General features: G+C 36.8%; 3 protein-coding genes across 6 annotated transcripts; 1 reads left to right on the top strand and 2 right to left on the bottom strand.

The window, feature by feature from the left end:
* Window positions 1-96,721: 96,721 nt before the first annotated feature.
* DOK6 (docking protein 6) lies at window positions 96,722-358,285 on the top strand. Of its 2 annotated transcripts, none has more exons than XM_048289556.1 (8): window positions 96,722-96,862; window positions 191,591-191,698; window positions 214,613-214,727; window positions 246,794-246,913; window positions 256,611-256,800; window positions 283,458-283,596; window positions 306,397-306,514; window positions 346,659-358,285. In XM_048289556.1, exons 1-8 carry the CDS (start codon window positions 96,797-96,799, stop codon window positions 346,796-346,798), a joined length of 996 nt encoding a protein of 331 aa, XP_048145513.1. In that variant the 5' UTR covers window positions 96,722-96,796; the 3' UTR covers window positions 346,799-358,285. The 2 variants fall into 2 exon arrangements, with proteins under 2 accessions (XP_048145513.1, XP_048145514.1); XM_048289557.1 differs by lacking the exon at window positions 346,659-358,285 and adding an exon at window positions 327,036-327,894 and having other exon boundaries at window positions 96,723-96,862.
* On the bottom strand, window positions 358,192-392,971 carry CD226 (CD226 molecule). The gene is given in 11 exon segments (XM_048289165.1): window positions 358,192-359,167; window positions 360,374-360,465; window positions 361,299-361,410; window positions 369,009-369,106; window positions 369,108-369,265; window positions 369,267-369,339; window positions 382,561-382,628; window positions 382,630-382,768; window positions 382,770-382,822; window positions 382,824-382,877; window positions 392,879-392,971. Coding segments are annotated over 11 exon segments (951 nt in total). The 3' UTR covers window positions 358,192-359,156.
* Window positions 392,972-402,040: 9,069 nt separating this feature from the next.
* On the bottom strand, window positions 402,041-482,362 carry RTTN (rotatin). 3 transcript variants are annotated; one of them, XM_048289554.1, is made up of 49 exons: window positions 482,278-482,362; window positions 481,471-481,658; window positions 480,049-480,247; window positions 478,237-478,326; window positions 477,005-477,083; window positions 475,666-475,780; window positions 474,982-475,132; window positions 473,900-474,065; window positions 471,173-471,354; window positions 468,170-468,285; window positions 466,273-466,443; window positions 464,761-464,973; window positions 463,416-463,528; window positions 462,177-462,303; window positions 461,015-461,140; window positions 458,762-458,878; window positions 457,105-457,244; window positions 456,713-456,884; window positions 455,692-455,791; window positions 454,625-454,713; window positions 452,422-452,539; window positions 452,058-452,154; window positions 451,205-451,273; window positions 450,692-450,880; window positions 449,760-449,999; window positions 448,260-448,404; window positions 447,324-447,478; window positions 445,840-446,059; window positions 444,051-444,179; window positions 442,614-442,721; window positions 441,832-441,990; window positions 440,430-440,501; window positions 436,851-437,043; window positions 434,047-434,129; window positions 427,244-427,352; window positions 426,368-426,566; window positions 425,290-425,380; window positions 423,859-424,012; window positions 423,577-423,714; window positions 422,520-422,731; window positions 418,638-418,743; window positions 415,239-415,333; window positions 411,513-411,590; window positions 409,897-410,023; window positions 407,923-408,122; window positions 405,820-406,087; window positions 404,479-404,582; window positions 404,064-404,133; window positions 402,041-402,501 (listed from the first exon to the last, which is right to left on the bottom strand). In XM_048289554.1, the coding sequence occupies exons 1-49, from the start codon at window positions 482,306-482,308 to the stop codon at window positions 402,419-402,421; spliced, it is 6,696 nt and encodes a 2,231-aa protein (XP_048145511.1). In that variant the 5' UTR covers window positions 482,309-482,362; the 3' UTR covers window positions 402,041-402,418. The 3 variants fall into 3 exon arrangements, 2 of the variants coding, with proteins under 2 accessions (XP_048145511.1, XP_048145512.1); XM_048289555.1 differs by having other exon boundaries at window positions 471,173-471,345; XR_007200456.1 differs by lacking the exons at window positions 402,041-402,501; window positions 404,064-404,133; window positions 404,479-404,582; ... (1 more) ...; window positions 407,923-408,122; window positions 415,239-415,333 and having other exon boundaries at window positions 410,003-410,023.
* Between the last annotated feature and the right edge of the window lie 10,448 nt (window positions 482,363-492,810).

The raw sequence follows: 492,810 nt of genomic DNA, 5'->3' as shown, positions 1-492,810 counted from the left end.
TTTTAATGTTTTCATTCAGAGCAAATAGAGTTGCCAAGCCTATGTCTTGTAAAACTTAACAACTTGGATCCAACTGGTATATCAAAGCAAGCTGTGGCCTATCAGGTTTTGGAACACGACCAAGAAAACACAAAGAATTGCAGTGTAAGGAAAACATTGCTTACTTCAAAAAAAATATGGGTGGTTAATTTTTTTTTTTCCCCAAGAGCAATCCAGATGGGAACTTCAAGTGCCAGTCAAAATCTGAGTCCTAAAATACCCTGTATGATTTACTCAAAGTTCATGAAAAGAGAAGGGAAGTATTTTCATTCTAGATACATTACCAATGCAAAATCATTGTAGAGACTTTTTTTCTTAGAATTTTCTTTGGACTCAATTTAGCTCTTATTGTGGCATTACAATACCTGAAAATCTCAATACGTAGTTATTCATAGCATTTTTCTAAAAACATTATTGTTTTGTGTCAGTGCTTAGAGTGTGTTCTAAAATCCTTTTATATTTGTACTTTTTTTTTATGTTATAGGACTGCTTTTTTGACATTAAAAGAATACAATTCTAAATACTTTAATGTTATTGAAGAGCTGATTATGTATGATGAACAAACTCAGAAAATCTTTTCAGTCTTAGTCCCAGACAATAGTGATCATTAAATACTTCTGTTGTCTTGTACATGAAACATTGCAGAATTATGATCTCCTATGTAAGTCTGGTACCATCAAGGTCCAGTTTGAGCTTCAGTTAAGTTTTATTTTTGACAGCTAGTACTAAAGGTATCAAATTGACAGTAGAAATACTAAGAGAACTTTATTTTCTCCTGTTATTCCTCATAACTTGGAAAAAAAAACCTCAGATGGAATTTTTGTTCTTTTGAGAATTATTCCTTATAAATTACAAAATCCTCTGATTTGTTATATTCTGTCTCTCTCTGCATTTATGAAACTCTGTACTGTTTTATTTTATTGAATTATCCATAAAATTATATAAAAAACCTGAATATTTGGCTTTAGTTTCTCCTAGTGTTAAAAAATTCCTTATAGTACTCTGTCTTCATTATGAAAACAATACTGCTATTACATACAGGATAATTCAGTCTCCTAAATATCACAGCAGGTGTCTTTAAAATGAGGTGCAAAGCACTCTGTGAATACAGGGAGCTTTGTAAATGTATCAGTGCTATTTTTTTAAAATATCTTCTTGGTTTTTCTTTTCCTTAATTAAGTCTGTCATAAATCCAAAAACCTTCAGTTTATATTACAGCTAGTGGTGGGGTCAGTGGCTCTGACCCAGGAAGAGGTGACCGGTCTGGGGAGATGGTCCCGAAAGGAATCGCCTTCCCGAGGCCCGGTGTCTTCCCTCAGCTGCTGGCAGGAGGGCCCTTGCAGAGGCTGTCAGCTCTTTAGTGATTGTCAGCTCGTGATTCCAGCTCAGCTCTGCAGGGCAGCCTCCAGGCCAAGCCAGACCAGAGCGAGAGACGAGAGGCTCGTGTGGCTGCTTCCGCACGAAGGGAGCTTTATTGTGGGTCCCCTCCAGCAAAGGGGAAAGCCAGGGACGAGAACCCTCTCTGCCCAGGGGCAGAGGGCTAGCTTTTATAGGGATACAGGCCAATGGGTGAAGGCCAATGGGTTACAAAGGATCTGCATAGCGTCTTCTAAAGGATTGTGGGTCTGTCTTTTCTCGCCGTGACCAAAGAAGTGGTTGTCTTTCCAGGGAGTCCTGCTGGGCGATTGGGAAATCTCTTATCTCAGCAGAGATCCCTCCAGGGCAGGGGCTGGGCATACCCCACAAGTTTATATAACCTAAAATTATTATGTTTATTTCAAATGTAAGTGTATTTATTTATTTTGTATTACATGGTGAAGTTGTGTTTATTACTCAGAACTGTCCACTTTTGATGTCCAGATGATTACTCATAAGAACGAAAACTTGTGCAGAGTACATATACTTTAAAAGTTAAAATTACATGCATTATAAATATTTGGGCAGTTTTCATGTTTGAAAATTACCTACTTTACTGAGTACAGTACCTCTTAAGTTTCTAAGCATCCATGACACACACCATAACAAGCCTGAACACAGCTGTCATAGAATCGTAGAAGCACAGAATGGCTCAGGTTGGAAGGGACCTTAAAGATCACCTAGTTCCAACCCCCCTGCCACAGGCAGGGACACCTTCCACTAGACCATGTTTCTCAAAGCCCCATCCAACCTGGCCTTGAACACTTCCAGTGATGGGCCATCCACACCTTCTCTGGGCAACCTTTTCCAGTGTCTCACCGGCTCACAGTAAAGAATGTCCTAAGAGCCAATCTAAACCTGCCCTCTGTCATTTGAAGCCATTCCCATCATTTAAAGCCGTAGTGCTCTGCAGGTTTGGACAGCCTGTGGGCTGTTTATTGCAGTCACAGGGTGAGGATGCAGCTATGACAGCCTGCACAGCAGCTCACAGTTACACACTTCCTCGGGGCTGTTAATCAAAATGTAACATCTCTCTAAATATACAGGCCAGGGGCAACTTGCACAGGGTTTGGTGGACAATGGGATGGCGTCACATGCAGCCAGAGGCCTACACTATCCCTCAGATCTGTATTTAGTTTCCTCCCAGTCAGGGTTAGGGCAACGCCTCAGGGCTGCCTGAGCATTCCTCTGGCCAAGGCTCTGCTGGTAGCATGCTGAAAAGAGCAGTATAAAAGTGCCAGTAATCCTACACTGTTGTCTGTTTTATTTAATGATAAAACCATAAATCAGGGAGAATGACAGTATTATATCCTTTTCACCTTCTATTAGAGTTCAGTGTTCCCCTGATAGGAAATAAGTCTCTCCAGAGAGAAAGAGCTGATCCTAGATTGATTTCTGAAGTACTCTCAAGCTTCCAGGATTTAAGAGGAGATGGAAAATTGATTTGTATTTCACATGCTAAATTCATTTGTGGAACATGTCTTCAGCTGAAATAATATAGTATTTCTCCATTACAGTAATCTGTATGAAGACTGATTTACATTAGGGTTTTGCAATATAATTCTCTTTTAACTCCCAAGACCTTAGGAGACAATATCAATATTCCTCACTTACTTTTGGCGTGAACATGCGAAATGCTTGAAACCTGTTTCTTGAGTCAGAACTTAATGCTTCCCTCTCTGCCCGGTAAATGACCTCTTTTCTGAATACCCCAATGAAGAGGGATAGTGTTTTCAAGGCAGAAAGCAGGAGACATTGTTCTGTTCTACTGAATCTGCTTCATGAATTAAATACAATTAAACTGCTGGCAAGATTTAACTGTTAAAATGACAGTTCCTGAGAGAAACAAAATAATGAGGGTTTCTTTTAGAAAATATTCAGGTTAAGTCTGTATATTCATGAAGAACCTTATAGAATGCATAAAGCAAGTATTTGTAATATTTGCCAGTTGATTCTACTCCCCCTGGTAAGCATCAGTTTGTTGTTTCTTAAGTAGAAATCATACTGATTGTGACAACTGTTTCAGCCCTTTGAAACTATTAAAATGATCAAATAAATTTCAATTATAAACCTGATCTTTCTCATACATGTAATTCCAGATCTGTACCATGACATTTATTTAAGTCATAGTCTTGCTTATTTCTGTTATGAGTATATAGAAATATAAAATAAGTTTTGGTTAGGCCAAGTAAGCAGAACAATCTGAATTCCACAGTTCTAAAACTCATTGAACAACAGGAGGTTAGGAGATAAAAAATCAGACCTTGCTCTGTGTCAGGAGGGTATGAATTCACATATGGATTTCCATTTATGACAATTGACTTTGTGCAGCATGAAATAGATGTCTCAGTACAGAAATGATGACATATTGCATTCATAAAGTCTCTTAAAATTGACAGACACTCTGCAGGTAATTCTCCTAGGATTTTCAGCTTTTTATTGGCATAAACAAATGGGAACAGTTTACATTCTGCTACTTTTATTTTAATGCCTTTAAAAATGCAGTAAATTGTACTGTCTGGTTTTTGGTTGGTTGGTTTTTTTCCTAGCAGGCAATAAATATCTCCTTGATTGAGAAGTCTCACTCTTTTAGAAAATCCTATCTTTTTGGTCCTTTCCATCAAAGAACAAAGGAGCAAAGATTGTACTATTTTGTATTGCCTCCTAGAAATACTACATTAAAATATTTGTTTCCCTTTTGAACTTAAGATGTCAACACAGAGATACCAACCAAACTTCCATCATCTATCTTTAGTAAAAATCTTAGTTATTATTTGAGTTTCTAAAAATTCTCTTGAGATTTCCTAGGGAATGATGAGATTAGTAGTAGCTAAAGAATGACGAAACACCATAGGAATTGGTCCTTTAGAAATATTTCATAGAATCATAGAGTGGTTTGGGTTGGAAGGGACCTTAAGGACCATCTAGTTCTAACCTTCCTGCCATGGACTGGGACACTTTTCACTAGACCAGGTTGCTCAGAGCCCCATCCAGCCTGGCCTTGAACTATTCCAGTGATGGGACATCCACAGCTCCTCTGGGCAAACTGTTCCAGTGACTCATCCCCCTCACAATCATGAATTTCTTCCTAATATCTAATGTAAATCTACTGTCTTTCAGTTTGAAGCCATTCCCCTTTTCCTGTCTATACATGGTCTTGTAAAAAGTCTCTCTCTGTCTTTCTTGTTGGCTCCCTTCAGGTACTGGAAGGTCAAAATTAGGTCACCCCAAAGCCTTCTCTTTTCCAGTCTGAACAAACACAATTCTCTCAGCTTTTCCCTCTGACCATCTTTGGACTTGCTCGGATAGGTCAATGAGCTTCCCATGCTGGGGACCCCAGAGCTGGAAGCAGCACTGCAGGTGGGATCACACCAGAGCAGAGCAGAGGGGCAGAATCCCCTCCCTGGCCCTGCTGCCCACGCTGCTTTGGCTTTTAGGGCTCCAAGTCTTATTAAACCCCAGGAGATTCCCATTGGCCCACTTCTTGAGCTTGTCTAGGTCCCCCTGCATGGCATCCTGTCCTTCAAGCGTGTAAACTGCACTACTCAGCTTGGTGGTGTCATCAGCAAATTTGCTGAAGGTGCATTTGATTCCTTTGTCTATATCTTTAATGAAGAGATTAAAAAACACTGGTCCCGCATGGACCCCTGAGGGACACCGCTTGTCAGTGATGTCCATCGTGACTCTGAACCACTGACCACTACTCTTTGCGTGTGGCCATCCAACCACTTTCTTATCCACCAACAGTCCATGCATCAAATCCATTTCTCTCTAATTTAGAGAGAAGGATGTTGTGGATGCTGCGTCAAAGGCTTTATAGAAGCCCAGATGAATATCTTTGACCCTTTTCTTGTCCACTGATGTAGTCACCATTTCTGTTGTATCCAATAGAAACCTCTAGACCACAAGATTTCTTTAGTATTATCATCTCCAACAACAATTGCTTAAGTAAATCTGGAAAGTACACTAACATTATAGATATTTCCAGCAACACTTCTAAAGAACTTAGTTTTGAAAGGAATTCCTGAAGCTGGTAAATTTTAAGCATCCTCTGAGAATACCATTGGACAAATGTCCACACTAGAAATCCTGTCACTGACCCTTTGCATACCACAGGTCAGAGGGACCTGTGGCCCAGCCAGGGGACTGAACACTGAGAGACACAGCAGGAGCCAAAGACCTCCAGACTTTTCGTGCACTTGGACTGTGGGAGTATAAAAGACCAGGGGTTCCTGTTTTCAGGGTCCCTCCTTGGAGGCACCCAGACTGAGATGTTACTCTGTCGTTGCACCATGATCACATTATTTTAAGGCTCAAGACATCTGAGATTCTGCTATGAGAAACCTGGGGATCAAACTGGTAAGGAAGGCTGGTCTGACTGTGTGAGTGTGTGTGTGTAGGGAATCGAGTGGGGTTGGCTCAGTGGAGCTGCCCACTGCGAAGGGGCCTCAGTCCCAGTTCAGGTGGTGCAAGTGTGACTGCCAGAGTGGCTCCTGGACAGTCAGATAGGAAAGTTTCTTTAACAATTGTCTAGAAAGTTGACACTGGCCTGTTGGGTTTTTAATGTAAAAGAGTCTGAATTGTGTGTTAAACATGCTAGCTACTTAGAGTAGTAAAAATTTACATGCCTTTTTGCAGGAACAAAGGGAATGCACTGTAAAACCAGCAAGTCTCTGCCAGAATATAGGCCTAAACTGTGCTTTAATTTCATCAAGCTATGAGTTTGTCTCCTAGATGTTGCAAGGTAGGGCATTAGATTGCTATTGCTATTCCTTGCTTTAAAGAATGATCAATAGCAAGCATGATGGATAGCGCTGGACAGAGAAGGAGTGGTCCTGGTTATATGAAAGATGCCAATTACATTTTGCCCTGTGGGGCAAACTTTCATTTCACCAAAGCGCTAATACAAAACAACTCTTTCTCTCAGTCAGCACTTATTTGAAGACTTCTGTACTCTGACTTGCAGCTCTAAAAAATATGGCATAGAAAGTTTCCAGTTACATCACTGTCAGGAACATTATGTTTCTGGCTTCAAAACTGTTTACAACAATGCTGTGTCAAAGAAGGCTGCTCTCACATGTCTTTAGTCATTATCCTAGCACAGTGTCCTAAAAGAAATTTCCTTGTTTTTACTTCTGCTGTCTATTTCTCTGCTGTCTACTCTCTCTTTCCTCTAGTTCAACCTATGGACTGAGTACAGTTCCCTAATATTCTACCTGCTTGTCTAAAAACTGCCTGTTGTCTATCTATGTTGTGCTGTTACTGAGATGTGGTCAGAATAATGTGTATCGTTATTTATTAGATTACTGTGGTTATCACTTCATCTTCCCATCAAAAAAGGAAATATGCCTGTGACAACTCTCTCTCAAATATTTCTTTATCACCAGGATATCTGTGAATAAAAGACAATAAAATTGCTTTTTCTTCTTTTGTGTCAGAATGAATCTTATATACTCTTAGGAAAAACTGTCTCCATCACAGGAAAGCTTTCAATGGTTCACTGCCTTAACATTATTCAACATGCATTGAATGCTGTTTTGAAGAGATGAAGTGACAAATATATGTGAAAAATGTGGTTTTACCTAAAACACAGCATCTTCTTAGGCTCTCCCTCCATGCTTTCCAAATCCGAAATAGGGTAGGAGAGAATAGGGTCAAAACTGAACTTAAAAAAATAACAAGAAAGAAAGGAAGCAAAAACTTGAAAGATAAAATTTTAGACCTGAACCCTGGTTTTGATAATTTAGAATTCATTTATTTGTCGTATTCTTACTTACATATATATATTTATAAAAATACTCTTAGGGGTATATATATCTTCAATACCAAATTTAAAAAGGGACAAACTAAAAAGCTTGCAAATCTGAAACATCATATTGTTTAATAATTATCATTAAAAATTCCGTTGGCTTGCTTCAGCATACCAGAATTGCATTTATAAGGATTTCTGCAGCTGACATAATTTCTGACTGTGTAGAATTCATATTAAAATATCACTGAATTTCAGAGTTTGCAGGTGTATTTTTTTATGTAATCCTACCTCCAGTATAACTTAGAAAAATAAAAGTTGTGAAGACATATTTCAGCATAAGATTTTTAATTTTTTTTTTGTCTCTTAATGTTGTGATTGCATTGTTGGCTATTGCAAAGCTCCAGAATGGGAATTTAATCATTAAAGTGCCCTATTTTTAATGGTCTCTGTTTCATGTAACTTACCCTGGCCAGCAGCATAAACCAGACAGACATATGATGAGGAATTAAGCCTCTTATATTCAAAAATTTTATCCTCTAATCTTTCTTACAATCTACTGCCATCCTCACTTTCACATGATGTCCTTACACATTTGCTTTCTGAAATTATTAGTGATTATTTCTCTCATCATCATGCATATGGCTATGTCTTTTCATTTCACAGAATGAAAAAAAATCAACCTCAGAGTCTAAATGCCCTTATCATTTCTAACTGCTAACATTTCAGCTAAAAAGAAGACTGTTTAAAGCCCTGACATCACCGTGTGAATTTTATACTAAGGCCTTTGGAGGAAGAGTCACTGGTCAGTGACTCCAGGTTCTGCTGCTGCTTTTTGAAATATTCTTGGTACCACAACACACCAACGTTTCACAGTTGTGAGTGCTGCCTGTGGTAATGCCTTTTTTCTCTAGGAAAGTAACAAGCAACAGGAAAGGAAAGTGCCATGTTGACAGCACAATACTTGACAGTTTTGACCTGCAGTAGACGTGACATTGACAAACAGCAGCAACAGGATCCAGTCAGTGGCATTCCATGGGTGCCATGCTGTATGGACATACTTTTGGTTCTGATTTACATCCCTTTCCTTCCTCTCTTGGTGAGCTTAGACAATGTTCCTTCTTCAGAAGAGGAAATCCTTTTACAATAAGAAGCTTATAAACTGAGACTGTGCAGGCATAAATTGTGAGAAGTCCCTGTAGAGTGCGGCATAGGACAACAATTCTAGCAAAGAAAAATTAATTGTGATATTTTATAGCTCCTGGCAGTGAAATCATGGTTGCTATTTTGAAAAGTGGATAAAGAAAAGCAAAGCCAGTCTGACTTAAAATATAGGATGTAAACGATGTAAATAGCAGAAATGACCGTGTTTCTCCACAATTTTCTACGACAGGTTCCTCTAGCATTTACTAATGTGTCCAAGGAGTTTTTATGAGCTGGGCTATTTGTTCTGCTGCTGAAACAAGCAAATAGGTGAGGGGAGAATATCCCAGAGACTGAGCTTCCTTGGAGTCCTGCAGTCTAGATGTCAGGCAACTTTATGCTGAATCATACAGACTAATTAATGTTCAATATTGTTGATGTGTTCTCAGACAGCAGACTTATACTATGACAATTTTGTTTAAAATCGCATATGGAAGTCACCACAATTATTCCTTTCCTAGAACCCATCATTATATCATGTATAACAGGTTTGACATCATCTTAACAATAGTTACCACATGATTTGTTCTGAGAGGGTCTGCTTTACAATTAGAATATCTAGACTGCACAGTGAAGGTTTACTTTAACATACAATTTAATTTGCTTTAAACAGGATATGAGTAAAGAATAAGAAAAGTCTCATTGCTATGATACACTTTGATCCATATCACAATATTTATAGCCAGAATTAATAAATTCAAAACATAGCCAAAATGCCATGATTGCCAAATGTCATGAAAATATAATATTCCTCAGACAAAAACTTAAATGGGAGCATGAATAAAATAACTGCAATTTTTAGCACATTCCTAATGTTAATCATCTCTGTTATAGAACCTAAGACTTCCAGCTTATCTCTTACATTTAAGGGTCTCCGAGCTCATTATTAGTTTAAGAACCCAGGCATCTTTATAAGTGAAAAAATGTTATCTTCATTTTGCAATAGGAATAGTGACAGAAAATTATCTTTCAGGAAAGTCAATTAAATCTGTTTCAGGCTCCATTCATCCCCTCCCTGTTCTATATTTCTTCATATTTTAACAGTCCCAGCACTATTGCTTCAAAATTGGAAATGTTTCAGCCAGTCAGAATCCAGGAATGCTGTTACAATTTTGACTGATTCACCCTTGCAGCTTAGTATGTATACTTACTTCTTAGTCAGTCATTTTCTTGGACTTATATTTGCATAATGATAGAGCAGTTCTGTCTTATTAATTTAGCATAGTATGCAAATTCCCATACTCTGACATGCAGGCAGCTATTATTAGTCCGGCAAAGTACAGGGATTTACATTAATCAATGTATTGCTCTTTCTCAGTTACTTTATTGCAATTATCTAAATCTCATAGCTCTGATTATGAAGAAAGAAAGACCTTTCAGAAAACTGAGATGAAGTGAACAGAAGATTTGAAATCACCATGGTTTTTATTGACAACAGTTTTGAGGACCATATGCTCTCATCATAAAGATTACTCAGGTGGGAAAACTTCTGATAGGTAAAGGCTACAAAAATCTGGGCGAGGGCACCATTTTATAAATGTCGATAAGATAAAATGTATTGCGTAAATCTGTAACTCACCTTAGTCTGTTATGTGAAGCAAGCATTTTCCCCTGTATCTAGTTTGTTGATAACTATATCCTATGCAAATACTTGACACTTAAAATATAAGATCAAATGTTCTCAGCAAAGCACAGATACTTAAAGACACCCTAATAATTACAACATTAGAAAAATTAGAAACATAGGGTGAAATTTCTCAGTATTATGGATTATCAATACTCTTTTGACTCTGAAAGAAAGATGCTCTAAACAAATTGTCCAAGACGTGATTTAGAAGCTCAGCTGTAGAGAACTCCATCCTACTTTGTGTAGGCACATTATCAACCCTTTGGCTTATTTCTTCTGGGGAAGATTTAAGAATAAAACATCTTAGATGATTCATCCTCCTCTTTGGGAGCACTCAGGGTGATATAATTGAGAGAAAGTATTTCACATAAAATAACAAGCACAATTTTTCTTCATAAGAAGAGAAATCGTCTCCTTCACCTTGTCTTCAATATGCTGCAGTCTAGTGGCTGGGACACTCCAGGGGAATTGAGATACCCTTGCCAGTGGAAGATTACAGCCAGGTTATATAATGAGTTTATTTGGCCATTAGGCTGCCAAATTTTTTTGAGGGGTGGCTCTTGCTTTAGACATAGAATCATATAGAATGGTTAGAATTGGAAGAAACTTAATTAAAGATCACCTAGTTCCATCCCTCCTGCTGTTGGTAGAGATGTCATTCACCAGATCAGGTTGCTCATGTTCCTCAACCAACCTGGCCTTGAACACCGACAGGGATAGAACATCCACAGCTTCTCCAGGCAAGCTATTCCAGTGCTTCACTGTCGTGGCCAGTGAATCTAAGTTACAAGGGACAGACAGTTCGCAGTAAGACAAGTCCCTGGTACTACAAGAACCTCTTTCGGTCAGCATGACCAGAAAGGCTTCTCTCAGGATGCATTGTTGTGTTATGGTAATCTACCCCAGTTTGGATTCCCCAGCTGGCTGTTGGCCTCTACCCCTTGTCACTCTCCCAGAGCTTCCCCACTGGTCCCCCATTCCCTAGTCCCACCTTTTCCCCACCCCCAGATAAAACCACTGAATTCGCCATTGTTCTTTCGCCTTTGCATCTGGGAGCTTTGACAGTGTAGAAGCAATAAGTGCTCCTGTTGGAACCCACACAAAGAACATTCCTGCCTCTTTTACCACTGACTTTATCCTGAAACTAGCCATGTGTTTGTGCATGCACCCATGAGAGCCCACAGAGCCGGACAGAGACAGTAATACATCACCACCCTCTGAGTACAGAACTTCTACCTAACATTTAATCTAAACCTATCCTCTTTAAAACCATTGCCCCTGGTCCTGTCACTATCTGGCCATATAAAAAGTCCCTCTCACCACTTTTTATAAGTCCCCTTAAGGTACTGAAATGCTTCAATGAGGTCTTCCCAAAGCCTTTTCGTTTCCAGACTGAACAACCCCAGCTCTCTCAGCTTGTCTCCATAGCAGAGGTGTTCCAGCTCTCTGATCATCTTCACAGCTTCCTCTGGACCTGCTCTAATAGGTCCATGTCTTTCTTGTGTTGAGTATCCCAGAGCTGGATGTACCACTCCATGTGGGGTCTCATGAGAGCAGAGTAGAGGGGCAGAATCCCTTGAACTGCTGGCCACCCTGCTTTTGATGTAGCCTAGGAAGTGGCTGGATTTTTGGGCCATGAATGCACATTGTTGACTCATGTCCACCTCTTCATCTGCAAGAACCCTCCAAGTGCTTCACCACAGGGCTGGTCTCAATGAGTTCTCCTAGTCTGGGATTGCCCCAATCCAGGTGCAACACCTTGCACTTGGACTTGTTGAACTTCATGAGGTTCGTGTGGGCTGACTTCTCAAGACAGTAAGGTTCATACACATACACACACACACCCCCCCTTCTTTAATTCCTTGGGCATTATTTCCCTCCTGCTAAGCACAGAGTGTGCACATGCTGTCTGTCATCAAGCTCGTACACAGCTGTATTTTAAGGGCAGGAGGGTGTGTTCTGGTTACACCCAAAGTTAGAGAGGAGGGTATGAAATAACTCGGCATGAGGATGCAAACAGCATGGAGTGGAAAGTTAGAAGATTCTAGCATCCCAGCTGTCCTGTGATTTTGTACATGGGATGAGTGGTGTTAGCCTATTATATAAGTTTATGCTACAGCCCTCCTTATGACAACCACGAACAACTGGGTTTTTCAGACTTAAAAATCAGGATTAGTAAATGTATTGCAAAGTTCTTGCATTTGTGTGCCTGCACAGTAGCCATCACTCAGGAATTTTCTGGCTATGGCCAAGGTGTCAGGGATGAACATATGACAGTTCAGGCTAAGCCAAAAAAAAGTGCATGGGAGAAAGCAGAAAAGTAATGTTGATCTAATTTTCTGCTTTCCAATGTATTAAAACTTAATATTCTTACCTTGCTGGCATTGTCTTTAATGATTTAATCGATTGTTATGTGCAAGAGTTTTTCTTTCAATATTCTCCTTGCTGCATACATGCAAACATGTACTGTAAAAATTCCTAATTAATATTAGTTGAAAAGCATTAGAGCTGCCACTGCCTCTTGAATTAAAGGTCTGTACAAGATAATTGTATACACTTCTGATATAACTTAGAATGAGTTTTAGGGCAACTTTCTACTAGCTGTTTTAAGCTATGCAAAGCAGCTAGGACTGGGACCCAGACCTGTTCTCAGTGGTTTTAGTTTAATACAGCATTCCCCAAACTAGGAGTTGTAAATATTTGTAATTGCCTGCAAGTTTGCAGCAGCTGAAATAAAGCACTCATTAAACCTCGTCTTCCCCTCCAGTTATCTTTGCTTTTTTCCTTCCCTCAGGAATGTCCTTTCTCTTGACTAATGCCAATAGTGCTAAGTTTTTGCAAGACAATTTCTATATAAAATATACATACATTTGATATTAACTTCCTAGTTTTTCCACAAGTTATCAGGAGTGGTATGAAAGTTATTGTTGATATTCCTAGAAAAGATAATTTTGTAGTATTGATGTATATTAATATGAAGCAATACAGACCTATATTTGGAATGGCTCATTCATGTGCTTATTCCTTGTGAGTGGATCCCTGGAACTCGGATATAAGCACACATAGAAACACGGTAAGAATTTGTTCTGAAATTGAAGGCTCTGAAAATACAGCAGTACAATTATAAAAAGAGTAAAGAAACACATACTCTCAAATTTACAGAGGTAGTTGTAGAGACACTTAATCTCTGGAAATCAACTGAGAAGGGCCTAAAGTAGCAGCACATATTATGTCAAGCGGTGGAGTACTTAAATAGTTTCCTGCTTTTTAAATTCAGAATGTTAGTTTGGCATCTCATCTATTTATATTATGTATATGTATACACATATGTACAACATACACATGGATGTATGTATTTATGTATGTGTGTCTGTGTGCGTGTATAATAGGTGCTTAAGAAAGAAAAACAAAAGCACCAGAAGGCTGTTACCTGCTGAAAAAAATCCTGATCTACCAGTGCCTTGAACACAGGGAAGCACTTCTTTCCAACTCCTATTGACATAAAAAATTAATTTTCAGAGCTAGATTCCTGAATGTGGCTCAGGCTGACATGACAGATAGCTCAGCCTGCAGTAGAATGTCTTTCTTCAAAACAGGCAAAGATAGAATACGAAGTTTACTATAAGGTAAAACTTACGGCCCTAAAGATATTTGTACGTCTCCAAAGTTTGGTAGCTACTGATAGGGAGTTTTAAAGTACCTGAAATCCATTTTCAGCTTTTGTGTATCTTATTGCTCTTTATCCTCACTGGGATCTCGATTAAAATTTTCTTTAAAAGCTTTTCTAGATTAGATTCTTATTACTAAGAAGAAAAATAGTATCTCTGTTTACCCTTACAAGTGGGAAAATATTTGACTGAATTTGTAGTCACAGTACTTTGGTAAAGAATGAAAGACAATTAAATCTAACTGGGAAATCTGATAAATAATTCACTGCCAGAGCTGAGAGAGGCACAATAGTTTTTCTTGTGAGAAATCCAGAAAGATTTGTTGTCTTCTGAAGCTGAACAAGCCTAGAATAAAAGTGAGCACCTGAAAAGAACTATTGCTTCTAATGTTAGCCAGTTTTTCTCATTCAAGTTTTTGCCAAGAGATTCTGTTAGCTTTTTCTTCCTGGGATCCTGAAATATTCCAATTATTTTCTGTTGAGGTCTTTGAACAAAAGCTTATGAAATCTTCAGTGTAAAACTTGGGTTGATTTTCAAACTCAAAGAATACAGTGATCAGTCACAGAATTACTGATTGAGGCTGAGTCTGTGGTAGATGCATAATTTTTATATCTGTCAGCTAATATTGAGGTTTGTGTGCAAGTGTATCATTATTCCAAATGAAATACAAACCTCAGGGTGTACAAATTCAACCTAAATAAAACAAAACCCCATAAACCTAATAAAATCCTTTCCCACATGAAGGAAAAGAAAAATATGCTGCCATTATATTAGACAGCAAAATCACAGGTTTTTACAAATATCTGTGAAAGAAATAACAGACTAGCATTTAATGAATATTTTCTTTGAGATTTAATGAAAAAAAATGCTGTTGTTGATGAAGTTGCAGTTATAGTGAACTATATTGTTTGCTAAATAAAATTTGGATGTAAAGAGACAGATTGGTAGGAGAGAAGCAAAAGTGAATTTTGGGGACAATAATGCTTTCATCAGGGAAATAATCCTAAATGTCTCTAGGTCTATGGAGGTTTTTCTTTTCTTTGCTGAATGTTTTATACACACATTAACACAAGAAAAAAAGGAAAAAAAGAGGATATTGCTTCACAGAAACTATGCTTTTTTCTTCAGCTTTCTTGCTTAATGGCAAATATTTGAAGTTTCGTTCTACCCAAAGATTCATGTTTCTTTGAGTTTTCATATGTCAAAGGATTAGTCTGAAGTAAATAAGAAACATTCTGAAATATGTAGCAATTATGAAGATTATATAGGTTTGATAGTTTGTCTTTTTGGATTTTTTAGACACACAAATCAGAATGAGATTAATGTTATTTGAAAACAATAAAAAATGTTTGTCTCTAAAAGCTTACATTTAAATTATCATCATTTAAGACTGTCCATGGACTTCATAACTTGATCTGGTATCACTTAAAGGTGAAGTCTCACCCACTGTTTTCAAAGGAGACAGGGCATAAAAGAGATGGAAAGCAGAGAGCTGGGCTTGTAGTTTGTTAAGGCAAAATGGGATATGACAGATTTGCAGCAGCGAAACTATTCATGCATTTTTACATAAGAATTTAAATATTTAATGTGAGCTCAATTGCTGGTAAAGTAGTATTAAATTAATTCAAATTACAACAGTAAGATGCACAGAATGGTGGTAAGATTCTTCTTTCAGTCTTTGATAGATATAGTGTCCTGGTTTGTTGGGTAACTACATAAATGTCTTTTGACCTGCAGAACTGAAAGTCTTCTCAAAATTGCTTCAAATTTGGTATGACATTTCTCGATAACTCAAGAACACTAGTGCTATTATTCTCTGTGTTTAGCTGGACCTTTTTCTGCTAGACGTGACATTGGGCTTGAAGTCATTTTGATAACTTTCCAGGGAGAGAGATTTTATTAAAAACATGCCATAGCTATTTTCCCATCCTGCACCTGCTCAGAATGCTGCCCTGTGTTCTATTATCCAAATTAATGAATTAACTGAAAATCTGGAGTTCAAATTTATATGTGGATCTCACTGTTGATTTTGATTTCTATGTTCTTTATTTGTGTGTTCAGTGAGATGTGTTTGGATTTGCTTTTTGGTTTTAACTTTTTGTTTTGTCTTGATGTCATTTCAAGGCCCATGAATTTCAGGCAGGAAGTATTTTATGTCTGATTTCTAAAGCTCTTTAAGGCTTGCTTTGTGGTTTCAGATAAATTATCTTGTTTTGGCCTGTATTTTTGCTTGTTAGCCATTACATATTGCAGTTGGCAACACTTTTTCTACAAGATTTCTGCTGGCTTTGATGTGATCCATATTCTATTGGGTTATTTTTCCCAACCCAGGGACCATTAGCCTAGTTATGTGGATGTTAGCAGAGACATTCTCATTAGCTTCCATAAAAGCAGCCAAAGCAGAAAACTTTTGCAAAATCAGCAAATTGCAGTTTATAATCTCCAACAATGCTCTTGCTCCTTAAATCAGCAGAATCATTCCAACTTGTTTCACAGGGAGCCTGGCCAGAGTGCATATCATCAGAAAGGTTTTTTAAGAACCCAGCATTATTTAGACTGGCCCCTAGGATGTAACAAACTCATAGGGCTTGTTAACAGCACCTGTGATAGGATCTTTGATATAATTGCCAATTAAAAGCTCCTCCTTGAATAGGACAAACCATAATCAATTAGAAATGATTGATCACGTACAAGGGTTTGCCAATCATGAAGAACTCAAAGGAGGAGGGGGAAAATTGTATTAAAATGAATTCATCTTTCATAAAAAGAGAATAAAACAGTTAGACGTATTTATACCACTGAAGATAGGTTTCAGATGCTTTTGCTTACTCTGAGAAATCTCTTCTTATGTAATGAAACACAGCGATGTCACAATCAATCTGATGGATGGGGAAAAAAAGTTCCTTTTTTCTTTCCATGACAGCAAATATTAACACATTATGCACATCAATGCATACAAAACTCACATAATTTAGAAAACATTCTCTGCATGAAATATTCTTCAGCACACAGCATTCTAGTTAGAAAAATAAACAAGAGATAGGGAAAAAAACCTCAAAGTACTTTCATAGAATATGATGATTTTCTGGTGTTTGTACTTAATATCCTTAGTTTATTCTCAGTTATTGCCCTTATACATTATTGCCTTGTATATAAAAGATAGATCTTACCAATTCCTTTCATCATCTGTCCACTTGCTATACTTCTTTTCCCACTCTTAATTGATTGCTGCATTTAAATTTTACATAAATCTTTATCCTTCCAAACTACATTTTTTAATAGAATATCAGTCTTCTGCAAGGAAAGAGATAGCTTCCCTTTTTCTGAAGAGGCCTAAAATATGCACAGCATAAGAAAAGAGGTAAAAAATTGTGTATTTATTTGCCTTATCAATCTTGAACATACATTAGTTAAGTATTCAGACATTATTTATCTTCTTTTATTTTTCTCTACAGCGTGGAACCATAGGACAGTGTTTCAGAAAGGCAGTACTCACAGATCAAAGAAATAATGTTTAAGGTCATTATTGCAGCAGTGAAGCATTTGCTTTCTCTTTGTGCATCAAGCTGACAGTTTTGATGAAAGATAGAACTGCTGTTTCTTCCAACTTCTTTCTCAAAATAATGCTTCTTTTTCTTTTAAGCAATTGTCTTTTATGTTTACTTAATTTAATTGTGCAAACTGTAGAATTGGACAGGAAAGCAGATGTGGCCTAAAGTTGTAATTATTCATAAAAAGCGTCAAAGACTTAGTGAGGAGAAACCATTTGATGAACATGATGGATGTAGCTGTCATTTGACAAACAAATGTCATAATACCAGATGCCTTTGTGTATTCCTGGTAAGTTTTCTTCTGTTAAAGACAAAGTACGAATATAAGATAAACAGAATATTTAGTATTTAGTTTTTCTATAATTGATGAGATTGAAATTTAAAATTATTACAATGATCTTCAACAAATTAGTCTATTTCAGAAAGCCAGAAATTCTGTCTCTGATCTGAAATCATGCAAAAGCCCTAATACTGAACTTGGAAGAAAATAAAATAAGGCAGCAAAAAAAGTGGAAATAAAATATCAGAAACTCATTGTCAAACATAAAGGGCAATTTCTCACATACAGCCAGGAAAATAAGAAATATGGTACATAGGAAAAAATTAGAACCCACAACCTTTCTGAACATAATAATTGCATATAAAAATTCCGAATTCCAAAGGGGCAGCATATGGAAACAGCAGGGGTTTTCACACTTTATAGTGTGATGCAAAAACCTAAATGCATTAATTCAGCCTGTATTGATCTGATTCCAAGGTCACTGAAAGGTCTGAAAAATGTTAAGGATGGCTGCACTTATGAAAGAGCAGAGGACTCAGACAAGCATAAGCTTTTCCAGAAGCAAAGGATCTGGCATCAGAGTAGCTCTTGTAAAAAAATAACTAACCACATAAACCAAAACCAGGGAGATGCACATACACACACATGTTCATACGTGCATGTACACACAGTGGCAGCTACAGCTGTGAAATACAAAATGGATTTTGGAGAATAATTCCCACGATTCTCATTTCTATTTTTTATGAGTCATTTAAACCTTTCCCCGCATTTCAGAAAAACTAATCTCTGATTTTAGTAATGATATCTGGTTGAAACCAGGGGTGCCTACTTCACAATTTTGCTGCCACAGGCAATCTGGAAGACATTTATGCAAGTGAATCTCCACTGGCACAAAAAATGGTCTCTAAACTATTTACTGCCCTTAATATTTTGCTCTCCTAGGGGACTACGTGGTCTGCCAGTCTGATAGGACCTGATCTATGGATCACTGATGTCTCATATATTTCTTCTTATCTTCCTTTTAATGTTTGACTGCACTATAGCTGACTGATCCTCTAAAATAGCATTGGTTAGCTGGTTATCCAGCTTCAATGGTGGATCCCTTCCCAAATGTTTTGAGTTGCACAGTATCTCTTGGTTTCTAATAACTTTCATTTTATTGCCTAGCTTGCTACTGGATTTCATTTTTTGGTAGTGAACTCTCTGTTTAGCCTTTTGACTTGATTTCTGTCACAGTGCTGAACCTACATTAACCTTTCTACCATTTTTTCTCCCCTCATATGTTCTTTAACTCACTATCTTCTTAGGGTCTCCTTCCTTTCCTTTCACCCTCTGGCAGGCTACCACATTCTTGTCACTTTGACTGCACTGCAATAGATGGTGTGTACTGTCATAGCTCTCAAGCTACTGATAACTACCATATTTCTTTTTTTCATGTGGCAGGAAGCCAGACTTAAACATAAAACAAATAAATTGCATAAAGTATTAGAAAACTGCAAGCTCTAACATTTTTTCTTTCTTGCTTTCAGCTCTACCCTAATCCCTACAGCAAGACTGCTACACTACTACTTAAGAAAAATGATGTAATCATTGAACCTTCAATGTCCATTTTAAAGTGTTAACTTCTCCAAGTCCAGCGCCATTAATTTTGCAAAGGAATATGATTTCATTTCATTAATATTGACATTTTGTCCCAGTGGTCAGAGAACAGACTCTCCTGAAAGACCTTTGTTCCCTTTTATCTTTTTAATCCTGATCATCTGTAGTCTTATTCTAGCCTAGAAAACAATAGTGAGGAAATTTTTTTTCAATCTATAAATGTTAAATTTTAAAGCAACAGCTAAAATACTCATGACTGGAAAAAAATAGTGTTGTATATAGTATTACCAAACGGCTCATGTTGTTTCTTCCTACCTAATGACCCACATTTGATTTTTCAGATTTTTAAATTTTAGGATTAAAAAATATTATGTTCCTATGCAAATTATGTTCTCTATTTCTTGAGAAATGTTCAGTATAAGTAAAATATAGCCGCAGGATTGAAATGTTTTAGTATCTCTGTTAACTGTTCTGTAAGGCACTTCCCATCCTGGAGTATCAGAACCTTTTATCCAAACCAGAATGAATCATTTCACTGCTGAAAAGTTATTTTTGATATAAACACAAAGGGGCACATCATGGTTTTACTGCAAGTACTTTTGCTGCCTTAATTTCAAGTACCCAAAGTAATTGCTGCTCCTGAATATTTCTGAGGCCTTCTTTACATTATATACATACCATTATACTAACTAGAGCAAGAACAGGGAGAGGAGCAAAGATACTGATGGTACTTGGTACAAGAATATGGCTAGAAAGATGGGATAGGGGAGATAAGAAAACACTTTTTTTTTTTGGCAATCACAGATTCATGAAAATCCTTACAGTATGGGCTGACTAAACTGAAGTCAGCTGGCATTTTGGGATGAATCTGTTTTAACTTCTTCCTCATACTGAGATCCCCAAGATCAAATGATATAATTAAGCAATGAATACAATCGCTATTAGAATTTAAATTAAAACATGAAAATTCAAAATAAGAGAAGACAGAATAGAAAGTTCTGAAGAACTTTACTAGTACGAACTTCAACAAATGCTTTAGAAAGCTGCCACTTATGAGAGTTTCCTAACTGCTCTGTGTTCTCCTCAGCAATTTCTCTTTGTGCTGCAAACTTCCAACTCCTTGCATTAAATCTTCCTGTCTCAAAATCCGCTGTCTGAAAGACTGAGTTTATTCAATTTCTTCCAGGAAAGGATAAAAGGATAAAGCTCCTCCTTTTTAGGGAGTTTCACCAAAACAAGTTTCTCCCTTTTGAAAGGAATGTAGAGTAAATGTTCTGTTGAGTCCTGTGTGCAGTTTTGGGCACTACAATATTAGAAAGACATTAAGCTATTAGAGAGCATCCAAAGGAAGGCCATGAGAGTGGTGAAGGGCCTGGAGGGGAAGCCACATAAGGAGCTGCTGAGGTCACTTGGTCTGTTCAGTCTGGGGAAGAGGAGACTGAGGGGAGACCTCACTGCAGTTAGAACTTCCTTGTGAAGGGGAGGGGCAGGCACTGATCTCTTCCCTCTCGTGACTGGTGACAGGACCTGAGGAAATGACCTGAAGGTGAGCTGGGGGAGAATTAGCTTGGATATCAGGAAAAAGTTTTCCACCCAGAAGGTGTTTGGGCACTGGAACAGGCTCCTCAGGGCAGTGGTCACAGCACCAAGCCTGAGTTCAAGAAGCGTTTGGACAATTCTCTCAGGCACATGGTGTGATTCTTGGGGTGTCCTGTGCAGGGCCAGGAGTTGGACTCGATGATCCTGATGGATTCCTCCCAGCTTAGCATATCCTATGAAATACAGAGTTATTGTCCACCAGAGATTATAAAGTACAATTCTGTGCCTTGAAGCTCTTGAGAAGCTGTCTCAAAATCTGGTGTGCCATGACCTGTGCACTGTAGAACTGCCATTCATCTCTTTGTGATTACCAAGAGGAAGTTCCTTGCATTTACCATTTGGGAAGTTCAATTCATACAGAGGAATCTGCATGTACATTTCCTAATCATCCATATTTTAGAAGCAGATTTTTTTTCTCTTCCTTACAGTAAGTAACCTCAATAAGTGTTGCTGGGTTGTTTATTTTTAAAGCACTTCATATGCATATACATGTAATTATGTATATATAAACATAAAATAAATATACACAAATATATTCCAGTCATCTGCCTTTGCACCCCCTAGCACCAGTACCTTTTTGAACTCCCAACCCTGTGCTGAACACTGACAGAACATCCTGCAGTTCATCTCAGTGCTACTGTGCAGTGTCAGAACACTTTGCTGCAAATCAAGCAACACTTTGTTTTCTTTAAGTACTCACGGAAAGTTTAAAAAGGATGAAGGTGACATTTTGGCCTTGAGGCTTACTTCACATTGTTGAAATACAGAATTTCCTTCTTTATGCCCTGAAGAAAAATTTCTGAATGGGAGGAACAAAAATAACATTTCCATGTATACTTATCTCTATACAGGCACAGACTGGCTTGATTCACAGTGGGCACCAATATTGTCTACAGCCAGTGATATGTTTTGTGTTCATTAAGTGTGGGTCCAGGTACTGTGCTTGTTATATGATTTAGTAGGTTTTTTCCACTTGTTTGAAACTTCATTAATGTTTTTCATTTGAAATCAGGTAAAGCCCCTTATCCTCATGAATTACTGTCAGGTATATAAGTTTGGCTGCAGTTGTATTCCTTTCCTCCCCTCCTCTCCCCTGCCCTCCCCTCCCCTCTCATCCTCTTTATTAGCACTCAAAAGGTAGTTGTTTCTCCAAACTGGAAATTTTAAATTTAAGTTGGAACTTAAAGAAGGGAAACACTGAAACAGAAATCAAGAAGGAGATCTATAGCCACTTACAACACTTTTTTGCACTGACATAAAGTCCCAAAGGCCTCAAATTTTTTCAACAGAACTAGAAAAAATTCATTATTTTGTCAGTCAGATACTGCAACTAACTTTAACAAAAACAAAAGATTCTAAAGAGCTGATGTAAATGCAAATAGACAAATTCCCTTGATCTGCTTTCACTTCTAGGACAAAGTTGAAGTTTACCTTTCCTATCCAGTGTTTTGTATGGTTTACACAATGCCTTGAAGAAATCAGGATTGGGGGGTTTCTTCCCCCTTTGAATTATTCTTTTTTATACAGCATGTTTCTTTTTGTAGATATTTTCACTGTTGTGATGTGATAAATTGTTGGTCAAGAAAGATTTAATACATGTGTTTTTATAAATACATTTCTATTTCTTTTAGTTTATAAAGCACTGATGAAAAAATGTTTGCAAAGAATTAACCAGAAGAATTATGCTGTGCTGTGAAAGCAAATCTTAAAGAGCCAATCAACGCTGCATACCTATTTAGTAGGTATCTGCAAATTGGTTTTCAGCCTGAATTCCAATCGTATTTTGGATAAATAGGCAAGAAATTTAGTTTCCTACAAGGTTACATTGCTTCATTTGGAATGTCTTCTGGATTTGTAGTATTAGAAGACAACATTCAATAAAACAGGTTAGTGTTGCTGCCTTTTACTTCATCAAGCTTTTTCCTGGTAGACTTAAGACGGTCTTGTCTGAGCTATGAAAACACAGAAGAGTGTAATTTAGGTTCCAGTTCTGTCTGTGGACAGCATGAAATACATATGTCATGCCAGTACTAATGACAGTAATAGCAGTGGTCCCTACATCACTGTTCAAAACTACTTTTAAAACACTACCTTTGCTCCCAAGAAAAAAATTGTTCCCTTTGTTCAAAAGTTGACAGCTATAGACAAGACATGAGCTGCAGATGACTAGCTGTATATTTTTGTCTTTAACAGTTGTCAGGCTCCTTCAAATATATCTTAAGCCTGTATACTGTAAATCTGACTGCCTTTATTTCCCTTAAATCTGAAACTGCACAGCTTTACACTAAGTCAATGAGGACATGCATTGCACTCTCTTTTCACAAGCGTTAACCTTTTTCCTCCCTTCCAGTATCTTATGAACAACAGTGATTAAAATTACAAGGAGACAGGTTCTGAATAGACTACTAATGTATTGTTTTCACAATAAATATCCCACAGCATAAAACCACAAAACAATAAGCTCTCCTCTTTACTTTTCCCTAAAAAGCATTCTTGCATTCCCTTTAGCCCACTTATTTGCATCTTTATATTGAAGTGAGCAGATTGCTCATTGCAATATCTGTCTACATTCTCTCTCATCAGTTATATTCAGTGCCTTTCTTCCCACTTGCTACTCAGAAATTTACATTCTAATTCAGTTTGTACTTGTATCCCAAGCTTAGTCTGGAAAAGTCAGACTTCTGTGTTATATACTGTTCTGTATATATATACTGTATATATATATATATATATATATATATGTATACAGTATATATGTATATATGTATATATGTATACAGTATGGGGTATACTGTTCTGCAGTTCAGCATCCTAATACTCCCAAAACACCTTGGTACTGCTATTTCCTGCTTATTTCCTTGGTGTTATTTCTGTTAGTCTAGCTTTGGACATGCAGCAGGATATTATCCTGACCTTAATCTAAGGAGCATATATATGGCAATCTTATGGTAAACAAGAAATGGATCTGCATTTATCTAGGATTGAAGTAAATTTTCACTCATAGCATACATGTGTAGGTATAGGTATCTGTTCACATGTATATATTTTAAGCCTTTTTTAAAATATGTTTAATTTCTTTTTATAATTAGAAAGCAATTGTTTTCTAAACTGCTTATTTTCCCCCATATAAATGCCTTTTAATATATTCAGAAGTGAAAAAGAAAAGAGTACTTCTGCTGCATAGACTTTATCATGAAATGCCACATAAAATCACATAGTAAAATACTGAAAATAAATTAATTGGAGCTTTTAAAGTTTTCAACAAAATATATTTTCATTGAAGTACGCTGTTTTGTTGAATAGTTCTTCAAGATATTGTTTTTGATGAGAGTTTCTCTGGATATTTTTCTTGTATCTGAATGAGACAAACAAAATTAATCTATGCTTTCTTTTCCCTCATTTGGTTTCTGTTTTTTTCCCCTTGTAATTGAGAGCAAATGGCTGAAATCTGGTTTCAAATTTCAGAGCTTGGCTCCATCTTAGATGAAGGCAGGCTTTGTATTGGATGTCCCAGAGACAATAATTTTCTCCAGGTTAAAGCCTTGTAGGTCCCCTTGACTTCAAAGAGACCTCCAAACTCCAAAACATTTGACCACTGTAAACAAGACGCAATTGCTCCTTTCCAACCATCAGCTCACAGGAAATTGGCAGTGCTGTGCTTTCCTATCAATATAATAGAAGTGTTTGCTCCCCACACCAGACTGTGATAAGGATAAATTAAATATTGCAGAGCTCAATATAATAGAGAAGTCTAAGTTTAGTTATTCTTTTTCAAGTTGTTGCTAGAAGGCTGTGCTTGAAAAACAATACTGTATTTTAAGCATTTCCTCAGGATAGAGCTGGCAAACTACTGTCAACTAAGCAACACAACACCCACTATTCCAAACACCTCTGTAAGTGTGATTCAGATGCATTCCCTGCTGATGCTAATGCCACTGCCTTCCCTGATCTTCCAACTGATCCCTGTTGGGAGATATGAATGAAAATGTATCACAACTTCATAATAAACTGTGCAGGCTCAGAAATACTTATTTTCTGGCACGGTGTTCACTTAAGATGTCACAGACAACAATGTGTACAGCTCCTAGTGCTAAACACGATGTTTATATGATTGACCCAGAAAGGAGGTCAGTAACTGAGCAGGAATCAGTAGAGCAATGGTAGGTTGAAAATGGCAATAATTATTTCATAGAAAGAGTAGATGGATACCCAATCCACAGATTTAAAACCTTCCTAGGGTTAAGTTGTGTCTATATATCCAAAGTTCTGAGGCAGTTTCCTTTTTTTTCTTCTTTGATTGGCATTATGGAAGTATTGCTCATATTCATACCAAGCAGCTCAGTGGAGCTAGTAATGTTTTACAGTACTTAGCAAAACATCTACATCCATTACACAGTTCAAGACGAAATCTCATTTTCCATCAACATTTTTGAAGCATCCAACTATCTTTTCTAAGCTTTCCCAAACATTCTAAATCACAGGATAACAGAATTAATGAGGTTGGAAAAGACTTCTGAGACCACTGAGGCCAGCCTTTGACCAAACACCAGTGAGTCAACTAGACTGTGGCACCAAGTGTTACATCCAGTCTTTTCTTTAACATCCCCAGGGATGGTGGCTCCACCACCTCCCTGAGCATCCCATTCCAAGATCTAATCACCCTTTCTGTGAAGAAATTCTTCCTAACATCCAGCCTAAACCTCCCCTGGTGCAGTTTAAGGCTGCGTCCTCTCATCCTGTCGCTGGTTGCCTGGGAGAAGAGACCAACCCCCATGTGGCCACAGCCTCTTTTCAGGCAGTTGTAGAGAGTGATAAGGTATCCCTTGAGCCTCCTTTTCTCCAGGCTAAACAAGCCCAGCTCCCTCAGCTGCTCCTCATAGACTTACCCTCTAGACCCTTCACCAGCTTAATTGCCTTTCTCTGGGCTTGCTCCAGCACTGCAATGCCATCCCTGAAATGAGCGGCCCAAAACTGAAAGCAGGATTTGAGGTGTGGCCTCACCAGTGCCGAGTACAGGCGAAAAATCACTTCCCCAGTTCTGCTGGCCACACTATTCCTGACCCAAGCCAGGATGCCATTGGCTACATGGGCACACACTGGCTCATGCTCAGCCAGTTGTCAACCAGCACTCCCTCTTTTCTGCTTGGCCGCTTTCCATACCTAGCTACAGACAGGCTAATCTAGATAGATCAATATTCTTGGTGTTAACCATAACAGTATCATATCTAAAACTTACTAAAATTGAGTAAACACTAAAATTTCTTTAAAAATCCCAAACTTATTTTATGTTTTCAAGCACTAAAGGTTAGAAAGATGTCTTTTTTCTTCTATTCTCATAAAGCTGTTTTTGGGTTTTTTATGCAGGCAAGAATTAAGAAGTTAATACTGTCCCCTGTCCCAGCTCCGTGGGGTCCCACGTGCCCCCACAGAAACACGGGTGGGTTCAGTATTACAGTTGGTAGCAAAGAGTCGAGAAGGGCACTTGCGTGTGTTCCGGCAGGAGCATTTATTGCTGCTACACTGTCAAAGGGTGCAGAGGCAAGTATGAGAACAATGGTGAACTCAGGGCTTTTATTTGGGGGTGGGGAAAAGGCAGGAGTAGGGAACGGGGACCAATGGGGAAGCTCTGGGGGAGTGATGAGGGGTAGACAGAACAAGCACGCTGGGAGAAGCCTTTCTGGTAACCTTAACATGAAGTGGTTCTTGTGGTACTAGGGACTTGTCTTACTGAAAAGTCTCTGTCCCTTGTAATGTATGTTCACCGGCCACCACAAGAAGTAAATAAATAAAATTGATGAACATTGAAATAATTCTTCTCCTTACTAGAATTAAAATTCTATTAAATCCATTTTAGATCTGATTTACAATGGCAACTCAAATTTCAAATTTAGCACAATGTTAATATTAATTGGCTTCTTCAGAAGAGGTGAAAAAGTCCTATTCTTCTAGTACCACACACTGTAAATGTACTTAACCTCACCTGCTGCTCTTGCAGTAATAAATTACAAAAAAATTTTATTATTAACTCTGTTGAAGAGTAGTCACTTACCTTTTTAGTTATAAAGAAGGTCTTAGGGTTTTTTCCAGGTTTTCAGCTCTAATTTTCCATATGTCCTTTTAGTGGAGTTTGGTTTAGAACTGATAATTGAATTTGTCTCAAAGTATTAGTCACTGACATTGCATCAGTGATGGGAAAATTAGCACTCTTTCTCAACACTATACTCATCCCATTGTTAACAGTCTTTCTGATCTAAATGCTGCTCACTCCAGCTATCTGACAATATATTAAAACGCTTGAAGCTCAATTTGCACTGTTGCTAACACTGGGATAGACAAACTATGACTGAAAAATAGTTCTTAAATTCAGAAAAACAGATAAACCCACAGCTTTAAAATTAACAAAATCTCACCGTAAATCTAATCCTATTGCAAAAATTCATACACATCCTTTCCAATTCTGGATGCTGTTATGCTTCTTTGAACATTTTCTGATATAAGGGTTTCTTTCTTCACAGATGCAACTGTAGTCCATTTGTTGTTTGAGAAGCAGCCACACAGCAGGCAGCAAGTATTTCAATTGCTGCTGTGTGGACAGCGTAAGACTTTATTCAACAAGCAGTCAAGTAGGTGCAGTTAAGAAATGGCAACATTCTGTACAGTAAATTGAAAGATAAAGACAGTATATGTTTAAATTGCTCATTCATCAGATTATTTACTCCTTGCACCAGATCCCACAGATAAATGACTAGCAGTCTCTGTCCACACTCGTTTGTTCACATGAAACATCTTCCAGAGTACAGAAATAAGTTTTGGATGACAGAGAATTATTTCCCTTTTCCTTTAACAGCTGCACATCTTGCCCAGCCCTTCTGAGAAAGAGTCTCATTTCCTTCTAAAGTCAAAAGATTAAGATTTTGTTTCTGCTCTTTCCTTTCCAGACTGAATAGTTTTAACATAGCAGTTAATCAAACAGTTGTAATAATGCCCATTTTACAGCCCAGCTTGTAGGAAAACATAAATTCCCAAAGAACATTTGACCTCAGTACTTTCACACATCCTTGTTCCAAATAGAAAGAATATACATACATACATATATGCATACATATATGGAAAAGCAAATGATAACACAGATATTTTGACCACTGACTGATATTTCTGGGGAATTTAAGATGACTGTCAAGGTGCTAGAGAAACAAAAAGTGAAAATTAATTTGGCCTGATGGACTCAGTAGCCTAAAGCTAAACATTTTATGCCTCAGTCTTTTTATGTCATCACAGTTTATACTACTGTAATGAACACAACAGGATCTTTACAATTGCTGAATGTCTGTCTGTGCTGTTATCCCCTCACAAGAGATTTGAACTTTCATTTTTTTTCACACTAAAAGGAGTATCCTTAAGCAAAGTAGCATTCTTTGCACTTAATTGGTTGCCATCTGAACATTTTCCGTCCTTCAAATGTCATCTCTGTTTATCTGTAATGGAAAATCAGAACTTTTCTATTAGCAAGTAAATATTGGAATTCAGTTTACTTTCAGACTTCTGATTCTTCTGTCTTAAACAAAACAAATAAACAAAAAAGAATTATGTGCTGGGCATATTAGAGCATTTTTAATGACTACTTAATGAAATATGTCTCTTATCAACATATGCATATTAGTTCCTAATTGAAAATTAATACCCTGTAGTCTTTCCAATATGATAGTTATCATTCAAATAGATAGTGCAGGTATTTGGGTTTTTTTATAAGAAATTTTTTTTATTTGTATAGTAATAAAATCTAAACGTGACATTTGAACATAGGAAGGCCTGATGGTCTAATGATGCCATTTATCCATATCACATTGTATCAGTTATTATATGTTACAGAAAGATCACATAGGGTTTGAAAAAGACCAACTTATCAGGAAATTACTGTGCTATATTTTCATCAGGCCAAAAATAATTTGACCTGAATTATACCTGATTTAAATATTTAGTTTAGCAGAAATGAACTATTTTCTGCTGAATATACAGTTTAGAATAGCTAGTTAAACATCTGGCTATGAGTAACACAGAGTGGTACTTTAAAACATGCTTCTTGGTATTCATAAACTTTTACTCCTATCATTCAGAGCCAACCTGTCATTATTATACTTGCTATTAACAGACTGTTTCAGCTTGTTTATTTTGGAGGATAATGACTTTTAAGGATATGTATTCATCCTGTTGCATGAGACTCATTCTTGTAATTCCTAATAGCATTCTTGGGAGCTACTCATACAAATCCTTACTGAATTAAGAATAAAGGCCAGCAAAAATGAAAAGAACATTGAAGGCAATGAAAACATTTGTTACACAAGACTAAAAGTCAGATTTTGGTGCTCAGTGGCCAATTAGTTAATTTAACAGTGTCTCAATATGCACATATTAAATAGTTGTGATTTTCACCAGCATTTCATCTTATATGCAAGACTATGGGATTGTTGAAAACATAATTAAAATAGATTTAGAATAATGCATGAAAGCTATCACCTAAAGGCCGCTACGAAAGTTTATTTGTTATTTATACTTTAGAGATTTCTTATTTTCTCATCTCTGGAAATACATTCCCTCATAAATCTGTTTTTCTCTCTAAAATATGAAGAGAAATCAAGTGACCTTTTAGCTACAGTAAATGTCATTATGACCTGTGATGTGAACAAGAAGGAATTGAAAGTTTATTGATTAAATCCTATAAATGTCTAGCAGACATCCAATGCAAATAAGAGAGGGGTGGAATTTCAGAGCTATTCTGAAAAGTCAGTGACCTGACTTTTACTCTTGTCAAAATGACACACATATGACCAGCCCAGACTAATTAGCAGACACAGCATCTCACTTGTCTTAAAAATGACCTTCAATTTTATTACACATTTATATTCTCACAGGTATATTAGCAAGAAATAAGCCTTCATACATAATACCCACAACAATATTACACCAGAACTCTTCCAGTTTAAGGCGCATGTTCTTTGCACTTGTGTTTTGTCATCAGTAATTGGTAAATAAAAATGCTACATGATTCATTACCTCGAGGAAGAAAAGAAAAGAAAAAAGAACAAGCTGGGTTTTATTATCCTATCTAATAATCTGACTGGTGGAAAACAACTGGACTTTTTGAAAAAAAAATGAATGCTCCTCTGCTGTGTATGCAATCTTTGTGTGTGATATAAATTTGTGAAATTATGCCAATCGCTAGTAAAATAAGCATTTAATTGGAATTAAAATATGTTTGGGTGTGAGAGAGGGGAGCTGGGAATTTTCTTTAACATTTTTGGACTGGCATATATCATTTTGTCCCATGAATTGCCTGTGAGAAGTAGTTTTGTTTTATCAGGATCATTACATATCTTTTTCACTTAAATTGTTGTTAAATGCTAATCAGTCTATGGAGAAAATCCATTATCATTCGTCAAGGACAGAAATGAAATTTCTGTATTAACACTATCAAATCTGAGAAGAGGAAGTTATTAATGTTTTATCCTAATTAAAACATTATTTCAGTGCTTTAGAATTCAGTATGCTACGTTTTATATCAGTGATACTAAAGACTGTGTAGTGCCTTCTTGTTTGCCATTTGCTATGCAATCTGAGATGAAGATTGACTATGAAAGGTACAGGATGCCACAGGCTTTATGTGGTTATAAATCTAATTAATGTCAAACTGGTTAAAGTGTTGGATAATGACTTTGGAATATTAATGAATACCTCATTAGAAATATTAACAGTATAAAAACTAGATTTTCATTTTGGTCCTAACATTGATACAGAGAACTGTAGTGAAAGCACACAGAGATGTGCTCAATTATCATAGTTAATTATAAAATCAATTGCATGGGGGGGAAAAAGGAAAGTGCTGTTTATGTGCAGTAGGTAACTCATCTGGGTTAAATATCATCTGAAATACAAAAGGGAAGCTATTGAACTCACTAAAAATGAAGTTAAGAGAGAAGATAAATAAGAATGGCAGGTTTGACTGGCTAATTTATAGATTTGGGTCTTACTAAAATCATCATGAACTGACAACCATCCCTAGGTGTACTATTTTCAATATGCTATTATTTCAGATACACACATAATCAGACAATGTAACGTTTGCATCCCACACATTCATTTCTCCATTTCTTTCTGGAGTTGGAGGTAACTCAGCAAAGCATCTACCCAAACTGATTACCCAAACTGAAAGAAAGAAAGAACTTCATCCCTTAGCTTGGCTGGGAGCTAGTTTTCAGAATTACAAGGAATAAATGATCAAATTTAATAGGTAGGACAAAAATTAGAATGCTGGTGTCAGAACATGGTGTCATTTTCTAGATGGCAGTCCAAGGCTCATTGGATTTTAAGACTAAGATGCCTTGGTAGGGTAAATCAAAGCTGAAAATAAGAAGAGCAGATAATGATACTGAATCCTATCTTTTCTCATATTGCTCTTAATTTTATGATATCCTTCATGGCAAGGAGAAGAAGAAAAAAAGGCCACCTAGATGAAAATAGTTTAAAAGAGTAAGAAAAGGATGCATAGAGCAACAAGCAGAAATGCAACATAAGAAGTGTGACATGATTGTGGAATAATAAGAACAAAGAATGGAAACATTTTGTTTGAATGTGTAGACATTAACTGGAATGTAATTAAATGATATGGAAATGACCAGATTATGTGATATGACAACTTCATTGGAAGTGGTAGGAGCAAGCTTATTTAGTGAAGGCAATTTAGATGCCTAGCAAATACATGACTGAAAAGTTCAAAGGTATCAAATCAAGAAGGAACCAAAGATGTGAATCTGAATCCAGCTTGCACCAACTTAACAGTGAGGACAGAGCTCAACCCCTGCTACTACCTTCAACGGGCAGCCCAGGTAAGTGAGACTGGGCAGGTCCCCTGTCTCAGGCAGAGATCATAAGCCTACTTAAGGCTGAGAAACAGAGAGGAAATTCCAGTAATGCATCATTCCGGCAATGAAGTAGTGGGTGATGAAGCTCAGCTATACTGTCCCTTCGTTCTCCAAAATGCGACAAACCCACAGGCTATGTATTAATGATGGCCAAAATGACACAGGTAAGTAAGTGATCATATTGAGACAGAGGACCAGTGTCCCCTCGCCTTGTTACTCAGTTTACAGACCTTTGATAACACTTATTCTCTTTGTTGTTTTAAGGAGGTGTCAATGAAACTCTAAATTTTGCCTCTAAATTTTAGGCGAACATTTTTTGCATCTTAATCATTCAATTTTGCTTTCCTTTCTTGATGGAGTCTTGAAAATAAAACAAGCAAATATCCCATGGAAACAGGTATCCAATAGACAATGCAAGAACAAATGTAGTGAATAGAAAGTTTATATAAAAATTAAATTTCTCTGAATTTCTTTTCTGGAGAAGAGAAGCTTGTGTGATTCTTCCCCTCTACTGTGCTCTTGTGAGACCCCACCTGGAGTACTGGGTATAGTTCTGGTGTCCCCAACATAGGAAGGACACAAAATTATTGGAGCAACTTCAGAGGAGAGCCACAAAGTCAATAAAAGGACTGGAGCTTCTTCCATAAAACACAGGCTGAGAAAGTTGGTGCTGTTCAGTCTGGAGAAGAGAAGGTTGCATGGAGACCTCACAGCAACCTTCCAGTATCTGAAGGGGATTTACAGGTAAGCCAGAGAGGGACTCTTCATCAGGAATTCTAGTGCTAGGACAAGGAGTAATGGGTAAAAATTGAAAGTGGGGAAATTTAAATTAGATGTTAGGAAGAAATTGTTTACTGTGAGGGTGGTGAGGTGCTGGAACTTCTTGCCCAGAAAAGTTGTGGATTCTCCATCTCTATCAGTGTTCAATGCCAGGTTCAATGGGATATTGATCAACTGGTCTAGTGGGAGATTTCCCTGTCCATGGTTATTCTTTAAGGTCCCTTTCAACCCAAACAATTCTATCATTCTATGAAATTAGAGATTAATAATGTAAATCTTACATAGAAATGAAAATTATTTTGTTAATTAATTGAAAAGTATTGAAAGGTAAAAGGAAAATTAAAAGTGTTTTAGAGACTGGTTTGATGTTAGCAAAATACATATCCAATAAACAGGAGAGAAACTAACAAAAGTGAAAAAATTTTAGGATTTTTTTTAAAAAGACATAGAAAAAATATTTGGTTTGAGTTGGGAGGTTTTCTTTAGCTTTTGTTTTTTATTTCAGTTCAACTGAAAGGCTCAGAGATAGAGAAGAAATCACTTAGTAAAAACACTGTGACCTGAAGACCAAAGAAGTGAAACAAAATGTGTAAGTGTACAACACTGGATGTAAAGCAAAGATAAAGGAATGTTCCTGGAAGAAACACTGGACATTTGATAAAATGCAGCTGCCTGGGAAGTTAGGATTTGAATGGGAAAATAAATCACTTAGAAGAGGTGTTGCATAGACTAGAGAAGGTGATACAGATCAATGAAAAATTAAAAAGTCTTCCCTTTCAAATCTATGATATTACTGGAGAGAGAGCACTAATTTTAGGAAAGAACCTAAATCCAGTAGTCCTAATCAAACTACAAGATAAGTGGATCCAATTCAAAGCAGATGCTTCACAAAACAACATTTTCACAGACTCTGAGAGTACCTTGCTCATGATGTCAAATTATAACATAATCCTCTTGAAAGGAAGGGATGGAAATGAATGCTGTTAACAAATTACATGCATATTCAATTGCTGTTGGTCTAAGTCACCTTTAAGTAAATGAGGTAATTAATGAGGTTGGGAAAACACCAAACACAAGTCATGCCATCAATGCAAGTAAATTATGATTTGTGCATACAAAAAAGATAATTCCTTGGAATGCACAATAATGAATAAGCATAATGCTTTTGGAAACTCTTTTAGCATAGATATTATCCATGCCATTCTGTTCCTTTTTCTGTCTCCTGAGCTTTAGTCCTAAAAGTACTCAGTATGTCTGTATCTTTCCAATTGATTCTTCCTCTCAAGAGGGTATTTTATTACTTTCATTCCAGCTCTGAGCAGAGTAGTACTTTTTGAAATCTAACACCACCTCTTTATGGGTGTGTAAGCAGCAAAACATGCAGTGTTATGGAGCGATGGAGGTGGCATCCATCACTTTGAAGTCTGAGGTTACGATTTGGAGCCCCAGTGTACACCAGTATCAGCGATATTGGAGCATTTCCTCCACGCAAATATTGCAGTCACTTCTCTGACCTCACAAAATTGCTCAGCAGCTCAAGTTGCTTATTTTCAAGTTTTAATTGTAACCTAACTCCTTTCTATGGCAATTATTTTCCTTATCACAATTCACAATTACTGTGAAAAGATTTTTCTGAAATCGGTTTCTGTGCAGCAAAATACGCAAAACTGCTCAATTATTTTGAATAACAAAAACATTTTTTGAGGAAATCTTGCCACTGTTTGTAAAAACATTCAAATCCGTAAGTTTTCCAAATTAATTGAATGAATTTGAAATGGAAATATTCTAAGTGCAGTATGAAGATGTGATATGCTTGTTTTATCTTGTTAAGCAGCAAGTTTTACTTTTCAATGTCATTTATATTACTCATTGAAATGAAAGTCAACTGGAGTATAGTTTAAAAAGTCTGTCGTGAATTTTCAAAATGGCCAGTCTTCCATGAAGAATCAGATTTTTCTTCTGAGCAATAAAGGTTATTAATATACAACTTGGGTGTGCTTATTAGTCAAGGAGTTATGAAAGTTTTAGATTCTCATTAGAAAGAAAGTCCAGTCCAGAAATATCTGTACCTTGCCTGCCCTTTCTCCAACACTAACAGAACTGAGATCTTTTCCTAGTTAAAACAGCAGCTAGAACTCAGAGCAGGCTATATGTTCATTTTGGCCCACTGATATTTATTTCTGAGGTCTTATGCAGTGATCCCTATTGCTGTGAAAATATTAATTGCTCCAGCATAATTTCTGAAACTTTATTTCTTTAAGTTTGCCTCATCACTATACTTATAGAAACACACACATATGTATACTAAAATTTTTTTGATTTGTTTTCTTAGAAAACCTGTAAATTCAAAATATATCAACATAAATATCTGCAATGAAACTCCAAGTCATTTATGTCTATCAAGTGACTCTTTCTAAGGACAAATAAAGATGCTTGAAAAAAATGCTTTAAATATTAATCGTTTACTCCTTTTCTGATGTAATTACCTACACCATTTGAAACAAGATACCTGAAGACTTTCATATTTTCACTATCTGTTTAACTTACATAATTAACAAAGCCTTGCAGGTTCTTTGGGTCATATTACTCTATCATGACATAAAGAGGTGGAAAGGTTTTGTACATTTATCTCACAGTTTTCCCTTTGCCTGTGTAGTGGGTTGAACCTGAGTTGATGGAGAGTCTTTTAGACTAATGACACTTCTCACAATTTACATATTTAAACTGCGCGGAAAGGCGGGAATTTCCTTTCGTTCGAGCTCGCCTACCAGAAGGTGGGGGGGGCCTCTGAACCTCCGGGCCCACCGGGCTGGGCCGGGGTCACTGCCCCCCACTTTTTTCCCAACACCACAGCACGGACCTGGGTTGCTGGGGGGGAACCTGTCCCAGAGACGCAGGCAGCTATAACCAGCCATGGACTGCTCACAGCTAAACCCATCCAGCGCGGCTTCTGGGGACAGGTGGGTCCTTCTCCTCTCCATGCGGAGCCGGCGGAGTCAACGGGAGCCGGCGGAGCCTCCTGTCTGCAGCCAGCACACTTCGTGCTGAACTGAAGAGGACACCACGCAGCCAGCAGCACAAAGGGAGCGAGGCTTTATCCTCCATAAAGCCTGAACAAGGACACTCCTCAATGGCCAGTCCTCTGAAGCCTCAATGGCAGCTTCAGAGTCAGAGAGAAAGTGAGTCATGTGAGACGGAGCTGAGCATGGCGACGGGAGAAAAGAGGGCGGTGCCGCGATTCTCGCGCATAACTTAAAAAAACTTCTTGTATGCCGTGGTAAGAAACTGTAATACCACAAACTGTTTGTCTCTTTAATCCATTTGAAGTACATGGGGGGATGAAAAGTTCACGTGTGGCCCATGGAAATTGTGAAGAGTGCCTATGCCAGGCTACATAGAAATATTGAGAGGCTTTTTAGAGACTTGTGGTGGAAAAAAAAGCCTTTCTGTTCAGGCCGAAGTAACTCATCCTTAAAAAGATTAATAATCCCATGTGATAGCCTATGTTTGGCAGTGTGAAGGAACTGTGAGATTTTTCATGGGAGAGATGTTTTACACTACAGCAGATTGTTTCTTTCCAGGCGGGTCTGCTGTTGGTGGCAGTTTGAGAACCACGTGCAGCCGAAGAAAACCCTTTTTTCCTTAAGCATATGAAAGAGACTTATCAAGAGCTGCAACACTGACTAACATCCCATGTTCTGTTACCCTTTGTGTGAGTTGGGTAAAAGGAGGAAAGTGCTGGAAAGGGGGAGGGGGTTTGCTTTAATTTCTTGTTACTTCTCTTTACTTTTAATTCTATTAGTAATAAAACTCTTTCTTTATACTGCAACTGTTTAAGGTTTGTGCCTGCTTTGCTTTCTCCTAATTCTTATCTCACAGAAGGAAAATAAGTAAGTAATGGATAGTTTGAACCAAACCACTACATTGAATTGGTGTTTCTGCCCGGTTTACGAACTGAACCTGCTACAGCCTGGACAAACAATGGCTGATAGTGTTCATACCAGTCACTACTGTGGATCCCTGACCTAAATGCTCTCCTTTCGATGCCAGTACTAGGTAGATATGAAGTTCTCCTAAACCAAAAATTCTTTTCTCAGAACAGTATTAGATGTTCAAAAATACCAAAATTAATATATTTCAAGCAGACCCGTCCTTTCTTGTATCAGGTTACAGTCAGTATAAAAAGTGCTTGAAATAGTTGTTGATGGTTTCTGCACAATCTGCTAGTTTTTAGCACAGCAGAACTTCACACTAGAGAAACTGAACTTACTATTATGAGAGATTATGACATTTAAAGTTTCAAATAATTTTCTATCCATTTAGATAGTAGCCCATTTTGTATATTTCCTCAAAATTTTCACTACTGCAATCTATGTGTCAGCTCCTGAGTTCTTTATTTGTTTTACATGTTTTTTTACAAAAAGTTTCCGGTTGCTGTGCTTGCTACAAATATGTCCTGGTATCCAGGAGCCAAGATTTTAATCTGTGCATTACCTGCTGCTTTACTAATCCGGTCATAGATCTTCAATACTCTGGTTTTGGACCACTACTACAACTCTGGTATTTTTTAAGGGAAAAGGATTTTCCAAGATCTTATGAAATCTGAGGATATTACAGTCTTCTGCTGTTGAACACTTTTCATTATTCATATATATGGTTGAACATGACATAAATTTTTGAACAGTCATTGCACATCTTAGTCCAGCATGGTTCTTCATGTGGTGAAAATACCACATCCTAATTTTGCAAAGCTATTAAAGGGAATCATTGACCTTTAACAGCAGTTCATTTGATTTCTTGTAAAAGAATATAAGTTCCAATGACACTTGTCATTGTTATTTCAAGGAAAAACTAGTCAAAATGCGACTACTGTTGTTTATTCTTTTTGGTTCTTAACTTGTGGCTCCTTGTTCATATAGATGTGTTTCTCCTAAGAAGAGATGCTTGACTGAAAACTACTTACATAATGGACCTGCAAGCAGTCATGGCTTTCCTCATCTATATCTCATGTCACAGCTCCACTGGGCTCTGAGTCAAGTGTTGCAGTCATTTGCACAGTTCCATCTTCATTCCAATGGCTTACATCTGCATGTCTGGAGTGCATGTACCTTATGATTGTAATTATGATTAGGTGATCGGGCATTACAGAGAGTGCAGAAATTAATTCCTTTTCCACTATAAGCATTGCTCCTCCTAAAAGCTGATGCCATTGTGTCATTCACACCTGAATTGTCTTTCAAGGCACCACATTACAAACTTGAATTATTATTGATCATCTTTTTCCCTTGCAGTGAGACTATTCTGGCCCTGTATGACAATTAAGTATTGTCTTGGTACTCAGCACTGTGTGGTACTGCTGTATGTTAATTGCTTCACAAAGGGATAACATCTCTTTTTCCTGTCTTTCTTGCTGACAGACTACATGCACCCAGTTGGAATAAAAACAGTTGAATGAATGGGAGCTTACTTTCCTTGAGAGTTATGAGAGAGTCCTTTACCTACCTCGAGAGTCATGAGAGAGATTGCAAACACGCTACAAATATCTTCCCTTTCACTGGAAATTTCTGCCTCCTCCATCTCTGCATGTGTTGAATCTCTTTAGATCTTCCTGCTGTACTTTCAGCATAGGGAAATAAGTATTCCCATTTCTTAAAATTTTTCCTCTACATTATCATTTGGTCTGTCCTGTGGTCCAAATTCCTTCAGTTCTATGCTGATTATTTGTGCTGAATCATTGATTTGCAATTTTCATGCCCTTTTATGGAGAAATCAACTGCCCTCTTTAACCTGGATGCATGACACCTGAATTAAGTCTCTGTCTTACAATTAAAAATTTAACATAAAATTTTTAATTTATCTTTAATCACAGGATTTTTTCACTGTCCACAAAGTAATGAGTTCCCAACTCTAGCAAAAACATTTCTTCTGATTCTTAGTATCAGACCGAAAAATCTTTGTATTGTTTCATTTTCTAAGGGTGAAGTATTTATCTTATAATTTTATTCGTTGTGCCCATGTTTCAGATAAAATTGCTGACAGTATTTTCACAGACATGTCAATTCTTATGTGTCAGGCATGGTATTGATTCATGAGACTCTATTCTGAGTTACTTAGAGGCCCAGTCTTTAAGTCTTTGTAACATGAACATGTGTGGCCCTCTTCTATGTCTGTGTACCAGCTGACCTATATCCACTAATAAATACAAATAAATTTTTATCTGGAAGTCCAGAATTCTGTTTCTATAGTTCTCTGATACCCTTTTTCTCCTGTGCTTTTAATTACTGCACTATTTGCTTATTAATCAAGATCTCTTTTTCTGAGTGTCCTTAAATGGTAACTTCCATTGTATTTCATAAATTTATTGCTAGAAAATAAGCTGAGATGTTCATGAAAAAATGTGATCTTTGTTAAGAGAGCCATTTATCCAAATGCTAAAAGCAGACCTAACTGCACACCCCACAGCACTATTGTCTGGAGTATTAACCAAATACCTCCCTTCGTAATTTCTATTCCTTCATCCAATTGTTTCCATTTTAATAAAATCATTAAAGCAGGCTGGATTTGCCAGCAGTGGAGAGGTCAAAGGGATGGGAAGAAAGAAAACAGTGTCTGAAGTGTGTCTGAAAGAGTCTAGGGTATCTTAGTGAACATTTAGTGTTTCAGAAATAATTAAGTGGGAGTCAGAAACCGTGGCAAGATGTGTATATTTGAGGGGAGGGTGTTTCATAAACATAAACATTCACATTTCATAACCATAAACATAAACATAAACATTCCTCCCTCTGCTCTGATCTCAGTGGAAGGATTTTACAGCCCTCTCCTGAGGCTTTCCCTTCTTTCGCATAATACCCTGTGGTGACCCATCCCCTCCTCCCCATGTGTTTGTTCACCTTTCTGCAAGTGTGTTTGTATTTTCTCACACAGACTGGCTTTTCCAATTATTCATAACTGTTCTGTCTGCAAATGTTAGGCTTTAAGATGCAGTAAAGTATTATGCATAAGAATATGGATTTATGTATGAAGAGATTTTGAAAATGGGGCAAGGGAGTTTTCAAGAAGCAAGTGATCACCAAAACACACACAATAGAATGCCAGATTTCTAATTTCTCTTCTCTTCTCAATTGGACAGTAACCCTTTTTCCCCTTTTTGGAAGTTGTAGTGTGAAGTCTGAATGCAAACCTAACCATAATTGCCCTTGCTGTACACTACATCATGGGAAATGCGAAAGATAGAGTACCAGCAGGAAGATCATTCGTTGGGCAGATTATGTTAGAGGTAAGTCAATTCTAACTGTATTCCCTATTATTGCAACTAGTGTATAAATAGAGCTGTGTGACCTAAGAGTGTAGGTCTGATTTAGTTACTGCAGAGTTACAGTACAGGCAGAATGTCTGTAAGAAATTGAAATTTATATCTCAGTTGGAAAAGACGAGAAGCAGATCCCATCTTGTTGTCCTCGCTACAGCTAATGTGATAAATGAAACCTGCTGTCTCCTCAGCCAGGAGGCACATTCTTTCAAAAAATTTGCTTGAGAGTGTTGAGAAGCACTTCCAGAAGCACTGGTGAGAATGGCAGCTAAGTTTCAACAGAAATAATTGTTAGTTGGAAAAGAAAGTTGGGGAAAGGAAAAAAGCTCTAAACATATATAGAAGTTGATAAAATGAAAACTCCAAACCTGTTGATAGGACACTGGCTTCACCTAAGGGTATTAGTTGCAGTAACTCTGAGTTTGTAAAATGATCTACGTTCTTTCTTCTCCAGCATAGAAACATGTACTGGACAATTCATTAGGTAGAAGTCCAAATACTGTCTGCTTGAAGTGCAAACCATTCTGAATTAAAGACAAATTATTTCCATTGACATAAATGAAAAGTAGGTCAGATCATAGATAAAATTAAGACTAAAGCCCCAGACAACTCTACTCACGGTAAAGATTGCAGCTATAATTCCCATTCTTAAAATATTTTTATATTTGCTGTTTGACTCTTCTTTATTATATTGCTGACTTTCCTAGAAAATTGTGTTTTCTACAAGAAATAAACCTTATGGGTACATCCTTTGGGATTAAAAGAATTTTTAAGTATAAAATATTCGCAAGAAGTCAAACATTTAGGTCATTTTTTTCAAAAATGAAATTTTTGTATTAGGGTCAGACTTAAAGTGGTGAACGGAAACATTAATCCCCTCAGTAGAATTCCCAGTTTAAGACAGTGGACTGGCCTATTCATTAAAGATCAACTACATAACTTCTGACAATTCAAATCCAGTAAGGTGTTTCAAATCAGTCATGAATTAACCAAGGTGATAAAAATAGCTATTTTTAGCAATTGGACACAGACTCATGAATTTAAAACAAGTTTCCTTTTTATAACACCCTAGCCTCTTTATTACATTCCCTGTCCCTCCATCTGACATATTTATGAAAGACAGTATTTATAGAAGCATTGGAAAAAATTAAGGATAGCCTTCTCAGTGTCTCTACTATAACCATGCTAAATTTTAAAGTGTATAATAAGGATAGAAAAAATAGTGCTTCAAACATACATACCAGATTATATGTCACTGCTAAATGGGCAAGGATTCCTGATGGAAAATAAAGCAGTGTTTCTGGGGTTAGATTAGATTTGATCTGTATAATGTATAAGATGACTAAAGTATTTTAAAATGAACATGCTTTAAAGCGCAGGCTTGTTTATCTGGTTGGGTTTTTTTCTTTCTAATATATACATGCAAGCTGAGGTAAGTAATTTTTTTATGTACCCATCTGGAACCAAAACCCTTAATGATTCAAGAACAAAGCAGATTTGATGCACTATTGATTTTCTACCTCAGCAATAGAAAAACAATTGCTCTATGCAAAGATCTGTTTTTCTGGGTCTCTGCCATCAGTCTTTTTAATGTTCATGTAATGTAGCATTAACGTAGAAAAAGAATATCACACAAGGTTAAAAAGGAAAAAAAAATACTCTTTCATAGGAACATTAGGCAAGTCTTCATATTGCAAAATAACTTTTGGAAGGTATTTATTATTAAGTATCTGCACTTCTCTGGAGTAAATAAATGCATGTGCCCTCACTTCCCTGCTCTCAGGCCACATGCTGCTCAGCTACCTGCAGTGGTGCACTGACAGGAGAGACTCTATGTGCTGAGTTTCCTTTTGTAGAAGCCTTGAATACAAGGGGTTTGCCTTAAACTTTCCTGAATCAAACTGTGGTTTGTGTAAGAGGCTTCAGTCAGACAGCAGTTTGGAAAATCATTCCTGATGCCTCTAAGGAAACATAGCAGAAGCTGTATAAAGGCAATTCCTGGTTGCAATGCACCTGAGCCCAAAATGAGTTTGTCTCTGTTCTAGGATTTCTTTGCCTGTGATCTGCAGACAGTTTGGAGCTCTTCAGAAGTGGAGAACAAACCACAGAAGCAGTTACAGTGTAACCTTCCTGTGATATATTGTGCTATAAGGGCTATTTTACAGCAGCATTCACAAGTCACTAAAAAGTCCAAGACAAAGCAGTAATTTAGGTGTTTATAGGTGCAGACGACAGAACATTTAAGGCAACAATCCCATCAGTTCATAAATCATTAGAGGTGAAACTGCCTCCAGTTCATTACAAAGTTCAAAACAATACTCTGTAGAAATAGTATATGAGATCTATACAGAAACCTGAAGCATTTATACATGCTGAAAATAATAACTACCTTCCTTCAAAAGTCTGTTGCAAATCCCCTAGAAGATATGTCATTGCATTTCACTTCCAGGTCTAATACTATCTTATTTATTAAGGATTGCAAACAGGAATGTGTTCCTTTACAAGGCTGATCAAAATTCAAACTGAGCATTTCCTAAAATGAGTGCTTTATGGAAATATTAATAGGATTCAACCGACTATTTGAGCCCTGGGGTGGTGTGAGAGAATGAAAGCCTGAAAGAGTTAATGTAAACCTGAAACCCTTAATGTCTCAACCACGGGCAGAAGAGAATAAGAATGTTACCATGCCAACGAGATAAGGTGCGGTTAGAAAAGAGCATCTTGTGGAGGCAGGATGTCGCTTTTCTGGGACCAACTTCCTTATCTTGGGTAACTACACCTAAAAAAGTTAGAGACAGCATTGCATATGAGCCTCTTTTTGGGGAGAGGAGCTGAAATCATGAGACCCCCTGTCATAGGTTAGCAAGCATAGTCCCGGAAGGGACGTCCTTGCTAAGGGGTGCTTACAGTTTCCTCTGGGAACTGATAGAACCTATCAGCTGGCCAGTTTGAATATGGACAATTCTTTAAGCCACTTAAAGTTGTGACCGTCTGTGTGATCCACACTTAAGAATAGGCAAACTCCCCCTCCAAGCTCTCTCTCGTTTCCGGTGCTGGGACAGGTGGCTGCGGGCCCCGAATGGGGGCCCAGTGGGCCCAGCCAGGCCCTGCTTGGGCCAGGCTGGGCCGGGCCACGGCCATCCTGGAGCCATGGACCTGTTCCAGCCATGGAACCCCCCCCACTGCCTTGCCGTGGGCAGCCGGAGCGGCTTGGTTCTTCCCCCTCTCCACTGCAATAAGAAAAATTCAACATTCCAGCTGCAAAGCTGCAAGGCCGAGGTGAGATTAACACTTTTAGTGCTGTGAAGAGCTGAAAACCTGAGGGAAGAGAGAGAGGAGATGCTTAAAGCTGAAATTCTGTTGTGAAGCTATGATATATCAGAGTATCCTGTTGTAATTTCATGAAGATATGGGGGGTGGAGTGTTCAACTTGTGAGCAAAAGCACCTGCGCTGAGATAGGCAGATGCTGATGCAGCTGTAATTTCATGAGAAGTTTGGACAGGGAGAGATGGACCAGATGAGGACTTTTGCTCCAAATGGGAAAGGAGAAAACCTCAGTCCCTAGAGATGGACCAGATGAGGACTTTTGCTCCAAATGGGAAAGGAGAAACCTCAGTTCCTAGAGATGCTCCCAGAGATAGTCCTAATGATGAAGATGAGGAAGACCCTTTGCTCCCAGGGAAGGAGAAGGGCCTCTGGTTTTTGTTTCGGAACGGCTCAACCTTAAAATTGTACCCCAAAAAACTTCAAGAGTGGACCCTCGAAAGCAGTTGTGGGAAAAGCTGCAAGTCGGGGGAAGGGACTCACATCGCGAGCAGAGAGACTCCTCTTCCTAAATGGACTGAACAATATTTGGAAGTGGGCGGCTGTCTCGTTGTGATACTGTCTTCATAGCACGAGCAAGAAGAGACTTCTCTTTCTAAATGGACTGAACAAGGTTATTATGGAAGTGGTAAACAGACTGAACATCTCAAGGGTTGTCTTTTTACATTGTCAGTGGGAGAAGGGAGGAAGGTGGGGGGAGGAGGAGAGTTCTGAAGGTGGTATAATTTATTTTCCTTCTTTTAGGTCTGTTAATAAACTTCTTTATACTCTTTCAAGTTTGGTGCCTGCTTTGCTTTTCTCCTAATTCTTATCTCACAGAAGATAAACAGTAATGAGTATTTTGGACCAAACCACTACACCCCCCCAAATCCCTACTGAAAAGTTTGAGAATAAGAAAATGTGCCTGCATGAAGCCAAGTCTGTAAATAGCACAGCTGAGAGGGGCTGTGGATGTACCCACTCAAAATTATACTGAGGAACCAAATAATTGGTTCTTTCCCACCAGTTTTATAATTTCATATTTACCATGTCACTTGGACAGTTGACAGATTCTGAACCACAGAATTACATAATAGCAGCGGCTTAGTCTTTCCTCTGTTCCATATTCACCTTTTTTCATTTTCCTTCTAGTTAATTCTGTTTTGCAGAACTGTGAATGCGTCCTAAAAGTGCCTCATTACAAGATTTTGCTCAAAGGACTAAGATAATAATAAGTATAACCAGACAAGGATTAAACTGATGTAATGACCTGGAGAGAAAGTTGAAGTTTCTAATTGTAGTCTGGTTTTACCTAGTATCATTGGCTTCTTTGTAAACTTTATTTGAAGACTGATTTTCATATTTACTTTATTCAAAGGAAGATTCTCATATACTGGATGATGTTTATGATTCTGATAGATTATATTCACTGTCAAGAAAACATAGATTTGGAAAGCACAGAAACAGTCAAATAATTTTAAAAAGTGTGAAGTATGTTCATGCAAAGTGTGCCAGAGACAGAGCGCCTGATTGATTGAAAAGACAAAATGTTACTGCTAAGTGTTCTTTTTTTTCTAATTTAATAAAAAAGTAAAGAACAATTTGTTATTTTTAAACTACTAAGCTTCAGTCAGATTCCAGGAGTAAACAATTCTCATTTCTCACCTAAAAGAAGTTGAGTAAGATTATGTCAAGAAGAGCAAAAACAGTGAATGAATTATAAGAATTGTCTGTCAAAGTCTGTAGTTCACAGTTTAGTGTTATAAGAGGTTACTGATAGATTTCTTAATATGAAACAAACTGACTTTTCTCCCTGTATTTTTGAGACATGACCGTTTTGTAGAGTTCTCCAAGGTTTCAGCAGAGTTTTGGCAAGACTGTGGTGGTTTATGTCTTTAAGTCAAGCCACAGCAAACCAAAAGAATCAGCTGAAATGCCCTTGAGCCACGTACAAACAGAAAGTTATCTACAGAGAGAACTATAATCAATCTGAATTTGATGCATAGTAATTCATTGCATCAAGCAATGGCATCCACTAATGTTAAAAAAAGCAAAAACTGCACCCATTATGCACAAGGTAATCCAGAATCACTCTAAGCTTAGTCTGAGCAATAAAGAAATAGAAATCCATGTATGATGTATAAACTAAAATAAACTTTCAAATTCCTGCATGCATGATTTCTCCCATCCTCTTCTGTTTTCCCGTCATTTCACAAGTAGTGGCAAGAAAGGAAGAGGGGTGAGAATCTGTTCCATGCATGCTCCCTTGCTCAATAGGGACCAATGGCTATAAAGAAAGTCCTCAAAGGTTTTTTAAGTAGAAATTATGTGATCAACTTTTGTGTTAAAGTTTAGGATTTTAAAAAAATTAATTTAGCTCCTTAATTCTTTACCAAATCTGAAACTAATATGGCAAATACAGAACACAGGTTTATAAGCCTCAAGCATGAAAAAAGTTGTCTAATATATTTGTTCAATTCTAGCACAGATTTACACAAAGTGATTAGTCATCAAAATATCTGATACCTTTTGTTACATCTTCACGGAACCAATCTAAGTTTGAAGTTTTCCTGTTGCTGAGTTTTTTGTGAGTCAGTCAGGTTTGTTTGATTGTGACTATACATTGCCTTGAAATGCATATGACAAATACATATTTATCACAGCAGAAAAGCCATACATTTATCTCTGGTAAAAATCTACCTCAAAACTTTTAATGCAAATTTGTGCAGTCTGAACAGCTTTGTTTACTTGGTGTTACGAAGTCAAACCTGCATGCCTGCATTTTTTAGCAGCCATTAATTGCTGTCTCACACTGTTCTCTCTGCCTTCCACTTCATTAATCACAGGACAATGGTAGGACAGGGGCTGTGTGATGGGAGCATCTAAACTATAAGGAGTAAATTTTCTGCTTCTGCTCAAAACTGTGCAACAAGCTGCCCTTCCAATACTCTTTTTTTAATAAAAAATGTTATTTGAAAACCTCTTGTGGAAACTGAGCTTTTGCAAAATCATAGTGAAAGGCACTTTATTATGGTCCCTGCACAAGTTTCTTTATCTACTATCTTGTGGCAGTACATTATGGTTACCATCCTTTGTCACACAAATTTAAAACTATGAAAATTTTAGACTCTCATTAGACTACCCATGGGAAATAGAGAACTTAATAAATAACATATTTGCAACTTGGTTTTGTTGTCAGTTCATTTTTTCCTAAGCACTAGTAAAAGCAGTCAAACAGCTGCATTGCATGGCAACAGGATGCCCTGTGCAGGGTGAGGCTGTGAGATGCCCCGTGCTGGCCACAGGCAGCTCCAACACCAATGGGAACAGCCCTGCAGTCTGTCAGGAATCCCCTGTGCACCAACCTTGGTGTATTATTAAGGAAGAGATGCAGCCATCCTGGGGAGGGGACATGTAAGGAGACAGGCGAGGAGAAATGGAGGGCACGTGAAGGAGACTTTGTTGGGGTGTATGGACGGAGGCACACTCTGTGAAGGATGTGCCCCATGCCAGAGCAGGAACTGCTGGAGGACCTTGGCTGTGGATGACCCGTGCTGGGACAGAAACAGCCCTGAGTGACTGGGTCGGGGGGGGGGCTCAGGTATAAAATGCAGCAAAAACAATGGGAGATGAACCTGGGGAAATGGGGATGAAAGAGACTTCCTAAATGTTTATTTAACAGACTATGTATTTTTTATATTTGAATCAACAAAGAAAGGTTGCATTAATTGTCAGTAAATTAAATTAAGTAAATTTACCCATGTTGAGGCCATTTTGTCCAAAGCAATGTGTTAACATGACCAGTTTTCCCTGGTGTTTTAAGTTATATTGTGGTCATAGACATTTTGATTTAAATTATCCTGATTTAGATCCTCTCTCAGTAATTTGATAGTTTATTTTGCTGACAGTGTGGCTATGACTAGAACCATAATCTGTTGTATCTGAACTGAGGAACAAGGTGCTAAGGACAAATGATAACAGAATAATTCATTTTCCATCTCTGCTATTCCCTGCAGGAATGTTTTGCATAATGAAAACAACATTCTAAATTAAAATGGTTGCTTTTTGCAGATCAAGATTCTTGTCCTGTTCAGGTGATTTTCTAAACATATTCAATGTTTTTTTAATGCTATGAATTTGTATTTTCATTTAATGCCATATTTCTTGTAGAAATTGAATTCCTGGAGTCAGAAAAGGGGAAAAAATGCTGAGTTCCTGCTTTCGCTGGTCAAACTTCCGATTAAACATTCTGTGCAAAGTGTGGAAAGAAGCATTAGATTTTCGGCACTTAATTACTTTAGCCAGTTGCCATCTGTTCTTTGAATTCTGACCTTTCTTTCCAAGTTGTGGCTACATGGAGTGTCTGCAGTCAAGCCAATTAGATCATGGATGTTTCACGCTGACATTACAAGAGATTTAATGTCCACCTGCAGAACCCTGGTTGATAAATTTAATAGTGATGACACAGTGGCCTTCTGCAACCTTCATCCAGCAAGCAAATAATAGTTTATTACACTTGGCATTGTTCGTTTAAAATGTGGCACAACGAGCCACAAAATCACATTTTGATTTGTTTCTTCAGCCCATGACATTAATCATACACTGTCAAAACCTTTTCATGCTAGTTTCTCACAAAGATCATGCAGGTTAACTCTAAAAAGCAACCCCATAAAATTACCCCTTTTTTGGGCTAAGGGGAATAGTCACAGATGGAAATAGCTTTAAGCCACCTATTCTCCCATAAAATTCTCAGACGGTCAAGGTTGAACTTTGTAGGAAGTCTGCCACTCTGATATCGCCTGTCATCTGCTTATGAAAATTACTGACTGTCTACAGAGTTCTTACACTGGAAGCAGGAGTACACATGAAATAGCAGCATATTTCTTACAGTGGTTATATTAACAGATGATTGTCCATCAACATACAATAGCAATACAATACTATTTAAATATTGTTTACTAGTAAATGGTACCAAAGACACATTCAAGTCTATCTCAGCATTTAATGAGGACCAACCACTTCTGTTAACCTCAAAAATGTGATAATTTGTAAATGTAATATTATCATTGAAGAGTACATTTTATAGAACTTATTATGTAAAAGTTTCTTTACAAAGAAGCTTCTGGAAAAACACACAGCTTCAGTACCTGTCTGAAAAAATAAGAAAAACTCATCCTTGAGGAACATTTTGAAGCTCACTCTAAGTACAAAGATGAGCTGCAGGGCATGATGTAAAGCCCATCAATGTCTGTGAGAGTCAGCCCTTGTATTGATTTTAATAGTCTTTGAATCAGGTCCTAAGTGTGAGATTTTGATAACCCATTAAAGCATCCATATTTTAAAACCGAACTTCATGTATTGAACCACTAGCTTTAAGACAGAAAATAAATGCTACATGAAGAAGCACAAATCCCTATCGTTGCATGGGAACACACTACTTCAGTGCTTCCTGTGCTTACAGTGCTGAGCCAGATGGCAGTGTATGTAAAGCACTGTGTTGCAGAGTTTCAGAAGCAATTTTGTTGAGTTTCAAGGAGTCTAATCTCTTAATAGAACTGCAGATTATCTGTGTGCTCTTAATAGGAATCTTTTGTTCCTCTCTCTGCTTCCTCGATGCTGAAAAGTGCAATAAAACCAACTGCATCTCCACTGAATAAAATTCACTCTATTTCAGTGCTAGGTGGTGATGAAAATTCTAATGAGCCACTTTGCTCATTATGTTTATTTGGCAGCATCAAACAGAAAACTCATACATCACAGAAAAAAAGTCTGGCGGTTATGTCATCTTGCTGAATTTATACTGCTAAATGGAACATTTTCAGAACTCTGGATAAAGAACTAGGTGTTATTTCAGCTTAAAAATTGAGTCCAAATACTGAATTTCTTCAGTAAAGATTCTGAGATGCTTCAACCGTTTCACAATAACATCTGAATAAAGAGAAAATTAAACGGACTTAGATAAATAGCATAAAACATCTTTCTTAAAGGTAAACACTTTACATTCAAAGTATCACACAGAAATTAACTGTATTTTTAAACTTATTTGTGGTGCATATATGTAAATATTAAATTTTCATTTGAAATAATTAGTCACAATAATCTACTTCTTTCCAACAAAGACTACAAATCACAATAATAGAAAATGTGTCATTCCTTAACTTACTAGAGCATAACTGCCACCTCTACAGTCCTTCTTCATTACCATTTAACCATGTTTGTGGCAAGTCAGTCTGGAGACAAGGCATGATGTCTTTTTGATGCTTTCAACCACAACTTTCTATACACTTCTCTTCCAATTAAATTTTGGCTAAGAAAGAGTGGTGTTCTCCATGTGTTCTGAGTCTTTTTGTCCCTTGTGACAATTAATACTTGTATTTAGATTAATTTTTTTATTCTATCAACATAGTTATCATACGTGTATGCATACACACAGTCACACATGCTTAGTATCAGTCTTGTTCAGACTTTCTACTGTCCAGAATACAGCAGACAATATTCAAGCAAACAGAAGTACTATTTTGGTTTTTTTGTGACCCCTACATAGACTTATTTCATGTGCTTATTCTCACTTGGCTGGCATTTTAAGACTTCTTCAAAGAGCAGACTTTCTAACAGCATGGTTGTTAAGAGCTGCCCATGTAGTCTACTCAAGCTCTTTATCTGTTACTACCTGCCATTTTTGGGCTGCAGTTGTCTCTTCCCTGAAGGGAGGCTGAGACCAGCTCTAACCTTTTCTTATCTCTGAATTTCTCTATCAAAGATGTGTTTCCGCCTACTACAAGGTTGTACTAACAACTGCTGCAAAACAGACTTCGAGTGAATTTTCTCCAACAAATCTATTACCCCTTTCCCTTCTCTCCTTCGCCTCACTTCCTTCAGTGTTGTCTTTCCCTTCTTCCTCGCCATCATGAACTCCATAACTCACCCCCAACCTATAACCCTATAACAAATTCTATACCAGGCCTCTCTTGTCTTTATCCAGGCAGCCCAATAGTCCTTCACCCTAGCTGCACTCTTAGCTGTTCACCTGTGCCTTCCTGAACTTATAGTGTCTAATACCATGCCCACTTTAACTCATAACCCTTCTGTCCAAAGATATGGCTTGTATTGACGACTCCCTGCATTTGTTTCTGCTCTGTCTTGGTGAGGTTGAGCAGCAAGCTCATCATGCTTTTTCTCAGTTCTGGATCCTCAGCAGCTCTAGATGAGGTCTACTTGAATGTCAAAGGCAAAGAAAGTCGACCTAACTCTTGCACTTAGAATTCATGTATTCAAGCCCAGATGTTCTTCCTACTTTTTTTCTTTTGTTGTTTTTATTGTTTCAAATTACCTCCAAAATAAAAATACCAGAAAAACCCACCAAAAACCAAACCAACCCTGCCCCCTCCAAAAAAAATCCCAAAACACATTTATAACCTAATTCTTAAGAGCAGAAGCTGAAAATCTAACTACCTAACAGCATCTCTGTCAATTCAGATTATCAGCCTACAACAGAACAATGTGTTGCATGGAAACAGTCACCCCCTGATGTTTATTCCTTCTGCCATCATGTGTGTTCTGCTCTCTCACTCATGCCATCACTCATTAGTCTTCTGTGGGACTGGCATTAGTGGGATGCAGTGATCAGAGGTGGCCACGTCCCTAAACTTCCAAAGTCTATTTTTCCAGACTGTGCCAGCTTGTTTTTGTCTGTTCACTTGCCATTTTTGGACGGAATTATTTAAGTTCAATTAAAAGACTACAAAGAAGCATTTGACCTCCATGGATAAGGCCAGATTCGTGCCGTGTTTATAAATTTTTTATTACTGTGCTCTTGAATTCACAGTAATACTACAAAGTGAATTGCCTCTAAGCAATTATGGATCCATCAAAACTAATGTTCTTGCTATTTTTATCTTTTACAAACAAGAAATAAGTACCAGGGAGCATGTTGAACAGACCATTTTTAGGAATAGATTATTACTTCATTAGAAAGCAGTTTGTGCTGTAGAGTATTAGAACATTCTTGCTCCTCATTCAGATTAGGCAATCATGGAGTTAATTGCTTGCTGGCTAGATGAGCTATTTCATTAGTTCTGAAGTCAGCTCATAAGTTACAGTAGTGATGACAGTGGAAATCACTGAAGGAAAAAAACACTACATAATCATTTAAAAAAAATTAAAACGAATCAAAGCATCAGAACCCAATCTGTATTCTAGCAGCAGCTATGCAGCTCATGTCAATAAATGATGATATACTGAGCCACACTGGTAATAGTCATAGCACCTAAGAATAAAGGGAGACACTGAGAAAAAAGCAAGAGGCCACTGTTCCATGAAATAATGTCAACAAATAAGAAAAAACACTTTGCTAACATTATAAATTATATATTTTGACAGAAAGTGGTTTGATAAAAATAAAGGAGATAGAGTTCATGTTGCTGCATTAAAGAGCTAACAGAATGTTATGCTCAGTGAAGACTAGGAGAATTATTGATTATATGTACAACAACTGAACTGTTAGTAAAAATCCAAAGGTGTCTCTTCGTCTCAGTCCCAAAACCAGAAGCTGACATGGGCATATCTATCCTATTCCTGTAAGTCATCCATCATTGTTATAGCCAGCCAGAGAAGAACTTGAGTGCTACCCACAGTCATTCCAGCTGAGCTGTGGATTTAAGTTTTGTATATTTTATATACAGTACATAAATGTTATCAGTGACTCCTGGGATTTAAGAAGAAACTGAGCACTCTGCAGGGACGAAGCCCTAAATAATCATTCGTATTCTATTTGAGTAGAACTTGAAGCAGAAAGCTGATTCACATTTGCTCATTGATTTCATTACAATGCACAAAAAGAAGCCAGTCAAAAATAGCAGAAATATTTCACTTCAGAGCTTTTGGTCTAACCAGCAAATTAAACAAGAATAGCAAAGCAAATTTCCTTATTTTTAATGTCTGTGATCCTTTCAAATTTTTGAAGAAATTGATTTCACTTCCTCAGATTAAAGATTTTTTTTGTCTTTGTTTAAGCAGTTAATGTTGCCCATTATTTCTTTTCAGGCATGCCTGAAACATTTTAATGGGAAAAATTTATCCTGGTGACATTTTTAAGAAGCAAATTCATGCATTCTTAGTATAAAACTATTCTTCATATAGATTAAAGAAGCTGGGAAATTGTTAATATTGCAAGATATTTAAGACATATACTACAATCTAAGGCACTCATGCTAGCAATTTAAGAAAGAAGATTAAGCAGATAAATTTTATTCTCTTAAAATTTGCAAATTATCCACCCAGCAATAAATTATATGAAGCAATTGTTGAAACAATCAAAATAATTCATAGAAATCAATTTTTTAATATAAAATTACTTAAAATACTATTTTAATTTAATGCATTTGGAGTATAAGTAAGTTTCAGAGGATAATTTTTTCGACTCAAAAACAAGAATGAATTTAATCTGACAATATCAAAATCAAACTTTTCCATTTTTAGGGTTTTTTTACATTTAGCTGGATGACAGCAGTGTTCTCCTATCACTGAATTTGATTGTGATAAATTGACATTTTCTGAGAAAAGTGATCTGACAAATTTTTCCTCACAAACTCAAAAGCTGGTGTTTAACAGAGTATGGGAAAAAGTTTGCTATTCATGATCCTTGAGGACAATCAATTCCCATCAATGAATTAACTAGAGCAGCAGCATTGTTCCATTTGGTCTCAGAAAACTGGAGTAAACTCTCCTAGTATTATCTTTACAAAGTCTTCTTCGTTCTCAGACATGGATCAAAGTAGCTAACAGAATGAAAGTTGCCTCCAGAGTGAAGAAATTTACTAGAATTTGTACAATGCTGAGAGAAAAAAGGATGTTTTTTACAAAAGAACTGGGACAAACTTCTATGTTTGGTTAATATAATATGAACTATCTTACAACAGGAGAGTGTTCATATTGGTTTTCTGGTAACCAGGGTATGAGCTAACAACCTATATCATCACAAAGAACATGCAGTGGAAAGAAATTGAATTGCCCACAGTTAATTTGTATGAGTCCAGCCTGAACTGTCTGGAATGATATGTAAACTATCTGAAACATCTTCAAAAGCTTCAATGATTGAGCAGCATGAATTTTGCATTAATAGTTCTGTTTCTAAATTACATACTCATTTAACTGTGAGCCAAACTTTATCTGTGAATTAAACATTCCAAAGCCCAGTCTAAATTATTCAGGTCCTTTCCGTGTAACGATAATCACAGAATCACAGAATGGTATTGATGCCATGAAGATTTTTTGCTTTTTCTTTTATACCCCTATTATACCTTTTTAAAACTTCTGTATTCCTAGTGCTTTTTCCCTACATTCTTGGACTTGTTTGTCAAGCTAACAGACTAAACATTTTAGAAGCTTCATAGCTAGGGATCAGTGTGCCCCAGACCCCAAGGTCCTCTCCAGAACACATTCTGTAAACTAAGATAGAACCATCCAGGGGAAGGCTCCTTGGGGAGAGGGGCTCACTTGAGCCTCTCATTGGGGAATCTTTGATAGATATGCTAATTAGTAAAACCTATAATGTTATACCCAATCTTTTAGGGCATATTCGGCGGGGTGCATTTCGATGCATATGACCTGGACGTGTGCACCTAAGGATCCTTAAAATAAATACCAAGATAAAATCCCTTTTCCCCTTCTAACCATGTATGAATCTTGATTTTAAGACCAGGAAAAGGCATCAGTATGAGCTGAAAGAAACTTTTAGTTTTAAGCCCCTGCCATTGTCAGGGACACCTTTCACTAGACCATGTTGCTCAATCTGTTTTAACATCTGTAAAGCACAGAAGAAGAATCTATTCTAGACTTCCTGACAGGAGGTTTTAGTGAAGTGGTGGTTGGTCTCCTCTGCCATGTCTCAATGAAAGGACGAGAGTAAATGACTCTAGGTTCCATAAGGGGAGGTTCAGATTAGATATTAGAATTTTTTTTTCACTGAAGGAGTGGTTAGGCATTGGAATAAATTGCCCAACATGGTGATGGAGTCACCATCTCTGGAAGTGTTGAAGAGGTGTCCAGATGTTCAGAGAAGGGCAAGAAGGCTGGTGAAGGGTCTGGAACACATGTCCTGTGAGGACTGGCTGAAGGAGCGGGGATTGTTTAGCCTGGAGAAAAGAAGGTTCAGAGAAGACCTTATCACTCTCTACAGCCGCCTGAAAGGAGGCTGTGGCCAGTCTTGGCCTCTTCTCCCAGGCAACTGCAACAGAATGAAAGGACATAGACTTAAGCTGCACCAGGAGAGGTTCATGTTGGACATTAGGAGGAATTTCTTCACAGAGAGGGTGATTACATATTGGAATGGGATGCCCAGGGAGGTGGTGGAGCCACCGTCCCTGGGGGTGCTCAAGAAACGACTGGATGTGGCACTCAGTGCCATGGTCTAGTTGTCCTGGACCTGTTCTGTCAAAGGTTGGACTTTATGATCTCAGAGATCTTTTCCAGCCTAATTGTCTCTATCTGCAACACCAAACAAACAGTAGTCTGGGCCTACCAAGCCTAATTTCTACCACATATTTCAGAGATGAAATTTTATTGTCAGAACTTCTTTCATAAATGATTGCTCCAAAGACACTCAGGAAAGCTTCGCAGAACCTTGCTGAAATGCAAAATTGTTAAGCTTGCTAAATCATTTCTCATGGATCTGTAGAAAAATTTAGGTCAAAAGAGACCTCTAAGAACCTCTAGCCCAGAATAGGACCAATTTGGATGTTAGATCTAATTAGAACGTTAGACCAGGTCGTTCAGGACCTCAACCAAGAGAATTTTGAGCCTCTCCAAGGAGGTGATAAAACTGTCATCGTATTTTCCTAACGTTGTCAGTCAGCTTCCTCTCTCATTCCAGCAAGTCAACTCAGTGAAGCTCCTTAGTTTTGAATTATTTGGATAGTGCTTTGGAAGCAGGTATTTCAAGAACGGACATATTTGTGCAAATTCTTTAGTGCCAGGTTCACTTATAGGCCCTTGTCCACAGGCTGGCTGTGACTGAACAGCGCTGGAATTTCCAAACCTTGTCCATGTTACGTTAACCAAAGTGCCAACTCTGAATGAAAGCAGAGCTGTCTCATGTCTATCTGTAAAACTGATTTTATAGAATGGATATCCCTAGTATGGTGTATCTTATTTGCCTAAGGAGCCTGAAAGAACCATCTGGTCGGTTTTGATCCTCATAGTTATTGTGATGAGAAACTCATTCAGGCAATTCTTCCACAGCTGCAAAAAAAGTGGTGAGACAGGCTGTATTTGTGAGAGAAAAAAAAGATCTCAAATGCTGCTAAATATGTTTCAGGATAATGGCATCAATAGCACATCTGATGAGTATTTAAAACAAGTGAATGCTGAATGCCTTATCAGTGATAACAGAGACAAAGGTTATTGCCATGTGCCACACATCAAACATTGATCCCACTGCAATTAATTTAAGTGAAAAATTGTCTCCATCAGCAAATGCTTTTGCACAACATCAAAGCCTGTTCCTTTGTTGTTCCTCTTCTTTTTAGTGGAAAACTTTGACCTGTCCGACTAAGTTAGAAATCCTTGTTTCTTTTAATTTATTAGCTTCCCATGCTTTGTAATTAACCTCCCAAACTTGTATCCTGAATGGTGAAGAAATTTTTACAGATATTTTGTTTAATTAGGTTTTTTTTTCACCTTCTGGGGATTAGTTTTATAGGAATACAAGTATTGTAATATAAATATGATCCAAATCACCTTCAACCAGTTTTGAACATGTTAAGAGACCTTTTACTGATTCTACTTTTTAGTATTAAAAAATCATGCAAAGTCCATTTTAATGAATGTTTATACTCACTGGAATTTTGAGTATATGTTGTTGTTGTTATTAGAAGGTACTAGTAACAAGGTTAGCTTCAAACAAACAACAAGAACCTTTTGAAAGATGATGGCAACTTAGATACCACACACTGGTAGTCAGCATGTATTTGCAAAGACACTAAAGGAAATAAACTCTTATAATGGGAGAGAGGTAAAATTCTGTCAGCAGCTTCTTGAACAGAAATAGAAACAATGGGCCACCTTAGATATTTGTTGAAAATGCCAAGTACAAAATGTGCAAAACAGAAACAGTAACTAGAGCATAGGTAACTGCATTGTGCTCAAAAGACACCTAGGGCAAACTGAGCAGCAATTATGGGCATAACATAAATCAGTTCTAGAGGTCACTAGAGGCACTGAACAGTGTGAACACAAAGCCACACTTCATTTTACTCTGCCCAAGTCACATCATGGAACAGGATTGACTAAAGAAGGACTAAGGCAAAAAGTAGAGTAAGCAACTTTGCTGAGCACAGCACAGCCAGAGGGTCCAGTTTGTTTCCAGTTTACTGTGTTATTATCTTTATCTTCTTTTTAAATTATGGCAAAAGAATTATTATTATAATAATAAAAATCTGGCAGACTTTTCAAAAGGACAACACAAAAAATATGAATAGCGGACCAACAGTGGAATTATTATAAGGCATTCACAAATTATAGGTATCATATATAAAAATACAGCATTTCTGTAATTATTCTGATTAATATTTTATTTGCAAAAAAAGGTTGCTCTCTTTTAAGAAAAAAAGATTGAATTGATTTTTCAGTATCTAACTGTTCAATACCTATATATGCATTATGTTTTTAATACATTAAATTTCTTCGTGCACTTGGCATGAAGATTGAATATATTATAGTGTTGTGAACTAATATTCTATTTTCATAACATTCACTGGAATAAAGAATGTTTCATTTAAGTTTACTTGAATTTTCTCTAATTTGTAAGAAAACATGCAGAACCAGTGAAGTATGCAGAGTAAAAAATACTCGTAACTACAGTTTATGAAGTTGACACACCATCATCCAAAGCTATAAAATTACAGTTTGGCACATAAATGGATCCAAAAGAAATTTTAGCAAGATGATGATGTGATTGCTGGCTGACAAGGACCGATGTAAGTGGCTGAAATAGGTATCCTGCTGAAAAGCAGCTCAGCTTGCTTTTGGAGGTACATGTCAAAGCCTTTGGATAACCAGAGCACTTCACAGTGAGAGCAGTGCAGTTCTTGTGGGAGAATTTCTCACTGATTATTTGAAGAATTATAATTTCATAGAGAAAAAATGTTTCTTATGGTCTGCAATACTGTAGATCTCTTGCATTCACACCAGATATGTGGAGAGGAGCAGGCTATATAGAGACCAATGGAAGAGGTGAACAAGGCAAATGGGAGGAGTGACTAAGATACAGGCAGATATCCTAGTCCACTAGTTACCTGATAAGAAGAAAAATAACTGGTGTTTTCTCTGTACTTCCATAGTTCTGTAAACTTAGAAAGCAGTATCACCATGTCACTTTTGTCCCCTTGTCTAATTTTTCCCTATAACAAGTTTCAGAAGTCCTACATAAGGAACAGAGATTATATATACTTGCCTGGTGACTTTATACCTTTCACTAGTGCTCTGCCTGCCACAGAAATATTACCAGATCATTCACAACCTATATGGCACTTAGAACAAAAGTTACACATTTCTAGTGTTGCTCGCTAGTACAGCCCATAGGAACTTGCTAGACAGTGTCTGCTGTGTAGTTAAAGCACCTCTTTCCAAATTTATAAATCACAAATAAAAGCCAGTTTTGAAAGATTTACAGCAAGATTTGCAAGGCAAACCTAAATAACAGAGCAGTAGTTATCCAGATTTATATCCAAGCCTACAAATTGTAGAGCTACTAAAATCCTTCCAGTTCCTGACATCCAAGTTATATGCTTTGCATAAAATTAAAGCATCTAACTCATTTTCATAATGGCCCACAGCTTTTCTCTACCTCAAGCTTATATATCTTTAGAAGGCAAAATAGTTGTACACCTCTACCAAAGCAGTAAAACATTTATTTATTACCAGATATGAGAGGAAGGTCTTCTGCCTTTAAAAGCAGCTGCACTGAATTAATAATAGAAACATACTGTAATCTTAATATGATACAAAATACCTAAGTAAATCACCTGATGTTGCATTTGTAAATGCACATTTCCATGGAGAGTAGAAACTGGATTTATTTGGAGCAATATATGACATTAATTCACCTAGGAACAGAGCTAGGAGGAAATATGTATTCTAAATATTAGATATGAAAAAGGAAAACCATTTAAGGGTCTAGTATTCTCATGGAGAAGTTTCCTTTGTTAAAGGAAAATATTTTCCTGTTATACCATCAATGAGCCATGTCTATAGAGCTGAGTATTAGCATCCTTAAATTATTTTCCTGGGTTTAGATACACTGCAATGTCATGTACGACTAGCTTGAAAGTCCAGTATAGTATAATGTTGGCTGACAGTACACAAAAGAAGAGCAATATTTAAAGTGGACTGAATCTAAGCCCATAAGTGCTAGTGGCTGGTGGCTCTTTCTGGTCTACAAAAATAAAAAATATTTAACATTTCCAATTATGAAGAAATTGACAAATATAGAATATGTCTGTAATATTCTCGAATGTCATGTAAAATACAACATGGTCCCCCAGGTTAGAATTCATTCTCACCACATTTTCTTTAAACCATTTTTTAACCGATTGGGAAAAGATTTTTTGTCCTTTTCAGTGTGACGGTATCGTGCCATCCAGAGGCCAAGTGAGCTCATTACAATGTTCCTAGGTTCCTAGGGCTGTACAAAAGACAGCCATCTTCTGGTCAACATAAGGTTTGGTGCGTACTTCATCATTACAAAATACATTTTTTACTATAAGAAGACCTGACTTTGGACTGAAATAACAATTATGTCTTACATGACTCTCAACATCTTTAGAGTTCTCTATGTGAGAGCACTGTTCAGTTGGCGGCAAATAAGAAGCTTGAGAGGAGGGACTAATGTGAATAGCATATTAACAGGATAAAAGTTAAGCATTAGATAACTAATAAATCATTTAGAATCCTAAAATTCTCAGTTCCCTCACCTCCTTTCAGTCCTGCAAATCACAGTCACTGAATGTAATAAAGTGGGAGCACAATGTCCTCTCAGTTTTCAGTGCCAATAGCAGAAAGTTTATGTATAGATTTGAAAATCCTTAAGAGTTCATTCTCAAACAGAATTCTGCACACTTACTGAATATTTAACAGTAAAACCAGAACAAAACGAACACGCAAAACCTTTCATGTCGTTGTCCCAGACTATTTATCTTTGGATCTAATATCAAGAAAAAGTAAAGCATATAATTCTAGTAAGTTATTTTCCAGCCTACAGTACATATTCATTATAATTAGACCGAATATTTTCCTCTTCCATCCACAAAAAAAAAAAAAAATAATAACTTTCTTCTATATACACAAGAGATTAATTACACTTTAAAAATTTTGTTTAGCACCTTTTTCCATTTTTCCTCCAAAAAGGTATGTTAACAAGATTTATGTTGCTTTGCACTGTGACAAAATCATTGCTTGTGTGTTATATAATTATTTTTCATATGAAAAAATAAAAAATGCTTTAAGACAAGAGCACATTAAAATAATAAATTCTCCTTTCAAAGATTAGAGAAAGGAACTCAGGAACTGAAAATAATGAATAATTAAATGGGAAAAGGAAATTAAAATTAATTCAACATTTTACTTTTCAGAGGGACAATATTAGACTTGGTTCACTGTGTTGATAAACTCTTAGCAAAGATGAAAAACTTGACCTCTGCAATTAATTAGTTATGTTGCCAAAATTGGAAAAGTTATCCCCAAAGATTTTCTTAAGATATGAGAGAAATTGACAGGAAAAGTTATGACCATGCACAAGACAACTTCTACTCAGATTTTCTGGGAATCATCATGTTGATTCTTTAACTATGGATTATGAAGTAGGTAACAAGTAGCAATAAAAGCATGGAATAAGCTGGCAGGGAAAGACTCAGCCAGCAGCAGCAACCACCACTGTTGGGGGGTACATTCAGGAGGAGGAACTCTCCCACTTAGTGACAGAGTTATGAGAGGGGGTGAGTACAATGAGGACTATCAAGGAGTGAGAGAGAGAAGGAGAAAGTTCTGAACCCACACCCTGCTTTCCCTGGGATGGGTCCCAGAGGCAGACAGGATGCATGATACGGAGGATTCCCTGTTCTCCCACTGCCTCACTGAATACAGTGAGTGCCTGAAGGGAGAGAGGGGAATGGTGACAAGTTTCTTCCTATCACAGGGGCAATGGTGAGAAGTTTCTCCCCGTCACAGCACGCGTGGCTCCTCAGTGATGGCTCGGGTGCCTTCACGTTGTAGGTGTGTGGCTCTGCAAGTGGAACCAAACAATTGATGGTTCATCTAGCATGGAAGTGTCACTGAGGTTAAGTTGGCCTATGCACTATGTCAAAACCGCTCCTATAAAGAAAATAAATGGGTCACTCTCATAAGAAACTTCCTTCTGAAGAGAACAGAAAGCCCAGTACGCACCCTGAACCCACTTAGGGAAGTCTGCCTCCTCCTTGAGCCCTGCATTAAAGTGCACCCTCGTCAGTTTGCAGATGACACCACGTTGAGTGGGAGTCTTGATTTGTTGGAGGGCAAGAAGGGTCTGCAGAGGGATCTGGACAGGCTGGATCAATGGGCTGAGGCCAATTGTATGAGGGTCAACAAGAAGTGCTGGGTTCTGCACATGGGTCACAACAACCCCATGCAGCACTACAGGCTGGGGGCAGAATGGCTGGGAAATGGCCTGGCAGAGAAGGATCTGGGGGTGCTGGTTGACAGCCAACTGAGCATGAGCCAGCAGTGTGTCCAGGTGGCCAAGAAGGCCAATGGCATCCTGGCCTGTATCAGGAATAGTGCAGCCAGCAGGTCTGGGGAAATGATCAATCTCTGTAATCAGCACTGGTGAAGCCATGCCTCAAGTACTGCATTCAGTTTTGGACCCCTGACTAAAAGAAAGACATTGTGGTGCTGAATTGTGTCCAGAGAAGGGCAACAAAGGTGGTGAAAGGTCTGGAGCACAAATTTTATGAGAAGTGGCTGAGAATGCTGTTTAGCCTGGAGAAAAGGAGGATTGGGGGAGACCTTATTGCTCTCTACAGTTACCTGAAAGAAGGGTGTAGAGAGGTGGGAATCAGTTTCTTCTTCCAGGTAACAAGAGACAGGAAAAGAGAGAATGGCCCCAGGTTGCACCAGGAGAGGTTTAGATTGGATATTAGGAAAAATATCAGAAAGAGAGGGTTGTCAAGCACTGGAATCAGCTGTCCAGTGAAGCAGTAGTCAGCATCCCTGGAGGTATTTAAAAGATGTATAGACCTGATGCTTAGGGATGTGATTTAGTGGTGGACTTGGCAGTGCTGGGTTAATGGTTGGAATCAATGATCTTGGAGGTTTTTTCCAGCTTAATTCCATGATCATCACAGACTCCAGAAATGTGTACAGAGTATTGATGGTTTGCAGAAAATCATGTCAAAATCAGAGGTGTGGGTAATTCATGACCATTAACTTGCTTAAGCCTTCCTGTTTTTTACTTCAGAGATCCAATGTGGAAAGATAAGTTTGTTTCTTCAAGGGCTCATAAGGAACAACATGTTTTGGAAACACACTTTGAAGTCTTCTTCATATTTTCTGCTTAGACTCATTTGTTGGAAGTCTCAGGGCAATGTCTCAAATGACATCACTTCACTATCCCAGCTGTCTTCAGACACTCCGTTCCTCTTCTCCAGAAAGTTGTAATGAAAAGGTAGCTTTGAGACGAATATGGTTGTTTCTGATGGAATAATATAAAGATCAAATGTTTACTAACAGTTGTCACATAGCATGTGGTTTCTCTATGCTACAAGGAGCAAGGGCCTATATTATTTATTCCTCCTTGAACAAGTTGTGAATACCCTTGTAATCATAAGCAATTAAAGAATTTACAAGCTATTTTCTCTACAATATTTTAAGTTCTCCACTCTCTAGTATAGCAAGTTTTAAGCAGTGAGGTCAAAGGAGTTTAGAGCTCTGACTTACTTACATTAAAATTTTTGAATTAGAAACTTTTTAAAATGTTAATTTGAAAAGAGAAAATATTTTTGTGGTAATCTTTATACATGCACTATACACTAATCTTTATAGAAAATCTATGGAGACTGTTACATGATTTTTTTATACTGTAACAAATTCATGAGCAAACAGAAGAAGAAAATTTGAAATAGATTATCATTATTGCAAACTATGTTCAGTCATTGCATTTTTTTCCTGTGTTATTCTATGAACTTAAAGACTGTAATATGAAAATACCGCTAAATTAAGCATAAATTATAACTTCATTAAACTGGTCTTCTGTAACTAAGACAAAATTAGAATTCGAAATCTGTTATGACAGATTTATAACATCAGTGATGATTAATCTCAATCAATGATGATTGTAATTCAAGTACTAGGTAAATACTGGAGCTGTTTTTGTAAAAGTACAGAAAACCTTTACCCCAGTCATCAAATGGCAAAATTCATATTACGAAAATTCAATGTTGTCCTCTTCTCTTTGAATACAGTCAGTGGTTTTATTATAGTTCACTAGTATTCTTGTTGTTCCTTGCTGTATTCTTGTCAACTTGCCTGTGCTGAAAAAAGAAAGCCGATACTTTAAATTAAAAGTTCATTTTCTAACAGAAGTTCATCCTCTCTAAAGTGTCCATGTGAAAAACAAATCCAAAGAAATATTGTTCTGATATAATTTTAATTAAAAAGTGTGATTGACATTTGCAAATATTTTAGAAAGGCAGGGGCGTAGTCCTCTGTTTAGCAGTCTCTGGGTTATTGTGGTTATTAAATTCAAACCATGTTTATTTCAGCACTCCTGCAGTCTTGCTTCTGCAAAGGCTTATTCACCCGCTTAACTGCATCCAATACAAGTAATCATCAATACAAGTAATCAAGACAAAAGTGGATTTTGATGGAATTATACATTACTTGTAAGGGTATGGTTGTGTGTAGGTTATGCCCAGCCACTGCCCTGGAGGGATGTCTGCTGAGATAAGGAGATTGCTCAATCTCCCAGCAGGACTCCCTGGGAAGGAAGCTAACTTTTCACTTAGGGCGAGAAAAGACAGACTCAGAATCCTCTGGGAGACCCTATGCAGATCCTTTGTAGCCCATTGGCCCTTGCCCTCTGGCACCCACCCCCTGTATCCCTATAAAGCTCGCCCCCTGCCCCTGCGAGACAGAGAGCTCTCGTCCCTGGCTCCCCTTCGCCGGACCAATAAAGCTGCCTCGTGCGGAACAGCTACAGGGGACTCTCGTCTCTCTCTCCCTGGTCTGGCCTGGAGGCTGCCCTGCAGAGCTGAGCTGAAATCACGAGCTGACAATCACTAAAGAGCTGACAGCCTCTGCACGGGCTCCCCTGCCAGCAGCTGAGGGAAGACACCGGGCCTCAGGAAGGCGATTCCGTTTGGGACCATCTCTCCAGACCAGTCACCTCTTCCTGGGTCAGAGCCACTGACCCATCACCAGCTGTAATAGTTGTGGACATCTACTTGAAAGTTAGAATATAAATGTATCAATGAGCAATAGAACAAAAGCACTCTGGACTTCAAATGACCATATCTATATATTTACCGTTTACAGTTTCATCTGGAATTTGAATTCTCAGGCTGGTCAATTGGCCAAATTCAGAACCTTATGTATCTGAGCAAAAAAAAGGCATGGGAAACTTGGGGTCTGAGAAGCAAACATGAACAGGATCACTTTTTAGGCATGGTCTACAGTTATCCCCAAAAATTGTAACGGATAATAGGGCAAACCATGTGGTATGCAACATGCACTACAAAAATTGAATTTGGATACATTCTATGCCAGCTTCTACTTATACAGTGCAAATGATGTATCAGTCTTCATTTTTTTAATGGCCAGTGTTTGGGGTGGGGGGTGTTCTATATTCCTAGTCGTACTGTCGATTACTTTAAGCAATATTAAGAAAACTGGAGGTTGCTTTCTATGTGAGAGCTGAGCTGCTTCCAATTATGCAGAGAATGTCAGTTTTCCTTAGAAGGGTAATCAGTCTATAATGTTGCATTGAAATGTTGACTTCACTGGCAATAAGATGCAGTTAATTAACTTGAAGCATGATGCAGTTCATGTTAAAGAGTCATTTGAACCGAGTGAAAAAGTAAACTCAATTGAAAATCAAAAGGTAAAATTATCTCTTTATCCTGTGTTTTGACTTGCTCCAAAGTCATAGAAAATAACTTCTGAATGCTTTATTACTTTCCTTTAATACTTTTTCTGCCCTTCCTCAGTCTTCTACTTTCTCTAATTTTTGGTAAGGTTAGCTTTAAGACATTTTATTTGTTAATTTGAATCTGCTAGGGTTGATCAAATGGAAATCTGTCAGTGAATCCCTGAACACCACAGCACCCCAGCTTCTGTCTCATGTTTCCAGACTCTTCTCTGAGCCAATATTTGCATTTGAAATGTATTTTCTGTGACACATCAGTCTCCCCTTTGGTTGATCTAAATGTTAATTTGTGGCATTTTCATCAGGTAGCCTCATCTCCTGAGGAAAAAGAAACAAGTAAAATGAAATCCCTGAATTTATCTTACCATTGGTAGAAAAAGTTCAGTGCATAAAGTAAAGGCAACCATTTTTTTTTATCCTAGAAATTAAAGAAAATGTATATCTGGCTTTGTGTGCTTATGTGAAAATGGACATCTCAATATTTGATGCTTATATTTTTGGAATTCTATGGACAATGACAAAATTCAATACTATTTAGGACAAAAATAAATGTTGAAGAGTTTTAATTTATTTCAGAGCAGAAATCCAAATTTTAAATCAGATTAATTCATAAGAGATGGTCCAGATTTCCCTTTTTCTCACAGAATAATATCTGTCTTCTAAGTACCAGCTGGAAAGGCCAGCCCTAATTTATTCTAACAAACCATTTCTATGGGACAAAATTATTTCTTGTCTCATTAGCTTTCACTATTCAGTGAACTTGAACATATTTCAAGATTAATTTGAAGGATGCAATTTGTTTGGAGAAACTTGCAGCCTGGAAATTAGTTCTGTTTCTCCATGTTCCTTCTTCTCAAACTGGAACTTCATTAGAAATGGTGATTTGGTCTAACAAACAATTTCAATTTCTCATAGTTCTGTTTAAAAGTTTTCCATTCTGAAGGGAAGTTCAGCCACATGTATCATCAGATTATGAACTTTGAAGTGGGTTTTTTTCCACATTAGTTCTTATTCTCTCAGCAGAAAATGGAGCATAAAGGACATATTTTTATATTTTTTGCCTATAGCTGTGATTCTGATCTACTTAGATGAAAGTTAATATTGACTCAGATTTTAAAGCAGGAGCAAAGATGCTGCTAGAGCATAGTATCAAAAAGGTAGGCATGGCAGAGCTTATGGAGTGGTTGATGTTGGAAGGGACCTCTGGAGGCCCTGTGGTTCAAACCTGTTGTTCAAGAAGGGTCACCAATACACAGAATCTCCTGCATTTCAGTATTTCCTCTTGTCCTGTCACTGGGCACCACCAAAAAGAACCTGGCTCTCTTCTTCTTTGTACCCTCCTTTCAGCTGTTTATATACCTTATAAACAGCACTCCAGGTGTGGTTTCACCAGTCCTGAGTATAAGGGAAGGATCACTTACCTCGACCTGCTGGCAACACATTTCTAAGTGCATCCCAGAATACCATTAGCCTTTTTTTACCACAAGCACACATTGCAGGCTCATGCTCCTGCTGAACACCAAGAACTCCAGTATCCTTTCTGGAAAGCTGCTTTCCAAACAGTCTCCTGCATGTACTGGTGCCTGGGGTAGTTCTTCCCCAGCTACAGGACTTTGGACTCCCCCTTGTTGAACTGCATGAGGTTCCAGTCAGCCCATTTCTTCAGCCTGTTGGTGACCCTCTGGATGGCAGCGCAACTCTCTGGTGCATCAGGGGCTCCCCCCAGTTTTGTGTCACCAGCAAATTTTCTGAGGGTACCCTCTGATCCATCATCCAGGTCATTAATGAAGTAGTTGAACAGGACTGGACCCAGTATTGGCCCCTGGGACACATCACTGGCCTCCAGCCTTCACCTCTGTCTCAGAACATCTATTTAGCCAGTTTTCAGCCTACTTCACTGGGCTGTTCCTGCAGCCCATGCTTCACCAGCTTTTCTGAGACAATCTGATGGGTGGCAGTGTCAAAAGCCTTCCTGAAGTCAAAGTAGACAATATCCACTGCTCTCCCCTCATCTACCAAGCCAGTCATAGTACACAATGGGCCAGGGAACACTGAATTTGATAGCCCCTAATAGCTATGATGAGAGAATAGTAGGTTCCCCATGTTTTTACTTAATGAATAAATAATTATTTCAGTAATAAGTTCACAATATGAAGATACCATGAATGCAAAACCAGTATCATGATAAATAGGCAGCTTTTAGAAGTTACAAATTCAGGAAGATGACTTCAGAACAAATAGCTCCAAAGTAAAGATAACTAAAAGACCATAAATAGTTAAAGGCAAAGCAGGCCATATCGGGTTTTTTTTTCTGTGAGCCAATAATAAATAGATACATTAGTTAATATTTTTCCTATTTGTAGAATTTGGAGAAGCTCATCATCATCATCAGTCCTACATAATATTGATTCTGTCATAACTTTTTAAACTTTTTTCATTAATTTAATTAAATTTTTCAGTTAATAAAAGTTAAAACAAACAGATGCAATACTAATCTCCCTAAAACCTTATTAAATTGTCAAAAGCTCTTAATAATTATTAAAGTAGTAAATTCTAGCCCAAGACCTATACATACAGGTCACCACTGTGTGTAGTATACATATACATATATATATATCTCACAGCTAAGTGTAATGTAGTGGTTTCTGAAGGCTGTTACTGAAGCTGAAATGCATTAATAATTGCACCTCTGAAACTAAGCCTATACATCATATTTGTTAGTGTACATACACTAGTGGAATTGATAAACATATTGTCATATATGATTTTATGAAATATATTAAATGAGTTAATAGTGCAGTTAATATTACTGTAGAAGTAAAAGACAATAAATCAATAGCTGTTATGCAAATAGAGCATCTGAAATAATACCAGCACTTAAAGGTAAACCTGTGCTTTAAACCTGGAATATTAATGCTAATATTCAGAATACAATGGAAATCTCTTTTTAATTTATTTTATTTATTTTATTTTAGTTCTTAAAATTTCATATTATAAAAATTCCTCTAAAGGAGATAGTTCATAGAATCCAGAAGTCTCCAGGATAATTAATTCTCTGGTGGGTGACTAATTTCACCATACAAGCCTATTCTCTAAATACAGTAAGATAAAGTAAAAAATTAGATGAAATATTAGTATCAATATGTTTCATGCTGAAATACCAATAAATTCACATGTTACAGTGAGACAAATCATGCAATGTCCTCATTTAAGCCCACATCTGCTTACATTCCTGAGGAGACATTGGATCACATGTTCTTTTGTGACCCGCTTTGCTGAGTGAATTCTGCAGATAATTTAAAATTAAAAAGTAATTTTAAAACTACTTTTTTAAAGCAAAGCCTCTGGCACCTATTTTTCTGTGTTTATAGAAAAGTAAGTTTGTGACTGTTTTCATCTAGTTGGAGGGCCAGTGTTCATGTGAAAGGTACTGTGAAGCTTCTACTTCATTTATAAAAGAGATAAGATTTCACAAAACTAAAACTGTCCAAATATTGATAAAACCTTCCCAAAGGAGAGAAACCTAAAAGAATATCTGAAACCATCTCAGAGAAACTATGAAGAGAACTGAGGAAGAATTTAAAATGAGATTTAAACTAGTCAAATGCCTGAGGAGTGGCTTGTAGACAGATTGCAGAGCCACAGAGCTGGACTTAAAATATTTTTGCTCACTCAGAAAAGCTGCAGAGCATCTGACAGATCCTGAAATTCAGTTCTCTGTACACATCAGATTGAAGAACCATCAACAATTTCACTGTCATAGATAAGGGAGAGACAGAAAGAAAAATTTTTAAATTAGTGGAAAGCTTTGGCCATTGAAGAATGTCTTGCTTAGAGTGAGCTGAGTAAGAATGCAGGGAAAAAATTGTCAGGAGGGAGAAACGACTATGGAAACTATCTGTCTGAATAAAAAGTGAGGGAAGCCAGAGAATTTAAGACAATTTAGACAAGAGATGTCTAAAACTTTCATTTTTCAGCTCAGATGAAGAAAATAAGACTAAATCAATGGAAAAATTTGTTTTTAATGGAAAGCAAAACTCATCAGATTTTCTTTAAACTCAATATCATATTTCTACTGAATAATTTGAGAAATTAATAGGAATAAATATTTCTAGCAAGAGCTTTGAGGAGTGCAATAAACAATGTTATGACTATAAAGAAAAATCTTAGTTAAACAGGTCTGGCACAAATGATCAATATGTGGCTCGGATCCATAAAGCATCTTCTGTAACTCTGGTTCTTCTACTAGAAATGAACACGTGTCTGGGGAAAGAAATCTTTCTTGAACTGCTAAATGATTTGAAAAAAACACAGAATCACAGAACTGTTAATGTTGAAAAGGACCTCTGGAGATCATCCAGCCAACCACCCTGCCAAGGCAGGGTCACCCAAAGCACACAGGAACGTGTCCAGGTGGGTTTTGAATGTCTCCAGAGGGGAAACTCTGTGATCTCCCTGGGCAGCCCAACCAGCCTAGCTCTGCCACCTTCAATGTAAAGAATTACTGTGTTTTAGTTGATGGTGATTTGCTCCTTGTCCTGTCACTGGGCACCACTGAAAAGAGTCTGGCACCCTCCTGTTGGTGCCCCGCTATGAGATGTTTGGATGTATTGGTGAGGTCCCCTCTCACTCTTCTCTTCTCCAGACTGAACAGGCCCAGCCCCCACAGTCTCTCCTCGTAAGAGAAATGCTCCTGACCCTTCATCATCTTTGGGCCTCTGCTGCACCTTCTGCAGTACCTCCTTGTCTTTCTTGTACTGAGGAGCCCAGAACTGACACAGCACTCCCGATGTGGCCTCACTAGGGCCAAGTAGAGGGACCGGATCACCTTCCTCCATCTGCTGGCCACACTCTTCCCAATGCACCCCAGGATCCCATTGGCTCTCTTGGGTGCAAGGACACACTGCCAGCTCATGGTCAACTTGTCACCCACCAGGACTCCCAGGTCCTTCCCTGCAGAGCTGCTCTTCAGTAGGTCAGCCCCCAAACTGTGCTGCTGCTTGAGGTTATTCCTCTCCAGGTGCAGGACCCTGCACTTGCCCTTGTTGAACCTCGTTAGGTTTCTCTCTGTTCAACTCTCCAGCCTATCAAGGTCCCACTGAATGGCAGCAGAGCCTTCAGGTGTATCAGCCACTCCCCCAGTTTTGTATCATCATCAAACTTGCTGAGGGTACCTTCTATCCCTTCGTCCAGGTCATTGATAAACAAGCTGAGTAAGACTGGACCCAGTATTGATCCCTGGGGAATGCCACTGACTGCAGGCCTCCAACTGGGTTTTCTCCTCTGATCATGACCCTCTGAGCTCTGCCATGCAGCCAGTTCTTGATTCACTGTTCATTCACTCAACCCACATTTCCTGAGCTTACCTACGAGGATGTTACGGGAGACAATGTCAAAAGCCTTGCTGAAGTCAAGGTAGACAACATCCACTGCTCTCCCCTCCTCAACCCATCCTGCCATGACATCATAGAAGGCTATTAGATTGGTCAAGAGTGATATCCCTTTGGTGAAAGGGAAATGTATATGTCTGATTTACCCAGACACCTATGGACTGCTTCTCAGGCAGATATTGATCCTGAGAAATTAAAATAGAAATTATCATTTTTGCTATTCGTCTACAAAGCAGAAAAATAGAATGCAAACAGACAAAGAACTAGATGAAAACTGTTGTCATCATGTGTCCTGCAACAAAACTGGGAGGAGCTGTGGACTCCCTTGAAAGCAGAGAGGTTCTCCAGAGAAAACTCAGCAAATTAGAGGGCTGGGCAATCACCAACTGTATGAAGTTTAACAACGGCAGGTGCCTGATTTTGCCCCTGGGATGGGGAAACCCTGGATGTACGGACAGACTGGGCAATGAGCGGCTGGAGAGCAGCGCTGTGGAAAGGGAGCTGGGGGTCCTGGTCGATGGCAAGCTGAATCTGAGTCAGCAGTGTCCTGGCAGCCAGGAGAGCCAAGTGTGTCCTGGGGGGCATCAGGCACAGCATCGCCAGCTGGGCAAGGGAGGGGATTGTCCTGCTCTGCTCTGCACTGGGGCAGCCTCACCTCGAGTGCTGGGGACAGGTTTGGGAGCTGCAATACAAGAAAGATATTAAGCTGTTATAGAGCATCCAAAGAAGAGCAACAAAGATGGTGAAGGGCCTTGAGAGGGAGCTGTATGAGGAGCAGCTGAGGACACTTGGTCTGTTCAGCCTGGAGAAGAGTGAGGGGGAACCTCATTGCAGTCTACAGCTTCCTTGTGAGGGGAAGAGGAGGGGCAGGCACTGATCTCTTCTCTTTGGTGACCAGGGACAGGATCCGAAGGAATGGCCTGAAGTTGTGTCAGGGGAGGTTTAGCCAGGATATTTGAAAAAGTTCTTCACCCTGAGGGTGGTTGGGTGCTGGAACAGGCTCCCCTGTCCCCAGGGAAGTGATCACAGCACCAAGCCTGACAGAGTTCAAGAGTGTTTGGACAATACTCTCAGGCATGTGGTGTGACTCCTGGGGTTGGTCCTGTGCAGGGCCAGGAGTTGGACTTGATGATCCTTGAGGATCCCTTCCAACTCAGTTTATTCTGTGATTCTGTGATTCTGTGATTCTGTGATGAAAAAGCATTGGAACTTGTTACTAATTTCAGTGACTTGGAAATATCAGTGTCTTGGAAATATCAGTGTCTTGATCTAAAATAAAATAAGAGGGGACTGTAGGGCTCTGACATGCAGGGTGCTCTGGTGTCCCTGCATCATGGGACAGCCAAAGCAGAAGCACCCTGCTGCCAGCACCAGGGAGGTCGCCAGAGATGGCAGGCACTGTGAACTTTTACACCATTGTGAGGGAGCAGCATGTGGCAGCACACTGGGGATGGATGCATGTACAGACCCCAGGCATTAACCTCTTCTGAGGGCATCACACTGGTCTGTGACTGATTGAAATCAGCCTTTGATTCACCATGGACACTGTCTATAAAATATGCCAATTTTCCAAAGGTGTTTTTTTGTACCTGATCCACTGTATCCTAGGCTGCATCAAAAGCAGTGTGATCAGCAGGTCGAAGGAAGTGATTCTGCTCTTATGTGTCCTCACCTGGCATACTGCTCCAGCTCTGAGGTCCTCAGCACAAGAAAAACCTGTACCTGTTGGAGTGATTCCAGAAAAGAAGCACTAAGATGATCACAGGTTGGAGAAGGCTTTGGTGAGATCTCATTACAGCATTTCAGTACCTAAGAGGGTAGATCGGAGTGCAACTTCCTGCAAGGGCATACAAGGGAAACCATTCTATGATTCTATGGTATAGTAGAATATCAGCTGCTGAAATCCCCTATCAATTAAGCAAACAAAAAGCAATTCAAAGACAAATGAAAGCCTAAACCAAAATAAGAGGATTATAGTTTCAAGTCAAATTGGGAAAAGTATCACATAGGTGTGGTGCAGTATCTTAGCCTGTTAGAAAGCTGTCAAAAATATTGCTCAGTAGAGACAAGACAAAACAAATATCACGTTTTAGTCTTAAACAGCAATGTTTGGTACCTGCTTATCTGGTACTAAAAGCAACGTATCACGGACTGTCTTTAAGGGATGACTTTTCACATGATTTGACAAGAAATAGTCAAACTCTTGTGTATGTCTGTATGCCTTTGAGTGTGTGTGTGAGCATGTGCATCTATGAGTTTGTGTGTGTGCATTCCCTTTACACATACATGTTTGATAGAGAGGAGGGGTACAACAGCCATATCAACTACAGCAGCTGCTTTGTGAAGATAAGCAGCTGCTGCTGTCTCAGGACATGAAACACATCTACTGCACCAGAAGGTGCTAATATTCCTCCAGCCATGTCAGACACTTCTCTCAATTGTTCATCTGCGGCTCCACATCTACCACCAAAGATACAGTGCTGTCATAATATAAAGGGTGCAATTACCTGGGCATTAGAGTTTTAAAGTATTTAACCACTTTAAGTGGATAATTATCCATTAATCTGAAGATAACATCTGATTGCCTACTGCTGAATTCTGCAGTAATTATATGTTTATCCATATTATAAAGTAAAATAAACCTTTTAAGATAATAACTTGTTTCTTAATAAGTTTACGAATGCATCATCCACTATAATTTCTCTGACAAGTTTTTAATGTTTTTTTTTTTTTTTTGTAGAACTGGATCAGTTTGAATGAGCCAAAACTTTAGTGCTAATTTCAGTTTTAGCACATTGCAGTAGAAAACAATCAAGGGGAAGCCACATTCATTCATATATTGATACACCAGGGATATTGAAAATTGTAGACTTTGTAATGGATCTTATGGGAAATCTGCTCCTTGCTTTTCTGCTTGTTCATTTTGTCAACTACTCTGTAAGTTCCAAGGTCAGTGACAAGTTAATGTCCTATCACAACTATGTTATGTTATAATAAGAGACATCACAGCTCTGTGATGTAATACATTTCCTGATTCCCTTTATGAAGCCTTAGCCATTATTGAGAAAGAACTTATAAAAATTTACTACAGCAGGAAATTTCAATAGTACCCGGAAAGATCTCTCACGACTCCCATTTGGCATTTTTACCTGCTTCAGTGTGAGAGAAAGGGTAGTTGGACACAAAGTAGGTATGACATTGAACAATTCAGAATTACAATCCAAAATACAGATTATGCAAAATCATTGCTCTCATTTAACACAGCTGCATGAACACACAAGTAATGGCAAAATTAATGCTAAAAGTTTCCAGAATTTTATTATTAATGCTGCACTCAGGACAAAGAAGAAACATAGGAGAGGAAAAAAGATGAGACAAAAAAATGTTATAAATATTTCTCAATAACTTTCTCTTTGAAATTAATAAAAGCTTTAGGGGAAAAGTTCATTCCATCTCTTAAAATATGTACTTTCTTAAAATAGAAAAGAAATTCTGAAATAAACTTCTTCCAAAAATGGCAATATTGATGCCTACAGACTGAGTGTAGAGAGCAACAGGATGATTTTGGGTCTAAGCAATTATATTTCATTATTTTTATTAATTTACTGAATTGTATTTATGAAATTCAAAGCTGTCACCAAGATAAAATGGACTAAAAGAAAAATTACTTTACTAAAAGTAAAAATGCCAAGTGATCTTGACAGATAGAAAGAAAAGACAGTCCTGAGTAGGGATAAGCACAGTGCTTTATGATGAGCACTATGCAGCTGCATAACGATAACATGGGGATTACCAGTAAAAATCTGGCTACAGGGACCACAAGCCTCTATGAACCAGTAATTTCACGCTGGTGCAAAAAAAGACAAGTATGTATTTATCTTTCTTGGAAGCATAAAGAATACTATGTCCACAGAGAAAGGAAAATATTCTTTACATCTGAGGAAGATGATGGAGAAGATTTACCCACATCCTAACATCAGGATTCCAGTCCAAAGAAAGTGGTGCCTGAGAGAGAGAGAGACCAGAGGAAGTCATGGTTATATACTGTAGACCTCTGAGCATGCTCTGTAAAGCAGGCTTTTCAACAAACTAGAGATATTTAGTCTGGAAAATAATCTAGTGGAGAAACAACAATCTTCTCACACATAAAATATTTCTGAAAAGACTACTGCTCTCAGTAGTCATAGGACAAGAAATAAGAAGTTTAAATTCCAGCAAGGGAGGTTCCAGATGTATGTGAGGGACAGGAATAATGAAGCATGAAAATGGGTTGTTTAGAGAAATTATGGACTTTCCTCATAAAAATTCAGTAGAACTAGTTATCCTGGATTCCAAAGGCATTCAGTCTTATGTGACAGGTCTGTTCACCTGTCTGTGATCCACCAAAGAGATTTGGCTGGAGAGTATAGGTCTCAAAGATATTTCATTTAGTTGCAGGAAGATACATTATGGGCAAAGGGGAAAGACTTCACTAGAACTCCCTCCATTGTGGGGAACTGAGTGTTTTGAACTCAGCCTTTGCCAGAACAAAGACACTCTCTGTCAGATTAGATGTGACATGACTGTATATAAAAAGTAGTTTCGTTTTCACTGATTCTACCATATCATGAGTAGACAAAAGGTTTTTAAGGCATGTGGAGTTTCAGCTCTATGTGTGCTTCAGTTTTAACTGTTTACAGCTGTCCTAGCTGACATTCAGATCAATCTGAATCTAAAAATTAATTCTAAATTGTATTTTAAAAGTATTTTCTCATCCAAATTAACTTTCTGCATGTGCTTGTTCTGTGATGGCCTTTCCCTTAAATTCTGATTCTTCCTCTGTGGGATTAGAAAATCTGAGAAAACCACTACCCAAATCTTTATGCAATGTCAAGCATTTTCTCATCATCAGAAGGACAATAATATCTCTGAGTTGTTCTGGGGTGGGGACAGGGTGATCCATATTCATGTTGCATGATGGAACTATGTCCGGTCTCCTAGGACCTACAGTGCTCATCATGATTTATCTCAGTCTTTTCTGTCACTTTCCCATTAAGCAGCCATGACTAAATATAAGAGTTGTATAATCCAGCACTTATATTAGAGCAATTGGCTATATGTATATGGTACTCTCCAGTGCCCTGATCAGTATAATGCCATATACTTTTGAAACACAACTAGCCTTTTTAAAGATTTTTAAAAATTAAATAGTAGGCACATTTGCCCTTCCCTTCCCTTCCCTTCCCTTCCCTTCCCTTCCCTTCCCTTCCCTTCCCTTCCCTTCCCTTCCCTTCCCTTCCCTTCCCTTCCCTTCCCTTCCCTTCCCTTCCCTCATTCTTGATTTGGTTGTCAGCTATAGCTGGCTATATATATAGAAGGCTTCTCATGCTAATGTGATACATTTAGTTTTATTTCTAAATCAATAGCCTGAAATCAGAACAGGCTGAATTAGCAGTATTTTGCTCCCAAAATGTAACAGTTAATGACTGCATAACAGAAATTTTGTATTATACCAACTGAATTCTTTATCACTTACTGTTTTATAGGAGAAAAAAACCATATAAAATGTTGAAGACAAAATGAGAAATAACTAAGTTCTTATTATTTAACTAGCTTTCATCTGCATAGTATTAAATATGTTTGTTCTCACAGACAAAAACTTTCCTATTTATTTGATACAGGTAAGAATAACCCTGTGCTGTATATGTGAGCATGACTGGCCATTTCTTTGAACTTCTGATGGCTGTTGAAAACTTCCCTTAAACAGATGATGGGGTGTCAAAATATGAAATGGCAGTTGGCAGTTCAAAAGAAAACACAACTTGTGCTCCAGGTCCCTTGGCCAATTGTCCCAAGGCCCCGAAGTCCCTGTTGATTGTCCAAAGCCTTCTTGTTGCTGCCCACCTGGAAAACCAGTAGCAGGTAATAATCAGTGGGCCATAACAGGCTGGGAAATTTCTTGGTGATGTCCTTTACCCAGACCCCAGGAAGGCAACACACCTCCCTATGGGTTGGATGTGGTTGGAATATTGGGACCTCTGTTTGTCTCAAAAGGCAGTCACCAATGGCTACTCCCTTCTTTTTGCCTTAACTGAGGAGGTTGTGATACAGGGGGTAGGCTGTTCTGCTGTAGGTGACCCTTACAAACTAAATGTGGACCTTAAGCCACATTCTCATTTCTCTGGTCCTCACATTCCAGGACCTGACACCTACTGTATAAAGCCACTTGTGAATGTGACGTAGGTTGGAAGGGGATGCACCTGGTAACCTGAGCAGACACCAGTTTTCTTTCCCCTCCATCTTTCAAGGTCCCCTGTGTCTGCCTGGTGGTGAAAGGGTAGGGGATCCATTGTTTCTTGTGAAGTGGATGGCAAATGAGTTTCTCTAAGGCATGGTAGAGTGTGGTTCCATCAGTCAATTTCTTCCTCAGAGTTCCTAATCCTTCTCAGTCTCTCTACTTCATCTCTCAGCTCCTCCACTAGGCTGTGCAGATTGTGGACCTGATGACACCTCACACAGCTGTTGTCCCTGCTGTCCTCAGAGACCAGCACCAGTCTTTGGCACTCCCCGCAGGCTGAGATGTGGACAGCTACTTCAGAGCTGCCTCTGAGTCATGACTCCACCACTTCCCACTTGGGAGCAGGAGAGCTGGGGCACCTCTCTCTGCTCTAGTTTCAAGGTCTTGCCATGTAGGAAAGCTTACCTTGCTCCTTCAGCATGATCCTTTGCTCCAGAGAATTTCTGTCCATGCAGTTCACTTCAGAGTCTTCACTGAAATGGTCTCTTCTGTTTCCCAACCAGAAAAAAAACCAGAGCCTTTGAACAGGGAGGGAGACAGGCTTTCTACACAGGATGAGCTCACCAGCTCTGCAGGCATGGCCACAGCAGTTATCTGCTGAAATGCTCATTACAGCACCAGGCCCTTGGAAGCACCAGGTAACCTCAGCTCCACTGACAGGGACATGTGCTGATGCACAGGTGGGTTATCAGTCCTGAGAAGTCTGGACCCAAAAAGGGTGCCAAAGGGTGCCAAAGTCTTTCCCTATGCTGTTTGCAAACATAAAGATATGATTAATGGTTTCAAGCTACTGCCTTAATTCTTGCACAGAGAGACAGGGGAACAGAAGTGACAGACAAGTTCAATTTACTTAAATATAAATAATGCCCATCACTCACATTGTATGGCCTCAAAAATTGTTTTGTTTGCAGCAAAGGATTTCAGGCCAGAAAATTATGACTAACCCAGCTTAAATTACTTAGAGAGCTTTCTTCCAGTGTAACACTCTAAGAGTCTGCCTTTTTCTTCCATAAGATTAATATACACCCATAAGGAGAAAAGAAACCCTAGAACTTTTTGGTGGAAAATAAGAGTTAATTTATAGTTCTGTATTTAGTTCAAAGCATGCTTGAGATTAATGACTGAAATATTTCATTGTACTGAAATAAACTTGATTATATTAAGTTCTCTTAATTTAGAAAAAGAAAATGTATTTTCAAGCATCCTACACTGTTTGTTCACAGAACTGTAAGAAACATGAGAAAAATAAGGATTTCTAAATATTAGGTTTCAAGAAATTTATATGGCTCCTTGTGATGTTTCTCTAAAATCCCTATTCTTCCAATATTAAATGCCTGCCAGTTGACACCTGAAATACAATATTGCCATTGGGGATACTGATAGGTAAAGCTACCAATATCACGGTGGAGTAACTACTGTAGTTTCAACTGTGACAAAATTTCCGCTATCACCATTACTTTTTGGCAAAGCATAGAAATCCCTCGCTTGCCAAAGTACTTTCAAGGTCAATGACAAAGCATTTACTGTGAATTCCAGAAGCTGTTTTTATTTTAACAAAATTTCTGAGAAAAAATAGCCTAGTTGCTACGCTTAAAAAACCCACAGAGCCTCTCAGCAGGTGGAAAAGCACAGGACTAATAGTTTGGACTAAAACAATAAATAAAATATATTAAGAAACAATGAAAATTTATAGAAAAAGTATTTAGCATTTATGACTTCACTTGTCATTTGCTCCCTCTACAATTCTCTCTATTCATTCAAAAGATAGAATGGATATTTTTTTCCAAAATTTAAATGACACCAAATAAAGATCTATTTATAACAGTGTGAGAATGCAAGGGAAGATTTACTTAGGGCTTAATACACTTTTGGGACCAAATCTTGAACCTACGAATGCTCTGGAGGCTTATGATAACAATTTTGTAAAGCAGAGGTTGTGTCTTAGCACTGCAGTTAGATATCTAATGGAGTATATGTGATTCTCAGAAAGTGATTAACAACAATTTTCCGACCTTTGAAACAGTGCTAATTAGTGCTATTGTTTTTACACACAAAAATTAAGAATTCCTGTAGCCTGCTAGTTTGGAGACTAAAGTCTATGAGGAAGTACACAGATAACACTTTGCTTGAAGGGCAACTATACATTTAAATTCTTTACAATTAAAAGAAAAGGTTATTTTCAGAATACACCACACAGAATACTTAGAGGGCCAATGTAACTTTCTTTCCTAACTCTGCTTTTAATAGATTCCTGCACCAGAAAATGGTGGAATTTTAAGGGCTTGACTTAATTTTGCATAACCATAACTAACCTTCTTGGCCTCTTCCCTGACATTATCTGCCTTTAGAGAGATCATTTTACTGAAGGACATGCATGCAATTGCAAGAGACAGCCTTTCCTTTAGTGGTGATCAGGGATCAGCGTACAGTTACTTCTCTCAGTTGTTTTCTGGAGAATTTTTTATAAGCTCTGAGGTTGTACAGAAAGGCACATTACTAGAAGGCTACAAGAGTTTAAGTGTGAGGGCTATGCCCTATTTAGAGAAATATATCTTATGTTTTTTAAGTGTTTATGAAGCTATCTATGAAGAACAACCTGATATGAGTTCTGCTTATTCAGAGACTAGAGGAGAAGGTAAGCTATATTGGTTTTCTGAGTCTCCTGCAGGTTTGGCTGGGTTTTCCTAATGGAAAAGAAAGGGGTCCTGTGTGAGATATTTAAGAGGTGCTAGCAATGGGGAATGAGACAGGTGATATGGCTCCCTAAGCATGAAGAGTGCAGAGGTGGATGCAGACCAAAGAGACTGCCAGACTGAATGCTGCAGGAAGGTAGAAAGCAAAAAGTACAATTTTCCTAGAGGACCCTAAGAGCTGCTGGTACAACACTAGATTATCAGTGATGTTCAAAATAAAGCCAGCTGGGATATAAAATGTCAAAAATCCTTTCATTTGCAAGAAGGATCTCATATGATCAAGCAGAATTGTGTTTGTGTAATGAGACTGTTACTGTGTTATTTGTCCACAGTATGCTTTATGCTTTTCTTAATTAGGAATGATTGATTTCAGCTTCCAATAAAAGGCTGAGAATCTGAATAAAAGACCACATATTAGTCTTGGAATGGAATAGGTCTTGCACGTGAGTATGATGTCAAAATGAAAATAGTGATTTATTCATTTTGTAACATGGAGATTGTGAGTAACCTTATAGGCTTGACTTCCTACACGGAATTCCTACAAATGTTCTTAATGGAGTACAGTGGCACGAATGGTGCCTTGAAATATGTGATGTTCCTTTGCTCTCAGCTGTGGAGGAGGAAGACAGTGGCCAAGGCTTGTCTGTACAAAAGCTAGGACACTCTCACTTTTTCACTTTTGAATACCTTCAGCATTACAGTGGTAGTTCAGTGTACTGTTCTCATTTTACATCACCTTTGTGAGCTGATAAAAGTTGAACATGCATTGAGTTTTAATAAAAAGAGCAGGCAGGGATGTGAATGAGATGATTTCAGAGACTGCGATTGTGACATTTTAATATCAGGATAATATATTTCTGAATTGTGTAAGAAAATGCTACCTAAAACTTTCTTCTGAAAGAAGAAAAGAACTACTTCCTGTAAAGGAAAATGAAGTTTTATTTTTACAATAAAAATCTCCCAAACCTTATCACCAACAACAAAACAAACCATGTTCAGGACCTACAAAATGTAGTAAATTTCAGATGTTTCTCCTGTAACTTGTTGGGTTTTTTCGTTTTCTGTACTGCTTCTTCATGTAAAGGCAGAATTCATTATATATTTTATTTCGGAATGCTGCAAAGGGTCAGTATGTAGCATGTCTACCTTTCTCTCACTTCTACCTGAATGGTCTGTATGGTCTGTATGCACCAGTGCACAGATGTAATCTGCTGGCCATTTCATCAGTCAGATGTGTTGTCAACATAGAAAGAGGAATCTGTTTGCCTGAAGACATCTTTCAAAACCTGTAACTAAATAACTGTTGCTTTCTCCTCAGAGGTAAACATTTTTATGGAAACAGAGAAAAAGCCATGGAAAGCTACTGCCATTCTTCACATCCAGGTTAATGTTTTAGGTTCTCCAGTTGGATTCACCTGACACAGTCTGGCAGAACCTTCAGCAGCAAAGAACAGCAGTTGTTTTTCTGTGGCTGACCACAGAAATTGGGGGATTTCAGACATTCCTAGCTAGGAGGCATTAATGCAATACCTAAGTAGGCAGTTCTGTCTGCCCTCAGTTTATCTTTTGAATAGGATAGAAATTGTCAAGTAACTGTGGCCTTTCAAAAACGGATGCATACGTATGTATGCCAGGTGAGTAGATTTTACCTCTCCAAGACAAAACATCAAATCTTTGTTAGAGTCCATTCCAAAAACTGCTCTTTCTCATAAAAAATAGTTAAGTAACCATATCCAGGGGTTCATTTAGCACCTCACTGCCAAATGGTCAAGGGAGGCAATTGTCCTGCTCTGCTCTGCACTGGGGTAGCCTCACCTTGAATATTGTGTGCAGTTTTGGGTGCTGCAATATAAGAAAGACATTAAGCTATTGGAGAACATCCAAAGAAGGGCAACAAAGATGGTGAAGGGCCTTGAGGGGAAGCCATATGAGAAGCAGCTGAGATCACTTTGCCTGTTCAGCCTGGAGAAGAGGAGATTGAGGGGGTGCCTCATTGCAGTTACAACTTCCTGTGAGGGGAAGAGGAGGGGCAGGCCCTGATCTCTTCTCTCTGGTGACCAGGGACTGGACCCGAGGGAATGGTCTGAAGTTGTGTCAGGGGAGGTTTAGGCAGGATATTAAGAAAAGGCTCTTGACTCAGAGGGTGGTTGGGTGCTGGAACAGGCTCCCCAGGGAAGCTGTCAGAGCACAAAGCCTGACAGAGTTCAAGAAGTGTTTGGCCAATGCTCTCAGGCACATGATGTGACTCTTGGGGTGTCCCGTGCAGGGCCAGGAGTTGGACTCGATGATCCTTGTGGGTCCCTTCCAACTCAGCATTTACTGTGGTTATATGGTAGGGGTTTTTTAACATCGTAGCCTATTTGCTTTGTAGAATAAATACATGTAGATGTGTAGGTGTTCCTAGCTGAAGAGAACAAACATTTTATGTTGTGTCCTTTATTATAAGGTTGCTCAAAATGCTGAATTTATAAGGCAATATAAAATGAGGTTTCTTATAAATTTTTTGGGCTAATGCAGTTATATTTTGTACTGACATCACTGGAAGGTCTGTAAGAAAGCTATGTCATATGAGGAAGAATCAGGGCTTACAGGTTCATTGCTGTCATATTTGCCTCATATAAAGTTATTTGGATAAAATGCTCTAAAATCCTTAGAAGGAACAGACTTCTTTGAATTTCATGCAGTCAATGAACAGGTTTACCTATACAGAAAATGAAAAGATCATCCTACCTTGAATTAAAAGAGATACCATCTAGAGGTGTAGTGTTCTTGCTTCTAGAATGTATGAGAGACAAGGTAGTCAAACCAGCAAAGTCTTGCCAGTCTAGCCATCCAGCTGGGCAATTCCATTCCTTTGACTGCAATTTCCTACTTCATTTCACCTCAAAGCAGATTTCTCCTTCCTCCCTTTCTTTTTGCTTGTATTTGGCCTCTGAACTGAAAAAAAACCCCATCAGTTATTTTTTATAAGTCTGTAGTTTACCCACCTATAATTTTCTTCACAGTTCTTCGAGAAAGTGTCTTGTGGATAATCTTGCTGTCTAAAAAATTTAGCTTTCTGGTATACTGCACTTGGAATAGACAATACATAAAGAGAGAACCATAGCTGTGATATGCCAGCTGGTATCAAAGTCCTATTGGTGAAAACAGAACCAGAAAAAAAAAGTGGAGGAAAAGATTTAATAAAGGAAGGGCATTCTCAGCTTTCCCCTCCAACCACTCACCACCCTACCCTCTCCCCCCACTCCTCTTTCACAGCAGAAAAATTATTAGCATATATTCTTTTTAAGCAATTATCTTCTCTAACTGCGCTGGTCAGCCTGCCAGTCACATAGTTCTCTCATAATTGCCACTGCTCCTATCCTATAGGCACACACTAAATCCCTTTCTCCTGGGCAGTTTGTCTGTTGCGGAGTTACATGAACAAAGTTACAGAAGACGGTCCAATGAGAAAGAGAGAATTACTTTTCAATTCTTATCAACCTCTCTCAGAAATACACTTGGCTTTCAAGAGCAGCTTTAGTCAGTATTCCCAGTAAACTTCCTCCTCCAAGCAATTTCTTTTTGGTTTTGTGTCTTTGTCATCAAATTGTGGGCAAAGTCCTATTCCTCTTGTCATAGAGACCTCTGGCATCACGGACTGTGCTTGAAACAAAACCAAATTGCCATACAAAGAAATGCAGCACCGAAAATGTCCATCCAACCTAGTAGATAATGGAATACTTACTGCATGCTTTTGCTGAAGTCTGTGCAAAACCATTAATATTATTAAAATTTCTGCTTAATCCTCATTCCATGTTGGTTTGTTGAGAGTCTCTGGTTACCTTGGCACTCACTGCTTGGGTGAATGTCTGGTGAGTCTGAACGCGGTGACACCTGACAGAGGGCACATCTCCACTGCAGCAGTTCCACGTGCCTTGTCCACTGTAGATGGACTTCACACTCACTGACAGTTAACTTTCCTTTTTTTTGGAAAAATTTTGAATGTTGGGCTCTCTGAGGGCATGGTGAGATGGTACTGATTTTCACTTCTCCTAACACTACATTCTGAATACTTTATAGACAATATGCCTCTATTGCAGCTTGCATGTATCTTCTTCTTCCATCTACTTGCTCAAAGCTTTTCTGTTCTTGTTCTGTTCAGCTCCAACACAACTTATGCCTAAGTGGCACTAACAGGGAGCTTTCCAGGTTTACTTTCACCATTTCGAATTTAAGTCATTGCAAGATCCCTCTCACGTCCAAATGAAAAATTAATATCCTTCATCATTTATGCAGTTTACTTGGGTATGTTAAAATGGTGCTTCAATCTCAAAGAAACCAATACAGTTGTATTATCTGTGTGCAATCATTTAAACAAAAAAGTGACAGGTTTTTTTAATTAAGAAAATAAACACTCTTATTTTTGAATTATAAATGCTTATTCCTGCAGTTCTTGGCAGGCTGCTATGAATATAAGCTATGCCAGACAAAAATAAGAATGAATCCTTATCCAAGTTGTTCAGTAAACTGAACAAATCGATTTAATGTTATTTCACTTATTGTTCTCTTTTTCTCACCCCAACCTCCAAAAAAATTAAATACCAGTTCTTTTCTTATCCAACAGACTGAAAGGGTTGTGCTCTTGGATCTGGAAAGACTGAATTTAATGCTGTTTTTGTTGACTAGGGTCTACTCAGTTTACATATCAAATTCTCATTGCAATCTTAGTAAGAAGAGCACATCACAGTCCACCGGGGTTAAATCTGAAAGACTGGAGAATCTTTGATGCAAAGCAGTTTTTTCGTTGGTTGGTTGTTTGCAGCTTGCTCTTGATGGAGCTGATTGAAAGTAAAAAATAACAAAATTTTAAAAGATTAGTTGCTTTGAAATTTTTTTTTATTTTGGCTAGGGATGGTAATAACTCTTTTCTTACAACTTTTTGTGTTGTGAAAAGCATAGTAGTTATTCTTAAGAGACTTTTTCCACCAAAGTGTTATTTTTATATTTAAAATATGCTTATTTTTATCAAAACTTCTAATAATATCTTTTTGCTTTACTCTCTCTGCTAGCAATTAGGATTGAATTATCATGGTAAGTGGATATTGTACCTAAATACAAGCCTTAAAATCAAACACACATAATGAACAGAGAGCAGAGATGCCTGCCAAATTTGTATTTAAAAAGTTCTTAAAGTTTGTTATAAATTTTTTATAAATTTATAAAAAGGTGAATTGTTCTGTTCTGAGTCTTCACCTTGAAAAATGAAAAGATTCAGGCTTTGAACATGAAAGTTCATGCTCATTTTTCTGATTTATTGCACTATTGTGTAGCTAATATTAACCTACACTGTTGTGCAAGCTTCACTTTGTTCAAGGTTAGTACAGTATTAAAGTCAAAATATGTAACATGTAAGAGACACAAAAGAAGTCAAATTAAGAAATCTTCTATTTTCACATTCATTCACGTTACTTCAGGGACTCCTATGTTTAAACTGACCAATGACATATTTAAATTAGGATTTGAGGTAACTTCTTTCATACTACTAATTTGAGTACATGCTAAAAAAATTCCAAAGTAATGCTCAATTGAATTATGCAATAGGGTAACTAATGCTCGTGCTTTGTTCTTCTAGGAAGTAGGCAGAGTTTAAAGTAAATGCAGTCTGAAATGGATGCAGTAGAGAATGAACAGAAGCTCTTAAAAACTAAACTTCTTCCCCAAATCCCTAGGTCTCAGAAGAAATTTTTCTATTTCTTATGCATGCTTTAATATCCTGTTGACTTCCTTTGCCTATGGATTTTGGTAAGAATAATAGTGGGCTTTTGTTCTCTCATCACACTGGGGGAAAATATTGGAAACAGAAGTTTTTTGAATGCTTTTTCATGGAAAATATAACAGGAAAAATCTTAGCGAGCATTAAGAATATGAACAGAAGTGGGGGAAATGGAAAAATTTTTAAATCATAATTAAATTATTTTCCACCAGTGTCTGATGCACTGGTTCTGAGTTCCTTTTCAGAGGCTTGTTAAAAATGTGAACATAAGCCAATGCTTGTATTCATTTGCTCTGTATCAGCCCCATGTTATTCAGGTGACAGAGTGAAATGTTTGAAAGTTAGAGCAAGGTATAACTCCCTGCCATTGCACATGATCCAAGGACAACCAACAACTCCCCATGAAAACTCGTAGTATGCCAGGTCACTAAAGGCTGTACTACCATGCACTTCGGAAAAGAGGTGGCCTGAGGACTGTGCAATCAATCTGAATTCTGACACCTCCAAATCCACCTCTCAATTCTCTTCCTTCTCCTGCTTTTGCAGTAACGTGGCACTTCCAGGCAGCTTGGTGTGGCTGCTTCATACATTGCTTAACAGTAGTAGAAACCTGGTCTGGGAATGTGCCAGAATGAATTTGGCATGCAGCCAAGATTTTTTCCTGAAGAACAGAATTTAAAAGAAGAGACATTTCATTTCTTTGTACCTTCAGTCAAATGGGAATGTGATTCCACTGAAAGGGAAAACTCAGTCTTGTCAGCTTCACAGATTTCCTCCCTTCATGCTCCCCAGTCTGCAGCAGATAGCAGAAATGTGGACGTTTTGAAAAACTTCAAATTGGAAAGCATCAGACATTTTGAATATATAAGCTCTAGTAAGATACTATTATAATATTCAGGAAAGGATTTTCTGATCTCAGTTCTTGACACAAGAAAGAATATGTCATTCACTGTTAAAAATCAACTAACAAGTAAAAAAGCAGTGAAAGCTGAAAAAAATAGTGCAAATAGATGAAAAGAAGTCCTGTTTGGGCCCTCTTTCTGAAAGCATCTCTATAAAACAGGTTTATTTCTTATGCGAACATGCAAGGCAAAAAAATCCCATAACCTAAAGGGAAATTTTATGAGGTAAAAATCCTCAGTAGCTTCCTATATAGGACATAAATGAGGGACTGCACATTTTTCAGCATGTAAGTGAATTATCTTTTTGTAAGTTATACATTAGACCCACTCAAAACCCAAATGCATTCACACACACTGTTGATAGCAGAATAGGCCTCCAGCTGCACTGCTCTATTAGAAAGAGATATGGTAGAGCACTACAGGGCTTTGTAACTGCTGTGGAAAAGAGAGAGATTTTCACCTGCTGCTGTATGGCTCAGTTGTAGTGAGACATGATCCTTAGGAAGGTATTAATACATATAAAGACATACACACATATAAATCTACACTTAAGTGCATAGGATGTTTAAAATGCATCAGAAAAATTATTGCAAAAGCATTATATAACTGTTAAATAGAAGGAAAAAAATTGAAGAAACATAAAACTAAATGCAATAAAAAGAAGAAAGACAGCTTACATCATTTCAAACTTTTTTACAAGACCAGAGAAAAACTAGTAAAATAAACTAGTTCATATGTTGGACCTGCTCATTCAGCCCTTTGCAAAATCCAAACTGTTTATACCCTATAAGAAAACAGGAAAGTGTGAATAGATACCTTCCTCTGACACCACACTGTGACTACATCCTAACAAAGGTTTGATTTTTTTTGTTGCTCTGCGGACCTCCTTTTAGGTTTTCTGAATAGCTGGCTAGTTACATGTCAATGATCTTAAGCAATTTTTAGTAGTATTCAAAGGAGATCCTCTGTAACCTTTTTTTAGAGATTTGATCCAATGCCACAGTAGCCATTGAATATTTGTAAGACATTCCCTGATTTAGAAAGTTCTTGAAATGAAAAATGTCAGCAGTTAAAACTTATCGTCACTGTCTCCTCAAAGAAGAACAAATGTCTCTCCAGGAAGATTTTAAAATGGCGTTTTTCTTCTTAGCTTCATATAGCACCATACATCTTTTTGATGATACATAAGTAGGTTTTACAGGTTTATTGTTTTCAGCTGGCATTCCTATGTCACAGGATTACGTGTTCTTTCTCTATGAAAACCTAATGTCATTGGTTTTGTAGGGGAATGCTAAAGAACAGACTGTGTATTTCTCACTTCTGCAGTGACCCAGCTCTGTGTGGAGTCATGAAGATTCCTAGGGCTGTCGTTGACTTCTTTTTCTCTGGCTGCCTCTACTGGGCTCATTCAAGATGCTATCTTGCACATTTCTTCATTAAAAAAAAAAGAAAAGCAGTACTTCTAATAGCAGGCAGTAAACAAAATTATTTCGTTGCGTTTCCTTTAAACAGGGTAGGAGTGAAAAAGTGTTTTGCATTTCTCTTCATTGGTTGGGATGGTGTGATGATAATAAGAGTATGGTGTTGGGGCGAAGAAAGTGTGTCAAACCTGCATTTATCAATTACATACTGTGGAACTAAGTTGGAAGTTTTCATATTGCAGAGGAGGGAAGATTTAGTTTCAGATGTCTATGATGTTTTATTATTAGAAGGCATTTTTCGGTAAGCATACTTATCTATAGAAGCTATTCTGAGTACCAGACTCCCTAGTAATAAATAGAAGTTAATTTTTTGGTTAACTTTAAAATTTAAAAAAATCCCACAGCATAGTATTTTGGCAAAGGTAGAATGTTTTTATGGGTTGTGAGATGTGCTTTTTATTGGAAGTGAAATGCAAGACTTAGCTGTAATAATAGCAAAGCCATTGCAATCAAAGCTGATCTATAGTTAATATTTGTGTGTGTGTGTGTCTGTGTGTGTGTGTGTAGCAAATAAAATTGATAGCTTAATGTGTTAAATAATACTCTAACAAAAGGAATCTTAAATAAGATATAAAGGATACACTGAATGAGTTTGAAGGTTTTTCTTCAAAGGTTTCACCAAAATTATATTTCTGGGGGTTATATGACCCTCTTTTCTGGTCTTTGTTAAAGCACAGAAGGTAAACAAGCAACTTTTCTGATTCTAATGAATGTTGAATTTTCCACTTGATTTCTGCTTAGGTGGCTTTCTGCAGTGACTTTCCTTAATAATCTTAATGTGACCAGTCAGGAATGGAACCAGCAAAACTATGAAGAATTAGTTAGGATCTTTTCAATGTAATGTCATCTAGTTGCTAAGGTTATTCTGTCACCCATATTTACAGTTGTTCTATTGCCCACCAGACTCTGAAAACATCACCTACAATCCCATACACACTCTTAATATCTATTTATTGAATTCTGGGGAAAGATCAAGAGTGATGTAATTCAAAAGCCTTGTTTTAAGTTCTTCTTTTTAATCTTGGCAGATAGATGCCTAACCTTCATCACCATGCTTGTTGTCATTTCAAACAGCCATGGCCTTCATAGAGGATGAAAGAAATATGCTATTTGTAGCAAACTTCTGCAGTATGTTTAAAATTACCAGGCTGGAGACTATAAAAGAGTATCAATTTTTTAATTAATAAATATTTCCTAGCTAAAAATGCCTTCTAGAAAAGGAGCAATTCCAGAAAATGCTGGTCATAGAATATGAATTTCAGATCCATAGGAGGAAAAAAATCTCAGTTTTCAATAAAGATAATAGCTACTGGAAATTGTATAACAGTTGCAATTAAATCACCTTTGAAATGAATAATAATGCTGGTTCCTGATTAAAATAATCTCTCATATTCAAAAGGTAAAACTTGGATCATCTGTGGTAAAAAAAAAAAAAGAAAGAAAAATACAGGAAGCAAAGAGCAAACATTAAAATCACCTTCTAATAAAAGATGATAGCTAAGTAATAGCATATCTGACAGTCACAAATGGTCAACTCAGAAACTGCTATCAAATTATTACAGTTTTCTGAAAATATATTTAGTGCTTCAAACTGTTAGGTTCATGGAAAGTACTCCTTTAAAATTACAGTCTTTGGAACAAAAGAATGAGTTAGGTGCCCAGGTCTGTATAACTAAATTGAAGCTATAAAAAGAAAAAACAAAAAAATTGCAGTCAAATAAGTCAGATGCTGATGGATTCCTGGATGATATTTAAACATTCATAAAATGTTTAACTCCATTTTACAGACATACACAAAAGCTTTATTGCACTGTTAGGGCAGGGGAGCAGATAACCATTCTATTATAAGTTACACTTTGGACCCTATATTTATTTGTGCATGAACACATCCTACCATACACATTTAGAGGCAAATGAATGTGTGTTAGAGAAGATTTTCTCATTCAGCCTAAAATGTCACAAATTTTTTTCAAATGTGAAAAGAGAGCAATTTTTCAGAGAAAAATTATCTTATCTGAAAAGCCTTTTTTGAACTATTTGACCTAGAAAAAAATTCATAAATTCAATTTTTTCAAAATAATGTCTATCCATTTTCTATTTTCTCAAGCTGTAGCTTAAACTGCTCTATACAGGGAAAAAATACATTAACTACAATAAAAGAGTAATAAGTATTAACCTTAAAGGATAAAAGATTGGCAATTAGCCATGTACACCATGCCTTATTACTTCTAAAGAGTTGCAGAAAGTCTGTGATGTTAATATTGAACCATTCTGCAAAGGTATTCAGGTAAGATTAAGTTGTGAAATCATACACATACGTGATTGAAGATAAGTAGGGAAATATTTATGTTTTACACGGTGCATTCCCTGAAGGGGTGCTTACCGCCTACTCTACCTGATATTGCAGGCAATGGAGGGTGAGGAATGATGATTTGGTAACACATTAAAACCAGCTCCGCTTCCAGTGGAAAAGCACATGGCTGTGAAGACTGAAATAGATTTTCCCTCCTGCCACTCCCCACCTACCCACGCAAAGGACCCAAGCTGGAATTGCTGGGGTCGTGCAGAGTAGAACAAGCCAACGTCAGCCCAGGAAAAACGCAGACTGCAGCCATGATTTCTGCAGACTTCAAAAGATTGATGCTTGGTTTCTCTCTGGATTTGAAGGCACAGCCATGTTCAGGGTTATAAAAATCCAGTATAATCCCCAGTCCTTGGACCATTTCCAAAAGATCATGAAAGTTAGACCTCTCTATGAGCTCATACTTCTGTGAGTCCCAGTCTTGCCCTGTGAAAGTTAGAGTTACTGACAGCAACCACGTAATGTCTCTGCAAATCTGACATCTGTTTCCTAGAGTCAGTCCAGATGCATCCAGATTCCACCCACAACAGCAGAATATGCATGGGTTTGGGGTATGGTTACCCAGGATGTTCTCAGACAAACAAAGCTATATAAAACAGTGGGTTTGTACACTCTCCTGAAAGAGGTGCCTCATTTTGTTCTCATAAACTTCAGTACATTTTGTGGTAAAGTAAATAATGTGAGGTGTGATGCTGAGGCAGTGGGTTTTTTGCCTCCTCCACTACCACTAATACTACTAAATTCTGAAATATGTGATATCCATCAGGACCACTCTGAACTAATGAAGGCTGTGAATTCCTGGAAAAGTTATGCATCCAGACACCTTTCTCAGCTGCAGGGGCTGCTTGCAGTGTTAGGGGCTGGTGCACTGCAGCTGGATTTTAAATAAGCCATTTTGTGAACAAAACCAATGAACTCTAGACTGCTAGGAATTTGTGATTTTTCTCCTCTATTAGACATCCTACCCACAGTAATTACATCTTACCCAGTTGTTTCCTGCAACACCTGGACATAAGAAACTCGTGCTGTGTATAGTCCAGAAGTGTGATCATAGGAATTGGCTGGAAGATAACAGAAATGCTGTATATGTGACAGTAGAACCTTTATTTGCCTTCCCTGACTGAGAGAACAAGTCACAGTCTGTGTCCTTTACCTGACATCAGTTTTCACAGAATTTCTAAGCTTCTACCCACCTTTCAATTTTTCTTACTCCCACCAGACTGGTCAGCCTACTAAGCTACGTCAAGCTGCACAAGGATACTGTGCATGGTCTGAAGGATGGTCCTGGTCCCTACTTAGGCATGTGCCTGGTACCTTCCTGCACATCCAAAGCTTTCCTGCACAACTCTGGTTAATTTCTTTCTCTCAGTTCTCCACACCGGCACCTCCCAGCTGGTCTAGAGTTACATGTGGAGGTACATATTTGGATATTTTGGAGCACTGTGGGTAAGCTGGATATTAAAACATTTGAAGTCCTGTGTCTTAATAACAGACTCACCACAGCTGTCATAATGAAATACATTAGTTTGCATATCACTACCATGAGTAAGCTTTCTCGATAGACAAAATTGAAGGCTAATAGAACACAGTTTCCTTAAAACATGGAGTTGCAACAATACAACAAAAATACAGAAAAAGTATAAGGCAACAAAATTTGTGATGAAGGCTGTATTTAACAATAGTCACATTTTGTTCCTCAGCATTTCAGCTAGATTCCACTCCTATTTTTGTTAGGTCAAGCTAGAGTCTCCTTTGAATTTAAGGTAGATCTATCTTCCTCCTATTTTCTCAGGCTCTTGCTGTCTTCTCTCACAGAAATAGGTAAGAAGGGGAAAGGATGGGTCAACTCTAAGACAAAAATATGCTAAGATATACTGTCCTAGCTTTCACTCGTGTTTTGGAAGACTTTGCTTGTGAAATTTGGCACTGAGACACTTCCTTGTGTCAGTTCCTTTTCTCCATGTTCTTAAGGTTCTTCTGTTAACATTTCTATCCTACTTCTTCATTATCACATTCTTGGGTGTAGGCTGTTTTTATTTCCTTGTGCATATTTCTGTACACACATTCATAAAACCTTGTTCTTTATATTAAAATAAACATAAAGTGAATAGACCTCTTTTCTATATTCATTCTCTTTCTCAATATCACATGGTTTAGCTTGCAACAAAATTTATCTTTTTTAAGATTCTATCACAAGACCAGATTGGAATGCTACCTGAGAAGTGGTGAATTGGTGGAAAACCAGGTAGGTCAATCAAATATAATAACTTCCCTGTAAGACGAGAGGGATGGTAGGAAGGGAATATGCTTAGAATGCATTTGGTAGCTGTTGTTCCACCGTAGTTATTTTCATTAACAGACTATAACTCTGACAATTTATAGACTAGAAAACTATACAAAATACAAAGAAAGGTAGTAAATAGGTGGAATATTTTTTAATGCAGGACTTCCCACACTAGACACAGTAGAAAACTTGGATGAATTAGAATTCAAGTTTGTCTTAAATCTTAAGCGCACTTAGCTATGTTTTAACCTTCAAGTCTTTTAAGGTAATTATAATGAAAAAGAGTACTTTCTACATAAAATGGGATTTCATTCCCTAAAAAGTTTTCATGCAGCTGTTTCTGAAGATAATTGGAGTATTTTAGGTAAAATGCCAAATACATTCTTTTAAATAGAAAACTTATGTGCTATTCACCAGGTTTCATGTTTAGAAATTGGCAGAAGCCAGTCAGAAAATTAATGTTTTTATAGCTATATTTGTTTGCAAGGGGATTAGGTCTAACGGGTAGTCTAAGATTTAGCTGCCTTAATTTGAAACATTGTTTCCCCACAAGCAGAAGCACAGTACCTTACTCTAGGATATTACACTTCATAGTCAAATATATCAGCCTAAATCCTTTATGATAAAGTCAGTATACAAATTCTAATATCACTGCTGCAGGGTATTGCTCTCCAAAACCAGACCAAGGCAGGTATCTGGGGAAAGTAATTCCTCTGGCTGGTGTAGTTACCTCTGAGAGAGCACATCTGCCAGGACAAAGATCATTTGCCTACACAGTTACTGGGGCCCCAGTCATGCCCACAGTACTTCTTGGTTTGGGGCAAAGTGCTAAAAGCATAAAGTATGATTTGCATCCAAAGTCAGAGTCTCGGAGGAGCAGAGATTTTGACTCCCACTGGCCCTCTGACAGAAAAGCAGAGGTGAAAATATTCCTTTTTCTGATCTCCAAAACCAGACTAATCAGCTATAAAATAACACTCTATAAACCAGGAGATGACACTTTTTAAAATTTACCTTTCTGACACAGATTGGGAGCAATGGGGTAAGATAAAAGCCTACATGTCTACCCTATAGTTGGGAGATAAAAAAGTAGGTACTATTGGTCTGGATAGAAAGCCAGTAATAAATATGCATGTGGCTTCATGCAGGAACTAATGGCTTTGCTTCTTACAATGCCCATGGAAAACAATAGTTTTTTAATATTGTCTATCTACATGATTTATATTTCATGCTAGTTCACAAAGGGCTCTGGTTAGTATGTGATTTATGGTTGGAGCAAAATAATTGTCTGAAGCCTAGCTGAAGGTAGGCTTTCAACACATTAATAATACATTAGCTAATGTTTCTTCCTTGGCATTGCCTATGCAAATTTCTATTATCATAATAAAAATGACTGTTTATTTTAGGTTGGAAACAGCTTTAGGTGAGAGCATGTTTTTTATCAGGTGTCGTGATTAAATACTAACTGCCAGTTCCCTGATAAACTTTTAACCAGAGCTCTTCCTTTAGTCTCAGCTGGTATTTGGCCAGGAAAGTAGAGGGAGAAAGAGCTAAAAATTGAGCGGAGCTCTTGGTGCACCTCTTTGGCAAGTGTGATAAAGTCCACCCTGGTTGGAAACTTCAAACACTGATAATGGTCACTGGAAAATGATTCATGAATGTGTATCATTCACAAAGAGAGGACATATAAATTCAGATTTAAAATATATACTGCCTCAATTCATTCATTTTGTCAAGTAAGCACAGGTGAAGACCATTTCATTCAAATTAATTTCTTTCTGACAGAGGCAAACGGCAATACATATTGTCTGTCCAAAAGAGTATTAGATTTGATTGCACTTATGTGAGGTAGATCAGAAATTAACTTCTCTGCTTGAAATAATTTGTGACTTGATTACCTGCTGAATCATTTCCCTTTTCCAGTGACAATTTCACACCAGCAGGCATATAAATAAAATATTGTATTTTTGTAAATATATAAGGCATTAATTCATGGCAATGTATTCTTCAGAAGGAATCATACACTGTCTTCCCTGCCACTGCCCACTAAGTTTGTATGTGTTGAGTTTCTGATACCATTTGACTTCCTAAGATTTCTGAAGAGACACAGCATTTGGGGTGACTGCTTTGAGGAATCTTCCTTTGTAAATTGTGACTTTCTCAGCAAATACAGTGTATGCATGTCATATGAACACAGGAGTATTTTTGTGGGGAAGTAACAAGACAGTTTGTCTGTATTCCTGTGATTCAGAGTGGCCTTGCTATGCATTTGTGCCCCAGGCTGCCCATGGGACTCATATGCAAATGAATATTTGATTATTCTGTCCGGTGCTATCCAAAGCAGCTGAAAATAAATACCAGACTGATCATTTTATAAGCTCAGGCTGGCTAATTTACACTCTGGAGACTGTAGAATGAAAATGCTTTGTATTTTACACATATTTTGCTTATCTTTTATTGCATTTTTGTTGTAGTAAAACAAGTAATAATGCAATTCATACATGGATTTTAAAGAAAAATACAGAAACTATAATAAATAATTGGAGAAAACTCTGTTGAAAATTACTAATAGCTATATGATTATTGTAAATCAAAACAATTTTCCATGCATGTTATATGATAAAAAAATATAGTCAAGAATAAATGGATGATTATCTTTGGAAATACAGCACTGTCTTCAATTTCATTGGCAAGAAATTTTCCACTGTAGAGTTCTGACAAGACATGCATGTTAGGGAGGTGACACAAATTCTGCTGTACCCTTATCTCTTACTGCAGAAATTAGAAAACTAAAGAGTGCCCAGGAATGCTGTGTGTTCTGAAACTGCTGTTCATTTTGAATGATAAACACAGAAATCTGAAAAAAAAAAAAAAAAAAAAAAGATTGCAATAGTTCTATCTCAATTTGAGAGCACATATAATTTTTCTCAGATCCTACAAGTCCATTTTTGTGTAGCTGAGAGGTGGTGAACAGGGGGCAGGGACTGCATGTGAAACCAGTTCTACAAACTTACAAATCATTCAGGGTTAATCTGTAAGGAAAATGTCTTTTTGTCAGTTAATTGAATAGGATTATGTACTTTTCTGGCTGGCAATTGAAAGGAAATGTTCCTCTCCTTTTTGATCCTTCAAGAGCTTTCTGTACTTTAAACAATCACTAGTCTCATTTTGAACAAAGCTTTTGTTTAATATGTTGTAAGGTGTCTTGAAAGAATCCTCTTCCAGGCATATCCCAGTTTTCTCCCTAAAATCACTGAATATTCTGATTTGACATACCTTTAAAATAGAAATTAAGGAGGAAGTAATATTCTGCCCAAAAGTAGGAGTTCAAAATCATCCTTTTGACATTTCATTAGAAATACCCAGGAAGCCACAATTATATATAGGCTAAGTATTTTTCTCTATTCCTTTGTATGACCATATCTTTTATTTAAAAGTGCATAATTATATAGAAGTTTTTGTTTGGATAAAAATAATGCAGAAACTCTATTCCTAGCAGTTGTTCCAAAATTTGTATAATTAGGAACTGAGTTGCTAGAAAATAAATGGATAGGTAAACTTTCATGTGCTTCACTAATTGCTATTCAGTTAAGGAAAAAAAGATTCAGAACAAATAATAAGGGTTATTCTCAGGAAAGAGAATTCTCCTGGCATAGTCTTGTAATTTTCACACTCATTAGACTTGAATGCAAAGCTAAAAGCAGTCAATGAAGATGTAAGATCATAATGTTAAGATTCTGGTTTGCTCTGTCATTTTTAAATGGGATACCATACCCACTTGATGGTGGACTAGCAAAAATACTTTTGTACCCAGTGGTACTCTTTAGGTACTGGAAGACTGCTACGAAGTCACCCCGAAGCCTTCTCTTCTCCAAGCTGGACAACCCCAACTGTGTCAGCCTTTCCTCACAGGAGAGATTTTCCATCCTTCTGATCATGTTTGTGGTCCTCCTCTGGACCCTCTCCAACAGGTCCATGTCTTTCCTATGCTAAGGGCTCCAGAGCTGGATGCAGTACTCCAGGTAGTTATATAAAATTACAAAGCTTTTCCTTATAATTCCATCACTGAAGCACTGTAATCATTTTTCTAGATTGCCTCTTTCCTATTTGCTGCAAGGCTAATCTCTAATGTTGTCTATTGATTTTGAAAATCTGAAATAAATCTAACAAACTTTCAACTACAGAATTACATTTCATCACCCCAGTCTGTAGCACACCACATACTGCAAATTCCTGTTTCAGAAAACTTCAGGGCAATGGTGCAGTAGATATTTAGGAAAAGAGTACATGAAGCTTTCATTAAGCTTATCAAACGAGTCAAACTTATTCCGCTGAAAGCGTTTATCGAGTACAATTTTGTGTAACAACAGTCATGTGCTATTTTGTCAATCCCACATATCTGTAGTTTTCCTTTCTCAAGCAGCTTAGGTCCATTCTTGTCCATCCCTGTTTTAAATATAAGTAAAGCAAACACAATTTCCTGGGTTTTTTTTTTTTTTCCTGTCCTAATATCGCCTAAATATCATGTTTTCTTCAGAAGTCGTTCTTCTGCCAGGTCCACCTCAGTGAGAAGTAATTAAACACATGGTCATCACTGCGGAGAGCACAGAAAATCTGTGTGTGACAACTAATTTTTCAACTTCAGATGGACTTGTGCCTTTTTTGTTCTTTTTACTTCTTTCACTTCTGTAGTTTAGTTATTTCTTTCATTAAGTTTGTTGTACTGACACAACAGTTCCGCGTTGGCTACTGGATGTCTACGCGGCTTCCTGAATACACGAGGCTGAAAGATGCCCTCCCGGGCCGTGTTTCCGAACGGATCTGCCACCGGAGCCGGGGATGCCGCGGCCGCTGCCATGGGCCAGCCCGGAGAAAAGTGGGCAAAAGCGGCGCGGCTGAGGAGAGCACCCGGCCTCCGCCCCGTGCCGTGCCCCGGGCTCTGCCGGGCCGAGGCGCCCCTCGCCCCCTCCCCGGGGCCCCGGCCGCGGGCGGTGGGCAGTGCCGGCGCTGGGGGCGGGCTCCGCGGCCGCGGCGCCGGGGGCGGTGTCCCCGCTCCGCCCCGCCCGCGCCCCGCCCGCTCCCGGCCGTAGGCGCGGGCAGCCGCGAAGCCACCGCCGGGCGGAGCGGGGCCGGGCGTGGGGCGGCGGCGGAGCGGGGCAGCGAGGGGCCGGCGGAGGAGCGGAGCGGGGCGGAGCGGCCGCCACCCGCCCGGCGGGGCGGTGCGGAGCGGAGCGGAGCGGCCGCGGGAGGAGCGGGGCGCGGGCGGAGCGGAGCGCGGCGGCTGCCGCTGCCTGGATGCCAGAAGCGCCTCTGGAGCCAGCGGCCGGCGGCACCCGGGAGGGCCCGGGAGAGGAGGAGGAGGAGGAGGCGACGGCGGCGGTGGTGGAGGAGGAGGAGGAGGACTCCGGGTGCGGAGGGGAGGAAACAGGCAGCGCTTGCCATGGCCTCCAACTTTAACGATATAGTCAAGCAGGGCTACGTGAAAATCCGCAGCAGGAAGCTGGGGGTGAGTTCTTTCTCCCTTCACCGGCCCTGCCCGGGGTGGGGGCGAGGGGCTGGGTGTCGCCTCGCCGGTCTGGGGGGCGGCGGTGCCCCGGGCCGGGGCCGCCAGCGCGGGGCGCGGCGACCTGCTGCCGGTGCTGCCGCCGGTGCTGCCGCCGGTGCTGCTGCCGGTGCTGCCGCCGGTGCTGCTGCTGCTGCCATTGGTGCTGCTGCTGGCTGCTGCTGCTGCCATTGGTGCTGCTGCTGGCTGCTGCTGCCGAGGCTTGGAGTTTGCTCCCGGATCCGGAGGGGTCGGTGGGGATGCGCTGCCATTGCGCCTCGGAGAGAGCCGGCTGCTCCCCTCTCCGGGAAGGCGCCGCTTCTCCCTTCTGTCTCAGCGATCGCCCGCCAGGGTCACTGTCCGCGAAAAGCTGCGCCCCGCGCCCCCGTCCTTCTCGAGTCCCCCAGCCCAGGCCGGGGCTGACACCCCCCTTTTGCCCGTCCCTGGGCTCCCCCGTCCCTCGCCCTGCTGCCTACGGCAAGGGCTTGGGTGGGGAGAGGAAGGCGTAGGCAGGATCTGTAAACTTTGTGTACAGATTCTTCCTCTCTCTCTCTCCCTCCCATTTCGGAGAGGGATGTTTTCAATCCGGGCAGGGTCAGAAAACACTCTGCTGGTACCGGAGTAACAGAGTAACAGAGAAAAGCAGGCGTGGAGGTGTGGTGGTGCTCTGCCCTAGGGCGTGAGTGACTGGGGAATGGGAGCCTGCAGCGCACCGGGGACGGGCAGGGAGGCAACGAGGTGGCAGCCTCGTGAACCTAAAGGCAGAGGCAGAGGCTGACAGTGATAAAAACTCGGGGCAATCTCTTAGGTGAGGGTGGCTGTTTGCAGTGCCCACCGGGATGCTCAGCGACACCGCGTTATCAGATTGGCCATGGGCACTTTCCCTGAAGGGGTGCAGCAAACCTTGAAAAGGCGATGAAGTTGGAGCAAAGTGTGTGCAGAGGTCAGGATTCTCTAAACTTCAGTCGGTCCCGGGAATCATATGTTTCGGCTGTCTCCTACCCTTTGTGAGAGAGCAGGAATGCTTGCTGGCTTGCTCAGCTACTGATGTTGCCAATAATCCCAAAAGGTCCAAGTCCCTGTTGGCCTGAGGCTGGGAGGAGGTCTGAGGTTCTTTTTGTTCACTCTTTTAGTTTTTCTTCAGGTGTGCAAAAAAGTGCAGAATCTCTACCTGCTCTCCCTTCCAGGGGGTGGTCCCTGCTTGCTCTGAAACCTAACAGCAGGGACCATGTGAAATCTGCCCTCCTCCAAGTCGTGCTCTGTGAGCTTATCACTGTGCTAATATTTATCTCCTCCTCCTTCTCTCCGTCTCTCCCTTCCCCCCAGATGCTGTGCTTTGCTTGCAGACACATTGTGCAGGATGGTGGGACACTAATCATAAATTGACCTTTGGAGCACTTTGATGACTTGGCAGGGCTGTTAATTCCAAAAGAGCACAGGAAAGTTTGGTCCAAACCCTTAATAGCCTCAACTACAAGTATTTGAGAGATGGTGTAAATCCAAAGAGAATGGATGCTCTTATTAATGATTTTACAACCCAAAGACTGTGCCTCAGTCAAGCATTAATCTTATCTGAAGAAGCAATTTCTAAGCCTTAGTTTGTTTCTGGCAGTCCTCTGCTTAACCTTTGCTCATCAGTTTTTCCCCTGCTCAGCAGTGTTATTGGATGGGCCCAGTAGAAAGCAGAGATGGTATCCCATCACCTTGATGTTTGTAGTTGGAAGCAGAGTTAATCTATTTGGTTTGCAAATCTGGATTTGAAGCCATCTCAGCGTCCTTTAAGTGTGAAATTATGTTTATGCATATCTCTATGTATGCAAATACTTTTATATACCTATGTCTGTGGTGTATGTGCAACAAATGTAGAGTTGGATGATACTTGCTTGACCTGTGTAAAAAAAATTGGGAAGACATTGATATTTCATTGCGGAATATCTTATGTAGCTTGAATATTTTGTTTTGAAGATGTTAATCTGATTTTTTTAAGGGGGACGCATATAACGTTTTTTTTGCGTGGATATTTTCCATGGTTGTAATGATTATCATACCTCTACACTAAGCAGAAGGGAAACAGTTCATATGGTGTCTGTGGAGGATTTTCTCCAACTGAAGTGTGTGAGGGTGACAATTCAGACTGTACAGCCTCAGGCAGGTGGTAGTATAAGCTTAAATATGACATATGGAAATGCACATCTGAATAAATCTATTAAATACAATTTAAAAGGGATTATATTTTATAGAAAATAGCATCAAAATTCAAATGAGTGTGATGGTTGAAAGGTATGAATATGTGTGTATATATCCATAGCTAATTGGATTCTCGTGACTGAATATCTAAATGCAATTTTTATTCACCAAGTGAAGCAATAAAGGTTTGTATTTTTTTCCTTTATGTCTGTCTCCAAGTCCAAACCTTAGTGACTTACACTGGAGCCATCATAATGTAGGTGAATACATCAGTTTTCAGGGATATAAATGTCTGCTAGCAAATGAAAATATTCATTAACCTCCCAAAATACTGAAAAGAGGGAAGAGAGCTATGGGTTCTGGAAAGTAAGGCCAAGATAACTTCTTAAATATGGCAATAGAATTTTATCTCTTGCTAGTTATGTTTCATCCTTACAAATGGAAGTTACTGGGGTAGTTTTTTGGGGCATAATAGTCTACATTCTTTGAATATTTCAAAGTCTCCTGAAAAGCAGATTGATTAAAACTTGGAGAGCTGAGGTGTCTAATACAAATTTTAGTGCTAGACTTGGGCAATAAGACTAATTCTAACCTTTAGGCTGGTAGCTAATTTGTTATGGAAATTCGTCCAATTCAGATTTTATTCTGTCTTGTTTTGTGACTGAGGGAGCCCTGGCTAGGAATCAAATGGAAGATACTTCAATAGTATATTTTCATTTTATTGAAAAAAGCCCCACAACAACAAGCTTTCATTTGGGAGAACTTTCTGGTAGAATTTAGTTTTTCAAGAATTTAATTTACAAAAATCCAAGTAGTAAATCTTTGTCTAACTGTAAAATAGAAATCTTTATGATTGTTTTCCTAATGAGGTATAACATTTACTTCTGACATTTTACACCTTGCTTTAAGTACTTGTTACCCTGTGTGCCTATTCCCCATATACCTTCAAATTCTATCCATAGCATGCGTGAAGTCAGGACTCGAGCTGTTTTCCCATCAGTAATTGATTCTGTTCAGAAAAGTGATTTGAAGACAAAAATGATGCCTGAATCTTGATGGAAATACATGGCAAGAAGAACTGTGAGAATTTGTCATTACTTTTTTTGCTTAGTGATACTTAATCATTAAATTTTGTTTTGCCTGCTTTTCACTGTAATCCTTAACTGCTTGTTTACCATTCGGTTTTACATCTTAATGAATTGCTGTTTATTCTTCTGACAGTATTTTCAAGTAGACCTCATTGTTCTGATACTTTTATGTTGTTAAAATTGCTTTTGTTGTAAGGTTGGATAATCAGCTGAGGAGCTTTACCAGCCTCTCTGTTGCTGTTTTCTGACACCTGGGAATATCATGGTTTCTGCCATGGAGCTATCAGGCCATGAAGAGACACATCCATCCAGTCTGATCACTTAGCCTGTCTCCCTGCTTTTGTTAAGCATGAGGTGTACATGAAACTTTTCTCTCTGGTGCCTTGAAATGTCAAATGTATGTTAAAGGCTATGTAGTATGCAAGCTCACTTGTATACATTGCATCTTCAAGGTATCACAGTGTCTTTGAAACTTAGAAACTGTAGTCATTGAGGATGACTGTATTAAAACATTTTTATAAAATCTGTTTCCCTGCAGCCTAAATATGCCTTTCTTTTCAGAGCCCTGGCATTCTGGCATTGTTTGATATTTTGCTTTTCTCTAATACTACATAAAGGAAATACTCATTCTTGCAGCCATTACATTTGACCTGTGTGACCCTTCTTTGAAATAAATTTGATTGTAATGTGGTGTGCTGTTCAGATCAGAATAGGTCATTTGTGTACTGTGGAACAGGACTGTGCTGTCTTTGTTCTTTTGGAATCTTTCATACTTGTGTCACATTAAAATTCATATGACACAATTTTGTACTGCACTGGCTGTGCTTATAGGCTGAAACTTTCTTGTAGCAGATTGGAATCCCTTTGTTGCCTCCTAATAAACTAAGCTGTGAAGATTTCATGCCTTGCTGAAGTGCTGTTTCTTAGAAGAAAAACAATTTGATGTCACATTAGGAAGTCTAATTAAAAATGAACATTGTGTCGCTTTGATAGTCTTGTTTTGACCCATATCAACCTTCGAAGTCATAATCTTATTGTTTGTTTGTTTCTGTCTTTTTTTTGTCATGCCTCAGCCATAGAACAAAAGAATCCTATCTATTGGAAATTTTCACTCAGTTTGTTAATAATTACTAGTTTTTCTGTGTTTCCACATACTAAGTGGAATTATTTTCTGGGTGCTTCAGTTTATACTCTAATATCTATCTGAAGAGAAAATTGTACCTGCCAGTCAGTCTTGATTGATTAATAAATAGTAGGTTGCTCTTAGTCACCAAATTAGAAGTTTTACTGTATAACCCTTCCCTATTTTTAAGCATACCTTTAGATCATTACAGGTACCTTTTCTGGAAATGAACACAATGTTTCTCCTTCTGCTGTTAACCCCATCTTCAATCAATCAGGACTAACAATGCTATGAATGCAAACCACTGATTGCAGCGTGGTTCCTCTTGAAATAATGCAATATGTGTCTTACAAAAGCCTAACATTCAATTGATATCGTGTGTATATTTAGGGTGAAGAAAGCAAAGGGACCTGCAAAATGTCTTGGGTTTGAGATTACATTGATTGATCGCGCTGGCTCTGCAAGTGGGTCATGATGAATACGGAGGGCAAAGTAAAGGTTCTTCTATTTCTTTGAGTTGCCACAGCATATACTAAGAAACAAGCGAACACATGAAAAAGTACAGGCAAGTAGTGCACCTGGAGTGGATATCCTTTCCATAGATTATTTTATATTATCATCTATGGGAAAGGTGCTCAGCCTGGTGGTAAGCATCGAGGTTGCCTTTTGTATAACTACATCCTGACCGGTGACATAAACTGTGAGTTATGTCTTGGAGCATGAAACTAATTTGAATGAAACTATAAAACCCTGATTCCTATTTATAATAAGTTCATTTTAGTTTTTATAAAGCTCCAGATGGACAGGATTTAGATTTCAGATTCCTTCCATGTAAAGGAGTTTCTTTTTCACGATAGTTCAAGGCAACGTGAGATATGGAATTGAAAGGATTTCACCGTAATCCATTAAAGAAGCTAGTCACATTCACTACTTAATACTGAAAGTATCATTTGAAATACCAATAATTACTGCTTTCAGTCTTCTTGCTACAGTTATGTGAATGGATTTGAAGAATTAAAAAGAAAATACATGGATTTCCAATTTGGTCGTTATAGAAAGAACAGTCATCTTGAGCTTCTGACCAGTTTTTATTGATTGAGTATATTGTACAGGAAATTGAAGGAAATATCTTGCAGCCACAGTGAACAAGGACAAAAAATCCCACTACTTTTTTTATGCTAATGTTTGTGTTAAAGCAACTTGTGAGTCAGGCTTATGGTAAGCACTTTGAAGTTGCTGTGCTTCCCAGATGATTTTCTTGATGTGCTTTTCCAGCTCTTAATTCCCAAGAGGTGTGATAGCCAAAGGTCTAGTAATTTTGTAATGGATGGCACTTACTTAAAGAGTCAAATAGTTCTCTTTTGTAGATAGCATATCACATCCATGTTATCAATGGATTATAGATGCTTCTATTTTTACTCTTGTGTGTAATACCATTAGCCTCAGTGAGATTACACCTTAGCTGTATGAAGATTACACAAAGAAGTGTTTGTACAGACTCTCTCACTTGCATATTGTAAGATGGTAACATTTTATTGAGAATGTATTTGTATCTCCTGTAAGGTCTTCTGTTTTTTCATTTAAGAGTCTGTCATTTTTGTCCTGTGATGGACAGTTAAAACCTGATGAAAAGACCCAGTGAAATGACCCTGAAGTCAGTTTAAGGAACCCATTAACTTTGGTGGCTTTGGTTCAGTGTCCATGTGGGAACATTAGCCACATGCACAGAACATGAATTTCCTTGTTGTAAAATGCCCCTCAAATCCTACTCAAAGAAATTGTCCTTTCAGAAATTGGTGATTATGGAAGGAACATGCTCTATTAGTCCTTGAAATATACAAGGAATTATTCATATAATTCCAGTAGTGAGTTTTCTTCCTTTTAGTTTTTTAGAAATAATCTCTCTTCGAATCATTCATTCAGATTTTTGCAAGCAGTGCAAAATGCTTTATAGCTGTTGCCTGGCAACAGCATATTCAGGCAACAGCATATGTGAGTCAGTTGTTAGTTACACGTTTATATATGTGACTGTGTGTAGAGCATATATTTTAGATAGATACTTATGAGACATTTTTAAAGAAGCATGCTATGAAATGCTCTTTTTAAAAATAATAAAATTCAAATAAAGGTTTTGAGGTCTACATTACCCTGGAAAGTTTTTCTTTTGTTTTAGGTTATGTGGAAGATCATCTAGCTGAGCAGCTTTTCACAAATGTTGTGATGTAGTTAATACACTTCTGTGCAGTCTGAGAGAGCAACGTAAAATATTCTCTTTGTTGAATGCAAGCAGTATTTTATGTGTATGGATGCTGAATTATATCCCTCACTGTTCTTTAAAGTAATAATCTGTTATTGAACCAAAATGTGGGTGTTTTACTGTATACTTTCATATATGTTATATTTAACATACTAATTGTAAATGTTACACTGCAATTTTTGTTTTTAATCTTTACAACTTGCAGTGCAATTCTAAGATTCAAAAAGATTGTGGTGTATTATTGTAATGAATCATAGTTTGGTTGAAATTTTTTTTACAGAAAAAATACAGACTTCAACTCTAAATATTATGAAATTTCTTGAAGAAAATCAATAAAGAAAAACAAGGAAGCCTTTTAATATTGTGGAGAAAGTTTTTATGTAGCAGGACAAAATTGCAAACTTATAAAAAAGGTTTTAGTGAGAGTAAAGTGTGTGCAGTAACTGTATCTTGACACTTATGCACATAAATGCTTACTTTTGATTAATATTTTTTTAATACTCAGAATACATGTTCACACATCATGTCTGAGAAGAAAATCTGTGTGATTGATAAGTGCAGCTTTGTAAACCACTATATCTGAAAACTTTACAAGTCAAGAGAGTTCCAAACAGTGAGATTTGCAGCTGGCATCAGAATTGAATCTACTGTCTCCAGGAGTACTCTTACCGACTAGGATAGGGTAGGATAGCTTTCTTGGAAAGAGTTTTGAAGATGAACGTTAATTTTGAAGTCTATTTAGAAATTAAGGGGGAAAAAAGATATGCAGTCTGTAAGCTAGTAATGAAATATGCTCCTTTTCAAAAGTGATCTCCACTGCAAAATAAGTCTTCCAGATTCTGATGCTTTTGAACAATTGCAACCTGTGAAACATGGCATTGCTGTCATACTGAGACGCTACAAGCCCATACAAATGGAGCCTCACAGGAATTACTCTTCACTTAAGATGCACATAAATTAGGAAGATAATTAAGGGAAGTGTGTAAATCTTTTAAAAGATTGATCTTCTTTCTCTCTGTTGTTCAGTTGCCAAAATGTCTCTCATCATCTCCGGCTTATCTGGGCTGAACTTTGGAAAGGTTGTATTCATTAACATGTCAGAGAGGAATTAGAAGCACACAGCATTGAATAGAGCTGGAGAAAAAAGTTAGGCGCCGTGTCTGCTGGAAGGACTCTTTGGCATATTTACCCTACCTGTTCACTGCAAAGAGAGTTAATAGCAAAGTTTAATATCCAAAGGTTGTCACCACTGTGGAACCAAATTACTACCATCTTTGAGAAGGAAGCCCTTGATACTTCCAATACTCTTTCTTTGTCCCTGGATTTTTATTTGAGACAGTCTTGCTCCAAGGTACCATGTCCTCAGAGTGAATTGGTATATTCTCTTTTCTCATGCAAACACTTTTTTTCCTGCAAAGAGAAAAGAGGGCATGAAGTCTTACAAAATAAGAATGCAACAGTTTTTTTCTGAACGAGTGGTCATAATTATTGGTTTTGTACAGTGCCTAAAAAGAGGGGAAAGCTTCCATTTTAACTGAAATTGACATATTAAATTATTAATCACTAGACTAGTGTGATAATTGTAAGGCGTATGATATGTATAATATATATAAAACAGCATGGCAATAAACACCCTAACAACAAAGAGTGGAGGTTAGTTTTTCATATTTGTAACAAGGCTATTAAAATAAAAGATATTTTACTGAGTTTTATTTTCTGTAGTTCTAGTATCTTAAACTACAGAATGAATTTTAGAGCTTTCTGCACTGTTGGTGAAATAACCTCTTTCTAGAAGACAAAAGTCTTTGTACTGACATGTTGGACTCAGTATTAGAAAAGTTAAATTTTAGTCTTTTTTAGAGATGTAATTTGTAGTCTTGAGTACTTTGATTCATTCCAGCCTTATTCTCAATTATACTAAGCCCACTGTACACTAAATTAAATTTAAAACTGTGTTGAGGCCCCTTATACTGCCAGCATAGTGAATGCTGTTAGTGTAAATGGGAAACAGGCTTTCTGAGCTTAGCTTTTCTGTTTGTAAAATTAGTACAATCTCTTTTCACCCATCATTGCTTTATTTTGTCTGTCTCAACTATAAACTCAAGTTAAGTTCTCCTTTAGAATGTAGGTTGGCTAATGCTGATTGTGGTCAAAATGTTATTAGGTGCTACAGCTCTATAGAAAACACTGGAATAATTCATATTTTGTTTTTAGTAATTCAGATTTCATAACTGTGGAATAGCTGAGGTTGAAAGAGAGCTCTGAAGGTCACCTGGTGCAACCTCTCTCCTCAGGCATGGTCACCTTCTATTTTAATGTTGTATGAAGAGTTTTGGTTGCAGAAGTAAACTTTTGGGTGTGTTATATTGAATTCTTCTATTTTTTTTTTTTTTTTTTACAAGGCAGTATTTGTTCAGGTATCTGTAAATTATTTTAGATTTTTGTGTATAAAGAAGGAAAATATTTTGCATTTTCCCCCCAGATCTTACTGATAGAAATGATTGCTCATCAGTTTTCTGTTTTCTTCTTAGAAACAAGTGTCAGGAACAGGAATGCAAGAAGTCTGAAGCTGATAACTTTGATAGGCCTTATGTCTCTTTTGCCCTGAGACAGAATTGTGGCACAAAATGTAAAGTGTTGGAGAATTTAACTTTTAAAAGTAGATATTGAAATGGCTAAGGTAGAATTGTTCACATTTTGTTTGGCAGAACAATCCTGAAAGCTGAATATGGTGCATGAGACAATTCCATAACTGCTTGGGTTGCTGGTCTGCAGTTGTGGGTGTAAATTTCTAACCCCAGCCATGCAGAAAAACTGTATTTGTCGAGTACTTGACACACAAAGTAACAGCCTTATTTTAAAGCAGGGGGAAGGGTTAAAGATGTTACTACAGCATCTTTTTCCTTTCCTAGGGGAGCGGAGCACTGGTCAGATTTTGAAAAGACATCAGAGTTTTCGCATCTCCAAATTTTATAAAAGGCATATTCTTCCACAAAAAAATTGGAAAACCCTTACTCTGTAGGGTTATGTGAAACATTCTGATAAGCAATGCTAATACTTAGCCTTAAGTTGTGTGTTTTACCCATAATATCTTGGAGCCCACCATGGGGAGCGTGTATTTGCATCTAAGGTCTGTGTGACTTTGTGCAGGTTGTAGGGTGAATCAGTTGAGTCCCCTTGCGGAGTCTAGAGATAACAAAAAACATTGTTTCTTGAGGAATTCTACCAACACAATATGTGCAACAAAAGAGCACTAAAAAAGCCTTTACTGAGAGGAAATATATAAGGTTACAAAAAGAAAAAAAAAACAGAAAAATCAAATTATGGTTTGCCCGTAATAGTAATACTAGTATGAGCACTTCCAGCAGACTTGTAGCAACCAATATTGTCAGGGCACTGGTTTGCCTATAACAAAAAAAAATACTTTTTTTCTGCAGAAAAGGAATAATTTTGAGATCACTGAATGATTAGTATCTTCTTCAGTGGGTCATAGCTCAAAGAAAAAGGTTGAAGATGTACTGGGTAGCCTTTGCTAATATGAGTGTTGGTTGAACCTTTCTCATTATCAACACACTTGGGTGGTAATGCATTTAATGAAGTTGAGTTCCTTCATCATGTGACATTTTTTTCAATTATTGAATAATCTGGATGTCTAGGGTTTGGGGTTGTTTTTTTTTTTTGATAATGAAAATTCTAATGTAGAACCATCCAAAAGAAAAAAAAGAGAAAGGGAACTACTTTTGGCTTTAAGTGTGAGCATGTAGATGAACTAGATCATCTGTTTCAGGTGTATGTAATAGTTGTTTTCATTAGGTCTCACTGCTCAGTGTAGGCACATCTTTAATTTCTTCTGATGACTTTGAAGAGCAAACATTTTTGCAGGAGAAGCTGTGCAACAGAAAAAGTTTCTCAGCACTAAATCTGCATTTGTACATAAATTTTAGCTGATGAGAATTTGTGAAAATTAGATTTGCAAAAAGCAGAGTCAAAAACTCTGAGATCTATCTTTCCCCAGTGGAGCAGAATCTCTGACAGCTGTTATTCCCAATAATGATGTGTGATGTAGTAAATATATAAATATTAAAAAATGTAGCAGAAGGATCAAGGAGCAAAAGAAAGGAAGCAGACCGCTGTAATCTGATGTCATTGCAGAAAAGCAAGAATGGAATTATTTTTGTGGTCCCAGAGGTCTTAATAAAGAAGAACACTGCAGTTTTTTAAAGGTAAAGTAGATACATTAACGCAAAGGCTCTATTTCTAGAATATAAGCTATTACATGTTATCGGACTTGTCCAAGACCCTGGGGCCAAACGTGATATTGCGGAGTCACGGCCATTTCAGAAGGTTCGGGTTATTTTGAAGAATTAGGTGTGAATATCTGTAGAGTATCATTAGAGATGACTCTTTTCAGACACTTCCTAATCATTTGGGATGAAGATAATGCTTACAAATCGTGAAAGGGAGCTGTAACTAATGGTAACAGCTTAGCAGCTGGTGGAGAACATTGGCTAAACTATCAGAATTAGGAATCTGAGGTACATTGAAAATGGAAACCTCACAGTGAGACATACGGAGGAATCTGTAGAGCAGCCATGGAATAGATTTAGATGAGATTTGTGGGCAATGAGAGGAAAATTTATACTGGTGGACCTCATAGTGTATTTATTTGAGGATAAATGTTGCTTTAGCAGCTTTTATACAATAATATACCTAAGTGTTTAAATGTATTGCTTTGGGATTTTTTGAACTGAAGGAGAAAATAGAAAAGTAAATGCTACTTGTAAATATTTTTGACTTGATTTTGACATGATCATAACATAATGCAGTGTATTTCTCAAGAGAACCCAGAGGTTAAATACATTTCAAAATGGTTTTGGAGGTGTATTTTCCAGAATTCTTGATGTCAGAAAATAATTTTTGCGTGGATTTTTTTTTCCTCTCTTCTCTGAAATGGAAAATCAGTCATTTCTGCTGTGTTTCTGTTTAATGTTATTTTGTGGCTTACAGTCATTTAACCTAAAAAAAAGAATATTCAAGGTGAATCTATCCTCTGCTGCAATGTAAACAAAATGGAATTGAAAACTGTAGTGAGGTGGTGCCTCTTGTTCAATTCTTCAGAATCTTTTCTTTCTTCCACCCCTGACTTACCTGAAACATTTCCTAGAACAGCATAAGTAATAAATAATTGATCTTCCGATAGCAAAACTTAACAGTTTTCCTTTCTGTAATTTGGAATTTACTAGAAAGAATATATACTCATTCTCATTTAAGTAAATAGATATATGTCTGAATGTACTTGCTTAATTTACCTGTACTGATTAAAAGGGACTGAACTAATGGGCCAAATATCTGCTTGTGGGTAGAAAAGCGTATGAAAAGGAATACAGTCTCCTTCAGTACATGTCAGACTTTTAAGTTTAGGACAATGTAAAAAGTTGTAAATTATATTGATTTCATTGACCCAAGCTAACCCACAGTGGTGCCACAGCTGCACCGTCGCTGTGCTCAGGGCTGAGCTGAATGCACAATAGATGAACTGAGTTAAACAGGAGATCTGAAATGGGGAATGCTGCTAGCCACCCTTTGAAGTCAACTTTAGAGAGCTATAAAACAAAGCATAGCTGACTGCATAGCTGTTAAGATGATCGTGACTGAAATAGTGAAAATGGAGGCTCAACTAGCAGTGCCTAATTACCAAGAGATTCTTGATTTTTGTCACTAGTGTTTGTTCATGGAGTTAGGCTTGCAATGAGTTCAAATACAAATACAGAGGAAAGACCTCTGATAAAGAGGGCCAAATCTGCCCTTGATTGTGCAAGCGTCTCTGAAAGTGTGTGTGTTTGCAGGTATCACACGCCAGCCACAGGGCTCACCACAGCAGTCAGTGCTTTGACCAAGTTTCATTCAGTCAGTCCTTTGTTACAGCAATTTCATAAAATTCTATCAATCCCAGCAAATGCTATTAAAACCTAAGCTGGGAAGAGCAGTTCCTCATCTTCAAAATTCTTTTCTAGGTAGGCAGGTAGTTCAGGAGTGCATCCCATGTAAATGGGATTTGTTCAGATTTCATGCTTCAGCTTTTCTTCGGAATCGGGAGAGTTAAACTTAATTTCTAAACCCAAAAATGAAAATGCTTGTGTAATATTTTGTCCTCAGGACCAGATGCCTTAGGCGTAGGCCTTTAATCCCTGTACCCTAGTTACACCAATTAAGGTTCATGAAATATAAATTTTGTTACATATGCATCTTGGTTTCTTCTTTTTTCTTCAGTTTCAAAATCAGTCTGAAATATTGATGATCATATTAAATGGACTCTGTTATGTGAATTGCTTTTAATATTGCTTTCTAGTTATCCTAACAGATGCAGTGAATGACATTTTCTAACATTTAGACTTAAATGCACGTTCTCTTGCTGAAGGAAATCTTGAATAACATGGTTTCTTGTAGGCCTGCCTCTTTATCTGCATTTAAGTAAAAAAGTTGCTGAAGGTATGCAGCACTCTGGAAAACCACAGCTTTTAATTGTTCATGATTTCTAGTGCTGCAGTGCAAATTAATCATTGTTGAACTATGCTGGGGAGAATAGAAATGCCTAACAGCATTCTGGTCCCTGCCTGGAAGAGCTTACACTCCAACATCTGAAATGTTAAACCAATCCTTCAAAGTCTCATGTTATTCTTTTTCGCTGAAAGATTTCTCTCCACCTAAATCTATCATCCATTTCTGCCATCATGTCTATGCAAATGGATTTCTGAACCTTGATTGTAGCAGTTCCCTTCTCCCCCCACACTGATGAAGAAATAGTCACTCATGAGAATGAAGTCCCCATCAGTGCAGGTTCTTTTGGGATCAGGGAACGCACCAATAGGGGATGAGGGTACAGACGTGGAAGAACAATTTCTTTTAGGTGGTTCAATAAAAGAAGTGCTGTCTGCATAGCAACAGGTATAGTCATGCTAGATTATATTTTACTCATAGAGATAGTAGTTCCTTCAGTATAGATATGAAAGCTCCCAAATGAAAAATTAACAGCCTTCTGGGGAGTTTGTTTTTGTTTTTTAAGGCAGAGGCGTATGTCACTGTAAAACAACTATATGTACTTTAACGTGGCCAGAAAAGAGGCACTTAGCTGTTCCACTGCAAAAAGAATGAGTTAATAAACCTGGCGCACAATCTGTCTCTGCTGTAGCTCTTGGCACACAACAGCTCTAATTGGTGGAAGCTATTGAGGCCTTAATTGCTGATTTTGCAGTACTGCCATGTTTACTGATAAGGTTTAATGCAAGCTAAAATTTGTTAACTGGAGAGAAACAGTCACACTTGCGTGAAGAGTGTGAGGACAAACAGCAGGCTTTTCTGAAGCACCAAATGACGATGAGGTATTTCAGCACGTGGCATCGTTAGATTTCTCCTTTGAGACTCCTGAAAGGCCTTTCTTTGAGCAGAAGAGCAAGAAAAACTTTTCTGTGTCATGCAGCTAGTGCTGAAATAAGCCTATAGTTGAAGTGATAATGTTCACCTCCCTGATTTATATGATGTTGCTCTATGTTGAATGGATGGAGAACCATTATTTAACCATTAAGACCTTTAGTTCTTGAGCTATCCTCATCTTTTATTTTGAACATTATTATTACACTGTAATACAGTAGCCTTTTGAGCTACTAACCTGCTGTTTCATTTCTGAACTATTAAGTTAAAAATCATTGTTGCTTGTATTTGAGTTTATGTAGTAGAAAAAAAAATACCAAATAATGATGTATGGCTGTTTATGTCCCAAAAGCTAAAAGGGAAAATAAATGGAAATGTGTTTTGTTGTTAACATAACACTCTGGAAGTGCCATTATTTTGTGTCTTAGCATGTTTTTCATACACTGCATGCATAGCTTAGAGCAGAGGAAAATAAGATGCTAGCTGAGTGAAAAAAAGATGCTGCTGTGAGTTTTTGTCTTCATATTTGAAAAATGTGACAGTATTCAGAGATTTTGTGCTTTCACATGATTAAGATCTATTTAATTTTGTTACTGGACATACTGTATCTAGAGTGTGTTCTCCGAGCATCTCACACAGTTCATGAAATGTGCATCTGCACGTGTATAAAAGAGCAGGTAGTTGAAGTGCCTTAACACAGTGCTTTAATCCAATATTTATTAATGTTCAAAAGATGAGAAACATGTCAAGTTCATCAAGTGTACTGAGAAAACTAATGGTAATTAGCATTATATTAATTTTTTCTGCAGCTTTAATGGAAATTATGTCAAACATACATTAATTAGGATTGTAAATTTTCTCTACTCCTTAGACCAAACCGTATTAAGTTAAGCAAGTTGTAAGTCCATGTGGATCTATGACAGTGTAAAATATTAGAGATTCTGTTACACAGTGTTTTAGATGCATAACAGGACAGCATTTTTAAATACAGACAAGTGGTTGGTCTTGAGTTTTCTCAGGGCTCTGCACTTGTGTAGTAGTCCTTGTTGTTCAGTAGTTTTAGCCTTGAAAGGCTGTAAGACGAAACAAACCTATCATCAGTGAGGCCATGGTTAAAACTTATCTATGTAGATGTGAGAGGCACTCCCCAGTCAGAGTCAACAAGGGCTGTATCTGCTTTTAAAAATCTTGGGGGTTTGCAAGTCTGGCTCACAAGAGTGACCTTCTTGACTGGCTGTTTGGCAAACTTGTGTGGATATCCATGGAATGGGTAGCACTTTGTTGTAAGCAATCGAATTCAGAATCTGTTGTCTACTGATGTTCTGTTACTCACAGATGCAGCAAAATGTATCTAAATCCTGTTAATTTTACTAAAATTTGAACAGCAATGTATTTCCAAGAAGAGTTATGGAAAATGCAAAATAATTTGCAGTACCACAGATCCATGGCCTCTTTAACTCCAAAGCTGTATTCTTCCCTGAGGGATTAAAAAAAAATAAAGCCAAACCAAAAAACCAAAGGGAAAGAAAAAAGGTATCACTTATTTTCCTTCCTGTTGCCGAGAAACAGTTACCAAAATGTATCTATCTACTCCCTTAACATAGCAAAGGGTCATCCCTCAAATAGCAGTGACAGCAAATCATGAGCTTTCCTCTGCCTTTTCCTTTCACTTTGCTGAAGTGTGAAACAAAAAATATGAGATAGTAAGTTTTTAATAAGATAAAGTGGGAAATAAACTAATATGTTCTTGAACTAGGTAATGTTTTAGAAATATTAACTCTTGCATTTAATCTGGATGCGAGTGTTCACAATATTATCTATCTTTAATTTTCTATCAGTAATTTTGAAATCACATTTGCTGCATAAACTTTATGAAGTAAATCACACTTGTTCTAACTCCTGTGTAGTGCTTTACTGTTAATGGTCATGTAAGTTTATGTTTTATCTCCTATTCCAGTTCTTTTCTTGGACACCTTCTTTCCCTAATAAATTGGGATGCAGAATTAAAATGCGGAGGACAAAGTTTTAGAAGAACAAAATATGACTTATTTTTATCTTTCTGTAGTATATATTAGCATAAACATGATGGTAGCTTTTCTGCCTGCTGCTATGCTGACAGAGATGGTAATTCCAATATTCTGTGTAAATAGCAAATCAAAGTTATGAAACATAAAATTTGTATTTTAATGCACATTAAAATTGTGTGTTAATGCACATTATTATTTGCTTTATATTCTACAGTAATAATTCTAAATACTAATTCCACAATTTGGTCTGATATTAGGCTTTAGCTGTCCAGAACTTTTATTTGCTTTACCAGAAGTAAAGATTTCAAACAGAAAATTGCATTTTTCAGTAATGATATGTTACTTATATATTTGCCTAATCTGAAATCAGTGGTGAAATAAATAGTTTGTTATTATTCCTTTCTTCTTTGTAATCAGTAGAGGGCTCTACCAAGCCAGTCAGGTTCTGGTCATGGTGGCTGCATTTTATTGAGGGCATTTGAGTGATCTGAGTAAGTAGTTAAGATGTTTGCAGATTAAGGATGTTTTTCATAGTTTTTTGGGTTTTTTAAATTCTTTTTCCATGTAAATTAGGAAGAAAGCTCATGGACAATACATACAATATAGATATTTCAGGTGCTAATTGTGCTGAAGTGTTGCACTCCTGTGATTGACAAAGTCATATCCTGGGGCATCATGCACTCATTTACTTTGAATATGTTTCAGCAAAATACCTTGGACTAAAGAGAATTTCCTACTTTGAAAAGCAGTGGACTAAACAGTTTAATTTGAATAACATAATAATAATAATATTTTGTAAGAATGAAACAATTGATATTTCCATGCCTCTATTCCAGTTAGATTCCTGAATTCCTTTAAAAAATTTTCCTGTGAGTGCTTTTCCAGTGTATTGTTTTATTTGCTGCTGTCATTTGTATAAAGCAAACAGAATCAATAATAACTTATATTCTTTTCTATCATGTCTGGTTTTAGGGCAGACATCTGATCTGATTTAAGCAAATAGAAGTTCTACTACTCCAAGAGAATTGCTCCAAACTTTCTGTGGACAAAGGCATGCAATCCAGGAATAAAAAAAAAAAAAATTAAAAAAAGAGAAAGAAAAACAGGCTAAAATGAAGAAACAGTTTGTTTCCATAGTTGCATTTTTCCCTTACCACTCTTTGATGCATCATAAATGTAGCAAGCATGGCTATTAACTTGATTCACTCTCTTTCACAATACATTGTCTCTGCTCTGGAGAGAGATTTCAGACAGTGCTGGACAAGCAGAAAATGGATGTGGTGAAACTGAAGTAAGCAGTTGGAATGAGCAAATGAAAGAAACTTTAGAAACAGTCAATATAATTTATGAAAAACATTTTCTAAATGAAGAATAAAGGAATATAAGTTCTGTAGCTTAAATTGCAGCTTATAGTTTCTAGCATTGTTACGTGTGTTACAGTGGCACTTTTAGCCCACAATACTTGGTAGTCTTGTGTAGGAGGGATTTTGCTGCAGGAGAAAAGGTCCTACCTGATTTTTTACTGGGGGCTGTTTTAACTGCACATTAATATAATGACATGTACAAACACAATAACATATAAGCTGAAATACAGTTGTTAAATTTTAAATGTTTGGCTTTTGAATTTACTTTCTTGCAACTGCAGTGTTTAATAATGTATTATTGATGTAACTGGGAAAAAACCCTGTAAAATTTCAGGCACTTGACTGGTACATTTGAAAACATAGCTAAATGCATGATGTCAGATGTCATTTTCAAAGAAGATAAAGGAAGCCTGGGATCATCCAGTTCGGTGATGCTAATCATATATGGCCAGGATAAACATAAAAGGGAAAGATTAGGGAAGATAGGTTCATGGTCTAGTTCCAGGTTTCAGTTGGCCCTTTGCTACCTACATTCAGGCAATTCAACAGTCATCTATGGTGAATAATAGAAAATAAGCAGCTACAATTTGTGTTTTACACTCTCAAGCTCTCTGAACCTTTTTCTTTTATGCATCTGCTGCCAGTGCTGTTGAGTCAGCAGCTTATTTCTATTCCAGTAATCAAAACTCTGAAAAATTTCTTTCCTGCTTTTGTTTGCCCCACAAAAGCAGCTTCTGTCAACATAATCTCCTTTCATTTTATAGAATCGTAGAATCATTAAGGTTGGAAAAGACCTACAAGATCATCAAGTCCAACCTTTTACTAAACACCATGATGTGAACTAAACCATGGCAACAAGTGCCCTGCCCATTTATTTCTTTAACACTTCCAGGGGTGGTGACTCTACTACTTCCCTGTGCAGCCCATTCCAGAGCTTGACAATGCTTTTTGTGAAGAAACTCTTCCTAATGTCCAACCTGAACCTTTCCTGGCACAGCTTGAGGCCATTTCCTTTTGCCCTGTCCCTAGTTACCTCTGTTCTTCACCCTTTTCCCTGGTGGAAATCTACCTATGTGTCTGCAAAGGTTTCATTTCTGTCCAAGGTCACAGGACTTTAGACTTTCCAAGCCTTACTGGCAGCTGGAAAAATTGCATTTGGCAGCATGACCATTTTCTTTGTAGCTGAATGAATGCCAGCACACTGTTCAAGCTTTGCTCTTAGCTAATATCTTCTCTACTAGCGGCCTAGAAAACCGCAGACAATTAAGATAATGTTTCTCTTGGTTCCATCTCTACAAACAGCCATCATACCACCTCTTTGTCAGTGTTGTAAATTCCCTCTTTCCTAGTAGAAGTAGCAGCTGAGGTGATACACAAATCACAACCAGTATTGCTTAGGACACCTTTTATTCAGTAAGCCACAGTGGCTCTGTACTGTCTACCCAGAAGCAGGGGACTGTGCAAGCATGCCTGGAGGGGCTTCTAGAGAGGTGTTGAGGAAGGTCTGCAGATGATGCCATAGCCTTTGTCTGTGTGTACCAGAAACTGCTTTCTTGGATGGCATGGGCTGTACAACATCTTGTTGATGTTTGTGTGTGCCTGTGGCCTTGTCCTTGTAACAAGTGGTCAGTGTTGTGAGTGTAGCAGCTCTTGCAGTCTCAGTGGGACAGTTGGTCTCCAGAGCTGATCAGTCAGTCCTTGGGAAACTTTCACATGCTGCTCTCTCAGCAGTGTTAGAGTTCAAACATGTTTCCTCTCTTTGGACAGTTTTTGCTAACTAGTTTCTCCATTCAAGCATTTAAGAGCTTTGATGGCGCCAGGAAGTCACATGGTTTGATTCGCTGCTTTGTGATTCTTGTCTCATCAATGATGAGAGTAATCTTTTTCAAACTCTGCATTCATATTTCACACTCCCTTTTTTGCCTGTCATCTTGGTAATAATCATCAGTATTAGATTAAATCTGAATAAGGAGGTTCCAGCAAGTGGAACTGATGTGAAACTAAGTGCTGAGTGAGAAGACAACCCATGCAGAGTGAAAGAATGCCAAGGTCTTTATTTGTAAAGTGCAGAAAATGTGGTAAGTGTAACAGTCTTATTTATGGAATTGAGAATCAGTGTCATCTCATGTAGCTAATGTGGCTGCTCAGCAAAATTCACCTTTTTTTTTTTTTTTGATTGTGTGTTTATGCAATGATGCTACACTGATGGGAAAGCAAGCAGGAGTTTGATTGAACACAACATTAAAAGCCCAGCTTGTTTTGAGAAGGTGTGTAAGTGCAGACTTCCTCAAAACATACACTATTTTTCACACCAGTTCAAGCCTTGTGTAAGTCTGTTAATCTTTGTAGACCTCCCTCTTAAGCTGCTAGACAGATTTCATGATAGCTTAATTTAAGGTGAATTAGCTGAATATTTCTCTTTACTGGTAACATTGTTGGAAAGGTTGTTGCATAACTGAACTTGTATTTACACTAGCGAATATGAAAGTCATTTTATCCTTATAGTCTGTGGCCTTTCATACCTGAATTAAATGCTGATTCATTAAATGAATACTTCTTTCAATTGTTTTATATAATTTCTAACAAAAGTGTAAATAATTGCAGTAATTAAAGAACAACGTTTGACATTTACAACTCCTTGTTGTAATTGAGTTAAACAAAAATAATAATTTCTTGTTGCAAAAATAAACAAAAGAGAAATTACTTGTGTGAATAATAGTTTCATTAGAAAGAGTTGTTACCTGACATTTTTGTCTAAACTCTAAAGTTACTTACTATAATAGCTATGCATCTAGATCGTGAAAGAGCTGACAAAGGAGCAGGAATCAAGTAAAGGAATATATTTAGTTTCACCAAAATTACTTTAGACAAATGGTTGAATGCAATTTAGTGGATTTGAAGAATTATCTAAGATGTGTCTCTGCAGCTCTGCTTAGAAGGCCATGCATAAGCTGCATAGTGAGAACTTCACCTATCTAAAGCATTTCTGAATATTCAGTCAGTGAATAGCAAGGTGTCATACTGATTTGAAGTTATTATAATATATATTATGACAGAAGCCTCTTCCTCCATGCATGTTTCTGTAGTGTTTCTCAGGACTTCTATTGAGAGGTCACCTCTGGAATGACAGGAATGACAGTATTGGTGGCTTAGACACAGATCCCAATATAAAAGGAAAATCTTTATTTCAGTCTATGGGATTTTAAGCCATTTTAATCTTACATAAGATAGGATTTTCCTTCCTTGTGTTATGCAGTCTTTAATCTTCCCATCAAAAATGGGAACATGTGTGGTTATCTTATCAGAGAAACCTGAATCTAAGAACTTACTAAATAACACTGTGAGAAATTGAATTATGTGGGTTTAAGACTGACTGAATTACGTTAATACGTGCCGTGCACTTGTAGGCCTGGGTTCAATATTTTCCTGCATTTACTTGAGGAGTATTGAGACCTCAGGCATTTCCTGGCTTTTAGGTAAACCAGCTTCACAGTTTTGTGTCTTGAAGGCCTTCGAGCAATTTTTTGCAGTATTGGCATGCCACTCTCTTGTATTACCAATGCTTTTCATTCTTAAAAGGCAAGTGCTCCTGAAATCTGTGTCTCCTATATGCAATCGTTTTGTGGGTATTCTCCTTGAAGCTTATGAAAAGATGCGGTACAATTTTATGTCAGGTTCTGGTTTTATGCACTATTTCTGGTTCTGTATACTATTTCACTGTCCTTTTCTTAAAAATAAATCAGTCTAACACTGAAATTAAAGGAGAGCTGAGCTGACTTCAGTACGTATCCAAGCACATGGGTAGCAAAGCACTGAGAGGACAAAGGTATCTTTGATTTTACATGTGATGTGATATGAGGTTGACTCTCAGTGTAGAATTAATTCCAGGCCACTGTTAGTGGTCCTGCAGAAACCATACAGGAAGGGATAGAGGTTGTTCTTCCTGTACAATGGATTTGGTCACCATGGGTCTGCATGAAGAATTTTGCACAGGATAACTAAGTCTCCCTGGCTTGAGAGAGCTTGGCCATCCCTTCTTTTCAACTCCTGATAGACATTTCAAGGTCTTAAAGCAGTGGCATTCAAAGACTATTTGCACAAACTGGTACGCGGAAAAACATTTTACATATCGGTTATCTGTGTTATGTTTAGTTCAGTGTGGCTCAGTGACAAATCATGCAGAAAATAACCTCTTTAAAGCTTTGCTTTAGTACTGAGTAGGTCATCCTGCTAGGAAAATGGCAGTCAGATGGGGAAAGACCCATTCTTGGGAGGCATTTTTGTCTGTGTGTTTGTTGCTACACCATCACTGTCATAAAGCTGTTGTGTGCATCGTTTCAGATTCTTGCATACCTGAGACTGCAAGGAGTGACACCCATTCTCCTCATGGCATCATGCTGTGAATTGGACAGGGAGGTCTGTGCTGAGGGTGCCAGTGGATGCTGGATGTAATGGTGTGTTTTATCTGCCAGACATAATTCCTAAGCATGTGCATGTCATGTCAAATAACTGGCAATCCTCTGCACTACTTTCAACAAGGGTGGCTGAGCCTAGACATACAAAGCTATTGTCTTCATGTTCTTTTGGGTTAAATCTCACTTTTTCTTCAGGTTTTTCAAGAGGCTCTAACCTAAATCCTAAGATCTATAGGATGTGTTTGCTCAGAATCTTTTAAAACCTGTTTCTATGTTAAAAGCACAGCTGTATGAATCAAGTCTTCAAGTGTTGCAACTCTTTTCCTTCCTTCACACCTCTAACAAAATGCCCTGCCATTTCCTGAGATCTTTTAGAGCAGAGAAACCAATTTGTATAATACAAATTGGTTTCATTTTGTGATGTCTTGTTACTATTCAATAACAAGATTAAAATAATTTAGCACCTATTTTTAGCTTGGTTTGCATTCATAGGGCTGTTTTAATCAACCCGACTTTAGAAAGATTCCATTATGTTAAGCTTATCCCTGGCTGCAGGTGAAATAATTCTGGATTAATGTCATCAAGATGTGCTTTGAAGGTGGGAGAGGAGGCCTTACATTGATAGCAACTGTATTAATAGTTGAACATGTAATTTTTCTTGCAAAAATGGGAGAAGTTTTTCTTTGGTTATGCATTCACATGAGACTGAATCTTTTTTTAGCATGGGTAAGGTGCCCTGAGAAGAGTAAGGATGCTGACAGAAGAATAGGAATCAAACTATCATCTTCACACTAGAGATTCAATTTAATATACTACTATTTCATATGAAATTAGTTGCCTCAATACTAATAAAAGAATATTATTTTAAGGGGGACTTTTTTATGAGAGTGGTGTAAAACTTCTCTAGCAAGTCTGACTTACTTCCTCACTTTTTTCTTCCTTTTATCGTGACTTCTCAGTGATGCTTTAACTGATTTCATACCTTCTTTACCAGAACTCTGTATCATTTTTTCTGTTTTCCTTTATAATTACTCCAAAAGTTACCTTGAAGCCCATGTGGTCCACTTTATGCCTTGCTCACAACATTTAAAATCACCAGAGTTCACCTTTCCATTTTACTTTCCATCAGTAAAATGGAGATGGTGTCAGCTAAACAAGATATAACGTGCCTTTTGTCTTTAACAAAATTAGGACCTATTAGTAACATTACTTACAGTATGAACTTTCTATCAAAAATCTTGAGTGCCTGGCTCACTTAAACCCTCTGCAGATCTTTAAGTAGAAGTGTAGGTTTGCATGTCTCAACTTAAGCACATAAAATTCAGTGAATAAATGTACTATAATAGGGCAAACTCAGTTCCTTTTAATGAACAGGTGCATATGCTAATCAGTAATATAAAATGTTGTTGGGTTTTTTTTAATTGTGAAATGAAATTCTTTCATTCATGACTTCCAAAGAGTCTGGTTCACTAGTCACATTTGGGAATGTATATCTTCTACCAGTTTGTAGTGCCTTTGTAACTACAAATTATTTTCCATAACTTTTTGTACTGACAAAAAATGCAATTAAAATTTATCCTCCTAAGGAGAAAAATCTTCTTAGGGGATTATGCCACTTATGTCATGGTTAAACAAAGTATTTTAGCCCTGTTTAATGGTTTATTCTAGTCATTATTAGGACAATTCAATTTCAGGTGTGCTAAATACTAAGTATTTATACATGTTCACATTATAAATGTGGTTTTCCCTTTAGAAAATACAATCTAGGTTCTTTACAGAGCTTAGGTCTTAAGTTACACTTTTCTGTAGTATGTAGAAATCCAGCTATGCATACAGTGATAAAAGTGTAGAGTTACATTATTATGACTCTAATTATTTCATTTCAGTGATCTAATTATTTCATGGCGTAATATTTTATATATAAGCCCGAAGCAGAATTCCACTGTTAAACTCCCTGAGTTTAGTAATTGCTCATCATTTGCAATTTGTACTTGTTCTGGACAATAGATATGTTGCTCAACAAAACAAACTTTTCCATGTCATTTGCTTCATTGTTGAAGGGCAGCTGAGGAATAGTAGCAGAAATATGTTTACAGAAGGAAAAGAGATTACTAAAGGACTAGAACTGATAATAACAAAATATTTAATAATAGTATTGATGAACAGTTTCAAATGAGAGTCTATAATGGGCTATAAAGTTCACAGTTGAAATATTATGCATATGTTATGGATTTTTCTCCATAGTATTTAGGAGCTTGTGTGAATAAGCTACAAGACGCTGAATGTGCATAGAAAAGGAAAATGTTGTTTGCCTAAGGACAGAGAATGCTGCCATTAATTTTATTATAAAAAATTACTCAAAACATTAAAAAAAATATATATCTGACATTGTGCTTGGAAACAGTTTGTGCTTCAGTTTCTGCTGAGTTCTCTAGAGACAGATTATAAAATTACTTTTGTTGCAGGTTTTTTGTTGTTCCATATCTCCTTTAAGGTAGCATAAAAATGGCAAGTCTCTGGCATAGGAAAAAAAAACCCACAAAAATAAGATTTCTATGATATAGTAAGATTAAAAATAAATTATTTTAACAGAAATATCTAATGTTGGATTGATTAATTGGAACACATCAGAGAAAATAAAAATTAAAGCTAGGAATAGAAGCATCTGTTTAATCTCTAGGCACAAACTTCAGACAACTCCATCATTTTAAACAGCACAACAAATATAATTACCTTATTTACAGTCTTTGTATTAGTGGAAGGAGCTTCAGTCAGATTTTTTTGTTCTGCTTTTAACTAGGGACCCATCTTATGCTGTGTCTTTAAAAACCATGCAATTAATTACAGAGTAAAAAAATAAAACAAAAACCCCCAAACTGACAAACATTTCTAGCAAGCTTAACACCTATTCAGCCTTGATAACAGCTGGGTTCTGTGACAATAAAACAGTAGTCTACCTCAAATTAATGTTTCCACATAAAGTACTGCTGTCAGAAAACCAAAATCCTTGATTTGAATGCAAATGACAATTAAACACAGTCCTGAAATTCTTGTTGTTCTGAATTAGAATGAAAATAAAATAATTTTTTTTAAAGTGTATGCTTAACTTTCACATTTATCAGATGGATGTCTGTAGAAGTAAAAACCTGAATGAATTGATTTTGAGAGGAAAATACATTGGAATTGGAGAATATAAACAATGCAGACAAACATTTGAATAATTCTGCAGGATTTGATTCAGTAAGTCCACTTGCATGTGCCAGGGAAACATGTTATTCAACAAATACTCTTGACTCAGACTGCTTTTTAGATAAGTGCCTGAAATTCATAAAATAAGGAAGAACGTTTATGAAATATTAAGATATCATCTTGACAGTTGAAATGCAGTGCTACAGGGCTCACTGCATAAAAATTATATCATTCTGCTGGCTTTGAAATGTTTTATGATACTTCTTGAGGGCCTTGCAACATTAATTTTAAATCAAAAAATTATTCCAAAAATAAGTGGAATAGCGTGTCTTTGCAAATGGCAAAATGAACTGTTAGAAGAGGGATGGAGCCATAAAAAATCCATATCCATTGCAATTCCCTGTTGTAGTCAATAATGCTTGTCAATATCCTACTGTCAGAGTGTAAGGTTCTTCTTAATTTTTAACCAGTATTTCCTTTACAGAAGAAATTATAAATGCCATTGCAGCTCAATATTAGTAAGTGTTTCCCGTTCTTAATGAACAATGAAAAGTACTTATACAGAAGTCTTTCAAGATCAAATACTGTGATGTTTCCCAAGTCCTTTTCTCTCTGCCATTTCTTTTCTTCAAAAGTATCTCTCCTGAACAAGTTGCTGGGGAAAAGATGTGGCATAATAACAATGGGTGTCCGAGAGTGCCTTTAAGAAGCACAAAATTGATGGGCTTGTTGTGAATCAGGGGGTGACTGTAAGAAAAACTAAATTTTTTTTCTGAAGCACAGCTTGCCATTTCATTATGATTCATAGGTATAAGGGTAATGTCTTCTTTCACTTGATGGAGGACTTAAATGATACTTCCTGTGTCGTGGACTGGTCTTAATGTGACCGTCATGTTCTTGAGAAAGATAGCAGCAGCATTGCTTCTCTTTTAGCACCACCGTGTCAGGGATGAATCGTAGCATTCCTTATCCTTCCTTTGCACTGGTAAGTACAGTGATCATTCATGTCTGATCTTCACTTAACTCAGGACTGTAAAGCTGGACAGAGAAAAAAGCAAGCTGTCATCATTAGGGAAACAGCAGGTTCACAAGTAAAAACAATTCTTTCTGATTTGGAAGCGATGTAGAATTGTTGTCCCTTAGGTGAGGTTAAAGAGTTTGCTTGCCCCTTGGGTGAAGGTTGCACACTCAATTTCAGACAGAAAAAGATTGATCCTAACTCCCCAGAAATCAGTGATTTTTAAATTTTTTCCTAACTTAATGGACATTTTCTTGTGTCATAACTTTACTTCTTGAAAAATTTGATCAATTTTTTAAGCACTTTCAGTAACTCTATAATCCTTCCTTCCTCATTGGCCATAATACATCATGCAGATTTGAGACTGGGGATATATCTTGCTTTCAATCATAAAATAACTTCTCATTTTGCTTTATGGAAGCCTTTTTCTGATATGTGTGTACAATTGCTTACTTCCTGAGTAGCTGGTAGCTGTGCAACCACTTTTGTGGGATTCTGCATAATGGCACAGCGTGGCTCTAAATCCCACTCTGCTGGTGCTGTTCATTGAGGCAGTGGCTGTCATTGTAACTGCACTGCTTATTTCACTGAGACACACAGCAAATGGCATTGGGGGCACATGTAAACAGTTCACACAGAAGGGGTGCAGTACTTCGAGTTTGAATGCTGTGTCACCGTAAATGGCATTTTTTTTGCTACTGACATTTTGTATGAGACTTGTATGTAACTGTGAGGGACACTTAAGTGAGAATTTAGAGTCTCTACTTTTGAAGAACATTTTTATAAAATTAGTGCCCATTTTATTACTTGTTACTTATGCCAAAGATATTTTTTTAAGTGTTTATTCAGTGTATTAGCTTAAATGATGGAAAACCTCTCCTCCTCACAGCCTTGCTCAGTCCTGTTTTTCATTAAAATATTCCATGATTTGTCATGCCTATGTTTCAATATATTTGTGGAACATTTTATACTTGGTATTAACTGATTAATCCTCGAAGATTATGAAGTCCTCAAATCTGTGTATAATTCAACAAATCCAGATTAAAAAGCTTTTAGGAATTGAAAATCATTAATCTCTTGGGGACCTGAACAATTATTTCATTTTTTTGCCAAGGAAACCAACCCATTAAAAATCATCATGTGCTTTAAGTCCTCTGAAGCCAGAGGGCTGAGTGACACTATTGCCTGGTTTTCATTTGCTCGATCATTTTTTTCTTTCCAGCTGGCTCCTTAGAAGCTGATTTTGAAGAGCTCTTCCCACACCAAACATACTAATTCATACGAGAAGTATACAGCCAGTTTGCACAGATACGTAAACTTCATGAACAACAGAATAATTTATCTTTCATTTGATTACAACCCTTACCTTCTCATATTTTTTAAAAAACATCTGTTAGAATTAGTAAAATAGTTAACAAACTTAGCCAATTAATTGGAGTTTAGCAGCTGAAAAATGAATTATAAAAATTATGTTTGGACTAAACCAGAGATTACCATTTTCTGTTCTGAGATATGAATTCTGAATTATGGTAATTCTGATGAGGAAGACCTCCAAAAGGTGGGAAGTTTCTAAAATTCAATTGATACTACTTTATGTGATTTGGTGTATGAGTTTTGTGCAAGTTAGATTCTTGTTACCCAAATACTGACTGGTCCATATATATTTTTTTTTAAATCATTCCATGTGTACAGTTTTATCTGAGTTTGAAAATTGATTATTTCTCTCAATTAATGCCTCTTTGTTTTAGAGGAGGCTTTTAGGTTTGGTGTTGTGTTTTGTCTTGATTTTTTTTCTTTTTGAAAGGAGTATCTTCAAGGTGGCATACAGTAAGAATTGTGTTTAATAGCAGTGAGCCTGGACCATGATTTAGTAATGACTTGGAATGACAAGCTGCTGTCTTTTACAAGCCACATACAAGCCTTCCAAAGGAAGGAAGAGAACAGTTTCATTAATCGTGTCACTGATCATTAATCAGTGGTTTATCCTAGGTGGTATATCATAAGTATATATGATCACTGAAGATACTTGGAATTATACTAACATACTAAAGTGTTTTTTTCCTTTTAAGGCAGACACATTGGCTGCTTGTTGCCAAAACAGAGTTTCTTGCAAAACGTGAAATTGTTTAAATTCCATTTATTTTCCCTGGAGACATGGAATGGTATATGGTTCCCCAGGTTTAGGCTGAACAGATCTGAATGTTCAATCCTCTGTTCTTCTCACTGAGCTCCTTGTATTTAGTTGAGGTAGGTAAATCACCTGTCAGGAACTCAATTAAACTTGGAAGTCTACAATCAAGAACTATAGACAGATACCTCTAAAGTACGACATCCCAGATCCCATAGAGGGGTGGGTCACAGTTCTGAGATGCTCCTCTGCTTGTATTGCGTAGGAAATCCCAGGCAGAAGTCAAGGATGCAGAAGATAATACTGAGTGATCATGAAATCCTGGATGCAATACAGTTAATAAGACTGTGAGACAAAAGTAAACATAATAGGGGAAGAAAAAATATTATTCAAAGCTTCTCCTTTTTAGAAATTCATGCTGCTCTAACTCACATAGGAATGTGATACTTGGCTGAGTGCTTCCTTACTTCTCTTTTGCATGTTTCTTGTTACAGTAATAATTAAAGATTGTTCATTCCCCACATTATCAGGAATTCTAATGGTTGTACCAAGCAGAAAATTTGCCAAGAACAATACCCTATGAATCACTTAAAGATAATTAACTTTTTTTTTTTTTCCATTCTCTTCTTGAGACTTTTTTTTCACACTGTAGGCATTTAGAGGAATAAAGGATTTTTGGCATTAAAGGACTAAAAGTCTTTTTAGGATAAATTCAATAGTAGGCTAAGATAGTATTTCTTGTAAAATTTTGTACTTAAATCAGTATTGAAGTGTAAAGTACAGTATATGTACTTCTGTCTGCAGGATTTCAAGCTGAAAATAATTTTTTTCAGAACAGTAATAATAATAATAATAGTACAGTTTGTCATTTTTCCACTCAGGTATGATGCCTGACCCCAAGCATATCCCTGTTTACTTATTAATCACCATAGTATTTGGTAGCAGAAAGCAACAGAAATGGTAGAAATATTAATTACTCACTTAGAAGATGGAAAACATATTGGAATTTTTTTCAAACCATTATGAACACTTTCTTGGACCACATATTTTCTATATTTTCTATATTATCACTTCATAAATTCTTTCATCTTGTCCCAGTTGATTTGTTCTTACATTTCTCCAAGACTCCAGAAGATTTATTAAATGGAATTGAAATATGCTTTTAAAAAAGCTAAAATTCTCCTGAGATTTTAGGTTTATAGTAGCTTTAGTTTTTGTGTGGTAACTGTATAAAGAATCTAGAGACTGACTCAGTCCAGGGTTGCTGCTTTGCTTACACAACATATTCTCTGCTGGAACACGCATGAGGATGACAGTACAGGCATGTGAGCGGGTTTAAGTCAGTAGGTTAAGTACTAACAGAGGGATGCTCTCATTACAAGTATTAACTGATTCCCCGAAGGAGTGTAGTAATTTATATCATAGAAACAAGGCAGCAAATAAAAGTACCCATTTTTCTTAAACAATTAAATTGAATTCAATTAAACTGAATTCATAATGGTGGTCATTGTTGATGGCTGAGTGAAAGGTCATTCCAATTCAGAATGCAAAGTCAGGATGGGAAGAAACTTGATTCAGGAAGATTTAGTGTCTCTTCTTCCTCTAGTATTTCTCTTGGAAAGGAGCTGTGAAAGCTTCTTAGCCTGTATTGGATACCAACCAAACTACAGGTACAATTAAGATGATGTCAATTTTCTGATGTCTGTAGTGTCTTCTGCTTTTTCTCATTTTAGTTACTACTCTCCATGATTTCCATGCTCTCAAGACAACAGGATAATTTGAAAAGGTTAGAAATTTATGCTAAACATCTTACAAGGCATTACTGAAAGTTTATTCATTATTCTTTACCTATTCCAAAGTGTGATCTGACCCATGGGAAGCCTGGAGAACTCTCTCAGCCCAGCAGAACATGCAGCTGCTTTGCCTTCAGAGGTATTCTAAATCCTTGGGTTCGAAAGGGAACCTTTGATGAGACTACCTACCACATCACACCTTTTTTTCTGAGTTTGACTTCTGCCTGCTTCAAAAGGAGATGGTTGTACTTTTTGCAAATTTCTAGCACCATCTCCACTTGCTCTACAGAGGCACTGGATTAGTGAATGAAGGGAGGAAAAAACTCAACAATTGGCTCAGTCGTTCTTGACCACGTGTCAGACGTAATCCTGAGGCTGTGGGGTTTTGAGGTGCAGCATGCCTCAGAAAACTGCAGCTTCTCCCACTGTGTGTCTGAATAGTCTCCTTGTGAATTTTCTTTGTCTGGGGCCATTCCTATCCCCAGGTACTTACATGTATATTCCTTCTTTGGTGGCTCAGCTGGTTTTGCATTGCTATTTATGGTTCATTTTGGTTCATGGGTTAGTAGAAATCGATAGGAATTTTGAACAAGAATACTGATTTGACTTTCTGTTTACTGTGACTAGTCTATTAATAGCAAGTCTACTGATTTCAAACACTCAAATGTGGAAATAGTCATTAAAATGTGACCATATAAGGTAAAGTTTTCTAGATTATTAATTTTATTTCTTTAAGGAAAGTGGGATGCCTTTGTTAAGTACTTTAAGTACATATAGCCTTTTCTTTTAAGGGCCTGCATTCTCACAAGGGAACCACTCAGTGCTGTGATTGGATTAATGCAAATTGGATGGGAAGATTGGGCTGGGGTAGGAGCAATTGAATTTAGAAAGTTTATGAGAGCTGCTAGTTCAGGGTGAATAATAAAATAAAGACAGCAGTTTTGCAATTATGAAAAGCTCTGTGCTATGTAATAGACTATAATTTAATTCTAAGAGACTTTTTTTATTAGATTTTTTCCCAAGTAAAATCACAATTCCTATTGTTCCTTATCATATGTCTCATTACTGCTGCAAGTATTATCCTCTTTATATGATTAGAGTGATTCATACTTAGCTATCTTTGTTGTTTTGTACACAATTGCAGGTAAATAATGGAAGCAATTTATGCTTCTGAATAGACCAATAGGTACTTTGGGGTTTTTCTAAACAGGGATGTGTATTTTAGCAAAGGAGTGATGATAAGCCTTACATTGAGATCATCAACAGATGCATAACTCTGATAAAATGTCTCAGCATTGGTCAGAGTAATAAGCCTGTGCCAAGCAGTGGTTCCTAGTTTCACAATAAGCATGTATGAAGTTTGTCATCATTTACGCTCATTATCCTTTGTAGATACTTCTGGAAAATATGTTATTATAATTTGTATATTTGAACATAAAACTGTCATAAGTATGTACCTAATAAACAAAATAATCACTCTTTGAGGGAAGTTGGTTCTGTGAGAGAAGGAATACTTTTCATGCTCTGCTGAGTACTTCCAAATCCAGACAAAGCCAAAGTGAATTGGAAAAGTGAGGTTTCAGTCTGCTACATTTTGGAGTTGAAAGGGCTTCACTGGTTCGGCAGAAAAAACCACTTGGTTCCAGTTCCTGAAGAAGCAATGGTTTAAGAAATCTAAAACCAGGGGAGTGATGACTTAAAGAAAAGAAATGTGTTATTGGTGAAACTGTATGATGTATTGAGACTTCGTTCTTACTGTTGCTCAGAGTTGTGTGTAGCTATAAATTCAACAGGATGGCAGTGTCTGAAGCTATCTTATTGTTGATTGCCTGGTTATTTTTTACTTCAAAAAATTTAATTAATGCTTACCTGGGGTAAGAGATCCTGCATTTTGGCTTCTGGATTTTACTTGTGGATCAGAGCACAAATTTAAATTCTTCTCAAAAAATATAGTTAAACTTTCACAAAATGGATCAAAGGATATTGGGTATTACATTTTGCCTGCCTTAGGACATCTCGAGAAATTTGGTTTAGTTACTGCATACCCACATTAATTATTGCATGGTAGTGCAAGAACATTTTTTATTTATTAGCTTTTCTACCTCTTGAATTTTCAATTTTAAACTGATGATTAAAACTTTACTAAAGCTGCTGACTCATATTTTTACATTTCACTCCCTATTTGCCTTCCCCTTTTCCCCTTTGGATTCAGATAGTAATTAACATAGCAGATGTCATTCAAACTAAGTGCAGAGGAAAATCAGTTGAAAGTATTACACTAGGAAATGTTCTAGACTCAGTTATAAACAGTATAATTAAAATATTGACAAATAACTGAGTTGTAAAGTAAAGGACAAATCCTTCCTATATTTTTCTGTGAAAATACTAGTTTTAATTTTTTGGGGTATGCTTGTCTTTGGTAATCTCTCTGTTTGTCTCTAAGAAGAAAAGTAAGACTTGTAAGTCAGTAAAGCTGAAACTCCATTGATACAGTGGTAGCAGTAATATATTGAAAGTTGTGTATACCTGTGCTAATTAAAAATTATACAGAAACATTTCCTAAAGGATGATTTCAGGCTTGCAAATACTGTACAAAATGGGCAGAACTCTTAGGGGAATAAATATACACAGTTATGCAGATACTTTCAAGTGATTCAGTGATCTAAATATATTGAGAAGCCAAGTCTTAAGTTTGTTCCGTAGAAGTCAGCGTCACCTCCTCCTTCATCGTGAAATGGTCCAAATGACTGAATCCACCAGACAGGTTTCCACTGTTAGATATATTCACTAGGTCCTGAAATAAGCCCACCAATTCGGTATCAGTAATTTGTGGAAGTGCAGAGCTCTGTTAAAGAACTAATGTCCCTTCACCTTGGATTGTTAATTTTTCTTCTACTGTTATAAGACATGTAGTCAACCTACAACATGAAAAAATACACAAGCATGTATACGTATCGTTCTTGTTCTGAAAAGTTCAGATGCTATTTGTATATTTAAAATCTGAACTACTTTCCAAGGTAGAGGTAGAACAAGGTAATTTTTTTTTATGCTCTATGAAGCATAAGACTGGGACACTGTTGTTCTTTGTGACATTTTTTCTCTGTATCTGCAAACATACTCTTTAAAATTCAAAACACAAACTATGGTGAAATTTAAGAAGTGGAACTAAAAGGAGACGGTAACAAAGGGAAGATGATAGTTACAGTGAGGGAAGCAAGAGTTTGAAAATTTATATATATAGATTCAAGGTGCTCTTCTTTGGGATGCAAATAATAATGCATGAAAAATACATTACTCTCTCACTATTATTTTAATTTATTGTATGATGTTAATTCAAATTCATTTCTTATGAAGAGCCTTCCAGGGACATTTTTCAGAATATATTATCATAATTTTTAGGTTTTCGTATTGCTTAATATTAAAATAAATGTTAAAATAAATATTAATGATTTTTATTAACATGGGAAATAAATGTTCATAGCAATAACAGGCTCTAATAATGGAAATAATAGCTGTCAGAAACTTAGGGATCATCCTTTAATGTTTGTGTAACATCAGTTAAATGAATGTGAAAACCATAGATTGGTAAGGATGGAGTGGCATTTCTCCAAGTGGAAGTAATCTTTAAGAGCTTGTCCAAAAATAGTTACAGATGTTTAAAGTGACATTTAATTATTTTTTCAGGTTTTATTGATGTTTTTGTTAGGTTTTGTTAGCATTTCCGCTTCTGGACTGTGGCTTTTATTCAAACCCAAGATGTCATGATTTCATGATGCCTGTGTTTATGATACTGCCACATGTTGCTGTGGAAATTATTAGAAAGTCATAAATAAAAGGCCTACTTCTGTATGAGGCTTTTCTTTCTTTGCTTCTCCTTATTTTTAAATTTATTTAGCTATACAGCTACTACAAATATTCAGTATTATTCAGGATACAATTAGGGAAGTATGAGAGCCAAAAGTGCAAGTAATCTCCAGATGTTTCAAGAAAAGACTTGAATAATCAATAGGAATTTAGTATACTTTTTCTACATGAATTCTGATGTTTAAAACAGTTGTTTTAATATATTCATCCCAAATGTCTTTTGATTTGTAGCAGTTATATTACTTTTACTTGTAAGTGCTTTCCATCTGACTGTTTCTAAGCTTTCTTTCCTGAAAACGTTAATTAAATTAATGTTCTGATGTACAGTAGGTTAATCCAATTTTCATTTTACAGATGAAGAAACTATATCTAAAAAGGTCACATCTCAAGTCAGTGACAGATGGAGGTACACAGTACTCTTCCACCTTAGCCACTGAGAAAAAATAAGTCTTTCTTCGATCTTGCATTTGCAACTGTTACCATGACCAAACATAAATGCCCAGAAATTGAACTTTTCACTCTTAGACTACATATTTCCATCAGATGAAGGAGGGGAGGAGGGAATGAAAACTTTAGGAGGTAGCCAAAGCAGAGGAATAGCATCATTCAAGTAGACCAGTCACTAGATATTGGACTAAAATTTTTCCATATAGTATGTGTTTATGTGAATAGATACGAGTATATGTGTTTATGAATTTACGTATTCTTAATGTATTTTTAAGCTAATTTTCAAAGAGCTGTGGAAAATATTTCAGGGGATTTGCAGTTGAATTTTATCTTGAGGGATATATCAGAAAGGATTATACTTTCCAGAGATGTCTGTTTCCCCAGAGTTTGAAAGGAAAGTGCTGCTCAGTACTCCAAACCAAAAACTAATAGGAAAAAAAAATCTGTAGTGGAAGGAGCAGCTGGCATTTTCCGCAGAATTGAAATTCTGAAAGTTTATTTATAGAAAAAATGTTTCATTTCAAACTTTTAAGTAGGCTTTTGAGACCCTCTCTCTTCCTGAAAATCCTACACATTCTTAAATCCAAGCTCCTGGAAATTTTATCTAAAGAGCATTTGGATTCATATTGAGGACCTGGTATCTAGGTTTTGCACGATTTCTAGGTTGTTCCTGAGGTTTTGAGATGTCTGAATGTATTTTTTGGTTGAATTTGAAAGCTGTGAGATCCAAATCTCCTCACCAGGCTAGTTCTAGACTGAAAGGACTGAAAAACCTGTGAACTTTGGCTTCAGAATGGTTTTACATGCAGGAAGGATGTTTCTAGGTGACTTGGAATACTTTTCTAAAAGAAAAATTATGATTTTTTATGAAAACTGAAATTTTCCCTTGAAAGTCATGACACTTGTAGAATACGCATTTTCTACCCAAGTCATTGATGAAAGAGTGTGTTCCAGATGAGAACCTCAGTCAGTTTCTGATAGGGTTGTTAATAATTACTGAAGACATTAGAGATGTAAGCAAACTAGCTTTTGTAATTGAATGTAGCAAGGTATTTGAATATAGGGAGTAATTTTATTACCTAGAAATGCAGTTAGATACATATTTATCCAAATTTAATTTTTAGCAAGACTCTGAGATAACTACCATTGCTCATAATTTTTCTCTCTATCCTGAGTGAATGGCACCACAGTATAACATCTGAATAACTTCACCCTCATGAGCACATACTGGTGTGTTGAAACACTCTGCTTTGGTTGCACTTTACATTTCCTTGTTCACCTGCATAGGTGATCTTCTGTTCCAATCCTATTTTCATTTATGTCACCAGAGAAGCCAGTTGTTGGGGGGCAACACATGCACAGCTGGTTACAAATCTCTCCTCTCCTGTACCTGGTCTTAGACTCCCTACCTGTGCAATAGATGACCCCTAGAACTTCCATCTCCCTGCTTGCAGCACTTGGACCTATGAGCCCCTGATATACATGGTCTCACTTGAGTTGCTGGCACTCAGACTTCATCCTGTGCTTGCAGGTTAGTCCAGCTCAAAGTTCACTGGCTCCCATACATGCATGCTCAGAGCTGAGAGTGTACCCACACAGAAGATAGGCTTTAGTCAGGAGATAGGGTGGGCCACGGTGTAGCACAAGGCTCAGGCAGGCAGGCAGGTGTGCTGAACAACCTTTTAACATGCAACCAACATCTGTCCTTTTTTATTTTCCCACTTTTATCCCTTCCAGATCCATCTTGACCCCTCTTTTTACATATCTTTGGTCCTTTCCCTAAACATCTCTTTTTAAGTGTTACAGAATACCAAATATTTTCTCTGCTTTATTCCCAAATTCTCTCATAATAAGTCCTATACCTTGATGACCCTATCTAATGAGCATGGCTTCTTGGAGAGAGTTTCCTTGTTTACCTGCTTCAGTGGGTGTCTTCAACAGGGACAGCCATCTAATTGTTTTCCTTCAATGGCCTTTGGAGTGGCTGGTGGTGTGGGTCATTTTCCTTTCTTAGGTTACTGGGGGTTGTACACCTATAACTGGTCCTCTGTGTATATGGTTGTCAGCTGTTTTTCAGAAAACCTAGCATTTGCCATCAAAAAAGATCACTGTTAATTATGTTAGTCTGCAGGCCACATAAAAAGTTACCTTAGGTACCTAAAGCAGAGGTTGTGTAGGACTAAGGGTCCTTACCAAAACTGTGATTTGCGCTACCCCTTTTCACAACAGCTTTGTGTGAATTCTCGTGCTCTCTTATGTCCAGTAGAACTTTAGTCCTAAGGTTTCAGAAATTAAAATTACTTCCATTTTTACCATGGAAAAGCTAGATTTATGAGACATGCTAAGGTCACTTTTATTAGATTGAAGCAGAAGTTACCAATTTCTTTTTGTAGCATAGCCACTGCTATTTATATATCCTGCCCTAAAGCAGTACTTCAGGAAATTAGTGCAGTTCAGATCTAGGTGCAAACTGACCTCACCTGAAAGTTGCCTAACACACAGAGGGAGTGGATTTAAAGAAAAGTTTGTCTTTTGTCTTTCTGCAAGATATGATCTGCAAGATATTTCTGCAAATATGATCAGGCAGCTTCTTGTATAATAATAACTTGGTATAGGTTTCTTCCGTACAGAATACATATTTATAAGATTGTAACCTTCCCCCTAGTTTTCTAGATAAATAGGTCTTTTTTAGTTCAGACAGTTATTTTTTGTGGGATCAAATGTCTAAAAATAGAAAATGACTGATAGTCAGAACATTCAAGGAGTTTATTTCTCTATGGAAATACAGGTAAAAAGGCATAATCTAAGTTATAGTTTTAAATAAACTTAATGAATGACAATTATTACTGTGATCTGGGAAAGAATATGGATAATCACAGGAAAACTGAGGTTTTCAGCAACTACAGCTTTAAAGGCATTAATATATATGTTTAATAGATGTGTGTCCTTTTATAGCTGGAGTTTCATTTGGAGAGTGGTGAACAATTGCTTTTCCCCAGAAATTATTTTATTCACAAAAGCTACGGTATTTGGTGAATTTGCTTGATTAAAGTTTGTTAGAATAAAACCAGTCATCTATAATACTCTATTGGTTAAGCTGAACTACATTTCAAGACAAGTAGTTGAAGCTCCTTTTGGAAAACAAAATTGAAATCTACAGTGCCTCCCCTGCCTTCCCTTCAAAGTGACTTTTGTATTTTCTTAATTTAAAGAAGCATACAGAAAAATAACAGTAGAGAGATTTTTACTGTTGTTAATGACAGAGATATAAGGGGACGTGCCTCAGACATAGGTCAGTTACTGAGAGCTTTGTTTTAGTTTAAATATTGATGTTTACTGATTTCCTAGAGTTGGAACCATATCATGCCTGGTTGGTTTTTGTGATGTTTCTTCCCTTAGGAGAATATGAATGCATTTTTCGTTTTCTTTTGAATTTTTCTTAGCCAATTTGTACTGATGTTCTTATTAATGTGTTTCATTTTACGTTGTTTTCTTGTACTGCACTTTTCTTCAGAAGCATTTTGTTCGTCAGGGTAAAATGTAATCTGGAGTACTGGGTTCACTATTGCAGAGCTCTAATGTCTTGCTTGTTTCTGAATGATGCAGGCATTCCAAATATATGGTAATGAAACCTCTGTGTCTTATGATACTGAAATTTTGTCTGTGTTCTCTGAATTCACATATAAGAATAGTTGCAGTGTCAGATGAGATGGTAGGGTAGAAAAAACCTCACACAACAAAAAAACACAAAAGAACAGCTGATAATCATCTGGTTACTGTAAACTTCAATTTTGTGACACTTATTGAACAGCTAACGCCATTTACTGATGTGGTGTTTAAGGATGTGGTGTTTATCTTGTCCATATAGTGTGTTATTGAGAGAAAGAAGGGCTGAAATGCTTTAATGATATCATTGAGGGAAGGAGAGGTGACAGAGTTCTTGAGAAATGATTTTGCAGTCAAGTTACTAATATCCTCAGATAGGAAAAGCACTGTGCTGTTGTTTGCGTGGAAATCTGTATTGTACAATTGTTATGTGATTTTCATCTCTGCTCCACAAACAGAATATGGTAAGAGCTACATAATATATCAGAGCATCTCACTGTGGACTCTGGAGTAGCATAAGGTTCTCTTAAAGGAGTTCTGATGTTTTACATTAAATATATAAATACTATTTGAATTGAAAGCTACATTTATGTAGCCTTGTGTAATGAGTTGACCCTAATCAGCAGTCAGGTGCCCACACAACCACTCACTCACTCTCCCTGCTCCACAGGTTAGGAGAAAAAATAAGAAAAATGAAACTGAAAAATACATTGCTCAGGTAAAGACAAATTAATAGATGAAGGAAAGAAGGAGGAAACTGATTCAAAGAAACCACCTCCTACAAGCAGACTGTTGTCCAGCTGTTCACCAAGCATCAGCTGCATTTGGAGACAATCCTTCAGCTCCCTTCTTCTTCCTCTATACAAGTTCTTATTGCTGAACACTATGTTACATGGTATGGCTAATTTGGGTCATCTGTTCCAGGCTGTTTTCCCTCCCAGCTTCTTGCCATCCCATGCTGGGGACAGGGTCAAAGTAATAAGAAAAGAAAACCTTGATTCTGTGCAAGCACTTTTCCGACAATGGTCAAAACATTGCTGTGTTATTAATATGTTTGGCTGCAAATCCAGAACGCAGCACCATGCAGGCTGCAGTGAAGAAAATTAACTTCATCCCAGACAAACAAAGTAGACCTTGTTAGCAGAACTAATAAATGGAATATCATGTACCATTTTTAGAATCATATCTGAAATGAAGAGAATTTATAGAAGTAGGTAGTAACACAATTAGATGGTGTGAACAGAGATGTACATTATGTAGAAGTGATAGTGGTTAGAGGCATATGAAAAAGTTGCAACCGTGCTTTATTTCTTAGGATATCTTTGCTCATTCTGCGCTGTTTTCCATTATTTCTGTTCGAAGTATTTGCTATCATTTGTTCATGGCAGCTTACAATGAATGGTTTCATTTGTTTCTCAGTACAGGCAGGCATTAGATCTTGCTGACCTTCAGCAATGCCGTGTTAGTCAGCAGAGTCATGCTTTTAAGTCTGGATTGAGTAAGGCCAAAAGTAACTGGCTTTATATGTTCTTTTTTTTTTCTAATTCATGCTTAATCTTTTTGAAAATGTATAATTCACTGTATTAGAACTGTTCATTCTTTAGGTTACAAAGGCAGATAAAAATGCAAAGATAAAGGAAAGGAAAAATGGAAGTACATAGCCAGTATGAGATATTTGTGTTGTGCGACAGAGAGGGAAGAAATTAATTTTATTGTAGAGATTTGAGCTCTGTATTTTATTTTATTTTATTCCATTCCAGTCTGCATTGTGATAATTTTGCTTTTTTGCCCAGCACATTGTTGGAGCAGTATTTAGGCAGTAATTATTTTGTACATAAGCATACTTGAGATTTGAAAAAGTCCATTGTATTCTTGATATAATGAGTTTTATAAGTAATTACAAAAGGATTTTTTTAATAAATCACCTCCCAAAAACTTCAAGAATACAAAAAATGGGATCTAACACCTAAATTCCAAAATTTACCACAATAAAAAAGATAACTGCCAATAAATATTCATGTCTAAAGCACAAAGTAACTGAGGACATACATTGTATATTTTCAGTATGACTAGTAAATTGGAAGGAGATTAAGGTAAACTAAATCCTGAGGAATTGGCAAGGCAATGCAGGTCTATGTGGATCTTCCTGTATGTTTGCAAAAATGAGCTTCACCGAAGTACTTGCTTGGTGGTATCTTCAATTACAGATACTTTATTAATCCTTAAAATATAGCCTGAAAAATTCCAGTCCTACTTTTGGATTTTTCTTTTATCTTCCTGTTGGATATTTTCTCTAAATGCAGCCCTTTTTTTCTACCAAAAGTCTTACATAAATAAATTTTAAAGAAGATATTCAAATATCCATCTGTTCTCTGAAACTAATTCTATAAAAAGCTGACAGTAGACACGTTTTTAAACAAATTTCAGATTCAATTCAGAATTTATATTTAAAACTGATTTAATGGGAAGGTTAGAAAAGTCCACTTGAGACTTCATAAAATTATCCATACTATTCTTTAAAAAGCTTTTCTTCAGAAAAAGCCTACATTTATCTGTTTGTTAGTAAGAGAAATGTAGTATTTTCTAATATCTTTTCTTCTAGGGGGGATTCAGCTCTGTGAAAAATAACTGGTTTTACCAGTGGACAAAAGACCAGGGAGTTATCAACTTGTAATGTAAAACCTGAGTAAAAATATATTGACTTCTTTGTGAGACATCTAGTGGACTTAATTTCTGACTCGTATGTGTAGTTAATTATTTATAATAACATATATAGAGAGAGTCTGAATCAGAACATAAATTCTGATTTTACAGTGAGGCTTAGCTTTATTTCAGTTACTAGTCTTTTGTCTGGTTATATATGCATATATATCAAATGATACTGTTGCTGTATGAGAAATGTACACTGTGTTGCACTTGATGCATTCTTACCACATAATAACACATACTATCAAGTTCAGTACTAGAAGAACTGAAAAAACATAACGGTTTGAGTGGCACGGTAAAGAAAATGTGTTTTTCTAAGTAACCAGTGTTGTGCAAAACTACTGTCTGTTCTTAAAAATGTCTTGGACATATGGACTAAATAGTTGATAGCAATGAAAGAATATTTGTGTATGAGTGTGTAGGAGTTTAGGAGAAGGAAAGAGAAGTAGGTGTTAAACATGACAGTAAGGTGGGAACAAGTGACAATGGGAGAATGAGAAATTTAAGGCAGAAACGTATCTCGTGCAAGTAATCCTTGATACTTACATAATTTTGTGTATGACTGTATCTACAAGCAATATCTGATTCAATACCTCTGTGCTCTTATTCTGCTGTAACTGTGATGCAGCTTATTCCTATTTATTTTAAAGCAATTTTTATACATAATCATATTCTTTAAAGAAAATAATCTTGAGTACTGTCTTATGTGTCTTACCAGGGTGCTGGTAGCCATTGGAATAAGTTGCTTTGCATGCAAGACACGTAAGACTCTTCAGTTGTGGTTTGGAAGTCCTTGAGTATTTATAATGAAATTTTGATGTTATAAAGTGTATCTTTACTTGACAGAATTCATGATACTGAAAAGGTGACAGATTCTGTATTTTTAAGGAAAAAATTACATATATCATGTACCTTATACTTTATCTTTTCAGGTTACATTCCAATCAAGTGTTCATACAGTAATTGACAGGAATAGTTTTTTATATACTGAAATAAAATCAATTTATTTGTAATATATATGGAATATAAGAAAGAAATTATGTACTATGCTTAGGTTTAGGGAAAAGTTCTCTAACCTCTAACAGCTAATTAATTTAGTTGCTGAGTGATTAAAAGAGCAGTGGATTGTATTAAGTTAACTCTCAGTAATGACCTGTTCTCCATTGGTATGCCTCTAACTTTATTACCTCTTGTGATAATTGAATAAAAACAGACCTGTGTAAGCTCCCAGGAAACAAAACAAATGCTAAATTACGATCTATTGTGTTTGTGTCATGCTGATTTTTGTTGCATATTTTATGGTTTTGTTTTCCCTCTGATTGATCACAACAGGTTTTCTTCATTAGCATGTGGTACGGGTTTGCATATGGAAGAACTAAAGATGAAAGGTTAGAAAGACTGTGTCAGAAGCTCATTGTCATCAAACAAACTTGTCAAGAGATTAAGTTTATTTTTATCAATAACATAAGATTTAAAAAAATAAATGTTGTGTCTTATTGACAGTTTACATTGTTAAGATCAATGGTTTGCTCCCCATTGTATTAACAAAAAAGGGCAACTAAAATGACCAAGCTCAAACTTGTGTATAGATAAGAAAGGATATTTTCAGTGTTTCATACGAAATGCAGGTTGTCTTAATCTAAAAACATCTCTTCTTTAAAACTCTCATTTCTTCAGGGCAGTCTTAAAAATGTGATGTTTTCAGTTGCACTGGTACATTCCTTGTGTTGATAACCATGTACAAGAATGGCTCCACTCTCTGGCTCATAAAGAGTGACCTCATAAAGTGAATTGATAAACCTGAATGAACTGAGAGAACCTCTCACCAAGAGCACCAAGGCATCCCGTGTAGGTTCTTAGGACCTTTTATTCAGGGCATGTGCATCCTCTCGTAATTCATTCAATTATCTGATAGACACACACACACACACACAAAAATTAGACTTCTTAATGTATTTTAATATTTTTTTCAGTTGTTTTTATGTTCCAGAAGAAGCATACATAAAGAATTACAGACAATGTTTTGAAGAGGAAATGGTGCCAAGTTCATTCCTTTTTGTATCCCAGAGTTAATTCCAGACTTGTATCATATTTGTTCTGATGAACCCCTTCTTTCAGCAATTTATATACCTACATAGAGTATCCATTATGTGTGAGAAATAAAACTTTTGACCTTGATGCTTTGTCCCACCTAAGCATTTGTGATCTTGTAGATGAGAAAAAAGACTTTGTGTCCTGTAAGCAGCCAGTGTGGGGATGTGGTATATTTTCAGTTTCTTGTATTTCTGAGTATGCTCCTTGCTGTCTTGTGAAAGTGTTGTATATTCCTGAGGGTTGGTGGCTTCATGCCCAGGTATGTTGCATTTCTGGAGCTAGGAGGCAGGAAAGTATATATTATATGTGCTCAGTCATCTGCTAGGATGAGAGTCACTGTCTCGGCCAGCTATAGATAATAGAACACCTTCTTTACATAAAATATAAACTATCATGGTTCAATATCCTAAATTCAGGAGCAGTTCTACATTGTAGTCTGTGTCAAACAGTTTATAAATACAAGTTTTTAAACAAAGGAGATAACATTATAGATAAAATTCTCTACATATTTTCCTTTGCCAAAAACAAATATATGAACTTTATCCCAAGCTGTTATCAGCCAAATATTATTCATCCAGCCAAAATATTTAACTGTAGTGGAGGTTGTTTTGGGTCAATTTGTTTATGCAAAGAGGTTCTGCAATAATACATATACATGTACATATCTTGAATATGTAAAGCAATACTTTTTTACCTGATACACAAGAGAGAGGTAGGACTTAATGAGCTCTGAATTTAAGCACTAGTGAGCTCACCACTCCTATGTCTTTGTTGACCAGCCAGGCAGCATTTTGGAGAGGAATGATTGGTACATGCAACTCCCTGGAAAGGGTCTTTATGGTTCCTATGTGTCTTTCCTCTACCATGAGCAGTGATGTGGGTGACACAAGGTATAAAACCTTCCTGTGTTGGCATTTACTTCCTTAAGCCGTTGACCTACTAATAATTAATAACTCTACTTCAGTCTATAATTGCAGCTAAATTTAGTAAGCTGTTTCATATCTTGCATCCTTGGTACAGAACGAGGGGTTTGGAGTGAGGGTTGGCTAGGGTAAGGGAGGACTGTAGCTGGGTTTGGAGAAAGAAAAGGTGACAAGTTACAGATTGTGGTTAGTTATCCTTTATATTTGTGTATATTTTTTGCACATCATGCAGATGTAATTTTTCAGACCTTGCAGCTCACTTCACACCTTCCTCTGTACGTGAAATAGAGTAAGGGTGGTTGCTTTAGGATTCTGAAGTTGAAGAAATTTTAGCCTAGGTGATGATCCCTAGCAGAACATATCTGGCTTTTTGCTCAGAGCATTCATATACATTTAGTAAATTGTTCTGCCACTGTCACCAGTTGGAGTAAAAGTGTCACAGAGCAGTACAGGACAATTAAAATTAATGGATTCCCACCAACCAATGACAGCAAAGGGCCACTAAAAGTCATCCAGTTCTGCAGACTGCCCTGAACCCGCATTATGCCTATCTAAAATTGTGAGCAGGCCTGAGGAGCAGGACTTGGTAGATGAGAAGCTGGACATGACCTGGTGATGTGCACTCACAGCCCAGAAAGCCACCTGCATCATGGTCTTCATCAACAAGAGCGTGATTAGCAGGATGAGGGAGGTGATTCTGCCCTTCTGCTCTGCTCTTGTGAGACCCACACCTGGAGTGCTGCATCCAGCTCTGGGGCACCAAACACAAGAAGGGCATGGACCTGCTGGAGTAGGTCCAGATGAGAGCCAGAAGGATGCCTGGGGGCTTGTAGCACCCGTCCTGTAAGAACAGTCTGAGGGAGTTGGGATTGTTCAGTCTGGAGAAGAGAAGCTTCAGGAAGAACTTATAGCAGCCTTTGAGTACTTAAAATGAGCTTGCAAGTGGGATTCATGCGGCATAACATTTATTTTAGGTCATGTGTCTCTGTGTGTGTTAGTTCTTAACAAGGCCTAGAAAGAAAGTGTTAGTCTGTGCCTCCTAGGACTCAGCTGGCCAAAGTGTGTCATAGAAAAATAATTACTGTTGAGAAAATGGTTTAATGTTTTGGGTGAAGTTCATCTATTTTTGTTTTATGGAATCTGACCCTAAATATTTGTGAAGAATTTGAACGTCTGTGAAGAATTGCAGTGTACCTCCAGCAGTAAATATGAAATAGCAGTATCTTAATAATAAATCTGAAAATATATGTTTTTATATGTCTAAGAAAAATATAGCAGATTTTAGAGGCAATGAAAAGATAACATAAAATAGTATAGTGGCCTTTTGGGATACAGTTTCCTTTTATAAGCATATTAAAATAAACTGGTATCTGCTAGTCATCTTTTCTGACTTCAACAGGAAAAGAAAACTGTAATGTTTCTACAATTCTAATGCCTTTTCATTGTTTTAAACTTTTATTTCTCAATGATTATTTATGTTGTAAATTTTCTAGTTTATTAGGCATACAAAAAATCAACTTGCAGTAGTAGCCTGGTCTTTTCTACTTTTACAGTCATTACACTGTAGCACTGATTGATTTACATTACCAGTGGCAATGAAGTGGTGTTGCAGCAAACAAGGCTTGAGTTCAATTAGAAAGTGTAATTTTAGCTAAGTACATATCCCAAAGTCAAGTGAGAAGATAAAAGTTCTCTCATGTGGATGAGCAGTATATTTTGCTACCCAGAAGAAATGTATCATCTACTTATTAAGAGCTACTTAAGTAGTCTTTAAGAACTGTATTAGAATATTGTTTTACCTCAGGTGTTGCTACAGAAGCACAAATAAATAACACATATTATTCAGCTTGAGTTTAAAACAAGTCTCTGCTCCTTCATAAAAGGAAAATATAGTATCAATTTCTGGAAGTTCTACAGTTTATGGTCTATGGAAGGTCAAATGAAATGAGATCCTTTTCAAATTCTAAACATTTAAAAAAGTGAGTTTCAAGGACAATGCCTAAGACATTGAACAGAGTTTGTCCTTTTGCATGGTTATGTTTATACACTAAGATAGTATTTTTTACTTCAAAAGAATCAGTTCCTTTCAACCTAACTTTTTCTTTTTTCTTTTTTTTCTTTTTTTGTTAGAATTTCAGTACCTATAAATAGAAGCTCTTGACATTTTGCATCATTCTCTACCCTTGCTCTTTATATAGAACGCCCATTGATTTCAATTCTGTATATTGAATTAGACTAGGGTGGATAGCTTTTCATTTATAAAAGATGGTCACCGTATTAACCTCTGTGCTCATAGAAAGTCTGTTAAATCTCCTTTAATTATGAAAAACCTTAAATAACATTTCAGGATTAAATTTTATAATTTCCAGGCCATCACAAATTGAGATGCCGTGAATTTTTGAAGGAGAGTACAATGAGTTCTGAACATCTTTAAAATTCATGTTCCAAAAGTTTTGCAAAATTCTGGTTACTTCTGCAAATGGGCATTTGGAGTCACAGTGACAGCTGGCATCCATGTAAGAGTATTTCAAATTATAAAAACATTCCAGTAATCACCTTCTATAGACTCACAAGGAGATATTTCCATTGACTTCCCTCAGGAGCTTTCCCACATTATTACCTTGGAGAGGAAAAAAATTGTCCATGCTGTTTTGTCTGTCCCAGAAAGGGTCAAAGAATTTTTGTCAATCCAAAATTTCTGCTAGTGGTCTCTGTTCTAGACTGATTTAAGGATGAGTTGAACTATGAAATCTTCCTTCTCATTGATGTTCCCTGAGATTTGTCTTAAGAGGAAGGTGACAATGAAGGAAGAAAAGGATGTGGAAATATTTAATGTTTTGAACTGTAATATTGTTGCTTTTTTGTTTCCTTCTCTTTAAACAGCTTTTTCATAGTCCAGGTAAAACTGTCCATGATACTGTTGGATTGATGCAAACATGATCCTTGAATATCTGAAAGTTCAAGAGGATGAAATTTTTGACTTGGGAAATGAAGGATGAGAGTGGACTGGAAAAAAACCCATGAAATTACAATAAAATTAGTTAATTGTTGAGAAATAAAGGGCATTAATTTCTCTAATACTTATTACTTCTGAATATACTAAATCTCAGAAGATATCAAGGCAATATGTTTTATGCCCAAGCTATTTGATATATCCAAGTTGAAAATATAATAATTTAATTCCCCTAACGTAAATAAGCAAGTCCTTACAATGCCTCAGTGGACAAATACCATGTTTCTAAAATACAGACACTATAGAGGGTAGGTTTGATTACATATAGAACTTCTGATAACAAAGGTATTAAATTGCTCTTCTGTTGATTGAGTGGATACTGGATGTGCCACACGGACTCTACAAGCAGTAAAGAGAATACGTGAGTCAAAATAACTTGTACACAGACTGCAGAAATTGGCATTTCCATTATGTTTGGATCTCCAAGTTGTGCAAAGGCAAAGTGACTTGAATACAATCCTTCTTCAGTATGGAAAAAATCACCCAGCTTTAAAACAAAGCGTAACATCCTTTTTATTATTTTGCTATTGATTTTCCTGTTTTGTATTTGGCAAGTGGGAAGATATAGCTAGCATCTCTGAAAGCATTGTCTTGAAAGGAGTTCATATGTTTTAAATGAAACATTTTTCTCTAGTAAAAAAAGGAGCTATTGTGAATATGTTTGAGGGATAATGCACAGTACTCTTTCTGAATAGTTATTTATTGTCCCAAGCCTTGATTTTAAAGCTTTGAGTAACTACAAAATGCTGAAGACCTCTTCTGCCTTAGAAACCTGTTCTTTAGGAACAGCTGAGTTTTTAGAAACTCTGTTCTTTAGCTACAAACCAAACTGTGTTTTCCCTAAGGAAGTAATCCAGAATTTTAAAGGCAGCAAGTCGAAAATACTGTGAACCAGATATCCAGAAAATGAGGGCCTATATATGATGTATCTGTGTTTCCTTTTGATAGGTTGGTGTTTTTTAAAGTAGAAGACTTTTACAAGTTTCTGTATTAGTTCTTCATTTGAATAGCTTTTTTTTTAGCATTGCCTTGAGAGAGCTTAGCATCTTCTAAAATTCCTTTCTTCAGATATTTCTGTAAAGCAAACAGATTTATTCCTTGTTACAAGAAAATCAATGTAATAGAATTTTGCATCAAAATACTAATTGTGATTGGTATTACAAGGAGGAAATCCAACAAGCATATTGTTTAGTAGAGAGATGTCTTTATTAATTGCACATGCTGTTCAGTTTTTCTTTGGTATATTTTTGAAAAAGACTTTCTCAATTAAAAGTGTGGTGGTAAAAGGTCTTGTAAAAAGAACGCCTTAGGTAGGTGGATTTTTTTCTGTTATTTCTGTGAATGGAAATTATGCAAAAAAGAACAAACAAGGAAATTAATAAAGGTCCTTATTAAAATAATTTAACCTTATAGTCAAAGTGATTTAAAAATTTGTGGCAAATAATTAGTCTCTAATTCCTTGTGTTTACAATTTAAGAGGTCAGGAACTTTGGCTACGCCATTATTTCCTGTGCATTATGGTTAAACAGATATGGAGTCAGAATAAAATTTGGAGTTTGTGTTGGTGGAAAAGGAGGGATGTGCTATATCTTTCCTTGCAGGGAGACAGGATGTCAAGATATCATTTAATTTAGAAAAGTAGGAAATTTTGATCTCTAGTACATAACACTTGAATTCATAAACCTTCATGGTTCATTGTTTTATCCAAGCTTTTGCTTCAGGTTTAAGCTATATTTGCTCCACTTTGTCAGGAGTGTATAGACTGACACCTGACTACCTACTATCTGATGTGTGAGTATATGTTTTTAGGAAGCAGTTGAGCCTGTCTTGAGCATACAGCCATATGAAACATTGGCCAAACTAAGCAAAACAATCCAGCATTTTAGGGTCCATCTGTTAAAAATGTATTACAAAGCTGTTTTCTCCACTGCTGAAGGAAAGTGATCTAGCCCAGTATGTAGTTTATATAGTTATACTTACTTCAATTTATTATGATGTCTTGAATGCTTGCTTTTGCCTTGGGAAAGAAACATAAATTGTTTCATTTAATCCAAGACTTATCAAGAAATTCAGAATAGATTGCATGTGATTGGAATTAAATCTGTATTGTTAAAGGGCAGATATAAATATTGATTCAATTTTATTTTTAATTTAGCTAGGCCGGTAGTAAGAATTTTCTTTAAAGAGAAGTAAACTTTTCAAACCCCTACAAATACAAATATGCAGACAAGTGATTATGGAATTATGAACAGCAAAGCAGTTGTTATGTTGGCTCTGACTGAGCTGAAGCAATAGCATTTACCCAACTTTTGTAGCAGAATCAAAAACTGGGGGCAAATCCTGAGATTTTTTTCTCAAGCAAAGCTTTCCTGGCAGTCAGTGATGGAGTGCTTTGAAAAGGAGCAGTTAGGTCCAAGTAGCTGGGAAGAGGACACTGAAAAGTAATAAAAGTGTGGGAATCAATAAATTAAGGCAATTAGCACCTGTGAAGAAGTATGAGAACATTGTATTATGTAGATACAATTTTTCATCAATTTTAGCTTACCTTATTGCACTTCCTAGATTTTCTGCCATTTCTCATTTATAAAATTGGTTTTAAATATTTATAGCTTGTAGTATTTTTCATATATTTTCGTAATATTGGTCGGTCTAGAATTTAGTACTTGTTTTGAATTACTTTTTGCAATATTTTCAGTTCAGCCTTTTGGAAAGCATTGTTGAAGAAAAAACTTGTTCAGCTCCATTAAAACAAATAAACTGTCATAGATTACTGAGTTTAAGGAGATGTGTCCAAGGCTAATAATATAAGAAACTCTTTTAGCTTCATATTTTTAGGTGTAGATTTGCTACTGGAAGCATTTCTGACAGAAGTGCAGAGAGGTCATAGGTAGAGAACACGAAGTTTGTAGAAGACCTTGCAACAGGAAGCTGGACTGATGAAACAGGAGGATGAAGAAGAATGTGAGCAAGAATGTGAGCAAGAGCTTATCCTTCTTCTTGCCCCTTCTCCTGGGAAGAAGAAGGATAAGAAACAGAAAGAAATTGCAGAAAAAAAGGAAGAGACTGGGATGCTTTCCCAATTGAGAGATTAGCACTGGTGCGTAGTGAGGCTTGTTTTGTACTTTGAAGGCTTTAGGAATAGGTTAGATAGCCAAGAGGAATGGCAGTGAGACAAAATCCAGGGAGGCTGAAAGTTCAGAGTAAACACGAAGCAGTGTAAACTTTTTTTTATAATATATGTGTACAAGGATAGAAGTTTAAGATTGCACATGCAGTTTTAATTCTATATCATTTCCTTTTTTGAGTGTTTGTTTTTTTGAGGGTGGGGGAGTGTGCCTAAAAGAAATATAGGAGCTTAAAGCAAACTGGAAAAAAGGAAATGTTTTTTCACTGTATGGTGTCATACAGATGCCCACTGTGTCAATCATCTAGATTTAAAAATATAGATTCATGCCATGAGGTGCTGCTATTCTAGAAATAATTTCATGAATGACAATAGTTAATTGCCACTTACTCATGATAGAATCACTTTTCTGCCAGAATGTAGAAAGCAAGTGTGGATTTAAGGAGCAGTAAGTTGTGTTCTGTATTTTCAAGGCAATGTTTCTCTGAGATTTTGTATCTGAAAAGGCCATGTGGTATTTATTTGGTGGTTTTCTTTCTCTATTTCTCTTTTATTTCCTTTCTTCAGGCTGGAAAATTTATAGTAGCACAAACATTCTACCTAGCCTTTTTTTACTGAGATAACTATTGCTATGAATACAGGTATTAAAAGAAGAAGCAATCTAAAAACATATGGTAGACCTAATATTGCAATACTCCTAATTGGCATACATCAATTTGTTAGATAATTTTATCTTAGTAAGTGACAGTCCTGTGGATATGGCATTTTATGAGAAAAGAAAGAAATTCAAGAACCATTTAGAAATGTATGACAGGCTTCAGGAAAATTGGGTGAAAAAGTACAATATGATTTGAATATTTTTAGAAGATTAGCAAGATTTTCTGTGTGTGGTTATTTTTTAAAGTTTACATAGTTTCAACAGGATAAGTGAATTCCAATCTCCATAAAACTTGCCAATCTTAACTGGCATTTGTGAAAAAATAATCATAATACTTATTCCTTCCACCATTCCATCTGTAGAGCTGAGGGAGCTCTGGCATAGTTTGAGCTGAGTGTCCTTTCATTGCTATGTGAATATTCTTTCAAATACTATATATAAAGTACAATATCACTGCTTTATCTAGAGTGTTTGAGCTCTTTTGCATAAACAATTCTATTTTTGTTATAACTCCTGTTATAATCATCTTTGAAAACTGAATCACATTTGAATGATAACTCTTCGCCCAGAACTTTCTCTGAATAATAGTTGAAAAATATGTATAATAGTGATACTCATCTGAACATACTTCTTTCTTCTTCACTGTAATATGCTACACTTTGATTATGAAGGGCTGAGGTTATGAGACAAACATTGTTTTATTGGCTCTTCTTTTATCTTTTTGCAGCTAAGGTAGTCTTGCTATCAGGCTTTGGGTTGATTTGGTGTACTGTTCTCACTAGCTACTCTGTCAGGATTAATAAAGGATGAGTAAAATAAAATGTTTCAAAATGAAAATGGAATTGCCAAAAATGCAACAAAAGAACTGCTGATATGGAAGAAATGCTCAGTTAATTCATTTTATTATACACATAAGTTATACTTTCTGAGGGAAATTTAGCAATGTTTGCTGCTGTAGTTGCATGATACTGCAAATCATTAGCATATTTTGAGAAGTAGCATTCTCTCCCTTCACCATTATAAATATTTATGAATTTTTTCTGATTTTTTTTTTTAGGATAGATTTTTATGAAATGTATTTGGGTATAGCTAAGTGTATTGCATCCAAGTTACAACCAAGGTTGGGGTACCAGACCCAAACAAGCAGATACATGCAGATATATATAATGAAAATAGGTAAAATTTACTGTACCTGTGTATCAATTCAGGATATTGGAGTGATCAGTTCTCTGTAACTGATTCAGATGTAAGGGTCCTTTGTAACTAGATGGGAATTCTTTTAGCTTTATGCAATGTAAAGACATTTCTGTTTAGGCTGTCAATCATGAGCAGCTGCACTAGTTTGCTACACAGTTCTGTACACGCTTTAGTTATGCCTTAAATAACCTTTCTTTGCACTTCTTGGTAGCTCATCTTTTATAATTTGCATTGATGCCATTAGACATTATGCTTTCAAGATTTCTCCTATCTTGTGTTACTATTTTGTATCCTTTGATCCAGGGTCTGGTTTTTTCTTCAGAAGCCTGTGAGATGTGGCTTCCTGATAGCATTACATTTATTATTACTGTGCCATGACAATATTTCCTTATTGTTCTATGGTTAATCTAGGGTCATTCAGTCTACAAATATAATAGGCTCATTTAGAGATTTCTCGTAGGTGGAGAGACAATACATTCATAACTACTTGTTACTAATACCCGTTTGTTATCACATAACTTCTAGTCCTTTATCAAAATTGTGTTGTTACAGTGATAGAGTGATACAGTTCTGATGTTGGTGGGTGCTGCTATTGTACAAGAAGTAGCTGATAGCTTGTTTAGACTTTCATAATGGTTTTGATTCTGTCTCGAGTGAGGAAAACTTACAGAATACTACAATCATAAAATGCCAAGTTCACCTCTAAAACATGTCCCTGAGCACCACATCTATTGTCTTTTAAATAGCTTCAGGGATGGTGACTCAACTGCTTCCCTGGGCAACTCCTTCCAGTGCTTCACAACTCTTTTGGTGAAGATTTTGTTCCTAATATCCAATTTAAATCTTGCCTGTTGTAACTTGGGGCCATCTCCTCTTCTCCTGTTGCTTATTACTTGGGGAAAGAGAATGATCCCCGCCTTGCTTTCAGGCAGTTGTAGAGAGCAATAAGGTCTCCCCTGACCCTCCTCCAGGCTAGATAACCCCAATTTCCCCCGCTGTTCTGCATAGTACTTGTGCTACAGGCTCTTCCCCAGCTGTTTCCCTCCTCTGGACACACCTCAGCATCTCAATGTCTTCCTTGTAGGAAGGAGCCCAAAACTGAACACAGTATTCAAGCTGCAAATGAAGGCAAAATAGTTCAGGGAAGTAAATTATTAAAACAGTGTTTCAGGGAATATGTAACAAATGAAAAATCCTTGGAATTGTTATGGATCCAAACTCCCGTAGAAGTTTGCTGGTGACCTAAATGAAGTAGAAAACATGCGTATTAGACTTGCAATGCAGTGTGCTACTGCAAATACTTTGAAATGTATGATTAGAATTTGATAAAATTTTGTTAAACTGAAGATGTATTTTGAACAAATATGAAGAACCGTAATAGGATCATGTATACGAAAAATATCAAGTGTGCAAACTTACTTTGAAAGAAGTGAAGAAAGCAAATACAATTTGATGGCCCTTAACAAAGGTGTGTAAGGTAGTCTTTTTTAAATTACTGTGAAAGGTCTGATAGAGTGTGAATGTACGTTCTGGCATGAACCTGAATGGGAACTTCCTCACCGACCTGGGTTGCTAAACCATGATGATTACTGAAAAACTTTACAGCAGTAAATTTTACTGTCAATGCATAGTATCTTAGGCATTTTGAGAGTAAACCACAGATTTTATCAAGAAATAGTTTTTTATGTATTTTATACTATGAAGATTTGATAAAATTTTGAAATTGCAGTAACTCAGAACTGAGACCAGCATTTTGTAGTGGGACAGCACAAAAAACCTTTAGGTCATTTGGAAAGTGTGTACTGAGGAACGGTGCATCTTTACTTAATTTCACAAAACCTTTTTTAAATAGGTATGTGTGAAAGCTAAATTCTAGTTAGCTAGGATTAGAACAGTTTGTGATCTTGTGAAATTGCCCACGTGCAGGGAGATAGAAGAGGTCTTCAAAAAGATAGTTTTTTTGAAGAGGGTGGTGACACTTCATGTAATTAAATGTTTAGCTGTTTGCCCCTAGGTCTAGGAATGTGGACACTCAGCAAAAATACATGGCAGTATACAAGACCTGGAAAACCACTTAAAAACAAAGGGAAGAGGGGATTTGTCACTAAATGGACCTATCTTTCTCTCTCTATGTTTCAGTGATCTAATTTGTACCTCAGAAGACATTCAACCAGTGGGCTGAAGTAGTGTGGCTCTGAAGTATTAGATGAATATTGGCTCTAGCCAACTTGGAAATGTCCCAGAACACTTTCGGTCTGGTCTACTGTTCTGGCTTCAAGAATGTTTTATTTGCATAGTTTTGGTGCGCAGTACAAAGACAACAGTCCAACTTTTCTGTATCACAGAAAACTGTGTACATAGATTACTTTTCAGTAAAGAGTCCAAATTTGGATTGTATTCTTATAATTTCTAAACAATATAATTCTTCCTTTTTAGCATAAAAATTACTGAATTGAGGAAAAGAATTTAAGACAGAGAGACTGATATAGTGCATACTGCCAGCACATCTGGAAGACAGTTATTCTCTAATTACCCGAGAGACAGAAGAGAAAACTGGCAGCTTTGCTGCTATTGTAAATCCCATCACTTCTAAAGGAGTTAATGGCTGCCCAGCTAATCAGTCTTTGTTATCTTGTAACATTCAGAGACAAAATAAAGGCCATAAAAATAAAAAGCAAAGAAAACTCACTGGTCTGTTACATTAAAATGTGTGGGTTTGTCTTTCCAATGCAATCCCAACATATCTGTCTTACAGTGTTTAATTTGGTTTTAAAATGTGCAAGCATTTAGTTGTTTGGATGAAAATTTGTTCTCTAGATGGAATGGCTGTTGTAGTTACTAACTTACCATCTTTCATCTCATCTTTTGAGCTGTGTGCTCTGACCTATGTTTAAAATGGTTCTATCAGTTTTACCACCAGCTGCAGAGCAGGTTTGCCTGTAACAAGCTTGTTTCTTTTATTCTAAATTTGACTGTAAAAGAAAAGAGAACATCACATGTGAAATCCCAGAGTATTTGTCTCCCTTTTCTTTGAAGGCAAGAGCCACAAATTACTTACCTGTCAGTAGAACTAAATGAAAAAGAATAAAATTCTATTAGAGTACTCTCACCAGAACAGATAAGGTGAAAGATAAATTTGCTTAATGACATAAATAACAACCCAATTTGGAAAGGGTCCTGAATATCATAGGGGACATTTTAACATTACCAAAATGTTGCCAAAATTCACTAAAAGAATAAGGAGAGAACTTTGTATCCCACAAGAAAATTCGACTTATATCACTTTCTCAATCCTAGAGTGCTTAGGAAGTAAAAAATGTATGGTACTTACTGCACATTCCTCTCTTACTGACAGAGGGAATGACAAATAATGTTAGATGGAGATGATCAGTGGGATTCCCTTCTGAAGGTCATAAAACTGAATTGTGTCTCACCATGTCTGAGACACATTGTATTATCCCATACTTCATCAAATAATCCACTAGTTCTTCTCTTCAGTGTCCACTGAATAGCTTTCTTCAGGGGTCGCTATGTCCAGAGCAGTAGTGGGTCACAGTAAAGTTCTAATTATCTATCTGAGTTTTTTTTCTGTATGAAAAAGATCTGATGTAAGTAGATGTGGTCACGTATCCAGAGTTTAAGAAGAAGGAATCTGTTGGAAAACTTCAGTGCGATAATTTAGCTGCAAGCTCATTTTCCTTGGAGTTTAGGATTTTGAACACCCTGCTCCAAACACATGCATTTCAAGTTGTACAGCAATATTGTAATGTTTTGTTATGTATAGAATCTCTTGCTCTGAATTTCACACTCTCAGAGCTCATGGGTGAGCGCAGACCTGTGCTGAAGCATTTGCTGTGGTTCTTATATTGGGATTTTGGGTTTTTTCCCCAACATATTTTAGCTGGCATATAGGGGTCACCTGATTTAAGATGACAGCTATACCTGGCTTGGGCTAAGCATCCCCATCCTACAGCAAGATACTTCTCAGTAATATTGTCTCTGCTCAGATGTAGCAATGACTGCTTTCTTCTGAATGGCCTTGCTGCTCAGTTCTGGTGTCTTCATGGAAAGGTGGGACTGTCAGAGCACAGTGGAACAAAGCAGCATGGTTGGGACCACAACAGATCTGCAAGTGCATCTGAGGTTTGTCTCCCCTGTTTGCTCCTCACAGGAGTGGGATGTGAGTAATAGCCTTATGCTGCTCTGAGTCATAGCAGGAAGCTTCATCAAAGCAGAAAACTGCCAGGGTGTTTTCTACTGTGTACCTTGTAATCCCATCTTGTTACTGTCTCGTGGGAAAGCTGGTCTGTGAATAGATGCTTTTTTCTTGTACCCTAAGTGGTAGAAGACAGCTCCAGAATACTCTTCCCAAATAGCTGATTGATTTTCAGTTGATCATAAACATAAAATCAGTTGATACTACCCATCCCCACTCAAAAATATCTAGACAAAATAGTCCAATTGTATTTCTCTCTGCTTTGCTGTCATGGGATACTTTTTTGTTGAATTGTTTCAGGGAACCACATGGGGAGATTTGTCAAACTGCCATTTAGTGAGTGTGGCCAGACAGACTTTGAATGTTCTGTTTTCCATTTTGCAGCATTTTTGAAGTCTCCAAATCAGATTTTTTAACAAGTATTATTTATGGCCAACACATGACAAAAAGAAAGGGTTATGTTATTTGAGTTTGTAGTAGAAAGAAACTTGAGGAGAAAACAAAGAATCTAACATTTCCTATTTGCCTCATGCTTAGATCAGGGACTAGCTAGGTAATTACTTGAAGTCTTAATTCATGGTAAACACTCTCAGTCCCAAAAAGAATGAGAGATTTGTCTTTGGGTTGTGTTAACTGACTTAGGTCAAGAATGATTTTCCCAGATCTGTCTGTCTGAAAATTTCAGAAGTCTCCTCTCACATCCTGGTTTACTAAACTGGGATATTGAATTGAATTCATGAGGCCATTGAATTCTTAATAGTTTACTTTAAATGCCTTCGGGAAGAAGAAACAAAAAAAGTTCCAATTATTTTTTCTTTTCCTTAACCCACACGGTGTTCCTGTAAAGGTTTCACATGGCACACAGTACAAAGAAAAATACTGCAAAAAAATAGATGATTTTTATATATAATCTGGAATGTCCTTGAGAATTTCAGTTTCTCTCTGTCCTATTTCTGCTGCTATAGTCATTAAAATCAGCATCATGACACCATCCCTGTTTTCCTCAATTATATACTGGTCACAAAATCAGAGGCCAGACTGATCACAGTGGAAGAGGTATCTATGCACTTTAAAAAGTTCCTGCTTGTGCATCTGAATCATGTCCTTTTTTGCATTTTCTACAGATTTCAGAAAGAACCATTTCTTTATAGTGTGTTGCTTTTGAGCTTTTTGTTTTGTGGCTTAGTACTATGCAGATACACTCTGAACTATTTTCACACGTTTCTTCAGAAAAAAAATTAGTAGTTCATTTTAGCAGTAGTAAGTAGTTTCTTTTAGATGGTCATCCCCATACAACTTTTTGAATTCTAATACAGCAGAACAGACAGATTTGTTAGTAAGACCCCTGTATTCTCTGCCACTCTAAAATAGCCTTCAGTACTATGCAAAAGGAAGGGAGATGACTGGGAGGGAACTGATAGGATTGGTAATTAAATGGCTGTGCAGAATTCTGTGGCTGTGGATTGATGGTAGAAATGGGTCAGTGACTTGTTGATTTTGGTCAGAAAGCCTCCCTGATTTTATCCCTTCCCTGTGTTTTCCTCCTCAGAAAGCAGTAGAACAGCCATTTAGTTGTGCCACCTGAGAGATGGCTGAGGGAACTGATCCTGCTTTAGCAAGACATAAATAATAAATAAGTACAGTAGCTCTCTTCTTCTTCTTACCAGCCAAAATAATTTATTATAAGGCTTTAAATCTGATTCCACAAACAAATATTCTTGTATTCTGGCACCAGCTGTGCACTGAGGTAGAGGGCACAAATAAATGGTTGGAGCCAGGAGCACCTAAAACTAGTTTTGTTGCCAAGGGCATCTTAACATGAAAACACAGCCCTGGAATAATATTAGGAACAGAAATATTTATACTCTCTGCAGGGAGCTGGATCTGTTTTCTCTTGTGTTTGGTTAATGTAAATTTAAAAATAAAAAAATGTATGAAACCATCAATGATTGTGTCCATTTGAAACTAATCAGAAAGAAAAGAAAACACAATTTCATCACAATTCTTGCAGATTGGAGGCTTGAATCCTGAAGTTATGTTTTTTCTCAGTCTTCATGTTTGTTAGGGCTTTTCATTTGAATATTTAAGATTTTAACAGCTGTAGCAGGTATTTGCTGTGTTAAGACTTTTGTGCTTTGCACCCTTTCCAAGGTGACCACTGATCATATAAGAACTGTGGAGCAAGAGCAAGTGAACATAACTTCTTTAATGTAAATTTCCTTTCTGTAAGAAGGTCACGGCATCCAATATTTGTGACACTAAGTATTACATCTTTTTGGTACCTGCTCTGAGAGTAGAGTAAAACCTTTTATCAGGTATTATCTCTAGGAATCACAATATTATCAAATCTGACCAGATTGTCAAAAGAAAAAAAAAAAAAAAAAGTACTGATGTGGTTTTTGCAGATAGTTTGCTTTTAGAAGATTTACTTCTTGCCATCATGGATGCTTTAAGGATTCAATATATTTTCCTCAGAGATATCATTTTAATCCACAGATGTTTATACTCAGGCTACATAAAAGGAGCATTATTGACCAGTCAAAGGAATCAAATTTTGACTCCTTTCTTCATATTTTCCACGAGGAAAGGAAAGAACTTCCAATGAAATGCTAGATCATGTTTTCTAGAAATGATTCTCTGTCTTGCTGTCTTTCACCTCATGAAGGCTTCAAAAGGGACAGAGAGTGAATCACACTCAGTACTTGAAATGAAGCTGAAATTTCTCATCCATATTTTGAGACTGAGCCATCATTTAGAATTCATCCTTTCTGGCCATATTTCTGGATTCATGAGCCCTTAGTATTACCTCTGCTTTCCAGCACAACACTTGTGAAGGCTAACTATTATCTCTTTTATTCATATGATCCAACAATTGCTTGTAGGAAAATGTCCTACAAAGGTGGCATTTCAGTGTAGATATTAAGAGTACGAGATTAATAAAAGAAACTTCAATGGTTTCTTTTTACTCAGATATTCTGCTCCAGATTTCATACGAGAGCACGGTTAGATTCCAGACTCAAAATCCTTAAAGAGTCAGTGAAAACATTTAAAATTAATATGATATATTAATGTATTAGAAATGGCTAAATAAAGACCAGAAATGGCAAAGGAAATTGATTGGTTTTTTCTGAAATGTGCTTTCTGTAATAGCCATATTGTCTTTCCCGCTCAAGTGTCCAGTGAAATTGGTAGAGTGTAGCTATGTTATTAGCAGTAAAACACTGGAGCAAATTCAGAGTGATACTTCTTTCCTCAGGTTCTGATATTCAGTGTTTTCTTAGCTAAAGAATTAATTAGTAATGTCATGAATGCTACTCTCTTGTAAGCACTTCCTCTTTTGAGTTTGTCTACATTTACATGTGGTACTTATTGCTAGAGCAGTAAGTTCCACAAAACTATTTTTAAGGATATGAAGAGGACTTCCTTTATTATTTAATTTACTGAAAAAAAATTTCTCTCATGCTGCTAGTTTTTTGCATCATGAAACAGTGAGCACTTATTCCACGTCCATCTTTTCTGTGGTAGCCATGATTTTATGTACTTGCACAATCTCCACAGGCATGCGTTTTCCAGACTGAGGCATTTCCATTGTTTTAGTCTATCCCATTTCAGAATCTGTTATATACTTTTGGTATCTATTCTTTCCCTTCTCCATATGTTTCTACTGCACCATGTCTGTTCTGAGTAGCAGTAACCCTGGTTCCAAAAGCTATGTTGATATTTCACAATTTTACAATACTTATTCCTTTCCTATTCACTCTGGTTTTTCTTTTCTTTTCTACTGGTTTGGGTGGTATTGCAGCCAGGCTTACTGCTCTGTATTTCCACAGTCCATATCCAGTCTCTTGAGAGAACATTTTTTTGTCACATTTCCTACTTTTTGCACTAGTAATGGGGCCAGTTTAAAGGCTAATTCATTCACTTTACTTAATCTTTGGAATTTGCATTTGGGTTATTCAGCTCTTGTATAACTGCTGTTGTGTTGTAGTAATCTTTTATTATTCATTTTATTGATTATTTTCCAGAGCCTCTTTTACTAATGCTTTCACTGAGACAGCTACTTATTTGATGCCAGGGAAAACCCAACCAAAACCAAAACAGTGGTTTGGATGTCACTCAAGCTCCTTGGTAGACTGATGCAAAGAATTAATTTAATTGCTTGTTTTATTTTTTCTCTTACAGCCTTAATGTTCTTTAAACATTTCTTTCACATGCTGATAATCTTCTGGCCCTGCAGCCCCCCCTGGCACTGGATATTCTTATTTTTCATGATTTTTATGTTGCAAAATGTTCTTTGGCCTGACTTAAAATTTTACATTTAACATGTTAAAGTTTATGATCATCTCCGTTTTCTTTAGCTGGATACAGCTTTCACTTTTTAAAGAATGCATTGTAAAAATTATTTCTGCCAGTTTCTGATTGTTAAAAAACCAGCTTTCTTTCGGTCCGTCATGTGTCATATATATTCAAACTTACATTTTATGATAGTGTTTGTAAAAATTAAAATCCTGCTTTAAAGGACTTTAAACAGCTCCATTTAATTTCAGTTTACTAGTTTAAATACTTGCATATATAGCTGATCTCTTTGAAGTGAATGCTACTGCATTAATGTTTTAATTTATTAACCTCAATTATCTTGTTTCTTCATTAAAAACACCATAGTATCACCTCCTATGTAGTTTTATTCATTTCTATACTAGAATGTACTCAACTAATTATTTTTAACAGAATTTCCAAGTTGCCTAACATGCCAGTGTCCTCATTTGTAATGACTTAATTAATCTGAATTATTTTCTAATGCCTGACTGCTGTCTCTACTGTGTATCTTTTCTTAATACCTATCACTTCAGCAGCATCATGTTGAGAGTCTGTGTTTTGTTAAAAAACAAAAAGTCAATATTATTTTTTACCAAGTAGAGAAATTGCCTGTGACAGGTAAATGTGCATCTTTTCCTCTTTCCACTGAGACATTGGAAACCCATCAGAGATCATTGCTCAACTATCTCCTTTTCAGATAACTTGTGATACTGTTTGCTCACAGAAAGAGTTCCAGTTCCTTAAAATCCAAACAGATTCACTATCCTTTCCCATCTCTTTTTTTGCATTTTACTGAAGACCTAAATCCCACATCTGTGTTTCTGCTTTTACTTCTATTACCTTTGATGCACCCTTAAAAGAAATACAATTCCTGCTCATAGGAAATGCAGATTGAATACATGGAGATTTCCTGACCTGGGCACACCGAGATCTAAGGGAGAAACCTAGTTCCTGATTTTATTCTGGCTTTTATATATCACCCAATTAATTACCTCAATATCATTAAGCTAAAACTACAGCAAACAGGAGTTTTGGGAAGATGTGAGACTAATTTGGAGCAAGGTATAACTCCACAGGCATGAATTCCTCTCTTCAGATATGGACACAGGTGGAGGAAGGAATCTTTGAAAAATAAAGGTATATAAACACTAATGAAATAATTTAACACTAAATAAGCATGCAAATACATGCTTAGTTTCTGAACTGTTTCAAAGAATGCCAAAGGAAGCTCTGACACATTTTTGGCATTTAATCTTCCTCCTTTGTATCCTATGAAAATTAGTAGGATTTGCTGGCCAAGCTAAGCCAAGGCAAGTCTTCTCCCCCCTTGCTGCTGTACTTTCTGTGTCTCATAAACAGCCAAAACTCTCAACATTTGGTCAACAAGCAAAACTGTTATGTAGGCAGGAACAGGTTACCTGTACATTATCTCGACTTGTTTGCTAAAAATACTCCTAATTGCAGTGAATTTTGTTAGATGAATATATACTCATTTATCTTACTGGATAATTTCAGCAAACTCATCAAAAGGTAACATTTTGCCTTCATTAGTTGAGAGAAGCTATACATAGCATCTCTTCTAATTTGGAACAGTTGTGATATTTTTTCCTCTTTTTTTTTATTCCCCAAGAAAGGTTTTTGTCATTTCTAATTACTTTGTTATTGTGGGGTTTGTTGTTGTTGTTGTTGGATTTTTTTGTTTTAGATGGTCACTATTTTGTTTATGCGCTCGGTGGTAACATTCTCAACCTAGAAGAAACAAATAGCAAAATGTCAGCTTCCTTGTGTGAACATTCCCTCATATTATATATGTTGCATATAAAATCTTCTTTTTCAAGTCTTGAAATTTCGAATTCGCATGAATCAACACAATGTTTTGCTTTCCAGATGACAAAAACCACATTATAAAAGACTGAAACTGTAATTTATGCTGGGGTTTGTTTTCACTGTGGATATTTTCTAAGATTAATTGTTGTCAATTTGTATTTTAAGAAGATGCACAATTTTTTTTTTCTGTAATTTTCTCCAGAACTTTAAAGTAGCCACATTTCTAGTCACTTTTAAGTATTAGCACTATCATTGTTCAAATGATCTATATTAGTTATCTATCAGCACTTTCTGCACTTTGGATGTGAAGTTAGGAAAATATCCATGAAAATTAGTAAGGTGATTCCATTAAAAAAAAAAAAAAACAAAAAAAACCAAAAAAAACCACCAAAAAACCAACCAGCTTTTATCTTACTGTTTTCCAATCTATTTTTTATCACCTTCATTTCACTGGAAAGAGGTTTAAACCATCTATAGGATTCTCTTTCAGGTTATTTTGTATAGAACCAGTGTATGAATACCAACTTTCACCATTAAATACAGTAACGGTAATGAGGTACTGTTTTACTGTTTTCTCATGAGCTGTCAGCTCACAACTGTTTTATTCTATGTGTTATTACTGATATTTTTCAGGTTGGTATTTTTAATGGAAATTTGTGACTGGTCACTCATGCTTGTCCTTAACTTTAGCAGTTAGTAATGAAAACTTTCTCAATCAATTCACAAACTGCAGTTTTGCTGATGGTGCTGATTTTGTGCTATGAATTTCTGCCAACACTAAGCTTGTGAAGCCCTAAGCTAATTGACTTTCCAATTTCACAACTGAAGTAATATTGTGCCAAATTTCTTGGAACATTATTTTATAGAAGTTCGTGCACGAAACTGACCCACATGAGTTGTTTGCCATCTGTTAATAAAACCAGAGCAAACAAACCACAAACCAGAAGTAAAAGAACTTTACAATATCCTTCATGCAGAAGTTGACAAGTTGGCATGCAAGAACACCATAAAAGCTTACAATCAGAATCACACTTTTAATGACACTGTTTTCTAACAAAGAAAGAAAAATCTTTAGTAATGGTTATAGAATAAAATATGCTAGGGTATTCTTCCTGCTGCACAAACACCTTTTCTTGTCTCCTCACCAAATCAAGTAAGTCCTGGGGCTTTGTTTCATGGAAGACATTCTACACATCCACAATGGTTACAGTGGGTGTAGCAAAGTTTTACGAACAGTATTTTCAGCTGGCATAAAAATAGAAAATGCAGAGATATAACATTTTATCTGTCAGAAACATAAATGCAAATTTTGGTGGTTTTTTTTAATTGAAGTGGTATAGTCTGCTGAAGAAGAATTTGCCACACAGGCAGTCTTTCAATTTTAATGTGCATAGTAACATCTACAATACAGTGATAATTAATAACAAAAATGAGAATCAGAGTATTTGCTTTGTTTTCCTGTAAGAAATATCCTATAGATTCATTTTTACTTTGTCCTTTTTCCTTTGACATTTCCAATAAGCATTTAACACTGTTTTTCTTCTTCTGATTCACAAGGAGATTTTCAAATGTGCCTTGCATCGGATTGTAGCAATTCAGCACACTTGTATACATTTGAGTTTGTGAATTAAGACAAAAACTCCTACTGTAGCATGTTTTTAAAGGCTAGGTCAGGAATTTTTCTAAACAATGGAAAAACAGCATTTCAGCTCTGGCCTGTGCAGTGAAATGCCAAATTTTAGAGTTAGTTTCATTGGCTTTCCCTTGAGGGGCTTAGATTGCTCAGACTGGTTTCCAAAATATGCTGACTGAGGAGTGGCCATAAGGGCTCAGAATAGAAAATTGTAGCATAAGAATAATCTTTCTTTGTCAATTAAAGGGTTATTCAGAAACATAGCTTAACAATTTCTAGTTGGAAAAAGCATTTAAAATCCTTTCAAAAAAAAAATCAGTCTTTTCTCTTTTAAAAAAGTCTATAGCTAGATTTTCTGTTACAGTATCCTGAAGACAACATTTCTTTGAAGATCCAGTTGTGGATATCCTGTATCACAGGTGTGCCAACATCTACTCAATCAAATTCAAGGATAGGAAAGAACAGTTCCTATATTTTGCTCTTGCTTAATTATAAGCAAGAAAAAGTTGTACTTCTATCCATAGTGTTGTTACTTTGTGGAAACTGGAATGGGCCTTGAGGGTTTGTCTTGCCTGTGTCCAGTGACTCTGTAGGATCAGGCATTCCAAGGAATTCCCTAACGTTTCTCTAACTTGTTTAGAAACAGACTTTTAGTCACTGTGTTTTAGAACTTTGTGATCAGTTTATTTCTTTTAGGACTGGATGGCCTACAGGATTTTTTAGGTCACAGATGTGGATGTATGTATTCATTGCATTCAAGTTTTTCTGTTGGAAACTAAGAACTTACTTGGATCTGCTTTTAGTGATATTTTTTTTTAAAAGATGGTATGCTTTTGTTCACTTATATTGATGTTGCTGATGGCCTTTTCTTTTGTTTGTTATGGTGTGATGTTACCTTTCCTTCCAGTTTGTTTTTAAAAGATGTATGAATAGATTTGTAAGATGAGGCAGTGTCCGGAATGATATTTTATTTTTTGATGTCAGAAGAATTAATAAACAAAGCCATTTACCTACAGAAAAGTGATAAAGGATTGTCACGGACTTTCAGTTGAGAATGCACAGTATGCACAATGGTATTCCTTAGTGACTCAAAAGGCAGGCTAGTCAGTGGAGAAATGTACTTCGGCATGTTTGCAATCTCTCCTTTCAATGTCATTGCCTTCAGTCTTGTCAAATTCTGCAAAAGGTAACATTTAGCACAAGAAGGCATTTGAAGAAAAGATAAATGACTGCAGAAAATAGGATGTTGTTTCTTTTGGATTGTCATGGACACAAAACTCAGCCACCGTTTTTGTCAGAACTTGTGCTACAAACCTTGACTAAATACAATGCCTGAATTTTCATTTTGTTTTAATGTCCTTTCAAGACTTCTGCCAAGAGCAGAGAAGCAGCTGCTTGGGATTGACCCAGTTTATAAATACAAGGTGTGTTACGGGTCATAAGAATAAAAAGTGCATCTAGCTCTGTCGTTTTTCTCTATCAGTGCCCATAAGCTGATATTCAGTGAGCAGGAAAAGCAAAACAAATTTTTATGTTTCGCAACTGGTGTCCCAACTTCCAGTGGTTTCTCACTCATGAGCTTTCCATGCTTTCTCTGCTTGGTGTTTCTTAACAGATCCCTCTTCCAGTGCCTGTTCAGCGTTCCTTGAATCCACTGCTATATTTGCATCTGCAATACTCTTTGCCAAAAATACATCCATGGCTTCCTACCCACAGCCAAACAAACCATCTCTTGTGACTGGTTTGAATCTGATTTTTGCTGTCTTCTTCTCCTACCCTCAGTTCCTCTATTGGAAGAGTTGGTTAGTAATTTACCCCCACCTCTCCCACACCACATTGGTTTTTGCTTTCAGACATCTGTACTTCATTTACCTTCTCTGCTGGCCTCTAAACTCCTTCTCCAGGCTGAAGAGGCCTTGTTGCTCTTCTGACATGAGCTGTTTAATTCTTTTGTGATAGGACCTGTTTCCTCTCTGACCCCTCCTATTCTCTCTCTTTGAGAGGAATGAAAGTTGGTGTGAGCTCAAGCATGGGTAAATCATGGTCATAGTGGCACAAAAATGCTCTCCATTTTTCTCTGTTGCTTTTGTGACCAACTTTAGCACTTGATTTACCCTTCTGACAGCCACTGAGGACTGAGCAGATGTTTTTAGAGAACTGTCTATACTGTGCTGAGACTTAAAGCCCCTCTTTTCCTAAAATAGATGGTCCTGGTTCCCAGACTTGTGTTAACTGATGTGTTTCTGTGCTGCAATTTCCCCCTGTTTCCTTAATAATAAGCATCAAAAGTCTTTTGGAAACCAAAATATGTATTAAAAATTAATTTAATATGGACAATGGTACTTAGGTAAATTGCCCTTGTATTTTAGTGTGTATGTTATCTTCTCCCTGTGTCATAATGTGAAGTAACAGTATATGCTCTTTAGTCATGCACCTCGTTTCTTCTGAAATGCAGCTTCATTACTGGGACATTAAAATGCATTAATGACATGAGCTATATACCTATATCAAAGTTCAAACTTCTTATCTTAATTAGAACTGGAAAAAATTGGCAGAAAACTTTACAATTCAGATAAATCTTTCTATCCTTTTTAAAGAGAATGGGTTGCTACTTTCATCCTCTAAGATCAATGAATTAAATATGGGTTCAGTATAAATTTTGTGCCCTCCTAATCGGAAGATCTTCTTCTGTTGCATAAGAAAGTAATGCAAATTCAGTGTCTCAGGTAAAGATAGTAACCATAAATCTATGGTTTAGATATGTAGAATATTCTTATTTTCCCTAAATGAGGATATAATGAATTAATACTCAACTATAACAAAAGTTACAGTTGAGTGTTGAGAGTTTATTTCTGTTAAACAATAGCAATACTGCTAAAAAATATTTTTAAAATTTCGGTGATGATACATGTATGTAGCTTCTGATGAACTATTAACTTTCTTTCATTAAGCTGTTCTTGCAAAACTCAGTGTTTGAATTTAGCCTCTCTGCTTTTGGAGCGTCCAGATTTACTAATGAGGGTCTTGCTTGGTCCATAGTAAATTACAGCTATAGGGAGCTAAATTAGATAAGGACTTTTTTAACATAAGTCCTCTGAAATACATGATGCAGAAATTTTTTTATTCTGTTTTATATCTGCAAAAGGATTTGTGATTATGTTAAAAAATGGCACCTTTTCTGTAAGTTCTTTGGGGTTTTCGGGTTTTTTTGAGTAAACATTTAAACAAGGGAACACTTAAAAAATAATAAAGTCCTAGATGTCACTACTGAAAATAGGAGTACGTAGGACATTGTAGAGGACTTGAGATGCAGAATGGAATACCTCACCTGAAGAAAATATGGTGGAATGAGTCACTTGGCTTGTCTCTCTTGGAATTCAGGATGTTTCTTCCTTGTCATCTCAGAAATTAGCTCAACAAAAATTGCAGCAGTTTTCTTAAATCAAATCCTCAAAAAAAGGGTTTTTATTTGTGGAAGTGTTTACATGGTCAGGGTCTGGAATAGAAAATAGAAGACAGAAAGCCACTCTACACATAGAGGAAACAAGAACAGAATAAGATACCAGAGGGATGGCAGGGTAACTAAAAAAAGTTCTATTTGTATATTGGTCTACTGTGTACTCTTTTCTTCAGATAAAAAAAGGAAAGACTTTTCCCCCCCAAACAGAAATGGTTTTGATAAGAGAAATAATATACAGGAATGTACATATTCAGCCAGCTAATAATTGTTATATGAAATATCTATGTAATTCCATTAAAAATTCCCTGCACTCCCAAATTCGCTATTGCAATTCAAAATTCAAATTCAGGTGCTGATGCCTACACATGAGAATATGTATTTTATGTATAAATAAAGGAATTTGGTCCCTATTTCTATTGTTCAGTGAAGCATAAGCAGCAGCAATCATGCTCTCAAGAAAGATAAAAAGGGTAAAATCCTATGTACCTTTAAAATAATTGGCTTTGTGTTTGTGCATGCACAGCAGCCAAGGACTTAATGAAAACTTTAAAATCCTTCATTCATACAGCCTCATAGAGTGTAAACAACCAGGTAGAAGACTTTGATAGACTGCCTCATTATAGTGGTGCCTGTGCCATTTAATCACAAAGCAGACGGCAAGCCAGTGGCCTCTTACAATGTAGAATGTAATTTTTCTATTTGAAAACTATTTTGCACAAGCCAAACTCAATTGCTTTAAAAATAAAAGCTGAAACACCTATTCCAACCTACTTATATTGGCTCGCACATATTTCCTTACAAGTCAGGATGGATATGCCTGGTTGATACTCAGAGCTGTCAAAATATTAGCATACAACACTAAGTTTATTTATTAAAAAAATTACCTTTGACTACGGAAGTTCTTCATAATTTCTCACTCTTTCCTTTTCTTTTTCATTTTGTCATAATGAGCCTTAACAAAATGTGCATCTTTGGTGCAGCTGTTGGAATTTCTTTGTAATTTTCCTAGAAGTCTGTATTTTTTCAAAATACAGGCCAAAATTCAGGTAAAAATGTGTTAGAATCAGATACAATTTAAAATCCTATATTAAAAGCATCTGGGGTTTGATTCCTTACAAACAGTTTTATCACCTGCATTTTAAGAATGAAGTCTATCTGAAGATGTTAGTCAAATCCATTGTGTAATTCTGCCTTATCATAGGCTTAAGTTTTTTCTTTTCAATCTTCATTTTAAAGTACCTCATTTATAGCAGTATTTGAATATTTGCTAACTACTAAATAATTTGTGTTTTCCTAATCATGAATGTGCTCTATCTTAATTATAATACTTCATCTTACCAGTATAATTAAACTGTAAGAAAATATGTAATTAAACCTTCCTTGATGGAATACAATCTGTAATTGTCCTGGTTTAGCACCAGCCAGCAGCTAAGCCACACACAACCACACAGACACTTTTCTGGTGGGACTGGGGAGAGAATCAGAAGGGTAAAAGTGCAGAAATCCGTGGATTGAGACAAAAACAATTTAATAGGCAAAGCAAAAGCTGTGAGGGCAAGCAAACCAAAACAAGCAATTAATTCACAGCTTCCCATGGGTGGGCAGGTGTTCAGTCATCCCCAGGAAACCAGGGCCCCATAGCACATAGTGGTAACTGGGGAAGGCAGACACTCCAAACATCTCCCTGTTCCTCCATCTTCCCCCAGCTCTATGTTCTGAGCATGCCACCATATGGTCTGGAATGTCCCTTGGGTCAGTTGGGGTCACCTGTCCTGGCTGTGTCTTCTCCCAACTCCTTGTGCACCCCAGCTGCCTCACTGATGGGGTGGGGTGAGGAACAGAAGAGGCCGTGACTCTGTGTAAGTGAAGCTCAACAGTAATGAAAACATGCCTGGGTTATCAAATGTTTGAGGCACAAATCCAAAACACAGCCCCATACCAGTGACTGTGAAGATTAGCTCTATCCCAATCAAAACGAGCACAGTAATATAATACTCATTAGACAGAACCTCTCATTAAGTTACACACAATTTTGTTAGTAGTGTAAGCGAGTGTCTTTTATATATTTTGTTATCTTTTGCTTTTTTTATTAAGAGGAATGTAAATACTGGGCTACAATCACTACAAAGCCTGTTAAGCATAAATAACTTTATACAAATGTGTGCAGTTCTTCAGACCAAGAGTGGAATTCTGTTTTATGAAGAACTGTAATGAAAGTCTGTGCAAGAACTTATATTCCAAACAGCTTGTCAAAGTGAGACCAAAGAGTCTTGAACTGTCAGCTTTCTGCATAGAGCTGGATTCTGCCCTACAATTACAGCAGCTTGAAGCATGAATTATTTCTTCCATGACATTTTCTTGCATTTTAGGTGAAAGTTTGAATCAGCAGATATTTGCACAGCTCTAGCTGCTTTTTGCAGTCAATCTCACTGAAGATAAGTGGAGCCTGCTTATGTCTGTCAAGAGATTCTGTATGCAAATGTATGTATATGAGAAGAATGAGGTAGCTAGATAGACTGCATGATGATATCGACAGGGACCTTTTCTATGGCTACCTGAGTTCCATTGTCTGAGGTGAAATAGGAAATATAGATACTTTTTCAGGTATTGAAACTGTTCAACATTATTAACTTGATTTTTAATATATTACTGTGTGTCAAAGGGAAGCAGAAAAATACACGGCAGAAGCCCTTTATGCAGCTACAGCAGGAGAAAGAGTATCTGTGAACACACAGTGCTGTTGGTGAGATAAACCTTCTGCTGTAAAGGTGACGTGTAAAATAGGCAGAAGCTACTTCAGGTCAGAGGAAATCAAATTGCTTAAGTAATCAAGTTGCCATCTCTACTTTTCATTTTGACTAATTAGATGCCTAACTAACAGCCACTACAGTTTACATAGTCATTTTTCCTTGATGTTGTCTTTGTTTTTGCTGATTCTTTAAAAAAGATGCCTAGTGAACTATAAATCTATGTATTCTTGCATAAGGCTTGTCTGTTGTGAATAGATACTCAATATTTTTGTTTCATCTGGACCTAAGCTTCATAGAACAGAGTAAGTCGTTTCAAATTCAGGAAGTCAACAGCTCCTTTGCTGTATTTTACTTTCTACATATATACACAATTGTTTTTATTATGTGCATTTTGTATTAGTTATATTTTAAAGATATATAGGAAACATGGTGCCAGTTTCTGGACTGGACTCTCACAGAACTTGGCACAGTCATTCTTTGTCCTGTCCTGAAAAATCTGCATTTTTCAGTTTTCAGTGAAGAGATTTGTGGTTTGTGTCATGATAAACCAGAGTCCTAATAGTTGTCATTTATCATCCAAAGAGGAACATGGATTTGAAGAACAAGATGATTCCCATTAATGCTTCAGAAAAATGAAGCTTGGCTTTTCTTTCCTTTTCTTTAAAAAGCAAACTCATAAACTCTGTGGACTAAAACTCTTAGAGGGTCAACCTTTCTTGGAGGGTTTCAGTGTATCTCTGCCTATGAACAATAAGGTCTTGATTGTGTTCTTCTGGAATAAATGGAAGGTTTCCCATTGATTTAAATGCAGATCATGCAAAAGTAAAAAGAACATCTTTATGCAAGAGACCAAAGAAAAACTACTGAATAGTTTAAATGTTTAAAAACTATATGAAGACCCAAGAAGAGCTTCAAATTTAGTACCTGAAAAAAAATTAAGTTTCAAATCTGGCTGGTTTTTTGCTTGTTTATCTTATAAAAGACTACTGAAATTAAATGTTTACATTGAGACATTTATGGAGCTGACAGATACAACTACTAGAGGTCAGCTGTAAAGTTTCTCCTAATATTAGTTTTAAAGAAATACAATTCTTATAGGAATTATGTTCATATAAGAAATTAAAGAATGGCTGTAAATTGATGTTTCTAATTAACAATTTGAATTTAAAAAAATAAACTCAACAAATATTTTATATTGTTTTTGTAAGATGTGGAGAAATACTTAATTTACACTTTTTTCCTTTCCTGTACTTTCTTTCCAAAATTCCCATAATACAAAGTTTAGTTTCACATATAGATACATGTTTGTGGGGGAGTCACATAATGCACAATGTAAGATTCTGGTCTGTGGAGAAAATGGCAGCAGCCTGAAATACAACTTAAATGATGCAGAAGCAGCTCATCACCACTGAGAATTAATTCTAAATCTCTGTGTTTGGAAAGTGAGAGATTTCCAGTTGTTTACTTCAAAACTACCTTTGTGTAACTTCAAAAAACTCCAGTCTTTATCTATTTTGAAACTAAAACACTTTGCTAGTTTGCTCTTTGCATGAGTTAGTGCTTATTTCACAAAACAAAGGTATATCTGCAGTAACTGAGATGACCAAAGGAAGCAAGCCTGTTCACCCAAAGGTTGATGACAAGAGATCTGGATAATTTAATTTGTAATTCTCCTTGTTATTGTCTTCCTTCTTGTAGTGGTTGCCTGCACAGCTGCTTTAGGTGTTACAGAAACTGCAGTAATTTTTGTACATGCCAAAACAGTTCTCACAGATTCTGAGTAGAGCCATGCTAATTATAGAAACTATATTTTAACTGTTAAAATCCCCCTTTAAGGTAAGAAAATGTAAGCTTTCAGAGTTAAAAAGTTGTATTGCCATTTTAATTCCTTAGGATTTTTAGCTAGGGTGAAATCAGAGATTTAAAGTTTTATGCAGGCATGTAATCATCCATATTCAGTGATTTGGCAGAAGCATGGTGAAAAGTAGAGGTAATTCCACCATCCTATCTCTTCTCGAAGCATGGCTTGGGTAGACCACTTATACCAAATTACGTAAGTGTCTTTGTTGTATTTTTAAAATCTTCTGCATCCTTGCCTACATTGCTTAAAGGTGTGCTAGTTACTGTCAGTAGCTGTAATACTGGACACCTGTGAGCTTGGAATTAGGCAAAGACTACCAATTCATTTTATGTAGGACACTGAACAGGGAGCAGATGGCAATAAGCTTCAGTCAACATCAAGCTGGGGAGGATTCACACCACCAAGTTAGATGTGGAAAACTCAAAATCCCTTGGCTAATCCCATGAGCCAGCCATTCTCCTTAATTATGTCTTTCCATAAGAAGATGTACTTTACGTGTTCCAGTCTCAGCTGAAAGAACAAACATGATTTAATGTACTGACTATAGGATTTTACTAATCTATTTATTAGCTCCCCTTTCAAGGGAAGTTATAATGATGTGTTTTCACTTAACGCAATTAGAATGTATTTTTAACAGGGGAAATTACTTAGATTATAATTACAGAGCATTATGCTATACTTTTAATGATTTTGCTCTTTAGAAAAATGAACAGTGAGAACCATTTTGCATAAAGTTATTACCTTGCTCTAACAACCTAATACTAACTTCCTTCTCAGGCTGTTGGGTGACCACAGCTGTTGGCCTGTGTCTTAGACTGAAATAAAAAAGAAGAAAATGAATGAACATTTGCAGTTGCATCTGTAGCAACTGAAATATTTGAGTCTTTGTATAGTTTTGAAGCAAAACCAAAGCTAATTTTGTGAAGGTTTTACTGCTGTTTTTTATATTTATAGTTCCCAGTGTTGCATGTTTTAAAATGGAAAATTAAATCTAGTGCTATAGCAGCAACAAATCTATGAGACAGTAAAAGCAAGCATGCCTTGTTCTATATGTTCAGCAGACAGCAAAGATAAAATAAAAGGTAGGACAAATGCAATTCTACTCCTTTTCCAGGGAGAAATTATGTGACACATGGACTTGGCAAAGAGTTGGTTTAGTCTCATGAGAAAAGTGGGCAATCACAAAATAGTAGGTATGGGGCATGGCAGGTAGGTCTTCAGCCTCATGCATCCACTGGTTTGCATGCATTGTGTGGTGGGGGAAGTGGCAGGTGCTGTGGAGTCTGGACCAGTACCACAAGAAAATTTCATCCCTTTTCTTCTCAGCTGCAATGTAGACTCTTCTCTAAGAAGGCTATTTGGCTGAGCAGGTTTTGCAATGTTTGTTCTCAAAGTACATTAAGGAAGCTGTATACATTTTCCTAACCCTGAGTCTTTCAGCTGGCATAGAAATTACTGAAATAATTGATAGTCGATAAAAGAGAAGTCTCACATTAGTGAGGTTATCTCAATCAATCCTCTGTACAGAGATCTAACTGAAAAATGAGCTATTATTCTTCTCTTTAATTCTCCTAAATTACCTCACATCAACAAACCTTGCTAGATCCCCTCCTGTGGAAGGTAATTTTCTGAAAGCATGCAAAAAAAAGCAGAAATGGCACTGTGTTGTAAAAGTGAGACAGAATACAAAAAGGTTAGAGATTACGGATTTACAGACAAATGGTTGGAAACACTAGTCCTTTGACAGTATTGCAGTAATCTCTTAGGTAAATACTTGCACTTTTTAGACGTTTCACTGCACAGTGTACATTAATAAAGGGTGCTTTGGTGAGTTGGGCAGTCTGAAAGGAGGGAGGTTCTGAGCTCTGGGTATTTCAATTAAGAGAGTGGAGACAGCTGCTCATTGTTTTCCTGGGCAGGAAATGCATTGGAAGTGAGTGGGCGTGAGCTGGTAAAATTTGGACCTTGAATGCATACCTGAAATATGGGCCTGAGTGCAATGAGAACAAAAGTAATGGGATTGAACAAGTTCATAGTACTGCATTGAAACTGGAAGAAGTAGGAGACTGAGATGGTAAGAAGAAGGTAGGGCTCAGCAGGTAAGGGGATAGGAAGGGTGCAGTAAACAAGTGGATTCATAACACAGCTCAGATCTCTTGCAGACATGTTTCTGATAAGTTGAAAATAAAGCTTAGCTTCACATATGGTTTTTGTTGAGGTTCCGTCACTATCAGATAAAACATGGGTTGTAAATTATGACCTACCTGCATCTCAAAATACTTTCAGCCATCATACCAGTTCTCTTTTTCTCCACACAGATAAATATTTCTCTTTTAAGATACCAGACACTGTGAACCAAAGCAACTAAGCAGGAGTTTGTGTGATACATAATACAGGAAGATGATCCATGTTGTTCACTGACAGAAATATCTTAATTTGATTATAAACCCATCTTGTAACATAGGGCTTTCCTTTAGTCACAGCAGTTTATTAAATCTTCTAGGTGTGGGATGGCTGTCTGTTTAAGATGAACTGGCTGGGTGCCACTAGAAGCATTTGGTTCTTGTAAAAGTCTATCAAGACTCGACATTTTTGTTGTGAATCCCTGAAAGGGTTACAGGATTTGAGAAAAAAAAATGAAGCTGGCTCTTGTGGTATGTGGGTGAGCTGGAATTTTAAATTCCTTGCTGGAATTTTAAAGATGAGAGTGAAGAACAAGGAAAGCTTGGAGGTTTGTTGGAGGTTTGATTCAGAGCAGTTCTGTCAAAGATAGGGAGACTCTGTGGAAGACAGAGCATGTGTTCAATGTGTTATTAATTTTTCCTCCTTTTGCTTTTTACTTTGCTATCACAAGGCTGCTATTGTGTAGGCAGCTTGTCAATGTACAGTATATTTGAAATGCTCTGATAGGAGCAGAGTGACTAATTGGCTTGGCTGTATTGAAGGAATAACAGTTTGTAGTCAAATTATTTCTTTTGTCAGCTTTAAGATCTGTTCTGAAAAATATCCTCTATGGGGAACTCTTGAAAAAAAACGTTTTAAAATTTCCTCAGAGTTATGACTTCTTTCTAAAAAAGACTCTATTAAATTCTTTTTTGTTTGTTTTCTCTTCATGAATTATGATCATTATTAATGTGGTAGCTTTTTTCCAGAGCTTTTTTGTTTATTAACTAATAGTGAAACCTATGCTTCTGTGAATATCAATTTACTATTAGTGTTGTTCAGTAAATAATGAATGTTAGCAGTAGACAAAAAATTTTAAATCAACTTCATGTCTAAAACATAGAGTGCATTGTATTCTTCTATCCTCTAAGGGCTTTATATTGAGTACTGCTGCTGTAAGGCATGTGAAGAGCTCATCCATTATTTAGATAATTTGTGTTTTGATACAAAGGATATAAGAAATGTGAATGGGCATTAAAATCAAGCATCTATTTTGAAGTATTCATCCATTCACTGTTTGAGATCTACTGGAAGTTAACTAAAGAACTTTGGTGTTAAGATTGATTTAAAAAAAGCAAAAAAAAACCCCAAACAACCCAAACCACAACAAAAAACGCGAGGACTTGTTGGTTTCTTTCTATGTATTCGTGTTAGTATTCTAGCTGAAGATATTTTGATCCTCTTTAAGAGGATACCTGAAACTAGCTCCATGAGTTTGAGTGCTTGGCAAACATTTCCTCAGCCTTGCTTTTCTCTCAGCTTTCAGTAAGAGTAGAAGCCATGACCGTGCTTGGTAAAATGGTGTGTTGTTATGTAAATAGATGTGACACCACCAGTTTATGCTTCATTGCTAGATCAAATGTGAAGATATAAATGAGGTAGAAATCTCTAGGATACTGTTTCTATACAAGGAAAAAATTAAAATACACCAAATATTAATTATTAGTTAATTGAGGTGTTTTTAATATGTCATGACATTCAGATTTTTTTTTTTTTCTATAGCTAATCCATAAAGCACTTGTCTAAATTTTGAGAGCTTCAGGTTCTGTGCCTGATTCAAACTGGTTGGGCACAAACCTGTTTCAACCCAGGAATAAGGGCGCTCAACAGAGATGTCCAATTACAGCAGAGCTTACATAAATACTCTGTTGTCCTACTGTCCTGGTTTCATCTGGGATAGAGTTAATTTTCTGCCTAGTAGCTGGTACAGTGCTGTGTTTTAGATTTAGAATGAGAGCAATGTTGATAACACACTGATGTTTTGGTTCTTGCTAAGCAGTGTTTACACAACATTAAGGCCTTTGTTCCTCACCCCACCCTGCCAGCAAGGAGGGTGGGTGTGCACAAGAGTTTGTAAGAGGTACAACCAGGACAACTGACCCCAACTGACCAGAGGGATATTCCATATTTTATGGCATCATGCTCAGTATATAAACCAGGGATACAGCTGGCTGGGGACCACTGCTCGGAAACTGTGTGGGCGTTGGACGGTGGGTGGTGGGTGAGCAATTGCATCCTGCATCACTTGTTTAGTGTATCCTCACTGATTTCTCAAATTGTTGCTTCTGTGTTGTTTTCTCTTCCATTTCTATCCTATTAAAATGTTGTTACCTCAAACCACAAATTTTATTTTTCCCCCCCAATTTTCTCCCCCATCCCGCTGGCAGGGGACAGTGAGTGAGCGAGCAGCTGTGTGGTGTTTAGCTACCTGATGGGTTTAAACCATGACACCTGCATTTTCAGTTCTCACGAAACAGGATGATTGTTCTCTAGTAAGGTCTAAGCAAATTCTCTTTACTAAATTCAAGAAATTAACAAGGTAATTGATGAAGGAACTGCCAGCAGTCATGTTCAAGTTTCTGGTTGGGTATCTATGTGTACCTGCAGGGGAAAAGGTTCTGTCAGACATTTGTTTTGCTTGGTTTGAAAGGATTAAGTAAAGAAATTGGTGGGGGGTGGAGGGAGTACAGAAGGGGAGATAAATGTTCATTTCTAAGGCTTTCACACTCTGCTTGTGTTACTGCAATACAGGAAATATCTGTCCCGTGGGTTTGAACAGGATCATTCATGTATGAAATGAGTGATTTTTAGACATTGTCCTCTATTGCCACAAAACCTACTTCTAATACAAAATGTGTCTGGGTCATAACTCTCATCTGAATTTTCCTGAATCATAATGATGATTATGTCACTACTTGGGCAGCTCATTTTTTTGTGGACAATCATCCTGCCCTTCAGCTGTGAAGCCAGATGTCACTGCCTCCAAATAGGGTCCTTAGCTGACCATCTCACAAGATCACAAGTGTACTTGCACCTCTCTTTCACTTCCATGTTTTAGTCATTGCTGCTTGAATAGGTGCAAATATTCAGGGCCAGAGGTGAAATTCTTGGTCATAAATGAGACAACTGAAATGCCAGCTTTCAAATCACAGCTGCCATTTTCACTGTTAAAATTCCTTTGTTTTCAGTCTTGGACTATCCTAGAGTCTTCTCTGGAGGGTAAGTGCTAATTATTTCATTCTATCTGAAAAATGCTTCTTCAGTGACACAAGATAGAAATTTAGTTCTCATTTCCTTCTAATTCTCAGAAATCAAATTATTTTTTCCAGTTTGTATTTAGTTGTGAATAGTTACTTCCCTGGGGTGTGGTGAATACCACAGCAAAAGAAGCAGGGTAACATGAAAAGAAGGATAGTAACTTTATTTATATATTTACCACTATCATATTTTCCTCAAAGAATCTGCTATTGGGAGTTGAAAATGTAATTTTTTTAAAAACTTTTTTATTGTTTCTGGTGAATCTGACTACATGTCAATAGGTTGAAGCAACTTGTTCTGCCTGCCTTCAGCAGTACTTGTAGTTGTTTAGATAAGAAGTGAAAATCTAGTTATTCATCCTAGGTGTCATCACAAAGAAGTTTTTGCCCTGTTCTTCCAGCCAGTATTAATTGCAGGTGACATGCAGACGAGCAGCTTTTTTGGAATGCTTAGAAGTAAATTCTTTTCTATTTGAGCAGTACTTTACATCTGTGGAATTACACCAGTCTCAGACACTTAGGACTCCTGGGTTAGAAATGAAAATGTCTAAAACACAACAGAAGAACATTTTAAGATCAATGAAATTTCAACAATGTCTCTTGTAGTTTGCAAGGTGTTAAATATGCTTTTGAAATTGTCAGAAAGCACTTGATTTGAGCCTGTGGTCCCTCTAGCATAGGTTGTGATGTAATTTCATGATGGATGCATCAAAACCACTTCTACAACAGTGGCAGGACCTGAAACCTGATGCGGAAAAGAGGAGACAGTTGCCATTACAGAAAAAAAACCCACTTTAATTTAAAACCCTGTATGTTGGCCATATACTATTTCTTCTCTAAAATTTAACAAAATGGTCATACTTAATCTATGCACACTACTGGTTATCTTAAACTGCTAGTAAAACGTACAAATTCTGAACTTTCCCAGAGACACCTTTGTACAAATGTCTTGATGATATGATCAAAACTTCAGAAACTTGTGAACAAAGATTACATTGTGTAGTGGAAAGTAAAAGCACACGTTTTTATAATAGCATGATCCCAGATCTAGAGTTATTTCTGTCCCTTCATAATTTCAGAAGAATGGAAACCACCATTCCAGTGTTTGCAGTCTAATTTCTATTCAGCTTTTGTTCAGAGCCTGACATCTGCATGTGTGTTTTGAACTGTGCTGTTTCGGCTGAAGAGACGAGGGCAGACACTTATGCAACTTGGAGGCATAAAGCCTGATAGATTAAAAGAAAATGCATATTCTTACTCTAGACAAAGCAACTCTAAACTTTTCCCTAGAAGTTACTGAACCTTAATTCTGAGATATTGTAATAATTTTTTGCCTCTATATAGTGGGATGAACCCATTGTTAAAAGACCCTTGCTTTCACTAAAGTTAACAATACATAAAGTTTTTAGGAAATCCTTTATTTGGAAGGGAGAAAGTTGAGTTTCAGCTCGGAAGGGGAAAGAGCTGCCATCTGTAAATTACTTATTCAAAAATGTGATGAAAGGTTTTATTGCCAAGAAGAGGGTAGCAATATAAAAATGGGGGAGAGGAAGTGGGAAGAGAAGACTAAGGAAGTGGAAAGAGAAAACTAAGGGAAAAGCACACTGTATTAATGCTTTCTAGAGTTTCAAAAGTAGTCCTTGATGGACAATTGGCTTTGCTTGAGAATCCTGCTTCCAGGGTGTACAAGTGGAAGAACCTCTTGTAGGCTCTGTGGACCAGTTTTGCTTCAGCTCATTGAGTTCCAGTTTTAAAGAGAGTAGAGGGCAGAACTGAGAATAAAAAGGCTGTATGTTGAGAGAAGATCTCCATATTGTTTTCTCTCAGAAATTCCTCACAGAGAAAATTGTAACTCTAAAAGGAAATTTGAGCATTTAAGGTTAAATTTAGTCACTAATTCACTTATTCATAGGATCATGGAGATGAGCTAGTCTAACACCCCAGAGTGGGACTGTTAACTACTGGTATGTGATTTTAAAATAATCTCAGCCATCATATCAAGCTTTTGCTGTTCACAGTTTGCCGGAATTCTCTGCAGCAGTAATAAAAAGGACAGTAAAATAGATTTCTTAATGTAAGCACTCTCTTAAAACACATCCACATCTCTTATGGCAGTTCTAAGAAATTCTAACCACCTGTAGCAAAATCGGAGAGTACTGCTCTAGAAATTAGAACTTCAGCCAGCAATGCTTGCAAGTGCTTATATTTTTTAATAGCATAAACTTTGTTTAAATCCTGTGTGCTAATTAATTTTCCCCTTAGAGTGCTTATAAATGAGTTAAATGAGTTAAATTTTGACATCTTCTGTACTTTCATTTTGAGGTTATACATTATCCCCAGTAAAGCTTCTGAGTAAAGGTATACACACACACTGAGACATTTCATCGTGGGTGTATTTTTAGAACAAACACCCACTTATATAATTGTCTTGGATCTCTGGTGAAGTGGTGTAGTGTTGTTAAAAAGCTCGGTGACAATGAGAATGACACAACATGCACGACCTTAAAGGAATTAAGTATGTGTTGTATTATGTTACTGAATTAGCTTATGGCCACTGAGGGAGGTTTTTTTTTTTTATGGTTTGCCTTGCTTTTCCTGAAAAAAATCAAAGACATACTTCAATAAATTAAACTATTATTTTCTATTTATAGGCATGTGCTAAAGGGAGACAACTTTTAAATTCTCTTTTAAAATAATCCCATTGTAAAATAGCAGTAAGACTCTTAAAACAAAGCTGAGAACATGGTCTAATCTAAAGTTTGTGCTGGACAAAAAAATTATTATCTTAACCAATTAGAAATATTTTAGTTAGTCCTAGGCAAAATTATTTAGTTAGTCCTAGACAGAATTATATGGCTTCAATTTTAATTGGAAGTTATTTGAAGACGTCTAAAACTAAAGATCAAAATAAAAAATATGTGTCCTTCTCACAATTTCTGGACACTGGAGATCACAGAAAGACAAGTTGAATGTAAGTGTACTACTTGGTGAAAACTTTGTCAGGACAATTCTAATGCTTCTAAAGTATTAATACTGCAGTGCCTATAGAAGGAATTTGTCCCAAAGACCAGCTCTAGTATTGATCTGTATAGGTATATCTTGTGAAAACATTTTTTTCCTAATTTTTCACTATGTTTTGATTGTGCATTTTTTGTTAGCAATGATCAAAAAAGAAAATTCTGAAAAGAAACCAGGAAAATATTTACATAGACCTGTTAAGAGTAATTCTGACCACCCATCTTAATGACAGTAATTTGAAGCCAAACTTGGCTCAGTTTTGTGAAATACACCATTGCTCTTTTTTCTTCTAGTTTCTGCCTGTGATCAATGGGAATATTGCTCTCACTCCCTTTTGAGCAAGCCCTTCATCTGCAAAAGATGTCTGGAAAAGTTTAATACAAATAAGACATGAAAACCACGTAGTGAACTCTGCTATTGCTTTCCTCAAAGATCAAGTTTTGAAAAAATAGAAACCCCCGTAAACCTTCTGTCTTCCAATGCTTGTACCATTGAAAACTGCATTTTAATGATGTTTCTGCAGCCTTCAGAAACAAGGATAGGAGCATCAAAAAGATCTACAAAATATTTTAAAGCACATTACACTAAAGCAAGCATTGTAGGATGATGTTTGCTAACGATTAAGAATAGGAATCTTCAGGTGTGTATGTAGAAAGAAACAGACAGGCTCCTCTATGGCATTACACATGTATCTGGTGGAACATCTCCTGTGAGACAATTGCTAATGCTAATAGTATTCTTTGGTTGCTTTGCTGCTAATAATAAAAGAATAGGGACAGTTCACAAAAAAAAGAATTTCTGTTGTATGCAGCAATAGAAATAGCAGCAGAAACGTAACAGTAGAGAGAGGTAGAAGTCTGTGAACAAGTAAAAAAAAAATTACTGTAAATAGGGCTGATCTTCCATTATAAGCCTTCTCCATTTATGTAATATTTTATTAATTTATGAAGTCTTAGCGCTTAAATCTATCATAAACCAAGACTGAACTAATTTAAAGTGATTATTGAAAGATATTTAAAAGTCCAGCAGGGCAGACTTAAGGAGACCATAGGGAAAACAGTAGGAACCAGGGACTTGTTAATTTGAAAGGTAGACGAGCCAAAGGAGGAATTTATTGTGTGCTGACAAGAATAGAGTTGGATCCTTCTAAAGAAAAATAGAACAAAAGCCTCTGCCATCAAAAAGCAAGATGGTACAGCATCCTTGACTGCTGAGTGTCACAGTGGCTGTCTTGCTGTGACCTGATGCTCTGAGTTTACTGGTGAATGCTGCACTGACGTAACGTGTCTTCACCTGAATGGCTGTCTGCTGATAGATTCCTTTTAATACATGTTAAAAATACAAAAGCTAGTAGTGGAATGTACTAAAACAAGTGATTTTGAGTGAAAGGCAGAAATCTTTTCATGCAGGTGTTAGCTGCAAGAATTAGAATTTGTGCTGGGACAGGGCTCATAAATTGAATCATAAAAACTGTCTCTCCACAGCACGGTGGCTATGTATTAGCCAGTGAGCACCTATGAAAAAGAATTATGAATGTGAAATGTCCAGTATTTTCTCTCCCTGTGACTCCTCAGAAAGGAAATTATTTTGATCCTAGTGAGCCAGTACCAAAAGAACAAGGAGAAAAACTGTCACACTTCAAATATGTTCTTAGATATAAATTGTGTGATGAGTACAGGAGTAGCAGGCACCTATTGCATGGCTCTCTGCAGCTGAAGGAGGCAGAGTTCACTGACTTGCATATTTTCTCTCATTCATCTATGCCCAACTCTTACCTAACTCTATTTTGGTTCATATGCAAGCTGGGTCATTTAAGTGCATGCTTTAAAGCAAAAAGGAATGTGTAACAATTGCTGCTCTGCAGTGCTGGACTTAGACCTGTCTGTATCAAGGCGAGAGTTTTAATGAGCACATGCAAGGAGTTGCTTGAATTAATTCCTGAGATACTGGAAATATAACTGTGATTTTAGAAACCTATTTATGATATACATCTATTGGAGAATGGCCATAATATGTGTTGATTAACATGCAGAGGCAGAATTTATCTGCTGCTGTCAGCATGTGTTACCTGATATATAGATAATGTAAATATATACCTAATGTAAAACACCTCTCAAACACTGAATTTCTCAGTGAGGATGACTGAGATTTCCAGTGTTCTTTTATTCAATTTTACACTAAAAACTTCCTTGTCTCTCCTCCCTACCCCATCTCCAAATCAGAAACCTTAATTCTAAGGTATTGAAAATCATTTGGGTGTTCTCACCATGGCTTTGTTGTAAATAAAATCAGTCAAGAAGATGCACTTCCTGTGGACTCTTGATGTGTAAGACAGCAACTGTGGTGAGCTAGTCAAAAGCTACCATAGGCATAAATTCTTGAAGATGCTAAGGGTTGGTCATAACACTTTGCTTATTTAACTATTTCTAATACTAAAAAATGTAATAAAGTCATTGGTCTACTCTCTCACAGCATCTGAATTTACAGAATACAGAATTTGGCAAATTTTTTTGTAGTTCATGATTCATAGCATGTTCTTACTCAGAGTGGTTATTAATAAAGGTAATCATTCTATTAAACCTACTGGGTATTTTCCATAAAATCTGCGTATTTTGTATTGTAACCATAGTTTTCTGCTGGCTTCTTACATGGAGAGGTTGCTTAACAAGAAAGCTGACTTCCTGTGGTTTGGGAGTTTGCTCATTGCTGTCACTATATAATAAAGCTGTATCTGTAACAAGCTACCTACATTTTCAGTCTTAAACTCTTACTAAGACCTCACAACTAAGATAGAAGTTAATGCTGCAAAGCCAGATGTTGCTTCTGGTAGAATGTGTGAGCACAACAGCATTCCGACCCTGATTCTCTCTTATGTTGGACTACACATTACAACTTCATATCTTGTATCTGAGACCATCTCAGGAGTGGCAGGAAGTAAGAAGGGAGCAACACAACTTTCTACTGTTGTCCTATATGCACTTTTAATACAGCAAATGAGAAAAGGTACTTGTGTTAGCTACTCTTGAACCAACATGCGAGATATTTGTACCCTGTTATTTGACCAGAAATACGACAACTTTTTTTTTTCTCTTCTTCCACCCACTCATGCCCTCAGGTGGTCCCCAGAGCACAGAAAATCAATGTGCTTTCTATTTCTAAGCGGCTGATGATACTATAAAAATAAATAGCATCAGTCGGGTAGACTAATAATTTTCTTCTGCCCATGGGAAATAGTTGTAGAAGGACAATCTTAGCTCCTACAAGTTCTGGAATGCTGGTGACAATCAGTGGAAGTAGGGGGAGGGATGGGAAAGTTGTTTTGAGAGGGTTTTTTCCTTGTGGGATGACCATAATTCCTTTAATGAAGAAATTCGTGATTGATATATGAGGCCTTGAGTGTTACCAGTTTGGGTCTGAGCCAAAGCACACTAAAGCATGGCTTCTGTGGATTTACCTGAATATATTTTGGGTGAATGTCTCAAACTATTCAGGGCAGATGTTTTGGAGACATATCACAGGTACAGAGCAGGGAATTCAAAATGGTCTTTTGGACTTAGGGAGTTTGGGTTTGGAAACCATCTGCTTTTCCTCTGGTTTATTTCCCTGGGGCCGTAAGAACATGGCTCCTAATTCCCTATAGTAGCAATTTCCCCACAGGACATCCTGTCTGGGAATGTAACATGCCAGCTGCATTTGTGTTCTGAGGGAAGCTATTTCATGCTATTTTTCTTTGAGTAAAAGCTGTCTTTATCTGTTAAAAATTTGCTGTTGCAACAAAAGCTGAACAGAACTGGTGTTGGTAGTTACAAGAGCTAAGGGCTATAGCTTTTTCTTCCAAATCCTCTTAGTTGTGTATAAAATCATTTGTTTTCTCTTGCTTTTCTTACTTTGGATTACGCTTTTATTCGTTACAATATTGATGCATTGTAACAGCAGACTGGTAACGTCTTTAACCAGAGATTTTCAGGAAATATAGTAAAATAAGTAGCACAAGAGTGGTAGAAAGCAAATCATTTATACAAATAAAGCAGTGTTTGAAATACGTGTCTTTCTGTCTGCATTCATCTGAAACTTACAACACCCATAGCAAGTGATGGTTTTTTTGGGTGTTTGGTTTGATTTTTGTTGGTTTTGGGGTTTTTTGGGGTTTTGGGGTTTTTTTTTTACTTCAAGGTAATTCTGTGCATAAATGTTGCAGAAAATTTCAGTGAATTTCTCCATTTTAGTATCAATTTAATTCCTGTGGCAGAAGATTCTTGCTAACTCTGAGCTTTTAATTATTTCCACTTACCGCAAGATGTGAATTCATATTCCTCCCCTTCAGTTAATTTAAAAGTAAGAAGTAATGAAGGTCTTTGGGGCATGCTAGCATCTCTTATAATTCTTGGTCAGGAGGAGATTTAACCTATAGGTTACCGTAATACAGGTACTCAAATGCCAGAAAAACAGCACTGAAATTAGACATCCTCTGAACATTGCTATTTGTATGGTCCTGCTTGAACCCTGCTGCAGACTTTGTTTTGCAGAACACCTTATTTTCTATGTAAGATTAATTTCTCCATGAAGTCGAGTGGCCATGTCATCGTACTTAAAGGGGATTCAAAGCAGAATATCTAACTACATAAAAAAAAAAGCATGAATTTGGTTTGTAGGAAACCAACACAATTGAGTCATGCAACCTGGTATTTCAGAGGTTTATTGAATATGCCATAGATAAATGCCATTTTTAAAATCTGTTCCTGTTCTGTGGTACAGTGTATCAAAATATGTTGGAAGAGCTTTTCTTCTACACTGGCATTTGTATGTTGTTTAGTCTCACTGTATAAACACGATGCATGCACTTAATGCATGCCTGTGTGCCAGGGGGAGTGACCAGGCATTTAACAGAGTCACTTACAGATTACAGTGGTGTACCAGTTTGAAAGCAAGCCAGTTGGAGATCCCAAGTCAGAATTACAATTTAATAGGAAAATTAAGATAAAGGCAATAATACAGAAACACTGGCTTAACCTGACAGAGTCAGGGTACAACCTGACACCCCGTCAGGCAGGGTGGTGTTTGCAGTCCAATTAAGGGATGGCTGCAATCCTCCTGAAGTGATAGATGTGGTTCTATAGAAGCAGTGATCCTTTAGAAGGGTCTGGTCCTCCTCTGGAGGTCCAGTGGTGGTTTTGTAGCTCTTGTCCTCTGGGAATCCAGTAGGTGAGGCTGGCTGTTGTGTCCCAAACCTCAGATTATATCCAGGTAGCAGTGCTTGGTTCCTCCCCCTGGGCAGAGCATCTCACAATGGGATGATGTAATTTTATGAGCCATGCAGTGAGGTTGGATGGCCCATCAGCAGAGATAGCCCCCAGAGGGAGTTATCAGGGATGTGTCATGGAAGAGATAAAGAACATTGCCCCACCTGGTTTCAACAGCTGGTGATAGAATACATACCTTTGGTTACATCTTACATTGTAACCTAAGACAAGTGGGCTTTCACCCATTTACATCAGTGTGGCTGGATTTGCAATGTTTTCTAAATATATGCTGAAATACCAAAATGTGTCAAAGAATAAAAGGCTCTGACTTTCCTATTCTACTCTGGGGATCAATTGCTGTTAGAAATTATACACCTACGTAAGTATACAGTGGAACTTACAGTCAGCTCTCATTGTATTTTCTTTACAAAGAATGCTTTTGGCTTAGTCCTGTGCTCAGCTCTGTTAAATCCCATACAAAGCAAAATTTCCACTTATTTTATTTATTTTCCACTTTTCAGTCAAAACAACAGCATCCTGAGGACTCTGATGCCTTTGTTAAGATGGGTTTCTCTGCAATAATGTAGAGAAAAGATAGATGATCAGAGGGCTGGAGCACCCTCCTATGAAGACAGGCTGAGAGAGTTAAGGTCATTCCGCCTGAAGGAGAGAAGGCTCTGGGGAGACTCTAGAGAACCTTCCAGTATCTAAAGAGGGCAAGAGGGCCTTCAAGAGAGATGGAACAGGACTTTTTACAAGGGCATGTAATGACAGGGCAAGGGTCAGTGGCTTTAAAATGAAAGAGAGTAGGTTTAGATTAGATATTAGGAAGAAATTCTTTACTGTGAGGATGGTGAGGCATAGAAAGAGAAAAGCTGTGGGTGCCCCACCCCTGGAGTGCTCAAGGCCAGGTTGGATGGTGGTTTGAGGAAGCTGGTCTAGTCGGAGGGGTCCCTGCCCCCCATGGGGTGTTTGTGGGGAGTGGGTTGGAACTAGATGATCTTTAAGGCCCCTTCCAACCCAAACTGCTCTATGGTTCCGTAATGTGTTAGAAAATCTAGCTGATGTAAACCTGAGGAATAATTTTGGATTCTGAAGATAAATTTGAGCTTGTAACCCTCTAAACTGGAGCTGTAAAAATTATTTGCATTTTTGCCCCTTGATAGTATAGAACAGATGTCTGTAATTACTATTTTGTTCTGAAGCTCTGCTTCATTTTAAGGTATTCTGTTGCATGGGTTTGATTTTTTAACACTTACTTTCACAAATCTCTTCCTTCCTAACATGAAGTACTAAGAATCTGAGCTGATAGCCACCGTCTTTCAATGTAAGTGTGTTATTTCAGCTTGTGTGTAACAGTCTGAATTTTGTTTTCTAGAGACATAAATAAGAATACTATCTCAATTACTTATTTGTTTCTCAGCATTAAGTTCCCTTGTAGGTACAATAAATACCTTTAAATTTTTCAGGAAGTGATGACTGTCTACCAAAAAGGCATAAAAGATACCATGTTTCAGCTTAATAAGCTCATCTGTGGAAGAAACATAGTGATTATTTCTATGTTTATTTTTAGTATTAAAAACAAAGGAGTCCTAGTTTTCTTCTCTAAGTATTGCTTTCTACTGCAGTATATCAAACCATCCTTTATGGTTTTTCAAATTCAAGTGGACTATGTTTACTTGTAACTAATTATTAAAACATTTTTTAATAAGTGGGAAAAAAACCTGCTATTTCCACTAAAGAAAAACAACTTGTATGAGTTAACTAAGGTAGCTACTCTAGTTCAATTTGAGAACTTACTCAAATTTGATATTCAAGTACTGCAAAACCGTAACTTTCTCTGAGGGTATTTTTTTCTGATTACATTTAGAAAAGTATGTGTAGGAGGAGATCCCCACATACATGGGTGCATAATTGTTCCTAAGTAGGTGCTGCACATTCAGCTTAAGCTCAGTGAAATGCTTGAGATTTCTTGAACATAATAATTTCTTTTAAAAATATTGCAAGCTCTGGGATTTTTCTGCTGAATGTGTGCTAAAACTGTTGAATCCAAATTTTTCTTCTGGTTTCAAGGGGGCTTTTTTTGTCATCAGCTCTGAGGCCAGACATGAAGTGAGCAGTATTAGTTTTCCTCCAAAGGGATCAATGCAGTTAGTCTTGCCAAAACTGAGTCAGAGATGCAGAAAGCCAAAAGAAATGGCTACTGGAACTGTTTTTAAATAACTATGAGATCAGTTCAGATGTAAGTTATAAATTCTGCTGACCTGCAGACTGCTATGGAGTCAGAGTGCGTTATTTGTGTAGGCTATACTTCTGCCCTTGAGTTGCCCTGATGGTGCTTCAATACAAAGCAACAGTGGTGAGGTTTTAAACTATGGGTGCTTAAGGATTGATGAAGTTGTGTAACACTTTTCACAGGAATACAAGGTGCAGATCTGTTCAAGTATGTATCCTCCTCTCTCTTTTAAACACATTAAAAAAAAAAAAGCCTTCAGATTCCATAACTAAAGTGTTTGCATTATGCACAGAGTAGTTTAGCTAGTAGAGGAATAGTTGGAAAATTGCTATGGTGTACTTTGATTTCACATAAATCCCTAATAATAAAATAAATCCTTTTATGGATTACATGTATAGCCTGTGACTATAACACCATAAATTATAGTATATTATAAGAATCTATATGAATCTATAATGGCATGTTATGGCAGCAAAAAGATGACGTGTGTATACTATAACTGGGTGAATTGTCCCTAATCATCTCTCTCTAACCATCCTAATTGTCAGACTGCAATCAAGCCCACAAGGATTGATCTAATCTTAGATGAAACAGTCTATAGCAGATGTTTCTTTATTTCTTCAATTCCTAACTCTAAATGCCAGCAGATTTGCAATGTGCAAAATATTAGTAATAAAAAAATGCTATCAGAAATTTTAGGATTTGAACTATGACACTAAAATTATGTAACTATCTTGGAGCAGAAGGTCATGTTCCAAGCTCTGTAAACTTGAAGTTTAACCTTACTCCCTAATTTGGATGATGAATTGAAGCTCAAGGGTACATGCAAGGTTATCATGTATGAGGAATGTTTCCCTGCTGGATAGTATTCATAGCATACCTTCAGACAATATTTCTTGCTAAAGACACTACCAGTCATTTTTTTGGTATATGTTTGTGGGAGTTCATTAGTCTTGACTTTACAGTTTAAACAGCTTTGCTCTTACTGTGGTTGCTTTGTGGTAGATAGTTTGGTACCATTTTAAGAAAATATATTGAAATAGGCAAGAGCAGGTGGAGGGTTAGACTCAATTGGAACAAAAACTGAAAACTACCAACACTTATTGTATCTTGTGACAGTCTCGGCCCCACTGCTGACAGGAGCAGGTAACGTCTTGCTTCTGAGCGGGACTACAGATTCATTTCGCCTCTCCTGTTTGGGTGGTGGATATCAGATGGCTGTGGAGTATCTCTCCCCTGCTGCTGGGACATAGGTGAGTTCCCAGCAGTGTGGTAAAGGAGCAGGAACTGGCCTCAATTCCCTGCTACTCTGCACCTTCTCTGCCGATTTGGGGAGCTCAGTGCTGTGCAGCACTGCTCTGCCTCTCTTGCTTCTTCATATGAATCCAAATTTGCTGCCCAAAATGCACTCAATTAGTGCAGTGGGTACAGTATTTCATTTCTGTTGTCAAAAAGGTAGACAGCAAAATCAGAGCTGTTCAATTGTTGGTAGCTAAAGTAAGTGGATTGCAACGATGAGGTGTTTTGGTTTGTGGTTTGGGCTTTTATTCTCTGTTGAATTGACTCAGCAATAGTTTAGATCCTGTAACTTGCTCTTTAGGCGGAGGTATGAATTCCCATTTTCCTCTTGGGCCTTTTTACAGATAATAACTGCATTTCAATTTCTCTTAAGTTTTACTTGAATGTGTGACAAGTGTAGCAGTAAGGTGTCACCCCTTGTCTCTTCTCCCTTAGCCAAATTATGTACAGAATCAAAAAATGGTGGGTGTCAAAACAATGGTTAAATATGACTTTATTTTGACGACTATTTTTATTTTTCTCACTATGAATGCTGCATTTTTAAGTTGTAACTACATTTTTTTAATCTCACAACAAACAGCATTTCTCTCACATATCCCTTAAAAATATCCATTTCTAATATAGATAACTAGTGAGGTAAACTTGAACACATTCATATTTAAGTGGTTTTAATGCATATACTGCAGATGTCTTGTCAAACAGGAGAGCAATGCACATGGCAAGTCAGGGATGAGAAATCAACTAGCCTTTCCTGCAGATAATGAGATGTAAATGCAGAACTGAATATTATTATGTCGTTGTCTTCCTGGGAGAAAATTTGGTGGGTTATGCTAGCAAAAAGCCCCATGAGTGATGCTTCAGTGCCTGTCCTGGTCAGTGGTGTTTTCTGTTAGTAATTAGGAGCTTACTCATTGCTGTTTCTCTCAAGAGACAAATGTTTCTACAGCTAGTGGCAGAAAATTAGATGGTTTTCCAGTATACTCAAGAAAGCTGCCATTTGTACTGTCTTTTGGAGAGGTGCAGGGAGATTCAGAGCATCTAAAGTGGTTTGGGAAAAAAAGCTTATAGTGTTGTAACTTTATTTAAAGAAAAAAAAAGGGATGGGGGATTTTTTTTTAATTTCTGATTTTGTATTGGGTTTTTTGAGTGTCAGATTTCTGGAGTAATGGGTAGAAATTTGTCAATAAAAATCCCTTCTCTAAATATTAGTGATGACTGTGAAAGCTTTATTGGCTACAGGTGTGAATAAAAAGAAATGTGAATCTCAAAAGTATTTATTGCAAATGACTAGGAAAAGGCCTTAGAAATCTCTGGAAAATGGAAAATCATACATAAGATTTCCACTGTAACTTGATTATTTTAGAGAAAAGAAAATTTTTTCTTTCTGAAAAAAAAAACCAAACCAACCAACCAACCAAAAACACAAACTAAAACAAAAAAAAAAAACCCTAGCCAGTGAATTTCCCGCAATATGTATTTTAATGGATTTGTTGTGAACAGCCATGGCAACAATGAAACAGAATTGTATGATGTAAGCATGAAAAGTAATAGCCCATTCAGAGGCCAAATTTTTGCACATATTTTTCAAGAATATTAAAAAATATGATCATGCTGAAAATGTGAGCTGAGCAATGTGCTATATTAAGCAGAAGAAAAAGTATGGAAAGACGATTATGCGGAGATTTCATAATTAATTGATCTGTTGCAGTGTTTCAAGTAAAATATAAAAGAAAGGATCTCTGAAGATTAATAGAAATGTGTCAGCTATAAGGTTATATTGTTCCAGGTTCTGGAATCCTCTTCTCTCACTAATAAGATGAGGCTGCTCAGGGTCCATCTTTAGGAAAGAGGCTGCTCTCTCCCACAAGCTTATACATTGTAATCAAAATCATTCCCATATGATATCACAAGGGGCAACCTAATCAGTTCTCACCAGACCACAAATGGGCTGAGTTATTGCCATGGCTTACTGATACAAAATTGCACAACATCCTGGGTAATAGAATCTGGAGGAATATTTTTTTTGTGCATTGCCCATCTTGTAAAACTGAGATAGGAAGTGTGTTGTTTAAAGAGGTTCTGCTATGCCTAAGGCTCTGCAGGTAATTTCAATAGAATCCTTATCAAGATTGTAATGAATAAAGTTTTGTCCTTCTAATTGACACAGTAATAAAAGAAAACTGAAACCCAGCATGTACTTAATGCCATCTTTCTGAATTTCTCCAGTAAAAAAGCAATGGCATGGGGTAGACTTTGTGTTGTCTGCCCTTGATACAAAATTTTAAAATCATATTTGTTGAACAGTGAGTGCTCATCCAAGGATGTAACCCTGATTAAATGATCAAATATTTGGCATTTTTTCAATTAAGCACATGTGGAAAACAGACACTAAAGTCTCACAGGAAATACTAAGTACTATGGAGACAACACCGTGAGTGGTTCTAATTCTCTCAGTTCTGAAAGGGCTGATGCTGATTTCTCTCACAATGGCTTCCCCAATTATCTGAGGACTTTAGAAGTCTTTCAGAAGTTTTGATTACAGCCAATGGCATCCTAAAGTAGGCCAGGGATAAAAGAGTATCTCACAGTTCGTGAATAATTGAGTAGGCTTCTGTATAACAATGAGGTGCCTTATGAAAGGCAAATGTTTGTTTGCTGTGTGCTCACATCTGCACCTATTTATTCATATTTATAGGTAAATTCATATGCTAATGCTTTTTCAAACACTAAGATACAAAGTGTCTGTTGGCATAATAAGGTAAAATGCTGCTGAAATGCAATGGAACTGTATATGTTTATACCAGCTTTAAAATTAGGTTGCAAAAAAAAATCCAAATGCAAGGACATATCTTGGCATATGTAGATAGAATATCAGGAGTCCTCTTTAGGCCATTTCATTCTTCAGATCTCTCCTCTTCTTAAAGGTCTGGAAAAAACAGATGCCAATAAATTGAAGCAGTTACAGTCTAAAGGACAAACTTATGTTTCCCTCCTGCTGCTATTCAGTGTTCTTTAAAAGCAAAGGCTGTTCATTCCTACAGTCTGTATGCTGAAGCTTTTGAATTCATCTCAGTTCTGAAATTTGTGAAAAGGCCTGACGAGGAGCATCCTTAAAGATAACTAGCATCTAGCCCTAGTATTTGATGGTAGTTCCCAGTAATAAGGAGGTCAAACCCTTCCTCTAGAATTTCATCAGCTTATCTGCAAACCCTCAAATTCACTTTCACACTGTCCCAAATTGATATCCAGTGAAAAAAAGACTGAAGCCGTCATTTAGGAGAACCTGCTCATTTGTCACTAAAGGAAGGGCTTTGGAGTCTGCAGTAGATGACCTTTGATCTAGAAAATGTTCTCATCCTCACAGGGAGAGATCTGACTCCTTGACTGTGATGTCCTCTTTTAGGGATATTTGTAACATACTGGATCTAACCGATACTTCACATTGCAACAAAATATGACTGTCCCATATATACATATAAACACATATAAAAATGTATTTTAAAAAAAACAACCAAACAAACAAACAGAAACCCCTCCACCAACCTTTGAAAAAGTTCTGTTAATTAACACAAAATACCTGTTTCATTATCCCCAGCTGTCAAAGGTCATCTGTAAAATACAGATTCCATGGCTATGCTAAAACCCCACCACAGATGATGACATGGGTTGGTCTGGCTTTTCTAAAGAGAATTTTTTGAGGACTGCAAGACATTAAAGGCACATAATGAAAATAAGGAAATCAAGAAAACATTTGAAATTAGGCTACTGGTTTTTACCTTGATAAAGGACTTCCTAGGAAAAGGCTTTCCTCAGAGGAGGAGGAATGAACTGAAACTACACATAGACTAAGAAAACCACCCAAGATCCCAGAAGAGCCAGGAGTATTATCAAAACTGACACTTTTATTAAATGAATAAATGTGTCCCTTTTGGACAGTTGGTGCTACCATCTTTTGTAAGATCAAAATAGTGTGAATATTCCATATCTTTGTGTGTGGAGCTTTTCACACAATAAAATTGTGTAGAGTTAATATGTTTAATCAAGAAATAACTGTGGGAGCAGTGCTGTAGTTTTGGTAAAGTCAAGTTCCAGCACTGCCAAGATGTTATTTGAAGAAAGTACTATCTAATAAAGACGGTTTATGATGTCCCAAAGTGTAATGTCATTTTTTTTCAGGAAGTATGATATTGTCTTTGCTTTCCCTCAGGATAGGTGAAGTAATTTCTGAGATAGAAAGTACAGTTGTACAGCTGCCACTTTACAACCTTAGTAGAAAAAACCTAAAAGTTGTGTTGTTTGTAAGGAGTATACTTGCAAAGGATTTAATTACATTCCATGTTTTCTTCTAAAACTCTTGATAATTAAACATATTGATACTGTAGCCCAATGGTAGTTCTTTAAAAGAAGACACTAATTTTGACTGATAACATTCATCTTAGATAGTGGCAACAGGATAGTGTCAGTAGTATTATGTCATAATGTGGTTAATTAAGATTAATTATTTTAATGACACTACATTTTCTCCTTGTACTCAGTTTAGACAACAGACTGAGGGGAAAATTCTGCCTGCTTATATTTCCTTAGTATTTTTTAATTATCTGGCTTTTTTTTGTAATGGGAGATATGGTTGATCCAAATTTAATACTACTGTATTTCTTGTGCTGTGTCATTAAATTTTGGAGAATTTGTACTGAATTAAGGCTCTTCATGTATGGCCAGTGGAATCTTTAACTAGTATTGTGTTTGGGACTTTTTTCAATGCATCCTTGAATTAATAATATAAAATTTCATATGGTATTGTTTATAGAGCTGTCCAAGCACTGGAGAGAAGCATGAAGTGAACTGCTGCCATAGATTATAAAACTAGATTGATATCTAATCTCTTATTTGCATAATATAGTCTAGAGGATTATCATTAATCATCTTCTCTTTGAACTGCAAGTGTATGATTATTTGATAATTTAATTCTTATTTTAAAATTCTGGTTATGGCAATATGATCAGAATTCTTGGTAGGTAGTCTAATAAAGTACCCTTGTTGCCTTGTTGTTTAACAATGCTTTCTAAGCAAAATCCAGCATGTTTCTCATTAAAATTTTCAGGAGGATTTTGCTTTTCACTACATGTTCCCAAAATTTACTAGTCTGCATAGTTTTTCCTTAGAAAGTTTGTCATTGAACTGAGAGAACTAGATGTTGTTAACCAGAAATGGCCACATTCGTTCTTATTTCAACCTTGTGGGTTTTTTTCTGTGTGCACAATGATGCTAAAGGTGATGACTCTTTTGTGTTAAAAGCTGCAATGGATGTTTCTCAATGGTGTCAATCCGCTCATAGAAAAAGAGGATAGACAAACGTGAAAGCTAGAAATGCGTGATTTTTGGAGAACTTTCGCTAATGACAGTCTTACAATGCTTTTCTTATTCAAAGTTCATGGATTTACTTGCATCTCAGGAATTGTCAGTTTTAGCAGTGATGACAGAAATTGAAGCAAAGAAGTTTACAAAGGATTGGCAATCAAAATGCATAAACTGACAAATTGGTATACTTATGTAGAAATAATTGATGCTCTCAGGATTTTCCAGACTCTTAAAGTAGAACACTGTCATTTTAAAATTTCTTCCTAAGTCAATTCTGTAACTGAATGCATTTGTGATACTGTCCACCTTTATAGAAAAACTAATAGAATCCACTGATTTTGTTCACAGATTTTTAGGCGTTGTTGGTTGGTTTTCAAGAAGGCTTCCAGTAAAGGACCCAGGAGGCTAGAAAAATTTCCAGATGAGAAGGCAGCATATTTCAGGAACTTTCACAAGGTAAGTCATGCCTTTCTCGTGAACTGAAGCATTGCCGGTTTGTCACTCTTCATTGGGAAGAGTGTGTTCTTGATATGTCTGGTTTGCAAACAATACAGTGAAAGTCGTGTTGAAAACCTAATCCTGGCAATAAAAGCACAGTAAAACATCCGTAAGTCTCAGTGATGCAGGTGAAATATCACACTAGTTTTTTCCAGATGAACACAAAGCCCTTAGTGTGTGTGAAGCAACAGAATATTTTTTTTTATTTAAACACTCGTAATTTGGAAGTGTGTAAAATTGGCTGCCTATTCAAATGTTTAATCAGTAGTTGTTACCTAAGTATTAAACAAATTCTGAAAATGCTACATACCTCAGTTGTAATGGTGACACTCTTTGAATGTGTAAGGTTTTTCCCAGAACTCAGGATTTACAAGCTCTGTCAACAAAAAGGATTTTTAACAGTAAAAAATCGGGATTCACTGAATGAGATACTCCCTGCTTTCTCTATCTCTCACACTTCTGTGATGGGAAACAAGATATCTGAGCATGAGTTCTTCTTTCTGTCTCGTAAATTACTATTACCAGCCCCTCCAAGGCTGTCAGTAGACTTGATGTTGGCTAAGCCTAAAACAGGACAGGGATCTGTGCTTGTCCTATTATCTTCTCTCAAGTCACTGTTAGCTTTATGACATATCAATGTTAGATATTCCATTAAACCTGTCAAGTTGAAACATAAGGATGACTGAACCAAGTGCCACACAGCAAGCAGTGAGAAGGTGTTAATGTAAGCCTAGATCTCTTGAAGGCAGGTGTGATATTTTTACCGTAGAACTACAAATTTGCCTTCAAGTTCCAGTAGCCAGACTGCTCTACTGTGGGTCCCCTGTGGGGACACAAGTCCTGCCAGCAAAGCATCTCCAGCACGAGCTCCTCTCTCCGTGGGTGCACAGGCCAGGAGCCTGCTCCAACGTGGGCTTCTGATGTGGCTGCAGCTTTTTTGCAAGGCTTTGGGGAAGGTTTTTTGTTGTTTTTTTTTTTAATTCTTTTTTGAGCCTGTTACGCCTATAGCATACCTAATGTGTAAAAGGACTCAGAAAGGCTTTGCATGTTGCTTGTCAACAGTCATCATTGTAGAAAAAATAATGTGAAATGCAGGAATTGTTTGAGAAGCTAAGAAAGTAACATAGATACAGATGCAGCTGCGTGTTGCAGTACTGATGGAAGAGTCGCCCTTTGCAAATGGAAAGGAGGGGTGTTACTCTTTTTCATCTGGATTTTCCCCTCTTATTCCATTCCATGGGGATAGGATGGAAAGAGAAAGAAATGGATACTCTTTCCTATTTAAAAGGATAATGTGTTTCTGGCTGTAGAGAAAGAGGAATTGTATCTGTTCACTTGGATTATACCCATTTTTCAAGTTAAGCCATGAAATCATTTCTGAGGGTATATTATCACAAAATAGAAACCCAGACTCTTATTCTCTGGCTTGATTTTTTTTCCAAGGATATTTTATTATTTCATAGTGTTTATTCTCAATTGCCTCCATTCTGATAAATAAAATAGTGGTGAAGTAGATGTGCATGAGTTGTGAATAGTCATCGAGTGTGACTATTGAGGGAACAGTGCACGTTGTTATAGGATCAAATTTAGTTATTTGATTGCTGGTATTGGATGAAAATACCGTGATTTTCTTTCTTTCTTTTCTAGAGCTGTTTATTGGTTTGTTATATTTTGAAGTTGTTCAAAATGCGTATTTATCTCTAGTCAGTGCAAACTAGTAGCCCTGTTTTGAAATTCTCCATTTCCTTTCTCAATCACAGAATAGAAAGAGGGCATATGGTACGAAAAATTGAAGATTAACTCTGAACACTGAGAATCAATGAAAAAAAATATTAAATATTGAAGAACTGAGACTTTGTGCTTTTTAAAGTAAGAATTAAATATAAGTTGCAAGCCTGACTCCTTATGAAAGGACAATGTGCATAGAGGGACAAAAGGCTCTGCTCATTCACTAGTATTCATATAAGACTAGATATATCAACCCTGAGATCCTTTTCCCTGTACAATTTCTTTGTAAGTAGTAGAAGGGGTTGGTGTAGAGGAGTACTCAGAATGCACTGTGTTTCTCTAGGAACTTATGTCCTTTAGACTTTCAGATCATCTACGTTACCTTGGGAGAAGGCCTAGCAGTTGCACAGAGTTAGATTGTATTGTGCAATTTTTTTTAGCTTTCTTATGCAGAGATATAGAAGAAAATTTTACATCTCAAGTGGAAATATAACAAAAATTAATATCTTTGATTCATCTGTGTTCAAATCAATATTCAGGATTGCAAACAGTACCCTGATATAAGTAACTCATCAAGGTCTCCACTTTTCCGTGTTTGAGCTTGAAATGAGGCTTAAATGAAATTCCTCTTTGAAGTATTTTACCTGGATGACTATATATCTCCCCTACTTACATAATAAACTTGTGTACTGGGCAGTGTAATTTATAGAAGGGGCTAAACAAAGAAAAAAACCCAGAACTGCTAACACAAAGCTTAGACAAATAAAAATAGAGATTTTCTGGTTTACATATGCTAAATAAATAGTCATTAATGAGTAAAAAAGCTGTCCTCTTTAGAAAAATTATTCCCCTCCCCCTGCTCAGTATCCAGACTATGTATGGGTTTGTTTGCTATTCTGTAATTCTGTAAATTGCTGTTGTGCATTGCTTTGGCGTTGGGTTTTTTTTACTAGTAATTTTCTTACTATAAGTAACAGTAATGGCATTAGTCCTAGACAAGTGCCTCCTGACAGCAACAGTGCATATTACATTCATTAGCCAAAACGTGACCTCATCTGTTCATTGCAGTTTCTGGTATCAAATTAAAACTTCTCATTACTGTAAATTTAGATCATTGCACTCTTGCTCAGGTAAGTTTATCTCTTAGCTGTTCTGTTTTCTCTTGAACATTCATTGCAGAGGTTGTGCAGAACAGCTGTGTTGACTCCCATTGCTCCCTCCAAAGGGAGGATAAAATAGCAATAGCTCTGCATCCATGCCAGGGGTGGGTATGTTCTTGGTAGCCACCCCTACACTGTCAGAAAAGACCGAAAACAGACACCACAGCTTTACCAACTTAAAAGAGATCGTAAATAAAAAAGATTTCTTATTTCTGTAATAGAAGATAAAAGGTATATAAAAAGTGAATTTTTCATGCTTTGGAGATATACTGATCAGGCAGCACCAGTGCCTGTAACCCATTAGGAGACACTTTCAGGAGCATTGCAGAAGGTCAGCATGGTTAAGTAGCAACATGGAGATTACTAGAAATGAGAGATCAAACATCCAAACCTGGAGTGTATCCAAATGAACGAGAAAAAGCATTACACAGTTGGCCAATTAATTCTTAAAGCAGAATTAGAAAGAGCAAAGTAGGGCTTGAAGAGCAACTAACCAGAATAGATTCTGACCCATCAGGATCAAAAACCTTGCCACAGACCCCAGAGTATGAAGCAAATGTGCAAGAAAGAGAAATAAGCACTTTCACGTTGGGGTTTACTGTAGAGAAAAGTGACATGCTCTGATGTGGGTATGTGAGGGAGGGTTCTTTAGACATGTCTTTGTGTTATAAACTTGATCATAGGTACTTCAGGCCCAGCTACACAGAGAACAGAGTTACTCAAGAGCCCAAATGCCACTTAAGGATGATATAGCTGAATTACTAACAGTAGTCCCTAAATACCAAAATGAGGATTCTTCCATTCTTTGTAAAATTTCCGGTTCCATTCATGCATGCTTCCTCTTCACTTATAAGTTAAATAGCCTTCACATGAAGTGAAGGTGTTGTGGGTTGGAGATATAGCTGTCTTGGAGCAAGACAAACTTGAATCTGTCAGTGCTAGTGTGCTTACCCTTCAAATAAATAAATAGCTGATATCTAGCATAGAGATCAAGACTTACTGATTCAATCCCCCTAATATGAGAGATTGTTCTGTTAAGATTGTGTAAACAACAGCTATCTCTAAGGTTTTGAGTTTTAAGCTAGCAAGATTAAAGTAGGATAAGATTTTTAGATTTATGTTGTTTTTCCTGTCATTATGTTCGATAATGATGTGCTTTATATAAATCTGCAAATGCAAAAGGAAATAAATTGCAAAACATTTTAGTAATGACTTCTGATAGTCAAAAATGTATATCTGTATTAACAGATGGTGTTAAGCACATTATATAATATGTGTCCCCAAAAATAGATAATAATCAAGAAAAAGAACAGCAGTAGCCTTTTAATTGTAATTTACTGGATTAAACTTGCGGCCAGGGCCACACAATAGGAGATACCTTACAAATTTCTTTCTTAGGTTGATTGTCCTGAAGAAACTTGTGGAATGCAATCCCAATGATTTATGGCAAGCTCTTATATCTGCTACAGCAGCTTCTTGAACACTTCTTGGCATTAAGGTCTCCTGTCCACATGTGCTCACAAGCACACAGCCAGATAGTCCTGATTGGTAAGAGGAAGGAGGGGACAGGTTCTCTTTGTGCTTAAGAGCACGGTATTCAGGAACAATAAGATACTTATTCTTCTACGGCACAGTTCCATGTCTCTAACTGGGACAACCTTAAGCCATGAGGTGCTTATTCAGGGTAAGTGAATTCCTGATAACTTTGGAAACCACTGAATTTTGACACGGTCATATATCTGGTAGCTCATACAATTCTCAAATATAATTACAGCCCTGAAATGAAAAGTAAAAATACTTATATATGGCAGCATTATCATAATCATTATAAGAACTTTTCTCTCCTTTTTTCCACCTAGTTACCTGTGGGTTGTTCTGGTTTGTTCTTTTCCGTGGTGTTCTCTGCCACTGCCAGGTTGCCTAAATAAAGATTCTTATTGCTAAAGAGATGTGAACTAGCCTACTGCTTATTCCAGTTTAGTCCAAGAGTCCTGCTTTATTGTGGAGTATTTCAGACTCTTATGTTACTCTTGATCACTACAAATCAGAAGTCTCCTTATGGACTTCTATAATCTGGCATGTTATTTCTCATGATATTGCATTGTTTCTCAGCTGCAAAGGTGTTCTTAAAAAGAAAGATGAACAAACAGCCATCAAAATGTGTTAGGGTTAATCCGTGTGATTTTTGTGATAAGATATATTAAAACACTTGATTTGCCTCTAAATTTAAATATTATTTGAATTCCCCTTCTGCAGTTTTTTTTTCTTGGTATAATTGTTATGCTGCCTGTTTTTCAAAATCTCAAATTCAAACCTCCCTGGTTTTGCTCTGTTGACCATTCTGTTTCTACTATTTGTTAGTTGATCTGCAGTTCCTCAATAAGTCTTTATTTTCTCATCTGGTTAAATTCACTCAAAAATTCTTTTTTGATGAACACTAAATAGGAATACCTTATGAAGATCTAGTCACATTCACAGATGTTGTTTGCTTTGAAAACCACCCCAGATTTAGAACACTTCTTCCTTTCCCTCTTCTTCCCTTACCCTTGTTCTTTAAAAGTATGGTAATTTTTTTTTTCCCAAAACTTCTTTCAGAAAAATTCAAAATGGTGACCTCAATGTAGTATTTTCTTATGGACCCATTGAATGTGTGTGACTATGTTACTTTTGAATAATATATTGCAAGTTTTTACCTGCAAATAATTGAGAGTTTATCAATTGCTTTTTGTAATTCTTTACTCTTTGGGGTTGAAGGAGGTGCCCAAATGTACTTTCTGTGGTTTTTACATCCCTATTTTGCCATGTCTTCCAAAGCAGAGATAACTAAATCTTCCTGAAAACTATATCCTTATTTTTCCTCATTTTGACATGTAATTATCTTCAAATATTTGTTTACAGAACTTTCAAGTAATATCTTCTAGCAAAATCATGTGGCTGGTATGGGAAGGTTATGAAGGACATTGCTTCCATAGGCTGCTGTTACTTAGCCAACGAGATTAAAATTAACCCTATTTAAATGAATAACTGTTGGCAAAATTGCTACAGTTCTGTACACCAAACAAAAAGATTTGCAGTGATTATCAGATGCCTCTTAAAATATTGAAGTATTTGAACAACATGGCTGTTCAAAGCAAGCATTCTGTGTACCAGAAAGCAAATTGCAGGAATAATTGGAGCTGTGCTGGTAATAAAGCTATTAAGAGAGTCTGAGCACATCAAAGGGCAGCATACAAACTAATAAAGCAAAATCTTTTTTGACAAAGATTGTATTAAGGCAATAACATCTTATTTCCTTAACAATGTAATGAAGAAATCTACAAGTTGAGCATGTTGACAGGATTCTGAGGTCCTACAAATATGAACTTAAAATGCATAAGTTATCCTATGAGTCCCTTCCTGTATGCATTCATCCATCTAAACCTTTGAGTTTAGATGTATTAATTTGTGTATTAATTGTGTATTAATTTGAAGTGTATTAATTTGAAGTGTAAATTCACAGGTTAAATAAAGAAGCAGTGTCAATGTGTGGTGTTGAATTCCTCAAAAGTGACATCAGTGGCTGAATCTAAGTATCAAAGAGGGAAATAACAGTAGGAAAAGTAAAGATAATCTCTACTTGTAACACAAAGCAACACCAAGACCTCTTAGTGGTGGTTCTTATATGAAGATCCATGTACACTTTATTGCAGTAAATTAATAGTAGTAGTTGAGTGTGTGTGTACAATTTGGCAGCAAAAAGGACACTCTGCTCTTGCAAATCAGCTGTTTAAATAGAAGCCTGTATTTCCGTTATATTAAGTATTAAAAGAAGCTGGAAGACCAAACCTTTTTCTTGGAAAAAATAATATTGGATAGGAGAGGGACTTTTAAACATTTCAGCAGGAGGAGAAAAGAAAGATAATGTAAAACTTCCAAAATGTCATTGAACCCTAGAACAATTCGGGACCTCTGGAGCCATCTAGTTCAATCCCCTGCTCAAAGCAGCATCAGTCAGATTACATTGCTCATGACCATGTCCAGTTGTGTTTTGAATATCTCCAGGACTGGAGGCTTCATGACCTCTAGAAAGCTAAACAAGAAGTCCTGCACCCACGGCCTGATAACCAAAGCAATAAAAGAGGCTGGGATCTGAATGTGTGGAGTGCAGCTCTCCTGGAAAGGCCCCGAGGATCTCATTGGGCAGTGAGCTGAGCTGAGCCAGCTGTGCAGCAGCAATGAAGGCAAACCATGTCCTGGAAAGCCTCAGGAGGAGTATGGGCAGCAGCATGAGGACTCTCAGCCTGAAAGGCTTCACTGTACTGAGCCAGACCTGTAATATTGTGCCTAATTCTGCTCACTGTGGTCCCCTCACTGCTCTATTCAAGACGGGAAAATCCCCAGAGAGTGTCAGTGAGGAACTTGGAGGTTGGAGAACCTGGGGCAAGACTGAAGGAACTAGATTTGCACTAGTGAGGAAAGAAGGCCTGGGGGCAGCATTGCAGCCTTCCAATTTTGATAAGGTGACTGAGGTGTTCTCGAGGATGCTCAGGGGAAGGACAAGAGGCAATGAGCAGAGGTTACTTCAGGAGAAATTAGCTTGATATAAGGAATAAAAAAAGAATAGCCAACTGATGTTTAGAACGACTAAACATGAGAGCAGGCTAAGCAGAGAGGTCAGTATTTCCTCACTGGAAATCTTGAAGACCTAGCTCAGCAAGGCCCTGTGTAACCTGACTGAAGTCACTGCTTTCAAGGTGGACCAGATGATCTCCAGGGGTTCCATCTAACACAGCTTTTCTGTGAACTATGAAGTATGTGTCACTGAAGTTGCTACTAGCTCTTGATACATCCCTGTCCTGCATGTATTGTGTCAAACTGGTCTTGCCCTCTCTTGAGTATATTTCGGTGATGGAAAAAGTATACTTAATCTTCCTAGTGTCTCTTAAAACTGTCTCAGGAGAATTTTCTTTGAACTGCTCTAGTGTTATTGCTTTACAGTAGAGCATATTGTGGTCTATGTGTCAGTTATGTATATTCTGCTTTTGCCATGGAAATCTAGCCATGTTTTGGCAAAGTTTAAAGCCTTGCAAACCTGTATTTTGTGCATATTTTTTAGAAAAACTTCTGACTTTGACAGCTAAAATGTTTCATGTCATCTGTAAGGCTTTGAATGTGATGGAAATTCAGATTGTTTTCTCTCTTGAGTAATGAAATATGTTTCCCCCAGTTCTTTCAACGCTAAAGACTGGTATTCACTGTAGGAACTACTTGTCATTTTTATAGACTAGAACAGAGACGGGTGTTTGAGGTGAGATTGTGGAGCGATTCTCTGTATGCATATCCTCTGGCACTTGGTCACGTGGAAAGGAAAATTGTTGAATTAAGAGAAGAAATAGACCAAATCTTAGAGCATGGGAGAAAAATAAAGGAGTAAGTGTTCTGGCACTCTGTGAGAGGCACCTTATCCTTTGGATATCTGCAAGAAACACCAAGGCTGATGGAAGGCTGGCTGCTCAAATAATTATATGAGAAATGCTGAAGCGAAGAATAGGATAGGAAGATTTTGAAGAAAATATATACTACTAAAAGTAATAAATCTATTTTAATTGACTGCACAAAGCCAGGGAGACTAGTGCAGAGATAACAATCCCAAAAATGAGAGGGAGGTGAATGAACAAGGAAGCAAAGAGCATAGACATGGTCTGTCTCTTCAGCTCAAGTATACCTGGTAAAGAAAGTCTGTGCAGCAGGACAGGTGCACATTAACAGAAAGCAAGGAGGGATTGTTCAGGTTTTTACACCCAAGTAAATTGTTCTCCAACAACACTACCTCATTTGTTCCGGCAGCTGGGAGGTGTTCACTTCTCAGACATGGCCCTGGAGAGGCCAGTGCCAAAATAAGAAGATCCTGTGCTTGGAAGAGAGGGTTTCAGTAGCAGGGACCCCAGTGGAGCTGGGGGATAGGCACTTAGGAGGGGAGAGACTGGAATTAAGGTCTCTGAAGCACATCCTCATTGGTCCTTTGGGGGAAATCAAGAGGAAAGGATTGAACTAGCATATAAAAGAGAGTTGCACTAACCAAACTCTCCTTTTTAATGCAAGTGAAAAGTGGAATCTGGATATCTTAAACTCAAATCAAAAGTTTAAAGGACGTGTTTTTGACTTTCATTTGTTTTCACCATGCAATTCCTTGTTTCTTCCCTGCCAATATAATCCACACATCTCAGAAGCAAGGAAGGTGTAAAAGAAAATTAACATTAGTAAAACCATCTGTGTGAAATATACTTGTATGATGACCAGTACAGAACTCTGAGAGAAGTCAGGCTGTACCATTAAGTCAGAAAAACATTATGAATTTATGACAGTCAAACAAATTTATAAAGCCTCTACTTAGCAGAATGGTATTCACCATTTATTCTGGCTGTGGTGAAAAATAGTTATGGAAAATCAAATGCAATCATATATTTATGATAGTGTGTATCATAATATGTATAGAATAGGTGCCAATAAACATAAAGGTATTTATATGTCATAAGATAAAGGGTAGGAAGGCCATAAATCAGACCTGGTGGGGCTCACTGCCATAAACAACAGAAAAATGGTAAACTAGTCTTACGGAACTAGTAATCAAAGTAATATTGAGGTCTTCCTTTTCTAGCCTTCAGCACTCAACTCTGCATTTGTATTTTTTCCAATATTTTGTGCATGTATTTTCACTATTCAAGTGTCAAAAGTAGGTATACTACATAAATAATAAAAGGTCATGATGGAAGTTAAAGACTAGATTTTTTTAGACTGCAGTTTATAACACTAGTAAAAAAATGTTATGTGAGGATTTTACTTTTTTTTTCCTAATGACAACATTTTCCCTTGAAGCTAGTCTGAATTATGTGTCTGTGTTGCTGGGGAATGGTTACCATATTGCTGTGGAAATGGGAAGAGGCGTGGACCCTTGTGCAGTAGCTGTAAAAGGAGGCAGACAGGTACAAACAGCAGGTTATGGTGTATGAGGGAGGGCCAACAGGTTTGCCTCTGTAATTTGCTTTCTCTTAATAAAGGGAGATGAAATATAATAAGTCTTATGAGTACTAAGTTTCATTTAAGGTTTTGATTTACTTGGAGTTAGGGAGGCTTTGCGACGTAAATAAAGAGCAATTTATTATGAAGATTAGCACAAAACTATCTAATTTTTACTTCTTCATAGAAGGAGATTTGAAATTCAAATCACTGGCTGATGAAGGTTATTAAAAATGCATTAGAGTTGAAAATGTAGCTGTATGTAATTGTCATAATAGATACTCAAAATTAATTTATCCCCAATGACAATTAAGCTAAAAGAATTTTCAAATTATCAGCTAACAAATTTCAGCTAATTTTAGAAACAAATAAAATGAAAACATTTCAAAAATTTTGTAAAAAATTAAAACTATTTTAAATTAATCCTAAAAGAAGGGTTACATTTCTGTTTAGAATCATTCCTTTTCTTCTCTTGCAAATTGCTGCACTCTCGCAATTTTCTTTTTTTTCTTTTACCTCAGGCTCTCTCTATTGCATTTTTCTCTCTTTCACCTTTTTCTCCCGAAGAAGGCTAGGCCACTTTGAGTGTGTGTGTACACACACATGTACAGGCATGGGCTGAATTTAGATTAAACTAAACTAATTTATCTTCCCTCTATAGCTGGTAGTTTTTCATCTAGTTGATGCATTTTTCTGATGAGCATCCAGGGATCTCATAGGTAATCTGCCACTATTAATACTTCTTCAGAATATCTGAAATGCCTATAATATATGTTTATATTTAAGAACAGCACCAAAATAACCATTTTAACATTGTTGGATTGGCATGGGAGTTATTTTTAAAGACACTGAGGCATATTTACAGCCTTTAAAAATCAATGGGGAGAAAAGTTTTCCAAATAATACTACTTTTGTGGTGGGAATGTATTTTTTGTTTTAATGTTTTCTAAGAGCAAGACAACCAAACACTGTAGTCTAGTGGATATGTCTGTGGCTGTGCTTGTAGACGCACACACGTGGGCTTGCACCACTTGCTGTTGTCCATGGCCAGCAGTGTGTCTGAGCCCCCCAGCTGAGTCCTGCACTTGTGTGTGTTTATTCCTCCCCTTTGGCATAAGGGGAGAAAGCCAAGAATAGGGAATGCAAAGACAAAGATGTCTCATCTCTTTTCCTGGCTAATGCAATTTTTTTTTTTTCTGAATATACCTCTTGATAGTTCAGTAGATACTCAGCGTCTGAAAGGTCCTTAACATTGGCATCATGAGTTTGTTATCAGCTGTGGTTTTTTTCCCCCTGTGAGTGTTATGTTAGAGGTAAGCCAGCCTTTGTCACCTGATTCTGACCCCAATCTCCCCCATGGTCTCAAGATCTGGCTGAAGGGAGCTACAGCTGAAGTTAAAGGCTTTCACAGATTGAAAGGGATAGGAAGGGGAATTACACCTGGGGCTCAGCCACTGGCGTCATGTACAGCATGGATACAGACCTAATAATTTATGTGCATTGAAAGCCTACGGTTACTTGAATCCTCTAACACTCCTGACCCAGTTTTTCAATGCAGGGAGAGATTTCGTGGTTAGGGTTTTAACTTGCAGTTTAGCAGGAAGAATTATATATACACATCACTTACTGCATGTAAGTGATTTGTTTTCGAATTTAGTCTGTGTTAATAAACACTTATTTTTAATTGAGCTGATCTAACAAGATAATTATGGAAACTGTTGCAAGTCAGCCGATTTAAGTAAACCGAGAGAAAAATTTAAAGGAAGTTTTGGAAAAGTATGTTTTTCCTTTTCTTTCTACTCAAAAACCAGTAACATATTCCTTTTAATTAGCCGATACCTTTGGGTCAAAAATAGAACAGATCTGGACATAATCCTGTACTTTGGGAATGTTAAAAGTGAAAACTCTGAAAACTGGAAATGGTTTTTAACTATCCAGCATATTTTAGTCACCTCACAAGGATATTAACCCTCGTCTAATGACCTAATGTTCATAGTGAAATATTTCATTAATATTGTTTGCATGCCTAGTAACTCTAGCAAGAAGTTTGATATTGAAAGCTTTTTTTTTTTTTATTGCAGCTGAAATTTGAAAGGATAATTGTGAAACCCATTTTATTTGAGTTGTGAATCATCTTCCCCCTCTGACGTCTCTCTAGCATGGTGTTATTTTTCAAGTGTGCACTTGGGTTACAAATTAGAAAATTTATGTTGTTTTAGTATTAAGGCATTAGTTTAAATTTTGTTAACACTCACTTTTACAGGAGGCTGTATTTTTCGCCTTTGATTTTAATGCATACACAGTAGCCTGGTATTCAGATTGCTCTTCAAAATGAAAGGTTAGATTGGAAAACATATTTCAAAGGAACTTTACGATAGCAAGGAAATGGGATTGAGGAGAACTGGGATTTTTGTTCTGCAAATGACTGTCTGTAGAAATACCCTGTGAAGTGTGAATGCATTTTTTTCAGTAAGTATTTAAAAATCCTAATTAAAATGTTTGTTAAAGGAATAGGTCCACATGCGCATGAACTGATCAGATTTTAACTATCGTTTTCAATCACCAGGCTACCAACCAGAACCAGAATAATCCCAGTAGGCTGGTTGATTTTATGGGTTAGGCAGCAGCTCAGTCCTGACAGTATTACAGCAGCACGGCTTGAGAGAAAGTAACTTAGCTTGGAAAAATCCTTACATCTTTGCCTAGTGAAGGCAGCTGATATGACTTTAATATGCTTACTCTGCCCTGCTAGGTTTGATTTACCAACACTGTCAACCAATTTCACATTGAAAGTGGCATAACACCAGCTAGTCGAGGAAGACTGTTTTCCATCCTTAATTTTTTTAGATTTCATTGAGACAAAATAAAGAGTTTGTAACTGCTTATGTGGTAAGTGATCAGTTATAGTACAGCATGAAACTGGGTGCCCATGTTGTAGCTCATATGAAAGTCAGATATACTAATACTTAGAAATAGTAAAGACTTAAAGAATGGAGAGAGTTGTAAATAGTAATAATTTCTCTTTCTCTTGCATTTATTTAAATTGTGAGAAATTAAAATTGTTATTTTATTTTGTATTCAGTCTAAATTTGCATAATGTCACCTACATTTTCCAAAAATGCTGAAAAATTCACACTTACTCATTTTTTTAAATCTCAATTTTATCTGGAGGGTAAGAAGGAATTATTAGTCATCCTTCTACTATCAGATCTACACATATTTCTTCTCATCAAAGTTTTCTTTTTTGCCCTGACATTACTATGTTATACTTAGCCTGATTTATTTTTAATGTATTCATTAATTCTGCCCCTTTTTGGTTTTTTATTTTTATTATGTACTTTTTCAGTCAACAGACAAGATTCTTACTGCTGTTATAGGTGTGGTTTCCATTTAGTATTTAGAGGAATGAACATTTACTTGGTAGAAGTTTCTTACTCCTCTGAAATAGCAGCCAGAGACCTGCCCCAGAGGCATAATGTGGAGGTTGATGTTCCACTCCTTGGCAAAAATCCTGCAGTGTTGTTACCATAACAACTCATATTCCAAGGGTAAATTCATGTGCAGAGATGGGGAAAACTCTTCTGTTCTCTTTCTGAATTGTTTTCACTCTTTTATGATCCATTCTTTCACTTCTCTGATCTTGGGATTTCTCGTCTCCCTTGTTATGTTCCTCTTGTAATCTTGTGGTTTAAGAATTGCTATTCTTTCATGAAACAGGATTTTTTTTCTTTTTTTTTTTTCTGCCTCTTAGTACATTTTTAGCTTAAGTGTTGTTTTCCAGTCTCTTGCATCCCCTCATCCTATTGTTGATTGCTGGTTTTGTGCAGTATATGCTGATGTCACAGAAATGTGTTCCATCTTAAATACTCTGAGTGGCCTAATCCCCTGAGGGCTTGCGCAAACTCACAAAGGTCCAAATATCCTTGCAGGTCTGTTAGCATCCATTTTTTAGACTTAAGTTATTTCTTATTTGAATGGACCTGAAGAGTTCTCTTGTCCAGCTCCTGCTGGGGCAATGTCCAGTTGAATCTCCAGGGATGGAGATTGCAGAGCCTCTCTGAGCTGCCTGTCCCACTGCTGGACTGTCTTCATGGTGAAAACATTGCTTTCCATATGCAGCCTGAACATCTCGTGCCTCAGTTTATGCCCATTGTCCATCTTCCTCCCTCCAGGCACAGCTGCAAAGAGCCTGGCTCTGTTTCCTTGATAACCGCCCTGCCAGCCCTGGGGGATGCAGTTAGATGCCCCCAAAGCCATCCCTTGCTGCAGGATGGAGCAGCTACTGCCCTCAACCTCTCCGCCCCACTGGGCAAGTGGTCCAGCTCTAGCTGTCCTGGGGACACTCTGCTGAGCTCACTTTGTTGTATCAATTTCATTGGATTCCCAAAACTGGGCAGAGTGTTATAGATATGATCTAATGGATGCTGAGGTAAAAAAATAAGGCACTTCCTTTGATGTATGATCTGTGCTTCTGTTGATGCAGACATTTCACCAGTCCCAAAGGTCTTTATGCTTTTCAGGCAGCACACTGCCTTTTCTTAAGAGCCCAAATCACATCCAGCTCCATCCAAAGCTGTAACAAAACTTCTACTCTGTGGCAATTGGATTTAGCAACATTGAAGGAGCCACTGCTAGCTGCAGATAGTATGACTGAAAGCTGAGCTGGAGGCAGGTGTTTAGATGCTTTGAGATCCTTTCTGTGGTCCTTTGATCTGTAATGAGCCAGCATCTCCTGTTCTCCTTTTGCAGACTGGAAGCAGCATACTGATGCCTCCTTTGCCCTTTTCTTGCTGTGATAGTTAACATGGCCCTTGCTTTTTATATCACTCTCTTATTGTTGCCATGCTGTTTCTGCTTTGACGTGGTTCTTTACTGTGTGGGCGTCACTCACTGGAGTCCCTGCTCCTTGCCCCAGTGTTGGCTTTTGCTCTGTCACATTACTGCTTGCATAGTATTGCACAACAGATGGTAGTATGTGGGCCATTATTAAGAAATAAGAGGATAAATGATTGCATTTCACAGCTCTCTCTTCTGCTTCTATTTTTTCTAGTTAGAACTTAAATGACAGGAAGGTAGTGTGCAATGCAAAACAGAAACCCATTTATGTAAATTCAGACCTTTTCCTCTGCCCAGGCAATTTCCAGGACTGCACAGTGGAAATAACATTCAGTAGATGGAATTGCGGAATCATTTCCTTCCCAGTTTCATATGGGAGGCACATGTCTGGAAGAATTCAAATAGGATATAACCCAGAATGGGGCACTTTAGATTTTATTCATTATTTTTGTGGTTTTCTTCTCTTTTGGACCTCCTTTCTTATTTACTGTGGAATTGTAATTTTCATAGGGATGCAAACATAATACGTGATTTGGAAGTAATATTCCTGTAATTGTGGAAGAGTTATCTCATCTATTTAAATGTACAATTTGAGCACCAGACCCCACAATGTGTTGTATATGTACAGTCTTTACATGTCCATGTCATACAAAAGGAAATCCTAGCTCTTCAGCTGCATGACTAGAACAGATTTTTAGTACAAGAAGCAAACAAATGAATGTCCAGTGTAGGTCAATAACGAAGTGTGGTAGATTAAAAAGAAAGTATATTGAAATCTTCCTAAAATCCTTTCTCTTTGAGAGAAATAAATGTAGTTCCAAAGAAAGTAATCAGAAAAGAGGAAAATTACATTTACTGTTAAGAAGCAATGCATCCCAGTTAATATGAGCCTTTGTTTAAATTAAGTGTATTTTGGAATTTAATAGCCTTTCATATCTAAGAATATAATTAAGATACTGAAAGGATAATGAAACACCCAAACATTTTATAGGATAGGTGTTTTAAGATTGACAGTTACTGTTTTATAATATAAAATATTTTGCTACTATAGTGAAATTGTGATCTTGTAATTATTTCCTGTTGCTTACCTAGGTAACAAATGCTCTTTCAAAAAGAAGACTTTAGGTTGATAGACAGGGAAGGACTAAAGTGTTTTTAGAGAGACCAGAAATTTCTTACTGAAAATCTGTTATCTGATCTCTTCTGGCTAGACAGAAGTAACTGTCCACTTCAAAGCCTGGGTGTGCTGTTCAGAGATTTTATTTTCCATATAACAATCCTAAATAATTTCCTTGATCATCTGCCTATACCTGTGTGTCCTGCTTGGATTTAGGCTATGGCTATCTGCCACTGAAGACTTTCTTATATTAGTAGTTTTCCTGCACTTGAATTATTTACTAGAAATCTGCAGCATGACTTTACTGAAATTAAATTACAGTTGGTGTAACTAGAGGCAAGTGGAGTTAGACTTCTGAAATCTATCAGGATATTTTTCGGATGGTTTCCAAGTCTTTTGGCACAGAAATGCACTAAAACTAATACAGACCAATCCTTTAGTGTGTCTTCTAACTCAGAACCCTGACATCTGACAATGCTTGGGCATTCTGGCAGGAAGTAGGGAATTGAAGGAATTTGGTATTAGTGTCAAATTTAGGATAATCATGCAGAAAGGTGACTTCAAGTTTCTGTGAACCTCTCAGGTTACAAATTATTATCATAAGATATCAGGGAAAATCTTCAAGGAAATTAAGATCTTTTTAATTTTTTTTTTTCCCAAGTGAGGGCATAAGCTAAGTACTTCCTCTGATCCTCTTGCCTTTTTGACCTTATAGCATGAGATTTGTTAACTATTAGTTCCTTCAGGGGAGTCCTTCTCAGTTTCTTCTCTTGTTTTTAAGGTTGATATACTGCTCTATATTTTACTAATTAATTTTTTGGATGCTTGATCCACCCAGATGTGGCTAGACAGTATTTGCCAGATGTTGATAATTAAGGACTATATTATTCCTATATAGCATTTACTAAAGGATGCAAGTGGAAGCTCTGAATGTGGTTTTCTTCCAGATGAGATGTTACACCAACACAAAACAAGTTAAAACTTTGGGCTTATTCCCAGACCAAGATAAAGAAAAACAATGATGATGAGAGGAAGTGCATTGCATTACTTGAAGCAATATTTAGATGATTCATGAGTGATCAAGGTATATGAGCAATAGTGTCAGAAAACTTATTGTAGGATCTTCTGCATTCTTGTTCAGTGCTTGATGTATATCTGTAAAGAAGTTTTACATTTTGGTGAACAATCCAAACATCCAAAAAAATTTATTTCCAGATGAAGTGCATTTCTTTTCATCTGTGCTTACAAGGAATCTTTGGGGTGATCCAAATTCCTGACTGTGAGAGGAACCAAGTTACAGTAACCAAAACTGATGTGTAGCCTTGAGAGCCTGATGCAAGCCAAGCCTAGTATAATTTTGCAGGTGTGAGATGCTGCCTTTACCAGTCCTAGAAGTTATCCTACCTAGCAGCCCTTCAAGCCTCTGTCCTTTTATCAAATATCAATGAGAAGCAGAGAACTTGGATGCCTCTGATATAGCTATGTCAAGCCCCACCCTCCCTCCACCAAGAAAGAGAAAAGCCTGTTTAATACGAAAAAAAATCTAAAAAAAAAAGAAACCTTGGCAAAGTTTGGTAACATGTGACTTTAGTAACCCTTCCACATCTTTTCATCAACCAGTGTTAATTTGTCTTTCTAGAGAAAAAGTAAAAGTGGTTTTAAAGACTGATTAAAAAAAAAGGTCAAGAAACCGAATAGAAAAAAAAAAAAACAACAAACCAGGAAATGTATGTGTGGGCTGCTGAGTGATGGACACATGAAGCAGGAATTATTGATGAGGAGTAGGAGAACTGAGAAATGGTCCAGGTGCTAAGAGTCCCTATCACATACCACACTGAGCAACATATGGAGAACAGCACTAAATGATAGTGCCAATGTCTAGTAGAGAAAAGAAAGTCTAAGTTAACGTGCTAATAGTAGTGGAAAATCGTAAACTACATAACCATAGCTTAATAAAAAAGGATTTATTTCTTCTCCTGGAAGAAATCAAAGGATAACAGTCAGCAAGAAATCTGTTTGCAAGATCTCTCAATGAGCAGGCAGTATTAGGGATTGTATTCATTGTTGAAGTTAATATTGTTCTAGAGAGTTACAAATGGAGGAAAGAGGAAAACTGACTTTCTAGGTTTTCGTTGGTTTGTATTATTTTCAGCATTAAGAAAGTTTTAGGCAAAGTATAATCCCACAATAGGAAAATGCTTTTTTTTTTTTTTTTGGTGGAAAGTCTAGGTAAGACTCTTACATATGTAATGGCACAGCAATTTTTCCCTTTCTTATGTTTCTCTGACTGATACAAGGCTGTCAATGGTCTAGATAGTTTCAAATGCTATTTTGTTGTTGTGAAGAACAGGAATATTTTCAATGTATTAGACTGAATTTTGTCAACAAGTCCATTATAATACCACAGGGAGAAAATTTTGGTATAATGTTCTTTGCTTTAAAAAGTAGATTTACCTACTGTACTACTCATAAAAAAGGGGAACTTTTTTCTTTTTTTTTTCAACTCTATTAGTCTTTTAAAACCTTCCTAAAGCCTGCAAAGTGATGTTTTAAATGATTTCAAAGTAGTTAAGATTTTTATAAGTTTTCCTTTTGTCTTTTCAGTAGCTTTCATACTTTTAAAAAGGTTTATTTAGTTATATGTTTTTTCAAAAAATAATAGATAAAATTTAAGCCACAGTTTTAAAAATCCCTGAGATAAAGCAATCTGGTTGCCAAGGCAAAGTTCTTTTTTTCCTTCATACAAGATAATATAAGCTCTCAGGTGTTTATTTTTTAATTGTACATGTTCAGCAAGTAGGGAAATGACTCATGCTTCATTGGCATTAAACCCAGAATTCAGAATTTCATTAACTTAATTCTCTATCAATGGGAGGATAGACTTTCAAAGTCTTTCTGCTCTGATCGTGGAGGGAAGCAGACTGTACAATATGAAAAGATGAACAAGGAAGCAAATATTCATCTCTATTTAATGTTGAAAATTACATAACCAATAGAATTAATGAGGGGCTTATTTGATATTATGGCCCCTCTAGTTGTTAGTGTCAACTTGTGTTCCTGAATTGTTCTCATTTCTTTCTCTGTTGCCTTGCCCAGTAAAGTTATATTTCCTAAAATCTGTCTACATTTCCTATGTCCTCAAGATGTTATAACTAAAATTACTATTTCCTTCAGTTCTTGTAAAACAAAGCATTCCAATGAAAAAGGTATTATTTAAAAAAAAAAAAATTGACTGGCAGAAATATTTTGGCCACCCAAGTTATACCACTAAAGCTTTTGAAAAGGAAATAAGAGTCTCACAATATCTCATAGTGGTTTCAAATAGGTCCATTTTTTGTGGAAAGGCATACACAAGTGGGATATGATTCCTGTGTCAGACTATGAATGGCTCAAAAAACTTTGTCTTAAATAAAGTAAAAGGAGTTTGGAAGAGGCTAGTCATGTCACTTTGTCCATCACATTGGAGTTATAAGAAGTTTTGTGCTGTCTAGGGAGGTGGTATGATTCCAGAGACAAAGAAAAATCGAAATGTGTTTAAAACAATGCCCCTTTCTTCGTGCATCGAGACTGTTTTTCTGCACTTACCTTGCATGTTGTTCAACTTAATCTCTCATATGGGTACCAAAAAGCAGCATATAAGAATTTGGTGGTGTTTTCATTGTCTTTTTCGGACATTAAATTCCCACCAGCAAATAAAATAAAATTCTGTTGTATGTGCATTTTGTGCTGACAATATTCCTAAGTGGGTGATGGATGTTGCATATGTGACTATATTAAACAAGGCAGGATTAATGTACCAATCAATAAGGTTGGTACAAATCAAAAATCATCTTTACAGATGGCCAGGTGTGTGTACTCAGGTATGTCTGTATTTATGTTTCAAACAAAAATTACTGTGAACATTTTGTAGCTTTAGTGCCAGGAATGTAAGATTTTTTGGCTCTATTACCATTATTATCTTATCTTAAGCATTGCAGGATCTTTCAGTAATCTCTAACACTCAAATATTAACAAAAAAGAATAGATCTCTACTGTATGACAGAGACTAGAACAAGGCTTAATATGCCTTCTTGTCACCATTCAAAGCAATTCTATTTCCTTTTCTGCTATTCCAGAAAGAGGAATTTTCCCTTTTAAATACAACAAGATTTAAGGCACTTTTTTCTGTATTGTGTGCACTGTCACACATGCACACACATGTGAAAATGTCACTTTCTGTATCAATTGCTTGTGTTAGAATCACTGGAGCTTTTCCTTCCTATTAGTGTTTTCCCTTTCCTATTGCATTGCCAGCTATATTTTTAATTCTCTTTAATAATAACCTGAACTTTTTGGTGTCCCAAATCCTCTTAAATATTTTGCTCTTATATCTTCTTATTTAGAAAGACTAGTGGATCTGTATGTTCTCCATCTCTGACTTTGGGGCCTTCCGTGTCTTCAAAATTCAGGAATGGCTTATGGATTTGGTATTGTTCCCTCAGGTTTTGCATTCTAGAGTCTGTTCTCTTGTCTGCCTACCTTACTCATCTGCTTTCTTTCCCCTTTTGGGGGATTTCCTCGAGATTAGTGCTTTGGGTGAGTCATAAGAGCCCTCTCACACATTAGATCATTTACCCTGCATAGATCCAGGAAAATCCAGATATTTTGGTAACTTCTTTATTGGGACAGTGATATTTGTGGTATTCAGCCCTTCTCTTTCCCCCAAGCCAAAAAATAGTGAAATATATGAATTCTTTCAAAGCCCTGAAAATGCATGACAAAAGTTAAAATTATAAGGGATTAGGAACCAAATGGTGAGTCAAATGTTGCACCTGTGTCCAAAAAAAGGCCAAAAGGTTAACCTGGAGAATACAGAGAATTCTGGCAGTTAACCAAAGGTCAACCTGGAGAATTTCTGGCAGTCTTACTTCAGCCTATGGGAAGAACAGTGAGTGAATCATCTTAAAATATATTTCTAGATGTGAAAGAAAAGGTTGTATTTGGGAAAGGCAGCATGGTTTTACCAAGGGTAAATCATGCCTGACCAATATGATCGCCATCTATGATATGTGATGAGAAGAGCTTTAGCAAGGCCTTCCACATTTTCTCCCAGGATATTCTCAGATCCAAGCTGGGACATTATCATTTATGTGGGTGGATGTCTAGATGATGTAAAGCTGGTCAGCTAGTCAGACTCAGAAAGTCGTGGTTAAAGGGGTTTCAATCTACTTGGAGGTCAGTAGCAAGTGTAGAACTGCTGTGGTCTGTACTGGGACCTCTCCTAATATTGTTATCAGGGACCTGGAGGACATGGCCAGTCAATACAGGGAATGATTATTCTCCTCAGTTGAGCACACATTAGACCATATTTATAGTATCACATCCAGTTTTGGCCCACCTGTTACAACAGAGGTATTGACAAACTGGAGTGAGTTTTGCTGAAGGCTGTCAAGACAGACCCTATAGCAGTCTTCAGTTCTGGTCTCAAGTTTGTCAGCACATACACATTCCACTTCACGCTTTGTCTCAGTTTCTTTTGCTGGTTTGATGCCTCTCACTGCTCATCTGCTATCAGTATTTTATTGAAATGTCTTTGCCCCAGCGTGTTCCATTTTTTTACTCTACCATATAAAATCTCTTCTGCTTTAAAAACATTGTTTTCAGCATGTGAAAAGGAGTGCTGGAACTGTACACTGGGAGCATAACAATTACAAAGCAAAACAAATAAAAAACCCCCACCTACATTCAGTCCATTTTTTCTGCAGACATAGATGTCCTGACTCATATGGATGACATTTTTTTAGAAATTAATTCTGCCTGAGGCAAATGTCCTGCCTGAAAAAAACTACCTCTAAACAGATAAGGTTTGCCCAGAGTTCCAAGAAACTGAGAAGAAGATTTTATAATATAAAGTGCTAATCAGTTTAAGATAGACTGTGCCACCAGCTCTGGTTGGAATAATATATTTTTCTTCCATTTGTGTTAATTGTAGTTATCTACTTTCATCAAAAGAAAAGGAAAATAGATTGAATTTTTTATGTTGTAAATTTGCTGCAAGAGTGTTTTATTGTTGATAAGCTTTTCAAATATTTAGAAAACAAAAGTTTGAGTTCAAGGATGACAGATACATTTTAAAGACATATGAGGATCTATCCTTACAAATGTAGTGATACTATTTGACATATTAGTTGAGTTACCTCCCGTAACTAATGAAGCACTGTTGTTTTAACATTAGGTTTTCTATTTGATGCAGCTTCTGAAACTGGTCCAAGTTGTATGAATATAGAAATTGAAAAATAGATTATAGAAAATCCCAAGACTGACTTGATGTCATTGTGAACCGTTTCCAAGTATGACTTTATTAGAGAAGTAGAGTTTTGCAGAAATTTATTTATTCGAGAAATAAAGTTATTAGAGTTAAGTTTTGCAACTTAAGACTCTACCTATTTATCAGTTGCAAAGCTTATAAATATGTGGTTTTATCAGTTGCAAAGCTTATAAATATAAATAACCTTAGGGGGTGTCATGGTTTAGGAATGGTACTCCCCAGTTTAGTTCTCCCACCAAGACTCAAAACCACACTGCTGTTCATTCGCTCCCCCCTTCTCCTCCCCTTCCCACTCTGTTGAGATGGAGTTGAGAACTGGAGGCACAAAAGCTGAAAATCACGGGTTGAGATAAGAACGATTTACTAGAAACAATGAGGCAAGAAAATGAACAGTAATAACAACAATATAAATAGCACAAGGTATAAGACTAAGAAATAATTTACATGGAAAAGCCTGCAACAATACCTGGCTCTTCCGCACCATGCTTTCTCCCCACTGGAAGGAGAGAGAGTTCCTTACTCCCACCCCTGGCAATGAGTGAGGTGGTATGGAATAAAATCTGGGCCTTCTCCACACACTTCTCCTGCTTACTGTGAAAATTTAACCCTGTCCTGGCTGAAACTGGGACAGGGGAAAAACAGTTTAGAGTAAAAATTGAGCAGTTAAGGTTAATATTTTTATTTGTAGTATTTATACACTGGTCTAAAATATTTTTCTTCATTTTAAGGTAACTGAGCTGCACAATATCAAAAACATAACCAGATTGCCGCGAGAGACAAAGAAGCATGCAGTGGCAATTATCTTTCATGATGAGACATCAAAGACATTTGCGTGTGAGTCAGGTAAGCAATTGGTGCTTCATCTCTAGCTTGAAGAAATCAAGTTACACATCAAAGTCTGGCTTGGATGAATTAACTCAAAATGCCAGATATAAATTCTTAGCTTAAATAATTTTGTGGTAAACAAAAAACTGGAGTTTGGGGTTCATGTCTTTTGGGGTTTGGTACAGGTTTTTTTGAATATATGTTGAGAGGTGTTAGGGATGTGACAGAGCTCTTTTTTTCCATTACTTTTCTTTGACTGCAGATGATCTAAAGACTGGAGGTTTCCAGCTAAACTTGTAAATCCTAGTAAAAAATAACCTGTAAGATGTTATTAAGTCAAGATGTGAAACATTCTTTTTTTAACAAGCATTGCTATAGGCACTTACTGAACTAATAATTATCATGCCATTGCAAATAAGGGGCAAATACCAGCTAAAAGCCCAGGATATTTTAAAGCAGGGTGTCAAGCAGTCTGTGGTTTGAATGACTCCACTGCATAATGAATGAGTTGAGAACAAGACTTTGGCATTATGGTACATAATGGCAGGTAGTTACTTGTGAGATGCTGAACACTGCACAATTAAAGTGGGCTTTTTTCTGGTTTGAAAGTACAGTTGTACACATCTATGTCCTAGGGCACACTTTAACAGAAAAAAAGTTTTTAAAAATGGGGGAAAATTCTTTAATGACAAAGTTTGTGCGTTTTTAGCAACATATTTGAAACTGTGCATTTTAAAATAATAGTACTATATATATATGGGGGTTTTTTTAAAAAAAAATGTATATAATATTATGTATATATGGTGAAGGTCCTAGAGGGGAAGCTATATGAGAAGTGGCTGAGGTTACTTGGTCTGGAGAAGAGGAGACTGAGGACAGATCTCACTGCAGTTACAACTTCCTTGTGAGAGGAAGAGGAGGGGCAGGCACTGATCTCTTCTCTTTGGTGACCAGGGACAGGATCTGAGGGAATGGCCCGAAATTGAGTCAGGGGAGGTTTAGGTTGGAATTAAGAAAAGGTTCCTCACCCTGAGGGTGGTTGAGCACTGGAACAGGCTCTGCAGGAAAGTGGTCACAGCACCAGTCTGACAGTTCAAGAAGCATTTGGAAAATACTCTTGGGCACATGATGTGACTCTTGGCACTGTCCTGCACAGAGCCAGGAGTTGGACTCAATGATCCTCGTGGGTCCCTTCCAACTCTGGATATTCTACGATTCTATATTAATATTATCATATAAACATTGCATCATGTACAGTCTAAATAATAAATTAAATGCAGTGAAAAAAAATCTGAGAAATGTGGAGGAAGTTAAAAGTGTGAAAGGTCATGAATTATGTAGATTTTGGATCAAATATTGCAAACAGTGATATGTGATATCCAGTGATATATATATCACAGTGATATATATATCCAGTGATATATATATAACAGTGATATCCATCATGAAAGATGGATTGACAGTTTTGTTTGTTAATTAATTTAAGTTTAAAGACACACATATAAAATCTGTGTCTGTCTACAACCAGTTTAAGAGATCATTAGATAAGTAGTCCACATTAAAGATTTTGATTTCTAATGTGTAGAATTAATAGTGACTCTATATTATGACTAATAATTGAATAAAAATATTTTAATTATATTCCAACGGCACTAAAGTCTGTTCTGTGGAAACTTTTCCATTTGCCTACGCATGCACTCCCCTTGTTCTCTAATGAAAAGATCTTGTTCCTTCCCTAGAATTACTATAGTTCAGGTATATTTGAAAAGAATGATGGAAAATCATAACTTCAATATTCTTTTACCAAAGAAGGGGCAAACTTAAGGAAGTTCAGCATGTCTGGCCCACTCATCCCTTTCTTCTGTAACAGGCATGATGCAACTCGTTAACCTTGAACCCAGTTGTATATACAAGGCTCCTGTACCTTAAGGTTCTAACAGGATGTCAGTATGAGATGCTCTCCCTTTAGGCTCTATACAGAGGTGTGTTTTGAGTGGACAGTGGGTGAAATGGCAAACAAGTGGAGAGCTTGTGGTCAGAGATCAACATTCAGACCAAGACAGGTGATGTTGTAGTAGGTGTCTGCTCTAGACCTTCTTATCAACAAGAAAAAGCAGATGAAGCAGTCTTAGGGCAGGAGGAAAAAGCCTCATAGTCCCAGACGTTGGTATTCTTGGGTGTCTTTAACCACAATAGTAACTATGGAAGGCCCGTAAGTCTGAACACAAGCAATCCAGATTTCTGGAACAGATTGAAGATAATTTCTTGATACACATGATCAATAATGTGATGAGGGGAGATGTTTGTTTAGGGATGTGCTTGGCAGGATCCTGTGAATCCTTGAAAGGCAAAGGAGCCCAGGAGGGCTATCCAATTTTCAAGGACAGCATACTCTGAGCACAAGAATGTCCTCTCCATTCTCAGAAGACAAGCTTTACAGAAGACCAGTATGAATGGACATGGAGCTCCTGATTCAGCTCAAACACAAAAAAAAAAAAAACAAACAAACAAACAAAAAAAAAAAAACCCCACAGTGGATCAGAGACAACTACTTGGGAGAGATACAGATGCATTGTCTATTTATACAGGAATGGAGTTGGGAAAGCTCCAGCTCAGGGAAGTGCAAGATAGAAAAGGTTTCTTAAAGTACATCAGGAGAAAAATGAAGGCTAAGTAAGCGTGGGTCCATTGCTCACTGGAGCAGTCAACGTAGTGACAAGGGTCATGGGAAAGGCTAAGGTACATTTTATACTGTGGGTTTCACTTGCAAGGTTTGTCCTCAGGCCTTCCAGGTTTCTGAGCCCTTGAACATGAAGCAGTATCCTCAGTAATGGGAGGCATAGTCAGGCATCACTTAAATCACTTGGATTTCATACATAAGTCAGTGGAACTTGATTGTCAGGAATGACAAGAAGGAGGATCCAGATAACTGTACTCCAGTCAGCCTCACCTCAGTTCCTGAGAACACTGTTGGAGCCACTCATGTGTAAACACATGAAGAACAGCAAAGTGAATGGGAGTAGCAAAACTATTTCCCATATGCAAATCATGTTTGCTATGACGACGTGTCTGGCAAAAGAAAGGCAGTGGTTCTTATATACCTTGATTTTAATGGTCTTTGACGCCCTCTGTGGCTTTCTCCATAGTCCCCAAAACTGGTGGGACATAGGATGAATAAAGGCACTATGAAATGGACAGAAATTAGGCTGGACTTAAAAAGCCAAGCTTGTGAAGCCAATCTTGCAGCCAGTAGGTAGTGGATTCCTCAGGGATTAGTGCTGGGACCAACACCATTCAACACCTTCATTGATAGTCTGCATGATGAGGTGGAGGGTACTCTTGGCAAGTTTGCAGGTGACACGAGGTGGGGGTGACCCTAACTGGGAAGGCAGGGCTGCTGTCAGGACAGGCTGGAGAACTAGGCTGACATAAACTTCATGAGGTTCAGCAAGAACAAAAGCTCTTTCCCTGGTTTGTGGTAATCCCAGCCACAAGGCAGGCTTGGTGCCAGCTGTTGGGAAGCAGCTCTGCAGAAAAGGCTCTGGGGTCCTGGTGCATTACATGCCCTGGACAGCATTAGTCAGGATCTTGACAGCAGGTACTGGGAAGTGATCCTTCCCTTTTATTCAGCACTTGTAGGACCACATCTGGACTACTATGTCCAGTTTTGTGCACTCAGGATAATATTGCTGGAGTGAATCCAGGGGATGGCACCAAGAGTCAGGAACACGTGACATGTGAAGAGAGACTGAGAGCTGGGCCTGTTCAACCTGGAGCAAAATTAGTTCAGAGGATCTTATTGCTTACGTGGTCTGAGAATACAGAGAAGATGGAGCTATAACAGTGTCAGAGATAACTTGCTGTTTCTGAAAGACTACAAATCTTTGCTGTGGATATAGTGGAGTTTCAATCAGCTTGCCTTTCTCCATGCCTTTAGTCTATCTAAGCGGTATAGACTGCGTCATGTCTTTCAGATGAGAGAGATACACTGTTTTGTTTCACTAAAATCTGACTCTCTTGAACTCCAAATCTTTTGTGTTTTCTGAACTAGGAGGATACAGTCCAAAATAAAATTTCTTTCCCAGGTCATTTCCACAGTGAATTATGTCTTCTCACAAGGAACTTTGTAGCGGGTTGGGTTTGTAACCAGGCGGAAACACCGACTTAGTGTAACGGTTTGGTCCAAGATACTCATTACTGTTTACCTTCTGTGAGATAAGAATTAGGAGAAATGCAAAGCAGGCACCAAACTTGAAAGAATATAAAGAAGTTTATTAACAGACCTAAAAGAAGGAAAAAAAAAATTATACCACACCTTCAGAACTCTTCTCCTCCCCCCACCTTCCTCCCTTCTCCCACTGACAATGTAAAAAGACAACCCTTAAGATGTTCAGTCTGTTTACCACTTCCATAATAACCTTGTTCAGTCCATTTAGAAAGAGAAGTCTCTTCTTGCTCATGCTATGAAAACATTATCACAACGAGACAGCCGCCCACTTCCAAATAACTTTGTTCAGTCCATTTAGGAAGAGGAGTCTCTCTGCCTGCGTGTGAGTCCCTTCCCCCGACTTGCAGTTTTTCCCACAACTGCTTTCGAGGGTCCACTCTTGAAGGTTTTTGGGGTACAATTTTAAAGTTGAGCTGTTCAGAAGCAAAAGTTCTCTTCACCCATCTCTGGGAACATTTCATCTCTAAGAACAGAGGCCCTTCTCCCTCCCTGGGAACAAAAAGGTCCTCCTTATCTTCATCTCTAGGACTATCTCTGGGAGCATCTCTAGGAACTGAGGTTTTCTCCTTTCCCGTGTGGAGCAAAAGTCCTCATCGCTTCCATCTCTCCCTGTCCAAACTTCTCATGAAATTACAGCTGCATCAGCATCTGCCTATCTCAGCACAGGTGCTTTTGCTTACGAGTTGAACACTCCACCCCCCATATCTTCATGAAATTACCATGCGATACTCTGATATATCATAATTTTACAACAGAATTTCAGCTTTAACCATCTCCTCTTTCTCTTCCCTCAGGTTTTCAGCTCTTCACAGCACTAAAAGGGTTAATCTCACCTCGGCCTTGCAGCTGTGTGGCTTATCGGTGTTGGTCACCCAACCTCTGCGGGACAGCGGTGCCGCTTTGCTGAAATCTTGTCCGCAGTGGTGGGGGGGGGGGGGGGGGCAGGAACCGAGCTGCTCTGGCTGCCCACAGCCCTGCTTGGGGGCGGGGGGGGGGGGAGGTGCGGTTCCACGGCTGGAACAGATCCATCGACTCCAGGATGGCCGTGGCCTGTGAACCTATGCTCGGGCCAGGCCGGGCCCACTGGCCCCCGCTTGGGCCCCGCAGCCACCTGTCCCAGCGCTGGAAACGAGACAGAGCTGTGGGGGATTTGTCTATTCTTAAGTGTGGATCACAGAGGCGGTCACAATTTTAAGTGGCTTAAAGTATTGTCCATGTTCAAACTGGCCACTGATAGGCTCTGTCAGGTCATGGGGAAAGCTGTAAGCACTCCTTTGCGAGAACATCACTTCCGAGACTATGCTAGCTAACCCATGACAAACTGTTACCATTTTTACTGCTGCTAAAATGTGCCAAGTACTCTGCTTACCTTTATGAAACTTAACAAAATTTAAGGAATATTTGGAGAACTGCTTGTTACTTAAAATGGGTTCTTTTCCTTCTCTTGTTTAGTAGCACTGGTTTATATTGGAAAATGCATAGACTTTTAACAGCTTCACAGTGTATAGTGATGTACACACAATGGTGTTTATTTTGGCAAATCTTCTTGCCACTTCTTTGATTAACACAATCACTTCACTAATCCCTCTTCTTTCCCATGGCTTCTGTGTCAAAAAAGCACTCAAGTGGTTTTGACTCAAGCGAAAATCTTCTAGAATCATAACTGCTTGACCTTGAATTTTTTAGGACCCCAGAGTTTTATAATTTGAACATTTTTCTACCGTGACACCTCTGAATATACAGAAGCAGATACCTTGTTTCTCGTCATCTTGACTTCCAGAGGCAGATGGAAGAACAATAACATTAAACCCATGGCAAAAGGTCTGCTGAGCATGGAGTCAATAATTTCTTGGAGACAAGGAGAAAGGAATACTCAAAGCTGAGTTGATTTTAGGGCTTTTGAACAATGGGAGGGGTTTTGTCAGCATTGTACAAGGAAATTATTTTAAATAATGGTATCATTTTGGTTTTGATAGTATGAGCTGATACCTTCTCCTCTGCACAGTCTTAAAGTCCGCATGCTGAAAAGCAGCACATTTTTCTGGCACATGGCTTTCTTAATTGTGGAATTAAGCACAATAAAATACTATTCTGTTTCAAAATAGGTCTCTAAAGATGCAGAACACTTTGGTTCTCCCCAGAAAGCCTGAGAGCTGTGATACTGGCCCACTGGGTGTGGTGGCTCAGAGCCTGTGGTTTCTTCCTAAGCTCCTGCAGCTTTTAGTCCCTCATCTTGCTTATTGTCTTCAAGGCAGCAACGGACAAGTCTGAGCTCTGGGTGGGCTGTAAGCCCTATACTTCCATTAGAATTTCACCAAATTAGTAATCTTAGATACATCTAATTGTTGGTAATCTTCATTTGCTAATGAAAACATTCTATAGATAAACAAATCAAAATCCTCCATATGCTTTTGTTATCACCTACCTGTTCCCCTCACTACCACCAGTGCTCCCAACATCTACACCAGCTGTAGAAATGTGTTCAATTCTGAAGCCCTATTGAAATATTTTGAAGAGCAAATCAATCTCATATATTACAGTTCCCTGAATAAAAGCATGGGATAACACGTCTTTAAAGAAGAATTATCCCTCTCCAGGAAGAAAGGGAAGCTTCTTGCTGTCACTATATCTATTTCTGACATCTGCTCTAGTGGGCAGAAACTTGTGACTTTGGTGATTAGCAAGCAACATTTGTAAATTCTCTGTTACCATGAGAATTGTTTCAATGGAAGTAAACTAATGAGAAGTCAGGGCTGATTAAATAACATGAAAAGTAGTCTATAACTTAGTGAACCTATGACAGACTCTAAGGAGTGGGAATTCTTCTTCAAACTATGGGAAGTTGCTGCTGCCCTAAGAAGGAACATGCTATGGTCTCAATCTGACCCTTCCTGAAAATCATGTGAAAGTTATTGCCATTAAGGGAATTTTTGTGATTTTTCTTAAAATTGAGAATTATGAAATTCTGGAGGTTTTTTTCTGCACTCTGCAGTGTATAATCAAGCAACTGGAGAAGGTCTTTCAGCTCTGGATTCCAGCTACTGGGTTTGACGTGCTGACTTTCCCTGATACCTTTACTAAAAATATTGTTGGGGTGGGTCTTGCTTGATTGGGGATTTTTGTTATTGTTGTTGCTTTTTTTATTCAGGTAGGTGTGCTGTCACTTTTTTGTGTAGTTACAGCCATGCTTGGATGCATGTATCTGTTAAGAAGCTCTTCTACCTGCATGCCTGATATCTGTAACGTGACTGTAAGACAAGTGTCTGAACTGAGACAGGTGTTCTGAAATGCCTTTTAAACTCTCACAAATCTTGTAGATACGATGCAGTGAGAAATGGTGGCTGTGCAGGACCAGCAACAAAATGAAATTGGATGGCATGAGTACTGATTAAAGCTAGAAGTTTATGGTATTGTTTTGGAAGTTGCTAGCATGACGAGGCTTGTGCCTGAATAATAGCTAGCTTTCAAGGAATGCTGTTTCTGATTTGCACTAGTCAGGGACAGACCATATGGGGGCTTGATTTTTCCTTTAGTGATGACAGCAAAATACTAAAATACTAAAAATCCCTGGGCATTTTATGCTTAGTGGACCCTCCAGCACAGGTTTTTTTGAATCTATTTTGATTTCTAAATGACAGAATGTGATAAAAACTGATGAACTTTTAAACCTAGTGCTAAAAAAAATAAAAATGAGGGGGGTTGAAAATATTATGGAGACAGAGATAAGAGAGACAAATTAGAGCTGAGAGCTGATTTTGGTGATTTGAGAATAGAATGAGTTGTAACATTACGGGCAAAATCACAGAGAAATCTTAAAACTGCCACTGTTAAACAAATGTAGAAATCCCCCAGGCTTCTGATATTTTTCTGGGTTCTCTTCACTACAATGCCCCACTCTGTATAGAAGTAGATTAATTGAAGGGGTTTCTTTCTTTCCAGGCATGCATGAACTGCAGCCCTAGAGTCATTACAACCAAAAAATATCTTCATTATTTTTAAGAGGTTATACTTTGTCTTTCCCTTAAAATTTTCACTATTCAAGTCCTGGGGAAAATAGAATTGGGTTGTTGCAAAGTGTCTATCAGCTACTCTATTTGAAACTTCTGGTTTAGGGTTTATCCATTCTTGTGGTTGTTTTGGCTCAACTCACTGTTTTTATTTCTTGAATGTCTTGCTTCTGTGATGGTTACCTTGATAAAACTCTTTTATACATCTGCAACATAAACTGGCTTTTTCTTCTGGGTTCTTGTGCTTTTGGCTTCTTTTGAGTGCAGTCAAACTGTGATAAGCAAGTCTTGTCATAACTCTCCAAAAAAAAGTTTTACTTGGTTGAAATTGAAAGTCTGTTGGTGCCAAGTGGCAATGTGGTCAGCAATGTGGGTTTCTTTTTGGTTCATATGTATTTTTCTTTTTAAATCTGTTTTCACCATTTGTTGGTGTTGCTTTCTTTTCTTAAAAAAAATGCAATGATGGTATCATTTGAAAAGGCACAAGTTCATTTCATGTTTGTACCGAAAAGCTTTTGGGCTATTGGAAGATTACTACTGATCATGAGCTGGGCTTTTCACAAGCAAAACCACTATGTGCTGAAAGAGTTTGGCAGATATCAGTGGAGTATTAGATGTAACTTATATTACTATATCCTTTGACAATTAAGAAGCCTGGAGGTTTTGGATTAAAATTACAGTGAAACTTTGAGAAGAAGCATCAATGCTCATACTTGCTGTTATGACTAACAATACAAATGGCTACATAAGATTTAAAAATAAAGCTTAAAAATATTAATATTGATATTTAAAAATAACTAGATTAAATTTCGCTTTTTGCTGTTATTTTTGTGACTTTGAAGCTCCAGGATCATGGAGGGGGTGAAAGTGAAGAACAGCTTCCTAAATGCTGTTTGGGCACTGGAAAGAAGAATACAAAGTTCACATTTTGGATGAAGAAAAATAAACCAAAGTACTTGAAACTGTTCTGAAACATGGTATATTTCACTGTTAAGGTGTCAGGGATTGTTATATGAAAATTTATGACCCTGGCTTTTCTATTTTCTGTTTTGTTTAATTATACATAGAGAGAAAGGAACCTGCCCTCTCTATAAAACATATGGCTTATTGGAGATCAGATGCATGCTCTCACTTCCACATGTATCACATCGTCTGAGATCCAAAAAAGAGTGAAAAGACAGGCATTACATGAAGTTAAATATGTTGCTCTGGATTCTTCCATTCTCCCTTTTTTATCATAATATTTGAAACATTATCCACTTTTAGGGCAAAGTTCAGTCTGAGTCATGGTAATAAATGTTAAAATTTACTTAGAATGCATATTCTTTTTTTCTGGACAAATAGTTCCCTTTTCATTAATAATGAGTTTTAGTTTCTTCTTTTTTTTTTTTTTTTCATTTTGCCTATAAATAGGCATCTCTGTTCTGACTTTAACATATATGAAGTAAAAGTATTTGGATTCTGCCTCTCATTGCTCTTGGTTGATGGTTGATCTTCATTTTTCTTGGTTATCTGTGTGAACTACAGTGTTAGAATTTTCTGACACATACTGGTAATATGTATTACTGCCAAATGGAATGAATGCAGAAAATTATACTCAGTCTTCAGGATACAGCTGTTGATGGAACAGGCTCTACACTGTTGCTTTCCATCCTTTTCAGTCACTTCTAGGTTATTAACTGACTGCAGACTTAGTTCTAAAATTAATTAACATTTTAAAAATATTTTGGGAAAACAAACTCTTTTTTTTTTTTTTTTTTTTTTTAGTAGAATACTAAATTTGAAAATAGTAGACACACAAAATGGTCGCCATCTTTTCAGCACTTCTTCTAGGCAGGTCCCTGAGCTGGGAATGCTGCTGCATTCTCAGTTCAGAGGGCAAATGTGGGACAGGAAGGAAATAAGGTTAACTTCTTGCCTAGCAGGAGCATGCACAGGTGCTGTGACAAAATAAGTAGGAAAGCTGTAACATTTCTAAATGCAGGAATTGGGAAAGGTAAACTTGCTCTAAGACTGCAATATGGGAAACCCTAAAGTTTAGACTTTGAAAGTCAAAACCTCTGGAGGTTGAAATTTGTTTTTGTTCCCTAAATGTTGATTATATAGTTGTGTAAATTGCAGAGGTGATAAGGATTCAATTCCCCTTGCTGTTCACATACTGTAAACTTGTTTGGAGACTCTTTAATAATGTCTAACATAGTGGATCTAGATATGTACTCTCCATGATATTTGGAAAGTTATGGCAGTCAGGCCAAGTCCTCGGTGAGTGGAGGAAAAGAAACCTTGTATCTATCTTTTAAAAAAGTAGAAATGAGGACCCCAGTAACTACTGACCTCTCAGCCTCGATGTTTAAGGTCCCTTCCAACCCAAGCCATTCTATGATCCTAAGTAGAGAAGTATTACTCTTTTGTCCTGGACAAATATATTACAATGTAGACACTTAAGTGCTTTCCTTATCACAGTTTTACTTGAAGGAATTGAAATTTATATGAAATATAAACTGTTCCCATAGGAACAAAAGCCAAAGAAGATTGCTAAGATAATGAGGAGTTATCTGGTTTAGAGTGTATGTAGAACTTCTTGAGAATAAAAGATTAGAAAAAAAAAATTCCTGCCTGCAGAAACTGAGCAAATTCAAAAGACAAAGGGAACTGCCCTAGAACTTCAACATACAGTTGCCTTTCCGAGTAAGCATGGAGTGGAGTTGGGTTAGTGATGATGAAGTCTAGGATTTCAGGCATGTGAAGTTACAGAATTGTTTGTTGGACTTTAATAGAAAGCATCTTAGTTGCTCACTTGTTGTTTTGGGTTTTGGTAATGTGGAGGGTTTTTTTGTAAGCTCTTAAAAGTCAATGAACTTTTTAGTATCTGCAAGCTCTATGTTTTATACTAGAACAAAGTATGTGTTACTGAGAAAACAGAAGCCCATAAAAATGCAGAGTAGCAGCATGGTCTAACATTTGGCTAAAAAAAAAAAAAAAGAAAAGGTTTTTTTTAGCCTCTGACTGTTTACCTTAAACTGAAATCTGAAAATGCTAGTATGCTGTGCATCTGTGTACAACAAGATTTCTTTCTGATATCATTTTGGGATTCTTAGTGGTTTTGATAAAAGTACTGTGCCATAAATAGCTTCTAGTCCTATGAAACAAAGATACGGAGATCCTTTTGTATAACTCATACCATAAATTAAGTTAGAATATTTTTAATCCTATTGTAAATATGAAAGTCCAAATGTACTTCCTGTCTTGTAAACATATTTTATTAGAAGGTAAAGCAATAAGACACTCCCTATTTTAACATGCCTTCATGCTATCTACACCTGGCTTTTAAAAATACTGGCCTGCTCTACACTGCCAGAAGGCATTCACATGCAATAATTAAAGGATTACAGAAAACCATCAGAGAATCTTGATGAGTTTTATGCATAACATTTCCTCATATTCTGAGTTGTAATTGGTAGTTTACAGAAGAAGGACTGGGATAACTTCATTAACTGGATGATAAATGAGTGTGTCAAAGTCTGGAAAAAAATCTCAGGCAGAGGACTTTTCTCTGTATTAAACATTGACTATGGATATATGTGTGGATATAGAATCTACTTTTACTAAAATATCCATGTATGGGGTTGTAATATGGAGTCAGCTATGAAACAACACATTGTGCTTGAAAAGGATGAGGGTTACAAGCAAACTTAATGTCTTCATTTTAAAATTACTTTTTAAATATCCATGTTTCTAAACACTCTGGTGTTCGTAGAATAGACCACAATAAGTATTTGTTACTGTACACTTTAAGCAACTTTAATTTGTTACTTACACTGTAAGCAAGGTAATTTCTTACTTTCTTTCCACAGTGTAAAGGGCTGTGGGATTTTCTAAAAGACTTTGTGCCATCATCTTTGTACTTAAGGTTTCTTTTTCCACATGCTGTTCAGGCTCTTAGGTATCTTGCCCTGATTTTCTTATGTTGATCTTAGAAGTGAATTCTTAACTTCTGCACACTTCCAAGGATGGTGATTCCACCATTTCCCTAGGCAGCCTATTCCAGTGCCTGACCACCATTTCAGTGAAGAAATTTTTCCTAATATCTAATCTAAACCTCCCCTGGTGCAATTTGAGGCCATTTTCTGGTGGATTGTGTCTTGCCTCTTTAAGGTTTTTTTAACATAATTTAAAGAAACAAAACTGTATCAGGAGTTCTAAGGTTGAAAAGAGAATGGCATAGTATATATAGTTGAAACTAGAACAAAAGCCTGTCTTTTCCATGTTGGTTAGTCTGTGCCATGCATTATGCATGTGGTGTTCTTTAATTGAGTAATTTGTTATAAGAGCATCTGCTGTGGTAGGTACTTGGGAAAAAAAGTGAATGAGGCTTAGTATTTTAAGAAGTTTTTTTGTAAACCCAGGAGAAATCGATTCATTTTCTTTCCTAGACTGATACTTTCTAGCACCCAGCACACAAAATGTAATAGTGTATATTGGTATAGTTTCAAATTTATAACTTCCTGTGTTCCAAAGACTGCAATTTAAAAATAGATTTATAAAATGTTCTTGTAAAAGGGAAATTCAAACAAGATGTTTTCCTTCAAAATTCAGGCAAGACTACAGAGCTTGATTATCACAGAGTAGTTATTCTTTCCCAGTCTATAGGCTTCTGACCCCCCTCAACATGACACAGCTGCACCTGATGCTGAAGCTGTGGATTCTTCAGCAGCCTGCCAGGCAGTGAGATGGTTAGTTTCCTGACAGTGCATTTAGGTCTTGATGCATCTGAATTTACTCAGAAAAGTCTCAACCAGCTCTAGGAGTAACACATTTTAGAGAAAATCATCACTTGTCTTGAGACTTATCCCTTAAAACTGTGCAGAAATGTTAGCACCTTGTTAAGGTGTGTCATCTGCAATGGGTTGTAGTTTTCATTGCCTGATGATGGGAAGGGTCAATAAAGAATTATTTTTTTGGTTATGTCTTCATGCCTAGATACTACCAGCCTTGGCTGCAAGCCAGCTCTAGCCTGCAAATAGTGCAGCTTTATGTTAGGATAGCATCACGTCTCTGCAAATTCCCCATGCTTCTCATCTGATTTGCAGTATAGCCAGTATAAAATCATGATCGCCTGCTCTTACTGGGAAACATGATAATAGACCTGCAAGGAGGCAGGGCATGTTCAGTGGCAATATCCAGGCTGTATCGTTAGGTAAAAGAAATCTGCACTACCTCTGTTTCCAATATTCATATCTAGAACACAGAGAACATGTGGTTTTGTTGTAGTGGGTTGACCTTGGCTGGCTGAGAGGTGCCCACTAACCTGCTCTCTCACTTCCCCTACCCTGCAGGACAGGAGGAGAAGAAACAATAAAAAGTTAATGAGTTAAGGTAAGTACAGGGAGTTGCTTGTGAAGTACCGAAACTGTCAAAACAGACTTGGGCTAACCAGCAGCAAAGTAGATAGTGAGAAGCAAAAAAAAGAACTGAAAATACCTTTCTCCCAACTCTTCCTTCTTCACAGGCTCACCTTCACTCCCAGCTCTTCCCCTGAGCAGCACAGGAGGATGGGGAATGAAGGTTGTAGTCAATTCATAATATATTGTATCTGTTGCTCCTTCCTCATGTTTTTCCCCTGCTCCAGCATGCAGTTTTTCCCACTGTACACAGTCCTTCACAAATGTTTCCAAGGTGTGTCCTTCCCATAGGCTGCAGTTTTTCATGAGCTGCTTCAGCACAGATCACTCCCACAGGGTGCGGTCCCTCAGGAACAGGCTGCTCCAGCATGGGTCCCCCCTGGGGTCACAAGTCCTGCCAGCAAACCTGCTCCTTCATGGGTTCCTCTCCATGGGCTACAGCTCCTGCCAAGAGCCTGCTCCTACACAGGCTGTACATAGGTTCTCCACAGGCTGCAGCTTTCTTAGGGCATGTGCCCCTGCTCCAGCATGGGGTCGTCCACAGGCTGCAGGTGGTTCTCTGCTCCATGGTGCTCCTCCATAGGCTGCAGGAGCACTAACTACGCCACCATGGTGTTCACCCCAGTCTGTTCTGGCACCTGATGCACCTCCTCCCACTCCTTCTTTCACATTGGTGTCTGCAGGGCTGTTTCTCTCATGTTTTCCTTCCTATCATATATTACCATACCTTAAATGTCTTTTCACAGAGGCACTAGCAATATTGCTGATAGGCTCAGTTTTGGCTGGAAGCAAGTCTGCCTTGGAGATGGCTGGAACTCTCTCTGGTCAACATTAGGGCAGCTTCTGGTGTTTTCTTACAGAAACCACCTCTCCAACACACCTCACTACCAAACCTTGCCATGAAAACCCAATACATATGTAAAGAAATGTAAGCATATCAAGGAATTGTTAACAAGTTTAAGATAATCCTATGTGATTGTGTATCACTTTGTTTCTCTTCTTTTCTCTCTTTCTTTCTTTCTTTTTTTCTTTCTTTTTCTTTCTTTCTTTCTTCCTTTCTTTCTGCCTTTCTGCCTTTCTGCCTTTCTTCTTTGTTTTTTTATCTTTGGCACTAGCAGTACTAAGGCTCTCAGGTTCTTAGCATATCTGTTTACTTTGGTTATCACTCACTCAAACTCCTAATCCTTTCAGTCTGCTCTTCTGGAAAATACTGGTATGGGACATTGCTGACTTGGTACTAATATGCCAGTAGAGAAGTCCATAGGTAGTGAAATTCTAGACTGTTTCCTTTTTCCACATTTTTTCCCCACTTTAAAAATTTCTCTCATAATAATAGAAGATATAATTACTTAACTCATAGCTATTGTGTTTGGGCATATTTCTACTTCCTTCCCCTTTGGGATTAGTGTAATACTCCATTTGATATCCACAAGTTAGCTAACACTGGAATGGAATCCACGTATCAGCTGAGATAAAATATATATTCTACATGGAATATAGGTGAGATCTCCTGGGATTTGTGAATGTGTACCACTGTTGGGGTCTCCCCCCCTCCGCCATGTGGTCCTGGGAGAGGGGCCCTGGGGGGGAGACACGGGGTTTCCATAGCCCCTGGTCAGCTTTGTTCCCCATTGGTTGTTTTGTTTTCCCCTGCGCGGGCAAAGACTCTCGGGTCCCGTGATTGTGGCAGTCCCTCAGCAGAGCCCCAGCCATGCAGCTGGAGAAATAAACATCTCTGAAACATCTATCAAGAATTGGTCCATATAGATTTCTTTCCACGGGCCTCCTTGTCTGATACACATGTTGCAGTATCCCCACTGTAACAAATGGTGGATAATGCGAGCAGAACGATCCCCGATCCCTAAGGACAGTGACTGATTTGTGAGTAAACTCCGGATTTCTCTTCTTGTTTTTGTTTTGCTGTTCCATCTCTAAACTATGGAGGAACCATGGAAAGACTCTTGGCTCTCAGAGCTGCATATGGACATTTATCTTAAATTTGAAAAGATTCTTGAGCAACGATTTGTAAATTTTAGCTTAATTCAAGCTCAAAAGGAACTGAAACATTTCCTTTCATGGTTGTTTAAGAACTTTTTCTATGTTTCTTGGGATTTAATTCTTACCAAAGACTTTTGGAAAACCGTTTGGACACAGTTGATTTCTGAGTCAAAATATATGCCGATGGAAGAATATTTTCTTGAATATTATTTAATTATCAAGACTGTTGAACAATGTCAGCTGTGTCCTTGCGAAGTTAAAACTGCTTCAGGGACAGTGCGACCCAGGTCATGTGGACCGAGCAATCTGCGAGCAGCAGCGAGGCAGTTCCCGCGTGCAGGCGGAGCCACGCGAGCCGCAGTGTCGGTGGCGGAGCGAGGCGCAGCGGGACCCGGCGGTGCCCACCCAGCCCCACGCGTGCATGGTGGAGCGAGCCCCGTGAACGCCCAACCGAGTGGGGCGGCGTGCGGGTGGCGGCCGGTGGTGGTGGCGGTGGAGCGGAACTGTGCCCAGCCAAAATGCGCGCTGGAGCAGGGCACGGGGGGGTCATGACTCAGGGGCCCAGCCGAGATGTGGGTGCGGCCCCAGGCAGCGGCAGCGCAGCTGAGAGCAGAGGCGGCGGCGTGCGGGGAGCTGAGCGGTGCGGCCCGGCCCGGCCCACGCAGCCCCGAACGCGACCCCGGGAAGAGCGCGCAGGCACGAGCAGCTCCGGCAGCCCCAGCAGCCCTGGCAGTTCCAACACGGGAGTGAGCAAAAGTGAGAGAGAAAGCAAAAACACAGTGAGACAGAAAATAGCAGCCACTCGGAAAAAGGAAAAAATCACCGTAGCTAAGGTTTTAGGGATAGTAAAATGGTGTAATGTTAAACAAAATTATAGTTTTATAACAAGATGTGAAGACCAGCAAGACATACTTGTTCATAGAACTGCCATTAAAAAGAATAAGCCTGAAAAATACATCCCAAGCTTAGGAGATTGAGAAATAGTCGAGTTCAAAATTGTGCAAGGTAGAAAAGGGTTACAAGCATTGCAGGTCACTGGGCCTGATGATGTTCCTGTAAAAGGCAGTATATATGCTAAAAATCATAGTCATGTTAGACAATATCTCCATTATAAGCCCCTCCTACAGTCTCCCTTTCCTAATCCCACCTTTCCCTTTTACTCTATATCCTAATACCCCCAGTGTATTCCCAATCTGTTTTTTCATCCATGGTTTCCCTCACAAAACCATGCCTTTGCCAATTGTTTCCCCAAAAATCCCTTTCCAATGCCGAGTGGGGGATGAAGAGGGGGCGGGAAGAAATTAACTATTGTGGTTTAGAGTTCTAACAGGTACAAATGGAAGAAACCCTCTCCTGCCTCAGTTTCCCCAAAAGCATGCCTGGAGAGTCTTGTCTCCCTTTTGTCAGCCTTAAGATGTTCCAGAGAATCTGTTTGGACATTTAAAGACTCAGGAGGGTGGCTTGTTTTGTTTTGAAACTGTCCTTATTATCTCATGTTTATCCAGTTGTTTTCAATGTTAAGTTTAAATCTCTTTTGTTAAAAATAAACGGGTGAAATGTTGGGGTCTCCCCCCCTGCCGTGTAGCCCTGGGAGAGGGGCCCTGGGGGACAGACACGGGGTTTCCCTGCCCCTGGTCAGCCTCGTTCCCATTGGTTGGTTTGTGTTCCCCTGCGCAGGCAAGGACCCTCGGGTCCCATGATTGAAGCAGTTCCTTGGCAGATCCCAGCCATGCGGCTGGAGAAATAAACATCTCTGAAACATCTACCAAGAATCGGTCCATATAGATTTCTTTTCCACGGGCCTTGTTGTCTGATACATGTGTTGCAGTATCCCCATTGTAACACATCACCCCATAAAATTAGATGATTTCTGCAGTTCCTGACCTCTCCTGAGAACAGCATACATTTAGTGACAGCACAAAAATCATGACATTAATTTATAGGTTGAATTTGGAGTGTTGACAAATGATGTATGGTTGGCTGAGCCTGGGGAGAGTTCAATGAATATCATAATTTACTGCTCCAAACCTAAAACACACAATCTATTTTTCGTTCTCTGTCACTATTCAGCTTGCATTAAGTTTGGCTACTTATGGTGCGTAAGGTACACGGGACTGTTGGCAGGTTAACTGTTTCAAGTCTTTGAAACACTTTTGTCACTGAATGAAAGCAACCTGAGAAGAGTGGTGTGTGTAGAAGGGCACAGAAATCTTTGTGTGCTACTGATGTGTGCTTGGCCATGTATTCAGCATTGGATATTCTACTTCATGTAGAGTCTGGGCATGAAGACTTTGGGCAAATTTGTGCACATTCAAAAAAGTCAAAACCGTAACAAAACAAGCTAAAGGTAAGCATTTGGTGTGCAGTGTCCATCCGTCTTCATAACATTTTAAGAGGTTGCTACAACCTCTAGTGGTATCAGCATTAGCACAGCCCCGTGGGCTGTTGAACAATCAGAGTGGCCACTGCAGCCAGGGTGATCAGTAAAGCTTCTACATTTGCATTTCACTGCTGGCTAGTGCTGAGAACAAAAGCAATTTTAAGACTGAACCACGTGCTGGATTGCTGAAGCTATGTAGCGATAGGCAAAGACATGGTTTTATGTGACTCTTGACCACACATTCTTGTAAGATTTTTCTAGAGCTGTCCCAGTTCTTATACCTGCAGAGCAAAGCAGCTTAATGCATTGTCACAGCCCATTCAGCCTTTTTAATCTCTCTGCCAATATTTAAGGGGAAAACATATAGAACTGTGACTTACCTTTAAGAACATAAGTAAATAAATTTTAGGTAGAAGTAACTCTGAATTTCAATAATTCAAATTATTCACTTTTCCAGTGTATTTGAAAAGACTACCACAGGTATGGTAGATATGCAGATGAATCACTAATACACCAATTAGCAGATATTCCAGTTACTGACTCATGTATTCCCAGACAGCTGAGATTCCTCTGTTTACAGTAATTGATAATCCTGGGTGTAAGTTCCAAACAAGTCAGCAATAAATTTCTCAGAGAGAAGTTAACCTTCTCCCTGGTAAATAAATAAAAATTATTTCCTGAATTAATTTTACTGTATGAATTTGGGATGTTCAGCCTTAAATTCTCCAGAGTTCTTATTTTTAATAGGGAAATTCAGTCTAAGGCCAGGAAGCAAATTGTGCTTCAGATGTCCAAAGAAGCTTAATTAAAAAATCCCAATTTATCAGTCATAATGATTGCTTAATGTAATTTTAAAACAGTGTGGTTTTAAAAAGTGCCCCAAAGTATACTGCTTTTCTTCAAATGCAGTATGACATTTATTGCAATTCAGTCTTCTCTATTGAAGATTGCAATGAAGGAGGAAAATATGAATGTATTTTCTGTAATTGTCATTCAAGTTCATTCATACAATGTTTTCATAACCTATGCAGATAAATTATCCTGTTTGCTCTAAAAAAGCTTTCTTTTTTTCCAATATCTTTCCTAAAGCATGGCTACTTTTAAAGTTTTGTTTTGAGCAATTTTAACTGCTTCAAACTGCTTCTAAATCTTCCTTGCAAAATCTGATGTTAAAAGTGAAATTATTTAATGGAAAACAACCATAGAGAAGCTGTTGTTGCCTTTTAGCTTTTAGTCATTTAGTTAGCTCTTTTTCTCATTTTGTTTTCAAACTTATAAAATAGTGTATTAATGTGAAAATAAGGCAAGTAAGGTGTTAATGATGACAAATATATTAATTTTCCCCCTCCTGCTGAAACAGGTACAATTGGTGTAAAAATTTATATAAAAATAGAGAAAATATATGTTCTTATTTGAGAACTTTTTTGCATTTTGCTTTAGATTCAGTTTTTATCAATTTGTAATTGTTCCAGAAGACAGAATAAACATCGTATTGGGTTTGAGTTTTGCAGGTATTTGGTGGATCAAACTTGCAGTGCTGTTTGATGGGTTTTGGTGACCACCTGTTGTGACAGTTTCACTACATTCTTTCAAGCAGTTTTATAGGGTTGCTTTCTATTAGATGGAGTTCTTTTTTTCTTAATTCAAATAGACCGATCACTCTTCTCATACCATAGCGAAGTCAAAATCAACAATTCTGTTCACAAAAGCAATGCAAATACTTCCAAATACTTCCAAGTATATTAATGCATTCATATAATGTTCTGGCATATGTTAGGTGTTTAAGATTGATATTAGTAAAAATTATATGATGTGTACTAGTCTTCTGCTGTCTTATGAAGATTAGAGCCTTACTTTGAAGTGAAATCTCCGTATTAACTGGAATTATGAGGAATCTTGTTCTGCTTCTAAAGGATAGAGCGCTAGATCCATTTACTTTCAGGAAAGCTGTACTTTTTGAAAACGTGGGAGATTTCTTATTTAAAGAAAAAGGATCTGTATGTGGACTTAATTTTGCAATTAATTTTTTTAAAGCACAGCAACATAAAATTACTAGTAACTCTTGTGAGTCTATCATTTTATTGGGTAGCATTAAGGAGTGTTTAGCCTGCATTTTCATGATCATGTAAGACAAGATTGAAAAACTAATCTAAAGTTTCTTTTTTATGTTTAAGCCCAAGCTTTTCCTTAAAAATGTGTGTAGTTTTAAAGTTAAAATACATGCACAGTATTGTTGTTTTCCTAATAATGAAATAATATTAACTGGTCTATTATAAAGAATCATTGATTTGTAAACTAGACATATTTTAATATATTCCTGTGTTTAGGATAAAATCACAACCCTATTGGCTAGCAGAAAAATTAAGCAAACTTAAAATTAGTGAAGTGGAAAAGAGAACAAAGACCATTTCATCACATTCCAAGTAAGAACAATGGCTCACTAAAATAAATTATCTCTGTTTCATAAGCAGGAAGTACTTTATAAAGTGCCCCCCAAAGGTAGCCCTTTGGAGTGCTGTTGGAAAACAGCCAACTCTATTTCAGAATGGTACTAGATCAGTGGCTGTGAATTTGGCTGTCTTTTTAGAACGTTCTTCACTGGCCAAACCTCTCAGTAGTTTAGCATTTGGTTTCAGTTTCAAGGGAAAAAAATCAATCCTGTATCTGAAGTTTATACTCCATAAATAAAACATGAACTCAATATTACATCTGTTACTGATAATTTTGAGTGGACCTAGAAATTGAAATAATCAAATCAGAGAATTTGCTGTGGACATATAAAATAAATATGACTAATAAATGTAAAATGAAAGAAAATTTGAACGTGCTAATAGACAAGCCTCTAGATAATTAAGTTAACCTGTCTAAGAAAGACAGATATGTGTTAGGTATGTTCCTATAAACATGAATCCAGTAAGAATGGCAAAATATCTTACTGTGTAGCTTCTGCTTTATATTTTAAACATCAGCAATATTATCATGGTAAGTTTGTTTGAATGTGTAAGGAGGTTAGCCTAAACCTCACTATAGCTTACAATCACCTCGCTGACAAAATAAGAAGGGAATTAAATAGACATGCTGACATTTATCTCTGCTTTTCTCTCTAGTGATGGAAATGAATTAATGCAGGAAACTCAAAAAGCCAATGTAATTTCAAAATGTTCTGCTCAGTGACAGTGTGAATCTTTTCCAAGTTTACTGCAATGTCCATGACATCTGTGTGATGCAGGAAGCAGTGCTCCCAGCATTTTTCACTAGATATAGCAGTACTCTCCTGCTAATAAATGCTGTCCTTGCTGCTGGTACTCATCAGCAATAAAGTAGAAATCAGCAATACTCAGATATGTATGTAACCTCTACCTTATGTTTGTCTAACTATAATTCCAGTATGTGCTGAGTATAAATATTTTTCTTCTCACATGGCATTTCATGTTGACAATCATACTTTTTTTTATGGGAAGAATTTATTATTTCTGGGAAGTGTTTATTATTTGTCTACAGAAATATGATTTAGATGAAGATATAGTTTACTGTGGTTAAGAACCAACTGAAAAGAAACCCTAAAAATCATATGTGTCACTAACTAGTCCTTCAAATATAATGCCCTGCTATGCATTTCTTGGTGTCTGGAGATATCCTTGGGTTCATATTCTATCAATATGTATAATTTTAATTAAAATGTAGACATCACTGTAATAAGAATTAGTATTGTAAGACAGCAATCTAAGGGAAAAAGACTTAATATCTTAATGTCTAAGGGCTTATTTTTAAAATCTATGATCATAGTAGGAGACATGTGAGGAGGAAGAAGTTGGAAGGAGAGCTGTGTGTTTCTGCATGTGATTATGTCAATTTACTTTATAGGCAGTTTTTAACTGCATGCCTGCTAAGTTAAAAAAATAGCGGTATCCCATGAATTTTGCGATTTTAAGTAATTTTATTTTTTTAAGGTTGTCACAGCTATAATTTTAATCTCCTTTGTGAATCAAATAGCTGACAGCATGTAAAAAATTTTATGTTTGCTGATGAAGGCTATTATGAATTCTGAGGGGTATTATGAATGCTTTCTTTAATGGAAGTCATGATGAAAAACTACAAATTTATAACTCTAAGTAGCGTATTTGTAAAAATCTTCATTCAGATTTGAGAGTTTGTATTTATAAGCATTATACATGTGTTTGTTGATATAAACTTTGGGTTTCATGAGGGATCAACTCAAGGGAGTAAATGAAGTTGTCAATTTTTTCTGATATAAAAAGAAAAGATTTCTCTCTTTCTAGCTTAGTAAAGCATTACTTCTCCAAAATGTCACTGTCATTTGTATAACAAGTTTTTTTCATTCATGCTTCAATCTATTATATTGCACTACTAGTTTTGGGTGTGGAAACTGATTCCTTAATTATATAAGTTACTGTAATTCTATGCAAAGGCATATGTTAGGGTTTATTACAAAAATGTAAAGAATAATAATTGTCTGCCTACCCTTATCCGATTCTGGGGAAAAAAAAGACAGAATTATGTGTATAGTTGCTTTTTATTACTTGCTCATTATTATGACCTCATTGTAACACCGTGATCCAGGAAAAAAACCCTACTGTCATACTCATTTGTTCATGACTAAGTTAATAAACCCCTGCTTACCCTCACTTATCACAAAATCAAGAGGGGCTTTTTTGCATTTTTTTAAGGCAGTGGAACTTAGGAGGAGGCCACTCCAAGCAGAAGGAAGAGCAACATTCAAGTCAGCCATTTTCTCACTTAAAATCTTTGATGCAGAAAATAGGAAGAGCATATGGCAGCATAAGAATTGTACTTTTGCCCATTAGTTGAGTGTGCTGATGGTGCTGAATAACTCCTTTTTAAATGACAGTGATCAATTTTCTCATCCCTACTGTTAAAAACTAATTTCTCTGTAGAATTGGTTTTCTAGATTGCTTTCTCCACTAAAAGATATCAGCCATGGATTTGAATTTAGCTTAAGTTGTGAGAAATTGGGATCTTTGTCATGGAGTCTCGGTAGGGAACAGAGAAGACCAGTCTTTGCCAGTGCATGACTTCAAATCCTCCATAAGGAAAGGATATTCATCCCCTCCCCTCCAGTTTGGCGTGTGCCTAAAATTCACTTCACAAGTAAGGTGTTAGTGGGCAATTCATCACCAGTGTGCATTAATTACAGCTACATCTTCTCACTGTAGTCAGCACCTCTGATTTACAGACCTCAATCCTAATCTTTTGCTGCAGTTCTTACTTTATATGGTTCAAAATATTAAATTTAAACATTCTTATACTTTCACGGTGAGTTGTTTACCCTTAAATAAAGATGTAAGATTTGAAATAAAACTTTTGTCAATGAGTTTCCAGTCATTTCAGCAGAGCTCTTGAAGTTTCCAATATATAATCTTGGTATGTTCTGTAAGACTGCATTCATCAAGACTTACTGTCTTGGAAGAAAATGACACAATTGAAGATGGATCTATTTACTGTTTTCCTGGTTCAACAAAGGACATAGTTTTACTGTTATGAATCTTGGAAGTCTACTGAATTAAAAAATAAAAAGAAAAATTGTCCTATTAACTTAATGAAAGTATGGATTATGAGTTTCAGCTTCAAGCAACTGTATCTTCTCAGGCAGTCTTACGTGTCTCTTACTTACTGATCATGATGTAGAGATCTGAATGGTGTATAGTAAAACCAAGGAATCTAAAATTTCATATTTTAGATACAATTTTTTTAGTAGACTGTTATTTACAGGAAGTTTTTCCTGATTGGAAAGCATCTATTTTCATAGACATTGAAAGAATGTCTCTTTTCATAAAATATTTTCTAATTTAAATAATGTTTACATGTATCAAATGTAAAAATCCACTCTATACTGGGAATAAAAGTTACAAGTTTAAAATGAAAGTAAGAAATTGATAATGAAAATGTAATCCCCTTTGGGTTTAAATTATGTAGATGTGAAAGACTTTCCTAATTATGTTTCCTTAGATACTAACTCCAGACTATGAACTTCTAAGATTTATTTCTTTGCAGTAGCACCCCGTTAAAAACCCCCAAGAATAAAGTGGAAGACACAGAGACATTTCTGGCTACTTTGTTCTGCCTCAGAGTAAAATTTTATGCAACTGAGAATCAAGTAGAACACGTACTGCATTACAGATGATTTCAGTCAGAAGTTCTCTGTAATTGCTTTGAATGGGTTTCTTTACACTTCCAATGCCATAAAAACCTTCTTAGCTCTCATAGTAACAAGGACTCACATCTTAAACACAACTTTTAGAGTTTGGGGAAAATTTTGCATTTAGTGGACAATGGAAACACAGAAAGAAAAAAATGTGTTCTTTCAGGAGGTTTGTTGTTATGAAAGTCATGTATAGTACCATGCAGGAAAGTTTCCTAGCCCCTTTACATCAGAAGAGGGCAACACTAACGCTGCTCTCTGTGCTCAGCCAAAATGGCACAACCTTTAATAAATCTCAAGTATTCATAGCTTGAAGCCTTGCTTTAGTTAGGCATGTTTAGCAAAAGAAAAGAAGAAAGGGAGATTGCAAAGACATCCTAGTGTGGTAGTTATTGCCTGCTCCTACTGATTTAATGCAGAAGATACTCAGATGGCTGGAGTGAAAGTCATGATCAAAGGCATAAGGGCAATGAAGCATATACTGGCAATGGTATGCATTTTTTCTTCCATGTATTGAAACTAGTCCTTTTCACCTTGATTTTGTAAAGGAAACTAATACTTTTAAAATTATTTATCTTATCTATCAATATTTCTGATCTTCAAGTGACAAGCTTTGTCAATACTTCAAAGACTGAATATTTAACAAATTAAAAAAGAAAAGTGAAATGAACCCTAGGATTTGTACCAGTTTATTTGGGTATTGGATTCTCTTACTAGATCATAACTTAAACGCTAGAAAATGGAAAGGAGGCATACTTTACATTTGCACAGAAGGTATTAAATTTCCCACGCATTCGAAAAACAGCACTATAACATTCCCAAGAGGAATAAAAATCTTGTGGGAGTAGACTAAATCTGAAATACCACAAATTTTGAATATATAAAAATGCTATTGCTGACTGCCAGTCATGGGGTAGCAGCAAAAGCTGATGTGATAGCACCTTCTGTGTGTTTTGTTCCTGGTGACAGACCTTTTTTGGACACTTGACTGATGGTGTTTATGTCATTCCCACTACAGACATGCTGCCTGAGGTTATTTTACTTTCATGCCATTGCAATTTAACGTTAATAACTGTTGAAACAGGTATGAATTGACAGTCCTGGGGAACTGTATAATGCCCACGTCAGATTCTTGTTACTGGCCCATTAGTTTCAGACAAAATGTAAATGTTTCTTCTATGTTTAGGCAGGTTTTCATAATTCTTACTTTTCAATTTAAAGAAACTTTGAATTGAGAGTGAAATTTTGCTAGGCATATTTTTGGGTAATGATGTCAGCTCACTGTTGATCTGTTGGACATACTAAGACTTGATAAACATTTGTGGTGCAAGGAGAGGCACTAGTCCACAGCGTGAAGTAGAATACCTAATTTTAAAGAATACCTATAAATCTACCCTCAATAACTAATTTATCCACTAAGTCGCATTTTCCTCCTGGAATGGCATCATTCATTTCTGTAGGACTAATCACAGACTAAGGTGATATACACTTCTTTTTAATAGCAGAAATTGCCATTGTCATAAAGAAAAAAAAAGAAGACAAAAGTCCTGTAGTTACATTAGCAATGGTATCGAGCAAAGGAAATTACTTCCTTGTAGGCTATTTTTCTTCATTTTCCCATACACTCTCCATTTTTCAAGCAAGTCATCTTGAGTTCTGTTTCTGTATGAAAACTACATTCTCAAGCAGCATTGCATATGAGGAACTTTGCTTCTTGCTGTTTTAATGGGCAAGAGTTTAATGGATGGTAACATCAGTATGATAAATCTTTTAAAATACTTGTCTTCAAAATGATTGACTTAACATTGTACACGTTTATATTATAGACGGGACAATAGACAGACTAGTAGCTGAGTGCTGGTTATTCAAGCTGAAACTTTTCATCAGACCTGCAGAAACAAATGGGATATTTTCAGGAAAATGTCAGCTTTGATGTATCTCAATAAATACAGACATATACAGCTGGCTGTTTGCAAACACAGATACATAATCAGATTAATTATCAGAGCCCTGTTCTTGATAAATCTTGCATCTGCAGATAAGTGTGGCAGAAATAACAGTTTTAAATGCTAATAAATGTCCTTTGGTAATTATTGTAGTTAACTGTACTCTCCTTATGCCAACTCAAATTTAAAATAGCAAATAATGGGGAAATGGAAGTTTCTTTTTGTATATTGTTTTTGTATAATACTTAGACCACATCTTCCATCACTTAAAAAAAAAATGCATTAGCAAAATATGCTAACAGATAAAGTTACAGAGTATGTGTTCATATTCTGTAATTTTCATTTATCTTGATTGCTGCATTATTCAGTATTTCTTTAAGCAAAAAAAAGAAAACCGTAATGCCCAAATGAAAGGCGTGTATGTCGTTAAACTGATGGTATAGTCAAAAATATGCATCAATTTTAATAGCTGGAATTAGTTCAAAAGTAAAAGTCTTATAGTATTAAAAAGTGGCAATGATAAGATTTTGAGGAACTTGACTCACCAACGTTTTTGCAAAGAATATTTTCAGGTTTTCTTTAACGTGTTTTGTCACTGCTTGAACGAGCAGTATTTTCAGTAAATTAATATGATTTGACAGTATATGTAGTTTTCCTTCATGACTTTCCTTTGCCTTTTGGTTCAATGACTTACACTTAAGTGATAACAGAACACTTCAGGTGAAATATTCAAAAATCACAGTTCAAGAAAAATATACTAGAAAGTTTCCTTAGAAGTAGTATTATTTGAGACACAAGCAAAAATTATATATATGAGTCCCATATATCATAAAATACCTTCAAATATAGTTGGTCAATAAAAGAATAATTTTAATAAACCAGTTGCTGTCAGAGTTGCAGCCTATCATCTCTGTTACTTTCTATTTGAAAGCAAGCTTTAGTCTACATAAAGACTGATTTTCTGTTCTTTTGCTATAAATAGAACGTATGTCCCCTTCATTGCTTCCTAGCTATCACTTAATAAAAACTTGCCAAATTCATGCGTAGACATTGTTAATCAGTAATACATTATTACAAAAAATAAGCACTATCCCTCTTTTCCTCTGAGCAAAAATATGAAATAGCCACATTGCTTTTGATTTGTATCTGTGTTTGAGTGTGTGTGATGTGCTCTAGTAGAAGTGCCCAAAGTAACAGAGAAATGGTTAGATAACATTTTAAATATTTCTTAAATAAAATTATTTTCAAATCATCAAAGGATGATATATATCCTGATAAAGGATAGATGGTTTTAAGGTATTATTGATTTTGATAAGAAATTACATGCCTGCAGGCAATAGTGTTATTTGCTAGTGAAAAAAAAATATTAAGTTGCTTCACATATTTTACATGGTGCAGTATAATAGCACATAAATCCTGTGGGAATTCTATAATATTTTTTCTTATTAGCTTCTAATTAAGCCTGAGTGATTTTTAGAAGAGATAAATTGGCACATTTTTCAGTATCATCTTTCTTTCTTGGTAGAGAATATAAGGTCTAAGTCCTACTAATCTGAGCAGGAAAGATCCTCCAGTTTCATTCAGGATAACAATATTTAGTTGTATTTGTACCTCTTATAGATGTCATTTAGAAGGAAGAAGAGCTAAACAATTTGTACAGCAAATACATTAAAATGTTTCAGAAATGAAGAAACTAACATTTGAGGTTTATACAGTTTGACATCAGGTAAAACACAAAGAAGTGAGGTTTTTTGATTCGCACAAGGACGATGTTTGTTATCCCCCTCTAATATTGTACACATGCTATTTCCAACTTAAATTATTGATCTTATCACTTTATGTGGGCTGCATGAGAAGGAGAAGAGGCCTGTCTTTAGGAGGTGCATATAAATTGAGCCCTTTGTTTACAAATTTAATAAATTACTGCTCATTGCTCCTGGAAAGGAGGGAACTGGACTGAGCAGGAGGGGTCAGCACTTTGGGGCTTTATCTCAGCCTAGAGGCATCCAGCTGTACTGGCAACTTGTGGTGGTGGGAGATGGAAGGCTACTATAGGATTGTGCCATGTGAACACAGAAGGAAAATGTGAAAGAACATGGAGTTAGCAGGATTCAGAAGGTGTTTGGTTAAGTCCACACGCAAAATGCTTCCTAAGTTAGGAGTCTGAAAACAATCCCTCCTCTAGCCTTAGAGATCTAGAGGATCTTGAGGCCAGATAGAAAGAGATCTATATGATTTCTAAGGACAGTGAATTGAAACGTGTCCATATATCTATTTCATTGCCCCTCACTCCCTCTCTGTAGATTATGTTTATATTTTAAACTGTAAGAAGCAGAACATTTTTACTATGACAAATTCCTATCTCTAACACGATTTGCCAATATTGTTCCGTCATTGTTATTATATCAACAAACACATTTATTACCCTGCGGTATCACCTGTTTCCAAGACAGTGGTCAGACTAGGTACAGCCCCAGTGTAATCACCTGAGAACTGAAGCAGAAATGACATATAACCTCAGGCATGACCTAAAACTGAGATCAGCTGCAAAAAAAATATTGCCAATAACAAGTTGAATAACAAGTTTACTAATTTGCTCCTGGTAGTATTTCTTATGCAATAAACACTGCCTATCTAAGTTCTCTCATTTCTTTGCATTTTATCTCACCTCATGACATTTGTATAGAAGCATTTTATAATTGAATAAAAGTAAAAATGCAAATATTTTGATTTTATTTATAGCTGTGACGGCATGCTTTACAATATACCATTCAGTCCAGGAATTCAGTTATCTTAAAAGGAAAATAAATTTTTCAATGACAAGTACCAGTTATGACTAAAAACTCTGCATTTACTACCAATAAATCTAGTCTAGATGCATTAAAGAGAACAATTTTGCTGACACTTTTTTATTACTTGGTTCCACTGTAATATTTCATCTGTTTCAGTATATGCATGTAATCAAAATAAAGCAGTAACTGAGATATCTCTGTTTTCTGACGTGGTACCTGTCATTCTTAAAGATTGCTGCCATGACATGTTTATGTACTATAAATTATAATACATAATTTTTTAATCGTAAATAATATTGAATTTGTTACCCAGAAACACAAGACATTCTGTAGGCATTTTACAAAAGAATGACAGATTGCTTTATTGATGCACATGGTGAAAGGAAAATCAAGGCTTTGGTTTTGAAAAGTAATTCACCTGCTTCTAAAAAAAAAGGTTTCACATGTCCATCAAGGAAAAGGTTGAAGGCAATTCCCTGCAAGTAAGCAATAGCTATCAGAATGCATTAGGCAGGACTAACTCTCACACTACTTTGATACCCTTGACCTTCCAGACACATTTGTAGATAATGTTGATTCTTCCGACAGCAGACACAAATCCTCACAGTTCTGTGGGAAGATATTTCAGTTCTGCATTGAAACTATATTTCCCATAGCATTAAGTCAATCATTTTTGTAAGATAGAAATTTTGAGTTATACAGCAGTACAATGCATGCTATAGCCTACACTTTGCAAAATATAGCCATGATCTTATAATGCTCATACTAAGATAAGTTTCTTCTGTACAGCAGTTGGAGAATGGTCTGATCTGGGCCTAATCATCAGTGTCTGGCAGCAATAAGGCAGCAGCTTAAATTAAACTGCCAGCTGAACACTCTGAGAGGGGGTTTCTGGATCCAAACTTTAAAGGTCTAGATGTTCCTGTAAAAGAGAAAGGCAGGTGGATTGAGGAGACAAAACAAAGACGCATAGAAGAAACACCTTCCTAGAATGCTTGATTTGTTTGTTTGTTTCCAAAAATAACTACAGGAAATTTGGTGTGAGTATACATATAAGTTGAATTTGTTGCTTTTACATGAGTCCTCTTTTGAATATATGTTGATGTTAAGCTGGATTTATGGAATTACCAGTGTGTTTCACTTTCTCCTTGGATATTTGTAATATTAGAAGGGTTAAGTTAGTGTTTGTTTACTGTCATCTCGTTCTATGTTTTCAGTACATGCCCTTCCAGTCTGGGTGGAGGCACAATGAAAAAAAGTAATAAAATGCATATTTTGTAAAATACATAAAATGTTATATCCTGGCCACACTCCAGGAATCAATGCAGGCTTTATATAGAGCTATGCATTCTGTCAGCATATATATTGTTCTGTGACACAGTTTAGGCAGAAAAGAAGCAAAAGGAAGGAAACGTGGGAGCACTTGCCTAGATTTGCATTCCCACCTTTGTGCTACCACCTTTCCCCATTGATTGCCCTGTCCTTATCTGTAACTGGAAGCAGATGTTGGGCAACTCAGGGGCACCTCAATTCTCTTATCTGTGTGCTGGTGCCCTGCTCCCTCTCCCCATCCACATGCTGCCAGAATAGGGCAGCATGTCTTGGGGTCCAGTTCTATCATCTATCTCCCTGGCATGAAACCCTCTCCACGGCAAAGTGGGATTTATAAGGCATGGCTTTGGTTCAAAAGACTTCAAAAGTATCCAAGGAAATGGCAAAGGCTGAAGGAGAGGAAGGGAAAATATACAGGAAATTTCTTCATGTAAGAGTAGAATAATTTTGGAAGTAGGTGTTTAACAAATTTGGTATGTATCTGTTCCTGCTTTATTCAAGATGCTGAACAAAGGAAGGTATCCAAAGGTTCTTGGAGACCTGGAATTGCATGCCTGTCTCCCTTTGTTGTCCAGCAAATGTTTTTGTGAGATCTGTGTCTAACCAGGCAAGAATTTGAGGACTGTAGCAATTAGGCTTAGAAGAGTTTTTCTCAGATAAAAAAATTTCACTAATTTAAATAATTCATCATCACTAAATGCTTTGGGGCTGGCATGTGGTATTTTTCTCTCTCCAAATTTTAGCACTACATTGGAGAGATTGTCACAGAATTATTTTCCTGATGTCCCAAAAAACGGACTGAAAAAACTGGCAGTTTATTGCAAACATTTCTAAATTACTGGAGTCATTCACTGTTAAAGATGATCAGATAGAGACTGAATGTGACCATGGTTGCTCACTGAGTGCCTGGTGTTCAGCCTGCTCTCCAGGAAGCTTCCCTTAGGTGAAGTCTTTCCTGTAAATAAGAGACAGTCAGGGTAGTCGTGCGATTTTTCTTAGTTGTAGTTTCACACTGTGTTAGCTCCAACTTAAGATGATGCTTGTTTGACCAATGCCATGGATTTCGTGATGTTAAGTTTGAGAAGTGGACAGGATGAAGCTGAAGTTGAAAGGGAGGATGTTGTGGTATGTGTAGGCCTTGTGGAATTCACATTTTGATGGACTGGCAGATAGGGAGTTCTCATATTGCATCAATGCGATGCAATGGAGGACTCAGAAAGGACTGGGAGGTTTTAAGTCTTCATATAAATGTTTCAACTAATGCTCAAATTGCCCCAAGACCAAAAGAAGGTGAACAGAGCTGAAGAAATTAATTATTCAGACTAGTTTGACAGGCATGGTCTTTCACTACGACAGAGGGAAGTTTAGCATTTGAAGATGATTTTACTACTGTTTTTCCTTTGCTCTGAGAAAAATGCTCTAGCACCTTTCAAAACAGAAAATATCTTAAGAGTTCAGACTTGCCTAAAAAGCAGTAAAGAATATTTCAGCTACTATATATAAAGTTTTTCTAAATTGCATTTTTTCTTTCAAGACCTACCAGAAGTATACTGCCTTGAAACTTCCTTATTCCTCTTCTTTGTTAACTCCACCTCCTATCCTCAAATTTGAGGATGGAAGATGCAGTCCTAATAGTTTAAACCCTTTTTAAAAGTTCATAAATTGAGGCAATGAAATTAATGTGGGACTTTATGCTAATAACTCATGTTTCAACAGAAGTATATTGTGATAAACCTTGTCAGTAAGAAAGTATTGATTTAACTTCACACTTTTTTTTGTAAGATGTCACCATGAATGGTTTTTTTTCTGTTTTCTCAGAACTAGAGGCAGAGGAGTGGTGCAAACATCTTTGCATGGAGTGTCTAGGGGCCAGACTCAATGATATAAGTCTTGGGGAACCAGATTTGCTTGCTGCTGGAGTCCAGAGAGAACAAAATGGTAAGTAACTTTTTATTTGCTCCTAGATCAGTTCTTAGGTGATGTCCCATGTCATCTTTGCTTGTGCCTGTTGTTACGAGGACTTTTGCTAGTAGCTGGAAGCGTATCATTAGAAACTAAACATTTGGATATGCTTTTGAAGCTCAAGCCTATTTTTTTTTTACAAATAAAGATGATTAAATTCCATGCCAAATAACACATATAGAGTGACTTTGTGTCTTCATTGTGTTCAGATTTCCCTGTCATGGGAAATGATGGCCATGACCCTTCTGTTTCTGGAAATGATGGCTTCTGTGCAGAGGAATAAAGCAGCAGCTGTTGTTTTGCAGCCTTTTAAGGACAGCGGTGAACATTCCGACAGCAATTTGGACTGCAAAACACATATTTGCTTTAAACTCATACCTGTCTTGAATATTGAAGTCAGAATCATCTAAATTCTGTCAAATGTGGGTGGAAAGGGCAGTGACAGATGCTAGTCAGCACTAAGCTTGAGTTGTAAGTCTTCATCTAAAGGCTTTTTGGATTAGACACATGCACAGGAAGAACGCTAGTGGATGGAACAGGCAATACCAAAAGAAAATCTGTGATTACCCTGTCATTTAATTCCTATTAATGAACACGAGGGCAACACAAAATGTGCTCATTTAGTCCTCCCTAATTTACAGCTCTCAATGATTATTACTGTCTTGATGCTTTTATAAGATCCAATAGCGTTCAACAAAGTATTAACACACACTGCCTCAATGGTCATAAAATATCAAGCCAGCTATCATTATAAACAAAATTACATAATTAATTTATAGAATGAATGGCATTATATTTATTATATTATTTCTCTGAAACCAATAGCACACAGCATGGAATATACAGAAATCTTGTTCAAAAAAACAGATGCATTGAAATGGGATTTAAAAGAAGTTCAGATGTTTGTAAAGTTGTTTGCCTGCTATGAGACACAGAATTCAATTTGTAGACTCAAACTACTTAACAAAGGGAGAGCTACTAATGTTGTAGGAAAATGATAATGATCAGACACCACTCAAAGCATCCCATCTGCTATATGCTGATAGGATATAGGTATAAAGCTCATCTGCATGCTACTGAAGAGAGAACTGTGTGAACAGGTAGAGGTCTTTCACAAATGTGAAAGGAAATAAACCTTGTCAAAAGCCTGTGACATGAACAGAAAAGTAGCTTGAAATTCCTCAAGCTCTTTCTGCAGTGAATTCATGTACTCTCCAGCAGGTTTTGAACATAGGTGACAAATATTACATTTATTTATGTTTCTGAAGATCCAGTTAGACACACATGACCTCCAGGAGGCATATATTAGTTCTGTTGTATGAACTAGTCTTGATTCAATTGCCTTAGTCTAGAAATTAATTGCAGTGTTACCAACCAGTATACATGAACATAATTAGCATCTTTATTGTTCTAAGTAAATAAATGAAAGGAAACAAAGAGGCAAAGCATGTATTTGTTGTACAAATCACATGAATAATAATGCATGGAGGGTATCATTAGCTGTATTCTTTTAAAACAAGTGACTGAATACATATAATCCAATATTTGACGAGCATGCTCTGCTAAATCATTAGTTACAGTATCTCAGACAAGTAATTCTGATACCTATCCTCATCCTTCCCTCATCTCTTTGATGCACAACTTTGCATTTTAATAAGCATGTTTGAAATTCAAAGTTGTCTTGTTCAGAGGCAAAGCAAATTCTGTTGTGGGTGTCTTTTAATCAGCTTGAAAGGAGGAAAAAGTGCAGAGATTCTTACTATAGGTATGAAATCTGGCATTTTGTTCATTTATCTGTGCTGTAAGAACCTGCAGTTGCACTCAAATTCCTGTAGCAGATTTCTTCAGTAAAATCAGTTGAGTGGAAGCGTGCCTTCAGTTTATGCTAGTTATCTTATTCTGCAAACCTGATGCTGTCATTCCCCACATGACAGTATTATTGAAAAGGTTACTAGTTGAAGTGTGGAATCATTTGGTGAGCTATAAGAAAATCAGATTTTTAATTGATTTTCTTTCACATTTCCCCCATATTGTAGCTTTTACACACATGCTATCAAAAAGAGTAGTTCAAAAGGTACCTCAAAACCTTTTGAAAGTCTACTGAGCTTTTGCTTATAAATGTTCTTGTTGAGCTTTTTTTGACCTGAAACTGAAAGGTCAAAGTTAATTATACAGTTGGAAATTCATGAACAGTGGCTACGTGTAGGAAGCGTCTAAAATCTTTTTCTTTGTGAAAATGGCAGCTGTGTCACTCTCTGGCAAATTTTATTTTTTTGTGTTAAATAAAAACTGAATAGCAGTGTAGTACCTTTGAATGTCATTTCTTCCAAATATATTGCAAGTGTGTCAACTTCATAGAATTCCTCTCATGTTAGTCAATTTATTAATGCTTACTTGAAACAGAGATGTGAGAATACAGTCGGTAAAACATGTAATAGAGTCTCACAGCCTCAGCATCTAGTTTGTGCAAGTTCTGTTGCCTGACCCATACAAAGGCTTTCTTTCAGGTCACTGAACAAAAGATGTCTCTCACTATCAGAGCAAGAGCACAGATTGTGATAAATAATATAGTGTCAATGTTTTTTCAGTTTTGGATAATTTTTTGCACATTTTTTGCACTAAAGACATTGAATAAGGTGTCATGTTGTTCATATCTCTATGATATAGCAGTTGATTATACATTAATCCCAAAAGAACAGGTGTATTAAGCATTAATTTCATCGCATTCCATGGAGGTTTTTTTGAATAGTTACTTTGCCCTAAAGATTTTCTGAAATATGTACAATTTGATAAAGATATTTCTTTGGACTTAGAAAAACTAGCCTAATAAGGTGGGTTTTTTCATTAATTACTTTGCCTTTTCCAAGAGATATTTTTAATATGCAGTGTTCTTCATATGTTCAACTACTTGCCCATTCTTGTTCTTAAAGGACATTTTAATGATGGACGGGTATTCATCAAACACACCAGATAAATGAATTGGCTCTCTCTTGAAAAATGAGATGTGATGATTGTGATGTATAGATTTGTAGTTTTCTTCCTGTGTGTCACCACCGAGGCCACTACCCTCAGTTTGCAACATTTGAAATAATTTTCTTAATTGTTATTGTATAGGCTCTGGGGCCACTAGAATTGCTACATGCTACTTTATTTTTTATATACACAAAGAATCACATTGCAGAAAATTGTTGGCAAAGAAAATTTATGTGGTTTCTATCATTTATTTAATACCTCTTTTTATTACTTTTGAGCCTGTTCATCCCTCCACTCTCGCTCTTGTGGATCTTCTGAGATGAGCTTCAGATTTGAGAAGGGAAGACACCTAATTCTCTGTGGCAGGAATGCAACAACAGGGTTTGCAAAACAGTTTGCTCCAAAGGTTGGCAAAACTGCTGTTTGGTGTGCAAACGCCATGGCTCAAAGGCTATACAATCACAAGGCATTTTTGTCACATGAGAATAGAAATTTAAGGTAGTACAGCTACCTGAAGGGGGCATTCTTTTATACTTCTGAGTTGGTCAGTAAGTGCCAGTGAGATCTGTTTTAGCGTAGTTGCGCTGTTGCTTGAGCCTCCAGCCCCAAGCAGTTCTGCAGTGGTGACAGCAAAAAGAGGCAAAATGTAGAGCTGCACTGCTTATAGCAGACAGCTCTGCTACTGTGTCTTGTAGGAAGGATAGAGAAGACATCTAAGCGAGTTTTGTGCAAAGCACATCAGTAACAGGCAGCTTCTCACTGAATTTCAGCTCTGTTATTGCTTTCCAGAAGCATTACCACAAGTCTTGCTGTGTAAACTCTGCTGCAGAAAATTACTGTTAGACAGTTTTCTTTTTAAATTTAAGGCTCACAACTAATGGCTGCTTAGCTTGGAATGATGCACAAATTCCAATTAAAGTGAGATATGAAATGAAGCTTCTGTTGCTCTCCAACCATTTTACCTTCTCTCTGCTGCAAATCTAAGTGATTTGTTGGCGTATCTCAGCCCTATAACAGCAACCTTGTTTCTGTTTGAATTTCTTTTCACACTGAACATGGTCTCTAGTGTTTATGAATGTCCTTTTAGATTATTTGCAAAAGAATTAAAATACAGTATGAAAGCAAAAGCAGTAGAGGCCTCACTTCAGGCAATCACAATTCAGGTGATTAATTTAGTATAATGGGAATGAAGCTTTATATGCAATGATAAGATAAATAATAATAATAAACAGTTACAACTCCATGAAAGAAAATCTGGACTAAGTTGGATCTGATTAGACTGTTGACAAGTCTTCTAAGCAATACGCTGTGATTCTTACACACACATTTGATAATCCTTAGGTTTCTCAAGCTGCTGCTAGACGAAGAAATTGTGAATGTAGAGTGTTGACTTCATCTGGAAGAATTGGAAGCTTCCTTTCCAGCTCTGAGTGCATTTGGAAGCCTTTGCAATACACCCCAAAACATAATAACAAATTGGGGTTTTGGGGTTATTTTTAAATTTTTATCTTCCCAGGTGAAGTCATATCTAGAATTTCTCCATGGTTACAATGGACAATGTGTCCAATGTGTCATTATTTTCATTCTTTATAAAAGGAAACAATTTGAAAGATGTCATCCCAATGGACAGTCTACAATAACATACTATATTTACTGTGAAAAAGAAATCAGAATATTCAAGATAATATTGGTTAAAAAAGCATTATTTGTGGGCTATTAATAAATTCACTTTTTAGGTGCATCTTTTTGGTGAAGCCTCTATTCCTATCTGTTTTGAATACTAAATAATAGCACTAAAATAACTGAATACTTGTACTAAATAGTTTTCTATTAAACTTAACTTGTACTAAGCCATTTTCTATCAAACATTACTTGTAAACCTGATGTAAAACCTGAAGAAAATGGGCAAATGTTAAAATGCAAATTTTTAAACTAAAGAAAAGGCTAGATCCATCTTTTGCTGCTGTGTCTTATTTACTGTTAACTATCATGCCTGTGATATCAATATGAAGCTTTTTTATTATGTGTCTTGAGGTTTTAATTTTTTTTTTATTTTACTTCATTATAAGCCTAATTTTTATTTTCAAAGTCTGGAAATTGAATGAATTTTTGCTTTTCATCCCTGCCTAATATTTATATTAGTATTTCATAAAATTACTTCCTTCGTAAGGTTTTTCTTCTTTCATAACATTGGTTTTACCTTCCTTTCTTATTTAAAAACCCTCCACAGGAGCAGCAGTCTTGCTTCCTGGATTTTAATTGCAAGAAACTCATTAATTCTTGTTAGTAAAAATGTAGCTTTTCACAGTGAACAACGTCCTTGAATCCTCAGAAGAGGATTATGAGGCATTTCTTTGTGCTGCATATTGAGATTGCAAACTACAGCCAAAGCATAGAGACTTTGTAATTACATTCACAGAGCTGACTTGTTTTAGGGCATTTTCTAGGGTCAGTAGAATCTCTGTAATTTAATACATAAAAGCACTTTGCATGGTTTTTTATTCATCTTCTGTTATCCTTAATCCATTTTTATACAATAGGTTTGTTTGTTGGGGTACTTCAAATAAATGAAACACAAACAGCTTTATTCAGAAAAGTAAGTTGTTTATGGTTTTAATGTTAATCCAGTGAGACTTCAGATTATTCTCTTACTACTTACCAGTGAAACAATTTGACGTATTTACCTACCTTTACATTTTTATTGAGATGCTTACATTTTTAATGGAAGCAAAGCAGAATATTTATAAGCAAAGGAAAATATTGATTCTGAAGTCCTGGTTCCTCACTGCGTACAGCAGAAGGGAAACATTCTAATAGCCCTGAGATATAAATAAACACAAAATGCTTTACCTTCAAGACTTTAAGCTCTCTTTCCACCTGAAAATTAGCCACTGGTGGTTAGCAGCAGAAGTCTCATAGGTGGAGGAGTTTCTTTCACTTATGAACTGAATATTTGCTTTCAAAACCTCTACGTGTTTATATAGTTGCCACCAACCTGTCTCCTTCTATAAGTAATTTTTTACCCATCATTAAAGCTGAACTGAAACCAAGAATCTGGATTGCAAGATTGCCATGTCATCTGGTCGGTTTTCCAGCTGGGATGATTTAACCAAAGGAATCCAGCGAGAAAATGGCAGAAACAGGATCACTGGGCTCCAGTCATTTTGCTTCCCCAGTACAGCTGGAAGGCTGAGAGCATTTCGGAGTTGCTGCCAAGTCTCTGTCTCAGTCGATATGCTCACTTTCATAAAGACTCTTATGCTCCTGTGCCCTGGAAAGCATTATTAAGTGTCGTATTCTTGCCAAAGCCCAAATGCTAAACACCTTTACATGCACTAAGTGTATGATGAAACATTGCTGTACTTATTGAAGGAGATGGGAAAGAGCAGTCACATTGAGAGGATGTGATAAGTGTAGCAATATAACAGCATTTTTTTTTCTCATCCTGGCTTCACCACTCCCTGAACTTTGCTCTCACCATTTTAGAGAAGGGAAGAGGTTAGGGATCCTGAATGCTGAGGAATTGCACCTGTTCAGTCCCAGTCTTATCTTGTCCAACAACATCGCATCTACTTGTTTGGTTTCTTCCATCTCCCTGCTTTCTGGGTCCCTTATTAACTTCTATTTGCTTAGTCTTACTATCCGGTGAACTGTTGTTATCTCATCCTACTCATATGCAGATGGTATCTGAACCAAAGAGAACCAAAATAACCTATTCAATGTTATTCAGAAGGTCTGGTGTCAGAATTCAGCTGAGATTCCCAAATCTGGCCTATGATGAATGTTTGTTCTTGCCTGGATAAGTGTAAGGGCAAAACATGCCACTAAAGATGGAATGACTGTATTACCATTAGCTAGATACCTGCTCAAATATTTTCTGAAATGGAAAAATTGGACCCTGCATGTTAATAAAGCCATTCAATAGTATCCACACTTTTCCTTGTCCTCATCTGCCCACTCCTCAAAAATATAGATTTTGTTCCAAAAGCAAATTTATCCATCCTCAATCTTCTCCAGCACATATGTTTGTATGCTTGTTTTTCTGGACAATTTGATTCAATTCCAAGGGTGCTATGTTTTGCCCTGCAGCTGATGTTCACTTTAATCATACTTCCTTTAATCCCTGACATCTCACCTGAGACACTGACCTCCCATGCAAAGTCAGCAAATGTCTCCTGACAGTTTGAGGATGCCATATGTCCTGAATGCCCTTCATGCAATAATATCCACAAACACATCAGAGAAGTTGAGCATTTCATGATCATCCTGGTAACATTTAAAGCAAGTTGAAATATTCTGTGCCTTCCACACAACAGTTTAATGTTTACTTCAGAAAATAATTGTATGTTTTTATTTTCTCTGCTGTCTGAGGCATTCTGCTGGTGAAGACGGGGAAAGAGAAAGATTTTCATTCTCATCTAGTAACCCCATCCCCCCCATAGATACACTGTTTTATTTCATATAATGCAAGACAGAAAGAGCTGACAGGCCAGTTACTGCATCTTTCTTTCAAATAGAGGGAAGTAGCATTAAGTGACAGCATGGCAATGCAAAGCTGGAGCCTAATATATGATAGAAGCACACCTGCACAGTTATGAGGAATTTCTGCAAGACAATCCCAATGACATAGGGATACTGAAAGAGCATATATATATATATATATATATATATATATATATATATAAAATTTCAGTGCAACATGAAAGTTGTCTTGTTCACCGCCATTCCCTTCCCAAAGCGGTCATTGACCTGTTACTCCCATGTGTGAGTCCTTCTATTTACTTTAGTAGGCATTACATTAGACCTCTGCCCCATGCACTCCTCTGAGCATTAGGGGAGATTCTCCTCCGTGATCTCAGCAGCCTCTGCTAATCTGTCTGTGCTGTGTGTCACAAGACTGTTACAAAATGTTCAGAGTTTCACACATGGGATCCTAGTCATAAAATTAAACTTTTAGGGCTAACACCCATTAGTGTGACTAATGAGAATTTGGGCTTGGGAGAAGAGGTTGTGACTGAATGAATCAATTGGGGAGTCATTAACAGGACAAAATTAAATTGACTGAAACAGAACAACATTAAGGATGACAAGTTTACTTATAGCTATGCAGCAATTTTTATTGCTTACCCAGCAGTTCCTTGCTTTCTCTAATTCCTCAAACTTTTGTTACTTTATTCACTCACACACATGCACACGCAATCTCAAACACACTTATTTTTTTTATTAACTCACTTACTTGCAATATTTTAATTGTTTTGTCAAAAACATATATATATCACATCTAAAAAATAGAGGCAATGTCTATGGTACTGAATTTCAAACAGAATGGGAAGCTAGTTTTGATTGTTGCAATAAATTTCTCTCACTTTAAATTTAAATTCCTTCCTAATTTTTATGAGGACACTGTGAGAAAATTCAGTTCAAATGGTGGATTAAGAATATTCCACACCAAACACTTTTTTCTTTATCAAGTAATTTGAGGCAATTTTTCTATCAGTTATCCCCCTAAAAAGCATTTTCCTGATGTTGTTATTGAATAAGCATTTTTCATGCTCATACTTTAAATTGTTCTTACCTTTTTTGTTAACATCCTTCAGGCAGTAGCATTGACATTTTGCATTTCTACCCATTTCAAAGATGAAAAAAAAAGAGAGAAAAGTTGTGAATGTACTGCACTCTCCCATATGATGCTATTAAGCCCTAATATTGCAATGCATTTAGAGTTAAAATATAGGCTGGCACTTCCAACTGTACAATCAGAAATGTAACTGAATTTTTAATCCTTTGTAGAAGCAACTCATAGAAACATTATTCTTCAAAGAAAATTGCATTTTTATTAAAATTTCTCTTCCTAATAATGTTTGCTTCCTTCCATATGAGTTAACGGTGTTTTCTATAATCTTGGGGTTTTTAGGTTTGGTTTTTTTTTTCCTTTTTTTATGATTTTTTTTTGTGTTGCTTATTAAATCACATGCAATTCAGGCACTTCAGAAAATTATTAAAGCCCTTGACCTCCAACTGCAGTAAGTGCACTTTGCAAGCAAAGTGCAGCTGATAGTGATTGATGTCATGACCATAATAATATATCATGTTGAATCAGATTTTTCAAGAAAGCAACAGATGATTAAAATTTGTTATTAATTTTACAAATAAGATGACTTTGGCAAATAAACAGAAACTCAATGCAAGGAATGTAATTATTAACAAGCTTCAGTAAGTAAACTTGGGTTTTCAATTTCAAGGACAGCTTTTCTAAGAGGCAATGGTTGCACATACATATTTTTCCAGGATACCTTTAATTCTGTTCTTTGAGAGAGGAGTCTCTGTCAGAGTTCACATCATTGTGAATTTTGATTTGTAAGGAGTCATGGACCTTAATGTGAGGGTAAAAAAGGACTGCAGTTAAGGTGTGGGAACATATGTCCAAGAGGACTATGCAGATCATCTGTGAAAGATGTTTCAGACTGCTGCATCATTTATAAGGAAAAATGAAATGAAGATGATTCTCATCTTATTCCTCTCATATGTACTAGCAGAACTGCTTCAACATCAGTGGATCCTCACCTCTGTTAAAGCTAGAAATTTGGCTTTGATTTCTGAATCATCAGAACTAAAGACTTTATTTCAATTTTTTTTCCCAGTGTAAAATCTTGCTTTAACCTGTGATGTCTAACTTTGTTTTTTTTCTGGTTTTTTCCAGAACGGTTCAATGTATACCTTATGCCTACACCAAATTTAGATATCTACGGGGAATGTACAATGCAGATCACACATGAAAACATCTATCTCTGGGACATCCACAATGCCAAGGTCAAGCTGGTCATGTGGCCTCTGAGCTCTTTGAGGAGATACGGACGTGACTCGACGTGGTTTACATTTGAGTCTGGAAGGTAAGAGCTAAGGAGATGCAAAAAAAAAAGAATAAATAAGAAGTGGGGTTTTTTTTTAAGCAGTCTGATAAGTTAGATAAGCCTCTCCTTATAAAGCAAGACAAAATACATGGCTTCTCCATAGACTTCCCCTTGCTGAATATTACTTTTCAATATATTTGGGCCAGTGTTTGAAATAAACAATAATATATCTTATATTAAAAATGAGTTTAAGCGCCCTCTGGCTTTTATTTAACTGTGATTGAAATGTTATTCATAAGGTTTATGGGTCTCACTGTGCTTAAATACTCATGCGGTATAATTTGAGTACTTTTAATGTAGAAGAAATTAATTCTGGATCGTGGAAAAGGCCACGTATGAATGGATAACTTCCATTACAGTGAATATTACTCTTTCTGGATGTTCCTGATGACTGATTGCCACCCTAGAGTATAATTGCAAGCAGGAGTACAGAGAACATTGTGAACCCATAAAAAGGCTAGCTGTTTTTTCTGCCTGCAGTTTTAATCCTCACTGCCATTTCCATCTTCAGATCAGTTTTAAATGTCCACAGAGCTCTGTTTTGCCTCTCTTTCATATCTTTTTAATGCATTTCATATCTTGCCATTAGGTTCACTGCCTTTTCTGCATTTCTGCACAAAAGAATTCTTCATTTAACTTTCCCTCTGGTGGTGTTTCAACTTGTATTTTATCATTCTAGACTATTGTTCTTTATGGTTTGGTTTGAGTTTTTTTATGGCTCATCATACTCCTTTATGAGAGCCTGAATTTTCTGAAGCAATCTGTGGAATTACAGGTGTCTGTACACTCTTGGGTTAGACGCACTGTCTTGTTAAAAAATCTTTATATGCCTTTTGATGTATACTTATTCAATACCATTAACAAATATTCACAAAACAACAGTTTGTGATCAGAAACAAAACCATGGATCTAATGGACCCTGCTAGTGAAGGGGATAATGGCCAAAATTCCTCTGCCATTTCTATAGCTGGAACTTACCATATTAGAATAATTTGAATATCCAGACTGCTGTCACTAGACCATATTGGTTCTCTGTTAGTTTTCTGTGATGAGTTCACATGAAGACATCATTGGGTTTTTTTATTTAATTTTTTTTTTGCAAAAATAAGCAAAGCTGACCTATGTTTCAACTTGATTTCAATGATTAAGCTGAGGGGCTTATTCAAATATACAATTTTAGCATGAATTAGCATTTCAAGCCTCCTACAGTATTTTAATTCCATTTCAAGCCTCCTACAGTATTTTCATTCCATGCTAGTATCTGAATATCATCTGCTCCTACAGTCCATGGACCATATGACCTGATGAAAAGTGGATTGTTTTCCTGTGTTTTATTATTATGAGCTAGCTCTGTCTTTATCTGTCCTGCTTTATTGTTTTTGATCTGATTCCTCCCTTTTTGCTTGCTTGGAAGTACTTTATCTTATTTGGAAATGCATAGAGGTAAAAAAATAGGGCTAGAGAAAAGCTGGTATCTTCAATAACATCTGAAGGCTATATAAGGCAATAATAACATTCATTTTAAAAGCTGTTGTTGATTTGCTTGGGGTTTATTTTTATTTTTTAATCAACAAATCATCTTTCTCATCTTTCTGAACATGATTTTCTTTGTCCCCTGATCTGCTAATACCTTAATACAATAAATTCCTGATGCATGTTTTTTATAAGAGGTGAAGCACTCATCCATGTTTTATGAGAATGTTATGCAGCAAAAGTGCTGGTGCTTTAATTTTTCCCTAAGGCTTAAATATTAAATGTAGGCAATTGCTTTAAAGGAAATATTTTTAAACAGGTTATTATGTTTTAGTGAGTTTTAGCAGATATCCAATATATGTGTATGAGGTTTGTATGAACATTAGAAGCTCCGTTTTATATATTCATTATACATCCTGAGTTTTGGTATTACTTTGTTCGAGAAAATAAATCCCTTCAATAAAATAAATGGACATATTCACAAAGATGTTAAATAAACTGATCAAAATTAATCTTTTTGACAAATTTATCTTTTAATAAATATATTGCTTTTCATTTAAATGGAGTATGAACTTGGGTGTATAAAACTGAACTGCTCACTTGTCTTATGAAAGGCAATGACTACACAATTTGAAGAATGTCTAAAATATGGGAGGAATGAACTCAGATTCTTTTAATCTGCCAGATTTTTTTGTTTAGTTTTGCACTGAATTGGAGTTTGTAAATATGTGTCTTTGCACTACCTATGAAGTGAGACTCGTCCTTATTTTTTATTATTTATTGAACTAATAAAAGTAGGTATTCCTTTCCCAGTGATTTCCTTAATCTGTCTTTTTGTCTATCCAAACCCTACTGAGATATGGGGAAAGAACAGTTTTGTGTGGCTTTGTTCAATGTGGCATGGAGAAATTCTCATTACCTAAAGTACCTGATTAGGGCTAACCCCGTGCAATCTCTTCACCTATCAGAAAACAGTCATTCACAACTCCATTAGGCACTACAATAGCTTTGTGTGGATTAATCCTGTTTATCTAACACAGTGAATGGATCAGAGCACATGAGGTAAGAGCCTAGCATTTACTTTTTTAAGATCTAGGCTTTCCAACCAGTCTTGGACTGGACTGGGGAGTTGTGCTGGTTTTGGCTGCAGAAGGGTTAATTTTATTCACAGTATGGTATGGGGCTGTGTTTGGGATTTGTGCTGAACATAGGGTTAACAACCCAGGGATATTTTAGTTATTGTTGAGCAGAGCTTACATGGAGTTAAGGACTTTTCTGCTTCTCACCCAACCCCACCAGCAAATAGGCTGGGGGTGCACAAGGAGTTGGGAGGGGACACAGCCAGGACAGCTGACCCCAAATGACCAAAGGGACAATCCATATCACATGGCATCATGCTGGTCATATAAAGCAGGGGGAAGGACAGGGAACAGGGGGGACATTTGGATTGATGGCGCTTGTCTTCTCAAGTCATCATTACGTGTGATTGAGCACAGTTTTCATGGGAATGGTTGAACACCTGTCTGCCCATGGGAAGTAGTGAATTAATTCCTTGTGATATTTTGCATGTGCACACAGCTTTTACTTTACCTATTACACTGTCTTTCCTCACTCTTACCCTTCCAATGCTCTCCCTCATCCCAGCGGGGGAGTGAGAAAATGGCTGTGTGATACTTTGTTGCCAGCTGGGATTAAGCCAGAACAGGCGTTTTAATGTTTAATCATCAATGATTCACAGAATTTCCTTAACTTATGGATGTATATAATGTGTTCAGACACCTCATCCTCATTATTTTGGATATTGGATATGTTGGAGGCACTGTGGAGTTGATCTCCATGGGTGCACTTCTTTTCAAACTTTTGGAAGAGCTGCTCCATGTCCGTGGGCTAAATTACTCCTTGACTGTCTTGGATTTTAAGCCCCCGAAACAGGAAATGTGTCCTTACAGAACTGCCCACCCTAACTGTCCAGGTGAAATTGCTCTTAATTTGCATGGGATTGCATTAAGTACATGCAATTTAAGAAACATGCCAGAAAAGGAGTAAAACAGCTACAGGTGAAACATTTCGTAGTCCTGATCGGGTGTGAAGACATCCCTTTCAGTCTCCTGTCCAAGTTACAGGATTCATTTTGCTGATGTTGTAAACCAAACAATCCATAGTAAGGGCCATAAACAATGTTTAAACTCAGCTCTCTGGTAGCTGCAAAAGGCAGTTGTCCAAGCTTTCCTTTTAGCTAAACAAGCTGTCTGAGGCATCTTTTTAGGAGCATAAGAGGAGACTCCTAAGAGTTCAGAATTGAGACACAGAGAAAGTTAAGCATACATGGACTCCTTGTTAATTTTAAAATGTTTCTTCTTTCACTTTTTGTAATTTTGTCTTTTATATTATTTTCTATGTATGGAAGCTGTCTGGTCAAGTGTATTAACTGGCCAGAAGTATTTAAAAAAAAAAAAAAAACGCTGAAGTTAAACATGGTGAAAAAATATAATGAGGGGATGGGCTGTGGAAGCTCCAGCCGAACTTTGTCAAATTCTATGAGTTTCCAGCAGAGTAGAGAGTTTGAGGCAGAAGGTTTTTCTTGGATTTTTAAGAGCAGAAGGAGCCACAAATCTACTACACACTCCTTTTTCTGAAATACATTTTCTTTTACTTTGTTGACAAGATGTTGAAATTTAAACAATTTCAAGTATTTCCAAGTTAATTCATGCTGTGCATTCAAAGAGACTCATTGAACCACACTAAACTATTCCTTCTTTATTTGCCTTCGATTTAGGTTTTTTGTTCATCAGAGAAAATGTAATGAAATATGGTATTCTCTATCACTTCTAAGATCTGGAATCTGTTTCTTTGGTTAATAAAAATATTAAGCTCAAGCATTACACAGTGGTGACATGAGAATTTCTCAGATTTTTTTTCCCAAGACTGATATACTCATTTTCTCTGTGGTAGATACACAGATGCTAGGGTTATCTGAAGCAGAAAGTTCACTGTTTGCTTCAGGCACTACATCTGACTGAAATGTTTCATTTGTCTGTCAGTCCTCTCTGCTGATTTTTGGTGTTAATATGAAATGTATTAGTCAATTAACCCTTAAAGTTCAGTCACAGGAAAGATGCTCTTTTTTGCTTATGTGGGAAGAGGACCATTATGCATGTGCCTCATGAGTCAGCTGTCATGGGACTTCATATGCTCTTGTACAGGTCTATACCTCCCTGAAGAGATGCCTGCAATTCCTGATTGCTGGTGGATTATCTAAATACTGAATTAAGTTTATCTATCATGAGTTTACCATAGAATTGTAAATCATATATTATAAATCATTCTAAATATCATTATAAATCATAAGCTTGTGATTGAATTTGTGAGTCACTTCAGTTTGAGCAGCAGTATGAGCAGTTGTGTAGCTTCAGTAAATTATCATTTCACATAAATGTTAGCTCAGAGCTCTCAGTATCCCACACTTTAAATAGCTAAGTTTGCTACGATCTTTTCCTTCTTTTACACCTTTGTGATATTTTCAAAAAGCCAAATTACCCATGATATAAATTTTCTGTAGTTTTATGTTTCCTCACAGTCCCTTCACTTCTTTCTCATATTCTTTCCACAAGCAGCATGTTGTATCACTAAAATCTGAAAATAAAAAACTTTCTTGAAAAAGAAATATTAATCTCTTTTATGTATCCTACCCTGGCTTTTTTCTCAGTAATAACGTAGCTCTAATTTCAGGGAAAGTGGCATTTCTTACCACTGAAAAGGTTTCATTAATTCCTGCTATTTAGCAGTGCCAAGGTTATACCGTAATATGTTATAATCGTAGTTCCATTCCTGCTTTTTTCCACTGCAACTCTCAGTTTGCCTCTTGCCAAATTCTTGACCTGGAATAAATTCTATGTTAGCCATTTGATTCACTTAAACCCTACGTAAAAAGGAGTTGTGTGTTTAACTCATCTACAGGACTCTTATTCTGGTTTTGATCATGGTACCTAATCTGAGAACTGTTTTACTAGCAGAAGCTGATATAGCTCATTGTAAGTGATTTAAAGGGTGCTCATTCCATTTTCTCTCTGCCAAGGCTCCTCTCAGACTGCTCCAGCATTGATAAGTCAGAGCAAGCTCCACCAAAACTCACATAGCAATGAAATTCTTCATCATATAATTGAATGTGGGAAGCAGAGAGAAGAAAGAGTTGCATTGTGCCTTCTAAAGCATTCTGCTTTTTTTTAATCATGTTTTGAAAATTCACTCGTGATATACAAACCTAGAAAAGATTTTTCCCCAATGACAAAGAATGCATGAGCCATTTCACTTCACTGAAAGCTAATTTTCATGAGAAAAACAATGACATCTCAAAAAGGACAATATATTGAGAGAATAAAATTACCTTTATTAATTTTAACAGAAATAGGTTGAGAAGTCTGTCTTAGGACAGAGCAACAAGCTTCATAGATGAAGTTGTGTAGCATAATAATTAATAAATTTAGAAATACTAAATTGATAGCAATGAGCACATCACTAGTTCATTAAGTCAGCATTGCCCAAGCAGTAAATTTTCTTATGAATTTGTACTGAATGAAAGACATGCAGTTAGAAAAACAGTCACCCAAAGTTTGTCCAATGAACGCAGCATTCGTGCACCTCAGAAGGAACGCCATCATCTCTGAGGTGTCTGTAGAAGTGGCTTACATTTACAGATCACAGAGGGATCAGCGTGAGTTGTCAACTGATCACCATCTGTCCAATATCATTTGTTTAATTGAAATGTTGCAAAGCTTTTTAATGAAATCAGCAAGAATTGTATTGTGTTTGACTAATGTATTAGCAGACAGCATGTTAAGTTCCTCCTGATGATCCTGACATAACGTGAATTGTACCTTTCAGTTGAAGTGCCTAATTTGCTTTCTCCCTTCATAACACAGTCACCTCATAGTCAAATTAGGGCTTGTTTGAAAATATTTTGAGACCAGCTGCCATTTAGCTTTCAGGAGGCTTTACATCCATGTGTGAGCCCAAAAGATTTGTTCTTTACTTGCTATATTCTAATTGTCTCTCTCCTGTAGGCATGCATTTTTGGATTAATATTCCTGAAGCTGAATACAGCTAACAAGGTTAGCTGTGTAAGGTATGAGTGCAGAAGAAGCAGATGAAATAATTCATGAATTCTTAATCACATTAGGATTCATTTATGTTTTCGACTCTGCATTTTAACCTTTGAATTACACAGTCAGCAACAGCAATAATTAATCTCATATGGCAGGTCTGGATAACTTGAGATGCTCCAGCAGCAGGTCCTTTTATCTCCAAGAGGCATAACCTTTAACCTCCTACCTGAAAAGACAGGAGGACTGAAATAACTCAGATTTGAAAACAAAAACAATTTACTAAAAAAAAAAAAATTGATGTCAAAACTCAAAAACATTTAAATACAAAATACTAATAGATTTTGTAAAGTTCTTCATTTAATATATAGATACCATTTACAATAAAAGTGTCTATTTTAGCACTGAAATACTGTTGCGTCTCTCCCCCAGCAAGGCTATTTGCATGAGCAAATTAAAAATGCCGAAACTTGACACCTAATTCTCTGTATAGACAGTGGTAGAGTGTTAAACACTTCACAAAGGGCAATCCAGAAGGCCACATTTTGCACAGAAAACCATGTAGCCAGCAAGAATGCTTAGCACAAATAAATCCTTCTTTCTCCAAAGCCTATGAATGTAGGATCATCAGTTGAGGAGGAGGTTTGAAATATCCTTTATGCTAGGGCTGTGTACTGCACAAACAGAGAAGGAAGTAATCAAAATGCAAAGGCTGGAATTTGCACAACAAAAGAGCCTTGTTCATGAATATGTAGGAAACTGTGCAAACCCGTGCTTGCACATGCATACATGAAGCTGTGCAGAAGCATAAAGAGACATGGTTTTATACATTTGTGGGCTTCACTGGTTGTCAGGAACTCTGGTTCCTCTGCTGGCACATAGGTTTATTCTAAAGGTCATTTTAGTGTTGAACATTTTAGTGCTGTCTCTTGTATGTCAGATGCAAAAGAAGTTGCAATGGAAGTTCTATTTTTCTCTCAGGCTTGGGTCTGCATTACACTGAAATCAAGTTGAGTATAGCTTGAGTGTTGGTCACTACTCTTGAACTGAGAAAGCTGCTTTAGCAGGCTGGTCTTGGAAGGTTTTGCCTAAATTCTGCCTAATTTTGTCTGTTCTTTCAGGCAGTATTGATTCATTGCTCTCAGAAATAATAAACTCACTTATAAGTAGCAGCTGAAGGCACTCGGTCTGTTCAGCCTTGAGGAAACTGAAGGAAGACCTCCTTAAAGTCTTCAACATCCTCACAATGTGAAGAGGAGGGGAAGGTCATTCTCATGACCAGTGACAGGACTCAAAAAAATGGGATGAAACTGAATCAGGGCAGGATTAGGTTAGATATCAGGAAAAGGTTTTTCACCTTGAGGGTGCTGGAACAGGCTCCCCAGGGCAGTGGTCACTGCACCAGCCTGACAGAGCTCAAGAAGCATTTGGACAATGCTTTCAGGTGCATGATGTGACTCTTGGGGTGTCCTGTGCAGGGCCTGGAGTTGGACTTTATGATCCTGATGGATCCCAACTCAGCATGTTCTATTATTCGATAAAATACCAGTTAGCATCTTTTTGTTTAGCTTTATGAAGTTGTAGCTTTTCTTGCAGATATGGGTACCCAGCAACTTCTTGCTTCCAAAAGAGGTTAGTAGAGTGTTTTTGGCCTTTACTGTCAGTCACAGATGGATAGCAGTTCCAGAAATACTTCTCTGTCTGGACATAGTAATAGTGTGAAGGCATAATTTCTAGCATAGAAATTTCCATGGTGATTCTTTTTTTCAGTAGCTGTATGCTAACTTTTCATTAGGAAGTTGAATGTCCTTACCAACAGAGCTTTATATGTATGTAAATTATATATATTTATAAGCACATTGTTATATATATATAAAATATATATATTATATATATATAAAAATATAAAATATTGTATATTATTTATAAGCAGATTTCCCAACATGTTTACGGTATATGTGATCTCACTGCACCCAAGACTGTGTTGGAATAGATGAGTAACTCTGGAGGTTACTAAATTTTTTTTTTAATTGATGCAGTTTTTTTACAATTTTTATTTTCAAAAACCAATCAGTAATCATGAAAATAATACTTCTATCTATTGATTAATTAATTATTAATTTCATTCATTATGTCATTGATTAGAAAAAATCTGCTCTTCTGTAAAAATCTATTGATAATAATATTGAAAAAAACCACTAATGGAGACAACATTAGTTTGCAAACCAGACAATTTTCTTGAACTGGTGAATAACTAGGATGTTTTGGTTAAAGCCTTTAAAACATGGTAAATAACTCTGATAATATATATTCTTCTCCACTTCTCAACAGCTGCACCCTTAGTGAAATCCAAGTTACTTTTTGTGAACTTTTACTACTAAGACAAATGCACACACACACACACACAGAGAAATATTTTAATAACACATGTAAAATAATAAAAATGTTTTCTTCCCAAAGTATGTATGTAACTAAATATGAAGACCTGAAAGAACTATTCAACTGACCATTCATGAGTTTTAATTTTTTAGGTAGTGCCTGAATACAAAACCATGTGCTAAATTTCAAGGGTTTTTTTCACAAAGCACTTTGCTAAGCCTAATAATTCAAAACCATGTCACAGCCCTCCTAGCATTACCATGCGTTATACCCCCTCAAGTCTTTTATTGCAACTAAGTGTTGTCTCACTCTAATTTAAATTAAGTAAAGAACTATTAAAATATTGTCACAGAGGGGAGATGGAGAGCACTTTACAGGCAGTGCCTACTCAGTGGCATTCTGGAAAAGTCAGGCTATTTGGTCCCACTGGCTCCTTTAATCTTCCACTTATTTATAAGGTACGAAAAGAAGGTTTGCCCCTTAGCCCCTGTACAGGAAATGCTATTAGCTACTGTGTCCCTCCTAATGGTACTTCTTTGCTATCACAGTAAGTTATTACTATTATTGCACTATTAATAATGCTGTACTCTGTGGTGTGTGATTTATTTCTGCTGTGAGTGGTCATTTGTCACATATTTTCTAAAAAGCTTCCATCTTATTAGAAAGAGGGGAGGGAGAAGTAGCATCTAATGGAATCTCTCAATCTCAGCTGCTCCAAACATTGTTTGATCTTTCTGACTTTCTGGAAGAAAATTCAGTCAGTGCTATAATTCACTGAAATCTTTCATCTACTTGATTTTCCTGTCAGTGGCCAAAATGTCACATATAACATTTTGTTCACATGGCTTGCTTGAACCAGTACACCTTAGCAGATTTGCACATTTTTTTACTACTTTTTTAATAATTCTCTGTCCAACTTGAAAAATATCCCCTCTTTAAAATGATACTTTAAATGGTCCCTGATCCACTTTCTGAAAACAACATTTTGAGATGAATGAAAGGAGGGATTTTATTTACCTGAAATGTGTGCTATTATGGCTGAAATTTCATCAAGTTGATTATAAAGGTAAATAGAAATTGCTGTCTCTTGTTGCATTTATTACTATGCAATACTTAAAAACTCAAAAACATATGAAACTGTCTGACTGTAAGTATCATTTATGGTCAGGAATGGGATTAAGGGCAGAAAATTGTATAGTCTTGGGGATGATTCAGTGGAATACCCTGGAGTTCTTTTAGATGAGGGTGCCAGCCCTTTATTTAATGATAGAACAGGCTGGATCATCTGTATCTCTGCTCATCTAAGAGTACTGCCACTGCCACCAGAGAACAAAGAGCAACAGCAGCAATGCTAAGAAGCCTCTGAAGGGGACCCGGGCAGGAGTGTGCTGAAGCTGCTTTGCAACACACTAGACAGCAAGTGAACCAGCTTGCAGGGACTGAGAGAAACTCAATAGATTGGTGAAAATAGGAGGGAAAGTTTGTGTGGTTGGGACAACAGAATGGGCTAAGCACGTGGAATAGGAAATAGGAATGTGGTAATTAAATAAAAGTGAGCTGATAAGACAGAACTTGATAGGGAGAGACTTCTTAACAAAAACAAAAGGTAGCTGGGCTTGGAAATATGTATCATTTAAGGAGCAGTATCTCGTCAAAAAGTGTGGAAGATATGAGCAAAAGTAGGAGGAAGATGTTGTCCAGGATAAGAGTTTGTCATTAGCAGATGTTGGCAACACAACCTCAAATAGTTCATTTATCAGGTACTTTGCCTTTTTTACCAGATGCTTCTTTAAGCCCCATGAGACCAATTTCTCAGAGAGGGGAGGGAAAAAATCAGTATGGTTAGCTCTCAGCTTTAGAAACACAGACGAATGGAGAACAGCCAAGAAAAAGTGTTCCGTGCACGTGGAAGTAGTGTCAAATAGCTGGTAAAAAGGACCATCAGAGAAGTAAGAGCAGAAACAGCAATATACAGAAATGGAAATGTATATTAGCATTCATGTGGAGACTAAGATTTTGTCTGTGATATAAAGAATACCTATATGAATGTTCCAGATTGACAAAATGGGGAAATACTGTAAAAAACTTTGCAAATATTCCCAAGGGTATTCAAAGTGGTTTTAATGGCATATGAGAAATAGCCACAAACATGCCCTAGCTATTATGTGTAAGTGTCCAGGAAAGGCACGGTCACCTTTTGCTGCATAAGAACCACAAACATGCATTATGTATCATTCTGCACATAAGGGATTGTACCCCTTCTCTTTTGCCACCAGTACTACTTTCTTTTTGAGTAGCTATATGTAAATTTTTGATGAAGCAGTAGGTATTGCATCTATAGTTCATGGGGGTTTTAAACCTGGCATACAGAATCATGGACAGAAGGGATTGGCACATTCCAGTGTTCTGAGCAGTTCCATGGCTGTTATAAATTTCTTATAAAAGTATTGCTAAGTCAGTGTAGAACAGTAGAAGCCTAAACTCTGGAATATTGAACTAGACAAGTAAACTCCAGTGTGAAAGAAGCTTGTTAGTGGGTTTTTTTCACAGCAAAGGATGATTATTTTTTTCATTTTGCTTTCAAACAATGCCCCGAGTTCCCTAGGCAGGGAGCAGGCATGCTGTGCTTAAAAATTTTATGCATTAGACAAGACAGATGTTATACTTTAGCTTATACTCTCCCAAATGTGTTTTGCAGTCTTTGTTTTTTTCCCTTTTCTGGCAGACTTGTTAAGGTACATTTCTTGTCAATTAATAGTATCTCAGTTCTCTACAGAGAAATGGTCTGAGAGAATATTAAATGGTGACGTGTAAACACAATGACCACAGTTCTTGCCATTCTTGCTTAAACCTTCTCGGTTTAAGCAAAATCCTCACTAAAGATAGCATAAAATATGTCCTTAGCCAGTACAGCATCGGTATTTTCACACAGGACTCATAGTAGATCCTCAACAAAAAGAACCTAATCAGCATAACTGCTTGATATTAATCAGAGGTGGAAATGCACATTTATCAAGACATCAAAAAATATCAACCCATGACATTTTAGACAGAAGATATTATATGAGATACTATAGGAAAATATATAGGGAGCCCAAGTATCTAACTAAAACTTCATGCATTTTTTTTCATCCTTTTGTACTCTTTTCCTGTCCTTTTTCAGTATGATCTATGTGATTATTTATGATGATTTTCTTTTGCAAGGCTCCCTTCTTCTGTTTCTTTGTTTCTACACTCCTTTTATCCACTTACACCTTCTCCTTCCCACTTACTTGTGTAATTGTAGAAAGTGCCTTTTTTTATGTAACAAAACAAAAGTTTCACAAAATATTTCGAGGGTTCTCAAGATGTTGTCAAGCTGCCACTTACCTGAACACAAACTAAAATTGATTTTAGCTCTCAGACTAATGAGAAAACCTTACAGAGAGTTTCTCCACTGCTGGAAAGGACTAGCACAAGAATGTCATATACACAATCAAACCTGGAGTCAGAAATGCCTGGTGAATGCAGTGGGAGTTGTTTGATCCATAGCAGAATGGCTGCTGTTTGCAATTGAGAGAACAGGGAAAATCTGTCCACTTCTGCCTGGCTTGTGTCAAAGAGGAAAAGTTAAAGCAGGTGGGAGTGAAATCATGTTTCCTCACTAAATTAAATGTAGAAAGCTGGTGCAAGTTCAATGAATTTTTAATGCTCGTGGTGGAGGTTGTACATTTTCTGTAATTACTTTTAGATGTTTCTGCACACTCAGTTTACCACTGAAGGCATTATTTGACCATGGGTGTCAGCATACATGTCTAGCTAAAGTTCAGGCCAGAACCACGGCCTTCAGCTAAGATCTTCAATTCTTGTTCAGGAGCTGTGAGATATAGCTTTGGGTTTTTAAACAAATCCCTGCATTGTCTCATCCCTGGTGCTATTGCCTACCCCAGGGGTCGCTGCTGTGTCAGGATGCTTCCAAACTGGAGTTGACAACCTAAGAGTTTTGAGATTAATGTTGATGAATCCTTGGATGCCATTAGCATATGTTAATTACTCATTAGTGTATGTACATAGCATGGTGAGTGGAAAGCCATGTGTCCCCATCATATTTGCATATGACTTTCTGAAAATTCCTCTGTGGCCACAATGGTCAAAGCAGTATCTCTTATATCTTGAAGGTGGACTGACATTGAGAGAAGGCAGCAGTGCTTAAATCCCAACCACAGTAAAATCCCAATGCTCTGAAAGCTTTGGAGAAATGGCTGACCATAAAGGCTTTAACGTCCAAAATCACTGTTGATGGTGCATTTAAATGGGGAAGGAGTGGGAGGAACACTTGAAATGCTTATTTTGAAGCAGTCAAAAAACTCAACATAGAATGCTCAGGGTGCTCCTTTCATCATTTCTTCACACTTTTTGTGTCCCACTTTTGAAATGAGAGAATGCAGCATTCATTTTTCATAAACTGGGAAAACTGATGTTTTGGATACATGTTAAAATTATACCTGTGACTACTTCACCTTTTTTTCCTTTTTCTATAGCTCTAAACGTGGCTCTGTATTAGTTCCTTCATAATTTTTACTTCTATTTTTCTGCTATTATTCACCAATCAAAAGTATTAATTGCATTAGTTCATTCCTGTTCAGCCCTCCAGAAATTTTCCTTTCTCTTCTTATGCAGATATACTTTGATCAAAACACAGGAAATACCCACTTTGCATGCTAGCTGTCAAAATAAAATGGCACAAACACAGCATCTGTCTGCATCACAGAAGGCACAGTTTGTTTCCAAAAGCATTCAATCCATAGATGAGAGTTTAATGAGGCAGTATAGAACAAATGCACTTATAGGTGATTTCAAATGTTAAAATCTTGGTATCACATTTATAGGTATGTGCAGGTGCAAAACTGGGGATTATTACAGAATTGGAATTGCAGGATCACAGAATGGGTAAAGCTGGAGGCGACTTACTTTTTTTAACTTTAAGTTGAGCATGATCAGGTATTCCAAATATTGTGTGCAGGGTCAACTTGGGATGCAGCTTCTAAGCATCCCAAGTTTCTCAAAGATGAAATAAAATTAACAGATATATCTATGAAAATTTGGCTGTTACTGTTCTAAAATCTGTTAACTGGCAAATGTCTTCTTAAAACAACAGTTCCTTTCTGAGCCAGGACTGAGTTAACTTTGGAATCATGTCTCATTGTGTTCGGAATGAATGCAGGCTCTAGGGAGTATCATGTGACAGGATTTCCATCCCCAACACTCTGGGCAAGGAGTAGTGGCAAAGATAACAGTACTGGAGGGCTCCAAAAGAAAAAATAAAAAGGGAGAAAATAAAGATCTTGGGTTACTAAGTTTTATTGCTTCTCTTATAGCAGGTAGTGATGTGCTGCCACAGGGCTCCTGTATTATTACAACTATCATTTATTTTAACCAGTAATGGCCTTATTTGGGTTTTACATCTAGCATTTTTATATTTGTCAAAGTCAACAGTATTCATATAGATTAAATGCTGTTTCCCCCGTGTACTGCTCCTAAGACACCGAAAGAAACTGAATAGTATTGTTATGGGATATTTGTCTTTGTTGGGGAATAATAGTTCTTAACAGGATTGCAGAAGTCCTGTAGAAATACCTGGTTTTGCATACGATCCCAGATTCCAGTACTGGGAACTTGTATCTTTCTTGTTCAAAAGTGAGATGAAAAATAATAGCCAAACCATGATGACTGAAAAGGTTTAGTCAAACAAATTTAGCTTGTGGTAGTCTTTGCAAACTCTTTATCAGTGTTTTCCATTGGTGTGTTGTACAGCCAACCATAACTGCTCCTTCTGTACTAAAATGATAATAGTAATGTATGAGTCCTTGGTTTATCTTTCACAAAGCTGGTAAGAATAGATACTTGTCCAGTAGTTAAATAGTATTAAATAACAGTGTTAAATAGAATTTCAACATTATCAACAAGACCTGAGCTCTTAATATTAATTAACAGAACTAATTATCTAACAGCATTTTCATGTTCATTGTTCTATTACGTAAACTGTCAAAAATGCAAGTGTATTTAAGAACAATTTGCTTTATTATGTTCTCTTTGTTTTTAATAAATGTAACATTTTCTTTAAAGAAAATGTTACAGTGTGAAAAGTCTCCATAAAGTGGGTTGTTTTGTATATACATATGCATTAATTACCTACACTGATTTCTTAAAGAATATGAACTGAATACTAAAGCAAGAGGGTAATTTGCATGTGCAGCTTAGAATATTTCTTACTTAGAGGCGTTGAAGCACAAACAGCACAGTTCATTTGCCCCCATCAAAATGTCTTGGTGATGTTTTATGAAAGTAGTCTATAAAGCAGGAAGAGACAGGAAATGTAGTTATAGTAAAGTATTTGGATTCTACTTCTTAGACTACAGAATATTGCTTCTAGTAGTGAGAAACAATGTCTTGGGTATTGGGTGAATTCGGTTTATGTGACAAGGCTTTGGTAGTGGGGGGACTACAGAGGTGGCTGCCAGAAGCTTCCCCCATGTCCGACAGAGCCAGTGCCAGGCAGTTCCAAGACAGAGCTGCTGCTGGCCAAGGGCAAGCCCATCAGTGTCAGTGATAGCCCTCTGGGATAATGTATTTAAGAAGGGGGAAAAAAAGCCCTGCACAACTGCAGCTGCAGCCAGAGAGAGGAGTCAGAATATGTGAGATACAGCTGTGCAGACACCAAGGTCACTGGAGAAGAAGGGGCAGGAGGAGCTCCAGGCACTTGAGCTGAGATTCCCCTGCAGTGGTGCTGACCATGGTGAGGCAGCTGTACCCTTGCAATCCATGAAAGTCCACAGTGGAGCAGAGATCCACCTGATGCCCATGGAGGATCCTACACTGGAGCAGGTGGGTGCCTGAAGGAGGCTGTGACCCTGTAGGAAGCCTGGACTGGAGTAGGCTCTTGACAAGGACCTGTGGCCTCATGGAAAGAGGAGCCCACAGTGGAGTAGGTTGGCTGGCAGGACCTGTGACCCCACTGGGGAGCCACATTGGAGCAGTCTGCTCCTGAAGGACTGAACCCTATGGAACGTATCCATGCCAGAGCAGTTTGTGAAGGACTGCAGCCTGTGGGACAGACTTATGTAGCATAAGTTCATGGAGAGATGTCTCCTGTGGGAGGGATCCCATGCTGGAGCAGGGAAAGAGTGTGAGGAGTCCTCCCCCTGAGGAGGGGGGAGTGGCAGAAACAATGAATGGACAGCAGCCCCCTTTCCCCATCCCCCCATGCCGCTGGAGAGAAGGAGGTAGAGAATCAGGAATAAAATTAAGCCCAGGAAAGAAGGAGGAGTGGGTGGAAGGTATTCTTAAGGTTTGGGTTTAGTTCTCATTAGCCTATTCCGATTTGATTGGCAATAAATTCAAATACTCTCCCCAGGTTGAGTCTGCTTTGCCTGTGACAGTAACTGGTGACTGATCTCCCTGTCCTTATCTCAACTCAGATGCCTTTCCTTATATTTTCTCTCCCCTGACCAGCTGAGGAATGATAGAGCAGCTTTGGTGGATACCTGGCTTCACACCATAGCTTAGTTTCTAGGATCTAGGAAATAGAAAACAGAGCCTCTGCACAGCATGTTTGGTATTATATACAGACATATTTCATAACTGCACATCAGTCTCCACATTCCACCTTTTATGCATGACTCTGAGTCCGATTTTCTGCTTTTTATACTGTAACCAGCATTGAGAATTATTTACTATCTTTAACTCCTTAGCACTGGCTAATTTTATTCTGATATATCAAAGTAATTAATATAAACAAGAACATTTTAATGATAAGAGTATGGATGGCTTGGTAGCAACCAAATTGTAGTGGGTTCAGTTCATAAACCAGGAGGAAACACCAATTTGAGTGTAGTGGTTTTGGTCCAAAATACTCCTTATTACTTATTTACCTTCTGTGAGATAAGAATTAGGAGAAAGCAAAGTAGGCACAAAACTTAAAAGAATATAAAGAAGTTTATTAACAGACCTAAAAGAAAGGAAAAAAAGTCAGACCACACCTTCAGAACACTCCTCCTCCCCGCACCTTTCCCCCTTCTCCCATTGACAATGTAAAAAGACAACCCTTGAGATTTTCAGTCAGTTTACCACTTCCATAATGACCTTGTTCAGTTCACTTAGGGAGAGGAGTCTCTCTTGCTCATGCTATGGAGACGTCTCCACAAGAAGTTCAATCATGGCTTCAGTAACACAATGAGTTGCCCGTGTTGGTTCTCTGCTTGCATGTGAAAGTCCCTTCCCCCAAACTGTGGCTTTCCCCACAACTGCTTTCGAGGGTTCAATCTTGAGCTATCGGGGTACCATTTTAAGGTTGAGCTGTTCAGAAACAAAGGTTCTCTTCACCCATCTCTGGGAGCATCTTAATCTCTAGGAATAGAGGCCCTCCCCCTTCCCTGGGAGCAAAAGGGTCCTCATCATCTTCATCTCTAGGACTATCTCTGGGAGTATCTCTAGGAACAGAGGTCTTTCTCCTTCCAATTGGAGCAAGAGTCCTCATCACTTCCATCTCTCCCTGCTCAAACTTCTCATCAAATTACAGCTGCTTCAGCATTTGCTTATTCCAGCACAGGTGCTTTTGCTCACAAGTACAGTTTGAACACTCCAACCCCCCAGGCTTTCATGAAATTACAACAGGTACTCTGGTATATCATAGTCCATCACCACTATAGCTTTAAAACAGAATTTCAGCTTCAAGCATCTCCTCTTTCTCCTCCCTCAGGATCTGAGCTCTTCTTTCTTTACTTAATGTCTGCAGGCTTCATCTGTTCTGGAGGAAACTTACAGCACTAAAAGGGTTAATCTCACCCAGCCCTGCAGCTGGAATTCGCTTATCGCTGTTGGTCACATGAGCTTTGCCGGGCAGCGGGGCAGCTTCAGCTGAATCTTCGGCTGCACTGGCGTGGGGGGGTGGGGGAGCCGGGCTGTGCTGTCTGCACGTAACAGGGCTGTTGGGGGGCTGCGGGTGGAACAGGGCCGCAGGCTCCAGGATGGCTGTGTCCCGGCCCGGCCTGGGCTGAGCAGGTCCCGGCCTGGCCCTGCTGGACAGAATGGGCCCAGTCTGATTACCTGTCCTCCAGCTGGAAGCAAGAGAGACCTTTCCTGGGGTTTGTCCATTCTTTAATGCGGACCACAGAGCCATGTCAAGCTTTTTTAAGTGGCTTAAAAAATTGTCAGTATTCAACCTAGCCAGTTGATGGGTTCTGTCAAGTCATAGAAGAAGCTGTAAGCACCTCTTTGCAAGAAAATCACTTCCATAACTATGCTAACCCATGACACAAATAAAAGTTGTCTGAAATAAGTCCCAGATAGAATCCTCCTTCTTTATCAAAACTGAACCTCAGGAAAAAAACTAAAATCTACCTTTTTCCACTGTGTCCTATGATAGACAGGGGTAAACCCTGTGGAAATGAAATAGAGGATTATAGTGCTAGTGGGCAATCATTGATGTAGTCCAGACAAAGTCACAGCGCGCTTTCTGCACTTCCATTAAACAAAAAGTAGAAAACATCTGACATGCAGGAAAGGGTTGGTGTCCCTAGTATGCCCCAGTAGTCTAAATGTGCTATCACAGAGGGCATCGCAGAGACAGTGGCCGTAGAAGCAGCATAGTCAATGAAAAAAAAGTATCCCAAGAGGCATAATTACCACCAGTACTGTACAGAAATCTGTCCTATGTGACAAAACAAAGAAAAACATGTTTTCATGAGAAAATTTTTGTTTCTGGTATATTATATGACTTAAATGGGTTTTGGTTTAGGCAGAAAAAGAAATAATCTTATAATGGAAAAATACTCTTTACTCACAAAGTGAGTCCCCCTACAACTCTCCCTATAAGAGGGAAAATTTGTAAGCTATCACATCTCTGCTCAGAAAGATTAGCAATGTATTCATCCGACTAGCACATAAGATTTTTGCTACCATGACTGCATGTAATATCTTTAAAAGATTTGCAACTCAGAATGCATTAAGATCGTCTAGGTAATATTAGAGAAGGACTGCTGGATTCCTCTGAGTGGTGGAGTTCCGCCTACCTGGCAGCAAATCATCATCAATCATTTCCACTCCATCTGTGAACGTTTTCCTTCTCAGAATTGCAAAATGTTTCTATAAATGGCCTTAGTAGGAAAGTTACATTGATAGCATGGTGATCCCTTAGTGTATTTAGTCAAAAACACTGAGGATGACTCAAGAAGCACGAGATCTGACCTTGAACAAATCTTCAGGGCTAAGCTTCATGATCAAGTTACTGAGCCTTAGCAGAGGTGTGATAATATTCGAAGTTCCCTGTATTAACTCAGGCCAAATTCGAGGATATTCCACTCTCTATATCTCATAAGCATATTCGAGAGCAGTGTAAAGTTTCCCACCTCAGCTTAAGTGCAAAAACATGACAATAAGTGTCATGGAGGAATGTCTATAGCTGTCAATTAGTAGATAGCATGCATAATTGCTTTTTCTTTTGCATATTCTTGCCAATAAATAACCATGATTAAGGGGGGCAGGCAGACACCCCATGTATCAGAACATTTTTGTGATTTGCTTCTCAGATCATAAAATTGCCAGGATAGCCTTTTGACACTCCAGATAAAACTCTAAAATGCTGACAGCAAGGCATGGCATTTTTACTCATTATTCCCATACGGAATGTGTAACAGACCACACTCAGATTCTCTGTCTACTCCTTCTGAATGTTGCACTTTGTATCATTGCTGTGCTTCACCTTGGTGATCTTCATTTCCCATTCACAGATTTTTCTCTGGACTTCTTCCCTGCTTTCACCGACGTCGTCCCAGCTTTGGGTCTTTCTGACCATGTCTGCTGTCGAAGTTGTATACCTGAATCATTTACACTTTGTGCACATTTTCTATTAATTGTCTTCTCTCTACTTCACCCATAGAACTTTCCTAGGTCCCACACATACTCTGTTTATGAAGTTACCTTTTTTCCTTATGGATTCTCCATGTAAAGTATCCCTTTTTGCCTGTTCTGTAGTAAGTTAGAAATTCTTATAACAATTTCCTTTTTCCTGCCTTTGTTTTTCTATCCTTTCAACATAGATGTTGACTTACAATTTCATAAAAACATGCATAGTTTATTTTTCAGTTGTCTTGATAAGCATTCCTAGGCATAAAGGGAGCTTTTTATCTAAATATGCTCCTGCCACAAAGAGTTTATTTGCTTTCCTTACTTTTTTGTTGTTGTTGTTTTCTCAGAAAAGAACAACTTTGGCAGGAAGCAAGCTAGCATGTGTTGAAGGCTGGAATGAGCAAAGAATTTGGACCCTCAGGGAAGCTTTGTATTCATTTTGTAGTGAGGTCTGCTGGTTAGCTGGCCTGTCTTTAGTGTATGCTGTGTGTATCGTCCTTGCACACAAAGAACAAACAGGATTTCTGTCAAAATGGCTTAGCTCAAGTTAAGATAACAACAAACAAGGAAAGAACAAAAGTTAGATATCCACAAGAGAGATAGTGTTTGTGTGTCTTCACTGATAATCTAATTAAATTGGAAGCAAAATTGCAAGTTTCCACCACTTTTTAGAAAATCAAAGCTGTAGCAACACAAGAAATAAGTGTCTCAGTTCAGAGTTAGATACTGCATACTAATTAGTTTTTTTCATAACTGACAGCCACAGCTTCAAGGCTTTAAAGAGAGACTGACTTTTATTTCCTACTCAGAAGTAACAGGTCTGGTCCCATATGTGGCATCTGACTACCTTCTTTGTCATACAGGAAATAAGCATTAGCTAACTAAGCACTTGTGAGGTGGATCAAGGCAGAGCTCAGAGGGTCGTGATCAGAGGAGAAAACCCAGTTGGAGGCCTGCAGTCAGTGGCATTCCCCAGGGATCAATACTGGGTCCAGTCTTACTCAGCTTGTTTATCAATGACCTGGACGAAGGGATAGAAGGTACCCTCAGCAAGTTTGATGATGATGCAAAACTGGGGGAGTGGCTGATACACCTGAAGGCTCTGCTGCCATTCAGTGGGACCTTGATAGGCTGGAGAGTTGAACAGAGAGAAACCTAATGAGGTTCAACAAGGGCAAGTGCAGGGTCCTGCACCTGGAGAGGAATAACCTCAAGCAGCAGCACAGTTTGGGGGCTGACCTACTGAAGAGCAGCTCTGCAGGGAAGGACCTGGGAGTCCTGGTGGGTGACAAGTTGACCATGAGCTGGCAGTGTGTCCTTGCACCCAAGAGAGCCAATGGGATCCTGGGGTGCATTGGGAAGAGTGTGGCCAGCAGATTGAGGAAGGTGATCCGGTCCCTCTACTTGGCCCTAGTGAGGCCACATCGGGAGTGCTGTGTCAGTTCTGGGCTCCTCAGTACAAGAAAGACAAGGAGGTACTGCAGAGGGTGCAGCAGAGGCCCAAAGATGATGAAGGGTCAGGAGCATTTCTCTTACGAGGAGAGACTGTGGGGGCTGGGCCTGTTCAGTCTGGAGAAGAGAAGAGTGAGAGGGGACCTCACCAATACATCCAAACATCTCATAGCGGGGCACCAAGAGGAGGGTGCCAGACTCTTTTCAGTGGTGCCCAGTGACAGGACAAGGAGCGAATCACCATCAACTAAAACACAGTAAGTTCTACCTCAACATGAGGAAGAACTTCTTTACATTGAGGGTGACAGAGAGCTGGAACAGGCTGTGCAGGGAGGTCAAGGAGTCTCCCTCTCTGAAGACATTTAAATCTCACCTGAACAAGTTCCCGTGTTACCTGCTCTCGGCGACCCTGCCTTGGAAAGGGGACTTGGATTAGATGATTTCCAGAGGCCCCTTCCAGTTCTAACAATTCTGTGACCCTGTGATTTTATTAATTTTTGGGCCTTGAAGTGTCTGAGTAAACAGCTCCACTCTTTTAAGGACACCGTTTTCCACACACTAGCTTTGGAGCATGCAACAGCAATTACACTCAGTTTGGTACTGTTAGCTTTTAGCACTCTGGTTAGTGGACATTACATATTCATGACCTGCTCTCATTTAAGAATTTAAAGTCTATTTCTATTTCAAGAACTAGGAATGCTTAAGTAAGGTAGTTATTTATTACCTATTAGTTATTAATAGCTATAATTATTAGTAGCAATTAGTTATTAACAGTAAACATTTTTATGATTTTTTTTCGGTTTCTATTTGAGGACGTTTACCTCTTTTTAGTTATTTGTATGTAATTTGATACACTTTTGAGTATATAAATCAGCCATTATTTCTTTAATCCTAAATTATTTGTTGGTAAAAAGAACTTGTTCAAATTCATTAAAAATTAAATGTAGTGTAGGTATATTAAGAGCTAAAGTTTTTCTACTTACAATTGTAAGTTTTCCTTTATTTTAAAACAAAGAAATAATTTTTCTGGGCATTTCAGTTTTCAGACAACCTTAATTTTTGTGAAAATACATTTTACCCCTAACTGAAATAGTGAAGCTGATATGTCAAATTCTTGTCTTCTCATGCAGTTGCTGAATATTGCACTGTTAAACTTTTAAAATATTTCAGAACATGACAGCATGAACTTCTATTTTGAAAAAAGTACTTTTTGTAAATGGTGGTCAAGTCAATGACGTTTCCTTTTGAAGGGAATTCTACAAGGTTAATATACAGTATTGATTCTAATCTAAAAGACTGAAGTTACATAGTGAGCAAAGGCAGTGGGAAACCTTTGTATAAATTTGGGAAATGTTGAAAAAAGTCTGTCAGTGGTGGCGGGAAAATCTCTTTGGCTTGAACAAAAATTCTACCTTCAATAAAAGCTGGAACTTTCACTCTTGATCTCTGAATCCAGTTTGCCCTCGGCCAAAAGCTGAGCTCTCACGTTCTCTCTATTCTTTCTCCTGGCCCTTGAGCCAGATCTAGTAATGGTGATGGTTGTGAAAAGCTGTTGCAGTATTTCAATAATTAAAAAATTGCAACTATTTGCGGCACTGTTTATCTAGTGCTGTCACTTGTCTGTCCAGTTTTATCATTCTGTAACAATATATGAAAATAATGCACTTTTCTATTTCAGTCAAAGCACTTCATACATATTAATGCATTGAATCCTTAAATATTTTAAAGCATAGGTTAATGACTTCCCTGTTTTAAAGTTGAAAACCACAGAAATAGATCAGCATTTTCAAGCACCCGCAGACTGTAAGTATCTCATAAAAAAATTGAAGTATACAAAATCAGTGACTTTTTTTTTAACAGTGAAGGTCATGCTGAGTAGGACTGTATTGCTTAACTGTGACAGTACCAGGAAAAAAGAGGCCCAGACCTTTGTCCTGCCTTTTCTTGAAAGTGATTTTAGGGCATGCAAAAGTTATGAAAATGCTATTAAATTGGCAGCTGATCAACCATGTGTGCTTTGAACACAGATAAATTTGACTTTACCCACAGTTACTTCATTTTGACTTGTAAAATCCAACGCATTAGCAAGGCTAAACCTGAAATTGTAGCTTTATAGGGACAGTTATCTGGCATCTATAAGGACCATAGAGAAAATAGCTTTTTGTTCTACTGGCTTTGTTTGGGCTATAAATAGAACAAGACAAGAAGTCTTGTTTCAGCTCATGGGCTTGTCTGTTCCTGTTGGCCGGATATGTAAAGGTCCTCTGCTTTTTTGGCAAAACCCTTAAGCTTAGGAGAGTACCTTTTCCCTGTCCCCATCTTCATCATACTTAGGAGTGCTTCTATTTTAGTCTATGTTTCCTTATTCTAGGACTGAAACTAACCCTAATGAGGCTATTGATCTTGGTTTGTGAATAGAATAGAATAGAATAGAATAGAATAGAATAGAATAGAATAGAATAGAATAGAATAGAAAATACCCAAGAGTAGACTGGACTAGACTAGACTAGAAAGTCTAAACTCAGATTTTCACCTGAGTAAAGGAATAATCTTCTGAGGTGATGAACAGGAAAACTTCACTATGGCAAAGGGATTCATCCCCTTAGGAGACAGATTATTAATAAGAAGTTTAAATAGAAGAAAGGAAGTTTTATGCTAACAATTTCTGCTGCTTTTACCTGGTTCAGATGTGCCAGGTAACAACTGCTTCATTCTTTGGGGCATTAAATCCTATTAAACTTCAAGTTGAGTTAGGGGAATTCAGCACTTTAAAAAATGATGCCCATAATTCTCCTTCACCTCCAATTTTGAGCAGCTGTGTGCATACCATCCATCATTAGCCAGGGAAGCCCTCATGGGGAGGCTGGTGGCCATGGCTTTCCAACACTGGTGTGACATGTCCACCACTGCTGAGGCTGGGAAGCAAGGCAGCATCCTGTGCAGTGGGTGAGGTGCCAGGGCAGTGCCACAGCCTGCACCAGTGCCTCCAGCCAGGGGCAGACCCTACTCTGGTCAGCAGTGCTGGTGGCTGGGATTTGTGTGGTGAAAACAGGCAGCTAAGTTCTGAATGTTAATCATGCCCCATTGCCTGCTTCCTTGTTTTTATCCCTGTAGGATTTTTTATCCTCTGAAACCAACAAAAAGATCATATTTTCCTTCCATTTCTGAAATCCCATCCTTTTTCCCAGACTTTCCATTTCACGCCGTTTGAATTTTATTAAGATCTCTTTACACAAGAGCAGAGTACTGGCTATATGATGCCCTGAGGGATCTGAAAGGCTGTTGCCATAATGTCACAAAACTCTGGGGACATTTTATTTCCACCAGAAGCTCTTTGGAGGACTGTGGCTAAGGATATAACACATCTTAAATGTTTACAGCAGGGATCTTGATCTCCACTGGAATCTAATACAAAAGCTTTCTTTTTTTAATCTCTTAATTAGCACATCACATTAACACAGTTTAAATAATACCTATCTATTAAGTGGATTGTATTTTATATATGTTTTGCAATGAAGAAAGCTGGTATTATTCCACAATTATGGATAATATTGTTAATCATATATTCTTAAGACTATGAATTTCTTTTCAATACCTCAGTTGATCACTACAAAGTATTTTCACCAGGTATTTTCCAGAAGCACCTCTGTTTACTCCTTCCAATACTTCCTGTTCTTCCCAAACACAGACATGCATAAATTCTTTGTAGGAGGCTCACAGTAGCGTGTCTCCTCCAGTGAACAGGAAAAGATTTTTTAAGTGTTAATAAGGTTTTATTTTCACTGGTCAACCTTGAAATCAAAAGCAACTTCTGAACACTCAGTAGTCCCTTATATAGCACAACAGTCCTGTTTAGATGACTTTTCAAATGAAATTGTTTGGGAAGCCATATTCTAATTTGACAAAAAGATAAGTCTCGTGAAAAAAAGTACTGTATTTTCAAAAAGCTGCAGTATAACAGTGTGTGTATGTGCATGCATAGAATATAGTAGGAGACATATTTAAATTATTATTTAAGTAAAATAGTATAGATATGTTCATTTGATGGGAATTTTTTTTGTAAAATTTAATTCGTGAATAATCATACAGAATCTGGGATGCAAATTCTAAAGATAACGATATTTAAAAACCCATTTGAATGTTGAACAATTTGGGACACATTTTTCTAAAATTTTTAAAATTCTGTATGTTTTGGGCTTTCTGGGATCATGCTGAAGATACTGGGATATTAACAAAATTTGATTTCCTTAAAAATAATGTAAACATCCAAAATATTAAAGGAGTATGGTATTTTAAGGCAAATCAAAATCTCTCTATTGTTGATGCATGTTATGCATCAGTAACTCAAGTCAAAAACTTTCTGTCACCAATAACTGAAAATCTTTACAGGAGGTATCAGACCAAATAAAAAGGATTTTTGAAATTCCATTTCTAAAACTGCAAGAAGTCTATAAAAATACATAAATCAGATACTGATGATATAATGGAACTACTAATATAAATACATTGAATTGCGCCACTGTTTAACAGCATGTACATCCTCCAAGTAACGGTCACACAGCAATCTAACATTGTTTCCTACTCCTATTTCCTGTGTTTCCCAGACCTTTTTGTCACTGTATTTACTACGTACCACTCTTCTTCCTCAGAACAATGCCTCACTGATATCACAGATAAGGATAACAGCAGTGGCTCTCTCAAAAGAAGAAAGTAAATTTTATTTCTGGAGGTTTTTTCATTATTTAATCTTCTTTTACAACAGAAACTGTTCCTATTCTCAAATAGTCTGAATGGCTTTTCTAATTATCAGGATAGCTTTGGATGCTGCCTCACAAAAATGTACTGACAGAGGTAGTAATAATTTAACCCTTTTAATGCTGTCTTTCAATACTTCTCTGTAGTGATTAACCATAATAGCATTTTTAATTGCTCAGTGTTCTCTTAAAATGTCAGATTTTCAAAGTCATGATGTACTACGTATTTCTGGCATCAACAGGTTAAAAGACTTAAATTTAGCTCCCACTTACTGGTGCAGACATTAGGAAAAAATGGCAGAAATAACTGACTCTATTACCTCAAGTTCTTATTCCATGGTAAAGCTTATTTTTAACTATCCAGATGTTGATTAAAACGGAATTAAAAAAATATGTTAATGAAGTTCTGCCCATCTCTTGGAATATGTCTCTCTCTGATGGTAAAAATAACTGCAGATGTTTGGAATTTCAGAGTTTAACTACATCTCTAAAGTTGGCATTTGCTACTGTAAGGTATGCACTTCTTATAATAGTTAGATAAAATTACACAGTGCTTTTTTTTTTTTCTTTCCATTCTGCTTAAATCTCTCTGCAGGATGTGTGACACAGGAGAAGGGCTGTTCACCTTTCAAACACGGGAAGGAGAAATGATATATCAGAAGGTCCATTCCGCAACACTGGCAATAGCAGAGCAGCATGAAAGATTAATGATGGAAATGGAGCAGAAGGCAAGGGTAAGGTCCTTTCACCAAAAGTATTTAAACTTATAAAAATTCGTAATAAACCAAATTTGGTGGATCCAACTGTAACGATGGTATCAGCTGTGTGGCTAAGACAAAACAGACTCAGATTTATGTATTTTCATGGTCAGGGATCCTCAGTGCGTGCTGCAGAATGATCTTTTGTAGGGGACTTTTTGGAATGGTGGATACCATTAGACATGAGATCCATGGTCACCTTCTCTGAAATTCTGGCTCTGTTACTCAGAGATTAAACCTTTAGCTTATGTGTTGACTACTGATGAATGAGTTTTAATTGCTTCTCATGGCCTCAAAGGTGGAAAAAAACTCCAGTATAAACACTTCTAGGTGACATGTTCTGTTTTTCTTAACCCCTGAAAGAAATTACTTTTTCTACACTATAAGTAGCAATGCAATATCAGTTCAAAAAGAACTATTTTAATATTTTTAGTTCAGAATTTCCAGTTTGCACAAGCTGTGTTTAAGTGACTACTATTGAAAGATTTGGAGTTCTTTTAAGACAGCAAGTAAAATGTTTACCCTGCATGCTTAGAAGTAGAGATGGTCTTTAATGATTGTTCTGGAAAGCTGACTTGCAGATCAGGGAACCTAGTCTGCATGCTTTTCTTCTGAGATGACCATGATTCTCTGCATATCTTCTTCCCTAGACAGAGATTTTAGGTTAACTGTGGCATTTCCTTCCTTTCCTCATCCATAGTGTCCATGCCTACAGTCATGTAAACATGACTTACATGCATCTATTCCCCATGCTCCACCAAATGTCAAAATATCTTTCTCACTCTCCTGAGACAAAGGGTCTTGCAAGGAGCAACCTGAGACCCCAATATTCAACTGTTCTTAATTACTCCTCAGATACTAGAGAATCAGACAATGTTAAGGGATGGAACTGAACCTTAAAGATCATCTAGTTCCAACGTCCCCTGCCGTGGACAGAGATACAATTTTCCTTATTCACTGAAAAATAAACTAGAAAAAGACTTAGATTTCCATGTCAAAAGTCTGCTATGTTGAATGTTCCTCTCAGACTTTGCATGTCCTTTATGAGAATCTGAATTGGGAAGCCATTAAAATGGCCCTTTTTTTGTGGTTTATGAAAAAAAGGAAGATGGATTTTTCCATAAAACTACACAAAGTAGGAACCTTTGCATAATAGTTGAGATGCACAAACTTTGCAGAGGAAATGCAGGAAGAGGAGAGTTTGCAATAAAGATTAATAAGGAGCAATTGCTGGAAAGTCCAACACAAGGTAGAATAATTGGAAGTCTATGTACAGTAGAACTGCTGGCAAAAAACCACTTCATTCTGCTGGGCAAAAAGTGGTTGAATAATAGGAAAAAAACAGGAAAAAAGCATCATTGTTTTATAATGTGCTTGCTTTTAAAGTGTCTACACCAGTAACAGAAATTAGAACATTTTCCTGCTGCCGTAATAAATGCTCAGACCAGGATCATACAGGATTTTCCTTTTACAGAACCATCACTTTCAGCTCTTCCACCTGCCAATTAGCAGCTTTGCTGCTTTGCAAAGCCATTTCCATTCTGCCATCAGATGACTTCCTTGAAACCACATTTATGAAGGTTGTGGCCATATGGTCTGTAATATCAAACTCTGAGCGAGAGCAGGATGAGAAATAGAAATGACTCATCAGCCACGCCGTGTATGATGTGATGTACTTGTCTCCTGGATGAGGCTGCTCTCTGATCTGCACAAGGAGATCAGTAGAGGCCCCCATAGGCTGCTGTGGGCTGTGTAAAAGAGGCTGAAAAACCTGTTGATTTTATGGTTCAACTAATAAACTAATGTTAGTTTGGATTTCGAAACTCTGCTGCTCCGAGCTGGTGAGATGCTGAACATGTGTCATCTGCGACATCTGAGTTTAATTCATATTAGAAACAAAATCTAAAGATACCAAATAGACTAAGTACATACTATATAGCATTTCTCAAATATAATTGCATCTAATTCCAACAGTTTCACCAAATACCTATATGTATTTTTTCCATAAGATTGGAAATTTAAATACAAGCAAAAGAATATCTTAAATCAGGGATTTAGAGGTCATAAATGTCTTTCAGGTCTTCTCAAAGCTTGACATTTGATTTTTTTATCTATAGATCTATACTTGGGGGCTTTTGCTGTTTCCTGAGCCTTTCTGTAATGAACAGCTCAAGTTTAACAGTGTTGAATTAAATCTTATATATATATATATATATGTATGTATATATATATATATGAAAATGAAAGAATTTCTTAAAAGTAAAGAAAGATGAATGCTATATCCATTATTATTATATGAATGCTATATCCATTATATATTATGTGAATTGCTATATCCATTATCTATAAAAAAAAGAAAATATATGCAACAGTAATCATTACTTCTTCCTTCCAATTGTTAGAAGTCATTTATTAGAAAGGACTCTTGTGTATATTTGTGTTCTATCCTAAATGTTAACATATTTTAAGTAATGAATACACTGAAGTTTCATTTAGTTTTTACCAGATTATAATAGGTTAGAATCTAGTATAAGAAGTGAATACAGCTTATAAAACAAATTAAAGTGAATTTTTCTACCAGAGCAACCTTGATGAACTATACAGACTATGATTACCTTTCATAGTAAATATGAAAGTACATCATCTTGATAATACAAAAATAGCAAAAAAAACTAAGTACAAAACACACCAAAAAAAAGAAGCCAGAAACAAATTCTGGTAAAAGAAAAAAGATAAAATTAGTTACTGCCGCCAGAGACTTGTCAGATAAAAGTATTGCAGACAGCCACAGGCCACGTTTACTCCATTTATGGAGGTACCTGCACACAAAAATTATTTTCCACAATGCTGAACAATAAATTCATTTTTATGCTAAAAAATCTTTTGCTCAGGCCAAGTAACATGTTGGATAACTATGTTAATAAGAGACAGACATGAGAAGGAAACTAATTCTTCCCATTGCCTTTGAAGGTGCAGGGACTGGAAGCAAAAATGTTCTGTGGCAGCTTGTACAGTACCAAATCTGTCTCTTGGACACCTCAAGCAGAAGCCCAGTCAGTTTAAGAAGGCAATCATGTGCACACTTTCATCTTCTGCCTATTTTCCTTTTGAATTGTAACACTGGAAGAAAGACCTGAAATATGAGATCAGTAGTCACTGGCATAGGTGTGGATTCGAGCTGGTTATTGGTTTTACTGAGATCAAAGCAGACTGGATTTTATTTTAAAAATTCAGCAAAGTGGACACTGATCTAATTTAGCTCAGGTGGTTTTCTTGATTGAATTTGAAATGTTGCGCTGGCAGAGTGATAGTGTTTTATGCTTGCTTTGTTTGGGACAATAACAAGTTTGGGCCAATGCTAGTACTTAAATTGAAATTCTGTTCAGGGAAATTGTTACCTGAATATTCACTTTTTTCAGTCTTTGCTTTTTTGATGGATCACTGTAATAGCGATGATAATTCTGTTTTGTAGTTGTTTTGTGGGAGAGAGGGCAATATTGCAGTGGTCTTCAGTGCTTTTAGTTTCAAGATAACAAATTAAAAAGAACAATGACAGTCTTTCTATTTACATGCTTTTATTTTGTGTGTTATCCACATGAGAGTGTCAGCAACTTTCCTTTTTTCACCTGAACAAACCTCTTGGTTTTTCCTCTCTCCCTCCCCCCCTCTGCCCTCTGACCCTTTCTTTGTTTGTTTGTTTTTTCCTGTGTAGTATTTAGAAGTCTGGTTGGATTATTAATCTTGAAATTACTGTGCAAAAAAAAAGTATTAGCCTCAGGAATGGCCTGTTTCCCCCCACTGGCTGTAGCCTGATGCTGAGCATGGAAGATGCATGTTTGGGTGTCTAACAGCCAGCTCTATCTCTTCCCTGTCCCCAGACTGGACTGCAAGCTCTTTTCACTTCCTTTCTCTTATCTGACTGAGCCAATTCAGTTTGGTAGTTTGGCCAAAAAAACCCCAAAAACTACCTAAAAGGAGCAGGCTTCTGCAGGTTTACTGAACTGAATTGGTTTACAGAGGCAGCAGTGAACCATTAGATCTTCTCAGTTGTCCTGTCCTGAGGAGAGAAAGAAAAAGAATAATTCATCCTCCATAAATGCTTTGTCTACAAGAACACTGAGTATCCTCCTCCTTGCCATCAGGAGATGATGTTGGGTTTGGTGATCCTTTTTTAAAGAGTCTGTATTCAGATGGTTTTTTACACGAGCATATGAACAGTTGTTCTTAGCAGCCCTCATCTATCTAACCTCTACACCAGGATAACATAGCATTGGAATTTTAATCTCTGATTTTCCTCTCTAATGCCAGCTGTGATCCTCTGCCACTCAACTTCCATTGAAAACACTCCTGATGTAGCTTCTGCCCTCACAGTTGTTCAAGTGTAGAAAATGGGAGGTTAAGAGCTGTAGATTTCCTATGTTATGACTACCCATATGAGGGAGGAAGTCTGAGGAAATACTTATACCTTTTTAGCCCTATAAATTACTTCTTTCAAGAGCTGCCAGTAAAAACTTACTATGTAATCTCAAAAGAATAAAAATTTACAATGTGCAAAAAAATAAGCCTAAATAAGATAGCACTATAATTGATGTTAGCCAGCTGAACTTAATCAAACATTAGTAAAACTGAAGTATAAATGCAGGAATAAATTATAATGGCCCAAGTTTCATAACTTATTATTACTGGAAGTTTTCTATAACATTTGTTTTACTTTAGACAGCAGAGCTAAAAGCCATTTTAGATTGTGATCTTTTTAACATTTCCTGGGAGATAAACACCTCTATGAAACACTGCCTCTGTATATTTCTATTCTCATTATTTACAAGTCTTGTCTTTAAAATTCAACTTAATATAAATGAAAGAGTCATCATGATAGATTTCTGTCATTAAAAAAAAAAAGAACATAGTATCAAAGAGTTTCTATGTATTATTTCTTTAAAAGACATTATTAGGAGGGAAATAATGAACATACCAAAGAATACAAATATCAGGCTATGTAACTGGGGTTAAGGAGAGGTTGAATAGGAAGGTGGTTAAAAAATAAGCCTGGGAGTCATTTTTCTTATATGGAACAGAATGAAGAAGGCATTTCATAAAAGCGGTCTGAGGATAAATATAAATTACAGTATTGTCAGACAGAGTATTAATAAGAATGTAAATAGAATTAAAAATATTAATGTAAATTTGTAGCGGGTTCACTTTGAAACCGGGCAGAAACACCAATTTAGTGTAGTGGTTTGGTCCAAAGTACTCATTACTATTTACCTTCTGTGAGATAAGAATTAGGAGAAAGCAAAGCAGGCACAAAACTTAAAAGAATATAAAGAAGTTTATTAACAGACCTAAAAGGAAGGAAAAAAAAGTCAGACCACACCTTCAGAACACTTCTCCTCCCCCCACCTTTCCCCCTTATCCCACTGTAAAAAGACAACCCTTGAGATTTTCAGTCAGGTTACCACTTCCATAATAACCTTGCTCAGTTCACTTAGGGAGAGGAGTCTCTCTTGCTCATGCTATGGAGACATCTTCACAAGAGGTCCTCTCATGGCTTCAGTATCACAGCGAGACAGCTGCCCGAGTTGGTTCTTTGCTTGCATGTGAGTCCCTTCCCCCGACTTGCAGCTTTTCCCACAACTGCTTTCGAGGGTTCAATCTTGAGCTATCGGGGTACCATTTTAAGGTTGAGCTGTTCAAAAACAAAGGTTCTCTTCACCCGTCTCTGGGAGCATCTTAATCTCTAGGAATAGAGGCCCTCCCCCTTCCCTGGGAGCAAAAGGGTCCTCATCATCTTCATCTCTAGGACTATCTCTGGGAGTATCTCTAGGAACAGAAGTCTTCTCCTTCTGATTGGAGTAAGTCCTCATCACTTCCATCTTTCCCTGTTCAAACTTCTCATCAAATTACAGCTGCTTCGGCATTTGCTTATTCCAGCACGGGTACTTTTGCTCACAAGTACAAGCTGAACACTCCCCTCCCCATGCTTTCATGAAATTACAACAGGTACTCTGATATATCGTAGTCTATCACCACCATAGCTTCACAACCAAATTTCAGCTTTAAGCATCTCCTCTTTTTCCCCCCTCAGGATTTGAGCTCTTCCTTCTTTACTTAATGTCTGCAGGCTTCATCTGTTCTGGAGGAAACTTACAGCACTAAAAGGGTTAATCTCACCCAGCCCTGCAGCTGGAATTCGCTTATCGCTGTTGGTCACATGAGCTTTGCCGGGCAGCGGGGCAGCTTCAGCTGAATCTTCGGCTGCACTGGAGTGGGGGGGTGGGGGAGCCGGGCCGTGCTGTCTGCACGTAACAGGGCTGTTGGGGGGCTGCGGGTGGAACAGGGCCGCAGGCTCCAGGATGGCTGTGTCCCAGCCCGGCCTGGGCTGAGCAGGTCCCAGCCCAGACCTGGCAGGGCCCCGCCCGGGCTCACTGGGCCCTGTACGGGCCCCCCTCAGGTTACCTGTCCTCCAGCCGGAAGCAAGAGAGACCTTTCCTGGGGTTTGTCCATTCTTAAATGTGGACCACAGAGGCGGTCAAAATTTTAAGTGGCTTAAAAAATTGTCAGTATTCAACCTAGCCAGTTGATAGGTTCTGTTAGGTCATAGAGGAAGCTGTAAGCACCTCTTTGCAAGAAAATCACTTCCAGGACTATGCTTGCTAACCCACACCATGTCTTAAAATAAGAAAATAAAAACAACTGTGAGACTGGAGGGAATAACAGCGTTAGTTTAATAGTGAACTTTTAATTTTTCTTTGCTCTGTAAACAAGTCTGTACTATCTTTATCTTCATGTGTTTTGAACCTGGTCACAACCTAAATGCATACTCATCAAACATTACAGGATCAAATATCAACAAACACATTAAATATTCTCAATTTTAATTTTAACATGACAGTTTCGGTTTGAAGTATCCTACCTCTGCCACTACATCTTCAGAGCTTTGACAGGTTAACAGCTGTTATTGATGTCTTTTTGCAATGGTGCGCCTATCACCTCCTATTTCAAGTTGTGAAGTATGGGAATTTCTGAGAGATACTAGTGGGTGCTGCTGACCAAATGAATACACGAAATATTTAGCTAAATACATTTTATATATCTTTTGGGCTTCATTTCATCACTCAAATTTACTTAATATAACAAAGCTCTTTTATGTTGTAACTCTGCCTAAGTGTGTTTGAGTTGACTCAGTTCCTGAAGGAGAAACAGGAGAAGAAAATTCTACAGTTCATCCATGGATGATCCCATGTCATGACACATTGGTCTCTTAGTATGTTTTCTTCTATTCCTAAATTATGTATAAGATCAAGTACTGAGATTCTGAATACATATGATGATTCATGAACTCATGTACTTTATGCAAGTTAAAGCATAGCCTCAGGTCAGTTAGTCATACATACTTAGCTCAATATTGTTCCATACTTCCTGTCTGAAACTATGTGTGGTGTTGCTGTATAATGTGTGTCTAGAAATTTTATAACCCTGTAAAAACCTAGCTGCTTTATTGCAATACAGAGCTGGCGAATTGCTTACTTGGCTTGCATGGGTGTTGTGAAGTTTATTTCTGTAATAGGATAGGATAGGATAGGATAGGATAGGATAGGATAGGATATTTCTATTGGAAAGGATCTACAGTGGTCATATAGTCAAACTGCCTGATCACTTCAGGGCTGACCAAAAGTTAAAGCACAATTTTGAGAGCATTGTCCAAATGCCTGTTAAACATTGACCACCTTGAGGCACAGACTGCCTCTCTAGGAAGTCTGCTCCAGTGTTTGACCATTCTCCCGGAAAAGAAATGCTCTCTAGAGTCCAGTCTAAGCTTCCCCTGACACAGTGGAACACTCCAGTGGTCAATCTGTCTGTGGCTATAAATTTTGCCAAGATCAACAACACCAAGAATTTTGAGTTTGTTTTGGGTTTTTTTCACATAAGTCAGAATCTGTGTACTTTTGGGTTTTAGTTTTGTAAACCAAATTCCCACAAGTAGCATAATTTTCCATATGGTTCTTGGTTCATTAAGTATATAATGACATTTTTCTTTACTCTGATTTCTATGAGAATTTTTTTAGAATTTTTCCAGACTCATTGTTAGCCTTTAGGCTCAGAAAACTGTGTATACTTGGATGAAGTAATCCCTAAACTTACATCACAAGTCTGTTTCCAACATTCACTGCTTTATAAGAAAGCAGGAAATTTATGGATATTCAGACTGGGTGATAGTTCATCATTTTTTCAACTGGACCTCTTTTATTTTCTGATTTTAAAGAAAATATTGTCTTGAATGTAGACTTATTTCATTTTTCCAGGGACTATTAGTCATAATCAAATGCTGCAGCAGCATTCAAAAACTATGCAGAAGGTGTCATTCACTTTCTAAAAGAAAATACCTCATCTCACGATGAAATTCAAACTCCCACATCCACTAGACTCTCCCATTTATCCCTTCCTTACCGAGTCAGGACCTTTTTTACCTCTCTTCCTCTGTGAACTGCAGGGTTTCATTGTGCCCCTGTATGGCACCTTGCAGGCTACAAGAGGTGTAAAGATGAGGTGTAAAGCCCAGATTCTCCAAGGAACTCTGTAGGTGGTTGGTGTTCCTGGATCTTTGCTGTGTGTTTGAATGAAACCATGGAATAGGGAAAGTCTTTACTATGGCAACGAAGGGTTTGTGCAGCTGCTCCTACAAAGTGATGGGGGCGGGACAGAGCTGTTCCTCATGTCACAAACACTACAGACAACATAAAGGTTTGTGGGGTATGTAGGTAAGTGGCGTGGGTAGGTGTGAGAGCAGAGCTGGGAAATCCTTACATAAGAGTGTGTCAAATATTTTGGTAGCTGGTGATGTAATTTAAATGCTGTTTTGCCATTTGGAAACTAAACTTGCCCTGGAGTTTTGAATGTTTTCAAAGTGGTAGTAGTCATGAGGGTTTTCATTCAGAGTATGGTGGGAAAAATTCAGTTCTTCCTTTGTCTGACACAGTTTTGAAATTTCTCTTATCCATAGCTATAGGGCTGGATGATCTTGAATGCAAAAAGGTACTCTAAATCTCTCCTATGGATTAAAACCCAAGTACCTTAGAACATGGATGTGCATCCTTACCTAGAAATTACTCTCCTTCTCTTCTCTTTAAAAAATTCTGGAATATTTGTATACTGTTACCATGTTCTTTTAACTTTTTGTCTATCATGCTACCTAAGACTCAGATTGAAATCTGCCTTCCTGCTAATACAAACTATGAGCTCAACCAAAATTTGTATTAAAAGCTTTGCAAAGGTGTCTCACAACTGAGATGATACAACTTTTTATCTGCATGGATCCTGCTCCATCCTATGAATCCAGCCTGAAGCTGCATGCATGGCTCCTATGAACACTGTTTTCCCTGTTCTCTTCACCTCAGTTATATGTTTGCATGCAGCTGGGCTGAACTGTGACGGTTTCTATTTAAGTCACTACGGTCTGGTTAGCTTTTCTAAATGCAACAGGGCAAAGATGTTTTCATAGTAAGGTATCCAAAGATGCAAACCCTCCTGAGAATTTAGCATGTAAGCACTTTAAAAAGCCCTGTTGCCACCTATCTACACGTCTACATATCTACATTCACTTTTTATAGAGCTTTTTCTTAAAAGTCAGATATCATTTATTTCAACTTTATGAAGTTGCATTTGAATATAAAAGGTTTTGAATGTTGGTGACATGAGAAAATATGTAATTTTTTTTTCACTTTTCTTGTGCTTTGCAAAATATTGCATGTTTACAGAGCTAAGAAAGTAGCTGGAGAGGCACTATCAGGCTAAAATCCATATTTGTTTCCAGAAATGCAGAAAATGAAGAGCCAAAGAACTTTTCCCTAAACAAAATTGATAATTTGTTTAGCAGTCTTATTTTCTAAAAGCTGTGGGTGATATAAGTTGTAAATTAGGAATGGCTGCTGTAACTATGTGGTGGTTGTTGCATGTCTGACTGAAGCCCAGCCCTCCCCTTAACTAACCTCAGAGAAGCATTTCATATGGAAGTTTTCTTTTGTATTGTGTGACTTCAAGCAAACTTGGTTGTATAACTATGCTGGTAGGTTCATGTCATTGAACTCTCTCAACAGAGAAGCAGGTTATGCTGACTTAAGTATTACTAAAAAATAATCCTCAAACCACCTCACCAGGGGGCTTAATTTAGTATTAATCTCAAATCTGCTGCTTTCAGAAAACTGTTTCTGATAAAATGAAGTAACTATAGAGCTTCTATTATTATTAGCAAAAATAATAGCTGATGAAGTTATCCCATGCTCTCAGGAGACAGGTATTATTATAATATTAATAGTAATGAGTAAAATGAAGCACAGAAATAATTAAGGCCAAACTCAGCTGTGTATGAATTGCCCAAGGTCATAGAGTAATCAGCTGTATGCTAGGCATGGCACAAAAACAAAACAATAACAAAACAAATCCTGAATCACAGTCAGGTGCTTATTCACCAAAGAATTAACTTCTGAAAAAGGTATTTTTCACATGCTTTTCATCAGTCTTTTGAATTATAGCATCATTTTGTGTCTCCTGTCAAGAAGGCCTTCCTCTGTTGCAGTAACTCTGTTTAGGAACTCTTTATATCACTCAAGGGAATAGTTAAGGCTTTCTCTCTGATTAATAAGAAACTTCTTTATCAATGATTTACAGAGGGGCACAGTGCTTTCCAGAGAATAGGAGAATTATAAAAAGTAATAATCTGAGAAGAGATCAAAAATTCTCATAACAGCCCTAAAGTTACTTTGTAATTCCTTCCTGTGCTTTTTGTGCTTTGGCTCATCAGGTACTTGTTGGTGAGACAAAAATTAGGTGAGTTTCACCCTATGTCTTCATTTTGCATTTTTTCTCCGCTTCTATTTCTTTTTATAAAGATGACAGGGATTTTAGCATGAAAATTATTTCTAATCTCTCTGATTATGTTTAGACTGAAGACAACAGATTCTGAGTATCTAAAAAAGCTGTATCTGACATACAGAAACTTTTCCAAGTACATGCAGTCTTTTAATATGCATTTATCAAAGTCTACCCAGACAGGGTATTGGTTATGTTCTTACGCTACTGATGTCTCAAATGATGCCAGGCATGCTAAGAATTTTCATTTATCAGCTGTGCAGGAATCTGGCTGAGGAGAATTGTTAGGCAGTAGTACAGATTATAGACCCTGTACTGTTGGTAATAATTTGGCATTATTTCACTAACCACAGTGTCTGTGTTATACAAAGATGTGCAGCTACTACAGTCAGCAAAATGTCAGTTTGACTCAATGTCACAGCACATCTCATTAGCTCTCAGATTTTCAAATCCGTTGAATATAGGATTGGAAATACTGGCATAGGAAGGGTGGTCAGCTCGCCTACTTGTGTGTTCAAAGCAGGTATAGCATCAAAACTAAATAAAGTTAGCCAGGGTCTTATCCAGTCACATTTTGAGCACCCCCAGCGATGCAGATTATGGTGCTTATCCCAGCACTTGGCTGTTCACACTGTGAAGGATTTTTTCCTGAAGTCTGTCTCAAATTTCCCTTGCCACAGCCTGTGACCTGTTGACTCTTGTCCTTTCACTGCGTATTTCTGGTAACAGTCTTCTTCGCAACATATCTTTAGTAAGAGAGAGAAAAAAATGGGGTTAGATTTCTTTTAGCCTTTGCTTTCTCATGGTGAATAAACATTAGACACTTAATCCAGCATCACTGATCATATTCTGCTTTTTAGAGGTTCTCTGCCAGGCTCTCTCCATTTTGACATTCCCCCTGTGCTTGGGCGATTTACTTTGTGAACATAGCTAGACTTCCAGATGTGTTTTCTCAAATGCCAAATAGTGGGGAAGCGTGACTTCTCTGGTTCTACTGGCCATGGTTTTGCTAATGTGGTCCAGTGTGTCGTTAGCCTCCATCACTGCACACGTACACTAGTGTTATGATCCGGTTTAAACCCAGAAAAGCAAAGCAAGCTAAGTCTCTGAGCATAAACCGGAAAGAACTTAGAAGGTTCAAAATATTCCCAGAAATTAGATAAAAAACAATCGAGGTTAGATGTTGATGCTAAAAAATGGATGTATTTTATTTAATAGTAAAAGAGGCAAAGAGAAGGGAAGAGAAAAGAAAGAGAGAAAGAAATAGAAAAAAGAAATGTGCGTGGGGGGTGGGGGAACAGGGAGAGGTGACAGGGGTCAGGTGGAAGCATGTCATCCATCTGAGGGTCCCAACGATGTCTCGTTGCTCCACTCCATCTGGTCTGCTGGTGGTGAGGGTCTCCCATCACCACCGTGGCCACGCCCCCACACGCCGCCACACCACACACCAAAGAGTACAGAATCCTGTGGATTAATATACGCTTTGGGCCAGGTGGGAACACGCACGTCTCTCCTTGCAGGGGCTGGCTTGACACTGTCCCTTGCAACACTGAGGGTCTGTTGCATCATCTCTGGTGCTCTGGGTCTGGGGACCCCTTTGAGGGGGGCCCCTGTGATGGGCCATGTCACCCCCTCCTGCTGTGGATAAGCTTCTACACCCCACCGGTGAGGACCCCTCAGCTGGGCTCCTCTGCACAGTGGAGGATGGGCAGTCACTGCGCCTCTGACCAGAGGCCTTTCCAAGATACCCAAAGCCTCTCCTCCCCCCACCCTTTGGTGCAGGGAGTCTGTTTGAGCCTGGCAGCTGATAGCCCTGGGGCTGTGGTCTCCACTTTGGAGGTGTTAAGCTTGTGCTTTCTGAAATGTCCCCAGCCCTGAGCTGTTACTTTATCTTCATCAGTGAGCAGTGTAAGGCCTCACTCAGGGCCCCATCCAGGCTGTGGTAGTGTTCTTTACAGTTTTAAAAGTCCTTCAAGAAAATGTTTAAGTCATAAATTATAATATTTCAGTCTCTGACAACTGGTCATTCATGTTATCACCAGGACAGTTAGTTCCTTTTGGAAAAGTTTTTAGCTAGCAAGTCAGTCCCCAGACTGTATTTGTGTGCAGAGTTGCCTTGGCCCAGTTGCAGCATTGATACCAGTCATTGCTGAACTTCAAGACAGTCCTGTCAGCCTTTTCCTCTGCTTTGATGAAATCCCTCTGAACAGAAGCCCTGCTGTCTGGGTGTTTGACTATCCCCCCTGGTTTGATGTCATCCCCAAATTTGCTAAGAGTCGATTCTGTCCCACTGCCCACATTGGTGATGAAGATGTTAAATGTAATGGCATACTGTTCCATCTCTGCAGGAATAGGTTTTTCAAAAATGTTTCAGTTTTACAGCATTCAGCAGCATGGAATTAATGAAGATTTTACATGCTATGGCAGAAGCATCCATCTCTCTGTTTTTAATGACTGTCTCAGGGTAAAAGCTGCTAGTCTCATAGCATATTCAGTCTGTCAGAATCCATTTCTGTAAAGGCAGCTGCCAGGCAAGATTCATATGGATTCGTATGACTGGCTGTTGAATGCATATCTCTACAGTCTTTGTGATGCAAAATCCATTGATAAATCAGCAAAGGTTCTTCTCTTGATTATTCTTAATCATTTCCTTGTAGAATATAGTGGTAAAAGTTGCAATTGCTGCTACCTGAGAGATTTTGTAAAATCCTTTGTAAAATGATGGCATTTCTGTGATGTGCTCCCACATATTGTTTGGTGATGACCTTTACATACATTTTGTATTACATGAAGAAGAAAAAGCAATGGAGTTACAGATTTCCATGGCAACACGTATAATTCTATTTCCTTTGTTTTGTGAAGCTGAAACAGGCAAAGGATTGTTTCATTAACTAGCAACTATGGATTTAAAAAGGTTTGAGTTACATGGCATGTAGTCATGTATGTACAATTTCTATTGTGCCGAACAACTTTTGCCAGCAGAAAAAAAACCACCTGGTTTTAGTCTGAAAATGAAATTAGGTGAAGGAAGATTGCTAATGGTAGGATTTATTGGGTTGATGCTAGTATATGGAAAGATAAAGCAATCTACGAATACTTATCTGTCTCCCACCTTTCCAAACTGAATTCCTGATTTGCAGCTACTTCTGCTGTATTAGTAAATAGGCATCAGTAAGGAAGCAAAAATTTCACAAGCTTCTTTTATATGCAGAAATTTGAATTGCGATTCAGAGAATCATGTCTCTCACTACAAGTTGTTTCTGGGCCACAAAACCCCAAATATTTCCAAATATACATAAGGTATATTTTTTAAGAAGCGTAGGCATTGCTTTTTAATGATTGCTTATTTCAATTTTAAAAGAACAATGTCAAGAATGCTCTGGCTGTATCTATCTATATACATGATCATGATGAGATCCCTGTGTGTGAGCACACACAGTAGAAAAGAATAGCTGTTTCTTTTTATATACCATTTTCTCAGTTGATTTTAAATCTGTAAAAACTCATTAAAGGCAATGGAGCTACTGAAGTACATATTTAATTAATTAGTAATAAATTGCCTTAAATTAATGTGTTCGTTTGTGTGTTAATATGTGCTGGCATATACCTACCACCCCCCCCCCCAAAAAAAAAAAAAATACAGTATGTTTCAAAGCTTTATATAACTAGCCCCAGTATGTTTCAAGATGAATTTTAAATGTCTAAAAGTAACTAGTTAAAAGGAAGGAAATGTGTTCTTTGGGAAGATATTGAAGAGTCATCTGAGAAGACTTTACTACATGATAGTAATTTTAATGTATTCTAGGTTTGCTATTTCTTGTTTTTAATTGAAATGTCTTTGTATGACATGTAAAACTAAATTCTGAAAATGTCAGAAAGTAGAGGTCAGCCAGACTATGTGTGTTAAGGAATACTGGAAACACACACTGATAAGCTTAATGAGGAATATTCATTAAAAGTTACTGATGATTATTGTTTCAGAAAGTATTCAGAAAATTGTTTTCCTCTAATTTTATTAAAGTTCATTGGTCAGCAATTTCTGTATACTGAAATGAAGAAGCTAAAAGAAATGTGATTTCCACAAATATGTGTAATTGGAAACCACTGATGTGTTTTAGACAATAGAAGAAAAACTTCTTAAGAAATCTCATGAGGTCCAAGTCATTTGCTTTATCAGAAATAATGAAAGTCAAATAACTGTGCAGTGAACAGTGAATACAGATTTTAGCATTTTTTTAGAAATCCAATTTTTCAGCCCCAAACTTATTCAAGTGGGGTTCTCCCAACTGGGGACAGTCTGTGTCCATCCATATTTCACCTTTCTTGCCACATGCTAGAGAGAGCTTTTCAAGTCTGTTCTCCACCGAGAGGCATTTTTCATACCATGGCTTCTACTACACCAGTTCTAAAGCAAACTTCTATGAAGTCAGAAAGGCTGTCCTTAAATTACTCTCAAGTAAAATACTGGGACTTCAAGTGTCCCAAACACCTCTTTAAGATATGTCATATCTTTTGGCAAGTAATTCCATGAAAAAAATCTCATACTTTGAAGATTTTGCCAGAGCATTTCAGGTTGAGGTCAGACTCAGTAGCTTTGTAGGAGAGAGGACTACTCAGCAGAGCAAGGAGAGTGAAAAACAGACAGAGGATGGAGGACAAGACTTTGTACGTCAGTACTGGTAGCAAGCCTCGCTATTTTTAGCTTTGGCTTGACAAACCTCATGAAAGAGCCCTGTCTGGAACACCCATAACTCTCAGGCTGAATTCCTCAGAAAACACTTGCTCCAAATGAAGAACACAACTCTTTGTTGATGGTTTCTTTCTTTGATCTCTCTAACTAATGCATTTCAGTTCATTCTTTTTCACCTCAACTTACTTATCCTTACACTGTTCAGAAGAAAGATCTGGGACTCTCCCTATTCAGTAAAACCTTCTCTATAATTTTGGAGATGACAATCAAAAACTGGTTGAGGGTGGAAGGGACCTCTTGTCCAACCCCATCACTCAAGCCATGCCATCGAAGCTAGTTGTCCAGGACCATGTCCACATGGCTTTTGAATATCTACAAGGTGAGAGACTTCACAACCTTCCTGGGCAATCTGTGCCAGTGCTTATTCAACCTCAGAGTAAAAGCGTTTCCTGATGTTCAGAGGGAAACTCCTGTGTTTCAGTTTGTGCACATTGCCTTTGGTCCTTTCACCGGGCACCACTGTAAAGAGCCTGATTCTGTCTTCTTTGCACTCTCCGTCAGGTATTTACAAACACTGATAGGATGGAAGCCTTCCCTTTTCCAGGATGAACAACCCCATCTCTCTCAGCCTGTCTTCACAGGAGATCATCTTCATGGCCCCCTCTGTACGTGCTCTAACAGGTCCCTGTCTTTCTTGTGCTGTGGCCCTCAGAGCTGGATGCAGTGCTCCACATGGGCTCTCACAAGAACAGAATAGAGAGGGAGAATCACTTCCCTCGACCTGCTGGCTTAGGTACGGTTGGCATTCTGGGCTGCAAGCATACATACCTGGCTCCTATTTCATGGCAACATGAAATTTTGCCAAACAGAAAGGACAGTCAATATCTGCAAATAATTTCTGTGCAATACTGGATTCTCTGCAATAGAGATAGGAGAAATTAGCACGTTTGTGTTTGTTTCCACTAAGACCTGCTGTATAGTCAGGCTTGAAATATTCTCAGCTCTGTCCATGCTGGCATTATCTCCCATGTTATTAGTGAATGGTTTTATGAAATGAAAAATGGATAAAGTATTTGTTTATGTGTAATAAAATGGCTCAAATCTTTGAAAGATGTAAGAATCTGAGCTTCTACCCTCGCACTAATTATTATAGTTTCCAGGAAACTTCTTTCACAAAAAGGAGCAAACCCCCAATTTCGTGATAGCTGTGGGTGAAGACACACACCTTACTGATGTTCAACAAGTATAATCCCAATGTGCTGTAAAATCCATCTAATTTTCCTCCCAACATTAATCCCTTCTGTCAGACAACACTGATCTATTATGAGCTTCTTTTAGAGGAAAGAAGAAAAAATAAAAGAAAAAACCCAACACACTTCCTCCAGAAAAGGAGCAAAGCATCCCAGTTCTCTCTTTGTAGTGTGACCAAGGAAAATATTAAAAAACAATCAGTCCCTTTGAATCTCCCTTCAAAATGCTTTTCTTCCACCATTGCTTTATTATTCATTCACAATATTATTCCACCACTAAAGGATAATCATCATCCACCCTGGCACCACAAAGTAGTGTTACTTTTTTTTTTTTTTTTTTTGTCCATAATTGATTAAGTAACTCTCCAAAAGGTAATAGCAACGTTGGAATTGCTACTGAAAACCTTAATGCTAGAAATATATTATCAAGGCTGAAACTACTGAAATTACTTTTACAGATAGCTTTTCTATAAGTTTTTTCAGAAGACTTTTGAGGTCATATACTGGTGTGGGTTTTGCCAATGTTATGTATTCTGTCAGGAACAGCAAGCTGGATAAAAACGTGAAAATAGGTATAAAGCAGTGCCTAGCAAATAAATAGTATGCTGATACTTATAAATGTTTATAGTAATAGTAAACACCTTTAAGTAATGAACGCAGTCCAAGTAACAAATAACTATATTTTAAGCAACCTAAGTGATTGTGAATAAAAGGCTATAGAGAAATTATAACCAAAGAATATTAGTAACACATCACCAAAGGAAAGAATTTTCTCACTAGAATTTCATAGGACTATATCCTGCATCCAGTTTTATTAAATATTTTCAAAGAAGGATCAAGGCTCAGTCTAGTTATTATACTTCCAGATCTTACATTTATAACAATGTGGGAGTGGATCAGTGAAGAGACAGAATTCAAAATGACAAATTGGAAAATTGTTTGGAGCAGAAGAATTGATTTCAACAGAAACATTGGCAAACCTGTGCTTAAGAAGGAACAGTCTGCTTTACAGTACTGAATGAGAACTGGTTTTTGTAAAATAGATCTATGTGTCATAGTATACAAGTTGAACATGGGACAACAGTTGCTGCTTTTGCAAAAAAGAGAAAGATACCCTTTTCTTGGTCATGATGAGAAAATGAGAAAACTCATTTTAAAAAACCCAAAACCTTTTCTCCTGCTTGTTCTCTGACTCAGGGGATATCTGAGCTGATGCTACCTACTAGACTGTGTGATTAAGCTTTAGTAATTTTTTACTGTGGGTACCAGTGAAGTGAGTCTGTGTCAGATAATTGACACTTGAGAGGTGAAATATATTTCTTAATCTCATTCTCTTTCTTAATTTCTTTCTCTTCAAGGCATAACACACAAAATAATCTTCTTTAGAGTTAGAAAGAAAAAAATCTATATCATAGTATTCAATTCATATTTCTAGACTACAACTCTCGCTAGTCTTCTGTGACCTAGTTGTCTTGCTATTTGTTTAAAGACACTAATGAGAACTTGAAATGATACAGAGGGTTTTATCCATAATAAACTAACCTATTTTCAGAGCATATCTGTAAAAACCAAACTGTCCTTATTGTAGACTAAAAAAAACTGGAATGAACTATAAATTGTTCAGTTTGTCTCCTCAAGCCAAATGTATTTTCTATCACCTTCAGTGTTTTGACTTTTTAATGACAAAAAAAAGGAGAGAAAATAATATGCTAAAAAGATCAAAGCTCAGAACCCTAATACAGTTAACAGGCTCCATTCTTGGAATTGTATTCATTATTGATATCAGAGTAACAAATCTATTGAAGTGAATGGAGATGGCCCATGGGAATTAAAAGAAAATTTAGTCCTTAAGCCTTTCATGGAAGAACAATAATGAAAAATCTGGGAAACTTCTTACAGTGACACATTAATAGACTTTTTCTTTAATTTCTATTTTAATCAAATAGACCTGTAAGAATAATAAAGTTGTCGCTAGCAAAGCAAAGGCTTCATATGACTCAATATTTTGGATATTTTGGCTTTGGACATTGGATTTGGATACAGGAAAGAAATGTAATGTTTACTGTGTGAAAGGTATTTTATCAGACAGATGCTGGAGGAAATGGATGAAGTATAACTACTAGGTGTTTCATGTCAGATAACAAAAATGTTTCAGTGATGTTTGGGGTTTTTATATTCCCACCACAAAATTCCCTGAGTTAATGTGGTTTTGATGTATGCGTTTCTACTTTTCACCTAAGTTCTAATTCTGTTATCACTTTCTCTCTCATAAACTGGGAGAAAAAGTCTAGATTATGGTTTTTTATTTCCTGAAGTCTCATCAGACTTGAGAAATATCTGCAGCCAAGTCATTCTAGATGCATGTTCAATTTGGTATACTGCTTTGCTTTCCTTTGTAAAGACTGGTACATAGATGCAACACAGCAAAACAATCTTCAGTGAAATCAGAGAATGCTTTGGGTTGGAAGGGACCTTTAATGGCCATCTAGTCCAACCTCCCTGCAATGAGAAGGGACATGTTCAACTAGACCAGGTTGCTCAGAGCCCAGTCCCTGACCTTGAATGTGTTCAGGGATGAGGCATCCACCACCTGTCTGGGCAACCAATGGCAGTGTTTTACCACCCCCATCATAAAAAATTCTTTCCTCATGTCCAATTTAAATTTACCTTCTTTTCAATTAAAACCCTTACTGCTTGTCCTGTTACAACAGGCCCTACTAAAAAGTCTGCTTCATCTTTCTTATACGCCCCAGTAAAGTACCGAAAGGTTGCAATAAGGTCTCCGTGAAACTTTCTCCCTGAGCTTCTCCAGTCTGAACCCCAGTTCTCTCAGTTTGTCTTCCTGTCCTTATACTGAGATAGGTGAAATAATTTTTAAATATATTTTTTACTGTTACATGTCTGTTAAATTAAGGACAGTAATAAATCTGTGCAAGATGGTCCACCTGCTTTGAGAAAAGAAGAAAATTTAAAGGTTATTTACTTATAGTGAAAAGTTCTCTGTTTGCATTAGCTTTTTCAAAAAAGCACAGAGGAGAAACCAGTTGTTTTTTAATGAGGCATAGTAAAAAGACAAAAAGGAAGGGTATCTAGGACAAAGTCTCTAACTTATGAGTGTGATCTCTTTCACTGGTCTGGAACACCAGAGGTCTTGAACCTGAGCGTCTAATTTTTTGAAAGTTAAACAGTTCTGTAAATCTTCCCTGATTTACAAATTGTTTGTTTGTTTTGTTTTAACGTTGTTAACTACCAGAATTTCATTTACAGTTGGGGAAAAGGGATTCTGAAACAGTAGATCTCTGTACTTTAAATACTAGTTTAACCTGTAATTATTAATATAGCAAAGAGCTATCTAATAGTATAGGAACAATTGATTATATTGATGTTTTTATTTCTCTTTTCTTCACCTTGGCTTCAAGCTTTTTATCTGAAACACCCACAATGTAACATATAAGATGTTCTCTAGAGAAAATGGGTTTCTGTCAATGTATTATTCAATTTTCTTTGAACACAGGAATATTTTTACAAACAGCAGTTTGTAGAAGTAAGCATTCTGTCATTGTCAATTACACTTGATCAACAATGTGATTTTTATATGGATAAAAAAAGATTAAAAGAAAAATTATAGCTGATAGTAGTCTATTCAGTAAGAATAACTTCATGGACAAATGAATGTTATCATCCTTTGTATGATATACAAGGTAATAAGGTGTTCAAATCCATAGGTTTACATTTCTATTTTAAAGTCTCAAATTAAAAACAAAATTGATATTTTATTTTAAAGTATTTTTTTCTGAGGATGATATTATAACAAACTAGAAAATGCATTTTTTTTCTCTATGGAGTCCCCAAAGAAGTGTGGTTCATCTGGTCCTATTGCACTTAGCATATGGTGATAATTCTTACCCAAAAGGTGATATCAGAAGTTGTTCTTTAATTAGGGAATCTGAGGAAACAAAGTATTGTGAATGCTTGTAGTGCAGTCTTCAGCACTAGAGCAGTTCTTAGCTTATTTTATAATGAGAACAGATTTTTTTTTTTGTTCTCCTAAATCTCTAATGTGTGCACATAAAGTTCTTCTGCATCAGTATCGGTCAGATCAGGCAGGAACTAATCACCTCAGGTCAGGAATAATTATATGTTTAACCACTTCCATTCAGCCCATGGATTTAGCATTGAGATAATAAACTGTACTCAAATTAGTTCTATTTACTGGAATTATTTTTTTCAGAATGCATACTAAGAAAATGTTTTGCCTTTAATTTACCTTTTGGGTGAATAAATTATGAATAAATTGTCGGTATACTGAAGTTAGATGATTTTATGTAATTTTCTTCCTCAACAAGTTACCCTTGTTACCCTTGCTATACAAAAATGGTAAAATAATTTAGAGGGCTTGTCACTGTCCTTATCTCTACAATAAAGGAAATTCTGTGTATGAATAAACTTTAAATCCCCAAGTCCCCCTAAAAATGTAATTCTTCTGATAGTGCTTTCAAACTTCTTTTTTAATGGACTAAATGCTTCTACAAGCTGTACCACTGACAAATGGAATGTAATACTTGGCTATGAATGAGCAGAAAAGACATTAGCTGTAGACAGGGAGTTATTTTGATGACAGTTCTCAAGAAAACAGAAAACAACAGCAGAAGTAATTACAGCATATTGTTCTGAAGCAAAATATATTCCATGCGTCAGTTTGTGTTAATACCCAAAATTTAAATAATTTTAGATCTTTGAGCTTTGGGTGGATACTGTCTCTAATTTTTTTTTTTTTTTTTTTTTTTTTGGGGAGAGAGGTTTAAATGACAGAATAATATTAGCTTTTAAAAAGGGTTTTTTTTTAATTTGGCATTATGATTCTGAACAAGGAATCCTTAGGAATTAATGGCTAAACCTGCAGTAAATGATACAGACCTTGAATACCTTCTGCTCTGTAGCTGAACTCTCTGAAAGTCAGTTTCTAGGCACACCCTCTCAGAGTACCGTCCTGGTGCCGTTCCTTAAACTAAGAGGTTTTTCATTATAAATCTTCAGGCATAATTGATCCTTTGGTATTGTTCCTTTCAGACAACCTCTGAAAAAATTATGCTCGCAATGTTATGGTGATTTGTTAGATCCCAAAAATTATTGATCACATTTTATATTCTGTAAAGCCAGAGATACAAAAAAATTTGCAGGTCCATTCTCTTCTAGACACAGAAAGCATAACAGGAATATCCAAAGAGGTTGCCAGAATGCACAATCCTTCATCTTTCTTTTTTTTCTCTGTAGCGTTGTCTTGTCTTTCACTCACATCAATAGTTTGTTGGAGACTGAGATCTCTTTTAAAGTTCACATTCCTCCTGTCAGGTTTCTGTGCTGTAGCTCTTGTACACAGGGACACTCACCATGCAATTCACAATTTCAGTCACATGAAGTCCCCCAGACCAGGAAAATCTTCTCTTGAAGTTGAAGCCTGCTGCTGGTGATGAGATGCCTCCACTTCAAAGGAGGATAAGGAGATTAATGACTCTCCATTGCTAATTCTCTTCTGGTTGTCTCAGATTCTCTCTTAGCGTGTTTCTAGGTATTCAATCCAATTTGCAGGCTAAATGACCAAAAGGAAATGTGATTGCAGAGGGGTTTAAGAATTTAGGCATATGCTAATCTATCATTATCATAAAGTTAAAGAAGAAAATAACAAAACCCTGGCAGCAAGAAGAATATCTGTAGATAAATAGGGACATATTCTGATGTCCTAATATTAACCTCTGCTAATGAACCTATATACCCAGATACACTTTTGCAGCTTTTTCCTGAGCATTCACAGTGCTGATGCTTGTAACACAGTTTAAATGATAGTATAAAACCTGTGGTAATTCAGAAAATGGTATCTTCATGACAACATAGGTTCAATTTAGAGTTTTGAGATTATCTGTCAAGTATGCTTATGTGTGACCTTCCATTTATGTTTGCTTTGGCTTTTAGCTCCAGACCAGTCTGTCTGAACCAATGACTTTATCCAAGTCGATCTCACTTCCTCGTAGTGCATATTGGCATCACATCACCCGGCAGAACAGCGTTGGAGAGATCTACAGTTTACAAGGCAAGTTGCTTATAATGCCATATCCATTAGCTTCTTTCCATTTCACCAGAATTCATGCAAATTGCTTTTTATTTGTACTGGTTATTTTCTCTCCATTTCATTTTATCAATTGTTAGGAACCTCAGCAGGATTCCCAAATTTACATAAAACAGGTTTCTTTTAGTCATTTTGTAAACTAATGGTGAAAATTATTTCCAGAATCACCACATAAAGCTGGATAGACAATTTGGCTCAATGTAGCTTCTCAGTAGCTAATGAATGTCAGGTTGTTTTAGTATTTTCTGCCAATAAGATGGGGCAAGTATTTGGGCAACCTCAGGGTGCCTAATTAAATCTACATAAAGTGACTATATGAGTTGCAAGATTAAAACAAAGTAATTCTAGGAAGAAGAGCTATTCTTGGTAAATTTGCTTGGCAAATCATATGTATGAACTGTTGACTCAACTTACAGGCCCTCAACAAATCATCTTCTTCTGTCTATGGTTTTCTTTCATATGTTTAAATTTGCTTAAGCCTTTAAATGCTATAATTAGCATAACTTCATGATGATGATCATCAAGTTATGATTCACTGCTCTTAAGCTGAAATTTATTTGTATCTTTTAGGAAACTGAAATTATTTTTACGTTTAAAATGTAGACCTTTTAAAAATAGCCTTTCATAAACATACCCCTTTGTATTATTTCTAAAGGCCTTAAGGATTTTGTTTTACTTCTCTCTTAATAATCCGTTAGCATAAACTATTTACATTTAGATAGGAGGTTAGAAACTGCTCAGAATCAAGAGTAACCAATGCAAGGAAACAGTACATGTTTTCATGAAAATAAGTGAAATGCTTATGAAAGATGAAGGACACGAAATGTTTTGTTTTGTAAATTGTAACATAAATTAAAAAATCAGTGGGCGAGTCATTAAAGGGTACGGCATTTGTTTCCCATCATTCTCCATACAGCAAAGTTAATTTTTAATCATGGTTATAATCTTACATTTAAATACTGGTAATGGAAAAAAGAAAATAATCTTCCAGAAGCTATTTGTGAAAAAAAATTGTACTTGTACATCACCTTACAAATATTCATCATATCACTGATATTTTTTCATGGGCACAAAACGAATGCAAAAAAAATTTATTTGTAGAGATGTTAGATTTCTTTTTCTTGTGTTCTTGACGTGTCTTTTCTTCATCGGTGAGATAGTAAATGTGTTATATTCATGCTCTACAATCTTTTCCTTATAAATGGCCTTCAAAATAAAGGAAAGCAAAACTTTATATATCAAGTAATACTTAAAGTATCTATACCATCTAGTTGTGCAGGATTCAACATATTGGAAGTGTATTCTTAAAAATGCAAGAATTTTACTTTCTGGAAGTATGCAGATTTTATTCACATTTCCACTGAAACAGGGGACTAATAAATAGTTCAAAACCTAAGATTTTCATTTCTCCTACATGTACTATGATGACTGAAGCTTGAGAAAGTGTAGTTGATTTCAGGAGAGACTAATTCAATCTTACCAGTGGGCTAGGAAATGCATCCAGAAGACTCTGGTTGCAAATTTTTCCATGTGAGAATAACATTCATTATCTGTAATGAAAATCTCTTTGAACCTTCTGCTGCAATTACTAATTAAAAGCAATGAATTTGTACAGAAAGTGAGGCGAGTGCAAAGTACACCTTTTCCTCCTAATACCTTGTCATACCGATAGTCTTTGCAGTGCAGGGTTGTCAAAGCATCAGCCCACAGAAGCTTCGTGGATGTGGGTGGAAGGTGGGTAGCAAGGAAGCAGATTGCAAGCATCACTTCAACCCTCACCTTAGTAGAGCAGCCAGCTGAGAGGAGCTGCTGCAGAGGGAAGAGTCACTTTCTGCTGCCATAATCTCCTCTGAGCTTCAAAAGTTGTATTACACCTTCAGAGAGGAGATGTTTTCTTTAGAGGACAATCCATCAAACTGCACTTCATGGGTATTTATGACAAAGCTTTGTACATTCAAGAAACAAATTTGAAAATTCCCCACATACTTCTAAATATCTTATAAACTCTAAAGTGAAATAACTGGAGTGGTGTCTACCTGTATCCAGGTGACAATCAATACCAGTAAAGTTGTAGCCAAGCTCACTGCTAAGTACAAGTGTTTCTACAGTGGCAATTATTTCAAACTTGCAGTCTGAAGTGACTAGAATTTAATTAATAACATCTGGTGATGTATAAGGAGAAATGAATATGTGCTCATACTACCTTAGATAAATTGGCTCTTTGGGAGTTATTTAGCAGTCAAATTTAACTTAATTAGTAGTTTGTGTTGATCTGATAATGAATATGCTATGGAGTAAGAAGGTAGGGGGTTTTGTGATTTTTGGTTTTTAAAAACTACATTTCAGATGAAAAAAGGAACTTCAATGAATGGGTGTTGGGTCTATCACGCTCCATTAGCCCATGAAAATACTTACATGTAAAGACCTGTAGAGATTAATACACAGAATAATAGAGCTAAAGGAACACAGGTTGCACAAAATATCTTAAAATGACATGGGTTAGTTTCTATTGATAATCCAACTATTGCCTTTAATTACAGTTCACAAATTAAATAGTGTCCTTAAATATTTTTTATCAAAAAGTAATTTAACTAACAGAGGAAAATGAGAAAAAGAGCTCTACACCATTTTTGTGCATACATGAGTATGACATGGATGACTTATGCATTTTCATAAATAATAGCTCTAAAAAAAATTTGAACCCAACAGGAGATAAGCATTCATTGATATGTTATGCTTCCCTATACATCAAGATCCACAAAATTATAAAAATGAGTAGCCAAGAGTAACCCAATTAACTGAAATCATGGTTAAGAAGGAAAAAAATATAAGAGCCATATAAGCACGTAAAAAACTACCTGGTATGTTTCCTTATATTTCAGTGTTTATTGTTTATATCAACCATAAAATTTAGCACCGTTACACAAAATATTAAAAATTGACAAAAAAATCACATGTGTTTTTATACATCAAAAGATATTAAAGAGAATTAGTCTTTTTTGGTTTTGTTGTTTTGTTTGGGTTTTTTTTCATTTTGCATTTAGGGCTTTAAATTTGCTTAACATGAAAAAAAAAAGATTGCAGACTGAATTTTCAGCTATCTGAAGAACTCTAGTTCTTGCCCTTCAGAGTTTGGATGATACAAATGTTAAACATAGTCAGGTTATATATTATTATATAAATAAGGCCCAATAAAATTTTGGTATTGAAACATTCATTAGCTTTTTTTGCATTGCAGTTATTGAAATCCCTGAGGAAATTATGTTCAAAAAATCTAATTACAGCCTGGCCTTTCTCCAAGAAATTCAAAATTAAGAAATGCTTTCAGTCACTCCTGTAGTGTTTGATCTGGTTTGTCCTAGTTCTTTGGACTTTGGTTTTGCTGTCCATACTCAAAATAATGAACACCTACCCATTCCATGAGAGTACTCTTGTGAAGGAGCATATATTTGTATAAGAATTACACCAGTAACATCTTACATGTTTCTTGCAAAAAGAGAACACTAAAAGAATTTTTTCCATAGTATGGCTTATTACAATTTGCTTATAACGAATTTTATTTGCTCTATCGCAAATTGTTACCACAATTTGTCCTAAACCCATGCCAAAGTAATTAAATTACACAGAAAAATACTAAGAAGCCCGCTAAGAGTCATATTTCTAAATTTAGTGAGGAATTTTGAGAAATAAAACTATCGCCTTTGAGGAGATAGGGCTTCAACTTGTAAGCACATGCCAGAACCATAGCTAGACAGAAATAAAAAATGGCCCCGATGAAGTCTGTAGGAATTTGCTGTTGATCTACAATAACCTTTTGTATTTCACAATAAAGATACAAGGAACATAAGGCTGGTTTTGCAAACCAAAATGGAGGGAAGCTGTGGTTCGTCTTTGGCCTTGGTAAGCAAGCCTGCATTGCACGTTGTCTTTTGGCCTTGGTAGGTGACAACTCACGCTTCTTTTTTTTTTTTTTTTTAATATATTTTAAGCAGGATAACATGTAGTGTTAATCTGGTCAGCTAAAAGGTGCTGTGCATAAAAGAAAGACAAAGTCACATACAAAAGATTTCACCCACCTACATAGTTTTCCAGCCTTTTCAAAGTAGAAACTCTGATATGTCACCAAAAATAAGCAGAGAATATTCAAGTTGCTAAATATTTAGAGGAGTTTGAATCATCCTAATCAACCCTCCTTAAGCTAATCCTGCAGGAAATTCTGATGTAGGCTTCTGCAGTTTTCTGCAAATTAAAGTATGTAAAATGAATGGGAGAGCATTTTTCATTTTGGCATTTCCATTGTTTGTTCATATGCCCAGCAATAGAGTACAGAATCCATTTCCCCATCTAATCTTGGTGCCTGAACAATGTGAATAACATAAAATGTTAGAATATATCTGTTATATAAACCTGATGGCTCAGTTATTTTTCACTAAGTGTCTACCAGAGGCTAAAGCTGAAATGCTTTATAGCCTTCCACATTCCTATTTCCTTTGCTGAATCTCATCAGGACCTTCACATTAGTAAATGAAGCCTATAAAATTTGAGATATGAATAAAGGACACCTGAAACAAGATACTTACTGAGTAGGAACTGCATAAGAGCTACATTATTTAAAATAACGGTATTATGTGGCTTCTCAAGTCTTATGCAGTAGATTTGATCCTTTCCTTTCGAGCTTTGAATTTCTGTGCTAAGTACTGCACCACTAGACTGGTTTTAAAATGGCATATTGGAAGTGGGATGTGTCTTGCTCAGAAACCAGTAAAGAACTTCATTTTGTTCAGCAGTGATTGCTGCCTCTAACCAAGAGCATTACTGACAAGCTCTAAAGAGTATCTTGACATATTCCCATTCATTCTGATAAATGATTGCTGAGTTAAGAGGTTGTTGCAATTATGAGCCATGAAAAATAGGGGAAGATGGGAAGCCAGAAACGATTAGTAAAGCATATTTTGTTGTCAAATTCAGACCTCCTGATTTCATTTAAGCCCAATACTTTGGTGCCCTTTCTCTCTGGAGATGGTCCTTCAGTGAGATCACTTGTCAATGGGGTTGTTCTGTGCCAGACTAGAAAGCACTGAAGTCACTGTACTCTCAGCTTAAAACTGAAAGCCAAAACGGTGTAAGGAGAGCAATTAAATATTGGCTGATTGCCTCCTCTCCTCTCCAAAACCCAACAAATGTAAGTTCTTCAGTGCAAACTACACAGATTCTTAGCTATAAATCTCTTCTTATGTCTCAGCTTAATGACTTCATAAATATGTGATGACAATAGCTTCTCACTTGCTATTACCGTGAGAAGCAAATCAAGCTTTGCCCCTAGCTTAACGTAAGTGACACCAGGAATCTCTACTCTGACTTTGCCTAAGACTCACTACAGTTGTGCTACAGTCATTTGATCTCTCTGCTGTATTGTAAAATTCAAGGACCTGCAGTGTGTCATGAGAGCTGCAGTGCAATGAAAGAATGTGTGTACTGGGAGAATAGGCATAACCAGCTCCGTGGATGCTTTCAGCTGGTACTGGGTTGTCTGAAGAAGAAAGGTTTGCGAAGGGAAAATTGAAATACTTGTCAAAGACCAATTTTGTTAAAACTGCTTTTTTCTGTTAAATTGTTTCACCAATAAATCAGGACTGCTTTAGCTATGACCATCTGATTTTGTGTTAAGTATGTTATCATGGTTAGAATCAAAATAATTGTCGTTTCATTTTTGTAATTTCAAACAAATTGAAATACTTTTATGCTGACAAATCACTCAAATTATTACGCAAAATCATGGATGACTAAACTCCCTGTAAGACAACTTGGGGTGAGGGGAAGCCTGCACACTTGTGAAAAAAAAATCTTGGCAAAAAGATGTGTTTTCTTTAGTGTTTCTTTGCAGGAACAGTTTATACTTCATTTTCTTTCATTAAATATTTTTACATAAAGCAAAAAAAAAAATTATTGAAATTAACATGTCAATAGAACATGTTCATAAAATATTTTATAAACCAGAAAAGATGTAATCTTGAAAATAGGCTGTGTAACAGGAAGAATGGGGGAATGTTAATAATACCAGCTTTGCCAGCTGCAACGAGGAAAGAATCCAAGCCCAAGGATGTCAAGTGCAATTGATTGTGTTCTACTTTCAGTGGAAAAAAGATGCTCCCTTCACGCTCTAAACTTTATGACATAAAATAGGATCATATAAATTTATACTTAAGGGCTGGTTCAAATCGACGTAACGTTGACCTAATTGACTAATGTTTGGTTATTATGCAGTTTAAAATATATATTTTTATAGAAGGAGCATCATAAGATTTCAAATACATTAACCTTAAGTTTCCTTAAGGTTTTCTTTTATATGTATCTCATTTTACTAACAGCAAAATTGGGGTGACAAGGTTTGTGGCACATGTCATATGGTCTGTTGCTAGTACAGACCTATTTATTTTCATGGTAAGGCCAATTTAAGCACAATGAACGCCCATCTCAGTATGTTCAGTTTAATCAAGCCATAAGAATATGTTCCTTATAACTCCATAGTGCATTTCAGCTGTGCAGAACTGATTAAAAAATCATAGTATTATTCAGTAGAGACAAAAAATGTTCAAAAATCTTAGAATGTCTTTCATTCTCTATTTGTTAAAAAAAGCCTTTTCATCTTGGTGAATTTTTATGTCCTGCCAACTTTTTATTTGATCAAAATGATACGTTGTAAGAAACTAAGATAAATTTCACAGAAGTAAGAACTATGAATAACAAAGGAAATGTCCTCCCAATGCAGAGTTAGCAAGATTTCACCAAAGCAAAAGTTCATCTTTTCAAAAACCGAAGTCTGCAGCTCCTTGCAGTTTTGTGTTTGAATACTAGAAGCAAGTTGGCTGTTTAGCTGCTGGATACTTGTTTATCCTTCAACATTCTTTGAAGATTCCTTTTGGGGAATGATTTTAATGAAAGGTTCATTTCCCTGAGTTTAAGAACAAATGAAATATTCTGTTATAAAGCTTCATGGAAGAAAAAAAACCACAATACCAGATTTGGAGAGAGATAAGAGAGAAAGGACTTGGTAGAAACCAGAGTTGCATGCTCTGGAATTTACATGATAAATATCAAAACAGAGTGAGGATAAAATTGTAAGATTCCTTCTACTCTCTTTAATGACTCAATTATGTATGTTATTGTTGGTAGGTCAAGTTTACATGCAGAGGGACAGTGCCATGGTTGTTTTCTCTGACCTGGTAGTAGTGCACGTGATGTAACATGGCACGGGTGGTTGTGCTCCCAGCAGTGTCCTATCTCCTCCTGTGTGCAGTAATACCACCCCTCAGCCCGGCACAAGGCAGTGAAGGGAACCAGCAGCCTCTGGTGATGAGGCTCAGCTTGTTGCCCTATGCCTGAGAGGCTGTTCTGCCCGGGGTGTGTTGATTAAGAGACTAAGGACACCTCTTCTGTCTGTCACTTACCATCCTTGTACTTTCATCCTCACCCAGGATAGAAAACAGAGTCTTGTCCAACCCATCTCTGTCTCCAGGGATAGGCAGTCGTTGGTGGGGACTGCCACTGTAGGTATTAAGTTTCTTTTTTTCTCTGCAAACTCTGCTGAGGCCAATACAGCCACTGCAGGATGTTCCAAAGCTGCTTGATAAGAGCTGAATTGGTGCCACTTGCTTATAGTGACTATTATCATGCACTCAGGGTAAAGCATCTACTTCATCACTTGAATATTTAGCTGAGAATTGTGCAAAGCTGTGTTTTCAACCTGAAGAAGACACATGGCTAGTTAGTTATAGCTATACAACTTTTTATCTTTCCTGAATTAAATGTAATTAAAATAAGATTTTTATCAGCTGTTTGGTTTCAGCTTCCAAGAAAAATATTCTTCTCCGGGCTTGCAACAGTGCTCATTGTTTTTGCATTTCACTAATTAAGCATTTAAACACTAACAGACTTACTCTTTTCTGTACTGAAATTCTGTAAAGTTGTCATTACTGGGTATGGATCTTCTCCATAGAAGTTAGTGAAAACTGCGTGAAGCAAGTTTTCAGTTTTACCTCATTTTGCCACTTTTCCACACATCTGTAAAAATAGATAACAAAATCTTTTTTTCCTAAATAGTGATACACACATGCCAGAGTAGCACCTGTGTCTCCACATGCTTGCCTACCTTTTTGCTAAAATAGGAATGAGTTTTGGTTTTCTCATTCGATTTCTGCATGCTATGTTGTGGTTTCTCATGGGAGGTTGTCAGATTTCCTACTTTCTTGATCAGGGACTGATGGCATCAAACCAGAAATGCAGGTACCCAAATGTGCTTTCTATGTCCTCTTTTAGTATGTGGACATCCCAGGTTTTGGGAATATTCACAAGTATTGCTGTTGCTGGAAATTTGTTTCAGAGTCAGTTTACGTGTGTTGAACCTTTTAATTTTAACATCCTATTCTCATGGCAATTGTTATAAATGCATCATCAAATTAAATGATTGGTTGTTGACAGATTGTGGCCATTTATTTTTATCTATTATCGTTATACCATTCCAGTACATATCAGCAGGTTTGCAGGGCTTCTGTTTGTGAGGTGAAAGTCCTATCACCAACTGATATCACAGATATCTTGTGATGGAAAAGATAACCTGTTCTGGGTTAGGAAATGGAAATGTGTTTCATTCAGTCTTGTCAACTGTCTCATTATTCTCCATTCATCAGAGCAGGTATTTAATTCTGAGACGTAGCTCAGCAGGTTTTCATCCTTTTCATGCCTCTTATAGAAACACTTGCCTCTGATCAAGCATGTGTGTTTTGGTTTAAATGTCAATCTGTTTCTGGAGAGTCTTGTTTTTCTCCTGTCACCATGTATCAACTAACACAACCCAGTTTTAACAAATAAATAGGGGGAAGGGCTGGGAACAGGGTCATGGGCAGCAAATGCCAGACATTATCTGTACCAGTGTGTGATTCTTCACTCCTAAGGTATACTGGCTTTCATGCACTAGGCATTTTGACTCTCCAGGATACCAGTGAGATCTCTTCTTAATGCCTGTGGCTGCAAAAGTCTCTTAACTTCTAGGCCATAGACCTTCTCTTCATCTAGTGTAAGAATGAGGAAAAGGGATTTTTCTTGAGCTTCTTTATCATTTTGTACCTGATTTCCTGGCCAGCATTTCAAAGCAGAAAACTTCTCCATCTTATGTTCATGGATTGGACCAGCACCAAGGTGTCTTACAACTGCAGAAATGTCGAGAACAGCTCAGAATGCTTCTTAACATATTATCTTAGTTGTACTTCAGATCTTTATAGAACTGAAGGAACCAGTCGTATTTTTCAGTGGTGTTTATCATGCAAGGAAACACCATAGAGGGGGACAATTTAAGCTTCTATCTTCGTAGTGTGATTTTTTTTTTTTTTGCATATGTTGCAGTAAATAGAAATATTGCCAGGGACATAAATGACATGCTCGTGCATACCTGCTATTAAATGGGAAAATGTACAGAAAATTTGAATAGTATCATTGCTATGAATATAAGATGCTTACTCATTTTGTTTATTTAAATATTCAAAACCATGTGAGATCTAAAAGACGACCTTCCTAACTAGACAAGAAAGAGAAGTTAATTTGTTGTTAAGGCACTGGTCCTCAGCTGTTGCAAGTCGTCCTTGTGCATGAAAAAACCAACCAAATTCTGCCGACCTTACAAGATGAAAACTTTTCTCTATAACTCATGTCCACAAGCACTGTAGCATATACAGAACCCCCACTTCTGAGCATTTCTTCAGTAGCCCATAGTTATGTAGAGCCTTTATGACAGAAGTTAATATTTATCCTAATAGATATGTATCTCGATGCATTTTATGTGATAAAATATCTACACATTTGCTGTGGCCTTAAAAATTATTTTTATGAAAAACATTTCTTTTTCTTATTTTTTGTCACCAGTGAGGTTAGACAAAAAAAAAATTGAGAATATCACTGCAGCTGTGGAAATGGTTAAATGGTTTAATAAAGCCTTCTCAGTACCATCACACAGCATGAAATTGTCCCAACATATAGCGCTGCAGTATAGGGTAACAACTAGAGAATGGGTCTATACCTTTAGACTGTCAGTAAAGCAATATTCAGCCTCAACAGTAGGGGAGTCATGATGCCCTTATCTCCCTGAAAACAGCCCCTAGTCAGTAGGAGCTCTAACGCCAAACCCTGTAAGTTGCTGCTTAAAGCTATTTTTCATCCTGAAGTGATAGATAGAATCAGCTTTGAACCCTGTTTTTGCTGACCTCAGAGGAGTAAATTACCTTGCTCTTTGAGGCAGCATGACTCACCGTGTGACTGTTTGCACAGCCCTTGCAGTTTTCACCTACCTGGGAAGGAATCATTGAAATCTGACAATTATTGTGACATCTCTCATCTGACAACCAAGCACTGGTCTTCTACCAAGATGCTACAGTTTATGTACCTACTCTTTGAAATTTGTTGTTTCTTTAAGTGGCCACTGAAGACATTAACCCAGAGTTATTTTTCCAGAGACTTTTTTCTGGTAGAGAAATATTCAGAATTAGTTCATAGCATTTTGTCTGAAGTGGAGATACTTATATGCATTTTGCTGACACATATGCACTTAGAGGACTTTTTATTTTTCCAGACAGTTACAGTCAGGGATGAGGGGGTTGTCTGGAGTTTTACTAACAGAAACTGAATACAAAGCTCATGGATATAAGTGTACCAGTCATTATATATAACCCCAAACATCTTACACAAAAATCTCATCCAAAAATATTAACAGGATTTTTTAAACCTTGAAAAGCTTTAAAAAATATTAAGTAGATCAAAATTAAATGTATAATCATAGATAATATTTGAGTTTCGTATATTATTACACATTACTTTTGGATAAATTATTGTAACACAGATGTTATTTCAATGTGGAATCTCTTCAAACCTGTATAGCTAAAATACCTCAAGATGTGCTAGACCCTGCATATGTACATTACATGTCTTCTAGATTATATATTCAGTTCTAAATACCTGCAAATTTAGATAACTCACATCCAGCATTTTTTTCCTCACAAAAGTGTTTGTTAGATCAAAAATATTATTCAGTCAAAATTGGACTTAAACAGAAAGCTATGTTACCTATCAATTATCATGTATGTTTATTTTTGTAAAGCATATGACCATGTAGAACATCTTGTAAATCTCCTTACACTGTGTGACACATTTGTCTTTTTTGAGTTGCCCAATGAGCACTATATTTCTGTTAAAATCTTTTCTCAGTTCTTGTCTATGTGACATTGTTTTCATTTCTCATAGATCATACAAGATTATTATTCCCTATTATTCGGATGTCTCTGATGCACAAATAGTTGGTGACAATTAGGTCCAGTATTCCTGATCATGTGTCAGAACAAAATGAGTGCCAGATCCCAATCTGTTCTAGGTCAGCATAGCTTTGCCAAAGAACCCTTCAAGTGTTTTTGCTGAAGAGATATATATTTTTATTTCTACCCTACATAACATATCAAAAGTGTTTATTTCACCACAGTTATTGTTCTGTACTTCTTAGATCTGTCATCATAAATGCAATGGTTCGTAGTTACCATTTTAATGTGCTAAAAGTGCTTTTCATTTGAAGCTTGTTCTTGTCACTCTAACGTTTCCTTTTCTTAGCAGATGTTTTGTTTTTTATCCCAAACTATGACTTGTTTTTTTTAATGTTGGTATTATGGCTATGTGCAAAACAATATCGCTGGTGTTTGCTGTGCACTAAATCTAGTGTCTTTGGAAAGTGCAAGAGACACATTTGTTGCCACACAATAACTAGAAGCTTCTTTCCCAGGGACAGGCACTTTGGGCAACAAAGACATAAAGTGACAGTTTCTGAGCTGGAAGGTCACAATGGAAGGATTATGGTTACCACACTATTTCACCATTATACCAAAATATAGATGCCTTTGACAAGTTTTCCATAAGGTGATAAGCAATTCAGGTCTTTCATGTTCACTAAGACCCTCAGTAGGCTGAAAAGTTAAGTGAAGGGCAAGAAGAAAGTCTGCCTAGCAGTCCCCATTCAGTGGTGTTAATGTGTTGTTAAGTTGAAAGCCTTCATATCTTCAAATTCTAACTCAGCGAAAGATCTTTGTGTCTGGGGTTTTTTTGCTTGCTCATTTGTAGTAGGAGAAGAATCCCTGCCTGGATTTTGATGCATAACTTAGAGATATAATTTATTATAAGTAGCAGCAGTCCTGATTAAAATGTTGCCTTGTTTCCTTACGATCATCTTGATGCATGGAATAGGACAATTGTGATTTGACAAAACAGTAAGTCCAGTTTGAAAGTGCCAATGCTTCAAAATGCCATGTCTCTGTGATTCAGAATGCTGAGCTGGGACATTCTCATTAAAATAGCTCACATTTGTTCAAAATATTTTGATAGGTAGCTTTGTGAAGGCAAACTTTTTGTCAGGTTAGATATCCTTTGGACATTATAACAAATCAGGCATTGTCTGGTCTCCAGTCACTGGCATAATGCCAAGTTCAAGGCCAGCACGAACACCCTGCTGTGTGTTCTCACCTGCTCACTGTAAACGAGCTCATATTCTGAGGCCTGATCTAGATTCAGTCTGTGTCATCAAATGATGCATCTGTGCCTCAGTGGCACCATGACCCAAATCTCCATTTTGAATTTTTCTCCTTGCTGTGGCAGCTGTGGGGCACAGGTCAGTGTTCAACAACTAGATCTCCAGCAGGGATGCAAGAGCTGACACACAAGTTTTGGAATAAAAATGTAATTGGATCCTGGCTCTGAACCATCTAACATTTAAATTGGCCTAAATCAGTCAGTCTGCTTTCCAGATGCAGATTACTGCTTCCTCAATATTGCAGGAGGTATGTTTCCTTGGGGCTCTGGAAGCTTTAAGTCCTTAAATAGAAGTCAGGACTGATACTGATATGATTATAGCAGTTCATGCAAGCTGAAGGTGTGACTCCTGGGAAAGCAGATAAGTGCCCTGAATTCGCACCAGCTATGAGAATAGTGTTGGTACAGGAGTACTTTAAATATTGCAAAAACGCTCTCAGTACTTCTCGAGACCATGTGTCTCAGCAAAGGCTTCATAAAACAATGTGAGTAGTGCCAGATACCCATATCTATGGGGTGTTTTTTACAGACTGTGTTAATGAAAATCTGAATATTTTAAAAATTTTGTGGGAATTTTTTTTTTTTTTTTTTAATTAGGGTTTTCTGTGATAACCTTTTTTTCTCAGTTCTCAAAGCTTATGTTGTGAAGCAGGATCACTGAACTGGCGCAGACATAAAACAGTTTCTTCTATTATGGAAGAGAGTGGTATATATGGTCCCGTGGAAATTCTTTGGAATAGCATTTTTATCTCTGAAACTATTTTTTTTTCCTCACTGAGAAACAGGATGATTTGGAAAAATATTATACAAAAGCACCATTGTATTTTTAAGTACGTGACTGAGATAAAGGGTTATTCATTAAATATTGCTGATGTCTGATTCTGAAGTCAAGCAAATAATTATTATTTAATTTTTTATTATGATTCCTCAAGAAATGTTTAATATTAATTGTTTTGCTGTTTCATTTTTACTATTAACACATCTTTTATTAATGAGAAATCTTAGGTTCATCGCTTTACTTGAAAATCTGTTTCCTTTCAAGAAGCCAGAAGTAGACAGAAAATAACAGATACCTTAGGGTGGAAGGGTGGGAGAGAAAGGATCCTATCTGAGATTCTTATCAGGAAAGATCACTTTCCAAAAAGTGAATAATCAGTATTATAGTGTGTCCCTCCCACTAAAGATGCTGTGTGCCAGGATTTAAGCTTGTTTTAAATAACTGCTGTATTTTCATGGCTGTAGAGTTTCAGTTTGGTCTTGAGCTTGAGCATTTTAGGGGAAAGAGGAAATGCATTTAACTCTTCCTTCTTCTGATTACTAATTGCTTAAAAACAGTACACTGTACCTACAGCTTATCTTATAGATACTAACAGTGAGCAACTTTACTTTGTGATCAGACTGTAGCAGGGCTATATAGTCTCTTATTTATTTGACCAAGAGGAGGAAGTGCATCACAGACTCTTGTAATCCTATGGAAAATAAAGAGGGAAGAAGATGAGGTTCTATTTTACAGTGGCTCAAAAAAAAAAAAAAAAAAAAAAAAAAAAAAGGTATCTGGTTCTCTGCCCTGGAATGTTAATAAAAGCACTGTAGTGACAATAATACAGCCTCTTTCAGGATGGAAGGAACAAAAACTTATGTTCTGCCTTCTGGTGAGAACAATGGTGAGGCATTTTATCTGTCAAATCTATCTGTATGTGCAATGCTTCTAGAAACATGGTATCTGTGTACTGAAATATGGGAAATTTAATTTAACAACTCTACAAACCAAAAATGACAAAAACAGAAAACATATTCCGGAGTATATGTGTAGATTTTAGGAAAAAGAAGAACATCAGGGATGTTCATTTTATATTCATTATCTAAATACTAAGTAGTTTTTTTTTAATGTGTGTATATAATATAGACCGTGCCCAAAGAAGAAATTGGCTTTTTTAAGACACTATTAAATAGATCAATTTTGATAGAAGGTTTTGGGTGTTAAAAACTATTATGGGATTTATTCCAGTAAATTAGAATTTTAAATATAAATCTTCCAAACTGTTTGAGCGACTTGATTTTATTGCTTTTATGTTATGAGAGAGTGGCCACAGATCACATTTTCAAATACTTTGAGAAGTACAGTCACTAAAATCCAATAATTTAACACACTATTGACAGTTGGAAATTATATTACTTTCCTAAAATGTTTTATTTTAGTGAAAAAAAATCTAGGCAAAGAGTGTTTTTCATGAATATAATTCGATTGGTTGACTCAAATTTACATTTATTCATTTTACAGTAAAATTAATTTCATAAATTATAAGAAAGTTTACTCAAAACTGCTTTTGAACTTGGAAAACTTTTGTGTGATATATATCTGCTCATAATCTTATTTTCTCACAGTGCATGCATAAACTAACTCAATTCTGCATCTATATTTGACTAGACTAACATTATATTGCATCATTTTCTTGTTTGTTGAAATAAGAGTACATTTATGAGTGGCCTCTTATAATTTTGCTTTGATTTAGTTCACATTTTTTATCTTGCATTTTCTTCTAGAAACAACAATCAAAATCAATTTTGGCCCTCTGTACAGACACTTGATATTTTGTTAGTATATTTTCTGGTGATAGACACTTTATTATTTTCAGGATTGCATTTAACAGGCCAAGGAGATTAAGCACTATTATCAGACAAGAGCAACTAACTGTGTCTGTGAACAAATTACCTTATCTGTAATCATTCTTAAAGGGTTAGATCACATGCATAGATTTTAGTGAACATCTGGATCATTAATCAGCTTTGGTTTAAATACTTTTGTTATTTTATTTTACACCTGAAATTTCCTAGCAGAAAGGAGAAAAAGTCCTACTGACCTCCAACGTATGTCCTCACTATCAACTGAGACTCATGATCCACTGATCTCTTCTGTAATTTCCTGGTAGTATAAATATAACACATTACAGAATTATGATTCTGTCCATTGATTAGGAAAAGCTATCACTGTGTATGGGAAAGTTCAGGTAAAGACAGTGGCATAAAACTAAAAAAGACAAACCTTAGAACTGTCACAGCACATTCAACCCTTTTAAAGAGGAAATAGAAAAGTACTGCAGTGAAGGACTCAGATGAAGGGGTAAATGAATGTGGGAATAATCATGCTCATTTATGTGCAAATTTTGTCTTAACATTTAACATTTTCTTCATATTAAGTGTACTATTTTTGGTTGTTCACATTGAATAGCCATGCAAGAAACAGTTAATTATTTTACTTTATTTGTATTTCTGTCATTCTAAATATAAGCTTACAGTGAGATGATACGATATATTCCTAAATGTCATAAAATCATAACCTGTCATCAACATCTCTGTGGTTTCAGACAAAAATATAGAGAGTACATATAATGAGAACAGTGGTTTTTATCGCGCACCCTTATTATACTGCTGAGTTGACTGAAACAAGTGCTTGAAACAAAAGCACATAGATTTTACTTAAAGGACAGGGACATTCTCTACTCACCATGAGACCAGTAGATATGAGTTATTTCTAGAAAAAGGAACATTTTAGCTGAAATTAGCTGAGCACCTTTAAGAGGCATTCTAGTTTCACTGTCCCATGCACAGTACGGTGCAATGGACTACTATTAAAGGACCCTAGGAGCTGTGTTTATTGTCATTATTGCCACTGAATTGCAAAGAAGTCTGTGTCACTGCAAGAAAATGTTTCTTGCTCTCAGGAGACTTCAGATTTTCTGTGAATGGAAAAAGGCCAGTATTAGGTCAGACCTGAAATATGCTTACTTTGGGTGGAAATTCTGTGATTTTTGATGGGAATAAGAAGGAATAACCTCTACCAGGGGCTGTAGAAGTGCAATGAGATGAGCATTTGAAAATGCAGGATCAGTATAGCTTCTTAGTCTATAGTTTATCACATTACTTCTGCTAGCAATGAGGTAGACTATTCATTCTCATATTTAAGAGGGTTATATTTTTCTCAGAGATTTTATTTTCCTCCTCACCAGCTCAGCTGGTCTCAGTCCACTACTAAAGCTTTTCATTAAAGATGACTTTATTAAGTAAGTGTTCGCTGTTTCCTTTGCTCCCAACTGCTCATGAGTAAGGCAGGGTCCTAAAGTCTAGATAATGTCAAATATCTTAGCCATCAGAACAATGTATGAAACAGTTCCTAAAGGCTAACTTGGTAAAACTAATTGGCTTGTAGACCTAATGCCATTCTGTGGTCAGAAAGGACAATGGTTACAAGACTACTTAGGTGTGTCCATAGACACAGTTAAAGTCAGTGACATAAATTCTCTTCCAGACATATCTTAGTGCCATTAGGCACTAGATCTTTAAAGGAAAGTGGGATTGGCTGAGCCAGGGGGGAAATATCAGATTTTTGTGTGTGTAAGTGTACACAAATACGTTTACGAACCACAAATTAGATCTATTACATAGCTATAGAAATACTACAGTGCAAAAACTTCTGCAACTTCTACTTTGATTCCATATTAATCATTATTAATCACACTAATTCATGAACTTGATTGGATTGGTCTCTCCAGGATACTGAAAAAAATTGTGCTGATGACTGCATTCAAATCATTTTTCTGTCTGCCCCTTCCCAATGAAAAGAGGAAACTTCAAAGGAATGCTTTAGCACAAGGATACTGTACAAGAGGAGTTAGGTTGTTCTTGCTAAAATGTTGTGACAGAGGAGCAGAGTTTTTAGTGTTATTGGTCTAACAAAATTCCATCCAGACCATTCAGCTAATTGAAACAAGAGTATCTGTTGAGATGGGCTGTGTCTCATGTCTGTACATATTTTTAGTGTTAGAGGAACTTTCCAATGTACATCTTTATACTTTCCTTTTTCTCTTTGACTTTGTGATGGTCTAAAGTGCAGGACAAATTCCTTTTTCCTGAAGAAATTATTTACTGTGCATTTTTACATGAAAGTAAGCATTTCTTAGAGCAGGCTTATCATAGTTCTGCATGTTGGCCTGACAGTGGGAGAACTGCTCTTTCCTTAGCAATATTAAACCTACAGCGCTGGGTTCCTTTTCCATAATTTTAGCATAACAGCAGGGTGGAGACATTAATTTGCTAGTGAAACCTTCAGAACTTTAAAAATGTCTTTCTTCTACAGTTTGTAAGTCTAAATTCAAATGTATGTTTTGGTTTAAATTCAGGAAAACAGAGCATGAAAGCAATCATTTTAATTTCTTAGCATGATAGTCTTTCTTTTAGTTGTTGTGAAGTTCTCACATGAGTTGCTGAATGGGGGCTTTGCTAGCAGACAGTGTCTCTGCTGCAGCATTTTGTTTTTATGTGTAGCCATACGGTGCTCCTGCTTCAGAGTTATTCTGAGGCCAAGTATGTAGGGGGGAAAACAGCTATGCTACCATTCATTACTTTCCATTACACAACTCATTCTAATTGCTCTTCTTCTTATTAAATGGTAGAGTAAAAAATAAATCTTGTTGTGCTGTCAGTCTGTACTTTTATGCGATATCTGATGTCATATGGCCAAATTATCTCTCATTATTAATACTGGAAAATGGTGGGTTTAAATGTCCTCCTTATTAAAGGCATTTTCAGACTTTTTAACATCTTTCTGGGAGTATGCATGATGGATGAATCTGTGTATGCCTGGGTGAGAAAATGTGTCCTAGAAACATAAACACATTTTAAATTGGAATACTATGTCGTGTGACAAAAAACAGAACACTTTCTAGAGCTTCTTCTTGTTTTTAAATGGATCTAACTAAACATGGTGTGGCTTCAGAGCCAGGGAATTAAAATTTGCTATTCAGTACAATACACAATGGGAGGATCTGAAAGTATCCTTGACATAAGCAGAAGTTGCAGCACAGAATCTGCTGTCTTTAAAAACAAGCCTACAGGAAGAAACCATACTCCCATGCAATTTCAGCTTGTGTGAGTAAGGTTTGGTAAATTTAATGCCACCAAAAGTGGTGATTTGGAATGGGGAAACACAGAAATAAAGGGAGCCCAAGCCCTTTGTCTTTTCGTCGAGGCAGTGACCAGCATCTTGGGAATTACCACGAGTAACAGCAAATATTCTTTTTGTATGGTCACAAATCTTTGAGCATGCTCACTATTTAACCTGTTAGGAAAATGGCAGCTTGAACTGTAGCACTGTCAGTGCACTGTCTCTTCCCTGAACCAGCAGAGCTGGCAGGGAAAGAGTAAGAGGTTCCGTTTTGTTACTTTTCTGTGTCGAGGGAGTCTTCATTAAACTGGATCCCTGGGTAGCTGCCAGCTGAACCAATGTACAGCAACAGCATAGATTTAGCACACAGATGTATAAATTTTTTCAGACTGTCCTTTTTCCCCCCAGTGAAATTCCCAGAATTATCTCAGATGTGCCGTTCTCCTTAGCCTATTCCTGATGGAAAGGTATTATAGAGTGCAGCTGATGCTGTTATAAACACAAACTTCTGCACCTACACTAGTAGTCTGATCATGTAGTATCTGAGTCAATAAAAGGTGTTCCTTTGCGTTCAGTGGGTTGTGTGAAATACAGGCAACTGCTCTCCTCAATTTCTGAAGATTCCCACAAAATACATCAGTCTGAGATACATCAGTAGTTGTTGTATATGCTGGAAGTCTGAGCAAATAAATGAACATTTTGAAAACAGTTTGAAGATACAGTTCAGTTTATTTTTAAAAGTCTTCCTGCATTTAAAGAGAGATGCCCTTCAATAGTAGATTTATTCTATGTTCTTTCCTAACGTATCTTTGAGCTTTTCCCAGCTCATAGGGAGAATACTGAGGAAAAAAATTAAAGAATTTCTATATGAGAACACAACTGTTTAATAATATGTATACCTCTCTTGGGAAGATATTACCTAATTCCTTGAAAGCATATAACTTGTGTGATGTATCTAGAAAGGAATCCAAAGCCCAGAGTCTGCCAAGACTTGCCTATACAGCTGATCAGTCAAAGCAAATCACCTTGTCAATAACTTACCTATCAAACTCCGTGTAGGTTGTCTGTACATTTATCTGGTATTAAAATAGAAACAAGTCAGGGCTTGGCCTTTTTCGTTTGTTTTAGAATGGCTGTATTCTTTGCTGAATCTCAAAACAGTGTTTACACTTTTCCTGCAAGCTAAGCTTCTAAAGAATTACGTTTTCAAGTATTTCTTAAGTGAAAACATTCTTCATTTCTGAATGTGGTTAAGTACATTTAACAATGACCAGAAACATCTGTACATCTTCCTCCTTTTGAGCTGTGCTTCATCAAGTTTCACAGTCATATTAGGCAGAAATCTTTTGCAAGACTGAGGAAATCAACCAGAATAAATAAATTTTTATTTCTAGCTGTTTCACTAGAAGGAAGGATGAGTCTTCACTCTTTGATAAGTAATGGATGTTTTTTATTGTATTTAACCTTTCCAGCTTCCTTTGCTTTCCCCAACAGTTAGCTTTCCTTGACGCTGTAGGCCACAGCACTAAGTATGTGGGATAGACAGTGGTGAAACTCTGTGCTTGTCTAAATGTGTCATTAGATTTTAACTTTCATTAGAGTACAGAAATTTAAAACCTTCTTTTCCTACATTACATATTTCCAAAACCATGAATTGGCTGTGATCACAAGATTCCCAGCGAGGAATGTTGGGCAGGAGAGGGGAGGGAGCATTATTGGCAGCTTGTTTTGAGACTCAAATAACTGGTCACTTCTCTCTCTCTTTGCTTATTTCTGTCAGTAGTGTGGTTGTATCCATCCAGAACTAATCTTGCAGCTACTTCATGTAGCTTTCTGTGCTTCAGCCCTTAGAAATTGCGTATCAGCCCCTGAGTGGATTAATGCAAAGAGAAGTCTTTGATTAATTCTCTGTCACCTTCCACTCTTTTCTAGGACTCAAACAGAACGAATAGATTCCACAAAGCATCACTCAAAACCTCTGGCTGAAAGGAGAAAACACAGCATGGCTTTAAAATGCACTTAGGGCTTTTCTGCATATAAAGAAGATAACCATAAGATATAAAGAATAACAATAAGCAACTGAGCATATGTCAAGCCACGTGTAGTGGAAGGAGTACTATGGCAATTTCACATTCAACAAATCTTCTTGTGACTGAGACCTAATATATAAGGTTAAAATATCTTTGTGTGGTCAATATTTTAGGTCTGTTTTCAGAATTTGTGTAGTCTCTTACATTTGTATGTGAAATGTATTTTTTCAGAAGGGAAGAAGTAACTTTTATGGATCGTGCATTAGATCTGTGGTTAGAGATGAGACTTTGGGACTAGATCTCATGAGTTTACAAGCTCATTTCTTCTCGCTACTGATATGGATTGTGAGATTTTTTTTCCCTTGGTCTTTGACTATGAGAACCAAGTTACAAGCTACTTCCTCAATCTACAAGAACCACTTACTCTACCTTCTTCCTTACTTTTTCTTCTGAACACAATATCAGGTATAGTTATTCTTACTGAAACAGGGTAGAGTGCTTCAAACTGCAGGACTGTTTTTCCTGCAAAATTCCAGCAATTTCTTCAGTGTTGCAAAAGATTTTCACCTAATGCAGTTCTGCTGAGTGAATCACAGCTCAAAGCCAGGTGGCATATGTCTTGTGACTATGCATTCTCATAAATACAGTACGGCAGAAGCCTAAATGGAAACACATCTTTTCGAAACCATCTGTTCTTACAGATATCTGCAACAATAAAGAAAATAAAGGCTCTAAATGCTGCTATGCTGTTTTAAACCTTAGAGGCATTTCCTATTGGTCTTTCTTTTTATTCTGAGATGCTCTCAATTTGTTTCACTTGGAAATAGCTTAGCTGCCATCTTTGTTGCTGTTCTGTTCATGAGCTTTAGAGAATCTGACTATAGCTGACTTATATAAATAAATATTTATAAAATAGAATATTTACCATGGTGGAAAGTTCTGGGTTGCCCTCTGGTGAATGTAGCTTGTCTTTCTACATTTTATAGTAGCTTACAAGGTAAAGCCTTTCCTGTAATTTCTTCTTTCTTTATTTGAGGGAAGTTGCAAGTGATCTGTTGAACTACAATACTGCAGCAGCTCCCACAAAGTTGATACTCCTTAAGTGCTATGTATTTATTTAATTGTATCACATCACCCTTATGATGTCTTGACTGTAAAAAATGCTCAATTGGAACAATATTCTTAAGTTTCTTACCTGGGTTGAATCTGTTGTCTTGTTGAAGTTATAGTCATTTTCTTCTGTTGCAGCCAGTGAATGCCAAAAAAAAAGGAGTACTATGGCAGTTTCACATCCAACGAATCTTCTTGTGACTGAAATCTAATGTATAACGTTAAAATATCTTTTTGTGTTCAATATTTAAATCTGTTTTCAGAATTTCTGTAGTCTCTTACATTTGTATTTGAAGATAGAGATTCTCCTAAAGTGAAAGAGAGATTAAAATTCTCAGAAACTCAAGATATAAACCAATATATGAAACTGAAATGCAGTGACATAAGCTGTTCCATTCCCCAAGGGATAACAAAGAGCAAAAGTGACAAAGGGAGAAACAGCAAATAGAGCCACAATTTCTAGCCTATAAGGTCAGTATTAATCCACTGGTTTATCTGAAATAGTTAAACCTACAGGCCACGTGTTTGGCAAGAAATTCTGCTTAGGCATCAGAATGGGCAGGAAGGAAAGGCACCACAGGCATCATCCCTAATTAGCCAACTGGCAGGTTTTTTTCTGTGTGTAACTACCTAACAGCATGAATTTGCAGGAAACACGTTCAGTCTCTTTTTCCATCGTGTCTCATTGTCAGCAGGGTGATAGAGAAGGGGAAGGTTGCTCTTGACCAGCCTAGAAAAGGTGTCAGCCTCTGAACCATGAAACATAATTGCCCTTTTTACTCAGGGCTGGAGGCACGGGCTGGAAGAGAGAACTTTCTGCCCGAGCGTCTTCTCCCGGCAAAGGGAGAAATGAAATGTCACACCAATTATCTGGGCAGTGGACAGTGTAAGGAAAACTGGCTGCAGCTCTGTGAAGCTGCAGCCAGAGCCCCAATTACTGAATGAGGCTGAGGAGGTTTTTTATGCTGTTGGCCCGGTACTCAGCTGTCACACTGCAAACAACAGACCCCAGCACACACACGGTCACCAGGTGTGGCTGCAGCACGATGGGGCTCTGAGCCTTCAGCAGGGATGGACTGAGGCATTCGGGCCCAAATCAGCCTTTGCTTTCAAAACCCAAAGCCATTTCGGTGGCATTCAGGAACAATCCCCTGAAGGAGGTGAAATTGCATGGCTGCAGCTGATATCTGAACAGTGATGGAGCTTGGAGTGGTGCCTGGGTGCACAAAAAGCTGTGCTCTGCTTCAGTGTTGTTTTGGTGATGGGGGAAAAAAACTAATTCAGCGCATCAAGAATGTTTAAACAAGAAAAGGATTTTGACTAATTATTTCTCAGCAAAACTTGGTCTGGCAAAAAGTACAACTGAATGTGAAATATAATGGACTATTGTTCTATCAGGAAACTAAATCTTTTGGGGAAAAAATTTCCAGTTTTTAGGTCAGACCAGGTCGTTCTCATCCAGATGCTTTATATCCAAATTATACACTTTTCTGGTGCATGAAAAAAATTTACATTGTGATACAGTCAATTAATATTCACAGTTTTCAGCAGGTGTGCTAATTTCTCATATGACAGTGGGATGTTCTGCTAAGTGCTGTGACATGACAGCAGCCGTGATAAATGGAGCTGAGATATTAAAATCTTTTAAGCAGCAATGGTATTCCAGCTGATAAAGCACCAGTTAAAAAAAATGGATTTATTTAGAGTTTCTAGGACAGGTAAACAGCCAAAGGAGTCCAGCAAGACACATTACAGGTGATAAAATGGTTAATGGTGTGTCACAGCTTGCTATACTTCCATATATTTCTCTTCATTTCCCTCAATAATATTTAGTATATGCTCTATAAAGCATCCTTTTCTATCAAGTCCCCTTTTAAATGTATGGGCTCTTGAGGAACAAGTAGAGTAGAGAAAGAGGGGTTTTTTTACCTTAGACAGTCTAGGTGTATGAAATTAATCCAACTTAGAAATAAATCCTACCTTTTATGTAAAAAATAGTAAAATAGTGAACTTTAAAAACATTCAAGATCTACTACAATATTTCTAAGACTCGTGATATTAAATTTTACATTTTCTGCAAATCAGTCTCTAATGCTTAATGGAAAATATTTATGCATGATATTGCTGATGAACTTAAAAAACATGATACGGAAATATGGAAATAGGGGTTGTATGAATCCCTAGAAAAGTTATATCTGATCTTCTCATCAAAAAATTTTCCATCATCTATTGCTTGACAGTATTTAAATTATTTGGAATATTTGGAGGGGGCAAATTTAAAATATTATTTTAATTTAATATTAATATTTCTCAAAATTTTAAAATTCAACTATATCTCTTTTTTATCATTTATCAAATTGTAAAAGACTCTCATCTGCAAATAATTTTGGTGGGGGGTTGTTTGGGTTGTTTTGTTATTTGTTGTTTTGTTTTTTCTAAGAACAAAACCAACCTTCCTAACTTAATATATAATATTAAATGTTGTATATAGTGACAGAAATAAATTAAATAGCAGACTATAGAGAGACACAGGAAACAAACTTCGAATCAATACTTTATATCAGCCATCAAAATCTGAAAAAATCATCACCAAGTCTACCTATCTTTGGAAATGCACATTTACTACCATTTAATTTACAGACAAGTCCTGCTATAATAACTCTGCTTCCTAGTTGTTTCTAGTTAGGCAGGAGTTAGAGCCATTACAAGATGATGCTAATGGGAGGAAAATAAAAGAGGCTCGTTTTGAAGAGGTGCTCCTTTTTGTCACTAAAAAGGACTGTACTCCATCCATGTGCTTTTACCTTTGAGCATCAAGGAGTAGAGCAGATAGCAGCACAGTGATTGCTGCTACCACAGAATAATGAAAAGAGTGTTTTACCCTCTGCATGACATTCCAGGTGGAAAGATTAGAAAGCTGGAATCTTCCCAGCCCTATTCCTACTACATCACAGGTGGATTGAGCAAGGGACAGATCGTCTTAGTGATTTGATACTGACCAAAATTTGAAATTACCCTCACTGGTTTCATAGCTTCTAGTTGGTAAGTTAAAGATATGTGCATATTAAGTCTAGTTAGGCAAAAATAGGGCATCAAAAGAAATGGAAAGGATTTTGTGTGAAATCACAGAAGGGACTACAGTAGATGTGAAGTCTTTGATCAAAAGGTGATCTCAGTAAATCAAAAACCACATTCTACTTTGAGGAAAGGTGGAAAAGCTTTCTGTCAGATGGTGCCAGTGTTCTTAAACTTAGCAAAGAATGCTATTTGCCTGCTTTACTCAGTTCAAAGTTAAAATACTAAGCTAATGCTTCCTTTTCCTCCACCCCACTTCTTACAAAGGTGCTGTCACATAAAACAGCATGTCCTGTAGAGGTTTTCCTTTTCTTTTCTTTTTTCTTTTCTTTTCTTTCTTTTCTTTTCTTTTCTTTTCTTTTCTTTTCTTTTCTTTTCTTTTCTTTTCTTTTCTTTCTTTTCTTTTTTCTTTTCTTTCTTTCCTTTCTTTCTTTCCTTTTCTTTTTTCTTTTTTCTTTTCTTTTCTTTTTCTTTTCTTTTCTTTTTCCTTTTCTTTTCTTTCCTTTCCTTTCCTTTCCTTTCCTTTCCTTTCCTTTCCTTTCCTTTCCTTTCCTTTCCTTTCCTTTCCTTCCTTTCTCCTTTCCTTTCCTTTCTCCTTTCCTTTCCTTTCCTTTCCTTTCCTTTCCTTTCCTTTCCTTTCCTTTCCTTTCCTTTCCTTTCCTTTCCTTTCCTTTCCTTTTCCTTTCTTTCCTTCCTTTCCTTTCCTTTCCTTTCCTTTCCTTTCCTTTCCTTTCCTTTCCTTTCCTTTCCTTTCCTTTCCTCTTCCTTTCCTTTCCTTTCCTTTCCTTTCTCCTTTCCTTTCCTTTCCTTTCCTTTCCTTCCCTTTCCTTTCCTTCCCTTTCCTTTCCTTTCCTTCTTTCCTTTTCCTTTCCTTCCTTTCCTTTCCTTTCCTTTTCCTTTCCTTTCCTTCCTTTCCTTTTCCTTTCCTTTCCTTTCCTTTCCTTTCCTTTCCTTTCCTTTCCTTTTCCTTTCCTTTCCTTTCCTTTTTCCTTTCCTTTCCTTTCCTTTCCTTTCCTTTCCTTTCCTTTCCTTTCCTTTCCTTCTCCTTTCCTTTCCTTTCTCCTTTCCTTTCCTTTCCTTTCCTTTCCTTTCCTTTCTCCTTTCCTTTCCTTTCCTTTTCTCTTCACTTTTGGGGGGGAAGGAAATTCAAGATATTGTAATATATGTATCTGCTGATTTTTCAAGACAGTTAATTTTAAAATGAAGACAAATAATTTCTAGAAACAGCATCGTTGCGTTTTCCAGCATGTTCCTTGCTGCTATTGCTTCCTTAATTTTGCTCTTAAAGTAACAATTTAGTAGGGATAGGATGAGTCTGTAGTGGATCATGATGGTCCAGTTGCCTGAGTCATTGCTATTTAGTCATTCTACCAAAGACATAAAAATTGGATTTCCCCTTGCTCGTTGCCTCTGCTGAAATCCCCAGGTATTGTCTGAGAAACACATTTATAGGCACAAAGCATATGGTTCACAGCCCTCAGCAGCAGGTCTGAATATCTTCTAAAATTTAGATAGTTCCCCAGTTCCATTTTAAGTTCAGTTCCTGATTATCCTCCAAGGTAAATGGACAGACAGATTTCACAACCTGGAAAATTTCCTTTTTTAGTATATGATTGCTCTCAAAAGGCAAAAAATACTTGTTTTTTCAAAGTGAATTTATGAAACCAGGTATTGTTTTACTGACTGGCAGACATTTTGAGGTAGTACATCAATTTCTGAGCTACTTTAGAAGCTTCTGTAACCATTGCTGTATTTCATTAAATATTCATTGCAGAGAGACATAAGAAGAAGTAGCTAACTGGATCCCATTCTCCCACTTATGAAGGAAAACATAAAATCTTAAAAGAATGGAAAGATCATGTGAAAGACAAAGCTCTCCAAGAATCGTGGAATGCTCCCTCTTCTTGCCTTAATAGCGCTCATGTCTGCAGCTGCAAGACTATATAAAGAAAATTATTTTCACTGCAAGTTCTTGCAATGGCATGTAAATATGGTGATTTTGTGATGCAGAATCAGTGTCCTGAATAATCAGGATAGTGCAGTCATCACTGGTGTGAGCTATAACATAAAAGATTTTAGTTCTTTTTCTGATGTTGGCATAAATACCCATCTATATTTTGTTAAGAGCATACCTGTTCTGTAAGAGTTATCTCACACCTCAGCCTGAGGACTCAGCTGAGGAATACACATTACTGCTTCATTCTGTTTAACAAGTGATGAGTAAAAGTCCTCACAATTTCTAATTTTTAATTATTATTGCTCCAGGGAGGAGTAGGCTATAAAGACATAAATTGGAAAAAATGGTTAAAGTCTTTTGCTTTATGAAATTATTTTTCAGGGGGGTTGAGTTTTTTATTTGTTTTGTTAGTTGTTCCCCTTTAAATTGTCCTCACTGTACTCTTAAAATAGTGACTATATATATTTTTAATTTTAGTTTGGCTGTACTCTTGCAACCTGAAGCCAGTACTTCATACAGCACAGTTTTGCAAGCTGCCATTTTGCCTTAGTGTAAAAGTATGACATCATGTTTCACCAGATATGGTGCCTGCAGGCTTGTCATTTCTTGCTTTCATACTTTACCTTCCTTTTAAATCACAGCTGATTTCCAGCTCTCTAAATTCCCATTTTTTTGTCCAGCCAGAAAGCCACTTGTATTCTATTATTTACTTCCCTCCTTTTAGAGCTGTACTAGTAAACCTAAAAATTTACATGCAAGGTAATAATTTTTGCAGTGTTCATGGAGAAGTAGTACCGTAACTCAGGAATACTGTCTCATATTGTGTGCTTCCACATTATATGCTGCTCTGCTATAACAGGCACTGGAAGGAAAAATAATAGCACAAAAGGCAGCAAGCTGTGTGGAGGAAGCTGGTTTGAATCTTTTTTGTGTCTGAGCTGCAGTTCCTGGATTTCACGTGCCACTGTGAGACTGCCAATAGTTGAAAATGACTGGAGCACTGGATGGTCTAGCTATATGTAAGAAATTCCAGAGATTTCATTCAGGAATTGTGAAGTGGGTCCTCTGTATTACTTTTCTTTCCTCTTCTACTGCTGATGGCTCCGTGCCATCTGTCTTGCTGTTAGCTAAACTGCTGCCCAACACCAATATCTGTAGCATTCAACCCTTCTGGAAGACTAATTCATCTTTGTTCACCTCAGCGTCTCTTACCTGTGTGCTACAACTACAGACTTTCATAATGAGTTTAAAATCTGTGTCGCAGTTCTTTCCAGTTAAAGCCAATGGCAAAATCACCATCAGTAAAGTGCCTTGCTTTAATGTAACACTTTTCTGTAAATGTCTGTATGGAGTGTAATTACTTCGTACATGTCACATTCTGGATATGATTGCTGCTTATTGTCTTGCGCTGTGGGCACTTTTCTTTGTCATTTCCCAGCTTGCTTTAGTAACAACTAACAGGCAGTGAGATAGGACAGGAGGAATGTCATTTTAGAGGGGATAGTTCTCTACCCCTTCCTGCTTCAGCAGATCAGTCAATTGGGTTTGTCAGGACTTTTCCCAGCAGCTGGAATTAAGGAAATCTTTTGAAGGGACTGCTGCTGCGCTGCTCAAACAGCTTTTGCCATTTGAGAGGCCACAAAAGGAGTACTAACAAAAAACCATCTTCAGCTGAGGAGCAGAAAAAAGAAAAACACAGGACAGAATATTTACAGGGTTAATAATGAATTTCCAGGGAAGACACATGGGTGGTAATTTCAGTGTTTCTTGCTATTACCATTGGTTTTCATATTATGTTTATTTGCTTGTTGTGGGGGGTGGGGGGGAGGTGGGTATGGAAGGAAGTGCTTTGGCTTAAGCTGTTTCTTCTGTTGTCTGAAAGTAAAGGAAAAGGGACTCCTATCTCCAGACACAAGCAGATCAAACTCTTTGACACACCTCTACCAGATTTACCTCCACTCATTTCCTCTACTGTTACACAAGTCTGATAAAAATGGCACAGTTTGTTCACACTGAATCACAGTGAATTCCCTTTCAGGGAAAAAAAAAGCAAAAGAACATCACTTGCATCCTTCAGTGAATTAGAGCCATTGTTTTTGATTTCCTGGTGGGTAATTGAAGGCTTTTACAGCTAGAAGAAATTATTTATAGAGTCATGAAAAATGGATTAACTTTCCTGAGTGCTTCATTGATGTTTTAGATATCTACTTTATTCCAATTAAACTTATATAATCTAAAAATCAATAAACTTCTTTATTTTAGAGAATAAATTATAGAGGAAAATAATTTGTTTAGCCTCTGTGAACTGCCTTATTGCCACATATTTTATATATGCAATCTCTGCAAGGAAAAAAAGAACTCAGAGTGCTGTTACACTCAGTACAGACAGAAACCTTTCTTTTCTTCCATCCATTTAATAAACTCTTCAATCACTTGCAATGGCTACTACCTAATACCTCAAAATAGACATCAAATACATGTCATAAAATCCATTTCTGTATTTTTTGTGTACTGTGCCTGCGGTCTCAAGTCTTATTAATGACAGTCTATAATTTCAAATGGCACTTTTTAAAAAAATTCCTTTCTCCTTTAGAACTGGTGGAGAGGTCTTCCTGCCTTCAAATGTTTCAGGAAACTTTTTAATATTGCCAGAGAGCTAATTATCAGTTAATACAATATTTCACTTTTACATGGCATCTACTATTACTATCTAGCTGCAGCTTGAAATAACATTAAGGTCTTCTAAGGAATATTTCTAAGGACAATTTCATAGAAAGTAATTTCATAGCCTAAATCTGAATAACAAATGGTTTAATAAATACTTTTAATGTATAGGTAAAAAAGTAGATTTTGAAAGGTAGACATTCTGAACGCTGTGTTTCATGCCTGCATATATTAATGTGAGATCTTCTCTGAATTTTTCTCATTGGTGGCAGAAAAAAAATGGATAATCTTTAGTCAGTTAAAATAACTCATTTTATCAAACTGGGAAATGTTTTTACCTCCCAAAAACCACCCTCCTCCTTCCCTTCCCAGCAAAATACACATAAGCAAGACTAATTCCCTGTGTTACAACATAAATACAAAATTCTTTTAAGGAGAGGCACTTTACCAGAGTCCAAGACCTTCTCCTGTTCTTGGAGGACATTGTCTACAGTTTGAACAGCACTTTGTCCTCAGATACCTCTAGGGAAGTGCAGTAATGGGATGTCTCTGAGTTCTTTAACAGAGGTAGAAGAATATGATTAAAAACATATTTGCTGCTTTTGTGCAGCGAGAAACTCTAGCATGGCTCAAACAGGACTGAGTCTGCAGTGCAACCATTTGCTGAGGTAATCTCTGGCACAGCTGATGCTAAAATGATGGTCCTGTTACACCTCAGGACCATTTCCAACAGCCAGGCATTCCTGCCTCTTTGAGCAGCCCAGAAGAGGAGCATATCTGACTCCACAGTGAAAACCGAACGTGCATAAGACATGTTTTGCATTTTGATTTGCCTTTTTTGTGTTTGTTTTTGATAAGGGTTAGTTTTGCTAGCATTTATCTCCCTATTTCCCTGGCTCTTCACGTGTGCTAGGAAACTGCCTGGGAGCACCAAAGGAAGGGCTCAGCTGTACCACCTGAATGTCTTAGACTTTATGTTTTATATGTATATATTTCTCACATTATACTCGCATAATAAAATTGTCTTTTAAATATAGCTTTTTGTAGAATATCTATCAATTTAAGCTGGCATAAATCCTTCATTCACATTTTTCCCTGTGTTAAGCAATGTAAACTATACTGCCTGCCAATTTTTTTCTCTATTTTTTTTTTCCCAATCAAGGCTGTATTTTACTTACATAAAAATGTGGTGAAAAACATATTCCGTCCATCCTGTCAGACCAAATTTGCTCTCTGACTTTGTTCTCAGAGTTCATGTGCTGAGTTTCATGTTATGGCAATTTTTTTATAGGCTAGTGATAAATCTTTGTGAATGGAGTGTTTATAATGAAAATACTACCAGGCAAGGAAATACTGGCCACACTAAAGATCAGCAGAATTATAACAGCCACAAGATTTAACACTGCTGATCAGTCAGCCCCTTTTCAAAGGCAGTGTACTATCTCCACACTACACACTTTTTATGGATGTAAGTAATTTTTTTCCTTCATTTCACTTTAGATACTCTAATATTAAATTACAAATTCACTGTTTCACTCCATCTCTGTAGTATCAGTAGAATTTCATCAGGTCTGTATAGTATTTTCTGGAATAGTGTATCCAAGGGGAAATGTCAACATGATTTGAAATGCAATAAATATTTAACAGTGACATATTCCTTATCATCAAAGTTATATGCAATGTATAAATTTGCATTTTTGCATTGAATTTTTCAGTAAGATGCTTTCTGTTACATCACTAATAGATTTAGAGGTTGATTTTATAACAGTCTATCTGACAAAATCTCTCTTTTGACTGAGCATTTAGTTTGGCTGTAATAAAAACACAACATAAACATTTTGAGGAAGGGAAAAGTGAACACTTTGATGATAACACTACATACATAGCTACCAGCTTTAAATTATTCTGGTAAATGTACTTTGAAAGGATGTAAAAGAAAATTATACTCCAAATCTATTTCTGCTGAGAGATCAACCATCAGCTGGCTGTCATAATGACATTATGCTCTACCCAGGAGTTGAAAGCAGACAGCAAAGTGTGGACCTCTGCCTACTTAGACACAGCATAAAATTATTTAAGAAAAAGTAATTCAATCCACACAATTTTATCTATCCTTCACATTTGTTTCTGTTTTCACTAGCTTTGTATTCTTCCTACTTTTCAATTATCCCAGGCAGAGGTTAGTTTTTCTGAGTATTGTCTTTTGTTGGTTTGTTATGTCTCCGTAACAAAAAATAAACACTAAAATAATTTTCTTGTTGGAGTTTTCCTTAGCTGTTGTCTCTTCCCCCTACTTTAGCCCTTCCCATACACACTTAGGATCAGAGCATTCTTTTCTTCTTATTTCTTGCATTTTGCAATTGGATCTCATTCAAATGTTCCTTGAAGTGAAGGAAATTGTCACTTGCAGAAATTTCTCCTCTCCCTTTTTATTTTTTTTCTCCTTAGTGTTACCAGCATGGAATGTCTATTTTGTGAAGTTTCTGTTTTAAAAGTTCATTGAGTTTTGAGCTTGAATAGTAAAGTGAAACTGTATGCATTATGTATAAAAATACTTAGTCTTTGTTTACTTTTGTGGTGAATGAAATAAATTTACTTGGCACAGGCACAAGTTCAGAAACAGCTAATACTCTCATTATAAACCTCGATTTTACAACTTATGTGGAGATGTTTTATATTAGGTTTTATATTAGTTTCTGGTCGAATGAGCCTGTGGTTTAAAGGATAAATTAGGCCAGGGATGCTGCCACCTTGGACAAAGTACTCAGCCTTTTAAGGTAGCTTTGTTAGGGCACTCATTCAAGATTTTATTTGCTGTTAATTAGCTTGCTGACATTTTGATACATTTTAGTATTAAACTGCCCACATATCCTCTCAAAAGCTTTTCTTCAAGGTCGTGATGCCTGTATCTTTCAGTACGAAACAAAATCCTTGACCATAGTCACTTCTCCATACACACAAATTTTGGATCATCTGTGTAATGGTTCAGAGAAAACTGCAACTCTCCTGACTTAGTGTGAGTCAGGAAGAGAAGCTCAATGCTTTCTTTAACTGATTTAGAAAAGAAATAGAGGATTTTTTTTTTTCTCTCACAAGAAAAATGGCTGAAAAGAAAGTATTGCAAAATGGAATAGTTTGGTTTGCAAGATGGGGCTGCTCAATGCCAGGCTATCAGGGTTCCCTGAAAAATACTTTAAAATCAATAAACTAAAAATTCAAAGTATCACTGCAGAAAATTTCACTTCTGTATAATCCATGAAACCAAACTCAGAAATTGTTCTTTCTGAGAGCCTTCATCTGGAAAATGATGTTTGTTTTGAAGCAAAGTTGGACCTTAGCCTAATTTTGTGTCAAGTGGGAACATGATTGAGCCTCCTTCAACTGTGTTGGCATAGTTAAAGAGCTGGACTCAGGGCCGAGGGTGAGAGAAGGCTGGTTTAGTACTACAACATTAGCACAAGTGTAAAAAGCTGCAAAGGCAAAATGAATTAATCTGTGCAAGGACTGCTGTGGTCTGTATGTGGAAGACAACATAAGAGAGCTAAGTACAAGCTTATTGTGTTTACCTGCACATTGGCTCAGAGCACAAAACTACAAAAATTACTGGTCCACTTTCTTTGACCTAATCTCCTTGAAGTTCAGGCATGCAGGCTTACAGTTATAGAAAATAAATAGAAGAGCACAAGTCAAAGAGGTGTAATATGTAAAACAGATCAGTTTTTCCAAATATGTGTCAGATTTTGGCTGCAGGATTATGAGCAAAAAGGGAAAGGGCTATTGGGTAATGCAAGATGTGTAAATAACTTACTTTTCCCTCTCCTAGGTGAAGATATTAGGTAGTAGGGATTTATGTCTGTCCCCTCCCTGTATAGACACATAAATGCATTATTAGGAAAAAAATCCTAATGGAAACGAATTAAAAGTAAACAGCAAGATAAACCTACTCATCTTGGAGAAAGATGTGGTTGATGTTCTAATATTTCTACCACAAGAGCTACATCAGCCTGTGGTACTCTAAGCAGGTGATTTACAGGTTAAGTGCAGCAGGACAGCAAGTATTTAAAAACACTTCCCAGAAAAACACAACAGCAATTAAGCTGACCTGGCCTCCAGTCAATACATTGGCTTTAATTACATGTTTCAAGGTACTCCTTTTAAATGCCTGCTATTTTAGGTAGGGGTACAGACAAAATAATGCTCATTTTTCCTGTGCATAATATTTACAAGCAAATCACATTGTAGGTATTGAAACTATTTTTCTGTATTTCAAAATATTGACATGCTCTTCATGAAACTCCAGAATTCTTGTGCCAACATTGGAATGTTGAAAACTTCTTTCTTCGTACTCAAAAATTTAACTTATTGTAAATTTAGTGGTTTTAAACTGGCAATCCTGCAGTCTCTTCTGCATGCACATGTAGAGCTCCTTCTTTTCTAGAGAAAAACTTAATGACAATGCCAAAGACTTTTAAGTTAAATAATAGTCTTCCAGTTGTGGAAAGTGATAGGGTTCTGTAACAAGTATATAGCTACTCAAGTACTTACTAATCTTGATGCAGTACAGCAAAAAAGTTCCTATTTTTATTTCAAATTCTAAGGAAGATGAAAATGTTTTTCAATCAAGAATGGAAAGGAAATATTTTTAAATGGGGGGGGTGACACTTTGTCACTCACCCTCTTTATATATTTTCTATGTATTCTATTATCAATTTAAATTATTTTTATTCAAAAGTATTTCTAATAAATGAACTAAACCATTTTCTTAAAAATCTGTCTCAAATATTAGATTTCCTGATATTCTTTCTCCCTTCAGAAAGATATATATATTTGATGAAATGAAATCCAAAATTATTTTAGAATATATGAAAGTTGGAGCCCAGCTGTGCTCCCTGGCGTTTTTATTCCAACTGTAGTTAAATTCAAAGGAAAATTTGTATTTCTTTATTTGGAACTGAAACAGGCCCACAGTTTCACTTTCAATAAGTATATGGAAATCAATAAGCTGTAATGTAGTTTTTGCTATTTTTCAGTTTCCATCTGCTCCCTTCCATTGCATCTTTCTGTGAGTGACAGCATAATAACTGCTGTACCAATTAATGCCCTTCCAATCCAACCGCATCATTACTGCAAAATAAATGTTTTGCTTTGTAGCGGTTTCTCCTGCTATGAAACTTTGCTTCAGTTATTCCAATCATCTAACAGCAGAAAAGGAAAAGCTGCTTTGTCATCAGTAGCTCAATAGAACACACTGTATATTCAATAGAGTTGGCAGAATTTTAACCAGTATCAATTTATAAATAGGATAGCAGCAATCATTTATTTTCTGCCTTAAATGAAAGTATCCTTTTTGATGCAATAATAGCCACTTAACTGATTTGAGACTGAAGTACGAGGTTTTTTTGGAGAAATGTTTTCTTTATCCAGAATAAAATATGGAGTCTCTTTCTTTGCAACAAAAGCTCTTAGAGGATAAAAGCTTCTATCTGAAACAAGCAGTGGTAATAATTTAGTTCTTTTCAGTAAGAGTTTAATTTTCACTAGTGGGCTTTCAATACATAACTACAGTCCCTTTCCCACTTTCTCCTGTGTCTTAACAAAAATGCTGCAAAGAATATCAGAGGTTGAAGCACTTTGAGACAAGCTTCCCTATTCAAGCAGTATCCTCAGTGCAGTCCGTGGGCCTCCTCTGGTATAAATAGGAGCTTTCACTGCTGCTGGGAAAGTCCTCAGAGAACACGAATCTAGATTAAAGACTGGTACTGGTTTTGGGGACTTCTCTGGCTCAAAGGCTGCATTTATATTGTCCAGTGAGAATTGTGTGAGGAAACAATACAGAACTAACTCCTTCTTCCTAACATTTCATTCCTGAAACATCTGTTAGCTAATTGGGTTTTTTCTACCTTCTTGCACTATCCTTTTGTGCAGTGATAAAATTTCATCGTCTCTGTTTGCCTGCTTCCCAGACTGTTCTGTTTATTGTGAACAACTGAATTTTCCAATTAATATTTCTAAAAAGAAACGATTGCTTTACAATGGAACAAGTGATTCACTTTATTTATTCTTAGCTTGCACTGATTGATTCATAGAAATTTCTTTTGAGCAGGCATGTTTTTCTATAGCATTTATAGAAACATCTATAGCAATTGCAGATCTCTTGCAATCATAAAGTCTCAGAGATTCCCAAATACAGAACATAATACTGATAAAGATATCCAATTGGCTTTAATTTAATGACTTCAATTTTGTGCTCATAATCTCAGAAATGGAAATGTCAGATTTTATTTTCGAAAATACATTTATTATTCTTACCTAGAAAAAGAAATGCATTAGAATTACATGCTTTTGCTTGTAAAGTCATCTGTTCAGAGCTTAAGAAATCCCAGATGAAAGCTTGCTGCGCAGCTGCAAACGTCTTTATTTTTACCTAATGGCTATCTCATATGAGGTAATTAAAGGCCTGCAACAGAAGCTGAAACACAGGAGTCTCTGGTTCTATTAATTTTTAATCAGTGTACTGCAGAAACAAACTTATTAGATCTTGTTCAGGAAAAGCTTAGTCACAGGGTTTCAATAGTGCTCCTGCATCAGAGCTGTGAGCAGTCTGGTGGCGATGGCATTTGGTGGCACATTGCTCCCAGGTCATCATTCGCCAAACAAACCATCTGCCAGAGAAATCAGCCTGAGAAAAAACCTGCCATCTCTTCCCCTTGGCTGCTTGTTCCTGCTCCTCAGCTTTGCCAGTACAGAGATTTGCAGGGCTCATGCAAACTGGATGACCAAAGTGCTTCAGTCTGAAAAGCAGCTTTTCAGTCTCAGTGGCGCGACTGAGGGACAGTGAACAGCAGTGTGGGTGCAGAGCAGAAAGGGAACATTTTCAGCTGATTTTCCACAGAAACTGTAATGTCGAGCCTTACGCACAGGCAGAGGGGAATTTTAATACAGGATTTGTACATCAGAGATGAGTGCTCTAACCAAAGAACATCAGATGAGAATCCCTTGAATTCTTGTATTGGAAAAGAAAAGAGTGACCTTTATTTCGTTTAGAAAAGAAAAAGGCTTGGCACCTGCCTTCTGGTTAAGAATTTGCATTCCAAATCTGAAACAGAAACATCTCCCAATAAGCAGCAGTAAGGGAGCTTTTAGAGCTTATCCCTGGATCTCTTCTCCTCCTTTTTTTCTCTTTTCATTTAGCTGAGTACTGCAAGTTTTCTCTCAGAAGTTGTGATCGATCTGCTTATATGTACATCAGTCACTGCTGTTACTAGGAAACCATTGGGTTTTTCCTCTAAAGAATTGTTATAAATAAGCACCATGCCATGAAATAAGATCCTTGTGTATACTGCCTCTGCTTCCAACATAATTAAGATCAGGAAAAATCTAATTTAACGTCATTTGCTGGGTTACATTAAGTTTTCTTGATGGATCATTCATACCTAATTGCTTTGGACTGCAGCTTCATTGCATTCTATAATCCTGAGAGTAAATTTGAATAAAGGATGAAGCAGACTGAATAATACTTATGTTTCCAAGGTCCTGTCCTAGAGCAGAAAAAAAAGCAACTTTTCCTCTGTAAGCCATGGGAAAAAAACTCCCCCAGCTCTATTGGTGTCTTCAGGTCATGAAATCTGTGTGAATCAAATTCATCTTATGCTGACTTCAGGACAGTTGTAGGGAAGAGTTAGTTTCGTGTTCTTAAAAGCAGCTGTGTTACCAAAGAGCTGCAAAATCCACTAAAAGCATTCTTCTTCTTCTTCTTCTTCTTCTGCTTCTGCAGCTTCTTCTGCAGCTTCTTCTGCTGCTTCTGCTTCTGCTTCTTCTGCTTCTACTTCTGCTTCTGCTTCTCCTGCTTCTACTTCTGCTTCTGCTTCTCTCTTAACCTCTTAAAGCCCGTATATGACTGAAGCAAGAATTTAGAAAGCTGTGGAACTTTTATCCTTTACTGCAAAAACTTTACCTGCATCTTTAGTTTCAAGATCCTTACTGCTGGCAGAAAGTGTAACTTTGGAGACACTGCAGCACCTAGGGCTCCATAAGGCTGATCAGCTGTATGAATATTAAAATAATATTTACGAATGCAACTAAAAGAATCTATTATAATTTATAATTTCTGGTATCTGATATGCAGAATTTTAACAAAAAGCTGAAAAAATGCCCTAAATTTTGGAAATTTACTGCTTAGAAGTCTTCAGCCAACTTGGAACCGTTGGACTATTTTATTATTTTGCCACCATCATTTTTTTATTCATTTATTGAAGTATATTAACATAGTTAAGTGCTTTTTTAAAAACCTAAGTTGAAAGTAAACATATTGCCTAGATCCATTCTTTCCAAACACAAATTTTCTATTACCCACAGCTTTCGCATTTCTTCTCTCTCACTCCATATCCTAGCAGTTAGGAGAGAAGAAGTCACTTCTCCTCCTTAACCCCTTTACTTACAGAATGGCAAAAATCAGCCCTGTTGTGACATTTAGCATCTACAAATTTTCTTTTAAAGAACAGCAAGAGATGTGCTGGCTTTTGAGGCATATATAGAGGAAATGAAAGACCTGAATTTAATTCCCTTTTTAACCCTAATAGGTTCAAATTAATCTTCCACATTATAAGAGACTGCCTGAATTCCTTAGCTAGAAATTAGTGGGTAGAAATTATTGTATTAGGGGCTAGAATTAGTGTGTTAGGGGCACCCTTCACCACTGTATTAAAGCTGCTCTATTCTACAAAAGTGGACTTAAAATTAATTATACAGGATACAGCACATTACACAAATAGGCCTGAGTTTAGGGAACTCCTCGGTTGGTAAGTCTCTTTACTCCTGCTCATTGTCACAGGGATTGTTTTATACTCTTAGGATAAAATACATGAAGAGAATGAAGGAAAATTATACCTTGACATACTTTATTTTTCTTTATTAGCAGGAAGGAGACAAATTTTACATAGGAAATCATGTGCCTGGTTTAGCAGTTCCTTATGGCATTTAAAATACATATGAATCTAGCTTCTGGGTAAAAGGAAAGCAAGATCTGACATTCTGAGAAGCTAAAGTGGCGGATTTGGAACACAAAATTAAAATCTAGAATCATTCATCTTCTCATGTTTAGGTGTGCATTAGATTAAGAAATAAAGTGACAGTAATTGTGATGTAATCCCAAATAAAAGTAAAAAATTAATAAAGGCCTTATTTAATATCATGGTTAAAAGTTGGTCAAAGCAATAAAACTTTTAAGACTCTTCACAAACATTATCAGCTACTTTGTATCTCAGAGCTCACAGCCACCATACACTTTAATTCAGTTTGATGCAAAAGCCTCTTGAAGCAGAAAAACACTTAAACCTTTCATCTCAGTCAAGTTTTGGTAGCCAATGTCAATTTAACCCAATGAATGGATAGTAAAAATACACATTAAAAAATCATCCTGCTTGCTTGTGCTGTGAAAGGGATTTTATGACCATTAACATGCCACTGGGAGTTCAGATGCTGGTTTCATGGTCTTCAGTGTCACTAAGACATACCTTTTATTCTGTTTTTCATTTAGTTGTTTTTTTTCCTCTCTTGGTCCCACCATTGCTCTGATAGTCTCATGTTCAGGGGAAATCATGGTGAATCATTTTTTCATGAGGAAGTCGGTAATATGTTATGAGCAAAATTTTCCAAATGCAAGTTAGGAAAAGTTTTCCCAAATCTGGTGAACATCATCCTTGGTTCCAGCACTACTGGGCCAGTCTAGAAAGCTGCTAACTCTTTTGAAACATTTCAGCATGAGCTGAATTATTTAGAATTTGAGTCTATGCCATTGCAGCTATTCTTTAATATATCCATGGTTGACATAAAAAATATGATTTTGCATTCCTACAGATAAAAAGTGTACTAAGACACTTTTAAAAGCATTATGTAAAACCATTTTGAATCCAACCTTCAATATACATTTCCAAAAAAATAAGAGAATATACATTGCATGAAGTTATGCACTTTGGAAGTTTATTTTTTGTTACTAATTAAATCTCAATTTCAAAAGGAAATATGAGGCAGGAAAATTATCAGATTATAGAATTAGGTCATCAGGGTTACCTGGGTTTCATCACTGGCTTTTCACACATGGTTTCCCATCTTGCTGATGAAAGCAATGGTTATATGAGATTCACAAGCCCATCTGAAAAAGCAGCTGGCACATCCTCTTCCCAACCAGTATTCTGCCATGTGCACCATATCCCACCTCCAGTTCATTCTGGAATGACAATGATGCTGTGTCTACCTGACAAACTGGTATCCTGTTCAAAGGACAGTAAGTAAATGAAGTGGGATTTATGGGACTAATCCCTCTGACACCCCTGGAATTACTTTCACCACATGAGCAGTGCTTCAGGTAAAAAAGATGTGCACTAGTTATTTGTCAGTCCTAACTAACGTAACTAAGACTTATAAAGTAGAACATATACAGAAATGTCACTCTGAAATTTTGAAAAAAATTCTGACCCTAAATTGTGCCTGAGTTGAGTCTGGGACCTGTTTGCCTTTGCTGGGAATCTGTCACAAACTTGTGCCCTCAGCCACAGGAAATACCCTCTTCTGCAGCCCCAGAAGGTCCCAATGAAGCCAGTCTGCTCTCCAGGCACCCTGGCACCGTGGGGCAGTACAAAGTTAATCCACTGGAGTCCGTGTCCGTGGTGAAAGACTTCAAAGCCCAGTTACATGTGTTGTGTTCACGTCTCCCCCCTCTAGGTCACAACCTCGGCTCAGCGAAGGTGTCCCGGGCGCAGACATTTCCCAGCTACCCGTCGGAGCAGGGTGAGGAGCACCAGCAGTCCCTGTCGCTGGCCAGCAGCTACGCCTTCAGCTATGGCTCGGGGCTGGTGCAATGACAGCCGGGGCTGCCGGCCGAGATGGACAGTTGAGCCTGGAGCCTCCCGCCAGGACCGGGGAGCCACTGGCCCCCTCTGCACCCACCATTTGCCGTGAAAACTGATGCCTACCAGCTCCAGCCGGGTTCCGCCAATGCGGAAACCTGGAGAGGCGGCTTCCCTGAAGCAGAGGCTAAGTCTTTATTTATTTATTTTGCTGTTCCTTTTGTCGATATGTTCAGAAAGGAGGGGGTTGGGGGGTTGGGGGGAGGGAGGAAGGGGGACACGTCTGTGTTGTAAGAAAGTGGTGGAAACAGATGAAACTATGTTGGTTGGTGTGAAGGTTTCTGCATGACCGGAGAAGGTTCCTTCTGGGGCTCCATGCAATGGCACATTTGACATTGGGGCCTTCCTTCCCACCCCCACCAGCAGGCCAGCCTGTCTTCACCCACAAACTTTGTAGGTCCTTGCCACAGCCTACAATTCCCGCTGGAGTCACTGAAATGTCTCCAACTCGAGATGCAGCATCAGTTCTGCGGGGGTCACCTTCAGATCCAAGCAGGTTCACTCACTGCCCTAGAGGGTGGTTGGGTGTTTTTTGAGCCAGATACCAACATGTACTGGAGTAGCAGGCTGATATGTCTTGTTGGGAATAGGGTTTGATGCATTAAGGTAAGGTTATGGCCTGGTCTGGCTCTAATTTTAAATTCCTGGGGCACAAATTCATCCCTTACACGTGCAATTCTCATGACACCCCTAAGACCTGTGAGCATCCCTATCAGCAGCACAGTCTTGTCCTCAGAACTGCTGCAAAGTCTTCTTGTTCACAAATTATTTAGGTAACCATGCCTGCAAGCCTGACTTTAAAAAGCGGGAAAACTGTTCTTCAAACAAATAAAAGTGGGCCACATGCCCAGCTGGCGACCTCCGTGCCACAGCTGGGCCAGACATGGTAGAGCTGAGCTCTGGTCTTGTCTTTCTGGTCAGCGTTACTTTGATTTTCTGTGTTTACTTCTCAGATTTCTGTTTCAGATGCACATTGTATCTTGTATGATCATGTGTCAAGCATCTGTTTACTTTCAAAAGGAGAATGAGTACCTCTCAATGGAAATCTTCTGTCTTTGGAAGACGTATTTAAAAAACAAACTGTAGTAGGTGTGTTTGTAATCAGTAATGAGGGAATAAGTTGGAAGGCATACCTGTAACTGGGGAATGAATTTTATCTATCCTGAACATTTAGATTTTTGTAACTGTTATCAAATATTTATGTACTCCTCGTGATGCCCTGAAATGTTCAAAATTGTGAGGAGAAAAATCGGTCCTCTTACATGATCTGAGCAGCCTTTGTGTTCTGTTCCTAGTGTGAAACTATTGCCATGATTACCAGAGGGATTGGTTGTTTCTCAGGACAGGTTGAGGAAATGTATCAAGGAGAAGACACATAGACTCTTTGCCAATGAAACAATCGGTTTTATGTACTATAATTTAACTAAAAAAGTGCTGTTGGGTTGTTTTATATATGCACATTATATATATATGTATTAAAAGGTATGGAAGAAACTTCTGCTTTTGATTAACATTTACTGATACAGTATGGTCAGCTTTTCTCCAACCATTTTCCCAGCTAAGAGACCTTGCAGACTTACAGCTTTCTACACCTCAGTGAACAGCTGCTGAATAAAAAAGCTTCGTGATCCACTTGAATGAAACACTTCTACCCCACCACAATCACCTTTATTTATTTTTCCCCTTTTTCCTGGTCTCATTCACTACTTCTTTTCCTTCTCACAGTGCTGCCATACTCAGGAATAGAATGGCTCCCTACAGAGAGTATTTTGATGAGCTAAAATGCAAACTGCTCTCCCATGCTGTCAGGACAATGTACCTATGGTGCTCCCAGAGCTGTACCCATCAAGGAAGCTTCATTCACACTTTCATTTAAGAAAAAGATTCAATTGACATTTTGCTTAGGAAAGATTTCCAGTTTGCAAATGTTAAATGCAAAATGTGATACAGAAGGATAGATATTCTGCTGCTGTAATTCTGTTATTCAGTGCAGCTTTGCCAAATATTTGCCTCTTGGGGAAATGGTCTGTTATTTTTATTCCTTTGCAACTGGGATTCTTTCACTTGCCCTAAAATTATAAATATTTTCTTTGAAACTCCTTAGATTAAGTTTTCAATATGTTCTACAGGTTTCAATGCTGTGTCCAAGTATCTTTTTTCCTCTGTTATTTTAATACTAGTTATTTAATATTTACATATTCTACATAGTTCAAAAGTGGGGAAAAGGCAAAACAGGAGAATATCGTAACTGCTTTAGAGTTCCAGTGTCCATATACTTTAAGAACCTATCTAAATCCTGAACCCAGTGCTTCAACTGTATTTCAATAAAAAGCATAAGGTCTATATAATGTTCTTTTTTTGTTCCCTGGGGAACAGTTGCTGTCTATGGCTTTGTCTTCCTATGCAGTACCTGAATATTGTCAAGTTAATGAAAATGTAGATGCTATTTTTAAACAAAACACACAAAAAAAAGGGAGGGAGGGGGCATTATAGCAGTTTTGGCTATATATATGGCCATATATAGCAGTTTTACTAAATATTTTGCTTTCATTGCATAATGCAACCATCCTCTCAACTCATACATTTATAAAATACCTGTGAGGTCTCATACAGCACACAGAAAATTGAACAAAGCTGCAGCACACAACCAGTCTAAAGCAAATCTGACCTGTTGGGAACCTATTTTTTGTAGAGACGAAACACAAGCACACTGGAAGTTGAAAATGAGGGTGCAACTTCACAATGTACTGTAACACAGTCTAAGAAAAACAGGAACCTGAAGCACAAAGGTATTCAGGAGCCACTGGATGCTGCCATTAGTGCCACTCCAGAACAGCAGGTGATATCACTGTAACATCAGTGCATTCACATAGCTTCCACAAATGTTCCTCAGAAAAGCTCCATGAGAACCAGGCAGACACTGACAACAGTTTGCCAGAAAATTCTGTTTTCTTGGAATTGCTTTAATTCCTGGCATATGCCTGTTGATAACCTAAGTGATGCCCCACTGAGACTACTTTGTACAGCTCCTAGTGCTTCCACCAGAAGGAAAACTCTCTTTTGGAACACCTGGTAGAGCTGCTTGCCTAGAGACTACAACAGCTTTTAAATAGACCCAGGGACCCCAGGGGACCCTGTTCCAGTCTCGGCCTTCTTCATGTGCAAGGCACACAGATAATACATCCTCTCCTGACCCAAGAGTTGCTCTGTTTTCTGCTAATGAGCTGTGAAGAGATGGAGGGCAACAAAATGTCTTCAGTGGCAACCAGGTGCCGCTGGTATAAATGGAACTTAGCATTAGTACATTATAAAATAGAAGAAATAGAATAAATCTATCGCTTTCATTTCTGGTTCTGAGGATGTGTTATGAATATATAACTGTAACTGTGATTTACATTTTTTTTAAATCACTCTTTGATAACAATATATTCACCCCTATGAACCAATGACACACAGCATTACTAAATATAGCTACTAATATATCTTAACTGTGAATATTATAGATTGAAGCATGCTGGTACTTTTGATTTTGAAGTCACTTGGTGCAGAAAAGGTGAAATCTAAAGACTGCTAATAAATCATCAAATGGTGCTAAGGAACTTGAATAGTCCCATTTTTTAAACGGCTGCATGTCATTATTTATAGTTTAAATTGTGTGTGAGTATACTCGTCTGAAACAATTTCATCTGCCTGTGTAAAAGAAAAAGAAAGGAGAATCTTGTAGCAGGGAGTTTGTTGTTTTACTGAGGAAATATTTAGGCGTTACTTTTTGTGGCAGGCATGTATCAAGTTCTGTGGTCACATGTATCAAGTTCTGTGTCCTTGGAAGGTTTTTCTGGGTTTGTTTTCTTCATTTTTTTGTTCCACAAAAGCTACAAGTAGAGCTTGAAAATGTATTGACAAACCAAAGAAGTTTGTTGAGACCTTGACAATAGCTGCTCTCTTGTTTTGTCAGAAGTCTACCTTGACATTTCGGGAAAATACTTCATTCCACAACACATGTACAGAAATCCTGTTGGGATGCAGAAAACTATAATCAAGTTTTGTTCTAAGTTAATAAGGCTTTGCTGGAAGAGAGGTTGAAATTGAGTATCTGAGGGCAAAAGTGTTTTAAAGTGCTGTCTATAGCAATAATTCAAGTACAAAATACAGCCTTCAGGCACCCATTTATTTAGAAGTTGTTAAGTGCGGGCAATCTGTGAAGACCCTTACCTGCTTACGGCAAAGAGAAAAAAAGGTCAATCATTAATCATATCTATGTATTGCATTTATCAGAAAAGGAAGTAACTTCAGGCTTATTCAGCTTTCCAGTCTAACAGACAATGCTATGAGGAGTAGGGGTTTTTTGAGATATTTGATCTCTAGGAACTGACAAAGACCATCAGCCTGTAGCATATAAACCTCTACTCAGACTTAGCTCACCAGTGACATGTGCTAGTTTTCATCTGGTAGCCTAGAAACTACAGGGTGGTTTCTTAGAAAATATAATTGTCTTGAATGGCTGTGCATTTTAGCATGAAATACAGAATTATTTACAAAATACTAAAAAGGGAGGAGTCATGAGTTCCAATTAATCTCTACTTTAGTGTTTAATATCAGTGTATTTTGGCTCCTTTTTATACCTGCTGCAAAGGAATAAGTGTGGCTTTTATCCACACACAGAATAGAGCGAACAGTGGAAAAAGTGTGAAAATCTGCTCTTTGATTACAAGAATAGATCCAACAGCACTGGAAAATTTCATTTTTCCATACATCATCCAAATTCTTGTGACTCTTTCCAAACACATATATTACACAACAGGATGTATTAGAATTTTACATTTTTCACCACAGACAACTGGTCAGAATGCCTGCCTGTGTTTTGTAAGTAGGAGATAATGACTGTGCAACGCCACTGTGGTGACAAAACTTTAAAATCAAAGGGCTGGATATATGAGTTCTGTAGTTATAAACTCTTGCACTACATGAAGGGTGCTGTGTTTGTTCTTGATATTATAAATAAATGCTCTTCACTTTTTATTTTAGATAAAAAGGTGAGGTATATTGGAAACAAGGATAGGCTTATGGTGGAATGAAAGAAAGCTCAAAGAATATTGACTCCCTTGTTGTAACAAGAAGTTTGTCTCCCTGTCCAGGTCCTTACCAGACAGTAAAAGGTGATGAGTGAAGGGCCTGTGTGTCCAGCAATTATTTAAATTGCATTATGCTTAGAAACCTAAATATTAGAATCTGCTGGTGAACTGGTGCTATTGAAGAAAATAGAAGTTTCACTTTGCAAAGGTCTTTACATCCATATGCAGCTCGACAGATTTTTACAGATGTGATTAAAACAGATATGAAAGTAACTGAGGTTTAAGTATGATTAGATATAATTACAGCATTTTAAAATGTCCATGTTGTTATGAATATCGCAGGCTGTAATGGAGACAATATTTCCTTTTCAACTGAATGCAAGGTCAAAAAGTAATAGGCTCTCTAATATGAAGAAGTTAAGCTTTTAAAATACCACATTTAAAGTCCCAAAGAATGAATTTCATTGGGGTTTTTTGTTGCTTTGATACAGAAATCCTCGTGAGGTTCAACAGTTTTACCATGTTCTCTTAAAATCCTGGGATTTTCAAGTGCATTAATATATTTTACAGCAGACTTTTTTCCTGTGAGAGTATTTGACATGAATGAAATTAGTTTTTAATTAGGATACACATTGTTTTCAGTCTTTTTTTAAATTGTATGATATCAAGAAAGAGTGGGCATAGAAAATAGCACAAAATTAATTGGCTGTTTTGGCAATTCCATACCAAAACAAGGTTTTCAGTTAAACATTTATTCTCATCACTGCTCCTATACTTAGAATAAATTACATAAAATAAAATTATCCTCGTGGATGTTAATTGTCACATTTCCTGAGTTTCCATAGATGACAGGCTGTGACAGGAGATATCCAGAACTGCTTTTGGGTAATTGTTCTGATTTTAGATGGTTACAAGGAAAAACAGAAAATACATGAAAAAAAGTGTTATGACTTCTTACCAACGAATGATACACACTAACCTTTTATTTCTTTTTACATCTTTGAAAAGCATCATTATAGAAAGGTAGAGAAATTTATGAAAAGAAGTGCAAAATGTGGTAAGAAATCAACGAAAATAAAACCAGATTCTGTAATCTTTAAAAAGATTAGGAGAAATTAGCAAACATTTAAGCACACAGCAGTGGGCCATGTTGAGTGCAAAACACATTCTGTAGCATTCAACTTCTTCTCCTTCTTTATCAGGAGCTGGAAACAATGTTTTGTGTTCAGTCTAATTCACAGCTCTAAGTTACTCTAAACAAATGGACTGAGGAGTGCTGGGCTCATTTTCCCTAACCCGACTGCCTAACATGCATTATGCAGTATAGAAAAAACAGTATTTTGCACAATGCAGCACCATTTTTATCACACAACTTTTTGGAACTTACTGCAGCCAGACATTGTCAAAAATATGATTTAGACTATTTCACAGCTCATTGAATTCTGGGATGAAAGCAATATCTTCCTTTATGATCCATAAAAGTACATACAGAGGTCCTCAAGCTTTATTCTTCTAATTACAAAATGTTCTGACAGAGTTCTGTGGGAAAGTTCCTCCCATTCTACCACTGTTGGGTGAATTATAGACATTTCAAAGAAAATAATAAGTATCTGCTTAAGACAGTTTTATTTCAGAGGAAAGAAAAGGGTATTAGCAGAGATTAATTTGAATACATGTAAATATTTCTAACATATATTCCTCTCTTCAATTACACATGTAGATATCAGCACAAACAGAGAAAGGTATTGAAGAATAAAGAAAGATACTGTGCTTTTGTTTATATCTTAGTATGATAAGCTATTGATCACTTAAATAATTTTATAAAATTTATTGGTTAATGCAACAAATGAATTATTTAGTGTAACAATCTAATTAAACAAGCTGTTAAGAGAGGTGTTAAATACCCTTTAGAACCACTGAGATGCTTTTTTTCTAAAACTACAAAATTCTCTTTTCTAAGTAAGCATAAGGTTAGAAGAAATATGTCAGCCATGGCTAGTAATTCATATTAATTATGTTGGGTAACTATTCAGGCTAACAATGTGGATAGTGTAGAAGTAATCTTTTGAAACTTGTGTTAGATAGCTTTGTACATTTCTTTGGGTATTTCTAGCTCAAACATTATGTTCTAAGTTGTATGTAGGGATATATAACTGCAAGACTACAGCACAGATAGTAAGGTAAATCCACAGCTTTATAAATCAAGCCTAATCAGGGCCAAGAAATAAGTCAGAGCAGTGGCACTAGTCAGTCCTGTGGCATGCTGGTAGCCAGCCCCAGCAGCATCTGAGCTCACACAGCTGGGGCTATCTCAATGTTCCTGAGGCTCCCCTGCTTTACAGGAAGTGTTGGCAAACTCATCACTTGTTTATCCCATGGTTATCCAGATGCTCATCCTCTTCTCATAACGCTCAATGCTTTGTACTACTAGAAAAGAACAAAAAAAAACCTTAGGGACAAAAGCAGAACCCTCTTGGTGGAGGAGTGTCCTACCAAGCCCTGCAGGCTCTTCTTCATCCTTAACATATGAGTTGTTTCTGTGCAGGAGGCCAGCTTCACAGGGCAGGGGGAGGGCATGCTTGCTTGTCTGATGCAGGCTGGGAGAGAACTGGGAAGGGTGTCCCATTTCCTGAGTGATTTGGCAGGTATGATGCAGGATGAACCAGCATTTCATGTGACAGGGAAAAGCCCGGTCCAGTTTAGTGTTTGGAAGACTGCTGTGGGTCTCGAGCCTCAGGGTGGAACCTTTCGCAGGAGATATCAAAGGAGCAGTGAGCCCACACCCTGAGCCCATACACCCCCTGACACCACACCCCAGGGAGGCACAGCTGTGAAGGTGTCTTGTGCTCTAGCCCAAAACGGTTCCCCAGGAATGTGTGAGTTTTGGGAATGTCTTTTATGTTGCCTTACTTACACCTTAAACAATACAGTCTGAGAAGGTGGCGGATAGCTTCTACTCCTGGGGTCTGCAGCCTAAAAGAGCATTTTAGCACCTTTCTTGTAGACAGACAGGTTGGTTTTGGAAATAACCCTTAGTGTCAGACTTACAAAGCTGTTTAGAGGATTAACTCCTATTGAGCATCTCAGCTTTGAAGGAAATTGCACTAGGGAGTACTCACTGAGGCAGAGTTTCAGCTACTGTAAATAAATACCATTGATTTGGACTTTCACAGAGCTCCATAACAGAGTAGATTTAAAGGAGCATGATGCACGTAAGATTTAAAAATAGATTTTGAAAATCAGAGTCCTGGTACCCTGACGTCTTTATGATTACAAAAATAATAATCATCGTCCTTAAAAAAATACAGACAAAAAAGCACCCAAACAAACCAAAAAAATCCCACCCCTAGAAATGAATCTGGTAGTGAGATCAATCCTCTGAACAACCCTCTGAATCTGAAATCTTTCCTTTTTCTGAAGTAAGGTTTCTTATTTGGATCTCTCAGGAGTAAACTAACAAATGCAGGTAGCAGCTATACTTCAACTGTTCTGCTTGCTGCGTTTCCTTAGTCCTCTCCTCCTGTCCCCTAGTCCTGGGATAAGACCTGGAGAGGAGGCAGGTGATTAAGTTGCACAGTATAGTTAGAACAAGCTGTTTCTGACCTTTCTTGAAAACATTTAGGCACCTAACAGAGAAGGTGTCTGGGAATTTAGGTCAGGTGGAGGTCAGAAAGAGGGTTAATTGCTGAACTACCCTGCCAAGTGTGGGGGGGTAGAGGAGTCCAGCTTCTTGCATTCCTTGGTGGGTCCAGCCCTTAAAACAGCCTGTTTCCTCACAGAAACACTGTTTCACCCCAAGACGCACAGCCAAGGGAGAGCAGAAGACTAACAGAAGGAGCAGTATCATGAACATGTTTCAGTCAGAAAAGTTCTTTAAGGTAAAGGAATGTATCTGAAATGAATAAAGAAAAGAACAGTTTCTAACTTTCACCTTCTTTCATAGACTGTGAGTTTCTTTTTTGTCTTGTTGATCCAAACTCTGGTGACTGCCTTTCCTACATTCAGAAGTCTTTTTCAAAGAGATGCGAGTTTACACCCTCTAAAGACTTAGTTGTACTATAATCATTGAATATTCCTTTGAACATCGAATTTAAACATTTTCCTTTTCGACCCAATGAAAATAGATTAATTTTATTATTATGGAAAAGGTCTTACTTTTCTTGAATCTCATATATTCATTGTCAAATCACACACATGGTAGTTACCCTAGAATACCCTTCAAGGTATTTAATGCTCAGTTTTAATGACAACACATTTTATTATATTTATTTCCTTTCAGCAAAGTTTCTAAGACCTTAAAAAGCCCACAGAATTATTTTATAGTTTAGATGGTATGCTGAGCTGGTTGCTATCCATGGTTGTGTCATTTTGCTTTGTTGATTCTGTTTTCCTCCCTCTTAACTATTTGAGTGAGTGGTGCAGCATGAAATAGCACAGTAACTGTTCAATAGAAAACTTCCAAGTTACAGTTGATGGCGTTTATTCAAAAGAAATGAAAAAATTTCCAAAAGGAAAGTACAAATCTATGGGAAATATTGAAACTAAGCAGCAATAAACAGCAGTTTGTTTACACTGGAAAGTCTATTTACGTAATCCAAACAGCAAACAAACTCTTATTGGGTCCCAACCTCTTAGACTCATAAAACATTTAAAGAGTTCTAATATTGCATTTCAAATTGAGCTTTTCAAAGTTTCTTTTGTGTGTAGCCTACTAGTTTTTAAACCAATGAGAATATTGATAAGTTTGGGGTTGTTTTCTTTTTGGTTTTAATTTGTATCAGTCACTTGTTCAGCTGCTGTTCACTGATATGACTATGGTACAAAAATGAAGCTGTTGCTTTGGGATTGTTTTTTGAAAAAAAAAAAATGTTGTTCTTATTATGCTATGTGTGATGTGATTTTCCCTGTGGATTATCCTGATAGAACTAATATGTTTACGGAATTTGAATTAAAACAGATTAAATACCTGCAAAGGAGTGCACTACAGATTTTGTTTTCTCTTCAAATCTCAAAAATAAGGAGTTGTTTCAAAAAGACAACTGAAAGTACCAAGAGAGAAAAGAAATAAGGGCAGTACCACAAATAATCAAAACAATCTGGTATTCCAGATATTTAACCTCAACCTCTCCCCTTTTTTTACCCTCAGTAAAGCAGGGATGTATTTTGACTGTCTCTAAAAGCAGTAAAACCATATTCTCAGCTTATGGATGTTTGTGTATCAGGATTCCAACTGAGAACTTTAGTGTAATCAAATCCATTACATTATCATTTTGGCATTTTACTATCAGGGGGATCATAAGAAATGACCCAATGCTACAAGGTTTCATTTGTAAGGCTGTGCACAACATAGAATTATCTGCTATGACATTTGATAACTCAGGAAATAAACCAGCTTGTTAGTAGTACAGTTCTGTGTATCCTCATCAATTTCACATTCAAGCATTTGTATATCTGAAAACTTTCAGCAAGTGAAATTAAAAGAAAAAAGCAAACATCCATTGCAACGTGTCCTTGTTCAGGAGTACAGAAAACCAAAACAAGATGTTTTTAATGGTATGTGACATTGTAAACAATTTAAGTCTTGAGCATAAGTTGAAAGGACACTTTAGTTTAGGATTTTAGATTTTTAGCTGAAGTGTAGGATAACCACATGATGCTACTGTTGCTCAAATAGTGAAGAGAAGCCTTGTGTCCATGTTATTCTCAGAAGAACCTAGGCTCCTATTTTCCTGTGCACGTAAAGGAAGCTTTCCACTGGAGAAGGCTGCGCAAAATGTGCTTTTCACTGTCAGGCTGTGATGCTCTTCCTAGCCAGCCAAGCAGAACTGGTACCTGATTTGTAGACAGACCCATGATGCCTTCGCCACTAACCCCTTTCAAAAAAAACAAACCAAACAAAAATCCCAAACACCATATCCAGCAACATTTTTACATATGCTTCAAGAGAGAAGTGGAATCAGGCATAGGTGGGCCAGGCACACAGTTTGCAGTATGCAGATATAGATGATTATCAGCTGTCATGGTAACACCTTCATTTACTGGGATTCTGTCCTCAGTAATTCAGCAGATTTGTAAAAGGCCAAAAGATGCATAGATCCTAATTCTCAGGTCTGCCTTCTAGTTCTCCTTGTTTAAGGATTTATTTTTTTTGTCTGTTTGTTCAATTTCTGTGTGATTTCTTCTGTAGGTTTCAGCAGAATATATACATATGCACACATACAACTACATATGTATGTGTATTGTTTTGTAAATGTTCTCAGTCATGCTTTCTTCTGCTTTGCATCATTTACTCATATACCTTCCATGTTTCTCATTTATTTTTTGCGCAATTAAACCTTATAATAAATTATTAAATATAACCTGACAGTGACAGAGTCTTCATGTTTTGTTTTCTTCTGGGCATGGGGGGAGTGGAGAGGGTGAAGGAGTGGGGAAGGAGAGCAGGGACTACACTTCAATTCCATCCCCAAATAGAAGACACTGAAATTACTGTGGCAAGAAGCCTGTAAAACCACAAAGCTGTCAGATACCAAGCTGCTATTCATACTTTTAAATCTAGGTTCAAGGAGCCCTGATACATTTGCTTTTGTCAGCTGAATAGTACTGCTTGCCCGGCAGCAAAATAACACCTCCTGTGTGGAAAATCGTGGGTATTTATTATTCTATAGAGTTCTCAATTTGAGATGCAAAAACCATGAACGAAGACAACATCAAACACATTTTCTTTCTCACCCTGTCACATAGGCTTCTCATACACATAGATTTCTCAGACCAAATTAACTTTATGTAAACATATGCAGCTCTATTCTACATATCAGAGCCGTTCTAAAATTGATACTTAAGAGTCCACCTACTAGGTTAAAGTGTTTCAATTGCAGAAGGACAAATAGTCTCTAATCCTGCATATGAATTAAGGGGTAGGGTAACTCTGCAGGCTGCAATACAGCACCAACACAGCCAGGGTCACGTCACTGTCCTGACAAAGCAGCCCAGGCAGTGCCCAGCACAGCCAGTTTGACCCTCCACGTCTCACCAGCACAGAGAAAATAAAGTCTATGCTGCAAATAAAAGGCCTGTGCTTTGATTACTTCATTCTTAAGAAAGAACCAAATCATCTTTTCTTATGTTTGTGTGAGATGTTTTTGCAGTTGGCATAAATCTCCTCTGTCTGCCGGAGTGATGATTCTTCTCCTCTTCTTTCTCTGCTGTGTATGCCATGAAAATTGGATCTTCCATAACTGTTAGAAGGAGGCTAGAAGAACATTAAAAAGAAAAAAAAAAAAAAAAAGAAAAAGTTGAAGAACTTTTCTCAAAACAGCTATGCTTTGAAAAAGGAGAAAAATTGCAATTTTTCTTCAGATGCTGATTTATTATGGGGAAATATTAAACCATCAATAAAAATAGTTATTTGTCTTCTTGTTTTCTGTGAATACATTTCAGATTCAAGTCATATGAAAAAAAGAAGTTGCAGCTTGAATATGTTTCCCAGCTGTCCCACCTCTGGTCCCTGGTAAAGCACCAGAGAAGTGCCCCCTTCCTCTCATACACACACTTCAGATATTGATGCAGTCTCTCCTACATCAGTCTTAAAACATGAATTGTTCTGAAGCTATTGACTGTGCTAAGAGTTAGTCATGTCATTAAGACAATGTAATGTTACAGTGCCTGAGTGAACTGGCATGGGAGGGAAGGTGTTTTCTGAAGCAAATGGCCGGTCCCCAGCCTATGGTCACTCTAGGAAGTGTCATCCTGGTACAAACAGTGACCCAACAGTCAGAATGAGAGAAATCAGCTTTATAAGCACATATTGACAGTGGAGCTTACCACCAGATCATACAGGAGTGAGATCTGAGAGGAGATGGGTGGAAAGCCAGAGTCTCACATCCACTGTGAAACATGCATTTCCCTTAACACACCCCTGATTTAGGGTGTGAAGAGACAAGACAGAAGCAGTGAAATTGGCTCCTGTCTTTCCACTTCTAACCTTCAGGGCTTGAATAGGATTATCAAGAGGGAAAAAAAGAAGACTCAATGTTCCAAACCACTGATTGTTACAATACAAAAAAAAAAGAAAGGAGATGTACTGAAACGGCTAGCCCAAAGAATTATAGTGAAGCTGAACTGGAAAAAACAGATAAGACAAAAGGTATCATAGAATATAATTTTTTGCCTCAGGTTTACAAGTGATGACATGAAGAAAAAAGGCATTAACAAGATGCAAATAATAAAAAAGGCTATCAAACCAAAAGAGCTAATTTGTTAATAACATGGAACAGAGTAGTCTCTAAATGTAGCTGTAAAGGATTAAAGGATATTCATCAAAAAATAATGACTAGTAGTAATCATATTTTAAAATCTTCAATTTTTCCTGTCTATCTAGTTTATTAGACTATAAGATTCAGAGGATATAAAAAGCAGACATAGAAGAGAAAGATCTTAATGAATATACAGTACAAACCATGAGTAAGCTTCATCTCAACAGGTGATCTTAGCCAGATCTGAGTGGAGTACAAAGCTTTTGATAAAGCCTCTGTGATCTTCCTCTTCTTTCTGAAGACATATATTTAATCAGAAACATAGTGGAGGAAACTGCATCATACATGATAGTATAGTCTAAAATATCTAATTCCAGCATGCAAGAGATAATGCTGGTATTGCTTACTTTCCCACTGAAACCAATAAATACAATAAAAATCCAGGTAGATGTGCAAACTGCAACACGCATGAGATTAGCACTGTGTCATAAAAGCCTGGAAAAGCCCTTTGATTTGGGGAAATACTAATATCTTGCCCAGAATTCCAGCAGCCTCATATATTGTGGTAGGGGAAGGAATACATTTTCTGCTTACTATTTCTTTTCTTTGGAAGCAGAGAGTTTCTGGATCAGACCACTAGAGATATTTGGCAAGGAATAGAGCAAACTTAGATAACGGTTTAAACTATTATTTTGGATCCAGCTGTAAGTCTGGAACATAAAATCAGAGGACAAAAAATGCTAGAAGATGTAGAAAACTTCAAGATATCACCTGTCCTCTGTGCACAAAACAGGAATAGCAATGCCTAGCTTAATGTTATTCCTGACAAATCACCCTTAACATGTTGTTTCATCTAATACCACGTAAGCGTTTAGCTGACAAAGGAACTTGAGCAAGCCATTTGTTTTCCCAGTGTGAAAAAAAGGGAAAAAAACCCCCAGAGAATGTCACTTTTTCATAGGCTATAGAACTGATATTTTTTTTCCAGTTTAAAATTTTGGTGAGAAAATTCAATTTTTGCATATCCCTTTCTTTTTTCTTTGGTTCTGAGGGGGATAGTAGGATAAGCTGTTAACGTATACATCCTTACCTGCTTCAGCATATTATGCAAATTGATTTGTTACTCACTTTTTGTGACAAGCAGTGGTGATGCAGAAGACCAGTAGGAAAACTAACAGCAAAACAGCAGCAGAAATCCCTTCAGCTATGTAGGTAATAAACCATTTGTGATCCCAAGTTGCTAAAATATGATTGTAATAAATACAATTGGTATTTTGTATAAATATAAATCAGCATGAGCTTTTTAATGACAAACTAAGCTGAAAAATCAATGATTATATAAAGACATTTTTCCATGGCAGCTCATGCTCAATATTCAGACTTTACAGCAATTTCCTCATTTCTAAAAAGCCTTTGTTATGCTGAACCAGCTCTTAGGAAAGTTGTGACTGGGATGACCAAAGGTGAGTGAACACAGCACAGCAATATGAAAAAAAAATAACTATGCTTTGTATAATCCTTTTCTATCTCCTTCCCTCCCCTGGTGAGAAAGCTGTCCATACATGAGTGACTCAATATATGGTTAATAAAAGTTCTCAGTCTACTCAAATGAGTGTTCTTGGCTAACAAAGCTGTGAGGAGTGGCCAATACCCCAGAGGGCTGTGTTGCCCTTCAGAAGGACCTTGCTGGGTTGGAGAGATGGGCAGAGAACTGTCTGAAATTCAACAAGGTCAAATGCAGGGTCCTGCACCTGGAGAAGAATAACCTCCTGCACCAATACAGGCTAGGGGCTGATCTGCTGGAAAGTTGCTCTGTAGAGAAGGATCTAGGGGTCCTGTGGACAACTCACTGTCCATGAGCCAGCAATGTGTCCTTGTGGCCGAGAAGGCCAATGGGATCCTGGGGTGCATTAGGAAGAGCACTGCCAGCAGGTCAAGGGAGGTGATCCTGCCCTTCTAGTCAGCCCTATTAAGGCCACATCTGGACAGCTGTGTCCAGTTCTGGACTCCTCACCCCAGAACAAGAGAGACAAGAGAGACATGGAGTTCCTGGTGTGGGTCCAGCACAGGGCAACAAAGATGATCAAGGGACTGGAGAGTCTCTTTTATGAGGAGAGGCTGAGGGAGCTGGGCCTGTTCTGCCTCGAGAAGAGATGACTGAGAGGAGACATCATCAATGTCACAGAACCACAGAATCAGCTAGGTTGTGAAAAACCTTTGAGATGACCAAGTCCAACCTGTAAGTTTGTAAGTATCTGAAGGGAGGGTGCCAAGAAGATTGATGGATCCAGGCTTTTCTCAGTGGTGCTAAGCAATAGGACATGAGGCAATGGGCAGAAACTGATGCACAGGAAGATCCACCTGAATATGAGGAAGAACTTCTTTACTGTGTGGGTGCTCTAGACTGGAGCAGATTACTCAAAGAGGGTGTGGAGTCTCATTCACTGGAGATACTCAAGAACTGTCTGGGCACAATCCTGTGCCATGTGCTCCAGGATGACCCTGTTTGAGCAGGGAGGTTGAACCAGATGACCCACTGTGGTGTCTTCCAACCTGACCCTGTGGTTCTGTGATTGTAAATGTTGTCCCATAAGAGATACCCAACAATCATTCAATAATTCCATGGGCAGCAAGTCATTTTTCTGAGTACCAGGAAGGTCATCTCAGTGCTCAACAGATTTTCTGTTCAGTACTGCACACAATGGTATCAGTTATTTTCTGCTCTAATTCAAAAAGAAATCTGTTCACATTTTAACAAAAAGAAATTCACAAAAATTTCTCCCATCTTCATCCCCTTTTTTTAATCACCTAGTATTGTACATGCCTTGATGATGGATGTCAGGAAGTCTGCCTCATTTGTTCTAGCCTAAGAAAAAAGGCTTTCTTTGAAAACTGCAACCTAGGCAGGAAAAGTTAAACTTAGACTAACTTTGCTTAGAATGCATTGATTTCTTTGGAATGGAGTCATATCTTCAAATGAAACTAAAGAGCAACCTGTAATAACTAGAGGTAGAGACAGACAAAAAATGGCTTCAAGGTATAAGCCTATTTTTTCTTATAGTGCTCGAGTCTGTGGCAAGGTAATACTTATTTTTGAGGTTGGAGGAAATACGTGGGAGGAAAGAACAGAGTTAATTATCAAAGTCACACAGGTAATCCATAGCAAATCGTTGGTGAATGGGAGCTAAAATCTCTCTTCAGGTGTACTCCCTCTGTAATGTTCTGCTCACTCTACAATGAAACCACAGCTGCCCGAAAGTGCTTCCATTGGAGTAGACAAGAAACTTACGTGCTTAGTTCATAGGCAAAGGAAAGCAATGAGTATCACTAATGACAGTAATCCCAGCTAACCAGCTGCTGAGCCATCACCAGATGGCTTTCCTCTCTGGGATCAAAAAGGGTCACAGCTTCTTATGTGGCTATCCTGAATACCACATGAGACTTGCTCAGGTACGCCTCTTTAGTATTAATGTGTTCATTGGAAAGGATAACAAAAAATACTGATTACAGAAGAGTCTTATCCTTGAATCCAATGCTATTTTACTGGAAAGAAAAAAGAAAGAAAATTCTCTCAGAAGCTTACACTGCTGAAGGTATGTGACACTATAGAGAAGGCTGCCTGATAACAAAAACCAACACCTTTTGTATTATAACTGTGTATGAAATCACTCTACTGCCAGAATGTTTTCAGCTCCTGTGCACTTTAAATGACAGGATGGTATATATACTTACCTCCAAATTCAGGTAAAATTATAATGTCTTTTTTTCCAGCTGTTATGCTACCCACCAGAGAAAATCATTGTCTGTGCCAGGGAGTACTTACAGAAATACAAAAAAACCCATCCTATAAGTAACAAGAGAAAAAAATTTAAAATCTTGTATTTGGTTGTCATCAAGGGTGGGTGAATCTGGGTAGAGTTACAGATTTCAGCAGCATCTCCACCCTTCAGTTTAACTGCTCCAGACTTCATTTTTCTTTTTCTGAAGTTTCACCTTCAGCTTTATCAGGTCAAGATAATACTCTCTGAGTTAATGAGTTTGAGAGCTGAGATTATCAGCTGTCAGTTAAATTTGTATGAGAAAAATCATTAGATTCCTTTTCTTTTAACCAACAACAACTCAAAGCCCGTATGCCTTTTCTCATTTGAAGTGAGCAAAACCTTCCTTAGGCATTTGTTTTCTTTAACTATACAAAACCTTTTGTAATTACTGACTTTAACATTCCAGTCAAGATTTTGCAGAAACATGTCAGAAGCTCGTCATGTGTCTCTTTAGTTCTTATGTTCTCAACAAAGGTGATATGCTGACAGGAGGGTATTAAGTATATTTTCGGCATCAGTACAATTTCTGTTAAGTATTAGTATTTCTCTGCAAGTTTGTGAAATTTTCTTTGTGGGACACTTTTCAACCTTCAGTGCACCGACTTTGGTTTTGAGGAGGAAGCACTAATGGGACAAAGAGTTATTTGTTTTAACAAGAGATTCAAACTGCTCTGTCAAGACCTTCATGTATTTTGTCATGTGCCTTGTTGGACTGGCATGTATGGTATCCTAACTGGGTATCACTGAAATAGTTTTCCCCACAGCTGAAAGGCAGATATCCAGCACAAATGCATTCATGCCCAGAGAACGGCGTTTGGTTGAATAGAGACCCACAGACATGGTTTAATATCTTGCATTCACACTGAATGACTTCATAAAGGAAGAAGGAAGATAATTTCACTCCTGTCCTGGTTCTCCTCACCCCCTTACTGCAGTTCTTATCTTCTGTCTATTTCCCATGGCCCAGAAGCACTGCTGTCTCCTTCCAGCTCTCAAGGAATGTATGATAGCCACCAGTGACTGGACAAGTAGTTCCCTGCTTTTCATCTGGATGCTAATGAAGATTATCCTGCTGTACTCAGCCTTGGTGTCATCTCATCCTGAACACTATGTGCAGTTCTGGGCCCCACAAATTTAGAAGGATGTGGAGGTATTTGAATGTGTCCAGAGGAGGACAGCAAAGGTGGTGAAAGGCCTAGTACAAACTGAAATATAACTCTGACCCCCTAAACGTACATGTAAATACAACTACCAACCCGTTTTTCAGATCTAGTGGGACCACACAAAAACATGTTTGTGTTTTACTTTGCCAAGAGAACTTGCTACACTGCTTTCTGCTAAAGTGAGAAAAAATTCAGAAAGTCTTTCTAAAAATGTCAGTGTTTTCAGGAGGGAATAAGTACTTCTTTTTCAGCCCTGCTAATTCTTCAGTCTTTTCATATGACATGTCCCATTCTTTCCCAATCACCTACCAAAAAAATACGTGGATTGCAAGTCTGCTTCCTTTCTTCAAAGACTGTCTCAAAGAAAAAAGCATGGTAAGAAAAACACAGAAAATGGGTTCATATGTGGAATCTGGTGTCATGACTGATCTCCATATTGATAGAATTTTTAGAAGGAAAGATATGGTGAAGAACACATTAGAAATTAATCCAAAATCTCTTGAACATATTGTATAATGATGTAATATGCAGCTGTTTCTGCAAGAGTTGTCCAACAAGAGCTACACTACTTTACAAACACATTGCTTTATGTGTTGCAGGTTTTGAGGTCAAAAAATATTTGCAGAAATCTGATTTTAGCTGTAAATTCCTGTTGCTGGAAAACAACAGTCACAATATTTGGCGGGATAGAGTGGATAATCTTAGGGATACTGAATTGATCTCATGATTTAATTTTCACTAGCATTCAAAAACATTAAATGCAGCATGCTGACTTTTACTGATACTGATGCCTTTTCCTGGTCTTAAAATCAAGAGCCAAACATGGTTAGAAGGGGAAAAGGGATTTTAATTTGGTATTTAGTTTAAGGATCCTTAGGTGCACACATCCAGGTCAAATGCACCAAAATGCACACCACAATGCCTGCCTCCCAAAAGATTGGGTGTAACAGTATAGACTTTACTAATTAGGATATCTATCAAAAATTCCGCAATGACAGGCTTGAGTGAGCCCCCCTGCCCCAAGGAACCCTCTCCTGGATGGTTTTATCTTGGTTTACAGAATGTGTTCTGGAGAGGACCTTGGGGTCTGGGGCACACTGATCCCTAACTATGAAGATTCTAAGATGTTTAGTCTCCTAGCTTGACAAACAAGTCTAAGAATGTAGGCTAAAAAACACTAAGAATACAGAAGTTGTAAAAGGTATAACAGGGGTATAAAAGAAAAGGCAAAAAATCTTCATGGCATCAATACAACTGCAAGAACTGCTCTCATGATGCTTGAATACCTATTCCTTCCTCTCTCCCTTTTTTCTTAACAAGAATTCCATGCTGTTTTTCTTTGCAAAAGTACATTCGCCCTTAGACAATAAGCAAGCTGCTTCTTTCTACCATGCCACCTCTCAGAATCAGCAGTTTTTGGACTGTTACCTCTTCTGAAAATAATCCTGTGCTCTTAATACAGCCTTTCACCTAAGATTCCTCCTATTCAAAAGTTCTTGAGGTCCTCTCAGCAACAGCTTAAAAAAAAAAAAAGGGTTTATCTTCTCTCTTATTCTCTCAACCCAAAACCTGAACAGCAGCTCTCCTCCTCTCCTCCTACCTTCTAGACTCAGTATTTCAAAATAACTCTGGAACTGGGCAAGGCGAGAAGAATTGCTTTACCCGTGCAGAATCACAGCAACAGGCTTAAAGCGTTGGAAGAGTTTGGTAGCAAATCTGAGCTGGAAAATGGCTTAGCTGCAATGTTAAGCCAAAGAAAATGACATGACTGAACTGGTAGAACATACACAAAAAAAAAATAGTGCAGCAAGTTTCTGGCAGCAGTTTGTTTACTCTAGCCACAACTGTTGGATCAAGCAGAGTGTCTCTCACAAGTTTGAGAGACTTTGCTGTCTATGTTACAGGGTGCAGTGGGAGCTGATGCCTGGCCTGTTGTTTCTCTGCACTTACTGTTTTTTCCATATCACACTGGAAATGTTAATTGTGTGTTATGAAAAGGTTCCAAATGTTGAAGAGAAATAATAGGAAATCCTTGATATTTCACTTTCTTTGCAATTAATGAACACTCAACAAAAATGCACTTAATAATACAGGGAAGGGGCTTAAAAGGGTTACAATGGAGTGTTTTCTGAATCATACTGTACTTCATATTCTTTAATGTGTTCATATAGTTTTTTCTCTAATAAACAGCCATAACTATGCTGCCGTTGCTAGGGCTAAAAATCATAAATTGAATTTGTTTCAAGAGCAAAAGAAGCACGGGAACTAAACTCTCTTCTTTTGGAGAAGAAATAGTTTGTGTGGGTAGAACTGATCATTCTGAAGGTTACTGAATGTTTTGCAACTATATGTTTTCATTTTGGTGTTAGAAGCACTGCACTTGGAGTAAGAAGAAAATATTTCTATTGCTCTACAATTAGGACATACTTGATTATAACAATATAGTCAGGATTTTGAAATTTGTTTAAAATTGTAAGGGATGAGGACTTTTTGTCCTGTTTCCTGTATTTTTATCACATTCTGCTCATTTTCATGGATTTTTGTGGTCAAGTATTCAAAGTAAAGCAGGTCATCATGTTTTTTCCCAAGCACATTCTCCACTTCTCAATTAACCATATTGCAGTTTAAACATATTTTGGAGTTTTGCACCCCATGCCACAGCACTGCCAAATATTCATGCATCACCAGGAACAAGGGCAGAGCAATGAAAGCTGGACTGAATGCTGCAACAGAAGAAGGTCTGGGGTGGTGCAAGGATCATGTCTCCAAAATGCATTCCACAGAGAAGAAGCAAAACCAAGTCTTTTCTTTTTTTTTTTTTTTATTTTTTTTTATTTTTTTATTTTTTTGAGTCATAACAGAAAATAGAGGTAAAGGCGGAATTCAACCCACAGTTTGAGAAATTTCAAGGGTCTGTTTGTTGGGACATGTAGCTCCCATTATAAACAAACTGTGACAATAGTAATAGCAAAACCTAGAGTGCTTCTCAGCTCCCCAGGAGGAAACCCCTTACCTGAATAAGGTGGAGCCCAGTTTACAAACATCTATATTTTCATCTGTGAGTGTGCTCTTTGCCTTTGTTGGAGAACAGGTCTTATACCTGAGGCTCTGCAGTACAACGTGCTGATGGGAAATTCTCCTCGTGCCTTCTTTGGGAGAATGCCCACCTCTTCCTGCAAACTCAGGCAGTCATTCCCCTTCCAAAGCATCTCCTTCTTGTAAGTTATATGAGGAGCAGCTGAAGGAGCTGGGGTTGTTTAGCCTGGAGTGAAGGGGGATCAGAGGAGACCCTATCACTCTCTACAACCACCTGAAAAGGCTGTATCCAGGTGGGGGTTGGTCTCTCAGGCAACAAGTGACAGGACAAAAGACTCCCTCAAGCTTCACCAGGGGATGTTCTGGTTGGACATTAGGAAAGGTGGTCAGGCATTGAAACAGTCTGCCCAGGCAGGTAACAGGCAGGTAATGGAGTCACTGTCCCTGGAAGTGTTCAAGAAACAACAGGAATGACTTAGTTGACAAGGTGGTGCCCAGTCAAAGGTTGGGCTTGATGATCCTGGCGGTCTTTTCCAGTTTTCTATGATTCTATTCTATTCTGTGATTCTTAACATCAAACCAGTTTCTCACAAACAGGTCTAAAATCCTATAATGAGATCAGACAAGCTTAAAACCCAGCTTATTTTTGAGCAAACAAGATTTATTGTTAATTTGTTATCTTTTACATGCTGCTAATTGGAACGTGGTATTTAAATAAATTCTCACTTGTTATTGAAGAGTTACTTTATTTGGGTAAAAGTACTAATGCATCAGAAGGTCCTATTTTGAAAACATTTACTATTTTCTCCTTTACTTACCAACCACAGTAAAACTCATCACATGGTTTTTATTTCTCCCAGCAGCTACACGGTACTACATTGCAAAGTCAGAGGCTGTAATGTTTTGAAAGACAATCCTGGTCAGAACAATCCACTGGTGTATGTTCTTTGAAATCTGAACCAAAGCTTTGCTTTCCTGACAAATTGCACAGAATGACAATATCTACCCAATCTGCTTTAATCCTTTCCCACATTGCTCACTGCACTGAATCTCCAATTTTATAAGGGCAAGTAAAAAGCAACATCTCCTCCTGGCTTGGTAAACATGGGATTATTTTGTTTCTCAGACACTTCAAAAGCATCTGTTGAAAAACACAAAACCTAAGAAAAAACCTGCTGGTAATTCATTCAAGGGAAGTTTAGTATCCACAATTCCAGTACGTCAAATATTAATGAAATAGACTTACAGCAGAAAGATCATGAAATCATTTGAAATGCTGAAAAATATAATTTATACCTATCTATGATTGACTATATTTTTTGTGCATGTTTAGACAAAACAGTCTTTATGGAATTCTGAGTCTGTGATGACATTGCAAGAAGGCTATTTCTGTAAACTTTGAGTACACGAATGTTCTATTAGCAGTTTCAGCAAATATTCAGCAGCATAAATTAGGGGGCCAATCTAATTAAAGTTGGCATAGTCTTGTTCTTCTTCTGCACTAGTTATAATAAGAAAATGGTTTGATGTGACCCTCAGGACATGCTTTAGTAAATTATGTTCAAAGACATTCCGGCCTAAGAACTGCAATTCTCCCATTCACAAACCTCACACCACTTGAATTAAAAAATATTCTTATCCATTCAATCACTCTTCTTGGGAAAAACCTGTGTGATAGTCTGTTTGTGGTATGAAAGAAGACTTCCAGACAAATTCAAGGCTTCAACCACATAGAAACCATAGATATATCTTAAATAATTTTGACTGAAATGCCTTTGCTCTGAGTTATTGTTTTTAGTAATATAATTTACTGTTTACAACTTAAGAAAATAAATGTTTAAAAGCCTGCAATAGAAAGATTGTCAAATTCAGAGCCACCTGATTTCTAAAGTCAGCTTTGTAATGCCTGTATCTCATAAGCTAGGACGAGCGCCGTCATCTTGCTGAAGACTTTAATGTTGGAAATATTAATGATCACGCTGTTTTTCTTACACTGTAAAAGGATCAATCTTTCAAGTTCTTCAGTGAAATTTTTTTAAATTAGGTGTTTTTAAGTAAAAAAAAGTCACTACTATATATTTTTAATGTGTTTGTCTCTATCTGAGGCAACAACTAGAAGGTAAGTAGTCTACCTAGGAATAAGTGATTCCATTCATGTTGACAGAATGGAGACTCCATTGTAGGAGTCTGTAACTTCAGAGAGTCTCTCAGTCTTTGTGAAACAGTGAGTAAAGAAGTCTAGCCTGCAATTTTTTATCAATGGAATATAGCACAGAAAAATTATATTCCCTCTGCCCTTGGAGACCAGAAATACAATTAAAACATTGACATGTAGAAAGACAAAAGGAACAGTGTCTAATGAGTTTACCTAAAATAATTAATGAAGAACTTGAAGATCCATGTAGACTGCAATCAAGGAGACTGAAAGTTAATGACAGACAAGGATAGAAGAGAGATAAATTCACTAAACCAAACAGAAGGTACAACACGGCGAAGCTAATTAACTCCTTACACAGCTTGCCAAAGACAGCTAAATTTCTATTACTCAAGCTGACTGCCAGTGCTGGATAATCATTTAAGTTATCATGCAAATTCCAGCAAGAATTTGCTCATGGAAGTCTAAGTATTATTCAAATTAGACTGAATGACTGCTTTGATGGGACTCTACACTCACAAAATATGTTCCTTGAAGTGCAGTCCCTCAAAATTCACTACATTAAATCAGGTAATTTTTTTTATACCTAGCAGATGCAGATCTGCAGATTCATTCAGATCTGCTAGGGAAGAGGGGTAAAAGAAAAAGTGATCGAAACCCGTTCTCGCCCTGGAACACCATATTCTTAGAGGTTAGATCCTCTCCTCAGACCACGAGCTTCCAGCAACAGCCTGCTTTACAATAAACCACATATTCTTGCCAAAGAAGTCTTGCCCTTCCTTGTGCAGTCTTTGCTCTGGTCTTCCACTATGAGCAAGCTCTACTGCTACCCACATTCCCCTCAGGAGCATTGATGACTGCCCATCTTCTCCTGAGTCCATCCTTGCTGTCCTATTTGTTTTATTACAATGCCACCCTGAACTCCAGGTGTTTCTCCTATGTAAACATGCTTAATAGGGAATTTTGTGTATGATGATGCTACCTGCCAGTTTCCAGAGCATTCCCACCTGACCCAAATGACAGGTCACCCAAAGGACCTTATAACAACCACCCTTCTTCCCTGCTGCTTTGCCATATATTTGCTAGAAAATTGTACATTGCACATATGGTCAACTGAGAACAAAGAGATAAAACATTTTCCACCAAAGTGATGAAAATCCCTTCTGTCTTTAAATTAGTTAGTTAACTCTTGTGTTATATTTGCCAAACAATACATCCCAGTTGCTCAATAATATATATTACAACATTGTAGTATACTATAACAGGTACATTACAAAGCTAAGGTAGCCTTGCAAATTCCTTGAAGAATTTCCATATGGAAATCTTGATATAACTGTATAATTTGCAGGTATACAAAAAATAAATGTTATGTTAATAGTAAGAACAAGGTACAAACAGCCAAATTAAAATAGAAACAGTTTGGAGATTCTTGGCTGCTCTACATTCTATCATAACCATTTTCAAACACAGACATCATGACTTTTTGTTTGTTTGTTTGCATATATATTTTATTTGAAAATATGCAGCAATATTAATGTATTTTCACTCTTGATGAATAAAGTAAATGTCTCCCCTTATTACAATATGGTACCTTGAACAATTTATATGATTATGTAAGGCACAAACAGTGGCAAATCAGGCCTACATAGTTCTAATTAAATCTTCTAAGTACACTTAAATATTCCAGGCTTTTGTTTTAAGCAATTGTCCCATTTTATTTTGACAGCAGTATCATCATAGTTCTTTCATCCTCCTTCTCTGTTCAATCACTTACTTTATTTAGCACCTTTCTAAACACAGTTTCTTTGCTTTCAGCCTGGTATGTGTGGGATGAAAACCTCCCGCTCCGAGAAACACTTCTATGGGAAAAATACACCCACACACCTTCACCCCTGCACACGCACAGCTCAAGGTGACACGCCATGTGTGAACATTTCAGAAATGCTAAATAAAAATTTATATTGCATCTGATAAAAATAATGTTCTTCCTGCTCTCAAAAAACTCTGCCTTCCTGCTGCTCATTCCAGACCCTGCCGCTGCTGCCTGCTCTGCCCATGGTCAGGTTATCTTGCTTCCTGAACAGAAAGTAGGAGGAGGTGACAGCACTCAGGATAGGTCCATAGGCCTCTCCTTAGTGAGGAAGTGCTTACATGCTTGTTATCCTCCACCAACCTCTTGGCAGCATGTTATCTCATCATATTTTGCAGTTGTACCTATGTCTATCTGATATTAGATATTTAAAGGAGAAAAAGTGCAAGCGTTCATATTTTTAAAATATATAAGCTTTCAACATTTTTCTTGGAAAGCAAATATCAGAAATATAGAAGTATATTTCTGTGTTAATGACCCATGCTGTCTCAGAGTGGATGAAGGCAGAGAAATGCTATGCTGAGACACTGCATGTCACAGCCTGCCTGTATGTGTGCACTGCATTTGTGCCCAGCTACTCACACCTTCCGCAAGGCTCTTCAGAGGCAGACGACAGGCAGAGCAGAGGATATCATGGTTTAAGCCATAAAGAAGGAAAAAGGCAGGGGACAGGGGAAGGGAAAGGGTGTGAAAAATCAAGCTGCATCCTAAGGATGACTATTGGAACCAGTGTTTCTCAAGAATAAAAGCCACAGGCAATAGACAGGGTATGAACGCAAGCTGCCCAGCCCCAGAAGTCATATAACACCCAGGAGTGTAGCACAAGTATACACTACCAGGAATTTGCTGTCTGGCTTCTCAGATCCTAGTTATTACTTTGAATGGATTGTTTTATGGGCTGAAAATATATTGGAGAAGAAGGAAATACATAGTTTGTTTCATAATGAGGTTGTTATGCAGTTTGGTACCAGGTAAGAAAATGGAAGAAATCAATACATTATCTGTATTTTTTACCAAAAGTTTCCTTCACATTTCTTTTTGTCCTTATTAAGTTCTAGATTATATTCCTGTCTTACAGGCCAGCTGAAAGAAAGGTTCATCGTTAGAAATATAAGCAGCAGCAGAAGCTTTTGCAGATAGGAACATTTCAGACATTAAATAGTAATCATCCGTTAGTGATTTCCTTTAGAGTATTTGGAAGTTTAACTACCTGAATATGTAATTCCTTTTATTTTCTGCTTTTCATAGCCTCTGTTCATTCCATAAGTTAATTTGTATTTCCCCAAATAAAATATTATTCAGTCCATCCTAGACAAATTAAAACTATCTCTTTAACTGTGAATACTTTAAAGCTGTCACTGTAGACTTTCTATTTTCCCATGCAATTGCATCCTGTGATGATTTCCAAATTGCTTTATCTCAGAATTTCATCCACCACATTTACAATGTGGGAAACAAAAAACAAAGTTGCAAAACTCTTGGGTCTGAATTTAACTACTGGGTGTCACAAAAGTTATGTTGGATAGGAGAGATAATATCACACTTTAATTAAATTGAATTTCCAAGTGGTGGCTACAGTGGCATAAAATTATGGAAGAGTAGCTGAGAAGATGAAGTATTTTTGGCTTATAGAGGTAGAAGAATACTTGCCCTCAAAAAAAAAAGTTTAACCCATTAGATTCCACTTGTGCCCCCTTTGCATTTCCCTATTTGTGTAGGCATAATTGGAATAGTCATCCTTGTGCCCTGTTTTCTTGTTTTCAGGGGGTTTCCTGTCCATATAACTGTACACCATTTGCTTGTCAACCCTGTCCACTTCCTCGCTCACATGTGGGTTGTCTCACTTTCCTATTGCAGCTCCCCTCCTCACCAATCTGTTAAGGATGCTTTTTGCCCCCGTGCTCAGGTGGATCCTTCTAGCATTCCTTGATCAATAAAAAAGCCCATGGTGATAAAAGGCAACATGTTGTTGACACCAGCCATGCAACTCAATCTTGGCCTGCAGAATTATCCTCTTTTCCCAGGACTTTTCCCTTCTTCAGCAGAATCAAGAAGAAGTGGCTGGTGTCCTTGATCATGCCCTCTAGCACCATGCAGTCATGCCTGATGTGCTCCAGCTCCCTTCTGGACCGGTCTTTGGTGTACATGTGAAAAAGCAGCAGGGCAAGCCTCAGCAGTCTCACTGCAGCACCCTAAAGTCTACCCTGGCAAGCAGCAGGTCTCCCCAGAGAGCAGGATGGGTCAGAAGATGAACAGACAAGAAGTGAGAGTCATCCCCAAATTATCACAAAACAGATGGAGGTCAGATAACAGCTATAGTAGCCCGATGACACATGTTCATCAAAGCAATGCTCATATGGAACATATAAAACAAGCCTTCTAATTTTATCTTACTTTGATAAAAGCACAGCCATCCTCACAGGTACTGAATTACAATTTCTTCCTTAACATAGCACATTCCAATGCAAACAAAGTAACCAAGAGTACGTAATAGTATCATTATTCTTAGTAACTAACTGAACATTCAAAATGGTAAGAATTAAAAAGAAGAAAAGAGAGAAAAAAAGTAAAAACAACTCCCCAGAGATGAATAAAAGGATCTGGATGCTCTGACTGCTAGCCAAATAAAATTGAAAATGTAATCACATTGTCTGTTTCCAAAAGAAAAATTTTCTCAAGTATGTCAACAGAGAGTTATATACAAGACAAAAGAGGCACTTTTCTGCTTCATTTAGCAATGGTAAGACCTTATGTGGAAAATGACTTCATACTATTTACCCTATTAAAATAAGGTTATACACAAACGGGAGAAAATTCAGATGAGAACAAGAACTGATTAAATCTAGAATCATGAACTGAGAAGAAAAGTTGAAAGAACTGTGTTTAGTGCAGAGGTATCACAGAAGCACAGAATCATAAATGTCTTGGATTGGAAGGGACCTTAAAGATCATCTAGTTCCAACCCCCTTGCAGTGGGCAGAGACAACTTACACTGAACAAAGTTGCTCAGAGCCCCAGCTAGCCTGGCATTGAACATTTCCAGGGATGAGGCATCCACAACTTCTCTGGGCAAAAAAATGAAGGATGAAGGCTGGTAACATGACACTTTCTTTCTCTTTTTTTTTCGAGGACTACAATTAATAAAGTCATTATTAACCAGGAGATATCTAGGTTTGATATAATGGAAAAAAATCTCCTTGTAAGGCTGGTTATGTGCTGTAGTATGACCTCACGAGTTTTAGCCATACATATTCAACATGGGAATTCCTCAGACACATTAAGGATATGCTTCTCCTGCCCCAGAAGGCAGAGATTGATCAGACGAAATTGCAATGTCTCTTCCAGCCTGAGTTTTCCACAATTCCTTTTGATCTAAGCTTTTCCTTCAGAAAGGAAGAGGAGATATCTCTTGTACTCCCAACTGGTTTGGTTTCTTTCCTTTTAGTGTTTTATACTGAAGGTGTATCCAATCTTTAGTTCATCATAAAAGATAAAAAGTAAGAAAAGCAGCATTTAACAGGTCAATAATCACAGCAGAAGTGTGAAAAAGGCATCTTCACTTGTCTCCATCCTCTTGCTTTCTAATTAGGTGCTGACAATTTGGCTGACACCGTGTAAGATACAGAGATAATTCTGGCTCTGGGGAGCTCAGCATCTAAGAGCCAAAGAATGAAGATCCCTCAGGATTAGTTCTTGCTTCCATGTGCTTTAAAAGTCTGATAATTTTTCACTGTAGACCTATGAATCACATTCTAAATTGAGACAGAGATAAATAGAAAGCAAGTTATTTCAGGTGAATAGGGACTTGAAAAAAAGCTATGCAACGTGCTGCTCTTGGCAGGCAGAAGAGCATTAATATAGAAGTAAGTGCTGAGTGGCATGGATATCATCACACTAGCCAAGAATAGAAAAGCTCTGTCTCTGCTATCACAGAAGAGGTTGATCACTCTATTTAAAAAATGGGAGTACTTCATGGTACATCTGGCATTTAAATACTCTATTAATGAACTTCCATTCTTATTCAGAGTTTCTTGCAAAACATATCCCCTGAGAAAATGGTCTATTGTCACTGATTGACAGAAACACAAATTTACTCACAAATTTAAAAAAAAAAAACAAGCCCCAAACCCCACAATTTCCAATTAAAACAGGAAAAAAAAAAAAAAAAACCAAAAAAACAAAAACCACCTTCCCCCAAAACCAACAAAAAACACCCAACAAATTATGAAATTCTGAATAATTCACACTGTGGACATAGAAGTCACTAAGAACATCAAAATAATATTTTCACCATTCTACTCAGAGCATAGCATGGAAATTTTAAAGTCAAACTAATACTATTCTAACACCTAACTGAAATGAAATTCCTGAGAAAATAAACAGAGCCTTCCAAGTATATAGAAATTCTTCTTAAAATTAACAGTTCTGAAAGTCAAATATACAAACACAGGACAGAAATATTCCAGGTAATTATAACTTCATTTGTTTTCAATGTAAGTAAACATACAACACTGTTCTGCCATAAAGGGCAGTTTTTAATTAAATAGTTTATATATCATATAATTCTTCATTGCTGAAGACTTTTGACTTTCCATCAAGATGTGTAGCAAAAGCATGGTGCATAGTAGATCAATATGTTTATGATCTCTCTAATGATGTTTATTATATTTTATATTTTAAGTTAAATTTGTATTGTAAATTTGCTTATCGTCCGTTTTAAGATCTCTGATCCAATTTTGGCTGATTGAGTTCTGCATCACAAAGCTCTTCACAAATTGATTTACTTTGCTTCTAAGACAGTTTTTGCCTATGTTGAATCATTTCCATTTCTGTTAAATTTGAAATAATCAATATTCTAATTACATTTCAATGAAAATTTTAAAACTCTAATTCAGGGACTACTGCATTTTGAAGCAATGCAGCCTAGAGAGCTAACTATTAATAAGGCCAAGTGGTTTTGGAAGGATGTGTGAAGCACATGAAGCCAGCTGAACTTATCAGTACTTCTTAACGCGGCATGAGTCAGAGGATAGTTTGTGGTTGTGTAGGAGGCATTAATACCATGGTCTGGAAATGGGAAAACTATTGCACAGAACAGCAGCTGACAAAGAAATTCTTCATACTTTCATAAGGGCAAGACAGAAAAGGGTAAGATTATCATTATGGGCAATGACAATAGAAAGTTATAACCAAGTAGTAATGGTACATCATGTATCATCACAGATATGAGAGTGTAATATGAAGAAAGTTTGGTGTAGTGTCTGTACAGGGAGCCTGAATTAAACCCATTAAGTTCAACACAGCACTGGACCTGGAAGACATCTTGCATGTAAATTATCACTAATTGGGATAATTTAAATTGCCAGATTGGGAACAAGACAGGAATACACTTCAGATTTGAGAAGTCTTAAGTTCTAGATGTACAGATATTAACGGAAATAATACTTTTAACCCAATATTTGTCTTTTGTCCTTGTCTTAGCTTTTCTGTTTATACATCCTCATTAAAATGCCTCATGGAGTCAATATGGCTGAAAAACAACAAAGAACTTTCAGGCAGATAAGTGGATGACATGACAAAACCTGAATTTCCTGGGCAGAATAATTCCTTAAACTCTTTTTCTGTAAATTGATACTTTATTCATACTTTAGAAAAATCCCATCACAGATGAATAACTCTTGTACTGATGGCTTTAACAGAACAGAACAGAACCAAAGGACTGAAGACTGGTCTGGAAAAGGATGAAGTAAACAAATGTATCCATACCTCAAGTGACCAAAGGTAAACACATACCTGGACAAATCAGAAAAAGACAATGCACATCATATGAAGAAAAAAATGAATTTTCCCAATACTTTTTCCAACACCTGCATAAATTTCATTCAGTTCTTCTTTTCGATGTGCTAAAGACTAGAAACATATCCTTTCTCTGTATACATTTCTTTGCAAAAGTTAATAGCTTAAAACAAAAGAAAGAAGGATTGCAGGAATTCCTGCTGCTGCTTTGCAGCTGTTAGATACATGGCTGGCAACTGGTGAAATGTCACAGTTGTTTAATGTGTTTTGAGTGATCACCTGGGATGGAAAGTTAAAGATGCACATCCATACAGCCCTGTCCAAATGCATTGGTCTCTCTACACTCTTCCGTTTGAAATTAAAGTTTCAACACCTGCAGCTTCAAATACCTTTTCTTCCAGGCAGCAAGTGCATGAATTAACATCTTTTAGATGATCAACAATTCCTGTGTGACATCTCCAATTCTAATGCTTCTTCTATTAGTAGTGACTTCAATCTCTGCTCCTCACATTTTATACTGAACTTAAAATCAGTCTTCAGACATACATCCCTAAGCATTGTACATAAGAAACTACAGATCACTTTTAAACTGTTCATTAAGAATGATGGAATAAAGATACTGACTATTCTTACATAATCTTAGAATATATGTAAAGAATTCTTTGCTGAAAGTATGAGTTTTGTCTGCTTAGTGCAGGAGGATTTGTGACTCATAAAATGTGGGAACACTGATGGTAAAAAAAAGTCCCTTGAATTCAGTTCTGAAAACTGTTGGATATATGCTCACTCTGCAGGAAGGGAAAAAAAGAAGCCTCAGATTCACCCAGCTGGCAAGTACCTTCCTGTGGGATAACTAGAGTGTTCTTTACCCATACATTCATGTGTAAAAGAGGCAGCACGAACTCTCAAGTTCTTTGAAATTATGGTGAAGGATTTCAGCACTGTATCCACTTGTAAGAATATCCTGTAGCTACATAACATGTGAAGTTTCTGATATAATATCCTGAATATTATTTCTTTTCTGTCAGTCTGTTTCAGTAACTGTAAAGAAAGCATGGATAACATTGTGCAGACTGCAAGGGTTCTCTCTCACCTATTTCACAAATGCCATAGGAAACCTTCAGCCAAAATTCAAGGCAAAAGGAACAATATATGTCTTCAAATTTTTATTATATATTCTGATAAATCTCCAGGACTAAGCTAAGACCACATCTAGTAAAAAAAAAAAAAAATCACTAGAATAATTGCATCAAAAATTTTATATAAGTGGTGATTTATCACCAATTCTAAGGTCTTCCATCTGCCAACAAGGAGGACAATACACCAAGACGAGATCTCTGTAATGAAAGTTATAGTCTCCTGGGTCTCCTAGGATCTCAGGTCCTTATGCCAGCTCAGCCATTTAAATTTTCCCCTCACTTTTGTCCCTGATTGAAAAAGAACTGTGTTCACCCCACCCAGACCACAGTGGGGTAAATTGCTGTTCTGTGACCAGACAGCCACAAGGAGAGCCCTAAACAGAATTTCTCCAGTATTATTTTGACTCCTCTTACACTACAAATCTGTTGTGACCTCTTATTCACTCAACAGAGTCTTTATCACATATGAAAGAGTGCCTTTTTATAAAGACACTCTAAAGGGAAATATATAGAGATATTATCAAAATACTAAGAAAAACATGCTTAATGTTTTTCAAATACCTGATTTCTTTCTCCTATTTCTGTTTTTGTTTTGAAAAGCAAGCCATGATCCCCAACCTTTTTTAAATCTTGATCTTGTAGTGGCAGGGCTTTGCTACCACTTGAGCTTCTGGATCTAGTGACACTGCTGTGACCATTAGACACTCCTTGAAATCTTTACTCATTAAGCATCAGCACTCAAGGATACGAACTGTGCAAATCAGAATCACACCAAATTCACTCACTTGGTATTTGTACTTTTAAAAATTATACAAAGCACCTGGGAAAGCAGAATCAGACTCACAACCTCTGTTGATTACCAGGAATGGAGCATTAGTGCAACTTTGAACAGACTGAGTGCAGAAATATTCATTGTTTTGCAAGACAGAAAAGTTAATCCAAGATACTTTATTCAAATTTATGTAAATGCCAGCAGATATGATTGACATGTGAAGAACATTTCACATTTAGTCTACTTAAGAAATCTCCATCACGAGCATAATGCCATATGGCATTATTTCCATTTATTTCTGCTATTTCCTTTCAATGGAAATTTTGAAAGCCAGTCATATATTCTACATCTATATTCTGCTGGCAGCCTTCATTGAAGTATGCACTGCAGATTCCTCAATGGCATAGTTACCTGCTTAAGTTGGTGCAGGAATATCTTTGTGTCCAACAGTAACAGGTCATTATAGATAAATCCTGGCAATTTTCAATGCCTTGGTAGCGTGATTTAAATTATAAACCAGACTTCAGTTTTGATTAACACAAAAACCTCAATAATACCTACTTAACTTTACTGTGCCTATTTACAGAGCAAGCTTAAGTTTCATTTTGAATATGTGCCCACAAAGTTGCATGCTTTAAAGGCAGACACTTCACAGCTTTAGCTTAGCCAATCAATATTTAACACTAAAAGCATGAACAAACCATTAGACACCATGCAAATCACAAGAAAAAAAAATTAGTCTATTAAATTTTTGTTGATTAACTGTTATAAACAGAAGAAACAGATTTTGCAGTGAGTTGTTTATTTGGCTGGGGGACTGCAGATAAATTAATGCTTTTAGAAAAGTAATGACTATTGGGAATCAATAATTTATAAATCCTAACCAAAAAAACCACACTGTAATTGGAAAAAAGTTTAACTACCTACAAAATGATCATTCTAGTATGTTGGCCAGATTTCTTTATTCCATCAAAAAAAGACACCTTAAAAAGCACTTAATATACCAGGACCTCAATTATTTTTTACATTAATCTTTTAGAACAAGATCCATATACAGGAAAATTATGAGACTAACACTCAGCTTTCCCAACACTCTTACCCCAGTGAAGAAAAAAAACACTTTAAAGATGAACATCAATGTCTTAATTTTACAGGTTGGAAGACAAAGAAGAAAAAAATATATATGTGGTGTCAGCAGCAAGCTAAAATACTGGCTACATGGATGTGAATTTGAAGTTTACTGTTTATTTAATCATAGCAAGATGTCATCCAGGAGTTAAAATACTTGGTACTGACTAAGGTGCTAGTAAAGTAAGATAAAGCCCGACTGACAACAGTTCTGCTAGAACTACTTCATAAATAAATGCCTTCTCTAGATTCTGGTTTTAATAACATATTTAATTTGCAGTGTAGACTGAAGCTGTAATATTTATCTTCACTGGTGATACACTTCACTCTTTTCAGATCAGGGTTTATAAAGATTGTGTTTATACATGTCTACCAGAAGATGAACAGGATTCTTCTCAGAAATCTTGATTCTCTAAATGGAAAAGGATTAATTTCTATTCAAAATTATAATCCCCCTTCGTAGTTGATTTAAATAGACATACTTGAAACATGAAGGATTTGCTGTTGATTAAGGTTTCATTTTTAGTGTGCTCAAACCAAGAGAGAAATCCCACATACTGAGAATACTGAACTCTACAGAATCATTTAAAAAAACTTACCTCTGATACAAAATCCACTTTTTGTGTGGTTTACAGGGTACCCAAACCTGTAAGGTGATTGCCTAATAGAGGTGTTGGACTGAAGAGGAACATCCCACAGGAAGGTGACTGCCTTGTTTCTTGCATCATTTCAGATTAACTCTAGCAGAGACATCCAGGAACAAACAGCTGATATCAATGCTGCTTTGGCCAGAAAAAGAACTAAATGAGCTTCCAAATCTCTACTGCATCTAACTTTCAGAATTTTATAGAAAATGAACCCTTTGTGAATAAGGGCTTTGCACTGCCAGAAGTCAGGTGGGGCTGAACCAAATAAGAGGTCTGTTTTGCTTGTCTTTCAAATGCTAGGAACCGAAATTGCCTTTCAATCTTTTATTACCTAGCTGGGAAATACAATCAAATGTTGAATGGCATCTATTTTCACTCTGGGGAATGGGAAAGAGGAGTATAATCTTTCTACATTGAGACTAACAATCAACAAAACAATAAGACAAGCTGCTTATCTTTTGAAGGCTATTCCATATACATGTACATTCTATTCATATGTATATAATGATTCTTCTAAGTCTTCAGGTTTCAGTTGACCCATGTTGAATAGGCACGAATGGAAAATTACTAGAAAGAGTTCTTTCTCCTCTTAGTCATAGGGTTGAAAGGGAAACCAAACTGGATGAGTGGTCAGGTAATTACAGAGTTTTCAGAAAGTACATGAACAGCTACACAGAAACTACATGGGCATAGCTAGACCTCTTTCTCTCGTTCTTCCCTTTTTTGTTTTTAAAAAAGTTTCCTTTTAAAGAAAAAGTTGCAACGCCAGATGCTCCTTGAATTGGCATAGATTTCTGTCTTGCATATATCTGAAATTTAAAAAACAGTGAGATATTTGATAACCCGAGCAATTTCTATTACTCTGAGCAATTTCTATTCCCTTTTTCAAAATTCCATCTGGGTTAGTTACAATGGAGAAACTGTTAGTTCTAATGGAGATCATCATCTTCCAAGGTGGTCTTGATGAAGGATAAGGACTTGTCCCTATTTTCAAAATAAATTCTTCTATCGTACTTGTCTTTGGTATGTATGCCATAGATTGAATGCAAGACAGCTGTATTTTCCTTATGAGTTACATTTCATCCAGGATGTCTGGATTATCACAGCTTTTTTCTTTTTTTTTTTGATACATGCATTGCAGTTTCACTTTCTCAGTAAGCTTTGCAGAAGAATCTGCAAACTATGCTTCCATGTTGGCTAAAGCACACACAGAAATTCAGTTTCAGAATTAACATAATTAAAAATTAAATTTACAGAGAAGCCCAGAAACAACTTTGGCACACTACAAGCAAAACACTGCAAAAAAAAGTTTGATTAAAAAAAACCCAAAACCTACAAATTATTTTTACTTCTCATTTGTGAATATCACTGAGCCATTAAAATTCGTACAAGCCCTACTTGTGAATTGTGATCATAACTGTCGTGATATGATAAAAAAATGAAAGCTGCTAGCAAGGAATAAGAAAGCAACCTTGCTTCCACAAAGCTGGAGGCCATAAATAAAAAGAGGCCATAAATAAAAAGAGGCCATAAATAAAAAGAACTGTGTGGTCCCTCTCAAAGAACATGGAATCAGTGACTACAGTGTGACATGATTTTATTCAATCTCTGCACATCAAGTGCCCCTCTCACAGGATATTTTCACTTTTGCAATAGGAAAATCACTACGTGCTTTTTACTTTCACATTCTGAGAAACACCAGGTTGGAGGCCTCAGTGGAGTTGCATCAGAAATTGTCTAAATTCCAATCAAAATAAATCTCAGAAAAAAGTTTCCATTATTAATGAATCTATAGCAAGATGCATGGATACTATAATAACTGATGAAGCAGGGGTCTTTAGGCTTCATCACCAGAAGAAAACAGAATTTTCCATGCTATGTGTCCAAAATGAACTGGTTTTTTTCAGACACCCCAGTTCAACATTTATCTATTATTCAGGGAGTACAAAATCTAAAGAGACGATAAGACAGTTTCTATGGGTCATAAGCCTGTGACTAGTTATAAAAAGTAACATCTTAAGGTTTGAGAATTTATTTGCAATAATATGTCATGAGATATTATTTTGGGATCAAAATTATGCAGCTTGAAAACTCTTGTTCAAAGGTGTAAGAATCCTGAGTATTCATGACTCATGCTGAAATTTGTCAAAACAAGCCTCACTCTTACATTTTTAATGGATTTTTCTTGGGACAACTGCAGGAATTTTTGCACTTCAGCAAACCATAGTTTTATGGAGCTCTTTGAAATTAGAACAATATGACTAATTTGAAGTCAAAACTAAGTCTGAATCAATCCATTAGAATTCCCTAATGAATAAATAACTGTAATTTGAACAAAAGCTGACAATAGAAGTTAATATTTCAGGTGAGTAATAGCCTGGCACAAGCTTGAGCAGGACTCAGCACCAGAGCTGCTTAAAACACCTTCCAAAATGCAACAACCTGATTGGAAATTAGAATCTACATGTATTTATCTGTATAACACTAGGCATCTTTTAGGATAATACAACACAGAGTTCCTTTCCAACTTAAATAACTCTATGGTTTTCAATGTTTCCAATGGCTCCATTTTGCCACTGTAATTTGGCATTGTTACAGTTACACTTACTTCTACCTTACCTTGCCAACAAACAGAATCTACCAAATGATGAAGCAATAAAGAAATTCTATTCTCTACCCTTTTTTAACTCAAAAAGTTGTACTACCTGAATGTACTTACTTTTAGAAACAAAAGGTAATATGCTTATATAAATATATTAATAATAATGTGTCTTTTCCTCAAAATTTAGGAAAAAAATTATAAATGTTACTCTTCACAATCTCTTTGAAACATAGATTTAGAAGAAACATAAAGATTTTAGTTATAGGCTAGCTGTGTTGAAATTATTTAGAATAGGAAGGAATTTGGGCCCAGTGAGAGTTAATTAAAATAGTTAGGAGAGCTGGACCTGTAATGTGTTTTAAGATGTTAGTAACTGATTACCAAATAACTGATGATCTGTCATTTGCATGTTTGTTTAGCTGTGCTTAGAACGAGGAATAGAAACATTGATAAGTTGGTGTATGGAACAAGGACAATTACCAATTTCCTCCCTTGGTGGGAACCTGTTCAAAAGTCATGCAAGAGGAAACTTAGAGGTCACAAAAGTAATTAGGATTGTTAAAGTTCAGAAAGGCAAAAAGGTCAAAGTGAGGAAGATGAGTTACTTCATCTTCCTTAGGACCACTGACCCAATTCAAGACCACTGACTCAATTCAGAATGCACACTACGCATGCTTAATGACATGTAAGCTCATTTCCATACGAAGCGGAGAATAGGAGGTGCTAACACTATGAATATGCATTTGTATTTTGGATATTCATAATATTTGGAAATAAAAAGCTTTGTGTTTGCTTGTATCGGGGCCCTGCATCTTAGGGAGCTATCCCACGCAGAGCCTGGCGCCAAATAAAACATGCACTTTCTGGCTCTAAACTGTTAGAGAGTTTTTATCTGTCTCAGTTGGATATCGATATTAGATCGATATTCAGATTTTGGTAAATCATCTTAAGCTGACATGCTTCTTGTGTTCCTGCTATCTACAAACAATTTTCACAGAAATTTCAAGTATTTTATTAATTATCCTCTTATGGAGAGTGACTATGTGGGCAAGAAGAAATCTGAGTTTCAGTGTGAAAAGTCAATAAACCTTGACCTTTTTTTTCCTTTTTCTTTCCTTGTGATTTTTTTGGTTTTTTGCTTTTACAAGTGACTTCCTATTTTTTCCTGTGTGTGAAATCATGGTCACAATTGCAGGTAAGTGCAATTGTTGCAGATACTGTATTGCCCTAAACAGGATTGGGTTTTTGTTTATGAGGAAGTTGTATACCTTGAATTCATAGAATCATAGAATCACAGAATCATGCAATGGTTTGGGGCTGGAAGGGACCTTAAAGACCATCTAGTTCCAACACCCTGCCATGGGCAGGGAAACCTTCCACTAGACCAATTTGCTCAGAGCCCCATCAAACCTGTCTTTGAACACTTGCAGGGATGGGACACCCACAACTTTTCAGGGAAAACTCCTCCAGTGCCTCACCACCCTCAGAGATTCACCAGATATGTTACAAATCAAAAATATTCTTAAAATATAGAAAAATATTTTATGCAAAATCTTTTCTTAAAAGCCTGAGCTTAGTTTTCCAAATTATTTTTAACACAACTGCCTCCTCATTAAAATTTTTATTGACTTTGTTTCTTCATTTGTGAATTGTTTTTATTCCAATTACGTCAATATTCAGGGAATTTCCTCAAGGACTGGAACTTCACAGAAGTGCAGGCTTTGAGGATTAATAAAGTCGTACAACAGGACACAGTTTTTTTAAGCAGCTTCATATTTTCTAAGAGTATTACTTACTTATATTTTAATTGAGCAATTCAAATTGTCATGGCCAATCCAAAATCTGGATTCACAAGGTACACCTAGATAGTCAGTAGTCCATCAGATGCTCAGTATAAAAATCTAAATGGAAGAGAATTGAACTGGAGACTGAGCCTCATTTTATTTGCATAACAAAGTTATCTTTCCAAAGAGATCAAAAGATTAACTTACATTTAGCTTGTCTCAGGAAACACAGAAGCATTACTGATAAGAAAAGCAGGAAATGGGAAGCTTCAGATACTGTACTGCAGATTTTGTATTTGAAAGGATTTATGAGTCAAATTGGTCAGATTCCTGGATGCTCTGTGGCATTACAGCCTTTAAGTCTGCTGCATTGGAGCTATATAGATCCCACATTTAAATCTTTAACCTCCTGGCTAGCAGTTCTCAAATTGCAGTTGCAGAAGAGGCAAAAAAAGAAAGTACCTCTCTAATTTGAAATATTATCCTTTATGCAATAATACATGTGCATATAGTAGTTTACAGATGAGTGGTGTTCCACATAATTGAAAGCGGAATGAAAAATATAAACATATGTTAATTTCTTTACTATTATTATTACAAATGAAATTTTTCACACATCTGTTTTCTCAAACTAAAGCTAAGATATATGCAGAAAGTCTCCAAAATGAAGACATATTCCCTTAAATGAAAATTATTCTTCACTTATCTGTCTATATAGATAAATTGTAATTTTTTTGCTCTGAATCTCTTGCTCATTTCTCTCCATCTGGCACTGAAAGAAAAACAGAAGTTAAGAAATGAATTTTTAGCCCCACATGATGACTAAGTATTGATGATATGTTGATGTCTAAAGACATTTATTTGCTCTACAACAGACACAATTACTACAAATGTCAAGAATTCTTGAGCAGCTGGCCCCAAGGACAGGATCCCTCATCATGCCTGCTAAAAAAATATTCTGTAACCAGGGCATAACTGGGTCTCCCCCTAAAGGCTGTAATTGAAGTCCCCTCTGGACATCAGTACAAGTCCCCCAGAGAGACGAGGGCAACACATCTGAAAGCCGTAAATCAGAAAGCTGTAGGCACTGTGAAAGCTGATTCCACTGGGATAATTGGGAAGCAGACGCATAAAACATCAACTTTTTACAGAAGATGTAATCTATAAAAAGATAAATACGTACCAACTCCACACTACCCACCTGGGCAGTAGGCATACCAGAGCAGGCAATGTGAGGGAAAGCCCAATGTGCAGCTCCCTCACAGCCTCTCCTCACTCGTCCCTTACCTCTAACCCTCTTTTCTGCCGACCCCGCCTGCACTGAAAGGCGGGAAAATTCACCTATCTCTGACCATTCGTGGATACAAGACTCACAGCAGCAGCAGCAGCAGTAGCTGCTCAGCTCAGTAGCACATCTCACTGTCACTCCATCACTTGAGCAGTTCTCTGCCTCTCCATTTCTCTGCTCATCCTTCCCCACAGCCTGGCTCTTCTTTCCCAGTTATCCGAGTTTCTCTCCATCCTTTGAACCCCAAAGTAAAGGGAGGGAACACTCACAAACAAGCTCTATTTAACTAAAGTAATTGGCTAAATGCCAATTACAGTTTGACAACAAAAACAGCACAGCAGCATTTTCCAGCTTAATGTAAAACTGTAGGATGTGATTTAAAAAACCAAAGAAAAACCAAAAGATAACCAGCAAAAAAGATTGTGCAGCAAACACAGTGCAGATCTACAGCTTGGATTTTAATCATGAGTTGAACATACATCTTCAGAGATCCTGGGTGAGTCATTTCATTTCCTGGTGCATTAATTTCCCAAATTCCAATACATAGATAATATGTAATGAATGCTGCTCTTTCAAAGCATGTCAAAATAACCTCTGTAATGAGGTTTTTTAATAGAAATTGCTATAAAACTGTGAAGAATAAGACACACATATAGGGCCAGCAAATATGTTAATACCCTTTTTAATGATTCATTAGTATTTCAGATTTAACAGATAGGCCTGTAGCAATAATGCAGAAAGAGTGGCAAATATTCTTGCAGATAGCTGTTACCACTAGAAAGAAAAGCCTTGAGTGTGGCAGTGCAGTGAAGCAGGAGACAGCTAGAAGGGAAACCATCACAGGTACCACTTCTTTACCTGCAAATGTGACCAACTGGAAAATGGCCAGGCCAAAAAGGTTTTTTATTTTCAGTGACTTTTCAGTGAAGGTAATGAAGCGAGTTGGCTGGGAGGGAGGCTTTAGCAATTTCACACCTGCTGTGAGCACCCCTGTAGATTAGCTCTAACCCTGTAGAAGCCAGGTTAACTAATCCAGAACAAACATTCAGTGACAAAGGACATAACTCCCTTTTTCTCTATAGATGAGGGTCCACCATCAAGAAAAATGCTTCTTTTTCCATGCATGATTCTATGTTTCTTGAAGTGGGATGGCTGAGTGGGATGGATAAAGGCACAATAATTCAGTTTGCTTTTTCCTATTCTGCATCTAATCTAATTGAACAATCAAGCAACCTAAACTGGATTAATCTATAGGCATGCCTGATTCAGTAACATAAGGGATAAGATTCTTCAGTATATATACTTTAACCTCAAAGGATAAGTTAAATGGACATCAAACATTCCTACAAACAGAAAGAAAATATTTGTAAATTAAATACAGTCAAATTTTGGGGATATCTTGGTAAAGATGATTCAGAGAGGGAAAAAAAGATTGAATCTAAAAGGCTTTCCCAAATGTAGAAAAGTAAATAATATACAATCTACCCGCTCAAGTTCTCAATAATTTTTTATTCTTAAACATACTGGTCCGCAAGAGGCACTGTTATATAAATTATAGTTCTATGATAAAATGCTTCAATCAAAAAAAATCAATTTTTGCAAGAGGATATGACTTCACGAATCCTTAATAAATGACAATGTTTCTGCATTTTTGAAACTGGAAAATTACTTATATTTTTGGCTAGTCATCCTAACATAACACTGAATACCTAAACGTGTCAGTGTTGTGGTTTAGGAATGGTATTCTCCAATTTCATGCTCTCATTCCCCCCTCCCCTGCATTGGGCTGGAGAAGAGAATTGGAGGCACAAGAGGTAAATATCACAGGCTGAGATAAGAACAGTTTACTGGTAACAGCAATGAGATAAGAAAACATACAGAAGCAGTAACAATATTAATAGCAAAAGTGTACAAGAGAGGTGAGAATTCACATGCAAATGCTCAGCACTACACTCCTCCCCAGGTCTGAGATAACACTCGGACAATAGCAGTACCTTTATCTCATCTTGAGTTCCTGTCACAGCGCCTTAATTTACTGTTTGAGTTCCAGGTGTCCCTGGAGGTGTATTCAGGAGGCGGGGTTTGGTTGTCGCAGATGCCGTCAGTCCCTCACAGCACTGTGAGGGCTGCTACAGAAAACCGAACTCCATCTCAGCCAGACCCAATACACCTGGAGATGGCTGAACAGCTGCCTGCCCATGGGAAGCGGGAATGGATTCCTTGATTTACTTTGCTTGCATGCGCAGTTTTGCTCTTCCTATTAAACTGCCTTATGTCAATCCGTGAGTTTTCTAGCGTTTCTACCCTTCCAGTTCTCTCCCTGATCCCACTGGCTGGGGAGTGAGCAAGTGGTTGCACGGGGATGAGCTCCCGGACGGGGGTAAGCTATGACACCGTGATGGGAAGGTTAGATGGCACTAAATGTGGAGATCAAGGAAGAGTATTTTCACAGCTTTTTCAGGGAGATTATACGTGTTTAATGGGTGTCATCTGAACGTGTAAAACACCCATTTTAGTGACAGATGGCTAATGGTGTCCTAATGGTATAAAGGTCTGATTTAAGCAGTGGAAGAAACTCCACTGCTGAACAATTTTTGAACACCATGAAGCACTACTGCTACCAACTCTGAAGTGAAAGGTGTGTTGGTAGGAGATAAGAAAGTTTGTCGAATTTTTAAGTTCAATGTGTAAGCAACATCCCTTTGATGTGTTCACGGCAGGACCGCCTGTGAGGACTTGCTGAACTTGAGGGAAGTTCATGCGTCTGTGTGTGAAGGGGAGACCCTTAAAGCAGCCATTCAGAGTATTCCTGTGTATTTAAATAAAATAAGTGAAATGTATGATGGAAAAGTGAATATAGTTGTGAAAACAATTAAAAAAGCCAAGGTGAGCTACTTAGAAAAGAGAGAGAAAACCTCAACAAACAAAATAAAATATCCAGTTAATTTATTTTGTATTTTTTATTTACATGATTGCTTAATGATAAAAATTATCACCATGCATCTTTCTTCAATCTAAGCCTTTTCTGTTCAGTGATCTTGGCTGCAAATGTCTACTACTGATTAGGTCAATAAGGTATCAGAAATTTCCTTAGAGATATTTTATGAATTCTTCTATTCTTATAATAGGAAGATAGTACTGGATTTGTGTTCAAGATCTGTTGACAGTCTATGCATTTCCATCGAGTAATAACATGAAAGAAAACATTGGAAAGATGTGAAAAAACCTAACTCACAAAGGAAAGTAGTAAAGTACATTTGGGTCTCTAACTATTTAATGTACTAATACTGCATAGTTGACTATGTTTATTTCTTTCAGTTTAATTTTTGTATTCCTGCTGACATCACTGATTTCATTAGTTTGGCAGAAATATTAAAGTTTCATTTTAATGAAAGAAAAATCAAAGCAGAAAGGCTTAAAGGTTCTCACACAAATCTGTTTTGGGGACAGGAAATGGAACTTTCTGTTTTAGAGCATAGCCATTCTCACATACCTATTATTTTTCCTGAATTATCTTTTTCCTAGTTCAATTCTACTTTTTATGTCCATCATGCTGCTAAAAATCCCTGTTAAAAGTCTGTTTAAGGAAATGAATGTTGCTGGATTTTTTCTCTTTCTGGCAGAGGCTTACAGAGCTGTTTCCTAAACAATGCCCTCAAATACAGCCTGGATGTGAAAACTTCCTGCAGAGGCAGTTCACTTAAGGTTCAGGCTATCCTTAATTATAGGATGCTGTCAGCTCAGAAATTTCTCCAAGAAAGACCTCTAACTTTTATAAGGCAAAGAAGCTTATGAGTTTTTAAATGACCTTCAAAATCCAGGGAGAAAGTTAGAGAGTGCAAACAATGCATCTTTCCTATACGGCATCCTTAACCTTTTTTTGTTGATGCATCCAGGACCTGACACAGGCTACCTTTCTAGCAAAGAAAGTTATATTATGCTTCTTCTTTTTCTTAAGCCCTTTTTGTAGACCTTTATTGGGAAAAAGCTTGGTAAACAGCAAAGTGACAGTTAATCATTTTCTGATAATGCACATCTCTCCTACAAGATCAACTCAAGCACACAATGCTATGTAAAATCTCCCCCCTACACACAAAAACACACAAAAAAGAGAAAACCAAAAGCAAAGAAGACCACCCCAAACACCAAATGCCAAACCCAAATACCCTGTTTTCCAGACAAATGCCTTGGCAGAATACAAGACCACTTCTTTCCTTTCCACTTTTTGATACTGAACTGGCTTTAAATGTTGGAAGAGGTATAAAACCAAGCACTCAAACTGCCCCTTGAAACAAGCATTCTTCAGAACAAACAAGCGAACTCTTCCCCTAAAACTACCGTGGCTTAGAGATATTCAAAATAGAAAACAAAAAAATATTTGCTAGCAAGCTTTTGAATGAATAATGAACTAAACACTGTCCACTCTAAACCTTGGAGGAGGATTAAGGACACAGAAAATATGTAAAAACAACTACATCATATAAAATTTTTACATATGTAATGAAATGAAAAAATAACCAAAATCTAAAGAAAAATTTAAAATTCTGTTCTACTGTAATGAATTAAGCTGGAATTTTTTGGCGTTAGTTCAGGCTTTTTTTTAATCTTTCCACCCCAAATACACTGCTACATAACAATCCTCAAGTAAAAATCCCTTTCCTACCAAAATTCAGAACAGATATTTCTTATGTATGTTGTTGCTTTGCAGAACTTCATTTGTTTAGACAAAGTCAAACAAAACAGCAGAGCTTTTACAAGAAAGGTATCACAGTCAACTGTGACTAAATGGAGCCAAGGAATATCTGCTGCAATCATTTGTTTTAGTAAAAGTAGCATAATTGTGCCATAAACTCCTGCCTGTTACTCTGCAACATATTACATCTGTTTTATGCTAATGTAGTTCCAAAGAAATCAATGATATTTATACTGACATAAAGCTGTGGTGAGTCATATTCTCAATTAGTCTTCAGTTTGAGACGGAATACCAGAGATTTTTCTTTATTTTCCAAAATTTAGCCGGTAATTTTGTTCACCAATTTCTAAGAAGCTGAAAGTTTAATTACATCTATAGGGCTTCAGAGTACCCCTTGAAAAATCATCACAAGTTATTTTAAGCAGATTTAACTTTTAAATTAAATTATTGTGACTGCATAGATCTTTTGTTTCATTAATATGTTCATAACAAGAGGCATTGATCTCTGACAGATTTTTTTTCAACTGTGTGATCCATAGGAATCATGAAATGCCTGTGAAGTAGCATATCTGCCCCAAAAAAGGCTTATCAACTATCCCATCATAACTATCCTAACATATTGAACCTGCCATCAGTCAGATATATTATGCTCTTATTTTGATGGTTGAATTCAACTCCCCTTAGTCAAAATCATGTGCGAAAGCCCCTGTCAGTTTTAAACACAACACATATGACTTTTAGAGACTAAGCCAAACAAGGAGTGGCAGCGGGGCTGGGGTTGTTTAGCCTGGAGAAGAGGAGGCTCAAGGGATACCGTATCGCTCCCTACAACTGCCTGAAAGGAGGCTGTGGCCAGGTGGGAGTCGGCCTCTTCTGCCAGGCAATTAGTGACATGATGAGAGGACATGGCCTCAAACTGCACCAGGGGAGGTTTGGGTTGGACATCAGGAAGAATTTCTTCATGGAAAAGCTTGTTAAGCATTGGAACAGACTGCCCAGGGAGGTGGTGGAGTGATCATCTCTGGAAGTGTTCAAGAATTGGCTGGACATGGCACTTAGTGCCATGGTCTAGATGACAGGGTGGTGATCAGTCAGAGGTTGGACTTGATGATTTGCAGGTATTTTCCAGCCTAAATGATTCTGTGATTCTGTGGTTTTGAACCACTCAAAGTGAAAAATTGCAGTTCTTTCTTTTCATACAATTTTGTCTAGTTTTAGTGCATTTTTTCTTTACTTTTGTTAAAGTGAAAGAGATTTTTTTTAAAAGGTAGTGATGTGTGTGTTCAAAGGCTTACCAGAATAATCTGATACATTAGGCAGACAGGAATTTAAACAGATAATCTGAGGTAAACCTTGCTGGGATAATTTTAGAGTTGGTTGATTGAATTTAGGTTGATCAGAAATAACCAGAGACCTTGACTTAGCAGGCAGTTAATGCCTAAAGATCTAATGGAAGAGGGCTCTTCGTGAACACGATGGACTGCCACACACAACACTTCAGGTTTTGGGTTATTCAAACTAACATCCTGGATCAAGAGGTCCAAGGTCAAAATTGCATTTTACAGCTTAGTTAACACCAGTGTTTGTATCCATTACAAGCTATATTTATTTTGTAATGGGAAATGTGGCTATACAGAATTACTATTTTGTTTGATTATTTTTCAAAACATAAAATCAAAGTTGTAGCTGTATTTTGTCCCTAGATTCCTGGGATTGAAAGTTTTGTGTATTGGTTTTTTGTTGTTTCTGTTGTAGATAATGGCAAATGGTATTTCCTGGACATTATTTCTCAGTCTCTATGGACTTTTTTTACACAACTCAATCAACTACATTTTTCACCAGGCTTGAGACAAATACCTATGTGTCCCCCTTTCATTTAAGTAGGAATTCTATTGCTTCAAATATATACATATAAAATAATATACAGAAGATGGCTGCTGAATGAATTCATCAAGTGGTGAATAAATTCTTCTGAGAACAAGATACAATTTTCTGGCATTCTGATATTAGTCATTCTTTGTACAGGATGGGTAGCATTAAAGGCATCTTAAATAGTTCTCAGTTTGCTTTTCTGAAAAGATTTTGACAGTGTTAATTACTTCTGCTAACAGAAATTTCCGACACTTACACGACCTTCTGCTGCATATGAAAAAGGCTGTCCATGGTTGGTGTACTGATAAATGCAAGGAAAATCCCAGGAACTGAAATTAAATGAAACTAAATAAATCTTAACATTACCAAGAAAGAATTTCCAATGACTTCACCAAAACACATTATACTTCTTCTGGTGGGGGAGCAAGCATTTCTGTATGAAGAAATGAACTCCTTTGGAATGTAGCAATAACATGCACTGATGGCAAGAGAGAAGAGAAGCACAGGATTCTCCTTTAGCACTTACCACCTACCACTCCTTCCAAGTGGCCATTTTATCGCTAACTGAAAATAAAGTTATTCCTGCACGTTGGAGAGAAAGCACAGAACATTTTCGAGAATCATTTGAAAAAGTGCATAGGCTGTCAAGGATCTTCCTTCTAATACATTATGGCAAATACACTCCCAGTACAGGATAAGGAGATTTATTACCATTAAAAGGTATTTCAGTTCAGAGAGAGAATAAAATAATCCGCCCCGAAGAGCTGTGTTCTGGGTGATTACATTTTGACCTCAATTCCTGCTATATTCCCTAGTGAATTTGTCCATACAATAATGTTTCCCCTGCTGGGACCTAGTCCAACACCACCGAAAATTAGATTTTTCTATTGATTTTTATGGTCATTTCCTTCTCAAAATCAGTTGTTGTTAAACCATAAAAAAAAATTTTCCATGCTCACTGTTCCATCATATGTTTTGAAAAGCATATTGGAGAAATCCCACAATGTTAAAATGCATGTTTAACCACAGAGAGATTCAGTAATACTCATGGAAGAATACAAATCCTTATAATCCATTGCCGTGCTACAATTTTTTTTCTCGTTTTATTTTTACAGGATGCCAACTTCCTGTCACTAAGAAAGTTAGCTTTAAAAACAGTATTTAAAGGTATTTTTGTGACTCCTCAATCATATTGCCCTATAAAACTGTATAAAAAATTTGCTTTATTCAAAATGGAGAGGGAGGATTGCTGTCATTATGTGATTACAATGGCAAATTACTGTCAACAAACACCCAAAGTGAGCAGAGAGAATTTTTCTCCTATAAATCTCCTGAGAGCTACACAGAACCCCAAAAACTCCCCATAAGCTGTGCCAGCTTCTGGCAACCTCCTGCTGTATGGCTCCACTCCTTGTGTTGTATTAATATATATTTTTTTCTGGGATGCTTTGCAAACCTTTAATTATTGCAGAATAATTTTGGACAACGCAAGATTTTTCACTCCAGAGTAGCAGTTATTAAGTCAGAAATCAGCATGCAGGTGAATTCAATATTCCTTTTTTAAACTTATTTTTAACGCTGAAAACTGTACATCTTGCAGGCATGAAGTAATAACACCAGAAGTTCTAAGGAACAGTCTCCTGAGCTGTGGACTAATGAAAACCTGATGTCTTAATTTACAGAAACAGATGAAAAATCACACCAAAACTTTCAGAAAAAATGAGAATGCCAGTGACACTGCTGCTACCTGCAGGAGCAGCTTGTCTTAGCCCTTGAAACTTCACAGTTATTTGACATTTATGAAAAACTTCGAAACTGCAGAGCATTTAATCATATAGGCACTAAAAAGCCTGTTAGTAGATCTATAGGATTCACAGATTCATGGAATTGTTAGGGTTGGAAGAGACTTCTGAAGATCATGTAGTCCAACCCCCATTCACCAAATTCGAGATTCAGGAAGGCTCTGAAGTTCAGATAGAGTAGTTTTAAGTGGAAGCAACTAAAAGCTTTTATTCAGGTACTCTTACTCAACTGTGCAGGACATCTTTCTGGAAAAATAACCCAATGGGCAAGAAAAGCTCTGGCTGAGAAGGAGTGAGTCACTCTCCAGCTGCCACAGCAATGCAAGAATGTCCTTCTGCAAACCCTCAGTTACAAAGAGTCCAAGAACAGAAACCAAGAAGAAAGACAATTTTCCTTATCCTGATATGGTGAAATCCACCTCTGAAGTGCAATCACTTTGAACTTGTCTACAAGACTTTAAGCTTGTATTTATGTGATGAGCATAAACATGAGCAAGCTGACACTTGCATGTTGAATGGCGTTGCCCCAGTTGAGTGCATCTTTCTCAACTCACTTAGATGTTGACAACTGTGTTCTCTCAAAAGAGTTATTTCAGGGTTCGTTGTTTTGGGTCTTTTGTTTTTTTTTTTTTTTGTTCAGATACTAACTGGTGTCTGAAGTCAGTGGCAGCATGTGATGCAGCACAACACAGGAAATTAAACTGAGGACTTATTATTACCTTGCTGTTAAACTCAGTTAGCAGACATATCTAGATTGGCTAGAAAGTTCTTAATAACACACATTTTATTACTCCCTGGATCTAAAACACAGACATAGGTGATCCTATAACTCCCAGTATGTTTAAGATACCGGGCCACAGGCTGAGAACATCACCCCCATCTCCTGTTCTGTTCTGTCACTGTAAAGCTCTGCACTGCCACTTAGGGTTAGTGAAGGAAATTTTGGTGAGAGAGAACATTTGATTTTAAAGGCATTCCCTGCTACTGCTGATCTCATTTGTATTTCAACTCCAGGTCAGTATTCTGAAGATAGTCTCAATTAGGAAGCATTACTAAAGCTGACTTTTTAAAGAAAGATGTGCAACAGCAGAGGAAATTTGCAAGTCACATAAATACATAAAGTACATAAATCATGTATTAACTACTGTACGTGAAGCACTGGGAATTGCCATTCTGTGTTCTGGCTCAGCAAAGACTTACATGGACATAGCAAATGCTAAGGACTGGGATCTAAAAAGGTACAAATTTATATTATATTCCTGTTGGCAAGCAATCAAGAAGCTGGAATGATGACATAACATCCAGATTGACTATGCAAAGCAGGTCCATGTGTTTTGTCTATGAAGAATGAGGACATTTGTGAACCTAAGCATGTAGGTTTGCTGTAAATTCAACACAGACTGACACTCTCCATTTTGGATGCATGAAAGCAGGTGCTGTAAGAATTCTCCTCTTCCAGTGAAAATGAAACCAGTTTTTCCATTTCGGATTTCGGTTTTCTTTTTTTTTTTTTTAAAAGGTTGTGGTGGCTGAGATAGGGCTGGAGGACAGGTGGACGGCAACATGCCCTGAATACCAAACATAACTGTAAAATCCCTACTGCTAATGTTCAGCACCTAAAACACTAGTTATAGATATAAGAGTGCCCAAGAATAGCTGGAACTGAGGCCAGAGGGCACAGACTGACCCTAAATCATGGGGTCAAACCCTTATGGGTTACCAAACAGGGAGCCTAACCAGGTCTTAGGAATGCTTACAGACCACACAGAATTCCTGAAGGAGGTGAGGTAATCACAAAAAGATGATGATGATGAGGTCATAAATGCAGAATGCACATCTTCCACAGTGCAGCCCAGGAGCCAAGAGAGGAGCCTACAAGGACTGCAGTGTTGTGAATTTGTATTTACCACAACTCCCTCTCTATCCTACAGCAAAGGCAGCACAATTGCTGTCTCAGCAATGTAGCTGTATGTCGCGGGTTTGGTTTTAACCGGGCGGAAACACCAATTTAGTGTAGTGGTTTGGTCCAAAATACTCATTACTGTTTATCTGCTGTGAGATAAGAATTAGGAGAAATGCAAAGCAGGCACCAAACTTGAAAGAATATAAAGAAGTTTATTAACAGACCTAAAAGAAGAAGGAAAAAAAATTATACCACCTTCAGAACTCTCCTCCTCCCCCCACCTTCCTCCCTTCTCCCACTGACAATGTTCAAAGACAACCCTTGAGATGTTCAGTCTGTTTACCACTTCCATAATAACCTTGTTCAGTCCATTTAGAAAGAGAAGTCTCTTCTTGCTCATGCTATGAAAACATTATCACAACGAGACAGCCGCCCACTTCCAAATATTGTTCAGTCCATTCAGGAAGAGGAGTCTCTCTGCCTGCGTGTGAGTCCTTTCCCCCGACTTGCAGCTTTTCCCGCAACTGCTTTCGAGGGTCCACTCTTGAAGTTTTTTGGGGTACAATTTTAAGGTCGAGCCGTTCAGAAACAAAAACAGAGGCCCTTCTCCTTCCCTGGGAGCAAAGGGTCTTCCTCATCTTCATCTTTAGGACTATTTCTGGGAGCATCTCTAGGGACTGAGGTTTTTTCCTTTCCCGTTTGGAGCAAAAGTCCTCATCTGGTTCATCTCTCCCTGTCCAAACTTCTCATGAAATTACAGCTGCGTCAGCATCTGCCTATCTCAGCGCAGGTGCTTTTGCTTACGAGTTGAACACTCCACCTCCCATATCTTCATGAAATTACAACAGGATACTCTGATATATCATAGCTTCACAACAGAATTTCAGCTTTAAGCATCTCCTCTCTCTCTTCCCTCAGGTTTTCAGCTCTTCACAGCAATAAAAGGGTTACTCTCACCTCGGCCTTGCAGCTTTGCAGCTGGAATGTTGAATGTTTCTTATCGCAGTGGAGAGGGGGGAGAGCCGAGCCGCTCCGGCTGCCCGCGGCAAGGCAGTGGGGGGGGTTCCATGGCTGGAACAGATCCATCGGCTTCAGGATGGCCGTGGCCCGGCCCGGCCTGGCCCAAGCAGGGCCTGGCCGGGCCCATTGGCCCCCACACGGGGCCCGCAGCCACCTGTCCCAGCACCGGAAACGAGAGAGAGAGCTTGGAGGGGGAGTTTGTCTATTCTTAAATGTGGATCACAGAGGTGATCACAACTTTAAGTGGCTTAGAGAATTGTCCATATTCAAACTGTCCAGCTGATAGGTTCTATCAGTTCCCAGAGGAAACTGTAAGCACCCCTTAGCAAGGACGTCCCTTCCGGGACTATGCTTGCTAACCTATGACACTGTAAATGATTACTTTAGAAGCCATCTTGGAGAGAGTTGAAGGAATCACTTTTTTTTTTTGTGCAACCAGAATCAAGTGAAGTGTGGAGTGCCCCCAGATACCCCAGTGGAAAGCAATCTTTGTGTGGCTGCTAACCAGTTTCTCCCCTAGAAGACATTAAAACATTTCTCTGAAGGAAAAGCAGATTTGAGAAGCTGTCACAGTAGCTTCTATTTACTGTGAAGGGAAATCCTTCAAAAAAGATGGGCTGAAGTCTCAGTATAGAAAACTCCCCTCCCCAGTCTGGCCAGTACTGCTGCCACAAGCCCGTAATTGCTGTAATTTCCAAGTTTGGTATGGAGGGGAACCAATGAAAATCACCATCCAGGGCTGTGTAGTTGCTGAGTGAGGAGAATCCGTAAGTCCAAATTGCTGGAAGAGCAAAAAATAGTTCCTTTCTCATAAATGAAATATTTTTCCTGAGGATTTTCAAGTAGGCTTGAAAATCTATTACTCAAAGGTTTGAAAACTTCATCAGTAAGTCATGACTAAATGTCTATATTTGCATGAACACACACAATCAAAACTAAATTATTTAAGCTTAATCTACAATTTTATACCACTTAAGTGAAAATTATTTCTGTGAAAGTTTTGAACATGCACTAGATGACACATCCATCTTAAAAAAGAATCTGAAAGCCGCATTTTTACTGGATTTTATGCACTTACCTCTTTTGAATTTAATAACTTCTTTCTTGATTACAAGCTTATCATAAAAGATAAAGCAACCAAGTAAGAGCGTGATATATCTGCAGTTAGTGCAAATGGTAATTGTATTCTCCTGGATAAGGATTTTCAAGAGACTCCTAGCTTGCATGGCTGTGCCTTTTATTAGGGAAACCAGATGAAAGTTGAATATTACCTTTTAAATTCTGTAGCTTATTCAGGAAATCCATCTCCACTTTAATTGCACTTTCCCCTGTAGGGTAAAAAATTATTTTACAGCTCTTAGAATTTGAAGGTATTTTAGGGTTTAATTTTCTTTGAAAACACAGACATGACAAACACCCCATCCTTCAAGATAGACTGACCTCCAAAATTCTGAAATTAACTGTGAATGAGGTCTAAATATTTAAATCTTTTTTCATGAAAGCTATTAAGACTAAAGGTTATTGTGAGGCTATTTATGCTAGTCTAAGTGCCAGTGAACAGGAAATACAGGGTCATTTACGTTTTATAACTCACCTTGTTAACATGCAGGAAGGCAGGATGCAGCCACTGTATGTCCCCAATTTTCAAGGGAAAATGTGATGGAAGGAAGTGCTGTCCTTTAAATAAATACATAAAGCCCTTTCCTTAATCTTGAAGGAGGAAAGCTTCTCCACAATGTAAATATAGATTTTAGTCCTTAGAGTTTAAAAATTGTTTTGATTTTCCAGAATAGGAACACCAAACATAAGTATTCACTTATGACATTACTACAGTTGCTTCCCACAACTGTAAATTGTTGCAGAATACTGAGAAAATAGCTCATTTTGGGATAAACACAGCACTCAGGCTTACTGTAACAACAAATGTATTACCAATTTGCCCAGATTATTCAATATGAATAGTTTCTTCAAGAACTTGTACAGTTAGTAAAATAGAAATATTTAATAGAAAACAAACACCCAGATCTTCTGTGGCCTTATTGTATTGTACTTGCACGTCATGAAGTCATGCAACTCTGCAGCCCTCATTCCCCTCATGAGATCCATGTGTATTTCTGTGCTTTGAAGGAGCTCTTGCCATCCTTGCAGGAGTGGTTGCTTCCATTAGAATTCATTTGGCATTGACCACTCTCATTTTTTGTCTCCCTGAAACAGAAAAAATGGCAAACAATCTGCATTTTGACTTAGTGACTGATTTATCAGAAAGATCATTGGGGTGAGTATTCTGAAACATAAGTCTCTGAAGAGATTCAGCATTTGGTAGCCCAAGGGAAAGAGACCTCCCCATCAAGCCCAGTCAGCAAATGCTGACTTGCAGAGCTGTCTCCTGCCCTGCAGCTGAGTGTTCGGCAACAAATACCATGGGATGAGAATGACAGCATTTAACAACCGCTTTGCAAAATACAGTAATTACACAACATAAAAAGTGGAAAAGGATCAAGCTTTGGTGGTCCATACTTGCTCTTTGTTTCGTGGAGGGGTGGGAGATCAACCAATAATTACATTTCTAGTAATGACTTAACTCAGCCATAAGCATTACACTTATGGTCAGCTGCATTATATCAAGTCACACATAATTTATAAGCATTGCTAAACAAATAAACCAAAATCCCCTCTGTCAGCAGAAAATACTTCCATCACCTGGTTGAAGAAAAGACTAATTACAGGTAGACATGGCCTTGCTATAATTCTTAGAGATGTTATTCAGGTTTTGCTTTGAATTAGCTCACTTCTATGTGACTCTGACACAAAATAAAAGCTTTATGTGTTGAGGGAAATTAAAACACCCTGTTAGGTACTCCAGAAGCACACGGTGAGAAAAACTGCCCTGCTCAGACACCAATGTATCTTTACCCTTTCAGCATAGAATACTACAAAACTAAGAACAATAGTTACATAGTAGCAGTGCTTGTTCAAAGAAAACACAGGCCCAGATAATATTTGGTGGGGGAGGGAGGGGAGGAATTTGCCCCAAGCTAAAGATTCAAAGTGTTTAGAAACCAACAGCTTTGACTTAAATATTTTCTACATTGTTGCAACGTAACTAAAATGGATGCACAGACCCCATATCCTGAATAAACTATGTTAACATAACTGTCACCTCTAATATCAGCAATTGAGAGCTCTTTTTCAATCGTTAGCGTCTTAAAAAACATGCAGCAATTTGAACTAAAATCTTCAAAACTACAACATACACCCTGCTGCATTTAATATGTGTAACACACCACAACTGCCAACATTTTCAGTTCTTGAATCTGAGCATACACTGTGCCCACCTGCAATCTTAAAAATTCCACTTCACTCACAGCAAATGCTGATCTCAGTTAAAAACCCCTTTATTAAGAACAATCCAAATCAGAAATTCTAATACTTTACAATAACAATTTCAATGCATAATTTAAGAAAATTACTTATTTTTCAAATCTTTTCCCCTGTACATTCCTTCTTCTGTGTACATACTTTACATAGTAGCATAATTATAATTTCCCATTGGGATTACAGTACAAATAGTTTGAACCACATATAGCACAATTTCTTTGGTTCAAAGTCATGAACTCCTTCCTCAAAGGCTTCATAAATTTCTTCCACAGCAGATAGGCTGCTGCCACAGATCTGTGAATCGAAGTGCTTTCTTCAAATTTCAGGCTCTCACTGAACAAGCTGTTCAATTTCAACATGAGAAGTTGACTGATGACCATTAACAATCAAGAAGCTGCACTATATTCTCTAAGCATTTTACATGGTAGGCATGTAGTTCATTTTCTTCTGGCTGGGGAGAACCTGAAAGGAAAAAGAATCCCAAGATTTGAATTTCTAGTTGATTCTTAATATAAAATTACCAAAGATTGCATCAAATGCCTTGGAAGAATGCATGCTGGTTTACGGCCTTAACCTCTGTATTAATGAGTAGCAAATTAGATATTACTACTTTATGTTGCAAATTCTGTTTTGGTTTTTTCCTTGGGTAGGACAAAGCAGGAAATGTAAAATAACAATAGCCATGTCGAAAAATTCCCCCACGTGTACTCAGAAGAACAATATACCATTTTAGCCAATCATCACTGTTAAGTGATCAAAGCTTTACAAGCACAGACTAGTTGAGAACCTTAATGCAGGAATATATTAATGACAATATTGATGACATATTACACAATTGTAAAATGTAACAATTACAGTTGCATAAATCTTTTATACTCCATACTTTGATATGTGTTTATTGAATTAAAAAATCAATAGTTCTGGCTGGGACTTCATGTTCTATAGCAGTACACAAATAAATGGCGATTAATGTTACAAGGTGCTAGTATGTAAAAGGTGCATATTTCTACCTTGTTGATTCAACATGGTATTTTGAAAAGTCTCTGACCAGTGGTACTTCTGCTATAAAGAGAAATACAAACTTATCTATTTATTATCAGTATATGAAATGTTGTATTGTTATGTTTAATGATTGATTTAGTATAGGCTGAGTTTGAAATGACAGTACATTCACAAAAGTAATGGATTTGGGTGACAACACAGGAATAATTATCATGAGATGTTCTATTAAAAATACATCTCCTCCTTATTAGGATACCAACAAAGGTCAATGTAGACAAAATTTGTGGCAAATCTGTTATGCAAATACTATGGAAACCTGGTATTATAACCCCCTCAATCAATAAAGCTATTTGAGTATATCTATAGAACAATTTAATTAATATGGAAGTTCCTTACCTTAAAATGAGTCATTATCACGTCCTGTCAAGATTAGACTAACTTGATGTGACCCATTATTAACTACTGAAACTCCAGCTATAGACCAGTGTCTGAACACCTTTAATGCTAAATGTTCTTCAGCTGAACCTATTGTACTGAAGCTATTCAAACAAGTTATGTTCAGTTATTTGAGCAAAAATCTCAAGCTCTCAGAATGTCACTAACTCATGGCACAGTATTTCAATGTTGTAACAATGCTCTGTTCTGATACCTTCTCTACGTAGCTCTGAGGCTGAGCATGGGTAAGCAAAGTCAATGCTAAAAGAATTTTTCTTATCACTAACTTTAGACTTAAAGAGTCACAGAACTGTACTGTGAAAAGAAGGATTTTTGTTGCAAGCATGATCAGACCTATGCTTCAAAACTAACCTTGGCAATTACCTAAGGTCTTTACTTAAGGCATTTTTCTCCATCTGTATTTATAAGGTGCCTAACCATAAACCATATTGCTAACTGTGATTTTAGAGACAAAAATATCCTTTCAAAAACTTGTAGCACAACAAAAACTTACTGTAATGATATAAATTGAAATCATTTAATGATGGAAAAATAAAGAATTGGCATTAGGTAGAAGTAATACCTACTTTTCTTCACTAAAGAATAAGCCTCATCTATTCTTCTCCTTATGGATGGATTCTTCAAAGTCACTTTTGCCTGTACACACACAAACACACAAAACACAATGAGCTTTCTTCCCCACATGATCACACTTCAACACCAAAGTTTAGAAAATCACAGTAAGTCATCAGAGCACGAGACGCAGGAATTTTTAGAATTAACATGACTGTATCATCATACAGACTTTTATATTAGTCACAAATGACAAAGGACAAGCTGCTTCTTTACCATGTTTAATCTCCCAGCCTCAGCAGCTATGCAATTAAAATAGACCAGAATGACTACTGTAAACTTTATTATTATTTACTTAGAGATTACTGTATTGTTTACAGCATAAAAGTATAACATTACAGTTCTTTCACAGATTTCTCAAATACTAACCTTCTGATAGTTGTGAAGCAAAGCCCAAAGCGAAGCTGCTCCTATTCTCTGAACAGCAGGACTGTTACTTTCCAAACAGGCAGACAGTACTGCAATTGCTTGATCTAATGAGACAAATAAAAAAAAAAATGAAACCAAATGCATCTAGAAAATATAATCAAGAGCAATGTAAATATATTTACATGCCTCAGTAGATTGATGCTTGGAGTACACTTATTTTTATGACAAGTACGGGTATGGCAGAGGAATTACAAAAGCTTTATTATCAATTAAATTTCAATATGCTCATAAAATCAGCACAGTACATTGAAAGAAGTGTTAAAAACAATATAGCAAAACAAAAACAAGTAATGCAAAAAAGTTAAGCCACCAGTAATAAAACATGAACATTATGTATAGCCATCAGCTATGCTTAGGGACTGAGTAAGCTGTGAAACTGTTTTACAACTCCCACTAGCCACAATTAGAGCCACATCACGATGGATATTAAGATGTTTCTATTTTCCTTCATACTTATTATGCAGATGATTTGCAACCAATGAGAAATATTTGCCACCCCACTGTAGGTGCCTTAATTTTCTAGCATTGCTCTGAAGCCAGACTCTTCAACTTTGCTTGTTCACTTCACAACAAAAATTCATAGATTATGTAACTGAATAATGTATATTTAATTAAGGCAGTAAATCCACATCTTAGGAAAAATAAAAAGCATGGACACTATGGAAAACCTGCTGAGAACTTATAACAAAGACAGGAGCATTCTCTCTGCAATTAAATGGGGGAAAGAAACATGCCTTCTACAAACAACCATGAAAAAAGTTCCGAGCACATTGTTATATTAAATATATATGCCATGACATAACTTTATCATTATCGTAAACATTTTCTGCACATGACAGGACATAGAACAGTTTGTCTCAACATTCATGATTTGAACAAGCTAATAACATTTTGTCCAACTCGAAGATAAGAACTTCAGTTATTTGAAACTGACTGACACAAAAAATCCTTCAATCCTCCCTGAAAAATTAACTATTTGAGAAAACTGCAAAAATCCTTTCATTCATAAAGTCTTGCTATATCCAAATGATCTGCCTAACAATGAATCTTGATTTTCTTTTTAGAACTATTTCTTTGCTTTTCTTTTTATTATGTATTATTGCAATTGTCTCTCTGCCAAAATATGTGTTCTGTAATTACTTCTAAAAAAATAATTTTTATAAAAATGCTCTTCTAAAAAACAACACTGAGTTCTTGGTCAGTAACCCAAGCTGCCATGAAAATATAGTCTTCTGGAAGCAACAATATTCTAAGAGAACAATATACCCTTCAGATACTTACCATTACCTAATATCTTTGGTTTATTAGCTGGACTAAAACATATGTTATGTAGAATAAGAAGTGCTAGATGTTGGCTGCTCTTGTGCTTGTATTTACACATTTCAATGATCTGGTCTAAAAACCCATTTATCTTCATGACCATCTGTTGTCCATCTTCTCCAAAAGATATGTTCAGTAGCAGCTTTAGCCAGAGAGTAGACACATTACTAGAATTTTTATTACTTCCTTTTGGTAATGAAAGAGATAAAAAGTTCTGCAGGAAGTTACTCTGTTAGAAGGAAGAAAAAGGGTTTTAGAATTTATAGGATTCCATGGCTTGTTCACTATTGCTTGACCTTCCAACCTACATACTTGACCAAACACTAGTACTACTGTTTAATTTACATATTACAGGCAACCCATTATTATTCAAAGATTTTTGAAAAAAATTACATATGAAAAAGAATCTACTGCTTGGTTAAAAAGTTAATATGGTAACATACATTTTCTTCTATAATAATTTATGCAGTGTAGATACACAGAAGTTGATCCAACACAATATATTTCTTTAAAGGATGATTCCCCCCACCACATAAGCTTTTTGCTTTACACTTAGTGTTTCTACCCAAAAATAAGCTAGGAACATTTTAAGTGAATCAATGCACTACTTAGATAATGTATTCTTGATTCCATATTTAGTATTGCATTATATTAGCAAATGTTAAAGGTATCATAGAATGTCTCGAGTTGGAAGTGACTCATAAAAATAAAAAGAAAGGAGGAGTTTCCTACAGCACCACTCCTTCCTTCACTGACAGCCAGAGGAATGTCTTCTATTTTTGTAAGCTTTGAAGAAAAAAAAATGTGCATTGATATGACATACACTATCTCAGGGTTTGCCTCCACTTTAAGAAGGCTCCGAGAAGGTGAAAATCTATCTCCCTGTTGCAAGAAGGAGATGTTCTAACATAAATTCCTCTGATGAAAAAGTCCTTGACTAAATATTCCCAGCCTCACCGAATCTTGACAACATATACAAGCATCTGGTTGAAAGCAAGCAACCCAGTAAACAAACTCACTGTAGTTTTCTTCAAGTGAGTATAATATTGGTAATTTAATTTTCACAGAGGGAATTGGTTATTCAGCATTGCTTACACTTATGAAAGCGGAGCCCAAGACAGAGAAGGAAGACTAAGTACTATCACACTAGAGTGCAACTCTGAAGAGACTAAAAGCAAAAACAATTCACAGAATATAACAGCTACTACAGAAGAGATCTCAAACTCTTTGTTTCTATCAAAAAGTTTGAGTATTAGACACTTTGTAACGGTATGACCAGGTTTTACATAATTAGCAGCACAAAAAGATCTATTTTCCCCCTGCATTTCTAATGGGTAATAAGATCCAAGAACAGAACATTATTAATGGAGATCAAAAGAAATTGTTGCAATTATTAAATTACTATAAAATATGATAGAAACAAACACACTTTCTATAATTTCTGTTGTGTTAGCTCATCACATCACACTACAGTTGACTTTCTATATGGTCTGACTTCTTTCCTTAAGGTTCGAATTTATTTAAATGATCAAAGTTCAAGGGAAATAGATTTTTCAAAGAACATGTGATAAAACAGAGTAAGGATCATTCTATATACAAAATATAAAAAGGAAAAGACATTACATACAGTTGTGTAATAAGAATAGATTTTTATCTAACATCCAATTACTGACATCTTCCTAAAACTTTTATAAAGGTTATGTTTCACACAGCACACCTAATGATTTATACAATGTTTAATTTCTTGTTCATTCATGTGCAGCTATTTGCTCTACAGCATACTCACTTTCATGATCCACTAGTGATTGCCACCAATGTATATGGGTATTAAAAATGCTACACCCCACTGAAACAGAGAGGTTATAAAAAGCTCTAGAAAAAATTGTCCAGACTATGAATGTAACTGAATTCCACTCTGCTCTTAGGGAACAGTAACACAGCTGAGAAGACACAATGGATTTGACTCCCACAGAAGCATTTCTATACGATCACAGGATACTCCATACTAAAATATGAGGTTTATTAAAAAGAAAACTGCTAAAATAAAGATTACCATCTACTTACCTTCTGAATAATGCCTTTACAGTCATGAGACAGAGCAAGGTTAGATATTAGACAAAAGACCACCTGCTGAACTGGGCTGTTATCATTTGACACATGGGAAGCCAATTTCAAGATGTTATGCATTAATGAATTGCCAGCTGCACTTCGTGCAGACGGAAGTAATGATTGTCCACCACTGGCCCAACAAAGTGAAGCACAACCTTAAAGCAATGAGACATTTATCATATTAGAAATGCAGATGTGTATTTAAAAGAAAAACGTACAGAAAGAGCAGTGCCACTGCTCAAACAATGAGATGGAACTTTTGAAAAGATTTATTAGGTATCTTTTCTTTCAACCACAATGAAGTCAATGGGACATGCTTTGAATAGAAATGTGCCTGAATGTGGCAGTTTACTGGAATAGGCATCTACTGTTCTATTGTTCTAAAATGTAAGAGGCGATTCTGCTGTTAAATAGAAGCCATTGCTCCATCTCAGAAAGTCTCCTTAAAAACCAGAACATATATCTAATTATACAATTATTTGGCAGTTGAATCTGAAGGGATCCTCTGAAACTGGTTCACAAAATGAGGTCTCTGTATAACCTGAAAGGATTAATATAAGTTTCTTAGAATATTTTTTCGAGAAATATAAGCACTGTCTGCAGCTGTCATTACACTGTACAACAGAAGAATGCACGATCCTGTGCTACAGAGCTGTAAGTTTAAATTAACACAGCAGCAGGGGACAACTACGTTACCAACCTAATCTAGATACATGCCTTCTGCACAAATACAGATATATGTCTTTTTTTAGTGGCACTGGCCATCAGCAACAACAGTTAATTTCCTACCTGGCAAAAGTAAACAAAAATGAGACACTGTTTAACTGTAACTAATATTTACATGCATATCTCTGACTACACTGAGGAGGAGTGGTTAACCAGTTCAGAGTAGGTAAATTTGGGTAAATAAGGTAAATGAGGTAAATAAGCCAGCTACTCCGAACAGAAAGAAAAAACATGATTGATCAGACAGCTCTTGCTCTTATTAGCAAGGAAAATAAAAATGCAGCCTAGAGTCACTCAGAGTTAAAAAACAAGAAAGACCATCAGAACTTCACCCTGATTTCTCGCACATGGACAGGATACTACATTTTTATTTTATGCTCTGTAGCTGACTAATACACATCTTTCTTTGGCGCATACTGAAAAAAAATTCTTTATGAAAACAAGCCATTGCAAGCTCATTTAAGGTCTGGAGACATTAGCTTAAAAAAAGAGTCATATTTTAACCATATTAACTCTTTTATGGTATCTTGACAGGGAGAAAGGAACAGACACTTTTGTGTCTCTTCAAGCCACTTGCAAATTATTATTTATGATTTGCTAAATTTAAATAACCAGGATAGGGAATGAGACAAATCCATGCTAGAAAAAAGTTCAAGCTCCTAGTAGTAGGGATAATTACCAATGGAAATAAAAGGTTTGCTCAAATGAAAAGGAGGTTCCTTATGAAAAATAAACAAATGCAAGCTACTGACTCCAAGGCATAAATAAATTGAAGAAATTTAATATAAAATTGAATTTGATTGACTATTTCAAAACCAGAATGTTCTCAATAAGGACTGAAGTACAACCCATATAAAGTACTGATGCACTGTTCTCCATTAAAGAATTCCTAGAATAGTACTTCTGTAATATACTACTCAGCTTGGCAGGACATTCAGTGTAACCTTCAAACATAATGGTTTGAATTAAATGCTATTTAAACCTTTAGTACAATTGTACTTTTGCTAAATCCAACAGTTTGAAACCAGATCTGAACAAAATCTTGAATGTATTAAAATCAAAACTCTTGATAGACTTTGATGGGCCAGAGCTTTTACACTTTCCTCTTATGGTAGCAATAAACATTCTTTTTTTTCCCTTTATTGTGCTTTTCTGTCTGAATTTTTCTGGTAAAATATTTTGATGTATTCCACCACAGAGTACCTGCAGGATAGTTTGCAGTGTAGACGCAAAGCAAATGCAGAGCTATTTGCATTGAGGAGTCATCTGCTAAAAACCATGGCCATAGAGAATGCAGAACAGGAACAAGATGAGTTTTGAGTACTGCCATCTACAACAACATAAGGAAGAATTTAAAATGTTATCAATACTTTGAAAATGAAATACAGAGTGAGAAAAACATATTTTTATCTTATGTCTTATCTTATGGTTTAAAGACTGTATGGAGAACTGACACCATGATTTCAACCACCAATGAATTTAACTCTATGCCAGTCAAAAACAGCGCCATATCTTAATTACTGAAAGACATGCAAACAAAAGTAAAGATTTATTCATTCCAACTGTTCTTGTTCAAGAGCTCTCTATTCTAAAGTCTTATTCAACTCCTTCTAAAGTAATTACTGGAACTCAAAAAGCACGGAAATACAAGAGTGCAGTTTTATACAGAGCAAATGATAGAAATCTTCAGTTATCAACGCAAACTCTTTCAATCCTCCAAGCAATTGTTCCTGCAGATCCTGATCAAAACAAGAAAAACATTCCACAACAATCTTAGCTGAGATTATGGCACAACCAAGTTATGGGGACTTCAGGGATAATCAGATGGCTTATTCAGCCCCAAGTGTTCTGCATACAAAAAGAATGCTAATACATGCCCTGGAAAAGGGGTACTCCTGGAAAGTCAGGAAATCTTGTGGTTCCACCAATGTGTTTGCTAAAAGCAGCCCAAGTTGTATAAATAGCACAAGTAACACAATGCCAAGAAAAATTAAACTGTGAAAGAGAAAGTGGAAATAAATGTGTGAATGGTATCAGCAATAAGAAAGAGGAAGAGCAGTGATCAGAAAGAAAGAACACAGGAAAAAGTGAAAACAAGAAATGCAGTATTTTCGCCATTAAAAAAACAGGCAGAATTGAAGTTGAAAAGAAACTGAAAAGAACAGAGAAAAAACCAAGAATGAAATGAAAAGAAGAAATTCAAGACTTTGAGCAAGAAAAATGATTTCGTAAAAAATGGAGGTGAAAACAAAATTGTGTTTTGGAGGATTAGTACAATTTAACTCAGATAAAGAAAAAATAAATAGAAAAGTATTATTTATGCTTTGGTTAACATAACAAACATTAACAAACATGTTTGTTTGGGTTTGCTTGTTTGGTTGGGGTGGTTTTGGGGTTTTCTTGTCTTTCAGAAAGGGAAAAGAAGTAAGTAGAGAGGAATAAGGAGAAGAAACCACTTTCTAAGATCTCAAGTGTATCTCTGTGTGCCTTTCTGGTGGCCCCATACTTTTGTCCACACCCATTTTTCATATTATATACTTTGAAAATTAGAATTATTGACTTACTCAAAGCAGAAGTGGATACAAAAGATAACAGCCATCTGGAGCCATTGGGAGATGATGTTTCCCTAAGAACACTGAGTTCCCAATACATGTATGAAATATTCTTAGGAAGTGGGAATAATAATGAAATTTGAAGTATTTCTTGCCATTATTATCAAACTTAAATTTAGCCAACCTAAAATTAACTTCGAAGTAGAAAAAAAAAGTATCTTTCAGTAGCTGAATGAGCTCACATTACTTCAGTATAAGAATACTTACTTTGCATTCTTCATTTTGAAAGAGGCAGTTTCTAAGGAGCTGCATAGAACACCTTAACTCCTTAATAAGGTTATCCTCCTATCCAGAGAAAAATAATTGAAGATCATCAACATAAGACCAGAATGAATTTTTTCCAAGGAGGAAAGATTTCAAAAGAAGAAGTGCAAATCTAAGGTATCAACATTTGGGTCACATCTCCTCAACAGTTTTCTTCTGATTTCAGGTAGAATTCATCTCAGTTAGCTTCAAGCACGTTTACTAAAGATATTTGTAACTAGTAACTTATCATTCTTATCTCTCTTTATAACCCACAGATACTATTTCTAGGGGCACCAATCTGACCAAATGCAGAGATCTGTAGTACTGAGCTCCATTTTTCTTACAACTACTGAAGAATGGGTAGGAACTTTCTGAGTATTTGTCCCATCCTAAAGCACACATCTCAAACAAGTCAAATGAATTGCTCCCTGGAAGCATTTATTTTCCTTCCTTGGATAAAAACAAGGTGAAATTAGCTCTGAGTTTCATATCCTGAGATGAGCTCAGTTGGTTGGAGCATGGTGCTAATAATGCCAAGGTTGTGAGTTTGACCTCTATATGGACCATTCTCTTAAGAACTGGACTTGATGATCCTGCAGGGTCCATTCCAACTCAGACTATTCTGTGATCTCTACAGGTGGTCAGACCAATCCATCGTCTATTCCCAGGGTATTCATTTCCTATCCTTAACAATAAATATAGAAGCTATAAATAACTTCCAACCTGGTAAGAATATTACAAAAATAAATACAGACCTTTGGACAGTGAGGTGCTACATTGAGATTCAAGTCACAAGTAAACAAAAAATCTATCTTCATGACAGAGCTGTGACACTACAGGGTAGGGATGGCTGACCTAACTCCTATAAGGGTGACACACTAAACCACTTCTGAAAGACAACGAAATTCCAACAAGCTTGTTCACCACAGGAGACTATTTCTGTCTTATCAAACATAAAGGGACAAAAATGTAAAATAGGATTCATACCTAATCTCAGACAAGGTGAGGAAACAATGTGTGCTTATAAATCATAATGTGCTTATATATCATAAATCATATATTTGATGACATTTAGAGATGAAGTAACAATCTACTGCAAAAAGGTTCATGAAAGCTAGGTGTAGTAGATCAGGAAGAAACATACAAGTCATTTTTACAACTACATTTTATAACTGGTTTGTCTCACTTTTAGCCAAATAAAATGCTATTGCTAAGACAAGAGTCTTAAGACAAAACAAGAGTTCTTTCAAGGAACTCTGTAAGTATGAATTTAGTTAATAAGTAAAATAGCATTAAAATGACACAAGCTACAAGTCATATTTAATGTATAAACTTCTAGGAGGTTGAAAAAGTTATGGATTGCATTGATAGCCCTGTTTCTATTTTTTTTTTTTTTTAGGATACCTTGATTTTTACTAAGATACTATTTTGACGTGTTTTTCTGAAAGCCTGGCTACTTGTAAATACTTTTCATGCTCTTTATTAGCATCACACTAATTATTATCAAAGAAAAGGAATATCAAGTAAAACACATCAGTTGCAGAATGAAGCTAGGTCAAACACATTTCTCCAAACAATTAAAAAAAAAGAGGCAGAAAAAGGGAAAAAGAAAAGAAGCTGCCATAGCTTTCCTTTGAGAGTTATGGTTGAAGTGGGCGAAGGGGGCGGTTTTGTGAATGATCAGCTAAATCTACTACGAAAGCAATGTCTCAGTGTCCCCCACATGAAACTGTCATTGTGTACCACGTATGATGAACAGCACACTTACATATGATGCAGCAACCTACAGTCCCAGCTCAGCAAAGAAATCTGCCACAAAGTCTTTTGCAAATCTTTCAAAGAATTTTCAGTTAAACATAATCAGCTTTCTGAACTTTCTCAGAGGCCCCTTTCCTCCAACTTCTTTCAAGTTTTAAATTCCTCCTCAACCCAAAAACTACAAAGAACCAGCTGACTTCAACCTTACAGAACATATCCAGGGCAGGACACCTTTCAGCCTCCAAGCATTGAAATGGAAAATGAATGTGTTTAGGAGATCTCAACAAAAAATATGACAGTCTTCAAATGTCAGGGTCAAACTCAAATTTTTTTAAGAGCTCATTGTTATAAAACAGAGTTCCATACTCTCACAAATCAAGGGTAATGTCTGTACCAAAACCTCAGAGAAAAACACTGTTTTGCTGAAGCAATGCAGAAATGCCCTACAGGAAGATGTTTTCTGCAATTTCTGCTTTATGTGGGAGTGGACAAGATATCAAACTTGACAGCAGAGGTTACTGCCTGTATTTTATTAATTCTCTTAGATGAAAGTGGTAGAAAACAAGCAGATTGCAACAAAAATCTTATGAAACTGTTGTATGATGGTAAGACATAATTTATATCTAAATGTGGTAAAGAAGATTTGGGTGACATGAGAGTCTGGAAGAACTGGAAGGGAGGTTGAAATAAAAAAGGCTAAATAAATAAATTGTGACTGGAGAGAAGAAACTGAGAGTGCAGGGAGTGGAAGGACCCCAAGTACGAGGTTAAAAAAACCCCAAAACTGACAGGAAGTTAAAAAACCAGGGACAGCTGAGTCTGATGACAAGAAACTGAGATGTCCAGACCAAGTTTGAAGGAGACCAGAAAAAAAAAATAGAACTGAAAGCCAGATAATAGGAGAGTAAAAAAACTGTGATTTACATGCATAAGCAGACTGGAACTGGTTTTGGGATGGGAGGGAGATTGACTGATACAGGAATAGACAAAATCAAAACAGCTGGTTGAATGACACTGAAAAAAACCAACTTAAGAAAAACAAAAAATATTATTGTGGAAACAAGATGGAAAAAATTAGTTGGATTAGATAGGGCCATGAAGTCAAGACTGAAAGTCCAACTAAGTTTGAAAACAGTACTCTGATAATGCTATAAGACAAAATATCATAAATTACAAGCATAACAGATTACTAAAGAATGAGATGTGTACGTGAGTGAATGTCTGAAAGTGAATTCTGAACTCTCAATCAGAAGCCTGCTATTTGCTGCTTTCAGCCAGGATGGACTAGTTGCTAATTCTGATAACCTGGACTAAAAGTGGGAAGTCCTGAATCTTCCAATTAATGAAAAGACATCAGACAGAACCAGTAATTCAGAGGCTGATCATGTGCTGTACTTAGCATGTAGACTATTGGGTTTAGGCAAACAGAAGCTTGGAGTTCTGGAAAGAAAAGTTAGTGGCAAAAAGGTTTCCTGAAAAGAGATGGTCCCTGACAGAAAAAAACAGGCCCAAAAGAAGAATTTGAAGATCTTGGCTGGAGGAACAACCTGGCAAATGGGAGAAGATCCTGAGGACCAGAGAGATGCATGGAGAAAAACACCAGGACATGTCCAGGGGCTTTGTCCAGTGAACACCAAGACTGAGAAGCTGCAAAGTATGAACTGATGTGATTTTCTGCCTGACATTGGAAAAGGTAGCTGAGACCTAGTGAGACCTCTGGGTGGGAGAGCATGTGAGATAACTAAGTTGGTAAAAGCTCTAAAATCATTGAATCTTACAAAAGCTCCAGTATCTGGATCCACTACAAGTTGTCATTTACTTTGTCTCATTCGTGACAGATGCGAGCAGTATCTGCCTCAAGACAGCAAACAAACAAAAAGATAGCTGGGAAGTGCCTTATGCTATCAATGTTTTGGTTTTTATAGCTACCTTTTTTCTCTGTGCTTTCCCAGGCTTTAGGGAAACCAAATTCAGCTGCGCGTGAATGTGCTTCATGTTTTCTATACAGCTGTCTATCAGGTCAGCTGAAAGACAAAAACCAGTAACACTTTATAATTACATTCACAATCAAAAATACTTTATTAAAAAACAAAATACCTTTCTGGCAATGATCTTGTTATCTTCTTGATATCAGGAAATAACAAATGGTTTCTGAGATGAAGTGCCATCTAGTTGAATGCTCTCAAGAAGCAAGAATACATTTGAGTCCTCTTGCAACTAAGTCCCATGAGAGGAATGCCCAAAGAGAGGACTGGTAAGATTGAGAGGGGAAGATGATCTGGGTGGAGAGGATAACAACTCATAATTCTTCAGGATATCTTCAAAAATGCTGCTTAGAAGCGTGAAACTTCAAGAGGTTATCCATTTATATTACCCAATCTTTCCCTTAAGAACAGCCAATTTGCTGCATCCATGGTGAGACAAAGGAAAGGAACGATTCACATGACTTAAAAGTGCAAAATGTTGAGTTAGGCTCTTTTCTTTGGATCTAGAGTCTTTAAGTCACTATAAGGTGATGGAGTGACTACGTAAGCGGATAAGGTAAGAGCTATAGATATCATCTGTCTGGACTTCTGTAAGGGTTTTGACATGGTCCTCTACAACATCCTTCCAAATTGGAGAGTTATGTAATTGACAGGTCGACTGGATGGTGGATGAGGAATTGGTTAGATGGTCACACCTAGAGGGTAGCAGTCAATGGATGAATATCCAGATGGACACTGGTGACAAGTGGTGTCCCTCAGGGATCCATATTGGGACCAGTACTGTTTAATGTCTTCATCAATAACATACTGGGATGGAGTGCACCCACAGCAAGTTTGCAGGTGACACCAAACTGAGCAGTGCAATTGACAAGCCTGAGGTATTGGATGCCACCCAGAGGGACCGGGACAAGCTCAAGGTCCAGATGGACCTCATGATGTTCAACAAGGTCACGTGCAAGGTGCTGCACTAGGGTTGGGGCAATCCTGGGGGATAAAAGGATTGAGAACAGCTCTGTCAAGATGTAATTAGGGTGCTGGTGAATGAAAGGCTGGACATAGCCTGGCAATGTGCACTCACTGTCTAGAACAGGCCAAGTGCATCATGGACTACATCCAAAGCAGTGTGGCCAGCAGGAGGGAGGAGATTCTGCCCTCTGCTCTGCTCTGGTGAGACCCCACCTGGAGCACTGCATCCAGCTCTGGGGTCCTCAGCACAGAAAAGACCTGTTGGAGCGAGTCCAGAGGCAGATCACAGTAATACTGAGAGGGATCTAATACATCTGTGAGGACAGGCTGAGAGAGTTGGGATTGTTCAGCCTGGAGAAGAGAATGCTTCAGGAAGACCTGGTTGCAGCCTTCCACTTAAAAGGAGCTCAAGAAAGACGGGGACAAATTTTCCAGCAGGACCTACTGCAATAGGACAAGGGGTAATGGTTTTAAACTAAAAGAGGACAAATTCAGACTAGATATGAGGAAGAAATTTTTTACACTGGAACACGTTGTCCAGAGAGGTGGTGGATCCCCCACCCCTGGAAACATCTAAAGTCAGGTTGGATAGGGCTCTGAGTGACCTGATGAAGTTGTCCCTGATTATTGCAGGGGGGGTAGCCTTTAGGCTAAAGGTTTAAAGGCCCGTTCCAATGCATTCTATGATTCCATGATAATGGGATAATACAAGTTGGAAGAGGCCTCCAGAGGTCATATACCCAACCTCCTGCTCAAAGCAGAGTAAGCCCTAAGCAGGCAGAGTTTGCCTGTAGCTTTATCCAGCTGCGTCTTGAGAATGTCCAAAGACCGAGGCAGCACACTATGTCTGACGCTGCTTTACTGCCTTCGAAGAGTAAATGTTTATTTACAGGCAGTTTGACTCTCATGTTTCAATTTATGCCCATTATTTTCCAACCTCCTATACCATGCACTGCTGTAACAAACCTGTCACTGACTTCTTCAAAATCTCGTAGGTACAAGAAGACTTGTCCTCCCAAAACCTGCTTTTCTTCAGGTTGAACATAAGTCAGTTCCCTTGGCCCCTTCTCAAAGGACAAGTGAACATAACCACCCTTATGGCCCTCTGGTGAACTTGCTCCAGTTTGTTGACGTTTTCTGTACTGGGCAAAAACTGGATGCACTAGTCTAGATTTAGTCTAACAAGTGGTAACTAGAGGAAAGAATCTTTTCCCCGTGATCTAATGGCTGTGTTCCTGTTAATACAGCCCAGGATGCTGTTAGTCTTCTCACATTCAGCTTGCTGCCTACCAGGCCCTTTTCAGCTCTCTAGTCAGCCTCTACTGCTATAAGGGCTTGTACCTTTTGCGGTGCCGGACTTTGCATTTTTAATTTAAAGCAGTCCTTAAGAGCTGAACAGGTGATATTAGAGCCACAGGTGTCTTTAGAACACCGCTTTGAATCCAAGAAGTCCTCTTCCTCTTTTCTAAGATCTGTGTTGCACAACAAGGATGACTTGAAAGCTGCTCTAGCACAGAATGATGCACTTCCTGCAGTGGAAGTGCCTTCACAGGAAGCAAGATCTTAGACGATCTAGTAGGTCATCAACAGAAGAACAGAAGAAGGGCTGAGTACCGAACCAATACACTGGGAAAGAATGGAAAGCATAAGACTTGAAGTTGAGTTTTCTCCTACTATAGAGATCAGACACTGGGCAGATCTGTCTAAGCTATCTATTTCAGTGTAGTGTAGGTTTAAAAAGTGGAAAAAACAACTGAGAGATGTAAGTTACAGGAAAGCACCCAAGACAAAGTGCACTTGGACTGATCAAAAGGTATGAAATGCATGATACGTGAGAAATGCAAACTCACCACTCTCCCCTGTGTTCTAGAGGGCACAAAAAGCCTTTGATTAGAAGTTGGTTTACTACTGTAAAGGGAAGAAGATCTTACTTAAACTGGAAAATGGGACCGAAGAAACAGAGTCAGGGAAGAACAAAGCTGAGAAAAAGAATTCTCTTGTCCAGGTACAGCCAGAACTGAAAACACAGGGCATACTTTCACCTACAAAAGTATTGGAAGATACTGCCAGTGAAAAACCTCCAGTTTCTAATGGATGAATATGCCTTTAGTAGTAAAAGCTAACAGGTCTCCTCTTACTCCAACACAGAGCTGTCACTTCACCACAGGGTTTTAAACTAGCTACAACATAATATTTCATCTGCAGTGGAAAACTTTCGTTATTAATAAGATTTCTTAGTGAAAATCTGAAAAAAGCCCTGCCACTGAAACCCAGGTCTTCTGCTTGGAAAAAAAAAATTACAATTTAAAGGTAATATGTGAAACACCTGCAAGCATTTGATTCATAAATCATTTAATGTACATTTTGAAATGCTCACCTTTCAAAGCACATTTCTGGGCATTTTTACTGACAGCTAACAGAGACAGCAGTGCATTTGTAGCAACTTCTTTCAGCACATCCTTTGACGATTTTCTTTCACAGACCTAAAAAAATGCAATTTCATTACTGAAATGAAAAAGTGATCATATTAAAAGTAGTATTCATAGCTATAAATAGAGTCTATATTTTCATTTGGATGATTTATCACTGTATTCCTATATAGATTTCTCCCTCTCTATATTCATGTTTATAGTCAGTCTGCATTAAAGTGTTTCATTATTTTTTGTAACTAATTTTATTTTTTAAATTAAATCTTTCTCCTTTTGCTCATAATCCCACTCCTCTTACTCTTTTCTTAACATTCTACATTTCTAAGGCCTAGATTCCAAATCCTGGCATTCCATACTTTTCCTAATATCCAGGAATAGGCTTGGTATTGCAGATAATTTGCTCCTTCAACACAATGATGATGAAGAGACATTAAATATACTGAAATTCCATTAAAAAAAAAATCACTTGTAATTATTTTAGATACTCTTCTAACCAGTGAAAAACGGTAGCTTGTCTTATTTTTGTGAGGCCTTTGTGAGCATCACCACATTTCTAATAACCTAAGTATAATCTCTGTGCTTTCAAAGGAATATTTATTTGGAGTCATATAACAAGATAATTGAAAGACAAAGAGCAGTCTGTGCTTCAAAGATTATCCACTAGAGAGTTTTGTCTATCTAGCAATTTTCCCTAAAATACCATGCCAGTTCTGACATCCAGAATAACAGAAAACAGCATCCATTGCAATCACAAAAATATAGGAAAATAAGAACAGTTGCTGGATCACAGTAAAAAGAAAAACATATTTTAAAGTTAGCCAAAAATACAACATCTTAAGAAAATCTTAATACTTTAGACAGAAATCTCATGAGTACCCATCCATAGGACCTCAGAGATTTTAACTCTACATACACCATATATTAATGGCCTAAAAAGTTTTTCAAATTTTCATATGCAATAAAATATTGATGTACGCTCTAAGGTCATCATTTATTGAAGTGTTCACTGTAACCAGTAGTGAAAAGGTCAAGGAATAAGGACTACTAAGTTAATAACTAGACAAAATCCCAACACCTCATTGATAAAGACAACTGGCACCAAATCAAATCACCGAAGCATGGACTGCGTTCTGTGTTTATAATCAACAAAAAAGAAATTTACATTTAGACTACAACTGTTTTTATTAGATCTGGTGTGGTATCTCAAATCTAACAGCAACACATGAATGTTCGAAGTAAATTAACTGGTTTTCTGCGATGGTTTCATTTCAAATTAAAGAATTTAGATGTTTGAACACTTAAAAGTATAGAAAGCTTAAAGTTTAAACTAATTTACACAAGCCAGGAAAGAAAAAATTGTTGCATTCCAGCAATCCTGCATAGCCTAAGATGTGGGTTTTGTGATTTATCTACTCAAAGGCTTTTGCCCTATTAAATTGCTAGCTGTTTTTACTTTTTCTTAACATTCATGGAATATTTTAGTAATAAAAACCATATTTCCCTATCAACCTCTTGGGTATTTTCCTGTAAGTATTATGTGGCAGACTAGAACTGATCCAATAATTAAAGTGAGTTGTCCTATACCTGTATCTTTTTCCAAAGTTTTAATTTCATCTTACTATTTTCTAAATTTTATCTTGAACACTAGCAAAATTTCATTCTTTCTTGAAGTATGCTCTTTTATGCATTTTTTCTTACTCTGCAATCAAGAATTACAGTTCACAGTAAAAAAAGAAAATTTACGTCAAGCACAGGGGACACAAGTAATTAAGAATTAATTAACGATTAACTACTGGTTGAACAGGAAAAACTCTATAAATTTATAATGCCGTGTGCAAACAGATTCTATAGTTTTAAAGTACTATAAAAGCATTAAAATCAGAACAGACACTTGATTCCTTTTTGAAATTATGCTGTACAATAAATTTAAGATGTCCCATAAATCCAAAGCAGACCCAGCTTTGTTAGTCTGCACCTACTGTGAGTTAGCTGAAGGGGAAATCACAGCCTTTCTTAAACACTGTAAGTTTTATATCTAGGGCCAAAATCTGAGAATTTATGTATACATTATGATTTCCTTATTAATTTTATTTCTGATCTTAAACACATGTACACAAGGATTAACATTTACATACACAAAACAATCAAAGCCTTTCAAAGTCAGCATGTGCACTTACTCTATGTCTTGTATGTGATAATGAATACCAATTTGAGACCTGGTCTACTAATATTCACACCTGCACACTGGGTATTAAATTAGCATTTGCCACTGCATATATCAGGTATTCTGTAGATTTTATGTATTTAGGATGATTAATGGGGATGACTGTTTGAGAAATCTCTCATCCTTTTCTATATTAGCCAATTATTTGCTTGACTGCTTCTCTTTAAGAGTGGTTCTCCTGAAGAAAGTCCATATTTAAATCTTTTGTGTTGTTCTTCCATTTTTTATGGTGATTTTGTTTAGGTGTTTGTTGTTTTAATAGCTCAGTTTACATCCCATGGGCTCCTCATTCCACTGTCCTCACAATGATCACCATGACGGGGTGTAAACAAATACATGTACTTTGATCTAAAAAACTGAAGTTGTTTCTTTCCTAATTCTGTTATCCTTTTTGGGAGATCATAGCAGCTATGTAAGGACCCAGAGAGCATAGGCTATCTTTTGAACTCTTTTATGAACAAAATGCAATGCCTATCTACATCTCTGAACAGTTAAAAAGCATGTTAAAAGCTGGCATCTCTTACAATACTCAAACTATGTCTGATGTCCTCTCATTGACCTGGCTGCAGTTCATTCTTCATTGCATCAACTTTTTCTGCTGTCACTGTAAGAATCATCCCCTTTTGTTGGCAGATATGTACACTTGTATGAAAATAAGCAGTTATGTACATTTGTGTGAAAACAGGGGAATGTTACATGTCTTTATCAGACATACTCTCATGCAACCACACTTTTTGTGCCAGAGCCAAGGAGTTTTGTTTCAGGCACATATGCAAGCATTAAATACAAAAACCTAGCAGGATATTTAGTAAACTGTGGGATTTGAATGAAGTGCCCCTGTTTTGCTTGAGTCCCTGAAAATCGTGTCCTCACAGGAAAATGCTGTGCACTGAAATTATCTGAAATTAGTTGCCAAAACCAGAGAATTCTGGTTTCAGTGGCCGGTAGAGTGACCAAGAAAGACTGTCTGGGGAAGTTTTTCCTCCCTGAAACACAGCAAGTTCTCAGTGGACAGAATACCATGCCCCAATAGATATGATAAAGCCACAGTGCTGCAACAGAGAAGCAAAGGAACACAGTGTTTGTGACAAATACCAGGACAAGTCTTGGTAGGAGTAAGGTTATTCTTCAAGAATTCAGCATCCATAGGAAGAGAGGAGATGAATGCTAAGAGAGCATTCTTTTGGTCACACCATCCAATATATGACCAATAAATGTAACAAAAATACATTTTACACAGCAAAATAGTACTAAGGTACTTATTTAAAAAATAGTTCTAAGACAATGACTTATAGAAATCATAAGTTACATTATATAAAATGTGCATCATTCAGAAAAAACACTACACTTCTAATCATAGATCACTATGACTGTTACAGTGACAACTGCACATAATTTAAAGAAGAACAATAAGTATATAGATAAAAGAACTAAGTTGTGAGGGAAAACAAATTAGACACAGATTTCACATATAACTTTGCTTACTACTAAGTGACAGAAGACATTTTACCAATCCGCAAATAAGGGAAGGATTAAATATAAAGGAGGTAAAAGAATAAAAAATGCAAAAATATATCCTGAAATCACCTTGTCAAATTTTAAATACCTGAATAATTAATGCAGTAAGTTGAGTTACTGGTGCCTGGCATCCTTCAGTGTGATCCAGAAGAAAGCTAATAGTTGGATTCTGACACACACTCTGTTTATCCTGGAGCTGTTTTCTTCCTTCCTCATTCAAAAGGACAGAGAGGAACTGTAAACTAGCCACATATAAAGCAGGATATGTGGTAGACAGATGAACACAATCAGAAATGGTATCTAAAAGGTTAAACAAAAAAATTAAAATTTTTACATTTCATTATGAATAAAGCTCAAGTATACTTTAGAACACAGAAAGACTTATCAAAGAAAGCATGTGAACCCAGAAGCAGTTACACTGTGCACTGCCCAAGGAATTCTACAAATTCTATGCATCTAAGAAGTCTTTAAAAAAACCTAAGAAAGAAAAGTTTGAGTTTTATAAGGGTGGAATGAATTAATTGCTCTGCATTCATTTTACTATAAAACAAAAAAGCAATCTCCATTTCACTCAAATCACTCATTTGTTCAGTAGTTTTTTGAACTCTCCTCACTTTATCAGCAGCTTACATCATAAAACAAACAGTATCCATTAGCTACTTTATTTGCAACTGGATTTGGGTTCACTAGATCTCTTAACATGCACAAGCTTGTCTGGACTATGCTCATACTCCAGTATTGAAGCACTTCACAGAATCTTGCCTAGCTATGCAAGTAACTAACGTAAGAATAATTAAAATATAAAGAAACAAACAAACCCCTGTATAATAATCTTGAATTCTTATGTCTCTTATCTCCCCTCAAAACTTTGCTTTCCTTTATGCAAGGTATTTAAAAAAACAGAAGGGAAAAAAACTGAAGTGCTAATGGATCATTTCACAAATGCTACATTTGGTTAAGGTTTACAACTAAAATCACTAATCCATACATGTGAAGAAAACAAAACAAGTCAGTCAAGCTCTGGACACATTTGGTTTTCATTGTGGATATCTCATTAGTAATTAATATCATCTAAACAGGAATGACTCTCTTTTCTATTTGTTGATTAGTTGCCAGGAAAAAAACCATCCAGGAATAGTCATTACCAATTATTGCTGTACAGTGATTTGCAAGGGCTGCTGTCACAGATGGAAAAGATATCTGGCCACTTTTCCACAGTAATGTAGCTAGAAAGCTGAAGAAGTCTACCCATGTTTCATGAAGTACAGACGTTAACTCGGTATCTGCAAAGATAACACAGAAAAAAATCAAACTGTTTGTGCACAAACCTGGAAAGCTGAGCCTGACCACACCTGTCCATTTACGTGAAGGTGGTAGGTAAATGAAGACCTGCCTCTGTCTGGTTATAAAGGAAAGCACATGATTACCTAACCCATCTTTGGGGCATACGGTGAGAATCTTGAAGGTATTCCCCAAGAGAGGTTTCAACAGTTCATCCTGGCTTACAAGATGAGAGTCCACCAATAAACATGATTTTAGAAGCCTGGACACAGATGACACGTACTGAAGTAGTAACAAGACCTGTTAAATATTTGTAGAAAGATATCAAATAAAGCCATATATTTACACCTTCCACATTATTTTAAATTTACTCACATTACATCAACCAATTCATAACATCTTGAATTAATATACAGCACTTAAAATAAATAATAGGGCATAAAATTAAAAATGTTTCTCTTAATTTTTACTGTAGAAGATGAAACAGAAACCTTAGTCTGGAAACATATGCGTGCAATCAATTTTCTCATAACAAAGCAAAAGCTCCTTGTGCAAAGGTCATGACTCTTGCTACATGTACAGCAGAATACTCATTGGAAGCTCACAAAGAAAAACATACGAATGGTCATTAATACTGAGGAATACATCTGTCTTCCTAGAAACAGAAACTGACATATTTATTTACTCTTGTAAGTTTTCTGTAGAAACACATTTCTTTAATTAGAGGAGTAATTTTCTTCAACATAAATTTGAATGCAGAGCAGCAGAAGCTATGAAATGGTGCTATGTCATGAAACAGTAAGTTCTACATATTGTATATACAGAGATAAATTTGATTAAAAGGTAGTTCTATCAGCAGTAACCCTGTATAGTTTGCATACATCAAAATTAGTGGAGAACTATGTAAGTGTCTGCAGGATCACAGACAAGGCAAAGCAGCTAGGTTTGTTATAGACAATAAATATCCAATGTGTCAGTAACTGTATCTGGCTCATGTTGGGGTCCCTCCTCCGCCGTGTAGCCCTGGGAGAGGGCCCAAGAGGGCACAGACACGGGGCTTCCCTGCCCCTGCTCAGCCTCGTTCCCATTGGTTGGTTTGTGTTCCCTGCGCGGGCAGAAGGACCCTTGGTCCGGTGACGGGAACAGTTCCTGGGCAGAGCCCCGGCCATGCGGCTGGAGAAATAAACATCTCTGAAACATCTACCAAGAATCGGTTCATAGATATTTCTTTTCCACGGGCCTCATTGTCTGATACATCGTGTTGCAGTATCCGCTCATACTTCAGTAACAAACAAAAAAATTCTACTACAGAATTTCTTCAATGGCTAAACTTAACTTTTACTTTCTAAAGACAATTAATTTTCAGTTTGGTCATCCTAATTATAGTTCTAACACAGAAATTAATTTTTCTACATTGAATAAAATGGTTTATTTTCACTTAAGCTTTGTCAAAAGCACAAAGATTCACATGAATGCCTATAGCAGTTTGTCTGGACTATGTTAATGATCATAAATTAGGCTAACATAATTAAATTCATAACTTCAAAAAATTAGAAAGTAACAAATGCTTCTCTAACCTGAGCTTTTACATGTTCTGTATGACATCGATGACCCAATGGAGCCTTCAGTTCCAAGATACATCTTTCAATCAGATTAGCACTTACAAGACTAAAACAAAATAAATTGGTTAGAAATACAGTTAAATAATTAAACGTTCTATTAACTTAACATTTCAGAGAAGAGAAAAATATACATAAACAGAGTAAAAATAAAGTAAGACACAATTACTGGTAAACCCCACTATTTTAAGAAAGTCTATGGCAACTATAGTAGCAGTAAGTTGCTTCAAAATAGCTAGACTAATATAAATTCCAATAGCTGTTACTGTACTGGCAAAAATAAATTTTTCCTATTTGATTTCTTATTTTCTTTCCTCTAGAAGAATAAACAGCTCTATGATCATATAAGCTGCATTCACATGAGGGTCGTTGGGGGTTTTTGTTTGTCTGTGTTTCATTTTTTCCATTAACTGGAGCATGTAGAGCAACTACAAATGCTCTTGAAAACTTTTACCAAAAAATGAACTAGTTTTTCATGCTGCACTTCAGGACTCCCAAACACGTTTTACAGACAAAAGAATTTGCTATAATGGAAGTGGAAACATGGAATAAAATCTGAAGACTTCTTTGAAGCGGTTCCTCCTTTTAAGAAGAAGTAAAACACTAGGATCTATCAGCCAAATTTGGCAAGTTCTATTTACTCTCTTTTAGTGTGAGAATCCTTGGCTCATCTTCAAAATATTTCATACAATTCAAAGAAGAAAATCATAAAATGAGCTGAAATGATCTGTAATTCGAAATACTTGACAAGAACCTCAAACATCACGAGAAGAACACAGTAGTCCTGTATAAGACATAGACCACAAATGGAATCACTGACTACCTATTCTGTGAAAAAAAAAGAAATCATTCTGATTCTTTTCTTCAGCTGATTGTATTTTTTTTTTTTAAAAAGCAGTTTTGAACACTTCAGGAGCAAGAAGTGATCAATATGTTTAACAGTTTTAGCAAGAAACATGGGTAGATCTCATGCAAAGATTTTTTAAACCTCTATCACTATACCTTGTTTGTAGTTCAACAGTTATTGATCTCATACCTGCTGAGAGTTGTTAGCAAATGTGTTTGTTGAAGAGCAATTCCAGTATCTTTTGGCATGACAACCAGCAGATTGTGCAGAAGGCTGCAAACAGCGGACAAAAGGGCAGGTGTGACTACAGCACGCTGTTTAGACAGAGCAGCAGACATGGGAGAATCATGTTCACTTGGAGATTCTGTTATGGTTGTATCACTTTGACCTAGAGTGTGTTGAATAAAAAAAAAGCAACCAAAACAACCAAAATATTAAATTACAGCAGTTATATAAAACAAATTTATTTCTATTTTTCATAAAACATCCAAGTCCTCTCTATATTTAAACTGTATACTCAGGAATGAATGCAAAAAAAAGAAGAAATCAGATACAGGAAATACGAGGCATTAAGTAAAGATAAGTAGCAAATTTGGAAAGACGCAAATTCCCAGTCCTTTCTTTAAAAGAATAATATTTTTATTGGCACATAGCTCTCACTACATACATGATTATAAATATATTTTTATATTATATTAGTTTTTATCTATCTACATATAAAGAGAATTATATATACATCTTTGTGTATGTGTGTGCATGCACACTCCTGTGGGCACGTATGCATATGACAGCTACACCATGATTGATGTGTTGAAAACGTGACTAGATGCCAGGAAGAGAACCTAAGTCTTGAGTTACATTTCAAGCAGTACCATTTTCACTTGCTTCTGTCAAATTTAATATGAAAGAAAGTGTTTAATGTTTGTCTTCTAAAACAACCACTAGAAGCATCAGCTGCTCCAGCAACATGCAAGTTGTACAATGTACAGCATGAACAAATACTGAAATATGGGCAGGTGAATACACTATATTTAGCATTAGGTACACAACTCAAGCTTGACTTGCCTTGTGCTGTAAGCCGATCAACTACAGTTTCAGGAATAAAACTGGCTGAACTTGGAACTGTTGCCTGAAGCTCAGTAACACTCCCCAGTGATGGTGATGCAGACAGAATCTAGAAAGTCATAAAAAGGAAACTAGTTGATTCCAACTTTCACAGACTAGTCTTCTATTTATATTCTGCTTGGGAAGGGGGAACAACCCATCATAACCAACAAAACCAAATATGATGTAAATATTACTGTTCAAAATCAATTTGATTAAATTTTGTCCTAGTCCACTATGTGTGTGTATATATGATAAACATCCAATAATTGAAACTGTTAAAATATGGGCAATATGAACAGTCTGAAACACTTCAGTTAAAAACTGATCAATGCCCATGTTACTGGAAATTCCTTCTCTTCATCCTTCTTTTTCATCCATATAATTGACTCAACCTACATTTGGATAAAGATAGAAAGACATTACTGAAGCATTTAAACTCAAATTTTTCATGGATTATTTGCTCTACTGAGAACATGAACACTTGTCCCTTTGTACCAGAACACACTCAGATAAAAATATCACACTTACATTTGTGATCAGTCAAAGTTGACGTCCCTGAGTCTTTCTGACTCTGGGTACTTTTCTTAACCTTAATCCTGTGATCCCTATATATATTCATTGCATAGTGAAGATATGAGATGTTTAAATGACAGTAGATAACTGTACTGACATCATACCATGCTCCTCCTACCAATTTTGCATTATTTACATTATGAATTTTGTGTGTTTTCAAAAGTTCTTAATTCTCTTGCTACTGTGTTTAAAACCACAAGCCTGAGATCAGAAGACCCAAAGTGTCCAGCTAAATTATGTGTTTTTGTGAAACAAGACCTGTAACCTGTTTCAGAGCATAGGACAAGTATCTATCATGTCAAGTCACTCTTTCACTTCTGGTTTTTATTTTCTCGATGGACAATTCACATCAGACAATTTTCTTCAAGAGTGTCACTATATGGAGCAAAGAATACTGGAAGTGGGGGAATCCAAAGAAATCCCTACACAGTTACAACCTGAAGAAGGGTGTTATTAGAATTTTCCTCACAGTGAGCTTTCTAAGGAAGACTGAAATATTTCAAAGGTTTGGGGTTTTTTTAAAGGTTTATTAGAATAACATCTGGAATATATTTTTACCCAAGGAAATGGTTAAAAGTGACTTAACAGACAAAACAGGTGCAGGGAAGGAAATCACATATCACTCTCTTCCTAGCTATTGTATCCTTGCAACCTCCATGTTGTAACTTCCTTTTCTCCCCCATTTCCCTCTGGTCTCCCACTGTTGTTCATCCTACAGTCTTGAGTCTTTCTTGTCAAGCCTGCTCAGTTGTTCCTCAAGAAAAGTCAGAGGGTTATTGTAACACATAAAACAAGCTACTGTAAGATTTGGGGGTGTGTCTGTAGGTTAGGAGGTTCTGGGTCCTGTCAGGACGGCCGGACGTAGACGGTGACGGATGGAGACGAGAGATCTCTATAGGCAGGTCTTGGGACACAGTCGGTTTATTGTAAAGGGCGTGGGTATTGGGGCACTGCTCAGAGCTGGTAGACTCAGCTCTGAGCAGGCCCAAGAGAGCAAGAGAGTGAACGGGTGAGAGAGAGAGTGTAAGAGCAAGAGTAAGAGCAAGAGTAGAAGTGGAAGAGAGAGCAGGAGTAAGGAAAGGAATGGAAGTGGAAGTAAGAGAGAATGTCTGAAGTCCTGGTTACAATACAATAAATCATCTTCTGTACTGAATATTCTAATTGTCACTAACCAATCTAATACAAGATACAAATCCTATAGCATTTACATACAGCCTATAAGAGTTCTTATATTACCATAGAGTGTTACATCTTAACTTCTAAAAACTACTCTTTGGACCCCTTCTGCTGAGCTAGTAGGGTCTGCTCTGACCCTTGGACCTGTTTGCAAGCAGAGGGTATTGTTCCATCAAGAGGGGATTACTTCAGTGGCCATACCATTGTTTTCTAGTTGTTCAGTAACTAAGACTTGGTATTTCAAAAGTGGCTTTCATTTCGATGTTGCCTGTAGTTTTCATATTCCCAAAATCTTTTGTCAGGCAATCACATTTACAAGGCTTTCCTGTTTCATCTTCCCCAATAGTGTCCAAAACCCAGACTTCACAGAGCTTGGATCACCTAAACACTAGGATGATGCTTGGCTAAATAATTTTCTTATTAGCCAAATGCAGTACCAAACTGTACTGAGTGACTGAAATTCAAATTCTATTTTGATTTCACAAATAAAAAGCATATTTTCCAATTAAAATAAGCTATTTAAAGTTTATGCTTGCTAATTTAAATAATTATTAAAATCCATTATTTATATCAAACCAATCTATCTTGACACATGGCAAATTGTGCATTTATTCAGCACTATACTTCAATTCCAAGCATTCTAATAGGTGACAAAAACCATAACTCTTTTCCCTAAACAGTGCAAACCCAAAATGTAACTTCTAACAGTCCATATGGTTCTTCTGAAACAAGTAAAACCCGAAAAAGACTTTAACTATACTAAGATTCATCTTACAGATATTATTATGAATTATACAACCTTTCACATATTAGTAAACAGTATCAGCTACTCCATACAACTGTTCTTTCTCTATCCTACAACTCTCTAAACACTTTGGGCAAGAAAATAAAAAGAAGTTCTCAGTTATGTTAAAAAAAAAATTTAAAAAAATGCAAAAGCTTTATCTAGTTAGAAAAATATCATTATTGATAATTGCTTCACAGTGGGAAATAGATTAAAGCCATAAATTTTCTGCTATCATAACAGAAAACATACAGTAACACAATGAAGTTGTTTCCACACTGTTCTGCCTTCCAGGAAAAAAAAAAAGATATTACCACTTTTATAAATCACCTTTGATAAGGATGAACTGGAAGTCTGGGACACTGGACACAAGTCTTTAGTAAAGGATATTTACTACTGCCACCATATTGGTCCTGGGAGCAATGAAGCATTGTTTTGCTTAACAGTGAAACTTTAGAAGGGGGTATAACAGGGGAAAAGGTTCTCTGTGTGTGGAGAGGAGATGACAACTGCAGATTAGAACTAATTCAAAAGAATACAAAAATTGTCAGAGTGGAAACACAGAAGAAATGTGAGGGTTTTGCCATTTATCTACCAGATAGGAATAAAAGCTCTTTTCTTAACCTCTAGTACAAAAATCCCTGTGGCATTGCTTTAATAGGCTTGCAGTGATTAATTCTATTCAGTTCTCTTTTCAAAGGTTTAAATCACTTAACTGTATAACACTCTGGTAACCACAGTTCCAGAAAATAAAGCACACATTTCATAAAAAATAGCAAGAAGATTTCATAGGAAAGAATGGCCATGACTTAAAGCTGTCTGGGAACTGTCTGTAGATCTTTAGCCCAAATAATTTTTAGCTCAAGTTTTTTAATAACTGCTCATTTTGCTAAGATGTCCTGGACACAGCCTTGCAGTGTCAAGCAAGTTGGTATCTCCACGCAGATTGGTGATCTCTTGTCATACGTACTAAACACAAACCAAACATGTTGGTTAAAACAAGAGCAAGGATTTGTCTTCTCTAATGATAACCTGAGTTAACGTTTAAACTATTTATTCTATAAAAGACCAAGATTATTAATCATGTCAGAACTAGCCTTTTTGCAGTATCCACATTCCAGTTCACAGAAAAATAAAGATGAATTTGACAAAAATCTGTAATCCACTGGGATCTTAAAGACACAAAATACAGTCCACACGAGTTAACACAGAACAGACAATCCAGTTCTGCTGTCTTTTTCTATTACATTGAATCATTGATTTAATCCCCGCATAACTATTCTTTACTGCATAAAATGAGCAAAATTTTACTTATGGTCTCTGTCAAATTTCTGACACTCTTTGTAATTTTCTCAATTTTTCTTTCTGCAAATTTGGGGAAAATAATTGGGGATGGAGAAAAAAAGATGAAGCCAAAAAGTAATTTAGTTGCAACTTTCAGTTAAGGTCATATGACCCTACGTGAAATCAGCTCATGATAGCAGATATCTCAAATAAAGGACTGGTTACATGAAACTGGAAAGCAGGGAAAACTAATAGCATGTTAGGAGTAGGAATAGATATGGACATACCTAGATCAACCTTTTTTTTTTTTTAAATGTTATTAAAATATCAGAGAATAGTTTTCAATAGAAACAATTCTACTTGGCTTGATTGCCCATTCTCAGGTATTTGTGGGTGTTTTCATCCAATCTGTGCAATGCACCTAAAACACATTTCTCCCTTCAATAAGACCTGCAGGTTCCTTTCCATATGTGATGGGGAAAGCACGCCATCTCGTGGGCTTGGAATAACAATATCTTCCTGGCACCATCAACATCCAACATTTAGCAACAAACTTCTAAAAACTTTTTGTAATGACTTCATAACTGTATTTCTTTACTCATACATGAAAACAGTAATTGGGTTGAACTGTAACCCAAAAACTTGAAGTTATATAGGAATAAATTACAAATGCCTGGTTTCAGGACAAATTTGAATTTTCAGAAGTATTTCCTAACTTCACTAGATAAGACACTTCAGGTAATTGCGCTCTGAAATACAGTTTGCAATCAGACTCCATTAAAGTTACGCTCCTCCATCTTTTTTCTCCTAATAATAGTGGCATTGGAACATCAGAACTCTACCTCTTGCAGCTTGGAAATTTTCAATCTGTCATGTCAGCACTGGCATTTTTTTAAAGGTAAGAAACTGAGTTAATTTAAAAAAACCAAAACTTTACAGTTGCTAAAAATGTCCATGAAGGATAAATGGAAATTAAACTAACTTCCAGAAATGACAATCAAAGTCTTAGTGTGAGTTTGTGTCAGGGAAAGAAGGAAAACAAAACAAAACACAAACTTCTATAAAACTCATATGGTTAGCTGTAAGAGCATAAGCTTAGTAAGTATGAAGTCTACAATATGTGGAAGACTGACATAAATTAGTGTATCTTAGTACTACACTGTGCTTTCCACTTTTAATAATTAGTGGTCTATCTGTTGAATGGAATAGTAGAGCTAAGTCTTTATGTTAAACTATGATGCTACTGTACATATATAAATATAATACATTAACTTGATGTAGTTGACTCCAAATTATTTTTCCTTTTTTTCTTTTTTTTTAAGCTACTGAAGCTGAAAAAATTTAATGTAATGAACTCTAAAATTGTTCATAAAAACTCAAGCACAATTTTAAGTACATTAGACACCCATCCCTGATAAGAATTGCTGGAATTTAATTTTGCCTTCAAGTAACAGGAAAAAAACAAGATGAAATTTGTTCAACTTTCATTCCTCTAAGTAAATGGTACTCAATTTATTCAGTAAAAAGCGATCTGGGAACAACTGCTTTTAAAAAAATCTGAGATTCTTATGTAAATGTTTTTTAAGCAGCAAATATGATTGCATATACCTCCTGATTGACATGCACTTTCATTTATTTTGGTTTTAATCTTCAAATTTGAATATTTGTGTTTAGAATAACCCCAAGGGGTTGAGGGGGATTGTTGTTTTAGATTAACGAACATCAAATTAATTAATAAAATTTCTGAAAATTACATATTTTAGCTTACAATTAGACTGTACTTTTTCCTCAATTATTAAAAACATGCCAGATAACATTATGAGTACTAGACAGCAATACATTTATAAGAGAGAATCAAAAGAGTAACGAAATTATACTTGTGTAATACTTTGAGATGAAATTTCAATACTGTTTTTTCTGTTTTTATTTTTACCATGTTCCACAGCAAAACTGGGAATAGCAATTTTAATCAATAAAAAAATATAGGATCTTGTAATTTATCAGCCTTTGTCACATCAGTACATGCATCTATTTAAGAAAAAAGGAATTTCTGAGCAATGAAATTCTGGCTTCCGTAATAGATTAGATGGTCATTCTTAAATGAAAAATTTTGAATATTAAACCAAAAAAATGGATTTCAGTGCAACATGTCAGAGTTTTATTGGAGCTATACCGCAGTCTTTGAAAAATACATGATTTTTATCAGGTAACTAATGAATGTTATAAAAGCTTCCTCCACAGCCTGAACTGATATCGCAAGTCCACCCTGGAACTGAAAGAATGTATTTCAATTTCTCCTCCTTTGCATTTGCCATCTTGAAAGATGGCACATGTGGACAGCTTTTCATTGCAGTAGTCATCCTAGCCAGAAACAAATTTTTCAAGCAGCCACCTGCCTTTTGTTTTGCATGTCCTTTTTGGGCCCTGCAAACACTTGTGCCACTTTTAAATTCTACAAAAGCATTTTCATAGTCCATGCACAGAATACCCAATGTATTTATGTGGCTTTGATTGATCCAGTTCTGTAGCTGTGTTGTGTAAATACAGGTTCACTCTGAAAGGACAATTTGGATAAAAGCAACAGGAGTGACAACCAGAAATGGAGACGACCGCATTTTGTCTATAAACCCAATTAAAGAGTAATCTCTAGAGAAAATGTCTTGCTGTGGGAAGCTATAGAATTCAGTACTGCCTTATGCACTGAGCTAGTCAAGGCAAGCTATCTCATTTATTTTTGCTCAGGTCAATAATCATGAAAGGGTTTTTCAGCATATTAAAGCTACATTGGAGTGAATTTCAACTTAGTTTCACAGCTAATTTCTGACTAATTTCAGGTTTTGTGTTTTGCTGGAGTTTTTTAAACAATTTTAAGAATGCTAATTTTCTTGAAAGCAGTTTACAAACAACTTTATATTTAAAATTAATAGATTACTCTGCAAGTTACCATAGTTTCAGATGTTGAGTGAGAATGTGAAGATTTGCTCTGACTCGGTGGAGCCTTCCAAAGATTAAGAGAATCATCAAAATCTGTAGGGAAACAAAAATAAGAATCAAAATTACTGTAAGATCAGCAGAGAGTATAACAAGCTTTTTAAAGGATTGTTTCAGTGAAAAAGTAGCCAACCACAGCTATCCTTCTGAAGATCTCAGAATACAAGTTTTCACACAGTGCACCTATGAAATCTTATCCATCAAATTCCCTGAATAAACAGAAATAGAAGTTTTTCAGTGCAACATAGTCTAGAAAAAGCTACACTTCGCTCAAACTGCAGTTGCATAACCTTTAGTCATTTCAAATAGTTCAGATTTAGTTTTAGTTAAAATGCAAGAGTACAAAAGTATTGAAGATACTGGGGTCTCAAAGAACACACATAATGAACAGATGTCCTTGTCTTCAAACAAATTCACTTTTTAAGAGAAGTAGTTTCAAGAGAACCCATATTCATAAATAAAATACAGGCAGAATTACTTTGTAAATCTGTTTTAGAATAAAAAGTGCCAAAAATTTTATAGCACAAATCTGTCAATAATAGTTTAGAAACTTTCATATATTTAGAAGAGAAAATAAAGAATAAAGCTAGACTACACAGACTGCAAGTGCAAAGCCCACAAAAGTAGATGTCCTATATGTGTCTTCACTAATTACTCAACTGAACTATTTTATTTTTAGCATAACTTTGCAGATGAGTTTTTTATATTCCTGAAAAATGTGAGAAAACTACATAGGGAAAAACCCAACAGGGTTTAGGTCCTGTTCTCCGCTTTCTAAAGAAAGAAAAAATTTGTTTCTTATTCCTGAAATACTGTATTTTCTGGCTTTGCTTTGCAATGACATGATAAAACTTATCCCAACTGCTCACTCAAAAGTTGTATCATTCTACATTTTGAGTTACTCTTAGATAAGACATTGCATCGCTAACAGAACTACCAAAAGGCACAAATAAGAGGACCATGGGAGCAGTAAAATATCTTGGATTTTGTATACTGCTGAGGTATTTCTCTCAGTGAGTTAACCAAGAATGCTTCTTTTCCTTGGGTCTGTCATAAAGTTGTAACTTAGCTGGGGAAATTCCTCTTCTGTTCATGCCTCTGGAACAGGTTTAACAAATGCAGACTTTAGCAGGATGCTCTGCCTGCAATGCAGAAAACAACTCAAACAATACTTTACTTTACAAAACTATAAGTGGTGAACTGAGAAGGGGTGTCATGCTGCTTTTGGTATTGAATTATGTTAAAACCTGCCTGACTCGTCAAGCCCAAAAGGTAAACATCCTGATAGTGAGTTGAAGGATACTTTATCATATCTGCCACATTTATCTAAAAATCCTAAGGCACAGCTGGCCTGAGACATATGACTGACAGTCAATCACTTTAAACTCTCAAAGTCCAGTCCCACTTTCAAAAAGCAGGTTCTTCTAAAATACCCCTTGAAGTGCATGTGGAGATTCCTCCCTTGGGTGGGGATGCCCCTCAAGGTCACTCCTCCAGACTGAGCAAAAGAGATGTGCCCAGGGTCATTGGTATGGGTGAGTAACATCAATCTCTACTTAATAATTGCTTCTTTTTTGCTAGCTGTAATACAGCTGCTTTAATAGAGCACACTATACTGTACTATACTAGTAGTTTTAGCTTCTATACTGTGTAGCAAATAATGCTGATTAAGATCTTTTTGTCTCATCATTTAGCACAGTAAGTCATTCATTCTTATATAAATATATCTGGTTTGGCATCCTTAATCCTACAGGATAAAGTCAAAGGTTCAACCATACCTCTATAATTCCTTAGATTTAAACCACTGACAAAGTGTGGGTCTAGGATTGGATCCAGCTGCACCCAGGCTCCACTCTGAGGAGCTTAGAGAGCAAGGGGGTCCTTCCTCCACCTCATGATTCAGTGGGAGGGCTTCTCTAAACAGCTTTGTCTGAAGTTTAGTCCACCCATGACGACTTAAAAAGAACTATTTAAATCTACAGTCTTAAAAGATGAAAATATGGAAACTTAGGCCCACAAATAGGAACGAAAAGAAAAAGAACTCATTAATTTTCTGTCCCTTGAAAGCTTTTACTAACTGAGCTCTGAAAAATCCCCTAGCTCTCTAAACTTATAACCATCATATAATTTGGACAGGAACGTGTGTTCCCACAATGCATCATATAGTGAGCCTTAGAAATATTGTTCAGTGAATGATTAGTCAATATAAATGTTAGATCTGAGATATCCCAAGGGTATACAGGTTAAAAATAAACAAATAAATCCAATCTGAGTATTACATTACATCAGTCTATGAATTAAATTATATCTGAATGTCTTAGAATGCAGCTTAATTCAGATTATTAAGAGTCCACTCCTACTCATGTGACCTTGAAGTTGAACACATCAAGAAACAGGAGTCTTAAAAGCAGTCAACATATTTCTTTTCCCCAAATTTTCCTTGTATGAAAGTTGACTGGATGTCACAAAGTGGAAATAAGTAAAAGTATTTTACCGCCAATATTTTGCAAGAAAATGCACTGCAGAACCAATTAGGTCTTTTCCATTTTCAACTTTTTGGAGATGCAAACTAGTTAAACTAGTAACTTATTTACTTAAATCCTCACAGCAATATTTCGACTCCACAACATATTTAAGTGCAGGGTTTATATATTTTTAGTTTCCTTTTTATTAAGAATTATTGGAGGTAAGTGACTCAAAATTAGAAGTTATTTAAGTAGGTTTAAAATACTACAAGATTACATCAACATCACTTACCAGTTACACCACCTTTTTCTATGTTGAGGTTGTCTTCCTTGTAAGAATTCAAATCAAACATGTAACATCCCAGGTAACAGTGTTTCACCATCTGATTCACCTGTTCATAGAACTGGCAGTGATACAAAAGGGCCTTAAGTGCAGGTATTCCTGTGTGAGAGAGGCCAGATTCTTCATCATGTACACAAGGACCCTGAAGACATGAAATCCACAAACATCATTACTTTAAAGAAATGTTTTACATAGAATAATTAAGGCTAATGCTGTGTATGTGTGTGTACACTGGTTTACAGGCTGTAACTAATAAATTCCAAAAATGAAATGCAAATTTTAACATTGAGCTAAATCATAATCTTTTATAAAAGCTGTCTTGGCTCAGCAAAATCAGCTATTTATCTCCTGAGAAGTGTGCTAACAGTTAAGTAGAAACTCATGAAAAGCTATAAATGAGTGGCTTCAAGACAATAAATGTATCAGCACACTTTACAATTTTAATGTCTCATTTAATTCTACTTACAGATATCAAGTAATGAAAAAGTTTTCCTTAGAAAAACAGCACACTTAGATAAGAGTAAATATCCTGAAAAAGTCATCCTGCTCTAAAGTATACTGTCATTATACTACACCTAGTTATGTCAATCTTCTATGAGAAAAGATTTATTTAGAAAACAAGACAAACAAAAAAAATTCCCTTTGAAATATGGTTTTCAGTTATTTCTTTATAAATACTGACAGGGAAAAACTGGGAAAACACTAAATCAGGGAAAACTTCCTAGAGCAATGGGTTTAGACCTTAAGATAACGGATTCTAGTCATATTTCAAATAAACATTTTCAGTTGACTGCCTTTGTTAAATGTTTCTACACTGTTTTCCATGTTAAGACAAAAAACCAGAAAGTTTTATTAAGCTACACATAATCTGGTTTAGACTGACCATAAAATTAGAAGTGCAAAGAAGGCAGAACTCAGAAAAATTCAAACCAACTACATTCAGAAAGGCAGTTTTAGAGGGCATCTTGCAGTAGTTAAAAAATAAACTAGTTAAAATTATGGAAAGAAAAATTCTCCAAGCCAATTAGAAACTTTTTTGGCAGTCAGGAGAGAGCAGAGTTGGACCAACTGAAAATAAGTAATTTGAAAACACTACTTATCCCCAAGAGACTCTCCCCCAACCCCTCCATTTACACTGACTACAAGTTTATCTCCCAACAAAACAAAACAAAACCCAAAACCAGATCTAGTAGAAGCAGTAAAACTATTTCGTATTACAAGATAAGTTATCACCAAAATTTTAGATGGTTACTCTCATTCTTTTTGGGTTTCTGCAATCCAGAAACTATTTTCACTATTTGCCTTTTACACCAACTAGTGAAGAATCAGATATGACGAACAGTTTGACACAGAATGTAGGATTTCAAGTGAACTATTTATGATGAATTATAAATCTCTCCTCATACACGGTCAGCAATAGACTTAGACTATGGCAAGTGAGAACTCAGGAAATACTGATAAATTTAGTGCAAATTTTACTACCCAGTTTTGTCTTTGCCAGTTTCAAAAGTCATGCCAGATACTTTATTGTACAAGGGGAGCCTTGAAAGAGTTACTCATCAATTACATTCACAGAGTGCTCTGACTTCAGCAATCTTTATAAAACACAGTCTGCTGCACTCTCAGAATACTTTACACAGGTTGACTTTACTGATGACTTAAGAGTGGCATAGGAAATTTTTTAAGTGACATAGCAAAATGAAATTTTATAAAGCAGATCACCTAGACAACAGTAACACTAGAGACATTCTCATGAAGATACTGGCCTACAAACTCTGTTTCTATTTCCTTTTCCAGTCCTATTTGCCTAGAGGATAAAATGATAATGTTCTACTTTGGCTATGGTCCAGTATTCCTACTATTCAGTGAGATCCACTTGATAGCCCTCCTTTTCTTCCTGGCATTAAAGGAAACAGACAAATCATCTTACTCAGTGCACGGGAAAAAAGTAACTCTGAAATATAAAACTTGATCCTGGTGGTACCTTACAGTTTCAATTGTTGTTTGTATTTTGAACAGTTTTAATTTACCAGTTACCATAAAGTGTTGTTTGATAATATCTTTCAGCATGAACACTTATTAAGTGACGAGCAATTTTCATTAAATTGCAGTTCTTAATAAGAATCACATTGACTCAAAGCTTCTTTTAATTGCACTGGAATTCATCCAGAATTCTGCAACTGGATGCAATTTTTGTCACTTCACCACAGTCATTGAAATTTTTAAAAAAAGACTAAAAAGCAACTTTTAATAGAGTCTATATTGACAACTTACAATGGCTGCCCTTTTGTAAATCCCCTGCTATTATGAATTTAAACAATTACTATTTATATTGATAAATTAGAAGCAGTAAGACTGAAACAAGGGCCAGATTTGTAAAATTGTTTCCACATATTCCTTTGTCTTATCTTTTCTGTATATGTGATCACATTCTGTAAAATTCAACTCTGCAAGAAATAGCATAATTGATTTTGGGTGCAGCTGAATCAGATAACTTATCCTAGTAAAACAGCTGGAATGTCTTTCAGCACTAACTTGATCTTTCGCAGAAAGGAACAAATTAAAAATGATATTGTTGCATCTGCAAATTTCTTTAAGAACTAACATACACTGTTCCCATATAGGCTCTCACACACTGGAAGGAGTGAGATAGACATTAAAAACAGGTAGCAACATCACAAAAATTTTTTGAATTGCAAGCTAAGATCCAAACATCTTTATGTGCAATGAACTAGACTTGCTGAGAGTAAAATGAGATGACTGACTCAAGGGCAGAACTGGAAAAGTCTCCAGGGGATTTTATCAGTTTGATAAATACCTGATGAGAGAAGGTAAAGGGAGACAGACTCTTCTCACTGGTATCCAGTGACAGAAGAAAAGGCGTTGAGCAAAAACTAAAACACAGGAAATTCTATTTAAACCTAAGAAAAAGCTTTCTGTCTGAGAGTAGTCAAACATTAGAACAAGTTGCCCAGACAGATTGTGGAGTCTCCATTCTTGCAGAAACTCAAAATCCAACTGGAAACAGCCCTGAGCAACCCGGTCTAGTTCACCCTGCTTTGAGCAAGTGGTTGTCTTTAACAAGCATTTAAATTGACCTAAGTGACAAACTGCTTCTTCTTCCTTTCAAAACATTTTATAAACATCACATTCTCAGAACTTCCTCTTCTTCATACTCCTCAAATCACATTTTACCCACATTCCAAGTGTGGGCAAAATAAATTACCAATTTCTATCCTAAAACATTCATGATATACTATATAAGTAAGCAAGTTTCCTAGGAACCCACCGATACTACGTTCATGAAATGCAGCATATATACAAACTAAATTTGGTTCTTTTATTGAGCTTGCTGGAAGTTTGAGAGAAGTTTGTTTTTTATTAATTTATTTCTCTTTCCAAAACGTAACCTTAGACATGTAATTTTTTAAGTTTATATTTTATACGTATGCTGACACAAGTTTTCATACCAAATGACATCTCTCTGTGACATTATGACTTTTGTCATCAAATGGAATAGTCACTCACTTGCCAAATACAATCTTTCAAGTCTTCTGTAGGAATTGGAATCACAAGTAGATTTTGCAGAATAAAAGCAGCCTGAAAGAAATTAAAGCATCAGTATTGCCATCCAGCCATCAGTTCAAAAAACCACATCACACTGAATAGTGCAGTCTACATATTACTTCACTGCTTTAGACATATGCAGAAATACACAGAATTCTTGTGTTCATGTTGGGAAAAATTAATTTAGAAGGATGTAACTTGAAAGCCCTCAAACTTCACTTACAAGAGATGTCATTAGAGCATGGCACAAGAGCAGGCTGTTAAGAAAAAAGGACAAGGAAAAGATGGAATAGAAATCACAAGGCAACAAATTTATTTGTTCATAAAATTCCTTCATCACTGTTCCAGTACAGTCAATCCTACAGAATATCCATTACAAGTACAAGAAGTACTAGGGGAAAAATTACTGAATAGAAAAACCTAGATAACTGTTTATGACTTCATGTTTCAGGGTTCTTTATTATAAAATAATTGGGACAATGAGGGGAACACAGTAGGACATAAAGACATGTTTCAAATGCTTTCCTTTATAAATTCAAGGCATGTTTGTTTTTCTGATTTATATTACACACACTTCACATGTCTGTGCATGGATTGAAACTCCTTTTTTTATATTTTGTCCATCCTTTGTCAATAATTTGACTCTTAAGAGACTATAATTAAGAGACAATAATTTGGAGTTAAAATAATGAAGCACACATTCTCAAAAGCATTTAGAGATATAAATTTAAATATTACTTTGGAAAATGTAATTAGTTAAGCAATGGAGCTGGGAAAAAAACAAGTCACTGAGTGTCAGAGTTTTTATTTCCTATTGATTGGAACAGAAGGAAAACCTTACAACTAGAACTGATAGAAAATTTCAAATAAAGTGTACAGAGTTTAAATACATCAGTATATAAGTCTATGTGTTGTTCTACCATAGTACAGACTTTCAGTTCTCACCAATAAACCTCAGTGCCTAGACAAAGTACTTCATATCAGCAATGAACAGATACTGCAGATCAGGTGGTAAGTTTGTACCAAAGCATTCATAAATGTTACAAAGAGCCATTAAAATCAGGCCAGTTATGCTTTAGCAACCTACTTACCTAACTGAGTAAGCCTTAGGAGGTTTTATGTGTTCACTTGTATATTGCTCATATAATTTCTGTTTTTAAACAAGTAATCTGTATTTGTTCCTTCTTGCACAATTCCTAAATAAGCAGCTAAACAATTATATTAATCAGGTAGTGTTTAACTTACAAAGCAGCAGGTGTTGTGCAGCAGATAATAGATGTATAGAATAAAAAATTTTTTTTTTTTCTCCATCATGAAAAAGAACTTGACAATCTAGAACAGCAGAAGGACACAAGAAACATACCTCCCTGCGTACCATGCTACATTCAGCTTGATCCAGAAGGATGTTGATCACCGTTCCCCACAGGCCTCCTGAAATATTCTGGCAGCTTTCTGCTAAAGCAATACATCCTTTTTCAAGAGATGTAAGAGCTGATCCTATTCCAAGTGCTGTAAACCTGACCTAGTACATATAAGCACAACAGAAAGTGGTATTTCTTACGGTAACTAGCAATACATTTTTTTTTTAATTATTAAATTGTATCAGCTGAACCTGGAGCTTAAGGGAATAATTTAAGAAGTAACAACCTCTTTTCCTGTATTTCTCTTGCTCTCTACTCAGAATGACAACTAAGTGAGAAAATAAAATTATTTTTAAGTATTCAAAAATAAGCAAGATAGTCTTTTATATTCTTCATATTTTACCACTTGAAAATAAGTCAATTTAGCAAACTCACATAATTTAACAGATTGGTATTAAATACATTTGCTCTGAATTTTTAGTTCATGTAAGTGTTTCTGCTTTGCAGCTAAGTTACAGCAATGACAAGGAAAACTGCCTATGAGTCATGATAGTGAGTGACTAATGAAAGCATAGAAGACAGAAGATGTAAGGGAGGATTTCTGAGATGATGTTTACATGGAAACACTCTCCCTACTGTATTATTACTGCTATTTAGGATATAGTCAGTAACATTTTAAATAATTCGAAACAGCAGTTCTACTGTTAAATATATTAATGAATCAAAAATATTCAAATGCTTGAGGGTCACAATACAATATGAAGTTACTGTCACAGTAACTAACCTCAGGATCTCTATCTACCCATAAAGGAACCAGCCATGCCAGACCTAGATGAGACAGAACTTGTTCTTCACTATTATCATAAGGCAAAGACCAAAGAGATATCCAGTCCTGATTAGAAAACAGAAAACAAATTAAGAAATTATTTTATAAATTTTTCAATCCATGCCAGCATACTAACAGTGTGAACTACCAACTACAACTAAACCACTTTTGTTTAACACTGATGGCACGAAGGAAGGATAATTTTGTATTTCTCTTTCTGTAAGGAATTGACACTAACTTACACAATTGTAAACTACAGCCAGGTTTTACAATTACTTTGAGACTAAAAATTATTAGTACAGTCTAAACAGTAACACTGTTGTACACACAGATTATGACTTAGAAACACAAGAAAATGAAACTTATCATTATGCTACTGTACATATTACTCTATAATAATGATACTAAAATAATAATTCAAGTCCACTCCTTCATCCATGCATTTATGATCTAAGTCTTTGGAGGCTGCTGTCTCCCTGCAGTGTACTTAAAACTCTGTCCCCTCCCAATTTTAATAAACTTTTCCAGTACTTAATATCTTGAAAAAGGAGTAGAGAACTGAAGAAAGAGACACCTGGAATCTGGAGAAGCAGGTACACTGCAATTTCTAGTTATACCCGTGCGTGATCACAATGAAAGGTTTCCATTTATGGCTGTCACAGATATAAGTAAGACTGGATTTTAATTCTCTAAAATGACAATACTTAATTGTTGAATTTGCTTCAACTGCTTCAGGATAAAGGCTATTTTTAATAAACTTTCAGAAATCTAGCTCTCAAAGATGTACATGAATACAAAGCATAATATGAATTTTGCTAGTACATAGTGATAGCTCCTCTTAACTGAAAAGCCTTTTTCCGTGTATGTACATATTCTTTCATATGTATATATATACACACAACTGTGAAAACCCTACACACATGAATGTTTAAACATATGTTAGAAAGCCTGTTGTTTGTGAGGCTGAAGAAATAATGATGTTAAAAATTCTTAAATTTATTCATCCTATATAAAATCCTGATTCTTCTTTTTTTATAAAAAAGAAAATGATACTTATTCTGAAAGAAGGCCTTTCAAAATCCACAGAATTATTTACGAAACAATTTCAATATGGCTAGAACTGATTCTTCAGCTTTTTTGTATACCATACTCTATCCTGTACATTATCTAAGATTATAGACCAAATGAGATCAAAGGGGGACTTTTTTTGCCTTTTGTGCTTCCAATTGGAGGGGAAAGAGGAGTAAGAAGTGGTGTGGTTTTAGCAGCACTCCTCAATTGGAGAGTACCACTCCTAAACCATGACAGAAAACTGTCATTGAACATCAGAAGTTAAAATCTCTTTGTATGTAGCCCTCACCAATGACAAGATAAGGACAAATGTAATGCACTCACCGTATCTTTGGCTTGAGCCATCATTTCGTGAGATAAGTGAAGCAAGCAAAGGACTGTGCTTTTTGTAACACCTTTTCCCATGAAGGACATGGCATTTCCCCCCCATTCAACATAAAACGATGAGATGACCTAAGAGTGGGGGTACAAGTTCTTAACAGCTTTACTGTAAACAGTACACAAACAGAGTACAAACTGTCTTATACACTAAATCATAATTTAAACTCATGAAAAGATGATAGACTTCTAGCTGAATTGTAAGAATTCCTTTACTTCTGAGTCATTTGGTCATGTAATGCTTTCCTATACATTTAAACTTCTGAACATCTGTGGTTTTTATTTTTTTATTCAAATGAAGAATACAGTCAAGCTTAATAGTAATCTCTAAGTTGAATAGAAGCCTGAAAGTTTCTTTTCATGGACGTGAAAGTTCATTTATTGTACCCAGGGTTTCTTTTGCTATGTCTGGAATGAAAAATAAAATTTCTTTTCAAAATTCTGTGTTCAAGGGAAAGGGTCATTTAGATATTTTATTGTGATTTGAACGAATTTATCAGCTTTCTATATCAAATACTAATAAACAGAAATAAAGGTCACTGGATCATAACATAAAATAAACCGTCTGACCAAATATCTAACCATGCATACTAAAATAAAAGGCGTGCTGCTTTCAACAAAACACACCCCAAAATACTTTTTAAAAAATAATAATCTTAGAAGATACACTTCTAGATTTACTTTTCTCCACAAAACATGGTGATTTAAACCTCTGGATTTTGCTGTTGTTCTTTCTTTCAGTGTCCCGGTCTACAGAAATTTTTTTTAAGCCCACTTTCTCCATTCCTCTGCAAAAGAAACCTACCTTTACTTTCAAATTTGGGCCAAGTAAAACTGCCTAATTCTTCTGAACAAGAGCTTATGCATCACAAGTTGATTTCATGCCATAATATTTATTTTTTCTAGTAATTATCTTTCTTTTGTATGACAATATCTATAACCTTGGTGCCATTTTTAGTCTAGACTTCAAGTCACAGAGCTCACCTAATCAAATGGGTCTAAAAAATTTATTTCTTTCTACTCAAGAAATCTTGGCAAATTAAGACCCCTAAAACACTATATTTTTTTCATTATATGTATTGGTATTTGAAACTAAAAACTTCTAACTGTACATTACTGAATATGTGTTAAACAAACAGAAAGTCAGAACTATGCTTTTCCTTTCAAGTTTTAAGAAAATTGGAGTTTTCAAAAGATATAATTTTAGGAGCAAAAGCTAGTTGTCTACCATGTTCACGGACTTAGCAAACAAATAAGAACACTGAAAACAAGAATGAAATTTTGTCTTTCCAACAACTGCAGCATCTTGAATTACCTCTTTTCTGCTTTCTCAGTTCACAACCTACCTAACAAGCTGCTTTTCTCCCAGACCACCTTTCATATGTGGATTTTGCCTGTGGGAAGTTATCCTGCATTTTTCTTCTTAGAGTTTCAGTCATTAAAAACACCACATGTATTTTTTATCTTGCTTAAAACTACAGTCAGTTTGTATTACTTCTTAAGCCAGTGATGAAAGCACATGCAATACAACCAGTCTTCACAACTACAGATACACATCACTCAATCTAGTCTCCGTATCATTCCTATTCACTTAGCAGGAAAAAGTATCTTTCCCACACCTACTGCTAGTGATGACATTCACTAAAAGCACATTGTAAAAAGCATAGTGTCATTATTTACACAGTTCTTTACAAGCATTCGAACCAAAAGCTAAGCAAGAACATAAGCTACTTACCTCAAGAAGACCGGTTAAATATTTCTTACAAATTGTGACAGGTTCAACTGCAGCAGAATAGGTACTCCAGCCTGGAAGTGCAGTAACATGAACCATTCCTTGTAATGTTCTCTCCAGTGAAGGAAGTCCATAAAAATGTGGTGCATCTGTTAGCCTTAAGCATTGAAGCAGCTTCAGAGCCAGCTCTGTTCTGAAAGAACCAGCAAGTTCCAAGCCTTCTCTGGTTTAATTGTAAAAAAACAAAAAAGATGAGCCATCAATATAAAGATGTTGAAATGAAAAGAACCATTTTGCCAAAGGCCAATGCCTCAGTCTTACCATTAGTCTGTGAGGCTCAGCATCTCAATTACTTAATATTGTGTTATACAAAGAGTAACATGAAATTAAATTTCACATGTCTAGCTTTGCACAGGTTCTGAAAACATAATATTGCATCTGATTACAACAAAGTTGCTTAACTAAAAAAAGGCAAAGGAGATATAACTCATTATTAAGGAGCATGTTAAATAAAGGGCAAGAGACTGAGGACAACAGATGACACAATGACAAGAGATGTAAAGCTCAGTAGTTCCAGAATCACGCAGGATCAAGAATATTCTAATTTGGAAGGTACCCACAAGGATTATCAAATACAACTCTTAAATGCGTGGCCTGTTACACCTATGTTTGTTCTGGTTCAAGAGACAAGTTTAAAAATATTTCCTGCAAAATACAATAAATCTAGAATTAAGTAGATAAATATACAGGAGTGTGAGATACATAACTAGCAGTGATTTCTATAATATGCCCCTTTTCCCACTGTCAAAATTTTTAGAAAATAACCAGGTGGGAATAATGAAAAAGGTAACATTTTGAAAATATTTTCACAAACAGTTATATTGTGATACTAAATAATCAAGTATTATCTTAATCTGCAATTTTACTAGCTCTTAGAATACATTTGGATAGAGAGATTTGGTGTGGGAAAGGTTTTATGAGAAACTTGAAGAAAAAATAATATAAATTAATTTCTGTGTTTGCTCAATTGACAGAAAAAGGTTGGAACTTCATGCTAAAAGTAGCTGTCCCAAACAGGCCAAAAAAGGAGTTCAATGAAAATAAGTATTTATGGATATTTCAAATATTTCTATGTTTTACTTTGCTATAAACACATGCTACAAAATCAATGAAGTTACCATTTGTTCATGCAAATTTGCAGCAGTGAAAAAGAAACAGCCCATCTTCTCAGTGCAATCAATTTAATTATGCATTTGCTAAGTGACCACTAGCACATTCTCTTTTAAGTTTCCTGGTTAATTTCCTAATTTTACTGTGAAAAGGAATATCTAATGTTGATTTCCATTTCAAGAGTGTATATTCAGTTTTTACGGTTCAGAACAATTGAGTCATGATGTAATGATATTCAAACTCTGACCAAAATTCAGCAGCAATAGGAGTTATGATCCCCAGTCAGAATCACCCAGGCAGGTCTATTTGCACTGTACCTGTCAGTCACTGACACGGAACAAACAAGCAACATGTTAAAAAGACGAACGAGTTCTTTATCCAGTCGCTGCCTGACAGCAGCCTGTGTTTCATCCATTTCATCTTGCACTTGGGATTCTGTTCGCACCAGGAGGCCCAAAAGGGATTTTTGCCGCTAAAAGAAAAGAATAAAAATACAGTCACATAATGCATTGTTTAAATCCTATTTTAATACCCTCATTAAAGCCATTTTTCTGTTGCAAACTTGCAAATCACACACATATACATCAGAAATTCCATGATTACTTTACTAAGAAGTAACTGCAAAAGGCACAGTGAAAAAACCCTATAATTACCAATAACTTGAATCTCGAATCTACTAAATGCCATAAAAGAATCTACTGGGAAGGCCTTTAAAATATCCTGGAATTAAGTAGACTGTATTTTGAAGCATGAAAGAAAACTCGAAGTAATACAGCAATAACCTGAAATAAAAAACAGATCACAAAAAACCAGAAAACACATAGTAACAAAATTAGTTCGGGTTCCATTTTGTACATTGCAGCTGCTTGAAAGACTTCATATCACATGACTTTAAGGTTTTATATTAATGTATTGAATGGGCCATACTTAAAAAAATTAATAGGATTCCCAGATAGCGATATAATTGAAATACCTGTAGTCTATAAGTAATTGAAATGAAGTCTACTAGCATTTTTCCCTAAATGCATAGATTGTATTTGCAAATGGCAAAATGCAAGTGCATGCAAACTGTATTTAACATAGGACACCCTGTGTAAGACAATGGATGATCTGGCATGTTACACAGCTAATGCATTTGCAGCTATGTAGCTAAGCACACTCTCATGCTGCTCTACATGTATGCACATGTGTGTGCAAGTATAGTTACATGGTCAATCAAATCATGTAAGTATATACAACAACCCTGTTCTTACATTTTTAAGAAATGATTTCAAGATCCACTTTAGATGGTCTGACTCCAGATTTGATTTCTGCTCTCTAAGCAATTTGTTTAAAAATCTTAAGACATCTACCAAAAGCTTTTCATCCTCCACAGAAGCTGGAAGCACTTGTAGAAACCTGAAATACAAATAAAAATACTTTCATACTTGTAGCATTTTAAAAGAGAGATTAAAATCTCAGGCTAATAGGACTGAAGTAACCTGCAAGTGTTAAATTATACAGAATATGTATAATACACATATTCACATATAAAAAATATGGCATTGTATTAACATATTATACTTATAATATGCTGTTAATATTGTTACTGTTATTATTAGCATGAAAAATAGTTATGTATATTTTAAAGTTGACTTGTATATGGTAAACATGGAATTCTGTATAGTAAAATGTAGACAAATCTGAGCAGGATCACAGACAGGGAATAAAAAATTAATTATTTATGAAATATTAGCATCTGATAATAATAGTAAAGTTTACCTATGCATTTCAAATAGCCCTTCTTTTAAATACAGAATTTTAAATATTTGATAGTTTTGTGTATGTCAATTACAAAATCACATAATCTTTGAGACTGGAAGGGACTTGCAGAGGTCACCTGGTCCTGATGCCCTGCTTTTGGACGGACACCTGCAGCTGGTTGCTCAGGATCACAATCAGGAAGCTTTTGAGTAACTCCAAGGATAGAGATGATACAACCTCTTTCAGCAACCTGTGTCTGTGTTTTGTGACCTTCACAGTAAAAAAGTGTTTCCAGATATTCACAGGGATCCTCCTGTGTTTCAGTTTGCGGCCATTGCTTCTGTCACTGGACACCACTGGAAAGAGCCTGGCCCCACCTTCTCTTCTGCTGCTCGTACACACTGATAAGATCCTCACTCTAAGCCTTCTTTCCTCCACATTTATAGTCCCAACTCTCTCATCTTTTACTCATAGGAAAGATACTCTAGTCTTTCATTATCTTTGTGGTGCTTCATTGGATTCTCTCCAGTATGTGTTCTCCGTATGATTCTCTCTTATACTGGCAAGTCCAAAACTGGACCCAGAGGTCCAGATGTGGCCTCAGCAGTGCTGAATAGAGGAAGGATCACCTGCCTCAGCCTGCTGCCAACACTCCTCCTAAAGAAGCCCAGGATAACACTTGCCTTCTTTACTGCAAGGACAAACTGCTGGCTCATTTCCACCTTGGTGTCCACCAGGACCCACAGATCCTTTTCTGCAGTTGCTTTCCCAGCTTGGTGAATCCCAGGATATACAGGGGCATGGGCTTGTTTCTCCCCAGGTGCAGGACTCTGCACCTCCCCTTGTTGAACTGCCTACGGTTCCTGTCAGCCTATATCTATATCTGTATCTATATCTCAGAATCAGAGATGCATTGACAATCAATTCCCTTAATTTAAAATACGAAAAGTAGAAATTTTACCATTTTAGTATAACAATCTTTAATGGATTCTTGTAGTCAATATGCTTACCTGTTCATTGCTTTCTGCCAATCAAAGCTCTTCAAAGTGGTTCCAAAAGGCCCAGAACTGCATTTTAATGCAAGTCTGTCATTCAAGACATAGAAGCTAAGCCTAGTGAGAGCCGTCCTAACATCACTGTGGGATGCTGCCTGAATGATCAAACTAAGACAATCCTGCAGTCCATAGTTTGTGTGAGTTATTTTCAATATAAGAATGTCTTCTGAGGAAAGTTTCAGAGAATCTAAAAATCTGAAAAGGCATAGAGAAAGATTATTAACAGCCAGTGTCTCTACAATCTGTTTCAGAGAGTGCTGACTTCTTCCCTTTCCTGCTTAATTGAGAAGACAAAACAGAAATTGACTTGAAACTTTGTTTTTGTTAGCCAATTCTTTCTTCATTAACCCTTCAAAAAAACCAAAGCAAACAAAAAATTAAAACCAAAAACAACACCATCACATGTAAATCATGAGGTGTTTTGAGTTCTTTGGAAAAACAGAACCTAAATACTAAGTCTTAGCATTACCATTAAGAAGAATATTTACTTAAAATTTAAACCTTCAAGAAAATAAAGAAAAAGTCATGCAACTTTATAGTTGGGGTCTACATAGTAGGAAAAAGGAGTCAGTTCCATAAGAAACCACAATGACTACAAAGAAAAACAGCCACAGAGCCCCTTTAAAGCTGGTTGAATTTAGCCTGACCATCAATAAAAGCTAGATCAAGCTCTAGACTCTATGTATAAACACAATTGAGGTAAAACATTAGCTGTGACAACATACCTTCATCCTCTTGGGATGTGATCCTTTATATTTAAATGACAGCATTCTCAAACAAGTAACAGCTTGAACTGCTGTTTGAAGTTGAAAACCTATTTAAACTTGATGGAATGTTATTTTAATTGAGATCTATTGGGACTTAAAATGAAAGATAAAATGGCTCACGTTTCTGCTTCCTTCTCATAATTTATCAGCTGCAGTAGGTTTTCAATCCCATGGTACCATGACAGATTCCAGGCTGTCTTAAGCATATCTGACACAGGTTTCATGGTCAAGCACTCAGAAGACAATGGTACCACAACAGTATTAGGGCTAACTACATGATGAGCAGTGATCCTGACTGGCAGATGATACCTAAAAATACACAAATAACAGTAACAATTTTTGAAAGTGGTTGGTGAGAGTTTTTCTTGCTTGCTCATTTTTAAATTAAATGTTCCATTACAACCAGCTTGTAAGTTTGCAAATAAAGTTTCCGAAACTCATTTACAGACAAAAAAGACATGGAGAAAAAACTCCCTATTTAAAAATGCTGATTTGATATTAAATCAATGTTTCCCCTCATTCTGCCACTTCCATAGCTCAGGAAGGACAGCAAATGGAAATCAGCAGGAAACTGTAAAGCAATCAAAACCAATGGACCAACCAACCAACCAACTAGTCACTACCCACACATACCTTCTAACAACAGCAACAGGTAAACTGAAGGCAGGTACCTCAGTATAATTACTGGCTATGCCATCAGCCCTGCAAGAGATTAAGTCATAGTCATTATGCCCTATTTTAAGATTTGATGTTCTCCTAATGCCACACACATTATTTCCTTATTATTTGGATATAGATGTATTTCTCCCTTTAGCTAGATCTTTAATAACCCATTGATGAATAATGTGTATTAATAAACAGTGTTTCTTCAAGATTATGCAATATTAAGATAGTTCTTAAATCTTAAGATACTTAGATAGGTCTTAAATATGGCATACTTATTGCAGATATACTGTACATTAAAAACCCCACATACTTGTTTCGTTTTTTCTGTTAGAGAAAAACCACACATTATAAGTATTTTCAGTATATTTCATGTATGTGAAATATGCTAAAAGCATATTTTTTCATGCATACACAACTTTCAAATAATAAAATATCATAAGTTGAGGTCTGATGCTTTAAAGACAACTGCTACACTTAAAAGCCAAAGTAAATAGGAGAATTCTAATTAAGTTTAAAAAACCTGTCTACAAATAGCTATTTTATTTGCATAGTTTCTATTCATGGAAAAGATGGACTACAGACCAATCAAGGTTTTTTGAAAAATAAACTTAACACTGAGGTATTCATAGTGCAAAAATATGCCATGTAGGCCTATAGAGCATGTAACCCAAGTATTGAAACAATTTGGACTACAAATATGCAATTTTGGATCTATAAAAGTTTGGAGCACAACTTGTCTGAAGACATATAAAAATTTATTTCTATTAAAACCTTCAAATTTATCTAGAAAATATGCTATTAAATAAGTGGATTTTCATACCATGTTTCTGTTCTTGCTACTTCATCAAACAACAGAAGACAAAGCAATATTGCAGTTTCAGTTAAAACAGCACGATCACTTTGGAGTATCAGGGAAACTGAATAAAATAAAGATAATTATAAATGCATTAGAAAAACATTGACACCTAATAATACATAGACACTAGTTAAAAGCAACTGCTTTCCACAGTTTCCTGCCAATCTCTTCAACACATGCCACAACATGGGTAAAACGAGCACACGATGGTTTATCTCTTAAGTAGCAGAATCTGAAGTTCTTCAGATTGAGAAGAAGAATCAAAGTTCTTAAGAAGGTATTTGGTTAAACATCTAACTGGGTATTACAGTGGAAATACAGTCTTTACCTCTGAATAGCAAAAGCAGTAAAGAAGGCTGCTGTGCTAAGGACAGGCGAACAACTGGGTCAACAGACACAATTTTGCGTAGGAGTGTCAGACATGGTAACACTATGGATTCCATAAGCTGCAGGAACAGAGAAAAAGATTAAATAAAGATAACTATCAGTATAATTTATTATGATGTGCTTAACATGAACTCTCACACTATTAAGCAATATATTCCATCACTTGTAAAAGAGAAGCCTAGAACTTCCTTAGACAAGCACATTTCAGCCAGATGACAACTGCATATTCATTAAAAAATATTTATTTACTTTTTGATTCATTTTATTATTAATTGATGGTAATTTTATTGGTCTTTGGCTTCATAACAGAATTACAACACTTGCTTTCAAGTTATATAATTTTAACAAGGATATATGTGAGCTGAATTATTTAAAAAACCACCAAGTATTTACAACTGTGTAAGTTTATTCATTTTCTAAAAAATGCAAATATTTTATTATATTACATTAATTTTCTGGGTCCCATGCTGTCAGAACATGAGAATGGAAAGAAGTTTGCTAAAAGTTAAAGTATCAGTGAATGGCCAAAAATACAACCGAAGTCACAGCTCCTAAGAATGAGAAGAGAGTATTTCGTTCACTGTATCATTACTTTGCCTATGAGTTTCTGCCTTTAAAATTTGTTTTACCAACAGCATCAACAAATACATTTTAGTTTAATACTGCATGAACAAAAGCCCTACTTATTTAGTATGGAAAGAATCTTTTGCACAGTTATACATAAAGCCTTATTTTGATGCTGCTTTTTACTTCTACTACTTCTATTTTCTTTTCTCAGTAGCCACCTTTCTAAGAACATGTAAGATTTTTTTGTTGATTTTTTTTTTGCTATTAATTTTATGATGAAATAAAAAAAAAAAAATCATTCAAGGGGAGAACCAAGAATCTGGACTAGATTCCCTTAGGATAGTGTCCTAATGTCACAGGCCATAGAGAGCTGCTGCCTGAACCCTTCCTGGATTAAATTAAACTTTATAAAGGGCTAAAAATATTATTTTAAAGTTCATCCTAGACTCTTACTTGACCATGAAGAATCTGTTTAGGGCAATATATTTCCCATGCTTGTCATTCTGTATTATTGAGCAATATCTACTCACTACCCAAACCAAAACAACATTTGGATTACTTTCTCTCTCTAAAGAAGATACTAAAAAACTGATACTAAAAAAACCCCCACAGTAAAACACCTGAGGAACCCAATATTTCAATTGCTTCAACTGTATTAGAACAGTTTACTAAAGTACTTCTGTACAAGCTATCATAAACTGGAGAAGACATTCTTTAATGCTACAGAGATAAAATAATCTTAGATTCTGATAATCTGGGGGGGAAATTGCCACTCCTGAAGAAGAATGTAATTTTCATTAGTTTGACAAAAAAAAGGAATTCCACTAAGTATCAAGCAGTTTTTTTCTCTTGTACACTTTTGGGAAAAATGTCATTACATAAAACTTCTCATGGTTTCTAAAACTAACTCAAGATTTGGACTGCTGGAATGGGATAACAGTACTATGCAAGAAAGCCAAAAAGCTTTATCCACTGAGGTTACATTAAGCACTATCTAGTCTAAATATGCTTGCATGAAATGATTTCAAAGAATGAATTCCAGAAGCAATCAAGCATCAGATTATCCATATTACAAAAATGGAAAGCTCCATCAACTACAACAAGAGACCCTCCCTGGCGAAGTGATCTTCTATTGGTCAGAAAATTATTTATACCTGAAATTCAATCTGACACATTTACAAGAACATGCCATACAATTACATCTCATTTTTAATTATAATTTGCTTCAGAATTTAAGTTTAGAGACTATTATACATAACATAATACTTTTTTTTTTAAGGTCATTAAAATACTTTTTTGGCCCCAACTGAGAAAGCTTTCAGGGAAGTTTTCGTACATTCCAAAACCCCACCATACACATAGTTTTCTGGCTAACTCTTCTCATAGGTAGGCAAACCAATCTTCACTCTTTAAGAGAATCTTAGCATTATCAAAACTAGAATTAAATACATATTGCTATTATAACTGTTATTAAACACTTGTATTCAATGCAGCATTAATGCACAAAGACTAGTGTTCGAAGTGCAGAAAAAACGTGCTGTGCAATGCTGCAGAAGAACCTCTAACCATACTTTTACCTTGCCATCCACATGTACACATTCATTAAGGTAAGCCAATATCTTTTCTTTCACACCCAACTTTTTCACAATGTCATGCATTTTGGTATCTGTAGGAAAAGCAAAAGATAGTAAGAATTACTGGTTCTGCAAAAATTTAATATTAAACATCTTTTTTTGCTGTCTAGAACAAGTTTCTAAAATTGCTTATCAATCAACAGTAGTACAGATCTCTAGCAAGGCAAGCCCTCTCAAAGTACTTTAACTGACTATAATAGCCTCTTGAACACAAGATTCTTCAATACCTTACATAACTTTCCATAAGAATTTTGTGTTGAAGAATTACAGTAATCCCAGTGCAACTCAATTTTAGTCAAACGAGGATTTCACTTGTAACATTTTAAAAGACTTTAACAGTTTAATGTGGAATTGAAAATGATATTTACTTAATCCCCATGAGAGTATTTTCCATTGACTTAACCCTTTACAATATCTGGTTTAAGAATGTTCAACAACAATAACAAAAAGATATCTCATTTGAATTGGTTGGGTTGGCTTGTATGTTTTTTAATAACTAAAAAGTGATCCTTCATATTAAATCTGTCCTGATAAAGCTCCATTTTTTCCTTCACAATTTCATCCAATGCTTTGTTTCAATTTTGAAACATCTGAAAACCTTTACAGCCATAACTAAATGTATTTTATGAGACAAAGTAGATACACTTCTTCGTTTTTGTGATAATTTTTCTGACAATATTTTTAATATCTAAGACTTCACCTTCCCATGGTGAAGAACTCACATTCTCTCATTAGAATTTAAATTCCTTGAAGAAAACATTATTGAATCAGAGTTTGAGTATCTAGAATAAAAACATCAAGGTTTGAAACTCTACAGTTATGCACCAAGTGAAAATGCTCTAGGTAAGATTGCTTACTTGCATTGAAATTCAATCATTTATCCTTTTTATCAAAATTCATAAAACAAAAATTACAAAGAGTACCCTCAGCACAAGCATACAGATAACCTAGCAAAACTTCAAGCTCACGAATGACCAGCACACGAATTCAAATTTTCTGAAGAATTCTACCTTCTAAAATGACAACCAGCTGCTCAGCTGCAGACTTCCGTAAAACTAGGTCAACAGCATCAGAAGTCAAGATATCATACAGCTTTTCAACAGTTTCTGCCTAAAAGTAAAATAATAATAGATTTGCATCCAGTATGCTATCATGAAACAAGGTAACCAGCCAAATTTCCTAACAGGAAGTAGAAAATAAAAATATCTTAATTCCTTATTAGAATTTATTTGGTTAGATCCCACGTGCATGTAATAAGAATGGATTAGGTTATAATCTTTTGGCAACAAACCTCTAATAACACCTGTGGAATATGAAAACCAAATAGTTTCCAGTGCACCATAGTTGCAGACTTCTAACAAATAACGCTTAATTTATGTAGGACTACAGAAAGCTTGAAACTATACAGAAAAGCTAGAACATGCTTTTCAGTCTGTATAGGGGACTGACTTTTTAACAGCAATAGGGTCAAGCATCTTTGCATTTGCTTATCGTATTGTTAATCTGAAAGTATTGAGGGGAAGGAAGAAAGGAGAATGGAGGGGAGATGAGAAAAAGAAAAAAAGAAGAGACAAGTTTTTCCATGAGTCATTCATTCACGATTTGTTTTACACTTTGCAACAGAAGCAATATTAAGTAAACACAGACATAAGTTTGCAATCAGTTTTAAAATATTTCATATTAAAGATTATTTGTGCCTGTTTCAGTAAAAATTGATTTTTTGGGGAAAAAACTAGATGAGAAAAAAATCAGATTCTATCCATGCAGAATGAAATTGTTATAAACAGAGCAGGCCAGTGTTCTCTGTACCCAAGTCTTTTCTGCAGAGAAGAGAAGAAAAAAAGGAAGAATTTTTTCTTAGTGTTGCAAATGATAGCATGAAAACTACTGTTTCAGTGCACACAAAGAATACATCAATAGATTTCTTTTTATGAAGCAAGGTAATTTGTATGAAATATTGCAACCTTCTGAAAGTGGAAACTTCAGAGACTGGGCAGGTAGAAGGGCAAAATTCAGACAGAGTTTACTAACCTTAATTATTGAGTCCATTTTATCATTCATTTTTAGCTCCATAGCTCCTTCTACAATAAATAAGTTTGAAATGCTGGAAAGGACATTACCATCCAGAGGTGGGCGCTTCAGACTTGCACCTTCTTCATTCAGAAGATGAAATGCTAAATGTTTGGCTGCTGCAGAACGAACCCTAAATGAAAAAATAATTAAAATAAATATATGTAGCCCTCATACTGGAAAATTTCAGCTGTATAGTTAGAAATTAATTAGTTTATAATATGGGTTGGAAGTACCACACTCAGTATTGATTAATCAGCCCTTCAAATCAAGACACAGCATAACATTTAGGAGAAATTGGAAATGTCATCAACATTAGAAGATGTGCTGAAATGCTACAGAGCATTACTTACAGCTGTTTTTTTGAGAAGAGAAGGCGCAGAGCAGCCTGCAGTCTGGGAGTTCTTGGGAGAACACCCTCTCCTTTGTCAGAGGTTGTTTCACTCAAAGAGAGAATGCATTTACCTAAAGTATCTTTAGTGTCAGCATAACCCTAAGACAAACAAGCAACAAACAAAAATTTCCAAAATTATAAAAATCCGCTTACTTAACGTAGCAAATTAGACAACATAATTCCCTTTTTAGGGGCTAAGGGAGGGTGGGGAAGGAGCAACATAAAAAAAAAAAGCAGCAATTTTAAAGAAAACATTCAAATTCTGCAGATTCATATTCCTCTGTGAAAGTAATTTTAAAAATTAATAAATGATCCTGTATACAAATAAAAATAAAGATTTCTTTACATGGCCTAGAGGTACTCTGACCCAAAGCTTCACCCTTCAATCTGTTAATGTGGTGCTGCTTTGTAAGTCCCGTTTCCATTTCAATAAATAAAATTTAGTCCCTACAAGAAAATTATTTTAAAACATTAAATTCTACCTATTTTCAGATCTTCGTCAAAGCGTTTTCTCACACAAACAGACAAAAGGGAATCAGTTATGTCAAGTAATGATACTGCAAACATTTTAAAAGTAGAGCAAAATACAATGTATTTTATATGCATGAAGTAAACATAAACCTCTGGTATGCTCTACTTAGGTATCTATTGTACAAAGCCACTACAGGCTACAGAATAGAGTGAAATTCTACTCACAAAAATTTCTCACATGTTTAACCTACAGCTTATATTAAATCCCCTCCTATTTAATCTTGAATGTCAATCATATATAAGATAGCTATGCAGGTAACATAAAAAAGCTGTAATTACTGGTTGAGAAAGCTCTGAAATAACCCTTCTCCCACCACTTTCAAGTTTTCAGTGTATCTCCTCTGCATATTTTTCTGTCTGAGCCATCTATTTCATGGCCCATCTTATTTGCAATTTCTCCCCATTTTTGCCATGATTTTTGTGCAGTTTGCATACAGAGTTAAGTTATATAAGCTGCTTTTTCAACTTAGGCAATACTGAGGTGCAGGCAATTAATGAACACATAGCAGGGAAACAAGTAAGTTGGTACAGTTATCAAGAGTGATATTTTTGGAGAAAATGAAGACAAAATGTATACTTGAATTTATTAGCTAAGAGAGAAATACGGCAAAAAAACAGACACCAGGCAAATGCAGCAAAATATCTAATCTGGAAGACTGTGGGCAGACGACAGAAAGGAAATTTCAAGTACTAGTAAAAAAACAGTAAAGAATTCAGATGGAGCAATTAGGCTGAAAATCCAACTGAGAAGGCAAAAGTTCCCTCTAGATCAAGCTGAGAGTAAAAATAATGAAAATTAAATCTGCACATCGTTGGAAATAGGAAGACTAAGGCTCACAGGATATTTCTATAACATTGGAAACAAAACCACCAAAAAACAAGTATCTATATATACTAAAAATATAGCTTACCCTGACTGCAATTTCTTGAGAGTATATTTGATCAGAAAACTATTATCACAGAGGAGCTACAAGTCTGCATGTATACTACTGTTAATCTATTTTCCATCTGCTACTTCTATCTGTTATTTACCGTGATATACATTATTGCATACATCGAATTCAGATTAAAGCACTTAAAAGTACCTGTAAAACAGGAAGGACAGGAAAGAGGGCCTCAATAAACTTGTTCCAAGTTAATACTTCCATCATTAACTGTCCTTGCAACAGATGTATCAGAATGGTCTTGGCTGTAGAGTTCACCTGCTCAATAACAAAAAAACCAATCAACTAATACAACCACTGATGTGTTGAAGTCAGTTTGTCAATGCTCTAATTGGAAATGTTATACAGAAATGTCTCAAAGACAAAATATTGTTACTGCAGAAAGCTACAGTTAAATTGTCAGTTACACTAAGCATTAAGTTGTTAGAAAAGCCTTCATGCGAAAACAAATAGTTCTGCCTGAACAGCACTCAATCATTTTCCCCTTAGAATTCTGGTTTGTCTTTTCTGAAATAAAATAAATCATCACTTAAACTTCTCCACCTATTGGTCCCTCTATCCTGCAGGTAAAAGAAACTCTTATTCTTTTCTTTCCTGACTTTGCCTTTCTGTGGCATTTTATTCCCAGTCTATGATATGCTTCTGAAGATACAGGAAGACAAGAGACTTAAAGCCTGTTATGGGGCCACTTCACTTTCAAAGCCTGTTATGGGGCCACTTCACAGGAAGACAAGAGACTTAAAGCCTGTTATGGAGCCACTTCACCTGAGGCAAAGAGTCAAACTAATAAGGCTACCAAATATTTCAAACTGTATCATAATTCATCTGAAGCTCTCTATCAAAATCAAAAAAGCTATATGATACAGCAGTTACACTGCATTCATGTATCTAGTATATAATCTATACGATACACAATATTAGAGTATTTACAAGCTAAAATTATTACTGCAATGGGAATAGAGGAAAAAAGCCCAGCTTATCAGAATTAACTTTTCATTCTACAGTGTAAGAACACCTACCTTTAGCAGATAAACTCTGCATTTTATGCAAGAGCTAAAAGTCCTCTCACCCCAGGCAACAAGGACAGCATTTCATAATATCACTCTAGTCTATCTTTAGAGAAAGACTGGCTTTATAAAATCATATGGCAAATATCAAACCTAACCTTGAAATATAAGGTTCTTCTCAATTTTTTTTCTCATTGTCACATGCCTGAAAGATTAAACTGATGCTTTATGAAAACTTAAGCAGCAGTTATACAGCCAAGAAGTAAAATAAATAAAAACATACTTGGATATGATATTATCTATTTTGTTGGAAGTGTAATAAAAATGCATTGTAAGGTAGAGAACAAATGAGTGCATATTTACAAATATGTCCATCTCTGATACTTTAAATTCAGTATCAATTGAGATCTATTTCTTTTGCTCGACCAACCACTAACAGAGAAAACTGTCAGTCTTTTTAATAACATATCCAATGGAGTAGACAAAATAAATGCTGTCTTTGCAAAAGATAAATTATACACAAAGCATAAACATATAGCACATTCTCAAAGATATTTTACTTTTCTCTTTAAAATGCTCACATCTAAAAAAAATCACTTCTAAATGGAGCTGTGCATAGTACTGAATTTAAAAAAAAAATCTCATTCCAGAAGAGAAGCTAAAAAATATATAAATAATTTGTTAGTCAGTGTTCTTTCTGACTGCAGGGATGTTATAGATCAGCTGTGAGTGAGTTGTTAAGAAGAACATAAGTAACTTTATCTTCCTTTCACAACTCCCTACTTTCCTAGCTCTATAGGCTAGGAAATAGTGCACATATGTTAAGCAGTCATGCATATAAATGAACCCAATGGAAATTTGGTCCTGTTCTATAACATTGTAAAATACTTCTATAATACTCAGGTAACTATATTTAAACACAGATGTTTGTGGCGGTGAAATACAATTTTATAGCAAAGACTTGAAGATTTAAAGTGTCTTTTTGTTCCTCAACCATTTCAGACATTGCCGCACTTTTACAAAGGCTTGATACTTAAAAGTTCATGTTTCCCATAAATGTAAAGCACCGTACATAACTTTTTCATCATATGTACATTTTACTAGGGCTGAATATATTACACAAAAAAAGTAAAAAACATATTTCATTTTTCACTGGCCTTTATTACAGTTAATAGCATCCCATGCACATAATATTATCTTTCCTCTGAATTCATTGTTAAAAATAAAATCTTTCCATTGACTACAACCTTACTATTTGCATAGCTTTTCTTTATGCAAGAAACCATATTTAGTCAAAACTTCAGGTAAGCATTAGACCACTGTGGAGAATATCAACACTTACTCTGCATGCACATCAACCTACAAATGCAGCTAGTAAATACAGTACCTCATTCTTATCTTCTTGAAGGCCGAATGTACAGATTTCATATAACACTTTAGGGTGTAGAAGAAAATGTACTCCCTGGCAGATTGAAGACATAGGCTTTGCAATATTATGAATACCTAAACAGTCCTTGAGTAAAAATAAAGTCTGTTAGTTTAAAAATTCAGGACAGTCTCCACTACTACATCTTGTTTTATAGACAGCCCGAAGTTGTCATGCAGTTAAAGACTTTCTCCATGCGCTTTGGAAGACTAGTTCTGAAAGCTAAACATGACAGCCCTGGAAGAAATATAAACTGTTTGGATCACTGACTGAAAACTCCTGTTACTACACAAGGACTAAGAAATAGAAAATCATTTTGGTTTTATTTCGAATAATTGTGAAAATAAATTAGAAAACCCGTGCGTGTTGCTTGGCATTACATGAAATAAGACAACTTTTGGCATTACATTAAAATAAGAAAAACCTGAAACAGGCTGGTAAAAATATCACAAAAACAGAAGTGTCATTCAGTGGATATACTCTTTTTTTCAGAGACACTAGCTCCAGCATAGTTGTCCATTATTGAACTGTGCTACAAGCACACTAAGTACAAATTATAACCATTATAGAAAACAAAAATTTCAATCAGGTATTATATCCAAACACAAAAAAGATTTTTATTTTGTGAGCCAATATTACTGAATACCTAAAACGACTTGATAAATACGACATTGCCATTCCCAGCATAGAGTGCAGCCATACTTTCAGCAAGTTCATGCTCTTTATCCTTTGGGCTATCATTACAAAAAACTAAGGCCGCGACAAAATATCCCTATAAAAAAACCCAAGACACACACAACACCATCCATCCCCTGCTACCCCCCCAAAACATGGAAAAAAAACCCAAAGAAAACAAACCAACAAACAACAACAGGAGTAGTACATAAAAGGATTTACATGTTCTTTAAACATAATTTTTAAGTGCAGTACCTGAAGTCTAACCTAACCAAGCAGACTTAATACCAAGAACGTAACAGTGAACTGCAAGCCCAGGCCTATGCTGATTTTTCAGCATATAACATGGTAAACTGAATTTGCATTAGAAATGCTTTTAATGACAAAACCATATAACATGCATTAGCGAGGGCACCACCAAGAGTGTTAATTAAGCATTAATTCAAACCTTAACCACTTCCAAACAGCAGTGATAGGCTTCAGCTTTTATATTCAACAAAGGATGAGACAATAGACGGAGAAGCAACTTCTGACCCTCTGCCTGAAGCAATGAGTTGGCCTTGGCAGACTTCCAACTAAAATTAAAAATAGTTAACGTCACTAATTTATTTTACATTACCTAGAGATGCCTACAAAAATGTTCTTGTTAAATTTCAGGATAATCTCTGAAAAAAGCTTCCTGCAATGGTATACATTCTGAAAAACAGAAAAACGTTCAGAGATCACAACATATTTGCCAAAATCATAGTATCAATCTTTGTGTTTGCATATGTTTATTCTTTTTAACGTGTAGGTAATCAAAGACCATAGTTTTTCAAAATTCTCTCATCAAAATTAAGAGCCTGAAATTTGATGTTCATCTGAAAACATAAAATTCTCTTGAGCTTCAGTAGACATCTTTGATCATATACATGATTATAGAAAAAACCTGTGCTTTTAGAATTTTTTCATTATAGAGGTAAAAGTCCATCTCACTACCATGAAGTGAATTGAATTTCCTACTGCCTGAAACAGTAATCAAACAATAATTAACTCTAAAAGCATTAGAACATTGAAGAACATTCTGACATTTCATAATTTAAAATCACTTACTGGACAGCTCTTAAATGCAGTCTCCTTTGAAAAAATTCCCTAAAGCCAAGTTCTGAATCAGTACAAAATTAAATTTTTGTTGTTCAAGAAAGAACTTTTTCAGGCACCATAAGGTTACTTATTCTCTAACCAAAGCCATGGAAAAATCTAAAAAGCAATAAAAACATGCTGTTTAATAAAAGAGATGCCATATTGTAATAGAAAGCATCTACAATAAAGTAAGTCCTTTACGACTTCTGAAAGTAAAAAAAAATAAGTTATACAAATACACTCAGAGCAAAGGATTTTAAAGAAGTCTGAAAGAAAGCAAAGTGTTTAAGACTGTTTCCTTATAAATCACATAACTTTACATACAAAATCATAAAAGCTCATACATAAAATATAACATAAAGCGTTTAGCAACTCAAATTCAGTTTTCAAGAAATCCACTACAGAATGGCACAAATCAGTTTGAAGAGACTGTTCAATGGCTAAAAGAAAATAATTGCTCATACAGGGAATAAACACGTTGGGCTCCTATTTGAGAAACCTTATCCACCAAAAAAATGACCGATTTTATTTTCTCAAGCAGAGTTTTAAATAGCAGTGTACTCACATATTTGAGCATATGTGAATGCATTCCTGAAGCAAGGGAAAGTGTAGGTGGAAGGGTAGACTACTCAAGGCCTGATCTGCCAATTCTAGTAACTCAGAAAGATTCTTGTCCCCCTGTGAAGTAAAATGAAGAGAAAGAATGAAACTAGCAAAACCAGTAAAATTAAAAGTATCCAATATTACTGCATAATCTTTCAGAATTTATCATAATTGAATATTAAGTCTTTCACAGAGAAGTTTATAATTAACTAATTCAATACGTTTCAACAAAAAACAGTTTAGAACCTATTCCTCGGACCTGAAAGCCCTTGAGCTGCTGAATCCAAATAAACTTCTATTAAACTCAGTAGAAATAATGTATGTCTAACATTTCACAGCACAAACACTATAACATTATTCAAATTACTATTTTTTTAATCAATATGCATTTTATGTGAGAAGAGCATAATAAAAGATTTAACTACTAAACTTTTAATGTATCACTACTAAAGAGCAAGTTAGATTTTTTTTTTAAATTTAAGTACATATGTCTTTATCATATTTGGTTACCAAATACATTAAACATGAGCCATTTAAATTTGATGGAGTTAACTTTATTGTAAACAGCATTTTATGAGCAAAGTATTGCTTCTATAAAGTTCAGAACCTGCCTAGACAAAGGATAGATTAACTCTGATTTAAGACAGCACTATATTTATATTGCTGTATGTTACTCATTTATATTAGTATCAATGGAACCAGTATTGTGCAAAATTGCTTATCCCTTTGGATAATGGAGAAGAATATTTCAGTACTGTGCTAGAATCTCTTAACTAATAAAGCAGTTGTCTTCATAACAAACTGGAACACAAATCTCAGCCAGTCCAGTAGTTGTTTATTAAAGCTGCAATTGCCAGCAATTGCCAAAGTACTTGGGATTTAAAATTTTCTGAACAATATATTTAACTCCTGGACAACACACATACACCCACACTATATATTTAAATAAATATAAAATAAATGGTGTATTATATAAATATATATATATAAATATTTATTATAAAGATATATATGTATATACAAGTATATGTTTGTATAAATAAGCAGAGTATTTGCTGCTTCTTCCTTCTTTGCCCCATGCCTACTTCCAATCTCCAATTGTTTATTTCTTTGTTTTTACTTCAGATAAGATTTTTCACAAACATCATGACTAATATTAACATCATGACTACATTTGGTATCCTACAGAATACTCATACTTAGGGATCTTCCTCAGCTATGCTACACTATAATTTTTACAACAGAGGAAAGGAAGTGAGGAAAGAACTTTGTCTACAGGAAATATTTTAAATAATAAAGTTTCACACCTCCTTATGCACTTCAACCATAAAGCTACAAGTGCATTCAATCGAATATGCAGCTTCTGAAACTTGTTTATAAATACTGTAGTTCTCAGTACTCATCTGCTCCAGATAGGCTGCAACGGATTCATGAATGCTTGGGTACTCCAAGGAGAAGGACATATCCAGTGAGAGAAGGAATAAAGCGTTCAGCAAACTCTTTTGTGTAACTTTACTCGCCTTTGAAAAAGAAAGCAGCTGTCAGAATAACAGCCTGAAAATACAGCAAAACCAACAATAGCATTTGCAATCATTCAACAAGTACAATTAATATTGTTGCTACTTAAAAGTTAGAGAAATATATTTCATTAAATGAGTTCTACAGGAATAATTATTTTTTCTTCATTAAAAGTGATAGTTAATTAGATGTCACTCCGAATATCAGACTTGCAACCAGTCACAAAAGTTATGCATGATCCAGGCACGGCACAAACACTGCTGGAGTCAATTCATTGTCTGACCACAAGATGGCAGAGAACACATAGACCACAATTATTTCTGTATTTAATAAAAAACTGTCTACAATTCCACATGGTCATATTGCAAACTAAGGACTGGGATTTTTCTTGTTGGTTTGGGTTTTTTCTTTTATTTTTAACTGCAAGTGTACATTCCTTCAACTCAAATTGTGATGTCAAATACAGTAACTTTGTTCCAACTCGTTACATACAGAATGGAAACTTTGTGTTAGGTCACAAGAACATAAAAGACAAAAATTATAAAAAGTCATTAGATTAGTATGTCTACACTTATTTTCAGGTACAAGACTTAATATTTGTGACAAAAACCCTGTAACTGAAAATGGATCTTCTACTCTGATTGAATAATGTCTAAGAAAAGCTACATTCCACTAAAAAGTGGTCCAAAAAATTTAAACCCATTCAGGTTTAAACATCTAACACTTTCCACCACATAAAAACTTGATCAGACCTTCCCATCTGAAATAAAGAAAAAAACACCTCCACCATAAAAAACAAAAAAACCCAACCCCAAGGGCTACAACAGAATTTCTTCTAAAGAGCACTGGAAGCAAAGACCAATTAAAATCACTCTAATTTATGAAATATAATTGCTTACTATATTCCATCAGATTAAGAGTGATGATTGTAAAATGCTGTGTTAGTTCTACTCTTACTTGCATGCATACTATAAACTAGCAGGGGGCAGCAGAGCTTTGCAAACCATACATCATACCAGAAAAAAACATTACTGGAGGAAAAAGAACACTGAATTTCAAAAACTCATTCAAAAACTGGTCAAAAAATGGTTATTTTAAGATTTGTTATCTGCAGAATACACTGGCAACTGAAGAACGGATGAAGTTGCTATCTGTGATCATACACCAGCTAATGCAAATCAGATTAATTTCTCTGTCCATGGGGCTATTTTCTCAGTATTAATCCCTGAGGAAGGTATCTCTTTCTGCCATCTTTAAATGCAAAACCAAGAGACAATCACTTATAATTAGTGATGACATACCTTTTCTACAGGGAGAAGTATTTGGAGCAATCTAACAGTGAAGAGTGAAACACTAATAAATGCCATTCTGTGATGCACCAGCATCACCTTGGGCTGTTCTGCACTCATATTGCTTTTGTGATATAATATAGTCTCTCCAAGCAAACCCAGGACCAGAAGCAATTTGTCTTTCTGAAAAAAAAATCAGAAATACAATAATTAGAAAAAAATGAAACATCACTGTGTATTTAGTGTTTACACAGCACCTGCAGTATCATTAACACAATTATGCCACATAAGCTAAAATTGCATAAATGGTACAAAATACACAGCATTGTGTTTGTCCTAGTGCTGGGACTAATGCATTAGTCCTAGACATCAGTCTACCTTCACTCTTAGTTCAGAATACTTTGCTCAGTAACTACCCATTCCTGGCTGCTCCCTCCCCTTTCCTCTCTCACTTTTTTCTCTCCCCCCACGCTCTTAATTTCTGCTCACTACACTTTTGAACTTCTGAAATTTTACCTATTTTGAAGTTCAGTCTTAATAAGGAAATATTAAGTCCTGGTTTGAACCTGCTAATAAAGCTTTACCTTAAAATTGAAAAATAATAAAAAAAAAACCCTTTCCAAACCAATTCACAATAACTTTGAAAACATCAGTTTTTCATCCCTGTTGATTCTCGGAGGAAGCGGCAAAGTTTTTTTCTTCCTCTCTCCTATTTAAAAAAAAATCAATAACTGTATACCATTACCCACTTTATTTGCAGAGGTTTGTTTGTTAGTAACCTGGAAACAAACATTATCCTACTAATAAAAATCAGTATGGTATACATATAATATATTCTACTGTAGTTTGATAGATTTATAGGCAATGAAATACACTGATTCAGGTCATAAAACAAGTAGACAAAGAGATATTAAGCTTCTGAGATTAAATGTTCTGCAAGAAATCTTCAGCACTGATATGATGTTGATCAATTATAATAGATTTTCACAGATCAGTATATTAAATTCAAAGAAAAAATTCTCATTCGCTAATAGGTCCTATAAATAATATAAATATTAACATTTATAAAATAGAGAATAGGGAAGCATACAGCAGTATTTTAATTAATTTATAATGCAGCTGTTATTGTTTCATATTCAGTGATATTTTCATGAATTCTAACTCAAGTCAGGTGCATTTAAGACTACATTTAATTCAAGTCTTTAGACAAGTTTCAGTCTGCAGCTCTGGTACATTTGTTACATGCCTGAGCCATGCCAGCTTATGCTTCAGCTTTCACTTGTCCGCAAAACAGCAAGTCAGCCATAATTATTTTATCTGCTATTCACTAATTTTATAATTCCTGTATATGACAACTCTCAACTGTGCTCAGCAATTTAAGTTGTTTCATCAACAGCACTTTGATGCTTTGAACCTCTGCTGGGCCAAAAAGGCCTCTCCTTTCTTTCCCAGCTAAGCAACATTGTTAAGAATATCAGAAATTTGTGCAAGGATCTATAGTTCCTGGGTAGGAAATGGATAGCATGTATCTTAGAATTCCAGGTTTGGATCTGAACAGTTATCTCCCTAATTTTAAACAGATAGTTTATAAGGAGTAAAGAAAGGGAAAGTTGTTTTTTACATCAAATTGGTCCCCAACATTTGTAGTCAGTGCTTTTCCCTCAGATTCCTTTCCCTACATGTGTTTCTCTCAATGGCTGCTTATCTTCTTGAGGTGAAACTCCAAGTATTGTCTGGTAAAAGAACTGACATTTAAAAAAATTGTGTCATCAATAGAACTAGCAATAAACTACTTAAAATTTTCAAAAGCACAGCTCAGCAGAAGCTTAGATATATGAATCACCACAGAAAATGTCAGAAGCTTATAAAAGGAGACAAATATGGCTGATCAAAGTCTGAAGAACCTTACCAATTCCAATGCAAAAAGGCTGTCATCTTCCCAAACATTTTCAGAAATAGCATCACCAATAAGGAACATGTCTTCAACAAGCAATTCAAGAACCTCCATCGTCACTCTCCTACTGCCTACGAACACAAATGAGAGGATAAATTCAAGTACAGACAAAATATTTTAGTATCATATTCAGAAGACACAAGAGATTATTCCAAATATGAAATTCTGGTATTTTAATTTTCCTATATGCTTCTACAAAACTAATGCTAACTGTCTTAAACCACTAATAGCTCTGAATCACAGAAGACAACAACCAGACAAAATCATGACAGATTAAAGCAATTAGATACTTGGAAAAAAATCTGCATTTCCTTAAAACCTATCGTGAAATTACTTAAGAAAATAATCATGAACTTTACTACAGCTGTAAATATGATTACTGAACTTTTTTAAAGTTCATAATAAAGTCACTAATTTTCCCCATCCAGATAGCTGTGTTAAAAATCTTCTGTATATATTATCTATTCCCATTAATCTGCATTTTTGGTAGAGGAGTGCCTTTCTTCACAGAATATTTTGCTTGAGATCTTTTAGAAGACAAGAAGATGAATACCCACTTTATCTACTTGCACAGTTCTCTGTAACAGTTTCCCCTTTGCTTTTAGGCTGGTATTTATTCATTTTCATTTCTTCTTCTGAGTGTCTCTTAATAACAAGGCTGATCTTGTCTATTAGTGACTTTTATCCTTGGTAAAATGTTGAGCTTGAATATGTGCCCACAAGAAAAGCTGGCCCAAGCTTAGACATGTACAGCCTACATTTACTACAAATATAAGCCTCCACCTAATGTCCCGAGATAATGAGAAAACAGAAGAGTTAAATGGTTTCATGAAGAACAAGGCAGAATATCTGGAGCCAAACCAAATATTTTCAACCTCACACAAGAGAGGATGCCAAAACTGTCTGACATCCTAAGGAACCATACGGTGACAGTTTCCCTTAAATATTCAATGTAGTGCAACTGTTGGCTTATTTTCTTGTTGATGGTAAGTTTCTATTTAAAATCATAGATGGATTTCACACAACACCATTGAATTTTCAATGTATTTTTTAACTAAGATAAAAATTCTGCATCCTTCAAAATCCTCAAAACAAAGCCTGTTTAAAAAACATAAAGCTCTACTTGTTCATTATAATTAAACATTAATTTATTTGTTCCTTTTTCTACCTCTTGTAAATTTTACACACTGAAGAAGTTTTGTTGATATACTTGAGGAAAAAATTTCTATCTCTGTATGTGACTAGATATGGAGTGATAATGTGCGGCTTGAGTGATCTGCTTTGGGTGAGCATATGACAGAAAATGGCACAAGGCCTTTTTGAAAGCTTGCTTTGACCTATCTCACAGAAGTGCTGTTTTCCATTGATTTTAGTCAAAACGTTGCCAATTTAACTTAATAAATTTTTCCATTTTAACAAAACAAACAAACAAACAAAATCCCCCCACCATACCAAACCCAAAAGAACCCCACACCACTATTGACTTCTGCAATGACTTCACTCACAAGGCAAGTCAGCACAAAGGAAGAAAAATTCCAGTGAACATCTCCACAAGGAATAGAATTTAAGCTTAACTAATATACACATTATATTGCAAAATAAAAGGCAGCAAATTTTACAACAAGCTTACTGTTTTTCCTTTACCCAGTAGTTAAAACGTCTAGAACAAAATCTACACTATACCATATAAGTTGATAATAACATTCATAAAAATGCCTGTTGACTTTACTAAAGATAACAACCCAAAATATAACCACATGAGAAACTGTGCTACTGTCTCACAATATCACACTGTCTCACAGTGTGCCTTCAGATCAACAGGAACAGGATAAAAATACTAGTTTCCCCACAATCTGTGTCTCATTACAGCACAGTGGAAGAATGAAAAAATATCACCAAGTAGAGTTTAAAAAGTGCAAAAAACCTGAGGGGAAGGTAAACAAAGACAGATCAACTTTACCCGAAAGTGAAACTATTTTAGGTCTATGATAAGATTGAAAGAAAGAATCATGAAAGGTAGAAAAACTGTCTTTAAACTCTGCAGATTTGAAGTGACAGGTGCCAGAAATGGAAAAGACAGAAAATACATTTTCTGCAGTTTTACATTATAAATAAAAGATGCTAGAAGTCATGAATGTGCTTGTGACTAATTAATATTTAAATATCACTATTCTGAAAGGGAAAAACAGAACTTTAATTCATTTTAGTTGGTTTATAGCAAAAAAAAAAAAAGAACTGAATAATTTTCATACATATTTCATAGAATTTTTATAAGTTGAAGCCTCTAACTTTTAGTATCTTAGTCATAGATAGTTGCACATTTCCAGCTCCTATATTTGAAAACCTTACCACATTTACCAATACCTGTTTTGAATTACATTACATTTTACAGCTAAATACCATTTTAGACAATCTAGGAGCAAAAAGACTGTCCTCCAAAAGGACTTAGCAATTTAGAACCTCTATAAAGTAAAATAAAGATCATAATTGCAATTAGACTATCATTACTTACATTTCTTAAATAATTTGTTACTGCATTTGTAAGAATAAAAACAAGCCTTTCACCAGAATTTTGGTTTATTATTTCTTGAACCGGAGGAAAAAACTATGCTCAAAGAGATCAGAACACCTTTGCTTAAGAGTGATTATTTTTTCATCTTCCTGAATGACATTTTATCCTGCTACACTATTTTTCCACCACACATTCAGTTCTTGCCACTATCAGTAAAAAGTACCTAAAACTTCTGAAGCAATTCTGAAACACAATCAGAAGACTCAAGCTTTGTGACCTGAACAAAGTCCCTAGAAAAGACCTGTTGCAACCAGCCACAGTACATCAGTTATCAGCTGTGCCTTACGTGTTTGAGGCACCCACTTCACAACACCAACTCCTTAAGAGGTTTGTATTAAGGAAGTGAAAGATATGTACGTTAAATACTTAACTCAAAACCTTCTCACCTGTTCTTAGAAGAGGTATTGCATTTTCCAAGATGGAAACACAGAACTGAGGGAGGCTAAGCTGCTTCATCTGTAATTCCAAAACGTCCTCATTATCAATATCTGGTAGGTCAATATGTCCTACATCAAACGGGGAATGCAGAGAGATTCTGGAGTTTGCATTTGCTTGAGTACTGTTTCCACTTAAAACAAGCAAACAAAAGTTAAAAAAAAAAAAAAAAAGGAAACATAGTTAACTCTTGCAAAGAGAAAACACATATGTACAGATGTTAAAAATAGCATCAAGTAGTTTCATTACTCCTGCCTTAAGCATATCTTTCCTTCCATCCCAATCTTTCTCTGCTATCCACCAGTGTTGCAGGAAGAGGGGTATTTTGTTTGGTTGTTTTTTTAAATGTCAGAACTGGTAGCACCACAGGTGAATGCCTAATGTTTTGGCAGTCATCTTCAAATTCCCTTAGCACTGTGTACTGGAAGAAATACACATGCAATGAATACAATATTGCATGAGAAATATTGGTTGATTTAAAACTTTTTTTTGATTAACAAAATCTATCAGTTGCTTGAAGCAAGACCACTTACTAAATCAAATTTCACCCTGAATTATACTTACGATATTAAAACCATTCTATATAGCTAGCCACAAGAATCCTTAGAAGAAAAATTAAGAAGCATGAGCTATGTTTAATCGTTAGGACTACCTTGTCCATTGTAAAACAGAAAATATTCCCTTGTCCAAGAAAGTCTTAAGTGCAATCAAGTATATATTACAAAGTACACAGAGTGCTATTAAAGTCTAGACATTTTAAAATTTTATTAAATTTATTATTAATATTTATATGTGATTATTAAATATTTTATATGTGATATGTGAATCTATTATTAAATATATATGGTTCGTATATTATGAACAATACATAGTTCGTAACTGTACTAGTTTTCAATTGTTTTCAATAATAATCTAATTCCACTGTCAGCATTATAACTAATAAAACTCAGGACATATTTTGAAGTTTTCTTATCCCAAACAGCATTCAGCAATCTTGATTTGCTTCAAAAACCTGTATGACTTATAACTGGGTTTTGTTTGGTTCCTTTTTTTATTATTAAACAAGCTGAAGAAACTGAATTGTGGCATGACTGTGTTACATTCTACTGTCTAATTAATGTAAAAGATGTCTATAAGAAGTTAAATGCTAACTGATTAAGAGGTCAATAGAAAACTACAAGCAAAATAGAAGCAATATGTACTGGGGTTTGGCTGCACTTACCAGAGGGAAAGAAGCAGAGGTATCAATCATAAAAACAATTCAGAAGAGGAAAGGTTAAGTTTCCAGGCAGAATTTGAAACAGACAAACAGATAGATTGAAGAGTCTCAAGATTAAAGAACAAGGAAAAAGAAGAGTTACATATAGAATAGCAATAAACAAACTGACATTACAATTACGTAGAAAAAGACAAGGTTCACTAAACGCAAAATCCCCTCTTCCTTATCAAAATCAGCAACGTCAGAGCAGAGCAACACTATTGTTGTTTCCCTCCATCATATCTTCTATTCAACATCATGTTGTTCTTTATGCTACCTCTGGGCTAAATTATAATTTTGTTAGAAATGAGATTCATGGGCAGTGAGCAGGTCTGCTGCAGCACACAGAATGCAGGAAGATAAAAGTGCGCAGTCATGAACAGCTCATAATATGGCACTATCAGTACTCCCACCTGGTTTCTAGAAGTCTCATCACTGCCCAAACTGGTACTTATTCTTATGCAGCTTTCATTTCTAGACTAACAGCCAAGCCATTGCTCTTGCACAATATACACCAGCTGCTATTAAACTGTTAACTGTTCAACTTGGGAAAATGACTGGGTCCTAGAAGGCAAAAAGCCTGGAATTCATTGCCAGTGCCATATTAGTTATATGATAAAAAATTAATACATTAGACTTAAATAAAAACAACTTTTTAATATAATGACTGTCAAGATGTATTTACAATTGAACTATTCTCATCACAGTCTATTTGGATACCTAGGAGTTACTCAACCACAATGACCATACATCACAGAGACTCAAAAGAACTGCCAAAAACCACACAGTAAAGATTTACAAGGACTTTTAAAATCCCACATACTAGAAGACATTGGTACTTGAACAGCAGCTTTAAGTCTGTTGTGTCAAGATGAGCAACAAAACCACAAACAAATACTTCTACATTGTGAGGGTGTACAGACAATTTATAATTTCACATAAGAGTCAAATTTTTAGATGTTATAGAGCTGAAATTTGTTGCCACATTTAACAACAAATTTTAAAGACTTCAGTAGAAATCTTTATGCAGCAAAGTATGTTTGACAATACTATATACTGTTACCTACAGGATGGCCATTCCACTTAAAAGAACTTACGAGGTCATCTGCTGAAAAAAAGAAATATCCCTGACTTTCCAGCAATAGACTGAATAAACACTTTTCTGTGTCTTACGAATACATGCACAAGCAATAACAATTGATAGGAAGAGATTTTGTTTTAAATGGCGGTTGGGTACAATGTGGCAATGATTTTATGTATTCCGAACCCTTTAAGAATGGTTTAATTCATTAACGTAGTTCGAATCTTCACAAATTACCAAAAGAGTTGCATCATTCCACACACTGACATGGAGCTGATAATATAATCCTACATCAAAATGTTTTTAACTGAAGTGTAAGTTATTTCCTATTTCATTCACCTAGAAGATACTGCATCCCAATCTTGACCATCTCCTCTAGGACGCTGAACTGTCCGTCCAATTACAAAAGGCCGAGGGCTACTACTTCCAGGTGATGGATTCTGAGAACGAGGAGCACCTCTTGCTTCTTGACAGTAAGATATAGATGAATTCTGGGAAGCTGTACCTTTATGTAACACAAAGAATGTATTTTCCCTTAGTGGAATCCATTTTTCTGAAAGATACTACATAGTGAACAGTACAAGTAACTAAGGTAGGATATGGGAAACACCATGTAAATACTGATGACCTAGAACAACTTATCACTGGCAAGTAGCAGAGTTTGGAAACCCAATTCCAAGGCAAAAACCATTGAAGATTCCAGCTGACTCATAAATCTTGAGTTTTAAAAATAGAAACATAGTGTCTGGGTAAGGCTATTGGACTTGTTGATGTTATAATTGAATTAGCAGACAATATCATTTATTAAGACACCAAATACAGTGGCAATCTTATGCAGAGAATCAGACTACCAATGCACAGAAACAAAGTTGATTCAATTCAGATAGCAAAATGGAAACAAGAAGACCATTATAACTAATCTACACCACTAAAGCTACAACATTTAAGCATTAAGATCATTGTGAAGCAGCCCTCATGACTGCAAAATTCAAAACAATGATTAAACTATTTTTAGCCATCAGCATTAAAAAAAAAAGTTCACATAGCTCATTAAATTAGTAACTACATTGTTAAGTACTAATAGCTTGAAAACTTTTCTGAAACTTTGCCCACTTTTATTTTACAGACTTAATTTAGTTCTAGCTAAAAATCCCTCCCCTGCTGACATACGAACAATTGGATACTGGGAGAAGTTGATGAATGGGAAATCACAGGAAACTAAAACTGAATAAGTACTTTAAAACAATGCAAGTACTTGACATTTTTTTAATTAACATTAAAACTACTGAACACCATAGCAAAACAATTTCACAGGATTACATTTGCTGTAAGGTTCTGGTTTTGGTTTTTTTCTGCCATCATTTTAGACAATCTTATCTGTAGTAAAAACAACAGTATCTCAAATACATAAAAAGACCTACCTTGCTCTGAGGAAGAAAAACTTGGATCTCTATGGAAGTTAAGCCTCCTTCTCAAGAAGATGCAGAGCTGTTGCAAGCATGACACAGACTGCAAAGCCAACTGGTGTCTTCCATCTCCTCCAAAAGCCAGGTTTAGCAGAGATAAAAGGCTCTGCAAAGACAAAACCACCACCACCAAGACCCAAACAATAATCACCTTCATGAACAACCATGCCAGCAAGTCTTACACTAAATATGGTTCAAAAACGTTTCCAAGTGTTTTTCAGAATCACAGCAAAGAATAAATAGGCTCAACTACTGTTTTCTTACTGAATGCAAGATTATTAGGCCTTGCAGGAAGAAGCCAAGTTTCTCAGTAAATTTCTAAAGAAGTCACTTATTTTCATTATGGGAGCCCATTAGTAGGTGTGTCTAAAACAAGGACACAAATTCTATCTTATCCAGCAGAAACAAAGTATTACTTCAGAAAACACTTCATTACTTTTTAGCAATATACATTATTACAAGCAAAAAACTTTAAAACCACAATATATAGCCAATGTCCCCTTTCCTATGCACCTAGAGTTAGCATAAAGGTACTTCTGTTTTACTGTTTTGTTTAGAAACAAATTGAATTATTTGCATCAATTCATCCTTGGCATAACTTATACCAATAAAAACTTTAAACTTTATGTGAATTCTTGCCTGTACAATCTTTGGCCTTTGAAGGAAGATCTCTGCAGGAAAATCTTGCATAATCACATCCTGAAGAAGCTCACACGTACTCCAAATTAAACTTTGGTTGTTACTTCTCAAAGAGCTACAAGTTCATATTTAAATATGTATTAAAATGAAAAGAAAACCAACCAGTAATTATTAGCCTGAACAAGTCTTTACAAGAAAGTTATAACCACAACACTGAAGAATCTAAAGGAAAAAACCTCTGTAATTCTATTGTCATATCATGTTTTAAGTTGAATTATTCCTTAGCTATGTGAATCCTATATACAGTAAAGAACCAACTCAGTTCCCACATGTAAAATTAGGTTCCAAAAAGAGAAATAACTTTATTGATTCTGAATTTGAAATTAAAATAAGAACTACTGGAAATTCCCTGTGAAGCTAGTGATTATCTCAGTGGTATATTGCAAGTAATATAACTCATACTAGTAAGAAAGTTTCTTTCATTACTAAGGTTCATGTATAACTTAAAAGCACTTGCATGACATATGTGGGAAATTCCATAAAGGGAGAAATTTATTAGCTACTCTCTAAGATTAATGTTAGTAAATAATAAGAATCTTTAGGATAGTCTGCTTCAATTTTTAAAATTGTTTTAGAAACCACTGTTTCTGAAACCACTCTAAAATATCAAATACGTCCAGTGTTACAAGTCTGTGTTCTCTTTCTATTCTCAAGCATAAAGGAAATTAAATACTAAACAGGTTCTCCAGCTTCAGAGATCTTTCAAAAGGAAAAAACAAACACACAAAAAAAAACTATGCTAGAAATCTATCACAGCTCTGTGACAACTCATAAGGAATCCCAACTACAGAACTTTTCCTTGGGGCACTTCAAATACTTTTTCTAAATTAAAGGAAAAAAAAAAAGTCACTGCAGAAAGACAGTTGGAATGACTCGATGCCTGGATAAGGCCCTGTACCTAAACTTACTGGCCTAAACTTAGTTAAGCTACTACTGACAGTAGGGATTTTCCTGCCAACTGCTCATGGGGTAAAGTAAATAAAGATTTTATTCCAGCTTGTTCTATTATTAGTTGAATGAAATCTTTGATCCACTTAAGAAATTTAAAACACAGACTGAAGTGTCATGAACAAAAGACCCAAACATACTCCAATTTAAATACAAGAAATGGAGAGTGACACTGCCCAACTTCAGCCCAGTTTTTACAACCATTTATCAAAAATTAGCTCATTGGGTTATTCACAGGAACAGCCTCATGATGCGGAAGGACAGAAATTTCCAACCACTATTCCCGAGAAATAAAAACTACAAGGAAATTGCAAGGTTCGTATTACTGCACCTTTCATTTGATGAAAGAACATGTCTATCTGTTGAAGTCAGAGTTAGCCAAGGAAATGTGGAAAATTTCAAGCATTTCACTGCAAAAAACAGAGTGGAAGTTTTCAAATGTATTTTATAGAAATGTTGTATCATATACATCCAAGGCAAAGTAAAAAACTTATAAACAATATACTATCTTACACAGAAATATCTTTTAGTAAATACAGACTTGCACAAACTCAAATGCTTTTAATGAGAGTTTTCAGCAATACCAAAACCTCACTAAGGTCATGCCAAATCCAAATGAAATATGTTTATTGAAGGAAGCTTAAGCAAACAAACACAGCATCAGTGGACAAATACTCAATTCACCACATCATGCTTTCAGTCAAATTATAATTTTGATCTGCTACTAAAGAATATTTCATCCACTAGCATGATTTTTAAAAATGGAAAACTGGCCTCACGGTTTTACTGTTACAGCGGTAGAAATTCTTGTTCTTACAAAATTACGGCACATAGTAACTTTGTAATGAAAATAACTTTAAAGCTATTTTTAACTTAAAAGTTTGTAATAATTATTGTGCAATTCCTGAGATAGCTGATATGCTACTAAAAAACTCAACTGGTGATTTACCTACAGCGACAGCAAAGTCATATTTTAAAATCTAGAACGCAGCATGTATTTTAAATACGACGCTCTCCTGTGAACTGCTACTAGTATACTGGTACAGGCAAAGACTTGCCAAAATACTACTGATTTGTGCTTCTCAGTGAAACACTTTATATCATTCAACAAAAAAAATCAAAGCATAATACTGGTTTTCATTTAAATAGAAAGCAAAGATTCCTCAAGCATCTAAACCAGTTTTCTAAAAAGTAGAAAGGTACTCCAGAGTAAGTTTTGTTGAAATAAAAGGTACTTAAACCTTTTAGCCACTTCTGATTATGAAGCATGGATCATCCAGAGAACACCAGCAATTTAAATAATTTTTAAAATTGCAGCACTTTCTAATGTACTTTAGATATTCCAAAGAGCTACACTATTTACTAGAAAAGGGAAATACCTATTAAGATAAATGCCATTTTTATAAACAATTTTATTGTAGCTTCTGTGATGGTAGATTTCACAGAATAACAATAGGAAAAAGAAGAGCCAATTTTGCTATCCACATTTGTAATGGAATTCCATCTAAATTACAACTCTAAGCTCTTTCTGTAATTAACATATTATTTTACAGCTACACATACCAACTGTTCTTTTGGGAGGTATTTGTAACTGCGGCAGATGACTTCTACTTTGACAAAAATATCCAGTGAATAAATCCTCTTGAGGCAGAACTAAAATAAAAAAAAAAGGCGGTAAGTTTAAAAAATGCACACACACAAAAAAGAAAAACTCGATTTATCGTCATGCTTTTCATTAACTACCTCCCTTTTGCCCTTGAGTTTTAAATCAGTTTCCTTAATAGATTAAAATAGTCTCAGATGATCAGAAAAATGGAGTAAAGAGACTGTGTCTATGTTTATTTTTTTATAATCATATTCTGCAACCGTAAAGGGCACTTTTTTTCTCCATTTTCTTACACTAGTTTGCATACCATATAAATAATAGCAAAAACAATTACACAAAATATATTGCCTGATGGAGAACTGGCAGCCAAATAAAAGAATAAAAGGTTTTCCTTTAATCTACCTATTAGTAGTAATAAAATTAACTTTTTAAATTAATTACTTAAAATCTCTTTCTACCAAAACTGCTGTCTTCTTAGGTCACCTGAAAAGTTGCCCTTTGTATATAATACGTATGTTGCTACATGTCATTCATATGCAAACTGTATAAAAATATACACAAGAAATGTTAACACTAAAAGCAATCTCTCCAGACCATAATATTTGGTTCAAAGGATCAAACTAGATAATGCCAGGTTATCAGTTTACAATTTTTCCCAGTAACTGAAGTTGAAACAGAAAGAAAAATACAACACTCCTGTTAGGAAGCATTAAGATTATTCCATCCACACATGCATACAATTTACAGTATAAATAACTTCCGTAGTTACAATAACTTCTGAGTAGTTTCAGAAAGATATAATTTAAGAATGCACATGTAAAAGATTATTCTTCCCCATACAGTAGAAACATTAAGTAAAAATCTGCCCCTATGTGGGCATAGGAAGGAAAAAAAAAGTAAAAAATCAATCACCAGGCACATAGTTCTAGTGAACTAAAACTCCAAGCATTAGAGAGGCGTCAGAAACCACCAAAATATTACTTTTATCTCTGTGACTGCACAGTATGAGTGACAGCAGTGTGGTCATTACTACTACATGCACTGTGTAACAGCAGTGTCTTTCCCACAATAAGCAGGAGGATGAAGTAAAGACCTCTATGATAGGTAATTTTCTCCTTCCAACTCTGTTCTAAAATTTTTGAGGAAGAGGAGAACCACATGGGTTAGACTACGTCTAGGAGGAAATGTAAATCATTGTAACAGACAATGAGCTAGGTAACAGACACAAGCAATAGCCCTTCACACACAATGTGACACTTTAAAGATAAAGTTTATGTGTTTTTCTATGACAAGTGTTTATCCAATACTAAGTAGATAGTGCCTACAACTACTGTAGTTTAAAAAATCATTCTACCAGGATCGACTACTGTTTTCTTTTTTTTTTTTCTTTTAAGATTTGAATTGCTTTCCAAGCTAAAGCCTACTATACAAAGAATAGCTGCAAAGCATACTGGCTAAATTACAGATTGATTCTAAGTTGCTACACTTGGTGCCATAAAGCTGTCCTTGGAAGTTGTGTCATACTCTTTGTACATTACAGAAAACAGATATTATACATCAAGGAAATGGATAGGGAATTCCATTACAGGAATGCTACCAGGTGATTTAGCTAAGGTCACACTGTCTCTGGCAGAATCTGATTACTACACACTTCACTGATCTCTCAGGAATAATTCACCTACCATGCCTGAAAACATCAGCTTCTCACAGCCTTTTCATTTACTTTATTTTAATTTAAAATAAATTACAGTTCAAAATATGTAATTTACCTGGTTGATGTGCTGAAGGCTGAGCCTGAGCTTGATAACATACTGATAAAGAACTAGAAGGGAGTTCAGAAGGAAGAAAAAACAGTCCATCCACAATCCCATCAATTATGGCCTGCAAGTTTGGATCCACATCAGAGCGAAGCTGAGAGAAGAATTCCACTGCACCAATTCCAATCATTTTCTGGGCAGCAGGTGGATGCTACATTAAGACAAATAACTGACAAAGTTAGTTTGAAGAGTCTTAAGGTCTCTGGATGGAGGCAGGAGATACAGAGCAGCAGGGGGAATAAGGAAAATAATTGTAATTCTTAAGTTAGATTTTGCCTTTATCATTTAGACCATTGTGCTGAGGTAGAGTTAATTTTCTTCCCAGTGGCTGGCATGGGGCTGTGTTTTGGATTTGTGCTGAACACATGGTTGATAATTTAGAGATGTTTTTGTTACTGCTAAGCAGGGCTCAAACAGAACTAAAGGCTTTTCCACTTTCCTGGCAAGAGATCTGGGAGCCCATGGGAGGCTGGGACGAGACACAGCCAGGACAGGTGACCCCAGCTGCCCAGAGGGATATTCCATATCATAGAATCACAAAAAGGCCTGGGTTGGAAGGGACCTTAAAGATCATCTAGCTCCAATGGCATGCTCAGTCTATAAAGGAGGTGAAATGAGGAGGAAGGGGAGACATTTGGAGTGATGGCATTTTTTTTCTCAAGTCACCGTGGGTGACTGAACACCTGCCTGTCCGTGGAAAGTGGTGAATTAATCCCTTGTTTTGCTTTGCTTGTGCACACAGCTCTTGCTTTTCCTACGAAACTGCCTTTGCCTCAAACCATGAGTCTTCTCCTTTTTACCACTCTGATTCTCTCCCCAGTCCCACTGGTGGGGGAGTGAGCAAGTGGCTGTTGTGGGGCTTGGCTGCTGACTGAGGTTAAACCATGACACCCATCCATCAGTATCAAGGATGGGTTGTTTTTTAACTCTGCATAGTTGCAGTTTAGTGATTAAAACATGATAATGTAAAAATCTGAGATATCAGAAGGTTCTGTAACATTTTCTCAAATTAGTTATACCAGTGTTCAAATCTTTACTTTCCAGGAACAGTGCAAATGCTTAGCTGCAAATCATGTTCCGAGTTAAAAATGAAGCACTAAACGAGAAACTGAAGCAGCAGAGAAACTAAAGCAGAAACTCAGGAAAAAAAAAAATTCTCAGTTATCTCTCTGACCCATTTGAAGTTGCTGAAATTGTTTTAATTTCGGTCAACACGCAGTGGCTTTATTTGTAAAATAAAGTGGCTGTCTTTGTAAAACACTCTAAAAATCTCATTACATGGAGCTAAAAAATCAAGTAATATCCAGCTTTATTTAGCTTTGGCATTATAAAGACAGATAGTTTAAAAAAAAAAAGAATGTTAGTATGTCATACCTTGATCAAACTGTTCACAAAATTTAATACTTCCTCTTTTACTGGTACGACAGGGAAATTGAACCACTCCAAAAGGTTACGAAAAAGCGCTTTTTCGTGGACCAGATCAGCATAGGAAATCAAGTTGTGGTCTAATTTAAACAGAATAGTCTTCAGAGATCGCTCTCTTATCTCTGTCAGTTCATGACCTGCCCCAAAAAAAAGAGATTAAGACACCCATAAAGTTACTTGACATAACTTTTTTTCCTTATTTGTTGTAACAGAATACTGCCAGAGATCTGTGAAAAAAAGCTGGCTTCTGTGCTGCCAGTGTTATGCCTACCGGGAAGACAAATATCATTACACTCACCAGCAACAACCTAATCAAATGTGTTTGCATGACTGTAAAGCGGTGAGACATTATAAGATATACTGATATAATCCGGTGCCAAATGGACCTCTACTGAGATAACCTGGTGCCAGAACCTCTACCAGAGTACGCTGTGGGTACGGAAAGCTGCCTCGGACTCACCAACCGGACAAAAAGCTACACAAGTCCACTGAATCGAAAGGCACCGTGTCTGAAGGGGAAGCTTTTGGCATTTCTCTAGGGAAGCATTTCCCCCTAGGGGAGCGCCGCCGCCCCCTCCACGTCTGCAGCGGGGAGGGGAGTGGAAGAGCAGCAGGCAGAGGAGCGGCGAGGGGCGCAGGCCGGGCAGGGGCGGCCGGGCAGGGGCGGCCGTGCCCCCGCAGAGCCCCGGCGGGCCGCACGCTGCCCCTGCGCGCAGCCCCGCGGGCGGAGGGGCCGGGAGGGAGAGGAGCCATTACCGAGCTTCCTGACGAGCGACGACAGCTCCATCGCGCCGCTCTGCCCGCGCGCATTCAACCGCCGCGCGGACCGCCGCCCGCCCGGCTGGAGGCGGCCGCGAAGCACCTCGGGAAATGTAGTCCGCCCGCTTCCGCCCCGGGCCCGCCGCCCGGCGCTGCGCGCGAAGCACGCCGGAAGCTCTTATCGCCCCGCCGCCCGCCGGCGGGATCACAGAGAACTATAGTTCCCATGAGGCCCCGCGCCGGGCGCTCCCGCCCCGCCGCGGGAGCCGGGCCCGCGGGCCAGGACGGCAGCGGTGAGGCGGCAGCGCCAGCGGAAGCTCCGCGTGTCTACAGCTGCCTGAAGGGAGGGTGTAGCCGGGGGGCCGCCTCTCCTCTCAGGCAACTAACTGGTGACAGGATGAGAAGACATAGCCTTAAGCTACGCCAGGGAATGATTTATTCATTCCAGTATGGAAGGGAGACTACAAGAAAGATAGGGACTTTTCACGAGGGCATGTAGTGACCGGACAAGGGGGAGTGGCTTCAAACTGAAAGATGGTGGGTTTAGATTAAATGCTAGGAAAAATTGTTTACTGTGAGGGTGGTGAGACACTGGAACAAGTTGCCCAGGTAAGCTGTGGATGTCCCATCCCTGGCAGTGTTCAAGGCCAGATTGAGTGGGGCTTTGAGCAACCTGGTCTAGTGGAAAGTGTCCCTGCCCATGGCAGTGGGGTTGGAACTAGATGATATTTAAGGTCCCTTCCAACACAAACCGTTGTAAAGTTCTACAATTTACATTTATAGTAATAACGGAGTATTTGCTGATGTCACTTTGATGTGTCTGACAGCCCTCTGGAAATAGCTCTTGCTGACTCGCGTAAAGCAAAGCGATGAGGGGGTGAAGTAGGAGGTGAATCATTAGAGGGTTTGGGTTTTCTTTTATATATAACCTAGACTCTAGGACTACATTGCTTTGTCTATAATGCAAGGCACTTTCACAAAGGAGTTTCTTAAATATGTAGTAAAGATGCATGGTACATTGTTGGTCATCTGATCAGCGGGCTGATCTTATTTTTGAAAACTTGTGCTTGCCATCATAATTGCAAAAATAAATTGATGATAGGTGGACAAATGAGAAGATGGCCTTGTAATACTCGGGGGGGCGAGAGGGGGGGAGGCGGCTGTCATACCATGTATTGCATGAGAAATTACATTTTTATCAACACCCAACAAAAATGTAAAGGTGTAGTGCAGCACATGCAAATGCTTTCCAAAGGATGTATGTCACTGCCCTCTCAGTTTATGGCTAATTGTTTCTCCATGTGGTCGCCATCACTCTGCTACTTTTTCACAGTAAACTCACATTAATGTCTTCCATCTGCTCTATCAAGATTGTACTAAATTCTTAATTGCAACTCAAAACCGTCTGTCATTTTGCAGGACAGTATTTGCATATGTAGAACAATATAACAAAGGGACTTCTTAAAGCTAATTATAAATGTACTGTGATTGCTGAAACAAGGGTTTGTTTTGCACAGGAGGCTGAACTCACATGGATCTCTTGGTGCTTTTTCAAGAGCAGTTACAAGAGAAGCATCACTGAGTGAAAATTCCTTTTAGCTGTGCATGATATGCTCGTGCAATGAAATATGAAGAGCTCTAACCAGATGCACACAGGACTACTCACATTTTGCCAAACAGGAGTGGTGAGAACTTTATGTGACCCCATGTGATACTTGTGATAATAATAAAATGGATTCGTATCTCATTTCTGCAGCAAGGAGAAGGAATTGCCAAAGCAGGCATTTCCCAAAATAAAAACATTTCTTCAGGAGGAAGAGCTACATCATTCATATCGATAGGAGTGTTCAATCCAGGTCCTTGTTACCTTTTTAAATACGGTCAATCTACCTTGAACCAAAGTTTTCTTACACTGTCTTCAGTGTCAGAGTTAGTGGCTGCAAAAGCAATTCATAGAGGAGACACATGCACCCTCCATTGCCAGTATATTCCTGCACTGTAATTGTGGCCATTTTAGTTATATTTTCTTAAATTGAATCCTAATTAGGCTAAACTTTAAGAAGTATTCCTAACCTTGAAAAGCAGCTTCAGTTTTGCTGCTCTTGTTTTAGACCAGAAAAGAGATGATTGTTTACCCAAAACTGATCCAGAGGCATGCTGTATGAGCTGGTGCAATACATTTTATGCTATCATGGTTCAAGACTGGTGTTCAATTTAAAATTTTTATTGTTACAAATAAAAGTGTCATATATTAAAGGGAAAAGTGTGTATGTCCATAAAATAATAACTAGAAACACACATACGCACACAGAAAAGTTTACTGGATATTAAAAATGAAAAGAAGTGGTGGATGGGCTCAATTATTATTGCTGGCCCTATAAGACAACCTAAATAGTGGAAAATCAGTCTCTCATTACTGGGAGCACTGACTCCCTCTGTGTCTGCATTCCCTGTTTTGGACTCAGGCTAGCAGCTCTACTTTCCTTCTTACATGCTTGTTCCCTTTAGCTTATATTTTCCCGTGACTGCTTCTGAAGCCAGTTTGACTTTTTCCTCTCCACTGGCATTATTTAACATGGGTATCTCTTCTACCAAGTATATTCTTACTGATCTGCAGTTAAAATGTGTAGGAGTTCCACCACTGGGAGAATTAGTCACTGATCTCATTTACATTGTCCCTTGTTCCTTCCTTACTGCATTCTACATAAGATGAACTTTAAAAGAGCTGCCTGCTCCTGACTCCTCACAACCTTGGTTTCTATAATTCAAATAACTTCTTTTTTTTTAATATCTTCTGTATCAGATGGGTTCTATCCCAATAAACTGATGAAAGGTGGACAAGCAGCGGATATTGCTGTGCATCTATGTGCATGACGTTTTAGCATGTAACTGCAGGTGCACAAATGAAGATGGTTCTGTAATTCTCACAGTTTTGTGAAGTTTTTTGACAAAAGCCATCTTTTAGCACTTTCACTATAGGATGTGCTGTAACTTTAAATTTCCCTTCTCTTAAATGTCGTAGAGAGATATGAGCTTGGAAGAACTTTTTCTGAGGTGTTTTCAAGGTGTTTTCAGTCTTCTTTTATTTTTATTTATTATTTCTGTGACTCATTCATTATAGGATGAAGTCTTATTATCTCTGCATCCTTTTTTCAAAGCTGTCTATTCATAACTTTTTTTTCCTTCTTTAGTGCTCTGACTTCTGTTCTTTTACATTCCAAAAGTTCTCCAAAGATCAACATATCAAAGAATCTATCTGACAGGATCTTGATACCATTAGTGATAATATCTTTGTTGTACTTCTGAGCTTAACTGTTGCAACTTCCAGTTCTCTGGGAATTTCCTGCTATCTGGCTTTTCACCTACCTCAAGGAGAAGCAACCTAAAAAAGAAACATCAGGGCATGTCAGATGAAAAAAACCATAGATTCCTGGTACCCAAACATCACGACTGCTATAGTTAAAATGAACCTCGTGACATGCCAGGTGGAAGAAGATTGCCAAAAGGAAGGAGAAGAAAGCAAAGAGATCAGAGTATTTGGAATGAAAAGGGGGCAGAAATGGACAAGAGCTGAGAGCTTCCCCACAGGAGAAAATTATCCTTGTATGTTAATCTGTTTCCCAATGTGCTTCTCAATTTGTTTCGGGGTCCATTTGAAAGTTTTATTTCTGGCCCTGAAGGGCTTCCTTGCTTGCTCTCAGCCAAAGCTTTCTCATCCGTTTCAGTTCACTAGCTACTATTGGTAAAAAAATACACCAGTATCTGAAATTTTAAAACAAAACAAAACAAAAAACCCAACTACTGGTTACCTATATATATGCAGTCTGTAGTGGACCTATTGCACATGCACAGTAAAGACAACCTGGACATACACAGTAGCTGTGTGTTTATTACTTTAGCTGACTACCAAGTTCCTGAAATTAGTATTCTAAATCAGTAGGATGATAGCAGTTTTGTAAAGGTTTTCTTCTAATGTCAGTGAAGCTGCAGGTATAAACCCTCTTCTTCTTTTTCTGTGCTTTCTGCAGCCAGGAATAGCTTGTAATTATTGCATTATCTTAAAGTTTGTGACATGAACTCAACAGGTACTTTAATGTAAATTCCTGAGTTTTACTGCTTCTAAATCAGGTACAAAATACCCAACCTAAATACGAGTTACATATGTTTGTATTTGCAGCAGAGCAGATGCAAATTTGGAAGCTCATTTACGATATTACTAATTTATTGTTTATATTTTCTTCCCTAGTGAGACTTTGTAATTTCTCTGTTTTCCTATTTAATTTTCCATTTAACTGGATCTATCTTCTATGCTAAATTGCATATGCAGGTATGCAATTGACTTACAGAGTGGTGCAGAAAAAACAGTTGCATCTAAATAATAGCTAGACAATTTAATTTCATACAGATTATTGTATTTGGTGAGTCAGTCAATACCAATATAAATGTCTGCCACAAACTGCAAAACAAAAGGCCTTTAAAAAACCTAAGTGAGAAAATCTTTCTTCTGTGATGTTTGTTTAAAACATATAAAACCATATTTTACAGGTAATGAACTCGCAGAATTTGTTGGCACAGGAAGTTGTCAGTGCAGGCAATACCAGTAAAGCCAAAAAAAAAAAGGTTGGGTAAATTAATGGAGAACAGGCCCATAGACACTGGAAGCACAGGCCGGGATGTGCCCACTGACCTACTTGAGGCAGTGGTTGCGGTCTCTGGGCAGGACAGGGCACTTGGAAAGGGGAAAGCAGCTCTTCCCCAGCAGTGGCTGTGGTCATCACTTGGGGGCAGCTAGATCAGTACCCCCTAGGAAGGCATTTCTTACTCTCATCTGATTTTGTAATTACCTTTTCACAGCATCTTCTTCCCTCAGAAATACAAAGCCAAATTAAACCGAACCATTGGCATGGTTTTGGGTTTGGAGGTGTTTTTCCAAAATGGAAAGGCTGGATTAAACTGTTATGAATTGAACCTGCATCCACTTCACAGAAAGAGCTGGCAAGGCAGTGCCTAACGTACATAACTCATCTGCTTCACTTGAGGGCACAGTGTATTACACCCGAGTTTTGGCTCAGGCTGCATAATTGCCACATATATTTTCCTTTTTATGAACAAGTTCTATGATTATGTCATTTAAAATTCATAAACCACTGTTAAAACCTTTGATATTATTAAAACATCTAGCATTTTAGTTTGTATCAGGGCACTTCTCTTCTACTATTATATAATTTACCACATGATTTAGTGGTAGACATTTATATTTGCTTCATAAAGACAGTCTAAAGGGAGCTGCTTCTGTAGTTTATTGCTTGGATAATATTAAACATCTGAAGATGCTCTACAGTTCTGGAAAACAGTATATTCTTGAGAACTATAAAATTGTCATGGAGGTTACTCTTTTCTACTAATACTAATGCTGTACATCATTGCACAGGATAAAAACATTTCAGTAATAAGTTTTTGGATTTGGAAGACATTCCCATTTTAGCCCACGTTATGACATTTTGTTTGTGTTCTGATGTGACTGTAATTAAATTACCAAGTCTAAGTCAAAACAGGAAATAATTTCTTAACATACTGATCGAGTAGTCATTTTGTATCATTAATTTATGGACTTGTACAAACTTTGGGGGACATTAATAAAGTTCAATTTAATTTTGAATATTATCACTGTTAATTCATAATAGTAGTATCCGCAAGCAATGTAATACTCCTTATTTACTTCAGAAAGTGAGTTTTCCAAACTCCTCTCATTACCCATACACATCACAGCCACCTAGTCATTTTCACAAGCTTGGCCATTATTTAACTTCAGAAGAAAAGAGAAGCCAGTGTTGAGTGCCTCCCACTTATTGCTTTTCTCCAATGTTATTCTTCCTTTAGAATTAATAACCAAAAATGGCGCCAAAGAAAGAGGAAATGAGATTCTGTTTCCATCCAAGATTCTTGTCTTTTCAAGAATCTACCGCATTTCTCAAAATTATGGTTCTCATCAAACAAAAGAGAGGTGGCCTGCTCTTCATGCGCAGGGCTTGCATCCTTCAAACACTGTAGATTCACATCAGGCAGAAATTAAAAGAGGTAGAAAATTACTGAAGCAACTATTGTAGTGTAAATTGTCCTGGCTTGAGTAGGGCACAATTTCTCAAAAGAAATGCTCATACAGCAGTGATTTGACAGGAGACACAGCTGGAATTATATACTTTATGATACCAGCTTTTCTAGCTCTTGAAAAGTGTTGGAAGCACAATAGTCATATGTTGAAATATTTGACAATGGAGTTAGATGCTCTCTATTTTATGATCAACTCAAAAGAAATATACTGGGAACATTTTCTGACATCAGGGTCATAAAAATGATAAAAATAATTGTATTTCTGTCTTGAACACAGTTTTGAAGTGGTATATGCATGAATTGCAGATTTAGACTTATTTTTAGTAGCTTTTTATAGACTTATAAATATTGTCCCTAACACAGATTTGATTTCTGGATTTCTCATGTGACTTTCCTAGGCTTTAAAACTGGATTTTGGACTCCAGGTATATTGCAATACCATTTTTTGTCCTCTAAGTATTGCTATTGCTGTTTCTTTTGTTACCACATGCTTTTGTATAGGCACAGTAACTTTTAGAGACTAATACTGCACATTGATTAGTTGATGTTTGTGAAGGCAGCAGAAAATCACATGGCTTGTCATTGCCCACAAATCTGACATCATGACATCTGCAAGAGCTGTAATTGCCTGAATGTTCTTGGACAGTAACATGAACAATGTGAGACTTCTCAATTTTTGGCAAGCTTTCAGAGCTTGTTAAGACAAACATTCTTGGAAAAATATGTACATTTTTTAATGACTACAGATCTTAAATTATCAGATTTGTTGCTGGTAATTTCATCTGTAAATTGATCTAAATTGTTTTATATAATTGTCATTCAGTTGTATTCCCTACATGTTTTCCTACTCAGCCTCATATCTCCCTTTGAACTGCTAAAAAGTGAAGACTGTCTGCTGGCATGTTTTGAATGGCAGCTCTTAGATTTTTTTTTTTTTTTACTGTAAACACTTTTTCAAAAGCATCATACTCAAGTTCACCTGTAGCACTTGTAATAGATACAGTGTATGCGGAAAACCTATTTTCTGTACTAAACTTCAGTTCTGTCTTTAAAACAGGCATTTTTCCAAATATCCTCAGAACATTTTTCAGAAGTCAATTTGAAAATGTAACCATATGTATGCCTTCACCTAGTGAATTTTCTTAGTGAACTGATAAAAATAAGTTTATCTAATCTCACACTGTTAAGTCAGAATAGCTGCCAAGCAGTGAGCTGGATGGACTGTGTTCTGCCTCCAGAATTAACCACAGGGCTGATTATTAGCAACATCAAGTCTTGGTGGTCTTCAGTGGCAGTAGGCAATGAATGACAGAGAGCAGAGGGGAAATGGGCTCATTTGCAGGTAGCTGACTGCACTCTGTTAATGTTCTGGCATGTGTAGCCTGAGAGAATAAATGAGACAGCGGTAGAGTGACACCCAGCAGAGCTGCCAACCTGTCATTTTTACTATTTTTTTTTCTGATCATAATTTCACCAGGTAACCTGGTAAATATAAACCACAGAAACTTCAGTTGTGTTCAGTGAAGAAGAGGTCATATGTTAGTACACTGAAGCTTCGTTATCAACGCTACTTAAAAAGGCAAAACAAACCCAGCACCTATGTTTCACCAGCACTATGGGTTTATATATACATTTATTTTAATTTTATTATTATATGTGTATACACATCTGTAAAAGTAATACAAGGAAAAGACTTCCACTAAGCCTATCCTCACCTGTCTCTGATTTCCACCTTCTTTTAACTCTAATTTTGCCAGGGCTGCCTAAAGGAGTCAATTGTCTGATGGCATGCATTATCCAAGGATTTATTTTCAAATATAGGCACTTTTAAGGGTTGTTAATCGTCTAAAGTATTCATGAGCAGGAGAATATGGAAAGCTTTCTGCTATTATCAATGAATTGGTTTTCAGAGTGTAAATGACAAAAAATTCTATTTTTTCAATCCTTCCCAGTGCCTTTTTCTTGTTTCATATAGGAACACTTTATTAATAGCATCCTAAAGATACGAGATACATGACACATGCTGGGCTAAAAATATTTTTATTCAGTACTGAATTCTTTACCATCTTAGTTCACACATTCATCTATAGCTAGTAGAAAATTTCACGCAAAATATGCATATTTGGATGAAACAGTCATAAAATTATATGATGTTTTAATTTTAATTTTTTCATAGAAAAGTCATTCTACTTACAGGTAGTATTTAAATGTTCCAAACCTCTATATTTAGTGAAGAAAAATACACTGACTTTTTAATGAAAAATGTAATGGTGGCCTCTAGGAGAGCTAGCACTGTTTTTGTTGGACAATGTTTCTCTTCTTCACTTAATGGAACAGAAATCTGCATTTCCTTACAAGATGATATTTTTGAAGGGTTTTTGTCTGGTTGTTTTTTAGTTTTGATTTTGCTTATTTTTTTTTCTTGGTTGTGTTTTTTTAATGATGTAATTCCTGTATATTGAATGTAGGATATAGCAAAAGGGCCACCTAGCTGTATATAGCTTCCCATTGCTGATGTCAGGAGCAGAGGAAAGAGTATTCCAGTATCTGTCTCTTGCTTTGTTCACTGCCTGAAGGAAGTAGATGTATAGTTATCTCTAAGGGAGACATTTTTCACAAAAACATGCCTTGAAATTACCTCTTAGTTTGCACTAGGGAAATACTCTCCACAGATACTGGAAGACACCTGGATTAGACAGGTGTAGAGAGGTTCAGCCAGCCTAAAGTAGTTCAACAGCTCTTTTAGTAAAGACTGTATCTGATGAATGTGAATACTGTTTCCAGTGCCAACAGGTCTCTCTTTACAATTTAATTAGCTCTACAATTATAAAGTAAATAATTTCACTAAGAATCCATTTGAGCTGTGTGACCCTTTCAGAAAGCAGCATGTAGATTCTCTGGGACTAGTGCTAGATAGTTGTCCAATACGAGACACAAATCACTTTCTTAGATCTCAGTCTTGTAATTCTCTCAAGTCAGGGGTCTATTACTGGCTCTCACTTTACTAGAAGGATGGCTGTGGGTTCATAGCACCTCACTGTTTATGGACTAAACAGCATTTAGGTGGTGATGCTTCAAAGTGAGAGGTTTGCTCCCAGATTGTTCTTCTCAGATTTCTCTTTTAGCTCTAAGCCACCCATTTAACTGTCTGAAAGCTGTATCACTGCGTAGCTATGTCACAGTGAAATGCCAAGCTGTTGGCTAGCATTTCTCCATAAATGTATGCAGAGGAATGAAGAAGAAGAATAGCATATTCTTCTGTTTCCTTATTTTGCTCTGTTCAGAACTTCATCTGCTTCATCAGGACCTGACAAAAGTGATGACAGAAACTTGATTAATGGCAGGCAGCAGGCTTGACACGGTTCAGGCGATGATGCTGTTTGTACCCAGATGTCAGTAGAGATGGGCTGGTGTGGGAGAGGGTGTGCACAGCCCTCCGTGAGAGCAGCAGCAGCTGCTGTGTGTGCACTCCCAGCACAACAGGGAGCAGCGCTGGGAACTGTTGTTAGCATACAGTTCGTCTTCCTCGCTGCTAGCATGAGGTCAAAACGCAATCTAGCCCCAAATTACTGCTTGATAGGTTGTACACTCCGTAATAACATGATCCTGCTCTGCTTTAGCAGCAGCATATTTCTGTCTGAAGACCAGCTGCAGCCTCACTGCTGTATGTTTATACATACCCACTAGCTGACATGATATTCAGTGCACGCCAACTAATGAAAAAGGGCTTTAATTAAAAAAAAAATTTTTTTTTTGCTTTGTTTTGTTTTCTTGGTTATGTTTTTAGAGGTAATGCTCTAAAAATGGAAAGATGTAAGGCACCCCTCTGGGCAACAGGAGCCACTACACAAAGGACTGTCAATTCAGGACAAGACTGCTTTTCTTTGCCCTGAGGACTGAAGTACAGTGGAAGCACAACTTGGGAAAATGGGGGACTCAGATGTGCAAAAGATAGAAGCATGATTATGCAGTCACACCAGAAGATATTCAGAAACAGAGGAATTGTTATCAACCTCCGTTTGGTCACTAGATATGTTACCACAACTGACTGTCTTCAGTGGGGAGGGGAAAAAAACACAACAAAGAAACCCCCAGAAGCTGGTCATTATCCCTCGAAAACATTTTTCTCATCTATTAAGCCAACAATTCTATTTCGTTCATCCTGCAATGTTTCAAAATACCTGATGCATACTCCTGGTTTTCCTTCTACACCCAGCCATCACTGATGCAAGTAGTAAAACCTGGGACACCTGGTAAAAAGCAATATAGAATTTACTCCCAGTCTATAGTGAGAAGGGAAACTGATTTCCTGCATGTCCTCTTGAGGAATATTAAGAGAAAATTTAATGAATTAAATGACTTCACTGATACAGTAAGTGTCTTAAGACAAAGCACTAAAGAAAGCAATGCATGACTGTA

This window comes from Corvus hawaiiensis, chromosome 30, assembly GCF_020740725.1.
Source record: "Corvus hawaiiensis isolate bCorHaw1 chromosome 30, bCorHaw1.pri.cur, whole genome shotgun sequence".
Classification (NCBI taxonomy): domain Eukaryota; kingdom Metazoa; phylum Chordata; class Aves; order Passeriformes; family Corvidae; genus Corvus; species Corvus hawaiiensis.
The sequence above is the reverse complement of the archived record's forward strand: the minus strand, read 5'-3'. Positions and strand labels throughout refer to the sequence as shown.

Coding starts and splice junctions, on each gene's coding strand:
- RTTN (XM_048289554.1), bottom strand. CDS start 482,308: ATGGAGCTGTCGTCGCTCGTCAGGAAGCTCG. Junction 463,529..464,760: donor TGGTTGAAGTGCATAAGGAG/GTGTGAAACTTT, acceptor TTTACTTCACAG/GGGGACAAGAATCTTTCTGA. Junction 410,024..411,512: donor TTCAAAATGAAGAATGCAAA/GTAAGTATTCTT, acceptor ATGTTGTTGTAG/ATGGCAGTACTCAAAACTCA.
- DOK6 (XM_048289556.1), top strand. CDS start 96,797: ATGGCCTCCAACTTTAACGATATAGTCAAGCAGGGCTACGTGAAAATC. Junction 246,914..256,610: donor AGTCCAGAGAGAACAAAATG/GTAAGTAACTTT, acceptor GGTTTTTTCCAG/AACGGTTCAATGTATACCTT. Junction 306,515..346,658: donor AGAGATCTACAGTTTACAAG/GCAAGTTGCTTA, acceptor TCCCCCCTCTAG/GTCACAACCTCGGCTCAGCG.